General features: G+C 37.0%; 29 protein-coding genes and 3 long non-coding RNA genes across 65 annotated transcripts; 18 read left to right on the forward strand and 14 right to left on the reverse strand.

Annotated features, from left to right (window-relative positions):
* Positions 1-13,063: 13,063 nt before the first annotated feature.
* prim2 (DNA primase subunit 2) lies at positions 13,064-70,832 on the reverse strand. Of its 2 annotated transcripts, none has more exons than XM_039672957.2 (14): positions 70,716-70,832; positions 70,169-70,320; positions 69,975-70,087; positions 69,452-69,546; positions 68,683-68,803; positions 67,587-67,682; positions 67,142-67,279; positions 42,346-42,413; positions 40,456-40,528; positions 39,514-39,699; positions 23,478-23,604; positions 22,084-22,166; positions 16,702-16,770; positions 13,064-13,360 (listed from the first exon to the last, which is right to left on the reverse strand). In XM_039672957.2, exons 2-14 carry the CDS (start codon positions 70,311-70,313, stop codon positions 13,148-13,150), a joined length of 1,527 nt encoding a protein of 508 aa, XP_039528891.2. In that variant the 5' UTR covers positions 70,314-70,320; positions 70,716-70,832; the 3' UTR covers positions 13,064-13,147. The 2 variants fall into 2 exon arrangements, with proteins under 2 accessions (XP_039528891.2, XP_088973115.1); XM_089116989.1 differs by lacking the exon at positions 70,716-70,832 and adding an exon at positions 70,556-70,669.
* A 5,414-nt stretch (positions 70,833-76,246) lies between these two features.
* On the forward strand, positions 76,247-80,553 carry il22ra2 (interleukin 22 receptor, alpha 2). Its single transcript, XM_039672901.2, has 6 exons — positions 76,247-76,328; positions 76,505-76,637; positions 76,752-76,930; positions 77,115-77,281; positions 78,682-78,851; positions 79,243-80,553. The coding sequence occupies exons 1-5, from the start codon at positions 76,247-76,249 to the stop codon at positions 78,829-78,831; spliced, it is 711 nt and encodes a 236-aa protein (XP_039528835.1). The 3' UTR covers positions 78,832-78,851; positions 79,243-80,553.
* On the reverse strand, positions 80,254-100,623 carry map3k21 (mitogen-activated protein kinase kinase kinase 21). 2 transcript variants are annotated; one of them, XM_039672914.2, is made up of 11 exons: positions 98,953-100,623; positions 91,994-92,174; positions 89,822-89,970; positions 89,252-89,427; positions 87,766-88,006; positions 87,463-87,585; positions 87,025-87,129; positions 86,343-86,493; positions 86,090-86,184; positions 83,850-84,542; positions 80,254-82,860 (listed from the first exon to the last, which is right to left on the reverse strand). In XM_039672914.2, the coding sequence occupies exons 1-11, from the start codon at positions 99,713-99,715 to the stop codon at positions 82,487-82,489; spliced, it is 3,051 nt and encodes a 1,016-aa protein (XP_039528848.2). In that variant the 5' UTR covers positions 99,716-100,623; the 3' UTR covers positions 80,254-82,486. The 2 variants fall into 2 exon arrangements, with proteins under 2 accessions (XP_039528848.2, XP_039528849.2); XM_039672915.2 differs by lacking the exon at positions 87,025-87,129.
* Positions 100,624-102,479: 1,856 nt separating this feature from the next.
* Positions 102,480-121,479, forward strand: pcnx2 (pecanex 2). 2 transcript variants are annotated; one of them, XM_039672945.2, is made up of 34 exons: positions 102,480-102,924; positions 103,379-103,578; positions 103,757-103,871; positions 104,104-104,140; positions 104,722-105,789; positions 105,862-106,006; positions 107,309-107,451; positions 107,568-107,646; positions 107,735-107,870; positions 108,280-108,422; positions 108,502-108,655; positions 108,742-108,774; positions 108,876-109,047; positions 109,139-109,249; positions 109,362-109,453; positions 109,597-109,706; positions 109,809-109,911; positions 110,543-110,635; positions 110,727-110,877; positions 110,957-111,098; positions 113,099-113,276; positions 113,470-113,578; positions 114,034-114,163; positions 114,591-114,649; positions 114,822-115,037; positions 115,113-115,366; positions 116,412-116,645; positions 116,854-116,957; positions 117,500-117,644; positions 117,729-117,959; positions 118,800-119,074; positions 119,175-119,335; positions 119,554-119,975; positions 121,136-121,479. In XM_039672945.2, the coding sequence occupies exons 1-34, from the start codon at positions 102,772-102,774 to the stop codon at positions 121,268-121,270; spliced, it is 6,033 nt and encodes a 2,010-aa protein (XP_039528879.2). In that variant the 5' UTR covers positions 102,480-102,771; the 3' UTR covers positions 121,271-121,479. The 2 variants fall into 2 exon arrangements, with proteins under 2 accessions (XP_039528879.2, XP_039528878.2); XM_039672944.2 differs by having other exon boundaries at positions 102,481-102,924; positions 121,133-121,479.
* Positions 121,480-128,514: 7,035 nt separating this feature from the next.
* On the forward strand, positions 128,515-128,810 carry LOC148977150 (uncharacterized). The gene is made up of 2 exons (XR_016145520.1): positions 128,515-128,655; positions 128,692-128,810. It is a non-coding gene; the product is annotated as an uncharacterized LOC148977150 (long non-coding RNA).
* Positions 128,811-129,943: 1,133 nt separating this feature from the next.
* On the reverse strand, positions 129,944-151,237 carry rgs17 (regulator of G protein signaling 17). 2 transcript variants are annotated; one of them, XM_039672940.2, is made up of 6 exons: positions 150,964-151,237; positions 148,787-149,015; positions 136,050-136,180; positions 132,965-133,039; positions 132,431-132,662; positions 129,944-131,883 (listed from the first exon to the last, which is right to left on the reverse strand). In XM_039672940.2, the coding sequence occupies exons 2-6, from the start codon at positions 148,787-148,789 to the stop codon at positions 131,698-131,700; spliced, it is 627 nt and encodes a 208-aa protein (XP_039528874.1). In that variant the 5' UTR covers positions 148,790-149,015; positions 150,964-151,237; the 3' UTR covers positions 129,944-131,697. The 2 variants fall into 2 exon arrangements, with proteins under 2 accessions (XP_039528874.1, XP_039528873.1); XM_039672939.2 differs by lacking the exons at positions 148,787-149,015; positions 150,964-151,237 and adding an exon at positions 142,233-142,302.
* Positions 151,238-153,426: 2,189 nt separating this feature from the next.
* Positions 153,427-198,315, reverse strand: LOC120480044 (uncharacterized). Of its 4 annotated transcripts, XR_016145516.1 has the most exons (4): positions 198,225-198,315; positions 163,683-163,796; positions 162,244-162,304; positions 153,427-154,630 (listed from the first exon to the last, which is right to left on the reverse strand). It is a non-coding gene; the product is annotated as an uncharacterized LOC120480044 (long non-coding RNA). The 4 variants fall into 4 exon arrangements; XR_016145517.1 differs by lacking the exon at positions 153,427-154,630 and having other exon boundaries at positions 160,984-162,304; XR_016145519.1 differs by lacking the exons at positions 153,427-154,630; positions 162,244-162,304 and adding an exon at positions 162,419-162,460.
* oprm1 (opioid receptor, mu 1) lies at positions 174,035-194,078 on the forward strand. 3 transcript variants are annotated; one of them, XM_039672953.2, is made up of 3 exons: positions 174,035-174,649; positions 190,995-191,353; positions 192,579-194,078. In XM_039672953.2, the coding sequence occupies exons 1-3, from the start codon at positions 174,396-174,398 to the stop codon at positions 193,109-193,111; spliced, it is 1,146 nt and encodes a 381-aa protein (XP_039528887.2). In that variant the 5' UTR covers positions 174,035-174,395; the 3' UTR covers positions 193,112-194,078. The 3 variants fall into 3 exon arrangements, with proteins under 3 accessions (XP_039528887.2, XP_088973116.1, XP_088973117.1); XM_089116990.1 differs by having other exon boundaries at positions 174,041-174,649; positions 190,995-191,356; XM_089116991.1 differs by lacking the exon at positions 174,035-174,649 and adding an exon at positions 177,582-177,846 and having other exon boundaries at positions 190,995-191,356.
* A 939-nt stretch (positions 198,316-199,254) lies between the features above and the next one.
* Positions 199,255-200,358, forward strand: sf3b5 (splicing factor 3b, subunit 5). Of its 2 annotated transcripts, none has more exons than XM_039672898.2 (2): positions 199,255-199,412; positions 199,961-200,358. In XM_039672898.2, the coding sequence occupies exon 2, from the start codon at positions 199,983-199,985 to the stop codon at positions 200,241-200,243; it is 261 nt and encodes an 86-aa protein (XP_039528832.1). In that variant the 5' UTR covers positions 199,255-199,412; positions 199,961-199,982; the 3' UTR covers positions 200,244-200,358. The 2 variants fall into 2 exon arrangements, with proteins under 2 accessions (XP_039528832.1, XP_039528833.1); XM_039672899.2 differs by having other exon boundaries at positions 199,257-199,412; positions 199,967-200,358.
* A 2,855-nt stretch (positions 200,359-203,213) lies between these two features.
* Positions 203,214-239,868, reverse strand: phactr2 (phosphatase and actin regulator 2). 7 transcript variants are annotated; one of them, XM_039672903.2, is made up of 13 exons: positions 239,493-239,868; positions 219,251-219,418; positions 218,842-218,916; positions 216,582-216,719; positions 214,864-215,088; positions 213,475-213,946; positions 212,123-212,295; positions 210,750-210,906; positions 210,438-210,493; positions 209,421-209,482; positions 208,135-208,272; positions 206,681-206,757; positions 203,214-204,431 (listed from the first exon to the last, which is right to left on the reverse strand). In XM_039672903.2, exons 1-13 carry the CDS (start codon positions 239,623-239,625, stop codon positions 204,416-204,418), a joined length of 1,890 nt encoding a protein of 629 aa, XP_039528837.2. In that variant the 5' UTR covers positions 239,626-239,868; the 3' UTR covers positions 203,214-204,415. The 7 variants fall into 7 exon arrangements, with proteins under 7 accessions (XP_039528837.2, XP_088973118.1, XP_088973120.1 ...); XM_089116992.1 differs by having other exon boundaries at positions 214,864-215,091; XM_089116994.1 differs by lacking the exon at positions 239,493-239,868 and adding an exon at positions 231,928-232,038 and having other exon boundaries at positions 214,864-215,091.
* An 855-nt stretch (positions 239,869-240,723) lies between these two features.
* Positions 240,724-244,923, forward strand: agt (angiotensinogen). Its single transcript, XM_039672912.2, has 5 exons — positions 240,724-240,855; positions 241,934-242,719; positions 243,644-243,914; positions 244,159-244,309; positions 244,515-244,923. The coding sequence occupies exons 2-5, from the start codon at positions 241,960-241,962 to the stop codon at positions 244,689-244,691; spliced, it is 1,359 nt and encodes a 452-aa protein (XP_039528846.2). The 5' UTR covers positions 240,724-240,855; positions 241,934-241,959; the 3' UTR covers positions 244,692-244,923.
* A 420-nt stretch (positions 244,924-245,343) lies between these two features.
* Positions 245,344-253,091, reverse strand: cog2 (component of oligomeric golgi complex 2). Its single transcript, XM_039672902.2, has 18 exons — positions 252,896-253,091; positions 252,130-252,291; positions 251,902-251,967; positions 251,736-251,816; positions 251,557-251,657; positions 250,515-250,623; positions 250,170-250,349; positions 249,879-250,003; positions 249,653-249,779; positions 249,409-249,548; positions 248,207-248,268; positions 247,917-248,068; positions 247,659-247,841; positions 247,498-247,570; positions 247,252-247,394; positions 246,381-246,520; positions 246,085-246,265; positions 245,344-245,995 (listed from the first exon to the last, which is right to left on the reverse strand). Exons 1-18 carry the CDS (start codon positions 252,950-252,952, stop codon positions 245,888-245,890), a joined length of 2,190 nt encoding a protein of 729 aa, XP_039528836.2. The 5' UTR covers positions 252,953-253,091; the 3' UTR covers positions 245,344-245,887.
* A 644-nt stretch (positions 253,092-253,735) lies between these two features.
* On the forward strand, positions 253,736-272,488 carry pgbd5 (piggyBac transposable element derived 5). Its single transcript, XM_039672911.2, has 7 exons — positions 253,736-254,407; positions 260,279-260,709; positions 264,482-264,616; positions 266,448-266,628; positions 267,761-267,958; positions 269,515-269,620; positions 270,281-272,488. The coding sequence occupies exons 1-7, from the start codon at positions 254,098-254,100 to the stop codon at positions 270,474-270,476; spliced, it is 1,557 nt and encodes a 518-aa protein (XP_039528845.1). The 5' UTR covers positions 253,736-254,097; the 3' UTR covers positions 270,477-272,488.
* A 908-nt stretch (positions 272,489-273,396) lies between these two features.
* galnt2 (UDP-N-acetyl-alpha-D-galactosamine:polypeptide N-acetylgalactosaminyltransferase 2) lies at positions 273,397-337,344 on the reverse strand. 2 transcript variants are annotated; one of them, XM_089116996.1, is made up of 16 exons: positions 337,069-337,344; positions 301,785-301,872; positions 298,257-298,410; positions 288,905-289,003; positions 287,186-287,253; positions 286,506-286,571; positions 284,713-284,834; positions 282,023-282,110; positions 280,847-280,934; positions 279,437-279,540; positions 278,244-278,370; positions 277,601-277,693; positions 277,343-277,426; positions 276,738-276,864; positions 275,586-275,705; positions 273,397-275,498 (listed from the first exon to the last, which is right to left on the reverse strand). In XM_089116996.1, exons 1-16 carry the CDS (start codon positions 337,327-337,329, stop codon positions 275,343-275,345), a joined length of 1,845 nt encoding a protein of 614 aa, XP_088973122.1. In that variant the 5' UTR covers positions 337,330-337,344; the 3' UTR covers positions 273,397-275,342. The 2 variants fall into 2 exon arrangements, with proteins under 2 accessions (XP_088973122.1, XP_088973121.1); XM_089116995.1 differs by having other exon boundaries at positions 276,720-276,864.
* A 2,702-nt stretch (positions 337,345-340,046) lies between these two features.
* On the reverse strand, positions 340,047-357,379 carry urb2 (URB2 ribosome biogenesis homolog). Its single transcript, XM_039672927.2, has 10 exons — positions 357,181-357,379; positions 353,146-353,288; positions 352,784-352,960; positions 349,286-352,535; positions 349,020-349,180; positions 348,036-348,146; positions 345,858-346,100; positions 343,085-343,181; positions 341,160-341,299; positions 340,047-340,934 (listed from the first exon to the last, which is right to left on the reverse strand). The coding sequence occupies exons 2-10, from the start codon at positions 353,269-353,271 to the stop codon at positions 340,737-340,739; spliced, it is 4,503 nt and encodes a 1,500-aa protein (XP_039528861.2). The 5' UTR covers positions 353,272-353,288; positions 357,181-357,379; the 3' UTR covers positions 340,047-340,736.
* A 534-nt stretch (positions 357,380-357,913) lies between these two features.
* abcb10 (ATP binding cassette subfamily B member 10) lies at positions 357,914-365,174 on the forward strand. The gene is made up of 13 exons (XM_039672941.2): positions 357,914-358,801; positions 359,276-359,476; positions 360,149-360,351; positions 360,607-360,741; positions 360,870-361,016; positions 361,112-361,247; positions 362,074-362,169; positions 362,279-362,488; positions 362,594-362,673; positions 362,758-362,938; positions 363,046-363,089; positions 363,178-363,212; positions 363,826-365,174. Exons 1-13 carry the CDS (start codon positions 358,378-358,380, stop codon positions 364,079-364,081), a joined length of 2,148 nt encoding a protein of 715 aa, XP_039528875.2. The 5' UTR covers positions 357,914-358,377; the 3' UTR covers positions 364,082-365,174.
* A 1,257-nt stretch (positions 365,175-366,431) lies between these two features.
* acta1b (actin alpha 1, skeletal muscle b) lies at positions 366,432-369,936 on the forward strand. The gene is made up of 7 exons (XM_039672952.2): positions 366,432-366,689; positions 367,692-367,831; positions 367,922-368,246; positions 368,356-368,517; positions 368,961-369,152; positions 369,234-369,415; positions 369,518-369,936. Exons 2-7 carry the CDS (start codon positions 367,703-367,705, stop codon positions 369,659-369,661), a joined length of 1,134 nt encoding a protein of 377 aa, XP_039528886.1. The 5' UTR covers positions 366,432-366,689; positions 367,692-367,702; the 3' UTR covers positions 369,662-369,936.
* Positions 369,937-370,674: 738 nt separating this feature from the next.
* On the forward strand, positions 370,675-374,953 carry ccsapb (centriole, cilia and spindle associated protein b). 3 transcript variants are annotated; one of them, XM_089116997.1, is made up of 4 exons: positions 370,675-371,071; positions 371,714-372,037; positions 372,768-373,057; positions 373,499-373,657. In XM_089116997.1, the coding sequence occupies exons 2-4, from the start codon at positions 371,731-371,733 to the stop codon at positions 373,520-373,522; spliced, it is 621 nt and encodes a 206-aa protein (XP_088973123.1). In that variant the 5' UTR covers positions 370,675-371,071; positions 371,714-371,730; the 3' UTR covers positions 373,523-373,657. The 3 variants fall into 3 exon arrangements, with proteins under 3 accessions (XP_088973123.1, XP_039528852.2, XP_039528851.2); XM_039672918.2 differs by having other exon boundaries at positions 370,759-371,071; positions 371,725-372,037; positions 373,515-374,953; XM_039672917.2 differs by having other exon boundaries at positions 370,762-371,071; positions 373,515-374,953.
* rab4a (RAB4a, member RAS oncogene family) lies at positions 373,839-383,020 on the reverse strand. The gene is made up of 8 exons (XM_039672919.2): positions 382,872-383,020; positions 382,349-382,429; positions 382,132-382,246; positions 380,503-380,565; positions 380,210-380,364; positions 379,457-379,552; positions 379,224-379,367; positions 373,839-376,288 (listed from the first exon to the last, which is right to left on the reverse strand). Exons 1-7 carry the CDS (start codon positions 382,885-382,887, stop codon positions 379,252-379,254), a joined length of 642 nt encoding a protein of 213 aa, XP_039528853.1. The 5' UTR covers positions 382,888-383,020; the 3' UTR covers positions 373,839-376,288; positions 379,224-379,251.
* Positions 383,021-402,165: 19,145 nt separating this feature from the next.
* On the reverse strand, positions 402,166-405,683 carry rhoua (ras homolog family member Ua). Its single transcript, XM_039672922.2, has 3 exons — positions 405,158-405,683; positions 404,659-404,717; positions 402,166-402,765 (listed from the first exon to the last, which is right to left on the reverse strand). The coding sequence occupies exons 1-3, from the start codon at positions 405,405-405,407 to the stop codon at positions 402,313-402,315; spliced, it is 762 nt and encodes a 253-aa protein (XP_039528856.1). The 5' UTR covers positions 405,408-405,683; the 3' UTR covers positions 402,166-402,312.
* Positions 405,684-406,939: 1,256 nt separating this feature from the next.
* pdcd2 (programmed cell death 2) lies at positions 406,940-409,137 on the forward strand. The gene is made up of 6 exons (XM_039672921.2): positions 406,940-407,351; positions 407,549-407,788; positions 407,871-408,011; positions 408,100-408,200; positions 408,289-408,402; positions 408,885-409,137. Exons 1-6 carry the CDS (start codon positions 407,036-407,038, stop codon positions 409,047-409,049), a joined length of 1,077 nt encoding a protein of 358 aa, XP_039528855.2. The 5' UTR covers positions 406,940-407,035; the 3' UTR covers positions 409,050-409,137.
* A 1,161-nt stretch (positions 409,138-410,298) lies between these two features.
* On the reverse strand, positions 410,299-413,518 carry tbp (TATA box binding protein). 2 transcript variants are annotated; one of them, XM_039672954.2, is made up of 8 exons: positions 413,383-413,518; positions 412,742-412,882; positions 411,941-412,266; positions 411,669-411,756; positions 411,263-411,354; positions 410,995-411,162; positions 410,680-410,774; positions 410,299-410,576 (listed from the first exon to the last, which is right to left on the reverse strand). In XM_039672954.2, the coding sequence occupies exons 2-8, from the start codon at positions 412,793-412,795 to the stop codon at positions 410,497-410,499; spliced, it is 903 nt and encodes a 300-aa protein (XP_039528888.2). In that variant the 5' UTR covers positions 412,796-412,882; positions 413,383-413,518; the 3' UTR covers positions 410,299-410,496. The 2 variants fall into 2 exon arrangements, with proteins under 2 accessions (XP_039528888.2, XP_039528889.2); XM_039672955.2 differs by having other exon boundaries at positions 412,742-412,877; positions 413,383-413,479.
* Positions 413,519-414,289: 771 nt separating this feature from the next.
* LOC120480003 (uncharacterized) lies at positions 414,290-418,474 on the forward strand. Of its 3 annotated transcripts, none has more exons than XM_089116999.1 (10): positions 414,290-414,517; positions 414,922-415,060; positions 415,302-415,404; positions 415,504-415,552; positions 415,962-416,000; positions 416,205-416,293; positions 416,421-416,436; positions 417,673-417,740; positions 418,035-418,139; positions 418,228-418,474. In XM_089116999.1, the coding sequence occupies exons 1-10, from the start codon at positions 414,409-414,411 to the stop codon at positions 418,333-418,335; spliced, it is 825 nt and encodes a 274-aa protein (XP_088973125.1). In that variant the 5' UTR covers positions 414,290-414,408; the 3' UTR covers positions 418,336-418,474. The 3 variants fall into 3 exon arrangements, with proteins under 3 accessions (XP_088973125.1, XP_039528825.2, XP_039528824.2); XM_039672891.2 differs by having other exon boundaries at positions 414,291-414,517; positions 414,908-415,060; positions 415,248-415,404; XM_039672890.2 differs by having other exon boundaries at positions 414,293-414,517; positions 415,248-415,404.
* Positions 418,475-418,770: 296 nt separating this feature from the next.
* rab1ab (RAB1A, member RAS oncogene family b) lies at positions 418,771-427,052 on the forward strand. Its single transcript, XM_039672942.2, has 6 exons — positions 418,771-418,947; positions 421,592-421,664; positions 421,899-421,994; positions 423,190-423,285; positions 423,430-423,561; positions 425,786-427,052. Exons 1-6 carry the CDS (start codon positions 418,934-418,936, stop codon positions 425,981-425,983), a joined length of 609 nt encoding a protein of 202 aa, XP_039528876.1. The 5' UTR covers positions 418,771-418,933; the 3' UTR covers positions 425,984-427,052.
* Positions 427,053-427,724: 672 nt separating this feature from the next.
* Positions 427,725-438,197, reverse strand: cep68 (centrosomal protein 68). Of its 6 annotated transcripts, none has more exons than XM_039672931.2 (7): positions 437,753-438,197; positions 432,266-432,556; positions 430,253-431,677; positions 430,049-430,171; positions 429,535-429,631; positions 428,926-429,054; positions 427,725-428,615 (listed from the first exon to the last, which is right to left on the reverse strand). In XM_039672931.2, exons 2-7 carry the CDS (start codon positions 432,554-432,556, stop codon positions 428,602-428,604), a joined length of 2,079 nt encoding a protein of 692 aa, XP_039528865.1. In that variant the 5' UTR covers positions 437,753-438,197; the 3' UTR covers positions 427,725-428,601. The 6 variants fall into 6 exon arrangements, with proteins under 6 accessions (XP_039528865.1, XP_039528864.1, XP_039528862.1 ...); XM_039672930.2 differs by having other exon boundaries at positions 427,725-428,612; positions 432,266-432,648; XM_039672928.2 differs by having other exon boundaries at positions 432,266-432,648.
* LOC120478298 (uncharacterized) lies at positions 434,691-437,090 on the forward strand. The gene is made up of 2 exons (XR_005622691.2): positions 434,691-435,167; positions 435,298-437,090. It is a non-coding gene; the product is annotated as an uncharacterized LOC120478298 (long non-coding RNA).
* Positions 438,198-438,332: 135 nt separating the features above from the next.
* On the reverse strand, positions 438,333-449,064 carry slc1a4 (solute carrier family 1 member 4). The gene is made up of 8 exons (XM_039672933.2): positions 448,407-449,064; positions 446,601-446,643; positions 444,617-444,682; positions 442,450-442,616; positions 442,031-442,264; positions 441,152-441,346; positions 440,502-440,636; positions 438,333-439,537 (listed from the first exon to the last, which is right to left on the reverse strand). Exons 1-8 carry the CDS (start codon positions 448,919-448,921, stop codon positions 439,279-439,281), a joined length of 1,614 nt encoding a protein of 537 aa, XP_039528867.1. The 5' UTR covers positions 448,922-449,064; the 3' UTR covers positions 438,333-439,278.
* Positions 449,065-451,468: 2,404 nt separating this feature from the next.
* Positions 451,469-492,170, forward strand: sertad2b (SERTA domain containing 2b). 5 transcript variants are annotated; one of them, XM_039672936.2, is made up of 2 exons: positions 451,469-451,737; positions 487,974-492,170. In XM_039672936.2, exon 2 carries the CDS (start codon positions 487,978-487,980, stop codon positions 489,106-489,108), a length of 1,131 nt encoding a protein of 376 aa, XP_039528870.2. In that variant the 5' UTR covers positions 451,469-451,737; positions 487,974-487,977; the 3' UTR covers positions 489,109-492,170. The 5 variants fall into 5 exon arrangements, with proteins under 5 accessions (XP_039528870.2, XP_039528869.2, XP_039528868.2 ...); XM_039672935.2 differs by lacking the exon at positions 451,469-451,737 and adding an exon at positions 476,311-476,551 and having other exon boundaries at positions 487,971-492,170; XM_039672934.2 differs by lacking the exon at positions 451,469-451,737 and adding an exon at positions 476,311-476,551.
* Positions 492,171-498,555: 6,385 nt separating this feature from the next.
* lgalslb (lectin, galactoside-binding-like b) lies at positions 498,556-507,536 on the forward strand. Its single transcript, XM_039672938.2, has 5 exons — positions 498,556-498,873; positions 499,288-499,374; positions 499,461-499,549; positions 501,441-501,630; positions 503,062-507,536. The coding sequence occupies exons 1-5, from the start codon at positions 498,841-498,843 to the stop codon at positions 503,203-503,205; spliced, it is 543 nt and encodes a 180-aa protein (XP_039528872.1). The 5' UTR covers positions 498,556-498,840; the 3' UTR covers positions 503,206-507,536.
* A 750-nt stretch (positions 507,537-508,286) lies between these two features.
* Positions 508,287-512,208, forward strand: echs1 (enoyl-CoA hydratase, short chain 1). Its single transcript, XM_039672923.2, has 8 exons — positions 508,287-508,441; positions 508,756-508,953; positions 509,042-509,169; positions 509,254-509,353; positions 509,460-509,564; positions 509,644-509,763; positions 511,450-511,517; positions 511,612-512,208. The coding sequence occupies exons 1-8, from the start codon at positions 508,354-508,356 to the stop codon at positions 511,675-511,677; spliced, it is 873 nt and encodes a 290-aa protein (XP_039528857.2). The 5' UTR covers positions 508,287-508,353; the 3' UTR covers positions 511,678-512,208.
* On the forward strand, positions 512,125-516,836 carry fuom (fucose mutarotase). Of its 3 annotated transcripts, none has more exons than XM_089117003.1 (6): positions 512,125-512,218; positions 515,144-515,212; positions 515,497-515,564; positions 515,694-515,792; positions 516,002-516,075; positions 516,161-516,836. In XM_089117003.1, exons 1-6 carry the CDS (start codon positions 512,203-512,205, stop codon positions 516,225-516,227), a joined length of 393 nt encoding a protein of 130 aa, XP_088973129.1. In that variant the 5' UTR covers positions 512,125-512,202; the 3' UTR covers positions 516,228-516,836. The 3 variants fall into 3 exon arrangements, with proteins under 3 accessions (XP_088973129.1, XP_088973130.1, XP_039528860.1); XM_039672926.2 differs by lacking the exon at positions 512,125-512,218 and adding an exon at positions 512,581-514,606; XM_089117004.1 differs by lacking the exons at positions 512,125-512,218; positions 515,144-515,212 and adding an exon at positions 512,569-514,606.
* LOC120480024 (uncharacterized) lies at positions 516,263-518,326 on the reverse strand. The gene is made up of 4 exons (XM_039672924.2): positions 518,236-518,326; positions 518,051-518,117; positions 517,674-517,711; positions 516,263-517,560 (listed from the first exon to the last, which is right to left on the reverse strand). The coding sequence occupies exons 1-4, from the start codon at positions 518,241-518,243 to the stop codon at positions 517,026-517,028; spliced, it is 648 nt and encodes a 215-aa protein (XP_039528858.1). The 5' UTR covers positions 518,244-518,326; the 3' UTR covers positions 516,263-517,025.
* Between the last annotated feature and the right edge of the window lie 24,581 nt (positions 518,327-542,907).

A 542,907-nucleotide genomic window follows, 5' to 3' on the forward strand; every position in this document is an offset into this window, starting at 1 on the left:
GGGGATTCAGGCCCGTCGCAAAAACTTTGCGATGTACTCTCAACGTAACATAACAGTGATACTTGCCCACAACTTTTTAGAGGTATTTGAGGCATATGCGACTGGCATAATGATGCCAGTCTGCAATGAATCGCCAGTGTCTATCTCGGAGCCTGCAAGACACTTTTAGAAAGAAACAAGTGGGAGCTCGAGAGAGGAGACCACTGCTATACAGATGCATCATGGGTACCAGGGGGTATGGTGGATTTCTTTCCTAGGAACACACGCTGTGCCCTATTGACCTTTGCTCATGCCACTCTGCACAAAATGTGCAGAAAATAAAGGATTATGGATGAGGAAATGAATTCCATCCCTTGATTATTTTATTGCAGCAGTAATTTCAGACATAAATCTTATTGGAAAACTTTGAAATATACCTCCGAGGATGAAATGAGAGTCTTTTATGTTTCTGAAATCTGCAATATCATGAAGTAACAAACTACCGTCAGAATCCAAATCGTTCCGTTCAACTGGTCCAGTGAATTTACGACCTCCTCCCTGTCATTTTGGAAATAATTATTTCATCATTAGCATATCTGAGCCTATAATTGGGTGTAAGCTGCCTATTAAATGCTGCACAAGAACATTATCTGTGATGAAAAATAACTACTAAATATCTCTTGTCACTCATCACGCAAAATATAAAAGTTTTATGCTGTTTGCCACCATGAATGCCTGTTGTGAACAGCAGCAAATAAATTACAATGCTAATAAATACAATTATCAATTCTAAACACAAGCTATAGAAAGGAAATTTGTCACTGCAGATTTTTTCAGACCTAAATGCCATATTTTGAGTACATTTTTACTTAAGTATTTGTGACATGATCTAAAAGTAGTTCTAATTTATTCTGCCCAAAATTAAAGCAATATGACATACAGTAGCAAGATATTCTGTTTAGTAAGCTAATATAGGCTAGTGTATGCATGTAATGACACACTTAGAGAGTTTATTTAGATAAATACATTTTCATATTGACAGCAGAGGCTGCATGCAATAAAGGTAATTGCAAAGGTCTCCATAGTTAAAAATAAATTGAATCAGGGATAATGATAATGATAGACATACAGAAAAGACACTATGACACAGTCATGAAATTAGTCTAAAAATCACACAAGCCCAGAAGCCCATGACCTCAGCTGGACAATCACTTCCTGTCCAAAGGCACCTTTTCCTAAAGGTCTTAACAGGACAGGTAAGAAATTGCCTTCTCAAATTGGGTATTTTCTTGTCTGGAAATTGTTAAGCAGTGGTTCCTATTTCTTTTGAAACACAGTGAATCTTACTATTAGCATTCTTAGCACAAGTTAATACAAAAATAAATATTCAATCATACCCAAAAATGTTGACTTTTTTTCTTCAAACATTCTCTTCACAAAAGGTGAGAGTGCCAAAACCAGCCCGGTTATATTATATATTAATATACTAGGTAATATTGAGGAAATGTCCCATTTAAAACTGATGAACTCATCGTCCTGGATGTCATGAAAAATTGAGTGTGTTACTCGGAGGTGCCGGGAGGGAGTTGGAAGGAACGAGGCAGTAGCTCAGAGCTCTCCCATTAGACGTATAAGTGACTCATTTACAGCAGTACAGGTTACAGACACTACTCTTCTGTCTGGACCACTCATTTGTAACCTCCGAGACTTAAAGGGGGGGGGGGGGTGTTAATAATTTCCCAATGCCCCTGTCTCCCAAGTTCATTTGCATTTTTAGAACGAAAAAAAAAAAAAAAAACACAAAGAGGACTGAAGTATTACCAAGGCTTCAAACTCCCACTAGCTTTTTATTTCTTTTCAGGGAAAAAAGCTATCCACCATAATGGCCTACTTCCTACATGAGTGCATGCCGTTCATTCACTTCACTAAGTAGAAACAAGTGCAGCTGAGAGTCATGCTCAGGGTCACAATGATCAGAATGGCTGGTCTCTTGTAAAGTCATTTAGTTTTGTTTAGTACAATTCCTTAGTTAGAGTTTGGATGACCATACTGTAGCTGCGATTGTACATTTTTTTCTGAAAGTCTTTCTACAACATCTAAAATCAAGCACTGTGCTACATATTTGGAATAAAAATAGCAATTTCAAGAGGTTCCTTGCATCATCGGTGCTCGGGCCCCAATAAAAGGACAGACTTTTCTCTTGCTAAGACTACTTTCATACCCATTTTAAGTATCTGAATAATCTAATCTAATCTAATAGTCTGCATCTGGCTTTCTAGGGTAAAACAAAATCTATATACATAAAAGGTGGTAAACCTTCTATAAACATAATGGTATGGTAAAACATTTCTACGACAGATTTTATGTGATAACCCATAAAACAAAATAAATCTTTTTGCTTTAAAATAAAAATCAACTGATAAATAAAAGTGCACAAAGTTGAAAAACAGCCAAATATTCATGTAAAAAATGCACTTCAAATCACATGAGGAAAAGGAGATGCATCTAAGGATGGTTGTTTTTGTATAAAACCTTCAGTTGCGCTTCGTTTGATGGAGGTCAACCATCTTGAAGTCTGGCCTTGTGAAATCTACTCCTCCTTTATTCCATAATTCATTATAATTTCAGCAATATTTTTCAAAGACAAGGAGTGCCATGGGAGATGGTGAACTTTGCTATTGGCACGTATCTCCAACCTTCTAAACAAACACACTACCCCCTTTCTTGGCAGGCAGTGCAATAATCTATCAGTCCAGGCCTAGATTAAAAAAGAAACACATGACAAGGTCAAAAACTAATTTTCAGAAACAGTTGGGCTCCAAATAGAGACACATAATCTGTCCGTGCAGCGCTAAAGTTTTGCTGCCATTTGTCCATTGCGCTGAAGTGTGCTTTAAAAGGGAAAAGGTCATGACATTGTACAATTAATAAATTAGGGCGACTGTAAATTTGCACTTTTCTCCCTCATGAGAGTTTGAACTGCCCATCCGGTGGGATGGCGCCACATTAGCACGAGCTAGTGTGATTAATGAGTATGGATGGCCAATGTGATTTTGAGAGACATGGTTTTTGAGAGAAAAAAAAAAAAAAAGCTTTCACCAACATCTTGGAGCTCATTTTAAATGGAATGTTTAAATAGGGGGTTAACGCAATCCTGTATTTGTTGACATACTTGGACAGGGACTTGGACAATAATTGCAAAGCATGTTTGAGAGCTAGTTGCCATGCAAGAGAATCAAGTCCCAAAGCTCTAGCCTGACAAATTCAATTCATGAAGAGCATCTCAATGCACTATATTTAGTAAACCATTTCCCATGCGATATAGAGTTCTAATAAATGTCTTTGGGTTAGAGACGTCAAGAAAACTTCAGGGGCCATTCAATTGAAGACTAGTCAGTCAATGCAATTTCAAAACGACGCACAACAAAATGAAACCAATACACAGTCGAAAGTAGAAATTTTCAGAAGCCGCAGTAAAGCCTTGTCCATATTATAGACTTGATGAAAAATGACCCCCTCTGGGCTGCTATTCAGCATTAGAAATCCAAAGGAAATCACTAACTGCTTGTCTTCATGGAAGACTGAGAATGAGAAATGAATAAATGGGTTTTGATTCACCTTCTGCTTGGATTTTTGTTAAGCAGAACAATACCTTCTGAAATCCACATGCTCGTAAATAGAATGTCATCACTTCCCCAGTTTCCTAAAGGGAACCCATTAATCCCCATGGATTTTGCAATCTAAGTTTGTTTCTTTAGGACCGCCGATTGAATAAGCTGATATGATAGGTAGAGAACCATGTTGGATCCTCTTTTGACATTAATTTTACAATGTTTATTTAAATTAATTTGATTTACAATCTGCTTTATGTAGTAGGACAGAACTCAAGAATCACGAACAAATTAATAATAATGGAAAAGATCCTAAAATGACAGTTACCATGCTTGCATTTCATTCAGTTCTATTCAGTCTCTCAATGGGCATTCTTATTTCACACGTGAATGTGTACGTCACTTACACATTCTGTTTTCCAGCTCCTGTACATAGCTGCTTATTACAATACCCGCATCTCTTCCCAATAACTAAATACGTGTGCATCCATGGATAATCAAAACAAACAATAAATTTCATTATGCGCTTCATACAGTAGATCAAAGTAATTGATATTCTTTGGGCATGTATTTGTTTTGAGGCAGTGAGATGATGCTGCTGCTGCTATTGAAAGAATGAGGAGGCCATGGACTGATCACTCTTCGGGAGGAGACAGATTCGAGAGAAGTGTGTAATATGCAGCTTAGTATGAGCATGTCATTTAAACTGCTCCAGTCTGCTGGAAAGTTTGGATTCAGATTTTGAATGGATTCCTCTATTGCTTGATATCGCTTGTTTTTTTCACACAGCTCTCTACTGATTGAGCAAGTGTGACATTCACAGTCAGGTGCTGACACTCACGGCACTTCATAACTGACATTCTTTCTTAAAATCTTGTCTTCATACAAATCAAGTTGTACAAATTTATACAAAAGTGGCAACATTTAAAATAGCTCACGAGCTCAGATATGAATATAAATATGTAATATATGCCTTTGTCAATGGGGAATAATAACACTCTGCTAATGCGGGCAACAAACCGGCATACTATCATGTGTCTTGTATCATCATAGTCTCCCTCTCCCTTTTTGCATCTTGTGTCTCAGTTATCGCTATAGTGAAAATGACTGTTAATATTACTGTAATATTTTGTTGCAAAGCCAATGTGATTGGAAACTTTAAGATATCAAACAGGTCAAACAAAAAAACAAAACAATTACATTAATATTTAATGTCCCATTAATTCATTTCTTTGATAAGAAGTGAGATTCGCTTCAAAGTCTGCATTTCTTTTGTATTTCTCTATTTTAGGGTCTGTATTTCTTTTGCAATAATGACCTACTTACATTTCATTACAAATTTGGTCATACTCTAGTGATGGTAGGCTACTGTAAATAAGATGTTCTAAAGTAAGAAAATGTGAACAATTGGACTGTAATACAGTATTGTATTACTTGCAGTAGCTGTGACTTGCTCAATACCTCTATAGTGGTTCAGATGTAACCTTCAGAATTTTAAAGTCCCCCTGTGGTGAAAATCAAGCTTTTAAATGTTGATTAGATGTTTTTTTTTTTTTTTTTTTAAATATGCTTTAAGAAAAACTATGTGCAAATTCATAAGTCAGCATCATTGCTAAGTATTAATATTTTATTTTCATTTTGGTGATCAAAGATGAGTTTTAGGAGATACAATTGTTGACTACAGGGGACTTTAAATACCCTCTATGGATGGTTAGGACTAGGAAATGGGCTACAATACATTTAAGCTCGTTCCAAGGATTTAGACTCATCATCCATGAGCTGTGCAGATCAGAGCATCATGCCTAACCAGCCACCCCCAACTCCAGGAAACGACAACTGCTGGCAGAGGCTCTAGTCTATACCAGCAGTGCAGGCTGTCACTGTCACAGGCATTGTCAAAGACATGATCAAATACTCTTCCACTCTGCAGCCTGAAACGCACACACTTCTCTTCCCAGCACCCACATACATTGAGATGAACTGTCAAAGAACCAAAGATTAGTAGATGCAACTCACAGCACACTTATTGTTATGCATGGATTCTGAGCAGAGAAAAGGTGAATACATTTATGAGGAACCACAGGAAGAGAAAGAACGTCAGTGTGGTGCGTACAATTCATTCAAGACCGGAAAATGCACCAGAGGCCCGTGCTAATTAGTCAATTGTCCAGACAGATTAGGTAGAAGGTGGAGTGTAGAAGTGGCTGCAGGATATTTCACATCAGTTTAATAGAAACCCCTCCCACCCCTCTCACCCAATCCAACAAGGCGGGATTCGTCTATAAATTTCATGCACCAGTAAAAGCAATTTAGCTGTGAAAATACACCAATGTAATGAGGACAAAAAACGGGCCTGAATCTGTCATCTGAAAATTTCTTTGTTTGTTCAGGTTTTTTTTTTTTTTTCTTGTGCCTTCCATACCCAGAAACTGTAGATAAGAAAAACGGGGCCAAATACCTCCCAGCCCATTTTCATTTGAAAATGTTTACACACCCATATTTATTATTCATAGATAAGACGGTTTGTTTCGAAAGACAACAACACAAAAACCTACATGATAAACTGCTGTACCCTTTTACGAATATCCTATTGCTGAGCAAGGCTAAAGCACAGTGAATCAAAACACTTCTGTACAAATGCCGCTCTCTATACTTCATCGCTAACAGCAAGGTGGAATGCCTGAGAATACCAAATTATTCCCTCTGCCACAAACAACTTCCAAAAAGTGCTTATCTATGACATTGCAAGCTTACTTTCAGCAAGATTAGAGGTGGAGAAACTGCAATTCAAGTCGATAAAAGCTACCACAAAGGGTCCTACACATCAAGATAAGGGAGGTTGCTGCTGGCAGAGCACAGGAAACCATAGAGGGATTTTTCCATGAAAACAACAGAATGCGAAATAATATTTTAAATGATGGAGCCACGGTTAGAGGCTTTGTGGTCACGAGGTCAAAATAAATAGCAGCACAGACGAGTTTAATCATTGCAGTGTTACACCCCTTCTTAAACTGGAGAAAAGCAAAAAGTGAAAAAAAAAGAAAAAAGAAAAAGCCTTTTCAAATGATATAACACAACATGAGATTCCACTAAACTTAAATTAATATTTAAAGATTTCCAAACTTTACAAAACCCCTGGAGGCTTAAACAGTCACCTTTTTGCCTCATGTAACACCACATTCCTGTCATTATGGCTCAAGTACCCAGTCATCAACAGAAATGTCTCTTAACTGATATCATGCACAGGATTATAAAGCAAGCACAGCTGTGACTCACCAAGTACATTCCTTTCCTTTTAATAAGACACCGGAACTATTTTATCAAATCACAAGTTTTAAAGGTTTTGGATACAGAGATACTTTTTAAAGAAAGACCTAACAGTGAATTTTGAAACACAGACTCATTGGAAAAATGTTACTGCGATTTCTAAAAACAAATGAACACTAGAGGTGAACAGCAGTAAAACAGCAAGAACTCTTAATCGTTTTCACATAATTATGATTAGCCTTCAGGGGCAGATTTTAAATTTTCCACGCCGCTCCTTGCACAATTATGTTATGACCTCAAAACACTTTTTACCATATAGGCTAGTGCATGATTTGTAAACTAATATGTTTTGGAGTTTACATCACTTAACCAGATCCATATGTTCATTTGCACTTATCAAGCTTGCTCAGTAGCTCAGCTGGTACAGAAATGAAAATGTGATGCGGAAATCTCGGGTACAAACCCGTGAAAGACGAGTCACGATGTCACAAGCTCAAAAACAAGCTAAAATGCTATACTATTATGTTATGATGTGACATTTGCTTTTGTTAACACTTCCTGGTAGGTTTTAAAGCTACACTGTGTAAAGTTTATTCTTAGCTAAAAACACTTAGTTCTTTCAAAAATATATGTGCTCATTAATGTATATTTACTTCGTTCAAGTAATAAAGTATTCTCGTGAGTGTGTAATATGCCATTGAAAATGCATACGGGTAAGGGGTTCTAATGTCGGTCGCCATGTTGCCCCTCCATCTTGAAAGTACATTAGCCAAAGAGGGACATACCTGTTTATTCAAGCTTTGCCTTTCGCATTTACTCTCGAGTTAACACTCATGGACGTGGTCGAACTGAAAGCCATGTTAATCTTAGGCTACATTGGCCCCCGTAGGAGTTAAAACGAAATTGGAATTGAGAGGAACAGAAACTAATATACACTGGATGGTCATATACCTTTTCACCACTAGATGGGGGTAAAAATCACACAGTGTAGCTTGAAGTTATGACGGTGTAGCCAACGTTATTTTATATCTGGCGCAAAATGAACCTTTGGTCTAATAACACATTGGTACCTAGTCGACCGTTCTATGAGATTTGCTTTCATGATAATCGAATGTAAAGAGTTTTATCTCTAAAAACTGTTTGGGGTATAATGCTAATAATGGGCACATAATAAATAAGAAATCGCTAGTTTATACCACTACCAAGGCTCAAAATAGCCCCACACTAACACAGTAAGATAATGAGTGTACAGACCGTTTAATAAGAATATACTTTATAAAGACAGGAGCCATCTTTGGAAAACAGTCTCGACTAGTCAAACAAATTAGTAGCGCCAATCAAGGTACATTTCAATTCAGAAATGCAGAGATCAATAGTCTACAAATAGATGTAATGAAACGTTGTTATATTCACGTTAATCTCTTCCGGAAAAAAACAAACACGCTTTTAGCGCTGTCTTTGAAGCTGTCGCGAAACGTGCATGACGCAATGTATTTAGCATTTTGCAAAAATATTGCAACAAGAACTTTTTTCGGATGATGTTCAAAAAATACATACTACCACATACTTTTTGATGTTTAATGGGAAAGCTGCACCCAAAAATCTGTCAACATTTAGTTTCTGCTTTCTCCTGGAGAAATAGCCTATGAGTCAAACAGGTTTGGAATGACATGAGGGTGAGTAAATGATGACAGCATTTTATTTTGAGGTAAATTATCCCTTTAAAGTTATTGAGATTAAGGTTAAAGAAACATTTCGTGTTCCAAATGTGTAGCGCTAGAGTAAGTAGGCTACTTCTGTTACCTCATGTAGCCAACTGCATCTGTCCCAGTCTCATGCTGGCCATTCTCAGATATTAACCTCACGAAAGACTGACAAATGGAACTAATTACCATCCTGTGGCAGGAGACCATTTGGTGTCCACAGAGAAGGACTGCATGCTCTGCACCCTTCAACTCATCAAGGTCATGTTTTATATAAACCACTGGGCAGGGTTCATTACAGAAAGTTCCCAATCAAATGCAGCACGTCCGTCACTAATGCAACCAAATGAGTGACAACTGGCTCAAATAACAACAAAAAAAAAATGCAAAAGCATAGGAGAAAGAATGTGCTTCTTGAAAATTAGCATAAAAATTAGGACACATTTCACTGTATACACTGCATAGCAAATGTAAACCAGCGAAACCCATTTATCTCACTCTCCCAAGATAAATGGACAGAAATGATCCCTACACGCAGGCAGGTAAAAAGCATCACTGCTTATAAGCATGGACAGGCACGTCATTGAATACATTAGGCTTTCATTTCCTCCATCAAATGCACTATCCTCAACTTGCCTCAGTTCTACAAAGCAATTGAAGCATAGTATGTGCAGAATATATGTTTGATAATGCAGGGTTCAGGGTACACTCACCATTCAGAATTAAAATGGCTTTTATTATTTAAATTAAGTTGAAATGAGGTTGCAAACTGGAAATGTTCATATACACTGCTATAACTATTTTCTTTTTTTATAAGCAGCATATTCAAACATGTTATATTCAAAAGTTTGGGGTCAGTAAGATTTATTTTTTATTCAGCAAAATATGCATTAAAGTCCACTCATGAAAAATGTACTCACCCTCAAGTTGTACCAAACCTGTTTGAATTTCCTTCTTCTGCTGAACACAAATATTTTGAAGAATGCGAGTAACCAAACAGTTGATTGACTCATTGACTTTCATAGGGGGAAAAAATGCTATGCAAGTCAATGTGTGGCGACAACTGCTTGGTTTCTTGGATTTGATTTTTATTTAGAAAGGACCATGTGCAATTAATAAAATAAATGTAAACATTTGATGCATTACACCAGAGTTAGCCTTAGGCTAATTTACATCTGCAGTCCCCGAATACAAATAAATACAAATACATATAGACAGTTTTGTAGCAAAACGGAAATATTTTTTTTGTTTGAATGGATTGTTTGGTCAGTATTAATGCATCTAATAAATATATAGGCTTTTTTTCTTCTTAAAAAAAAAAAAAGTTTTAATTAGATTCTTCTGTTGTGTGACTGTTGAATTCAACATCCTGTGGCAAATTCCAGCACATCAATGAACAGGAAATACATTTTTAATTTAGGTCAAATTTGCTGTATTAATACAGCTAATGACCACATTCTCATAGATCGGCTAGTGAAAGCAGCATATATATATATATATATATATATATATATATATATATGAAGAGTTCAGATGCAAAAGCCTCTAAGTGCCATTTGAAATTTTCTTCTAAAATGATCATTTTTATCAAGCTTGTATATTTAAGCTCAGTAATTTCACTTAAATGGCAATGAAGATTACCTATTAATTGTCATTTAAGTGAAATTACTGAACTTAAATATACAAGCTTGATAAAAATGGTCATTTTAGAACAAAATTTCAAATGGCATTTAGAGGCTTTTGCATCTGAACTCTTCATATACACACACACTGTATATATATATATATATATATATATATATATAAGAGGGTATAGCTTTGTGCAGTCAAGCTCTACCAAATATAAAACATGAAGGTCTCTTGCTGTCAATACCCCAGCTGTGCACTGCTTATATCCAGATGCATATTATTTTGCACTAATCCCTTGTCTGTCAGGCTCCATTTTTAAACTCCAAAGCTAATTTAATTCCGCTAGTGTGCCGTGGTGAAGGATTGAAGCAAAGCCGGCAGCGCAGCTCCACTGTCACTACATGCTTCATAGCCCAACACTATATGGCCTGAGGTTGGATAGAATAAACATATCTAATCGGTCTGTCATAAAGCAAGGGAATTAAATTTATTTTGCTTTCTCCATTCAACATCATTATTGTTTAAGACTCTGAATGTATACAATGTCTTCAATGCTTGAGCTTTTGTATTGCCTGCAATTCAAAATAAAAGGGGTAAAGATGTTACACCATTAATCACTATGCTTCGACATGCATTGAACTAGAGGAGAGTTATTCTTTTAAAAGCGGATTGTTGGTCTCATCTAATAGACGACTGCGTCAAGAGAGACTACGGGACATTTAAGTGTTTCATACACACTCTAAAAAATATTGTTGCTTTAAGTAACCAGATTGCCTTAAAATTTGTAGTTCATTGAATTGGAAAAATTAATAGTTAATACAATGAAGGAGATTGATTTAATCATCAGAAACTCAAAATATTATGTTATCTGAACTACATACATTATCTACATAAAAATGTTGTGATTACAAATCATGAAAATATTTTTTTACAGTGATATATATATATATATATATATATATATATATATATATATATATATATAATTTTATTTTATTATTAACAACCCAGAATAACAAAGAAGTATACACACATTTGGGGAATAACAGTTGGGCTGAAACCATATGCACACTCAAAGGTAAGATCCTTCATTAAATTTGTCCCTTAATGGTACTATTACTTGTCTTTGCCCTACCAAGGGGACGCATTTGCATTCACAATGCAGGTCTAACTCTACGGTGCCACTAATTGCCTCTAAATTTAGCATGTTGGCTTGTCCATGGCACACATTAAGAAAGAAAAGGCAAGAACTAAACCATTACGGAGGGAGCGAGAAGTAAGGCAATATGAGGAGGAGGGATTCAATCATGTGAAGGACATATTTCAATGTTCAAGGACGTTTTCAGAAGAAAACAATGTGACACTGCATGGCACCGCCACTACAGACATTTAGAAACATCATTTGTGCCATGCAAAGAAATGATGCTTGACATTCAAAATAAATGTTCATTTCAAGTGCAATTATGTTTAAGAGTCAGAAGTTAGGAATGAAGGGTTTACAGATAGCTTTAATGTGAGTGCTGAATGGAAAGCACTCCTGTGAGGCCAAAATCAACATCCTTCATGTCCTTGAGGATTTGCTGTAATAGAATATAACTCTTCCTCCAGCATGAGCAAGGAAGAGGAATCAAGGTTTTTCATTTTGCATTCAGATTTGTCATTTAAATGAGAAAAGTGCAGTTGGCTCAGTCTGAAAAACCCAAAGTATTTGGCAACTAAATTTGCACCTCATCTCATCCGCCTACTGTATTGTTTTTTTTATTTTCTACACAGAAGATCAAATAAAGCAGTACCTTGTGGCCAAATGAGCAACTGCATACTTTTGACCCTGTAGATCAATTTCTGTCTCTGTAGTTTATCTGCAGAATAGCACTAAAAACACCAAGGTCATGGGTTTGATTCTCAGGGAATGCATCTGAGCAAAACATCTGCAAAATAAATTCTTAGATTCTCTTTTGGAGAGATACACTTCTCTTCAAAAGTTTGGAATCTCCAAATATTTATAAAAAAAAATAAATAAATACACTGTAAAAAAATATTGTTGGTTCAACTTAAAAAAAATGAAGTAACCTGGTTGCCTTAAAATTTTAAGTTCTTTGAAATGGAAAAATTGAGTTAATACAATGAAGGCGATTGATTTAATCATCAGAAACTCAAAATATTATGTTATCTGAACGACGTAAATTATTTAAGTTGATTTGACAAAAGAAAAAATGTTGTGATTACAAATCAAGAAAATATTTTTTACAGTGTAAGGCTGCATTTATTTGATCAAGAATGCAGTAGAAAAGCAATATTGTGAAATATTACAATTTAAAATAATCGTTATCTATTTTAATATGTTTAAAAAATAAATTAATAAACTCTTGTGATGGCAAAGCTGATTTTTTTTAGCATCATTACTCCAGTATTTAGTGTCACATCAATCTTTTAGATTTGCCGATTTGTTGCTGAAGAAACATTTCTTATCAATGATGAAAACAGTTGTGCTGCTGGATATTTACTTTTTACAGGATTTATTATAACAGCATTTATTATATATGTCTTTACAATCATTATTAATTAATATAATACTTTCTTGATAAATAAAAGTATTACTTTAAAACTAAACTTCTTAAACTGAGTCCCAAACTTTTGAAAGACAATGCATGTCAAGTCATTACTGACTGAGCAGATGATCATTACACTGATTACTAAATAGGTGGAGGCGAGTTATAAGTGTTGGTTATAATTCAAATAAAAATTAAAAACAGAATTTTTTTTTACATTTATTTTATTCATTTTTTTTTTTATAAAAACATGTAATTTGAGAAAGATCTTATCACCACAAAGATAAGGAAAATACAACCAGATAAAAGTTTTTGAACACTGGAAACAATTTATATCAAATATAGTGAATACTAGTAAGGGCTCTACTGTATATGGTGTATTCATCCCAGATTTTGAGGTTTTACAAAATCATTCATCCTGGAAGAAGGAATCTAAATCCCCCATCTCCTCATGGGCCTGTTTGGAGCTTTCCTGAGATGGACGGGACATGTTTGATGAATTTTCTTGGCTTCTTTGTGACGCGTCAACTTCTTTCTTGATGTCCCGGCCTCCACCCAGAAGCTTCTGACTCTCCGTGAAGTACTGGTTAGGGTGATTAAGAGAAAACCCAGCGTCCTCAACCTGTAACAAGCAACAGAGTTTAGTATGCAAATGACTATAGTTGCTTTTGTGTAATAATGTGTATTTATTTTGCAAGCCAAGTTTAAATAACTGCATTGAACCTGGAACATTAAAAGGGTACACAGGGAAATTTAGGCTGGTAGTTTTCATTTAATCTCTCCTTTCTTTCAGCCTTGTTTACGGCAAAGCCTCTCACTGATGGATCCCTGAAAGCGGCACTGCACTCAGAACGCTGCACAATCCATTTGTTTCTAAGTGCAGAGGATATGGCTGTTTAATTATGCCTCAATCACAGCACGCCCCTGATACTCCTCATGAATCAAAGTTTCAAACCCATCTCTGAATCGAGTGCACAGGGGTCTCTGCGGTAGTTAAGCTGTGGACAGAAAGATCTATTACACGGATCCATCTCAGAGTGAACGCAGTGGGCTACCCTTGCCCAGCGACTCTGCTGGGATTGTTTCATGTTTATGCATATTTCATTTGGCGCAGAGGCCTAGAGACGGATCAATTCGGCGGACGCGCAACAAGCTCTCCTTCCAAAGTCCACCTCTCTCGCCTCCCCTTCTCCTTTTCATTATTCTCACTATTGTTTGATTTATTGCGCTTGTGTAAATATTTCATCAGAGAAGTATTACATTTTGACCTTTAAATAAATGCTCCCAGTGAGAGAGGAATGCGAGCGTCTATTTGTTATGTGCCGTGGATGTGAAAGTGGAGAGCACATATGGCAGTGATTAAAGTCTCCTATGCTCGGGTTCAACAAGCGTGTTTTTGCAGCTACTGTAGGATGGTTGTGGCATCGCGTATCAGACTTAAGGAAGGCGAGATGGTGAGATGCCCCAACAAGAATGTTTTATTGTGCCTGTTAACGTCAGAGGTTTCATCATTCACCGACCCTAAAATATGAGTCATGAATTTCCGAGAGGTGATTTTCATTGGAGTTGGTGGGGGGGAGGGGGCAGTTTATCTTTCAAATCCTGTTATTGCAGGCTGTTCATCAAGGAAGCCATCTTATTCATTTTCCTGCATCATAAACCGTTCGCACTGTTTGGCTCAGGGCTATTAGTCATCAGCAATGACCCTAGTCCCGAGCGCCCCGGGGCCACGAGCTAAATGATGCCCTTGGACTGCAAAGGCGCTGCCGTTTCACCGGGAGCCATTAAAAGCCATTATATCCTATCAATGACACTTTGAGTGCATTACTGCATTAAAAGAGGGGTGGCGCAGACACAAACACTGTTATAAAGCTTTCTTATTGAGGGAATAAATCTAAACGTGCAAGAGATTAGAAATGTACACACACGCTCTTTGATTTACTCATCTCGACATTGCAACAACAGCAAGTGCTTACGGAGATGTGTGCGAGACTTTGTTATTAATGAAAACTGAGACAAAAACTAAAATAATGAAATGACTAAAATTAACTATAGTTTACTACAGTTCAAACTTTTTTTAAAATAAATCTATAATGCAGAAAGGATGCATTAAATTTATCAAAAGTATCAGTATAAAGAAATTTATATTACATTATTATTATTTACAATTTTACAAAGATTTCTCTTTGAGCTCTTAAAATATTTTAAAAAAATCATACCAAACACTAACTTTTGAATGGTAGTCTATATTTAATGTGGTCCCAAATTAATAAAAAAAAAAAAAAATGGCATAGATAACACAGGAGTGCGACGTGAAATGTAACAACATTAATTTTTTTTTTTTCAAATGATACCATCTAGCGCATTAACTTTGGCAGCCCTAAAATACTGATAGTAAAAACAAAATAAAACTTAAAACTAAAAAGATGATCAATTAAAAACTACTGAAAATGAAACTAAAGCGAAAACACAATAAATGAATGACATTAAACAACTAAATTATAGTGAGAAAGTATAAAAACCTCTAAAATCGCTTCTGGTAGATGGTGAGAAATGGCTTCGTCGTTCACGACTTTACCTGTTACTAAATCTTCCCCATTTAAAATCCATCTTGTTACACATTGCTGACAAACATCTGAAAGGTTTACCAAGCTCTCTCATACCCAAGACGGTCTCTTCCCCCTCTTCACATTAACCTGTCACCTAGCACATAGCGTCTGTTTGCGTGGCGTTGGTGTGTGTACATTTTCATTCTCAACCTGACAGCTGGGCTGCTTTTTTAGTCGAGGGACAGGGCATAGGTGTCACACAGGTAATCTTGACTGACATAGCCTGAAATATTTCTCTCTGCTTGGCAAAAAATAAATAAAACAAAATACAGAAAGGTTGCTGCCAGGGTCCTATCCACCACCTCCAATTTAATTTTTTTCCTCCTAGTAGAAGTTTAGAAGAAATCTATTAGATAACCATTTAAATAAAGCTGTAGTCATTTTCTTTCTCAACCTGCTCTGACACACAATTATAACCCTGTCAAAGAAAGCATATTGAAACTGAAAGCCCAAAGTCCAATGTGAAAGGGCAATCCACATAGAAAAAGCAAAGATTCAGGACATTTATCATATGATTTTAAAAATGAGTTTCTGCTCCCTTACCTTGAAAATATGACCATAATATAAGCCTTAAACATGCTGAGAAAATATTAATGATCCTGAATAGACAACGTGTATTTAGCCTTCACAAAAAAGCTTCCGATGATATAATTTGTATACGCATCTTCTAAATTCAACAAAAATATAAATTAATTCCCATTCCTTTTGTTTCTGAATAACACACAAACTTATACATATATATATATATATAAAAAATGTTGGAGAAAAAAACAGCTGGTTTTAATTTACGGCTGGTCTACCGCTACCATAAGAATTATTTGCACTTGCACATATGCTGCTAAATATATTTTGAGGTCGCATAGACTCAATTTCGAGAGCATATGCAAACAAAATGGTGGCAGTTTCGAGCCTTGTTGGTTCATTACCATTTCCATCAGCCATGCTGAATTGATATAATAAATAAAGGAACACTATGACAAAGGCCCTATCCCAAATGCCACCCTAAACCCTCAAATGTCAAATGGGACACCCTACGGACTGTGCACTTCACTGACACAAGCAGTGGTCACCACAAATTCATATCAAGTGCAGCATTTGGGACGGAGCCAAAAATGACATCATACAGATGTATGGCTAAGTATCAAATGTACTCATCCATGTTGCTCATAAATAGTTAAAAAAAAAAAAAAAAAAAAGATCTGTGCATTGCATTGGACACCACATATCAGATTAGAGGTCAGCTAAAGGCAGATGTGACTACAATGTTCAGGCTCTGTAAAGACTTCTCAGGGCTGTCCCTAAGCTGACAAAAGCAGGTCCAATTACAGCAGGCCAAAATGAAAAGCATCCTTACACTGTGCGTCAGCTCAAAGTACTTCTGGCAGGCCAGCTGATAGTGCATTCCCTTAACCAGCTCCAAAACCTGTGAAAAAACAGAGAGACAGAGAGAGAGAGATAGAGAGAGAGAGAGAGAGAGAGAGAGAGAGAGAGAGAGAGAGAGAGAGAGAGAGAGAGAGAGAGAGAGGGGGGGGTAAGCAGTTAGGGGCCCGAGAGCACAGTGATAATGAAAAAAAGAGTCTTAAATATTTATAATTCATTTACATGTATGCTCCAAAAAGGTATCTGCTTACATTATTGAAGACAAAATATTAAGAATGGAACAAAAACAGTGAATAGCATCAAATTTCAAAAGCACATTAAACATGTGCTATTAACATGCGTTTCATATCCCTGGATATTCTTTAGCAGAGATCTTCATTTACACCTTCATTCTAAATGTGTCTCTAGCATGATTAGATAGAGATAAGCACAAAATGGAAAAGGCCACTTGAATATTGCACTGCAGAGGACTCGAAATTAGTTTTACCATTCTCACAGATAAAAATGTATCTGGTCTAATGTGCTTCCATACTTTAGAAACAGCCATTAAGTAAACATGCTACATTTTATTTTTTTTAAAGATATCAATGGTATCTTATTAAGACTTAAAATAAGATACAAATTCAGCCTGACAGAAAATGTTTAACTAAGCCCATCAAAGTGAGGGATAATGATTATTTGTAGCACAAACAGTGTCTGTATTACATATTAGTTGTGAAGTTGGGTAACATTAGTGCTTGCGTTTTGCTGAACGTCAGAAACATTCCCTGACCACCTCTGAATCCGATCACGAGTCTGGAGGCGCATTCATATCAGGCTGTTAATGTGGTCATGTGTCATCCAACTGCGCGACAAAGGAGGCCAAAATGTCAAATCAATATCTAAGAAGTCTTTGATAAGCAATAAAAATGAATAACACCATTAACAATGCATTGTGCTATTTTTGCTGAGACAGCACACGTTTATGAGGTTTCAAGTGAGGAACAGGGGCAAAATGGCATCAGAGAGATGGAAAAGAGGTTACACTCTGCTTCTCTTTTCTTTTTGGCTCAGACCTCCTCTCAGGTGGTGCTTTTAACACCATGTATTCCCTGTAGTAAAGTATGGCATTCCACCTTAGCTAACATTGACAGGAGCAGAAATGCATAATACATGGATTTAGAGGTGAGAGACAACACCATCCAACACCCAACTCGACGCTCCGGAGACGATCGCTACAGGGAAGCAATGGTAACATATACAGCAAAACACCAGCTAGGGGTTCGACATATGCTGTGAAAAAAACAATATAAAATCACTGGTTTAAAAATTGCCTGTGAATAACAGTCAAGAGCAGCTAATAACATGCATTACACATTTAAAACTGCACTTTTTTAAGTTTGTCTTAAAATATTTTTGTTCAGACTTTCAAATCTAATTAAAACTATCAGAATAAACATTTAAAAACCAGAGCTTGTTGCCAATTAAATTTTAAAATGATTGACAAAAGAACTAAACTGAACTAAAGGTTTTCCACTATTATCAGGAACATTTATCAACATAACTACTATAATACAAGAAAAATGAATCATAGTCTTGAATAATTTCATTGAACTGATTCACATAAATGACTTGACCATAGCACCCTCTTTGAATCAGAAGTTTAAATCAGAAACAATATGGGAACATTTTAACGCTTTATATGTGTGGATCAAAAAATTGCAATATTTAGGATATTACTTCATTTATTATTGCCAGTAAAACCAGTTAATATAACATGAATATTCAATACATAGCCAAAACATCGTCCTACAACCTACGCAAGTAATCATCACACTTAAAATGCAATTCCTTAATGTAAACCTTGGAAGTCAAAGCTGCACCGTACACAGATTGACTATGTTCTGACTTTGTTTATCATACTAAGTAACTTGACATCAAAAAAATCAGACAGCCACAACATGACACCGTATACTAACTACACGCGACACCGCGATAAAAGCTATCTTGTCCTAACCAGACGCGACGGCAACACGCAAAGTTTCTAATTTAGAAACGGTTCCTATTTCTGCGACGTCGCAGCTGACAGATCCGCCCACACAGAGATCTCATTGGATGTCTTAAATTGCAATGTTCTGTGTGTCAACACAGTGTGTCAAAAACAAATTTAAGTTCTGTGTGTCATGAATATTTAATCATCAAACCTGGACGAGGAGGAACTGATTGTCGAAGTTCAAAGGCATTAGGTCACTGTGCCACAAGCGATAACGAATAATTTACCTCAGATTTTGAAAGCATATAATATAGCGTTCAAAATGAATTCTATGCAAACATACAACTGTACTTCATAACAAAATTAGTCAATGAGTATATTTTGTTAATGTTTTGATTTTTAATAATGTTATTTGTTGATTTGATTGTCCTTGCCCATTTCCAATGCGAGTGCGGGCCAGCAGTGCGCTTTCACAGAGAGACTCCGCCCACACGCTGTTCTGAATGGCTGTGATTTTTGATTGACGTGTGGCATCGCACAGTCGCGTCGCGTCTAGTGTGGACTAGGGGTGGCACGGTTCACAAAACCCACGGTTCGGTTTGTATCACGGTTTTAGGGTCACGGTTTTCGGTTTTGTACGTTCTTGTTATTTTTTCTTTTGATCTTTAACACTCCAGAAATGTACTTCAGCATGTGATATATAGCTTAATTATCCACACTTTAGGATACAGTATTAAAATATATATATATATATTATATTCATGCAATCATGCACAAACTGAATTTGACTCTTTGACTTTAAGCACATTTTGGGACTATCTCAGAGGAAAGCTAGGTGATATATAGATACAGCAAGAGAGAAGAAATTGACATGCTTTTTGTTTATTTGGCAAAAAAAATGAGAATGTGTATCACTATCACTATTTATCACATAAATCTTATTTACACAAAGAAATTAACTTTCATGTATCAACTGCTAACTTTTGTAGCTCTTACCAAAATTCTATCTTTTAAAAGAAAAAGAGAGGAACTCTTAAAACACTGTCTTTTAAATGTCAATATACACGAAACCTCATTGCCTATAGATAATTAAGCTATAGCAATAGCAAAGGCCATAAACATAAAGTGAAATTTAAGTTCAACCTCAACACAAAAACAGTATCAACAATGCTTCTATTCCCAAAATGTGAGGGTACTTTTTTCCACTTAAAATTAAAGTGCAGGGTTTGGAAACGTATGACTGAAGCTCTTATCTATACATAAAGTGCCACTGTAGTTAAATTAAAATATCATAACATGAAATCCAAAATGTTCCCACACACCGGACTTATACCATAGACTCATACGACGCTGGCGCATCCTCCAACTCCCTCATCTCTCCCACTTGCCATTTCTCCGCGTGCCGTGACCTGCAGCGCTCCATACTCCACTTTTACTGGCTTGTTTATTAACTTGAACCGGCGCTGCACAGAGCGATCGGTAATGACATCAAATACCGCGAAAGTGATGAATGCATGGAGCCGACTCGGGCTAGATTGATGTTATTCACCGATCGCTCTGTGCAGCGCCGGTCCAAGTCGAACAAGTTTATGTCGCGCGAAAAGAAAACACACGTCACATACGGGCACGAGGTTACATTGCGCATGCGTCGAACCGTGAGACGCACACACGCTCCGAACCGAGACAAGCGAACCGAACGGTTCGGGTGTTTTTTCATTCACCGTGCCACCCCTAGTGTGGACAGACACACTTGCTGTCACTGGAATTTTATCGCATCGCGTGTAGTTAGGACACGGTGTGAGGCTATAATTTCAGGGGATTTTTAAGTATTACGAAGTGGCATGAACAATGTTGGGATTAAATTCATAACATGCGTGCTACGCGTGTACTCTACATGTTCTCGCTACTTCTTGCACTGTTTGAACTGTGAACCAAACATGAGACCCTTTAATCAGCACTTCCTGAGGAAGGAGCCAAGCTGTGAAGGGCTCTAATTGTAAGTGAGAGAGGAGAGCTGAGTTTTCTACAGTAGCTCTCCTCCAGACTGGTGTCTGGCCCTTTTGACTGTAATGTCACTTTGTCAACAGACAGGTTGACTGAGAAGGTTGGCGTTCTGCATTTTAATCACCCTACTGCCCAGGCTTTTCACATTTTCTGAGGTTTTTAATTATCCAGCGCACTGGGCTGGCTCTGCAGCGAGAGGGCCACGTGCTGCTAGAGCTCCTGGGGTGAACATCAAGCTGTTGCTTCACACGCCCACAGGTCTAAGACTGAACACAGAGTGTATAAGGACACTGCTTGGGGTCTCCAATGAAATTATGAATTTAATTGGATTGGAAATGTGCTACCCTTGGGCTGGCATGTCGGACTGCATTAGGCAGCCATCAGCCATTTCCCTCAACCGCACGATGGGTGGTAGTGGATGAGCCATGTGAGAAAAACACCCCAGCACACCTTACAATGGAAACATGCAAACGATTCTCAAATAACGATTTTCACGCACTTCAAACTACATGATTTATATAACTGAAGTTCAAAATATATAACAACACATCAACACTGTTAAGTACCTATAGTATTTTAAATATAATTTTCCGTTCAAACGCACCCACCCCCCAAAATAACAATAATAAATAAATGTCATATAGAAATATATATGTATTTTTTATGACATATTGATATATTAATATAATAGCTGCCTTAAGTCATCCACAAGTAATCTTAAGAGCACAACCAGAGATAGTACGCAACATTTGACTTCATGAATATATTCTTTTTAAGAGCTTTTTAACATTGAACTTAATGGCCTTATTAAAACCAGCTCGTTAATTACATTAGCGTCAAAGGATTATGACTCCATGAGAACATTACAGCAAGGCTGGTCCATCTCATTTCACTCCCTAGCCCGTTGCAGCTGCTTTAATGTGTTAAAAAAAAAGTCAGCTGAAATTACTTTTAAGAGTACTTAAAAGAACGCATCAAATCACTGGATACAGCAAAGGTCAAAGTAATCAACACAGAGAGCTGAAGCTGTCTTTACACTGGAGAATCTTTCTTTTTGTCATTAATATTACAGAAGTACAGCAGATTCATTAATATTCCAAAAGTACTGCAGGATGGGGCTTTCAGGGATGCATTGTTAAAAATGAATTGCACCATTTTTCTGATTATTATACAATCGTATCATTTTAAATGTCAAGCCAATGTCCTTTCTACACAATATTTGGTAGATTTTGTTTGGTCTGTGGTTATGTCGAGGTGAATTTACACAAATAATTTTCAATGCCAAGTTGTTTTAAAAATCCCTTTACACTCTTAATGGCACCTCGCTTAAAACAGCCTTGCTGAGCCTGCTAAATATTGTGTTTTAGTTGTCAGACAAACCTGATTGATCCCACTAGGGGTGATTTTATAGGACTGCAACTTCTGTTTCAGTAGCTCAGGGTCGCTGTGGCGGAATGGACACCCTGTGAGGATGGAGAAAAGATGGAGAAAATGGGTTTACAAGCATCACAAACAGTCCAAACCAATATGTTTTACTGGAAAGCAGGAATATGACCCACACGTTTTTTGTGCCCTTGAAGGCCACTGCTAGATGGGGGTCGTACTTGTGGGGTTGGTTCTAAAAAAGGAGGCTAAATTATCCATACTGTATGATGGTTAAAATAAAAGTATTTTTGCAGTTATGATCATGTAATCCAAGGTGGAAATTCCAAGCAATTGATTTAGAAAATTGAGAAAATATAAGATCTTTCCAAGGATTTATAACCTCCAATTGAATCCATGCACCCAAAGACTACCAGCAGGCAGTGCGGTCGCAGGTGGGGTGCGAGGCCCTGTGCGAACTTGAAATGCTAGCCTTTAGCTCACCGTTTTTCGGTGAAATGCCATGTTTGTAGTCAAGCAGCGATATGTTGCTTGCAAACTTTCCATTCGACTTTTTTCCGTTATCTATTTTCGTAAAATTCTACCACACAGCTGATGTCTTTGACATGGTAAAGGAGGACTAACAGTAAATTAAATGCTCCCAATTAAACCAAGGCCTTCTAGTACTTTCTTCAATCGGTCATTTATTTTAAATGTTTTTTGTATTTCCTGTCATTTTTAAATCAAATGAATTTGTGTGTGTGTGTATAAATCAAATGAATGCATGCTTGCTGAATAAAAGTATATATATATACATTTATATGTATATAAGATGTTAATACTTTTATTCAGCAAGGATGCATTCATTTGATTTATACACACACAAATATACATTACATACACAAATATATACAGTTGATCAAATAATTGATTTTCATTTTTTAACATCATATGGAAGTACACAAGTAGAAAAAATCTATTTGATGTTAAAAAAGGTAGTCTAAACAGCTATGAAAATGTTATAAACTAAAATAAATTGATGCTATATTATCAATGGAATATTTCACTTTTAAACAAAGTGCCAGTGATGTATAGCTTTGTATTTTAGAACTGAATGCCCTTCACCATTTGGCATACTCAACATTAAGTTCTCCATCCTTCATAGTAAGCAGAACAGTGATGCTCAATTTTGAATCAATTTCACCAATTATGTGCATTGCCAAAAGCAGGTGTTATCAATTAGGCAGCGCGGACTTTATCGGTATTAAACGTAGACTGGTCTTTTTTTAATAACTAAATCAAGACCACCTGCGTACTAAACAGTCTTTTAATTATCTTCACTACAGAACTAAACATGGGCCTCGGGGGACCGATCGCATATAAAACCAACAGTCTGACTCAGTAGGACTCACCATGGTAGTCGCCTTGGCTGGGTGGGTTTGACAAAATCACCTTCATGCAACTGTAGGGGGTGTAGTCAGTGCGCTTGCCTTCCTTCCCAAACATGTGGCGGACGCTGTAGGCATATGCTTTATCAAACTGCAGAGCAAGACAAAGATGAGAGAGAAAAAGAGAGAGACTGAGTTTGAGGGAGAGGACAGTAAAGCATGCAAGAAGAGGGGTAGGAATGGTGGGGAGGTTGTGGGTGAAACTAAGACATTGTCGTACATCAAGTGGGTTGTGGCAGGGCGTTTTCCGCTATGAAATATAGAGCTATTAGCAGGGACCTGCTGTAGCAGTGTCGCCAAACCGCAGACAGCTGTGACTGGATTATGGATAATGTGGCTGCTCTCGCTATCTCTCCCATCCCCCGTCTCTATTTCACTCTCTTCACACAAATCTCATGTCTCTGAGGCATCGCCATCAAACCAAATTAAAAAAATTAATGCATGCAAAGGAAAGCCATTCTGTTGAAGAGCTACTACCTCAAGCAGAAATATAAAATAACTGTGTAAAAGGTTTAGAGAGCAAAGGAATTAACATTTATAATAACACTCTAATATGCAATTTTCAATATATACATTTATTACAAATAAACTACTGTTCAAATGTATGGGATCAGGAATAGGTTTTTGAAAGAAATCTCTTACAGTATGCTCACCCAGGCTGAATTTATACAGTAGTATCATGAAATATATATACTCAACTCTATTATTTATATAGCACCACTAAAAACAACAATTGTTGAACAATTGTCACTATATCAAATATCATCAACATTTAACAACATGTACGACATAAATTACAGAACAGACAAGATACAGCACAACTCAACTACAATTAAAAGTCAAAGAAAGAAAAGGTAGGTTTTAAGTTTTGATTTAAACTGATTTAATGAAGTGTTGAGGCAGTTCTCTCTTACTCTCTGTGGTCATTAAAAATCCAACCTAAAAAAAAAGGATGTCCTTCGAAAGAGTGGGGGTGCAACCCCAGCATCCTGGCCAAATTTGGGAACATGAAATCCACGGGGAGGAGTCGGATCCAGATCCAACTCCCCCCACCTTACATATTCCTAAACCTACCCAGCTCCACCCCCTGATCCCTAAACCAACTCCACCCCTCGGATCTGGATCCGACTCCGCCCCCTGGATCTTGTGTACTGCAATGAGGTGCTACTGAAATTTGGCCCCATTGGCCTCTGTCCATCATGGCTTCCTAATCATCCTCATAAATATATTTTCACTCAGTCTCCTCTCCACCAATAAGCTGGTGTGTGGAGGGCGTTCTGGCGCAATATGGCTGCCATCGCATCATCCAGGTGGATGCTGCACATTGGTGGTGGTTGAGGAGATTCCCCCTTCTATGCAAAGCGCTTTGAGAGCAGAGAATTATTCTGCACTATTACAAATTATTATTATTAGTTCTAATAAAAACAGTTAGGCTGTTCACAAACGACCAACGTTCGATCTTTCGGTCTAGCCCAAGGAACATTTAACAGTCTCTGGTTGGATGAGAGACATGGTTGCAAGATTGTGAACAGGTTGCAATCTCTGGTTGCAAGATTGTGAACAGATAATAAATCGCAAATATATATGGGAGCTAATCTATTCACAGATTTAAAAAACCAGCAACAAGACTTTAAAATCAAATCTGTAACAAATTGGTAACAAATGCAGAGATATCAAAACTGGAGTGATGTGCTCTCGTTTACGCACACCAGTAAGGAGCCTAACAGCTGCATTTTGTACCATTTGCTTGGTTAGGAGATGCTTGGTTAATACCCAAGGGAATTACAATAGTCAAGCCTTGTTGAAATAAAAGCCTGAAGCACCCTTTCAAAGTCCTTAAAAGAAAGAAATGATTTTACTTTAGCTGTGACTTTAGCTAAAAAACAAAAAAACAAAACTGGTTTTGACTACCGTACTAATCTGTTTGTCAATTTATCAAAAAAACCTGCCTAAATTCTTCACTAGGAGTTATACACATGGAGACAAACGGCCAAGATAGCAGCTTCTGAAGATTCTAACATTATAATCACAGTTTGCCTTCATTGAGGTGAAGTAAATTTAGGGGCATCCAGGCCTTTACATCCACCAGACAAGCATGGGAAATGAGATGCCGTGTTTCTTAAAAATCGACGCCAGGGGAAGTGTATACAAGGAGAATAAAATCAGAGCAAGAATAGAACCTTGAGGGACCCCACATATAAAAGAAGCTGCATCAAAAGTAAATTCACAAATAATAACAGATAACCTTCTACTATTAAAATAGGACTGAAACCATTTAAGAGCATTTCCCTGAATGCTCATCCAGTGCCCCAAACAAGAGATCAGAACAGAGTCAATCGTGTCAAATTCCACACTCAAATCTAGCAGCACTAATAACACAGAAGACTTGCCAGAGTCAAGAGTCATTTAAATATAGTTTAAAACTTTTACCAATGCTGTTTCTGTGGAATGTTATTTTCCTAAAAACTGATTGACAAATTTTAGGCAAAATAGTGTGTTCCAAATCCAGAGCTATCAGGTCTAAATTGGACTTTTTGAGAAGTGGAGAATCATGAGATGAAGAGGAGATATTTAGCCTAATATGCCTCATCATATCCACAAAAAATGTGTCACACATAGCAAGAGACTCGATGGGGAAAAGACCAACAGAGGGGTTTAACAGCACAATTTATAGTGGAAAAAAATTGCACTTGGATAGTGATAATTCTCCAACCTCTAGGTCATTAAGATCCTGTAACCAGCTCCTTTTCTCAGTCCCTCCTTCACATTGCAAATCCAAAGGTGACAGAGCTTTCACGGTTGCTGCACCTAAACTTTGGAACAGCTTACCTTTTAATATCAGTGCCTCTCCATCGCTCAATGTTTTAAATCTAGTTTAAATACTAAGTGTTATACTCTTGCATTTGAGTGATGCTGTCTATGTTACACCATGTATTTTTATGTGTATGTAGAAATGTTTTCTTAATAGTCTATTATTTTTATTTTTTCTCTATTAACATATTTGACCATCTGTAAAGCACTTTGGATCAAAAAATGTTGCGTTTATGTAGTGCTCTATAAATAAATTGACTTTGCTGCTTTACTACTTGACCTGAGCAGCTTGCAGTCAATGAGTCGACCACAAACTCCTCTGTACACCAAGGTTTTTAGAGTCAAATGTGAGGCCATCTGTCTGACATCCAAAGCTTGGCAGAAATTGGGTTCTGCCACAGGACAATGATCCCAAGAACACCAGCAAATCTATAACAGAATGCACTGTCTATACCTCAACCTGACTGAAAGGTTGCAGCGGGACCTTAAGAGAGCTGTGCATAAATGCCAGAGTAGGACAAGAAAACAACAACAACAACATATGAACATCTAATGTGGCTATTATCATACAAATTAAAAGTGACGTGAAACCTCCTTTGAGCATTACCAGGTCTTATTGGTGCTTTCCGCAGCTTTTTCGGTGTGAGAGCTGCTGTGTACATCACAGTCCACCTTGAGAAATATGCTGTATGCTTAGGAAACCATTACATTGTTTGCATTTGATGAGGGTCAGTGCATTCAATCTTTGCGCTGAACTCAATACACCAATCATGTACACTCTGGTAACTATCCAAAAGGGTAACCTAGTCCCCTGAGCTGGTTATGTCTCAGCTAAGAGAAGGAGAGAGAGACTAAAGACAGAAAAGACGGGAGACAAAAAAATAGCAAGTAATAACCATCCACAGCACTAAGATGCCATTACCATTGTAATAAAATCTGTGAACTTGACAAGGTGACTATCTACAAGGTTGCAATTAAACAGGCCATAAAATCAACTTACCCTATCACAAATTAATGACATGATGGGTCTATAGATTGAGGCAGCCCCTCCAGTTTTGATATCATACCCATAGCCCACAACTGTTCTTGTGATCTGTTTTGTCCAAATGAAATTCATTTTTAACCAGTAAATTTTGTCTTGGTTGACTGAGATTCCATCCAGGTGTACATTTCAATAACACTACAGTTTGAGCCAAGCTTGATCTGCTCTGAATGTGAACTCAAAATCTAATCGGCCAATACAGAGTAGAAATACTCCCCACTTGTACTTAGTCAAATAGGAAATGGTGTATTCATATATTTCTTAACTTAAGAAAAAAACAACAACATGAATTGCAGGGGGGGGGGTGGGGGGGGCGGGTAAAGCAGGGCTTGATTATAGTTACACTGTCAGCAATATATATTTTAAATTGTACCACTATGGGTACAATAGCCCATCACTGGGGCAGTACCCTTAAAGAGAAAACTTTGCACCTTATCTAGCCTTAGAATATGCATATTACTTGATTTTAAAATATTATTACCGGTATATAAATCATTCAATGGGTTAGGACCTCAATATATTGCAGATATGCTCACTGAATATAAACCCAACAGATCACTCAGATCTTCAAATCAGCTAGAAATACCAAGAGTTCACTCTAAGCATGACGAGTCCGTCTTTAGCTATTATGCCAGCCGCAGCTGGAACCAGCATCCGGAGGAGATCATATGTGCTCCTACAGTAGTCAAATTCAAATCCAGACTCAAAACACATCTGTTTAGCTACGCATTTACTGAATGAGCACTGTGCCACTGTTCGTCCAACTGTTACTGTACTTCATTTTAGTTTTTATTCTAAACTGTTTTAATTATTCTGATTTCTTTTGAGATTGAGAACCACTTGCCTAAGTGATGTGAGCAGAAAAGCTGTAATGAATGTGCATTAAGAAAGTAAATGGGGTCAGTTTTGATCTCACTGTGACTTTAAATGTTCACACACAGGAATCATCATAGGGTTCCCCCTCCTCACAGAACACTGGTGCTGATTCCCATGCTGTCAGGGAGTAACCTGCAGGATTCAGCTCATTAGAATGCAACTAATTACTGTATTATGGCAACTGCCTCTCCTTAATGTATGCAAATGCACATCTGAGCCATTTCATATCCGTTCCAAAGTAAACCTGGAGAAAAATCTGTACCAAAATAAACTGAGTTAATCAGTCATCATTTGCTGCAGATTATAAAACAGGCTCCTGGCGTGACCTGTTCCTCAATGGTTTCAGGCTTGTCTCATTCCAGATGTTTTCTGGAAATTGACTGCTACATTATAACACTTGAAAGCTCCATCACTTCATAATGCTGTTCACTGAATGCAACAGGGAGAGGGTTTTGAAATGTTTCGGTCCTGCATTTTTTTGCTAATTATCTGTTGATTTCTCTGTAAAATATGAATTAAATAAATTATAAATACAAAGGTTTCAGGTAAATGTTACATTGGATCTCTGACATTAAAACGCATTTAAATGAATTTATTTACCTCAATAATTATTATTTTGGTTGATCCCAATAGTTTAATTACAATTTACAAACTAGATTAACAATATATGTAAACATAATATATTTTGTTATGTTTACACACACATATATATATATATATATATATATATATATAAACAATAAAAATTTTAAGTATGCTTATGGTCTAACACTATTTTTCAGTTTTCTCACACATTCAAGAGTGAGAGATCCTAGATATGGTCATAAAGACACTGAGTTATTGCAGGCATTTTTCTACAGTCGATCAGCACCTAAAAACAAAAAAAAGGAAATTCAGCACTTTGTGACAAAAGGCTAGTAAAACTCGATTTAAGCTGCGACAATCTACTCACTGTATTGAAGGGCACAGGAGTAGTCGAGTAGGTGATTAATTTAAAAAAAGAAAGAAAAAGAGACTGCTAAAACACAGCTCACTGAATGTATTGTGTGTCCTGTGGGACCATCACAGGAAATCTCCCTCTTTTTGTCACAAGCACACGAATGTATGTAATGCAGTTTTTTTTTTTTTGTGACCGTAGTAAAAGTCCATATTAAATTGACGCCATTGATGCCAAAAAGTGTCAAGAATGATAAAAGATACTGACTTGCTACCATGACATAATCTCTGAAAATGTGAAGTGCATCACAGCAATGACAACAGTGAAAAATGTACATAAACCTATTGAAGTCCAAAATCACTGTTCAGGGTGATACAATCAGAATTTCATATCTCTGACAAAAGGCAATACTTTATATTCTTTGAGTGAAAACCACTACAATTTCTTAAGATTGCTCTGTAAAAGGAACAGGAAGACGAAATGTAAGTTCAAAAGATGGATGTCTCGGCAGAGGCATTAGGCACAAACCCAGATGAAAAGAGAGGTTGGGACTAGCTCTGAATCTCAATGACAACCATGACTAAAGTGCCATAGATCTACTGTTACTGAATTTAAACACTTGACAAATGTGAACAATTGCAATTGTTTGCTGTTCCATACAATTTTTGTGTGTCATATTGTATGATATTATATATACACAGTCACCTAAAGGATTATTAGGCCGTTTCTCAATATGCGTTCTTGTGGACTTGTGAAACGTCATCATTCACTGCACAAAGTACTGTTCCAATTCAAAATTCACATCTAGACAAAGTCCAGTTCGAATCACCAGATGTGTTCTTGATCGGTCCCGTTTACCGAGGATGCATCGAGTGACTTGTGCGAACTTGAGACAGCCAGGTATCCCAGAATGGATCTCGCACCAACCAACAAGCGTCAAAAGCAGAAGGGAAAACCCGCGTAATATCAAAATCTGTTATTGTGTCATGAAATGCAATTTTAAGAGGGTTTCAGATGAGAATGTGGTTGTTTAAAGCTCAAATCTGTGGTTTATTTATAAAGATAGCACCTATTTGAAAAATGTATCTGATGTTTGAGTTGAGTTGTGGATTTTGAACAAGAGTCATTGCTGGGCGCCGCGGACAGACGTCGAATGGCACCACTGGTGTGTGTACACTCGAAGAGAAAATGTGTTAGAATTTTAAAGACGTCATTGACATGTGCAACCCCCTTTAATACAGACCCCCTACAACCCCCTTTCATACAGACGAGCTTACTTTTTCGGGTGTGGAGAGAGTGTTTCACTCTCTCACTCAGACGACGTTCTTCTCAGAGTAGCTGCGTCCTCTTTGATAGGTGTCAGTCGCAGCAGGTGCACCTGAGAGGTTAACCTTGTACTCGCGCTGTAGTATTTACGTGTCATGTCATGTTATCATAACGAATTCTATTCATTTTAAACATTGTGGTTATCGCCAATACCGGTAATATAATATACTATTTTAATATTAATATTAAGTATAATATTGTGGCAATAATATACTGCCACAGTCTAAATTAACACAATGTCAATATTTCATGCTTTGGATTTCACAATTATCGTGAACACCGGTAAATTGCAACACTCCTAATATATATATATATATATATATATATATATATATATATACACACACATATATGTATAGTTTCATGATTCTCCAAATCCTTGATTTGATTACATTTTCGATTCTAAGGTCACGGTTTGATTCGATTCTCGATTTTTAGTCAATCGGTCTGTCTTACATGCGACTTCATGAGGCACACACACAAGGTCTCTCGCTCTCTCCCTCTCTGCCGTGCGCTCAATAAGGTTTGGAGCACAGTCTGGGCATGCACACTCGCTCTTGCTCGCTCACTCTAGATTCCGGGAGATTCCTAGAGCCGCTATCAATATGTGGGAGACTCCTGGAACTTCCGCGAGACTTGGGATATCTGCAAACTGTGGCTTTTTTGAAGCGTGAACGTTGTCAACAGCGACTTCAATGAAAGAGGAGGGGGTTCAAGTTCTGTCAATAGGTCTCCTGCATCTGCAGTTGCCATGCTATCTTTTTGAATGGCTGTAGCTAAGTTAGAGGAGGTTGACCATAGGCTTGCAGCACTTCAACACGAGTGTTTTTTTCCACTTGGCAAGACGAATGGACGCGACATGGGGGAATTGCAGCATCGACGATTCCATTTTTTAATTCGATAGTCAAGATTGTGAATTAATTTCGATCGATTTCGATTTAAAATCAAAATCCTGACACCCTTTTTTTAATAAGTGCTGTTGCTCACTTTCTGTATATAATTTATTCTCATTTTGAATAGCCATTTTGTTTTTCAAGCAACTGAAATGGGTGTCCAATCACGCTCCAGGAGGACCTACCAGGGAGAGGAGATCCACTGCATGATCTCCTACAAAACCACTCCCATATATTTTTCCCCCTGAGGGGGGCAGTAGGTTTGTTTGGTCTCGTTTATGGCCCCATTTACCCCAACTGTCCACTCGTATTAAACCCCCCAACAGTGTCCAGGACAGAGATATTTCGCAGGGAACGAACAGAGCATCATCCTAACCAAGAGTTGTTCTCTACTGTTTGAATGCATGCCTAATGATGTCTCTTCATAGTTCCTGTCCTGCGTGTTCCACTGTTACTCACTTGCTTTTTTCTGTGTCAATTAGCGCAGTTATGCTATTGTGGTGCATGTAGACTTGACTTAGTAATCAGCATGAACATTTAGGGGCCTGAGTGATTGAGAGGGCCTGGTTTTCTCCAGGCAGCGTGCAGGAGGAGTTGCGGGTCCCTTAGGGGACCAGCACTCTAATTAAATAGGCAGATGCTGTGGGGGGAGGAGTGGGGGATGTTTCAGACAGCCAGACCGGTAAACAACGCAGCCACTTTTGTCACCATCACAGTTCCTTGTAGAGCAGTTACCTTTTTGACACTATGAAGGGGAATCAAATTTTTCCCATAAATTATGCTCCTCCGTCTCCCTGGGGGAAACATTAAGAGACGGAGGTGAGGAAAAGAATGTGAGAACGTAAAGAGGCACTGAGACAGGTTTGAGAAAGATTCTCATTACTCCATGTCAAAACACCTCGATGCAAACCACAATCTGAGACTGAGACTAAATGATACTTCCGGCCACAGTATATCCTGTGTTTTACGATTACAATAAACCGGTTTGAATCAAAAAATCAAATCAAATGTTTGCAGGATAGAAATGACCCACAAGAGCCAGCCTGTGGGTTTGATATTGTTCCCAGTGTTAGACTTTCTGGTGCTGAGGCTACTGTCGGAGAATAATAATAAAAAGGCATCATGGTTCAATTAAATAGAAATAGGGAGGTGCGAGATGCCCTGCTCCCAGCATCTATCCTTTAAGCCCCCTCAGCATGGGTGAATAAGCCAAACAGTGATTCATGCGCATTAAAGGTTACTGGCAAAATGCTCAAACGTATTGTAATTACCTTTGTCTTTCCGTGGAATATTTTGCATGCTAATGCTCTTTTAAAGCAGATTATTCACCCCATGCGAATGTTAAATGATTCAGTGCTGTAGAAAGACTAAAAATGACTAGACGTACTTTAGAGAGAATCGAGATGACCCGCTATGTAATTATTTTAAATGTTACGCATCCTTGCTGGATTATTCAGAAAGCAAAAGCTTTTTGTTATTGATTAAAGTCTATAAATCTCCGGAGACAAACAAAAGCCAGTTTTAAATCTTAAGTTTCTCACTTTTGTCCTTCCTTTTTGAACTTTGTTGAATAAAATACAAACAAACTTACTTGAGACTAGCTAATTAGTAACTAGCTTAAATAAATAAATAAATATATAAATATAATGAGGGACAGTTCTTTAATCATACTTATAAAATGGTTAGTTCCAATCCTTGATTCTGATTGGTCAATAGCTGTGCTTTAATCATGATAAAACACAGCTTTGACCGCTTCACCCAACGGTTCTATCCATCACTGCAGTTTCTATGTTGTTTTATTTGAGCTTTCATGCATATTGCACATTGGAATGTTGTTGCTGTTCACAGTTAGGGACTATTTTTTTTTTCTAATGGAAGGAAGGCTTTGTGATTTTACTTCATGAAAGTTGCACTAATATATATATATATATATATTTTGTTTTACTTTAATATTTTTATTGGGTGTTAACCGTTGTAAAAATCTCGAGGCAAGTGCTGTATCATGAATAAGTAACGGCTGAAGGGGTTGCAGGGACTCTGCTTCGCGTTATGGCTAACAACGTCCTTCAGCCGTTACTTATTCACGATACAGCACAGCCTCTCATACCTTATTGCTTACTTAACAGGGGAGCATTAAAATAAAAACACCCTTATAATAACAAGTGTATCATAACCAGGTTCAATGCAGTAAAGCTACGAGATTAAAGATTTTTGCATGTAAATCTTTGTTTCTGTCCTAATCAGCCACGGCAGGACATTTGATCAAGTTTAGACTATTTCTGTGACATCACACAGGATAGCCCCACCCACTATGAAAATCACATTAACAACTGGACCCAAACATATCTAGAGATCAGAATAATCTCAGAAACTTGGGCCACTGAGCAACCACCTAGAAACCACCCAGAATACCTTATAAATCACGTAGACATACACCGAAAAAAACCCAGAATACCCCAGAAATCAGCCCTGGTAACCATTCACAAATATTTTCACACCAAGACAAATTTTCAGTGCGATAAATATTTTAATCAGAAAAAAAAACACTATTAATGCAACAAAACTGACCGTCAAAAACATCTGCATGTCAATGCAACAGCTTTTTTTTCTATCCACCTTATTTTTTGCATAAGAGTGGGCGCAGCCATTGGTCAAATTAATGTGGTTGGCTTCCAGTGTCATCGGCTTCCAGTTATTTTTAGCTGTACAAAAAAGCTTGTTATTCTGCAAGATATTGCGAACTGGTATATCTTACCCTATTATTTTAATTTGGTGGCTTAATTATATACACGCTGCTTTGTAGCGCAAACAGTTTTATCATTTACTGCACTTTGTTATTCTTCTCATTATTTCCCTATAGCGGCTAATGAATGGGAAGTCTCGCACAGAAAATAGAGGTGGATAGGGAGGAGTGTGTGACTATTATGACTATTTTTCAGCTGACAGTGAATAGCAGAGACAGAATCCAGAATCCAGCTTTCTTTTCTATGTACTCTTGAATTTGGTGTTGATTAATAAACACCACAGAAAATACGAAAAAATGTACAGCTGTTTGAAAACATGTAAATACGGTTTGACTTCCCTCCTCCATGACAAGTTGGCCTAGCAGTCAGAAACAAATTTGTGCAGCGCTTTGTGTATCAGGGTATTTCTGCTCTTCTAGAAGCGACGTCTACTGTTAGAGTAAATTGCATTCAGATTTTCAAACAAATTTTCATACTGAACATCTGTGTTGGTGAGAACAGACCTTAAATATGACAAATATGGTTTATATACACACACATTATAAGCCAGTAAAGCCACATGTGTGTGTCCAGACTCTTCCTTATGGCTTAACAGTAGAATATCTTGTGCTCAAGGTGTGTCCCTCCCTCAGCAGTAGAGAATTGATATGTGAGCAAGTCTAAGGAGCGTCACCCTGGTGCACCTCTCATTGTGCTCACTCAATCAAAATGAATGTTAACAGCAACCATTTAGCCAGAGAGGAGCATGGAAGGCCATATCTGTCTGGCCTTAGCTGGCCCTCTGCATGAATGAGACACCAAACAAAGTCCATGCCACTGATATGTAGCAGGTGCTATAAAGGTTCCTCGCTCCAAGCAGCAATCAGATAGATCAGCCACGGGGTAAACAGTAATTTATTCATCCAAAAATCAATGACTCGTGACAATATTTTGCGTGTAAACCATTTTGGTGCTGCATGCAGAATGCTGTCAGATGAATACGCAGTTGCTTGTACTCTAATTATAATCATAATTATTTATCATGATTACAATTTCTTTACTGTCAACTGAAGTTCAAAGCAACATACTGCACATTATTAACCCTGGACCGAAAGAGATAATCAAAAATAAATAACCAAAAAAAAAAAAAAAACAGGATTTTATCGAACCACGGAAGTTCGTTTTTACTCATCAGGGGGTGCATAAATGTTGAACTGGATATACAGCTACCGTTAAAAATAAGTGCATCTAAATGGCAGCATCTCTTCATGCATGCTAAAGCAGAAAGGACCAAAAAGCTGTGAAAGGCAAAACACTATTCTATGCGTTTCTTTATGAAGCAGTTGGTTCAGTCTATCTGTGAGCACCCACACCCACTACCAAAAATAAAAACAAGTGGTCCAGACTGAGATGTTGCCACGGTTGTTTGTTTGCTAGTGAAAGTGAAATGCTAATGGGAGCTTTGTGCAGTCTGATATCCTTGACACCTCGCATACATCACTATAGTGCTGCGACCTGCATCCCACAGACTCCGCCATCCGCTGGTTCGTAAGGAAGGCTGCATTCCTTGTGAGTGGGTGGACCGAGTTCCACCTGAGAGGGCAGACTGAGGGGGACGCAGCCACCCTGGAAATGGGGCACTTTTGCGAGTGGCGGTGCGTGACCACCAGAGAATGTGTTTGTCTGGATTTGTTCTTTTCTTATTTATTTATTTATTTCACCTCCTGACTTCTTTCAGCGGAATTGTTGGCGGCTAAGAGGAGGAATATTCGTAAAATGGACACCCTCTGACTGCTTTTGAGTCTGTGAAAGTGGCTTAGCAGTAGTTGAAGTAAAAGCACCTCTTTGAACTCAAGCATGTTTGGTGATGGGAGTTTAGCATGGCAAAATGTTTTGTGCTTCATCTTTAAGCAGAGGCAGCACACTGTAAAAAGGTTCTTTCTTACACAATGGCTGTTTCCAAAAAGATTTTAACAATTTGCACCATTACAGTAATAAAAATAAAAAAAATTTGTCTAAATAAAAAAAAAAGTAAAGCACTAAAAATCTATTTAAAATTATCAATTTATTCCTGTGATGGCAAAGCTGAACTTTCAGAATCATTACTCCTGTCTTCAGTATCACATGATCCTTCAGAAATCATTCTAATATGATGATTTGGTGCTCAAGATTTAATTTTGAAAGTGGTTGTGCTTCTTAAAATTTTAGTGGAAAATGTGCTTTTTCAGGATTTTTGGAAGGTTCAAACATTTATAACATTTATAGGTAACATTTAACAATTCATTCGAAAAGATAAAATGAAATGCATTTTTAATGCATCCTTACTGAAATAAAAGTTCTTTAAAAAATAAAACTGTAAAAATGTAAATATAATGTAATGTAAACGTTAAATAATGTGGATTTAAACTTGTTTCTATGTAGGGACACAGGGATTGCTGGATCCTATCACAGCAACTCGGGCCACAGGTAGGGAAACATCCTGGACGGATAGCCAGTCCGTCGCACGGTTAAACTACTTTGTCAATCCCATCCAAATGTACTCATATTTTTCTATGCTCACTATATCTGTACTTGAATTTAGCTTTAGGGAACATGTTAAGAGCAAGGACAAAAACAAAAGAACAAGGAACAGAGGATGAGAATATTAGATTTCCCCGCTTCACTGAGCACAGAAATTTCAGATGGTCTTGTGCCACAGCACTTTTAATACAAAAAAAATAAAATTCCCTGGATTTTGATTTTCTGAAGGCCAGCCATTGCTAACCATTCTTGTCCTGCGAGTCCTATTTTAAGCTACTGCTGTGGAGACAAGTATGGAAGCGAAGCAGCAAGAACTGGGATAGCGCTTGAATACACAGCTACAGGGCATTATATCAAAAGAAAATGTAATTGCTTTGGATAGGGGGCACTGGTCTTTACATGCAGGATGGCATGTGTCCACTAACTTCATCTACATACTGGAATGGGATAAAAAAAGGGTAAAGGTCAGTAAAAATTAATTTTTAAAAATCTAATGATTTTAGACAGTATGCAATACATTGGGTATATACAGCAGTAAGGTTCTGGAAGTAAAAATCCCATACATATACTCCACAGAGGAATTGATTTTTTTAACAATACCAAAGATAAACCTGCCATTTTCTCTGAGGTTGTTAATCAATATCATATGCTTTGGTAAAATAAATTTGGATAAATGTTTTTCAAAATAAAATATCTAGCTTTAAAAAAGAATTGCTTAAAATCTCTATGGCAAAATTATTTCCAGAACCAAGACTGCTAAAAAAATGACATTTTGCCAATGGAGTTAACATTTGAAGAAACTAATTTCAGTTATTTTCTTTAGTTTTCTTTTGGTGAAGGTATGAATACTTAAAAATATTTCAACATTTTCAATAAACGTCAAAATTCAACAAGACTAGTTGAAAAAAAATTACTATTTAAGAAGTCCAGCTATAAGTGGTTATATGTAGACTTTTCGTTGCAGGTGTTTGGCAATACATTTCCCATCTTGTCTGTCGCTCTTGATATTCTTTCATTGCTTTTCGAAGTAAACGTCAACATCTCTTATTTCATCCATTCTACCATTCTATTGAAAATTACCAACATTTTTCTCTTGTTTTCCTACACAATGATGTCACAGAATATTGCCCACCATTCATCTGTGACAAAGTGAATGCTGAATGCAGAAATGGACAGATCCATTGTGTGGCTTTATCGTTTTAGATTACTTTAGAAGCTGATATTCACCTCAAATGCAGATTAATCAAAAACTATCATGTTCTTCCAAGTACTATATTGTTCAACACACAAGCTGGGCTAAACTTCACCCACTACTGCATCTTACTATGAATAATGCATTTATCAGAACACAGCAAAAACTGTTTCAGGGTATTTGTTTGCACTCATTGTAGTGGCGATATTGAAGTCCAAACATTACTTTAATATTAGCAGTTAATGTTCAATAGATCATATATAGCATAAGCTGTAAAACTGAACTACATTCATAACAAAATGAACACTTTACATCCTTCCAAAGGATCCAATCCAAAATAGCTTGAATAGTTTCAGGAGATATCACTTGAAGGACTGGCAATGACACAAAAAAAAAAATGTCATTGCTTAGCAACACTCATTTTAAATTTCTCGGACAGTCATACACGTGCACAAAAGTAGATCAACTGCATATTTGACATCTGAGCTGCAGACACAAATACAGTCTAATAAATCATGTTATGCTTTGTGTGTGTGTGTGTGTGGGGGGGGGGGGGGTTAGGGGGCAAGCAGCCATTTTCGGGGCTAACTAAGCGCAAGAAGCGGCAGCAGATGCCATCATGGGTGGGAGTGGCAGATCAACTGCAGCAAGGAGCAATTAAAGACATTAAGAGAATTTTGGTAAAATGGCTGAACAATCATATACATTAACTAAAAGTATGATTTAATGGATCATCACTTTCAACCTGTAGCAGACACAGTTACTAAATTGATGTGATGTGGTCAAAGTGAAGTGACAATGACACATATAAAGTTTGGTGTCAATATGTTGAGGCATTACAGATATAAAGCCTGAATACTCCTATTGGCCACATGCCTCAAATAACCTGCTGCAGTATATGAGGATACTCACCAAGATAGGCATTTTGACAATTGTGCATGTATGTGTCTGTTCAAGCTCAATAGATGAAGCGAACCAAATTCGGTGTTCGCGTTTTGACTGCGCTGCTCTGATCACATGCTTTTCTGGTCTGTACGGATCAACTACGATCGCTATACTTGACTTTGCACATCCAGCGATGTGACTATTGCGGATACACACATCGCGATATCGATGCTAAAACGATATATTGTGCAGCCCTAGTAATAAGTGATACTGAGCTGGTACTGAGTGAGCTCTCATGAGACTGATGATTGCATCAAAAGCTTGCCCAAAAGGGCAGCCACTCTCAGGTAAGGACATGAAATTCATTTGTTTCTCCTTGATTGAGCATCAGTAGGGAATAAGCATTCATTTTCAGAGCACAGGGAGGAGGGAAACATCGGTTTAAGATTGGGAGTGTAATTTTCTTGTTTAATGTACCATGCGCAGAAAATACGATCTGGCATGTTCCTCTAGAATTGTAATTAAAGACACGACGGAAGGGTGGCAAATTATCTCCAGCATCAGAATAGGGGAGCTGAATAACTTGGCTTTCTAATGTCTTCACTCGTTCATTTAAGTGACCCTCTCAAGAGTTATTGGAGGGATGAAGAAGAGAATGACCTCAGCAGAATCAAAAGTCCTATGAATTGCTACAAAAAAAAAAAAAATATTCAACTAAAGTAACTATCAGGGGACAAAAGCCAGCAGAAAAACCAGGACAATGTGAAGTAGTACGAGCTGAAGTTGAAGAGTTACCTTGTCTGCATCGACTTTCCCTTTGACAAACTCTGACCTCCAGAACTGCAAGGCCTGTTCCAGAGTAAGACCAATGCCCTTGAGGAAGAGGCCGTACTGCATGCGCCCACCGTGCCGCAGGTGGTGGTTTTCCCTCAGTGCCTTGTGGAGATGCCTCATACACAGAGGAAAGGACTTGCCTGAGAGCTGGTGGAAGTGAAGAAAAGAAGAGTGGTTGAAGCAAATGGCTCAATTTATATATTAGGCAATTTTAATGTGCAGACAGCAATCAATCATCTAAAAAACAACAAACCCAGAGATCACAGGTTCAATGTGAACACGAAACGACCATGACACAATCAGTTAATAAAGAGAAATTCAAAATGTACAATTATGTGACACAAACTCACATTTATATGGAACAGCTTTATCGAACCTGGTTAGTATGTGGTAAAACACTGATATGAGGATTCAAAACAGAGGCACTGGTTAAAAACGCCTTTGTTTTAAATGGAAATGCTTTGATTACAAGAGATTTCAATTCATCCAATAATGTTCAAGTAAAGGCAAAAAATGAAGGTCAAAATTTGCATGTGCTGATGAGCCACTTAATTGGAACAGCAACTGGCCCTGAGATGACACCAACAATTCAGAAACAAACACACACACACACACACACACACAGAGAGAGAGCTCTCTTCCTTAGAAACATCACATCGCATGCACCATTAAAGTAGGATATGCTTAATGTCCTAGTAACTTGAGAATTCCGGAAAAGGAAAACTTTAACTTGAGCAAAAGTCTCAAGTGCCAAATATAAAGTAAACAGCGGTCCAGGCTACTGAGACCAAATTAAATTGACATGTATCACAAGTTTGCTCAATATTGCTTTGCATACATAAACGAGATAGATAAATACATTTAGAGAAATAATGTAACTTTGTCAACAACTTAAGTACTTACTGAATCAATCTGCTCCAGAGAAATTTTCCCAATGTTCTTCTGAATGCTATAGTCCTGACCCACATAGGCATGGCTACAACAAAGAATAAGGGAACAAATGATGAGAGCCAATCACAGTAGAAATTACAAGGTCAGAGTAGAAAACTGACTAATACGCCCATCATTATTCAAATGGATTCCGGTTTTCTGGTGAAGGAACGTAAAAAAAAAAGAAGACATATCCTTGAAACAAAACAGATTCTGCAAGATGCAGACATGACGCCGGCTTAATAATGATATAAAATTGACGAATCTAATGCCGGGGACACACTTAACGACTAGCTGAAACATTCTAAGACTGAACTGAACATACTTACAAGGCCTTATCTTGCAGCACACTTGACTTAGTACACCGACGCATGTATTATTCCTATTTTGCACCCAACGCACAGCGGGTTTTACCCTCCACGTCTGTAAATTAAGGAATGAACTTGCGCCCCTTGGGGCGGTTCAGCAAAAAGAGGCGGCGTGTTCCGGCGCAAACGTTCCCTGATGCTATTTTGCAGTTTCAGAAAACAATTCCACCACAGACCAGGAAAAACCTAGTCTAACGTCAGTGGCGTGTTATTCTGATGTTATTTTAAGGGCCCATGCTTGGCCATAATGTAGCGTGTGCACAACACAGTTTGCTTCTCTCATCTACACAGACATAGTCGTTCCCATTTTTGCAAACCATACATAATTATAAGGAAAAATATCAGCACACGAGGGAAATCATAGAGGTGTCCATGAAGATATGAAGATGTGAAAAAAATCGGCATAAATCTACCTGGGCATAAAAAGCACACACAGGAATGCAACTGATGCAAAGAAACAAATCCTTTAGGTCTGGTCAAGTCAAGTCACCTTTATTTATATAGCGCTTTTTACAAAGCAGTTTTACAGTGAGCAGATCTAAAAGAAAATAGCGTCATAGTCCAGCTTAAGTAAGTGATGGTTCATTGGAGAAAACAGTGATATCATCGTCTAGCTCAGTTCAGTTCTCATATAATGGTGTCAATGAAGGCAGATCAATAATATTGTTGAATATTAAGTGTCCCCAACTAAGCAAGCCAAAAGCGACAAAGGCGACTGTGGCAAGGACCCAAACTGGTCCTACCAAACACTGCCTCATCCACTGAGGCTGTGTGTGATGATATGAATAATTAAGCATTTCCAGGTCCTGCTCTTTGCACATTTCCTCACTGTTCAGCTCCACGCCGGCCCTTCACACCCTCTTATCTGGCCTGTCCAGTGCTGACAAAAAGCAAAAGAGTCTACTAGCCAATCCTCCGCAGTCACAACTGTTGCCTCTAAAGACACATCCAATTAAATGCTCTCATTCAGAGTCCATCAAAAAGCAAATGAATTGACTGCTGGGAATGCTGCCATTGTTTCCCTTCATGCAAGCAAATGGAAGGACACGGCTGTCCGCGAAGGCGACGTGGCCAATGACGGAGAGGCCCAGCTTTTATCTACATTGGTATCCCCGCTTGGCTGCAGTCAAAATGCAAGCCCAGGTTCACTCATGGAAAACACTTCCATGTGCATCATAATAGGTCTATACCAAGACCATTAATGAAATGGACTGAATAGAAATGAGCAAGAGATAAAGAAAAGCAGTTGGAATAACTTTGGGTGCCGGCTGGCCTTGAGTGGACCATTTGATCTTTCCTCAGTAGGCCAAGGAAATTGAAAAAAATTATTTTAATTGAAAACATTTACAAAGAAACAAAAAAGAAAAGCCCCATGTGGATGTGTGCATGTGCAAAGTTACTGCCTTGAATTGTAGCAGCTGTATTAATCAGAGTGCCATAAAGAATATAGTTTTATGTGAGAAGAGATGAACATTTTCTAAATTACGTCAATTACCTGAGGTGGCTCAAAAGAGGCTGGAGTCGTTCATCAGACTGTACCGCTGGCAAGGACCGTGCAGTCATCTGCAAGAAAAATAAATAAATAAATAAATAAATTAAGGGCAGAGTTTAAAGTAATTTTACAGCAGTGCAGTAAAGTAAATAGAGATTAATCGGGATTAATCGCATCCAAAATAAAAGTTTGTGTTTAGATAATATATGTGTGTGTGCTGTGTATAATTATTTTTGCATATAAAAATTCACACACATGCATGTAAATATTTAAGAAAAATGTGTTATTAATATATGAAATTTTAATATTTGTATTTAATATAAATTATGTATAAATAGTATATACATGCAAATATTTCTTAAAAATATACATGCGTGTGTGTATTTATATATATAATATAATTATACACACTACACCAGTGTTGTGCCTGAACACATTCAATGAACGATAGTTCATAAACTTGTTCATATTTTGGGCGAACGTGATGGGAAAAATCTTAAATTTCTGTGCCAACTTTGCCCATCGATAAAATAATTGCTGTCTGTGGTTGTGTATGGGCTGTGCTGTGGCACTAAAAAAATTTTTTAAAAAAAAGCTCACAGTAACATATGGAAAAAAAGACTATGAACTAGTTCATTTTTGAAGTATAAACTATAAATTTAACTAGTTCATGTAGAAAATGAACTTTCCCAACACTGCACTACACACACATATATTATGAAAACACAAACTTTTATTCTGGATACGACTAATCACGATTAATCGTTGCCCAGCCCTAAAAGTAAATAAAACCATGAACTATGAATTTATCCAAACAGCATAACACATAATATTCCTAGGGTAATAAAAAGTACCCAATGACCAGAAAAACTTTTAGAAAGACAAAAGATGCATAAAAAAATTACTTCCAAAGCGAATGAACAAAAGAAAAAAGTGAAAAAGTCTTTAGTAGTTGAAATTGTGTCAAAACTATTTCAATTATACTCATTTTTTTTCTCCAGTAAATAATGGTTTTTAAACATGTCTACCACAAGATCATAAATCATCTTTGCCACTAAAGTTGCAGAATATCGGTTAACTGAAACAAAACAGAGACAATGATGAAGAGACGTGGAGGTCTGAGGATGATCAAGCTATCGAGACTGCAGTGAAACTGCAGCGTAGGCAGCAACTGTTCCAGTCGAATGACCACAGCAACACAACCTTTAAAACTAAATCATCCACCAACCAAGTCCACAACACTGTTTCATTAAAACAAATGTATCAAATGATGACATTCATGGATTTAGAGGAATAAAAAGGATAAAAGCTCAGCAGCAGAAAAATATAAGCTGAAATAAAGAGTGCCAAGACTTGTGCCAGGGTTTTCAGAATCGTCATGTGGGTCATCCTTCTCAGTAGGCGAATTAAGGTAGCATGACCATTTTGAATAAACGTTTGTGTTTTTTTGTTGAGTGGTTACCTATATGTTCTGGTAATGCAAAATCACATTTTTTTCTTTTACTTGGTTTAACATGAATGAGGTGCCCTTGAGCAAGGCACCCAACTATCAATTGCTCTGAGTGTGTGTGTCAACGGTTTGCAGTGTGTGTGTGTGTGTGTGTGTGTGTGTGTGTGAGTGTGTTCACTACTTCATACTCCTTAATGTGCTCACCTACTTGGATGGGTTAAATGCACAGGACAAACTGCCATACTTGGCCTTCACGTCACATCACTTTTCACACTCTCTCAGTGTAATGCCTAATGAAATAGTGTTTATAAGCGATGCTTTGTTCGCAGAGGTTATCAGGGAAACAGCTCTATTTCTGCAGTTCCATAAGTGCCACCTACTGTCAGAGAGTGGATTTACATTTTTATTCAGCTTGTCTGCCATTTTTGATCAGACCAATGCAAAAATCAGACCAATTATTTGTAGTAAAGTAAAATTCTCAACATTTTAGATACAATGGTGGTCCGTGGACACCACCTTCACACTCGAGGAAGCAGACCCAACTGGAGTACCACTTGGAGGCCTCAAAGTCTTCCTAGCCCTCCTAGGAAAACGACAGCTGTGGCCAGACTTCCACCGAAACTTTTTCCTCGTTTTTCCTCTGTCCATCATGGCGTCCTAATCATCCCCATATGGGGATGTTTAGGACCCCATGATGGACAGAGGCCAAGGGGCAAATTTGGCCAGGATGCCGGGGTCTATATATTATCAAGTTAAATCTAAACCACATATCATCGGAGATAAAAGCTCAGTGCAAACTCTTTGTCAGATGGGAAGCAGCTTTCAATTTCATGCTCATTTAATGAGACACTCCCAGTAATGTCTAGTCTCTGTCCTCCATGGCCATGAGAAGCCATTACAGAAACACACATCGGCCACGACAGCTCACTAACGGCAGAGAGAACGAGGCACAGTCATTACGCCACAACAGCCATGTTGGTGATCCAGATAATTGGCAGGAAATAGAAGTCAGAAGCAGGAAAGTGGCGTAGAGGGCCGCTGTGCTGAGGGTCAGTGTACAGCGCTGCAGAGAGCCAATAGAGAGATGAGAAACATGGTGGTGGTGGCCCTGAGCCAGATCCCTTCTGTCCATTCCAGAGCATGACAATCACTTTCAGTTGAGCCTGTCAGGTATATAAGACGCTGATAGAATGCTAGATTGGAGCCTGATGTGATTTTCACAAGGTCATACCCATCACTTTACTACTGAAATGCAAAGCAATGCCATTTGCGAAGAAAGCCAACCATATTAAAACTTGTTAATATACATGCAGTGCAACCAATACTGTATCCTAAAGTTCACAAACTATACATCTTCTCTTCAAATCGCATTCCTGAACATATGGCATAGTAGAATACACTGCCACATGATAACTAACATAAGACTTTTCAGACCTTTCTCTATTAGCAACTGAATTAAACTTGAAGTAATTATTAAATGGATTTTATACTGTATATCCCATAAAATAATCTGCATCAGCAACAATGCCAGGATTGAACAAATACCTACCGTTTCGACAGTCACAAATTCAGTAGTCATTACTATCAAGATCGTGAAACAAAAATTGTACTACCACAGCAAAATCAAATATGGTACTGAACTCATTCCTGTATATAAAGTCAAATATTTATATAAATATTAACAAATCCAAGTAACACTGGCGTGTAGCCTTTAAATAGTTCCCTATTAAATTGCATTCATTTGTTGCAGTAATTAATCAGGTAAACAGTCAGCAATAAAGAACAAAAACATAAAATTAATTAACAGGTCTATTAGCAAGTCTTAAAAGCAGGCTGTTCAGTTGTATTCACAATATAAGGTTTGAACAAATATGATATTTTGATTGTTTTTGTCCAGCCAGTTTACATAAGACTGTTTACATTAAAGGGATACTCCACTTTTTTTTTGGGAAATAGGATCATTACAACTCAAGTTAAACAGTTGTGATTAACCGTTTTCAAATTCATTCAGCCGATTTTCTGATATTTAGAGGAATATCTGTAACCAGACAGTTTCTGGTCTCATTGACTTCCATAGTAGGAAAAAATATATACTATGGAAGTCAATGAGACCAGAAACTGTTTGGTCACTGAAATTCTTCTAAATATCAGAAAATCGGCTGAATGGATTTGAAAACGCAACTGTTTAACTCTGGGGGAGTTGTAAAATGAGCCTATTTCCAAAAAAAGTGGAGTATCCCTTTAAAATTTCACCAAGGGCACATTAGACTATGCACACACACAGCTGCATTAGAGAAAGACCACATACACATGAGTGTTTGGAAGATTAAAAGCCGCATGTTAGTCCATAATGTAGTATGACCAATAGTAGGGCTGCTTGATTAAGGCTTAGTATTTTGTGTTAAATAATCGTGATCTTGTACGATATAAATGTACATGTATCTTTCTATACAGGAGACTCACTTGGTTGTTGCGGCCAGTGATCTCCCGGCCTATTTCTATAAAGAGCAACTTGGAAGTCGTGTCAGGTATATGCTAATAGAAGTTGCCCTACTAAAGACTCTACACTCAAGAGACAACAGAACATCAATGTGTGATTGAGGTAGTAATAGAAGTACTAATGATTCTATGCTCAAAAGAAAACAATAAAGACAACTATGTGTGATTGAGGCAGTGATAGTAGCTTCTTGACAGGATGCCGCGGCGTCACCTTACTCTTATTGTATTGTAGTATTGTATGAAAGTATTGTATTGTATTGTATAAGTATTCAGGCAATTCAGGAAATCACTTTGAGATACTGTAGTAGTTTATTATTCATAGTCATAATATTAAGAATTTCCACAACAGAATATCCTTGGGGCTGAAAAGAAACAGATATGCTCCCATATACCATCTATCTGTCTGGATTAAACATGTAATTATTTATGGTGTTGATATACTGGATAAAGACATTATTCTATGACAAAAGAAAAAAAAAGTGCAGACATTCCTCCACAGAGAGATAATTGCAGCTTCTCCATCTGGAATGGAATTCTTAACTATTACAAGGGAATCAGGACATCATCTCAAAGAAAAAAATAAATAAATCAAGTCAGTCCCCTTAAAACGAGAACCTAAATTGTTAATTTTCTGTTACTTGACTCTAGCAAATCAGAAACACAAAATGTACAAATTAAACACTTTGTAGAGAGTATGGTGAGACTTCCTTTTTAACTGATTATCATGTTGGTTGCTTGAGACACATTACAAGGGAACAGATGTCGCAATAAAATATGCTTGCTGAGCCAAATAAGAGACAACTGGAAAGACAACTCCCCCATCAGGTCAAAGCAAGGAATGCAAGGACATCCTTACAACAAACTCCAACTGAGCAAATACAGTACAGTGTGCCCTTTCATACAAAAACAGCATATCTGTAACTTTACATTTATGTTTGGATACAACATCACCATCTGAGGCTGAAAAAAAACTTATCAAACATGCCAACTTGAAGCTTTAAGCTTAATATGCTAAATTAATTTACTTGAGCTGGTGTCACTTCAGTCCTTCGGATGAGACGTTAAACAGAGGTCCTGACACTCTGTGGTCGTTAAAAATCCCAAAAAGAGTAGGGTGTAATCCCGGCATCCTAGCCAAATTTGCCAATTGGCCTCTGTCCATCATGGCGTCCTAATCATCCCCATACATACAGACTGATTGGCTTCATCACTCAGTCTCCTCTCCACCAATAAGCTGGCGTGTGGTGGGCGGTCTGGCGCAATATGGCTGCCATCGCATCATCCAGGTGGATGCTGCACATTGGTGGTGGTTGAGGAGATTCCCCCCTTCTATGTCAAGCACTTTGAGTAACCAGAAAAGTGCTATATAAATGTAACAAATTATTATTATATTATTATTATAGTACGGAAGCTTGTTTCCAAGTTAGAATTGCATTATATAAAGTCACAATTGAGTGCTAAGTCACAATTGCAAATGTATAAATAACACGCAATTCTGACTTTTTATCCAGAATTGCACATTTAAATCTTGCAATTCTACACGATTGCAAAATATATTCAGAATATTGAGAAAAAACTTCTTAGAAAAGTACAGAAGCCCTAAGAGGCCATGGATTATGATTATTTTTCTTTATTGCTTTCTCATGATCTTGAGATAACAAAAGTGGTTGTCTTGTTATCACGACTTAAAAAAAAACAAAAAACTAACCGCAACACCAGTGTATAACTAGGTAATGAACATTAATATTAGTTTAACAATGAACTAGTATTATTATGAACTGATATGAATAAATATCAGTAAAAACTAATTTCGAAAATGGTAATGCATCTCAAGTAAGTATTGTTAAATCAAAATTGGTATCACAACCGCAAAACCAAAAGACTTTCAATAAAAAAAATTAAAAATAAAGGGTTACTTTAAATCCAAACAAGCCTTCCATTTGAACATGTCATACTGACGCATGAGCTGGCATAGGAAAATGTAAAATTGTCCAGACAGGAAAAGCTAATGAACTAACTGGTCCAGGTGGTGATTCAACGGTGATGAAAAAAGACATAATTGAGAGGCATGCTATGCAGGGACTTTATCTTTTGGGTCGCACTTGTGTACACTGCTAGAGGCTACACAAAATGGCGAGAAGACGATGCAGCTAATTTACATTGAGTTCCTACGGAGGCTTGTTTGGCTCTCCGAGGAGTGGAGTGGCTAGTCACTGGATTTTGCTTGTTAGCAAAAGTGCCAACAGCTGATGCATAAGGAGTCTGCAGATCTATAGTGGAGGGAAGGTACAGTCATCGCACAGCATCATGAGCGCAAGAGGCCAATTTAACAAGATTAGCAGCATGAACATTTGCATACTGATATACTGAGCAGGTTTTGACGATGTAAAGATTACTTATGAGATTGTCACAGGCTTAAACATACTAATGCAAATGTACAAATGAAAAAGGGGGGAAATGTGTATTGCAACAAAACCTACAGCAACAGGTTTTATTTTACTATGCAAAAAAAAATGCATAGAAAAAAAAGCTCAAGAAAATAAATGCATACAGAAATTGTTAACAAAACTGTCTACAAAATTGACAGCCTTGCCAAAAATTATGTCAGCTAAATTTTCATTGCATTATTAAAATAAATATATAATCATATGCTTAACAGTTGCAACGGCTCAACAACTTTTGTTATGTTGAGATCATGAGAAAAGGTTTTTATACATTTATAAGTAAATATAAATAGTATAAAATCTATACGGTGTAGGCAGCCGCTTGTCTCCTTCGCTTGACATGCTGATCGGTAACAAACTAACACTTGAGGAACTGTGATGTCAGCAACAAATTTACATATAATAGTTGATTGGACAGTAGTCTCACGTGAAATGCATGCGGAGCGTTACCCATCGACAGGAACATCCATTAGAGCAGTGGTTCTCAACCTGTGGCCAGTCAAGAATGCAAATGCAGCCCACAGTATGCCAAACTAATTTTTTTTAAAATCAATTCCATTTTTACTTTACTTTAATTTTTTTAATTGAGTTAAAATGGCTTAAACAAATAAAAGTTTGAACTATCTGGCTATCTAGCCCCCGTTTTGTTTGAATATACTTTAAATGTCAACAAGAAGTCACGTCACCCGACATCGCTTAGAGCACCTTTAAGCAACACAAACATTTTTAAACAAAAATCTATGTGGGTAGGCTTATCCTACCTACACTATATTAAGCCTACATATAATAATGTATCTGGTAAACTACTTGTACAAAAAGAAATTGAAACATTAGCAGCAGCACTTATAATATAGGCTGAGGGGGAAGTCAAATGTACAACTTGTAACGAGTGGAAATAAGGTGTGGCCCCTTTAAGAGCTGCGCGCTCCCTGTTGAACTATCGGCAGTATTGTATTGTATGTGCCGTGCGCCTCGAACCCCCCTTTTGCTGTCTATGTGAAGTGAACACACCATGTATGAAAGTATGACAGACAGTTAGACTAGTTTCCAGGGAAAAATAACAAACCGGGAGGGGTACTGGAGATAGGGCTAAAAAACGGGAGAAACCCGGGAAAACGGGAGTGTTGACAGATATGAGCCAAGTTATTGTTAGAACAGAGCTGGACTTTCGAGGTTAGCACGTTGTATAGCTGGTAGTCAATATTGATGCACTCCACTCCGTTTTGACCACCTCATGTTTGGTTTCTTTTTTTGCCGCCTCACGTTTGTGTCGGCTCTCTTGCATGAGAACATCGTGTCTTGTGTCATGTTCGCAATGTTCAATTAGCCGACAATTAATTTGAGTAAATTCCTGTCGACAATTAATCGATAAAACGTTTGCATCCCTACTTAAGAAGTAATATCAAAACCTGACAAGTGGATTGTAATGTGTGATTACAACCCCTTCACACACAGGCAATAAAGGATTCATTTTAGCAGAAAAGTTACATATAGCACCTTTAAATTTGATTGGTTCACATTGGTGACGTTATATGTAAATGATATATATATATATATATATATATATATACACACACACACGCACGCACACACACACACAACATGCTTTTACTTATGTCCTCATATTAAACTCTACTTTGGGTTTAAAGGGGAGAAATTGGACTACTGCCATTTCATACAATTTTATAAGCAGCTTACAAAAATACATTACTGAGAGTAGAAACTCAGAGCAAACCTTATGAAAGAATCACATGGTTCATCACATGAGAGAATGGCTTAATTTTCATGTCTTAAACGTCTTTATGTGGCACAGCTGAAAGAGTCAAAGACCTCGGAAAAGACAAACCTCTCAAAACCCATAAACCTGTAACAACAATAACATTTATGTGAACGGGCAGGCTACTCTGTGCAAGCTGCTTAAATCCTGAACAACCACGCTACGAGCTATAAATGTTTGGATTCGATGATAACGTATTGAGCAGACCTTTCTGCATGTTCCTGAAGATGGATCAGTGTAAAGCCATATATCAGAAACCCCACTGTTGCTTTCATAAATCCCCAGATAGGCCAAATTGAGTGTTGGATTAGCATAGTCTGCAGCGAGGCTGCAAAAGTCCTTTCCCCTTTGTTGGTGGAGACATCCACATCTTGATAAGCAATCAGCAATACCCAAACTGACAAGATTAACTGGAACCAATGAGGAGGAATCTGACCAGCAAAGATACAGAGATGAAAGATGCTCGTCTAAAACGAGGCAGTTTAAAAAAAAAAAAAAAATTAAGCATTTTTACTTAAATGTATACTTATCTTGAAATATAAGGCTGTAGCTGTCTAGTACTCTAAAATGCATTTGAGAAAATGCAGAATTTGTTTAGTCCCTTCACTCTTTAGGTAGGCTTCATTCTAATTTACCATTATCTAGCAAATCATCATGAATTAATACCAGTAATTTCAATAGGAATCTACTACAACCAACCAATCAGGAATTTTCACGTGAAGTTGAAAGATTTCTCAATGCAGATTATTCAATGGTATTATGGGTTCAATTTCTGCATGGATTGAAAGCGCTTTGTGTGTGAGCTGTGCTTCCAATATATTGACAACAGACAATTAACCTTCACTAGTGTGATCGCACCTTTATGCTGTGACTTTTCCCGCTTTAATTAAATGATGATGATGATGAATTTTACTTATAATGCACTTTACATTTGACATCAAATCTCAAAGTGCTTACAAAAATAAAACAAATAAATATGCAGACACTTACATAAAACAAAAATACGCAGAAATACTTAAAAATATGCAAATTAAGTCATAATGTTGATAAATAATAGTTGAATCTTTCCATCTTCCCATTCTCAAATTTTTGTAATAAAATATAATGCAACCAGTACAACAATACACAATGTAATATGATTTGTTTACCTAATAAATGTTAGACATTTTTGCTTTCTAACATTCAATCCCAAAACATTTGAGGTTGACCTCAAAACCTCATAACTACATTTGAGCTTGATTTTGGAATAATGTTAATTGTATACCAACAGACGCACCTGACCATATATTAAGCCACAATACCAACTTTGACAACAAGGTGTTTAATCTTTTTAATCCATTTTTTTCTTTATTTAATATATATTCCCAAATAGTAGCGGATCTACACTAACCTGCAATTTTTGCTGGTTTCAAAACAAGCTGCATAGGACCTGTCATTGAAATATATTTTCTGATAAACTCCTGTGATCCACAGCTACTGCAAACACATTGTCTTGCGACTAGCATTGCATGACTTGACAGCTGAACATGGACATTTCACTAATTTTGGATGCGTCAACGTCACATTTGCATAGGCCGTACAATCTAAATTCATGATTGGTTGACTGCCAAATTAAAATCTTAAACAGAACGATAAAATAACATTATTAACCTGTTAAGGGTAATTTTTTAATTACTGTTTCTGTTCAGATCGTTAAAACTTTATTTCGTTTTCATTTTTATGTTCCAGTTGAAAATTTCGTTCCTTACCAGTTTTTGTTTTTGTTCCTTGAACCGGTTCAGAGCCCTGATTGAAATACAGCTTAATGTGTGTTCTGGAGAGCTCACTCATACCTGTCGAGTTCGAACATCACTTGGATGAGAATTTTGCTTTAAGGACCGTCAGATGAGATGAGGATTTTGCCCTCTGCTTCCCCATTCTGTTAAAAAAGGCCTAAAAGAAATAAAACCACACGAACACTAGAAACCCACAATGCTTCCAAAGATCTTTTTTAAGAATTATACTTTACAATGAGTTCATTAAATGAGCTGGTTTAAATGAGCAAGGAAAGTTTTAACCCAAAAGGCAAGCTCCAAAATTACAATCTTAAGCTTCGCAGGGTCCTTGAGACAGACGCAGATATAATTCAGCGGTAACCTTGGTGACCAGATTCACAGTTGCTGTGTAAGCACAATGATCTCAGGCACTTTCAATAGAATACATGTGCTGACTTCAAGAGCCTTTCACAAGCTGATTGATTGAAAACACCGGCTTCTCTTGTTAGCGTTACAGAAAAATGTCATTCGATGCAAATTCACTGGAGCTCAGGGACAGTGGCAGAGTTGCAGAGTTGGCGTTAAAACTTGGCAGGCCGTTCAGCCGGCTCACTGCTGTGAATTGATGCATGGTGCTGGATCATTTACTTTCCTTTGGTCCGCATAGATCACTGACTGACTTTCCAAAAAGGATTCAGAGTATTTCAACACAAAAGATGCTTTGACGACACTTCAAGGTTTTTAAAACTTTCACATTTCGTGAGGAGACCAGCACTGCCATCTGAACACTCATTTCTCTTATATAAAAATCTGAACCGGCCCGACTGGTCCAGTAGAAAAAGACCTTAGCACTGAGCCCTGATATATTCAAAGTACAGCTAAATTTGACATTGCATGGTTTATTTGAAGATTGTTTCAATTAAATTAAAAGTTGTTATTGTTTAACACCTATTAAATTTTAAAAATGAAAGCATTCAATTACACTGTAATGTTGAAGGTCTATAATTAACGGATACAATTTAGAAAAGAAATCAATTTAATAGAGACATCACATCAGTATCAGTACAGTACTGATAACAGTGATCCTGGCCTTCAATCAATGCTTGGTAAAAGAAAGCATTTAAAATAAGTCTATGTTGTATCTACATTGTTTTGGGGATTGAATGTGAAAACATCGATCACAATTCTTATTAATTACAGAAAAATATACATTTTTTTAATCGACTGACCTGCATATACAGTGTAAAAAAATCATAAACAACAGTAATGCCGACAGTTAAATGGAGATTGATGACCTGCCTGAAATCTGAGGCAAAGCGGTGCAAAAGGAGGTGCGAAAAACTTCAATAAATCGAAAATCTGCTAGCGGCAGGTCCATAAAGGGAGCAAATGTCCCATGTCAAAATGTCCGTTTTCACAGCATAAATTCATGCTTTAACAGGTTGGTCCCATGGACTTTTATTGTATTTTTCCGATAGGTTACGAATGCCTGAAAACTGTGAGGGGGGTGAATTTTTCTAACTGGTTATTTTAGATCGTATTTAGATATAAAATATATGACAAATAAGGGCGTGGTTAACTTTGATTGACAGCTTGATTGACAGCTGATAACAGGCTGCTCGAGTGGAATTCCTGAAATTTGACGTCTCGGCCATGATCTGACAACACATCATGCCACCTTCTGTATCCTTTCTGAACATTGCTATTGAAATTTCGCACATAAAATGGGTTGCTCTACTATAAACTGCACTAACGGACACCGTAGGAGTACTTTGCTCCATTTTTTTCCCGGTAAGTGACATTTCACTACAATTTCACGTAGTTAGCACTATTTAGCATCAATGTTTTGTAACATAAGAATAGACTGATATGTCCCACATTGGAGTTTTCTTCAGCAGCTTTGCAGTGAATGTAGTAGCCATAGATTGTAAAAAGTAGCCTAGTCTACCAGTCGATCTTGCAACGGTACAGATAGCATTCATGTTGAACCCAGATGCTGTACTGAAGTGAGTTAGTGCATTTATCTAAAAATCATCATCATCATCATCATCATCATCATCTTCTGTCCTTAAGTATATTCAGTGTGATATGAAAAGCAAACAGTGATCCAATTCCAGCCGTGCAGTTCAGTGGCCTTGACTCAATGTGCAACCAGAGCCATGAGGTACTTGAGGAATGAACAGATTGAGCAAACTCAAAGGTTATGTCTCACTGGAGGTCTATTTTACATTTCCCATGATGCCATGACCTGACATGTTCACTTATGGAAAAACAGTCCGACTGAAGTGAAGGAAGTTAGAGCAGTGGTTTTTAATCTTTTTGACTCCAATAAAACAAAACTAAATAAGAACAAAAAAAAGCATTAAACCACACTAGATATAGCTGCAATCAAAATTATTCAACCCCCTTGACCTGAAAGACATTTTGCGGTCAAGAATAACATTTTATGAAAACAATTCAACAAAGGCATCAGTAAACTTCTTGCTATTATGGAAAGAATATTAATACACATTTTAATAATTCCGATAACATTAAGTTGACGAAAAATGAAAATAAATTTATTTTAAATTTTAAATTTTCAGGACAAGTCCATTGGTCACCCAGCGTCAGTTTCTACAAAGGCATCACCATTCTTTGCCAAAATGACTTGATACTTCAAATAATAAAAGCATTTTTCTATTGTATTTATCTATGCTTGTTGATTTATGCTTATGTATTGTCTCTTTGCTTGTATGCTTACAGTTTTTGGAAGTGAAAAAGAACAACTCATTGTATAATTTTCAGTGAAATAAACATAAATTGACATTCCTACAATTCCCTGTGTGACACTTCATATTCGATGCATTTTTGTTGAAATAACTATGCATCTTCATAGTTTTCTTAGTCTTTTTCTAATCAGTTATGTACATCAGGGCTTTATGTTACATGTAATGTTGTTAAATTAGTGTTTATTGCAGTTTTTAAATTTCGTGCATGTTACCATGATGATGTTTGTGTGAATTACACTGTGCACCTTCTATATAATATAAAAGCTACTTGTTATGAGCTTTGATTGATCATGTGTCTCATCACTGCTGTGTTTGATGGTTTTCAGTGTATTACAGAGGTACAAAACATATATTAATGCTTCAATATGTTGTTAAATTAACATTATATCAGATTATGAAATACGGTTTATTACTGTAAATTTTGAGTTAAGTCTGTAAAACCAATAACGTTGCTACCATATTTTTGACGGTAAAAATCTGGCAATCACTGCTGCCGGTATTTTACCGTAAAAATTATGTTTATTTTTTTACAGTGTACCCAACAAAATCACCCGATCAATAGTTCTTTACAAATAGAGCTATTTAAGTCATCTAGGGAAACCTAGATGACTTAAATAGGGGAATCTGTATGCCAGACCTATGCGTAGCATGCCAAGTTTATACTTGATCTTGCAGGCTGCTTTTCTCTCGTGCGTCACGTGACTAGTGTAATCGCAGCTTTTGCGGTAACAAAATCGCGTTTCACCATATCGCAAATGCAATTAATCGTTCAGCCCTAGTACATGGCGGCCATGAAGGGATGGACATGGTCAGAAACAATGCTCAGATAGGCCGTGGCATTTAAACAATGCCCAATTGGCACTAAGGGGCCTAAAGTGTGCCAAGAAAACATCCCGCACATCATTACACCACCACCACCAGCCTGCACGGTTTACGCCAAATTCTGACTCTACCATCTGAATGTCTCAATCGAGACTCATCAGACCAGGCACCATTTTTCAAGTCTTCAACTGTCCAATTTTGGTAACCTCTTGCAAATTGTAGCCTCTTTTTCCTATTTGTAGTGGAGATGAGAGGTAACCGGTGTCTAGTGATTCTATTAATGAGAAAGCCAAATTCAGAGTTCGTAAAAGTATACTGCAAATACCACAAAAGCAGCACTTTTGAGTAAACAGTAATTTCATCTATAATGAAATTCTTATGACTTATTCTGAAATGGAAGAAAAATAATACAAAAGATATATACAATTCTTAAAAGCAATCTTCTTGGCTGAATCCATCAATATGAGTGCAACAGAAAAAACCACATTACATTACTATCCTATCATCAACAAAAGGCAAACGGCAAAATCCTTCAATTGAAGTGTAAATAATGTCAAGCATGATTCAGCAAACCAGAAAAATAAAGATGCTAATAAAACGGCAAAAAATACAACCCATTCATACTTGAGCAATAATCGGATGCTGTAACAGACAGATAAGATCGTCTGAGAGCCCATCTAAATACTGTCACAGCATACTGAGAGATGAAGCCTTTAATATTTAAACATCAGTGCTTCCCCCTCAAATAATTACAACCCTAAAATATTTATATTCAAGTGCCTTTCAGAAGCCCTGGCTTTTTGTGAGAGGAAAATTGGAAAATTGAAGAGACAACCGCATTTCACAAGTGGGCGGTGTTGAGAGGCACACAGAGTGTGTGAGGCGTTCTTCTTGGAAACATTTCACCTCCACAAAAAGAGAAAGAGCTAACTCTGTACTTTTGCTGGCACTTCATCGTTCTTTAACCATCCATCATGCGTCACATTAACATCAAGTCAAGGATTAAATAGAAAAACTGTATGCAAAACGCATGCAATAAAAAACTTAAATGTTAGTCCAGTCCATAAAAAAAATGAATAATTGACACATTGACACCATTATAATCTAATGACGATCCCCTTTCATAACACAAGGCACATTATAGCCTACTGTATGATGGCACAAACATAAAATAGATGGATAATTTTGAAACATTCCCTCATTTCCAATGGAACATTAAATACATCACACAAATAAAATCCTGTCAATTGTCAACATGTGATTCTCATAAAATCTGTGATATGAGACTGACGCCTGTGCACCAGAGATATTTATAAAATAATTATTGCTAAATTGGCACTGTGGATCTGTTTGTACAACACATGCCCGAAGGCTCCATTCTTCCCTAAAGATGGGAAACTACTTCAAGTGCTCCCTGTTCTGCATTTAAGCGAGATGGGAGACACGGAAGACTACAAGTGGCGCTTTGATAAATGCATGGAGAGCTCACATCATTACATACAAGACAAGACTTGCCGACAAGAAACCCAAATCAATCTTGTTATCTGGATCCCACAAGGAGGTCATCTCTCTCCTCCAGCATTCATCAGGACATTTGGCACAGCACAGAGTAGGAGAGATCTCCAGCCTGGCATTACACAATCATAAATCAACAGCAGAGCCCCACTGGACTGCGAACTTGTGGGTAGAACGTGAAAGAATTAAAAATATAGTACTTGATGCGCTTTCAATTACATATTTCCTCCACAACTTTTTTGACTTTTTACCCACAAATTAAATTTTATAAAAATAATAATTACTTTTTGTTAGTAATATATTTGTTGTACGATCTACTGTTGAAAAAGGGAATATTTAAGTATACTTTTCATTAGACACTGCTTATTCTTAGCACCTCCTTTGAACAGTTAAAAATCACCACAGCTGAAAAATACAGTATACACAAATTAATAAGTAAAACTAAATTAATACCAGACATCAATATGGCTTAGACTTTGCTCATCTATAAAACGTCATGTTACACAGATGAATAACTACTTTGATATTGTCTTCTTGATGGCTTTTTTATTATTATTTGGGAGAGAGGATTGGTTGCCTCATAAAAAATGTATTTACTTATAAAAACAGATCATTCAAAAACTATTTTCGTTAAACAAAATAAGATGACAATATAAAACTAGCGCCTAAACTTTTATTTTAATGTATTAAGCCCTCACACGGCTTTGACCACTGTACTTAATGTTATAAGTAACATACAAAACATTATATCTGCACTCCATGCGTGCATAGATCCACAGATTTACACAATTGATGCTGATTTGCACTTAAGTTGGATCCTTTCAAAATCATTAAAATGCATTTATCCATCCATTAAATGTCTAGTTATAATTAACAGCTAAATGCACTAGCAGACAGCATTATCACATGGCTGCATATATAATTAAAGTTCATTTACAAGCCAACTGATTACTTTCCATGGGGGAATTATTTTATTGCATTTCATTTCAAATACTTGCCATAATCAAGATACAATGACATATTGGTCTATTCAGAGTGAAACTGATACTCACTGCTGGTGTGAACCGTATAAAAACAAAAAGAAATCAGAGAAAATCCCCAAAGCTTTGACTCAAGTTGTTATCAGAGTCTCTTCCGTATTGATCAGATAATGAAGCGAGGAATGCATCAGCCCTTCGTCTGGACACACAACAGCCATGCTTGCTCATTAATCACCCGAGAGGACAAGGAAAAACAAACCTTCAAACTGTTCGAGATGGCCTTTCTGTTACGGAAGCACTCAGCAGGATTGAAAGTTCGACATTGCCATGTTTTCAGCATGTGTCCATCCATCTATCAGCACCTCCACAGCCCTAGCCAGACAAGCCAGCTACCGCCAAATGGCTAAAATTAGCCTCTAGATTGACAGCTTCAATTGAATTGTTGGTTGGCAGAGTGAAAGTGCCTGTGTTTTTCTACTCTACCTTGGTGACACTCAATTAGGTCAAGCTTTGGTTTCTAAAAGTGTGTGATGCCTAGCGACAAGGTATTATATTACAACCTGATGATAAAAGAAACACTTCACAAACTTAAACAGAAGAACCTGGGGTCAGTCGGTGTGGGAAAACTGCTAAAAAGTTAGTATCTTTGGAGGCCATTTACAATCGTGTCACTTGTGTCACCGTTATTGTGTTACAGTAAATACAAATAATAATAGTAATACAATTAAATACAATAGTTGCACTGCATTTTTGACCAAGAAAAATTAACAATGACATTTTTGGTTGATAGTCGAAAGAGAAAAAAGGTTAATCCCATTCTGTCATCCCTAGATGACAGAATTTAATTTATCCAGTCGTCTTCGGTTTGTGTATAGTTTCTCTTTGTTTTATAAAGACAAAAAAAAATTATATTAAGGGGAAAAGATGTTTTAGAACTTATTTGATTCCTTTCCAAATTATTTAAACAGAGTTAATTAAAAATCCATTAACCGTGCCAAATTAATTAAAGTAATAACTCTCGGATGAACCCACAATATTAACTTTCAAATAATTAAAACACTTGTGTCAGTTTCCCTCTCACAAACACTTCTAAAGATGAAAGATATTTGCATGCCCTAAATAGCCAATAACTATTTTTAAAATGTGAAACTTCCCACTGTTTCAGTGAAAGAAAGTCTGTTGTTTCAGTCTAAAACTAATGAATTGTAAAAAGTTTAGTTTTAGAAATCAAAATCCTGCAAATCAAGGTAAACACGCAACATCAGACAGCAGAGGAAACTTGGAGCTAGTTTTAATTATGAATCTAAAAATATCATGTTTAATGAGAAAAGAAACACTGACATGTCCAAGTCAGCAAACTTGGCTAGTGATTAAATCTAGAAAACATCCAAAGAACATAACTAATTACCAAATATTTTAACATTTTCTGGAGTACAAGCACCAAATATTACACTTTTTAAAGAAGCAAAACTCAACAATATGTATGGCCAATGGCTATCGTAAGAGATCATCAGGCACGTTGATGGAACGGTTACTTGCCCGGGCTAGCGCTGCATTGTGACTACATTGTACATTTGTAGAGAATGTATGCGTGTTTTATGCCATTCAAGTTTAAACATTTGGATTCCTGTGATAAAGTAAGCATTGTTGTTGAAACAATGCCGATTTAAGATAATGTTAACTGGCTAACATAGGTGAGGTTTTGTTATTATTTGCCAGCAAAAGTGTTTCATTACTTTCATTAATTTACATTGTTTCATTGCACCCATTCACCAATTGTTGATAAGGCCATCCTTAAAAATATTTTGGTTTGCAGTAACAGCAAATTTTTTTTTTAAAAAGGGTCGGTAGGTAGGTCTATATTTTTTTTTTTCCAAGATTCAGTGTAAAAAAAAAGGTACAATTTTGGAGATGGTGATCGTGAATTTAAAAAAAAAATGCATATTGTGACGTCACTGACTGGGTCTTCAAACTGTGCATCCGCCGCTAGGTGTTAATGCAAAATACGACCAGTTACATTTTAGGCTAGTCACAAAATGTATAAAATATCTATTTGTTATGCATATATATACATGAGATAAGCAAAAACAAGTACAAACACATGGTCAAACAAAGAATACAATTAAACAAAGATACAAATTAGCCTATATACACAGTGCTTTAATTTCAGGAAGGTCTAAAATTAGTTAAGTCTGTCGCTCTCTCTGAAAAGAAATTTAATTTAGCTAGTAATCAAATGTAAAATGACACTGCATAGTTTATCATAGTTAGATTAATGCTTATTAAAGTTTAAGTTATTCATTCAAGAGATGTGAGTGATTTTTATCTGCCTTTTGTTGTTTGATTCGCATTGGCTCAATCGTCACGTTTATTAGACTACTGCGCCTTTAAGACCGAATGCAGAACTCTACTGTAATAGATGACTGATGCACCATCGTTTTCTCCCAACTATTTACGTCCAATTAAGACATAAACTGTGTTTATGTATATTTGATGGTTTAGATGCGCACATGAAGCCCAAAATGAGGCGATAGCCTACTTTTCTTGTCTCGTTTTAGTGCATTTCGGAGCGCGCGCCGCGCGTCGTGAACAACGTCTCTTGCGCAGACTTTTGTGCTTTTAATAGCTCTTTTAATGATTGCACGCGTCCGCAGTTTAGCAACAGTACAGACTGCATTTTACAACAATCACCGATCGTGCTGATTCTGACGGTACGTTTGGGTTTTAGGAAGAAATGACAGCGCAACGCTGTGAAGGGGAGGAAGTTGCGCTAGACAGAATGCGTCTGTAATGGTTTCATCTCAAATATCTTCTTTTTATAATCTTTGAAAGCGGAAATCTAAAATACAATTAGAATAATATCCCAGATCTAAAGTGTAACCACGTTTTGTCCTCATTGTCACTCATTTAAGCAGGGCTGTCGCGCTGTGGCTCCGGGTGAGAGATCGTTCTCTCTTCTGGACTGCGAATAGCAAAATTGCATCACAGACAAATTGTTTAATATTTTTATTATATATAGAAATGGTTGATATTCAGCACCGTTGCCCTTTTAATACCGGGTACCAAGCGGGAACACTGAAACGAGCGAACGTACAAGCCATATAGTGACACGCGTAACGTTAAACCAATGGTGTAAACATAATGATGAATATGACGCCACGGGTTTTTATTTAAGAAAGAACGTAGCCTACGTTTGTAGGCTATGTAGACACAAGCAACTTTCACAATACTAACTAAAATATAATTAATATTATTTTATTGAATTTGAATTAGTCGTTTGAAGAGTAAAAAAAAAATCGGTCGGTCTGAACGCAGGTTACAACCGGCAAGTCGGTCGGACAAAAAGGAAAAAAAAATAAATAAATTGGGTCGGCCCTAAATTGACAGGGTCGGTCGGGTTACGGCAAACAAGAATATTTTTAAGGGTGGCCTAAAATGCTGGTAAAAATCTGGCCTGACCATCATAGGAACAGCGAGAAAGTCAAAAAGCTTTAAACCAAACCTCATTACCAATATGACAGAAAAATAATTAGTGAGATGGGAAAGTCTTTAACATGCTTTATAAGGCTCAGGCTAATAATAATTTACATCAATGGAGAGTCTCATTATATTAGAGGTCTTATTTCCAAAGTGTTGAAAATTTGCCGAGCGAGCCGCTTCATCCATGATGACTTTTGAACAAAGAGAGGGAATTACATTGACTTTGATGGAAATAGCGCTTTAAATGTCGGGCCATAAGCCGCAGCTCAGCTTTGATTAAGAACGGATTCCCATGCCAGACGTTCTGTTTGTTCGTCATGGACACAATTAACTCTACATGACTACCTTTGTATTTCACCACGTTTTACTGGCTGGTGATCGCTTTTTTGAAAATCGAACATGACCCATGGCTTGGCTTTTAAATTGTAATTGGCCAGTTGCCGCTTACCTACCAGGGGAACCGTTGAAACTTTGTGACAAAACCAAGCTTCAGCAGTTTTTTTTGTTTAATAAGTCAATTAAACATGAGAAAAACACTAAAATTGCAATGTCTACCATCAAGACACAGATAATAAATAATTTACAGAGCTATTAGGCCTTTTAGATGTGCAAGAAAGGATAATAATCAGGAGAAAAATAAAAAACCTAAAAAAAAAAAATAAAAAAAAACCTACTACAGGGTGGACATTTAAGATAGAGGGTATGCATTGACGTCAATTTCCCACCGGAACGCACCTTCCGCCAGATTGAGTGGCAAAAGGGCCTGCTGCATGACTGGATTTAATAAGGGGAACTGCGAAAACACCAGTAAATACAAACGATTATCAGTTTAAACTAAAGGTTAGACTAAATATAGTGTTCCTTACAACTTACCAAAGATCCAGTGATCCATGGATATTGACATTTATAAGTGCCTGATTTCGACCCTAGGAAAATCCATAAAGCAAATTTGCCCATGACTGCTTTATATAAATACAATATAGGGCGGTATGTCTAAATCCAGGTGATTAGCCATTTCAATGTTATACTGTATATATCGTTGTATATTGTCCATCCCTAAAACTTATTTAGATTTGTCTCAGTGTTTATATAAAAACAACCAATTGTGCAGAATATAAGATGGTAAATATTGAATTGATGACTTGTTGTATGATTTACTTTTTTTTATGTTGATGATTAACTATTTATTTATTTTTTTTTTTATTCAGTTTTTGCTGTTGTCTTTTTTTAACATGTTCAATAAAGAGAGATTAATAATACAAAATTTAACCCCAAAATTCAACATTATTGACACAAAATGATAACTGCTGCCTGGAGTCCAGTTATAGACCATTTCACAAGATGTAAACAACACTGGTCCAGACGCACTTCCTGTTTCAGTTTTTTAACACTACATAAAAGCTGGGATAAAATACAACCAACAGAACATTTAAAACTGAATCAAAAAGTTAAACAAACATCTTTAATATGTTTTCTTTACATGTGAAATAAAGAAAACAGTTACAAACTGAAACAGGAAGTGTTTCTGGACCAGTCTTGTTTACATCTTGTGAAATGGTCTATTTCTGTGATTTGCAGTGATCCATTTGCTTATCTTTTTTGTAGCTTTCAGCAGTCTGTAATACTATACCTAGTCAAATCTGTTTGTATGGTAAATCGTGAAGCTCTTTCCCTTTTCAGATGTGTTTTGTTTTTTTCGCAGCTGAAATAATAAATATAAATAAATATCACAAAGAAAACGAATGCTGCCACTCAGTGGGCATAAACGCAGTCACTCCGGCCGATGGTGACCTCATGTGCATAGTACCCTCTAAAATGTACATACATTTATGACATTTAATAGTTTTCAACAATTTTACTGATGTTACCAAGATTATCATACGTTTTTTCTTTCTATTTTGATAGACAGAACCTCATCCACTGTATGCAAGACAGCTAAATAACATTATCTTGTCAATATGTGCAAAACAACATAAAACACACAGTAAATATAAGTACAGAAAAAATTACAAAAATGGTTTAAAGCCAAAGTTAGAAAAATCTGCCCATCGTTTTTAGCTCACATAAAAATGTGGGGGGAAAAAAAAAAAACGGAAAAGGAAATGAACGCATACCCTCACTTTTGGAAATATTCCCCACCTGTAACAATTGCTCTACAATGGCAGGTCTACTAAAATGGTCCTTCAGAGCTACACTAGGTGATGCCTGGTAAAGGACTTTCAACCAGGCAATAGATTTCAGAGTCTCTCTGGAAATGATTTCAAGTATCATAAAAGACTCTTTCCAGGCCTGATTTATGGAGTCAGCGAGAATATGAAGATTGACACATTTCATTTTCTTCCAGCGTGGCCATCCCGAACGCCATCAAAAAGAAAATGTGCAGGCAGCATATGTTTTCATTAGCCAGGATGAATTAATGTGCAAGCTTATAGAGCTTCAATGTACTGGCAGGAGAGAGATTGTTTACTAGCGGTGTCTGTTCACTGCTTCGGTCGGACAAGAGCTTACCGAATAATAATTCAAATGACTTTTCTCAGAGAACATTCTGCCGAAATAAAACCCCATCCCACCAGCTGTCCAAATGTCTAGCAGACTCACTCTGATGGCCATCCTTGATGAGATGGCATGTAGATGACAAAAAAATATCTGCCAAGCTGAACGCTAATTTACCATGCCGAGAAAATCCTCTTAATTTTGCATCATCCATCTATGACAATCATAATATCCAACATTCAGGTGTGCGACACAAAACTCAGAGAACTGTGTAAAAAAAAAAAAAAAAAAAAAAAAAAAAAGTATGGCACAGTTCCTAAAACATTTTCAACCAACACAGAGTGTTCAATTCCAGAAGTTCAGAACAATTTATGCAAACTACATGCCAGAACTAAATGCACAAAGCCTGTCTCTTCTCCACTTACCAGTGATCAACCGAACACAACTGCTCCCCGGTTTCAATTAAAATGCCCAATTAAACCCAAGCTGGGCAGACTAATGTTGTTAAGTAATTCAAGTTCACAAAGCTGCCTGATTTATTATTGCTCCCAATATCCTGCGCACATTTTAATTTCTCCAGTTATAGCAGCAATTAAACATGCTGCTGCATTGTTTACCATCACAGAGACTCTCATTCGAATCTCAGATATTAATGGAGTGAAGATGACAAACAGGCGGATATTACCTTAACAGCATCACACAGTTCTGCACAACGGATTGAATATTTAAACGCGCTTCATATTTAGAGCGTTATTTTATACATAACCTCAACGAGATAATGGGAGAACTCATGCTCATCAAAACCTTTATGGAAAAACAGAGCACTGTAGAGCTTTAAACGGCTTTACAACTAATTGAAATATTTTTCTCTCTCTTATTCTCAATAAGGCATACATTTATTTGATAAAAAAAAAATACAGTAAAGTAGCAATATTGTGAAATATTATCACAACCTAAAATAACTTTTTTCTATTTTAATATATTTTTCAAATCCTGTGACAGCAAAGCTGAATTTTCAGCAGCCATAACGCCAGACTTAAGTGTGACATTCCATGCGAAATCACTCAAATTCATAGTTTTCAGTCACGTGATTGGCGCAGAGACCTAGAGGGCAAAGCATACACAGAACTGCAGCACATCTCAAAAAAAAAACACAAATGTGTGTGAACGATATGCACATTTTTGAACTTGTGATCCATATACAGCACCTGCTGCAGAATCTGAATCACTCACATTGAATTTGGTCTTTTCATATCACTCACATTTGATTAATTTAATGCATTCTTGCTGAATAAAATATCTTAACTCCATACATACAAATGTAGCATATTCAGTGCAGTACCTAACAATTTTCTTATTCAAAAGATTAAGCCTGTACGATCCTGTGTATTTTTTTTATGTTTGTGCTTGTGCAGCTGAACAAAATACAATAAGCAAGCAGCAAAGCTCACGTTCCACGTCAAGCATGAAAAGACCTCAATGTGCTGTCAACTGGGAATCTCCTGACACACATTACATTTACATGTGTTATGATATGATGCAAGGGAAGAAACTCAATGGCAGGAATATAAACAAGCCTTTTTTTTTCAAAGGATAATAGCATATCGCAGGGAAGCACATTTCGCTGCCATTTGGCAGGGTTAAGGGAAAAAATAAAATCGAGTCGCCTCCACGGTGGGTGCACCAATCTTGGCAGGAGCTAACAGAAAAGCTGCTTTTGATTTCCTGACCAACAACCCTCCCCGTGACCTCCTCCGTCTCCTAGCTGCCTTTTAATCTCCGTCTGAGGGTGGAAATGACCCATGACTTCTCAGTGTGTGCCATCAAGCACTTTACGCTAAGCCTCTCCAAAATATCATCTCTGACGCCCACTCTTCCACACCTTAAAAAAAAAGCAATCTCATGACTGCTATAACCTCTCCATTGCGTTATCTTTCTAGTCATCTAAGACCACCTTAATGCAGCTCCCCCATCAACTCTAACTGTGAGCTACAAGCTTTATTTCTGTAGCTTACAATAACTCCCCACAAACCCTTTCAAAACATAGGAAACCTTTGAAATTTAGTAAAGGAACACTAAATGTGGGGTTGTATTTCATTGAATTCTGAGAGAACCTTAAACCATTCCCAATCTGGTATAAAGTAACATCCTCACGATAATGCCTTCCTTTGGGTCATTTTAAAAAAATCAGAGTGGTCCAAGACCCCAAGAATACAAAAAAAAAAATACTCAATTAAAACTAAAAATGCTAAAACTTTACCAAAACTGTACTGACTTTAAGACCCAGCGGAACAGCTCATTTGCTCTTCATAGACATATAAGGCCATTAGCGGCAAGAGTTATGAAATATATATTATTTTTTTCCACAAGAGGTCGGCAGAGACACAAATTGACCCAATGTGACATATTTTGAGTTGATTTGAGCTGGTTATTGCATGTATTGGAGAATGAGCTTCAATTATATTATTTATTGATAAATCTAAAAATGCAAGGGTACATAATAAAAATATTAGAAAAATGGAAGCTTTCTGGACCAAAAAAGAAAAGAAAGTATAATTTTAGGCCTTTTGACCCACTGGGGAAAGTTTTGTTACAGGATGCGTGGAGTGGATGAAGGGTTAAAGTAACAGCATAGACCATCTCGGTCAGCTTAGACAAACTGCCACATACAAATGATGAATCTCTATTGATCATTGATTGTCGTGGGAAAGGTCTAAATTTTGTGACAATATACATCACTTGTTAATTCCTCAGTGTGTCATTGCACCATTTAAGAAGCATTAATAATGTTGGACTCAAAACAACCAAGTTACTTACCGCAAGGGCTTTGGACAGTCTTGTACGGAAGTCATTCAGAACAATCGTGACAATTTCATTGTGGGGAATATAGGCATTTCCATCCAGCAAGTAGACTTTCCTTGTACGCACTAAATCCAGGGCATCCTGAAATGGGACCTTTGACACAAAAGAATAATAAGTTAAACATTTTGTTAATAACAGATCATTTTAAATCTGAAGCACATCCATAATATTAAAGTGTTACAGCTTATGCTAAATTCAAAAGATTCACAGGCAGGTCAGTGAATAATGTTAATACAATCTCATTTTAGTTTACTTCAGACAAATAAGACATATATACACTTTAATGATTTGAAGTGGGTCTTTCACATGTCGTCTTTTACAAAGTTTCAGAGACTCGGCATGAAATGGCTTTTCATAACTCTGTACCAGTTTTAGAATTAGAAAGTTATAATTATCTTACTTTGTAGAAATCATATTCTTCCACTGTGATTCCACTTAATCCATAACTCGAGTTGATGAGCTTGTCTTTTAAGCTTTTCTTTTCGTCTGCACTAACCTGTTAAGTGAAAGGGGAATAAAAATAGCACAGACGACATACATTTAGTTTCAAGAAACTAAAAGAGATAAAGCAAGGAGAACAATCAGCAGAGAAAAAGCATTTATCACCACAATTCAGAAAGCAACTTAAAAGAAAAATAAGATAATTGAATTATGTAAAAAGGTTATGACAAAACATATCATTTAGCATTTATTCAGTGACATATTGGCATAAGCATTTATTTACAGCTAGAAAACAAGCATTTAGGCACTGATCTGAAATCATATTGCAATGCTTTAAGTGTAGAACAACTGCCCCCTACTGGACTGTATGTGAAAACACATTTAACTTCCACTGGACCCTGTACACGTCTAAAACATCAATGATCATGATGGGATGTTTCAAATTAGAAAGTTAAATCAAGGGTTTAGCAGGGGCATATACTAAACAATTCCCATGTTTCAGTTACAAGGTGGAAGTGATCTGTCAGTAACATGTTGGGAAGCTGAATCTGAATCTGATTAGGACAGAAAACAACACCTACAGTACAGATGAGAGAAATAACTATATATTGTATCTGTAAAAATACACACTTCGAACAATGGTAAAATTTTTTGAAGAATAGATAAACTTCGTTATAGCAATTACTTTTCAGTTTTATAGTTTTGTAATCTAAATTAAAGGGTTAGTTCACACAAATACGAATCAATTAATCACGCTTTCCAAACCAATTAGACATTTGTTCATTTTCAAAACAAGATATTTTAATGAAACCTGAAAAATTTCTGTCCCTCCATTGACAGTCCACACAACCATCACTTTGTCATTTCGTAAGAGATCATAAAAGTAATCCATATGAATTGAGCGATTTAGTTCAAATTGTCTGAAGAGACACAATCACTTTATATGATGAACAGATTTAGGATTTTAATTGCAATTGATGTTTGATTTTGTTTTAAACATCCAAGTCAAGGAAAAGGCATTAGTTTCAACAGTGACATATGTAAAATAGCCTCACCGTCTCGTACTTCAAATTATTTTTATGCAAAAAGTCAGTCTTGTGCTTTGAAGAAAGGTCATTGAACCGGTAACGGAAAAGATCCATTTCCTGTTGGATAAACCATCGTCTGAGGTCCTCCCTAGAACGAGATAAAAGTCTAAGTCTAAATGTGTACCTTAATTTAAACTGACAATGTTCATTTCAAAATTTACCTATACATGATCTTCATATATGATTAATAAACATTTAAATGAGCAAATCCCAGCATAGTTGAAGCTATTGTTTCACTTCAGCTAAAGGCAAACACACACTACACAACTTTTGGACTGATTTTTCTAGCGACAAAACCCTTGGATCGCGCCTAATTGAGTGTGTGGTGGTCTCTACAGAACAAAATGATGCCCCTTACCTGACCCCATCCTTAAACAACGGTCACATGACATGAGGAAATCAGGTAACGAGGTTGAAAATGCCCCTCCGTTTTGGCAGAGACCTATACTTGGCTAAATTGGTGCCTCTTGTGGCCGGCTTTGCTCGTTAAAAATGAGATGCTATGACACGATGATGACGGATGACAAGAAACCTTGTTGTGTAGTGTGAGCACTACATCGTAGTCTTACAGCCCTGAAGTGTGAGCTTGCCTTAAGATTATTAATGTTTCATATACACATATTCATAGCATGAATTTTAGCACATTAACAAAGACAGATTAGAGTCACACAAAGATAATTGGCCATTTTAATTTTTGCTTGTCTGTATCAGTACCTCCTAAATTAAGAATACTTACGTCTGGCAATAAGCCAAGCGTAGAATGAAATGGGAGATATGGTCTTTTCTTCGTTTCTCATATTCAGATATTCCTCCTTGAATCTTTTGGTCACCCTGGGTTATTAGGACAGATTGTTGATATAAAATACATGGAGTACACTCATTTAAAAAACAGTATGCGATAAAAAAGAATTCAAAGACAAAGTAATCATAAAATTAATAATTTTTCTATGACTGACAACCAAAGCATCATAAAATAATTAATTTGAGGAGGTGTAACATTGTATTGGGTTTGGGATAGTTTCATTATAGACTCATTAAAGCTAACATCAATGACGTAATGCCCGTAAAGAAGAAAATATTTTTTTAACAAAACGTATTCGCTTGGCTGGCACACACAAGTGCTGAATGTCCGGTGTAGTGTTGCAAATTAAATGTATGCAATAAACATTAAACAAAGCAGCACAAAATTTCAGCATCACTGTATCCCCGTAGGTAAGTAAATGAATAAATACAAGTGTATATGAAGAATGTGTCCTCACCAATTCCGTCCTGAGTGGGAAGTTCAGATTTGAATATTCAGTTTCCAATTTCTTCAGGTATAGCTCTGAATTTTTCACATAGCTCACACCAAGATTTTCCACAGTCTTGAGCACTTAATTAATTACAAATATATATTAGTAGAATATTAAAAGAATTCTTATTTAAAAACACCTGTCCCATGCAAATGACTCACATTTCAACCTCTCCACTGCTAAGGTTTCAAACTCAGTGAGAGAGATGTTGTCCAGCGGAGGCTGTCCATAGAACTGAAGACAGTGATCATACAGATCATTCTGAGAGCTGCCGATCAGCTTCTTTCTTCTGCCGGAAAACAGCATTACAATCCTGGACACACAGTGTTTACAAAACTGGATAATTATACATCTTTTAAAAGCATTATGATCTGATCAATATGAAACTATGAATAGACCTATAGCAATTTAATGAGAAAACAGGTTGACGATCAATACACACACAGAAACAGACCACCAATACAGCTCGCATGACATACACTGCAACAATAATTTGCTTAAATAATGAATTATAACTTGATTTATGCTGAGTTAACCAGCTAACATACTAGTTCATAGTTTACACAGGCAATATTATTTGTTGTCTGTCAGCAGTCAATGTCCTCATCCGTATTTAACGTTAACATACGTGCATGCAAAAATGTCCATGTGTCTTTACGGAAAAACAGATATTTACTAAACGTAAATGACAAAGAATAACAAACTCACACTTTGAATCAATCGCTGCTTGTCTCTTCCTGAGCGTGAATCCCGCCAAAGCGCTGACGTCAAAAACAAAGCGCGCCTGTATGACGTCACTCTCCAATTTCACCAATCATGTTCTGCGTAGGGCTGTTTCCGGGGGCTGTTTTGTCACGTGCTTTCCTATGGCGCTTTGGTGATAAGTCTGAATCATTTCCTCGAGTCGGTTCTTTTGAACAGCTTGATTCAAAGAATCGACTAAAGCTAAAAAGAAATACTACTTGCCAGGCTACTACTAGATCCACTATACTAGATCAACCATCCTTTTAGTTGTTTTGTGAACCCGTTAAGTGAGAACTGCATGATTGAGATCTAGTCTAAATTCGTAATAGTTTATATGTGACTTTAATTTCACTGTTATCGTCTTGTTGTGAGCAATAACTATAGGGCACACTGCCTGCCCTGTTTTATCCACAAACTTATTTATCCTTTACTTAAAATGGTACGTTTTAAAATACTTTTTTTTCTTAGCTAGGCTATAATATCACTAAGGAATACCAGAGACTATTTGGGAATTGTCTGCTAGACTATATGAAAAGGGTTTATTTGAAATGCATTTATGTCTGTTTGTTTGTTTTTCTGAATAGAAAACAAACATTAACTTGAGTAAAGCTGCTTTCAAGAAAATTTGCCCCATATAATTTATGATTCCATTTTAATTATTTTTAAGAGTAATTATAAAGCACACAATTGGCCATTTAACATTTTCGTGTTTTTTCTCACTTATTTTTTTATTTTTTTATTTTTGTGGTCACAAAGTGCTTTCTCTTTTCATCTTCATGTCTCTCTAACATGCTTTGCTCTACTTTTTATGATGCATAGTGTATCTACTACTATCATTGTAATCAAATAAGAAAGTTTGAGCATATTCCATTAATATTCCACTCAATAATTGCACTGAACAAGAATATAGGCATATATACTGCTTGTTGCTTCACACAAAAAAATAGCCTAGTAAGATCATTCTGATCAAAGAGATACTGTACTTCCTTATCCGACCACACATGCCATTCTGTAAACATGTGACTTATGTGACCAAACCAGCTGACTGTATCATTCTTATCAATGGTTCTTGTGAGAGAACTCATTGTGCTTTCACCTCTCAGGCAGAACAGCTTAATGCTTTCTTCCAGCAGGCCCAGATCACATCATTTGATCCCTCAGCAGTTTTATGTCCAGAAATTATTTGTTTAGACATTCTTTTAATATCATCGAAGATTCAAAAACAACTGGATCTGTATATTCATAATTTGTAGCCTACTTAAAATATCAGCATCAGCCCAAGTTGCATGATAGCAAAAACACTTGCTCAGTGGGATGTTGCTTGTGGCTTAGACTGCCCTCCATTGGCTATAGACTAGTAATGTTTATTGTCTTTAAACACTCTCCTCGTGAAAAAATATTATTATTACAAAAGTAGCATTATGTTAATGCAGATATGAACTAAAAGAGAACACTGGCATTGTTGAAATATGTTATTGACAAAAATGATTACATGGATATTCAGCAGGCGGTTCAGGGCTTTCAGACCTGGTGAGAAATGTAAGTATTTGACACACACTAATGTTTCAAAGTTGTAAAATAAAAACAAAAAAACCCATGAAAGTCTGCTATCCTCACCAAGGCTGCATATATTTGATAAATACAATATAAACATAAATACTGTTAGATAGTATTACAATTTAAAATAATTGCTTTCTATTGAAACATTATAAAGTGTAATTTATTCCTGTGATGGCAAAGCTGAATTTTCACCATCATTACTCCTCAGTGTCACATGATCCTTAAAAAATCATTCTTATATGCTGATTTTCTCCTCAGTAAACATTTTTTATTATTATCAATGTTTAAAGGATTTACTTTCAGGAGTTTTTGATTTTTTGATTGAAAGTGTAAAACAACAGCATTTATTTTGATTATTATTATTATTTTATTATTGCTGAATAAAATTCTTAATTTCTTTTTTAAAAAATGTTTTAATGGTAGTGTAAGTTTAATGTAAAAGTAAAGCCGATTCAAATGAGACTAAACAGCAGAGGTGTAATTTTGAGTGATACTTCATTTTAAAGAATTAAGTAGGCTAATTTACTCAAGTTCTATTGACACCCGAAGACTGTACTATTACTCATTTACATTTACATTTCACAATGATTTTTTGAAAGTCATCGTGATTAAAATCTTTCCTCTTTCCTAACAATCTGATCAAATTACACTGAGCTGAACTTCTAAATCCAATGACATCTATTTAATTCTAAACTGCATCTAGACTCACCTGGTCACAATCGACTCAACTCAAATCTCAACTAAAACCATTTGCTCAAAACCATTTGTTTCAAATCTGGTGTGTCCTCGAAATCTAAAGTCATGCGGGATTCTTTGAGAGACACTTTTGATACTACATATTCATTCTTTAGATATACAATCTGTCAATATTTTTACACCTCTGTGTTTCATGCAGTCAGTGTAAAAGGGAACAAGGAAAAAAAATCTAAATGTCAAGCACATCGAAAGCCTTTCATTATCTGCACATTCATTATTCATGGGAAAAAAAACATAGACTGGAAAAAAAAACACGTGCATTTTATTAAAGAAGGGAAGATATGCAAAGATCCAAAGTATGTTAACGTAAATATAGCGCACTATTATAATAAATGAGATAAAAGTATTGGCACACATACATGGTTGATAAATGCATGCAGACAAAGATATGTGCTTGCCTTGTATATTCACTCTTTTGTTTGTTTATTTATGGTAAATGTAAATCATAAAATTAAAAGTGTGAATGAATAAAAGGGTAGTCAGATTTCTTCAATTTGATCCATGCATAATATTTCCATCAATCACATAATTATCTTTTGGCTCACTAAGCTCTATGAACTTGCATTTTTAGGAAAGTAACAGAACATGACACTTAAGTGAGACAGTACATTTATGCAGTAATTTGTACACAAGCAGTGTATAAATCCTCTTTTGCCAGATCTTTTGAAATTTCTTTAACTAAAAGAAAAGGAACCTTTGTTGTTCCTGGGAAATGATGTCTAGGGAAGCCTATATGTGCTCACCGTGAGTACACAGGGGTAAATGGAGGAAAATGGGGAGAACAACAGCGTGGGGCAGGGTCGTCGGAACAGCTGTAGGAATGATAATGAAACCATGGCAACTGGGTCAAAGGTAGTTTGATAGACCAACAAAAAGAGTCTTGACCCTTACCATCTGGAAGCCTTTAGATTCCCAGTGAATGAGCACATGGTGGGCATACAGACACCTGACATTTGAAGGCAAATGTTACTTCAGTCTTGATTGAAGTATAGCATCATAACGCAAGGTGCATGTTATATTAGCATATCATATTTGTGTTCTGATGGTCAGTTAGCGCTGTAATCTAAATTATATAAACTTTCAACATTTCTTCACTTTCTTGTAGTGCATTTTAAATCTTAATTATTTTTTTTTAAATCTGCACCTGCATATTAATTAAATGAAATACCACTTAAGTGTGATAAAAACTTTCATGACAATGTCCCCTTATACACTTCAATAATATTTTTTTAAAGGTATGCTTTGTTATCATGTTAACTGTCAGTTCCCAGTAGTGGGAAACTTAGCATGCTTTTCTAGCAATTTTTGGTTCAAAATTATTTTGTAAAATATATATTTTCTATAAAAAAAAAAATGTTTAGTTCAGTGCATTTGCTTTACAGCAAACTTAAACTTCTATTAACTTTCGACTTTTTTATTTTTTGAAGTGATTTCACTTCTGCAATATTCTACTAAGTGTCTTTGTTGAAAAGAGATCAACCTGAGGTTTAAGTTTAAGTTCAGATCTATATGTTTAAAAAGGGTGGTGACATGTAACAGTTTAAATCATTATGTTTTAATAATCTTTTTTGTGCCTGATTTGTGACTAACCAATTAAAGCTTAGGTACTTGTTTGTTTATATATATATATATATATATATATATATATAAACTTTTGGGATTTGTGAAGCCACAACATGCACAACCTTGAGGCGGATGGGCTAAAACAGCAGAAGACCCCACCGGGTACCACTCATCTCCATTACAAATAGGAAAAAGAGGCTCCAATTTGCAAGAGCTCATCAAAATTTGACAGTTGAAGACTGGAAAAAGAGTCAGAATTTGGCATGAACAGAATGAGAACATGGATCCATCATGCCTTGTTACCACTGTGCAGGCTGGTGGTGGTGGTGTAATGGTGTGAGGGATGTTTTCTTGGCACACTTTAGGCCCCATAGTGCCAATTGGGCATCATTTAAATGCCACGGATGCATACCTGAGTATGGGTTAGGGTTAGGGGTTAGGATCTCAACCCAATAGAGCATCTTTGGGATGTGGTGGAACGGGAACTTCAAGCCCTAGATGTGCATCCCAAAAATCTCCATCAACTGCAAGGTGCTATCCTATCAATATGGGCCAACATTTCTAAAGAATGCTTTCAGCACCTTGTTGAATCAATGCCACGTAGAGTTAAGGCAGTTCTGAAGGGGGTCAAACACAAGTATCACATTTAATAGTAAAAAAAAAATAGTATCACATTGTTCCTAATTTACATTTAAAGTTGATATTTTAAATGGACTATATTTCAACTTTATCTTAACAAATTCGCTTATAAGTATAAACTATAACATTTACATTTCATTGAAATCAACATACATGGAATTGCATACCAATTTATGTATAATTCTCCACTTCCAAACTGTCAGATGTCAGTGGAAATAGCCTACATAAATACCCTCCATTGCAAAATGGCAAAATGTCAAATGTGTCACTTAGCTGGAAATACGTGACACTGTTCGTCAAATCAGACATGCAAATGCCCTTTTAACAATAAAAGTGAAGTGAAAAAAACAAAGGCTGGGGAACAAAGTGAAAGGTCAGGGTCTTATAGTCTTACAAGCAGGTAGACACATTTCAAACCATACATGAAAGAGGAAATGTGGTTTCACTATTTCCAAAATTCGTGTAGGTATCAGCTGATCTTGCCTTGGTATCTGATCTTATTAAATTTATAGTACATGTATTTCCCTTCCTGTTAAGAGCGATACTGTGAGCAGGAGAGAAAGCAGCAGTGCTGTGATGAACAGATGAGCATCAACCAGTTAACTCATGCTTTCTGTATGACTTTAATACGACTTCAGCTTGATATCCACATCCTTACATAAGGAACTATTTAAAATGAAATGAAATTGTTATTATTTTTTTTCCAATACAATAGTTTTATGAGTGTATTGTTGTGGTTTTGGATCATCATAAAACAAATTTGATCAATGAACTACTCTCATCATGATATTTAACATCTAATATTGAATATAATTTACAAAAGGTATTCATTTATTTTACATATTGACGTATTTAGATATCATTAATGCAAGAAAATGATACACTGTACCGGGTGACCTTGTAAATGTCACGTGCTAAGAGGAAAAGAGAAAATAGGAAGTGGAGAGGTTTAAAGGTCTCAGAGATGAACAGCCAACATGCCTTTCATCATGTATGCCCTGACTGGACCTCAATGGCTGGACCTTGTTTTAGCGATGTCCCTTCTCTGTTGGGCAGACTGTAAGTTCAATAGCTTGTTTCTTGCACTGTAATTGAGCGTTTTTAATATTATCTGCAAACTTTTTATACAAACAATTCTTTGGCTTCAAATCAAGCTTGGTATAAAGTAAGTCTTTGACAGCTTGCATGAAAACAATGAACCATCCATGTGAAGTTTCACCTTTACTGTCTTTAAGGTAGCCCTTCTCAGCAGGATGATATGGCTCCCCTCGAAGTACAATTCCATTCTTTGGACTTCAGAAATGTCTTGCGCTGGAAACATCCAAACAAAGCTGCCAAAAACCTGAAATATTTTGTTCAGTATAAAATGTAAGTGCACAACTTTCTTGTCAAAAATCGTAGCTCATGTTTAAATGGTATGATGAATCCTCACATTTTTATTGCAATGGAACTTTTCAAATTGGTGACCTCTTTTGATTTTAGATACGGAGACAAGGAGTGGACTAATTCTGATCACTGTCAAGGAATCCACAAGCTGGAGTGTGACCTGAGCCAGGCGACATCAGATCCCAGAGAATGGTACTATGCCCGGGTCCGTTCCCTCTCCCCCGAGGGCAACTCATCATGGGTCCTTAGCCACAGGTTTTACCCTCAGTGGGAAAGTGAGTATGCTACATTGTTTTATACATTGTCTATATCTGAAATGAAATGATCTTCCATATACATGTGATATGGTTGATTTTGGTATAGAGGTGCCAAATGAAGATTACACTATTTGTGATGGCAATGGCCTAACATAATTTTTTCAGTGGAAGTCCTTACCTAATAACTTTCTCTAAATTACAGCCAGATTCAGCCCACCCCAGATAAAGACGACTGTGACAGGACAGACCATTACAGTTCAGATCCGACCTCCGAGGACACCACTGCGAGGACAGAAGGGCAGAATACGAGTGACAAAACTGCAGAAACTGATTTTCAGAATATATTTAATGCGCGATGGCATTGAAGAGGTAAGAAATTATAGATTTAAACACATAGTTGTTTGGGGGGTTGGGTGATGCCCTTCATAAGTCATTAGGGACCCTCCATAAGAATTTATTTTTGGATTTTGGGGTGTCCCCGACAAATATATTTTAACATTAAACTTATCTGAATAAATCAGCCGTTTGAATGAATCGTTTAAATGAATGACTCAATGACTCGCTCATTAAGACGGCCGCCTGCTGCCTCCTACTGGCAGTTTAGTTTCAAAGTATCATTCTTTTCAACGCTCCTTATTTGTAAAAATATTTTAAACAATCTCAAAATCTCATTTAATACAGTTATCATTTTTCAATGTAAATTATTTCATTTGATTGGTAAAAGCCGGCTAGGCCCTCTTATTATTTTAATTGAATGTAGCCTGTTAATAAAATGTAGGAATTTGAAATGAAATTTAGAGCATATATTAAATAAAATTAGGGGGAAAATGGCCTTTATAAAAGTTACAAAAATTATTCAGATAAGAGTGTTTTCAAAAATGAAACATTGACAATTTAAGTTTAAAGGGAGTAAAGCCTCTGTTTTATAAAGGAAATGTAATTTTGCCAAAAGAAGTCATGTAGTGTGAACTTTTAATTTTAATTAATTTTAATTTTAAATCGGCCTACTTCAGTGTGATCCGTTACTTAATATTATCATAATATTCATATTATCATGCTTAATTGAATAATTGTGTGATGTGATGATCAGATCCAGATATCTAAATCAAAGAATATGGTTGGTGGGTGGATTATTATTTATTTTTAACAGATTTGAGTGACTCAAAGTGCACCAGATTAATGAATTTATCTTTAAAATGTACAAAATATTGGTCTATATCATTTTGCTTACAGTAGGCTACATAGTGTAGCAAGGTAGTCTTCAGAATTTTTCATCATTTTATAATTGTATACTTTTTAGGGGGCCCCCAAGAGTCATAAGGCATTTTGAACCCTAGAGAGAACTATGAGATCAATGATCTAGTAGAGATCTATATGACCATGATGGTCATATAAAGTGAAGGAGCACTATAAAGTTTATAAACATATCACACAGTCTAGAGTGGTGTTGTTCAGATTATATACACAACTTAAGTTCAATAAAACAACAGAAACAACTATGTAATATTCTGAGAGAGCAAATGATATAGGAGTTAGCTGCTTTTTTTCTTTCTTTCTTTTTTTACAATTTGTAACATTGAAGCAACAAAATCTGCATAGGAAGATTAACATGTGCTGAGCAAATTGTGCTTCATTTTGCCCATTTCCAACCCGGAAATGTTCTTGCAGTCAGCTCGGTTATTATAATTTTGAATAATTATTTTGAATGACTTCAAAACTCCTCAAATGCAGCATGCTAAACATTCACAAAAATCATCTTTCCCAAACAGGAAGTTCATGAAACAGACAGTTGCTCCAAGGAGCTTGTGATTGAGTCGCTACGTCCGAAAACCACCTACTGTCTTCAGGCTCTGTCCGTTACTCCTCGCTCAGGCCGTAAAAGCTCCCGGAGTTCCAGCACCTGCGTCAACACTCATTGAGGGTTTAGTGTCTCCCACAGGTAAGCCTTACGTAACATGTGATATGGTTTCTTTATTAAGGGGAACACCTGAGATAAATGACGGTGTCCATGACAAGTTTCCGCCTTTGTACTTTCTCCAAGTTGCCTTTAGGGCATTGATGGTTGTTAGACAAAAAGACGACAAAGTGAGCACAGACACGCTATTTGTTATTTGAGACAGAGATTGCACCCTTGAGACCCTCAGATCAAGTTCCAACCACCTTAGGATAAATTAGAGTGATTGTCTGTCTACTTTCCTGAGAGTATCAATCTTGAGAATTTTGAGTGCTCTTCTGCCACTACAAGATGCACTATAGTATTTTTTGAAGCAATTTTTATTCATATTATTTCCAGTTTCGATTATTACATTTTTTGTTTTATCTGCCTGCAGGGTGAGGCTGCTTCTGGACCTTTTGTTCAACGTGAAAATTACACACATGCACACTACATAGTGGGATGTCTGCAAATGTTCACCAAGGTCATGTTTACTATAAGACAGACTTTAAGCCTGGCCTAGCCTTTTGGTATCATTAAAGCTGAAGTGTGTAATTTCTGTTCCACTAGCACAAAGGCAATGTCAAAAATAATGATTGTTTGCAAACGGGTTTTCTGAACACTCATCATTTATTGGCTGGACATACGGATAGTTCCACCCCCAAATCACACCATGGATTGAGCAACAGCAGTGTGGAAGGTGTGTCCCGTACACACTTCAGCTTTAAGGCTATGAATTAAAGGGATTCACATTTAAATTAAATTTTGGTATGTTTTAACTTACCTCAAAGGCATCCAAGATGTAGGTGTCTTTGCTTCCACAGTAGTTTCAACTCGTAAATGTAAGTACACATGGCCTAAGACACGAAACGAGTGGTTTGTGTGAGAAAACAAACAGTATTTATAAAATTTTTACCTCTTGTAACCACAGCCACAAAGCGCCCACACCCTCAGATCACTTAGACGTGGCTGTGGTTACAAGAGGTAAAAACGATATAAATACTGTTCGTTTTCTCACACAAACCGCTCGTTTCGTGCCTTAGGCGATCAATGTGTCTTTACATTTACGAGTCATTAAATCATGTTTAATTTGGACTTCTCTGTGCATGCTCTTTGAGGTGGTGACCATAGACCTGCATTATATGACTGACAGACAAGAACGCTTTGACCTAAAAATATCAAAATCAGACACCTACATCTTGGATGGCCTTGAGGTAGGCTAAAACATACCAAAAATTAATTTCAAAGTGAACTATCCCTTTAATAGTCATGTTTAGGGCTGAGCAACGAAACACCAGACAGAAGTAGTTGAACATGATACACAATGATGGAATACAACAAATAAATGTTTACAGCACATGACAGAAAATAAAATGTAAAGAAATGATGAAAGAGAAACAATGCCTAATGTTGTATAAAGGTTTTATTGGTCTCATGTGTAAAGTAAAATAGTAGAATTTGATATAAATGAGATGATTCTGGGCTCAGCCCTTTCATTGAGCCCTCCTGGAGCAAATAACCAGTCCGCATTTAGAACTGAACAGCTTTTAACATTAAATTGGTCACATGGGTAAAACATTAGATAAAAACAGAGCTCAGTACAACATAGACTGTGCAGACACTAAAAAGCAAACCCAGTAAAACTATTTGCAGTGCATGTGAACCATGTAACAATCTCTCAAAGTCATTTTACAATCCAAGACTTCAACTTTGGTGAAAAATGAATATTCTGTTGCTCCAAACTCTTTTACACATCTGTGTCCTTCATGATTGGGAATCAGTCCAAATGAAACTGCTTTAAAAGTTTGATCTCTGCAGTTCTCCGATAAGAGGAGAAACGATTGTGCTTAGACAATAACACCAAATGAATTCCTCAAAAACGGGCATCATATTATTGTTACTTCATCATAAAAGTAATGTTCATTGTAAGACATAAAAAAGAGGCACCACAATGTCTCTTGAGTCCTTTGTTCTTATAAATCTTAATGTGCAGTTGTATAAAGAAAGCAGAAAACAGTTGTATAATCTAAACTAGTAGTAATCATTACGTCTTTATATATAATAACAGCATAAATGATTGAAAAACAATCATCATCACATGACTCGAAACTTCCAGTGCTACACAACATATTTTGTTCTTCCACATAATGGAATATATTTTAAACTGGAATCATTGTGAAACCCTGTGATCATTTATGAACAAACAGCACATTTCATCTGAATATAATTACTGTAAATACAGTAAATAATTCTAGTTCACACTACAAGGAAAAGCTTTTCAATACTGTATGGAAGTTGTTTCTCAAACACATCTTTTCCAACAAACTAAGGATTTTAGTACTCTTTAATGTGACAGGCTATAACCACTAAATGTTTCAATTTGTTCAATAGTGCATGTTCCAAGTCACAGTCTCCACATCTTGAAGATACAAAACAGTATTTGTACATGTCACACAGAGAGATCAGAAAAGCAAGATACTGAACTACTTAAGTCCACAGTAGGCAATGAACAAGTTAATAATTCAGTCTTCTACACAGGGTGATTGAGCAAACGGTCTAGCAGCTAGAGCACTGGGGTTTTGCGGCAGAAGTTTAAATCACTAAGATACAGTATAATGCTGAATTATATTTTAATAATAACTCTAACCTTTCTGTAAACCTACTGCAGCTTAAACTCAAAATCAAGCAACTCAGATGTTAACAGGTTTAAGTAGCATGCTGGTGCTTCAATGAATTTATTAGTGGATTTAAAGTATAATGTAATATTTTTTGAAAGTTTTTTTAAGGAAAGGAATGATCTGTAAATAAAAAGCAATAACAATTGACACCATCAATATAGTTCATTCATCACTATTTGCCAGTATAATGCAATGTTTATATATATAAATATATTTTTGCTATTTTTGATCAACCATACTGCCATAATTAGTTCTAAAAGACATAATTAGTTCAAATAAATTTGAATTAAAGCTAAAAAAAGGGGAGAGTATCCAATATAGCTTTAAGGGGAGAAAACAAATAATAGATTAGCAGAAATAAATTGATTATTGCAATGCTGACCACAGCATGCTTCAGGAATCAATTTCAAAAGGTCATTAAAAAGAAAACCTTTTTTTTAAAATATCATGTATTAGTAAAGGAAAAATAATGAGCTATGTATGGGAATTCTAAGCTGCTCAATGACAGCACTGTTTGAGCTAGTCTGTTAGTTTGGTCAATCGCATCTGCGATGATCTGTACAACTATTAATAATTTTACTATAAAAACACTGTGGGCCCTGTTTATGCCTTTCATATGACATTACATGATACAGAATCAAATGACAAAAACGTCTGAACACTAAAAAAAACAAAACGAAACAAACAGTTTCTAACCGATTCTGAGATTTTGTTCATGTGACTGCAATTCTACTGGAAGTTCAATGGAATGTTGATCATTCACTTCATATACGTCACTTCATATTAAATTACATATCAAAGTAAACAGCATATAAATAAAGGTTCTACAGAATATCTCCAGCAGCAATGGCTCAAATATTGGTCAAAGGCCATGATGTTAATCTTGGGAAAAACAAAACGACTAAATGTCACGTGGAACAGATTCAAGACGAAAGTAAGATTGTGTTCCAGATGCAGCTTATTTCAGGATAAAAACTCTTTCTCCAGTTCGAAGACAGATGGCCGACCTGGTGTGCTCTGTATTCGACAGAGGGGAACCGTGCTGTCTCGTTTTTGACCCTCTGTGTCCATGTCCAGTAAAGAGCAGCCCATTTTGACCTCTGAGGGGAGGACCATGTCCAAGTTTTGGGCACTCTTCTCCCCAGAGTAGTGCCCGAGTGAATAGCTCTTGTTGCGATTCTTTAGAAGACCCCAGGAGTGAGATTTGCTTCTTAGAGAAAGCGGTCTGGGTCTAGATACTGCTTCCTTCTCTTGAGCAGGCTCTCTGTCAGCCTTCTTTTTTGCGGTAGTGGTAGCGGAATCAGTTGGACTGGCCTGGCAGTTACTGCTGCCGTTAACTAAAGGAAAGAGAGCAACATGGTGAATAATAAGCAAATCTGTATCAGCTGGTATTCGATTTAATTTTATATTCTAATTTTCATCTGTTTTTACATTCAGATAAAATACAACCGAACCGATACAAAACCATTTTAAATGGTACAAGTGAAATACCTCACAATTTTATAATGTACAGCATGGAAATTTTATTTTAGATAACAATGTTATTAAATTAGTAGGGTTTTTATTAGATGCCAGCAATGGTAAAAATAGACGCATGCCTTCTAATATTTGATATTTTAAATCAGTATTGTATCAGTATCTGCCAATATCCAGTCATTTTACACACTTGTTTCATTTTTAAATGTAGACAAAACACAAGTTCTCTTGAGCAAACAAATACTGAATTAATAATCTAAAATATCCATTTTACATTCTGTAAATAATGTTGTGTGCGGTCTAAATTAACTTATAGCATTTAAAACAATTCATTTTATATTGATAACAAATTTTATAAGTTTCATTTTTTAATTATTTAGACAAAATAGAAAAGATATTAAGGGTTAGTTCACCCAAAAATGAAAATTAATTCATTAATTACTCACCCCCATGCTGTACCAACCCCGTAAGACCTTAGTTCATCTTCGGAACACGAATGAAGATATTTTTGGTTTGACAAAAAGTATTCTCGTCACTTGACAAACTTATAGTTGAGCCAATGTAGTCACATGGAATATTTAAACATTTTCTTCATTGACTTTCTGGGCCGTCAAGTGTCATTCCCTTAGGAGCCTATGTGGTAGTGATACAGCTCTCAAATTTAATCAAAAATATCTTCATTTGTGTTCCGAAGATGAACGAAGCTCTTACGGGGTTGGTAAAGCATGGGGGTGAGTAATTAATGACTTAATTTTAATTTTTGGGTGAACTAACCCTTTAAAATTGTCCTTTTATTGGTTATCAGAAATAATTCTAATATCGTGATCAACCCGTAAGAAATCTCACTCACTGGTCTGACACACAGCAGGACTGGACTTCTTTCTCCGAAGCCGAGAGCTAGATCCAGAAGCGAGATCTTGCGCAGGGGTTGAGGGGAGAACTTCACTAATGCCTGTATTCTGATGTGTCCTAGAATTGCTAGTTGGAGTCTCGTTCATTAGGTTGTGTACAGACCCCCCACAATCAGACTGCAGGAGACACTTGGTGGAGTTGCACTCAGAAATCGATGACATGGCGAGCAGGTTTATTGGCCCAGCGGTAACCTCGTCCTTGCGTGAACGGCCACCAGGGGGGCTGGTGCTGCGGCGGAAGCGAGTAGCCCGCTGAAATAGCCCCTCTCGTTTCTTCTTCTCCTCACGTGGCTCCGGTTCTTCATTGGTAGCACCCTTACAGACCTCTCGCAGGTCAAAGCCCAATGCGACAGATGCCAGGATGGAGGCACAGCCATAGAGAACAGAGTCTGTGCGGCGGCATGTGGTGCTGCGCTTCAGGCTGTTGGTGGGTGTGTGCTGAGGTGTGGTGCTGGTGGAACTTGTGGATGTCGTTGGATCGTCCTGGCTCTCACCTCCACCAGCCGGCCCCTGGCTCTCCCCCTGTTCATCTTTCCACAGAGGTAGATCGATATACACCTGGTTGGGGAACTTGAGTTGCTTTGGTTTGTTGTCAGATCCATCAGCAGAGCATACTTCATCTTTACTGGTTCCTGGGGGGAGACAAGTATAAATACAGATGTTAGGTTAGAGACTAGTTATGTCGTTTCATGTAGCTTCAAATGTGACTTTGCCAAAGCACACTTTGCTCCCTTTCCTCACCCGAAAACTGTGATTTAAGATGAAATCATTAGCCATATAGACCTTCTGCACCAGAGAAACGAGCGTGGAGCCATCTTTAAAATTTTGTCTTATAACTTGTTTTTGCGGTAGCTCTGTATATTTCTATGGCATCACTGTCAAAGAGTAATTAGCTGGCGAAGTGGATTTCCTTATTGTAGAGGTGACGAAAGGTATCATGAGGATTGTAATGTTTGAAGTGGATGTCATAACAAATGTCAGTAGACCAGGCAGATTTTAAAATGAGTGATTCATTCATAAATCCGTAAGATCTTACCATCATGCTGTGGAAATATAAAGCAGAAGATGGAACACAACAAGCACAACGCTGAAGGGGGGCGGGACTACATAAGGTCTATAGCCTCAATGTATGATTAGTTATGCTCTTCCCAATTCCCCCCTCTTTCTGGTTTCAAGGAAACTTAGGAAAATCATCTCGGTCATACTCTTGCTAAAATAAATTCGATGCGTATCTGTGCTCCTTTCAATCTTGTCCAATTTAAAGCTGTTGACAGAATTCATTCCACCAAAACCAAATTTAAGAAACTTTCTTTAACAGAAGATGACAGTTGCTATACATTCTCACTATCCCCAGACGATCAGATTCATACATTTTTACACGTCCTAAATTGTATTCATTTTGGTCATATTTTTTTGATACACTGTCAAAGGCCCTTATATTTCTCTTTGCATTTATCTTATTATTGCTAGCCAGAAGCCAAATATTGCTACTTTGGATATTTTATGCCTAAAAATTGATATCTTTTAAATATATCATGGTTTCAACTTTCTACAAAGTAGCACGATTGTTTTCAACATTGATAATTATAAGAAATGTTTCTTGAGCGCCAATATGAGTTCTGAAGGATGGCTAGTAATGGCAGTAATGTATGCTGAAAATTCATGTCATTTATTCACAGGAATAAATTACATTTCAAAACACATAATACATAATGTATTTTTGATAACCTTGATAAAAGATGCTATAAGAATGCAGCAATTTGAACAAGCAATTTGATAACAAATAAAACTTTAGATTCTGAACTGTGCATTCAGTGATTAATGTCATGTCAAGAAGGTGGTTTCAGGGATATAAATGATACTCCACTTTTTTGGAAATAGGCTCATTTTACAACTCCCTCAGATTTACACAGTTAAGTTTTACAATTTTCGATCCCATTCAGCCGATTTTCTGATATTTAGAAGAATATCAGTAACCAGACAGTTTCTGGTCCCATTGACTTCCATATTATGAAGTCAATAGGGTAAACCAGTAAAACCCAATTGTTTAACTCTGGGGGAGTTGTAAAATGAGCCTATTTCCAAAAAAAAGTGGAGTATCCCTTTAAATATACAACAAAGAGCGATGAAAACCGAGTACATGGAAAAAGTAAATGGGAGATGAGCTTTCTTTACATACCCTGCTCTGCAAATAATGCAGCCAATGGAACAGATTTCTGGGATTTCATAAGACTAGTGGACCAGGGACTGCTTCCATCTGAGAGAGGTCGAACTCTGAAGACAAAATGACAGTGGCAACCACAATTAATAATTAAACTAAAGCAACTACATGTATTTTTTGAATAATTAAAATGTAACATATGGTGCTTAAAGATAATATTTTTGTCTAGGCTTTAAGAAAAGGAACACACAAAAATAAACACTGTTCCAACCTTTCAGCACAATTTCCCCTTTCCTTCGTCTGCACAGAGCTTGGCCCCCACGTGCGGCCCTTCTTCTTGAACCCTTTCTTAACATCTTCAAACTCCTCAGGTTTGAAATTGGTGCTTCGACCCCATGTTCTGTTGCTCTCGTCCAGGGTCACTAGAAATGAAGACACATAGAATTTGAAACAGAATTGCTAATACCAATGGAAATGTTCTTAAACTGACAGTCCCAATATCTACCACACCACATACTGAGATCCAATCTATTAGTCCTTCACAGCAGAACAGAAACAGCGTTTTTAGAAATTAAGGCAACCTTCACCCACCCAGCAAAACAAGTGTTAAATCATTGCAATCATTCTCAAAAACAGTTAATGGAGCTTCAGGAAGAACATTATGAGAACATTTGCTTTAAATCTTTTTGGATTTTATTCACTGAAAAGAGTTATTGATGCAATCATCAGATCAAGTTTGGCAGCACCAGCTCAAGGTCTACAATAATGTCCTTGATTCCCAAAGCAAATCATTATTACAGACAATTAAAACTTCATCAAGCAATGCGTTAAGACAACCTAAAGGCATCAAAACAAAAAGAGATGTTGTGAAGTAAGAGCCATAGTGATCAGCAATCACACCAACACACAGTTAGATGGGACGGCTTTGTCTCACAGGACCACAGTGTCCTTGCCTTTCTTCCTAAATCCGCTAGGAGGTTTACACTCGCTTGTGATATCCACATCCTGGTGATACACAAACATACTGCCCCTTCGGCTAGTCTCACCTGGGTGGCTCACTGATGGGAAAAAAATAAGTTTTAAGTGTGTGACAAACACAGGATTCAGCAACCACTGGCAATGACCTGGATGCCATTTTTTGTCACACTGAGCTACTCACAAATGGATTAACTAGTGTGACTGCCCTTGGTATGTTTTTACTGTATTGAAACTGGCAAAACATTTCAACAGGAATGCTATGGGCCAATCCTGATATTAGCTAATTACAATGGAATGGCAAGACAATGGGTCTGTTTGAATTTCATATCTTGTTTGAGTACTTTAAGATAATTTCTAATAATTGAAAGATAAATGTAATGTAAAATAACAATGTGGCAGATGCTGGCACTTACACTGAATGGCTCGGAGGCGAGGGATCAGTGTAGGGCTGCTGGGAGGGCTGGAGTTAGTGCTATTGAGGCTTCTCCTCTTGTCCATAGTTGGAGAGGCCTGAACTGTGATTTTATGCTGAAAATCTGATGAACAAATAAGGTTACCCACCAGTAAAATTTACTAAAACACTACTACATTTTACAATAACATTTTCAACATCAACCATCTTTAAAACTCTAATACTACAAGAAAAAAAATTATTGTGACATTATTAATGTGACAACAAATTAAAATGTAAACTAATAAGATAATGCGGCTCTAACCTGAGGGTAAGCTGATGCGGTTGCCATCTTTGAGCTTGAGGCGGCTACGTTTGAACTTGCCCTTCCGTTTCTTAACATTGGGCTTGTCCTTGTTTAGTTGGAATATGAGGATGTTGAGTTCACGCTCAAGCACGTTAATTTCCCGTTCGGCCAGCTGCTGTTCTCTCCTCTTCAACAGCTCTTCGTGAGACTTCTGTTGAAGGGCTGCTCGCGTCAGTTCCTCCTCACGAGAACGAAGCTCCTGTTGGCGTCAAGAACATTTGTGATCAAACACATTTTGCAAAGGAATCCATCATTGGAGTTTATCTGAAAACTACATTATGGTGAGTGAATGATGCCAGAATACCATTTTTGGATAAACTATTGCCAAACAATGACCAAATAAATATAAATATTTGTATATACTGAATTACTGCCTAAGGAAGCAAATTCGGATAGTTCTCATGCTTATGAAACAACTCTTTGTCTATGAGCAAAAAAGACATCATTGGTATGAATGGCACTTTCACTTCCTTTGGCCTTGGAGAACAGAGCTCAGATTCCTCTCTGCCTTGAACTGCTCATTTCAGATCAGCCTTTTGTTCTTGTTTTTTTCCCTTTGAGCACCATAAACGCAACAATAATACTAGACCTGTGAGTAAGTCATCCACAAAACAGCAGCACCATTTATAAGCTAGTAAATAAAAACTCAAATTTCTAATGTTCCCTTTCTCTAATTTTCACTTCTGCTCTGGCCTACAATTTAATCTTAATACTGTGAATATGGTGAAGGAAATCCTGCCTTTTGGTTAAAAGAATAAATTTTCTTTGTGATAGAGTTAGTTTACTCATTCTCTATATCTATTGAACAGAATAATCCTCATGTATAAAACTTGCAGAGAGAATTGTTAAGCATTAATCAAAACCGTTTTCCGCCCACATGGAGTAAAGCCGTTTGGCCTAATCTCTTATGAATAAGTTCTGTAAGAAGCTTTGGGGCACTCTGCCAAGAAACACACTTGGGCAGATGATGTAGACAATTAATTAATGAATTAACAATTTGTTTATTTACAATCGAGTAAAAGTTCACTTGGTGCATCACTTAACAAGGAAGATATTTATGTGACAGGACTGTTCCTAAATGAGTGGAAAAATCCACTGATCAAGAATGACTTGCACATGAAACACAATGTCAGGATTTCTACATGAAGTTTTAGCTGACTTGCAGGAAAAGGCAACCAATGGCAAACCCTTTCCAACATAACAAGCTGCTAGGATCGGAAGCAGCTTATCATATTAACTTCATTGAACACTTAAGGCCATTTCATTGCTAACGGCTAGCTTTGTTAAGAGGATCAGCAACACCAAATACAGCTAACCTAATAAAATCTGAACCATATTTGATAAGAAAACAATATAGGCCCACTGTCTCATAACAAATCATGTAAAAACTATATGTAAAACAAGCTCAGAAAGGAAAAAGAGTCAAAATCTTTTATCAACAGACCTTTTCTTTAGTGCGTAGCTCATCAAACATTTCCTGGATCTCCACTCGCCAGTCCTCCTGCATTGAATGGAAGGAGTCCTGTGGCATGGTGGCCATCACAGCTTCTTCTATGGCAGTCAGCTGCTCCAAAATGGAAGCAAAAGACGGACGGATATGGGGATCCTGCTCCCAGCATTCTATGAACAAAAAAATATGTTGGAACTCTTGCAGGTTATTACAATGACCACACGTTTTAATTAATTGCAGATTGCAGTGGGACTGGTTTATACTCACACCCCATTCATATACCATTCATTTCAATGAGTTTAAAGCATAAAGTTAACATAGTTTTATCATCAATACACATAATCTGTGATTGCCTTTTTGAAAGACATTTCCAGATGTGCAGTCTACCTAGTGACAGCACTAGGAATGCCCATGAGCAACTTGAGGTATGGAGACAAGCCACATGCAGCGACAAAGTGTGAATGGGGCATCAGTGCCTAAATGTCAAATATCTCATGGAATGTTGATAACATATAGTGATGGGATAAACAATGAGTAATATTAGTGAACCACTAGCAGACCTACCCTCCATGAGCTTGGCAAAAGGCTCGGGGCAGGTAGATGGAATGGGAAGGGTTAATTTGTTGACAGCAACTCCATAGGCAACTGCCAAGCCGTCAATGCCACGGTAAGGAACCTCTCCAGTCAGTAATTCCCAGAGGAGGACTCCATAACTGGACAGAAAACAGAACACAGGGAAGAGTCAGTGTGGAATGAGTTGGTAATAATCACACCAATTGGACCTAAAGTACTCATAATATTAACCAGCTAGGAAACTTTGGGGCCCTCTGTACTTTTTCCCAAATCAAGTTGTAAACTGATTGCACTTTTAAATTATTAAATTACATGTGTATACATAAAGCATCTCAGAGGCAAATTCTTAATGGAAACATTGTATGATCGCTAAATAACATTACTTCTCTTCTTAACCACAAAGAAAGGAAAAGACAATATTCTAGCAATGTTAGGAAATAAAGAAGGTAGAAGTGAAATCAATCAAAATGTGTCTGAGCAAGTGGCATGAGAAAAAAATAAAAAAGACGAGACATTTAGCTTTCACAAACAAGGTAAAAGGGCAATTGGAACACCACCAAATGCTGTACTGATCGAAACTGACCCAAAGATTCTGTGAACCTAAAACTAAATCAAACACTAGGCATTACATTTAAGCTTTGTTTTAAAACTTAGGCCCTGTTTGCACCTGGCATTATGATGCGTTTTGGTCAACCAGATCACAAACGGGATCTAAAACGTTTAGAGCTTTTCTACCTTTGACCACATCCAGAGATAGTCGAAAATGCACTTGTGTGTTTGAATGTGTTCTAACAGTCATAAAAGACCACCTACTCTCTGCCTACTAACTTAATGCGTAAATATTATGGGAAGAGCGCTAGCCAGAGTGGATTTAACTTTGCTGGCTAAAGATCCAAGTTTGGTTTGAAGACAAAATCATGTACCAAGCACATGTTCTCTCACCATTCCGGATTTCTAACACACATCCACAGCTTCCATTGTTGTGGCTAACAGAGCAGAATCGAAAGCTGATGCTCCTTGTATGTTTTTCTGTCTCCGTCTGTGTTCATATGTCAGATACATCATGTTTTTAAACCGGTGTGTCTCCCTCATCTAATTGTGATCCGATCGACCAAAATAAATCTTAATACCAGGTGTAAACAGGGCCCCAGTCAGCTACCTTGCAGTGCAGTTTATCGCCTACAAATACAGCAGCAACCAAACTGAAATTGATTCTCTTAAACAAGGACAATCAGGAGAATTAGGCCAATTTTAGCCCCGAATCTCCCCTTCCGACAATCTTAAGGATGCTCTAATTATCGTAAAATAATCTGATCAGACATTCCTGCTGTGTGTGGTGTGTTAAGACCGCTCTCGTCTGCTCGGAAGGACGTCGGGACTGCTCCGATCTCAAATTGGGGATATCCAACATGTTGTATTTTTTTGTCCCGATTTCTCCTCTCGTGTGGTGTACCCCGGGGACAAACGAGTACGCAGCCTGTGGACTGTGGCATGTAGCCAATCAGAAAGCGAGGTGACAATGCATTGGGGAAGCACCGGGAAACAAAATCAAAAGAGTCTCCACTTCTTTAAACATCACCTTTTCATTTGATAACGTTTTTTTTGGTTAAACACAAACTGCACTGATTGTTTACTCTTAAGTCATGTTTGATCTCGAGGGATTTTGCAAGATTTTCCGTCTGACCTGGGAATGCTTGGGAATCAAATCGGTTTGTGTGTGATGTATTGATTTTGAGACCAAAAACTGTTTTTGACTGTACGACCAAAACTGTTAGACCATGATTTTTTAATCACCGTGTGTAGGGTCTCTCAGGTTTGGAAAAATCGGCCAACAATTTTAAAATCGTCCCGTGTGAACCAGGCTTTAAATGACTGATTTGTAACACTTTGCAAGTTTTTAAGTTTGCAAGGTACAGTCACAACATACAGTACTAATGCATTACACATATCAGTCTGTAATTATATTGAACTATGTCGTATCCATGAACAATACGTTACACTAACTTAGAATTTGGCCAAAATGATGCGTTATACAAGTATAATTGTGCCTTTTGAAAAAGCTTAAAATGTTGCCCAAGCAATTGTGTCTAACCTCAAGAAACCAATTAACTTTAATAACAGGCTTTGATAAAACATTGTGATTAACTTAAAATAACAGCTTACCTCCAGACATCGCTCCCTTTAGAAAACAGAGAAGACTTGATGACCTCAGGAGCCATCCAGGAATAAGTGCCAGCAGCACTCATTTTGGTCGTTTTGTGCCACTCACGAGCAAGGCCAAAGTCAGTGATCTTCAGGATTTTTCGACCAATGTCATCATTCTCAATTTTTTCAAGTAATAAAACTAAAAAAAGAACAGAGACAGGAAAAATGTTTTAGATATTTGTACTAAATTACATATGAGTTAATAGTTGAATTAGACAAATTGAGCTATTTTAAAGTATGATGGGAATGTTTTCGAGTCTTTCGACACGTGAGCCTTAGCTTTTGAGCATTTATGTCAATGAATAACAATACAAGAATGCTAAGAGGGTAATCATATTTCCATGCTTTAATAATGAAGGGGAATCTTCAAGGACACAGGTCTACATTAAGAACTCAGAGAGTCATACAAGTCAGTCTAGTTTACAATACAGCCTCGTACCAAATGACAAATAACATGAGAATGTAGGCCAGCTGTCTTTGAAGTCCGGAACATCCCGAGGTCAGGAGTAGTATTTCTCACCGGTTCTGTCCTTGACAATATTCCAAATTGAGACCTTTATCAATATCAATATGTAATAAATAGGGAGGCCCTCAGTTGATAACTACATGACTGATTAATCTGACCATGACTCCTTTCCCATTATCATGACCTGAGGGGGTATAACTAAGTAGTGTTATTTGTGGACAAGTTTCATTAAATGCCTTAAACTTTCCCAGGCTTCTTCCAGCATACATTGGAGAGTACTGACCTTGACTACACTCCCAGTTTATGCAGTTGTTACAATTTAAGACATTAAGTATAACAGTAACATTTTCATTTGTTCAGTACAAGAGTAGTGCACTGAAAATCATCTTTATTTATTAAAGCAACAAGCCAGAGAAATCTAACTAGCAGTTCCAAAATGAGGATTTAGATCCTTTACAATTCAAAGGATTAGTTCACCCAAAAATGAAAATTACCCCATGATTTACTCCACCTCAAGGCATCCTCCTGGTGTACATGACATTCTTCTTTCAGACAAATACAATTGGGGGAGTTATATACTGGCTCTTCCAAGCTTTATAAATGGCAGGGAAAGGCTGTTTTTGTTTTGAAGTCCATCAAAGTGCATCCATCCATGATCAAAGTAATCCATGCGGCTCTTGTGGGTTAATAAAGGCCGTCTGAAGTGAAATGATGTGTTCGTGTAAAGAAAAAAAAAAGTCAATATTTAAAACTTTATCAACTAAAATAAATAACTTCTGGCAAATGGCCGTACGCACCAATTTAAGGCGGAAGAGAGACACTTGACCTTAACGCACATAATGACGAACACGGAAACACAGAGGACAGAGCAAATTAAAACACTAGTCACGAATTAGAAGTCTAAAACGACAATTTTAAAGAGGAATGTCCGAGGACCTTGAATGTGTTGCCCAGCCCTGTTTGTTTGAAATGCGAGAGGCGTCTTTAATTCCGCTACTCCTACATCCATTCCTAAGTCATACGTGCGTGACGGGTTACTCTTGTGGCAAAAGTTCATTTGAGTAGTATGGGTACAGTCGTCTGCCGAAGTTTTAAATATGGATATTTTTCTTACACTAACACATCGCTTCACTTCACTTCACTTCAGAAGGCCTGAGCCGTGTGAATTACTTTTATGATAGAAAGATGCACTTTGATGTACTTCAAAACAGAAAGAGACATTCACGACCATTATAAAGCTTGGAAGAGCCAGGAAATTGTTTACTAAAACTAATATTGTTAGTCTGAAAGAAGAATGTCATAGCTATACACCTAGGATAACTTGAGAATGAGTAAATAATGGGGTAATTTTCTATTTTGGGTGAATTTCCCTTTAATTTCTTTTCAACCCATAAACATGCTGGACACTGGGAATAAAAAGAACCACAATTTCACCTGTGAACTTTTACAAGTCTCTCTTTAAGATAAAAGGCTTGATTGTTAGCAAGGTCTCAGTTAAAATTGTGAACAAAACTTATAATTTTGGGACAAACATGAAGATTGGAATTCCATTTCGAACTGGTTTCACCTGTTTGATGCCTTCAGGTTAATCTCAGCTGTTGGGTTTCTAGCCCTTTAAGGTTTCCTTTCCATTAAGTAACAACACCAATCAACAGCTTAAATATAATGAAATAATAGACAATTCTACATACCCACAACCCATTATACAATCATTTTTAATATTGGACTCATCTTAGCAAACCAAAAAGCCAAGTTGGATATGAATGTGGTCTTATTACTAAAGAAAAATCCACTTTTCTGACAAAGATGTTCTGGTCAGATGTGAACCTGAAATATAAAATAAATGAACTTCTAAAGTAATAGTACTTTGCTACAGTCTAGCTCTCATTCATTCCCACTTTTGTAACATGTCTTTTCTTGGCTCAGATTTCTATGGTGTCCATTTTATGGAGCAGAAAATCACCTTTAGATCATGAGACAATAACCTGTTTGCCACGGTCCTCTGTCTCTCCAACAAGGCCATTGGGTCTCATTCACTGTTGAATTGTGCGTGGGCACATATCCACATACAAACGAGAAATCATGATTCACCAAAAACTTGTGTTCTAAAATGTATTCAACATTTACGAAGAAATACAGGAACTTAGACTGCGGGTCTGTATAAAAGTAGTTTGAACTGGTTTTGAGAATGACACACTTGGCATTGCTCGAGGATCTGGCGAGAGCGCTTCTGCAGAGAGTGGCATATGTTTGACGAGAGTGGCGAAAGGCTGTAAAGGAAAGGTTGCGCGGAAAGCCCTTATATGGAGATGGTTTGGACGCCGCCACTCGTTTATAATATTTCTAATTCCATAACATTAGAACGAGATTGAAAACAAATTTATGTGCAAATGAAGATGTTGTGAATTAGGTGGAGATTTGTCGTGAGAAATTCAGCTGTGCATGTACAAAATAATTTATGTAATTATTAGCGAGCAAGACCCATTATTCTCTACACTGTCAGTCAGAGTATGTGTGTGTGTGTATTTTGGAGAGCACACATGCTTGAGATTCCTTAACATTACACTTCATGTGCCTGAAATTGTGTGGCATAGTGCCGAGTTTCACAGGGATTCCTGGCAGCAGTTCTGCAATATTCTTTACCCCCAATCAGGGGAAGCTCCCCATCTTGGAGAGAAAACAGCAGCCATTGAGGAGATTAAAAATAATGAAAATAAGCCTTTCAGGCCCAGGAGTCGGGGCATTCTCGGGTAGGCAGTCACCTAGCAACCAGTGCTTGACCATTCCATTGTGCAAACTTATGTTAAGCTTTTGCCCCCTCGTTAGTGACATTCCTTTGAGTGAGGTATTAAAAGATTAGGGCACAAAAACATCATTTGACTCACTATTTGCTATATCTTAAAAGATAATCATTGATTAGATAAGCAAGACTGGGCACAACGCAAATCTTTTTTAATTTCTTATTTTTGAGGCCAAGAATTTGACTTTGCTATTTGTGCCTCCCTAAAAAGTACCCTCCACCTTTAACCCACTAAACAATGTACCGCCGCAACCTGAATGGGTAAGGAGTCCCCCTCAAAAAAACAGCCGAAAGGGTCTGGCTCATGATGGGTTGCTGTTCTGCACTGAGCAAACACGCGTTATTTTTTCAATTAAGGTCAGCAAGCTTCCAATGTTGTTTGTCACAATCCTGTGGAGAGATGAACAAACTGAGTTGCGTTAACAGTAGCACTGCCATGCTGAACGGGGGCAGGGTGCCACATTGCGTCTATTGTTGATAGTGGAATGCCGTCTATTTTATTGCTTTAGAAATACACTGTTAATTTAACAAATGGTGGAATGCTGATGAAAATGACAATAATGGCAATTTGTTTACAGAAAGAAATCATCTACACTAACGCTTAGAATGATTTTTTTTAGAAATAAATTTGTTCAGCATTAAATTGATCAAAAGGGACAGTAAAAACAACAATGCTGCAAAAAAATGTGAAATTTATATTTCAAATAAACGCTGTTCGCTTGAACTTTCCATTCATTAAAAAATACTGAAACAAAAAAAAAGAAACAGTTTTCAACATTTCAACATTGATTTCTGTCGGATCATGTGATGCTGAAAACTGGAGGAATGATGCTGAAAATACAGATTTGCCATCATAGGAATGAATTATATTTTAAAACATTACATTACAAATTAATAGTTATTTTATATGATATCTAACAATAATACTGTTTTAGTACTTCCTTAGTGAGCAAAAGAGACTTTTTAAAAAATTAATACTCCCAAACTTTTTAATGGTATAGATATGAAAAACAGCTTGCTAATAAATTAATGGAATGAAGAGAGCCGCTGAATGGATTTACATTATTATGGTACCCGCTGATCAAATCTCTGCAGCACAAAGACTGTATTTGAGTTACATATTTTTTTGTGAGGATTAATCAGAAAGATAAACTATTCTGTTTACAAGTTACTTAACTTCTGAAGGCAATATGAATTTGACAGACATGATCAGCTTTGGCAAAAGGCTGAAACAAATGCATAGTGATGTGTATCGTTTACCTTCTTAAATATTGTACTGTGATTTGTATATTGTACTGTGTTGTGTTTTGTGAAATGTGTAGCCTCCTATGGACAAGTGCTGTAAATTAGCTATAACACTAAAAAAAACAATGTTTTTGGTTTGTCCAATGCACTTGTTATGTCCATATCAAATAAATAAATAATAATAACTGAAATGTCTCTTTTAGGTATTTGCATACCTGAGGCAAGTGTAAGGGTCTTTCCCAACTTCATATATGACTGGGAAACATGATAGGACAATCACAGTGTGCCCTGCAGCTATGGTAATGTTTAGGGGGGGAAAAAAAAACACTTGCATGAAATAAACACTTGCCATAAACTTCTGTAACACGTGAAGCGCAAAAAACAACAACACTCCACCATTTCAAATGGTTTAATAATTGTCACTCCTCGGCAGTATTGAAACAATACAACAAAATAATACTCACCACCAGTGTATGTGACACATAGTTTATTATAACACCAATTATTTTATATCATCATCAAAAAAAAAAAACCAACAAAAAAAAAACATTTACATACAGACTTGGTGCCTCTTTGTGCAGACGTATTTTCAGACCAGAGTTTTCTGAACCTTGTTAGCAGATAGCCAGTTTCTCAATGACACCAGCTGTTCAAACTCTAACCTCTTAACTTCACAACCTGCCTGTGGTCACACATTCAGAAACCATCATTCCCACAGCTCCTTTGAAAGGTTTGGAGATAGCCAGTGTTTTTTTTACTTGTTGGCTGTGTAACTCAAGACTCTGCTGAAGCACATGACTTAAATCCACTGTTGAAATGCAGGTGCAGTTTTCAAACAGCCTGCTCTTCTTTAGTCGAGGACAATTGAGATGTGGAGAAAAAAATTGCAACCTTAAATACCTCTGGATGACTGTAGGGCTGCCAACATTTACAAATGTAATTTTATCTTAGTTTAGTATTTAAGAATTTTCACCCAGATGTACACATTGTGGTTTAACCACAGATTATTTAATGCTTGGTGCATTTTCGATTGAAGAAAGCAAAAAACAACATCTGCATTTATTCATTTGGTAGATGCTTTTATCCAGTAGGCTATTTCTTATAAATGAGAAATACAACAAAGGATTCACCTTAATGCCTACTATATTATATTTAATACACAAAGGCTTCTATTTTTGAATCATCAAATCTTAGCTGTTGTAAAAGGCTTCTGTCATCTGATTGATCCTTTATACATTTTTAGCAAGTAAAAGGCCTTTTAGTGTAGCCTAATTGTAAAATGTCCACCTTCAGGTGCCTTTTTGGGGTGAACTCTTTAATGATTTTTATAACATAAGAATAACTTTTATATTGTTAGTAATATATCAAGATGAACTGGACTGAACCAGCTTAGCTTTACTTGATTATCCATACATCATTGTTTTTTTTTATTTTATGTTAAAATGCAAGTATCAAATATAATACATAAGGATTTTAAGGAATGTTTATTAATACATATCTTACTCATTGTATTGTATTACATTATAGGTAATTATAAATACTGAGGTTCTTTGATCATAAAACATCATCTCACTAAGACATTTTATTGATATATTGACAACGGATATTTTAAATATTCTGTTACTGTTAGAATTATTTCATTGATTTACATTACAAACCATCATATTTCATATGGTTTGTTATTTCATCTATCCTTTTTTCAATGGTTCAACAACAACAACAACAAAAAAAATCACGTCAGGCTTTAAAGGATTAAGGATATGACAAATGCTGGCAATGTTTGAAACACTATCTAGAATAGTATAGGCAAGAACCGGAAGGAAAAGTATGCTTTCCATAAGAGTTTCGTTTTGTTTTTGTAAATTAAATATTGAAAGTTTTGCTGCCAATGTTGTACTCTGAGATAAACGAATGCTGAAGTTGCTATAAGGACTTGGAAGGACCCAGTGTCTTTAACATTAACTACAAAGGCTCAATTCAAATCTTAGGACATCCATCAATTTTATAGCTTTTCTTCTAGGGTTAGATTTCACTAGTTAGTGGCTTCCTTTGAGAAGCATATTGCTTTTAGCGAGAAGATACAGCACTTGTGGCTACATATATAGGAAACATTAAATACCTTTAGACTGGCAGGATATTCCATGATGACCTTTTAAAAGTTATTTCATGAGCACGTGGTGTTCTGTTCCCCTCCTTTCAGGTACAAACACAGGAATATATGGGAAAGGTTGAATGTGCTAATGATAAAGCTTTGTAAAGGAGGGTGGGGATTAATAATTAACGTGCTAATTGCGAAAGGAAATACCAATGTGACAACCAAGTGTGTGTTTCTACAGTAGAGCAAATACCAGTAATTCTTTGTCAAGACAAGGAGGAATTAATGAGTGTGTGTATCAATTATCTTACTGTTGCTGGACTTCAGGTCTCGATGAATAATGGGAACCACGGCCTCCTCGTGGAGATAATGCATGCCTCTGGCGATCTGGACGGCCCAGTTCACGAGGATATGAGGGGGGATCCTCCTGCTCGCCAAGGCGCGGTTCAGAGTGCCTCCTCGGGCATATTCCATGACAAGACACAGGTTGGGCTCGTCCAAACACACCCCCTCCAATTTGATAATGTTGGGATGTTGAAGCATCGAGAAAAGTTTGGCTTCTTGCTTAACACTGTCTGCAGTAGCTTTAATGTCCTCGTCGGGGTCCTGTCGAGCTGCCTTCACCGCGACCTCCTGGTCCTTCCAGGCCCCCCGGTAGACTTTGCCAAACCCTCCGACGCCGATGATTTCTTGTAGAACGAGTTCAGTAAAAGGTATCCGAACAGGGGCGGGCGGGTCATTCTCGCGAGCCCCGACCGCTCTGTAAATAGCTGGTTGGTAAGTAACATAATTAGATGGGAAGATGCCCACGCGACGCTTAATTTTTCCAGTCCACCAGCCTTCGTCTCCCGAGATGGCAGCGTCCTTCGACAGGACCTCCACCACGTCTCCTCGCCGCAGGCTGAGCTCGTCCTCCCCGCTGGCCTCGTAGTCAAACACCGCCGTCCAGAGCGAGCGGGGACACACGGGGGCAGAGTCAGCCCAAGCCCTCGAGTTGGAGGACTCCGTCCAGACATGGTCTTGGAGGCTCAGGCGCCCCTCACCGTTTGGGAAAACGGCCTGGGGAACATCCATGTCTCGGTGCCTGCAGGAGCACCATAGGGTGCCGTGATGTCAAATCAAAGTAAACTAGTCCAGTAACGTTAGTCGTATTCCCCAATGACACACACGCACACACCCACAAAAAGTTCCTAACAAACCCAGCCAGGTCACTTTATACCATTAACGGAGAGTGGGTCAGGTTAAGTCCGGCTTAATATAGTTTAAAAGACGCATTGCTTTGTTCCCACGTAAGCCAGCTAAACAATCTCGGAATGAGAAATGTCTCTGAAGCACGGACATCAGCTTTAGCCTAATTACTCGCTTCACAAACTTTTTTGTTTACATTATAGAGTAAAACTTACATTATCAGCCTGTCGATTCATGCGTCACCAAAAGCACAATACAAGTAAAACAACATACCTAACCATGAAAGTTGAAAGAGTGTTCAAGCCGTGAGGCTACAGGTGCAAAGTACCTGCTCATCCTAGACGAATGAATCGAGCTAAATATACACACGATTATTTCACTACCCAAGATAAGTTACTTATTAACTTGCGTGTCTACTTGTACAAAACCCCCTCGTAGCCATTCTCTGGCTGGTTAAAACACATTGGACGAGCAGGCTAAATAGCTGTGCTAACGAGTTAGCTTTATCTCTCCCTCTAACTCTCTCTCCGCAGTTCACGAACTAATAACCGCGGCTCCCAAAAATTCTTCCGTCGCCAAGTACAAGTCGCGAGCGCACCACAGTTTGTGTTTCCCGCAGCCAGGCTCCCGAGCACTTCAGTCGTCCGCCAGCTTTCCAAAAAGTTATAGCTTTTTCCCTCTCCTGTGGATCTAAAGACTTTTTCTGAGCTACGAAAACTTTGTTTAGTCAGTTTATGTGTGCATCGCCATCACTTCTCCGCTTCTCCAACTCGACTGACCCTAGAGGGAGGAGAGAAGCAAACGGTGGAAATCGATTGGTTACAGGAGGTCACGTGACACTATGCGTGAGCGAAGAACAAGTGGGAACTGCGAACCTTTCTCTTTTTTTCAATCTGCGATGTTATGTTACTTCTTCAAGGCACCTTCATGGTACTTAAAGATTTATAATGTACTAATTTATAATGTATAATGTAAACCAGTATGCTTTACCCTACAGTTTATAGGGCTACACCTGTAATGAGACACTTATCAGATAATTTAAATCGAGGAAATAAACAAACATGCATAAAATTCATATGAAATCCTTAAATACCATAGGCTATTGAGCTATAAAGATTAGGCTTATAACTAACTTTTATGTTATAATATTAATTCACTGACTATTAGAAAGGGAAAACGTACTATCTTGTGTCATAAACGCATCTGAGTCAATGAAGAAACTTCATTTCAGAATCCTGCGTGTGTGAGTAAAAATCCTGTGTGTGTGTGTGTGTGTGTGTGTGTATCTGTCTATCTGTCTATCTATCTATCTATCTATCTATCTATCTATCTATCTATCTATCTATCTATCTATCTATCTATCTATCTATCTATCTATCTATCTATCTATCTATCTATCTATCTATCTATCGTATATAAATATAATGATACACACACACACACACACACACACACACACACATGTTATAACAAATAAAGAGTTCCATTTGAAATTTTCTTATAATGAGAATTATCAAGCCTGTATATTAAAGTTCAGTAATTTCACTTAAATGGCAATAAAGGTTACCTATTAATTGCCATTTAAGTGAAATTACTTTACTTAAATATACAAGCTTGATAAAAATGATCATTCCAGCAGAAAACTTCAAACGGCACTAAGAGGCTTTTGCATCTGAACTCTTCAAATACTTTTATGTTAGATGTGATTAATCGGTTTGAAAGCATATATAGCTATATATATATATATATATATAGAGAGAGAGAGAGAGAGAGAGAGAGAGAGAGAGAGAGAGAGAGAGAGAGAGATACACACACACACACACACACACACACACACATATATATATATATATATATATATATATATATATATATATATACATATATACATATACATATACACACACACACAAAAAAGGATTATTAGGAGCACTGGTTCAATTTCTCAGTTGGTGCCAGACGGGCCGGTTTATTTCACAAAGAATCTTGCAATTTGCAAGAGCTCACCAAAATTGGACAATTGAAGACTGGAAAACTTTTGCCTGGTCTGATGAGTCTCGATTTCTGTTGAGACATTCAGATGGTGTCAGAATTAAACAGAATGAGAACATGGCTCCATCATGCCTTGTTACCACCGTGCAGGCTGGTGGAGGTGGTGTAATGGTGTGGGGGATGTTTTCTTGGGATACTTTGGATCCTTAGTGCCAATTGGGCATCGTTTAAATGCCACAGCATTGTTTCTGACGATGTCCATCCCATTATGGTCACCATGTACCCATCCTATGATGGCTATCATATACAGTATATATATATATATATATATATATATATATATATAGCTCCACATTCCTTTTTTGTATTTAAAAAAAAAAAAAAAAAAAACAATACTGCAGGCCCCGAAATGTGTACATTTAAGTCTGGTTCAAAAAGTCCTGTTGATGCTGCGGTGTTGTGTTAAAAAAAAACTTATTGAACATAATCTTTTAAACATTTTAGCTAGGCCTACTTAAAATGTTCTGCTGTTTATGTAAGTTCAAAATGCTCTCCCGCTTTCCTGGCTCCATCTCAGAACAGTTGATTTTCCACGGCTCTCGTCTTTTGACTGTATCCTCACACACACAGGGTGGGGGCGCATGACTCAGTGAGCAGAAGAGCATCGCTATGAATCAGTCCATGCCTCCCTCCTATCCGCTCATGTGAAGCAGGCGCAGAAGGATGCTGCTGCTGGGAGCCTTTCACCGCACAAAACCAATGCTTTTATGTTGGGAAATAGGGAGACAAGGCGTGGACGATGAAAAAGAAAAGTAAACGGTTTCAAGGAAGGATGTAGAGGCAGCTTCTGTAAATATGTAATCGCGCGTTGGGGCAGCGAGTCCAGGACGGCAGAGGTGTGAATTCGCAGCTTGCAGCATGATATATTTGTAGCGACCATTATTGAAAATATGGGCTCTCAAGTCGTGCAAACGCTACGCCAAGGAGTCTGGGCTTCACTGACCGGTGGATGGTATCATGATCCAGACCAGAATAAATTCAACAATTCATGTCACCTGTATTTATGGATGTTTTTGCTTATGCTTCCATTATCTCTTCATTTGGTGAGTGATACAATATCGCAGGCCGCCGATAATATTGTACAGCTGATATGAAGCTGATTGAATGCGTTAGCAGACGAAACATCACACGAAATATTGATCTAAATCAATGAAATGGATTTACGCGTTAAATGTTATTGACTATATGAATTTACGTGTTATGCTCCTCGTAGCTCCTTGCACTGTCGCATTTTTCTTCTGCATAGCTTCCTGTACAGGTTATTCACGAATGGCAGTCTGTGTTATAGCATTGTTGTGCATTTACAGTAGACAACAATATCAATAGGCCTATACAGGTTTTTTATTTCTAGTGGTCATGCAATTATTATTTATTCAGAAAAGACATCACAATGATGCAAATTTAATATTCTAAAAAGATATTTAACACTTGACTTATCTATCTGTCAATGTATCAATTGTTCCAGAGATGTCATGGCTCTAATGTATTTTCCCCCAGGCTCTTCCACCCACCACTACTACCCTCAGTATCTACTGCACCTCAGTGACAGTTTTCTTCATTGTCATTAAGATGGTAAATTATCGCCTCCATCTGATGTTCGATCAGGGCGACATTGTAGCCCAGAATAGTGTGCCCGACATAAGCAAAGGTGTAGACAAGAAAAGCAACGCGTCTGATTCCGGTCTTCCATCCCTAAGGTAAGATCCAAAATCAGTTGGATCAGTAGGCTATATTGATTTCAATATCATTTTACAATGTTATTTCCCCAAAGGTTTTGCCTACTCAAAGCTCATAAACTCTACTGCCAAAAGTTGTTGTTGTTTTTTTATATTTGTCATGTAACTAGGCTAAAGTCTGAATTGTTTTAATCCAAAGGAAGAGCAGCACAGTTCCTGACAGTGTTGCCACATCAGTATTGACCAAAAACAGACCAAGTCCAGTAATACAGGTCACAGTGAAACAGACTGAAACAGACCCTGGACTGATTGGAGTGAGTAATACTTTCAAGATTGGATCTATAATTAATTATACTTGGAAAAAATGTATTGTTGCAGAAAATGTTAAAGGTTATTAGTGTAACAGCAGCTTTTTGAATGCAGATCTTGCACAAATCTAGCTGTGAATATTGTTATGTATAATTTGTGTGTGTGTGTGTGTGTGTGTGTGTGTTTTAAATAACAATATCATTTTTGTTGGTTAACCTGCTATTCAAAACTGTGAAGGAGTGTCCAAAATCCGAGGAGCTGAAAAACATAGGGGGTATGTACCAGCTTTAATTATAGCACTGGCCTGGTTTCATTGCAGTGGAAGAGATCCTCACAAATGTTGGAACATGCTGTGCAGAAACACTACTGTAAGTTTCAGTCTCAGAGCCTAGCATATGAACTGAGGAATAACTTGACTACTCTCTATTGCCTCAGTCACACATCACACTGAGTGTGACATCAAGCCAGGACCTCTCAAAAAAAGCTATCAGACAGCTTTGGTTAAACACAGCTCATAGTGAGGGTCTCTGACTGCATCTAAAAACAGACATTTCAGAAGATTTTATTAAATGTAATTTTTTTACTTCATATAATTTTATAAAATAAAAAATAAAATAAGAAAAATTATGTAGCCTAATGTTGGTCAGCACTGGATTTTTTTTTTGTTGCGGGTTAAATAAGTATAATTACACCTTCTAATCAATTGTCAAGGAAGTAAAAAATGGTGTATCATGATTTTTGACATAAGCCAACAGGGTGCAGCATTTAATAGCTAATTCATTTAAAATATATCATAAGCCATTTGTCAATCTGACATTTTAAAGATGCTGTTTGCGTACTGACTGACATTTACAGGTCAGAGTGATGCTGTCTGTAATGAACGGTCTTGGCCAGATGTGGAGGAGAGACTCACCCCTGAGGATGTGTTCAGTCCCAACACTGACCAGTCTGCCCCACTCCTGCAGGGAGAGCAGATTCCTTCATCCCACAGAGACAAAGCTGACAATGATCTTCCTCCTTCCCCTGTGAATGAAGCGGACAATTTAGAGGAGAAAGACAAACCCCCCACTGACCCCAACAACAATAATACCTCTCTAGAAATCACACGAGATGCCGACGATGGAGAAAGACCTGAGGAGAACTATTGCTCGGATGAAATTGCTGTGGTGCTGGTTGATAACTCGAGTCCCTTGTCCCACCTGGACGAGAGTGATACAGTGAAGATCATTATCACAATGAGCTGTGACCCACAGACAGCTGCTGAGCTGGAAGAGTCTGTTAAACTGAGCATCTTAGAGTCAGCTCAGTCCCACCAGGGAGAATCCGACTGTCCTGTCAAAATTCCTGTCATCACCTTTGATTCGCCTCACGAACTGGAGGAACCCTCTGCCGATGATGAGAAAGAAGATACGCCGGTTTCAGAAGACAACTCGGTTCAGGAGAAGTCCGAGCATCAAGACAGTCTTCTTGCCAAAGAGACCATCAGTTCTGATTCTGCTCAGGAATGCAAAGAAATAGAGAGCAATGAGCACGAGATACCCAACCTGAGCCCCCAACTGACCAATAACAGCTCTTCAGGCATTGATGTCAACTCCCACCCTGATGAAAACGACCCTCCTGAGCTTAGACTGGATGCTGATGGATTCTTGCAAATTCCATCGGCATATTTGAGATGTACTCAGAGTGGAAGAACACACGCTAGGGGACTCAGTATCGACAGTGGACGAGATGCTGTCCTCATTAGCCATAGAGCTAAAGATAAACTCAGTACAATGACCTCCTCTAAATCTGACCTAGAAGCCAAGGAGGGACAGATACCCAATGAGTCCAACTTTGTTGAGTTTGTGTCTTTGCTGGAGTCTATCAACAACACCAGATTTGGGGGTGGAAATGAGGCTGAGGAGGAGAAGGAAGAGAGAAATGGTGAGTGTTGATTTATGCATGAGACTGCATTGAATATCTTTGCTTAAATTAATGGTCTAACTCTTTTTTTAGAGCAAAGCATGACAGCGGAGAATAACTCTGACGTGTCAGAATCCACAGGACAACAACAGGAGCGTCCAAATCCCCCAAACAGTCTGGCTACAGATACAATGAAAACTATTCCAGGGACTCTCATTCCTATCGTCTCTCCAGAAAGGTGGGTAAACTATAAATCTGAATATAAGCATGGTGTTTACATACACTATATAGACAACAGATTTAATCAAATAATTATAATGATTTTATATATATTTACACACACAAACACACAATACCATTCAAAAGTTTTGACCAATAATATTTTGTAGCCCTCAAACTGTATTCACTTTATAGCCCTTAATCCTGTAATTGTGGACAAATGTGGGCAGAAGACTCAGTTGTGATCCTAATTTTTATTTATTATAAATGTTATTTCACTGTCTTCGATAAAGTTTTGTTTATCCATTTATGGTGTTTTTTTTATTTTGGTGGTATTTTTGAATTTATTTACTTCAAAAAGTACCATATTTTCAATGTAAATTATGCTTATTTTTATGTTTTATTTTTAATTTTTTTTTAACTACTTTAAAATATCATTCCAATAAGTTTTTAGAGCTAAACCCTAAAGATGAAGTGACTTTGCTGTTACCTGGTGTGTTATTTGGCTTATTTTAGAATGCTCTAAATTACAGTTTTTCCCCATTCATTTCTATGGGTGCCCATTTTTGACACAGTTTTTTTTCACCCACTTAACATTGTAGAATTGAGTCAAAAAAAAATGTGTGTGTTCAGAAGGCAAACTTAGGAAAAGTAGCCAAGTCTTGTACTGCTCAGATCAAGGGAAGTATTTAAAAAAATAAAAAATAAATCAAAACTATTTTGCCCACATTTGTCCAGAATATGTTTTTTTTTTTTTTTTTAAGAAAATGTGTTTTATTTTGCAAGGATGCATTAAAGTATGGAGACCCTAAAGGAATATGGTGATGGGAAAAAAAAAAGTTTCTTGGGGAAACATAATTATTTTGCAGTTTTGCAGAGAATGCAAAAGCTTTTCAAGTGAATGCAAAAGCATTTACATATAATATAAAATATTAAAAGCAATAAAATATAACTAAAATATTTAGCAGTGCAACTGGTTTTAGCATTGATGATAATGAGAAATGAAATCTGAAGGGTCATGTGACACAGAAGAATGAAATAATGGCTAATGACAATTCAGCTTTGCTGAATAAATCACATAGGAATCATCATAGGAATAAATCACATTTTAAAATATACTGAAATCAATTATAAACTAAATGCAGCCTTGAAGAGCATAGGAGACTTCATTCAAAAACATAAAATCTTACAGACACCAAACATTTGAATGGCAGTTTGTGTGTACCCTCATGATAATCAAGAGTTATTAACACAGACTCATACTATACACATACCAAACTGAATTAACATTTTAGGGCACATTTTCTCCTTGTCTTCACAGTCCGCAGACAGACAAGGAGAGGGACCCTGATTATGATTCTCTCCCCTCACAAACGTCCCAGTCAGAGAGCTCTATGCTTCAGGTCATCTGCAGACCAGAGGCTACATGCAAAGAGGAGGCTTACACTTTTCACACTGTTCACAGTGAGTACAGTGGACAGACATAAATGATTGTTCTGCATTAAGTGCAATGTCATATATATGTAAGAGGACTAGTAGAGGAGCGTTTGTGATGCTTTTAACATGTTCAATATATACAGGAGAGAGACCTCGGAAACTGTACAATGAAAGAGCTCTAAACTTACCCCTTGGTGCCGAGCTCATCACCGGCAACATATGGTACTGCATCCTATTTCTCTTTTACAATCACAAAATGAAGTGAACACACAGTTGTTCTAGATTTATAATGTTACCATCTCTTCATTAGTGATCTCCTCTCCACGTCCTCTAACTCCGAGTGCCAGGACGGGTTGGTGGGAGGACCCTCTGAATGCCCATTCCAGCGACGCATCCTTCCAACTCGCCGACTCCGGCCCAGGAGAACCCATCCGGAAATCTTCCAGGTGTGGAATCCCTCTTTCCACACATTAAGCTTGCTCTCACAGAACAGATCAAACAAAACGCACACTGTAAAAAAATATTGTTGGTTTAACTTAAAAAATTAAATAACCTGGTTGCCTTAAAATTTTAAGCTCATTTAATAGAAAAATTGAGTTAATACAATGAAAGAGATTGATTTAATCACCAGAAACTCAAAATATTATGTTATCTGAACTACATAAATTATTTAAGTTGATTTGACAAAAGAAAAAATGTTGTGATTACAAATCATGAAAATATTTTTTTTACAATGCATAGAAAACATGATTGGTTTTAGTTAAAATATTGTATCTTGGAGGATAGTTGGCCCATAAATTAAATCCAGTCATCATTTACTCACCGTTTGAGGGCTTGGATATTTCTCATGCGCAGGAGGAGGACTCCTTAGATGAATCATCCGAGACATCAACCCAAGAGAAACCCTCAAGAAAGCTGTACTACAAATTAAAAGTTTTTCCTGGGAAATGGGTGAACATATTGTATGATCGGCTAACCTTGCTGGCATTATTTGACAGGTGAGTGTGACAATGAAGGTTGTAGACATTGCAGTGCTATTTAAAAACCATAAGCACAGAAAGATAATTGTTTTTGCAGGAACAAGGATATGGCTGAGAACATGGTGGCTGTATTCTTAGCTGTCTTGGTGGCTTTTCTGGGGTTTGTGCTCCTGAACGAGGGCTGCTTCAAAGACATCTGGGTCTTTCAGTTCTGCCTGGTGATTGCTAGCTGTCAGTATTCCTTACTGAAGGTACCACATTCCTCATTTAATAGCCCGTCTTTGCTGAAAATGAATCTACTGCTAGACCGCCTGCTAAAGCATCTTGTGTTTTATAGAGTGTTCAGCCAGATGCAGCTTCACCTACTCATGTGAGTTTTACTGGAGAAGCATTCAAGAAAATTTCTTGTCATGATTGTGTTTAACTACAGGATGAAAAAAACTTTTCTTAAAAAAAATATTTTTTTAACAGGGCCATAATCAAATTGTCATCTACAGTCGTGCTGCATATTTCTGTATGTTCTGTGGCCTTATTTGGATTTTGGAGATAGTGTTGAGAAGGCCAGACCTCCCTGTGTCCACCGTCTATGGCATCACAATAGTAACATCAGACACACTTCAGTACGTGCAGGACATTTTAGTCGGTAAGTTGAAAAGTATGCTTTAAACATTAGAAATGGAAATCGTTGCATTGTAATTTTAAATTTGATGGATGTGTTGATCTGATCTTTTCAGGGTTTACATACTGCTTTCCGGTAACGTTTCTTCTGGGCCTTTTTCCGCAAGTCAACACCTTTTTTATATACTTTTTAGAACAAATCGACATGCACTTTTTTGGAGGTACAGGTCAGTATTCATGATAAATTATAGTTTTTTTTCCCCTCCTCAAAATGCAGACAATTATAAATGACTAAAGGTCAGTTGGAGGAAACTAATGTTTCCCCTTTTTTCTGCTTAGCTGCAACTGGACTCCCATCTGCAGTGTACTGTATAGTACGGAGTCTGATAGCGCTGGCTTTACTCTACGGATTCTGTCTTGGCGCTTTGAAGGTATGATCTGCATTTAATCTACTGGAATAAAAGGGTGCAGTATACTCTAAAAAAATAGTAGATCATCAGTAAAAGATATACTTAATTTTTTGAATGCAATACGAGATTACAAGTTTGTGATGGCATTGGCATCTTCTGTGTAGGAGCCTTGGGATGAACAGCATATTCCAGCACTTTTCTCTGGTTTCTGTGCCCTGCTAGTGGTCCTGTCCTATCATCTTAGTCGACAAAGCAGTGATCCATCTGTGTTATTGTAAGAACACTGTGCACTTTCCACAGATCATTTGGTTAAGAACATTTTGAACTTCTGTCATAGTTTGGACTAAAAAACATGTTTGTTTGTCTTTGATATTAGCTCATTGATAAAGTCCAAGCTGATGCCATCACTTGGACATGGTGAAGAGGAGGAGGATGAGGAGAGCATAGACCCTCTTCCTGAGAAACTCAAAGGCTCAGTGGTGAGTGCCTTTGATTTATTTAGTGAATATTCAAAAACGCTTTCATTTCACTTGGGAATACACAATAATAATCAGATGTACTCTACCATATAGATTTTTAAATGCTTTTTAAAGAAGATCTTTATGTCTCTCATTTATCTAATTAAAAAAACAGTAAAATTTTGAAATATTATTACAATTTAAAATAACTTATTCTGTTTTATTATATTTAAAAATGTCATTTATTCCCGTGATGGCATTACTCCAATCTTCAGTGTCACATGATCCTTCAGAAATCCTTCTAAAATGCTGATTTGCTGCTCAAGAAATATTTTTTTATTATTATCCAGTATTATGTTATAAAAGAAACCGTGATAAAAAAAATGTTCAGGATTTTTTGATGAATAAAAAGTTCAAAAGAACAGAAGCATTTATTGTGAAATAGAAATCTTTTGAAACATTAAAAATGTACTTACTGTCATTTGTTATCAATTTAATGCATTCTTGATGAAAAGTATTAATTTCTTCAAAAAATTATAAAATCTTACTGACTGTCACAAACCTTTCAACAGTAGTGTAGTATTTGCATCTAAGGATCCATGTATCAATCTTAATTTATTACTTCAAATATATGCATAATTTTATGTTGCAGAAAGAGATTTTACTGTCAGATCTGGTTATCTGTATCCTCGCCTCAGTTTTGACCTTTGCTATTACTGCCAGCACGGTTTTCCTGTCTCTAAGGGTGAGTTTCTCTTGCTTTTAAACATCATAGAGAGACAAGAGTCAATGATTCAGCCTACATGTCAATTAACACTTGTTTTTGTCACATACAGCCATTTGTGTCCATAGTGCTGTATGCATTAGCAGCCACTGTGGGCTTTGTCACCCACTATCTCATCCCTCAGTTACGGAAACACCATCCCTGGCTGTGGATCTCTCATCCTGTGCTGAAGAGTAAGGAATACTCACAGTTCGAACCCAGAGGTAGGTTAACTGCACATCTGTCACGTCTACTGTCATTGGCGTTCATATGAATATTAATGTTAGTATACTATCTTTTTAGAGGATGCTCACTTGATGTGGTTCGAGCGCCTCTATGTGGGGCTGTTGACTTTTGAGAAGTATATTGTCTACCCAGCCATTGTCCTCAGTGCACTTACCAACGATGGCTTCGCCCTCAGCCATCGTAAGAAACTAGGAATACAGTAAGTATCCTTCCCCTAATTCTTATTGGCAATTCAATGCAGATATTAAAAAATATTGTAAATGTTTTACTCTTCAGTTAATCCCATAATTTTTATTTTAAAGGTCCCCTGACATGGGATTATTTTATTATTTTATAATGTTTCCTGGGTTGCCCTTATAATGTTTTTTAGATCAAAAATAGTCATAATTTAGAAATAAAAGGCATTTTTCCTAGCCTGATTTTAGCCTCTGATTTGAACGCTCTGTTTGAAGGGGCGTGTCTGCTGTGGGATTCAGTGGAACCGCCCACTGCTGTGATTGGCTGACATGCTTGCAAATGAAATAGCTACGTATTACATGCGAAACTCTCTCGAATACTTTTACTACAGCTATTATACGTTTTTACTATTACAGCTATTGAGATTAACGAATCGTGAGTTAACGGAAAGTAACGGAAAAATTAACGAAAGTTCTTAAAGTATTTAGATCTATTCCAAGTTCGTTTGCAAGCCATGATATCTCTCAAGGAAAAACTCAATCCGCGCTCGCATGTTCATAAATGGTAAAAAATGGACTGCATGTATCGTACTTCATAGCTCATTTTCTCATGGACAAGCTTTAAACTAAACATTATGCTTTTAAATGTAAGTCTCTTCTGGTCACCAAGACTATATTTACAATAAAAACAGTAAAATATTATTACAATTTAAACAAATCCTGTGATGGCCAAAGCTGAATTTTCAGCATCATTACTCCAGTCTTCAGTGTCACATGATCCTTCAGAAGTCATTCTTATATACTGTTTTGGTTCTCATGAAACATTCTTATTGTCAATGTTGAAAACAGTTGTGCTGCTAAAAGTGTAACTGTGGTGGTGGTGTCTGTAATGTAAACAAGCGGAGTGTAACTTATATTAAAGGGATAGTTCACTTTGAAATGAATTTTTGGTATGTTTTAGCTCACCTCAAGGGCATCCATGATGTAAGTGTCTTTGTTTCCACAGTAGTTTCAATGTTGATACCACCTTAAAGAGCATGCACAGAGAAGTCCAAATTAAACATGATTTAATGATTCGTAAATGTAAGTACACATTGATGGCCCGAGACACGAAACGAGCGGTTTGTGTGAGAAAATGAACAGTATTTATATAGTTTTCACCTCTTGTAACCACAGCCACGTCCAAGTGATCCAAGGGCGCGGGCATTGAAGGATAGTTCTTTGTTTCCGCAGTAGTTTCAATTTTGAATTTTGAATATGTCCGCGCTAATTTGGCGCGGTTTGACCTAAAAATATCAAAATTGAAACTACTGTGGAAACAAAGACACCTACATCTTGGATGCCCCTAAGATCAGCTAAAACATACAAAAAATTCATTTCAAAGTGAACTATCCCTTTAAAGCAAATTCGGGCAGTCCAGTAGATGCTGCGTTGCTAACATTGGCTATTACATTACTAGCCTAACATGATAATTCATACCACAGCAACACTGCAAAATTAAAGACAGACAAACAGATCCAACTAAAATCATGTATTATTGAGTCAGCACAGCAGTTATATACAAACAATAAGGAAAGCTTCAATACTTAAGGTTGTTGCAGTATACCAGCTCACCAATCTGGCTTTCTTCCTCTGGTATGTGCACGCACCCTGTAATGTTTGTAAACAGGACACCTGTATATCACTTGATCCTTCAGAAATTCTGAAGGATCAAGTGACACTGAAGACTGGAGTACTGGCTGCTGAAAATTCATATACTGGTAAATAAATTCACTTTAAAATATAGTTCAATAAAAAAGTAGTAATAGTATAGTTTGATTGTTTAATTGTGTATGAAACACTATAATTGTGTTCTGTATATATACACACACATAGAAGCAGTATTGGTAGAGTACTTACAACACATTTTTCTGCTCATTGTGGTGGTTTTAGCAGAAGTTATGTCAGAGCCTCCTGATTTCTGTTTTCTGTGCTTGGCTGTGTGCTGCCTCTGCACCTGAGTGGTGTCTGTGTCTCGCTCCAGCTGTGATGTCTTGTTGATGACAGTTGCTGGGATGAAGCTTCTTCGTGCCTCCTTCTGCAATCCCAGCTACCAGTTCCTCACACTCATCTTCACCATCATCTTCTTTGAGTTTGACTGCAGCCGTGCCTCTGAAACATTCCTGCTCAACTTCTTCCTCATGTCCATCATCTTCAACAAGGTCAGTCCTATATCAGTTGAAACACTCATCATTCCCTGCTCTTTGTTTCATTTTTCAACTTAGATAAAAATGACATGTCAATATCGTGCCGAGCTATCGTCTGAAATAGCTCTGACAGTATTTGGTAACTAGTCCAAAAATAACTGCCTTTGTTGTCTTGCTGTCTTACAACAGCTCTTTGTTTTGTCCACAGCTTTGGGATCTTCTCCACAAGCTGCACTTCATTCTGGTGTATATCGCCCCCTGGCAGATAGCATGGGGTAGTGCATTTCATGCATTTGCACAACCTTTTGCTGTACCTCATATCCTTACAATCTGTCCATCTTGAGTGTGTATATTGGTAGTACAGACCTTGTACTATGTTTACTCCCAATTTTAATCTGATCAAGTAAACGTAAAACATGCCCTCAAAATATAACAATCCCCTTGCGAGGGTATTTTTAAAGATACTAAAAAAAGCGAGACACTTTTTTAAAAAATACTATAGGGCTTATATTTTTATATATTAGTATATATTATTTCTATTACGTTTACAACTTTTTTTTGGTCAACAGAATAGTTTATGAGTAATCTCAGGATTTTGAGCCAGCTCTTAATGTCAAATTCGGTTAAATGTAATTTCTTTACTTTTTCTTAGGACACTCGCATGAAAAGAAATGGCTTATAGCACCTTTAAAGAACTATTGCAATACGATTAAGCATCATATCGTCAAATGCAGTGCAAATATTTCGTTTTTTCCTTGACGGAGCTGCTCAGACTCTGCCATGCTCCTGCTGCAGACGTTAATCACGACGCTCTTCTACACACCACTCAGCCCTTTCCTCGGGAGCGCTATTTTTATCACCTCTTATCCACGGCCTGTGAAGTTCTGGGAAAGGAACTACAAGTGAGTTGTCTGTTTTTTCCACAAGTACATGAAACATGCATGTAGCTTTAGAGTGGCGTAATGCATTGTCAGCCAACTACATACTTGACTGCAGGTCTTGAAAGAACAAATGCATATTTATTAATCGGAAAACGGCTGTTGATGTAAGACGTGTTTGACATTGTTTCCATTGGTACTTGTCTTGTTTCCATTGGGACAAAGTTCCTTTATGGTTGAAGTCCAACAGCCTGTAGTAGCAGAGAGAAAGCCACACAATGCTGAATTATTGATGTAGATTCCAACCACAAATGTGATGACACAGAATGTTTCTGTTGTTGATATTAAACATGAAGGGTGGCACAGGCATCGGATTAAATGGTTTTTTTTTTTTTTTTACATGACTGTGAATTTCACTTCATGCGCATTTGATTTGATTTGACATTTTCAGCACCAAACGAATTGACAATTCCAACAGCCGACTGGTGTCTCAGGTTGACAAAGAGACTGGTAAATACTGTCTTTATCTATTCATAACCTTACACTTAATAAAAAATGTTTCAAAAATGCATGAAGCTTCAGTTTGACTGTTTTAAAGAGTATAAAACTTATTTTTAAGTATGTCAGACATTGTCTACCTCTTACATTTTTAAATAAAAGAGATTATATGCTCACCATGTAGGCTGCGATGACAACAACCTCAACTCAATTTTCTATGAGTACCTGACGCGCTCCTTGCAGCATTCTTTATGTGGAGACCTGATGTTGGGCCGCTGGGGGAATTATTGCGCAGGAGATTGCTTCATCCTGGCTTCTGACTACCTGAATGCACTCGTTCACCTCATTGAGGTCGGCAACGGTCTGGTCACCTTTCAGCTACGAGGCCTGGAGTTCAGGGGTAAGTGGTTTTAATATTATATTGTCATGTTGTTGTAAATGTTCCCTCTCCTCACTGGCCGCCTAATTTCCTCAGGTACTTACTGTCAGCAGCGGGAGGTGGAGGCCATCACAGAAGGTGTAGAGGAGGATGATTCTTGCTGCTGCTGTGAGCCGGGTCATTTGCCACATGTGCTGTCCTGCAATGCTGCTTTCAATCTACGTTGGCTGGCCTGGGAGGTGACCACTACCAAGTATCTGTTGGAGGGCTACAGCATTAGCGAAAACAACGCTGCCACCATGCTGCAAGTTTATGACTTGCGCAAGCTGCTCATCACTTACTACCTTAAGGTACCAGCAACACTATTATGTGACCTTTGAAAGAAAAAGTTGTAATAGTTCTATACAGTTCTAGTTCACATTTCTCTTAACTCTGTTTAACTAATGGTTTAACTAATAGTTCTTTTTGTACAATTTGAAAAAAATATATATTTGAAAGAAAAGAAAAAAGTCATTTTTTAAACCAATTCTTGCATAAGGAGTTACTTTTTAAATAAGTTTTAGAGCTATGAATACCATGTAATAACTTGTTGACATAAACAAAAAGTTCATTAAGAGTTGGTAAAACTATCCATTTGAATTGAGCGGTTTAGTCCAAAGTTTCTGAAGAGACGCCGGATTTATATTTCGAACGGATTGAATTTAGGCTTTTTTATTCACATATAATTTAAACATTCATTTACTCTCACATCAGCTGTCGTAAACCAACGTGTGAGAACCAATGAGGTTGATTCTCGTGTCACGTAACACATTTGAGCTTCCACAAGAACCATTGAAATTTTGTTCGCTGATCAATGTTTTTGTGATTATTATACAGCTCTGTGGAATATACTTGATTCTGATTGGTCAATCGCGCCATGCAGCGGCATGTTACTCCACTATAACAACCGCTGAAGACAGATAACAAAGGCTCATCCGGGTTACTTAAGTCAGCAGCGTTATACGCTTGCTAGAAACGTTTTTTCTTTATGGAAGTTTTGCAATTTTGCAAACGGGCAAAAAAGTATTCGAGAGAGTTTCACATGTAATACATGTCAGCCAATCACAGCAGTGGGTGGTTCCACTGAATCCCACAGCAGACACGTTCAAATCAGAGGCTAAAATCAGGCTACAAAAAAATGCCTTTTATTTCTAAATTATGACTATTTTTGATCTAAAACACAGACTAACATTATAAAGGCAACCCAGGAAACATTATAAAATAATAAAATATCCCCATGTCATGGACCTTTAAATTTCATATGCTACATTTCCTCAAAGAAGAAATAGGTTTATTTTTTGATAGTGACATTGACGACACTCACATCTCTGTATTTTCAATTACTTCTATTTTTAGAGTATCATCTACTACCTGGTGATCAACCCCAAGCTGCAGATATGGATAAAAGACCAGTCCACGCAGGAAGTCCTTCAGTCTTACACGAAATGGCATCACATTGAGAAGGATCCGGCTGTGTTCAGCATGAAGATTGATGAAGACTATGTCCACTGTCTGCAGGGGGTCACCAGAGCCAGCTACTGTAACGTCTACCTGGAGTGGATTCAATACTGTGCCAACAAGCTGGAGGAGGTGAGGGGACACAAATGGCATTCATTAGAGTGAATGAAAGCTGATACACTAAAGGACGTAAAAAACAGTGTCTGGCTGATTTTAAAATGGTGCATAAACTTGCGACGTACCTTTGGTAGGACGGTTGAATTCTTCTTTGCATTTCCACAATGTTAAGGTGATCTAAACTTGCACCTTATAGCTAAAGTTTAGTTTTTTTTGTTCTCAGCCAGTGGACAGCGATGAAGATTCCCCCTTGGTTACTCTGTGTTTTGCTCTGTCTGTGGTTGGACGGAGATCCCTCAGCACAGCAGCACATAACAGATCCAACAGGTACACTTCCAACATTAGCGATGTGCACTTATATACTCGAAGGTTAAATACTTGATAAAAGATAATAGTTTGTTTGATGGATGCCAATCAGAATCAATAATACCAAATAAAATGTGTACTGCCATAATAAGGGCTGGTTCACACAGAATGCTGTTTTGCTTTGAAAAACGCAAGACTTTTATTTTTATTTTAACTTGAGTGCCACGTTTATGTCGGTCTAGCACGATTATTTAGGAAAACAATGCAGTGCAGTGGAATGGAATGGAAAAACACGATCTCTGTGAGCGATTTTACGTTTTAAAGTCGGCATAAAATGGAAGTTGCGAACGTCTTTTTTTCCCCATTGTGATGTACAGTATATCCGACTGAAACGTTTTTTCAAACAACAAAAAAAAGTAGGACGGGCATTATTTTCTGTCCGGGAATTGGGAGAATTGTTATAGTTTGTGAGTGACAGGTTGTCCCCGCCCTCACGCCAGTAAACGTGGGAAAAAACGAATCGTTAATTGATTTCATGGCAACTTTAATGGTTTCCTCCACAGTCTGGAGTCATTCCTCTATGGCTTCAACACGCTGTTCAAAGGTGACTTCCGCATTGCTGCTAAGGATGAATGGGTCTTTGCTGACATGGACCTGCTGCAGACGGTTGTGGCCCCAGCCGTGAGAATGAGTCTGAAGCTCCACCAGGTGAAATCATTGGACAATGTTTGCACAACATGATGGACTATTCACAGCCTTTTGGTATAATTTCAATAATGTCATGTTTTACAGGACCACTTCACGAGTTTGGAGGAGACTGAGGAGCCTGCCGTGCTTTACGAGGCCATAACCAACTACATAACCAGTCTAGTGATCTGTCATGAGAGCGACCCCGCCTGGCGAAAAGCAGTACTGTCCAGCCAAGACACACTTCTCACGCTTCGTCATATGGTGGATGAAGGCGCAGATGAGTATAAGATCATCATGCTCTACAAACGACATCTCAGCTTCAAAGTTATAAAGGCAAGAGAGCAAAAACTAAATAGCTAAGTTTTATTTTCTACACTTTTTTTTGTTTGTAGTGTAGTTTTAGTTTGTATGTTTATAATGTTTTAAAGGAGTAGTTCACATTTTTTTCAAAAAAAAACTTTTGCTGATAATTTACTCACCCCCATGTCATCCAAAATATCCATGTCATTCTTTCTTCAGTCGAAAAGAAATTAAGGTTTTTGATGAAAACATTCCAGGATTTTTCTCCATATAATGGACTTCAATGGGAACCAAAAGGTTCAAGGTCCAAAAGACAGTTTCAGTGCAAACTGCAAACTGTTCAAAGGGTGACTCTCCTGTTCGAACTCATTCATCAAAATGAACAAATATTTTCCCGAGTCAACTCGTTCATTTCGTTCGTTGAGTGAACCAAATGACACGAGAAAAGATTCGTTCATTTTGATAAACGAGTTCGAACAGGAGAGTCACGAACGTGCATCACAGAACAGAGCAAGGCGATCATTTGAGCTTATAAAACTTAAACTTTATTTTTTTTAAATGAGCGATCGTTTCACTTGATAAGACTCTTATTCATCGTCTGAAATTGTTTAAAGCCCTTTGAACAGTTTGCAGTTTGCACTGAAACTGTCTTTTGGACCTTGAACCGTTTGGTTCCCATTGAAGTCCATTATATGGAGAAAAATCCTGGAATGTTTTCATCAAAAACCTTAATTTCTTTTCAACTGAAGAAAGAATGACATGGATATCTTGGATGACATGGGGGTGAGTAAATGATCAGCAAACGTTTTTTAAAAGTGAACTACTCCTTTAAGACTGATTGTTATTCATTTATCTCATCACCTTTCCATTCAGATGAATAAAGAATGTGTGCGAGGGCTGTGGGCAGGTCAGCAGCAAGAGCTCGTCTTCCTCCGGAACCGCAATCCTGAACGCGGAAGCATCCAGAACTCAAAGCAGGCTCTGCGAAACATGATCAACTCCTCCTGTGACCAGCCCCTGGGTTACCCCATGTTTGTGTCTCCACTCACCACCTCCTATATGGGAACTCACAAGCAGATCAGGAACATATGGGGCGGCCCTCTCAGTTTGGACAGCATTCGCACCTGGCTGCTCTCCAGGTTGTTTCGGTATGTATAAGGCATTAACAGGCTCTTTTTCTGTTTCTATTCTATAATTGTATTATTATAAAAAAAAAATTAAAAAAAAAACATTTCTTGCATTTTCTAGGGTGAGGAAAGATAACCTTACCAGCTGTAACAGTGGCATGAACATGGAGGATGTGGATTGTGCAGGTTCCTCCTTAAGTCAAAATCATAACTCCGCCACATCCCAGAGCCTAAGCCTATATCATGGCCGTCCTCGCAGCTCCCATTCTAGAAACCACGGAGGTCAGAACAAACCACGGACACTATACATTTCTGTACAATTTGTTGTCCTAAAGCCTAGAAAAAAAAGACATAAAAACTTAAATAAAAAAACAATTTGGTTTACTTTCACCTAAATTAAAAAATTACTTTCAAGTTCAGCATTTTATCATCTTGAAATGAATGTTTCCCAAAAACGTACATTCTTCTGTCTGTGCTGACAGTCTCCTTTTTCCCTGCAGCTCACCGGGAGTATCGCAGTCGCTCAGTGCAACCTCATGCCCAGCGCCCCCCCGTCACCAGCCGATCGGGCCCCATCCTAGACAGCCAGCACGGCTCGGGATCTGGAGGCCCAGGACTTGTGCAGTGCCTGTCCAACAGCCAGCTGTCTTTCAACACTTCCTCCATTGCCTCCGTCTTTTCCCAGGTGCCTCGTTTGTCCACAACAGGGCCTCTGGCTTCAGCTGCGGGTCCCCATCGCTCCAGTCAAGTGTCTTCCTCCAGCTCCACGCTGAGCCTGCTCTTCGGCAAGCGCAGCTTCTCCAGCGGCTTGGTCATCTCAGGCCTCTCTGCAGCTGAGGGGGGAAACACCAGCGATACGCAGTCCTCAAGCTCTGTCAACATCGCCCTGGGACCGTCCTGTCGCTCCAGTCGCGCAACACAGGTGAGGGGACGTCTTTTCAGATTTTTTTAAAAGCATTTTCAAGAAAAGAAAAAAAAAAAGCTTGCCAGATTTTTATCATCAGAATTGCCTTCTGATGATAAAAAGCAGATCTTGTCCATTTTCACCACATGCTAATTCCCTATTTTTGTCATTAATCTACACTTACAAAGCAGAGGCTTATAACCTTTAAAGTTTAAACATCTCACATTTATTTGACTTAAATAGAATATTTAGAATATTAGAATAATATTCTATATTATTATTTATATATCTTAAAATATTTAAATAATGCTTCACACTATTATATTTAAACTTCAGAAAATAATTTATTCTATGTTCTGTTTGATTATATTCATTTGCTGTGTTGTTGTTTAATTTCTTTGCCTTATTTAACTATGAAAATGTATTTAACCTTAATATGCGTTTATATATAAATTAATTCATTTTGGTGCCTTAATTTGTTATTATACGCCACCATTCAAAAGTTTGGGGTCAATAAGAATTTAAAAAAAAAAAGAAGAAATTAATACCTGTATTCAGCAAGGAAGCATTAAATTGTTAAAAGTGACAGTACAGACATTTCTAATATTACAAAAGATTATAATTTCAAAATGCTGCTCTTTTGAACTTTCCATTCAAAGAATCCTGAAAAATAATACTAATAATAACTATTAATAATTCTAATAATAAGAAATTATTCTTGAGCACCAAATCAGCATATTAAAATTATTTTTGAAGGAAAGTGACACTGAAGACTGGATTAATGATGAAGTTTTAGCTTTGTCTTCACATAAACTATAAAATGTCCTCCATTTAAACTATCGGTATAATAAAATTGAAATTTAAACCAACTTACCAACTTTTAAACGGTAGTGTATAACTTCACAAGTTCTGGAGAAAATTCTAGTTTCCACACTGGTAAAGGTTAGACGTGCTGTTGAGAAAAAAGTGTTTTCTTTAGTAGGTTTTCAAATCTTTTATTTAATCAATGCATTGTATGTGTTAATTCTGGACCCAGAATGCACCTAATCATCCTAAAATCCTGTATCTTTGTATTATAAATAAGCTTCCCAATGATTTTGAGTCTTACAGATTTGAATCTAGCCTCAAGTTATTGCAGAAAACATGCATTTTTTTAGCTCGTCCTTTCTTTTCAGCAGTGGACATCGGAGGCGTACGAGAGCATAGATGCCACCTCCACCATTGCCACAGAACCCAAGATCCACAGCACAGACAAGAGCCAAGACGACTCGACTTCAGCCTTCCATGACGCTCCGGAGCAGAAGACCATATGAGACCACAATCACCTAATGCCTCAGCCCAGCATGATCTCCTGAGCTCAAGTAATGTACATTACAGTAAAACAAAACATCTGCCATGTGTAGAAAATCTAAGTATCCTATTTAAGGGAAAAGAACCGCTCTTCCAAAAAAAAAAAAAAGATATAATAATAATAAAGAAAAAAAGTGTTAATGAGAGTGAACAGAAGCTTGTTACTCTCTATCTATGAGATTAAACAATGAATGGAATTTGGTGACTATAAGAATTTATGTTTGGGCCTTGAGTGCACGCACTTCATGAACACCATCAGTCACAGCGGTGATTATTTTTATAGACTTGCAAAATAAGAACTCTTCAAGATCACATGACTAAAGAAGGTGTCAGGAATGATTGCATATAGATTTCTTGCACACTGCTGTTTTGAAATGTGTTGTGATCCAGATGTGTCATTGTTTTATATTAACATTAAAGCACTATTAACAAGGTGCTGGTTACTGGTGCATTATAAAAGCAGTGACAAGAAAATGTAATTTCTGTAAATCTACTATAAACGATTAAAAGTTGCCATATTCACTCTTTGGCACATATTGTGTATACACCTTTTTGCTCTAATATTTTACCATTAGTAAGATGATTAATTGTCCCTTGGAAAATGGTTGTAAACCAACCTTTACATCTCTGAGTATGGCAAGCACAATCTAAGAGATAAAGAGTGTGTACTTTATAAAGAAATTCCTCCAAGAACTAAAACGAGTTTCATGGATCTGGAACTATACAGTAGTTGCCAAAAACAGAATGTTGTGCGTTTCTTTTTTTTACTACGGGATATGTGGGGCTTTCAGTTAATTTATTATGTGATATGGGGGTCTGTATGATGTGTTGTAATATCAAATATTTCATGGTACAGTAAGTCTAGACCTATATTTGCATATTATAATGCTCACAGAAATAGGGAGACATCAAAAATCTAAAAAACCACTCCATTACACAACTTGAATAATTAAAACAAGTTAAAAAAAGATTCTGAATTTTTGTCCTTATTCATTTTTATATCTGTGTACAGTACCAGTCAAAAGTTGCAGCATTACATCTGACAAATGTTTCTCATCCTTTTTGATAAAAAATCTTAGGCACAATTTATATTCATTTACAAAATCACTTTCTCTCATTTAAGCATATGTATGAATTTCACAAATGTGTTTGTTATAAAACAAAATATGTATTCCTAAATGATTGTAAATTATTTTGTAAAGAAATATAAATAGTTTCTACTGTACAATATGTATGAATTCCTTTACAAAAGTACAATTTTGTTTGAATTGATGAGGATTAATTATCAATCTTCCATTTGTGTTATTTCATAGTTTTGATGACTTTACAATTATTCAGAATGTGGAAAATAATAACCGAGTAGGCGTCTCCAAACAACTTTTGGCTAATTAATTGACTAATTTAGCAAAACCTAAAGGGATAGTTCACTTTGAAATTAATTTTTGATATGTTTTAGCTTACCTCAAGGGCATCCATGATGTAGGTGTCTTTGTTTCCACAGTATTTCCAATTTTGATATTTTTAGGTCAAACCGTTCTTGTCTGTCAGTCATATAATGGAGGTATATGGGGTCCACCTCAAAGAGCATGCACAGAGAAGTCCAAATTAAACATGATTTACTGACTCGTAAATTTAAGTACACATTGATGGCCTAAGACACGAAACGATTGGTTTGTGTGAGAAACCAAACAGTATTTATATCGTGTTTACCTCTTGTAACCACAGCCACGTCCAAGTACTCTGAGGGCGAGGGCGCTTCGGTCTGAGCAAGCGTGCCGGTGAGCTCCGTAAAACCCCGGAAGTCATCTCTCGTGCCTCTCACTCATTGTTTACACGAAGATTTCAGAAGTGTTATCCTTCTCTGTGAAGATCTAAACATATTAAACATATTTAGATATACAGAAAATTGCAAAGGAAGACGATTTCGATATATTAACAGACAACGTTGATTTTTTTTTCACAACCACACAAGTGATCACTTCCGGCGCACTTGCGCAGACCGAAGCGCCCGTGCCTTCAGATCACTTGAACGTGGCTGTGGTTACAAGAGGTAAACACGATATAAATACTGTTTGGTTTCTCACACAAACCGCTCATTTCGTGTCTTAGGCCATCAATGTGTACTTACATTTACGAGTCATTAAATCATGTTTAATTTGGACTTCTCTGTGCATGCTCTTTGAGGTGGACCCCATATACCGCCATTATATGACAGACAAACACGGTTTGACCTAAAAATATCAAAATCCAAGCAACATTACTGGAAACAGACCTGCTGGAGTGCAGTTAGAGGGATGTGCACTTTTGAAACAACCATTCAATGTCACTTTGTGTTCAAAATGCTAACTATAAAATATACTGTGTAGAATATAGTTAACATTTTGAGCATCTATTTATGAGACAACATGCGTTCCTTTGAACTCTTCATTGAGTATATCAAAAACCACTTAATTTGTGCCAGGCTGCTGTTACTTTATATGGAACATGCTATTATAAAATGGAGTTCACAGAAAAAGATATGATACCCATGACTTTTGAGGAATTTGTGTCTGGACAGTTTGTATTCACAAATCTAAGTATTTTTTAATAATTTTGGCACGTTAAGCAATCATTACAGAAAACACGAGAATGCCAGTACTTTCATTGACTCCAGAGCTTATGATATTGTTGTCTAGGGAGTAAAGACAGAAATAGTTAAACATAGCACACATTGCAACCAGAAAAAAAAAATTAGATGAAAATGTAATGTAAAAATGACAATACAGAAAAACTGCTAAGCGAATATAAAATCACTTTTTCTTGTTAGCGTCAAATTACACTGTTTTTTGCTCTTGAGCTAATTGGTACAGTGTGTTATTATGTGTTAAACAGACAGTAGAAGCACCATATTGTAAGTCACTTTATTTGATGTCTACAAATACATTTGTTCTCTCTTTTAATAGTGTTCATGCAGGAGTACATGTGATCTGAAAGATGCCCATCCGCTTGGGCTCACTTCTTAATAAACCAGTACTGCTGTTCTTGAACTGAACTGCATCACTTAACAATAAACTAATTTCATTACTAGAAGTCAAATTTTAGTAATTCCACCAAGTTTTGAGAGCTCAGCACAGAATACTATATTTAAATACAATTATAAAGAAACTGCTAGTATTTCCAATATATGTCCATCTCCAAAACTCTTCCAGGAGATTCAGTGTCACTGTCAGCAAATTGCAGTACTTCTATATATACTTGTACAGCATTGTGTTAACTAAACTATTTTGAATAGCAAAAGCATGCCAAATATAAAACATTCTTTTTTTTTTTTTTTTACTTCTATCAGTTAAAATTTACAAAGGCATTATAGTTGTCCTCTGGCATTAAAAACAACAGAATTATAATTAAATATTAGATCATTTTAAAACAGTTTATATTAAATAGGTGATAGTATTTAAGAGGTCTCATATCAGGGCACAGCTCTAAAGAAAGCCTTCAGTGAAGGTCTGACCTGTGTCTGATCTGAGAAGAAAAAACAGGGCAAGCCTATATTCTGTAAGGAAAAAAAATATTTTGTCAATGGGACGAGAGGTGTGGGATTTCATTATGTGACATATAATAAGCACCAAACACTTGATGGTGGTGGTAAAATAAAAAATAGTTTTTGTTTGTTCATTTTTTTGTGTGTGCAGACAATGACAGAAGCTGAAAGGCTCAAATTTCTCAAATACTATCATGTCTTTTCTTATAGCGTGCATCATGCATTCGATCATAGAGAAGAGCACAAGATTTAAAAGACAAACATCTTCCCTTGGTATATTAACTAAATCATAGATCATGGCCTAAATATTCAAGGCACTTCAGGGTGACTGTGATAAACTGTGATACAGGAGTCAGCTTGCCTCCAAAGCCTGGGAAAGATGCCTTAAAATGATCAGTTAATAATTCTTTATTTTCTTCATAGCATTAATGCACAGAGGGCTTCTCTACAATTCTACCGATTTTCAAATAGTTTGGAATCTTTACATTTAAATATCTGACGACTCTAACTGGCAGGTTGTTTGTGATATTGGAGCAATAAAACATAAAACGACGTTTTGTTGAAAATATGAGGTATAAAATCCCATATGAAGTAATTCAGTATAGCGCTGTGCAGAGTCAATTGTAGTCAGGCTGTATTATCATGAAAGCGGTTGGAATGTAATTGTGAACTAATCGTGAAGACAAAACAAGTGAGCATGACGAGGTTATAGAAACACAAATTGTTGAACTATGAATTATGATTTTAAAGTCAGGCATCAAATGTTTAATAAAAATGTTACCTGACCTCTTTCCAATTCCATGTGATGTCAAAAAAAAGTATTTAGTGAAAGAAAAAAAAGCTGATGAAGCCTTCCACCTTGCTGCAATATTCATACAGTATATTGAGGGTCACCGCAAGGTCATTTAAATTCACATTACCCTGCATGACCCTTCAAATCAATGGCATTAATGTTATTAATTATGAATGTAAAGATCATATTCCATGTAATCACAATGAAGAATTGTGACTTTTTTTTTCTATAATTACAGCAATCTGTTATACGTTATGTTATTTAGATCACATAATGCAAGCACATGCAGGTAACAGACACTAGAATAAATGAGTATTATTTTTTAAACAGAAAATATATCTTTGCTTGGGCACAAACTGTCAATCTTTTGTTTAAACAAAGAAAACCAACAGAACTAAAGGATGAGAAGTGTAATCGATGGGGTTGAGCTAAAAATTCTATCCTTAAAAAGCGCCGCCAGTTCCCTGTGGCTCCAATCAGAATCAAAACGAGCAAAATGTGTGCAAGCTACATTGTTTTTCAAGGCTCGATCTTCTATCAAGCATATGGAGAGAACAGAACCAAGAGGTAGATATTCTTGTTCTTGAAAAGCTTGTTTAAAGTGCCCAAAGTAGCCCTTCAACCTTTGCAAAAAAGACTGAAGCACCCTTAAAAAAAACAAGAATAGACACTTGCTTTATCTACAAATAATTCAATTACTTCCCTCCTGCCCTGTGTGGCTCCAGTTTGCCATCACTTAACCAAATAAACTTTAGCATGCACAGTATCTTACATTCAGTGTGCAGTTTACGTCAAGTAAACTGTCAACCCCCAGTAGACACAACACAGATTTATTTCAATCTTAAAATGAGTAGCTTTTGGGCAAATGTAAACCACCTGATTTCAGGAAAACATTCCTCAGTCACTAATTATTCCATTATGACAATTAAGATATTTGCATAGGCAATATGGGATTAGCCCTTTAATAGTATGTCTCCTGAATTCTTTATGAGTGTATATCATAATTATGTTGAACAAGCAAACAAACAAAAAAATGCTACTCTTCTTCATAAACCCTCAGTATACCAGCATACATCTCAGTTACAGTATTAGGCTTCAAGTAGATCAAAATAAACATTTAACATTAACAAATAGATGAGAAAAACTAAGCATAACGAGAGAGGTAGTGGAAAACCAATGAAAACGAGAGACAGTTCGTGCGGATGGCGCTCCTACAATAACATAGCACAGGCTCCACTTCATTTGCTTAGAAAAGGAGCCTTTTGGCAAGAAAGATTATTATTTTTACAAGTCATACCATGCTGATAAAATCATTATCAACAGCTGTTGGCCATCACTGTGACAGCCGTCAAGTGAAAAACTCCTAAACTCTCGAAATCTGATAAAACATTAGCAGCAAAAATAAAGTTGAGACAGAGATAACTACTCTCAAAAATGATGGTTAATTCTAAATGTGACAAATGGGACGTGGCATGTTGTTGAAATGATCTAATAAATCAGTGAAAATGTCACATTTATTCAGATTAATAGGATGATACTTTGAATAATACATTTATCTGGGAAACTTTCTGCTGATCAATAGTTCAATAGATGTTGATAAAAGTTATTTTATTTGACCTTATTTAATGATTCCACCTGCAGAAAAAATATAGTACACAATACTTTACTACGGTAATTTCCTTGCATTTGTCAATATTGAGGACTTTTTACCTTTGAGTGATGCACTTCAAAGGTATGATTAAAATTTAAATCATGATGATGTTCTATTGTGAAAAGATAAAAAATATCCATACATATTCACTCTGTTCCCTGTCCAGTAGTTTCAGTGACCTCTATGGTGTTGGACTTCCCAGATTACTGGCTTGTACGGGTTGAAATAATCATACAGATGCATTACTTTTCATTGACACTTCAGTGCGACTTATTGTCATATCTGATTTCTCCCCTCTCAAAGATAGTAAATGTCCATGTATCATGCAGGGTCTTTTTTATTTATTTATTTATTTATTTTAGAGCAAGACCATTTTGATTTATTGCTCATTTTTTTTAAATGACATGATTTTTCTTGTAAAACAAACAAAAAATTTCAATAGTTTTGTTTTATAAATGTGGGAAATTGTACTCGGTTACCTAACGTAACCTTGGTTCTCTCTAGAAGAGGGAACGAGTATTGCGTAAGCTAGCTTACGCTACAGGTAAAGTCATCTTTTCTCGAGATATGAGGCCAAAAAAATGATCCTTAATTTTGTATTTATCGTCAATGCACTGCAGCAGCTAGCAGACCTAGAGCAGGCTGTCTAGCGTGCTCATTGGCTGCTCCGTGGCAACTGCAGCAGCCTACCACTGAACCTGGCATGACGTCGCAACCTTTACGCGTCACAGCCCACCAGAATGGGTGTGGCTTAGCATATAAAAGCACGGCTCGGAGGCTGCTTCACTGGTTTTCATCAACTGGGAGTCCCGGGGAACAACAGGGGTAAACAGGCACATGTATATAAGCACCCTATGGAAATGCAGAGCAGCGTTATTAGTGCAGCTCAACCAGGAGAGCTTAGTCACGTGATATTAGCCTGCGCGCTGCAGACGTGGGCATAACATACACATTATTGGACTGACAAAAGTTTAACCCGCAAGGCAGGAACTTCTAGGTTATAAAACCTTACAAATGTAGACGAAGAGGCCCAGCCTGCCGCCATACAGATGTCATGAATAGAAATTCCACTGGACCACGCCCACGATGAGGCCATGCCTCTAGTGGAATGTGCCCTGATGCCTAGAGGGCATTGCATGCTTTTTGACGCGTAAGCAGTTGCAATAGCGTCCACTATCCATCTGCACAGGCTCTGTTTCGAGGCGGCGAGACCATTGGTGCACCCACCAAACGAAAGGAGGTGGAGCGCGCAATATAAACCCTCAATGCACCGACGGGGCAGAGGAGGTTAATATTGCTTTCGCTATCGGATTCAGAGTCGATAGAGAAATGACCTGCGCTCTGAAGGGAGTGCCAATCACCTTCGGGACATAGCCATGCCTTGGTTTGAGGATGACTCATGAGTCATCCTCAAACCAAGACACGCAGTTTGACCCAAACTCGAGACAGAATTTATATTGAATTTTATACTCCATGGTTATAGTAAAGAAACGTTAGTCATAAAAACAGATAAAACAGACACCCCTCGTTGTGTTTATGCTTCTTTTTAAAATTATATTAAATAAAGATAACTATATAAAAAATTGCATCTAAACGTATGAAAGTTTCGTCGGGAGGACAGTAAATTTTGAAGACTCTGACATAATCCCGATTTCCTCGGTTTTCCACCGCTTTAATCTCCCCAACCGGAAACTGACGAGCATCCTTGCGTCAAATGCGGAACTTATGCGCGCATATAGCCCATTCCCAGAAAAGAAATTGACTGAATGGGCGTTAATGAGCTCTTGGTACAGTTGACCGTGAGACCCAAACTTTCCAGGTGACTGAGGAGCACAGTTCTGTGAGATAAGAGTTCCATCTCTGATTGTGCTAGAATCAGCCAATCATCCAAATAGTTAATAATTCGCATGCCCTGATTTCTCAAAGGCTTTGTGAATGTACGTATGAGATGGCAAGGACAGGGCGAAAGGGAGGACGGTGTGTTGATATACCGGACCATCGAAGGCGAATCCTTCAGGGTATAATCTGCCCTGTGACGAGGTATAAGCTGGATATGAAAGATGATAATCTACGCATCTTGCAGATCGAGAGAGATAAACCAGTCCGTCGGGCAAATTTGTGAAAGGATTTGTCTGGTCGTGAGCATTTTGAATGGTCTCCTCATGAGAGCTTAGTTCAAGTGTCTAAGGTCTTGGAGCTCCATCCTTCTTAGGTACGCAAAAAATAACGGCTGAAAGAAGCCTGACTCACTCAGAGGAGGTACTGTTTCTATGGCCCGTCTGCACAGCAGTTTGGCTAAGCCACACCCATTCTGGCGGGCGCGATGCGGCCTCATAGAGCGTGACGTCACACCAGGCTCAGTGGTAGGCTGCTGCAGAGACAGTCTGCTAGGCACTGCGTTGACAATAAATACAAAATGAAGGATAATTTTTTGGCTTCATACCTCGAGAAAAAAAAATGTACGGGACTGTACCCGTAGCATAAGCTAGCTTCCGCAATACGAGAGAACCTCTCGTAAGAGAACCAAGCTTCCCATGATGGTTCGCTGCTTCAGTAAGTAAACTACTAGGTAACACCTATTTGGTTCGTAAAACAACATAAATGAAGGACCTACTCACATTGGCTGATGCTCAAACACACAAATACTTGAAGAAGGATATCTATGCACTCAGTAAAGTGACAAAGGTCTTCATTTTAATGTGGTAAACCTGCAGAGTGAATGGCACTTAACTCTCAGAGCACCAATAAGAAAACCCAACAACAACACACTTGATCATGATTTACTTGACAAACGTTCGTTCATTCATTGGCACAAGAGTTCAGGGTAAGTGACACTATGAGGTTGGGTATGGTGACCAAAAAAAATGTCGGTTTAAATGCAATTCACTCTTGAATTACTCTGCTAAAAAGTGAGAGAGTGGTTTAACACACCGGCATTTTAAATATGGTGTTCACATGCACTGGCTGCTGCGATTGCAACAGCACATAAATGTCTAGAAAATTGAACAGCAACATTCAAGTTTGAATCCAACAACACAGAGCTGAAAAGCTGTCGTTCTTGAGGGACACGCGTCTAAACCTCTAAAGAAAAGAAAAACATCTTTATAGTATCGTCTTCGACATGATGCTTCCCGCAGAGGTTCACATCATATCTGGGTTGAGTATTGCAATGTGTACATGACACAACAGAAGAAACGCATGCTGGAAAAAAGTATTATAAAAAAGACTGACTTGTTTTCGTTTCCGATAACCTGCAGTTTTCCGAGCTGTGAAAATGACCGAGACCGCTCCAAGTTTTAAGTCGCAAAACAAACATTTGGACTCGGAGGCAGAGAACAATTTCCCTGATCGATCCGACTCCGTCGCACCACCTCATCGAGCGGGTCTCGGCGAGCACAGTTATTTTAAATAGACCTAGTGTAATTCTCAAAAACAAGGCATAGTGTTCACTACACTTTTGTTTAATAAAATACATTTCTTTAATGTGTAAGACAATTCGAAGCTCTTTTAAGAACGTCCAGAACGTTGGTGTGTGATTTTCAAGCAATTCTCAGTCAATCCAGCGAAGTTTACAGCCCATGATATACAGTACCTGTGCTTCTCTCTGTTAGTAATGGACTGGGAGGGGCTAGGAGGACTCGCACAAAAAAAACGGTGTCATCACCAGCATCAGCAGCTTTTGTGCCCTTACTCAGTGTCGAGGCATTGTGATTTTTGCAGAGAGAAAGAAATCTTCATGATTAATTTAGCTGCCCAATCACAACACTAGCTAGCCCTTATATTTCCCAGTTAAAGAACTGTCGACACGCAAAGAAAGATTTTGGACGGCAAGATGGCGATTACGCTTCCCAGCTTCTCTTTTACAAAACAATTGGCACAGCTAATTTTCCCTTCGCTTACGAGAATGTTCTCTCCCCGCGACAGCATAAACAACTTTTTTTTTTTTTTTTTTCAAAAAGACCGGGGCTTGAATGTCAAACTGGAGTAAATTCCATAACCTTGTATCATGCAAAGGTTTTCTAGCTCAACATCTACCGCTTATCCGTTTGTTTTTTGATTTTCTTAAAAAAAATAGCATTATTCAGCTGTCCTCAGACATGTGAGGCGTAAAAGATGGAAAGGATTAAGTAGAAAGAACATGAGAGAAAGAGAGAGAACAGGTGAGGTAAACAGGAAAATAGGTGAATGAAAAAGACAAGTAAGTTGAGAGTAGGAAGTGTGGGTCTGTCGGTTTTCCTACATGTTTTTTTTTTTTTGTGTGTGTCACAGTTGCCTGAGCAGCTCATATTGGCACTTAAACAGAACTCAACTTCAGGGTCACTAGTGGATGCTCAGAATTGCTTAACTACTCACTCTTGAAATAAACATCACACCTTTTGAAAGTGGCACCTTGGGGCTTTTTTGTCTCAAATGTTCTTGCTGAAACCTAGGTGTCTAAGCAAGCCCTCTTGCTGTTAAGGAGATCCCTGTAAACAGATGAGTTGAGAAATCGGGGGAAGGAGTCTCTGTGCATGAGGGTGTAGATCTGTAGCTGGGCCTCCTCATACATCGAATTGCTGGGTTCTGCCAGGCTTTGGTTGATGCCTTCCCTCACCCGTGAATCCAAGCTGACCTGCCGACCGAGGGAAAAAAAAAAAAAAAAAAAAAAAACTTAGCACAATGCACCCAAGAAAAACATATATGTGAACAGATGATGTGCTCTTCTTCTGACTCAAGTTGTACTGTACATAGAAAAAAATATACCCTTATATACTCATGAATACTATTTTTTAATTGACAGATGACAAAGAAAAAAATATTAGAATAGAATTTATATGCAATTTTTATATGAATGAAAAATCATTATTTTTAAGCTTTGTGTGACATATTGTACTGCAAAAATATTATACATTCAGATTCCAGATTTTTTTAAATGTAGGAGAGAAAATAAATTGGTAAAAAACACATGTAATGAGCTCAGCAAACAGATGTGATGTTGTCGAGCTACATGCTCTTCATTAGACTCAGGTTGAACATAGAACAAACACCCATAACAAAATTAGCTGCCTGGAGGCGTTGCAAATATGGCCACTGAGTGAACAGACTTTCCTTGAAAGGAATTTTGATGCATTGCAGCCACAGACAGCATTGTTTATTTTTGATGCACCCCATAATCTAACCTCTTTTGGTGAAAGAATGGAGACGTAGTCTTCATAAATGATCCTGGCCTTTTCATCGATAACAGATGGGTTGGTTTCTTTCTTCAGCTCCTCACAGGAGATCCAGAACATCAGGTTTTCTTCGCTGTACTCAGACCGTAAAAAATTCCGGAAAACATCCCTCCCCTCTGGAGAGCGCATCATCATCTCAAAGCTCCGTGACCAGGCAATCACCTCATCCAGTGTGGGACACCTTAAAATTTGAAACAATGAAAAAAAGCAGGAACTACCCATAGAAAATAAACTATTTCAGGTGTCAGTAAATAAAATCCATGTAAATGGTATTGAAGGATTGGTTAGAAATTCAATTGCCCCAAAAAGTACTTGCTTTGTGAGATTTTTAGATGATTTCCCAAATTTTTCTATTCCGTTAACAAGGTTCCATTTTAATGTAGCTTAATTTAACAGGATGTTGAAGAGGTTTCAACAAAAGCACTATAAAAAAGAACCAAACATCGTGTCCTTAAACAATAATAAAGGTTTCTAACAACTCACTGTTCCTCTGTTGCTTCTATGCTATCCATCTTTGTACATGTTTGCCTCTCTGAACGTTCCCTTCTGTCTTCATTCCTAGGGTGAGGAGAGAAGTGTTAGACAGGGCAAAGTCTCTGTGGCATTTGAAACATTTGTTGATCGTCAATGCAAGGTTATAAAGTTATGGTACAACTAGATTTTGGAGCCATTCAGGTGTTTAAAGGGTCATATACACTGTGTAAAACAAATATAATAATAATAATAATAATAATAATAATAAAATCCGGTCATTTTTAACAGAAAAAAACTGGCAGCTGAGGATGCCTGAATAATTCTATAAAATTTGAGCAACCTGTAAATTTCAACAATTTAAAACTGTAATTTACACAAAAACAAACAGGTCAACCTTTTTCTGCTGATTTATCAAGGCCATGCTGCTACTAAAACCTGTTTGTACTTTTAACATACTGACATCAATGATAATTATACAGGTGGTAATGACAAAACCATGTAAAATATTATAAAATATAAAATATTAATAAATAGAAATACACTTAGTCATGCACACAAATACAAAACACCATCATGGTAACACACATGACATTAAAATAATGCAATGAACATTAAAGCTGCAGTTCGAAACTTTTGGCGCTCTAGCGGTTAATAAACAGAACTGCACTAATCTTGTGGAAGAACATTGTAGCCGGAGTTACTTCTCTCTGTTTATGTCTATTACAAGTCACACAAGTACTTGGCTACTCCGCAGTGGTTTGACCTGAATCAGTCAAAAATAGTCATAATATAAACAATTATTTTAGGTGTGATTTAAGATAAGACAAAAACACGGTTTGAAAAAATGGATTCATGATGTACTCGATTATTATTTACATTTTGAACACAAAAAAAGTTATGAACTGCAGCTTTAAGAGTCAAATCCATCAAAACAATGTTAAAGTCTAGAGCCATTTATATGTAGAACAATAATTATGATATTATAAAGACAATACACTAAAATATAATGAGAAGGAAATTTAGAAATTAATAATATATATATTAAAGAAATAAATAACTATAATTTAAAATTAAATAATAATAATAATAAACTGTTGATTTTTTTACTGTTCATTTATTTTATTTTTATATTTTTAGAGGACCCCAAAGCACCCCCTTCTGGCACACAATTTGAGATGAACAGTACAAATCTAAGCATATTCTGAGTAATAACATCTCCTCTAGTCCAATAACAGCATTTACTAAAACTAAGCTACAAATTACAGGTGAACATTCTCTGCGTTTCTCAATCCAAGTCTCTGTAGAGCAAGTATAATTGGGTTTGTTAGCCATGGGGTTCGACAAGCTGACAAGACGCTAAATATATAACATACTACACAGCTGTTTTGCATGTGATGTGGGACAGAAATAGCCGTTTACTGAGCAGATAATAAGAGTGTGTGTGGGGGGGTGGATGTGGAAACCCGAGGTTACAGAGTAGGGTGCCTCTTCAATGTTTGCTTTATTTCATGCAATATTTGTATTCATTCATGTTATTTTTAGTCCCCCTGCAAGCTGTGCTATGGCCTTTTCAATCTTTCTTTGTTTTTTCACAAGCTTATTTAACTCTTTAAGGAAGACTGACTTGATATTATGTGTTTCTAAATATATGAGCATGCTTAAAAGTGCCCTCAGTAATTATCAAAAAAATGCACCATGTAAATTTGCAAACTGAGACAAAGCTTCTTCCTCATAGGCTATGCTAACCATCAACAATGCCAACACAAAACAAATAAATTAATTTTTAAACTTTCCTTTTATGCAGTACCTTTTGCAATCAGTAATGTTAGAAATGTAATGTTAGCTTCCTGTGTGCATGAGTTCTTTGCTTATTGCTCCTAATAACATTAAGCATGTCACACATATAAGTCATGTGTCCAGTCTATTCTCTGTTGTCCGCAACGACCTAAAACTTGGACTTTTTGTAATCTTTTGTAATCTTAAAATCATGCAGTTATTGCGAGCCATTGCAATATGCATATCGCAGTACATTTGCAATATTCCGATATATCATGCAGCCCTAATGATAATAATAAATACAAAAATTCTTGAGCAACAAATCAGGATATTAGAATGATTTCTGAAGGATCATGTGACACTGAAGACTGGAATAATAACTGCTGAAAATTCAGCTTTGTCATTAAAGGAATTAATTACATTTTAAAATATATTAAAATAGAAAACAGCAATTTCAATTTGTAATAATATTTCACAATATTACTGTTTTTAATGTATTTTTGAACAAATAAATGCAGAATTGATGATGAGCATAACAGACTTTTCAAAAACCTTATTGGCCCCAAACTTCTAAACCTTTGTACCTGAGGCAGGTGATGGTGATGAAATACGATTTTGGACAAATTAAAAATAAAAAAAAATTGTTTAAAATAGAGATCATGATTCTCCTGCGATTCTGTACAAAAAAAATAAAAAATCCATGAATGAATGATTTAATGACACTCATAAAGACTTCACTTATTTCATTACTGGATGAATCAGCATTTTTGAACGGATCTATTTAATTAATGATTCAATGACAAATACATTTTTTTTAACAGTCACTTGTCGCCACCTACAGGTACAATGACGTAATTGAAACAATCTTTATTCGAAGCTTCAAGACTCAAGTTCCTTTCAAAAGGTGATTTACTCTATTTTGATTGGATAAAAGTTTATAATTTGGTTATAAAAACTGTCTACAGTACCAAGTACTTGCGTGATAATCTTAATTATTATAACAGAGATATAATGAAAAGATTGTTTGTATGAAACCGTTTCATATCTGTACATTACAACAGCTCTCTCCGGCTCAGTGGCAGCGCCAACGCAGATTTGACTGTTCCACTGTGATCGTACTTGTCAAAGGTTTAATAGACTTAGCCCGAATCATTGTCATTTAGGAATAAAAAAGCATGGGTGTTTGAATTGAGATTACGATCTTTTAGCAATTAATTGCGCAGCTCTATATAAAACTAATTTCTAAGCAAATATCTACATACAGTACAATTACAATCTTTTTACTGACAGAAAAACATAACGAAAAGATGTGGCATACCAGAGGCATTTGCAGCATCCACACCAGCAAAGACAGCAGGTGTTGGGCCTCGGGTGACCAGGCGCCTGTGGGGGTCCTTCAATACGTCCCTGCTGCCTTTTCCTCATTTCAACTCCACTCACACTCTGAGGCTGTGGACAGACACATCTGATTAGAAACAAAGCACTGGAAGCTTGGGAACTGTGTTAGCTGAAGTATCTTGTTAACTACAGATGCTTCTAAATCTAAAGTAACCTTGAAAGGCATGATTAATTGTTTGGAGTTTCTAGGAGAGAGATTTATGGTAGGGTTATGGTAGCTTTTCCGATGCAAGCGATCATAAAGATGCTCAGAATCTGGGCATTTTGGACTATATCCTACTCTACTGTCGGAGGCTTATTCAATTCAAATCCATGTGAGAGTGTCTGTAAAGATTGAACAAAAGAGAGGCAGACAAAGTAAAGAAATACCCTCTTAAGAATACACATTCATTCCTCTGGCAAGATGCTAAATTAGTTTGAGCTGTGAGAGAGAGAGAGAGAGATGCAGTCACTCCCCCACCCCTGAACACAAACAGGCTGTAGTAGTGTGGGATCTCACATGTTCAACTTCTGACACAAGTGTAAATGCAACGGATTTCCTTTTAGGAAGTAAACGGTTATAAAAATGCAATGGCTGTCACTTCCTGTTTCTTAAATACACTAAATAAAAGCATATTCCCTCCCTGCTTTAGCTCCATTGCGCTTAAAGAAGTGTAAAGAAAATAGTCCAACGCCGTGGTACAATGAGCACAGTTGGGGCCCTTAAGAGACCAGCAAGAAAAATGTAGCGTAGCTGGAAGAAAACAAAATTCGAATTTTGTGGAGAAAGAGCACGATTGCGTACAGAAAAACCACAAGATCTGCTTATTATGCAACACTCTTTGAAGAAAAACAAACACAAACCTAGGCATTTATTCGAAACAGTAGCTAAATTAACGAAAAATAAAACAAACACTGGATGAACAGCACAGCAGTAATGACTTTATGAACTTCTTTACTTACAAGATTGTTAAGAGAAAAAAATTATGACTATGCTACAGTATCGCATCAGACAGTGCGTTGTAGTCTCCCTGAGGAAAAATTCCATTCATTCATTCCTATAGGGGAGGAAGAATTGTCTAAACCCGTTAAATCGTCTAAAACTGTATGTTATACCCTATACCGACTAACGTTTCAAAGAGCTGCTTCCAGAGGTCATAGATCCTCTTATTGCTATCATTAATTCATTTTTGTCACTGATATATACCAAAAACCTCTTTAAAAAAAAACAACACAATTTTATCCAAAAGAATTAGTGAATTACAGGCCGATCTCGAATCTACCTTTTCTATCAAAATTACTAGGAAAGGCAGTATCCTTACAACTGTGTTCCTTTTTAGAAAGAAATGGTCTCTGCAAAGATTTCCAGTAAGGATTTAGACAGTACCATAGTACTGAGACTGCTCTCGTTAGAGTTACAAATGATTTGCCCTTGTCATCCGATCGTGGTTGTATCTCTCTATAAGTGTTCCTCGATCTTAGTGCTGCATTTGATACCATCGGCCACAATATTCTTCTAAATAGACTTAAAAAATATGTTGGCATTAGTGGAATTACTTTAGCATGGTTCAAATAATACTTATCTGACTGTTATCATTATCAGTTTGTAGTAAATGAAGAGATGTCCTATTTGATCACAAGTTCAGTATGGCGTACCACAAGGCTCAGTACTAGCACCATTGCAGTTTACTCTGTACATGCTACTCTTGGGAGTTGGGAGATATCATTACAAAGCATGGCATTAGTTTTCACTGTTATGCTGATGATACTCAGCTCTATATTTCTTTGCACCCTGATGAAATGCACCAATTCACAAAATTAACTGAATGCATAGCTGATACAAAAAATTAGGATGACTACTAATTTCCTTCTAATTAACTCTGAAAAAGCAGATATTCTAATTATTGGCCAAAAAACTTCTTCACTTACTAACCTAGAATACTGTCTAACAATTGATGGCTGCTCTGTCAAGTCTTCGTCGTCAGTTAGAAACCTGGGTGTGCTTCTTGATACCAATCTTTCATTTGAAAGTCCCGTTTCTAACATCTGTAAAACCGCATACTTCCATCTTAAAAATATGTCTAAATTACAACATATGCTTTCAATGAAAAATTCAGAACAGTTAGTTAATGCATTCATGACCGCAAGGCTAGATTATTGTAATGCTCTACTGGGTGGTTGCCCTGCACACTTAATAAACAAACTATAGCTGGCTCAAAACACAGCAGCTTGAGTTCTTACCAGAACCAGGAAGCATGACCATATTAGCCCGTTTCTGTCAACACTGCATTGGCTCCCTCTTAAACATTGTATACATTTTAAAATATTGCTTACTACATACAAAGCACTAAATGGTTTAGCTCCCCTGTATACTTGAACGAGCTCTCAACGCATTATAGTCTGTCATGTCTATTGCGATCTCAAAATTCTGTCCAATTGAAAATACCTAGAATATCAAAAATCAACTGCTGGCAGTAGATCACTTTCCCATTTAGCACCTAAACTTTGGAACAGTCTCCCTAACATTGTCCGGGAAGCAGACACACTCTTGTTAGTTTAAATCTAGACTAAAAACCTGTCATTCACATAGAACATTATAGATTTCCATTATTCAAATCAGTTAAATGATTCCTAGGCTGTATAGATTAGGTCAGCCGGAACTGGGGACACTTTCTACAACACCCGATGTACTCGTTACATCATAAGAAGAATGGCATCTAAGCTAATGTTAGTCTTTCCATTTATTCCGAGGTTTACTGAAGTCAGCCGGATCTGGGCCATTTCCAGATCAGATGGTCAACCTGCGTCTGGATACGACCACAATGCATCTCTCATCAGCCCTGTGAAGGCCTCATGGACTAGCCTGGCTCCGCCCTCCTATGTACTTCCGCTCAATTTTAATTTTCCTTCTGGGATTGTAGTGTATTAGTTTGTTTTCTCCAGTCAATTTTTTACCAGTCCAATCAGCGAATAGAGGGAGTGGCTGAGAACGATGACGTTGGTGTCGTGTGCTAGTTTGAGTGGTTTGAGTCGTCATACGTCTCGACCAAACGTCAGCGATTGGTTATGGCAGATCCAGAGTGACTCTGGGCAGATCCAATAGCTTTAAACTTCAACAGAGTACCCGCCTACAAGGAAGTTAACGCTTGTCAAAGGAGTGAGGCCAGACTCTTTGTACAAATGAAATGTACAAGAGCCTGGTGGGACCAGGCTACTCATGGATACCCTTAATAAACTCATATCCATGACCTCCAACCAGATGGAACTGGATAAATGTTGTGAATGTTCTGATCCAATCTGACTTATGACCTGTAATGTTGCCTGAATCATAATCATATACCGTTCGTTCGTTGGCCAGAGAGGAGAACTGAGCCTGGTTTCTCCCAAGATTTTTTCTCCATTCTGTTACCTGATGGGAGTTTTGGTTCCTTGCCACTGTTGCCTTGGCTTTTTGCTTGCTTGATTGGGGACTTTAAATATTCAACATTTTTGCTGCATTTGCATTACTTCAGGTAGACAATGACCCAATTTCCCAACTTCTAGAAACAAACTTGTATTATTTTCATGTTATCACGGTGAAGCTGCTTTGATACAATATTTACAATACAGTATTGTAAAAAGCTCTATATAAATGAAGGTGACTTGACTTGGCCTAAAAGATGTATTCTACCAAGTAAAACTAAGTAAATAGATAAGATACATTGTCAAGGAAAAATGTAACTAAACACGTATTTGGTCTGTATTCCTGGAAAAAAGAAAACTATACATTTTAAACGTGTGATTATTGTCAACATTAGGAGCTCACTATTACATGTCATGTACCTTTGATTTTAAAATTCTCATTTTGATTTTATAATGTCTTTAATTCACTTGGCTCCATATAAAAATATATGCAATCTGTGCTAATCACAATTTTTACCAGTAAATAGACAATAAGGGAGTAGACGTGAAATAAAATGGTTTTCAATAAATTCTTCCATGGTGGGTTCCCAATATCACTGGCTTGTTAAAAACAACATCAGAGCACAGATCGTGTCCACAAACATTTTAACGGCATGGGTTTCCAAGAAGCCCTCTATCAGGAGAGGAAATAAGCAAGTGTTTTTCTCAGAGCTCTGCTCTATTCTAACTGTGATCCATCAATGTACCATTAACATGTCATTGAAACACATGGCTGACTATTCTGTTTGACAGGTAGATAGAAGCACCTTACCTGCATAAAAATGAACAATGTGAATCAAAAGATATATTTTGTCATATGTGATTCTGATCACTGATAAATAAACAAAAAAAAATTGTTACTATAATTTTACTACCATCGTGTTGCCTTGGCAACTAACTGAAATACTAAACTGAAGTACTAAAATGACTAAAACTGAAATAAAACTAAACTAAAGCTATTCATCTAAACTGAACAGAAGAAGCGCCAACATGGATCTGGGAATCTGAAGGATCTGGAGAGATTGTGTATGGAGGAATGGTTTCTGATCTCTTGTCAGTTGTTTTCCAAACTCATCAGGCATTATAGGAGAAGACTTAGAGCTGTTATCTTGGAAAAAATAAGTATTTAATAAAAGGGGGCAAATAATTGTTCCCAAGTTAACGCGTTTTGGAGTAAAACATCTATTTCATAATGTGATTTCCCCCCACTTTTTAATTTTTAATTATTTTATTTATTCATAATTTGTTATCACTAATTTTTAAAACAAAATATCAAAAGGATTAATAATGCAGATTTACTTTTTTACAGACATCATTGATCATATTTACCAAGGGGGCAAATAATTCTGACCAGCACTGTATCAATTTGCTTTCTCATGTCACATGCTTTAAATATGCAACTTTGTTTGAAATCTAATGCATAAAAATGACCAGCTGGATATAAACTAATGCAAACGGATGGTAACAATTGTGACATTAAACATTTAGGTCAGACTCAGACATGTACTTTTGTCACACTGTTTAAACTACTTGAGGTACTACTAATGCTAGCATTAATGCACTCCTAAATTTTCAGGCTTAAGAGCACATGGGCTCCATTACAAAGTAATCGTTAAGCCTGGTATACTCCTTGGGTGTAGAAAGAAAGCCGTGTTCAGTCCATCTAAAGCAGGTGTACACGCAATAAACTTTGGGCTTCAGGTTTGAAGATCAGAAAGAGTTAAGTCAAAACGGTTTCAAAAGCCATAAGGCTGAATACATGATGGCAGACATTTCATTTTAGGCTGAACTCTCCCTTTTACCCCAGCACTGTACTTCAGTTGTTTTTTGGCCTGTATGGAAAAATAGTAAATGGACTGCATTTATATAGCGTTTTCACAGACCCATTGGCCACCAAAGCACTTTACATATTGCCTCACATTCGGACTTGCTTCATTACTCTATTCAATGAATCACTTTATGCTCTACAAGTTGTTTGCGTGCATCACAACAAATGTAAAAAACTTGAGAATACACTTACTGGAATCCCTGGTAAACATGATGACCCACACTATGACCTCATCAAATTTGTTGATTTTAGCACAAACCTTATTAGAAAGGGATCTTTTGCCAGGAACAAACACCATATCACATCACCTAGATATCTGATCCAAATATTTAGGAACAGTCTGGCCACTGCACAAGCTGGAGGTCTGGGATGATATATATATATATATATATATATATATATATATATATTTCCCTGTATGGTATTGGTAAATATCCTATAACCACAGGGCATTTGGTTGGCTAACTTTCTGTTGCAAAGATTGAAAAGCATTGCTGTGTGAAAAAGGACAAAAAACACATAACAACCTGTTTTGATGGACAAAAACAGCTATATTACATATAATTTGCTCTCTCAAATAAACACAAAAAGCACACTGCATCTGAAAGTAAACATTTTGTTCCAATCTGCAATTAGTATTAGTAGTACATTTATTTAGGTTAATAGTACTGTACTGTCTTACATAGCAGAAACATTAACTCAACATACATATTGTAGATTTTGTTTGTGAATCTCTAAATCCACTTTAATATCATTATAAGTTAATATTTTACAATTTTAGAATTTCTAAAACATTTCTAAGAAATGTTTTAGGTAAATTATAGTTAAACAGATCACTTGAAACAGAAACCTTACCTCTAAATTCATCCTTTCACTTAAACCGTGTTGTGATAAACAGCCCTTCTACATGGTGATGAAAACTCAGTGTGTCAGGGATATAATGTGAACAGTGAACACCCTTTGAGAGTTTACCATAAAGGAGCCATATAAACCAAATATGCAAAACATAACTATCGGTTATTCAGTGACAGGCAATGGAAAACATGCACCCTGATGCAAAACACACTGAGGAGTCCCTTTGTTCACATCTAGATCACTAACAAACAATTCTGCTCAATATGTAAAAGAGTAAGTTGCGTATTGAGGAAAAAGCTATTATACAACCAGACTCTAAATACAACCAGACTCAGTTTGATTTCATAGGAAATCATATATTCAATTTATTACATGGCAAGCTAAAATAAACTAACTAAAAACTAATATCAGTGTATCAGCTTATATTTCGCTATTTTTAGATTATTGGCTAATAAATCTGCCAATAACTGTCTTGACTGTTTAGCAGGTGCTTTAGCTCTACCTTGTGATTTTTTTGGTGAATTTTGATATTCTGTCAAGATTGTTTATTTAATACAAGTTTATGTGTGAGCATCTCCATGGCTTTAAAAGGATAGGCTTTACATATTTAAAAGACAAACAAACAAAAAAAAACTTTACACTTTTTAAACAAGATATGGCTACAACTGAAACAAAACAACAACATTAATCTGACTGGGATATACAGTGGGACCAAAACCTATTTAGTCAGCCAATGATTGTGCAAGTTCTCCTACTTAGAATAATGAAAGAGGTCTGTAATTTTCATCATAGGTACACTTCAACTATGAGAGACAAAATGAGAAAAAAAAGAAAAAAAAATCCAGGAAATCACATTGTAGGAATTTTAAAGAATTTATTTGTAAATGATGGTGGAAAATAAGTATTTGGTCACCCACAAACCAGCAAGATTTCTGGCTCTCACAGACCTGTAACTTCTTCTTTAAGAAGCTCTTCTGTCCTCCACTCATTACCTGTATTATTGGCACTTGTTTGAACCCCTTATCTGTATAAAAGGCACCTGTCCAGAGCCTCAAACAGTCACACTCCAAACTCAACCATGGCCAAGACCAAAGAGCTGTCGAAGGACACCAGGAAGAAAATTGTAGACCTGTAGCACCAGGCTGGGAAGAGTAAATCTACAATAGGCAAGCAGGCTGGTGTGAAGAAAAAAAAAACTGTGGGAGCAACTGTAAATGGAAGACATACAAGACCATTGATAATCTCCCTTGATCTGGGGCTCCACGCAAGGTCTCATCCCATAGAGTCAAAATGATCAAGAGAACGGTGAGCAAAAATCCCAGAACTACACGGAGGGACCTGCAGGCTACTATCAGTAACACACTACGCCGAGAGGGACTCAAATCCTGCAGTGCCAGACACGTCCCCCTGCTTAAGCCAGTACATGTCCAGGCCTGTCTTAAGTTTGCCAGAGAGCATATGGATGATCCAGAAGAGGATTGGGAGAATATCATGTGGTCAGATGAAACCAAAATAGAACTTTTTGGTAAAAACTCAACTCGTCGTGTTTGGAAGAAGAAGAATGCAGAGTTGCATCCCAAGAACACCATACCTACTGTGAATCATGGGGGAGGAAACATCATGCTTTGGGGCTGTTTTTTTTTGCAAAGGGGAAAGGAAAACCGGTCCGTGTGTAGGGAAGAATGAACGGGGCCATGTATCATGACATTTTAAGCCAAAACCTCCTTCCATCAGTGAGAGCCTTGAAGATGGCTGGATATTCCAGAATGACAATGAACCCAAACACTCCACCCGGGCAACAAAGGAGTGGCTCCGTAAAAAGCATTTTTTTAAGGTCCTGGAGTGGCCTAGCCAGTCTCCAGACCTCAACCCCATAGAAAATTTGTGGAGTTCATGTTGTCCAGCGACAGCACCGAAACATCACTGCTCTAGAGGAGATCTGCATGGAGGAATGGGCCAAAATACCAGCTACACTGTGTGCAAACCTGGTGAAGACTTACAGGAAACGTTTGACCTCTGTCATTGCCAAGTATTGAGTTGAACTTTTGTTATTGACCAAATACTTATTTTTCCACCATAATTTACAAATAAATTCTTTAAAAATCCTACAATGTGATTTCCTGGATTTTTTTTTAGTTGTCTCTCATAGTTAAAGTGTACCTACGATGAAAATTACAGACCTCTCTCATTATTCCAAGTAGGAGAACTTGCACAATCAGTGGCTGACTAAATACTTTTTGGCCCCACTATAATTCATCTTCAGATATTTAACTAAAAGAATAAGTAACTATATCGGCCAATATGGTAAATTTTTTACACATCGGTATCGTTCCGATGTCAGAATAGGGCCGATGTGAACAGGCCGATAATCATTCCTGTGTATGTAGAATGTTTGTTTTTGCACGAACACATACAAGCGCAAGTCCTGTCAGTTTAAATATCAACCGCAAGAAGACTGGAATTTGCGCACTGTTTTCGGTCAGCCTTACTAATGCGTATTTTTTGTCCCGCCAAAGCCTTATTTGACCGGTGAGTGATGTAGATGACTGACTGCTGTGCTTGTTAATGAGAGAACAAGCAGAGAGAGTGAATGCCCCGGTCACCGCTTGCCACACATTCAGATGAAAACTTTAACATATATTGTAAGCTTTTTGTGTATATTGCCTACTTGTAAGCTTGTTCAGAAATGGTGACAAAAATGTAACAAAAATTAAACTTAAAAAATAACTTCTTTTTCATTAAACATCATTTAAAAAACAATTATTTGATTTTTATGAGATGCAATATTTTTTAAAAATGCCCATCCCTAATTACGGCAAGAGACACTGCTTGATGGCATCCAAAGCAGGACCAATGTTAAGGCAGACTTAAAGTCCCCGTGAACCGGAAGTTGCAAACGATTTTTCTCCAGTGCTGTGACGTATTTCCAAGTGAAACGGAATATTGAACAGAGGGCAGGGTTTTACTCTAGCGCTCCTCCTCTCCATCTCTCGCTCATAGCAAACTAACGGTTTGAGGGGAGTGCTTAAGTGTTTCCCCACCCAAGTTGTGAAACCTACGTCATCAGAAAAAGAAACCGTTCCAGACCGGAAGTTACTTTTCAGATTTTGATTAAAGATTACTAAAGGTAAAACATTTTTTAAATATATTTTTACTTGCACGGATTAATTGTTCACCACAAGACTAGTAATATGCGCTAACAAAGTAAATAGGTTCAATTTTGATTTCACTGGGACTTTAACTCTTCTAGCACATGTTTTAAAGGAGCTGTATGCAAGACATTTATTTCAATTAAAGGGATAGTTCACCCAAAAATGAAAATCAAGTCATTACTCACCCCCATGCTGTACCAACCCCGTAAGACATTCGTTCATCTTCGAAACACAAATGAAGATATTTTTGATTAAATTTGAGAGCTTTATCACTACCACATAGGCACCCTAAGGGATTGAAACTTGACGGCCCAGAAAGTCATTGAAGAAAATGTTTAAATATTCCATGTGACTACAGTGGCTCAACTTTAAGTTTATCAAGTGACGAGAACACTTTTTGTGCGAAAAAACAACAAAAATAACGACTTTATTTGACTATTCCTTTACTTCCTTCTGGGCCTGAGACGAGAGTTCGAGATTTCCACGACGCATGCGCGAGAACTGAACAAGAAGTAGTAGAAAAATAACGTAGTTCTCGCGCATGCATCATGTGGATTTGGGATTTGTACAGCCCCAGCACACGAAACAAGCATTTTTCTCAATTCCTGGTAAGAGAGGTATGGGAAAGTTGCCCTCGGCATTGTGGCGGCACCTTTGACGTACCCTCCACCGGCCAATAGGGCAATCTGTGCACGAAAGCACCAAAGTGACTGAAGGACTGCCGTAAAGCATACGATGTGTATGATGTCATTGACATTTTAAAAGACTTTTTTTCACCCAGTATTGTGTAATTTCTTTGCATCTCCTTTCGAATACAACATTCAAATTACTAGACAAAAATTATATCCTAAAAAAATGTATTTTGAGGGGTTTAGCTCCATAGACCTCCATTCATTCTGCACTCGTCCTATGAGCGCCCTCATATGGACCCAGATTGAAACAGCAACTAGGGATGCACCGATCCACATTTTTTCACTTCCGATCCGATCCCGATACCTGACTTTGGATATCGGCCGATACCGATACTTTTCCGATACCAGACCTGTGTTTGCTTTAACATTATTTATCATTATTGTTGATTTTATATGATGCTGAAATAAACACCTCTCTACAAGCAAGGATGATACGTACGTATGTAGCCTATGTCATTATATATATATATATATATATATATATATATAATAGATATATTAAACAATAGATAGACAATTAAACAAAGATATACGCATTATACAGGCCTACACAGTGCTTTAATTTCAGGAAGGTCTACTAACATTATTCAGGTATATCGTCTAAAAAGAATTATAATAAAGTAATCAAAAGTAAAATAGCACTGCAAAGTTTATCATAGATAGATTTATGCTTATTAAAGCTGAAGTTATTCATTCAAGAGCTGTGAGTTATTTTCTCTTTGCCTTTTGTTGTTTGATTCGCAGTAATGTCGCAATCGTCACATTTATACTGCTGCCCCTTTAAGAACTAGTGCGGATTTCATAGTCTACTGATGCACCATATTTTCTCCCAACTATTTCCATAAACCGTTTATGTCTAAAATGAACGTAGTTAAGTGATAATCTCCAAGCCGGTCGTTTTGACATTTTTGTGCAGGCTACATTTGATCGTTTAGACGCGCATATGAAGCCCAAAGTATAATTTGCTTGTCTGTTTCGGAGCGCGCGCCGCCCTCTTGCGCAACTTTTGTGCTTTTAATAGCTCTTTTTATTATTAAAAGCGTCCCGCAATTTAGCAACAGCAGAGACGGCATTTTACAACAATTACCGATCGTGCTGATTCTGTCTTAAAGTTTGAGTTTTACGGAGAAATGACGATGGGAAGGAAGTTGGCTACACAGAATGCGGCTATTGTTTAATGTTTTTTTTTTTTACCTCAATATATTCTTTAATCTTTGGAAATCAGACTAATATCACAGATCTAAAGTGTAACCAGGCTATGTTTTCTCTGTCGTCACTCATTAAGCAGGGCTGTCGTGTTGTGCGTGCTGTGGCACCGCGTGAGAGATCTCTCTCTCTTTCTCTTCTGGACTGCGAATTGCAAACATGCATCACAGACAAATAGTTTAATTTATACGGCTTTGCAAACATTGCATTTTGCTGTCTTGCTCTGCTGCGGTGTTTCCAGTGTGAAGTATTTCCACCATAGGATTTCCACACAGCAAACATATTGGTAGCTCAATGCTATCCTGCTAGCTGGCTGCAAACTGCGGAATGGATTTCTTGAGCGGGCGTCTGTGTGTCTCATTGAGCCCTATTTTTTACAGTCTATGATTGAGCTGCACCTCCGTTCAGGATATCCATTCCTCAGTTTGCAGCCAGCTAGGCTAGCAGACTAGCAGCCCCGGGGAATCCCTTTTGGAGTCATTTCAGCAGCCAACGTTAAAGCGCATACATGGATCATAAATATCGGATTTCTCCGCAGGTTGGATCGGAAAAATCCGATACGTGAATTACGCTGGTATCGGTCCCGATACCGATACTGGATCGGATCGGCCCCATCCCTAACAGCAACCAATTCAGAACCCGGAAGTTTAAAGAGACAAGAGAGTGGGAGTTATCCCCATATTAGACATTGTCTGGTAGAATATAGAAACAAGTGGCAAGTGGCTAATATCAATGCAATGTAATATGTAATATTGAGAGAGAAAAACTCAACTGCAAATAACAAAATCCAATCACTGTGTGCACCAATGGAGTTTTGCTGGCACCCAATGGGGAAAATCTGTAAATGCACCCAAACAAACTCTTAGCGAAAGCTCATATCAACTTCAACTTTGGAACACAACTTATTTAGATTTATGGCCTTGATTTTCTTGTCGTTTTATAGTTCGACTTGTTTTATAAAATATATATTTTAAATAAAATAATTTTCATAAACTTATACCTATATAACTTTTTGGGGGGATTTACATGTGTACATTTTTAGCAATAATCTGCCAAGGGTCTTCTTTAAAATTATACCAAACTTAAGTCTGAGCTTTTGTCCTCTATGTACATATCTTTTTTTAATCGATGCACAACGGTTAAAATACATCGGTGTGCACTCAGGAATTACATTCCAATGTGCGAATATGCCTCTGCGTGTGAGCATGTTCGGATGCCGCAGTCGTCCCGCCTCTAACCCCGTTCTCCCATTGGAAGTCTTGTGTGCCCTTGTGCACTTCCCCATACACATTCCAGGGCAGCAAGTGATGCATAGCACATGCCATGGCTGGCTGCACAACAGAAGCCTCCTAGAGCCATTACCCACAAAGCCTAGCTCGAGAAACATGTCACACCACACTTCCGATACATGTGATATTCACACCGGGACAAAATTCGCCCACATTTCTCACCACATCATCAATGCATTTGCAATCAATCTAGGAGAGAACCACCTCTAACTTACCATGCAAATTAGCAGCAATCCATCCAAAGATCAGGTAAGAAAATCATGACGGTAATGTCAAACGTTGAGACGGGCAGAGTGCTGGAAAACAAATTGTGGCCTCTTGTATCTTCTCTTATCATGCCTGATGAAGAACGCAGGAGGTGGGTGGAGGTAGGTTTCAAACACCTGGTATTTGCAGGCACACCCTTTCCTTGAGTCAGGGGCTAAATGATCCAGGATAAGACATCTGAGAAAAAGATCAAAACACAAAGAAAGCATCAGAACTGCTTTAAACTTGGCCTATAAAATAAACTATAAATGGGAATAAATTATCACAAACTGATAACAAATGATATTATTCAAATTTGTAAATCTTTTAGATTACACTCAAAGAAAGATTTTTCTTAATATCTAATTCTCCTTTAATTAGTATTTGATGTGAAATATTACTGCTAGTACTAATAAATAAATAATGAAAAGAACCTTAAAGTCTACTTTTTAAATGGATGTTACACATCTTATCGTAATTCATATGCGTTTCATTTATTTAATCGACCCTTGACCCTAGCTTAATCATGCTGGACCTTCTGATGAAAATGACAGAGGTGTGCAGGTAACGCCTCCCCTTAAATGTCGCTTCGTTCATCCACCTCCACTTCCACCCTCCAAATCCAACCTTTTTTTATTGTCGATAATCTGTTTCACTCCGACGTATGTCACAATATGAAAAAAAAAGATCTCTCACTATTCTATTTCATTGCAACTTTACATGAATTACTGCATGTGTTGATAAATCAAATCAGTAATTTAAATGTTTTAAAGTACTAAGTAACCTTCCTTTCATTAAACTAGATAAGTTAACTGGTTATTGAGTAAATTCGTCTTTAGTGGGGAATATAATATATGACATTGCATTGTGGAAAGCAAAGACTGCTTTATTCAGTGAAATTGTTCCCATAAAATCCATAAGTTAACTATGCATTTCAAGATGTACTGTATAGTCTCCCATTACTATTTGACACAATAACCATCAAACCTTCAAACTACTAAGATACATTTACAATTTAGGTCATGTTTTTTAACCAGACATTGTGGAAAAATAAAAACAAGTAAATACTTCTGCAAGGAAATAAACTGCAGTACCCAATGAATCTTAAATTAGCCTATCAATTACAGCAAATTGAAATGCAATGAACCTGACTATATCAGTAATAGAAGAAAATAATCACAAGAATAATAAAGTATAGGCTCATTTACCGACTCATTTTCTGTACATTTTAACTGTCCAAAACAAGTAAAACAATGTTGCAGTTACAATATGTACATTTCATTGCATACATCTTTTTTGACACCCAAAATGTTCCCCATATTAGACAGCATGTTTCATACAACCAACTGCATATTAAAACCAGAAGCGCAATTGAATGGGAGGAACTTCAGAACATGTATGATGATGAATGGTCGAGCAATCAGCCCTCCTCCGGAAGGAAACTCTTAATATCACGTAGGCTGTCATCAATAACTGAACGCAAACAAAATAATTACTTGCAAGACCCATAAATAAAAACAAGCTCAGAACTTCCATCTTATTTTACTTACGGTCAACCGTGAGGAAATTGTCGGCTACCATAATCGTACGAAAAGTCACAGTTTAACGTCTGATATATAACAAAATAATACAAGCCTCCGACCGTGATAATAGACGACTGTCATCCCGCAATTCGCCTTCATTCCCCGTTGCAGTGGAATCAAAAAACGGATCTGTGGCAAAACCTAGAGCCTAAAGGATCCTACCTTCCAGCATTTTTAGGTATCGTTGAAACACCAACGATCGTTTGAACGCCCATATAAAGCCCCCAAACGCTTTCGAGCGTTACAAATGCTGCTGGAACGTTCCAACCTCTCGAATAATGTCCAAAAATGCTGTCTGGGTAGGCATCACGCTAGGTTTTGCGACACAGCCAGCATCTTTACTAAAGTCATCGCAGGTAAAAAAGCCCAAACTATTTCTATTATAAAACAGCGCAGTGCAATTGAAAGTAACCGCTGTTTTAGACAAATGAAGTGTAGCTTCCACTTTATTACATTTTCGCAGTGGCTCTTTGATTTTCTAAGCGCAAGGAGGCAACGGCTAGCGCGTTAGCTGGCGAGCTAGCGGTACCACCGAGACCGTTAAAGAGCATATGTCGCCTTACCCCTTTTGTTCTAGATGTCAGTCTTCTAAAAGGGTGTCGTTACACGTGTTTATGCGGATATCGGGGGTATCGCGCGTTGAGGTTGCATGCTGCCGTTTTATCTCCATCAGCGGTGTTTTCCGTCCATCCGCCCAACTTCAGCACCGAGCGAGCCAGTGGAGACGCCCTGCGCATGCGCGACGGAGCTGTCAGCTCACGGAGCGCGAGCTGCGGACAGGGTGCAGAAGCAGAGGTGCAATGAAAGGCTGAGATTCTGCTCACAATAACTGACTGGTTGCACTATAAATAAATATACATGCACGCACAACACAGTAGTATACGTAAACAAGCTCTATGACTTACTATAAAACATTGTCAAAAACAAAGTCTTAGTTGTAAAAAGAGAAATTCTCCAATTGCGACGGCGACTATGCATTTGGTTTGCTAATGGTTTCCTTGAAAATAATATTACAACTTTAATGTTGAATAGAAGATATACAACATTAATAAAATACAACTAAAGAGATGTGTGTGTGTGTGTGTGTGTGTGTGTGTGTGTGTGTGTGTGTATATATATATATATATATATATATATACTGTTATATATACTGTTATATACAGTATATACTGTTACCATCATCAACTTTTAAATATAAATGTTCTTCTGTCTGTATAATAAAGTACATAACAAAAAAAAGCTTGTAGGGTAATTAAGACTGTAACATTGACTTACCTGTCGAGGAGAAAGCAGGACTTCAGCGTCTCTTTTGAACTCTTTCTCCTCTATCCACCTGAAAAAAGCTATCCCTTATTGGACTTTTCTGGCAACGAGGATTTGCAATGCAGCCTTTTAAACTTTCTGGTCGTGAAGAGCCTCTCACTGTCACGTCACGCTGGCTCTGAGCGAAAATGCGTTGTGGAAACGCGTTGGCCTAGTATGTCCCTCTCTGCTATTATAGTTTTTCAAGATGGCGGAACTACATGGAAGCCTCCGTGGACTTACCCATCCATGTATATAAAAATAAATTCTTCCTTTACGAGGATGAGCCATATAATTGGCAGAGATATTTGTACACCATTGAGGACATATTTATGAATAAAAATATTTATTTTAAATATTAAATTACACAAAAAGTTACACATAGTCCCACTATGCTCATGTTGAGGTTGATGTACGTTTTTCCTAAGAAAATTCCCACTCCTCCATGAGAGATATGAGACCAGTGCGTCTCACAGGTGTCGCTCATCGGTAATCCCGCCACCGGCCTCACGCTGTTCTCCCTCAGCCTCATAATGCTCGCCACAGTAAACACAATGAATGGCGACTGTAGAACGCAAAAGCCGAATCCCGGACATTTTGGGCGATCTCGAAACACATTTTCGGGCAGACTCATCACGGAGACTCACTAGTAGCCTAGACTTGTTTAACTACTGCACTCTGTTACTGATAGGCGTGGCCTCCTTGGGCAGTGAAGGAAGTGCATTCTGGGAGTTGTTGTCTTTCATCCACATAAGCCAATACATTTTCTGGCTTTTCTCAGTCTAGAAATCTCCAAATTCATAAACAATTTCACATTTCTTTTACATAAATGACCCATTTTAAATACACATTCATCTTTCCAGAGGTGAAGTATCCCTTTATATCCTTTACAGGAGTATTACAGTTTTGGAGGCACCGCTGGTATTGATGTTCGGTGGAGTGACTCCCTGACCGATAGAGCCCTCTTAGCAACATTGTCCCCTTCTTAGTGACCCAGATGAGCAGCAGGCATTCTGGATGAGTGGTGAAAAAGACTGATTGAGAAGTGGGAGTTGTCACCAGTAGTCACAAGGTAAACACCACCCTCAACAGCCTGTCTACATGGCAGCCAAAAATGGATGAGCTTGAGTGAAAAGCTGGCAAAACTCAGTGTCTCTCCTCACCTAACATGAGAGGATGAGACAAATGTGACTCGTTGAGCTTATTGAGTGTCCCTGCTGAGCTGCCTTAGTAATATCTTCTGAGAACTGAGCTAGATGAGTTAAAAGATGGCGGCATGGCTGAACTTTTGAGAGTTAATGACAGTTAGAGTTAGTTAGTTAGTTCCTGTGCTTGGAATTACAGTAAATGCTTATGAACCAGGGGCACAGAGAGAGGAAAATAAACCTGGAGATGTTAAAACAGCACAGAGAGAAATACAAGAAAGTTGAAAAAGTACAACTGAATTGTATTCTGCCATCCTTCAAACCTTATGCTGAGAGTTGGCCAGTTTATCATTTTAAAAAAGGTGAAAAGCATAAATGGCAAATAAATTAAAAGGTGTAAACTGATGCCAAAAAATGTTTTCTAAACTGCAACTGGTTACAACCAACTGGGAGTATAGCAGGGTATTGTTCGTTTTCCTGACCAACACTCTCGTTTGTTAAGTCAGATATCATTGTCCATCTCAGAGGTAGTCTACAGGATCGGTGTGTCAGTTTGCCCATGTTCTACCATTGACCAATTCCATTAGGTCTTTTATAGCATCTCAGAACATTTTAGATGTTTTTCAAATTGTGGCTTCTGTTTGTTCATTTATAAAGTTGTTGTTTTGGTGTTAACTGTAAACGGAAAAAAATAAGATGTCCAGTGAAGCATTAGTCCAAAAGTCTAGGCATCAACTTGCCGTCTTTTTCCCCATTACACCTTCATTCTTCCTTAAACATCCAATAACTGTTTAGTCCTCATCTATTTCCTTTCTCTTGTGTGAAGGAAGTGTCTTGATGAATTCCAATTGCATAATTTGCACTAGCATGTGCCTGGTTCTTGTCTGGGCGGGTACACATGGCCTGCACTAGCTGGTCCACGTGTTGGTTGTATTCCAGAGCGTTCCTCAGGGCATCTTCTGTGCTCAGCAGCCTTTAACATAGACGGGCCACCTCTGTGTCTGGAGCAGATGGATCCATCATAGAGTATTGGCGGTGGTATGGAGACAAACTTTTCCGACTCAGGAGCAAGTGTTTCTCTCAGGGTTTTAATGTCATCCTGCAGTTTCTGTTCCTTCATCCTCCACTCCGCTCATGCAGAGTGGCGTGGAGATTCCAGCAATAAAACATAAAGCTCACTTAGGCTCCTCTCTTTCTTCAGAAACTCTTGGCTAATAATCACCAGCTGGCCTGATGCATCATTGGATTTCTTCTCCTCAACATGTCTTCTCCCTTAAGAATCCTTCTGCCGCATTCTCTCTCAAACAAACCTTTTCCTCCAAGGCAATTATTTGGGTCTTTAGGGTGTCTACTTGGGTTGTTAAAGTGGAGACTTATTTTTCCCTTTTTGTGAGTTTTTTCCATATTCTTTTTTAGTTTAATCTTCTCTTCAGAGTTATTTTTGATTTTATTAACATCCTGGGTGTTGTGATCTGCCTCCACAGTTTGCAGTCAGTTCTCACTGACCCTCAGCTTCTCTCTTATGCAGGGCTTCATAATCGCCCATCATCTTCTCAGCCAGCTCCAACTCTTTAACAAGTAGGGTGGCTTTTTTTTTTTTTTTTTTTTGCTCTTCATGGGACTTATCCATTTCGCTGATCCTAAACTCAGCCTTTTGTAACTTCTCTAAAACCTCTTTGAGCTCCAGAGTATGCTGGTTGCTCTTGGTTTCTACCTGGATCTTCCAGTTCTGCTTGCTCTTCTCTAGCTGGTCCCGCAGATCCTATATACCAACAAACACCTGCTAACAAAAAAAAAAAAAACACCTATCCAATACTGAAATTAAATTTACAGATTGCTTCTGCCTAGTGAGATGTCTTTATAAATTCCACAAGGTTTAATAAAATAAAGCAACAAATAAAAATAAACACATGTTTATGCATTTGTATCGTACTATGTTTTTTTCCTGACAATCTCTCAGCCTATTCAAATTAAGTTCTAGAGATGAGTTTCCTAGATACATTTAAATCAGAAAATTATACAAGACAGCATAACTCTTCACTCTAAATTATGCGCAGACACACACACATACACACACACACGCCAAGTACAAAGAATAAACATGAATTTTTACGATGACTGTTTTAATGCATTTCTCAAAGAACAGATTGAGTGAACAGACAAACCACCATTGCAGCATTATGATATCCACTAGGAGGCACTGAGACCACAGCACTCCGGTCATAGTAGGATAAGCCTTAAGTGACCACTTCTATCGAGCTTTATCATGCCTGTGAGATGCAGATACTACAACTCTTTATAGTGGTTATGTTGGACTGCCAGGAATTGTTGTTAATAACAGATAATCCTTAGTGCTGTTTTCACAATATTATTTTTGTAATCTTATCAAAGCTGACATTTACTCCGCATTTTCCTTTTCAGGTTTTTTTTTGTAGTAGTAAATATTTTGTAGTGCCTTTTCTGAGACTTTTAAAAAGCATAATTTCAGGTCTGGTTTTGTCATTGTTTTTTCTATTAAATATGCTGTGTTTTACAACAATATACAGCATCAATTTATATATTTATATATATATATATATATATTGCTCACCTAAAGGATTATTAGGAACACCACCATACTAATACTGTGTTTGAACCCCTTTTGCCTTCAGAACTGCCTTAATTCTATGTGGCATTGGTTTCACAAGGTGTTGAAAGCATTCTTTAGAAATGTTGGCCCATATTGATTGGATAGCATCTTGCAATTAATGTAGATTTGTGGGATGCACATCAAGGGCACAAAGCTCCTGTTCCACTACATCCCAAAGATGCTCTATTGGGTTGAGCTCTGGTGACTGTGGGGGCCATTTTACTGTAGTACAGTGACCTCTTTGTCATGTTCAAGAAACCAATTTGAAATAATTTGAGCTTTTTGACATGGTATATTATCCTGCTGGAAGTAGCCATTAGAGAATGGGTACATGGTGGCCTTACAGGGGATGGACATGGTCAGAAAAAATGCTGAGGTAGGCCATGGTGTCTTGGCCATTGTGTCAACCAGATTTACTTCCCCAGGTCTTTCACAGAATTTCAAACCAAATATATAAAAGTCGAAATTCCGCGTTAACACAAGATTCCGCGTTAATTTGCCAATTACACAATTCATAGGGCCCTACATGTTTATGTTGGGAGATCCTACCAGGGGCATATAGCCTCGGACAACAACAAGCTCCTTGGATCATTCGAGTACTCAAACCCCTCCACCACGATAAGGTGGCAGTTCCAGCCAAACTCAAAAGTGTTCATTATGCCTGGGGTAGCTCAGACACGTTCTTTAATTAGATCAGCAGTTTAAAGCAAAAATGGCACAATACAGAGAACATCTGAAAGGCAATTCCATGCAGGCAAACCTGTGTGAACTTTTTTTGCCATCAGGTACTGCTTAGTCACATCTAAATAAAATGCATGAGACACATCTTCAAACTGCCATGACATTAACACGGCCATTTCTTTTTCAGAATTTGGCAGATAACCTTTTCCTCTTCGCCCGAAATGTTTCATCCCATATGATTCATTGTCTGTTGGACACACCTCACGGCAGTGATGCCTCCATGAGCTTTCATTGAATCTTAACAATACAGATGTTTTTCAATTAATGTTGTTTTTGACAACCAACTTGAGTGACAGAGACTGATGGCGTTAGTTCCCAGCTGAAGCATTTTGAGTCAAATACCAACTATGGATTTTGTGCCCCATGTCTCGCTGTGTCTGAAGTATCATCAGCTGTGATTTATATGTCCCTGTGGGAGGATCATTCTTAATCACGGTCTCCACATCTCTTTGATTGCTGGTGGCACAACAGTCTTTTCTGGCTCATTATGTCTTTCCCTTCAGCTGTTCGAGGCCACTTTCTAATCCGGACTGAGGTTCACTTAAAATGATAAAATAATTATAATGTTTTTAAATAAGTATGTTAAGGTCACCAAGGCTGCATTTATTTGAAAGAAAAAAGTAAAATTGTGTATTTTAAAATTACAGTTTAAGTAATTTATAACTTGATAACAAGGTTCCAATTGTTAACATGAGCAAACATTGAATTATACTTCTAAAACATTTCTTAATTAGTTTAATTTCAACATTTAATAACAATTTGTCATGTTAATATGTAATGAGCCTGAATCAACATGTGATGATTAGATAACTAAAAATTAGTTGCATTTTTATTATTACCTAACATTAACAACCATTAATAAATAATGTAACAAATGCATTGCTCGTTTTAAATTCAAGTTAGTTAATGCATTTAACGAATAGGACCTAATTGTAAAGTGTTACCTTTATTGATGTAAGAATTACAAAATAGAGGAAATCATTCCTCAAGCCTTCAGTGTCACATGATCCTTCAGAAATCATTCTAAAGCTGATTTGGTGCTCAAGAAAAAAAATAAACAGTTTTTGTAAAAACAGTGATACATTTTTTCAGGATTTGAGAAATATAGAGTTCAAAAGAACAGCATGAATTGACATGGGGTGACGTGTTACATAGTATACAATAGTACATTGTGTTTAATTTGTCAATTAATGAGATCTAATATATGTTAGTGGTGAGAATTTTCACGTGATTAAATACATAGATCCGACAATTATCCCCATGAACTTTAATGGTCCAGTGGCAGAACTTTTGCCAAGCGTGTCAGAGGTTCTGGGTTATAATCCGTACCCCATCAAAACCGATTGTTTATTAGTGGTTGTATATCAAGCAGGGACACGTTTCTTGCGCATTAGGTTTTGTGATTTCACCGTAACAAATATAGAGTCTCTCAGTCCCGGCAACGGATTGAAGCGTGCGTCCGTGTGAAGACTGTGCATCACAACAGAACACTGTATCCGTTGTTCAGTTCAGCTAAAAAAACTGCATAGAATCCCTTTAACGACACATTGACAAGATTTCAAGATGCTACTAAAGAAAAAAAAAACCTGTTCGACAAACTTCCCCCCACAATATATTTATTACGGAAACTTCCATCTCAATTTTTTGCTTAAGATTTGAAATTGTTCAATTTCCTAAGCGAAATCACCATTGATAGGATAGGATTCCAAGTAATGATGTTGCCCTGCTTCTTCAAAATACCAGTAATACCAACTATCCTTTTACTTTTAAATGTTTATTTATTCCGAAAGTATGTTTACATATAATACATCAAACTCTTATGTGAGAATTATGTGAGATTTTTCATGATATATGCTCCCTTCAATCATATGTCTTCTTAATTCATCAGAAATAGATGCATGGGGTATTTCATGTGAAAGTGCTCCGACAAAAAAGTCCTTATGCTTGCTTGCTGCAAACAAACAGAACACTTATTCCACATGTACCTGAAATTAATGTGAAAATCACTGATGTACATCCCTTTTAGTGGTCACAAAAACTCCCAAGTAGACACTCACGAGCAGACACACACCCACATGTGCACACAAAAATCTCAGATGACTCACTTTTCCATCAGTTGCCATGACACCCAGCTTTCCCCCAGCTTGAGAGCACAATACAATTACTAGGCTCTAATTATCTGCCATACAACCTTCCCCTCACCACTAAAGAAAAAATTGAATCTTAAATTCCCTCTCTTACTACAATTGCACATATTATATCTCTACTGTATCTCAGCTGTATCCCAATGTGAAGGCTGCATCCTTCGAAGGCCACGGACCATGTAGGTTTTGTGGGATTTCCTAGTTGTGCAACCAGGTGTTCCCTATTACTGCTCCTGGCGCCAAGCAAAAACGGTGCGAGAGTACAGCCTTCCTGATCATTCATTTGATATAACTGGGTAAACAGCTATTGAGACAGACATAATTGGTTATTGCCATTTTTTTGTTTTATATTTTACTGGAAGACTTGGGAGGATGTTTCAGCCCTGGCACCGCCGATGATTTAAAAAAAAAAAAACCTCTGGTTTCTCTATTTGAGTAATTGAAAACATAATACTTCACTTGCATTTAAATGTGAATTTGCCATCCACCACCGAACTTTCGGCTGTCCTTTTTTTTTAATTAATAAAAATGCTGTCGTCACCAGCGCAATGACTTAAGGGGTATGATAGGCCACTTAGGATCCATTTATGTTTCCTCTCTTTCACGGGGAAACGCAGGGTGCATTTGTGAAATACTGAGACCGGCCCGTCTGGCAACAACCATACTACGCTCAAAATTGCTTAAATCACTGCTCAATTCAGTTTGGAGTTCAAGAGTTTGTCTTGACCAGGACCACACCCATAAATGCATTGAAGCAACTGCCATGTGATTGGTTGATTAGTTGCATTAATGAGAAATTGAACTGGTGTTCCTAATAATCCTTTAGGTGAGTGTATTTCATAAACCATCATGGCCGTTTTCCTCTGGGCAACAGAAAGTTGCTTTGATTTGCCTGATTCACCAATAACCTATTCCCATTGAGTGACATTCCACGAAAAAAAAGTAATTAATTAGACAATATCTAATTAAAACACAAGCCTGTCCACAGGGGTTAAGTTATATCTGTGGACAAAACACACAGATGGATGAGCAGTCAAGGAAAACAACTGGAGAATAGGGAATCATCAAAGCACTGACAGCAGACATTCACTAGAGAGCAGATATCTCTCTGCTGATTCTAGTGCTAATTAGTTGATAAAATGGTGTTGAAGAGTTCTGTGAATTGTGAAGTTTTGTTACACTAATAATGAAACCAAAATTACACAACATCAGGGTCAGTGTTTTTCATATTGGATTAATTAGCTTTTTTAAATCTAGTTCCCTACAGATGAAAGATAGAATCTTGGAGAGTTAATTAGACAGATACAAAAGCAACAGGTCAAAGTTAAAGGGTCATGAAACCCTAAACCAAATTTTCTGACATTTTAACAGAGGTGTGTGTGTGTTGAACACCATTGAAGACGATGTTAGCATCTGTTAGATTTTATAGTAGAGTTAAAATGGTTAAGTTTGAGGTTTTTTTTTTGTTGCTTTTTTCGTCTTCCGGGTTTAAAATCTTCATCGTGTCCACGTGTGAGTGTGACTCATAATTATTAATGAGACTGAGTTTTCATATGAGAAGACACTGTCTCTTAATTATTCATGACACCACGTGGATCTTTTCAGTGACAGACATGTCAAACTGTGATATCGCGTAGTAGATATAAGAGGCAATCATGAGACGCAAGTGTTTGTTTTCATGGTGCAAAGTCCAAGTGGATTGAATATGTTTCCCTGCGATGCTGCCAGGGCTAGACTCTGGCTCTGGACGGTTGGTTTGCCATCAACCACGGACGCATCTAAACAGTCTATGATCTAAACTATAGACCATTTCAAAAGATGTAAACAACACTGGCCCAGAAGCACTTCCTGTTTCAGTTTGTAACCGTTTTCTTTATTTCACATGTAAAGAAAACATCTTAAAGATGTTTGTTTAAATTTTTGATTCAGTTTTAAATGTTCTGTTGGTTCTATTTTATCCCAGCTTTTATGTAGTGTTAAAAACTGAAACAGGAAGTGCTTCTGGACCAGTGTTGTTTACATCTTGTGAAATGGTCTATAGTGTGTGCCGCAAACATTTTCTCGAGAGAGAGCTGCGAGAAGTGGAGAATGGTGAACTTCGCCTTGTTGACAACCAATCCAAGTTGCGTCTAGCGAAGTGATGTGGTACCAAGTCCTGAGGACTTTTCTATCCCTTCAGAGGTATGTGTCTAAAATGAGAAGTCATCCACCTCCGCAGAGCCATCTTTATATGGGTGTTCAGGGGGCGCATAGATCTAGGCTGTGCACGTAACGATTTTTTTAAGCCGTAAAATTAATAATTTTCAAATGCATTTATAGTGTATATATAAACCCCTATATATTTTATAATGACATTATATTTATACATGTAGCCTACATTAATATGTTTTAAATAATTAAAGAATTAATTATATTTATTTTATATATTTATAATATTATATATTATATTTATATTAATATTATATTTATAATATTAATTATATATTTAATAATTATAAAGAATTACGATTACTGTATATGTAGCAGGGCATTCAGTTACTTTTGAAAGGACAATAATAAAGTGTCAGTGTATTTCATAAGACTTTAACTTTGCCACTGCTAGTTACAGTCAATATGCATGGGACATTGGCGATGAGGGTGATGGCTATACCAAACTCACTCCCATCCCATTTAAGTTGCATTTTTTACTCAAAAGATTGTGAGCTAGACTTGAGCTGAACGAGGGGGGTTTTATGACCCTTTAAGATCACATTTTGTTCTTAGAAGTCTTACTGTAAAGCAGCGTCAGTCAATTGAAGCCTGCCTTGATGACTTAAATGAAATGATGTACCAGATTAATATATCAGGAAATGTATTATTTGGTGATAAGTTAATGTATCGTAATGTAATTTGTTTTTGTCATGACCTTAAACTCACCATTCAACATTCTCACATCTAATAACATTAATAAAACAGATAAAAACACTTTTTTATATTTTTGTTTTTAGCCTCCATCATATGGTGCTTCAGAGTTTACAGCGCTTCACTTTCCAGGAAATGACTTTTATCTCCTAGAAATTTAAACCAATCGGAGAGCATTCATTATCCAACATTATCAAAAAAAAAAATCTAATTTAGGAGTAAAACATTTCTGGAAATATTTGAAAAGATTTCCGATGGGCAGAGATTTTTCAGAAAATTGCCAATGTCATTACCTCACCTTCATCGGACAATAAAAAATAGCCTTACTCTTATTACGCATGAAGAAAACAAGCAATCTCAGTATTGCACACGGGTGAACTTGTAACAAATGTGCTAAATCCTTTCTAGGTGGTAAGATAAGCCTGATCATTATCAGGGTTCCAGTGGTTGGACAGTAGACCCCGAGGGAGCTTCTGTCTGTCTGCATGGAGCCGGCGACATGATTCATCTCACACCTCTGTGCCCCTGAGAGTCAACCCATTAATTAACCTGCAATCAAACCCCTGGCAATCTTAAATAATTGAAGAGCTGAGGAAAGACTAATTAAACACATGGTTAACTGTGTGTGCTGAAGCTAGGTCACACAAAGTGTTTGATATGAAACTCTTTTTTTCTTTGATGGTTATTAATCATTCGGGTTGCCTGAATACTGAATGTTTTCAGCTAGACATTGCGAGACGGTGCAAAAAAACTTTAGCACAGTAAAAGGTAACATAGTAATTGACTTTTGGTGGGCACTAATTTTTCTCTGTACCCTACTTTTAAACATTTATGCATTTAGCTGATACTTTTATCAAAAGTGACTTACAAAAGAACAGAGCTTTGATCAAAGAGCCAATCATTGTAGTACACAATGCCAGGTTTATTAGACTACTAGATTAGGAAACTGGCAAGAGAAGAGAAGAAATGCCGAATACTTACACAAGCAAGGGTCACTCTAGATTACAGGATCTCATGCTCATGGGATCTCACTTGGCAGATCCTAAAGAAATTGGAACAGAAAACACCATTTATTTAATATACATTACATTTGTATTTATGTACTTGTTTGTACTTAATGTATGTTTGAATACATCTTCAACATAACAATTACCGGCGTATATCAACACATAGCAAATTACTTCCAGAAGCTTGTGTTCTGCAAATAAACATAAAGAGGCACAAAATCATTTTCACTGACCTTTACCTTGACTGTTGCCTGCTGGTGGACTGCCTTGTCTAACTTAACCCAAGCTGCTGATTCTAGCCATTTTCAAGAATCTTATTTTGGCAACATGTTGTTGCCTTATTGTTGGTTTGATCGTTTCTCTTCCCCTAATTTTTATGTCACTTTGGACATAAGCGTCTGCTAACTGATTAAATGTAAATATATTTCCAAACTCCAAATGCGTTTCTGATTTTCTCCCCCAGCATGCATTCTGATGACTAGCACCTGTTATGACAATTTAGACTGTCTCCCCCTTGTGGGAGAGTTGGAGTGCTGTCCACTGAAACGTGATGTCTACAATGCCATTGGAGAAAAACAAACTTCTTATTTTTATTCTAAATTTGTATCTTATTTACCATATCAGGAACATATCTGAATTCACATGAACTATATACAAACAGATGCCATGAAAACTGTGGACACATATAAAGAAACCAAAAAAAAAAACATTAAAAGGATTTGTAGAATATGGAGGGTGAAGGAAAAGGGGAGAGAGGGCAATGTCGTATGTCAAAATCTCAGCTTATCTAACAAATTATCCGCAATTTTTGCCTAGATCTGAATAGTCTTGTCCTTTGAGCTGTTGACCTTGGCAGTGGTACCTTCCAGCAATACAATGTCTCTAAAACAAGATGAAAGTACAAGCTAATGAAAGTTGTAGGTATGGATGGTTCTATCCATAGCTTTAAAATAGTCTTTTTGGCAGCAGTTCTTCCTGCCAATAAGGTCCTTTTTTGTTGAGAATTCAACTGGAGTGAGGAGTCATCTAAAAGAAGAAATAGCAAAGGGTCTTGCGGTATATCCAAATATCCGAAAGAACATTACTTACAAAAGTCCAAAAAGGAACCACTGTTGGGCATTCGCAAAACATGTCCAAATAAGAACCTACTGTAGATGTGTTGCATAGATCAAGTCAAGTCAAGTCACATTTATTTATATAGCGCTTTTCACAATACAGATTGTATCAAAGCAGCTTCACACTGATAACATGAAAGTAGCACAACACAGATCAACAACATTGCTAAACACTAAATAACCCAAATAGATGACAGTATCAGATCTAATACAATACATTAGGAGTAATAGAAGCCCTATTAATACATTTAAATGGATAGTTCACTTTGAAATTAATTTTTGATATGTTTTAGCTTACCTCAAGGGCATCCAAGATCTAGGTGTCTTTGTTTCCACAGTTTTTCCATTTTGATATTTTTCGGTCAAACCGTTGTTGTCTATCAGTCATATAATGCACGTATAGGGGGTCCACCTCAAAGAGCATGCACAGAGAAGTCCAAATTAAACATGATTTAATGACTCGTAAATGTAAGTACACATTGATGGCCTAAGACATCGGTTTGTGTGAGAAAACGAACAGTATTTATATAGTTTTTACCTTGTGTAACCACAGCCATGTCCAAGGGATCTCATTCAATTACAAAAGAAAAATAGTTGCAAGGTCTTTTTATACGTTGGCTGAAGTGACAGTACAGTAAATCTGTCTTATTTCTCTCTTTGACCGTTGTATTTCTTTCCACTTTTGGAAATATAATGGAAAAGCCTATCATAGATTTTTTTTTTCATTTATTTAATTTTTTGTTTTATGTTTGTTACTGGAGAAAATGAGAACACAAACGTCATATTTCCCCTATTGTCCTGCTCACCACTAAACAAGTTTACCCTACTATGACAACTTTTACTTCGAAGAATATATGGGTATATTTAAGTGAAAATTTGAATAACCATGAATTTGTTTAGAATGGCTCTTTTTGCTTCATATCTTAAAACATTATTTCTAGGGTAATTTCTATTTGATTCTGAATCTTAGATTTTAAATGTGGTCTCACACAACTTAAAGACCGCATGAAATTGAACAGCCCCAGCTGGGAACGTCACAACCATAAACTGAATTCATGCTTGACCACTGAACATAGTATATCATCCGATTCCTCTCCGCCGAGGCACTAACAAACGCAGCTGTCTGAAATGCGTGTGATTGGTGTACTGCAGAGCACAACTTTTGCTGCAACAAATCACTGGCTCTCCATTCTCCAACACAGCGCTCGCTCACATTATTTGAAAGAAGGGTGAGGAAAAGCAGTGAAGTTTCAGTCCAGACCAATCCATCTGGGATTAAGCCAATGGAAAATGAAGGAGCATTTATGCTGTAAGAAATCAGGAAGCCATGGACTCCACTCCAAACAGCTGTCATCACCACCCCTCCCAAACATTTTCATCCTTTCCGGGCCTCTTGACATCTCCCTAAGAGCAACAATTTCAATAAAATTTGTGGTTGTACTAATGTGTCGAACAAGCAGCGCTGGATGCACTTTGCAGACTTGCATAACAATAAACTCAATATTGCATAGCATAATTGCATGCTTGGAAAAAAAAATATTGGTACTCATCTGCATTGAACTTGTTTGGTTTCATTGTTTTGCTATATCAATACATAATCTCAGACAGGTAAAATGGACAACAAAACTGTTTGATCAGCAAACCCAAAAAATATTTTGTTTTCGACAGATAGATACTCTAATATCACTTTATCAATAAATCAATTTATATGCCATTATCATCAACAAAACAGGCCTGCAATCACAGCTAAAGTATTTATCCAAACAGGATAAAGCTTTGGCATTGGCTTAACAATATACTATATCCACAATATCATGATGACTTTCGGAGCTCTGCCAGCCACAGCTGAATAGATCAGATGTATACAGTAGTCACATTAAAATCAATCTCAAAACACATCTGTTTAGCTGTGCATTTACTGAAAGAGTACACTGTGCGTCCGACTGATTACACTACTGTATATTTTATTTCTGCATTCTCTGATTCGAAACTACTGTATTCTTCCTTTTGATTCTAAACTGAACTCAAATGGAACTGATTGATACGATGAACCGGTGTTTTGCACTAAATCCTGTGGAGGGATTGACTCATGACGGTCAAGGGAACACTTTGGTGACTAGTACAGATTACTAGTCTGGTACGGATCCTCAAGAGAACACTGTGGTGACTAGTACAGATTACTAGTCTGGTACGGATCCTCAAGAGAACACTGGGGTGACTAGTTCAGATTACTAGTCTGGTACAGATTATCAAGAGAACACTGTGGTGACTAGTACAGAATATTACTAGTCTGGTACGGATTATCAAGAGAAGACTGTGGTGACTAGTACAGATTACTAGTCTGGTCCTCAAGAGAACACTGTGGTGACTAGTACAGATTACTAGTCTGGTACAGATCCTCAAGAGAACACTGTGGCGACTAGTACAGATTACTAGTCTGGTACGGATTATCAAGAGAACACTGTGGTGACTAGTACAGATTACTAGTCTGGTACAGATCCTCAAGAGAACACTGTGGTGACTAGTACAGATTACTAGTCTGGTACAGATCCTCAAGAGAACACTGTGGCGACTAGTACAGATTACTAGTCTGGTACAGATTATAAAGAGAACACTGTGGTGACTACAGAATATTACTAGTCTGGTACAGATCCTCAAGAGAACACTGTGGTGACTAGTACAGATTACTAGTCTGGTACAGATTATAAAGGGAACACTGTGGTGACTACAGAATATTACTAGTCTGGTACGGATTATCAAAAGAACACTGTGGTAACTAGTACAGATTACTAGTCTGGTACAGATTATCCAACCCGATCTCACGTCCAAATCATACAAATTCGACAAATGATTAAAATGTGGCTAATTCGTAACAATTCATACAACCTCACTCGTACGAATTAGGAACGAATTTGGCCAATTCGTATGAATTAGTATGAGTGACCTACCCCTTACCCCGCCCCTAAACCTACCCATCATGTGGGTTCAGACAAATCGTACGAATTCGAACGAATGAGGTCGTACGAATTAGACACTTTTTAATCATTCGTCGAATTCATACGAATTGGTCGTGAGATAGCGTAGGATTATCAAGAGAACAATGTGGTAACTACAGATTACTAGTCTGGTACGGATTATCAAGAGAACACTGTGGTGACTTGTACAGATTACTGGTCTGGATTGGTATAGATTTCTAATCTGGTGCTCAGATAATCCACGGTTCTACTAAAAATCCACAGAAGAATACTGAATAAATCTCATAGTCAAAATAAAATACTGTACACCGGTGTTTTGGCAGATGAGAAGTTTATTCTGTGTATCATCTTTTTACTATTTTAATTAATTGTTCTCTAATTAAATTGTATAACTGTATCTATTATCTCTTTGAATTCCTTTATAACTGCTTTAATTCCACCTGCTTTCATTTTGTATCTATTTTCTATGCAAAGCTCTATGAATTGCTATAGTGTGATTATTATGATTCCTTTCTACGAACGTAAAGCTTTTGATTAACTGTTTGAATTTTCCTCGCTTTTATTTTGTGATTGTTTTCTCTCTATGTAAAGTACTTTGAATTGCCAGTGTATGAAATGTTCTATATGAATAAACTTGCCTTCCCTTGCCTTTGTGTTGCTCACATTCTTAGGTTCATACAGTAGATAGAATCTGAGGAATGCACACATTAAATAATCAGCTACAAACAATCAGTTCAAGATAACAATACCGAGAACATTGATTTATATCACACGCGCAAGACTGCTAGCTGTTGTTCCAAATATAGCAGTCATTCTTGTATCCTGACCAACAGCACGATTGAACAATACGATAGTTCATGTATCCTGACCAACAGCACGATTGAACAATACGATAGTTCAGTAAACAAGACGTTGATATAAAGTGATTTACATTTTAGAGACATTGCCAGTTTCTTTATCTATTTTCACTGCAACAACAAAAATATTCCCAAACCAAAAACAGAAGCAGATGTTATGCGTCTCGGAGCAACGCCCATTCATACTAGAACAAACTTTTTAGCGCTCGCAATGTAAGTACTTTGCTTTGAACAAAACGGTTTAGTGAATGATTCAATGACTCATTTATTTCATTTCTTGAATCAATCAGTATTTTCTGCAAATGGGTTGAGTGAATGATACAATGACATATTAGTTTTGATCCTGAATTAATTGGTTGAGTGAATGATTCAATGACTCAGTCGTAAAGATAGAACACTTGTTTCGTTCCTGGATAGATCAATGTTATTAAGCAAATCGGTTCAAATGAGTCACTCATAAACATTGTATCAAACCACAGTACCATCCAATGCAGAGATTAGTTTATGTAATTGTCATAGAAACATTTGAATCAAACCTATTTTGCACAAAAAGATGTTACTTGTTACAAGATGTTATCTTGTAATTAGTTGTCCTCAGGATGCTGAGCAATACTTAGCCATGGGAATCAATGTCTCTGGCAACAATTAAATCCTGACACGGACCAGCTTGTGAATATGAAATAGAATCAGCAGCAGACAGTATCCTGCAGTTTAAATAAAACTTCTGACTTCCTACTTTTCCTTGACATTCAATACAAACTCAACTATAATGTCAGCCTATCTCAGGAGATCTAATATTGGCTGTGTCGATGACAAAGTGGTGGCTCTTCACAGACTTTGATAAGTACAGGAGTGAAAGCCTGTTAGCCTCTTGTTTATGTGAATCTTGATGGTATTCTTGAGTCTCCACGGGGGTCTCAAAGTTGTGATAGAAATATCTAGACGATTGTTTTTACATTTCACTGACCTGCCTTTACAAGCATAGTCGCTGTTGCATAACCTCTTCTCTGAGGATATATTCTCTGAGGGCACAAAAACTGCCTTGATCGCGGTTCTCTGTTCCTCTTTTAAAATGAATGCGCTGTCGATATCTTGATGGATATCATCAGCAATGGTGGAATCTACACATCTACATTCTCCAGCGGCAGCCACCTTTGTTGTAAACGAATTCAACCCAAGCACTCTTTGGAGACATCAATAATTACGTTACTGTTAACCATTTGTCCATCATTGAATGAAGCCTGCACTGACAATTTGATTGGTCCGAACAGCTCTGGTTCACGCATAGTTGCTCCACAATGGATCAAGCCCAGACCAAACTTCCCGACCTCAAATGTTGTGGGCGGGGCTAAGTTCGGCTGGCATCCAGGCTAAAGAATAAATTGAACTACCTGTGAAATGATCCAGTATTTTTAAAAAATAGAAATTAACAAGAAAGAACAAAAATTACATTTAGGTTTCCATCAGTAGCCTATAAAAATGTGGGTAACAATTTATTTTAAGGTGACATAGTTACATGTTACTATACATGTACTTACTATAGTAATAACAGTAAATAATGGATTAGTACAAGTAACTAATCCTAACTCTATACTAAGCAGGCTATAAGTAGTTAAATACATGTACTCAGTACTTATTTGAGTAAATACAATCACCTTCAAATAAAGTGTGACCAAAATGTGATTATTAGACTAGCTCGTCTTGTCACAGTTGTAATTGTTAGTGATTGTGTTATTTGTGGATTTCTAACTAAACTAATGCATCATGGCACATGCTGCATATTATTATTAATTCTTACTTTCTAATTACTAATTTGAATTATTAATTAAAAGTTTACACCTGCACTTTAGTAATAAAAAATATTAATATTCCATGCATGTGTGCTTTCATAACATTTATTTTGGACAATTTGTTTGTGTAGAAAAATCTCAAAAAGACGAGCATGAGCAGTGACTCACATGTACACGCAACTCAGGCATGCAAGTCTGTCTTTTCTCAAACAGACTGTAATGAGAAGGTGAAAAAGTCAGATGGATGCATCCAAAATGAATGTTTAGAGTCAGGGGAAAAAACATGTACTGTAACATGTACAATTATTCAGGAGGTGCAGACCTACAAATGCAATACCCTTGCCCTCTAATTTCCTAGCAACCATTTGGAGGTATTAAATCGTTATAGAGGAGATGAGCATTAAAAAAAAAGGTTGCAGGGTATGATTAAGTTTTCCATCACAAGCTAAATTCACGCTATATGATCTTTGCGAGGCTTAAAGTAGACCTAAGTGTAAATGCTTCGAGGCTTATTCAAATTGGCCAAGTAGAAAATTCTGTGGTCTATTAAACATGTCTATTTGACAAGTGTTCTCTCTCATACATTTCACATATAATGGATCAGAAGATTGCAAAGTCGTTTAAAAGGGGAAGATGCCCCCAATGTGCATTTACTTGGAAACACATTTAGATACTAGTTTAGCGTGCAGGATAATGCGTCATGTTTTATTAAAAAGAAATAGAAATATTTCTAAATTTAGTTGTCCTGGCACATAATGTAAAAATATTTCAAATGATATTCACACAAAAAATCTTTTATATTCAACATATTTTCCCTCAGTCAAAGATCATTATTTTCCAGACACAATTAGATTAATTAACATCAAAACGGTTTCGACTGACTAAATCTTGCATGTTTTGAGATGAGATTTTCTCTGGTCTTGCCCCAGGGGGCATCTAAGTTGTATATTTAACCATTGGTGTTTTGATTTATCAGACTTCAGTCTTCCTGTTCAAGCTTGTTTGCTGGAAGAGTTGATAAGACAGAACCCTCCACAATCCAAGGAATAATGACTAAATCAGTGCTGCTTTTAAGAGTCATTCAAGTTGTCTCACTGCTGAAATATGAGGTAAATATTTTTTTCTCATCAAAAACAGCCATTCCATTAATATTGAATGTATTCCCAAATGTCTAATAACATAGAATTCAAATAAACTCCCGGCAAGTGCTATACTGTAAATTGTCCTCCAGGCCAGAGACACTACAAGCCATAGGGACGATGTCATTTTTAAATAATAAATGTTTTTAAAGCGACGAGCATTACGTTAATTTGCAGGTTTACACAGTTTGCCTGTGTTTTAATCAGGAGATTCTGTACTCCTTCAGAAGATGTGTAATAGGGGGTAATTCATCAGCCGGAAACTGAAGCTTCGCTCGGGAGCCGCCATTGTAGAAGACCATCACCTGCTATAGCATTCCATTGACTCCCATTCATTTTTTGCGTCAATTTGACAGCGAATACCTTTACATCTGAGGCGTTTAAAGACTCCATTTGTCCATTATTTATAGGAAGGCCAAGTTTAGTAAGAGTTTGTTTCCTGTATCTATACGAGCTCTAAATACAGGAATCGGCCTTTGATACGTCAAGTATGCTCTCTTGTTGTTTTGTAGATGTTTATATGTTTATGTTCTTAATATGTTATGCATGTGTGTTTGTATTATGTATGCATCTATGGTGGAAACAAATGTCCTCTCTTAGACAAATAAATCATCATCATCAATTTCTAAAGAAACACGACAATGCATAACAGGCTCATACTTTGTATCTTACGTAATGGCCCAGCGGTTTTTGTAAAAATAGGCTAAAGATTGCGTCCTAACCCCTCAACTCTCTGTCGCACAGTAAAGAAATTACCGTATAGACGGATGGAGAAGCTTGCGGACAATTGGGTGGAAGTGGAGGCATAAAGTCAAGAGAGAAGCCCATAGAGAGTTGTAAAGTTGCTCCTGCTGCTAGCTCATGCACAGCTTTACTCACGCTGTCAATCTCTGCAAGATTCGGAAGGGAATGATTCAGATTTCTTTTGGCACATCTAGAAGACTTACAAGTGTCAGACAGGTTGCTCACGTCACATCTACGTCGTCAAGCTCAGTTTCAATCAGTAGCTCAGTAGACTTCAACAGAGAAAAGTGAAGTCAATTAGAAGCACTCACTTCCTGATCGCCAAGTGCACTGCGCAGGCTCAAACTGAGCTTGATGACCTAGATGTGACGTGAGCAACCTGACAGACAGTTGTATGTCTGCTAGTAGCTGTGCCAAAAGAAATCTGAATCATTCCCTTCCAAATCTTGCAGAGACGGAGAGCGTGAGTAGAGCTGTCCATGAGCTAGCAGCAGCATTATTATAATAATAAAGATTATTATAATACACAACAATAATTATATAATAATTATAATAATCATTATTATAATACACAACAATCATTATTATAATTTCACTCTGTAACAATCTAAAGCTTCTAAGTCAGTTTTAAATAGGTTAGAATCGATAAAACTGGAAGCATGCCTTGCAGATCCAACATGAAAGATCTTAAATGAGATGAGATGTCAGTTGAGCATATTTATAATTTAGTGCACCACTTTATTGGCGAAAAAAAGACCAGGAATCATTGAGTTCAATATCTTATTTAAGGGGCATAAAAGACAGCCCAGCTGTGAGAAATGGGCATTAGAGCAAAAAATTGGAGATCAGGGTCAGCTCCATAAACTAGCTACTTTAAGGAGACAGTGTTGTTCAACTCTAATTACAGACATAGGACCATTCATTGTGGTCTTGGATCACAGACAATAGATCTACAAACTGAAAAAGCAATTTCTAAGAACACGGTGACCTTTATAATCTTCTTAGACTTAGCAATATGCAAAAATCTGCTAAATCTTGTATGCATCTTGTATGCAATCTTGTGCAAGGAAAAGTATTTTTGAAATCTTATAGGGACGAGATGACTCAAAAGATGCATTGTAAAACCAAATCACGCCGACACACCTCAAAGGCATGAAAAAGTTATTTTATGTGAACAGTGTGTACTTTTGTTAAACATCAATTGTGCAAATGCTGTTTCAGCAACCCAGGTGCCAGAATATAATTGGATTAAACTAAATGATCTCTTTTGCACCTTTATGCATACTAATTTCTGCATGATGGATCATACTTGAAATTACGTTAAAGTAATACTTGGTAATGCTCACCCAACATGTCCCCAGAACATAATTTCTTGCTTAAAACTCTCAAAGGAAAGTGATGTCACAGACATTTACATTAGGATAATTAAAATCAATTACTATTAGATTGTTTTGGACTTTGCAACACCTGACATCTGATACTAACAGAATTACATGATAACATAAAACATTCAAATGAAAGAGTACTCTGAGTTCTTCTTGTCTTTGATGGAGGGAAACTAATTTGTATTAGTCATTTGTATACCTTTCATTGGATTCAAAAGATTCAGTGGCTTGAGACTATCATTACAATCATTAGAGACCAGTGGCGTAGGTTTTCTTTTGAAATTGGTGGGGACGGGGACATCAATATATAAAAATATAAAACGTTCTGATTGAAATTATTGCTAGGGATATATCAGTGTCACTGGATATTGGTAGGGACACGTCCCTAGCGTCCCTATAAATTCTACGCCGATGTTAAGAGACCATTAGTAAAATTTGTATGTCTCTCAGCCTCAATATATCAATAAGCTATATTGTTAAGTTCAAAGTTAAGAGTTACGTGGCAGTTAAATTATTTGAAAACACTATTGTTTTATATTGAAAATCAAAGGGCCCTGCATTATTATTTTGGTAAGTGGGTAGATTGACCTTAAAATACAATTACGTTCTTTTATGTCTTAAAATATTGTTCCTTTTAAATTACTTTTAATATTGATTATTATTCATTATTCAACAGAGCCCTAAAAATAAAAATAAAAAATGAACTGTGTTAGTTGTGTAGGAAAGGAACCGTTTTTCCTTACGCTCATCTGAACATGAGAAGAAATTATGAAAGACACAAGCAATCACAGACAGCGCTCACTGACAGCACTCATTACGTTCAGACATACAGAGACAGAAACACATCAGACAACTTATTTCACACCAATGGAGGCACCGCTAAATGTGACATTTATATCAATGTTTAAAATGTTTCTGTTTCTGTAATTGTTAAGCAATTGTAAATGATAAGCAAAATCAAAGCAGATTATTTACATGCTGAATCTCAATGAAATATTACATGACTATAATCTTATATCATATAATATAATATCAAATTGTGTCAATTACTCATTTTATCCTGAAAAAAAAAACATTTAATACATGTTGGTATACAATATTTGATTTACAGTAAATTAATATTGTAAATCAAATAATATCATGGTCAGTTTACTTGTGAAAGTAAATATGCCACAAGCCTTAAAGCCATCAAAAAAGCAAATAAACATTTCCCTAAATTTTGCCTTGGAAAATAAACAAAAGCCAAATCAGTAGCTATTAATTCATATTTATTGTAAAATGTGCAACATGTATGTGAGGAGACTAAGTGTTGTTATAATGACATTTAAATGACAATAATGATAATAATAATAATGACAATACAGGTATTGTATTGCAACAGTTTAGTCAGTTTTCCATGCTAAAGATAACAAATATTATTCTCAAGCTTCAACTGTTGCCGTGGTTACCACAGATTTTCTGTTTATCACCAGATGAAAATATGAGCTTTGTTTAACTTTTACTTTATACTTTTGAGGCTATTAAAATGAAACCCCCGTTAAACTGAATAGCCTAACCTCATAAAAAGATGTATTTTTACGACCTCAACCATTTGTTTTCATTTCCTTTTTTATAGTTCCTATAAAAGATAGAATAGAATAGAAGCCTGTTCACAACCTGTAGCCTAAATATGGCATTAAGCCGTATACACCCAGCTAGAGATGCAGATGCACAAGAGCGATTTTAAATTCAAACAGCTTCACTGATGAGAAAGTCACTGGAATCACTGCAAAAGCCATCAGCGACTGCTAAAAGCCTCTAGTCATGTGCATATATATGTGACGTCATTTTGTTGAATAAAATGCGAATACGCGCTACGAGCGACGCTCGATACATTTTCACGAGGGTAATGTAAGAACAGCGGTGATAGATTTTAACATAGAGTCATAAACAAAGGGGATTGTTAGGTACACTTACAGCAGCAGCAGCAACAGCAGCATCAGACTGCTTCAGTAAACGGTTGAGAGTTGAGAGTCCGAGCATTTTGAAGTCGGACAGGTAGGAAATTGATATAAAAAACGTGACTGATAAACCGCGCGCGCGTAAATAACTTGGGCGAATCTCACCCATACAACATTTGCCATGGAAACTACTGGCAACATTTCAGACCTTCTCTATGCGCTTTCTAACCCTGCGGTGTCGAATGGCAGTGGATTCTGCCGAAACTTCAGCAGCTCCGGTCTCGTGAACATGAACAGCTCCAGATGTGACAGGACGGCAGAGCTGGACAAAGGCGCAACTCCTGTTGTAGTGGCGATCATCATCACTACGTTATATTCTATAGTGTGTGTGCTGGGACTAGTGGGCAACGTCCTCGTCATGTATGTTATTATAAGGTAAGAGATGACATGTAAATTGCTTTATCTGTTGCCGATGCACAAAAACACCTGGCTTCACCTGAATAGCATAGGCTATTTATACATAGTTGCTTTAAAAACTAGACTTCTTATTAATTTGAAAGATAACCTGTTGAAAGAGGTGGTGATTTCCGGCCATTAGAGTCGTAAACGGCACGTTCATTGCATTACATTACAGAAACATAACCTGTTATGTTGATATCAGTCATTCAGTCACAAAAAAGACCTGTCAATAAAACAAATAAATATTTTTTTGCCGTAGGCTACTTCATGTTTTAAATAAAATATGCGTGGTTCTCATTTTTAAAATATAAATGCTTTTCAGCTCTGCACTAGCATAGCCTATTTCATATCCACTAATGTAACAGAGTGCGTACACGAGTACGAGTCTCAGCGTATACGAGAGGACAACACATTACGTGCCATTCACATTGAGTTGGCACTTAATATTGTCAAGTACTCTATTAGGACTTTTCTATCACGTGTTTTTATGTATAAGGGCAAGCAAATGGAACAAAACTGGGCGGATGCTTCACATGAATAATCCATTAAAATGCAGCAGAAAGTGAATGGCTTTGATAGATAGACAGACAGACACATGCCCATGCTGTTTCCCGATACATGCACCTACAATTCACAGCTGCAAGCTGCTAAGATGATTCAGAACCGGTTTTTGTGACTTGCCTCATCTAACCAGAAACATGGCAAACACATCTGACCTGATCCTAGGAACACAGTATTGCCGGGCGGGCATAAGGAAAAGAGGCAATCAATAGAGTTATTAAACAGACAGTGAATGAATTTCAATGATAAGGGTGAGGACTTGTTTGTCTTAGAGAATTGTGATTAAATAGGTGGCACTGTATTTCAGATCATGCATACATTAACTACTTAATTCAGAGATGCTGTGTCTGACATTGAATACAACTTTTATATCCTTTAACAGAATAATATTTGGTCAACAGACATATGAGGCATATGGAGCGTAAAGATACAGGAATCATTCAATTTGTTTTTAATTGCTAAAACATTGACCCCTGTGTAAGGTCACCTGATTTTCTTTGCTTTGTGGAGCCTTAGTGCTTTCCAAGAGTTTATGAGCAACCAGTCAGAGTTTTAGAGGCAGCTGCCTACAGTGAGAAGCAAAAAAAAGATATAGCTCAGTGGGTGCAATCTACTTCTGTGAGTAATGAGCCGATTACAGTCAGGGATTGGTTTATTGACCCTATCATGTGGTAATAAAATCAGCCTTGGGAGACATAAAAAATATTGAGCAATGACATTGTACAGTAAGTCGATTTAAAGGTGCGGTGCAGGTTTCCTCTCATGCAGTTATCTAAAAACCTTAGGAACGGATCTAGCGATTCACTTTTCTTTAATAGGATAATTCACCCAAAAATGAAGAAATGTACTAATTCTCATGTTGTCATAAAACATTAATTTCATTTCATTCATTGAAAGTCAGTTGAGTCCAAAACAACACTGGATCCAACTAAGTTCCCTTTCGTTGTCACTCCGAGTTACGTGGGATGACGACGAATGGTCCACTTAGAAGCCTCTCATCTTCGAAAGAAATAAAACGAGCCAATGGCAAGAAAATGCCATTTGTCTGCATGGCGTAATTTACATGGCGTAACTCCGCATGACCCACTGCATGGGTATAAAAGGTAATATGCAGATATGTTTTTGCCTCAGAGCCAAGAAGTTCTCTTCACTCCTGCAGCCTATTCTCTGACTATCTTCAAAAATCTTCTAGATGACCAGCTTCCAGTCGGTGTTGGTGTGATGGCGATTTCCAGCAAGTTTCACATTCCTCTCTGAACTGAACAGCGTCTGTGTTTCTCCCTGGGGGCTTCAGTACTGCTGCAAGCTTTTCTCTCACAAAAAGAGCATGCACATGCTACATCTTTCTAAAGACGATCTGCCCGTGTATTTATGAGTGGGGTATTCTGATAGATTCAGCTGATTGACACGAGCGCTGTTTTGACGTGTTTGAGCTTTGATCACGTTCAGACAGCGCTCGTGGATGTGTCACATTCTCCCAGCGGGAACAAGACCATCGCAATGTAACGGTCGAGACTCAATGAGCTTAACAGAGCGAGAGTCCCCTCATCCACACCCTGATCTATTTTCTCCACGTGAGATAATAATTTGGCTGGTGGCCAGGGTGACCTAAGACGGCATGTTTGGAACTAAACCGACGAAATATCCTCGGTCCACACCTTTCACATTGCAACCCGTGGGGTTTCGAATGAGTTCGCCGACCCGAGCCAGCCCGCCGGCTGGCCTGCGATCTCATTCTCACACGATTCTGATGAAATCATGTATATCGCCGTATCACAAGGTGAGCTAGAGTCCTCTAGAGATGGTTCGTCTGTGCTGCCATCCTTGGGTGTGCTAGCATAACGAGTCTGATCCGTTGTCGCTATTGCCGGACATCACAATGCGGTTGAGGGTAAGTCTGTGGGAAAGCACAATCTGATCATCAGGTTCCTGAGAGGAGCGAGGAGACTGAATCCTCCTCGCCCTCATCTCATTCCTTCTTGGGACCTCTCAGTGGTTCTAACTGCCCTGCAGAGTGCTCCCTTTGAGCCTCTGCAATCAGTTGAGATTAAGTTCCTGTCGATGAAGACAGCGCTCCTGGTTGCACTGGCCTCCATCAAGAGGGTAGGGGACCTGCACGTATTCTCCGTTGACGAAGCATGACTGGAATTTGGGCCGGCTTACTCTCAAGTGATCCTGAGACCCAGGCCTGGATATGTGTCCACTCCCTTCCTGGATCAGGTGGTGAACCTGCAAGCACTGCCCCTGGAGGAGGCAGACCCAGCCTTGGCACTGCTCTGTCTATTACGCACCCTCCACGTATTTGTACATAGTACGCAGTGTTTCAGAACATCAGACCAGCTCTTTGTCTGTTATAGTGGGAAGCTAAAGGGAAAGGTTTCTCCTGGCAAAGGCTGTCTCACTGGATAGTGGACGCCATTGCTTTGGCATACCAGCAGCAAGGTTGAACATGCCCCTTTGGTGTGACTGCCCAGTCCACACAGAGTGTGGCGTCCTCTTGGGCTCTAGTGCATGGCGCCTTGCTAACAGATGTCTGCAGAGCTGCGGGCTTGGCTACACCCAACACATTCGCCAGATTCTACAATCTCTGAGTGGAGCCTGTGTCCACATGAGTAAGAACCTCTTTTATACCACAAGTATTAGAACACGATTAGATAGATGAGAAGGTAATAAGTGACGTAACAGTTGGAAGTGAGAATGTATTGATATCCGGGACTTGATTTTTTCCATCAAGAATTGATTGGATCATTGTATGGTTGTTGTTTACTATTGCTGTGATCTCATGTGAGTTACAGGTTGTCCGGCCTTCACACCTGTAAACACATCAGAGAAGAGAAGAGATGTTGCTGCAAGAGGAAAGGGAAGTAATTTAGATAACAGATTACAAGGGCATAGGAATAAAAAAAGATTAATATGCACGGATAAATCATTTGTAATAAATACAACAATATTCTAAAAAAACAACAATCAATAATTGTCAATTTTGATTTCATGGTGACTTTAAAGTCGGCATGAAACCGAAGTTATGATAGTCTTTTCTTCCCTTTTGTGACATCTGAGTGAGAAAACTAGGGCATGATTTTGTCCATTGTGAATTTGATGGTTGTGGTTTGCTATTGCTGTGATCTCATGTGAGTGATAGGTTGTCCCACCCCATGCCGAAAAGCATGTCAAGCATGTCCATGTCAAAGAATTTTGATTTCATGGTGAAATTAAGGTTCCAAACTGAGGTTTTGTCAATGGAATGAAAAATGGTGCTTACAATGTGGAAATTGAACCTTAGAAGTAAATGGCCAGAAGTCTTTTTTAAAGCATCATTGCATTTTGTTTTATCCTGTTGCATCTAGAGTTCAGGAATTCTTGCAAGTGATAAAAAGTAACAGCTGTGCGGAAAATTTGTTTCAAGTGCTGAGGGTAAATGCTGCGAGTTCAAATAACATAAGCTTCTTGTTGTGATGGAGAAGCTTCTGCGATTGTTTACAACATTTCGGCTCTGACAATAACCGCATCCTTTACATGTGTCCTGCAGCTAGAAACAAATGAGAAATAAATGGAAAACATTCATCAATTATATTTCTGTAGGCAGAAAGATACTTGAATTAGAGTAAACATTTGTACATATCAATTAATTTTGGATTAGTTTCTCATACACATCTTGAAGAAAGGTTAAAAGCTGTTCTTGTTTTACTACTGTTCCACAGGAAAGTACACAAAAGATGAGGCAAAAAAAATCAATACTGGGCACAGTTTCTCTCATTTGTTTTATTTATCAAAAGCTTTGCTGATATCCCTTCCTTATCTCTGCATATGTTCCCCTTGATTTGTGCCAAATGAACCTCAAACATTCAATTATTATGATAAAAGCAAAAATCATATTGGATTCCGCATTACAGAGACAATCAAAAAAGGGTTTATTTCGTTTATACTGAGCTCTAACTTGACTGATTAATGTCTTCAAGTTTCAGACAGCTTTACTCAATCTAGCCCTGGCTTTTTGCACCCATTTCACTTTGTAGCATTTTGAACCTGGCTTCAGAATGTTCAGGTAAATATACCCATGATGTATACTGAGCTAACAAAAGGTATAGTAGCCACAAATGTTTATTGATCCTTGTGCAATCCTAATGGTTCTTATGATCCATTATTTAATTAGTGTAAAAAGAGCTCCTGTCTGGAAGGCAATTGTTTCGAGAGGTTGTATCCAACCCAACCCCAGTAGTGTTTTTGCCAAAAAAAGAAGAAGAGAAAAACAATACAAAACCAAAAAATGTGTCTTTTATTTCTCCCCTCTGGTCTTGATTGTATCTTAGATAGAATAAATAGGTGCTTGCTTCTAAGGCCTACACCTGGTCGATTAAATCACAAGTGGACGACGCTAAATGCAGGTGGGTGTAAAATGGGGTCTAAAACGTTTTGAGCTTGTCCACCTTTGACCACATCCAGAGTGTCACAGGGGCTGTTTACACCTGACCACTTCATGCATTTTCTCAGATCGGATAGCTATCTGATTTATCAAAACGATTCCATTTACACCTGGTCACATAAATGTGTTTTTGCAAAACGGATATAAATCCGATCTTCAATTCCCACGCTATATACAGATTTAATGAAGTGCACGTCACCGAAAGCAACAGATACAGTATGAGCTGCATTTTATTGATCATCGGCTAATTTCAAAATCAGCAAAGACAGCAATAAGAAAGAGCTGCAACAGCCCTGGTCAGATCATTTTGTTTCTTTACTTTTAATGAATATTGTAGTGTCAAGCGTCTGCGACTTACTTTCACTTTGATTTGCGATAGATTGCAGCGTTGGCTTGATTAGGCGCTCAGCTGCTCATCTGAGGTGATCATGATATCCGATCTTTTCGCGATCGGATAGCTATCTGATCACAGAAAACGCATGAAGTGGCCAGGTGTAAACGGCCCCACAGTCACCCTCAGCATTTCCCATGATCTTCCCTGGCTCACACCTGATCACACTCCTCTATCACCCACACCTGAAAACCATCACCCTCATTATCACACCCCATATATTCAGTCACTTTCTTCTCCATCGGGGTCTGGTCTCATCTATGCTCAACGACATGCAGACTCCTTGCCTGAATACTCGTCTACACAGAAACTCTACATCAATCTACAGCTAGCTAAGTCAGCATCTATCTTCAGCCACCATCCACTCACCAACGCCTGGTTCCTGTTCAGGAGAAGGAAGCAGTGCCCTACCAACGCTGTTTACAGTGTACAGTGTTGAACTCAACTGGGGATGTCGTCGGACGGTGGAAAGAATACTTTGAGGATCTCCTCAATCCCACCGTCACATCTTCCATTGAGGAAGCAGACGCTGAGGGCTCAGAGGTGGACTCGTCCATCACCCTAGCTGAAGTCACAGAGTTAGTCAAGAAACTCCTCGGTGGCAAGGCACCGGGGGTAGATGAGATTCGCCCTGAGTACCTCAAGTCTCTGGATGTTGTGGGGCTGTCTTGGCTGACAGACCTCTGGAGTATATACGTACACACCACTCTCGATTTACTGGTCAATCAACGTTCCTACTCTCACTTATGGTCATGACCGAAAGGACAAGATCCCAGATACAGGTGCCCGAAATGAGCTTCCTCCGCCGGGTGGCTGGGCGATCCCATAGAGATAGGGTAGGAAGCTTGGTCACTCGGGAGGAGCTAAGTGTAAATCTGCTGCTCCTCCACATCGAGAGGGGTCAGCTGAGGTGGCTCTGGCATCTGCTCCGGATGCCTCCTGGACGCCTTCCCAGGAAGGTGTTCCCAGGTTTGTCCCACTGGGAGGAGACCTCGGGGAAGACCTAGGACCCTGGCTGGCATGGGAACTCCTCGGTCTCCCCCTGGAAGACCTGGAGGAATTGTCTAGGGAGAGGGAAGTCTGGGCATCTCTGCTTAGACTGCTGCCCCCTTTACCCTGCCCAGATAAGTGGAAGAAGATGGATGGATGGCATTTTCAGAAGTGCTGGGTACAAACTTTTCAAACTGAGCCGCCAATGTTGTTTGAGTTCTTAAATGGTTTAGTGGTAGATCTTTTGTCAAGCGTGTCAAAGGTTACGGGTTCTAATCCATGCTAGTATACTTTTTTTTCTCTCATCAAAACTGAATATGTTCATCGGTGATTGCAGTCTATATCAAGCAGTGAAACGCTTGTGTGCATTTTATTTTGTGATTTCACCGGAATGAATAGAGTCTCCACAATGGCTACAGATTGAAGAGCGCGTCCGAGTGAAGACTGCGCGCGCCACAAGAGAATAACTGTATGTGCAACTGATAGCAGGTCATGAACGCATGAACTAATTGTTCCGCATTTGTTAATATATGGCGTATACAAACATATGGCGTAATTTAGATATATTTCTAAGATGGAAAATGCGGTTTTACAGATACTATATTTTCAAATGAAAGATTGGTATCAAAGAGACACCCAGGTTCCTAACTGACGACGAAGACTTAACAGAGCAGCCATCAAGTGTTAGACAGTATTCTAGGTTATTATGTAAGGAAGTTTTTTTTTTTGTCCAGAAAATAGAATCTATGTTTTTTCAGAATTTAGTAGTAGGAAATTACTAGTAATCCAATTTTTTATATCAGCTATGCATTTCGTTAATTTTGCGAATTGGTAAGTTTTGTTAAGAAATATACTGTACAGCTGAGTATCATCTGCATTACAGTGAAAGCTAATTCCATGTTTCCTAATGATATCTCCTAATGGTAGCACATACAGAGTGAACAGCAATGGTCCTAGTACTGAGCCTTGTGGTACGCCATACTGAACTTGTGATCAATAAGACATCTTCATTTACTGCTACAAACTGATAATGGTCAGATAAGTATGATTTAAACCTAGTGCTATTCCACTAATGCCGAAATAGTTTTCTAGTCTATTTAAAAGAATGTTGTGGTCAATGGCATCAAATACAGCACTAAGATCAAGTAACAGTAATAGAGAAAACCACAATCGGATGATAAGAGCAAATCATTTGTGAAACGACAAATCAGATCAGAAACAACTGATACAGAACATTTAACAATGGTTATTCTGCAACCATAAAATAACTTGCTGGGTGGTTATTTTTACCCATATAATCTTTAAGCTAGGTGAAAGAACAGATGGGTTCACTCCTTCTGAAATTGAGTATCGTTTTACTACCTTACTTATTTTCGTTTGTCAATCTCTTTATTAAATCCATACGTATGATATATTAATCGAGAATTTTTTTGTTTATGGACCAAAATAAGCATAAACTCCACAATAAGAGAAATGCTATAATAATGTTAGAGCAAAGTTAGGAAAGTAATGTTAAAATAACTGTATACAAACCAAAAACTAACATTCTATTTCCATAAAAAAAAGACATTCCCGGCTTACCAAACCCAAACCTTTAAAAAGACCGTTCTGGGAACCAAAAATTATTAGCTGCTAAACTTGTGTCTCCCTCATCTACTTCTGATCCAGACGACCAAACCATTTTAATATAAGTATACAGGGTATATAAGTAGCCTATATTCTACGTATATAGCATATGTAAACGGCCTAAAAGTGGCAGAAGATATTGATGAAATTCCTTCAGTAAAGTCAGCCGCAAAAATAACTGTCCACGTCCTTTTTGCAGATTTTAAAATTGCAGATTTTTACCTGCGTCTCATAAAGTCCCCATGAATTCAAAATTGACCATACTTTGCTCAAATTGATCGTTTTGTAACGAACAATTCATTCATGCAGTTTGGCTTCGTAATCTTTAATCAAAATCAGAAAATTTTTCTCCCCTCTGCATTGGAGGACCTTCCCTGATGACGTAGGTTTAACAGTTTGGGTGTCTGCTTAACATCCGTAACCACGCCCCTCCAACTGACAGTAGACAGGCTGTCTGTGTGTGAAAGGAGAGATGGCGAGGAGGTGCATTTTTGGTTGTGGCACTCATAAGTTAGTGAGTTACATGCAGGTTACTATCATAACGGTTAAGGTTGCAGCAGTAATAGCAAATAAAAATAGTTTTATAATTCCAACTAGTGTTACACCTACTTTTCTAGATCCAATCAGGTGCTAGTTGGAAAAAAAAATCCACGCCCACTATTTTGCCTCATTTAGTATTCCGTTTCTCTTGGAAATACGTCACAACACTGGAGAAAATTAGTTTACAACTTCTGGTTCTCGGGGACTTTAAGTAAATTCTGACAATAGTTTATAATGCTAAAAAAAATTATTTGTGCTATATGGTAAATGCAAACTGTTAGTCAGTCAGTCAGTGTGCTCAAAACACAGAGACTCAATGTGGAATGGATGTTCTCAGGAGGATATAGAGCTCTGTTGACCAATCATGCATGACATTGAAATGGAACTGTTGTGCTGCTGTGTGAATGGACTAAATGAGAATATTTGTTGGGATGCAAGAGACAGACAAAACTGCTCTGCACTGCAGAATCTTTGAAAGGATGATTCAGTGCCAGATAAAAACCGCAGTGCTTGCCTTGGCTGATATGGTGAAATAAATAAATGGCGTGGTTCGAAAAATATTATTTTATTATTATGACTTCTAATTTGATGTATTTGGCATTGTCATATTTTATCAGGGTTATTTTTTCTCTTTAAATACTCATGTCACTGCTTTTTCCACCCAAAAGAGCAAGTAGCAACAGAGAATATAGTAAATGGAAATTGTTGTTCTAAGCCTAAACAGATTCCTGGAAACATTTCAGCATCTCAGAGCCATAGATTGACTTGAAAAGTGCTATTTGTCAATGCCCTTATTCTTTTTAATGAACCTGACAGATAAAAAGACTGCACTTGACATCCACCTAATTGGCATAGAAACATAAAGACAAGCTGAGTGGTTGTTGATGGGACTCCAGCTTCTGGACTGGACGGCAGCCTTGCAACCGTGTCTTAGGTAGACCGTGTCTGACATTGTAAATGTAAACGTCACTTTTGATTAGTTTTAAATCAGCATAGGCAATTCATGCATGACTCACTCAGATTAGTTTGGTTACATTATCATATTTTCCTCAGCCATTCTGGAGGCTTTGAAATCAGAAGCGCATCACGAAAAAAGAGAAAATAAGCTTTTGAGTGATTCATCTGTTTCTATCCCATTTTCTTCTTTTCTTGCTTTTAAAGATGAAAAAGTTTGCTGGGGCTCATTTTAAAAGCTTGTCATTTGGATTGATAGCTGTGTATTGGGTATTTAAATTATGCATTTTTTCATACATTCTATCAAATCAAATAACCAGTGATAACCAACACAAAATTTCAAAGCTTCGAATATTTTGAGTCATCATCCTTTTTTATTTTTATTTTTGTTGACGTTATGGCAATTATACGTTAATTATTTTGATGTAGCATCTAATTCACAACGATAGACCATAAAGTTCATTTGTTCCAAGTAATTTAACATAGCATTGTGTCCATATCTATGAGCAGATTGCACATAGGTAGATGGTATAAGAAATCTGCACATGTTCTGGTGTTCCCTAGCAACAAGCAAGTCCTTGGTTTTTTCACAACAAATTCTGATTTGCCTGGTTACTACACTCTTCCTTCAAGTTACTTGTCTTCAACCAAAGTCATTTACAATGCATTGTCTTTGAAATGGTGGTTAATGTTAATTTATGGATTGTCATCATACAAATTTAACAGTATTGTTTATTTAAAGACATGTTCATGTTCACATGTTCAAAAATTAAGCTTTTCATTTATAATTTATGAAAATAATAATAATACTCATATTTTACACTTAAAATATAAGAGATGCAAAAAAAAATTATCTTAACAAATAAATTTTAAATAAATAAACTTCTCTTGGCAAGATTTAATGTTTTTTAAATAAGTCTCTTGCTCATCAAGGCTGCATTTATTTGATAAATACAGTAAAAACAGTAATATTGTGAAACATTATTACAATTTAAACTACATAATTTTGATTTTAATATATTTCTAAATGTAAATTATCCCTGTAACTGAGCTGAATTTTCAGCATCATTACTCCAGTCTTTACAAGCATTTCAGTCAACACCCCAGACCACTTGGTGAATTTCATGTCTTTGTAAACTAAAGTTTAATGCATTTTATGAAGGATTGTTCAGTGCACCTATGCAACAATTGTGGAGGTGGGGGAAACCGAACCACAGAAAGCGAAAATTGTCGGGCCGGCAGTATGCGTCCAAATTTCTTAACCGTTCTATTTCATCGGAAACGACCTAAAAACAGGTCTTTTTGAGATAGAGGAAAAACAATTTGTCCTTTGAAAGTAATTTTTGCAAATAACATTGAGAATACAACCGTAACAAAAGAAAATGGATTGTCTTGTCACAAATATTATTACCATCAATGCCTTGAAGGTGCCAAGCAGGGTATTTAAAAGCTGTTTTTCCTTTTTTCACCTGTCACGTTTCAGCATTGAGCACTGTGGGTTTTTTTTTTATCATGCCAGAGGAAGAGAAAAAAGAATTACCGGTATACCCAGAAATTTTAAATCAGTTTGGCTTCACTCAAGCAAACTGACATGAATAAAGACCACCTTCTACATGACAGACAATAAATTCTAGCTTTAACTTTTGAATTTTTGCTACTTTTGACAGCTCTCTGTAGAAAACATGTTAACTAGAAGACATGTGTCTGTCTTCATCTCGGAGTTAGCAAGTCGATGTCCTTTCTGAACTTATGGACTCTGCACTGAGCTGTTGGTTGACAGTCCTAATTCTTTCCATAAGCAATACTGCACACCTTCCTATAGGTTAACCAGAGGTCTTGGTTGCCAGGCATGATGTCCGAAATACGTTTATTCTCTTGGTAAACTTCCCTTGGTTGATTTACAAAGCTTCAGGGAGGAAATAGATGTACTGTAATCTTGCTGTAAAAAACTGCTCACCAGCACCAAAAACACAACATATACTGTATGCTGCTAACCATCAGTGTTGATTCAGCAAGGAAGATAAATACATTTTTAATGGGCTTGCCTTCCAGTAAGTGATGTTCTCAACACCAAAGAGCAGCTTCTCCACTCAGTGAGAAGACTCAAGGGTCTGGCATTTCACCTCTGAAGTCTTTAATGTGGAGTACAGAGGATCAGTGCTTCCCTGAGATGCCTTCATAATTAGTCAGCACCTTGTGGGAAAAATAAACGGTGTGACCATTTGTCTGGTGCAAAGAGCCCTTGGATGACAAACAAATCATTAGAAATGGCTGCTGGCCTAGACCCTTACATGAGACTTCTAGTTAGTGATGAATGAATTTGTTCACCGCACTGTGGGGAAGGGTGTTATGTCTAGGCATTTTTACAAATGCTTTACAGCTGTCGAAACATTTTGAAAACAGAATTATTTTCAATGCTTTTAAAAATTTCATTGTCATTTTATCTGTTACAGAGAATGTCATGGTCAGTGTTTGGTGAAATGCATTAGAAAGCACTTAATTCTGTAATTAAAAAAAAATCCCTTGAAAAATAATACTCTTAATTTTTCAGTAATTTAATTACAGTTATAATTGCATTACTGAACACTTTAAAATGCTGGGTTGTTTCAACACATGTTTGGGCCAAATATGAACAAACCCAAATGTTGATTTAATTTTTTTAATTTATTTTTTTGGTCACACTTTAGATTAGGGTCCAGTTCTCACTGTTAACTATAACTTTTGCCTCAATAAACTCCTTATTGCTGATTATTAAAAGATAAGGTAGTTGTTAGGTTTAGGTATTGGGTAGGATTAAGGGTTGTAGAATTATGTTCAAGTAGAATAAGACATTATTATGTGAATTATAAGTACTGATAAACAGACAATATCCGCATGCTAATAAGAAATAGTTAACAGTAAGAATGGACCCCAAACTAAAGTGTTACCAAATGGTTGGGTTAGTCTGTTTGACCCAAACATGGTTTGAAACAACCCACAGCATTTTTTAGAGTGTTCAGACTATAAAACAATTCTATATAAAACAATATTTAAAATCAAAATGTCTACAGGTAAAAAATGTAATGTTTATAATCCAACCTTCAGCCTTTAAATAATGGGCTGCTATGCCACCGATGTCTGGGCTGGTCATTCCGCCTCGCTGCACCACCAAGGGGACGCATGACCCCACTGGTACGGTCCTTGGCTAGAGCTTCCTAATCTGTCTCGCTGGGTCTCCCGAACCATCAGGCTCGGCTATGCAATTCAGTTCGTACGGTCTCCTCCCCGCTTCAGGGGAGTCCGCTTCACTATGGTCCGTGGCAATGCCGTGTCATTAGAGCGGAGGTCGCCACCCTACTGGCGAAGGGTGCGATCGAGACTGTCCCTCCAGCCAAAATGAGGTCCGGCTTCTACAGCCCCTACTTCATTGTCCCGAAGAAATCCGGTGGGTTACGGCCAATCCTGGACCTGCGGGACCTTAACCACTCCCTTCACAGGCTACCATTCAAGATGCTCACAGCCAAATGCATTTTCGAATTTGTGCAGCCCCAGTATTGGTTTGCAGCGATCGACCTAAAGGACGCCAACTTCCATCTCTCCAGACCGTTCCTACGGTTTTCTTTCGAGGGGCAGGCATCTCAGTACGCGGTTCTCCCGTTCAGGCTCGCATCTTCACAAAGGTCGCCGAGGCAGCCCTTGTACCGCTTTTGCAAAAGAGGCGTACTGGACGACTGGCTGATCCTAGATCACTCTCGAGACCAGGTTTGCGAACACAGGGACCTAGAGCTCCAGCACCTAGCTCGTCTGGGTCTTCGGGTCAACTGGGGAAAGAGCAAACTTTGCCCCACGTGCAGAGGATCTCTTTTCGAGCGAACACACGCAGTCACTGCTGTCTTGCCTGAGACAGTACGAGGCCACGGTTCATGGATCCGCAGCTGCGGCAACACTGCTTGGTTTGCTTCATATGAGGCCGCTTCAGCTCTGGCTTCCCAATCGAGTCCCAAGGTGGGCATGGCAACAAAGCACGCTCCAAATACCAGTTTCCGACCTGCCCCCAGACCTTCACCCTGTGGACAAACCTCAGCTTTCTACAGGCAGGAGTGCCCTTAGACCGAGTTTCCAGGCATGTTCCAAGCATGTCTCAACAGATGTCCCCACCACAGGCTGGGGTGCCCTGTGCAATGGACATGCTGCCGCAGGTTTCAGGACAGGACCCTCCCATAAGCAGTCCCGACATTAATTAGTTCTTGCGGCAGCTCTTCAAACCCCTTGCCATTTACGATATTAAAAAGCCTAATGTCTTTACAGCAAAAGCTGACACACTTCTCCGTCACCGTTTGTTTCACCTTTGCAGGAATGGGTTTTGATGCTGTAACAAACAATGTGATTGTAGTTTGATCCTGGGCACTGGCAGGTGTTGAACAGCTTTGATCAACATGCCTTTTCAGTGACGAATTCCTTCTCGTTTTGCTGTTGTACTTTAACAGAATGTCGCATCTTTTGCATTTCACACATCCCACTGTCTCATTATGCACAAAGTCCAAATTTTTCCACACCTCAGACTGATTTTCTTTGTCTGTGCAACCAAAACATAATCGGCAGAGGCCAACCTCTGTTTCACCTCCTCAGCATCCATTTTCGCGCTAATCGAAACGCATCACCTGACCACTCATTTACCGCGCAATCCAGAGTGCAAGCCCGGCCTGCGCAAGCCCGAGCCCGCGTAAAATGAACTAAATTCAGGCCGAGCCCGACCGAACCCATCATTTGGGCAGAGATCTTCAGCTCTAACGCAGGGCACTGGAAGACTGCTGAGAGGGTGGCATGATTAGACTGGTAACCCCATTCGTCGTCATCTGACGCAAGTCAGAGTGACAATGAAAGGGAATGTCTCCGTTCCCTTCTCAGGGAACGAGGGTTACATTCGTAACCGAGATGTTCCCTTTCGTTGTCACTACAAGTTACTTTTCCCTACCATTTCCGCTGTACTGAGTTCAGTCTTGGCTCCTCAGCAAAGAAACATATCTGCCTATTGTCGGCGTTCTCCTTTTCATACCCACGAGGTGGGGCGGAGTTACGCCATGAAAATTCCGCAGACCCATGGCATTTCCTTGCCATTGGCTTGTTTTATTTCTTTCGAAGATGAGAGGCTTCTAAGCGAACCCCATTGGTCGTCATCCAGCGTAACATCTCCGTTCCCTACTCAGGGAACGAGGATTACATTCGTAACCGAGACGTTGCTGTTTTTTTTTTTTTTGCAGATGTCATTTTGTCCACACACTGGCTATTTTTCTGTAGCTGACTGTATTTGGATGGACTAGACTGTGTCCTGACTTGTATATTTCTGTGAAAGTCAAACATTGGATCTGTGACAAACCATAATCGTTTTTGCAGTGATGATAGTTTACATAGTGTAAATGCGCTTAATTTATCATCTCTGCTGCTATTGCAATACATCAGAAATTGTGTATCTTCATAGTCCAGATTGCCGCATGACTCATCATGTTTATTATCTTGCCCAGAAGAACGGTAAGGAACATAGAGTCTTTAAAGTATGTTTTTCTTTCATCTGGATGTAGAGTGTACTACAAAAGAATACCAGCTGTATAAGTGTCTCTAAATAAACGTCCCCAGCATTCCCAGGAAATTATGGATAAATGCAGTTTTCAAAGTTAAAGGAATGAACCAGATAGATCTGCAATTTGATAAAGTAAAGATGTGATTTGACATACAGTCTCAGAACGCCCCGTTACAGAAGGGACAGAGACCTAAAGACAGAAAAGAAGTGCTAAATATCGATATATTTCATGGAAATTAGCCAAGTATCCATTAATTATGCATTATTCACAAAAAGCTTATGTATTTAGATTGAAGCAGGCAACCACATTGCACTCAGTTTTTGTAATTCTAGACTAAATTATTGTTTAAATCAATATCTAATTTTTCAGCATTGAAAGATCCCCCTATTGATATCATTCTTGGGGTTTTCTATCAGTCAATAGCATGAAAATGACATTTCATTTTCCAGATCAAAGGTATCTTTCCAATTCATCACAAAATGAGCAAATCAGTTAAGGCACAAATGACTTGTGTAACTAGCTTTCTGTGATACTGATGTGTGCAAACCATTCTTTCATGCTACACCAACATTGGTATAATGAAAGTCAAGCTCGGGGTTAAATCTATGATCAGTAGGGTTTAACATTTCTTTTTGCGATAAAATCGAAATCAGAGTAGACAGAGACAGAACAAAATATCCATCCATCCATCCATCCATCTCTTTTGAAATGACAGTATTCTGAAGTTCCTAAACTTCTAATGTTCCTTAAAAAAATATTTGAAAGCTTCTAAACTATGTTTAAATCATCCCTTTTTGTTATTCTACTTTTAAATTTGTCTGCCTGCGTATATGTTTTACAAGAGGACTTTGGATTACTTATGTTAAAATTTAACCTGTGTATTTCTGAATAGACATGATGTAATACATAAAACAGCATTGTCTTAAATCTGTACACTTCAGCACATATTCGTATTTTTAAATTGGATTAAAAAAGCGCTGAAAAGCTGGTAAAATATGTCTGAAACATTACTGCAGTGGTATTGTGGAAAGTGCATTTGTATAATGGTGTAGATAATGGTGGTTATCTGGGCTCTTAAATTAACATTTCAATGAAGTTCATAGTTGCGTTACACTTAATGGCTTGAAGCACACTGTGTATTGTTACTGAAATCATAACATATATATAATATAATATGGGGAAGGGGATGCTTTTTCAAGTCCGTTTCTGTAGTACCTTCACATACCCATTACTCGCCCTGTTCAAATTGTTTTTCCGATCTATTTTTATCTATTGCAGATACACCAAAATGAAAACTGCGACCAACATCTACATCTTCAATCTTGCTTTAGCAGATGCCTTGGCAACAAGCACTCTGCCCTTCCAGAGTGTGAACTACCTGATGGGTACATGGCCTTTTGGAGACGTTCTGTGCAAGATTGTGATGTCCATTGATTACTACAACATGTTCACCAGTATCTTTACCCTTACCACTATGAGTGTCGACCGCTACATCGCTGTTTGCCACCCGGTTAAAGCCCTGGACTTCCGAACCCCCAGAAATGCCAAGATTGTCAATGTGTGTAACTGGATCCTTTCATCTGCCATCGGTCTCCCTGTCATGGTCATGGCCTCCACCACTACTGAGTACCAAGGCAGTTGTATGTTTACCACCACATTCTCCTATGTACAGTCAATGTAAAATAAGAAGAAATATCTTATTTTGTTTTCCACAGAAGCAAGAAAGTCACATATGTTTAGTGTGAGACATATGGATGAATTGATAATAGAATTCTGGAATTTTGTTCCTTTTTTTTATTAAAATTCCTCTTCAAGGCCAATTACAATGAAAAACATGTAATAATTTTCATGTTTTGAAATGAACTATTGCCTTTTGACTAGCTTCCTCAAAGCAACAAATGATGTTGTGCCAAAATACAAAATTCTAATAGTCTGATCAGATGCACTGACTTTCCTATGACAAAAACCTATGACAATAATTTAAATCTAGTCAATACTCAGACTGATCTCATGAAGTAGCGTGTGTATGACACGCCAATTCGTATTTCCATTTTTGGCGTGCTATCAACACACATAATCGCTTTTCAGCGTGTTTATGAACGCCGTTGAATTAACGTTATTACTGTATATATAAATATATGACTTACCCCAACCCCGTCCCTAAACCTACCTGTCACTGGGGTTAATGACATTTATGACTGTTCCCTAACCATCCTAGGAAAGAAAAAGATAGGTCCCCAGATGTAGATGTACATTTTGCTTTGTTTCGCTCTGACATTTGACGGCGTGTACAGACACGCGGAATCACGCGGACGTTAATGGCGTAGACATACACACGGATACATGCGGATAGCTCAAAATGCGTAGAGATAACACGCCACTTGAGTCGAAAGTGTATGTTTACGCAAAAGTCATGATGTCATGTTGCAGAACTGGTGGCAGTTGGGTAAATGTTTGGTTATGAACATTTCTAAATCAACAAATAACTATTACCGATTGGTCATGAAAATGTCATTTGACAGTTTAGTTTTGTTGTATAAATTAGTAATAGAATTCTATAAAACAATAAAATAATCATATTTCAAAAAAAGAAAAAAACATTAAGATAGTTTTCTCAATACTGGAAATGTTCAGGTTTTTACTGTGTTGACACAAATTTTGCAGAAAATTTTAGATTAATGTCACTTCTAGACATTTGGGGAGAAAAATAATAAAATGGTTTAATAGCCCATGTCTCTGAGGCTCCCTAAACAATGCCTTGAGGAAATAATGACTAGTGGTTTAACTGTCTTCTTTGTAAATTAATTGATTTTCACACGTCTCAATGTGTTATTGTACTGAGGTATATTCTTATTTTCACAGCGTTTGCAGTCACTGACTGCACTTTGCTCTTTCCCCACCCCACCTGGTACTGGGAGAACCTCCTGAAGATCTGTGTCTTCATCTTTGCCTTCATCATGCCCGTTCTCATCATCACCGTCTGTTATGGCTTGATGATCCTTCGCCTGAAAAGTGTGCGCATGTTGTCTGGTTCTAAGGAGAAGGACCGCAACCTACGGCGCATCACCCGTATGGTCCTGGTGGTGGTGGCAGTTTTCATCGTCTGCTGGACGCCGATCCACATCTTTGTGATCATCAAGGCCCTGGTGACCATTCCCAGCTCACTCCTGCAGACCGTCAGCTGGCATTTCTGCATCGCTCTCGGCTACACCAACAGCTGCCTCAATCCGGTGCTCTACGCCTTCCTGGATGAGAATTTCAAGCGTTGTTTCAGGGAGTTCTGTATTCCCAGTCCCTCCGTGCTGGACCTGCAGAACTCCACACGCACTAGGAACCCCCAGCGTGAGGGCCAGTCCAGTGGCAACACGGTTGACAGGACAAATCAGCAGGTATGACTAGTCCTGGAGATGTCATCACTGGAGTCCCACTGCCAACCCAGTGTTGACATGAGCTCGGAGGTCACGCAGGTCACCACAGGTGTCTAACACCCTCATCTATAGGACTTGCCGTAGGTTGAACCTCTTTATGCATCTTGCTAGGCCTCCCTTAAAGAGCTGTTTTACAATTTTGGTATGGAGAAAGACTGTTAAAGTAGATATCAGAGTGAAATATGATATAAATACTATATTATTTACCCCAAATTACCCCGATAAGCAGAGCTTATTTCACTATCTGTGATGTTCACAGTCGTGCATCTGATGTAACTGTTAGATTAGTCCAGTATTGAAGAAGTATATATATATATATATTCTCTAATAGTTGCCTCTTAAGTCCCCTTTAATATTTAAATGTTAATAATTATTTTAAAAGTGATCACATTGCTTTATTTGTTGAAAGAAGAAAATAGTATGTACAGTATTCACTTATGCTCACAGAAAATGTAAATTAGGTAAGATAAAATTATGTTTTTTTGAAAATGTACAGCATTCAGTGTCTTTCCCTTGAAACATATTGCCATTTTAACCTGCTTTCATGGACAACAATGCAATTTGGTTAAGCTGTCTTATTCAATTATATTCCTTTGGAGTGATTGAAATTAATCATCAAATGACTGCTTGAAGTGACGTGCGCACAGTTTCTCTGATTTACCATGGACTTCATAGAAAAGCCGAACACAATAAGAAATGCCTCTCGCAACAACGCATAATTTTCATGCTTTGGTGGTGACAAATGTATTGTGCTTGTAAGCTGATGCAAATCTCTTGTACTAATGTAAATGTCCAATGTAATTGTCTGATTGTCACTCACATTAAGACCTTCTGTCTGAAAATGTTTGATGCTGTAAAATAGAAGATCTGTATGCTGGTGTTTCTGTATGGTTTTTATATATGCAGCATTATAAATAAATCATTCACAACAGAATATGTGTTTTTAGTGAGATGGCACTGAATATTTAGATTTGATTTGAAAGTTATGTGAATGCTTTGTCATACTATATGCTTTGTGTCAGTCACTATTTGCTGTGGCTCTGAAAAAATTAATCAGCATTAGATAATGGATTAGTTTAATGCCTTAAAGGGTTAGTACACACAAAAATAAAAATTATGTCATTAATGACCACCCTCATGTCGTTCCAAGGCTGTTCATCTTCGGAACGCAGTTTAAGATGTTTTAGATTTAGTCCGAGAGCTTTCTGTCCCTCCATTGAAAACGTTTGTACGATATACTGTCTTTGTCCAGAAAGGAAATAAAGACATCATCAAAGTAGTCCATGTGACATCAGTGGGTTAGTTAGAATGTTTTGAAGCATTGAAAATATATTTTTTGTCCAAAAATAACAAAAACTCCCGACTTTATTGAGCATTGTATTCTTTTCCGGTTCTGTTGTCAATCCGCGTTCAGTGATGCTCATGACGTAAGACGCTGCTGACGTGTTATCTGTGCGCCCGAGCTTCATTTACAGTCAGAGGGAGATGCACGCTGTAAACAAAACAACCTTCGCGAACATGTCTAAGGATTTCGACACAGAGGAATACTTGCTTTTTTTCGCCAGCCATATTTATTTGAACCCGAATACATGGACGCACCAGATACACGTCAGCAGCGTCTTACGTCATCAGTGCCACTAAACGCAGATTGACAACAGAACCGGAAGATAATACAATGCTGAATAAAGTCATAGTTTTTGTTATTTTTGACCTGCTCCTCATCCTCCCTGATCTTGCAGGGTCTGATCCCAAACTGATCCCAACTTTTGGGCAAAGTCCTCAACCTCTCCGCCGAAGAAGCCGGCCAGGGATAAGGGGGTGTCGAGGAGCCGGGTCCGCTCCGTGTCCCACATATCGGCCAAGTTCAGTCAGAGGTGTCGCTCCTGGACCACATTAGTGGATGTCACCAGACCCAGGAAGCGAGTGGTCACTTTCGATGCCCAGAGAGCAAGGTCAGTGGTGGCACGCAGCTCATCAAAGAGCCCTGGGTCAGTCCTGCCCTCGTGCATGTCCTTGAGAATCTGGGTCTGGTAGACCTGCAGAATTGCCATTGCATGCAGTGAGGCGGGGCTACCTGTCCTGCGGCTCTATAGGATTTCGCCACGAGTGTAGACGAAAACCTACAGGCTTTGGACGGATGCTAAGGATAGCCCCTTTCTCGGGGCGACCCTAACCAATGGACCAAAAAAAACAAAACAAAAACAACGGTCCAACCGCGGCAGCCCGGGAAAGTATGGCCGTCATCTCAGGATCAGACTTGGGCAATGCTGAAACACCCGACGGTGGCAGCACAGCCGAATCCTTACTTCCCGAGAACTCGTACCCACCTTGCCGAAAGACACACGCCAGGCATCCAATGAGGGGCACACGGGCGTCATCAGCAAACTCACGGGTTGCAACATCGGAGAGGGCTGTGTGAGCCAAGGATGCATTAGAACACACCGTCACCCTCTGGTCACCCTGGCCACCAGTCGAAGTACAACCTCTTGCGGAGACGGTGGATCGGGGTGTGGATGAGGGTAATGTAATGTTGCGATTGTCATGTTCCCGTAGTGAGAACATTAGTCATCCACAAGACCCCAACCAGAAGTACCGACTCCAACCAGAATTACCTGGGCGAGTCATCTTTAAAAAGCTCTTTTAGAGAGGAATAAACTGATGTTGATGCTGTAGCGACCGGGGAGAACACACACACACACACACACTGGCAGAGCACTGCACAGATCAGCAGGCAATGTGAACTCGCTGGAGATCGCCGTCACACCAACACCGGACAGTTGCTCGACTCATAGAGTGAAGAAAACTCAGAGTTGGCTTGTGGAGTTAAGAGATCCTCTTGGCTCCGAAGTGAAAACATATCTGCATGTTGCCAGCATTCTTCGTTTTATACCCACGAGGTGGGGCGGAGTTACGTATTTCTTTGGCTCATTTTGTAATACTCAAAGTTGAAAGGCTTTCTAAGCGAAGCCTCATTTTGTTGTTGTTCGACGTAACTCGAAGTGACTACGAAAGTGAACTCTTTTTGGTACAAGAAAGAGAGAACCCTTTAAGAACACAAAATATAAGACTGCTGCAGCTGTTTTCAGTTATTACCAGAATCTCTTATCTTATCAAATTTGAGACTAATGCCAGCTGTAAGGGGCCAATAATTTGGTTCTGTAATACTGTGAAATCAAATAATCATGGTCTTTGAGCTGCCATTTCAGTCATTTTGTAGCAGAGTTTCCCCCCACGTGCACTCTTGTTGCAACACTCCGGGGAAATTAAGTAACAGAGAGCTAATATGTTCAGGACATCTCGGCATATGACCTAAGGCAAGAGAAACAGTAGAGTGGCAGTCATTCAGGACATCATTGTAGTTCACATTTAACTGTGACCTTAGGGTGCAGAATTTTTACAGCAATGGAAGCTTGTTTCTTTTCCTCTGCAAATATGATCATGTATGAAACCTAATTAAAAAGATGAAGTCCGTAACATGAAACCATGGATGAACATTTGGGTTGATTGCTCTATTTATAGAGTTTTAGTTTTCACATCTGCCTCTTTTCATTCCTTCCGCTGGTTGTCATTAATATAACATAATTAGAGGTGGACAAAGTACACAACTTCCTCACTTGAGTAAAAGTACGGATACTACTGGTCAAATATTACTCTGTTACAAGTAAAAGTTGTAAAGACAGATTTTTACTTAAGTAGAAGTACAGGGCTTGTATTTATAAAGAATCTTAATGCAAAGAGTAGCTCCTAGAGACAAATTTCTAAGAACATTCTTAGAAATGTGGGTGTTTACTCCTCCTAGTAAAAATCCTAGTAAAGAAAAAAGTAATTAAGAAAGTATCTTAACCCTTAAAAGAGGTCTTGAGGTCAAAATTGTTAGGGACAAGGACTTTTAAGGGGCTTAAGAGTTTCTTTAGCAGAAGAGAAACATTTCAGAAAGACGAAGCGGGAGAATTAATGTGTTGCAGACAATGTATGACAGTGAGTTAATAAGACGCTAAATGGCTGAGAAATCTACAGTTATTGTTCGGCTCGCCTGTGCTTTTTTCACTCCTCCCCTCACTGCAGCTGCACTCTCGACCACATTTCAGGCGAGCCGCGAGACAAGGCGCATCTCAAACAAACCTTTTCATTTCCAGCCAAAATCGAATGTATATGACGATGGATGCTGACGTCAACCTGACATCGGGTTCTGACATCAATCCGACTTTCATTTCCAACCAAAATACAACCCCTGCAAGGCTGGAACCAAAATCATCCCCAGACTTACGTTACTATTTTCAACTGAAGAACGATATTTGTAAAAAAAAAAAAAAAAAAAAAAAAAACTACGATATTTGTCTTTCAAATGAAGTTAAAGTAAAAAGTAAAGTGTATACACCGGTATGTTCAAAAAGTGTACTAGTTCACTTTTAAAAAAACTTTTGCTGATAATTTACTCATCCCCATGTCATCCAAGATGTCCATGTCTTTCTTTCTTCAGTCGAAAAAAAATTAAGGTTTTTGATGAAAACATTACAGGATTTTTCTCCATATAATGGACTTCAATGGACAGTTTCCAAGATGCAAATGACACTTTCAGTGCAGCTTAAAAGGGCTTTAAATGCTACCAGACGATGAATCTAGCGAAACGATCGGTCATTTCAAAAATAAATAAAAAGTTTAAGTTTTATAAGCACAAATGCTCACCTTGCTCTGTTCTGTGATGCGCGTTCATGACTCCTGTTTGAAATCATTCATCAAAATGAATGAATCTTTGGATGACATGGGGGTGAGTAAATTATCAGTTTCAAGACGTCAGATTCATTAGCCGCTAGTAAATAACTAAAAGGATAACAAAGTGCAGTAAATGGAAAAACTATTTGCTCTACAAACCAGTGTGATCATGATTTTGATTTTGATAATTAATTGAAATAATATTATAACAAAAAGGCATACAGTTTAAAATATAAAACAGCATAATAGACAGGTAAAATATATGGAATTGAACATTGAAAGCCTTCAGCATTCAAGTCACAAATGGCCGTGTCTGCTCTTAGGGATAGTTCACTTTGAAATGAATTTTTGATATGTTTTAGCTTACCTCAAGGTCATCCAAGATGTAGGTGTCTTTGTTTCCACATATTTTCAATTTTGACATGTTTTGGTCAAACCGTTGTTGTCTGTCAGTCATAATGCAGGTCTATGGAGCCCACCTCAAAGAGCATGCACAGAGAAGTCAAAATTAAACTTGATTTAATGACTTGTGAATGTAAGTACACACTGATGGCACGAAACGAGGGGTTTGTCTGTTTGTGTGAGAAAACGAACAGTATTTATATGTTTTTTACCTCTTGTTAACAGCCGTCGAACTGCATGTCCAACTGAACCGAACTGAAGAACTGAACCGTCTCCAACGTGACGCCGGAAGTGATCGTGTGCGTATGTATGTCACGCATTGTTTACACGGAGATTTCGGAAGTTTTACCTTTCAATAAACATATTTAGATATAAGGGAAATCGCAATCTCGATATATCTAAATATGTTTAGTGAAAGGTAAAACTTCCGACATCTCCGTGTAAACAATGCGTGACGACCCTTTAAAAATTGTCTCACTCTGAGGTTTTTCATATCAAAATAAGTTAGTACATCTTTCTTGACTCAAACTACTGATTGTAATAAAACTTGCCAGGGAGGGCAGTAGGCTAATAATTTTAATATAGGGTGAGCATGAAGTCAAGATAAAGCAAGAAAACGCAAACTAGATGGAAAAAATAGACGATTTGTTACCTAGAAACCTAATTATGCTAGATAATTAATAAACAGGAAAACTGATTTGAAATAAATTATAGGCCTAACGTGTATTTTTTATTACCGTTGAAATGTTCACCCTGTTGCTAGGCTGACTGTTTTTTTCCCACCCAGTGATTTTTCCTAGTGTAATCTTTACGATACTCCAGTAAGATAATAATATAATATAAAACTTCAATCAATATTTCATGTCCATGTAGCCGTGAAATCAATATTTAATGTCCATGTAGCCGTGTAATAAGGGGGATAATCAGCCACTCCTTATCACAATAATAAACCCTTCAGAATGATCAGGATGTCCAACGCTTGCGGTTCATCAGAGCGGAACTCTGTGTACGGTAGTATTTTCCACACCGACACATATCTGAGTAACTCCTTCCGCTCCTGTTAGCCTGTTTCTAGCACAGCAACTGAACGATTACTGTTAAAGGATCCGTTCCTTTACTTTACTCACATCTTTCTCCGTTTTTTGTACCACAGGTAAGTACAATAATAGTGTTTGTTAATAATAACAAACTACAGTATTGTGGTTTAATAAGAAATTTGATTTCAAAAGGGTGTGATCCGTTTAATGTTAGCTAAATTAGCATAACAAGCTAACGTTACTCAATGTCCACAACGTAGGACTTTTGTTTTTCTTTTTTGATTTACGGTAAGACTGAATAACTTTTGCATTCCGACTTTCCGAGCAACTCTTCATGATCTGAAGCTTAGATATAGCTATTTCTTAACGTTACTGTGTTAACTAACGTTACTTCTGGTCCCCGAAACTCTATCTGGAGTTGTTATTAACGTTAGTCCCCACCACCACACTTGTTTTATATAGGAACAAAAAGTGAAAATATTACGAATATATATATATATATATATATATATATATATATATATCAACTCGCATCTTTTGATGAAAACAAATCTGTATTTTGAAGAGAACCATAACTTGTATTATTTGAGTTCTAAATAATACCAATACATTATTTTGTATATCTGAAGATTTTTAGGTTAATCATTTTCTTTGTTTGTGTCAGAAACAGATTTTTCTAATCAAAGATGACAGACCGTTACAACATTCACAGTCAGCTGGAGCATCTGCAGTCAAAGTACATCGGCACGGGCCACGCAGACACTAGCAAATGGGAATGGCTAGTTAACCAGCACAGAGACTCGTACTGCTCCTACATGGGCCATTTTGACCTTCTCAATTACTTTGCCGTCGCTGAGAACGAGAGCAAGGCTCGGGTCCGCTTTAACCTGATGGAGAAGATGCTGCAGCCATGTGGTCCACCAGCCGACAAACCTGAAGATGCTTAGGGCCATTGTGACTGAATCCCTGCACATTGGGGGACTCTTTAAATCATCTTGTTTGAGAACCCGTCAATGTTTTCTCGCTTTTTTTATATTTTGTATAGGTTGTTGAACTCCAAGAGTGTTTTAAGAAAATAAATGTGATGCCCTCAGAAAAATGCATTGATTGTATTGTTTTAATATTATAACATTTATTTAAATAACAAAAATTTAAGAAATTAATACTTTTATTCAGAAAGGATGCATTAAACTGATAAAAAGGGTGTAAACACAATTATAATTTTACAAAAGATTTCTGTTTTTCTATTTCCTCAAGAAATCCTTAAAAGATTGTTTAAAGTTTTCACAATATCAAGCAGCACAACTGTTTTCAACATTAATAAGAAATGTTTCCTGAGCAGAGTCATCATAGTGATTTCTGAAGGATCATGTGACACTGAAGACTTGAATAAAGATGCTAAAAATTCAGCTTTGCCAGCACAGGAATAAATTACATTTTGAAATAGAAACTCTGTATTAAATTGTAATAATATTTCACAATATTAGTTTTTACTATATCTTTGTCAAATAAATGCAGCCTGGGTTTTTATTAAAAAATATAGTGATGCTAATGTTCTTAATGGATATTAGTTGTATAACCAAGAGGGTTAGGGTCGCTGAGTTGGTCTGGGAAACTGAGTGGGGGTAAACGATGGCAAGTACATTATAAGGTTGGTCTAATAAGTTCATTTACTCTCAATAGGAAATCAGATCTATTTACAGTCCAATGGAAAGTTGCTTCGATCCACTTTGGTATATTGCTCGTTTACAAATGAATCGAGCGAAAGCATAAAAAAGGTGTGGATTTTTCCAATGTTTGTCCGACGAATCAGCACAGAGGAAATTTGGCATCAACATGAGTTCACTGATAAGATATTTGCAGTCTTTGAGCGTGACAGTCAGTGGTTGCCACAATCATAGCAGGGCAAATCCTCGCCAGCTGGCCCCACAGTTTGAGTTATTCTTACAACAGGGTCATTTCTGCAGTGTCAGGATCAGGAACAACATACTGGCACAGCAGATCACCGGTGGTGTTCATGCTGAAGAAGACCAGCTATTTTTAATTTATAACGAGGAATAATGCTGAATTAAACTGTCCAGAAGGAATTATGTATAAAAATTCTTCGCTTCAGCAAATCGTCATTTCTGTAGTAACAAACAACCCTTTTAGTCAGTCATTTCCCTAGCTCTTCTTTCAAACATAATCCTTGCTCCGAGAAAAGAGCACCTGGGCTGCCCACACAAAAAGACCACTAAGCAAACATTTAATGTCCTTCAGTGGTCGGCGCTAACCTTGACAGCATGTGTTTAAGGACGTGGCTATTGCTACATTTAGTCAACCATAAAGCCATCATCTACATCCCTAATGGTAAAATCTCAAATAGCCATAACTTCCAGCGGAAAGCCATTCAATATGAGCAGAGGAAGAACTGTCACATGCTAGATGAGTCTTAAGTCAGCTTGTTATGTGCGCTAGAGCCTAAATGTGCTTCTAGATTAAAGGTCATTGTGCTCCAGCAAATCAGTAATGCCCAATTAATCTGAAAATCTGTCTGTCATGCTGCAATTCAATATAAGATCATAAAGGTTTACGCTTAAAAACATTTTTCTGAGTACATAAGCATATCTATGATTAAATATGTGATAACAGATGCCAGCACCATCTGATTAGAGGCACAAGCAACTGGAGAGGAAAAACAAGTTAAAACAAGCATGAAATCAAATGGAGTGCATTTGGCGCCAATGACGACAGCGCAGGTCATGTCTAAAAGGGCTTGATGGGAAATGTGTGACCAGCCGACATATATATACAATATTTGCTATGTATGCTCCCCAAGAATAAGACTATTGGATCTCATTTACTGTAGGCTGCTTTTACTTTTACAGTAAACGAGGAAACACATGCACAATACTCAATGCATGACTGTAATGCGTCACTGGGAAAACAGTTCAAGAGCACAGCTGACTCCTGAAGTCCTCTTACGCACAACGATTTCCTGGACAAAAGACAGTATTTACAATAGCAAGCGTCTGATTTATCACTTACAATAATGACGTAATACAATCATTTTGACTTAATAGACAATCTATAGCCACTGCAGGGTAATGTCTCCTGCTGTAGGAATCTAACTAGTATAGATGCATTAAAATGGCTTTATTTATTTATATATCCTGTTGCATTTACAATAAAGTAGATTATTTTAAAATGCATCTTCACATAAAAAGTTCACATATAGTAGTTAGCATTTCATCTTGTCGAAGTATATAGATGTATGCTCAGAATAATTTAGGATGTACAGCGTTAAATATGCTTCTAAATTATATGAATTACAAAATCTTAAAAAAAGCATTACAAATGGCATTTATGATCGCTACACTTAATCAAAGATTATAATGAAAGGTGCTTATTTAGCAATGAATCCTCTAGTTTTGTTTGACTAAAATGCTAATGGGTTTTACAGTTGACTGCACCATGAAAAAAAACAGCCAGATGTCCTGGTTTCCTTTCATTCCTTGCACAAATAATTTGTAAAAAAAATGCACTCATAATGTTTGGTTTCTCAGCTCGTATCTTCATTAAGCACAAAATAAAGCAATAATCGATCTGAGATTAATTATGTGTGTATCTATATATATATATATATATATATATATATAAACATGTATAAAAAAAATTAAATATGAACATATCTCTCACTACAATGTGAGAATTTAAAATGTGTAAACTACACCAATTCATACTCCAATAATCCATCCATCTTAAATGGTTCATGATTAAATATTGATGAAATCTAGAGAAATGTGATCTAAAATGGTGATTTGTAAATGGGAGAGCTGTTCAACCAAGATCTAACTAAATATAAACATTTAGAATGACAAGTTAATGTGCTTTCTTACCCCTTTAAATGCTTCTCTGTGAAATAAATCAAGCCAATATACTGCAATATACTGTATTCACATATATGATACACAGACTGTACAATTGATTTGAAATAACTTAAAAGTTTCCCCAATTTCTAACATGAACAAAAAAAAAAAAAGCTAAAAGATTCTGTATTTGACATACAATCAGATATTATATAAAGCACCAAAATGTGCAATAAAGCAATACTGACATTCAAAAATGGACTAAAATAGTGGACTAGAAGCCCTTTCCAATTTTGAGTTAAAACTATTGTTTTACTACATTTTATTGCGTGCAACATCTTGTTCGGCACCACTGTACTTAAAACTCACCACATTATGAACAACCTAAAAGCCAAATCAATGACACTACGTGGATTTTTTTTTTTTTTTGGAAAACTGTCATAATTTTTAGGGGAAAGTATAATGCAAGTTGGATTCTGTCATAAACATATGATGATAGTCTATTCCTGAACAGCAATTATATAAGATATGTTACAACATGACCACATGTATATCAAGTAATCAGACTTTTTTTTTTTTTTAAAGAAAAACAACACTGTAAAGGCACAACATAAATCTGATTACATTCTTTTATACTGAGGATGGTATTAATCTGGATACAGAGGACTAATGGCAGTAATAAACCTGGACATCACAATGGACCTCAATATCCATGTAATGGACACAGAACCAGATACATGAGTCTTATAAAACCTTTTTTTTTTTCACATGCATGGATATTCATAGATATTACTGGACTCTGCACGAATACAGCAAGAAATATGTAATATATACACAACACACAAAAAAAAAACAATCCTCAGAGCTGCACGCATCAACAACGTAAGCCAATGTTGAGTCACTGCACGCGCTCATTTTTACACTGATGTGCTCAAGTGAACCTTTCGAAAATACCAAGGACACTTTAAATTAAAAGAGTGTAAGTCTTATCCTTAGTGTGTGAAAAAAAATTCCTGATATGAAAAAAAACAATTGCATTGCTTTATCTCGTTTGAAGGCCCCTCTCTCTCTCTCTTCATTTCAGTTCATAATTGCATTCCAGGCCCATCTTTAGCTACGCTGTAGCCCCCTAGTGGCTGAAAGCACTAACCAAAGTGCATCCGGTGCCAGAGAAGAGCCGGCTGCCGCAGGGAGCCAGTCTGTTAGTCTCTCGAAGGGAAACATGGTGAAGAGACAGGAAGAGAGATCCACCCCCTCCACCAGGCACCGCCTCAAGGCCGATGAAACCTGCCAAAAAACAGAGACAGCAGACGCTAGTTTAGCAGACAGGACACAGAACAGATTTGAGATATATTTTGAGGAAAAGAGGCATCTAGTGGAAAAAATTGCTGCTATTATAAAGACCCTATCAGCTGCTCTATTAACACTACACTTGCTGAATAAAGAGTCCTGCCAGATATATACTGGTAGATGTCCAACACATCAGATAATGAAATTATTTTTGGTTTATACATTTCCTGAACCCGTTCAGGGTGATTTGCAAAAACGACTGTGATGATAGACATCATGTGACTTTTGCTGTACTTCACATTTACCCCATCATGCTCACACCACATTTTAGGGCCTTAAGATAAACTCTGTCAGCATTTCCTCACACTAATATTGTTTTAAAGGGAATATTTTTTGAAGAATGTTGATAGTCAAACCGTTTCAGTTCCCATTGACTTCCATTGTATTTTTTGCCCATACAATGCAAGTCAAAGGCAAGTGAAATGGTTCGACTATCAACATTCTTCAAAATATCTTCTTTTGTATTCAACAGGAGAAAAAAAAACATACAGGAAGTTTGGAACATCATCAGAGTGAGTAAATGCCATTTTAATTAATTGGATAAAATATCCCTTTAAAGGCACAGTATGTCATTTTTTTCCACTAAAAGTCGCTTATTCAGAACAATAACAAAGGGTTAGCTTGACGATGCCGTGAACGAGCGTGGAATCATGGGAGTTGTCTTCACTGACGGGACTCAAGCAGAAATCATGTTTATGGGTGAGCTAATGTATTAAAGTTTTACTAACTCAGTGGTACGAAGTCGGGCGGGTCAGAGAGACTGCGACATTTTACGTTGCTGTTTTTATTATGCCGCAGTAGCTCCTTTCGCTTTATGCATATTTTATGATTAAAGGTAAGATTTTATGATTTGAACACTGATGGTTACGTTTCATCACTTACTGTATATTCACATGATTTTATTTCATTCTAATGAAATAACCACAAATACTGAATTACTACACATACAGGTCTATTTTATTTGATGAATTAAAATTGTGGGGTAACGCAGAGCTGTTTTACTTGGTCAAAACCATCATACTAATATACATTTGAATGTGTTTAAAGTTACGTTGTTACATTACTACGGTGGCTGGTAAGAGACCACATTGCAGTAGGCTAGATTAATATAAGAATATTAATAAAAGCTGGATGACTTGTTGCTAAATGCTATGCAGAACATTTTTAAATATATTCTATGGTGAAGAAAATCCTGTATTACTGTTACTACAAATAAAGCTCATTTGAGGCCATTTGACAAAATAGTGTTGTCTCTGAGGCATGGTAACTCACAGTAAATCAAGAAAACAATAGATTCAAACAATAAGACTAACAGTGTTGGACTATATAACAATTAGTTTTGCTTTTTCGATAAAGGTATCCAAACAGTTGCTCATCCGTCTAATAAAATACATAATATATTAAAGTAAAACCGGAAATCGAAGGGAACACAGACATGACATTGACAGGTGACGCAATGACACGGGCCGCTACACTGGTTAAAATAGCCGATTTCTCTGAATTCAAACAATGTGGGAAACATATGGGATAATGTAAGTACACAAGTCAGAGTATATATAACATTGTTCTAGTGGTTTCTAGATATTTTAATCCAAAAATGTGCGTTTAAGAGGATCCTTTTGCTGTGGGAACAGCCACACTATCTCAGACAGATTGACAAACTCTGAGCGGTGGACTGAAGGTCAGTGAAAGGCTGATGTACAATCATTTTACACCGGGAGAATCTGTTGTCACTGGTGATTGTCGTTTAAACCTTTCTGGATCCGCGATCAGATTGATTAGTTTAAATGTTTCAAGTGCTGTGAGAAAAGGCTATAAATCTCCACCTCCAACATCCTCACACACAATATAGCCTACTAGCCGAGACTCCTTTATGTGTACAGATGTGACGTAATGATGCAAAGACGTGCTCGAATCTCCAGCGGAAATACACCAGTACCACTGGAATTAAAAACATTATTACAAGTTTACCGCTTTGAATCGAGCTCAGGCAAGCAGGTATTTTTGAACACTGGCTGGTTATGCACTTGCTCAAATTTATTTTGGATAATTTTTAATCCAAAAAAGTTACTGACTGCAGCTTTAATGTCAATTATATAATTTAATTTAAGACAGTATCAGTGACATTTGACTTACTGGACAATAGCCATCGTCCTGACCAGGCTGCTAGTAGTATACACACATACCTGGTAAACTGTTTGCTTTCTTCGTGGACTTCCATTTCTTTGCTTTTAAATTCATTAAGTTCTTTACGTATAGCAGCCTGTGACAAAAAAAAAAAAGCCATTAGTGAAGATGTGATCAAAATTGAAAACAGATGTGCTCCTCCATATTTTTGTCATACATTTTTTTTAAGGATTCTATTGATGAATAGAAACTTATTTAAAATAGACATCTTTTGAAACATTATAAATGCTTTTATTATGATTTCTGATCAATTTAATGTGTCCTTACTAAATAAAACACACAAAAAAAATCATTATAATTCTACAATATGTTAATGTACTGTTTTATGTTTACTGAAAAAAACAGCACTCTTCATTATAATGAACTATTGACCAAAAGTATTTGTGAATCACCATATTTTAAAGCACCAGTCACATGCCCAGTAGGTGGCATCAGTGACCATACAAAAGGCAAGAGATTTTCTGATATTTATATACATGAGAGGACATTACTTATCTTTAGGAACATCGACTATGTAATATAAACTATGCATTTAACAATATAGACAGGTAAATGCATTAATGAAAGTTTATCATTCATAAATTGTAATTAGTTATATACAGTAGAACGAAAATTTGTGTCATTATTAACTTTGGAACACAACATATTTTTCAAGTTTTCATGTAGATTTTGTCCATAAACTGACAGTTAATAGAGACCAGGGGTCTATAAATCCATAAAACTTTGTGTTCGACAACAAATACAGCAGATAACGGGTTTAGGATGGCATGACGGGTAAATATTTTAATACTTTAATTTCCATTTTGGGAGAACTATTAAAGCATTTAGGCTTTAAAATGTGTAAAAATCGTCAACAAGATCTGCAACACTTTACAATAAGGTTTTTTTAAATTAACATAAGTTAAAACATTAGTTAACATGAGCTAAAAATGAACTATTTCTACAGCATTTATTAATTTGTTTTACTAATAAATGATTGAATCAAAAGTTGTATTTTGTTAACATAGAGCACTATGAACTAACATTAACAAACAATGAATGTCATCAACAAAGATTTATAAATATTGTAACAAATGTATTGCTCAATGTTAGATCATGTTAATTAATACATTAACTAATGCTAACAAATGAGACTATTTTAAAGTGTCACCAAAAGATCTTTAAATCTACATAAATGAAAAATAAGCAAGAATGTATTAGCTTAAGATTCCCATTGTCCCAAATATTATAAATTAAAATATTTATTCAGAATAATAATATTAAATAACATTTTTAATTTAAGTAGATTTTTTTATCACCACCAAATATATATATATATATATATTTGTCTCTGGACAATTCTGTTATTTACAATGGGAAAATATTGCTCCAACATTTGCCATGGTGTCTTTACAATTCTCCGCAGCACAGCATGCACCATTTAAAGCAACAGTAAGAGAAAGGAATGGCTTACTTTGTCTGCAGGGGTCAACCTGGTCCAGGGCTTGTCAGCACGCCGATCATAGTCTTTTGCTTCCGTGACCTCCACGTATTCATTGAACCGCAAAATTCTACGTGCCACCAGTTCTGCGACTGTGGGCCGGACGCTGAGCTACAGACACAGACCAATTCCTTTAGTCACCTTTTAATGTGTGTGCGGTCTCCTTCAATGGGAGTTAAACATGTTCCTTCTAGCCTACTGCAAATAATACCTTATGCGAGTGAAAGAATGAATGGCAAACAAAATGCATCCTTGATAATGAAGCTTGTGATGCTGGATGTGACTGACTTTACAAGTGAAAATGTTTAAAAGTGGTTTCTATAAATGCAGTCATTTGTCTACAAAGTACTGTCTATTATTGTACTTTCGGCTAGAACAGGTCAACTTTGAGAAAAATCTCTGTAAATGACTATTGATCTAATTTATAGATCAGTCCATTTAAATTCTCTGCCCAATAACACAGGGCATTAGAAGCATACTAAATTAGAAGGGCCAAATTAAAATGGCCAGACTTCCAGACACTTCTGGCCACTTCTACAACACGTCAGGAATATAAATCTGTTTCTCACTCCCCACATCTCACAAATTACAATTAAGAGTTAGCTAGTGGGTGAATAACATTATTAATTCGGCTCTTTAATCTATTTTCATAACATCTTAACTTATTAAATAATGAATTCAAGTACAAGCCATTTATTTAAGTTGATTAGTTCAAGCCCTGTTCTTAAAAGTGATGTATTATTGATCTTTGATTGATTATTAACTTCCTTGTAAGGCCAGCAGGTGGTGCAATATCCCACAATGATGTCACATTGATGATTTTGATTGACAATTCATAACTTCATGGAGCGTTATGCTAAAGGAACAGGTTGTGTGTTATTTGAAATTAAAGCAAAACATTACATTTATACCTGTAATCTTTCAATATCTGACATCTAATTTCTATGGAGGCTCATTTCTGCCACATAAAAAAAAAAAAAATCATACATTTATTTAAAATAAATTGAAATGATGACAAACCAATTCATAATTATACGATTTTAAAAACTAATTTAAATAAAATGTAAATTATAAAAAAGAAAAACATTGTCAATTATAACCTAATCTCATAATTTAAGAACTTGTGTCATAATCATTATTTACCAAAGCATGATTTTATTTCTTATGTAGCAGAAATCCATACATTCCTGATAGATTGAACAAATTATGAGAATTTAACTCAAAGAAAACAGTCGATGGTCGAATACAGAAGGTTGTACCTTTCGGGACAGTCTTCTTTTAATCTCCTGCTTGGCCTCTTGTTCTTCTTCCTCATTTTTCTCTGAGAAAAGAAAAATTCAAGAAAAATTATTTTGTTAGTTATCATCTTATCCAATGACCAATATTTGCTCTGAAGTTTACATATTAAATATTTGCATATTATATTTGCATAATATTTCCATTTTAGCACAACCAAGGCCATTGAAGACTAAACAGCATGTATCCGACATATTGATTTTTAGTCCTCGTTGTCAGTAAGTGATCAGAGTACAGTGAGAACCAGCTTAGCTTAACAGTAAATAATGGTCTAGAATGAAAGCATGCTCACTGATGAGTCCAAAATATGTTTGTGTAACACTGGCTAAAAATACTGAATATGCCATGGGACCATGAGCATTTCTTAAGGATTCTTTATCTACCCTATGCTGACTGATTGCTTTCAATGGTCCGTAAACCTGTTGTTGCAGTTGTTGATGATGTCATTTGATTTCCAAAACAATTAAATACCTTTTTCCATTTTTTTAAGTTAACCTAACAATTCAAAGTGTCAGTTTACTCATATGATAGCTTCAGTTATTAAGATATTTTTTAAATATTGTAGCTTTTACTTTAGGAAACAATATTAATGACTGCTTTAAACAACTCTAGAATTGGGACATTCTCTTAAGAGGATATTTGTAGCCAAGATGAATTATAATCTCAGGTAAGCAGTGAGCTTAAGGGAACTCTTTGATTAAATGTTTTCTTTTCACCTCCCTGTTTGTCGGCATAGAGATTACAGCTTGTTTGAGCTTCATCACATTCCTAGTCTTATTCAATTACATCACACAAAACAAAGGCAACAGCAATGGCTAAATGACACAGAGACTGAGACACACAGAGATGCCCTTGACTCAATGAACATGTCTCTAACATCAGAGGCAGTAATAAGCAAAAACAAACATTGGAGCCCAGGGCATCTCAAACAAAGCAACTGTCTACAAACTATGTAAATGAGACAGTGACAGGAGACATACGCTTCAGAATATTTCGCTGCTCGAGCTCTTCTGTGGTGGGCCTTTGACTCAGCCGTCTATGGGTGGAAGAAAAAAAGAGTCCGTTTGTAAGAAACCACAGAGACTATTGATGAACCTTTAGCTAGTGTTTTCTAAAAAAAAATAAAAAATGCATAGGTGCCCAATTTATACTCATCTACTAAACAAGTTTATGATAAACAAAAATTCAGTAGGGTGAATCCAAACTTTTGAATTATAGTACAATGATTAAAATAAATTGGCCACATTAGTATTCAATATATTAGCAGTCCAGATCAGGATGGTTTAATGTACCTCACTAGTTTACAGCCGATCTGCTGCCACAGCTCCTGTCGCTGCATCTCTGAGGTCCGTGGGAGAATGTTCTTCTCTTCTAGTTCCTTCTTGCTGGGCCTGTTACCAAGTTTGATAGCAAGTGTGTCCCTGCGTCGAATTTTCATGGCAAGGGAGCCTATTAAAAAGAAAAACAGAGATGCATGATAATATATTGGTAGCATATTTGTTATTGATTGAGTTGTTGTTTTTAAATGCATCATTATAGGTTGATTGGATATATATTGTACATAACGATTCGGATATTTATTTGTGACTTGGATTGTAATTCCATTTTTTACAATTAGATTGCCTTAGTTTGCTGTCACTTGGTTCAATTGCCTGGTCTGAATCGGAGTTCGATTGCTTGCGTTCACATTTAATTATTTGGGTCTGAACCACATAGCGTTTGCATCATCAAAGCATCAGTTGTTTACAACAGAACAGATGCTTGATAACATTGACGCAAGAGAAGACAAAAGCAGCAAACCTCACTTTTATATTTCAGTTTTTGAAACTTTGGTTTTGTTTTCAAAGCGCCACCAACTACAACCGTACCCTTTTTATGCAGACTAGAGTTTGGAAATTCGAACTAACCGAACTCTGACATTGATTGAACCCAAGTCGCACTAAAAGTGCTAGTGTGAAAGCACCTTTCCATGAAATCAAAATTGACCATTCTTATTTTATTTATTTATTTTTTCCAGAAAAATGCAGTATTTATTACAAATGATCTTGTCGGAAAACACAAAAGGAAAGAAAATCATGCCGCCTTTAAAAGTTTATCTTTAAAAACACTGAACTTAGTAAGGATGTAAAATGTCATCTTTAGCAAATCACAAAATCACAAGTTCTCATATCTTAATTCACTTGTAGAATTAAACACATTTAAAACGGTAAAGAATTTCAATGGGGTCCATTTATCAGTTGATCGGCATTGCACATAAACACACATTAGAATAAACTTATATTTGCATTCTGACACCAGTGAAACATCTTCAGACTGCAGTGTGGAAAGAACAGAAAATGAGAAACAGGCGTCAGTCTTTGCAGGAATGTGCTCTGCATTGTGCACTGGCAGGAAAGTCTGCAGAGTAATCAGCATGTCAGAAAGTAACGCTGCATGTTTTTCCAGTTTGACAAACTAAAGGCTTGGACATCCGCTTTGCCAAAATTCTTTGAAGTTACAAGTGAAACTTCTAAAATGAAGATGCCTCTAAGAAATATATCACCTTTACTTGTGCTACGGGCTGTTTTGATTATGCATAAACATCAGGCTGATGACACATACGTTTACTAGAATAATCGACATGCAAAGTAGAAAAAGTAGAGAAACAAGGGGGTTGAACACGTACTAGAGGTATACTCATCATCGTCCTCCTCTTCTTCGTCCTTGTAGAGTATAGGTCCATCTGAATCATCCGAGTCGTTGGCCTGGTTTTCTCGAATCGAGTCAGGAATGACGGTCACCTCTGGGCTTTCCACATTGACGGTTTGTTGTCTCTCTCCCCCATCAGTCCCAACAATCCTACAAAAGGCCAAGCCAAACACTCATTTAGTTTACCTAACATATTCATGAGCCGATGAGCCGTTATCATAATCAGGGAAAAAGGGAACAACATATTCAAGACTTTAAAGAGGTCATAACATAATTTTTAAAATTATAAATGGACCTCAGGAAAAATGTTAATGTTAGTAAGGCTTTTTTAGCTTAGAGTCAGAAAATAGTATTTCATGGCCATTTTCTCTCCTCTCTCTGACCGTTTGAACTAAATGGTTTGTTTTTGGCTGCTGTGCCTTAAAGAAACGGCCACTTCACATGTGAGATGACTGCTACGCTTCAGTGATCACACTTTTTTTTACTCAACATTTTAAGTAGCACATGCTTGACAATCTGTCCTGTTGACTCATTTTGATATAACACATTCAGTGCAGTTGTAATGCTTTGGCTACAAAAGTTGAGATCCAAAAACTAAATCAGAAAGGGCTCCATATATAATTATGCGATAATATTCCAAACAAGACAAATAACAATATTACTAAAAATGTATCACTAACCACATTTCCTATCACACAAGTTACAAGATCAAAGTCTATTTGATGTCTCATGAAATACTGATTACAAAACCATTTTGGCAAGCTATTAAAAAATACCTGACGTTACATTGCTGAAATAGTTGCAATACCAGTCAAAAGTTTGGAGTCAGTAAGTTTTGTTTTGATTTTTCTGAAAGAAATGAATAATGTTATTTAGCAAGGGCCCCTTAATTTGGTCAAAAGAAACTACTTAAAGTTAAAAATAAAATAAATACTGTTCTTTTTAACTTTCTATTCTTCCAAAAAAAAAAAAAAATCATGCTTTCCACAAAAATATTAAGCAGCACAACTGTTTTCAATATTGATAACACAATTAAACGATTACATTTTGAGCCCAAAATAAGCACATTATAGTCATTTTTAAAGGATCATGTTTCCAACCACCTCTTTTTATGAGTATTTTGGAATATTGCATTAAAAATGCAGGTTGGAAATGGAAAGATGTGCAATTAAATTGACCCCAATCTCATTAAACGTCTGATTGGAGGATGACACACAGCATGACTTGCCATTAGGGGAACATACTGACATGCACATGTGCTAATCAATATTAAAAGCACAACATTGGAGGAATACAGATATTACAACAAATAATAACTAGTAAACCGACCTTTGTATCTGGTCTGCCGCTGCCCTTTCTTTCTCTTCTTCGCTCTCTGTGTTCACAGGTTCACATAAAGTGTCTAAGGAGAGTTCATTTGAGGATCCAATGAAGGATGTTTCCTCTGTGGCTTGGTTAACATGAGGCTGTCTTTTGTCCATCTCAGCAGAAGACTCGGAGAGTTGATCGACACCCTTCCCATCCTGCGATTTCTCCTCTGCTTTCTCATTACAATTTGAGGTTAATTCTTTTTTCCTTTGGTCCTTTTTAGAGGAGCTTTCCACAGTCTCGGACGGGGTTTTGGAAGGGGGCCGCGGTGACCTGGAGGGTGCGGGTTTTTTGGCCGACTTGGCTTGTGCAGCTGTTAGTTCCGAGTTGTTGTTCTTAGGGGTTTTCGAGCAGGTCGATGAAGATGATTGAGCCGAGGCCTGAGTGGAACTCTTGGATGTGCCTGCGGTTTTCTTAGAATTCAATGTTTTTGCTGTGAAGAAATTCAGAGAAATAGAGATCTTAAAACGATTTAAACGAAGTTAATGGCTACACCAACAACAATGGCAGTGTTTTAAAAGCTTTCCTAAGAATAGAAACGGATTACTTGTTCTAAGATATAATGACAGAACTAAAAGATAGTGTATTTTCACATGTAGGTTCACCACTAAAAAAAAATAAACTTCCTTTACGAAGAACACTGCTGACCAAAGATATGAGTTTAGTTTCAGATTCACATGAGCCAACACTGTAAAAACCCCAGATTATTTGTTTTATAGAGTTATGTATTCATTTGTTGAAATTAAGAATATTAAAATATTGCGCATGAATAAATAAATAAATAAAAAAGTGCTTCAGTTAAATGAGGAAGCCGTCAAGCTACCAATGATGGGACACAATGGACAGGTAAAAGGATAAAGGAACAGCAGTGTGGAACAATCAGCCCCTGTTTATACACAATTACATGAGTGTGGTGTACATGCACAAAGTCCTGGTTACATGCAAAATGCAGCACAACTATTATACCATTCAGACACAAAGGCAAACATCAATACAAGATTATAATAGGTTTAACAATGAGACATGTAATGCAAGCAGATTAACAATACAAGAAAGCCATACTGGGTCACAAATGAGTCAGGATACAACTTTGCACAGTAATGGATAACATAAACCCAAACTAGTTAAAGCATGAATCCAGAAAACTGCACATTTGCCCATTCTCAAACAAATGTAGATCGATTTTGCTGACATTTCTGACAGCTTTTTGTGTTCTCAGAAAGTCCAAGTTGGTTCCCAGATTGACTGGTCAGGGGGAAAGAGATGCAAGCAGGAACCCCTCCATGCAGAGCTTGTTCCCCACACATGCAATCACAATGCTCCATTCTCAATATGGACACGTGTACTCACCATTGCCACGAGTGGCAGTTCGGGTGATTTGTTTGGGTGGAGGAGCGGAGACCTGCTTATTGATGGTCTTGGTTACCTTTTTACCCCCTGCTTGGCCACCTTTCTTCACACCCGAGTTTGTGGCCTCACCAGAGAGTTTTGGGGGTGTGGTCTGGTTTTTTTTAGTAGGGGTTTTTGGAGTGGTTGACTCACTGGCCTTTGGGCTGGGCTTGCTGTCATTCCTCTCTACTGAGCACAGAGGAGCAGAGCACCCTAAACTGTCAGGTCAGCACATTGTCAAATAGTATAAACAGAGAATTTAGCTCAACATTCTAATTGGATAAGCAATGTTTTAAGCCATTTTTTAATACACAAATATGACCAGACATACATTACATGAAGTAGCAACTGTGACCTATATTAATTGGCTGACAAAAAAAATGTACATTGTCATATATAATGGCATTCCAAGATTCGCAATTTATTCAGCAAAGAAGCGATAAAATGATCAAGTGACAGAACTTCAGTAACAATTTAAAAGTCTTCACTATTTTAAATAAATGCTGTGCTTTTGAACTTTGCCATCGCAGGAATAAAATTACATTTTAAAATACATTAAAATAAAAAATAAATGCAGCCTTGGTGAGCATAAGAAAAATACATCAAAAACATATTGATGACTATGTGTAATGTAATTTATATTCATTTAAATTATTTATTCAAGTATTTATTAATTAAACCTTGGTCTTATGCTCTTGGTGGCATTTTATAAAAGCGTTTTATAATGGGTTTTCTTCCACACAGCGCAAACACCAAGTGCCTTTAATGCTTTAGTGCATCTATTCCCTCAGCCACTTCAAAATTAACCCCATGAAAAATTAATTATTTTCATTGTTTGGAGGAAATGTGGTGGAAACTATTCCAGAATTGTTGTAGAACATTAAAGAGGAAGCACTGATAAGAAATAAAGAAAAAATTCCAAAATGGTGTCAGCCTAAATAGCACACTACCCATAAAAAGATTGTCTCAATACAAAGCATAACATCCATCATGTTATTATTCAAAAAGGTTTTATTCTAGCTTCAAAGCCAAATATACTTAACTATACGGCACATTAGACACTAGTGGGCACCGCACCTCCTAAGCAGGTCAGACAATCAAGAGATGTTTATTAATGACATATTCATGAACAATGACACGAACAAACTTCAAAAGGAACAAATATAACCTTGTCAGGAAATGCTCTTGTTCCACAAATACGTCATTTTTATAGTTAATTCAGAACTTGACAACGTTTACCACATTTCACTGAGCAAGATAAAACTGTTGCTCCAAAGCTGCTCACACTTCCTCTAAATAACCAGCTCATTTCTAATGTATGACTGACAGTCTTTATGAACCCATTTTGATACATTGTTCTTTGCACACACGTTGATTTCACTAATGTTGTTCAATCACAATGATATATAAAATGATATGGATGGTGTGATATGCAAAAATTAAATTACAAAAAAAAAAACACGGTGAATAATTTTACTAAACCTAGAACATAATCATGCTGCAAAACCTATGAAAGGACCTTCCAGTTAGACTAAATAATTTTACTCATTAGTGGATTGAGCTTAAAACATTAACAAAAAACAAAAAACAAAAAAAACATTATCGGTACAGTTGGACAAGCTATGGACTCAACCATCTTTATTTTGCACAGTTTTACCGGATTAAACAGAAAACTGTACCTTCTGGGTCCTCTGCCACTGCCGCCAAGTCTTTCACTTCAGGGACCAGTTCTGGTGTTTCAATGTCCACTTTGACATTTTCAGTAACTCCACTGGGCAATGCATGACCATTCAAGGTCTCTGTGTTCAAAGGATCATCTAAAGATAGACAAAAATGGCTTAGTTATCATGGAACCAATACGACATGCCTGCTATTCAGTGAAAACACAATTTTGCTACATCAAGTCATCCTGCAGACGTTTAAAGACTGTAAGCTCAATAGATTGGCCGGTGATTTTCTGACATGCACATTTTTTTATGTGTGTGAACATGAAGTCCAGAAAGTCGAATAAATGAACAATCTTTCATTTATTTTTAATTCCCTTTGCTTTTCATTTGTTTATGGTTACTGACATTTTTCTTCAACAGTAGGTGATGGTGTCATAGTCGTTAAAGACTAAAGATCGCATCCGATAACCCACTAGCACCACTTCACACATGAGGAACAGAGATGCTTATTTCACCCTTTAACCTCATTTAAACATGGGTTACTGCAGGAAACTGCCTTCAAGGGCGCCGCAAAGGGGTGGAAGGTTAGGACGAGGCTGATTTAGGGCCCTGAAGAGCAGAACCCCTTTTTCTTTTCTTATTTCTTTTCTCTTTTTTATATATAAATTAAATGTGCTGGGGCCCCTCATGCACTAAATGTGTATTTTGTCCGTTTTGACCATTTAATATTTAAAAAAACAAATAATGTATTTACGGTTTCAGTCACACCCCTCCCCCTCACAATGGTTCATTCCACCTGCGCTGTCCGAGCTACGATCGCTAGTAGCGTCTCTTGCTTATTGCACTTCATGTGATGCTGTGCAGACAGTGACACACGCAAGCATGTCACATCAAAAGTCAGGGGATCAAAAATGGAAAGAAAAGAAGGAAAGAGAAGACAGAAAACGGCAAAGTCGACAGTATGTCACGCAGTTTTTCAAAAATAAAGGTAGCCTGCCGTATTCCTGTATTCCAAAACTTTCAGAGTTACTTATTTTTGTTTAGGGTGACCAGAAGTCCCGGAAAAATTCAGGACAGTCCCGAAATCTAAACGGTTGTCCCAATTCCGAAACCGGCCATAATTGTCCCGAAAATTATACTAAAGCAAACTCTTGATATAAAACATTAAAAACTATCCGTGGAAGTTGAGTCGTCCAGCAGCCAGCCCCCTCAAGTTGTAGCAGCCGCAGCTGTGAGGACAGTGAATGTGCAAACTTTTGTTTTGTTGACGCACGAATGGATTCAAAGTGTTCACGTGTATATCTAGACGTGAATTTAACGCGCTATTCGCGTCTGGTGTGAACGCAGCATTAAAGGAGTGATAGTGACTGTGTGCAAAAAAGAACTGATGTCTGATGTCGGGTTACACTTGAAGCAAATCATCTACACAATTATTTAGTTTTCCTATTTAATGACTGACAATTTAGTTGTAATAATAATTTTGGCATAAGGCTTATTAGCATTAGGCTATACCCTGAAAGATCTGTTTTAGCCTGTGCACGTTACAACAGTAACACATTATTTTTTCACATTTGAGCTCTCGATAAAAATGACGAAATCAGTTTGGCCGTTGTGTGTCGTGTGTTCTGTGAAGTGAAGTGACAGTGCTGCTGGTACAATCGATGCTGTCAAACTTGACGTTCTTAATGTGAATAAAATGCCACAGAAAAAAAAGAATATAAAATGTGTTTGTACTAAACATTGGGTACACAGAGTTTCCTAAATAGATATTTTAATATTTTATATTAAGAAAACTAAACAGGCCAATAAAAATAAGCTGATGTTTCTTGATTGAGTAGTTTGACCCATTTGAGATTATAAGAGATATGCTTACATTATGTTCTGTTGTGCTTGCAATTGAGATAATAAGTTTTAAAAACATTTATTATCTCAAAGCCTAAACCTTTTATGTAGGCTATAGTACATATTTCTATTCTCTTGTTTTTGTAGGCTTTGTACTCATCTTTAGACATTTAACTATGCAATGTGCTAGTATCTTTTTAAAAGTATACTGGGGATGTGTAATGGGTTAAATTTTATCTGTATAAAATGTAGGGGGCCAAGAAATTTTGGTTTCCAAAAGGCCCAGAATTTCTGGCGGCACTCCTAACTGCCTTTACATTGTATTATAAATCAATTTAGACAAACAAACTAATAATTCTAATGAATCATTCATTTAATTTGACAGAAAACAGCTCAGCATCACATTCACTTGCTTTATTTAAAATCTCACCTTGCTCTGGAATAAGGACACCTTTCCTTATGAGCTCTTCTCGAGTTTGCCTGGTGGATATTTTCCTCTCCAGAACTATAAAGACGTAGGACATATCAAGACATCATTATATCAAAAACACTATATGGTTACTATGGCTCACAGAGTTCAGTAAAAGTGCAGGCTGCTGCCAGCTGTAATATGTTGAGTGCAATAAATGTTATGATCCCTGGTGTGTCTACCGTATCCATCCAACATAATCACCACTTGAATATCATGCTGAATGAAGTAACGTTCATGAAGTTTTAGGAAGCATCAAAGAAAAGCCAAGAGGGTTATCTCTCATTGAGATAACTACATTCTGAATATACATAGATGGATATATTGTCCCAAGCATAAACATTAAAGCAAAATGCTATTAGGGACATACCCTTGGAGAGGTCCTGAAACTTATCACTGGTCCTCTTCTTTCTCCATTTCCAAGGTTTAAAGATCTTGCCCAGAGAAGAGAGCTTTCCTCCCTTTCCTTTCAGCTGAGGAGACTGCGAGCTTCCCACGACATCACAGTTGGCCAGAGAAGATTTTTCCAGACCGTCCACTAAAAGCGAATAAACGAAAGGAAAAATGAGAACATTAAATGAAATGAAGAATAAAAAAATGCAGCTGAAACCATCTTTTGGACCTTGGTTACCATTGAAGTCAATTATATGGAGAAAAAAATCCAGGAATGTTTTCATAAAAAAACCTTAATTTCTTTTCGATATCTTGGATGACATGGGGGTGAGTAAATTATCAGCAAAAGTTTTTTTAAAAGTGAACTACTCCTTTAATCACTGAACAGATCGATTATTTTAGGTTAGGTGCTGCTCTCTTGAAGTGCAAGGTTTGCAATTGTGATTCAGCCAAGAATTGAACTCTCTTCCACCCCACCCTGACTACTACATTTCTTTTTAAAGAAGACATATTTCCACATGGCCCACGCAAAGAGATATTAAACCCGTTCATCAAACATAATCCAACAGAACAGCAGACCTATAGTCACAGACACACCTCGCCAGATGAAGTGTAAAATGATCACAAGAGCATTTCCACACAGCTAAATGAGATCAAAAAACTCAGAACAATAAACAAAGAGTCAGACTCCGAAGCAGTGGCACCATTTATCATTTTAAGAAATGCATACACACTTACATTGTTCTCAGCTGAATCACAGCAGAGACCCCCGGTCAGTGTGTGCATGTGTCATTGTTATTTTTGCCAGATTTTTCATACAATGAAAGTCAGTGGTGCCCAATGTTGTTTGGACTTCCAATATTCCCTTAAAATCATTTCTTTTTGTATTTTCCACAGAAGAAAGTCAAAAAGAAAGCACTGTAAAAAAATTAAAAAAGACGACGTTTCGTAGTTTCATTTCCAAGAAAACACGATTCCAGAATTTATTACCAAATTTCATGTTTATTTGTTCCTTGACATTTCTTCATAATTATTTGTTTTAACATCATTTTTTTCCAGTGATGTCTAAGAGGACATGAATGTGAGTAAATTATGAAAGAATAGGAGAGGAGAAAGTAATTTCCTGGCTCTTTGGAACTATGATTCAGATGGAATCATAAATATGATTCAAACTGTCCATTACTAAAATCCTCACACACCCAAATGTAGCTTAACATTGACATTTACCACTCATTTCCTATGTGTCACTATAATTTCATTAGATCCTAGATGCATAGATTTGCTGTCACAGTGCAGAAAACAGTGTATTCTCAGCTCAGCATGTCGACAACACAAACCAAACTCTTCCAGAATTAAACTACAACTAGTGTTTGAGAGTGGGTCAAAGTAGACATTGTTCTCAGGCAGCCAATAAAAACCATAGACTGATATTATGCTAATCTGTTATAAACCTATTTAGCTTGGTGCAGGAAGTAAGACTGGAATTACTGAGAACTTTTTTCAGGCAGTTTAGAATCAGTTCTTTCAATTTATCATGCACTTGAAGGAATTTTCATTATTATTCAAATTTCATTATTTCATTATTACTGATAACACTGGTATTTTGCAGGCATCAGGGAGCCACTATCAGTATGCAGTGCACTGACACTTTGTAGGGAGCGGTGGTACCGATCACACAATTTACAAAATAAGAGAAGATGTCTGCCAATGATGATTGCCAACACAAAAGAAGATATTTTGGCAGTAACCAAACAGTTTATGGGGCCTGGACACAGAATGGGAAAGAAATACTATGGAAATCAATGGGGTCCATCAACAGTTTGGTCACCCATATTCTTCAAAATATACTCTTTTGTGTTCAGCAGAAGAAAGAAATTAAATACGGTTATGGAACAACTTGAGGGTAAATAAATGACAGAATTTTTGGGTGAACTATCTCTTTAAGCTCCAAAACTACACTTCAGCTACACATCAATACACCACTTAACTGGGCAATCACGTGAATGCTATAATCTGTTAATATGGCCGCCCAACACGCACATCTTCCACAAAATCCAATCCTAAATTCCTAAATCTGATATTTTTCACACAGAAATGTGTGAGACCCAAACATGAAGCCTGTTTTTCACACTGCACGGAGGGATTTCATTAGCAGACACATGTAACAGGAATGTGCTAGGTAGCATGTCTGTGATCTTTTCACCACCATCATGAGAATGCCAAAGCGCCTCTTCACTAATCAATTATCGCTAAGGAGCCACTGACGCTAAACTTCATTGGCCTGTCAACAGCCAGTTGGCCACTGATTGGATTATTAATAGAATGTGTTACTCCCAGAACTCCTAGGGTTGAGAGCAGTCTCTGAGATCAAACCTCAGAGGATCAAGCACAATAAAAACAAAGAGAACACCGGTTCACAACCGAGCAAGCAGAATTCATCTGAAGGGCACAGATGAACAAATGTGGATGCTGCAGAACAAAAATAGAGCCACCTGTACATTGTTGAAAAAAATGACATAATGCCAGTTTGATACTGACAGTGACACCAAAAAGGTCATAGTTGCATGGAATGTTTTTAAACCAATAAAAAAAAAATTGGATAGCCTTAAAGGGTTAGCAGTACACCAAAACCTGTTGTTCCAAACCCGTAAGAGTTTCGTTCATCTTTGAAACACAAATGAAGATATTTTTTATGAAATCTGGGAAATTTCTGTCCCTCCATTGCACACAACTACCGATTTGCCGCTTCAAAAAGTTCATAAAGAGATCTTAATTGAGCGGTTTAGTCCAAATTGTCTGAAGAGACACAATCGCTTTATAATGATCAGCATATTGAATTTAGGCTTTTATTCACATAAACATTCATCTAATCAAACATCAGTGGTAGTAAACGGAAGGTCAAGGTCAAGGTTGCTTGACGTGCGAGAACCAATGAGGTTCATTACACAGCACGTTTGAGCTTCTGCAAGAACATATAAGGTTTGTTCTCGCACATCAAACAAGTACGGTTGAGCTTTTTATGTTCTCTGACCAATGTATATATGAATAAAAACTTAAAAAAATACTAAAATACTAAAATACAAATACTAAAAATTAAAAATAAAAGTCATATTAATCATATAAAGCAATCGTCTCTTCAGAAAATTTGTACTAAAATGCTCAAATCATTTGGATTAGTTTTACAATATATTTATGAACTTTTTGAAGTGACAAAGTAGTTGTGTGGACTGTCAATGGAGGGAAAGAAAGCTCTCAGATTTCATTAAATATCTTCATTTGGGTTCCGAAGATGAATTTGGGGGTTGGAACGACATGAGGGTGAGTAAATGGTGAGAGATCTTTGATGTTTAGGTGAACTATCCCTTTAAGAATTCAGTACCAAAAAAAGAAAACTCAAACTCCAATTCAATTTGAATATATAATATTTTAGCAAAAATATATCTGTACATTAATTTGTAGTTTTATAATCGAGCATAAAATCTGAAAATGACTAAATATTCTTCATTTATTGAAAAAAAAAAAAGGGTGAAAACAGGAAACACCTTAATTGGGGTTTTGGTGTAATTAGGAGTTTAAAATGAAACAATGGTAGCAGAGCAACTACATTATATAAAATAAAGCCTATTGAATATCACCAAAATGCTGAAAAATATGGAGAATTCTTTTAGCCATACCATTCAGATCTGTATTGTGGCAAAAATGCTGCAAATATTATGTTTTCTATTATCACATTTGAATTTGTACAGCTGTCTAAATTCCTCACTTCCTCTTTTATATAGGGAGGCCACTGAAAATGCATCAAACACGACAAATAATCATGAGGACCTGAAAACAAAAGACATCAGTAATTAAAACCTCTAAGGCTTCCAAAAGGCATGTGAGACTTAATGATTAAAGTTCATGGGAGTCATATTTTAGTGCAGCTCATATCAATATCCCAGACAGCATATTTCTAACAAAACAATCACACATTTGACTTGCCTTATGCTTCTAAAAATAAATACAAAGCAGCTGTAAAGAGCAATATGGGGGTGAAATATTCCCCTCTGCCTGAAAATGAGTTCATTGTCTCAATGCTTTTTTTAAGTCTTGCTAGTCAACAAATGAGCAGAGGACGTTTATAAAAGTGTAAAAGTTGCAGTCTATTTTTGACGTGCATAAAAGGCAACAACGAATGCTAAATCTAGCTAAATTGCTAGCAGCCTTTGAATACCACATCCCCAGTTCCTCATGACACAAGGAAAAAACAAAGCCAATTTCAGTCAACATTTTGTTCCCCTATTGACAGAGAGGAAATGCCTATGTTTTTAATAGGTTTTCCTACACAATTATTTAAAATAAAAAACAGAACTTAGCGATTTCTGGATCTAATTAATAGAGAAGCAGTCAGTGCCATTCAACCAAATCTTTGCCAAAATTATATCCAGTTTTCAAATTCAGTACAGAGGCTATATATTTCAGACCCAGTCAAAACCATTAAAATCATGATTTGGTGTCATTTAAAGCACCATATGCATGCTGTTCATGAAAACACAATAGGCTACATCTGATCAACCTTCTTTTGAGAGCTGGTAAACTGATCAATAGAAGCTTTTAGCACTGGAAATTATGGGGAAATGAAGTTAGTGGCAAATCTCGTGATTCAACACTTGGTTCAGAAAGAAGCTTATGATTACAATCACAGTGCATTGTGGAGTACTTGCTTGAATTGTAACTTGATTGCAGTGCATACTAAAACACTACTGAATGCTTATTTTTTCAAATTAACACTAACAGTCTCCAGACTCAGAGAAACTGAACATGTCACACCTTTATTAAATGCAACCAAAACCAGTAAACCTGCAATTTAGACATGGGTTTTGATAATGAATAAACTATTTACATTGTTCAATTTACTGTAAAAATAGAAATGGCAACTGGCAGGAAATTATCATAAAAATACAGTGATGTTACAAGCAGAATGTTTTGCCTCTTCTAACATAAATAAATTATAATATAATAATTCATAACATGAATTAGGAAGTACGTTTATAACAGCACATCACTTTGACAGCACATATTACGAGAACGAGAGCAAAAGCACAAAGTGAAACAATGATTTCCTGAATGCACGAGCCAGTAGCCAACATTTTTTTGTTTTTTCGTCCTCTTCAAGGGACGCAAACACCTCAATTCGCCGAAAGATGCGCGTGACAAAGTCCCACTCACTTGTTGATCGTTCGCACTACACGCGCCATGCGACAAACCAAAATCCACGCGCTTGTTTATAATGGGAGCGTTTTGGTTCGTCTCGTCGCGTACAGATCAGATTATGTCAAAGCCAATGTGCAAACACCAGACTTGAAAATGAACTTGGTTTCCCCGCGGACTCGGACTTAACTAGCTTTAAAAAGTAAAAAGTCTTCCCTCCCAGGCCGTTTTGATATAGCGGTATGGGTGAGTAAACAACGAGTCACTGAACAAGCCCTTCAGTTCATACACTTACCGCTCGTTCTCTGAGACAAGCTGGAGACAGATGTCTGGCCCATGCCGATCTTCAATGGGCCGCTAAACAATAATCATACGACGCCCCAAGAACTTGTACAACAAAGCCCACTCGATCGACATAACAGGAGACTCATTTCCCTCCTCCAACTCTGAGATCTGCTTCTTAAAAGAGCTTTTCCATAATGTGAATTCGCAAGAAACGTAATCGAGCTCCGAGTCTTCGGATTTAAATGCCTGTCATTCCTTATTTGCAGACTGTAGTTTTAGCAGTCAGAGGTCATAAGGAGGAAGTTTCAAGCCCCTCCTCGCTTCAGCCCTGCTTAAAGCATGGAAATGTATGTTGGTAAAACATGTGTGTTGACCAAAAGTGACATCATTAGAAATGACTAGTGCTTGTGTTATTTTCGACTACACTGCTTTACTGTAGGCTATAACAACATGGTTTAACTGTCAAATTACTTTTTATCGGTCTTTGAAATGATAAAGAAACAACAGATCTAAAACTAAGGGAAACTTTTACACAAACTAAAGAGAGAGTAACAATAAAGCTGTATAAAATGTGTACTAAAGATAATTCATTATTGAGGATTTCAAGCCCTGATTGTTTGAATAAAAAGTTTTATATAAAAAAGGACAAGTTTGCCTTATTGTTGAAAGTCAGTTTCTGAATTGACCTTCAGTAGCGGGGCATGTTGTCACAGTGGAACTGGCCATTAAACAGGCTGTCAAATTCTTTCAGCAAAATGTGAACAATATAAAAATATGAAAGATTGAACATTTTATGAAACAGCAAAAAAATAAATAGAGTAACATACAACAATAACACTGGCAATTGTGTTTCAAATAACAACTTATCTAAATGAAAACCACTGACAACCTGCCCCGGCTTGACTTGAATGAAAATAATAATATTAATAATATGAATGAATCATTATACAGCTGACTCTGAATGAATGTCATTGTGGTTTTATTGTTCACAATAAACCATATTTAAAGGTGTCATATAATGCCATTTTCATACAAGTTAATTTGATTCTTTAGGGTCTAAATGAAAAGTTTGTAATATCCTTTAATTAAAAAAAATTCTCATTAGTATTAGTATAAAACGTCTCCGGTTACTTTCGTAACCTCGGTTCCCTGAGAGGCAGGAAACGAGATTTTATTTTGTGTAACGTATTTGGGAACTCCTCCCTCCTCCACTTCTGCTGAAATCTTATGGGCTAATGCCAGCTGAGACAGCTGGCCAATTGCCTTTATGCACAGCTGCACTACTTCCTAAACTTAAGCCAGCTCCTTGTTTTCTGTCTGCCATTATTGGACAAATTGATTAATTCAGGTGTGCCTGACCTCAGTAGTCACGGCAACAATAATCAGACACACCTGAATTAATCAAGTTTGCCCAATAATGGCAGACAGGAAACAAGGAGCTTAAGTTCAGGAAGTAGTGCAGCTGTGCATAAAGCCCATTGACGCCAAGTATGCAAATACTGTCAAGCCCTCTGGCAGTATAAAATGCATGCGTGCAGCAATTGCATCAGAATAACGACTGAATGCTAGAAAGTTGATTGTACTGAAACTGTTGATTGAACTGTTGATGCATCTAAGCGATTGTGGTGTTCTGTTCTTGGGTGTAATAACGAACACAGCAGTCATTTTCAAGCTGTCCATCCCCGCTGGTGCAAGGGCCCACCAGCGGCTCGCTGGCGGTAGTGGGCCCAATTCCCACTGAAAACAATATTCCCTTCGAAAACAAAACTCAGCCACTGCTTCTCGGTTCAGATTTAGGAACATCAAAATGACTGCTGTGTTCGTTATTACACACCCAAGAACAGAACACCACAATCGCTTAGATGCATCAACAGTTCGCTCAGGGCGAGGATGTGTTGAAACACTGCTGTCAATCAACAATAGTGGGAGGGGCATGCGATTTAGTGACGTCACAAAAACAAACGGCTCAATTTGAGGCAGGGGAAAACCTATTAAAACAAAAACACTGGATAGATTTTTATCATTATATGATAGTTGTGTACAGGCACTGCCAACACACATTTCAGTATAATTAACTTGAAAAAGTATATGTACCATTATATGACCCCTTTAAGGTTTGAATATTTTAGTTCATCTAAACCGAGCATTAGAGAAAACACTCAAAACCAAATAGTTACTACTATACAGTCCTTTTGACAACTTCCATTTCTCCTTTACATCCCTTGAGAATAAATATGCATTTTTTTCATAATATTACAAAAGGTTTTATAGTGGCAAATGCTAACGCTGCTATAATATTTCGGTTTGCTTGTGCCCATTGCTTTGTTGCCTGCACTCCCTCCCACAATCCCCTCTTCCAAAGCAGAAATTGTGGGAGGGATTCAGAGCAGGAAGTCTTATGGAAGCAAGCCAACTCTAGAGATGTGAGCTATTGTTTTGCGCACAGCTAAGTTGAACATTCTCATCAAGTATGAGCTCCCCACCCCTTCCCCTCCTTCCTGAAGGTCCTTCTCACCACCATAACACCATGACCCCGAGTACAACAAGCTGCAAATAGTGTGATTTGTTGATGTAATCTTTGCATCACATGATTTAAATTTTGTTATTCATTTTATTTAAGAGATGAAATAGTAGGATAGAGGTTTAGCATAAAGGTCACAAATAGGGGAAACCGATAACTGCAGAGCTACTGCGTGAGTAATCCTGTCACCACTGCACAGCTAGACATAAAGCTAGTTAATCTAAAGCAGTGGTTGTCAACCAGGGAGCAGGGCCCAACTAAATTAATTGTGGTAAATGAATTTTATACATTAAACTAACCAACACCCAATGTGTTAATTCAATTAAAAAAAGGTTTGAAACAAGTAGCTTTGTCATAATCAAAGCAGAAGTATTGTGCAGAAATATCTAAGCGAATATGGAGGGGGCCTTTGAATATTCTGTTGGTCAACTCTGTGAGCCAAAAAGGTCGAGAACCTTGAGATATAAATGGGCTTTCCCTGCATAAACGTTGTTTGGTCAATAATAAGAAAGACTTTTAGCATAAATGCATACATATGTATATACACACACACTGTAGAAAATGAAAAGTACAAATCAACTTTGATTTTTAAGTCATTTCAACTTAAATTACATTAAACTGACTTAAAAAGAAATTTTGGATTTTGTATAACTTATAAAAAAGATGAAAATTGTTTAACTTATTTTGATGAGTTACTGCAATGTAAAAATATAAATGTTGTCATAACAGTGTGCCGATGCTTTGGCGATTTGACCAAATGGAGGGCCTTTGCTGGGGTTAGCAGAAGCCCTGAATGGCTGGTAAGTGGTCAGGGTGGCATGCCATTCTGATATCATGGTCTGTCTGCATCTGTTCAGTTAACACTGACAGGGAACCATCTGTACTATGATAACCGCTTTCACGCGCATCACATATTAAACACATAAGACAGAGACACACATAGACTCCAAAGAATCCACTTAAACCAAACTACTGCCAAAACAATGCAGTAATAAGGCCACAATTCATTTTAAAGTCACCATTGATTTCTCCATTGTGTTCTGCAGATGGTCATGCCACACAAACGGTTTATTTTTAGCCATAGAAGAATAACAGAAGAAAGAATATCTCAATGCTAAAGAACATCTCTGGGAAACTATTATAGAAAGCTACTGTACATTAATATGCAAAAAAAAAAAAAAAAAAAAACATAATCACCATATTCTCTAATGGATTCCTGAAATGCATCGATTATGGCCATGGCCCAGGTTTAAAAATAGAAGGACCGTATTGAGTCACCAAATCACAACACACTTCCCGGACAGTATCTCGGAGAATGCTGCCATCTATTGACCAAATGTGTGTACTCGGCACATTTGATTGAAAACTATACATCTCTGTAAACTTCTATATGAATATGTTTTCATGTATTTTGTTGCTATTTGAGATATCTCAGATTGTCAGAAATGTTTGTCACAAATTTTAATAATTAAATCTGTTAAATTAAACAAAGTGAATTCACTTACTGGCACGATTGTTAGTACACATGCACGCCATACAGATGCTCTACCAGGTCTCTTTTGAGAACACCTTAATCTGATTTCCAATGTAGTCAGATATCCCTAGAGACACAAGTCTGGACAAAAATCTGTCCATTTGCTCTAGAGTGCAGCCTGAGTAAATATGGGAAGACATTAATGGCATACAGCTACTAAGTATAAAGCGGATATGTTTGCATCCTATCAAAAAAAAAAAAAAAACATCTATGCATTAGTCTTTAATACACTACTCATTAGCTCATGGTCTACCACAAGCTTTGCCCCCTTATATTGTGAAATGTCGGCATTAGTACGATGTAATGCATGCAGAGATTTGTGACAATGCCAATAGAAATGATCACTTCATGCCTTTAGAGTTCACCCACAATCCCCTAAATGGGTGCAAGGACCGTCCGAAACTTAATTGCAGCATCACTGGAAAAGATGTAGGAAAAGCTGATCAATTATTAACAGCCAATCTCAGCACAAAATAGCAGCTAATTATTGTTTAAGTGATGCCATTTAGTTCTTTCCTTTGCTCTGATGATTTATTTATTAACTCTAAACCCAGAGAAAAGTTGTAGTGTGTTAGAAAACAAGATTATTGCACCTCATCATGGTATGCAAATACAGTATATAATAAAACCATAGAATTTAAGCTTTAAGTTGCTGAGATTTAAAGATAATTATCTCATGCATGTTTCTATATCTACAGTAAGTGCATGACACATAAGCCGTTTTATTAACCAAACATCACCTAAAAACATAAAACATTTTAGACCAAACAGATGATGTATTGCTGTAAATGTTTCTGTAGACTTCTGGCTCCTGTTGGGAGAACAACGAGGTATGGCAAACCTTGTCGATCAATACTTGACATCCTGCCTGTAAGTGTTTTTCCCCAGCACGGATGGCTTATTTGAAAATCCGGGACATTTAATAATAGTACATCCGAGGGCCAGTGGAGAGCATTAAGTTTCACTAATCAGAGAAACAAATGCGGATGATGCTCCCAAAATTAGACGAGCCAACACTGCCCATCAACATTGATAAGAGACACTAAACATAAACCCTCATTGTGTTTAATGAAGGGGGTGTAATACCTTATCGTTGTACTTTTTAAAAAAAGTAAATTACTCACATATGCGACTAAATTTTCATGCTAGGTGACTAAATAATGTGTATAAGCCATTGGCTAATACATTGTTAGAGTCACCGGTGTTTGAGTTAGAGGCAAAGTATAAGTTTTACACAGGTATTTTATTTACTCGCCTTTACTTGTCTTTAACACTGACTGAGAACTTGAGAGTTTTGAATAGAAAGAGAGGTTATTTTCTAAGCTACTAGCTACTGCATCACAATGTAGAGTTTTGCTGACCAATCTTAACAACTAGCAACAAGAATGTAGCATCTTGCTAATGTTTTTAGCTATGTCATGGAGGGGCTCTCTGCAGTCAGACATGATTCATTTATGAATTTATGTGAGTAAAAGTCTCAAATAACAGGCATTACTGAGGGAATGGGAGTAGTATTTATGTGATCTCAATATGGCTGCCCCCATGAGGAGACCCATTCATGTAAAATAAAACACCTTTTTTCTACTTAATATATACTGTTAGAGTACATCATTTTAAATATATTTTTCAAAAATACTCTTTCATTTTTCTTTATTGTATTTTATACTTCTATTGGTCTATAGTATGATATTGGAGAATGCGGAGCTCATACTCAAGGAGTAAAAAAACACCTTATTTAGTAGCCCAAACTGAGCAAAACTATTTTATACAATTGGCAGCTGCTGATATTTATATGGCCAAAAAGTAAAATAAAAATCTGATAGCTTGTAATGTAAAATCAATGAGATCTTTATGACATTATAGGAGGCTACTTACATAAAATGCATATCAGTTATAACTCAATAGTCTATATCGCCCAAAATTGTGTCTTAGTAATAAGATTGAAATGCTTATCAAAGCTCTGTAGGTGAGAGACTAACATTCTTCTTTAAAAGCCTAATGTATCATATTTGATAAACAATACACCCATATTAATATTATTTTTTTTAAAGAAATAAACAACTTTTCTGTTGATAATTTTCAAAATGATACAGTCACAGTAGGCTTTATAGAGTTAAAAATGCTTCCACATATAATGGATTTCGTAAACAGTAAGTCACATGCCTCTTTCATTTTAACAACAGGTTAAACCACATTTCCTGTCCATTTCCACTGATGCAGCAGATCCATTCAGTAACACCGTGACTAACTTTTTCAAAGCACGAATGACCTCATGTCAATTCCTGCCATCAAATAATACCCCAGCTTGTATGTAAATATGTTAAGTGACCAAGCAAAACCCCAAACCTGAAAGCTTATGCAAACCATTCCAAAACAAATATGAATTTCCTTTGCAAAATATCCAGAGGCATCGCCTCTGTAGTTTCTGTCAAAGGCATTATCACAGCGAGCCACAAACACACACACATGCACATAAGACTTTGAAATGTATTTTAGGTAGAAAAACAGAATATCAATGTCGTTACAAAAACTTCTGCTCTATTTTGATTTACATGACACCTGTGAGTAGTAATACCACAGTTCCTGTACGATTTACATAGATTCACAGGCAAGTTATTTCTGTCAGATTTCCTCTTTGCTGTCAAAAATAAATGACAGAATGAGAGACAAAACCAACTAGCAGCATTTCCATGCTACTGTATGACACACAAATACGCATTGCAAATCCAATGGAACATCATATGACACTGACCAAAAATAGGGCAGTAATACACAGCACCAGAGCTTAGCCTCTATGTGTTCATTCAATGATTAAACATCACACTAACTGGATTCCCAGAATGTGAGCCGATAATGAAAACATCAATACAATGTGAGGGATGTTAAAGAGCGTAGATTTCAACAGATCATCAATTTCACACAAGACTTCCTAACAACATGACTGCAATCTTACACTCTTCTGCAGACCAAAATATCTAGAGTAAGGAATTTTAACCTAATAAGAATGAAGCCTAATAAAAATGTTAGAAACATTATGATCTCATTTAAGCAGAGTATTGTATGTATCGACATGCACACACTGACATACACATGCTGTACAAGTGTCAAAAAGTTGAGGACTTACAGGCATGTTCCATGACTGGAAGGTTATTAAAAAAAATCGACTGCTCCAGTGAGATGGTCTTCAGTTTCCTTTCTCACTCTCTCTCTCTCTCTCTCTCTGACTCCCCCCCTCTCTCTCTCTCTCTCTCTCCTCACTTCCTGTGGTGCTCTCGCAGCCTTCTCTGCAGTGGTGCACGGCTGGAGTATGACAAACAGCCATTACCTCCATTAAAGTAAGCTGACTGAGCCAGTCTGAGCCCATCAAGTGGAACCTCCCAGTCCACTGGGGCTTTCAGCTATCGCCGTTGGCTACAGGGAATGGGGAGGAGGGGTGAGTTGATGTATCGTGAGACAGCTCTGTAGCCTTCCTTAAAATACTTGCGTCCAGCTGAAACAGACGACAGTATTATCGGCGGCGTTAAGTTGTTTTACATGTTATACATGGTGAAGCACATAAGTGAAGCGCTTGCCGGTGCATGTGATGTGCTACATTCCAAAGGAAAGTGCACCATGTCAGGGTCAGAGCAGGCCATGGCCTCGCATATGTGGGCTTGATGAACGTCAATCGTGAGTGAGAATCTGTACGAATTTCTTCCCAATCTATTTTCGTGTTGCATCCTGACATCAAGAATTGGCTGAAATTCAGAGAGGATGAATCACCGCATGAGATGTTCCTCAGTGGCTGTACGGGAAACGAGTAGGTTTTCAAAGCTCATCCTTGAAGGCTAAAGGCTCTCACATGAACCTAAACATTTTCTTGGCATTGGTCAAAGCAGCACTGCTCACGGGTTACATGACTGCACTAGTTGATATTTTATAAGTGAACAGTGAGATGTTGCCATATTTATACTGCAGAGGTGCTTCTTTAAGTGGCATTTTGGTGTCTTTGCATGATTAATGATGTTCAAAGGTGGCATATATGCATCTACGCAGCAGTACAATTGTGTACTTTGAAACTAAAGACTTGGGTGTATCAGAGCAGCATTGTTCAGTATGCATTATGTCTTTGCAAAGAATTTAGAGCAAGCATAGAGCAGCCTTAAAGGGTTAGTTCACCTAAAAATTTAAATTATGTCATTAATGACTCACCCTCATGTCGTTTCCAAGCCTGTAAGACCTCATAAATAATCATAGTTTTTGCTATTTTTGGACCAAAATCTATTTTTGATGCTTCAAAACATTCTAAATAACCCACTGATGTCACATGGACTACTTTGATGATATCTGTATTTCTTTTCTGGACAAGGACAGTATATCCTACACACAATTTCAATGGGGTGTAGAAATCTCTCGGACTAAATCTAAAGTATCTTAAATTGTGTTCTAAGATTAACGGAGGTCTTACGGGCTTGGAACGACATGAGGATGAGTCATAAATTACATAATTTTCATTTTTGGGTGAACTAACACTTTACTGTTAAAACACCTTTTCGTTTTTTTTTTTTTTTTTTTTTGCGATTAAAAACCTACTAAGTATTCCATGGATTAATGCTTTGTTTAATAGAGCGTATTTGAATTTAAGATGAATAATGTTATTGCTTAACAGAGATGGAAACTCGAGTCTGCGACTTGACTTGGACTCGTGAACAACTGACTCTACTTGACTTGGAGACAGACTTTTTTTGGTATCACATTCTTTCTTTATTACCCTACATGACACTATGAAACAACAACACTTTCCTATTCATTATTAATTCATTCATTCTTTATCAAAATATGCTGCAGCAAACACACCAAGCCAGCGTTACTTTATACACACGTGATGCATCGCAACGCACGCATATTTATCACCCATTGGGAAAGTGGTTATATAAATGAACAACAAACAGTAAAAATATAGCCACATTTTTCCTATTTTGATAATCTTAATCCAAAGGTGAGCAGTGGTGTTCCACACAATCAAAGACTTGCTTGCTGTCCATTTTTTAAAGTACACATTTCCATGACCTTTCCCCTGACCCAAAGTATTTGCTACCATGTGAATATATTCAAATTTACCAATTATTCAAAATTAATCTGTTCGACTCATTTCCACAGATTGGTTTATTGAGTCAGGATGTGTTTTTATATCGGCTAATCCCACAGACAGAAATATTGTTCTTTATGTTTGTTTACTGTAACGCTTATTTATGCATGGGTTTTTTTACTGCCGGCACTTACTGAAAGACCACATTACCCATCATGCAACAGACAACTGCAACAGACTACATTCAGTTTTTTTTCCTCTCATGGCGACAGTCTCTTTGTTCCAAAACGGTATAAAGTTACGTAGTTTGAAAGAAATAGTTTTTGATTGTGAATAAAAATGTTAAAAAATTGATTAATAAAAATGAATGATTGAAGTAATACTTTGTGTGCTTCATTAGACTTCTTTAAAGTAGAAATCAGATTTGATATTTAAAAACACTGTTAATTACAATATCTAGCTGAAAGCACTAAATAAAACAAAGACTTGAAACTTGACTTGGACTTGGCCTTTTGGGACACAGTGAACAAAGTTTTAATCTTAAAATATTTTCTATTATAACATGCAAAAACAACTATGCAAGACATCTGTAGCCCTGAGCTGTTGAAACATTGTCCTGACTAGTTTATAATGTGAACTTTTTTTATAAATCCATTTGCTGACCGTAATTGTGAAGAAATTACACACTTCACCATTCAGATCTATTCGACAGCAACTGTGACATGCTTTCATATCAGTCATAGCAGTGGATTGTGGAGGGGCAGTCTTTAAGCAGACTAAATGAATGGAGATGCACGGCATACATGCACGGGTTTTTTCTAAAAAAACAAAAATAAAAAAGTAGTGGTTGTCCTTTCTCTCTTACATTTACCGGTACCGGTCCATTGTTAAGTGGTCTGGTAGCAGTTAATGCTAGTAATCTAAACTAAGCATAAAACACATCAATCAGGGGATATATATATATACATATATATATATATATATATATATATATATATATATATATATATATGAAGAGTTCAGATGCAAAAGCCTCTAAATGCCATTTGAAATTTTCTTCTTGAATGATGATTTTTATCAAACTTGTATATTTAAGTTCAGTAATTTCACTCAAATAACAATTTATAGGTAATCATCATTGCCATTTAAGTGAAATCACTGAACTTAAATATACAAGCTTGATAAAAATGATCATTCTAGAAGAAAATTTCAAATGGCACTTAGAGGCTTTTGCATCTGAACTCTTCATATATTAGTAGTCAAAGTCCAGTGAGCAATTAATTAGTGTTCCCTGTGTTGTTGAAACAGCACTATTGCAAGCAACACACTGAGATATTCCTGTGTGCTTTTTTGCTATTGTGAAACTAGACTGTGACATTTTAACCAAGTGAAGTTACCTTTTGCTTTTTAAGTTAACCAGTGCTGAGAGAAAAGCACATAGTGTGATGGAAATATTTGAGTCTTTTAAGTAATAGTGCCGTCACTGATTTACACGCTACAAAAGCAGGTTATGTTATGACCCAAGCCATACCCAGCACAATTACTTTTTTTAACTGTAACCAAAACCATACCAAGACTGACAATACTAAGTAACATTGCCCTGCTGGGTTGACTCATGAAAAAACTATAATCGTGTCTAAAAAAATGTTTTAAAAAATTGTTAAAATAAAAGAGAGAATATTTCATATTTTTCTGTGGGTGCTCAATTAGCACATATGATGTGTGTCTTAGCTCAAAATGCACAAAAAAAATCAGTAAATAGACATCCTTTAGTTAAAATGTTGCATAACTGCAGATGCCATCCCCATCCACTCAGCTCTAAAAGTACAACGGAGCATAGCAATTACAGATGAAAGGCATGATGGCCCATCTTCACATGTGCCCTTTGTGTGTCTGCCGAGAACACCCACACTGTCTGACGCATAGAGCTGCTTTACGCTCCTACCAAAGATGAAGCTGAACATGAAGAAGGAGAAAAGGTGGATGGGAGAGTGAGAGAATGAGACAGAAAGGCTGGTGGACATTAAGGAATATACCTGTCAGGAACCACAGGTACCACCGTTTCTACTCTACAAAGTCAACATCAATGACAACCTTTACATGCACATCTAAATTCTGGTTAAGCCTTTATTTAGAGAAAATTAAAAAGATGTTTATTCTACCATTCTAACGTGAAAAATGCTGGCTTTGGAAATTTATTATGCAGTGAGATGGTCTTCAGTGTCCGTTCTCACTCTTTCTCTCTGATTCCCTCTGACTTATTATGCCGCCATTGGCATCTTATACTTGTACCATTGACAAGTTACAGCCTTGTCAGCAATATGTTAAACTGACATATGTTAGCTTTTACTAATTCTTTATTTCTATACATGAAAAAAGTGGTGCGTAAAAGCGGCTTGCTTCAATAAAAGCAACTATCATAAAACTTAGTTCATGAATTCTATATCGTCTGTATCACAAAGAATGAATTCAAATAACAAGTCGGTGTTGACACTCGGTATCTACCATGAAACTCTTATTCAAAGACTGTTAAAAATCCATCCAGAGGTGAGAAAAACAAGCTTTTAAGAGGGTAAAGAAACGAGAAGGGTGTTTAACGAGTTCTGTCTCCAGCGCATCATTAGTAAAGGGCAGCCACTCTCGGCAGCCCGGCTCCGCTGGCCTCCATCTCTGTCATTACATGACTAATTGTGTGCAGAAAAGGACGGCACACATGCTCACACCAGCATCAAAGGAAGCAAAACCTACAATTTCATCCAAACAAACAGAGTGTGTGGAGGCTTTCTCTCAGTGCCTTTTCACCATGTCGCACAGTGTGAAAGACAAAGTGCCGGTTGCGTCGAAAGCAAACCACTGATGGATGTATATTTAAACGTGTCCCCTTCTCGAAACGCATTGACGGGATCTTTGTAAAGACTGTATATAGATTGTGAAGTGATAGCAGGCAGAGGATGTACACTAAGTTGCATTAAGTGGTTGCAGGAACACAAGCAAGACATTATGAAATATTAATGTGAGGCTTTGTGAAAAACAGTCATGGGGTTAGACTTCAAACATTTCAGCACAGAGTGATTCTTGGACATTAGACACAAGGGTTCAGAGCCATACTGACAAGGAGAGAAGCTAACGTCCAAGGAAATCTGAAGGAACACACACCCTGGTGGACACGAGGTGAAACTACAAGAAAGATTCTAGCCCAGGTGTCAACAACAAAGCACAAAAATCAGTTCAACTGTGCTGTTGCATATTTAAAAGAATTTTCAAGTTTTATCAACAGGAATAATGTTGATTATTAGTTTCTTTTTTCCATTATGTATGTAATTATTTGTTAAACTATACAGAGTGAAAGTGACATGTGAAGGCCAAGTATGGTATCCCACTCGGAATTTGACTTCTGCATTTAACCCATCCAGTTAGTGCACACACATTAGGAGAAGTGAATAGTGAACACACATATTGCAAACCATGACATCCGGAGCATTGGGATGCCATATGCTGTGGCACCGGGGGAGCGATTAGGGGTTAGGCTAGGCACCTAACTAGATTTGAACAAGCAACTTTTGGGTTACTAGTCAGACTTGCTAACTATTAGTCCACGACTGCCCAGTGTTTTAAAATGGAACTTATTCAGGCAAAGCTAATGTGTTCAATACTGTAACAATGTTACAGTATTGCAGAAATGACACAGTCATTTACAGTATTGTAAATGGAGGGTTTAAAAGGAAAAGTATTTTTCATAAAGCACTTACATTAATTATTAAGTCCTCTTTATAATTTGAGTTTAATCAATATGTTTTCGAAATTGCCCATTACCGTTGGGACTACTTCTCAAGGTGGATGAACCTCTGGTTATATGTTACTGAAGTGGATGGAGTTTGCTGATGTAAACAGTGATTTAAAGTAAAATCTATTTATCATTGTGTATTTTTTGATAAAGTTACTTACTGGGGCTACATTAGCATTAGTCTTATAGCACTCATTTTAAAAGAATTATTTTTTTTTTTTTAACACAATAACCAAAATATACTTGTTTTGTCAAAATAATTTTCTGTACTTGAAATGCCACTGTCAATTGAGTTTAAACTGTACTGAACAGTTAGACTTTAAGGCCAATGTCTAAAACAAAACACTGAAATCTTTAACTGTTCACAGACACGTGAGGCACTTTAACTGAATTCATTTTACATATAAACAGACCTCTGAAGAACATTTTTTAATTCTTAACTGTTTATCTGTGAATATGTGACCCACATACAGAGTTCATAATAATAAACGACTCAATTTATATCTAGAACCTTGATAGAACAAAAACAAAATAAGAATAAAAAGCTTGAGCATGGTTAACTGAAAGGTGAGCTGTCAGGAAGTGGTTTTAAACTGTCATTTCTATAGATATCTCACTCAGCTCAAAATTACCAAAGATGTGTCTCAAGTCATACAAAGGAATGATTTTTTATATGGCTATCCAGTAACAGCATCAATAACGAGGCAATTAGCCGGAAAGTGCACAGAGGCCATTTGAAAAAAAAAAAAATTCTATTTGCCTTGGACATCTGAACTATGAATAGTTTGTATATAAAACAGAACACTGAGTTTAACAATATAAGCTTTTGAACTGTTAGTACTTCTGACAAATTTCCATATGAGACAACCTTTCATCAGAGATTGTGCTTGAAAAATGTGTCAGACAACTGGGCTGCTGCTCAAGTTTAACTTAAAGGTTACAGGACAATGTGGGTGATAACCTTTCAACCAGACTCGTGTTTACTAAATACAGTTGGTTTAGAAATGATATCTGTCCTGTGTGGTAGGACGAGAAACAGACAACAAAACATTTAACACAGGCCTACACAAAACTTTACAAGAATTACACTTTAGGACTTTTCGTGATTCATGTCATGATTAAGCAAAACAAAAAAAACATAAATGGTAGCTTATTAAGATTGCAATTCATGCTGTATATTGGTTTATTTAAGCCCTTGTTATTTGACTGAATCATTATGAATTCAAAAGACATCATTCTTAAAGATATTTAAGATATTATCACTGCTGAACTTAGGTTTTTTTTAATTATTATTATTATTCCAGATATAGCCTCAAATGGCAGCATGTGTTTAGGAACCGAAGATATATTGTGTTTTGTCATTTTATCTTTTGCAAGAGCATGCATGGTCATTTATCAGCTCGCATGCATGATTTGTCAATATCCTGTTTGCAAGCGGTCTTGAATTGAAACCAGTGCTCGGACAAGGCTACTGCATAAAGGCCCACCAGATGTAATCTTCCGTGCAGTCTTAAATTACACAACAACATATCAACATATTCTCATTAGATTCAGACAATGGAACGCCTAATACACATAATAAACGTTTGGACATTTTGAAAAATAAAGAGACACAAAAAAAAATCAATATAACAAAGTAAATAACATATATAACAATAATAACAATATTCCTTCAGAAAACAGGTCAATCAATTAGGTCAAACATCACTGAAAAGGGCATTACTGCTCCTGCACATATGATTGTTGGCACAATCAGACATTGATTAAAATAATCAATTAAATATAATAATAATAATAATAATAATAATAATAATAATGTTAATAAAGATCATCCTACCTGAGCATGCTGAGCGGAGCCTGGTGAATATTCTGGATCTAAAAGCAGAAGTGTCACTTAAAGAACGAACTCGAAATACAGGAAACACCTGAGGAAATGTCTTTAGGTATGAAAAACTGTCTTCCTCCGCCATTATACAGTTTTGTTTGTATTATTATTTCTATAAAAGTTAAATTCGTTTCAGTATCCTGTAATCTCGTTGTCAAGGTAACACTTCTAAATCTGATGCTGAATTCTGTTTGAAGAGTTACCCGTCTGTCAGTCGGTTGTAATGGGGAACCCTGTTCACCTGTTTTAAGGGAACTTTTTTAAAACACGAAGTCGACAAGGCTACTTCTCTTTGAGTCTCATGAAATGTTCCTCTGCAAATAATCCTCTGCGTTACATCAGAAAATGAGACAGAAACGGAAACACCTCCATCAAATAGATAATCATCTACACAGACTTTTATCCGGAGGAAGACTGAGGTCACGCAGCGCCTTACAGCTGCAGTTACGAATCATTCCTGTGAGAGGCGTTATGGAATGGATTTAATGCGGATATACATGTATTCAAATACAAAAACATGTAGCCTATAAGGTGTTAAAAAGGATAGTTCAACCAAAAGTGAAAATCGTTCTGTCATCATTTACTCACCCATATGTCGTTCCAAACCTAAATGAGCTTCTTTCTTCTGTTGAACACAAACAAATACTGGGATCCATCAACTGTGTGCTTTTTTGGTTACCAACAATCTTTAAAATATCTTCTTTTGTGTTCAACAGAAGAAACCCATAGGCTACAGTGTTGGGACAACATGTGGGTGAGAAAATTATGACAAAATTTACATTTTTGGGTGAACTAACTCTTTAAATATAGGCAAACACATAAGGGCATCACCTTCAAATTAGACATTAAGATAAAATGGTATAATAAGAGCTATTTTTATTGCACATATGTTTTAAACATTTGTAAAACACAAGTATTAATCTTAATTTATGTATATGGGCCAAAATTATACTATTAAAAAATGACCTTTTCTCCTGTTGTGACATAGGTCTTTAGGCAATTGCACATAAGGGGTTCAAAGAATATGACTCACCCCGTTTCCTGTTTTTCATCTTATGAACATCACCTCCATGTCATAGTGTTCACTCCACCGACCATTCTGACATCACGTTTTAGGTAAATATGGCAGTGTGTGGTCGTATCTGACTGAGCTGTTTATCAACACACAGAAGCCGGTTTGAAGCTGCTGAACATTGGGGAAATCTGAGTGTCCCAATACTGTGTTAATATGTAACTAGGGGACTGGTCATCATGCAATATGTTTTTAAATAAGACCCTCAGTCCACCAGCTCTAGAATCAGCAAAGCATCTGAAGGTAAACAGGAGATGTCTTTTATCCCTTTCACACTTTATAACTGATTATCTTTGAGTTGACATTAAATGATCCTGATAAGACTTTTTGTTTAGCTGAATTATGCTTGAAAATGATTACTAATCCAAACTATACTGCATCTAATTTGTGCACTGGGATTTTGGACTGTAAAATTAAGCATTTTCATGCTTAATTTAAAAATATTTAATTTTGATAAAATTAATACATATAAGTACAATGTAAAAGTAAATTGTAACTGTTTTATAGTTGACTAATTTAAAATACTTTCATCCTGTCACGGCGAAGGTGAATTTTCAACATTATTAATCCATTCTTCAGAGTCACGATCCTTCAGAAATCATTCTAATATGCTGATTTGCTGCCCAAGAAATATTCCATATTATTGCTAATGTTGAAAATACTTGTGCTGCTTAATTTTTTTATGTAAACCATAATACATTTTATTTTTTTCAGGATTCTTTGATGAATAGAAAGTTCAAAATAACAGCATTTTTAAAATGGAAACCCTGTGTGTTGGCTATTATATTATTTTTATATTTTGAGTCACCTGATCAATTTAATCAATCCTTGCTGAATAAAAGTTTTATTTTCTTAAAAAAAAATATTTGAATAATCTTAAAAATCTTATATAAAATCGAATATATTCATATACTTGTACATTTTATCTGAATGCTGCATTTTATTAAAAAAAAATTGTCCTGAGAAGAAGCTACTGGAATGTACTAATTTCATGCGTTGCTCCTTTAGGTCAAGTGTGAGTCATGTGTTTTCTGCTCTCTGGTTCAGTAGGGTTATTGGCCTCAAATGCAGCTCAGTACGGCTGCTGTAAGACAGAAACTAGTCAATTAATTCTGTGAAAATGGGGGTGGAAGAGCAAAGATCGATCAGCCACAGCAGAAAGCCCACTGTTGGTTCTGAAATACAAAAAAAAAAAAAGAAAAAAAGCAAAACCTGTTGATATGTCTACTGTAATTTAATGTAATGTGCAGTATGTTTTGTTAGTATTCTAACGCAATACCAAGTCCATTTCATAATCAAATCAGTTTTTTTAATCCCGTAGGTCCACATAGAGAATTTCCCAGCAAGATGTTCCTCACTATTTTAATAGTCTCCTGCTTTGCAATGGGAACGGCCAATCGAGTGTATGTCCACCCCTTCAATCTCTTTAGCTCTGAAAACATCAGCTGTGAGGTTATCCAGAATGAGCAACACAAGCCCTTGGAGACCGTCCATCCACTGACTCCTCTTCAAGACAGCACTGAGCCAGACCCACGACCTGGCAGCACCACAGAAAACCTGAAAAACCTCACTCAACGAACGGCTGTGTTAGCAGAGTTGCAGAATTATCTCGGGTTACGCATGTACCAGGCACTTAGTCGTACACAGAAGCATGCAAACACACTGCTTTCACCCCTGAACGCCTTTGGCGCTTTGGTGACCCTCTACTTGGGAGCATCCAAAAAGACTGCCATTTCTTACCAACAGCTGTTAGGACTCAACCTGGAGTCAGAAAAGGAAGACTGTGCGTACTTCATTGATGGACACACAGTGTTGCGGACACTCCAGGCCATCAGCGCTCATGTAGACGAATCCCGGAATGAGCTCAGGACCCTCGTGTGGACTTTCATTACCAGCGATGCTGATCTTTCCAAAGACTTTTTACGCGGAACACAAGACTTCTCAGACGACTCTTTCGTCCGAGCAGTGGACTTCTCACAGTCCAAGGATGCCGAGGAGCAAGTGAACAACTTCATTCAGAAAACATCAGACAGCAAGGTTAAGAACCTGTTTAAGGGTGTTAGTGCAAAAACTCACTTGCTGTTTGCTAGTTCGGTGCATTTTAAAGGTGAGTGGCTGTGATGTTATTCATTCAGAAATAGCCAGTCAACCAGACCTAATATATACAATCAGCCTCATTCAATTACATCTCATGTACATTTCTAAATATATAAACTTCATTAAGAATCTTGAAAGACTTTTAGAGAATTTGGATCTTTGGTCCTGAAGCCCGAAAGGGCGAGGTAGATTTTGAGTCACATCTTTCTCGCGTTATTTATTTTTTTCTTGGCTGTGTAACAACAAAACTGTTGGGCAAAAAAAGTCTCAATAATTTTTATAATTTTCCTTCATTTTTGCCCATATTTTCTAAGGTGAAAACAGTTCTGAAATGCCCCAAATTGCAAAAATTTACATTGCATGTTTTTTTTCTAAAGTTGTTTTTTTGAATACTTCCTTCATCTCGAGTATGTGGGGGAAAATGCACACACATATATATACACTCTAAAAAAATGCTGGGTTGTTTTAAACCAATTTTGGCTCAAATATGGACAAACTCAAACATTGGGTTAAAAAATGTTATTTAAAAATGTAACCCAATGGCTGGGTTTGTCCTTTGACCCAAATTTGGGTTAAAACAACCCAGCAATTTTTTTTGTGTGTATATATACATATTACACATTATATTCTTCTGTTGAACGCAACAGAAAGAAATAAAGTAGGAAACGCAATATAAATTAAATAAAATACAATTAACAAATTATATAGGTAACAGAAAAAAAATGTAGAACAAAATAAAACAATTGGCCTTTTTGTTGTTACATGCAACAACAACAACTACAACACCAATAAAGTATGCAAGAAATAGACTAATTGAAGCATTTATATATATATATATATATATATATATATATATATAATGAAATAAATTAATAAAAATCTCCTGCTGTAGGTTGGGTTTTCACAGGTAGTGTTTTTTCTTTTTTTTTTCCAGGTAACTGGAAAACTGCATTCCAACCTGAAGCAACCACTGATCAGGAATTCTGGACTCATGAGAATTCCAGTGTCAAAGTGCCCTTTATGATGCATACTGGAGACTACATGTTCCTCAATGATTCTCTCAGGAAGTGTTCAGTAGTCAAACTTGGTCTGAGTAAGAGAACCTATATGCTGCTAGCGTTGCCTCATGATGGAGCGAGCCTACAGCACATCGAGAAGCAGCTCTTAACAGTCATACCTAAATGGCATCGACATCTAAAAGAAAAGTGAGTGAATGTCATGGTTCTGTCACTTCGGTCAGTTATATTCTTAGCGTCCCTGTGTTTGTAATCTAGAGCTGGTTCTTTGTCTATATTCCCTATTTCTCTGCAATTGTATCCACGTCTCATGTTCTACCATTCCGTGACAGTATTTGTTTGCTCTGAGAAAATGCACACTGATGAATGTAAATAAAATGACTTTAAAGACAAAGATAGATTTACCAATTTGTGCTATCATATCTCTTGGCAGATATCTGGAACTAACTTTGCCCAAATTCTCCTTGACTGCTGTGACTGACCTGAGATCAGTACTATCTGAAATGGCAGTGGAGAAATACCTCATGGGCTCTGATGCCAATTTCAGAAGACTGAGCAGCAAGGAGAACTTCACTGTTGACAAGGTAAAGTTGTGTTTAGGGCAAGAGTCTGCACCAGCTGAAATCAAATAGAACCAATAGGATGTGACTTTAACAAGATTTGACCAGCTGTTACACTTACAAATAACTTCTGCCTTTTTAACCAACATTGTCAGCATGTTTCCTTTCATTACTGAAAACCAAATTCCAACAGGAAACTGTAAGCTATGTGCCTCTTTCCATCTCACAGGTTCTCAACAAAGTTGTGTTTGAGATGGCAGAGGGAGGATCGGAGGTTCAGAACAGAACTGAAGATAGAAGGGATCCCCACAAAGTCATGGTCAACCAGCCTTTCTTCTTTGCTATTGTAGAGGGAAACTCTAACGCCATACTCATGCTCGGCAAAATTATCAATCCAACAACTTAAAAACAATTTCAGTTTTGGTGACTTTATGTGATAATGTAAAGTGTTTTAATGCTTCCACTCAACTAGTAACTATATTTTAAAATAATAGATAGCATCAAGTCAAGGTCAACCAGGAATATTTTTTCTTAGAAAATCTGAATTAAATCTTTTTAGGGATGCTCAAGACGTTTTATATTTTAGTGTCTGCTAATTAAAAATGTTTAATAAAGAGGTGTTTGCTATGCATAACATATTTACTTGAAGTTGTTTTAATGATGTATTGATAATGAAATATGAACAAACTACATGTGTGCGATGTTAAAACAAAGTCTTTTTAGGAAAAAAAAAACATTTGGAGAAATTAATTATCCAAAAATGCAAAATGATTCAAGAATCCTGTCAATAAAAGCAATTGAACATTATGAAATATGTAATATCAATGACCCACATCTACTGTACTTCAGCCAGTAAATAGTGGATCAGTTAAGCACATGAGCAATAAACAAATGCTATTTAAAAAAAAAGTAAAAATTAGTTACTGTATCTAAAACACACACTACATATAGAGCGTCAACACACACTTCTAGTCTCTGACCTTTCGTAAATGTTTAACAAGGTCATTTGAGTAACAAATTAACTCTGGACACACACAAGCACACATATGTAGCTCATACCATCTTCATTTTTCTTTTATTGTTAATTTCTTAGTAAAGACCATTCTTACCCAGTGAAACAAACTCCAACACCCACTTGATATTTTATTTAAATAAGGAAAACGGTATTAAACCTCTTTAGCGTTTGCACTGTTGATGCTATTTGGCAGGGTTCACCAGAGCTAAAATCTGAGGAGTACAATTTCTGACAGATACAACTCAAGCCAAACACCTGCGTCGTGAGCAATTCTTTGTTGTAACCACATATGACAAGACACAAGAGCTTATAGCACATTATGAGTGCTGATTGGTTCATAAAACAAGCTCTATTCATTTTGAACCATAAATGACATTACTTTCCTGACCATTTAGTTCAACAATAAATAACTTATCGGAGAGTGAAACATCTTTTAGTGTGCTCCTTCTCCTGACAGTTGAGGGATTGCAGGACTCCATAAAACCATTCCTGGAGCAGATACTGAGCCATGTTGTTCTGAAGGCATTTGTATTAGTAACCATTTTAGACCCTACTTTTGATCTGGGCCCCTCCAGAGCCATTGTGGTTTAGGCCCCCGTCTGTTCCGTTGAGGCGAGATCTCTTGCCTCCTGTACCAGTTCCAGCAGAGACGAGAACATGGTGATGTCACTTGGCTGAAGACCCATCTTTTGAATCTTGGGGGAGAAGTACAAGTATAAGTACAAACCTTTTATATCAACCTCTTGATATAAAAGGAAAGCTAATCACTCATCAAGAACTATACCTGTTCTCCGAGATACTCCACATCCAGTGCCAGCTGCAGGCGGATCTTACTGTCATCTGACGGTCCTGCATTGATGCCTACGGTGCTGGTGGTGGCTGTTTTCCGAGCCTGTTTCAACCTCTTTAGACTTTCCTCCATCTTCCTCACTGAACTCAGCACATCCGATATAGTTTCGAAATATCTATTAAATACAGAGGTCCTTTTAAGTAAAAATATCTTCCGTATAGATTTTGCCAAAACTAATAAACTTGTTAACCTAGACATTCATGATTAATAAAAGTATGGCTCTGCTGTACCTATGAGTGCAGTCTGAGAGTGTGACCCGGAGCCACTCCTGGATGATGGAGTCTTTCACCACATTTTTGGAGTCGGTGACCAGCTGATGGAGTGGCCGAAGTGCGTTGTCCATATAGGCTGAGGCTCTGGTGGGAACTTCCTATTAATGAGAGAGAAACAAAAGTTTAGGCCAGAGCACTGAACACATTCCTGTTTGTGTGTAGAGGAAAATGTAAAATGGCAAAGCTTGCATTTTTTGAAAGAGTCACCCAAAAATGAAAATTCTGTCATCATTATGTTGCTCCAAACCTGTATGAGTTTCTTTCTTCTGTTGAACACAAAAGAAGATATTTTGAAGAATGTTGGTAACCAGGTAGTTGATGGTAGTGGTTGTCAATGGTTACCATCATTTGTCAAAATATCTTTTCATTTTTGGGCGAACTGTCCCTTTAAAATATGTAACCGAAGTAGCTACAGACTTTTTCTTCTGTATTGTAATGTACATTCAAGTGAAAAAATATTAAAAGAAAAAGATGTAGGGTAGGACTTCTATCTATCTGTTGTTGATTGATAGAGGCAGATCTAAAAGGGTGGGTTGAAGTCTGGCATTCATCAACAGGATGCATTTAGAAAATAAAAAGTGTGAATTTCCATTTCGTGTTGATGTACACAGCTTATTAGGGTGATGGCTAAAAAAAATTCTGTTTATAATAGAGTCAGAAAATAGAGAAATATATTATTTAAGTAAATATTTGATGGGAAAGAGTCAACCAAATCATTTATAAACATACTAAATCAATCCAAATGTGCTTTTTTTCTTTCAAGCCTGTCTCAGATCTTGACTCATAGATTCATTCTACATGACATTTAAATATTATATGAGCACTCAACCTTGTTGGTCCTTCGATAAAGTCTCGGTACTTCTGAAGCGCTTTTCAGGAAACGAACGCTCCTTTCTGTTAGATGCTGAGTCATTCTGCTGTTCAGTGTGGGGACGCAGCTGTTCAGGGACACCCTGGAATCCTGCAAGGCTTCTAAACCCCCAAGGAGAAAAAAAAAACTCATTACATAAGAAGATTAGAAATGGCATTAGTCTCAAAAAAAATCAGAAATGGCTTTAAACTCCACATAACAAACCTGAAACTAAGGTAAAGTTTTTGAATCCAATACCATCCAATTTTGTCCTGATCATCTCAGAGATATCTGGAATCTGGGAACAGAGTGAAAACCTTCCTCACTCGAAGCAAATAAGATCAAAATAGGACTTTAGCTCTGTGTGAAATGAAAATATGAATTACCTGCCCTTGTAACTTATCAACATCAGCTGCGATGAAGACAAGCTGCTTGGTAGACAAAACTGTGGGGCCACTGGTATCGCTGTCTGCGTCCTGTGATGTGCGGCTGGATGTGGAGGAGGCGGAGCTTGGGAGCGGCCTTACCAAATCTTTGCTAGTCTCTGGAGGTGACGTTTTTGTTAGAACCTGCGAGGTAAAAAAGAAATGATGTGAATAATAACCCTACTATGATTCATATTCCTTCGGCCTGGAATGCTTTACCTCTGTAATAAAGGTGCCGTATCTGGAGATCAGTTGCAACGTTAGCTTCCAAAACCGATGAGCAAGCGGTGGCAGATACACCTGGTCAGCCCAGCACCTGCACACACAGCTCCACAACACCTCGGTAACCTGAAGGTGGTAGCTGCCGCCCGCTGATGTTCACAAACACAAAGAGCAGACTGAGCAGCTTTATTCATCATAAAAAGCAGGTTAACAGATGTACAGAATTACCACATATACCTGTCAACATGGTCATTCTTACATATATTAACCCAAACACACTGACTGACCTGGAGATGCCTCTAGTCCATCGGCAATGGCATTTTCTAGACTTCCTGCAATCTCCTTGAACCTAAAAAAAATAGAATATATAATTATTTCAAAGTAACCTCAGCCTACATACTGTAGCAGTTATACATTTTCCCCTAATTTTTATGAGTCAAAAGCAATGACTGCATACAGGATATACAAGGATTTTGGACCTTTGACAAATACTAATTCTGTATTAAGCAGGACATTAAAGAACTGATTTGTAATCTAAAAGGTCAGGCTGGTAATGAAGAATCCATGACGCAGGTCCATATTTGGCTGAGTGTGACGTCCATGTGGGCTGACGCACAGGAAGCACGGGGGAATGAAACAGAGCAACAAACGACAAATGCGTTTTACTTATCAGACTTTTACCAATATTTATGGCCATTAAAGTCAGAAAACATTTACACTTGGACTGTCAGTTGTAACAAATAACTAAATGATTAATATAATATAATTAATCACTTAAAAATGTAAATAAACAAGTTAAAATAAAGATAAAAAAATATTAAATACCTCAACACCACTTACAAAGAAGAGCTTTTATCGTAAATATATTAGTGTAGTTTTCAGTATTTGTCTTAAAGTGTTCGATAACAACCGTAAATAGTAAACATTGCTTCAAATCCAAAATGTTAAACCATGAAACAAACAGCTCAAGAGCTTCTGAAGTTCACTACAAGACCTTAATTCCAAGAAAAGCAAACAATATACAGGCTTAACCAGCTTAAACAAACTAAGATATCAGTGGACTTTAAAATCAGTGAATGGTGCTGCTCAAACATCACAGAGCAAAGACTGTCCAGCCTAAAACACAGATCGATTCATATCCAGGGTGATTATCTCTCTTTAAATATATTGCACAAAGAACACAATCCAAGTAGCATATGAGATTCCAAAAAAACATGAGCATGAGTGACTCATAACTTTTTCTACAAACAAACAAAAAAATTGTACCTCTTCAAACAGACACAAAGTTTACAGAAAGCAGGTTACCAACAGAACACACATTTCAAGGAATCTCCTTCTCTGCACTTTTTGGAGTGTTGACTATTTATTCTCAGTAAATTATATCACACTGCAGGAAACAACCGGGTCAGAGAATATCCAGGCTGCATTGACCCAAAACACCAGCTCATGAACAGATAAAGCAGTGAAATGGCACAGTCGTCATTCTCACCGTAGCTGGAAGTACACTGGCAGGTTCCATTTGTTGTGAAAGCTCTGGTAGCTCGGATGTGCTCGCAGCCTCTTCACGCTCGCCTGGGAACCACACTGCCTCTCAAACTTGCGCACAAAATCCATGCTGACAGTGTATTTCTGCACAAGGAGAGCCACTCAATGAGATGTATGCCATTTTAATAATTTATTTCAATCTAAATAAAACAAACAACAATTCTGATGCAAGTTTATTCTTTGTTTACCTCATAAAATGCATCTGGGTTTCCTGGATTGAAAAGGGAAGGGATTCTTTCCTCAACACCTCTAATAATCTCAGGCCAAACAGAGTTCACCAGGAAGTCGTATCCTGGAACAATGTCGGCTTTATCACTGGGCATACAAAAGGGTAAACGCATTAAAATACTGTATGCTGTGAATATAATATGACAACAATGGCTCAATGCAGTTCACAGTGAATGTCAGTCATACCTAGAGATTGCCCCACCAGTCACCTCTCTCAGAAGTCTACAATGATGAGGCACAAACTCCAACAGCTTTGTGTACATCAACTTTAGGCCATTAGGGTTGGACTTGACAAACTGTTCAACTATTACCTGACAAAGAAATAACAGATATATATACAGATGGAGAAGCCATTGAGATAAATAACATATCCATTTACTTTGTGCTTGCAAAGCTCATAAAATTGGGATCTTAACAATGACAGTTATGCAAATTAGAATTGACTATTGCAGTATCCGAGTAATATGCAAAATGTACCTCTTCCATGTATGGTTTGACTAAGACCTGTCCGACCAGTGCCTCCGCATCCCTGGTCTTATCGATGGTGGCATATGTCCTGAGGCAATGGCGTACGATATCTACATTTAACGTCTGCAGGCCTTGGATCAATAAGCCTTCCAGGGACTGTTGAAGCATAGCTGTGATACCTGCTATTCTCTGGAACACAGAAAAAAACCCACAAAAAATAAGCAAGTAGACATCTCACATAAGTCTAAGAAGCATAATTACAGACTTTATTTAACCTGATTTATATTTTATAGTTATATTAGGCTATAAAGTGTCTAATAAACACAAGGGGTTATTTTAAGACTGGAAGCTCACCAGGCGGACTTTATCAAGCAATGGCATTCCTTTGCTTTGGACCGCATGAAACTGTAACTGGTTGAACTCGGTGGCAATCCGCTCTAGGATCTGACCTGCCAGAAGAGGACTTAAAAGAGCATAAAAAAGTGCTGTTCATATACAATGCTAAGTGTAATATTGAATGCAAAATTATAACAAAATCCTTTCCTTTAAGGGTTAGTTCACCCAAAAATGAAAATCATCCTATAATTTACTCAAGCCCAAAAGAGCGCATCCATCTATCTATCATTAAAAAAGGAATCCACACAGTTCCAGGGTGTTAATAAAAGCCTTTTATAAAGTGTTTTTGAAAAAAAACATCCACATTTATAACTTTATAGATTAAAATCATACACCTACATCACATGCCAGAACTTGACTCTCTCGTGAGCAGGCAGACAGTTACCGGGTTAAGTCTATAAAGTTATAAATATGGATATTTTTCTACAAAAAAGCATTGCTTCACTTCAGAAGTCCTTTATGGACACCCTGGATCTGTATGGATTACTTTTATGATGGATGGATGGACTTCAAAAAAATGGCACCATTCACTCCCATTGTAAAGCTTGGAAGAGCCTGGATATTTTTTTTAATATAACTCTTGATTTTGTTTGGCTGAAAGAAGAAAGTCATTTACATCTAGGATGGCTTGAGGCTGAGTAAAAGTTAAATTTGGGTGAACTATTCCTTTAAGCAATGAGTCATTTATCAATCGAAGTTGTTTAGGAAATCTACTGTATAGCTTGAGGTCAGTATGATTTTTTTTTTAAATAATGAATACTTTTATTCAGCAAAAACAACACATTAAATTAAAATTGTATCATGGTTTCAAAAAATATTAAGCTAAGCTATTTACAAGACTGGAGTAATTCCTGAAAATTTAGCTTTGCCATCACAGGAATAAATCAAATTATAAAATATATTAAAATTGGTCAATTGTAATAACATTTCAGAGTATTACTCTTTCTTTTTACTTTAGCCTTGATGAGTCTCGTTGTGTTCTTCTAAATGCTTAACATACCTGCTGGTCTCGAGTGACGTTGTATCTTTGGTGTTTTGATGAAGAATTTTCTCAATCTTCTCCACTGATCTCACAACTTGGATGAGTCTTAACACACAGAGCTACAGAAGACACAATGTTGGACAATGCGTGTAAAGTGGTGACAGGGTACTTTACAATAAAATGTACAAGTGTCTTACCTTCTTTTTTTGAATGTCATCTTGCTTGGATAACTGGTTGTCTATAGCTTCAATAACTTCATTCACAGAGGATCTCAAACTCTGCACATGAGAGGAAGATACTTAGATGATGACCTAATGGAATCTGATAAATTTAAAGGTTTTCACTGAAGTGTTCAGCACTTACCAGCACCTCCTCACGTAACTGCCCAAGAGGGACAGAGAGTTGATTGAGGGCTTTATCCATTCCAACCTAAAACATAGATACATACTTTTCTGTCACTCAGGGAAACAATAAGCCAATAAAGTATGTGGCAAAAAACAAGAGGTACTAATATTAGAATAAGAAAAAGTACACAATCTTTGGTAGCACATAATTTCTGCTGAAAATATTGTATAGCATTCAAAGACTCACAAGATTGGTGGACAGATTAACAAAATCTGCATAGTCTTTATTGATAAGCTCGACCATGGCTGTTTTGAGGAGTCTGTAATATTGCTCCAGATCTTCACGCATCTCCTCCAGCTGGACACGCTTTCTGCAATCAGCCACAAATATGTCCACGTCGAAATCATCCTGCATGGAAATATTTGACATCAAAATGCCATCAAAAATGGTTTCAAATGATTAGACAAACACATTAAGAAACTGAAGAACAGTTAGGAAATCAATATAGAGAACATCACAATTGTTATAGTATCGAGTTGATATTTCATAATCATATTAGGACTGATTATAAACATACATTTTAAATTGATAACATGCATCACCTGTCCTTTATGTAAAATATTATATTACATATGTTTGAGGGTCTTAAAGTGGCCAGAAGCTAAGGTTTTCTAAATGGTGCACTGTGACGCACTGTAAAAGTTCACTAACTTTATAAAGTCAGTGACATTTCTGAAAAGAGCACCCATGATTTGTGAGGGTTAAAAGTTTAATAATTCATGTCCAATGTGTTAAGTAAAATTAACATCATAAAAGCGACAAAAGAGGTGAAAAAGAAAGACATTTCTAAATGTTTCTTATCGTCTCCCCAAAAAATAACGTCAGTAAAGTCTGAACAGCGTTAAGTTGATCGAGCAGTACTTCAAAATATACAACACACACACTAAACAAGAAATTAAGTTAGTTACTGTACAGCTAAATGCAGGCTCTATAGTTGATACAGCAAACCCACCTTCATAAACTCGTCTTTGTCGAAACACAAAGAATCGGGCCCCTTTGGTAAAGTCATCGTTGTTTTAAGCCGGGGCACAAAACAAAATAATCTGCAAATGTATTACCGATTTTAACTGTGAAGCCTATTTGCTACATTTCATTTCAAATGATATAGTAAACGATTCAACTTCCGCAAACATGGCACACGCTAACGATTAGGTGGAAAATACAAAACCCTACAATCTCTGAAAGCAAGATTGTCTGTGAATAGCGCCCCAATTGACTTTCAGCGGTACTGCAGCATATCTATAATACGCATCCCCTTGAATATTACTTTATTCCTGTTATATAACCGGTGTTATAATAAAAAATAAAAACCAGTGAGAAACTGCAGGGTGAAAACTTACTTGCTCAATAAGACTAGAATGCTGCAAGCACTAATGTAACAATTTCATATTTTTTTACTAGGCTATCAATATTTTAAATTCATGGCCCAGTTTTAAAGACTGGATTATGGCATTTAAATGGGTTTCTATAAAAGTGCCTTAGAAAAATAAAATTAGGCTGCTGGTGTACATCTTGAGACAAAACATTTTTAAGATATATCAGATAAGTATTTAGTATATTTCCTACACTTTGTTTCAGCTATATAAACAATAATTTTAAATCTAAAAGTGTGTAATGTTTTAAACGTGTCTTACTGGAACTCGTTTGATGCTCTTGCATATTCACACAGAAAAAAAATTATTTGCCAACAAGGTATTTAACACTGCTCTCTAGCCTGTATCTGTGGCAGAGCAAAATATAATTCTTGTCTCTATCATCCACGATTTATTCAGAGGTTAATCCCATTGGACAGTGCAAGGAGAGACCGAGTCAGGTGATTTCTAAGGAAGCTGGAGATTCACTAAATGACACAAGAGAGGGGAGCCCGCCCAACCCGGATGCAGAGATCGTTTGTGGAGCGGTCAGTTGTGGGGGTTCAGCTCGCATGATAGGGGGTATTTCAGCACCACTCAGGACGGACAGCTCCCGCGGCGTTCACCTTTATTTCCTCGCCGCTACTGAGACCTGCTACACCCGCTGAGGACCGCGACACGCACGCACGAACCAGAGGGGTTTGGTGCAACAGACTGTATGCCGGATTTGACGCTGTTAAGGAGGTCATTTGCATGCCGAATCTCGCCGGGTGTAGCAGCTCTACGTCGGTACTGACAAACGATGGCGGAGTGTGGAAGGAGGGGACTGTCGCTCCTCGAGGAAGCGCGTTCTCGCTACGAGAGCCTGCAGATTTCCGATGATGTATTTGGGGAGTCGGGAGACGACAGCAGCGAAAACCCCTTTTACAGTACAACGGGAGACTCCAATTCGGATAACTACACGGAGACGAATACGGTCGATGCCAGAGCCGGTGAAACTAGGAGTCAGAGCTGCGGTCCTCCCGGGTCTGTTTCCAACGGCCAGGCGCAGGAGGAGGGATGGAGCGACACGCTACTGGACTTCAGCGTGCCCCACTATCAGGACACGCATGGTAAGTTCAGCTCTTATTAACTGGTCCTCATGTTAATGCAATGCAGCTTTCTCATCCTTGAGAGGCCTGCATGCTCGATGAGTATTAAGCTCACAGATGGGACTCTTTGATGACTACACCGGTTTACTTTGATCTCTCTCATCAGATGGCTCCAACAGATGACACAGTTCCATCAAATGTGGATCATGGGTGATTATTAGCTGGCTCTTTGAAATCATGCAGAGAAAATATAGGAATTGAGATATCAGGCCAAATTTGGAGTTTTCAGACCATCTGACCATGCTTTCCAGTGTAATCACTGCCAGACTGCGAGCAGCTCTGATTATGATTATGATTAACTCTGTATTAGGGATGAAGGGTCATTTGCATGGGTGGATGAGAGGAGGCTCTTATTTCTATGAAATGCACACTTTAAAATGGTTAGGTGGCTTTTAGAGAGGATTAACACCGAGTGTGAATGATTTCCTATCAACTGATGTACTGTGAACATATCCAACAAGTGGCAATTACGACCGTAGAGGGGACAAATAAGAACTGCAGGACAAAAATCAGGACCAAAAAAAAAACAAAAAAAAAAAACAGTAGTAAACTAAAACCACACACACACACACACACACATCTGGTTTACTATCTTTGTGGGGACTCTCCACAGACGTATTGTTTTTTATACTGAATAAACTGTATATTCTACCACCTTATAATAAACCTACCCATCACAGAAAACTTCCTGCTTTATTACATTTTCAAAAAAATTCATTCTGTATGATTTATAAGCTTGTTTCTTCATTGGGACCTCAATTTAGATCCCCGCAGTGATACGAGTCCCCATGAGTTGCTGTGCATTCAGGTTGAAATCCACACCAGAATAGAAACAGGCACACGCACATTATTGACAGTCAGAACGTTTTATCTAAAAATCCTTAACATTCAAGTCATTCAGTCAGCAGTTGTTTAAAACTTAATAGACTGTCATTTTAGGTGGATTCATATAATTCTAAGAGATTTTATTAATGCCTGTCATTTAAAGTGTCACCACATTTAATAAAAGCTCACGACTGACTGACTGACTGACTGACTGTCTAGCCTTTTGTGTGACACTGAATGCCTATAGAGAAAAGATTAAGGACAAACACTAATTTAGAAATAAAATATTAAGTTGATATTTCATGACATAATCATATGAGAACTGATTATAAACATTAACTTCAACTGTTCTTTGGAGAATATTTGTATTATTACGCACATTTGAGGGTCTCATAGGTTTTCTGGTTGGTGTACAGTACACCCTAAAAGTTCTCTTGTTTTATCAATTGTGTTTTTGGGTTTGTTTTAATTTTTTTTTTCCACAGTATGTTTTGGTGGGGTCAAAAAACTACATTAAAGTCAGTCACATTTTGAAAAAAGAGCATGTAGGATTTAATTCATGTCCATTATGTGAACTTGAATCAACATATTAAAAGTGCCTGAAGATAATTTAGTTATGCTTTTATGAACTGAATTTACAGATTTGCATGACTTATCATTATAAAGATGCTTGCCAGTAAACTGACTGTGGTCCAGAAAGGCAAATCATCATCTAAAGAGAGAGTATTAATAGTTTATTACATTTTGTTGTGCATGCACCAAATTACTATGTTATAGTTATGACACAGCAATATGATTAAACCTGCTAAATGTAAAATATATGTGATGCCATTGCCAGTGATTAGTTTCAGTATTAAGGGAACAGATTTACTAGATTACTCACTAGGTAGCTTCTATGAGAATAGTCCAGTTAGCACAATGTCAAAGAAATACCTGTAATGAATGAAATGGCGAGAGAAAGAGAAGGGCTCTTTTTTATTCCAGCCATAATATTGAAGGTCTACGTATATACTTCTCCATTAATCATAGGCAGAGATAATCATGTGCTAATGCCAGACAAACTTTCAAATGCTGTGGTTTGCATAATGTGCAGGGGAACATTCTTGCATCAATAACAAAACATGTTGTTTTTACTAGCAAGGATATTCAAGAGTTTATCAGTTATTCTATAATATGTTCTGATCTCATTGATGATGCATTTAATGGCAGTCTAAAAATATTGTCATAAACAGAAGTGTATAGAGCCTACAACCCTAACCGCTTGACATATGGATCGATAGACTGATACTAATTTCATGCTTCATTTCACTCAAGTCAAAGTGACCCAAGTGCATGTTTAAATGATACGTGGTATGTGATTAAATGTCATGGAAAGATCATTGCACAAACATGGAAAATTGAAAGAATGATGGAATCAGCAGATATGTACAGTATAACCAAAATACACTGAGAAACACGATTACGATGATGTTTTAGTAGAAAGTATTATAATCCTTGTGTAATATTTTCTTGTATTGTTTTGGTTTGGGCATTTTCCAAATTGCCGTGCTGCTGATATAAATGACACATCTATCCATCGTGGTTGCTCAGAAAGTTCTGTCTGTCACCATAGAGGGAAAATGAGCCATCTGGTGACTGCCTTTGCTTTGGCACACGCTGTAAAATCAGTAAGGAAAGCTAGTACACAAAGAGCACCGACATTTTGCATTTTATGTCATGGCTCATTTAAGAAGATGCGACACTTGTGGATGCTGAAAGACGGAACGATGTGTCAGTGTTATTTGTGAAAGGTAATTGAATTGTCCTTGTCTGGCACAAGACTGTAGCCTGAATGTGAAACTTATATAAGGTCGATATTATTCAGGTCGGGTCAGATTTTGTGCTTTCGCTTTCAACCTTTGGAGATCGTGTTAAAGCATATCATCTAACAATTTCTTGAACAAGTCATTTGAAAATGATTGAATTATAATAAACCAAGTGTTTAAGCTGTAAACAGATCTTTGTCATCCCCAACAGTTTTTTGACACATTTTTTTTTAAATGAGACACTGCTTGGACTGTTTAAGGGCCATATAATATAATTGAGCACCTGCTGTAAGATCTAAAAAGATAAGATCGATTTATACTAGCTTGCTTATTTGTATAGTGGAGAGGAGAAGGTGCAGAGGCTGCTGCTTTTTCTTCTCAATAATTCATCTAGGAAACACTGTACTGTAGCACACCTGCAATGGTTCTCCAGAAAGACTGAATGTAAAGACTCAGAGAAAAAAAATACATTTTGGTGTTATATAGGCTATAGACCCTCTGGGTGTGAACAGAAAAGCCATTGAACACAGTTATTAAAGTCATATGAAATATCACTGCAGCACTACAAGATATTAAGATTACAATTGGACAAGCAATATTTTTACCCAGTTTTTCTGCTAATATAAAGTACTGTATACATTTTAGAAGTGGTATGGCCATTATCTCGTTAAGCATATTACATAACACTTTGATTTAGTACCATAACTCATTTTGAGCTAGATAAAAACAAACCTAGAAACCTAGTTTTCTCTGCCATGTTAATTTTATACTTGTTTATTCAAATTTAAATTCTGGCCAGCATAAAAATATTAAATTAAATTATTATATTTTGTATAGACGGTACTTCTGGGAAATTGACATGTCCTTCTATACTTCATGTAAAACTATTATGAACAGCAATTCCTCTAATTATTTTGCATGTGGCTTTAAAGACCCTGAAAATTTCTACCAAATTATTTTGGTTCACCACAAGATCATTTACAGTGAATGCAACAAGGCAACATACTGTATAATTAAAAATAGTGACCAGTGACAGTAAGAAGACATTTTAATGTTTTTTTTAGATTTTGGTACTAACTATTTTTAGCAAACTGGGTTAAGTGGTTTTAAGCATTTTTCCTGAGATGTTCCCCCTAAAAAGATGTTTTATACCAAAAAGGCACAGATGAATGAACATAATAAACTGCGCTATGGACTTTATCCTGGGAAAGATTGTGTTTGCTTTACAAGATCCTTCAGGTCCGTAATGGGAGATGAGCTACTGGTTGAATAGCAGCTGTTGTTGTTTGGTCAAGATGTGCGTCATAAATGACTGAATCATGACAGATGTTGTGTCCGAAATCACCCACTACTCACTATATAGTGGATATAGTGAGCTCGCCATTTTGTAGTGCTGTCCGAATGTATAGTGATGATTATTATACCCTATATAGTCCACTCAGTGTATCCCAGAATGAATTTTGAAAAGTAGTGTACAACCGATGGTCACTAACCCAAGCCCTCCATACCATCATGCATTGCGCTGATGGTAAAAATAAGTTATAATCATGTGTGGATTAGCACATTATAACAGAAACGCCCAGGAAAGACTTTTATTTTTTTTAAATTTTGGAGAAATAAGGTCAATATAATGTAATGTATTTATTTAAAAAAAAATCTATTTAGCCCAGAGCCGGCTCGGCACCAGCTGACAGATGATGTAATCAACGGCGCCAAGAGACGATCGAGTAATGTCCGAAAGTGGTGTTTCTCTTATGCTGGTGAGCTAACTATATAGTGCTCTACTCCCTACCCCCTACATAGGAGTAGTGGTTTGAGTGAAAATTTTGGACACAGCGAGAGTCTTGGGAAAGCATGACTGAAACATTTGTTCATAAAAATAACTTTTTTTTTTGTTTATATAGTTTCGATTTTTATGTTTTACATTTTGTAATATATTGCTATGTTTACATTTTTTTTTAATATTTTATGATTTCTTTTTCTGTTTTATGTCTCCCTACTTGATTTTCTGTGTAGATCAGATTCCTGGACATTTTTTTTACTAGCTTTTTAATTACTTTTTAATTATACACTTGCTTTGGGGTCATTAGGTCTCTGTAACTCTCAGTAAATGTGTTGTAAAGTTGTAAATGTAGTTGCTGGCCTCTGTTGTGCTTTGGAGTTTCCATCACTACAATAATAACATAAGGGGAGGATATTTCTTTTGTCTGTTGTTTGTGGGTGTTAAAACCAATATTCACACTAAGCAACACTGTAAATGATACTTATTTCCACAGTATAAGTTAATGTATGATAACACATCTCCAATAAAGACACTTCAATTTTCCTCCTGTTTGCTCCATTTCTGTGTGAGCTGCATTATGCCTTTTAAGAGACAAAACGGACATTAGACGAAGTGGAGTAAAAGATAACATCGGAACAAATTATGCTTTTTATGAGCCGCTTTCTACAACTTTTTGTCATTAGCTGGTAAGTAGTGTTTCTCATTAGTTCACCATTAGATAGATGGTGATGAGGGTCCTGATAAACGTCATTAGAGGTTCAACTGAGCATCCAATGCCCAGTAAAAGGAACGGATCACCTAAAAATGAACATTCTGTCATCATTTACTCACTTTCATCTCGTTCCAAACCTGTATTTTTTTCTTTTGAACACAAAAGAAGCCATTTTGAAAAAGTAAGCTTTCTAAAAATAAAGAAATAAATATTTGTGTGTTCCATGGAAGACAAAAATTAGAATGTATTTTGGACAACATGAGGTGGAGTATTGACAGAATTTAAATTTTTGAGGCAACTATCCCTTTAGGAAATCATATCTAAATACCATCTAAATATATTACATAACCATAAAATCACCCAAAAAAACCCACTTCTAACAACATAATCATTTTTTAATTTTCTTCCAGTTTTTTGGTTTTGTTTTAGTTTCATATGAATATTGAAATGAATGTAGTATCATTATTTAGAAGAAATACGGAGAATTAATATAATGCTGTTTTTATTGAAGTCTTATGTAAATCAGCTGCTTAATAGTTTACAGAATTAAACATGTATAATCAAAATCGCATTATGTATTTCCAGTGCTAAACAGTAATTTAATTTTTTTTATTTATATACATTAAAATCATCCTTGGCTTAAAAAAATGAAAGAATTCTGAAGAAAATATGTATCAGTCTGTTAAAACGTAACTTTTACTTTGCAGGTCCGACGCAGAAAATGCCAGCCAATGCAACGGCCATGGACTTCTTCCAGCTGTTTGTCCCTGACAACATCATTCAGAACATGGTGACCCAGACCAACATGTATGCCAAAAAGTACCAGGAGCGCTTTGGAAGTGATGAAGGATGGACGAATGTGACGCTGGCTGAAATGAAGGCTTTTCTGGGTTATGTCACTTCTACTGGCGTGAACCGTTGTGAATCAGTGCTCAGCATCTGGAGCAGCGGATTCTTCAGTAATCGCAGCATCGCGCTCAAGATGAGCCAGGCACGCTTCGAGAAGATCCTCAAGTACTTCCATGTCGTAGCCTTCCGCTCCAGCCACGGTGGCAGTCAGGGCCTCTATAAGATCCAACCCTTCCTGGACTCTCTTCAGCAGAGCTTCAGCTCTACCTTCAGGCCATCACAGACGCAGGTAATGAATACAAGCAACGACATGACACTTCAGATCAATGCAGTACAAACATCAACATGTTGACAGTACGAAGAAAAACTGCATGAAACAAATCTTCACAGTATTCACTTTTTGGAAACTAGGTCTAGCAGACATATTCAATTTCTGTGCCAGTGGAAAGTGTGTTTGGGACTGAAATCAGAACACGTTCTGCTGTAATTGGGATAGCCTGGAGTCCGGTCACATGTCTTATGGCTAGGAGCTTTATGGTGCCATTTTGAGGCCTGGGGGGTCTTTTATATCTGCTACTAGTCAGTGTTGCTCAATGCTCAGTACTCGAGGTCTGTTAAATCTTAGTTTGTTTTCAATCTATGTATGCTACAAATTATTTATCTTTTCTGAAAGATTACAGTTAAATGCATGAATGCCTCAGGCTCATCTTAAGTTATTCATAAGCTCAGGAGTCTTTTGACCTTGTGTACCTGGAAGATTGAAGGCCTGGTGTTTGCAGTTTGGCCTCCTACTACCACGGGTGTTGTGCCCCCTTACGATTTATAAAGTTCCAATCTCAACAGTGGAGAAACTGGAAAGAGGAATCACAGATAACTTCCAGAAATGGATCAGGGTTCCACGGTGTCTTACAAACATAGGCCAGCAAGTGCAGTGGAGGAGGAGAAAGCAGCAATCAAACATGCGGACACCGTGGGCCGTGTTCAGTAAGAGAGAGTGGAGGCCTTGGATTAACAATGAGACGTCCAGAGTGGAACAAAGCCAATGGACCAGAGCGGAAGAAGATTGTATTAGACGAAACGCTTAGAACGGCACATTCATCTTTTAAACGGCCATCAGGGATTTCTTTTAGAAATTGGTCTTTTGTTTTCCCCCTTTGTTTGATAGTGGCCAGCATGACTAGAGGCTAGATTGTGAGAATATATTGATCGACAAATTAAAAATTAATTTGAAATTTCCTCAGAGAAACATTCTAATTCTCCATTTGTGCTGACGATTTGGTGCTAATTAAGGTCCTGTGAACTCCTGACCTTTAAAACCCCATTAATTACTGTTCCAACTGATGTGCACTTTTGAGACATTTTTAGGTTCTTTGTGTACTCCAATTAAAATATCCATCGTGCTGAAAATTGTAGGTTGCCAACCTCTACAGTTACAACGTATTCATATTACAAGGATAGTTCACCCAAAAAATAAATTCAATCATTTATTCACCCTCATGTCCTTCCAAACCTGTATGACCAGAGGTGAACTTCCTTATTTGAGTGAAAGTACAGATACTTTTGGTCAAATATTACTTCGTTACAAGTAAAAGTTGTAAAGACTGAAATAAATTATATTTACTGAAGTAACAGTACCGATGTTTATGTTAATCTGACAAACTAATTTTAATTTTCAACCAAAATGGTGAGGATCTTGTGTTCTGGAGAAGGAAGTCATACAAATTTAAAACATCACAAAGGTTAATTAAATATGACAGAATTGTTTTTTGTAAACTATTTATTTAAGGTTGTCATTAACCTAAATTTTAGCTTGATATTTCAACGCATTCTCATCCTTTAACATCATATAGAACGCTATATGCAAAAACGGCGCTATACTACGCACATGGCACCCATTATCGTTAATATAACACGCGCTGTGAGGGCTAAGTTTAGGTATGGGGTAGGGTCTGCGTGTTATATTCACGCTAAAGGATTTATGACGTCTTGGGTTCGCGTGTTATATTAACGATAAAGGGTGCCATGTGCGTAGTATAGCGCCGTTTTTGCATATAGCGTTCTATATGACGTTAAAGGATGAGAACAGGCTGGATATTTCAACGTATGGATTTAAATGAATCAGCTTCTGCTACTAAATCAGAGATTTGCATTTCATGAGGCCTTGTGTGACCCATCTCAGAGACACCCCTCAATTACTCACCTACCATGAGTAAACTAAACACCATCTGCGTCTCTCAGCTTTCCCAGTGCCATGGAGATATCACCTTGACAATGTGTGCCAGCCAGCCCACTTTGACTGCCACAGTGTGGGTTTGTTTCTTAGCCCCTACTGGCAAACAATCAGGCATTCATTACAGACACTCAGAGCCACACATGCCCTGTTTAACTGCTTCAGCTTGATGAGAGGTTTTACGGAGTCAAACAAATAAAAATTCTAACCAGAAAAGAGAACTATCATACCTGACTTGACTTTTTAGGCATAGAAATGTTGCGTATTAAGGCCAAATCGCCACAACAACGTTTACCGATAAGCGGATGGAGGATTACTGCACATTCGGCCGTTTCAGTGTGTCAAAGTAGTTTCATTCCAATGTACTTTGATCGGACTCCATTTTATCTCAACCTTGAATTTAGGTTAAAATGCCAATTGATTATTGACCATTTGTATAGCTACGCATTTGATTATTCTATGGAACTCTTTATTGAAATTACACTCGTTCATCCATATTTCTAACACTTCGAGTCTCGCACCGGCTTGGTATACAATCTAATACGCCTTATTCACGGCAGCGCCATCTTTGATTTTTAATGAGAATGAAAGCGAGGCTGTGAGGGATAGACATGCATCTCTTTAATGGGCTGTACTGTTATTTAATGTGTTTTCATTTTGTTCTGCTCATGTAACACTGGAAAAATATCTTTCCAAGAAATTTTAATTCACAAAAAACTCATGACAATGTGAGCTGTGGAAAATTGTAAGTAATCTAGGAGCTTTATTCAGCTTTTTACAGCGGATGCCATTGGAAACACTGCAAGTCTATCCCTCACAGCCTCACTTTCATACCTGTCATGGCGCTGCTCTGAATAAGGTCTATAATCACAAGCTAGTCAGTCTTGGTCATTAGACAGAGGTGATTGACTAATATTCTAGACAGCCGTCAACTACTTGCTTATTCTAGAATATATGGTTTAGTCCCCATAGATCTGAACACACTTAATTAAGGTAAGACTATATCTAACTAGAGGTCATGACCTTTTACTTTCCAACTTAGCCAACTTAACTTTCTCTAATGGTAACTTTATATAATCATGCCATGGTTTCCCTTCTGTGGGACCTTTGTACCAGTCGCGCAGAGACATTTCAAATGATACCAAACATGTATAGTGTTGTATGCTAATTGTTCACATTAAACCATCTAGATTTTTGGTTGAATTTCAGCATGTGGAGAGAAGAGATGGGGGAAGAGGGTGTAAAGGGAAATAAATGTAAATTAAGACAATACTGATGTTATTGACTTGGGTGGGGATGCTAATTTTCCAAGACACAGTTCAAATTTTAATTTCCTTTGTTCTCTCAGAGAGTAGTCCTCTCTTGGTCCAGACAGTCTGGCACCAGTCTTACACGTACATTTGCTGATAGTTTCACAGAAAACATGTGTACACATCTCTTCCAGATGTGAAATTTATAAATCACAAATGACCTTGAAATTGTGCACAGCTGAATGGTTTCAGATCTCCGCCGTGTAATTTAATTTTAAAAGAGGGGTAAGAATTGCTTAGATTTCCAAATACCTGGCTTCAAAAGACTGCCACAAGGACTGTTTTTATATGAAAGTTAGCATGGATTTTAGTCTACGCATATTTGAACTTCGCCAACAGTAATATTTATGAAAACGGTCCTTAAGTTTAAATCTATGCGTGCCCACACTTTATAAATGAGGCACCTTTTCAGGATTCCAGCATGCATCTTGTGTGGGAAACATGTGTTATCAATGCAAAAAAGCTAATTTTGCTTGTGTTATCAATGGAATTTTCAATTCAGACATGCCGTTTTTCCCCAGGTCCTCCATGAGCCTTTGATTGATGAGGATCCTGTGTTCATTACTACATGTACAGAGAGAGAGCTGCGCAAGAGGAAGAAGAGGAAGTTCAGCCTGTGGGTGCGTCAGTGCAGCGCCACCGGTTTCATCGGTCAGGTGAATACACACACACACGCTCCCACAGGGCAAGGATATACCACAAAGAAATTCATCAACTGCCACATTGTTTCTAGTGAGAAAAAGAAAAAAATGTTCACTTGTTTAAAATATTTTGCTTCTCGGTTGACTGAAAACTGGAGTACAGAGAGGCGCATTCCTTGATGGGATCAATGAAATATAATTTTATTGAGCCCAGACCACTTAAAGCTGCAGTAGGGAGTTTTGCTGAAAATTTGAACAAGCACTACTTACAGGTCCCACCCCCTTGCTCTCTGCTGCGCTACAGCCCTACCCCACAGCTCCAGGGACACCAATGACGGCAGATAATATGTTATATGGCACATTCATTAGTAGGGACGAAACATTAACAATATGCTTTACATTGACAGGCCTGCCCATACTTTGATTACAAACTTGGTCCTCAAATCATTACTTATTTGCAATACATGTAATGGAAGTTTATAACGTTGCACCTTTCTATAAGTTATAAATAGCTAGTAAGATAATATAACGATAACGTAACTTATGTAATATAATTCAAGTAATTATTCTAGTGATATGTACGCCTAATGCTAGATAAGGTTTGCTAGTAGGCCTGTATTTGTGACGAGTTCAGTAGTTTTGGGAAAAAGGAGCCGGGAACAGGTGTTCTGCCGATTTTTGCTGCCTTGTCGAAAAATGCTACCGTAAAATGCCGATTAAAGTCGTATGAAAAACAATTATAATACAATTCTAAGTTATGAGTAGCTACTGTATACTGTAGACTACTGTTTTTATTTTTAAAACGGTGTGAAAAGTAAAAATTATCACAAAATATTCATCTTTGACTTGTCAAAGTACACCTTTCCTCATAGTAACTGAAACTTTCAGTTATTCTTTTTCAGCTGGCTGACCGTACAAGGGAAAATATACATTATAACAGGAAAATGTACCTTTTGTAAAAAAATAAATAAATAAATAAAAACTGTGAGTCTGCACATGCGCATAACCGGTAAGTAGGAAATCTCGATGGGTAGCGAACACCGGCGAACGTTCAACAAGTTTAATAAACAAATACAAAATTGAAGTATAAGCCAGCAGCCCCTCACGGACAACACACAAAAAAGAACATAAAAATCACAACATAAAATCAGACCTGTTCCTCTCTCCACTGTCGTCGCTATCCTCCTTTATGATCCGCTCCTCCTTTATGATCCGCTCCTCCGTGAGAGAGGCGAGACAGACCGGTGTGGCCGGTGTGGCCTCGCGCCACTCTTATGTCCTTGTCCCTCGGCCTCAATATTATATCGCCACGATAATATTTCAGCAACATGACGAGCCAGTGAATCAACAGGTTTCAATTGTTGCTTTGCAGAGTGCGTGACATTTTATCTACATGTTGCGGCTAAAGTCAATGGGCTCCGTCTAATTCTTTCTTTTTCGCTTGTTTATCGTCTTCCTTTTACCCTTTTTTGTTTTATGAGCAGGTTCCACTCGAGAAATTGGCAGTTTAGGTTGTTTCTTCGCCATTAGCACAGCTGCAGCACACCGCAATCTTGAGTTTGGTTTGAATGACGGCGCGCTGTGTAATAGCGCTCTCTTGTGATCAGCGCGCAATGGCAATAGGACCACTGGGAGGAGCCAGAGGAGCTTGATTTATTTCACAGATCATCTATCTCATAATCTACTGTCAGGACATAATGACAGTTTTAACTTTCGGAGTAAAACAGGATATTTAATAATAATAAAAAATATATAGGAATTTATTAGATTAACGAATGATTCACAATAATATCCAGAATGTGCATTTATAAAGTGAATAGTTTCAATTTTCATGCTTCCCTCTCAGATCTATGTCCATCTAAAGGAGGGTCCAGGTCCAGATGGTTTGGACACACTGAAGAATAAACCACAGCTTCACAGTCTGGTGGCCAAGCAGCTCTGTCAGAATCTGGCTGGCCGTAATGCTATCATCTTCACTGGTCCAAGCATCACAAGTCTAAACTTGTTTCAGGAATTTGAGAAGCAGGGTAGGTGCTGCAATGTGTGTGCAACAGTGCTGCATCTGTCAATCCCTTGCATCTTTATCTGCTCTACTTCTCTCAGTGAATTCTGCCTTGGCTCTGCTTCTTCTTTTTTCCCCATCACTTTAATCTTCTCTCCATCTGATGTTCCACATCCCCTGCAGTTTTTAATTACACGATGACAGCATCCTAGGCAAGGAATAAATGGAGAGAGTAAGAGGAAGTTGACCTTGAGTTCTCACAGCAAACGTGTTTCATACTCTAAGATTATTTGAATGCCTCCAGCTGGGAGTAAATGTTAACACAGCTAGAGTGGATTAGGCTAGTGGCCAGCTTCTCTCTTTCTACATATTTTTTTATTTACATTATTTGAGATCTAGGTCATAATTGAATGTCTTTTCGAATGTACCAGCTTCATTCAACACGCAGGCTGAAAATTACACGCTCAAGTTAAAATGCAAAAAAGCATGACGAATTGCTGACAAAATGGTCTATTGATATAAAGAGCGAACGGGATATCAGTTGGCTAAACAATAGTGTACAGTTCAGTGAATCGGTTCTTTCATAGAGTTTATGTAAATCAATGACAGCATGCCGACTTCAGAGTAGTTTCCTCAACATTTTTAGCCCAGCTTTTTTCACACAACATCAGGTAAGTGATCTCCAAAGATTTGAAAGATGTGATATTTTGTCATGAGTTTAACTGCTGGCAAATGTCCAAAAATTCGTTCCTTCGGAGTGATGAAACCTCTCAGCAATAAATGTCAAAGTAGTCCAAATTTTCTTGAGTGAATCCTCCAGGACATTTGACTTCATTGCATATATAAAATGGAGATGCATATGAGAATGGAAATCTTCAAGGAAAGAACGGTCACGCAGTTGCCACCTTCCCTTTCAGGGAGGATGAATACGAGTAATTATCATCATATCTCAATCAGACTAGGCCGCATTCAGGCTGCAGCATCTGGCAGTGCTGAGGAAAAGACATCTGCTCACAGCTTCATAGATATGACCTCTATTCATCCAATCAGCTTTCAGATGTGACTTTGAATGCTCATTGCTCAGGCTGAATATGAATTATCAACCTTCTCCAGAAATGGATTATTTACTTTTCTTTTCTACATTCTATCTCCTGCAGGCATCTACGGCTGTGGGTTGCTGAGCACCAGGAAGAGTGATTGTACAGGTCTTCCTCAGTCTATGCTGATCAATACTGAGGCTCCACAGCAACGTGGCCAGTCTCACGTTATGATGAGAGGCAATACGTCCATAATCAACTGGTACAACAAAGGCAACTTTAGGTTCCTCACTAACGCCTACTCTCCCACCAAAGAAGGTACGAAAAACACACACAGGACAGCCATATAGTATGTTTCTTCTTGTTTAAATGATACAGTTTCAACAGTTTATAATGAAAGGAAACATGCAAAGTACGATTGACACTCACAAGCTGCAGCAACAAGCCTCCTGGAAAGTGTTTTCACTATAGTAGTGTGAGCTTACATTGCTTTTACGCTGATGTACAGGGATTAAGTGGATATCGTCCATATCAGGGATTATAAAAGCCAAAGCTTCATTGTATTGTGCTGGTTTTCACATTTATTGGATAAGCCTTGATCTGTTCTGACATCAGCTTCACATGAGGTTCGAGTTTGTATTTATTTATATTGTACATTTAAAAACAGCAAACAGGGCTGACCAAAGTGCTGAACAATAGACATGATGAAGAACAAGAACAAACCACACGTTCATGACAAAATATTTGATATAAACCTGAAGGCTGTTCCACAGCCTATAGGGCCCTGTCCCCGCTATTCTTTAACCATGATCTGGGGACCTCAGGTTTCGTGTGGGATTGTGTGGACAGAGTAGCCCAGACAAATAGCTTGATGTCAGATTATTTACATATTTAAAAACAAAGAGAAGAATTTTAAACTCAATTCTAAAATGCACAGGTAGACAATTCAGTGATTTTAAGAAATGTGAAACATCATGAGAGAGGATCAGAAAGAGAGGATTTGATCTTAGAGAGAAGATGTAGCTGGAAAAAAACAAGAACTAATCACCGCATTTATTTGTTTTTCAAATTTGAGGATGAGAAATGTCAGAGATGATATAATGATGCTATGGCATTTTTATTAAAGTGTGTGTGTGTTAAATAAATAACATTGCTCCTGTTTTTTTAGGTCAGGCAAAAATGGAGATTAAAATACGACTTATATTTCATTCTCTGGAATCTGAAATAATCTGTTGATATATAAAAAGCTTTTTCTGCATGCTGTTTCCTCTTTGAGAGCAGGTGATTAATGGGGCTATACAATTTCAATGAAAACTCTTTGCTAAATCTCTGCCAAATGTTCTATAAATTACCTGAACTAAAACTGCTATCCTACCGCTATTCAGCCGCAACTTTTAGGTACTTTGTGAATCCAGTCTATAATTAATTTCAATGCTTTTCCTCATTGTCTTCAAAATAATCTTTTTAACATTTAATAAATGATCTTTTCTGGACCAGGGTGGAAGAAATGATTTCCCAGAATGCATTACCTGTGTTGATTTTCAACTTCCTGTGGTTTGTGGCCAATTCAATTTAGAGATTGAAATCAAGTGGAAATACAATTTCTTAAAGCAGAAGTGATGCTTTTACGTAGTCTGGTGGTAATTGTGTCTAGATTGTATTGCTTTAAAACTACATTTACATTGTGATTAGTAAAGACACGATCTATGTTACTAAGATCAGTATTTCTTCCATCTTGTCTTTGCTAAAATACCTACATCAGTGAACCTATACAGCAGATAACTGAACAATCCGTCCTTATTGAATATTTGATGTTACATCCTATTGCACAGTATGGGGACTGTGATTGACATTTCTGCCCTGGACTATCCTAGGGGTGATCATTAAGAGGAAGAGTGGAGAAATCCCATGTCCCCTTGCTGTGGAGGCCTTTGCTGCACACCTGAGTTACATTTGCAAATATGATGACAAGTACAGCAAGTGAGTTTGACTAATTAAAGGGTTAGTTCACCCGAAAAATCTAAATTCCGTAATCAATTTCTCACCCTCATGTCGTTCCAAACCCACAAGACTTTCATTCATCCCCGGATCTACCACTTTCAAGCCCCAGAAAGATTGTAAATACGTCATTAAAATAATCCATTATTTTAATCCACTCCAGTAGTTCCTAAATTTGTGTGCGAGTGCTTTGTGCAAAAAAACATAATTTACTACTTTATTTACAAAATATTAATCCCCAACGCGCATTCAACACAACATACATCGTGCTCACATGAATGCTCATTGGAGATTAATATTGTTAATAAAGTGGTAGATTTTTTTTTTCGCAAACAAAGCGGTTGTATTGTTTGATAAAATTGAGGTTAAACCACTTGACTCACATGGATTATTTTAGCGATGTCTTTAATACGTTTCTGGGGCTTGAACGTGGTAGTTGCGTAGTAGGCTGTCAATGTAGGGACAGAAAGCTCTCAGATTTCAATAAAAAGATCTTCATTTGTGTGCCGAAGATGAACGAAAGTCTTACGGGTTTGGATTAGAATGAGACAAGGGGGGTAATTAATGACAGATTTTTTCTGTGAATTTTTCAAATGATAGTTAACAATTTGATAATTCACTAAACTCATGATTTCCAATTAGGTATTTCATTTTCCACAAGCCCAACAAGACCTGGCAGCAGGTGTTTTGGCTGACCATCAGCATCGCCATCAACAACGCCTATATTCTTTACAAGATGTCAGATGCCTACCACGTGAAACGCTACAGCCGGGCACAGTTCGGCGAGAGGCTGGTCAAGGAGCTTCTGGATATGGACGACTGCTCACCCACTCAGTGAAAGGATTTGCATGCGGTCTCAAACCCACCCATGACAACGCATTCATACTAACATGCTCAAATACAATCGCATTCTGCACTTCAGGGTCAGTTCGAATGAACAAACCCTATACATATAGCAAAATGTGCCAAGTCTGGTTGAAAAAGGGATGTTTCCCATCTAAACTCACATTTGTAACCCCATTTGGCCATTTGACAAGTCTGTTTGGATACTACAGGAGAATTGTACATATGTCACAGTAACACTTGCTGCATGAGAAACACAATAACGTGCCCTTTGTAGATGTTCATTGATTTTTATCAATAGAGTTCCAGTAATAATGTTAACGTAGTTTTGAACCCTAAGGTGTTTTGTGACTTCTCTCTGTTTGTGAGCAGCATATCCAACATTCAGTACTGATAAATATACTGTATATACTTGGTGATTAAGGTGTTTTATCAGCAAAATGAGAATGTAATGCAATTCACATGTTAGATCACAGAACACAGTAGATGTTCTTCTAAATATCTGGGATTTTTTCTATTTTATATCACTTAATATCTTATCTTTATAACTCTTTTTTTTAAAGGCAACAACATTAGTGATGTATAATGCCACACGGATAACCATAAACGTGGCACTACTATGCTTTCCCAGTCTTTTTTGCACTTGGAAGTAGCCGCCAGGATTCGCAAAAGTCACTTGATTTTCAATAATATTGATCCCAAATCATATTTCCCATCAAATCTGATTCCAACATAACATATAAAATCATTTGTCTGCCTTTCATTAATATACATATAATTTTGTCATTGAAATTATATATAAATCTAGTAAAAGGGCCCCATATACAGTAATAGTAGTATACCAAAAATAATGTAAATATGGTTTCTATTAATTAATTGATATATTTTTATTGTGTCATTTTAGGGCATTGATGCGAATGAATACAAGGGAAATGAATGTAATTATAAAAGACTTTTAACTAGAATGTTCCTCTACCTGTAACTGGGTGGATTTATGTGGCTTTGTTGTTCCAGAATCTTTAATAATATCAATTCTCCATGCCGCTATATTGTAACTGTATGACAGATACATTCGCAGTGCATGGCGTAATTTATCCCTTCGAAGAACTGAAGCAGATTCATTTTAGAAGATTTCCCTCAGGTAATATATTTCAAACATCTCCCACCGCATCACTGTTTTATTCATACTGGATAAGGACCACTGTAAGTGACAGATTTAGCCTAATATTGGGAGCAAATTTGTCTTTTCAACGTCCCAGACTTGCTTACTATTTCCTTGGCTTTTCTTTTATTTACCGAGTGAAACGCTGCAGACTAACAAACCAATTTGGATGTAAACTACCGAACGTCACTTAAAAATATTCCTGGTTTCAGTCAATAGAAATCTGTACAAAACGTCTACCTTGTAATTTACCACAACGAATACGCCATATTTTATACATATTTTATCTTTTGTTTTAAAACAAATGCAATGTTGTATCACTTATGCTGCAGCTGTGCTCATATGTTTTGTTTTGTCATGAATGTTGCAAACATTTTATTCACATTTTAATATTTTTCTACAACTAATCTAATCAACAAATACATAGTCAATATACTAACAAATTCAATCCAGGCGCCAACTGCCATCTGTGCTTATAATATAAACTGCAACAGATGATTTTGAGATTGCATTTCCGTGTTTTTCAGAGCATCTTTTGGGGTGTTTGTACCGCAGTGGGAATTATTTTCAGGCAAACAGAGAACCCTAATGGCATGAGAGAGATGTTTGACCTTATCTTGGGTGACCTCAGGGTTTTGTAACTATAACATCTACTGTGCAATATATAGTAGGAGATCGGTTCGGGTGCTATGGACATCTCTGCCAAGAATATACTCTGTAAGCCAGAAAATATTAAAGCTCTTGCTGGTGCAGTGCATTATGAAAAAAACTTCCAATTAGCAAAATTCCTGATTTTACACTGGCCTGCTAACATTGTATGATATACCTTTAGGGCCAGCTTCATGTGGCATGATAGCAGGTTGAAAAAAAAAAGTCGTCATTTTAATAATAGAACAGCTATGTCAACTATCTAATCTGCAAATACGTATTTACAGGACCAAATTCCTCAATATCTGATCAGTTTAACTAGAACCCAGTGTTGGACACGTATCTATTTTCATGTATGAATGTTGTGAATGTGCCGTGTCTTGCTGTAAAATGCTTGGTGTAGCTTCACTTGTCTTCTCACTGTGAATGTTGAAATGATTAAGCTGTATGTGAGAGTATCTGTGTTGTAATGTTCACCCTCACTGTGTACATGCTTCACCTCCCTGCCTCTATGTGAGTTTACACCAATTTGCACACTATTAAATGTCGTTTATAAAAAAAAAAATGTTTTCGGAGTAGAACATGACTCTGATTTTTATGCAGTTATTTATTTTCCTTTTAGCTTTGTTAATATGCGACAACACTAAATGACACTGGATATGTATATAATTTTTTTTTTTATTTAAGTTAATTATTTCCCGTCATTCAAACTTTTGCAATATCTATAAAACAATGAACAAACACAAGCGCTGTACAGTTGACCAAATCACTATAACTGCAACTGAATGTGTAAATGTACATGCATGGACATACATACTGTATATACACACATATACACCACAACTGTTGACCCCATGCTGTTTCCTTTGCCGTTTAATGCGACATCAAGATTTTCCTAAAATTGGCTTTCGAGGAAACTAAAGAGACAAAAAAAAGGTGGGGTCACGTCCTTCATTTACTAAAAATGAAACAGTCCTAGTCTGGAGAAAAAGTGTTTCCATATTCAATCAAACAGCAACTGACTTTGGCACACTGTGCTATGTAAACATTTCATCCAATTCATAGATTAGCCATCATATATTGCTCCAAATTTGGCTGTGTTCTTAAAAAAAAAAAAAAAAAAAAAGAATTGTTCAAAGCCCAAACTTTAAACCATTTCATAGGCCTCTCCTTTTAATGGAGAAAGGTGGTGTGATTCGCTATGGAAAAAGTGCAGTCCACATCTACACCTGCTTTCCCGTCCAGCAGACTCATCTGTCTACAGGAAACCTGATGACGCCACAGAACACGGGCAATAAAATAGTGATTTTCTTCCTCGTGTTTCTGTTGCAGTCTTCATCCTCTCTAATGGAGAACTGGGATTCTGGGACAGCACAGGGTGGTGCAGACAATTCGAACATATACAAGTCTAAGATTAACATAACACTTACTGCTGATACATGAGGAGAGCTGACCGAAAGGCAGTCAGGGACTCATTTAGTCTGGATTTCCTAGCCTACAATAAGTTAGTCGGAATGCTACGGCGTTATACATGAAAGGTAGGTGGGTTAACTGATTGGGTTTCACATATCACAGGCTTCTTTGTCTGTTGGATTTACAGTAATAAGTTCTGTTAAGATCAACTCAAGTACCACAATAATTTACAAGGTTTGGATGTGATAAAAGTATTTCGGGTGATGAATTAATTGGTAATTAAAAGGACACACACAAACAAACCGTGTTGCGTTTCTCCATTGTGAGTCCATATGCTTCTCAAATGCGCATTTTGAAAGCTGCTTAGAAACACACTCGCACAAAAAAAAACCCTCACATTTTCTTTACAGTATCATGGATAACAAAGGCAGTAACTAAAGAAGGAGGATGCTCAAGTAATGACGTAATGTGCCAGGTTTGGCCAAAGCTGCTGAGGATCATGACTGATCTTGAGAATAAAACATCCAGGACTTTAAGGAGGCAGGAAAGGGGACTTTCCAATGCCCATGTTATGATCCAGAACACATACTGCACAAAGTCAAAAGAAATCATGGAAGATGAGGAGTAACACACACATCCACCTTTGCTCAAAACCTAAAGACATGAGCAAAGCTTCAGATCAGCCTCTGCTGGGAATTACCATGATTATTTTACATAATACACTTGTCGACGTAAATAAAGGCTACATAGAATTAAGGAATAAATGATTACTGAGAAAAATGTGGCTGAGAAACGTTTGTTTCGTTTTTGAAGACGTTTTAGATTTGTTAGCAGCCAGTGCTACAGTATGTGAATCCAGCAGTCACGTTCTGTACAATGCCTCGGTTCTCCTTCAGAACACACCAGGGGCCCTTACGGAAAAAGTGGGATGAATCTTTACACATTGCACCTTTAAACAGAAAAAAGACAGATTGACGATTTAATTAAAACAAGAAAACAACAAAAAAGGTCTCGATTTTTTTTTCTGCTTCCTGTGCGCGCCGTGAGCGGTCCTCCACAGTCAAAGTGTGTCCGTGTCGGTGCGCGCAATAAATGAGTCCTCCCTTCAATCCCATGAGCCCTCAAATGGAACCAAACCCAAACTACAACCGTCTTGAAATCCAGTCCAATCACAGCGCAGGAAGGGAGCCTCCATAAAACGTCATTTACATTCAACAATATTGGTAACATGACTACAAAAATAAAAGAAAAATGGATGTCTATTGTAAAAAAGAAAATGTGCTGGAATATGAAAATGAGACGTGAAAAGGCAAAAAATAAGAAAAGACCAAACCAAAAAAAAAAAATGGATCCTTTGCATCGGAAACGGGGAAGAAAAACTCCAAAAATAGATCCGATAAAGTTTAGACACTTAAGATTCACTTTCCAAGAGCTGGACAACAGATGAAACAGTGAGGTATATAGTTAGATGGAAATAGTCATCATCATCTTGTTTGTGTTTTCGTTGCCCCGTGGCCCTTGAGGACCACCAGACCGCACCGTGGCGGCCCCGAGTCTGTATCTGGGCAGCGATTATCTCTGAGGGGCGAGTGCGTGCCCGAGGGCGAGAAGGGGAGGGTTGGGATGGGCGGTGTCGATCTACGGCTGCAGGTTGAGAGTGAACTTCCACTGCTGGGTGAGCGACGGGCTGCACACCTCCACCGTCAGACCGCCGTTCCGCGCATTCCGGCTGTCCAGGCACAGGTTGCTGCCGACGTGCCGTAGTTTGGAGTTGTTGTCGATCTGCTCCCATTTCTGCGACAGAAAAATAATGAGGATGATGTTGAAAATCTGAGAAGCAGCACTTCCTCCAAACCCCTGCTTTGAGCACAGCATGCTCACCTGTCTGCTGTCGTTCTCCCTGCAGCCCTGCAGCTTGATCTGTGAGCCAGCGGTGCGATCCACCACCGTCAGGCAAAGGTCCATGTGTTTGACGGATTTGTCTTTAGTCAGGGCCCATTCCTGTTTCACAGAAACATAAGCAGGGAGCATGTGCAGTAAATACACTTATTCCACACAAATACATAGACATTTGAACAAAAACAGCTTGGTGAAATGCTGCTACTTTCTGAAATGCACATGCGTAACACTTTTGAGAAGTTCTGAGCGATGTTGTACAGTATGCCGTTTTCTATTTTCATATAAATAAAAAGATATATAGGTAAACAAATAGATCTATACTATATTATACATTGTTTTTTATGTTTTAATTTTTCACTGTAGTCCCCATTAGGGAAGATAAAAAGGTTTTATATTATAATATATTTTTCATAAATATAAAAGTATGTATATGGATGCGGTTGGTTCGATTGCTCAGTCCGAACCAGAGATCGATTGCTCCCCCCTTCCCTTTCCTCCGCTGATCTCTGTTCACATTATATTATTTGGGTCCAAATCGAGGTACGCTTAGATCAACAAAGTGCAGATGCGTATCCATGTTGCTAGTTAAATTAACCTTTTTACCTTTGCTAGGAAGTAAATAAATTTACAGCAACAATTCTAAAGAATGCAGGGGTTAATTTGTGCTGAATTATACATTAATTCTGCTTGCCGTGCATCAATCACGCTTGTCAGGAAAGTGAGTGAGAACGAACAGTTTTATAAAGTAATAAACTGGGTAATTTCTGAGATTTAGTATGAATGATTGCATTCATATCAGCAGAAAACCATACCGGAGCTCACATGGCTCACACAGGCAGGCTCGAGTTAGGAAAACAGAGTTCACATCATCCAAACAATCCGAACTCTCACATCAATCGAACCCAGGTGCAAATGTGAAAGTTTTAAATCCCTCAGACCTGCACACTGAGAGAAGATAAAAGCAAGTAAAGTGATCCAGAATCTACCATGTGGCCCCCATCTATAAGTCACTCACCCTCCACAAGTGCATCGTTCCTTTAAAACTAACCCAAACTCACTGGCAAGTCCATCACCCAGTGCTCTGCTGCCACACCTGACATAAGACTGTTCCTGTACCTGAGATCGGACTGGTACCTGATTTCCTCCTGCATTGTGGCACTCGTACACCCCCACCACCCCATCAGCAAAGTGCCCCAGTGTGTCCAGACAGTTTTGGCCCTGCTGTAGTGCTCCAAAGGCTATGTCCTGATGATCCGGGACCCTGAACAAGACAGAAACATCAGCTTAGGTACGATTAAGAAACCTTTTGAACGGCAGACTGAAAGGGTTATCACGAATGACGTTTCATTACTTTAAAGTCACAAGTCTAGGTAGACTAGACTCATGTCTAGGTTTAAGTTAACTAAAGGCTTGTTTACACTTGGAAGTCACATAAAAATGTTTTGTGATCCAGTCACTCAATCCGCATTTGGAAGTAATCAGAAACATCTCGCCACACTACATTTGTAGTGTTAACACAAAAAGAAACACCTACTCGCCTTTTAATCAATCATTGTGCCAATAAAAGGGGTTAAAAGGCTGGTTATGTACAGTAAATCTGAATCATGAGCATCTGAAGCTCATACACATTTATGCACAAAACTTCATAGACCACTTTAAGATTATAATACTGTAGCACATGTAAACAAGGCCAAATTGATCCAAAAGCTTTTTTTATTATTCCCCTGTCATACACTCACCGTAACTCAGGATAGACGTTGTCCAGGTACCACTTAAATGGTTTGCAGCCTAACCTCTTCTTCATTTCCAGCCTGCTTTGAATGCTGCAAATAATGAGGAAAGTTAGTCATGAGGAGTGCTTTTCAAGGGTCTAAATGTTTGACGACTGATGTTTTATATTATTCTTCAGTGGCTGTTATTATGTTAAAGATAGCTACTCTGTTTCAAGCTTTTCTCTTATGAATAATATTTGTTAATTAAGACAGATACACACTTACTTGCCATAGGGCACATTACGGGCTGAGGGCACAGCAGCGTAGTAGAAATTCTTATAATCGTCCATCCAAACTTCTGCCGCTCGCCTCGTGTTCCTGTAAAGACAAACAAGCAGATGAGAGTAAATTACACATTTTATATAGCAGTACTGAGGCTCTGCTAATGACCATAACATGTCCACTACATTACTCCTAAATCTAACTTCAACACTAATGGACCTTCTGGAGCCCATAACAGGGAGCTTTATAATTATGACAGAATGTCACTTTAATTTTCAACTGCACTGCCTCACAACAGCCCACTTATCACTGGCTGCAGTGCTGGATTCACCCACTGGATGGAGCAAGTGAACCACCCTACTAAAGGGTCTATTTGGCCTCAACAATCACAAAACATAAGATAAATAAAAGATTGTGTTCTTTAGCTATACAGCACTGTACCACTGTATGTCATGGAATAAAATGCAAATTAATTACTTAAAAATCATACAATGCGATTTTCTGAATTTTTGTTTTAGATTCCGTCACTCACAGTTGAAGAGTACCTATGATGAAGAAATTACAGACTTCTACATGCTTTGTAAGTGGGAAAATAAAAACTTTTATGTAAACAAAAAGTTAAAATATATTATAATTTGGTGGATACCTAGCAAACACAGTGCCGCTGCCCCCTGGGAAAGTGTATGGATGCTGTTTCCTGAAGACATGACCCACTCGACTGCAGGGAATGATCTCCAGGCTGCCTCCGCACTGCCAGACACGAAATGAGATCTCTGAGAAGCACAACAGCAGTCAGAGATGAATAAGACTTAACATACAACACACAAACAATCAGTTCATACTGTAAATGCAGATCATAGTGTCAAAATTCCATGCGTGACATAAAAAACAACATCAAAAACGCACTACTCTGTGAAACTTCTTGGTCTTTGCAAACTTCTCAGACACATGCAAAATACAACATTTTTCCAGGCTGAATGATAATTTCAAGAGTTCTTGTCAACTTTTCCACAAGCAGCACAGCTGAGAAAAGTGCTGTGTTCGTGGAATGAGTCGGAATTTCTTTCAGAATCCATCATGCCACAGACATTATGTCAAAACCTGAAAAACTCCACCTCATTGAGTCTTACACTGCAGTTTCTATTCAAGTCTCATTGCTAATATGAAAAAAAAACAATAGTTCTTCTGTGGTGACCTGAATTGCCCCTTAGATGGGCACATTACATTTTGGCTGAGTAAGGCATGATCTCATACAATCTAATGATAGAATTACCATGATCTCATTTTCAGCATTCATATACGGTGTTGCCACAAATGATATGAAGTGAACACTTAAGTCACACTCAAGTGACACAAATTCATGAATTACATTATATTACTTTAAATTAAACCATGTGGCCTTTAAGACCTATTATCAAACTTGAGCAATTTTTGCATGTGACCATACATCCACTAAAATTATTTTAGGACCAGTTAAACCCTCATAAATAGATCTTCCTTAAAAGTTCATAAGTAGCAACTACAACGTAATATGCATTCAACTGACTTTGGTAAGAACAAAAAATGAATGCATTAAACAATTTACTATTTCTTTCTCTCTTTTTGATATGCCTTGCTTTATAGTAAAATTAAGCACATGATGCTTTTACTTTTAAATACTTTTAAATCTTTACCTATACATACACAAAATTTAAATAGGCAAATCTTTACATATACATACACGCACACCTTAAATAGGCAAATCTTTCACTTAATCAATAAAGGACACACTGGAACACTGAGAAGATGCATGGTCCCAGAACAACAGATGAAATACAGGGCATTTAAGCCTCCACTCACCGAGATTCTCTCCACCCCACACGTCCATCATCATATCGTACTTCCCCAGCTCTTCAAAGTAGTTCTTATCCATTACAAAGAGGCCACCAGCAATCATAGGAGTCCTGGACAACAATGCAAAATATGAAAAATTAGATACATAAGATCAAACCAAATCTTAAACTTAGAAAATGCATTTTTTATAAAATATATAGTAAGCAATTATCTCACATCCTGGCGATGCGGTTTGTTTCAGTGTGTAATGCACACCAAACTCACTCGTTACAATTGGCCAGTTGCGCCTTTATAAAACTCTGTGCTCATTTCACTCTCTGGTGCAATCTGATCAGAGCCCCATAAACAAAGTCATTAAACAACACTGGAATCATTAAACAAGAATGAAGAGTGCTGTGTCATGAAGACTTTTACACAACACATCCCATAAAAGCACTGTCAAGAGAAACCACACTGTTTATTATCCTAATGTACTTTTAATGTACTCGCTGCACGGTGATTGAGATTTCACATCACATCACAGCAACGCACCGTCCATACAATCTCCCATTTCGGTCGCTTTACACCTTACTTTCTCACTCCCACTCGCTTTTAGCTGTTAATGATTCTAGTCACTCCCTGGAGGATGGACCTTTTACAAACAAGCAAGCACATGGGCTTCTTGGACAAACTTGTTTTGTTATTACAAGAACTTTATAGGATACTTTCATCAAGTTGACAGCATAATCTTAAACTCGTTCACTGAGCAATATTTAAGAGTATAGAAGTTAGACAAGGAAATCACTTCAGCAATCAGTATTGTTATTGTTGCCTAAAACAATGTAAAGAAAACTGAAACAAATTCATAAATATTAGCTAAAAAACTTTTAACTTAAATTAAAATGACAAATATTGACTTGGCACTGAAGTAAACTGAAGTAAAACTGATATAAATAGAATTATTATTTTTTTTTTTTTAAATGACAAAAGCAAATAACTAAATTACTTAGAAAATAATAAACCTACGAAAAATATTAAAATAAAAGCTAATATTCATAAATATTATAATAATAACACTAAAATAACACTGCCAGTAATTCAAACAGCCGATAAAACTATATGCACATCCTTAAGGAAACACCAGCGCTCATAAATCATATAATCCTGGATATACAACCCTTGATGTTTGAAAACCAATCACACTTCAGTAAGCAAATATAACAATGACACCCTTCTCAGTACTCTATCATCACTGGTCAGTGGGAGATAGATTGCACATAGTGTAGTTCTATGCATCAAGAGAGTCTGTACATTAAGCAATTGACAATTAATTAACTAGAGAAAGATAAAAAAAAAAACAGGTGACAGTCATACATCACCAGGTTATTAATCCAAAAAATTTCAAAGCAGATATTTAAAGCAAAGAAGAATTCTTACTTGATAGGAGCAGTGGGGTTTCCTTGCCGCGCCCGTCTTTGTTCCAGGGTCATGTAGTCCCATTTAAAAACTAGATTCCAATCAAAACCTGGATAAAGATTAGACATTACATTAGGGATGAAGTCTGATTTTACATGTAGGTTCAATGCCCTACTCAGCCATGAGTCAGGTAAGGGAATAAGGGGGCATATTAATGATACCGATTTCACTGACTAAAAGACTGAGGGCTTTGTTCAAAATAATGCATACTACCATACAATTTTAACAGTATGCAGCATATACCATGTACAGTGTACATTTCTTTTTATGAAAATACATTTTACACAAAACGTAGAAAAGTTTAACCAGATTATGTGTTTTGAGTGTTAAGTGTTCAAAAGCAGAAATATGTAGAGAAGATAAAAAGTAGCAAGTAACTATAAATAATTTTGATTTCAAAAATCGAAATATTGCGTATTAAAGTGACAAAACGGTTTTTTTGTACGGTTTTAAATAGCATACAGTAAACAAATATTTGATTATTTTATGTGCGCAGTATGCAGCACTGTGCTAGTATTCCAGTCGGAACATATTCTAAAAGAAGGGATAAAAATGTCAGATGCACTATGATTCATACATTTGGGGAGAAAGTCTGAATGCCAGTTAACCAGCACATACCGGTAAACTTCTCATTTAACCAGAATGTTCTGAGGAAAAAAAAGCCTACATAAATAAAATGATATTTATAACACATGCTGCTTTGCTTTTAAAAACAGTGAAACCAACATGGATAGATCCATTTCCATATTTCCTACTGCATCCAGAAGCCTCGGAGCTTAGAGGAAAAGCTATTCCATGCAGAGAGTCATTATGCTTAAAACCCCCAGACAAAAATCAATCAAATGGTTTCCATCCCAAAAGGACATTTCCTCTTGTTGAGATTCATCATGCTCTCTCACTCTTTTACACATTGTGCTTCCTTCACAAATTCTCTCTATTGCTTTTACTACAAACATGTATTTAAACATAGCACACACATTATAGCCCTGTCCATAAAATCTAGCAAGTGACATCTGCTGTATGTGCATACTGTATATACATGCATGAATGGATGCAATCATATCACACACACACAAACAGCTCCTGACAGTGATTTCACTGTTGTGTTAAAATAAGAAAATAAAATAAAAGATTTACCTCCTTTAAGATCTGCAGATGCCCCCACATACTGGAAATTGTCCATGTTAATGACATCTATGATGGGTGACACAACCCGAGTCTTATCCTGCCAAGAAGAATAAATGATGTGAAGCTGTTCTGACACTACAATGACAGGTTAGAGTACAAGCATATGAAAACATTTCTTCTCACGTCTCTGATACAATGCATTCTTTGCTGATAAGCAACTGATGGCTGAAAAGTCCTGACATATGCTAATATGCTGGAATTAAGAAATGTGCACTGCACTGCCGTTACGAATCAAGGTAAATCCATCAGAAATACCTAGGAAAATCCCATTAATCTCATGAGCTTCGCTGATACATTACTGGAGTATTTAAAGTCAAGTACCATGAGTTAACACTCCAGAAAAGACAGGCAATCAACAGTACGTGACAGGCATGGAGATTTAACACTACATATAAATGTATTGCTCCTTCCAATATTCATCATGACAATTCTGGGACACCCTGACGAATCAAATCATCCCAACGGTGGCTTCACCTCTGAATTGACAAATTCATTTGTCACAGTGCTGTAATGTTTCCACACAGGAATTTTTAAATCATTTTCTTATACCAATGCAATACTAATGCAATGAATTAATAAATTGGGAAATTAATACATAGATTAAATATATATTTACTAGGGCTGTGAAACGATTAATCGCGATTAATTGCATCCAAAATAAAAGTTTGTTTACATAATATATGTGTGTGTAGTGTGTATTATTATTTTGTATATATAAATACACACATAATGTATATATTTAAGAAAAAAATTGTTATTAATATATAAAATACTTATATTTATGTATAAAATTAATTTTATATATATATATATATAAAGTATCTATATACAAATATTTCTTAAATGTATACATGCATGTGTGTGTATTTATATTTATATATATATATATATATATATATATATATATATATATACACAAGATAATTATACACACTACACACACACACATTTTATGTAACACAAACTTTTATTTTGGATGCGATTAATCACGATTAATCATTTCACAGCCCTAATATTTACATGTCATTATCTTTAGTTAATTGTGAAAGACGAACTGTTTTGCTGAATGAAAACATGCTTCAATTATTTTTAACTTGGTTGTTACTGTACTTTACTCTCTTTACAACAAATCACTGGTTAAAATGATTATTCATGTGATTAAAAATTAAAACATTTGAACAATTACATAATACAAAATTTAAGCAATTAAAGAATGCCAAAATTTCATATGGGTAAAAGCTATGCATAACAGTACTGATACACATCTTCTATATGTATAGTGATGGGAAATGACTTTCATGCCCCGAAATTCTGAACGTAAAACAAAGGGTTTGTTCTCAAACAAAGGAGCCTATTCAATGAATGGCACCAAATGTTTTTTTCAAAATTATACATTAATGCAAATTTTGCCTATAAAAAAATGGTTTTCATAACTAATGTCTTCATAAAAAATGTATAAATAAAAATGTATATAAATAAAACAAACATCTTTTTTGCCTAGATCGCTGAGCTACGTACATTACCTGGAAATTCACTGTATTGACTGCATAAGGTTTGTATTAGGGCAAGTACTGTTATAAAACTGGAAGAACTCAACCTAATGAGGACCAATGATGAGTGGACGCAACGAGTGAAAAGTCAATGTCAAAAACCATTAAAAACAGATTCAGGAGGAGTTCCGCTCTTGACCAGATCTGTTCTGAAATTAAGGCAGTATATTTCTGCTTAACGCAGAGAAATATCTGCTTTCTGCTTAGAATCCATTTTCAATTATAATAATTATTTCGCTTCAAAATAAATTCTATGTAAAGGTCCAGAAGCAGGATGTTTAATTCACGCTTGGTATAATCATCATGATGAAGCGCTTCTGGGGTCACTAACTCTAACTCCACGATTTGATTACGTGCTTATCTGGGTCATGCAACTGAAAATGAAGACACCTAACAACATAAATGAGGTGAAACTCCTTAAAACTTATTTCATTTATGCCTGTAATTTCTACTCTTAGTGTCTTGTTCTTCTACTTACTGTCATTACTTTTGTGAGACAAAAGCCTTGAGGCAATATGAGAGTAATTATGTGTGCCTAAGGACGGAACCGCAGCAAATATTTCTTTAAGGTCAGTCTGATCCTTAACCAGCCCGGACCTGCACATCCGCCATTGGGGCGTGTTTACTTGCATTCAACAACCCTTTGCGCACACACACACACACTGAGGTCTTATCCACACTCTCAACATGCTGTACTAACTCAGTGTTGAATGGCACTAGTTTCCATCCATACTGTACTTTTAATTATGGCTTGTTTGAAAATTGTTGGCCAACAGCAGGATTGGACTCAAACAGATATAATGATATGGCACTGCAAGCAAAGTTTGTGCGTCAAGACAGCCAGCCAAAGAAAACACAATAACTTCTCATCCACTCTTCTCTTTTATCATCTTGGCCTTGACATTTGCAACTGCAGTGAGCTGCAAAATTTACGCTGCTGTAATGAGCATGTTTGATTATAGCCTCCAAAAACAAGGGTTAATTTGTCAAATCTTATTGAGAATTTGAGAATTGTAAGACCCATCATTTCTATGCTTGTTTGTGTGTAAGAAGAAGAAATAAAAAGACAGAAAGAAAAACATGGCTGACCTCAGCAACCCTTTCTAGAAGGGGCTCCAACCAGTGTTCATTACACTCGCAATGGCTGTCAAGGAAGGTCAATACATTGGCCGTGGCTGCATCCGCTCCTCTGACTCGGGATCGCATCAAGCCTGAGAACACACAACAGGATTGAGAATCAAAGGACTGATGCAATCTGAACTATGCAGAAGTTTGTTATCCCTATATCCTAACCTAATTGATCTTCAACAAGTGTGCAGGGCACCAAAATTATAGTCAAAAGCACCTGTACTTTGGTAACAAGTTTGGTAAATAATATAATTGAAATAGAATAAAATAAAATAGAATAAAAAATAGAATAAAAATAATAGTAATTTTGAAAAAGGATATGATGCCCATCTTGGTGAGGAATTATGTTTATTATTGGTGAGGTATTAGGTCAGTTATGTCTGAAGGGATTGTTTACAGGTAGACAAAAATCACCTGTTGAAAATGAATGCAAATTTAAGAGAGAAAACCAAAAACAAAAGAATCAGCTCCCTAGTTCTCTTTGTCACTCTGTCCTTCTCTCTGTGCTTTTTTTGGTGTGTCTTGTGTTTTTTAAAAGTTTTTTTTTTTTTTTTTTTGGCAATAGTTTTTTAGCAGTGGATCTACCAACCCAGAAAACGTGAAAATTGACAACCCAGTAACTGTTTTGGTAAGCCTTTCTCTGGAAGCATGTAAAAAAATAGCCGATCAGATTTCGCTCCCGTTCTGAAGCAGGAAGGGGAAATTCTGGGGAAATCATAGATGTATATTACAACTCGTGAAAAGGGGCTTAATATGTCACCTTTAAACTCCCTTAGTTCCTGTGTTTTTTGTTGTTGGTTTTTTTTTTTTTTTTGCACCAGCACTTTGATCACGTCTACCAGGGTTAAAAGATCGGGTAATTTATTTATTTCTTTTACGTTGTGTTCCCTCATGACCTTAACCACTTTAATAGGGATGTAATACTTGATTGTGATTGTTTCATTCATTTCTTACCTACTGTAATTACTTAATTAAAACAAAAGCCAAACCACAAAATTAAACGAAACAAAAACCTAACCAAACTTGTCATCATGTCAAAGCATTTGCAACTTCTTTAGTGTATGGCCACATAGCATGAAGTAAATAAAACACCATCTATACAGAAATGTATAGGATTATAAGTGAAAGCTCATCTAGTGTCTTATGCGGACAACTAAGAATCCACTGAAACATTCAATACTAATTAACCAATTTGCTTCTTTATAACCTCCCAATACAGTCTATGTTATCTGTATGAGTACATTTGTACATGCAATGTAACCTTATTTCACTGTGAGCTTCACCAGGGACTGAAACTTTAGTTCTTTGTTTTCTTACCATAAAGTAATTTGTGTATCAAAGAACGTTTGAAAGCAAATACAGAGAGCTTGCTGAGTCGGACTGGAATTGGATTTGAACAAAAGGTTTTGGAAGCAAATAAACAAAGAGGAGTTTTGGCTACAGAGCAGCAGTTTTCTTGACAGATATATAAAACACCTTCCAAAAATACACTCCAGCTCAAAACAGATCTTTGCTTTTCTCTACTTTTATTTTCTCCATATTTGCACCTATGAAGTATGCAGTGCTTTTAATGACTTCATGCTGAGGCTGGTCACAATTAGTCGCAATAGTAAAACTTTAACTTGTTTTAATAGATGCCTAGATTTGAATGACTAAGAGCTGAAAGTAAAAGACCCACTCGCTCTTACATATTAACTTGGGTATAGTTTTGATTAACAGTGTTACTGTGATTCAGAGGGTAATAAATCACTCACCCTCTCGACGATCGTTGCGTAGGACTCTGATTTTCTCGATTTTCCCAAGTAAGGCACCATCTTCAGCTGAAAGTCCAGAGAAAACTGTGTCAGCTCATGTGATTAGGGCAATGCATCTCTTTTATTTTATATCCTGCTAGGAGAAATGTGGCATGATGTCCCACCACCTTCAACCAGAAAAGGTCTGCAAAATTTTGTAAAAGTCAATATGCAAAAGCAGGATCACAATCCACAGATGTAAAAACACAGAAGAAATGTGAGTACTAATGAGACCAGTGTCTGTCAGGCTCCCTGTAGCAGAACGCTATAAAGCAGGGCAGCATTGCCTTCAGGAGATGGTTCATACAGAGTTCAGACATTTGAAGAGGTCAAAAACAAAAAGTGTGATGGAATGGGGGCTCGCTCGGGAACGCGGCTGGTACCTTGATCACACACTTTATACAATCATACAAATCTCAGCTCCACGTACTGTACAGTGTTCTGTTCTGCAATACAAATCTATGATTTATGGTAACAAAGAAACAAGAATGTGCTATGATAACCTAAAATAACCTGTATGTGATGAAAGCTCAACAAAAATCCTGATGAGCAGTAAAAAGATTCTATATGATTATGAAGATATCATCTACATAGTTCTGTACCATTAAGTTTGATTGATGGCTAAAGATGAGAACACTTACGGTTGTCACTGTAGTCATCCACTAAGATGATCTCTTTGACCAGATGAAGAGGACTCTTCTTTAGCACACTGAAGACAGAGAAAGAGTTGTTCAGATGTGTGCACACAACCATTCTAAATTTTAGAGTTAGCAAGAGATCTAATACTCTAAGGCCCTGTTTACACCTGGTATTATAAGATCTGTTTTGGTCGATTGGATCACAATTAGACGAGGGAGACACATACCCCTTTACACCTGTTTTTTTAATCAATCACTTCTGTCCTGATTTCCTCGAGGGGAAGGGTGGGTAAATGCATGGTTTTTTTTTCTATTGGCCAAAATAATGGCAATTTCTAATGGCAATTTATACATGAACGCGCACAGACACAATGGAAAAACACACAGAGGGCCCCATCTTGCACCCGACGCAATTGACTTTGTCCACTGACGCATGTATCATTTGTATTTTGCATGTTTAACCGAAGCTAATTTGGGTGGGTTTGTCCCATCCCCAATGTCACTTCTCTTTCTTTTACAGCCCTGACATCGATCTTCTCGGCTGTGAACCGATTGTGAAGCGCCCCTGGTAAATTATAATAGATTTTTAATAGTGCCGGTTATAATAGAATTGCGCCATCGAACAAGCACACCTCGTTCATCATGCTCTTAAAGAGAATGCTATATGATGCTCTTATTGGTTTGTTACTCGTTACACCCAAATTATAAATAATAAGGCTACTTCAGACCAACCCCTTTTAAACTTGTGTTGGGCGCAAGAGCAATTTATCCCGCCGGAAAAGTAGCGACAGCGCCCAAGACCCGCCCACAAAGTTACTTGCGCTTCACACTTGATACTTGCGTTTCCTGAAATAGGGCCCAGAGAGCTTTCGTTTCTGCTCTGATAGCCGCAAGAAAACTCTGAAAGCTGTGAGTGTATTTGAAATCAGGAATGGTGAGAGAACATTGTGCTTGGTACATTTTTCATCTTCAAAACAAACTTGGGTCTTTAGCAACAATGTTTATAGCCTGTCTGGCTAGCGCTCTTCCCATAATGTTTATGTATTAAGTCAGTAGGCGGAAAGTAGGTGGTCTTTTGTGGCTCTTTGATTGCTTTCGCCCACATGAGCATTTACACTAGGAAAGCAATCCGGTCAAATGCATTTTGGAAGTGGTAGAAAGTGGACAAGCTAAAAACTTTTTAGACTCTGTTTTTACACCTGTCATTAGTGTTGTCCACTTGTGATCAGATTAACTAAAACACATCTTAAGTTAATACCAGGTGTAAACAGGGGCTTATTCAGCAAGGACGCTGTAAAATTTATCAAAAGTTACAGTAAAAAAAAAATGTACATTATGAAAAATTGTATATTTAAAAAAAAATTCTAATCAACGAATCCTGGAAAAAAAAATGTATTACAGTTTCTACAAAAATAAAAAATGTATTACAGTTTCTACAAAAATATTAAACGGTTTAATTTTCTATAAAAAAAAAATGCAGTGTTGAGCATAGACTTCTTTCAAAACCTGACAATATCTTACTGAACCTTATTTCAGGCGATTTAGCAAAAACCCATTCAAAAAACCCATAGATTTTGGGGCGAGGGAACCGGAAGTGCTAAAATGCTAACTCACTTCCGCATTTGGCCTACAAAGTGACGTCATAACTTCGGCAGTCTATTACACTGGTTTTGGTATGGTGAAAAACCTACATCATAGTGCATTAAACATTGATTATCCCACCTGACAACAGTGCGCAGCAGAGCTGAACGGGCCTCGTTGTGGAAAGTGATAACCACACTGGACGCAGGAAGATCTGTCCTCCACTGTTTGTGACGACAGCTGAGAGGGAAGAAAAGAACATATTAAGATAAAGTTAGAAATTAAACTCTTCTTCCATTTCCTTTCAGTGCAAGGAATTTTATTCAATGCAAAAGTCACATTGAGTCAAGTTTAAGGGAAACACTACACAGCGAAACCCCATTGTCACACTGCTACACCTGAATGAAGTCTTACACCCTCAGAGGATCTCAAAGCCCACATTAATTTAATGCTTCTCTGAGACTGAGATGGACAGGAGGTCATGCATGCTTAAACTCTCAGGACTTGCATCACCAAACATGCGCACACAGACACCGTTTATATCCCAGAGGTTTTAATTCGACAGCCGCAGGGCTAATCCTCAGGTTTTCTAGCACCTCTCATCGGGGATAAGAGCGCACAAAGCTTCTTCTGCACTGATGCCATCGATTTAGTGGCCACAGGATTCCTGGCAGGAGAATCAGGGTCAATTCCTCCTACACTTCTGTTAAATAACAGGTCAGGGTTGAGAGCCCATCATCAGAGACTCAAAATTGACTTCAGCAAACGGATGAGATTATTGTCAGCCCCGACAGTAATACTACACATCATCTCTAATTCCAAGACAACCAGAGAAAGAACATTTCATTAAGGTATAAAGAGGCACAGCGGCCACATCCATATTATTTCCCAACATTATCAATCTTTGCAATTTGCATTGAAAAAGTATTGGCGCTTCTACCATTTTAGACTTTTGGACTTCTCAGTAATATATTAAGGGGCCAGCACACATTTCAAGCACTGTTTGCTGGAGGTCTCGAGAGGAATAACTGTGCAGTAGGCCATTCATAGAATGGAGGCTTTGACTAAAAGACAAGCACTTTTTAGAGCATATCCCATTGGCTCACTTCCCTCCACTGGCCTCCAACCACCCAGCATGGCACCAAATAAACTCTCAAAAACTCCCGGTGTTACAGTTCAAGTCAATAGCTAATAGAATAAACGTTCTCGTTTCAGTGTGCTGAATGCCTGCTACTGTGTTTTAAGATTTTAAAGGGGTCCCGTTATGATTTTTCACCTTTTTTAACTTTAGTTAGTCTGTAATGTTTCTGTTTGAACAAAAGATCTGCAAGGTTACAAAGCTCAAAGTCCACTCCAAAGGGAGATACTTTATTTAACAACACCAAAAATGAGTTGATTACTGTTTGAATGGCCAAAGGTTTACAGACAAATATAAAACAAAACATTCCCCTCTGAAACCTCCTGTGAAGGCCGTGCCATTTATTTAAAAAAATGATTTTTTTTTTCTTGGTAACATTTATAACGGTCTTCTCTTTACTGTTATTTTGATCAAATAACTCCATTAAAAGTTAGTGTGTGATGGTATACATACATGTTATTGGTATTGATATTAAAAAACAATGATCTTGAGCAATAAATCAGCATATTAGAATGATTTGTGGAGGATCATGTGACACTATAAAATTTAGCTTTAGAATTTACAGGAATAAATTACATTTTAAAATATATTCATAATATAATCACATTACCATTTTTACTGTATCTTTTGGTCAAATAAATGCAGCCGTGGTAAGTATAAGAGACTTTTTTCAAAGACATTGTAATAAAGTTTTTTTTAAGTGTTTTATCCCTAAATGTATATAAAATGAATGTCCAATGCTGCACATTTTTTGACCAGTGTCAATTTTATTTATTTACAATATTTATTTATTCATGCAAGGAAGATACTCTGTATTATTAAAAAATGGACTGAATGATAAACAAAGATACAGGCATGAGCAGAAAGGCATCATTAATTGATTGGCAAGCAGGTCTATTTTTTTTCAATTAGAGCAGTGGTGCGGTCTGAACACCGGCCACGGGACATGGCCTCAGCGAGACAACTATCCCGCCAAAAACATTTCCAATAAGACACATGGGCCTGCTGCCATCAGAGGTAACAAAACAGAAGCAAAGTCTCTTAGGAGTAAACAAAAACCATGTGTTTGTTCCTCATTAACAGCTTAGGTAAGTTTTTAACAGAGGGATTTAAGACTAGTGTTCTTCATTCCTTCAGTTCTGGGTAAATTTACTAGAAGTTAAATGGTGAAAAAATATTTAGGGGAAAATCTGTAACTCCATTTTTGTGAGAAAATACAAAAGGTTGGCATTCCAGCAAGCAAACTATAACACTCTGACCTTTGAAAATGTCTCGTGCCCATTTTAAACCCAAGGTTAGTGTCTTCTGTTGAACGTGACTACTGCATTGGGAATGCAGCTCACATTCTGCAGGGATGGTGAAAGGGCAGCGATAAGAAGACTTCGAACAAGCAAAATAATGTCATCTGCAGCATCAGAAGCTCTCCATGAGGAAAACTGAATGACCTATAGTGACAAGACGTTTACATGAAACTGCACAGAGGACAAACAGATTTACAACATCAAACCTAGACACATCTTCCACTGCTTATCAGAATAAGAGGACCCATGCGCTTTAAAAGCAGACACCGCAGCACAAACAGTCATCAAATCCAAAGGTATTCCCAGGTATTAAAGCATTCCTTTCTAAATATGTATTGTGTTTAACACACTCCCACACATCCAGTTTGGTATGCAATTCCTGTAAGACTGCAGAAACCATTAAATGATCTAATATGACAGAAAGCTTAAATATATGCGGTTTTTTTTGTTTGTTTGTTTCCTTCTGGGCATTTTGATCAATTCATCTTCGTGGTCCACCCAATCCTCACTGTCTGAAACAAGGATAGAGCAGCTGGCCTCCTCTACAGATGTAGCCATCTCGTCGTCATTAATGGCGGAAGCGGCGACCGTTGTCCGTCGGTGAGCGCCTCAAGTGAAGCTGGCGGGTGAACTGGCGAGCTTTCGTGGGCTGGAGAAGACTTTGGGACTTGCGGAGTACGGTGCTTTTTACAGCGTGGTACTATAGTGGGCGGAAGTGCAGACTCGGAGAAAAATGCCAGACGAGTCCTCCGAGTCACCATGGGCAATAGCTCGCAATAATGGCAGCTGCCATCAGCGAGTGCAAGAGCTGCATGATCCTTATCCAGGCAGGAAATGCAGATGAAAATGGCGGTCCCCATCGCTGAGTGTGGCTCGGCACGAGACACAGGAACGAGGCATCTTTAAAAGATGCTGCTCTTTTAGTTATAGAGAGAGGGGCTCTCTCGATAGGCAGTTGCCGCAGGACAGCCAATAGACACGCGAGCCAACTTGCCTATACCTTGGCTTCAATATCTCATGGAAAAGAGGTTTTCCACGAGCGTAAGATATAACACAGTACAAGAGAACCTCTCGTAAGAGAAATCTGTTTAACATGGAAAAGATACCTTTTTATAACGTGTCGTGTCGTAGACCCGGTTTAATAGACATTAAAAAAAAAAAAAACATACCAACCCAAATGTTTTAACGGCAGTGTATGTCAATCAAAGACTTGAGCTCTTGAGCTTCTGTCTTAAAGGAATTGCTCCTGCAGCTTATGTTTATTTCATTACCCACCTCTCAGGAAGAGATGAGAAGTGTCTGGGAAATCATACCAGAATATGATCTGAACATCTTGATCTTGCTCAGTCCAGATCACACGTTACTGTATGTTTTCAAACACACATCCATTCACAATGCAATTTGAACTCTGTCCAACCTAACTACAGTCAACAACATTTGAGAGCCGTGCCAGTTCCATCCCTTGCCAAATGACTAAAACAAACATCCAGCTAACGTGAGATTACAATGCCCAAGAATAAACCCGTCAACCATTACGTACTCAACACCATTTCCTCTCCTCACATTTGGAGGCCAAATATTTGAGACCACTTTGAAAAGGTTGGGATTTAAAATCAATTTCAATCTGAAAAATTTAAAATAGAAACATTGTGAAGTAAATGGAGTAGGAAATATTTCAGATCCTGCACTATTTGTTGCTCACTGATCAAGTAATCAAATTTGTGCTCTTGATAATGTGACTTTGTAAAGATGGTCAGATGTTATTCGAAAAACAAATGCTCTTTAGATCGTGGAGAGCATGTTCCATCAGGTTTTATACAACTTGTAATGAACAACAAAATGTGTAAAACACAATGCACCTTTAGCCATTATTTCTGTAATTGCACAAATGTGACAATTCAAACTTTGGACCTAGAGGGATCAGATCGATATGGAATACTGACACAAGTAGAGGAAATGGGACTGGGCAGTGTGAGCGAGAAACGCATCTTAATTACACAGTCTGAGTGGCAGTCATACAACTGTGGGTCAATGTTTGCTTATGTGGCTCATGGAGACTTTAATCGATGACTTCATGAGTGCTCTGCCAGTTGCAGCGGTTGGAAGCACTGTGAGATATTCCCAAAAGCCAGGCACTGGCCAAAGCACACAGTAGTTTTTCTACAAGAAAAGGCCAGAACTTCAGAGTTCAGATAGATTTTGAAAATCAAGCCAGCTTAAAAAGGTCATGCTCAAGAGAGTGAAGAAAGAAAAGATGAGCAGATGTCCTTGCTGCATCCCCAAAACACTTGCATGTACTCATCATTCAGAGATCTGTTACTGGCTTACTGATGCAAATGTCGGCTGCTGGGTTAAGTGAAGCACTATAAATAAGGTTTTGTTCCCAGAATATTCAATTCCATCCAAAATCATTCATGTGAATTAAAACAGCTAGACGGCACGACGAGTGTCTCGAAACACATTGTTTAGGGATGCACAATATATCTGTGGCAGATTTTTCTAAGTAGCGGTATTGTACAATATTGGATATTTTACACGCTCCTTTATTTCCTTTATTTTTACATTCATATAACATTCAGATTAGATAAATGTAAAAACAAAATGTAATCTTTTACAAAATCTTTTACGTAAAAATATAGTATTATAAATGTACATTATAATGTTGTGATGCCTAAATTTATTTGTAGAATTTAAAATGATTGATTTTAGTTAGGTCTACATAGTTTAGACCTTTAATAATCAGCAATTTATTGCACCATAATTCTTAAAATGTATGTGTAATGTATGATACAGGATAGTATGCAACCACATTCTGTTTTTATAGACAACAATAATAATATACATTCTTATTTCCCGTTATAATACTTATTGTGTAAATGCAAATGCAAATGCATGTAAATGCAACTAATAGTAGTTGCATGTAATTAAGCATAATTTATAGTTATTACTATAGTAGCTACATGTAATGTGTAACAAGGACACTGTAAAACTGCTTTTATTCCAATTTCACCCGTCTAAAAGCTCTTATATGACAATAGCAGATTTTCATAGCAATTAACATGATAGAAATATGGTTTATGTCGCGGTGTATAATTAACACTTATAAAATATCAAAATGAATATCCATTTATCATATCATGCATTGTATTGTTGTGATGCCTAAATCATCTTGTGGTTTTCAAATTCTTATTTTTAGTGTTTTATTTTTAATTTAATTAGACAAAACCGTACAGAATTTTGATAAATCATACATTTATTAGTTATCAGCCATGCATGGTTCTGCATTTTATCCGTGTTTGACATTGAGGAAAAAAAAAAACAACAAAAAACAAAAACAAAAAAAACAACGGTGAGATGTGCCGCAGCTGTCAAAGATGTTTTTCTAGCACATGTTCATTAAAAAACAACAATCTAAAAACAGCAAAGGTGGAGGCCCTATGTGAAGGGTGAAAAGTTGCCGCATTTCCTCAAATAATAATCCGGTGGTAAAAGGGCACTTGAATTCCTGGAATAATAGGACGGATTTTTAAATAGAAACAAACAACCAATTTTTAAACTGTACGTTCACATCGCCAGTTGGGCCTTGAGGACAGGAAATTGAAGTGTCCGAGCGACTTGCCGCAGTACCAGTAAACAACACAGTCACACCAACAAGGACCATTCCTTCCTGTAGCCACAAATCCCAAGTGTCTAACTATCTAAAAAGTTAGTGATGGTTCATTTATTAGTCAAAATGTAGCAGAAGACTATTTTTTTTTTATCGAGGGCCAAGCTCATCCCTGTGTGATGGGAGGGCAAGCAACTCTCAAGCAGCCTGTTTATGTTGAGCGGGGAACCGACAAGAGGGCTGCCCTCCTCTTGACAAGTCTTCCTGCATGTCAGCATTAAATCAGCGAGTCCTGGGAGCCCTGCACTGCACGCTTTCAGTGGAAACAATGGTCTGCACCTCCACCCTTCACACAGGGCTTTTTTAAACACCGGTGTCAGTCCACATGACAGGACCACAGACAGTGGCGATGGCACGGAATGTTTGAGGAGTGTGCTCTTGCCCACTTCGCTTTCAGTGTTTCTCCATAAACCCTTTAATAGACCAATGAATGCCACGTCCACATCTGTTATATAACCAAAACACCTCATTAAACCAAACCAAAGTATGAAAAAACGAAAAACAACAAACTGCAGCAAACAAAATAAATTAATAATTCAGATTTTTGTCTTTGCTATATTGGCAAACACAGGGCATCTGCAGAGTTTTTTTTTTTTTTAATCAATCTCTAAGACCGACACAAATAAAAATGAATACCTTAAGTACACCTATAACAAACCTTTATTAATCTCAAAATAAGTTATATGTATCTGATTATTTTACTTAATTTAAGCAGTTGTGGCATTCAACTGCAAAACAGGTTATCTGTACGTAAATTTTTTCATATAATTAAATTATTTAAATAAGTTTGCGGTTAAAATAATCAGTTTTTATAAAGACAATTAAAAGACAAGTGCCGACACTTGCAAAATCTATATACATTGTGTGAAATAACACTCTTAGTGACTGAAAGACAAGACAAGTTTCATTTATTTAAATGCCAGATAGTGTTTATTTTTTCACTAAAATCCCAATAATCCTGATTTTTCAATAATCTTTGATGATTTTTAGAAGGCAGACTGAGAAAATTGTGTAACATTAGCAATACATTATTATACGGTAGCCTTTTGTTTCACTATGTTATCAAACAGTTAATCATTAAATTACCGTTATTTGTCCAACATTGTAAAAAGCGATACCATTGTGCGCAGCGTTTACTACAATAACTTAAAGAACTACAAACTACAATAACAACAAGTAAAGTTGAGCGAGTGGATCTCTGAGCTGGTGTGAGTGAGTGGCAATTTGCATATAAATCCACGTATACTAAAAGCAAGGGTGTAGAGTTACATTCAAGCTATTTTAAGACATCTTTTTTTGTCATTTTGGTTATCAAAATCAGCTTTAAGTGATAAAATGATTTACTACAGGGGGACTTTAAGAAATGACAGTTAAGACTTTTGTTATACCATTTGTGATTTTTATGACCTTGAATTGGATTAAACTGAATTTAAAATAAGACTTAAGAACCAGCTTGGATCCAGCAAACATCATTCTTGAAATATCCAGAGCAATGTGTTTCTGCCTAACATCACCTAGTTAAAAAAAGAGCACTAATTCATCATACCGTTCACAAAAGCTAATTCACAGTCAACAGTTGGCAGTGGGACCAATTTATATTCATTTAAGCACAACCAACCCCCAAAAGTGTTTACATCAGCCCTCAGAGATAAAGGAAGCACGTTTCCTCTGAAGATGCTCAAAGTAGAAGTGATTGTGTGAAGAAATCTAGGCTCTCTGAATCACAACAAAAGGCAGTTACATCTGGTCATTAAAACACAGCAGTAACATGAGTGTTTGATGGAAACCTCATTTTCCTCATGCAATCGATTCAGTCTCAGCTAAGTGCAGCCCTAATACTGTTACGCCCGGGTTCCCAGATAACATTTATGAGGCTCGTGAAGCTTTTAGAAACTCGCCAGCAAAACAGTATAAAATGTTTCAAAAGATGATGGAAAACTAAAATGAATCCAAAAATGCAAAGAAAAAACTAAACCTATCCAAACCATAATGTATAGTTTTGCTCAACATTTGCATTCTGCAACACATTATTTGATACAAAGAAGGGTGAAAGGCAAATTTATCCCCAAAAAAGTGCTCAGATATTCCTTGAGCTTAAACAAAGGTGTGATCGTTACAGCTGATGAGTTGCATAACACCAAAGATCTCAATCTCAATCTTCATTTAAACTATTCATTTACTTTGCACTTATATATATATTCACCGCTGTACACACCCTGATGATTCAGTATAGTCAATCCTGCCATGACATCTCTGACAGCCATTTAAGCCCTGAAGGCAATTTGGACCTCAAGGACACTATGACCAACAGACAGATGAAGACGAAGTTTTGAAAGACTCACTGATTTGCTAGAGAATTGCTTTTCTTGCATTTCTCTATCATTGCGCTGTGTAAGCATCTCTCCATCAAATGACAGACCTCTCTTTATGAGAATCAGAAATTAATTTAGCACAATAATTTTGAATGACTATCTCAAAAAAAATCACTGTTCTCTACATTCACTGAGTAAAAAACAGACATATTGGGCAATGGAGAAACCATACACATAGGGCAAATATTCTGTATGAAGTTCATTATTAGTGGAAAGGGTGTTTTAATGCTCTAAAGAACCAAATGATTAACAAGGAAATGGTTTTAATTTGATTTTAATCAATGTTCAGAAATGATAGTTACTTCACTTTAAATGATGCCTTTGCTGAACTTAATTCAACTGTGAAAAGTATCACATTGGAAATGGGCTAACATAAACCAAAATAAACTCTACTCAAAACTGTTGTGAGGAGGAAATATAACATAACCAAGTAAATGTTAGACATTATAAGGTTATTCAACAGAATCTCTTGCAGTCAACTACTAGATTTACCTAAAGAAAAAGCCATGATGCTAAAAGTTTCATTTTATTTGGAATACTATTAAAATGTTGGGTCAATGAGATTATTTTAAAAGAAATTAATACTTTTATTAAGCAAGGATGCATAAAATTGATCAAAAGTGACTGTTAAGACAATGCATAATGTTACAAATGATTTCAAATAAATGCTGTTCAATCAAGGAATCCTGAAATTGCATCGGTTTCCACAAAATAAATAAAAAAATAAACTTAAGTATATACTTTATTTTTATTATTTACATTCTACATTAACATTAATAATAAAATGTTTCTTGAGCAGCAAATCAGCATATTAGATATAGCATATTAAAACACTGTTGTCATGTAAATGAACACACAAAAGGTTTTCCATTTTTAGTTGAAACGGTGTAGAGTAAACGGCTCCAAAGGCAATTATCAATGTTTGCTAAAATTGAATTTTACAATAAAAAAAGATGCATTTTAGCAGATTTTGACTAATTTCTTGAGTTGAGCTAAAGCGTTGACTGGGACTTACTGGTCATGTCTGGTGTCAGGGACACTGCGGTCCATTCTGAGTTTGTCACTCTCAACCTGGTTGAACTTGTTGCGGGCGTATGGATCCTGCCCTGGCCTCACAGCAGTTGCTCCCACGTACAGGTCCTGGTCAAAGTCCTGCCACCTAACCTTCCCTGAAAAATGTGGCAAACAGATGATTAAACGATGGATGTCAGAGGATCTTTGTAACAAAAGAAAAAATAGCTTATATTTACCCAGTGCGCACATAAATCAGACACTGTGGATTGATTACTTTAATGTACGGACAGGCTACTTTCCACCTGAACAACTCTGGAACTATCAATTTGTCAGTAAAGTAGAAGGCACCAATATCACTCAAGACATCATGCTTGTCATTTACCAAGGACATAATCAAGAACAAAAGTATACTTTGCGGTTTTGAATAAAATACTCATGCTTCTCAGAATCGTCTCTTTTAGCCAAGACAAAAAAAAAAAAAACCAATGCACTGCTGACCATTATTACATTATAAATCACAGTTGCCCAAAAGAACGTGAAAGGGGGTGGCTAGACATCTTTACTTGATTACAACCCAGGTGAATCTGTCAAAGAAGACATTTGCCAAATGATAATATATGAGGATATTTGCCAAATGGAGCAATTCCATAACGGTCTGCTTTAAAATTATTTCCCAACCACAACCTCAGCTTTTCCTCTTGAACACACACACACACACACACACACACAAAAAAAAGTGTTATTTTTCCATTTTGATGTCAGTCAAATCCCACAATAACATGGCAGCAGTGGTAGCTAACAGAGAGTGTTGACATTGAGTTTAAACGGTAGAGATGGCTGAGATGATACTTGGACCACCGAAACATGTGGCAGAATTCGATTATGTTATCTATCATTACAAAAGACTATAAGCAATTAATTTAGCGGGGCTCTGGCAGACATCTTCTGCATTATAATTAGGCCAACCTGCTTGAGAAATACATGCCACCAATGCCAGCTAACCAGCAGAGCGCTAACATTGATTCAGAGGCCAAGAAGACCACTGCCACGGGAATTGTTAATGAACAAAGCAAAACGCTTTCAAATTAGGAGCAGGACCAAAAGGAAAAGATAATGGTCTATAAGTATTTGCCACTACATTATACAATTCTACACCATAAACCACGTTTCTATCATGTTAATTTCTATGAACATCTAGTAGTTTCATTTATGATTTTATAAAGCTGAAACAAGAAATGGAAGAGATCAATTAAAAAACAACAACAGCCTAATATTGTAATTTAAAAATATATAAATGATCAACAACATAATAATAATTAAAAAGCCTGTTTTTATAACATTTTAATCAAGGAATATGTATAAAACAACAATGATCACTTTTAAACGAAAAGCACAAAAAAGTGGACTAACATAAATCGAAGAATACAGCTTAATTCTTCCTGTAAAAATTCTTCAAACACCAAGTAAGGGTACATTATGCAAACTTTAGAAATCCAGAAAGGTCCACACAGTTTGAAATAAACGATGCATCTTTTTAACTAGTCAACACATCACATTGATCCGAACCAGAAAGATGCCCATGGAAAGCTAAGGTATCAACGTCTGGCATCTCCAAAACAATGCATAACACCGCTGTAAGCTCAACGAGAACACCTAGAAAAACACAAACTCTCCTCGTGCGAGGTCGCTAGAACTGTAGAGGCTGTCATCAGACTAATTAGATGCTCAAAGTAGAACAGAGCGCCTCAGCTGCGACCTACACACTTCACTTGACACTGCAAGATTCGAGACAAAGTGCTCTCCGACACACACAGCATGCACTCCTAGATGGTGTAAGAGGGAGGATGTGAACATCACCACTTTCTAGACTGAAATACTATACAGCATCATACTATACATCTATACCTCAGTCCTATCCAGAGTAAGCACATACTCCATGCATGACTGCAAAATATTATACATTTAATATTACTAAAAATGATACAGGACCTTCTTAGACCTCCATGACGCAATTAGTGCACCAAACAAGCAGACTAAGCTAGTCCAAAAGACCTCTGCATAAAATAGATCTTATTTTAGCCGTGATTTTAAATCACCTTATCACTTACCTTAATTTAGGCAAGACATATTTTTTCATATCTATATACGTTTTTTTGTCTATAAAGGAATTAAGGGCTTGTATAGCAGGATGGCCAAGCTTCTTTTCCACACCAACAAATAAGACTAGCAACCCCAAATGTCGATTTTAGAATATGCCTAAAGTATTATTAAAAGCAACTTATGTGGTTCATAATAGGTCTTCTAAAGTCAAAATGGCTTTGTGTGTTGAACACACTGAAATTTAAGACACTATTCATAAAAACCTTGCCTTCTATATACAGTAGTCAGAAGGCAAATGTATAGGGCCCGCAATCGCTGCTTGCAGCTATATTTCAATTTGAATTTGTTTGTTCACTAAATGCCTCATTAAGCAAATAATTTATGTTTGGGGGAAAAATATATACAGTACAGTTGGGACAACATTTGGGGGAATTATTTTGGTAATTCACATTTCTTACTATTTGTGACTCAGAGGCCACATAAAATGGAAAATATGTATTACCATTTTTTCTTTTACAATGCTTTTGAATAATGGATAGAATTAATCATACAATTCTTAGCAAACCAGTTGAGATGACTCTCTGAGCTACAGGTTATTATTGCAGAGAAAAAATGCAAAATCTAAAAATGTATTGTTCATTGTTTAGCAAGTGTTATATCCATGTTCTAAAAAAGGATGAAAAATCAAATGGGAACAACATAAGTAAGGGTGAGCAGATGGCAATTTTTAAACTTTAAATCTGTTTTCTTAATTATTACAAATTAAATCAGGTACTCCTTGTGTCAATGTTCAGCTCTGTGGAAATCTTTTGGGTGACCTAAATTACAGGAGTAACACAGGGAGACAAGAAACTATGCTGACGATTCCCTGAAACAGTGCCTGGAAGAACAACAATAGACAGGAAACATGTTGTATGGCATGCAATGACACATGAATGTAATCTGACGTTTATGACAAATTTAATAGAACAGCTCTCTGTGGACCTCAGTTCCAGAGCGATCGCATGCCACAGAAACTAACAAACTAATTAAAAAATGCACTCACAACCCTACCACAATACTGCTTTTAAATACAGGAAGTCTATAAAAAACATACAATATCTTAATGTATTAGGCAGGCTAGTTCAGTTGGATCACAATAAAGTACATTTCCAAAAGGGAATAAAGAGTGAAGACACCAAATTCTTGTCTTCGGGCAAGTAATACAGCCACACTCATGCATTTTTAAGTGCCTTGAAGTGAGATTGTCTAACCTACATCCACAAATAACCTCAGGTTAAGTCCTGTTTATGGGAGAAGAAAAACCTAATGCCCTGTTTTGTGCAAGCTGTTCATTAAAGTCCATCTTTGAGCGTAACCCTAAGAAAAAAGAAAACTTTAATCCTGACATGAGCTGATTATGCATATGGGTTGTCAGGTTAGCTCTTACCTGGAGGAAGAGTCTCTAGGCTGTGGGCTTTGTCATCTGCATTGCTGTGTGATTGAACTCTGTTTGAATTAATGCCACTCCAGTCATCCTGCCAAAGAGAAGAGCAGATCATGAGCATAAAGTCATATTGTGCAGGTTAAAATGGTAATTGAACCAAACAAAAGAAATGTATGCAAGTGGTGCTGCAGAATACTGCTATTGGTACTATAGAAAAAACATTCATAAAACAGTAATAGTACATTGGCTCTGACATTTTTCTTCAAGCAGATTACAAGGAGCGAAAAATAACTTTTTGCCAAACCTAAAAACTCAAGACAAATTTTTCTCCATTGTATTAAGTCCAGTTTTAATAATTAATTAATTTTTTTGTTGCTGTAGTAACCACAGATTCCATGACAAGGAGCCTGTGTTGTTCTGCATATCTCTCTCCTCCTGTTGAGTTTGATCAGATCAAATCATTTTCAAGGGAAGCAGCAGATTGTCCAACAAGATGTTGGAAAAAATCTCTCTCAATCATTTTAAAAACTGTTGACAGCTAGAATTCAAAAAGACCTAACTGGTAGTTAGATGATATCCAAACAGATAACAATGATGGACACAATAAATGTGTTTTATGAGACCACATTCAACTTAAGTAATTATTATTCATTATAAAATAGGGAAGTCAATACAAAAAATAAATAAATAAAACTATACCAAGTCTTTTCACAGCATCAGTATACCAAACACAAACTAAAACATTTTGACCTCAAATTAAAATAATATTTCCATTATTATATTGCTATGGCTTCTAAATTGGCATCCTTAAACTAGAATTGGTACCCACTACTGAAAGTATTGGTATTGTGATGAGCAAATAGACCATGAACGCAAGAAAGTGAGCAGACATCGTCATTTCCACAAAACCAGGACAAAACCAGGCCCAGAGCAAAAAGAAAGCTGGTGAAGAAGATTACCCAATCTACGGGAGGCTTGGCATCAACAAAGCAGTCAGCTTAATAACCACCTCACTTAATAACAAATGTCGGAAAATATGGGTATTCTGTCAATTGTGTCAAGGCCAAGCCCTTAAGTAACAAACAACCATGCAACAAAACACAGAGCTAGTAATAATTCACACCCAAGCCTCTGCCAAGGTTAGCAGTAAATAAATGTGCAGTCTGGACAGGCAGGGCCGATCCAGCTAACGGAGTCACTTCCAAAGCTTATTTGGACGAGCGTCTGGTCGTCAAGCCCAGGAAAACAAGACTGAGGATCAAAACCACAAATGTTCCAATGTAAAAAAAAATAAACAAAAATCACTTATTACCATTTTATACACTGTTAGAACTTCAATATTTGTTGTAACTTCCTTTAGATTGTAAGTGCCTCAATTGAACATGTCAGAAACGTGTAATAGATAACAAATCCTCATAAAAACAGAAAGATATCAACTATCCAATGTCAAAATGGTTAGAACCATTGACATGGATCAATGATTTTAATATAAACCAAATAATGTTAGTATTTTAACTGGATTCCCAGTGCTACAGTAACTCAAATCATCACAACAACTTTGTTGACTATTCAAGCAAAGCCAGAGTTTTCACCTGACACAGATTGTGATTCATGTTAGGAAATTCTGGCTCTTGGGTCAACAGGGTGAGGGAGCAGGTGTGAGAGAACGCTGAGCACAGAGGAACGTCCAGCCAAGCTTCACGAAGCTTCTCCTCAAGCAGCTGGTCTTCTACAGCCCACGACCTATTACGAGCTATTGGCAGCGACCTTCCAGATAAGCAAGCTTAGTGTTCAGAGCACATTCAATTTGCAATCTAATGTCCATTCATTATTTCATATTGTAAGGAGTTCAGTCTTTACATGTCGGTGTCCCAATACCAAATGATATATTTCCGGTTAAATATTCATTGCACAGATCCTTTGATTTCTGAAGCAACAACTAGAAAAACTATTTTAAAATGTTCCACTTCCTTCTCATCTGTATCCAAGCATTAAAATCACATTTTAATCACAATTTTAATCAACATCACAATTTTATGCTGATATTGAGTTCATTGGGGTGCTGGACAACTTCTGGAAACCGTTGCAAAACCTCAAACTAAATAGTAAAAGAGCTCTAGATATTTTCTTTGACCTATAAAGTAGGTGTGCCCAATTCCTGCTCCTGCCAATCGACTGTTCTGCACAGTTTATCTCCAACCCTAATCCAACACACCTAAAGCAGCCAATAAAAGTCTTCGGGATCACTTGAAAATTAAAGGCAGGTGTGTTTGATTAGGGTTGGAGATGATCTGTGCAGGACAGTTGATAGGCAGCCAGCTATAAAGTAAATTCAAGAAAAGGTAGCATCATCAATCATTAAAACATTATAAAAAGCCTTTCGGCAAAATTATGGAGAAGATGCCGTCTCGGTGAGGAACATTTATTGCGAAAGCGACCGCTGTCATCGTCAGCTGCCGGGAAGGCGTAAAAGATACAATTCACCTCAGCACAAAATAAAAGGACTATTTTATCCCTTCATTACTGTGTGCTACAGGGTGGAACAAATGAATTTGCACAGTGCTGTGTTACAACAGGAGCAGGCCACACACTCACCAATCCATGGTTGGGTGTCAAAACAAATCATAAACATTTATCATCACAGCTCAATGCACAACGTCATGCATTTGGACAAACCCATATGTGTGGGCTAAATATTGCGATAAAAAACTGTTTGTGACAAATATCGCTTGACACTTCTTTAAATAATCTAATTAAGTCTACTTTGTGATGCCGAGATAGGAATAGAGAAGCAGACATCTTTCATTCACATCAAAATGTAATATATTTAGCGAGGAAATCAGTTAATTGCTTCAACCACTGACTATCGGGTGGGAAGCTGATTGACGGCACATGCACGCTACATTCTAGCATACGCTCCAAACTGATCTTAGTGTCTCTGTATTTCACTGCATGTTTGTACAGAGCCAGTCAACATCATGCAACCACATTATTCATCCAAAAATAATTTTCAGTCATCATTAACTCACCATCATGCTGTTCCAAACTTACTTCTGTGGAACACAAAAAGAACGTTTTTGTATAACGTGGCGCCTGCTTTCAATTTAATTTAATGAATGAAGACTGGGGATGTCAAGCTTCAAAATGACCAAAAAAAGCACTGTAAAAGAATTATGAAATGCTGCTTAACATCTGCTGTACAGTTAGCTCTGCGTGGCGTGTTCATAAGAGAAGCAGTGATGTGAAAGAATCCGACATGTTCAATTAATCATTCAGTTCAGCTGGAATTAAATGTACATGTACACTACAACAACATTTTCAGTGATTTCTTATGCAGTCACTGTTGCATGGCTTCAAAACACAAAATAAATTCTGTGGTGCTTTTTTGTCATTCTAGAGCTTGACATGAGGTTGAGTAAATCTTAATAAAGGAATTTTCATTTTTGGGTAAACTAAAGGCGGGCATACACTGTGCGATTTTCTTCCGATTTTGAGCCGAATTCGGACTCGTGCGACTCATTTTCGTGTCGGACCGATTTTCAGCTTTGTCGTGCGTCGTTTGTCGTGCAGTGTTCGTGCAGTGTACAGGGAGAAACGAGAGGCGATTAACCTCTCACGATCGACAATCGGATGGTCGGATGAATTTCTGGCATGTCAGAGATTTTGGTCGCTCCTCGTGACTGTGTCGCACAGTTGAAGCAAAGCTACGAACCGATTGCCCTAAACTCAGTGTTTTTTCCCTCACTGCACCTGCGCGAAAACAGAAGTTTAACCATTTCATCTGCAGCAAAAATAAAACGAAAATAAAAAAGAACTACAAATTACTGTTGCTTACCTCCAGTTCGTGTTGCAAAATGGATAATATTACCCACCGTCTTCAAGCCACCTGATATGCAACACCTCTTTTATTATTTTGTCAAACAATATTTTTGAAATAAACCTGTTTTTAATTTTCATTGATGATTAATAATGGCAATGTTCGGATATATTATAGACTGTTAATAGTTATTTTATATGCATATAATTCATTGTAATCGACCTAAATGTTTTAGATAATTTTTAATGAGGAGTAAGATTATGTAATATTTTATTATCCTCACAGCACGTTGGTTATGTGCTGTGAAAATATTGCGTGGCAAATTAATTATAATAGCGGATCAATTTAACAGTAAAATTAGCCTATAGGCCTCCCCTAATAATGAGAATATAATAAGAATAATAATTAAATGCATAAATTGAAAATACTAAATCATCTTGATAATGATAGCAGATGCTTGTTTTGACAATATCTCTGGATACATACACGTAAATAGGCGCAATCCAGGGGGTTATCGCAGATATTACACGTATAGTGTGAGCAGTGAAGTCGCAGCCCGACGATCGGACCGTACAGTGTGAGCACATAAATCCTGAACTTTGGCTTTGCATCGGATGCGATTTACTCGTTCAGTGTGAGTAGGTACCTTGCTGAAATCGCACAGACATCGCACAGTGTATGCCCGCCTTAATCCTTTAAATTAGTTAATACTGGTGTATTAAAAAAATAACAGAGAATAAAAAACAAAGAGCTTTCGCATTATAGGCCTAAAGCAGACTCTTTAATGCACAAATAGCTGTAAATACTTGTAATGGTAATCCTGAAAAGTCAAAACACATTTGACTGCTTGAGCCATCCAACAGCTCCAGACCTAAACTGTTGTTTTTGTGGCAAAGGAGTTTGCTCTGTTTTTTTTTTTTTGCTTTTTTTCTGTCCAGCTGTGCCATTCCATCAAATGTCTAGCGTGTGCCTTGCATTCAGACTACCAGTTACCACCTGACACGGCAACTCGCAGATGGAAAAACTCAAGGCGAGTTCAGCCTCACCTGCTGTCTAAGGAGAGCATTATTCAACCCGATCACACCCAGAAATCAGCAGTCATGCTGTGAACTGGGGAATGAAATGGCCTCTGACTCCAAGCAGGTGACACACAGCTTAATTAAAAATGCAGTTTGATCAGTGATGGGAAACGTTCAGGAAAGAGTTGACAGCTGAATCTAATTTAGTTTGTCTTTTTTATATTCACACAATCTCCAAGATCTAAAGGTGGAATCTGGTAAAGGTGCTTTTTCTTTTTATAAATGGAATGAATTGCAAAATATACTTAAGCACTTCAACAACACTTTTAAACGTCTCTTGCACAACGTTTTAAATGACACTTGAAATTGTTTTTCCTGATTCGCTTCCATCTATTTTGTTCTTAAATGTGTAAAATGTGGTATTGTTATTTTGTGATTCTAGTGTGTGAAACTTTGTGCTGCCGCCTTGACCAGGTCTCTCTGGAAGAAGAGATAGTAATAACTCAATGTCATTCTCCTGGTTAAAATAAAGGAAATAAAGGCTAACTGTAAAATTGATTAAAGAAACAAAAAAATGAGGAAGTGAAATGAGGAAATGTTTTGTAATGCATCCACCATTTTAGAACGTTTTAATAAAGAGAGAGGTATTTTAAAATGACCAGTCTGCAAAATAAACCAAAACGAAAGCGGATGTAATTAGCTATTTTATTTCCAAGAAACGAAAGGATTATTTTATTAAATCTGTATTAAAGTCAATTAAATAACTTTGTAAAGGAAAATAAATGAATGAACAAATCAGAGTTTGTTAAATCAGAAAATTGGACCCGTTTCAATTATTGAGTTTAATCTACAGTACTCAACATTTAAACCTTTCATTAAATACATGAATTTTGAACAATACCCGTAATTCAAATCATACCAAATTGAATCTGGCACATGTTTTCCAAATCCACTTAATCTCTTTCATGGTATAAATCTGCGGCATTACAACTTCATTTTTTAAAAATTGGTCCAAAACACTTCCGACAATCTTGGACATTGAGACACAAACTGCAGCATCCGATGCAGAGCACTCTACAAGGATTTTCTAAATGTATTGTCTCTAAAGGTAGTCATATGTCATACAAAAAAGTGGGGAAAAAGTCCAGCACTGACTGCATAATGCCTTTTATTCGGGAAAGATCTACTTGTTGCATAAAGCACCCAAATAATGTTATTTGTGTATTTATTTAAGAATCCTATAGTGCGCGAAATACTCACTCATTAAATCAGCAGGACACCAACCCCATGTTTCTTTGATTAAAAGAAAGTTCAAAAGAACAGCATTTTAAAATAGAAATCTTTAGTAAAGTTTTTACTGTTCAATCGATCAATTAAGTGCGTCCTTGCTGAATAAAAAAATAATGGTCTTCCTGATCCCCAAACTATTGAATGATATTATATGATAACAGTCAGGCCCCCAGAGACCAGACCACACAGGTACTCTGACTCCAACCAAGGTGTGTCCCTAAGGTGTGTTGCCTTTGAATTACAAACAGAAACTACATCAATGACTCTTTAATGACTCAGAGAATTAAACTATTTATAAAGCACACATGGCTCATAATTTCTAGACAAAATAATGTTTATTTTATCATTAAATGGAGCTTCAAAGGTAACCAGAAGCTGTCCTGGGATTCAACATGACTTACTCTTCACTCAACAAAACTTTTAAAGCTTTTTTTATTGTACTTACAAGATTTTTCCATTTCGCTTATGTTGTACGATTATAAATGCATTAAGCTTAAAGGGTTCATTCACCAAAAAATGAAAATTCTATCAGTATGTAATGATGTGTGATGCTGGCCAATAGTGAGCCTATACATTCTGACAGACCCTTGAACCCTCGATTTTGAAAGAGGGACCACGTCTACTCAATGTGTACACTCCAGGCACATCCATAGACCACAATGCACCATGATTGTGATATCACAGGCATGTAGCACTTAATTTACCTCCACCCAACCCAACAATGATATTGGAGTTTTGACATTTATCCGCATTGTACTCGTAGCTACTACATTTGTCCATTATAGTTTATTGTATATTTAGCATTTTCGTTAGTTTTTTTTTTAATTTGTAATTTTTATATTTTCTCCAACATATACAGTATACAGGCCTATAGAATGGTGCGTTAAAAAAGTAAATAATAAATCAGCTCCATTGTGTATTCAAGTGATCAAGGACTTAATGTCTTTCATTTAAACACATTGCAAGAGTTCCGCCAGTAATGCAACTAATGATGTACAACCGAGTGAACGAGACAGAAGAAGTTAGCGAGTGAAAGGCATAAAAGAATAGACTAAAATGCAGCCAGCTATCGCTGTAGCAGAATAAAACGCAGATAGAGACATTTTGACTGAATAAACATGGAGAATTAACACAGTATATAGTTTGTTTGTGTTCTATAATCCATCTCAAGTACTTCCATGAGGATAATATATATATATATATATAAAATGCAATGCAAATCAATGAAAGAGTTTTGAATCATGCCAAGACAGACACTGTTGAAAAGCAGCAGTGATGGGCCGTATGAAGTAGCAACAGACTCTTTTTCAGGGAATAAGGCTTGGGTTGCTTCATCAGAGTAAACTAACATTTTTACCATCTGTATGCTAAATCTTTGGATCTGAATTTGAAACTCTATCTTCCAAAATTTGCATCTTTGGAATGAGTCATGCTATCTTGTTTGCTGAAGCCAACCTCACTTTTTGCATGCAGGCTGAAAAATTGGCAGTGGGGTCCAATGATTACATTGTGCGGGATTTACAACATTAGACTAGGTGTGGTAAAACTAAGGACAATAAAACAAAGAGTCCCAGACAGCAGTTCACCTCTTCCCGGTTAGAACCAGAAATATGCACATTATGGTTGAGATATAGCTGGAGCAAAGGCAACTTAAACAGTCAAGTAGAGGTATGTGCTAAAAGCTTATAAGCCAACAATTGCTCTCTGCTAGAGAAGACACAAAAACAAGTTATTAACAGTTACAGAGATGTGCAACACCACACATTTTCATGTTTAAGTCGTACCAAAAAAACACTTTAAAAGTGCAATTTATACATGCAATAACTTTTTACACCTGTTCATTATTGAATATGTTATTAATTTAAATTGATGTTCATTGTGATGAACATCAACATTGTTGGATAAAGTATTATATCAGGACAGCTGTATCATGCTGCTATTTTTTTAAAGAAAAAAACCTTATTAAATGACTGAGATGTGTGTCGAGTTTGTCAATCTTTTATTTACAGACCTGCAAACTCACAAGAGGTGAAAAGGTGATGTGTTTATGAATTAAAGTGTTGTAGCATTCTGGTGCACTCTGATAATAAAATTAAGGGAAAAGACAACATTTGCATCAAGTAAAAAGAAAAAAAAAATATTTACAAGCTTGAGATTCAATTACCTTAGATTCAAAATTGATTAATTGGGGATTCATTTAATCAGGTGCAGTACATGGCAAATTTCCTCAAAGAAAAAAAAAATATTTTAACTAATGCTGTAAACCATAACAGGAGCCACAGTTACAGTTAATACATCATTATAGAATTAAACGTTAAAATTAATTGATGGCTACTTGCATTTAAATTACATAAGAAAGTTGTTATAATAACATTGTAATTTTTTTAATTACATAATTATGTTTTTATTCTTTTTTATATTAACATTTGCATGGTGGCTGACATAAAATGGATTAATTCAAACATGCATTCAAATTGAAAAAAAGGTGAAGTAAAAATACAATGAATATGCAATATAGCGAATGTATTTAGCAAAATGCTCCTTCTCCAAGTACAATTTTCTAGCCGATTAACAAGTTTTTGGACAATGGATAGCTTTTCTGAGGTAACGGTAAATATGAGATTGTTTACAAGCAGTTTTATTGACGCCTTTACTTGGTTGAAACCATGATTGAGCGATTACATGCGAGGATACGGATTTCCGTATTTTGAGCTGCATTTTTCAACATACCTTCTGATGTTCACTTGTGTTTATTTTGTGTTGTGTATAGTGGATGAGATGATCGGTTCACATGTGCTCCGCTTGAACTGAGGTGCTACAGCTGTCAAGCCACACAGCCACGGCAGCTAGCAAAAAGTACATTTAAGAACTAGGTCACGCGTTTTAAATTAGATATTTCTTTATCGAGTTTAATCCTTGTCTAGTAAACTTTGGTCTTCAGCAAGACCTGAATAATATTGGGGGTGGGGGAAGGGGGTTCACTTCACCATTTTCTGGGGAGTGAGAAAAATAATATATATATATATATATATATATATATATATATACACAGTACAAACCATGCATACTCACAATCTACTAGTTGTTGAATTGAAAAGTCATGTTGGATGTCATCCAATGAATGTTGGATGAATAGTCAACCATCGTGACTCCATCTCTAATTACAAGAATCAGTAAGATACAGCTCACATTAAATTGCGGTAAATGCGTGCGTTCTCACTGCTTAGTACACTGATGGAATGAGGAAAAACCATTAGCATGCTGCCCAGGGCTGGTATTACTAATGAAGAGCACCTGGTCTGAGCACAGAGGCTTTGAAGAGCCAAAACCTCTGTTCTCCCACCCACAGACAGCTCGCTAATCAAGCTCAGCATCACAGAATTACCTGCCAAGAGATCAACCACGGCACCCTCCGTGTGCTGACAGCCCATGGCCACGGCCTCATTCCCTTCATCCCTCTGCAGGAGAGCCGCTCAGAACCTGTGAGTCGATTTGACCAAGACCTGTCAGGCTAGTGTGGCTGAATGAACGTTCATTTCTGCAACACACAGAGCCTCCAAGAACACAAGACCCCAATTATGTAGCTAAAATGCCAGTGCTGATGAAGATTTGCACGAGCAATCCAGACAATTTTGTTTGATTTAGATTCAGAGCCACTGCTTGCAGACTGATAAGTGAAATGGAAGTGCTGAACTCGGAGAGTTTCAAAAACATACCGAAAGAGAAAATCGTCTTCATGGTGGAAAAATTAAGTGTCCTTAACAAATTGAGCCAGAATTTGACAAGACTCCCAGCATTGAATTATTCAAAGTGACATACAGTACATGCTGATGCAAGAAGATGAATAAAGACATGGCCGCTAACACAACCTTACTGGCTCAACAATAAGGACGATGAAGTGGTCAGTTGGGCCAAGAGTTACTTTTATAATTGTATAATTTCATAACAATAACAGGATCAATAACCACAAATTAATAAATTCATACATAACACATTTAAGTTACAGTTCTGTCGACTAGACCCTTATTTCTAATCACAGTTGAATATTTGAGCAAAGCTGTTAAGTTCAGGTTCCTGAGGGGTTGGGTCTCAGCAAGCGGTCTACTGTAAATTGCTTCGGATGAAAAGAATCTGCTAAATGCCAACATCCTGCTCGTTTATAGTGTTGGTTTAAGTTATCTAAAGGGCATCTCTGCAATCCAAGCAAACATGCAGCTAAAAATTAAAAAAAATAAAATAAAGTTGTTGCATTAACTATTATGAATGCCAAAAAGGTACTATTTATTTGTCATTAGAGGAACGATCACTTCTGCTACACTTAAATTACAGAAAAATGTTAAATCCTGACAGTCAGCCTGAAACTGTTTCTGAGCAGTTCCTATCTATTAAAAATAGGGATGCTCAGATCAGGATTTCTTGCAGCCAATACTGATTACAGATTATTCAAGCTTTATATAAGCGATATGCAAGCTCTCTGTTGACGGTCACTGTTAAACCTCATTTTCAAATATTTCATGTCTAACCAATGGCTTATAAGAACAAAAACAATGGTTTAATTAAGTACATGGTCTTATTTGATAGAAAACATTCCAATTTTTTGACATTTTCATAATTTGATTATGTTTGGACTTTGGAGGTTCTTATGTTACTGAGAACACTACTGAGACCAAATTTAGTGACAACCGATCAGTCATAGAATGTGATTATTAGCTGATCAATCAGAACATCCCTAATTATAAGGCTGTAAAATGGCAATGCGTTAAAATACAATCCTTTCATAAATTTAGCCAACACAAAACATACATGCAAAGGCATTTTCTGAACTAGCATTTTTACATAAAACAAAAACCAGAAATCCATCTCTTAAGGAAAATGTAAAGCTTCAGATAACAAAATAAGAGCCACAATTCTCTACAAGATTGTTTTAGGGACAAAATAACCACGTGGATCAAGCACATAAAAGGAAAGTGCGATGATACTGATAGATAGATATTTTTTAGACACAATTTTATGACACGTTGAAAACGATACACAAGAGAGGCCATTCCTTTAGCAGATTGTAGGTGAATGTGACGCACTAATGGAGTTATGGCCAAAATTGTATTGTAGTCACTATACTGAAGAAGTTCAGAATCATTAAAAAGTAATTGCTTGCTATATCCTCCATAAAACCCTGCAGTCAGACAGTCACATGTTGCCATAATGGACTGCGACCAATAACTGAACTATTGCTGCCAGCAAACACTGATAATAACAAAACAAAAAGATCAAGATTTATGAAGAAAAGCAACTCCGAACAAAAACTACCACAGGCTGTTGGAAATAATATTTTTGCGAACAGCAATGATAAAACAGTCTTCCTTTAGCAAAAACACAAAAACAAAAAAATAATTTAGCTCATATTTTTTACAATACAAAAATTAAAGATGCTAATTTACATAGAATCACTTGCACTTCTAATATCAAATCCAATTAAGCCAATTTACAGAGATCTTTATTATTTCACCAAACACTTTTCTCCTTAGCAGAAAATCTCTTCCAGCCAAATAATAGTACTGAATCAGTACTACTGATAAGCTTTTTGTGTTTCTTTTTAATTTTATGTAGCCTATATGACAGACTTGGCTTGCCTTGCACATTTTGCACTTAACTGAAAACAATTATGAAGATGATCTGAAGTGTCTCAGCTGAAGGAAATAATCCATTATTTATCCGCTTGAACAGAATGGACAAATTTTCTCATTGGCTGGAACTCACGATTATTCTTCCAACCGATTAAACTATTGATTAATCAATTTATTTGACAGCAACGGCCAAACATATTTGGTAATAAGTGAATATTAAAAGCAACTGCCACCTGAGCATCCTACAAGTGTTCATATTCTAATAAATAACTTCCTAGAATGTCAATTTGTGATTTTCTGATATTCCTCTCTCTAAATATACCAAACTGAGAAAAACCTTAGAGATTATAGAAAGCCGCATCCAGTGTCTGCAAATCTAATGAAATCCAACCAGATCTTTATTACAGCATTTATGTTTCAGGTGGTTCTTCTCAGGGCAAAACAAACAGCCATGACTCCTCGTGGTCTTCTGTAAGCAGAGAAGCCTGTAGTCATGGTTACCAAGGTCTGGACTAAAGACATGCCCCACGAAAGCATCTACACATCGTTATTCCATCAGACTACCCACTGTTTCTAATTTTCCAATAAAAAGTCTAAGCCGGCTGAATGTGGCAGGAGCATTAACAGCCAACCTCACTGTCACTCAAGCCTGCCCAGTGCCCACTCATCTTTAACTGCCCATTGAGGAAATACGAGACCAGGAGAGAAAAGGACATTTAGAGAGGACACTAGACTGCATACTGCATGCCTACTGGATCATTTAGAATAATATAAATGCGTAAAATCTAAATTATTAAATCAGATAGTTCTGGTCCTGGATGCTGATTTAAAAGTCAATTTAAAAGTGCTCCATTTATAGTAAAATACAGTAACTTGTGAATGCCCTTGGCACCGACCCTGGAGAGAAGTGTTACTAAGTGCTACTGTAATGTGGATTTCTGTCTAGATATGTAAAACATTTAGCAAAGAAAATCTCAAAGATGTTTATTATAGATAAAGACAGAAACGTTTTCCTCAGACTATAGCACTAAATTAATCCCCTATTTTATATATATTATATTAGTGCTATAAACCATTTTAGAAGAGGGAGTTACACATCTGCATTTGTGAGAAAATCTGTCTGGACACATTTGTGATAAAATCTGCCTAGACACATTTGTGAGAAAATCAAGCAGAGATCTCAATCATAACAGACAGATATGCATTTGTATGCACTAGACTTGGTATTTGTTCAAAGGTTTCATGCAGTTTGTAGGATGGTTTGTATTTATTTGTGAAATATTATCAGTGTTGTGAATGTTATTTTAAATAAAGTAGTTAGTTATAGTATACTAGTTACTTCTCACAAAAAGTAACTGAGTTAGTAACTGAGTTACATTTGTACATAAGTAACTAATTACCTGGAAAAGTAACTATTGCATTCCTTAAAAAAAAGTAAAAAAAAAAAAAAAAAAAAAACTTTAAAAAGGTGAAATAACTTGGATACCCCCAATATAGGCTGAAGTTCTGACATAATGAATGCAATTGCTATATGATTGAAATCATTAAATTAATGAATAATATCATGAATGAAATTACAACCACTCACTAACTACCTAAGTAAATGTACATTTGAGACTCTAACCTGGTTATGGTTAGAGCACAAGGAAACAGGCTAGTATTGCTTAATCATAAATTAAAGATGACGATATAAACAATGACACAATGTTGTCATAAGACCCAGGTACTTGTAATGTATGTACTGTAACAATTTTTTATGTGCAATAGTTTTATTTAATGGCTTCAGTGGAACATGGACAGATTTTTAATGAGAAAAAGGGCCTTAAAATAAAGCCCTCAGGATCAGACTCAATTTTATTTCAACACTTATCCTTGCAGTTCAGAGAAAGGTGGTGCGTTTTAACCAACATAACTCTATATTGTGAGTAAAATAGCAGGCCATGTCATACCACAACAATGATAAATCCCTTAATAGCATGTTTTTTTTTATTGTGCCAGTAAAATGGAATGTGCTTTGTCCACAAAAAGACCTTCGGCAGTGAGCCGTTGTTCATCTGCAGCTGTGGCTGTATGATGCCACTGTAGTGTTGACAAGAACCAAAACTGCACAATCTCAGAATACAAATGTTCTGGAGTCTATTTTCTTATCCTCTCACGTTCTGCTCTGAAATGTGGGGAAGGAAGCGGGAGAAATAAGCCAGGTTCTTTTTCCCCTGTCCTTTATGTTTGTTCCCTGCCAGATCGTATGATATGACCCCAGTGCGATCTCGGGTAAACTTAAAGCAAACTGCCCAATATCAACAGTATTAAATCAGACTGTATCATATATCAGACATTGGTCACAACTGACACTGTTGCCCTTTTTCCCCCAATCATGTCACATTCTGACATCCTCTTTGATTTATGAAATTGAAATGGAAGTATGAACCCAAGCAAGCTCTTGAAATAAAATTTATAGTGAAAGAGGAACTTCATTCAACTTTTTTCTTATAAGGCAAAAAAAAAAAAAAAACCACACCAACTACTTATCGTACTCGGTTACTAACGTAACCTTGGTTCATCTCTAAAAGAGGGAATGAGTACTGCGTAATATCTTACGCTCGGGGAAAGACTCTTTTCCACGAGATATTGAAGCCAAAAATTATCCTTAATTTTGAATTAATGTAAAACGCGTTGTGGCAGCATGCAGACATAGGCAAGACCGCTTGCGTGCCTATTGGCTGTCCTGCGGCAACAGTAGCAGCCTATCGAGAGAGGATCCAATGGGGGCGCTTTGCGCCCACTACGTCACATCCCGCTGACAAGGACGTGGCATGGGCCTATAAATACAGCTCGATGGGGTGATATAATCTGGTTTTTCATCGCCGAAGCGGAGCAGAGCGTGTTGCAGGCACGGAAAAGAAATGCAGTATTCGTTCCCTCTTCTAGAGAGAACATTTGTCGTTCAAAACACTGAGCATCCGTTTTCCCTGATTCGATCCAATACCTAAGGCAGGAGCAAGACGGGGGAAAGCCATAGAGTGGGCAGCGGGGCCAGAGCATCCCTGCTCTTAAAGAAAAAAAAGTTGCAGCGGCAGAGTAAAAGGATATTAACGCCGGAAAGCGAAGCAGGTACAGCGACTGAAGGCGGCGAGGTGAAGGGCAGCGGCTTCAGAAGAAGGCCCGCAAAAGGCTTTTTCTCAAACGGCGCGGCTTCTTCCCTCCGGATCCAACGATGCTTGAGCTTCGCTGAAGATATGAAAAAATCAGATTACATCAGCCCATCGAGCTGTATTTATAGGCCCAAGCAGGGCCCGTCTCATGTTGCCTATAGGCCTGAAATGTTTTTTAAATATGCAAATCATGCATTATTTAATTAAATATGCAGTAATAAGCATACATTTCCAGAACAGAAATCTGAACATTGGATTAAGCTAGGATCAAAAATCCTTTCATTTTGTTGACATATTAGAGTCAAAGGTTTTTACAGTGAGGATTTGAATGATCCCTCTAAACCTTCAGAATATGGATAACACCGTGTCTACACCAGAAGCATCCATTGACACGTCATGACGCAACAGCTAGAAATGGTCTACACCGGATGCGACAAAGTAGTGTCTTTCTTTAATAAGTTATTTTGATTATGTATCACACTAATCGTTCAAAGACTGTCGATTTTGCCCTACCATGAAAGAAACCTAATTTCAGCAAAAATGATGTGGTGAGCACCCAGCCTGCTGACGGTTCGAGGGCAAAACCTGTGCAGAACAAACTGTGAGAAGTCACGCTCGAGTGCAAGCAGAGATAAGGACATTCAATGAGACAATTGTGTAGCCTTAAGTCCTCCACTGTGTTTGTCCACTGTTCAGGTCTCTGAGGTGTGAGAGGAACTTGAGGTCTGACATGCACTGCCCCCAAACTGGCACAATCAGGTCACCGGCAGAGAAAAATAAACAAAACAAACACACAACACCCAGGTCTGAAAAATACTGGGACATTGGATTTAAGTAAAACTGTATTTCGTTGATTTATTGCAACATCAGTGTTCCTTATCTTTTAACGAAAACTTTTTTTTTGCAGGTCATATCTCACTGAATTAATTTTTTCATGAGTTTTTCCACCAGTAAAAAATATTGAATGTGTTTGTATTTTATTCACAAACAATCAATGCATAAAAAATGTATTGTACATGAGTGTCCATTTGCACAGTGAAGCAAACCACCTGTTGATTAACCTACAGCCCTGTACCCAAAACTGCTCATTTTAAAACTACTAAAACTGATTTCTCTCATCCCTGTGCCAGAGTAGTCGATGTTGGAGGCACACACACAACATTACATGTAGCTCACTCCCATCCCAGGAAGAATTCACAGAAACTGAGGGACTGGGTACAAAAGCACTCATGAAACCTGTTTGCAACTCAAGCTGACGGCTGACGGAAAGCTCAGAGGCCAGCTGATCAGAATTACAGTTCTTGAGAGGAAACCCAAGGACGTGTAATGACAGACGGGCCAGGCCACAAATTGTTCAATCCAAAGTTCCCACAGTGCTGCTGAATCTGCAGTGGTAATGTTAGAACAAGGACCTTAAAGCGTTTAAGTTTGCACATTTGTGTAGTATCTTTCTTTTTATATAAATTAAAAAAGTAAAACATAACTTGGAGAAATGCCAATCACACAAATGCACATATACATTTATTTGATCAAAAAAAGAAAAACAATATTTATTTTTGCAACTTTTTAAAAATTTTAATACATTATAAAAATGTAATTATTCCTGTGATGCCAAATCAGAATTACTTCAGTCTTTAGGGTCAAATGATCCTTCATAAATCCTTCTGATATACTGCTCAAGAAACATTACATTGCCTATAATCATCGACATTAAAACAAATTGTGCAGCTTAATATTTTTGTGGAAACTGATAAATTGTTTCACGATTCTTTAATAAATAGAAATTTGAAACAGAAATTTCATAACATCATAAATTTCTTTTTTAATGGTCAGTAACTTGATTAATTTAATGCATCCTTTCTGAATAAAATAATTATTTCTTTCCCCACAAAAACTTGACAAAACTTGATTAATTTAATGCATCCTTTCTGAATAAAATAATTATTTCTTTTCCCTCCATGCAAAATGAAGCATTGAGAACTGTTTAAGTGTACAGACCATTTAAAAAGAAGATATTTTATAAAGACAGTCCACTTCATGTATACAGGCAGGAGCCATCTTTGAAAAAAACAGTCGACAAGTCACACCACGAACCCATAACCAGAGCTGTCATCCACCTGAAGGCTCTGGGTATCGCCAAAGAGCTGAAATTACCCAGCAATGCCCATCATTTCATATTTCAGTTATACTGACATACTAGCCTGTAAATATCCTTGAAGTGGCCGCTTTTATGCACTGTATTAGATTAGCCCTCCGACTTCAGGGAGATACTGCTGTCTTTTCAGAGCTATGTGATCGGCCTAAGGAAAAAACATCTCATACATTAGATCAGATAGGCAATGAGGAACAAAAACCTTTTTTTTTATTTGCGAGCATCTGTCACTGTACAAAATAAAGATGAGGATGCCCACTTCCCACCCTCCAGAACCAGTACACAAAAGTTATTCATGTCTTGGGTATAGAAACACAGACTACAAATAAACAAACATCTTCATTCACATAGTCTTTCTGTAAATGTTGTTGTGAGTCGCTCTCTCGCTGATGTACCTGAAAATTGAATTTCTTTGGGTTTTTTTTTTTGTTAATTACTTCATGTCGTCACACAAAATACAGTAGAACTGCATGTGCATTACGGATGTGCGGTCCAACAATTAGAGAGGTTCCTGAATTTCAATAGATCAAGAATATCTCACATTTTTCCGTGGGTGCTCAAGTCCCAGAACACCCAGCGCCTGTGCACATGGCAATCTACGTTAGTAAATAGTTTAGTTTTTTTTTTTAATTGAAAAACTATGTTAAAGCCTGACAACCCTAACAATGCCAAACCCAGTGAGGGAGGGCAGACAGGCTAAACATCCAGACTTGCGCTGTCATGCTGTGGGCAAGGGCATGACCCAGACTGACAAAAACGCTGTGTTTTGGCATAATGGCTTTGAGATCAAGACCATGTTCCATTAACAAATCTCCCATTTCCAGCTCCAGATATACTGTAATTTCTACAATAATTCGTTCCGGTTCTCTATTATAATTGGCCAAGCTTTGTTCAAAGACTGATAATATTTAGTAAAAGCACTGGGAAATTTCTTTCAACCTTTAGATCATTCAACTTGCTGTTCACTTTCAACACTGTCTGTTTCAGAACAGAAAACGGTGTGGAATGAAATTCCAATCTAGCCAACTGATCATATATAATTTTGCTTTAAGCTTCACAGATCTCACCAATACAGTTTTAGATGTCTGAAAGCACTGCCTTTAGGGCAGAAAGAGTTCAAATACTTTGCTTGCTTTTGTTTTATTCCTGTTAACTTTACTGTTAGATTAAAGGATGATTACCTCATTCACCAGGAGAGGGGCACCCATTCTCCAAGACTTCGGGATGGAGAAAACTGTAGGCTAAAAATACATTCTTCCCATACATGGAAAAACCTTAGAGTGGTTCTGAGCAGAGTTTCTCAGTTTTCTGCACAAAAAACCTTCAAATGAAAAACATTTCCTATGGTTTCCTATTGCAAACGACAACTGGTTCTTATTGTGATAATGCAATAAAAAATAAATCTCAGGCTCAACCTCCAAGCCATGCTCGCATCTCATGCAAAGCCCAAAAATAACCACAACCCTCCCTCTATCTGTGTTAAAAGCCTCCATCTAACTTCAACATTTACCATTTCTGGAGAGACATTTAAAATCTATGACTTAAGGGAGGAAAATTGTACAACAAGTTGAAACCCGAGGAAGAATGTGGCGAGTTTTGCGCATGGCCACAGGTGGTGCTGCGTGTCAATGTTGGCAGAGAACAAATGGCTTAATATACAACGGAAGTTTAATGTTAGAAAACTGAATACAAAGTGCAGTTCTGCACAACAGATGCTGAATGATGAGCTCAATCCATTTTATGTCTGATATGGGAATGGTTTGGTAAGGAATATCCTATGCACATGATCATTTTATAGTACTATAATCATAAAAATGTTTAAGGGAGAAACAAACTTGTCATTAAAAGCACCACAGCAGCAGTGTGGTGTGGTATTTCAATAATTCAAAACTCTAAACAAATAGAATGGAAGCTAATCTTCTCACCATTCTGCCTAAATATCAAATTTCACTTAATCAGATTGAGTCAAAGCCCAGTTTCCAAGACCAAGATGGAGAACACTGTGAGGATGTTTGAACACCACCCTTCAAATGGATGTCAAGGAAGTGTTCAATGAACTGTACAACTTCCTTACTTGAGTGAAAGTACAGATACTACTGGTCAAATATTACTCTGTAACAAGTAAAAGGTGTAAAGACTGATTTAAGTAGAAGTGCAGAAGTACAACGTAAATGTCATTGTTATATTATTGTGGCATTATTACAGGACCTTATGCCTCTAAAGCAACCTGGTCAATACAGTGTACTTGAGTAAATGTTACTGTCCACCTGAAAATAGCTTGGTGTTTTAATTATGACATAATTTAGCCTAAAGACAGTGTTTATGACTACTCAGGTTTGAGAAAAATATTAGTTCCATTATTGTTGCTTTGGTAGATGTTTTCTTTATTAGTCAAGGGAGTGAAATGCTTTACACAGAAATAGTCACTCAATGGCTTATGGTTTCATTCTTTTGTCAGTAGATAATGTTTATTACAAGTAATGTTTACAAGAAATCTGGTTATCTTTAGTGATTACTTTAGTATATTAAGCCACATTCTTTAAAGTGTTTTTTCACCATTTAGAAATGTCCCTCAAGGGGAGATATTGGGAAATCAAATAAAATTTCATTGGCATTATCAAGGAAAGTCTATTATGGATCCCTGAGGCAGTACAGAAATTGGTTTTCAGTGATCGATGCATGATGACACCTCATAGGGGCCAATATGAAACAACATGTATATAGATAATTAATATACAAATACAGTTTAGATATTAAACAAATTAGTGACAGTACATAAATATCAACCTGCTAATCATACGGGACAAATATGAGCTGATTTATGTGCTTGGTCGCCTCTGAAACAATAAGTAGTCAACTACGATGATTACTGCCCCCAATGGTGTCAAAAGAACACCCATAAGAGATTCTGTAAAACTCCAAAAGTCCCTTTACAAAATTGGTAGGCTACATAGGAAACGCCTAAAAGGAAGCAGTAAAACACTAGTTAGATCATATGTTCAGTGAATCTGTTGTCAATTATTGGCTTATCCGTCAGACTGAAATGAAACTCAGTTCCTCACTACAAAGTAATTCTTCTTCAAATAACAAACGATGTACAAATTATAAATCAGTGTGTGGAGAAAATAACAGCCTCCAACTGACATGAGCTATTCGTCCATTCCTAAACAATTATTTGCATGTCAAATCTGGGAAACTAATTATTCAGCAGATGTGAACATTTTTCAAAAGTGAATAATCAAATTTGGTTATAATGGAAAAACTCATGACTTGAAGGAAAAGCATGAAAATATGCTGGGGGGGAAAGGGGGTTTCTTCCTTTTATAAATTTGTGACAACAACAATTTGAACTGAAAGGTTTCATGTTTTCATTGGCCCGATGGTGTTTTAGCACAATCAAATTTGCGAGGCTGTTAGCGCTCTCTCATCGAGGTTATGTTACGCATTTCACCCAAGAGGATTCATTTCAGCAGAGAAGTGAGTCTGACATGACAAATTTTTACTGGTAGTTTTAGCCATTCAAGGAAAAGATCACTAAAGATGGATTGCATGCAAATAGTATAAATTCTGAATAAACCACAAAAAGTAGAGTGGACTTACAGTATAAGCTAGGAAATCAATTTTTTGTCTGAACTGTCACTTGTCACCTATATTTTTACTCTATGGACACCGTCAATAAAAGAGGTGTGTTGACCTCTCCGTCATAATAGCAATGACATTCAGAAGCTGTGCCCCAATGTGAAGGCTGCATACTTCAAAGGCCGCGGACTGCAAACGATGCAGCCTACTCGTCCTTCGAAGGACGCACCATGTAGCCTTTGTGGGATTTCTTAATTGCGCAACCAGGTGTTGCCTATTACCGCTCCTGTCGGCAAGCAACGGTGCGAGACTAGCCTACAGCTGCCTTCCTGATCATTCATTTGATAAAATTGAGTAAATGGCTCCATAGCTGAAATAAAATTTAAAAAAAAGAATGAATATTATATGTAGCCTATATGTGTGTGGAGACTGAGAGCCTATCCTTCTTCATGCGGTGGAGAGTATTACTTTGGTTTGCGCAGCGTAATTCAGATAAACACTAAAAATTATTTTGCCTCCTAAAGTTTTTTTTTTCCCCCCGTCAAGCAATCAGAAATCTGAGGGGGCCGGACATGTAAATGGCTACCATAGGTGTTTACACCCCTGCATGGGAGGATGTTTCAGCCCTGGTGCTGCAGAGTCATGTATAGGCTAAGCATAAAAGCGTTATGAAATGTAATGTAATTAAATGTAATGAAATATGAAAAGAAAAAAAACATTCATAGGCACATACATATATATATATATTTATATAATTTTTTATATATATATGTTAAATAAGTAAAATTACTCTACTTTTCTGATACTGGTGTTCCCATCATGCACTGGGCCTTGAATAATTAATTAGGTTTTCCAGCTTTATTTACACTGTTTTATAATTGCTTTTGTTGTTAGGATTAGTAACTTGCCATTTTGTGACATTTGGAGTTCATTTTCTAATTGACACATACAAAAACGATCCAACAAATCAACCTTTTTACTAGCCAAGTAAAAATTACTTATTTTCTTTGTTAATTTCACTTAACTTAGTTTAATGGATAGTTCACTTCAAAATGAAACTTCTGAATATTTAGAACAATGTCAGTAGCCAAACTGTTATTCTAACTGGACCCATTGACTTCCACAGAATTTTGTTTTATTCATACATAAGTAAATGTGTGTCAACTGGCATTCTTCAAAATATATTCCTTTGTGTTTAGCAGAAGAAAGAAATTCATACAGGTTTGAAACAACTTGAGGGAGAGCATGATGACAGAATATCATTTTGAAGTAAACTATCCATTTAATGGAGTTTACTTAATTCCATATGTGAGAGTTACTTTAAAAATATGCGTGCAAACTTGCCAAAGAAAAATTAAGGAAAATTTACTTCTTTTTTTTTTTGCATTGCAGGTTTAGAACGACACAAGTTACAGTTAATAATGAAAATGAAATAATTTTAATTTTTGTCTGACCTCTCCTTTTAAGATGCTTGTGATAATGAAGGAGACGGAGAAGTTCTTGCCAATATCTCCGTCAGTGTAGTGGCAGTGTGGCACCAGAACTATTTTTCAGCAGTGTACTCTCAATCGAGATGAAATGAAACCTGTTATGCAGAGAGTAAATTTATGCCAAACAAAATCAGGCATCCTGTCAGAGATTTAGACTACCTCTTACTGACATGCCAGCTAACTGCTACGGCAAAAGGTGAGAAGCTGTCAACTGCGAATATGCACTGGGCGTCCACAGGCCATCACTTTGTTTTGGAGACAAGTGCAAATTGTCTGCCCTGCCCTGGGCATATCAATCTAGAGGCTGCGGAGATCAGTTCACACAGCCCTGGCGTCCTTCAGCAATCTGTCTGAGCCCGATGCTTAGGCTTCATTACCAAACCTGGGAAATTCTCAAAAACAGGAATTACAACACTAACAAAAGGAGTATTTCACTAGTTATACAATGAAGTTTTATTTCCTTGCATTTCTTACTGCAAGAAATATACAGCAAAACCATAAAAGTACCACTATGATACATCAACATGCAAAGCATCCATTTGCTGATAATCATTTAAATTAATGTTCCGGGTTCAGTACAAGTTCAGCTCAACCAGCATCGTTTATGTCGTAATATGGATCATAACAAATTCATTGACATTGACATATCGCTTAGGCCTAGTTTTTTTTTGTTTGTTTTTTTTGACAAAAGCAAAAACTGGGGTTACAGACTAAAAGCTAGTCAATAAAAGTGAAAAGAACTGTTTATTAGCCACTACAAAAAGTACAGCATAATCATTAAAGTTAATTGATTGAACTTAGGGGTTATGAAAACACGATTGAATAGTTTCCATAACCGTTTCTGGTTTAAAATGACTTGAAATGTCATTGTCACAATGACTGGTAAAGCCTGTAAACCCAGTAATGGCACAGCATCTGCACAAGGTTACAAAAAAGGGAGGTGAAGCAACAGCATGAATAAGTGGTTTGCCTTTAGTAAAACAAACACAAATCCTTTGTTATCTTGATACATTCACAACTGACAATGAAAACCCATCCAGTAACAAATTTAAACTAAAAAGGCCTACTCCACCTTCACCTAACACCAAGTGTATGACAACTTACCTTTGTTTACAGATATGAGAAAAGTAAAAGATATTATACGATGCCCAAACCTTTAGACCGATGGATTTTCATTATTTTTCCAGCCAAGTTATACAGTTTATAAAAAATAAATAAAAAGAAAGATAGAATTATTATTATTTAATATCATATAATGATATTACAAAGGTCCGTAAGGTATCACATACACGCAAGCACACACTCACTTTTGTATATTCTTTACAATTTAGCCTAAAACTCTGGATACTGCCACCATTTACTAGGTACCTTGGGGGGCTTGATTGTCATTGAACAAGCATGATCACAACATTGGTCTGGTTTCACACTCAACTTGATTCCAAACCCTTTTGCATTTGTGTTCATATATTTCATCACAAACATGCACGGCGCATGACAGAAAACAGGACGCATGTTTTTTTATTAATTTAGTGCTAATGAGACACTCAGGTTTTCTGTGCGTCACATGAAGTTGATTTCTGCTGCTTGCAAACTGACTTTGAGGAGACAGCAGATTGCAAGCCATTCATTTGCCACTTACTATGTGTAATTACACTTCACACTTATCACTCTCACTTGTATCCAAGGTAAATAATCCCCAACTGTCATTCCTTATGTGAGTTTTGTTGAAGAAATTGGCTTTACTTCCTGAACAAGTGCACACCCTAGTTACTTTCACATTCCAGAATTTCCAGTGCAACCAAGCTCAAACCTCCTCCTACAGGGGTGCTTTCACTCTGGCAGTTTAGTTCGGGACGGGGCATGGTTCGCATGAAAAATCGCTAATGTGAACGTTGTCATGGGACCCAGGTGCACACTGGGGTACAGAACCTGAGACTACCTGGAGGAGGTGGTCTGATTTTGGTTGCACTTGAACCGTGCCACGGTTCGCGTGAATGTGAAAGCAAAACGGACTCGGGTGCGCACTTGTTCAGGAAGAAAAGTAACCAGAGCATGCGTTTCAGCTCATTATGATGCATTTAGTTAAATAAAACATATGTAAGGGATTATAGCATTGATCAATGATTTACCTTGGATAAGAAGTGAGCCTGCAGTGTATTCGCACATAGTGGAATGAGGGCAACAAATTTGGAAATCCACTATCTCCTCAAAAGAGTCCGTTTGCAAGTAGAAGGCCACCTTATGTGAAAACGCACAAGGGTTCGTTAGAATCAAGGTGAGAATAAAACCAGACCAACGCTGCGGGGGTGCTGGGAACAATTCGCGCTCAGGCTCGGATTACAGCAAACGAGCCCAGTGTGAAAGCACCCCAGGGCTTGGTAGTGCGGTGCGTTCCAGAGTACGAATGACAGCTTTCACATTTCATGCGAGAAAGCACTGAAAGTCTAATCGCGATTTTGACTTTTTTTAAATAAGAGAATCAATGAATTTTTTTTTTTTATGTTTAGTAAATTGACTTTATATGTCAAATGCTGTTGATTGGCCTTACCTTGACGAACATTTTGAACCCAGAAAACAAACCTCCATCACACATAAAGGACGTTAAATTCAAAAGCGATAAAGAACTCATTTTCTTTGACTCAGCCTGTGTCCTTCACTGATTTGGACCAGGTGGGATGACTCGCAGCACAGATGTTCACCTTTCATTAAAAAGGTATGTAAATTAACTAAACAGGACAGGTATGAGGGACAGTCAGAGCCCTGAGGCAGAGTTAGGGTAAAAAAAATATATATAGACAGACCAGCAAGACCAAGCCAAATGGTTTATTGTTTGGTCTAATGATAATGAAGATGCATGCAGAGCACTAATGGCAACGGCTCAGGGTGTGCGTGCAAATAACTCGATAAGCAGTGAACCTCTGCCGACTGTCACACCTCCCTAAAAGCAAAGCTGGCGTTGCCTCCAACAAGATATCCAAATGAGAGCCTGCTCATTTAAATGAAACAGAACTAACTAAGCTTGCCTAATTAACAAACATTCAGCTCACGGTCAAAACATGCAAGAAGATTTATTAAAGACTAATTATAATAAACATACATTCTTAAAAGGTGCGCTATGCAGGATTTTCAGTTGTTTGCAAACGCAACATTCAAACTTGTTCCCTCTTTGCGGACAGGCTCAACACCACTCCCCTGATACAAGTTGCACACCACATGAAGCCCAACCAAGCTACTTGCAGAAAGATAATGCATTCTTAAACATAACAAAATGTGACAGACTTCTACAATAATCTTGTCCTCATAAACTTAAAGGGATAGTTCACTTTGAAATTCATTTTTGATATGTTTTAGCCTACCTCAAGGCCATCCAAGATGTAGGTGTCTTTGTTTCCACAGTATTTTCAATTTTGACATTTTTCAGTCAAACCGTTGTTGTCTATCAGTCATACACTGGAGGCTAAGGGGGTCCACCAAAAAGCATGCACAGAGAAGTCAAAATTAAACATGATTTAATGACTCGTAAATGTAAGTACACATTGATGGCCTAAGACACGAAACGAGCGGTTTGTGTGAGAAAACGAACAGTATTTATATCGTTTTTACCTCTTGTAATCATAGCCATGACAAAATGATCTGACCGCACGGGCGCTTCGGTCTTCGCATGCACCAGAAGTGATCGCTTGCGCGATACGTCACTCTTTGTTTATACAGAGATTTCGGAAGTTTTACCTTTCACTAAACATATTTAGATATACGGGAAACCGCGATGTTAGATGATTTCGGTATATCTAAATATGTTTAGTAAAAGGTGAAAATTCCGAAATCTCCGTGTAAATATTGAGTGACGTCACACGCAAGCGATCACTTCCGGCGTAACATTGAACTGATTCAGTTCGGTTCAGTTGGACATTGCACAACTGATTCAGTTCACTTGGACGTCACTGTGATTACACAAGGTAAAAACGATATAAATACTGTTCGTTTTCTCACAAAAACCACTCGTTTCGTGACATCAATGTGTACTTACATTTACGAATCATTAAATCATGTTTAATTTTGACTTCTCTGTGCATGCTTTTTGGTGGACCCCCTTAGCCTCCATTATATGACTGACAGACAACAATGGTTTGACTGAAAAATGTCAAAATTGAAAATACTGTGGAAACAAAGACACCATCTTGGATGCCCTTGAGGTAAGCTAAACATATCAAAGATTAATTTCAAAGTGAACTATCCCTTTTGTCACAAATATGGAAGAAGAGATCCGTCAATACTTTAGTTTTAAGGGATAGTTTGCCCAGAAATGAAAATTGTGTCATCATTTGCTCACCCTTTCGTCATTCCTAAACTCATTCCTGAACTGATTGACTTTCTTGGAAGACAAAAGACACTGAGAAAATTTGGGGTTTAAAACAACCCTGGACTTGACTTACTACCTTCAGACACAAAAGAAACAACAAAGTGTTCACAACACAAAATGTTTTTAAGGCTGGAACAGACTACACAAACAGATTTTGCACCAATTTAGTCTGAAGGAGTTTACGTTAACTGCTGAATTTCAGAGCCAGTCTTCTAATTTAAAGCAGTCATTTTTGACTGATTTCACCTGTACTGTATAATGGGCACAGACTCTGATTCCATCAAGTCAGAAGATATCAAATGTCTGCTATTTTAAACGGATTTAAGAACACAGTCTCCTAGCAACAAGTTACATGTTTCTGTGAGAGTTTGTTGGGTTCGAAACGACCCAAGTCTGTGTGTGACCCTTAGTTGTTTATATACGATGCCTAGATTTCTCAGTAACCATCAACAAGGTTGGCATGTATATGATCCCCATTGGTCAGATATTGTACGTTAATGCACTTACAGGCCTTTCATGCTTAAAAGGAGCTCGTCACTACAATTAACACAATTACCCTAGTTGAGAGTCTAGAGAATATGTCAGAAAAAAACCTCAAGTTTATCATCTTCGTCTTTGAAATGACAGGGCTAAAATTCTCTGCGGAGTCTTTGGTTGCATATGCATGAAAGGTAACATCAGGCTGAAAGACAAGGGACCGCAGTCAGCAGTTCCTGAGCACCGTCTGCCCTCCACTGCATGTTAATTAGTACGGAATTGATGCTTTGAGCTTCACAAAACCACGGGAATGATTACACTGTTGCATTCTCGATTTAGTTTGAAATCTGGTGCAGAAGAATTTCAGACTAAATTGTATGGGTTAAATTATACATTGTGGCATCAGTGAAGGCAATTTAGTTCAAACATCACATCAGTTATACAATGCATTTGTGCACGCACGTAGTTGCTCTCCATCTCGCACTGAACAAGCTGAGGGATTGCTCTGAAAAATGGAAAGCCATTCTCGATAAATGCTTTCTATCAGGCTACAAGAGGCACGTACAAACTGACAAAACTAGCTGGGCAGTGTGGATGGTGACTTCCCGTGGCTCAATCTCGTTGGTGACTTGCTCTTTTACCACATGCCCCTTGGGCCGAAATGAAGTTGTGAAGCAAATAAAGTGAACAACGTCTGGCAGTTAAGCTGTTAAACAGACCAAACATCTGTTGAGAATAACTACCAGCTCAGCAGTCACATAGTTGGCGTCGCTCTGATGTAGTTTTTCCACTGGCTAAGTATTTTAAAAGAAATACATGATGCTTTTCTGAAATTGTGCATCATTTGTTACTGGATCAGAAAACCCTAAATGACACTCATTACTTTTTTGTGAGGAGAAATACAGAGGTTTTTACTTTAGGGTTGTGTATTTTTAGTGCATTTTTAGTGCAAGGTGTGTACGTAGCTTTCCAAGGTACAAAAATAGCTTTTAATCAGCAGCTTTGTAAATCTTTCACTGAGAAGATGATACATCACTGGAGGCTATTCAAAAACCCAAGATCATTAAAATGATATGGATGTAATTTCATTGGTGTGTTGGTCTCTCCGAGATGGCAAACAGTCTGGAAGCACTTGGCTAGGAAAGCCTCGTCTTCAACACGTTCATGGCCTCTGGCAATATTCTCAGTGTTTTCCCATTAGTGTATACGTCTCGATACATGAAGAACCGGGCCCTTCCATATCGTCTAAACAACTCTGACTGTTCGGTGCTCATAGACTATCTTTGTTTAATCTATGTGGGAAACATGCAATGATATTTCAAACAAGCTGACAGAGCATGTGTGTGTCTTCCGTAGACACAAAGCGGATGTTCAAGCTTAGGATGTGTTACTGGCTTCAATGAACAGTGACTGTGGGGGGAAAACTCAATTTTAAGGATTGCCATTCAAAACGATTACAAATATACAACACAATAAATCTATCATTTTTTTTTTTAAGAGAACATGAAAACACTAAAAACTACAATAAATGGTTAGCATGCTACAAGTATATTTAAAAAAACACTAAATATTTAGGCATCTCAACTTAATAAATATTTATTGTATTTCTAAATGTACAAGAAGTCCTGATAATAATATAGTTTATATATATTTAACATATAATTTAATAATTAGTTTGGTATTATAGAGTGTGATATAGCATTTACACATTTCAAAGTAACAATTAAAGTTTATTGGCGTTGCACTACAATAAATTAATTATTGCAAACACATCATTACCGATCTATTGTTATTATCCCTTTAATTAAATGGAAGACGACGGCAAAAGTCATTTAAATATTAAAATAGGCCGAACAAAATGAATATCCAAAATTTACCCAATAAATATCCAATAAGATATCAACCAATACTGAAATAAATAAATACAAATATTTCAGGGAAATTAATAACCGATAAGGTGCAGCTATTTTTGACTCCCTATACAACAATGAATAACGCTTCTCTAAATCACATCGTCATTACAAGCATCGTCACAGCACCACTAAGAACATAGCCAATGAAATCGGGAATATTTTACATGATTTAACTGCATTTTAGGGGGGGGGGGGGTTCATTTCAAGGGTCTTTTGAAGTCCTCACATCCTAGCTGTGAGAGAGCTGCCTTTAGGCTTTAACACTGGGAACAATAAGACTCACTTTACTACATTTGATATTCATCTCTATTTCAAAGGACAGAGGGGGATTGTGTTGCTCTTGTGGCGATATCTAAATAACCATAGTCAATTATATCCTGATTCCTGATCTTAAAATGTATCTTTAAGTTACTGTACTGTTTAATGCTACACCTGCTCCATCAGAAAGATCATTTGAAGATGTGCACACTGCACAGCGTATATACAGTCCACCTGGCACCATTGGACAAATATCCTCAGAAAAAAAAAAATTACCCAAGGCTAAACTATCTGTGGTGTATTAGTTTCTAACAGAAGAAAATCATGAGTTACATCTGCCTTCAGAGAATACAGATATTGCCTTCATGAGCTCCATTCCCTCTACTTTCCATATTAAGATTGCCTGGTGGAATAGGCTAAAAAAAAAACATGTCTAAACAATTTTCACCACAGATATCTTGAAAAGCTTGAGCCAGTAAGTGCTTATCAAGTACAAGCACTCGGTTTTTGTTATGTCTTGGATATGATGGAGCAGAAGAGTGATAAAACTGAAGCTGATACAAAGAGATGTTTATCACGACACAAGAATGTTAAATTTGACAACAGTACTAAAAAAAGTAAAACAATAAAAGGCAATCATTCATCTAAACTGTAGTTGACGGATAATGTGTCCACTCGTTTTTTTAATCATCAAATATTAGGTTAAAAATACACATGTATCTTTGTTTCTTTTACCTATTCTCCATTACTAAGTAACATTTCGCCTTCAATTCATTATAACCAACTATAAACGAACCAACTTTTTTTAAAAGATAAACATCTCATGCAAGTCTCTCAATTGATATAAGATTATAAAAGCTGCATTCATACTAATTTTAATAGAAATATAATTACCTAAAATGTTTATAGCTGGCATATGACAATTGAGGGGTCTAAAGGTGTGTTTTTATTTTTTTATTGAACTTGTCACCTTAAGTGCTGCATTTTTAGAACACGATGTTGTGCAAGATGCTTTAACAGATGCAAACACAATGTCCATCTAACCACAAGAACTGTGTTCAAGGGCACCTTACACTTCAATTACTTAGTTTGTAAAATAAAAAAGGTAAATTATTGTTTAGTCTCTTTACTACAAACATCCCTACTAAATGTGAAAAGAACTGTTATCTAGGTCTCGATGGACCAATAAAGCGGCTGGTGGTGTTAATCATAAAAGATAATATCAGAGAATGATGTCACGGAGTTGCCACTGGGGGAATATCCAGTAACTAAACCCTGTTGAAGAATGAATGAACCTTAACATCAAAAGCTCATTTCTTCTCATTTGCATTGCACTCATATACATATCGCAGTTGCTAATACATATTTCACAGAGACATGCAAAGACTGATGACTGAACTAAATGTGAAAAACACAGAAAGATGATTACCCAGCAGAGGATAATCGATGTTCTCTAATCACATATTCAGCTGGAGATACATTGACATTGTCCCTCCCTTTGGGTAAACAGGCTTGCCGTTTTCCACCTTCACATGTCATATTTGCAGACCCTTTGGACGTTAAGGTGTCCACAGATGTTACATCTTGCAAAATTACTTGCAAAATTCTCTTTTAGCATATTTCATTCTATTTTCTTATGGATTTTGCAATTCACACATCACTTCCTCTTGGCTCACGGCCAGTGTGCCGACAAGCCTTTGGGTGAGACTGAACTGAAACCCAAAATTTCCTTCCTCTTCACTCAATTATCATCTAACAACCAGGAAAGAGCTGCTTAATGAAAAAAAGAACCAAGCCTTTAGTTTATAAGCCTAAAATCAAGCATGGATGCATAAAGAATGATTCGAAGAACAGAGATTATAGGAGAAATTGTCTGACAATGTGAAGTGGTAAGCAGGGATGTATTCATTATTTCATATCTCACTCCCTAACAGAATAGGCAGTTGTGAGAGAATTGAAAAGGCTTTCTGCAAATCCCCACAGAGACCTTTATCTAACCAAATATTACAGAAAATCCATCTCCGATGCCAAAGACCTCAATAAAAATGTTGAATCTTTAGACAAGACAATACTTCAAAAGTATTCACTGCACTTCATGGCTTCTAATGGATTATTTAAAGTACTGTATTTTATTTTTAAAAAGGAATGACTTTAATATCTTGGAGTTGGTATTTAAAAAGTATTCTAAATAAAACAAAAAAGATTTTAATGTACAGTATGAAAATGGACATTCATTTTCGTATTTAAATATATATATATATATATATATATATATATATATATATATATATATATATATATATATATATATATATATATATATAATTTATTACAATAATTTATTGCTGCCTTAAGGATCATTTTTATTTGATAACTTATTTGATGTATATATATATATATATATATCATTCAAATTAAAATGATCTTTAAGGCAGCAATAAATTATTGTAAAAATAGAACAATATTGTGGAAATGAGCAGCTCAAAATATAATGAAATAAAATTTGGCACCAAGAGTCTCTTGACAAAAACAGGATTTTCCATTGGCTTTTGGATTATTGCAGACATAAGTTCTGTAAACCAACAAAAATGTATGCACGTTTTGTTCATCAAAATAATCCTCACAAATGTATGAATTTTGAAGCCTAAAAGACAAAACGCTATAAGTAAAAAAACAACAACAAAACAAACAAACCAAAAAGTTAGGCTATAAATGAACTACACCAGTCACATTACTTTAACATCACCACCACTAAGATTCTGACAAATGGGGTATTACATGTCATGGAATAAAACATGAAAATATCTTGAGCTTCTATTATCCACACAGACCTCATTTCAGACATTTATCCAAAAAAAAAAAAAAAAACCCTTGCCTATTCACTCTCACTATTTCAGCTAAAGCCAATGCCTCCATCTGGTAGAAACAGAGTGGACGGAGACAGAGGAATTCCATGGTCATAAACTCTGCAACTCCAAGACCTTTGACCACTGGAGGTCACTTAGTTATCAATTATGTCCAAAGTTACAGAAGAGTCTCTTTTCAGTGTCTTTAAATCCTTCATGGAGGATACATATACAACCCTGTCCCTGTCAAAGGTCAGGTCATAAAAAGCAATGTGTCTCATATGATCGTCTGCTCATATCAAAGGTGAAAACATTAGGAGGAACACTTACACAGTTTAGCCTGTAACTAGCTCGTGGCTTGGTTTAAAACAGAAGCCACTGATTTATTCTCTGGAATTCTGCTGATTCAACAAGCTGACAAAACAATCTCATGAAATCCGGTTGCCAACAAAAAAGTAAAATATTGAGGTCTTTTGAAGCTCAGTTGGTAGATAAGAGGTATAGAAAAACATCCCATGGCAAAGAACTACAAAAGCATCATCATACTTTTAAAGCTGCAGAGTTTTTACAGTACACAGACATATCTCATGGAAGAGATAAAGCCTAAGAAGCTTTCAGATATTGCCCATCAATATTTAAACCCAAATCACCCTCTGGTGAGTAAAACGTAATCTCATATATCAACATTCAGGACTTCATTTCGGACATCAAGGAGCTCTCGCAAGTATTTAACATCGGCCGTCCCCAAAATTCACATCACTGTGCCTTTAGCCGAGCATCTACACGATAACGGGCATTCTCTCTAGCCACATAAAAGGAGGGCCACTGCTTTGCTTTCATTCCTCACATTCAAGTTCATCTGAATGACAGTCATCAGACCCAAATTACATATTTTCCTCTGGTATCAAAGGGAGAAAAAAAAAAAAAAGGAAGGCACACAGCTTTGTGAGAGTTGACCGAATCTGTCATGCACTTTTGGTTCATCCTGATGTTAACAAGCTTTGATTTGAACAAGTGAGTGAAAGCAGTACGGCCCCATCCCAGCACCGCCACTGTAATCCTGCCAACAAGGGCAGAACAATCAGCATGTCGATAATTGTGCTGTGGAGCACATATCAGATCAAACGCATTTCTCGGTGGAGATAAAAGCCCCGTTTCCCTATCCCGCCCGCATCCTAGAGCAGACCCGGCTCCAAAAACCAAGCCGAAAGAGAAAACATTCAGAATCCGACCTTTGCATAACCGAGGTACTAGAATCCGTGATGAGCATCCGTACAAACCCCACCGCCATCCCGAGGCTGTTGTCCACTCGCTGGTTGCAGGAACTCATTTCCTCGCTGAGACACGATCTTTGACATCTGTTTATAATCTATTGCGTAACTAGAACAGTTCTCACAGAATTAAATGCAAAAAGGACAGGGCAAATGTCATGTCAATCTAAACTCTTCAATAAAATTTATTCATTTTGTAAGGATATGAATGAACACAAGCTGCGCACAACAACAGCATCGATGTCCTGTTCAACAAAGAGAGGGATTGAATGTGAAGTGCCCTGAACCAGATGAAGGATCTACCAGCTGCTCATCCACTTCCTTATAATGCTTTAAAAAACATATGCACAAGCAGCCATCTTCATACATTACGATGTTATTGATAAAACTGTAATAAACCAGTAGAGAAAGTGGTAGTTAAGCAGCAAAGTCGTTGAAGTCCAGTATATTGCCATTTCAGCAATGCATACAAAACACAATGTTTCAATTACGACTTGTGAACAACAAACTGTGATCGATACACTACAAGCAATAGCATTACATTCAGTAACATCCTAAAAGGGAGCAATTCACAAATGTGCTTTCAGTATATCAAATGTACTCATACTATAAAATAAGTTGGCTTAGTACGGCTGATAGACGATTATGGAAACAAAAACACGAAACAACAAAACCTTAAGACAGTGTGGGTCAAATATAAAGCACACAAGCTGATTATTTGCCTGAGTGAAGGAATTTGAGCAAACATCCTTTGAGACCAGATGGTATGTTACTAAAAATTATGGCTTCATGGTGTACCACCCTCACTCAAAAGTGCAACATCCACACACTGTCAAGTGATGATTAATAGAATCCAGACATGCAGCTTTTAGGGATCAAAACTTAATGTAAAATGCAAAAAATTGGAAATCTGAAAGATTCCACAGTGTGACAGTGCTGATTCGTATATCCACCTTATTTATCAATGCAGAAGCAGGTTGTTTCCTGTTAATGTGATCATTCTGATTTAGAAGCCACGATAGAAAATTGCGGTTAATGATACAATTATTAGCTTAAAAAAGAAATCACAATTTAATCGCAAATTAAGTAGGCCTGTTTTAGTACAGCTAAAAGAACAGCTGCCTTGCATTAAAAATAAGATTGACACAGGACAAATATTTGTTAGTAGGAAAATGTCCAAAAACAAATATCACAATAGCGCCAACAGCTGCTGTTGTACTGAATATCACTCCACTCCACTTCAGAGTTTCTTATTTTGATAGCAAAAGATTCAACGACTTACAACACACAAAACATATACTCCATTGTGACGCCACCTACTGGAGTAACCAGCAGAAAACGTCACTGAACGAATCTTTCACTGAACGTACTCGAATCACTTAGAAGAATAATCGCCATGCCCAGTAATAATAATACAAAAAAAAGTTCCAGACTAAATATTAGCTCTCAAATGTGATAACCGGAACTAACTCGTGTATTCATTGTAGCTTGGCTTTAACACTAACTTACCTTGAAACATTACAAATACTATACAAACAGCTAGCTTATAGCATACCGTAGGCTATATCATCAGCAGTTTGTGTAGTAACATTTTGTAAAGCAACATTTATATCATTTATGTTACATACAAGTTAACGTTTTACTCATATTTGTATAACGTTAGCCAATCAACGTCCCTCTCGCCCCTAAAGAAAATCGGCGTAACAAAGCATTTAAATCTAACGTTACTCCGGACAAAATACGCCTTTAAAAAGAAGCATAACATAAGCTTTTAACTCAGTTTAACCAAAGGGGTTATTTGATAGTCTCGCAGTTAAATCACAGCACGTATAGCGATAACACTATCTTTGTGAGTCCCCTCAATAGACTTGGGTATTTAAACGTGTCGGCTTCTCTCGTCTTCTCTATCGCCGTAGTGAATGTTTTTTTCCTCTTTCATCCGCAAACGAAATATTTACAAACAATCACCCCAAACAACTTATATTTGCGCCGATCTAGCAGCATGAAACACGAAGAAAGCAGCCAAAGGAAAAACCTACCTTTCGACTCAGCGTTGTCCCCGAATAGAAATAATATGCTATGCCAAGAACCCAAAGCACAGCAAAACATAATAATATCCTAGATTTCCTGCGCATTGCTGTGATTTTGGATGGGATAATACAGTGGCTGACTCGGGGTTTGTGCCGTGAAAAGCCACTGACGTCCACGTTCTGCGTCTCGCTGTGGCTACAGCGCTCAACTAACACGAATTCACCAGCAGCGGCGGTTGGACAGAAGAAGAAGCAGGAAACAGCCAGCATCACCGGGTTAGAGGGGAAAGGGTAACCGACTTTAATCCAATCACGCTCCACAGAGACGCGGACGGAGAGGGCTGGGGGTGGGGACATCCATCGTTAGCCTGTACCTCAAGATGCACCCCGTAATTATTGTTTGGTTCATCCTGCAGGTCTGACAAAAACAAATTATTGTAGTGTTACGTTCTTTTTTACTGAAGTCATTGATAAATAATGCACACATATGTAACCTAATTGTGTACTGGCTTATATTGTGCACACTGGCTAGGCTATATCTATCGGCCAGCTTACTTATTACTATTTTATTAATTTGAGCAAATGTTCTTGGATTTTTAACTTTGTAAGTAGGCTAATTAATTACCAAAAACACATCCAATTAAAATGTGAATAGTTTCATGTGTGGAAAGAATAAGGGAACAGGGCTGTAACCAAGAATTCCAGGTCCAGGCATTTACTGTACATACAAAATGTAAAGAAGGACTGATAAAAAACAACAACAAAAAACACGTATCGCTATACTTTACCCTTCCATTAAATAAGAAAAATGTAAATGACATTACCAAACACTGTAAATTTGAGATCTTTCTCTCTTCTTTGACTGTTATTTAAGTTCACCAAAAAAAATGTTTACAGAAATAAAAATAAAACAACATAAAATACTAAAATAACTAAAGCTTAAATTAATAAAAAAATACCAAAAATTGCCTTTAATTAAAATTAAACTCAAAATTAAAAAAAAAAATCAAAATGAATTAAAAATATTAAAAAACCAAAAACAAAAACAAAAAAAACAATAGGATAATAAAATAACATTGTTTCTGACTGCCATAATCTGTCTCTATATGTTTCCATTTTGGAGTCATGGGAAAGCAATAGCTTATATTGCATATATATCATGCATATATATCTTGGCATTTGAAACCTCACAGAGGGAACATTTGTCATGTTGCCTACATTGGAGAATGCGTCATTTCCTATGTTATCCATATATTGTAATTGGTTTATAATGCTTTACTGCTCCCCCAGCCTGCCACCTCTTTTCAGTCACTCCAAATCAGTTGTAAGAACTTCCTAGAAGAATGAAAGGTGACACTGTGCTTAAATTGGGGTATTTACGGAGGAACTTGTAATTCTGGCCTTTATTGATGGCTACAAAAATGTATTTTATTCTCTCATGTCACATGAAAATTCTTGAGTGTAAAAACCCAGTGCACTAGGCCATTCAGGAAGAAAGTTTGGTGACAGGTTTTTAGTCAACAACTGTCAGGATGATGAGATCAAAAACCTACAATAAGATATTTTCTGTTCTGAGATATAGCCTGGAGTGAATTGTAAAAACTTCCAGGGTGTTCATAGAAAACACGTCTCCTAGTGGCCATAATAGGTCAACATGTTTCTTATGAAATAACACCACATTCACAAAACTGGCAGCTGTACTTTTTAAATGACCACTTTTAATCTCAGATTTAAAAAAAAAATACATTTGGAAATGATTTTGAATCCAAAAGACAACTTGTCATATTTAAATCGGTGCACATTTTTAAACCTGCCAACACTGAGCACCTCTCCCTGAGCGATTCAGACTCGAACATGAAGCCAGCTGACTATTATGACAATAAACGCAGTCATGCATGAAATATGGTAGAAATAACATTCAAGCTCTATATTAAACACACACTGACATGTTGGTATAACGTTTGATAAATGTGCCTTTCTAATTGCCATCCAAAAAAATTCAGACGGAACTCCACATGAGTGTGAACAGGACCGTTTCCATCTTATATCAGTAATTATAATGTGGGCAAATATCTTTTCCCTACATTCTGTGGTGTGTTGTATCTAAGCCCCTACATTTGAGCATTCACTGGGGCTAATGAGCCAAATCTGTTTTGCAACAGTCTTGGCTCTCGGCCATCTTGTCTGATCATCCTTGGCAGCTCCTGGGTGCCGTCTATGATGGTTTCTGCCCCGTTCTAGCTCTCCGCTTTCCTGCAAGACCCCCTACAGACACCAATTCTAGGGTACCTGCTATTTCCTGACTCTGCTGATAAAGGGAGATTAAAGCTTGGGAAGTTTAATTAATACAGGAATGCCTCTGGAGGGTGGTACAACACTTGAAGACTTTTTTTTTTATCAAACACAAACCTGAAGTACTACTACTGATCAATTGGGAAAGGGTTCCACCATCAGTTTGCCCACTAGACACACACCTACATGTTGCACAGGACCAAATGCCATTTGGAAAGCCAGACATAGTCAAGAACTTATTCTTGGACCCTTTACTTCATGCAGGATAGTGTGACTGACATGGCTGTGAGCAACATTGAAGCACAAACCTGCAGGATTTCCTTTAAGAACCTCAAGTTTCTTATGTGTAACAACCGTTTATGTCTTGAAAATACCTTTAGCCACCAAGTAATTTCATCATGATGCTCTAAAACGAACTCTTGAGAATCTTACTTGCTGCCATTGTAAAGTACACAACTTTCTAGTTGCAATTGTACAGTCCATGTTGAACATTTTGTTGTATTGTAATGGCATTATGTTTGTATAGCTGTATGTTTATTCAGTCTGCATCTGAGGTATCTCCTGTATTGCATCTAGATTCTCTTTGTAGGGAACATCAGCAAAACATTGTTGTACATTGGAGAACGGCTAAGTTAAGGCACACCAGAGCAGTTAGTGTGACTGCTCTAATGTTAAACATCATTTAACAGCATATGTCTAATGGGTTACATTTTTAATTGGTTATTTGTCATCCAGGACACTTTTACATTACACTAATTTCATAGAGTCCATCTGCAGCAACCTCAGGTTAATTGGTTTGTTCAGAAGAACAACCTTGAGAGAGAATTTCACCAAATCTGGCTGATGAGTCAGACATTTGTTTCAGGACTTCAGGTTGTCAATTCAGATAAGCGCAAAACATCTTCACACTTTTAGGTCTTTAACTTCAAGCATATAACAGGGTTTGCTGAGAACACCAGTACAACACAGAAAAAAAGTACTGTTCTCGTTAAAAAAAAAGGTCATTTGTCATGTACAAAAACTGAGGAAGTATTAAAATACAAAGTGTTAACAATTATTTCAGACCGTTTTCCCTCATTTAAAGGGATAGTTCATCCAAAAATTACAATTCTGTCATAATTTATTAACCTTCATGTCGTTTTAAACCTGTATGACTGACTGACTTCTGCAGAACACACACAAGAAAAAGGTATTTTGAAGAATGTGGGAGTGAACTGACTTATAAATCAAGATATCTTTTGTGTTTCACAGAAGTCATACAGGTTTGGAACAACATGAGGGTAAATAAATAATGAAAATGTAAAACATTTCTAGAGATATACTCATCTATAACAATTATATGTAAAAAATATAGATTTATTCACTCAAGGCAGAGGATGCAATTGTCAGACGGTGTACTTTTCTTCCCCTTGCCTTTGAGTTTTGTGATAGAGTGTATAACTATTGTACAGTTCATTGAACACTTCCTTGACACCCATTTGAAGGGTGGTGTTCAAAAACTTGATGTCTTGTTCAACACAATGGTCCAGGATACAGTATACTCCCTCTGTTAGATGTGACTTGATTTCTGGCTGAAGCGTCACCTAGGAAATAAGACCGAAACTTAGTGAGGGTTTACAAAGACACCAATTATCTGCAATGTGCGCTAATGCGATTGTTCAGTGCAGCAACATGAGTCTAGGGCAGTTGGAAGGTCAAACGCATGTGATTTATAACACTGAGAAGATTCTTCTCAAACATTCTAGCAAATTTTTACTTCAGGCAAGCGGTTCATGAGAGCAGAAACAAGATCAAGACTAGTGTCTCACCCTCTGCAGTTGACTGACGTATTGTGCGACCATGAATGAGGACAGGACTGTGAAATTTTCAGCAGCATTGGCAATATGAGTGTACATCCTCTCCACCAGCCTAGCACACTTCAGAAGATTTTCTCTGTCTTTCTCGGAGGCTGAAAGAGAGCGTTTTAATTAGAACTGTCCAAACAAAATGTTAAAACATGATTAATTATGCTTAATGCCGTTGGTGCATTAAGATAACTCTGATTCTAACTTAAACCATTCACCCTCTCTCCATCATGCCCTGCAATAAAACAGTAATATTGTGAAATATTATTACAATTTAAAATAATTTAACTAATTTAATATATTTTAAAGTGTAATTTATTCCTGTGATGGCAAAGATGAATTTTCAGCATCATTACTCTAGTCTTCAGTGTCACATGATCCTTCAGTACACAAATCAATCTGATTTGCTGCTCAAGAAGCATTTCTTATTATCTTAACTTCTCATTATCAATGTTGAATACAGTTGATATTTTTGTGGAAATCATGATACATTTTGTCTCAAGATTCACTGATTAAGTAAAAAAAAAACAACAGCATTTTTTGACATGGTTACAAATGTATTTTTGTATAAATGTATTTTTGTATACACTGTCTTTTTTTGACATAAAGACAATGTATTTCAAAGTCTTTACTGTCACTTTGTCAATTTTATTAATCTTTGCTAAATAAATGTATTAAATCTAAAGTGATACCAAACATTAAAATGGTAGTGTACCTTTGTCCAGTGTCTTTAAACATATGCAAATATATTCCAAATCTATTAATTACGCATTCCGTTCTCCTTTAAAAGCGAACAGAATGCATTAACCACCAACCATGACAATATTATAATAATGAATCCTGGTTAAATCTTTTCAAAGCCACGTTATCTGAGGAGCCGGGCAAATCAGAGTGAGTGATCATGGCATCACATTCATCTTTTAAGAAAGTTACCACAAGATGATCAATAGGATTGAAATTGCCTCACATCTGAATACATCTTAGTTCTGACTGAGCTTTGATGTCATTTATGAATATCTAAGAAATGAAGAAAGACTAAATGTACTGATGCAACTGCCAAAAAAACTTTAAATCTTAACTCATAAAAAGAGTTCTCAATTCAAAGAGAGAGATGCCTTCAGTGCTTAAATGCGTTGAACCTCGAGCTTAGGGATCAAATTCAACCTTCTTTCTACGTGTAATTTTTTTTCTCTTTCACTTCATTTTGAAATTCAATCCATAGAGCCACAGTCTGCAAGCGTCGGTCTCTGAACACAGCTCAACGAAGTGCTTGTGTCTCATTAGATGAATCATACCTCAAAAAACATCTTTTTCTTCCTGTGCAGTTAATGTATTCAGGGCAACTTGTAGATGGGAAAGTTTCAGCAGACATATGGAGGGATATATATTTTTGAGCAGTTTCTCAAAAAGAAATTGAGCAGTTTCAAATGTAATGGCTTGCCAGCATCAGGAGATTTCCACTTTTTTTGTCCATCAACTACAGTCAACAATAAATGTATATATGTGTACACAATAAATACACACAGACACAAATAAATATATGATTTCTGAAGGATCATGTGACACTGAAGACTGGAGGAATAATGCTGAAAATGCAGCTTTGCCATCACAGGAAGAAATTACACATTAAATCAGCTCTATGCAGTTTTTTACCTTAAATGAATAGCTTCGGAGTTATTGCAATGGTTACATGACTATTATTATTTTATTGTATGTTGTGCTGCTTTAAAATATATTTTAAAAAAGTTATTATAATTAAAATATATTCAAAATGTATTATTTACTTACTTACTAACCCCAAACCTTTGAATGGTGTATTATGCTTAAATTGAAGCATCTGACGTGGCTTTTAGAACACTTCTGAATGTGGGTATAATAAGTATGCTTACCTCTGTCAGAGTCGCTCCGCTGTCTGCCTTCATGCATGACTGATGAAACCAGGCGATAAAAGCAATTCAGGAAGGCGGGAGAAGCCTTCAGCATCACCTGCAAACATTTAAAGCTCTCAAAATTAATGCACAGCTGGGCTTGGTATAAAACCCGTTGGCCTTTATGTTTATCCCATGAATACTAGCCTTGTCTAGATTTAAGTCGAACACAAAAAAAAAACAATAATCTTCTGTGGCACAAACACATCAAGCTAAACATTTCTTTGATGCCTCCATAGGTGGTTGGCAAAAGAACACTATGGAATGATTCAAAAAGCCTGAATTCATCTTTTTTTATTAAAAGTCACATTTTTAGTTGAGTCCTAGCAACAATGTAAGCAACATATTTACAATGACTGGCAGGATAATGTGTGTGCGTATATACACTGATGAGCCAAAACATTATGACCAGTCACAGGTGAAGCAAATATCATTGATCATCTCCTAACAAGGCCACATATCAAGGACTATGTCCAAATTGCCCCCTATATGTTTAAATAGGCACTATTTAAGGGGAACAGCCATTTGTAGTGGTGTCCGAAACCATAGTGAATGTTATCAGGTACACTCATTCAATCCCATAATGCACAGCAATTAGGAAGTACAACAACTGAAGTACACTCAACCGCTAGAGAATACCCACTTTGAGGGCCGTGCCGAATGAATTCCCTTGTCTCGCCAGAAGATGGCGCCCACAGCTTAATCATCCATCCATTTTCCAAACCGCTGGTCCAATGTGGCTACAGCGTAATATTTTTAATTGATTTTTAAATTGTTTAAGGTTTATACATGCTAATTTCCATTCCATGAGTTCAAGTTGCTCCCGGTCAGCAGTGGTGAGAATTTACAAAGGTCTGAGGAGGAACGAACCACAAACCACAAGCCGGTGGAGGGAGTGTGGCCACTCATTCACGTGACTTTGTGTCACTTATTAAAACATTGTTGTAGACCAGCTACACCCTTTCAGGACAATGGTCTTCCCTGGTGGAAATAGCCTCTTTCAGCAGGATCATGCACCCTGCCACACTGCACTCATTGTTAAGGAATTTTTAGAGGAACATGATGAAGTTCCCCAGTTTTCAGTTTTCCCCAGATCTCAATCTGATTGAGCATCTGTTGGATGGCTGGACCAACAAGTTTGATCCATGGAGGCATCACTTCACAACCTAACTACAGGACTTGAAGGGTCTGTTGCTAATGTCTTGTGGCGCTTTTCCACTACACAGTACCAGCTCGACTCGACTCGACTTTGTTTGGTTTTCCACAATGTAAAAGTTGTACCTGTACCTGCTTTCGGGGAACTTTTTTGTATCACCTTCGGTGAGGTTCTGAGCGAGCTGAAGCGATACTAAAATGTGACGTGAAAACAATGCCGACTGCTGATTGGTCAGAGAGAATCTGACCGCACGCGCCAGATGAAGTATCCAGAATAACCCCGCCATTTTTAAATAGTTTGGCCAGAGATAGTTACTAAACAACTTAACTTACTACTATTATTATGGCAACTCAGAAGAATACGCCTTGGTCAAACGAGAAGGTGCAGACTTTCCTTTGTTTGGTTGCCGAAAAGAGGATCCAGTGAGAGCTTGATGGGGCAACGAGGAACGAAAGATTTCGCTATGACGCCCGGGTACTATTTGTGGTGGTACTCTCTGCAATGGAAAATGGAGCGAAAAAAAAACGAAGAGCCGAGCCGAGGTGAGTCGAGTTGGTTTTGGTAATGGAAAAGCGCCATAGGTGTTAGCGCCATAGGCACTGTTTTGGCAGCATGTGGAGGACTAACAGAATATTATGCTTTGGTTCATCTGTATATGTATAATCTGTATATTCAAATACAGTTAAATGGCTGAAATAGGTTATATTTTATAGTTATTAGGTCTATTGCCCTAGTGGATACAGAAAGTGTGAGTGATCAATTACATATAGTGTAAGTGCACCTGTAGTTGTTCAGTCATCATTATGGCTAATTCATGGTCATGGACCACTCCATTCTGCTAACCCTAATTTGTGCTCTCATTTTACTTTATAAAACCTATCAAACACAAGGTCATGTTGAGATTGTACCAAGTTTCCCACTTTCACTGGGAAAGAAACCTGTGCACCTTGAAGTTTTGCACAATCTCAGCATTCCTCATGTCCCAGACTAACCGTGGGCGCTTTCCCCCTCAGGAACTGTGGCAACTTTCCAAACTATATTCTAATTTTCACTCATATTCAGTGCAAATTAAACACCTCTCCAGGGTACTGTAATGGTCGCTCCAAACATCAAGCAGCATTAGTCTGTAACACACCTATTTGCATAAACCTATGAGCCTTATCAAACTAATTTACAAATTCATCTGAATGTTACCTATTTACCATGACATCCACCATTTTTACAGTACATAAGAGCAAATTACAAATTTATTTTACTTATTTTTAAATTTTTGCAGAGTAATATGGTTTTCATCTTAAGAAAATACATGTAATTTTATGTTTACTGGCAGACGTATTAAATTCTTGATCCATACAATGAATACTTTTTTTTGTCCCAAAGCAAGTGCATATAAACAGATACCAGCCTTTAAAAAGCATGTGGCACAGTTTCTTCCTCCACATCCTCAAGGTGATTTTAAGTAAATTGGGAAATGTATAAGGATATAATTCAACTTTAAAAAGTGCAACAATAAAATGTCTATGTATTATCAGGTTTAAGCTCTTATCTCTTTCTTTCCTTCAGTCGAAGGATACTCACCTGAGGGTAGCAGTGGATAATTGCAAACAGGGCTTCATGGATAGCCTCAAAAGCAGCATGGTAGTCCTCCATGGAATGACTGTCAAGAGGCACAAACTGCAGTGCCCCCAAAACCACAATCACATGGTGTGGATTGGAGATCTGTGTTTTACCCTGCCAGAGAAGGGAAGTCAAAGCCTCGAGAGTTGGCAACGTCAGCGCACGGGTCAGAGATGGGAGCTTGCTGGACTCCTTTATTACAAACTGAAAACAAGGGAGGAAATCTGTAAGGAAATCTGTGAAAATCAAGAGCCTCTCAAATGGTTACTGCTAACTTCTTCCTTGTTTTAAGTCATGAGATGTTTGTCTACAATAACCTTTCAACAATTTCTGGATAACAAAATCAGCAGGACGAAATTTCATATTATGTAACATTTATGCATTTAGTTTTCCTTGGGAGTCAAATCCACGACCTTGGTGTTACAAGTGCCATGATCTACCAGTAGAGGTAAATGGTCAAAATAAATAAAAAAACATGAAATAATGAATTAGATTGCTCTTAAATTCAACAAGGCTACATTTATTTGGTCAAAAATAAAGCAAAACCGTAATATTGTGAAATATTATTACAAATTAGAATACCTGTTCTGTATTTTAAGATATTTTCAAAGTTCTTTCTGTGATGGCAAAGCTGAATTTCCAGTACCAATAATCTATAATTTACTGTCATATGATCCTTTAGAATGTTTATCAATGTTGAGAACAGTAGAGCTGCTTAATATTATTGTGGAAACCATGAAACATTTTTTTAGGATGCTCTGATGTATAGAAATTTCAAAGAACAGCATGGAATTTTGTGTGACTACAACTCACTTTATCAATTTAATTAATCCTATTTCCATATTTTTGATGTAGAGGTTATTTCAAATGGGGGAAAAAATAGGTGCACCTATTAAAGATTACTTTAAGTTTTATGAAACAATATTTGGACTGCAAAGCTGAAACAAACCAGGCTTACATTTACCAGAAATCCTCCAGACATCTTCAAATGTAGCAGAATATAAATTCACACAGAATAGTTTTCAACTGCTCAGCAAACGATCAGTGCTTTAAAATATTAATGACAAAAGTAAAGTTTACAGAGCTTGTTCTTATTTTTGAGTATAAAACACAGTGGAGATGTGAGTAGAGCAAGGTTAACAAAGCTTCAGGTCGCTGTGCTGAACTCAGCTAGCGGCAGCTCTAGTATGTCAAGTTCTGACACGGAGAAGAAAGGTGCAGTGATAAAAGTAACCTGACAGGCACACACAGTCCTTCTCTGAGTGAACTCAGTGACATAAAGAAGACTTTGAAAGCTGACTTTTCCAGGCAGATGAATTTTAATGCTAAATCAAGACAAGAGAGTCAGGACGGTTTTACAAATCTGGCTGCATGGTGTTTTTCACTGCCAGCCAACTCTCTAGACACCCTAAAGGAAGGAACGTTTCAGGCTCAATAGAAGTAAAGCATTATCACATCTACTGTATTATGCCCCTCTGATTATATTTAAGCAAGATTATATTTCAGGAAATCACATATAAAGAAAGTAAACAGGGCCAAGCACTTCAAGGGTTTAAAAGTTGAAAGGTGATTCTCATATTTTTTGTTAAAGCACTTCCTTATAACAATTGTAGGGGTTTAGTTACCCTTTAAATAGCCCCCATGTTTCCATTGTATCTTGTCTAGTTTTGTTTGTGTAAACAACTCACCAACAGCGGTTAGACAAATGGACATGGACACAGGTACCGGCAAAACCATGAATTTTACTTGGTTACATGAGACTCACCAACAGCAGTTAACTAGACAAGATGCATGATGGAAACATGAAGCATGGACACCGGCACTGACACGTAGGCGTATTTAACAGAAGCATTAAAGAAATACATTTAATGAGAAAATATAAATGTAAAACAGTACATAGACTTCACTGTATAAATTATACACTGACACTTGTTAAAGCTACTATTAAAGTTCTCACACACCGGCACGAACACGACACAAAATGTGAATTTGACTTGGTTACATGAGACTCGCCGCCAGGCACTGACACAGAGAGTAGGTATATTTAACAGAACCATTAAAGAAGAAACCGGCACGTAACGACTAAAAATAAACACCGTGAACAATCCAGACGATCAACCAATAAGAAGAAATACTCACAATGAGAGTGGATATGATTTGTGGGGTGATAAGCCAAAAAGCCTTTGAGCAATGCTCTGGAAACAGACAACAGGAGAGCAGCTTTATAAAAGTCACCGCAGAGAGAACTTCCTGCGAAAGGGAAAAATATATACATCATCAGTGCGTACCACAAGCATGCTTAAAAAATCTAGTGCTTTGAGAAAGAAACAGGAATGCATTTTATCTTAACGTTTTCATGTCAACATCAATCATCCATTTCCATTTCATCCATTTCTTTGAAGAATAAAGACACAAACAAAGAATCTATCCAAAACGAGTGGCAGACTTTTAAATATTAGAACTAAGGCTGTCATTCACTAAATGATAATGTTAATAATCATATAAATTAAAAAAAAAAAGATATTCAGTTAATTAAAAAAAAAAATTAAAACTAAACAGACCTTTATGTGATTATTAGGTTCAGTCATTTGTGTGAATGACATTCATAGGGAAACATTCTAGACTTCTATTTCTAAAATTGCATCAAACCCAGTGGAAAAACAAAACTGAAAATATTTTATCTGCAATAATTCAATAATGAAACTTCCCCAAATCATTACGGATGTAATATGACATTCCTTAAGATGTGTTTGCCCTCTGACCTGAAGTCCTCCACTGGTGTTCATATTTTTATGAAAGAGAGTGTCACTCAAGGGTGATATTTCACTTCAGCTCAAATTCAATTATACTTTTCACCATTTGAAGCATTTATTTGTCCAGTCTGTGTTTTATCCTCAAATAAATTACATTTAAAGAGTGTCTTTTTCAACTATTCACTGATGTTGTCTGCTAAAGGCTATAGTTTTCTAGGTTTTTGGAAATTACACAGAACACAATGAAACTGAATAAATTTGCTAACCTTGTGAATATATTAATTATATTAGGCGATACATTTATTGCATTAACTATTACAGCAATCATAAGAACCCAAGAATAGACACTCAGACACTAGGAGAATCTTACAGTTGAGTGGCCTCCTTCAATCTTTGCTGGCACAAGCCCCTCTCTGAGCATCAGCAGTAATAGATGGAACTGCTCTTGAGAACAGTTGGACACCAGCTGATTAAGAAGCTCCTTTACTGGCCCTTCCAGCTCCTTCACGTCTGACAACGACATCCAAGTTCCTGATGAAATGATTGAGAGACTGTTTTCAGAACAGATAAGTGTGTTCACAAACACAATTTTACTCTAGTCAAGTAAAGGTTTTAAAAAGTTTTAGGACATTGTACCTGACAGCAGCGCGTAAATACTCTGCAAAATCCCAATATGGACTTCTTCAAGATCTGCTGCTTTTGTCTTGTCCACAGCCGTGTAAAAAGCAGATAGATAGTTAACTGATGAAATGAGGAAGTCCATAGGACGAGGTGACGGGAACAGTTCCTTTAAGATCTGCTGGTAAAAGCTCCGGTAGAAAGCCATTCGGGATATTTTCTCCAGCCCGTCGTCCTCGGAGCAGGAGGCTCTAGCTAGTTCACTCCTGATCATGACCGTTACCACTTCAACAGAGAAGGACTGCCTGAGGAGACTACTTCCCTTGCCCATCAGCACAGCCAGAATGGCTGGCTCCATGACAGAAGTGGCCTTCTCTAACAAATGAGTCAGAGTCTGATCCAGCTGTTTGTTCTTGCCGAGGGTTGGGATCATTTCTTTGCAAAGTATGCTTAAAGTTGCCAGATGGAGTTGTAGCAAACAGATATCCCCTGTGTCTACAGCCAGAACTCCTGCGGCGATGTTACTTTCAACCATGAAGGAGGTAAACTTCTCCAGATTGAGGCTCATGCTGCTCTTCCTGTCGATTAAGAGCTGAATTAGGGACTGAATGAAGTCTTGAACTGACTGAAGGAAAGACAACCATGTCGGGCCATCCACATCTTTAAAGAGCCCCTTGCTGCTCTGAGAGAATAGGGATGTCATTGTTGCCTCTAAGAGATTACTTCCATGAACAACTTTCAGGAGTGTTTGAGAGTTTTTAACCAGCAGAAGTGAAGCCATGACACTGAAAAGCTCTTTGAGCAATGCAACAGATGCAGAGACATTGACGCTTTCATCACACTGAACACAAGACGCCAGTGTGAACAAGCACAGAAAAAGTTCTGAATAGTCTTCAGGGGACATTGCGTATCCATTCAGGACACTTGTGATTTTGAGTAGCTGCAGTAATTGATCAACCTGTGTTTTAGATAGAGGTATGGAAGATCTCATTTTGACAGAGTCGAACATCTCCTGTCCAATGGCTTTCAGTCTATTCAGAGGTGGTGTCATGCCTGTTTCTCCATCTTCTACACCAACCATTTCCCCACAAGGCGTTTCCAACAAAAACGAAGGACTGATTAACTGCATGTGCAAGTCGAGTGGTCCAAAAAATGCCTTGATGATGCACTTCATCACTGCTGAAAAAATCTCAGGGAGCTCACAAAGAACAGGACTCTCGAGTAATTGTCTGGATATTAAGGAGACCGAGATCCCAGTGTTGTCCAAATTGCTTCCAGAGGCATCCAAGCTCTTAAGCAAAGACTGCAACATGCATTCTGCAAAATCAGACGTGTCTTTTGGTTCGAGATAAGGGGCAATTAATGGAAGGTTGGAGGTAACAAGAAACCAGTTAGCTGCCTTATAAGTGTTAGTGTTAACACTGCAAAACTGAAAGTCCCAGATCTGGTCGCCATCGAGCGTTATTGAAAGTTCTTGCCTGTTTAGAATAAACTGAGCCAACTCCTTCATTGCTGATGCATCTGATGTTACAGTGGATGATTTGAGCAAGCGTATCTTCAGCTTGTGGAGTACAAGTAGTTTCTGTAATAATTTACCAAGTGGACTGTCCATGTCCCTTAGCGTCAGGGCTTTGTCCACTAAAGCGCCACTCTGTGAGGCAGCTGGTGATGTGTACTTGTTAGGACAGTGTATCTGAAAGAGAGTATCCACCTCAACCCAAGTATGAGTAAGCAGAAGGGTTACATCTTGGAGCTTTTCCCTCCAAACACCTTTGGTGACAAGGTTCTGCTTCAACAGGTCTTCAACGACCTTCAGTATCTCGGTCATCAGATTCTGAGTTTGCTTCACGATTGGCACCGGGGTGCTGTTGTCCAGGGTCTTAAAACTGAAGAGTACAGCATAGAGGAGCAAACTCACAGAAAACAATTTCAGCGCCAAATCCGATGTTTCATCTTGGATGTGGGGGAGCAGATAGCACTGCATCTGATTTAAAATGAGCCAACAGATCTCAAGATTTTGGCTCGGAGGATTGTCTAGCAAACACTGACTCAGTGTCTTTTGTATTGTTTCATTCAACAATGCTGGTCTCAATTCATCCGCCGCAGGCCGACACACTACATCAAGCAGCTCTTCGATAAGTTTAGGCAGCTGTCGAAGTTTGCCATAAGTTTGCAAGACGGCAGACACAAGTGCTTCTCTGGCTTTCCTAACACGCAGTTCCATATTGTCAGCATCAACCCACACACCCGAAAGGAGCTCGTCTAAATCTGGCTCCAGGATATGGTGATTCAGTGCGAGCAGAGTTCTGAGGCAGCGGTACCAAGCTGGGATGCCCATTTGGGTATTGTTAAATAATAGGCGAGCCAGTTTCCTGTAGAAATTAAATTGCACCTCTCCGTGTTTTATTCTGTCTGCAGCCACATTATAGATATCACCAGCCAAACCTGTGTTTATGAGGTTCTCAAGAGCGAGTAAAGCAATACCCCAGTTTGATGCACTAAATTTCTCATCACTATCCAGTTCATCTGTGAACCCCAAAGCAACAATGAGCTTAGTCATGAGATGGAAGATCACTTGCTTGTTCTCTCCCCCTTTGCAAAATGAATCTAGGGCGAATTTAAATAGCAGGGCTAGAGAGTTTGACTTAACGGCATAAAATAATGCCTCTTCCTCTTCGTTAGCTCCTTGGACGCAAAGTTTCGAAAGGATAATACTGACTGGGCCTTGCAAGCCCTTTCCAGTCTGGCTCTTTTTGGTCCGAGATTCAACCTCTGATGGTAAAACTTCATCCTTGAAGGACTGTAAATGATCAGGGATGAAGAGCGCTGACTGAAGGACAGCGTCCACCTTGTTCCGGATTTCCTTGCTCAGATTCTGTCGAATCTTGATGTCATCCTTCTCAGTCCATACTCTAGTGTTCAGTAAGTGTCTGAGCAGAATAAGCGGATGAAGAAGGTGTGCCGTTACCTGGGAAAACACTCGGTTGGAGTTCGCTTGTTGTTTCTGCACTGTAAGGTAGGTGCTGAGAACAACTAGCAGAACCTCAAAGACTTTGAGCGAGAGAGGCTCCTCATATTTTTGCTGCCTGAGCTGCATACTGGACAAGCCACAGAGTCGAGTCAAGAGCTCCACTAATAACTCGTACTTCGCAGTGTAGGCCACAGAGAGCACTGGGGAGGTCAAAATGCCATGACAACAGCTCAGAACAGTGTGGAAACTGACTGATGTGGGTCCTGTAGAATATTCCAGAATCCTGTCATTGATCATCTAAGGTAAAATAAAACAAATGAGGAATGCAATGGTGCTAATGTTTTTACATCTTTTGTTGTTGTTGTTGTTTTTTTTACAAAATTAACATAATAGAAAAAAAAACATTAAAGAGACTTAAGAAAATGCACTTAGAAATGATTTATTATTAAAACCAATATTAATGCAACTATACCTACTATTAACTAAGTGATCAAATACTACAACACTAAAGAAGTGAAATTCATGTGATATTGAATTACTGGTACCTGTGCTACTGTAAGACGAAGGCTAATGGTTTTTCCCTGACTCAGCACATTATGAAGCTTCCTGCTGTGAAGAATATCATCTAGGTATGTCCATAAACCCTCCACCACCTCTGGGGGCACCTCTATTTTCTTATTGTAAAAACCAGTGAGGACATGACTTGTCCAGTCAAACAGAACCTATGACAGAGAATACGAGATACATAAATGCAACATACACTTAGTTACAAACACTTCAAACAATTTGCCTAGATATATCCAGATAAAAGGAAAATTGTTTGAGAAATTTTAAGTCATGGTTTACTGTTACACTCTCAAAAATATGCAGACTGAGAACAAGTCTGCATTTCAATAAGATAAATTACCTGCTCTTTGTTAGGAAGAAGGCACTGTGTTGATATCCAAGCAAATCGAGCAAGTTTCAGTTTGTCTGACCAGGGTGTGCGAGGGTTTTTTAGTTTCAGATGAATGCCAGAGTAAATGGCCGCCATGTCAAATACCTTTGTATCTAAAAGAACAAAAACAGATTAAAGCTGCAAGCAGCATTTAGCGGGGTTCAAGCAGTTTAGGCCGTTAAGGCCTATAAGCACAAAAGCATCAAAAGACATTAAGTTTTAAGTTTCAATAATGGCAATTTACCATAGGGAATACATTGTTTTTAACATCTTTAACAGTTATAGCGCCACCTATAGTCCGATCTCCATGAAACTTTGCATGCTTGTTGAATAAGTTATGACACATGTGCTCATCAATTTTTGTGAAGTTCTGACTTTTCCTTTAGGATTTATAGGCTTTTGGGTGCATTTTGTCATGCCCCCTTTTATAAATGACCCTGTTATAGCAAAAAAAATGACAAAGTTCAACTTTTTTTGATAATTATTGATTTAGAGAGTCCAAAGAATTATCCTAGACTGGTCTGGTTCCGATCGGGCAAAAAACCAGGGACTAGTTTGCAAAAGTACGTTTTTAACATATTCGTGAATATTTAACGAACGATTTGATTGACAGCAATGGTTCTTGAGGCAAAGTTGTTCAGCATGAGGAGATCTATCAATTGATATACATATTGTGGGGGTGTGTGCAATACCACGTGATAACAGAGCCATAAAACTCGTTAGCGCCAACTAGTTGCCGATTTCTTTCAAAATTCTTACAGACCTCTAGGGCCATGAGTCAAACATGCCCAATGAGTTTCGTTCCGATCGGCCTTCGTTAACCTTGTTTCATAGATGCTCAAACTTCATTGGCCGATGGCGGCCATGTTTTTTTAGATACGCCAATGTCCTCATAGATATACATGGGGCCTTGGTCCAAGACACTACATACCAATTTTCAAGTCAATCGGACTAACGGTCATGTGGTCATAGCCCTTTTTATGTTTTTTTCATGTTATAGCGCCACCTAGTGTTCAATCGTCGCTATTTTTTTACTGTGACCTCAAATTGAACTCTTACAGATGTGTACTGAGTTTGGTGAAGATATCTCATTTACTTCTCGAGTTATAGCCATTTTAGTAAAATAGGCTCCTCCCACAACGTTTATTTTGCTTCCCCTAGCGACCGGAACGAGAAATTTCAACATTTTTTTGATAATTATTGATCTTCAGACTCCAGAGAACATTTCTGCACTGGTTTGGTTCCAATCGGGTAAAAAACCAGGGACTAGTTTGCAAAAGTAGTTTTTCGACAAAATTCAAAATGACGGAAAATCTATCATGACGGAAATGAAATCGGAGATATACATTTTTTTCATCAGGTGACCAGCTTTCCAATGATATAAGACACTTGAGTGTACGACTTGCGGTCTAGGAGTTATGAGCAGTTTCGCGCAATTGGTCGCTATAGCGCCACCTATGGGCCAATCGGGGTCATAATTTGATAACCTCTCCTCGATTTTTGTACTACCATCTGACAAAGTTTCAGAGCTCCAGCACTTACGGTTTGGGCTGCACGATGCGTTTTAGGGGAGAATAATAATAATAATAATAATAATAATTAAAGCTGCAAGCAGCATTTAGCGGGGTTCAAGCAGTTTAGGCCTTTAAGGCCTTTAAGCACAAAAGCATCAAAAGACATTAAGGTTTAAGTTTCAATAATGGCAATTTACCATAGGGAATACATTGTTTTTAACATTTTTAACAGTTATAGCGCCACCTATAGTCCGATCTCCATGAAACTTTGCATGCTTGTTGAATAAGTTATGACACATGTGCTCATCAATTTTTGTGAAGTTCTGACTTTTCTTTTAGGATTTATAGGCTTTTGGGTGCATTTTGTCATGCCCCCTTTTATTAATGACCCTGTTATAGCAAAACAAATGACACAGTTCAACTTTTTTTGATAATTATTGATCTAGAGTGTCCAAAGAATTGTCCTAGACTGGTCTGGTTCCGATCGGGCAAAAAACCAGGGACTAGTTCGCAAAAGTACGTTTTTAACATATTCGTGAATATTTAACGAACGATTTGATTGACAGCAATGGTTCTTGAGGCAAAGTTGTTCAGCGTGAGGAGATCTATCAATTGATATACATATTGTGGGGGTGTGTGCAACACCACGTGATAACAGAGCCATAAAACTCGTTAGCGCCAACTAGTGGCCGATTTCTTTCAAAATTCTTACAGACCTCTAGGGCCATGAGTCAAACATGCCCAACGAGTTTCGTTCCGATCGGGCTTCGTTAACCTTGTTTCATAGATGCACAAACTTCATTGGCTGATGGCGGCCATGTTTTTTTGGATACGCCAATGTCCTCATAGATATACATGGGGCCTTGGTCCAAGACACTGCATACCAATTTTCAAGTCAATCGGACTAACGGTCATGTGGTCATAGCCCTTTTTATGTTTTTTTCATATTATAGCGCCACCTAGTGTTCAATCGTCGCTGTTTTTTTACTGTGACCTCAAATTGAACTCGTACACATGTGTACCGAGTTTGGTGAAGATATCTCATTTACTTCTCGAGTTATAGCCAATTTAGTAAAATAGGCTCCTCCCACAACGTTTATTTTGCTTCCCCTAGCGACCGGAAATAGAAATTTCAACATTTTTTTGATAATTATTGATCTTCAGACTCCAGAGAACATTTCTGCACTGGTTTGGTTCCGATCGGGCAAAAAACCAGGGACTAGTTCGCAAAAGTAGTTTTTCGACAAAATTCAAAATGGCGGAAAAATTTCCATACCCGAAATGAAATCGGAGATATACGTTTTTTTCGTCAGGTGACCAGCTTTCCAATGATATAAGACACTTGAGTGTACGACTTACGGTCTAGGAGTTATGAGCCGTTTCGCGCAATTGGTCGCTATAGCGCCACCTATGGGCCAATCGGGCTCATAATTTGATAACCTCTCCTCGATTTTTGTACTACCATCTGACAAAGTTTCAGAGCTCTAGCCCTTACGGTTTGGGCTGCACGATGCGTTTTAGGGGAGAATAATAATAATAATAATAATAAAAATCAATACAATTACAATAGGGTTTCAGCACTTCGTGCTTGAACCCCTAATAATAAAAATCAGTACAAAAACAATAGGGTTTCAGCACTTCGTGCTTGAACCCCTAATTATCAGGCTATGTTTAAGTTTACACCAATTAAAACACGCACAGATCTCTCCCAGCTAATTAGGTGCTGAGACTTAGGCTATATATCATTACAAACATGCAAAATAATTCTGCATTCTAAATGTGTTCTTTCTGCATTCTTTGTCAGTGACAATGTAAATAATTTGTTTACACCAATTAAATGTTGCTAGAGTGTTGATATTTGATAAACCGATAATCAATTTGACCAATGCTTTTTTTTATTTACCAATATATTTATAATTTACAACTCAATCAGTTCACCAATAAATGGCACCATTTGGTGGCCTGTGAAGAATACCCAACGGTATATTAACTAATTTCATTAATAGTTTGGATACATTACTAAAGTTTTGAAATAACAGCCATCATTTAGGTGAAGAATCTGTAGTTTGATAAATAAAAAATATATTTTTGTCTATCTCGATCACAAAACTAATTTGCATTATTATGCTGTAAACAACAGCAGCTTAATAATAATAATAGTAATAATAATAAGAATTATAATACTGAAAACTACTTGTATTATTAGTATTATTATTACATGGCCAAATGGTATGAATACGAATCTGAATAGAGAGAAATTGAATACTAGTATTCCATAAACATGAAATCTACTTTTTCATATTTTCCATGGAAAATCTCATACAAAAGTAAAAGATTTTTTTCTATTTTCTATGTTAACCAGCATAGCAGATATCGGACCACCTAGCGAATCACATCGCAAAACAGTCTCAGAAAGCGTTCAAGATTTTATGGAATAAACCTTAACGTAATACACATACAATGCAATGCAATTAACTTTCAAAATACTTACAATCTCATCACACACGTGCTAGCGTTGTGGAGCCGTTCAGACCTCTAACCTCTTAACTTTAACACCAGACAGTAGTAATCGAGAACGAGATTCAACACTTGAAACTGGTTCATTGCTAGACATGATAGTTATATTGTTTTAGCACTGGTGAATTCACGGAGGAATGTCAGAAACCCACAACGATGGCTAAATAATAATTAGATATAATTTAAACAGATGCAACACGTCTGATGCTCTACGGTTAAATAAACTTTTTGATTAATCATGTCTGAGAGTGGTTTCGTCAGAGACCATAGAATGGATATAGAAACCGTATTAGCTGCCGCATATATCTATGGTGTATCTACAGGTCCGCCATATTGGAGAGGGCAAGGGAGCATATCGGCACCCTTCCAACCGATTTTCACAAGATTGGGGTTATCATAAACGTCGACCAATATTGTGCATGTTGTAGACAGAGTGTTAGTAAATAATAATAATAATAATAATAATAATAATAATACTGATCATAATAATACAGCTGACCACGGAGTGAGATTATCATAAATTAATATAACTATCCAAAAACACTCATAATATATTTATTCATTCATTCATTAGTAAACCATAGTAAATAGCAGCATACATTAACATGGTAATCTCTCTTTCCCTGAAGTTCTCCTTGTTGACCTTTCCAACATGGCGGTGCAATTGATCAGACCAACGCGACTTCTCCGTGTTAAATCTATGATGAGGATCGTTTAATGACGTAATAGCTCTTCGCTTCCTTGAAAGTCAAGGAAATCACCGGGGTCACCTTTTTATTCTTATTTTATTTAAATACACTCCAAATGGCACTTTTCTGTTACTGGAACAGTCATTGGCGTTGTGTTGAGGAAAGACCGACAGATGTCGTGCAGCAGGTTTTTGTGACAGGGCGCTTCCAGTGAATGTGCTGGGCGTGTGTTAAGATAACGCAAACAAGGGTTGGATGTGAAAACTGTCAGGAACAGATAAACCTCAGTAACCGTCGACCCCTGGCCAACAATAATTCAGTCTTTCTACTGACAAAAGTGTCATGCAGCCAAAAGTGAGTCCAGACACTCCACATTTACAGCACTCCTCGATGATTTGTCCGTCTGACTTTATACAGTAAGTTTCGACAGATAATGATTAGTCGAGAATCATAAACTTAATTTTGTTCGTCTTTTTCTCCAAATGTATGAGACAATGTTGCGAATGACAAGATTTACAATCGGTAAACTGAAACAGTGTAACATTACCTGCTCTCGGTCAGATACATTATATAATTTGCCTAATCGGACATCAAGAACACCGTGGAGAAATCAAGTGTGCAAGAATGGATCATTTGATGTCCTTGTGTTGCCTGTGTATACGGGAAGAAACATGTCCAGGCTGTTTTGTCTCAAAACTGGAGGGTTATTTTTACCCAAGAGTATGTGGACACACTCCAGACACACGGTTGCTCTCTATAGCACATCTGCAGACTCCAAACAAACCTCAAAGACTGTGGTAAATCAGGTGGGTAAGGTTAAAACCTCAGAAAGCACGTTGCCTGTACCCTCAGAAGATGTCAATAAGTTGCTACAGCTGGCGTATCCTCAGCGATGGAGACTGACAGGCAAGTCAAATGCTTATGTTCTGTGTTTAGCTACATCCGAAGGCTCTTGATTGGTTTTAATAGTTTTCTGAGATTAATCCATATGTAAAGTTTTACATCCTTTACAAAAATTGACCATGATAAATATACCAGATTGTGGCACGTTTCATTTTCTAATAAGAGATACATAAATGTTTGAAGAACATACATTACAACGAATTTGTTATATATATCCAGATAAAAAGGACAATTTTGTAAATAAAATAGACCAGTAATCAATTTGTATACTGTGTAAATTTTGTAAATATCTTAATTTTTTGAAAATATAAAAAGAACAGAATGTATATGACTGTCAAACAAAGGAAATCATCAACATCAACAAATTCCACTTGTGCTAATATAACTTCTGCTAAATGTACCTGATTAATAAATGGATATTTTGTTTGTGCCTTATAATAATTTACTAAGTGAATGACTTCCTGACTCTCCTCATAGCTGCCGTGAGCTTTCTGGTGATCGCAAGCTCTGTCACCATGTCTGCACCATTTTTTCTGGGACAAGTGATAGACACCATCTACTCTAGCCCCACAGAGGACTTCAACGCCTCCCTTACCTCCCTGTGTTTAATGCTAACGGGTGTCTTCCTCTGTGGAGGCGCTGCAAATGCTGCTCGTGTCTACCTGATGCAAATCTCAGGTGAAGTCTCCATGCGCATCCACGTGAAATTACAAAGATGCTTTATAGAGAATTTTGTGTATTACGCGCTACCATTCAAAAGTTTAGGGTCAATACTATTTTTTATTATTTTGAAAGAAATTTTAAATTTTAATTAGCAAAGAAATTAAAAAAAAAATCTATTTCAAATAAATGTGGTTCTTTTGAACTTTCTATTCACCAAAGAGTCCTGAAAATACGGTTGTACAATGGTTTGTACAAAACTATTTAGCATCAGAATTGTTTTCAACATTGATAATAATAATTGATAATTTTCTTAAACAGCAAAGCGGCATATTAGATTTCTTAAGGATCATGTGACACTGAAGACTGGAGAAATTATGCTGAAAAATCAGCTTTGCTGTCACATTAAAAAAGAAAACAGTTATTTTAATTTGTAATAATACTTCATAATATTATGTTTTGCTGTATTTTTGATCAAATAAATATAGCCTTGGTGAGCATAAGATGCTCTTTCCAAAAAAAAAAAACATCTAATCGACCCTAATCTTTTAAAAGGTAGTCTACATCTTTATTGATTGAATGTATTTGTTTTGATTCTTTACTCCATTAAATAGAATCATTCCATGTGATTCACTTTGAGTTGACCATTACTGTCCTTGCGCTTTAATAAGGCTTTCTCTGCTTTCACAGGGCAACAGATTGTACGAAACTTGCGCGAAATCCTTTTCTCCTCGATTTTGAAGCAGGAGGTGGGATTCTTTGATAAGACCCGAACGGGTGAGCTCATTAACAGGCTTTCGGCAGACACGGCCATCGTTGGACGCTGCCTCACTGACAACCTGTCTGATGGGCTGCGATCCCTCGCCCAGGCGGGGGCCGGGGTTGGCATGATGGTGAGACGCTTGTGATAGTTTGACATTTTACCAGTTACTTCTCTTTACGAATATCATATTTTAACTGCACTGATGTGAAACTAGCTGCCATGATTCCGCTTTATATGAAAAATGCATCACTTCCTCATCCCTTTCCAAAACAGAAGACAGAGAAATGCAGCAAATCTGGTTCAGTACTGTTTGTACTCATAAATGCATCTATTTTTATCATCACTGACTAATTCAACTCTTGAACTTTCTCTTTCTCTTTCTCAGTTGTATGTGTCACCTAGTCTGGCAGCATTTGTGCTGATGGTTGTTCCTCCTATTGCCTGCCTGGCGGTAATTTTCGGTAGATTCCTACGATCCATATCAAGACGCACACAGGATGCATTGGCAGAGGCCACACAGGTAAGAGGTCATGTTTCCTTTTAATGGGGCTTTATTGCATATTTGAAACTAAGCCTTTAGACTGTAATCATAATGACAGCAAGTGGGAAAGGGATCCATTTACTCTGTAGCTGCTCTGCATCTCCTAGTTGGCAGAAGAGCGGATCAGCAACATACGGACGGTCCGAGCTTTTGGAAAAGAGCTGACGGAGGTGCAGAAGTACTCGGAAAAGGTTGACCATATTTTTGAACTAGCTAAGAAAGAGGCTGTGCTTTCCGCTGGATTCTATGGAGTGGTGAGATTCTTCTTACTTAAAAGTAGTATTTAATCAGTAAGGCAGTTTAAGATCACTTGTCCAGTCCTGCTCTGATGTTTTCATTTCTGTTGCAGACGGGACTGAGTGGAAATGTCATCATCCTAAGTGTGTTGTATAAGGGAGGTCTGCTGATGGCCACTGAGGCCATGACCGTTGGGCAGCTCTCTTCTTTCCTAATGTATGCCTTCTGGGTGGGCATCAGCATCGCAGGTTAGGATGTTAGCTCAGAGCAACACTGATTTTTTTTTAATTTATTATAAAACTTTTATTCATCAAGGATAGATTAATCAAAAGTGACAGTAAAGACATTTATAAGATTTTTTTACGCAAGATTTAAAAATTTTTTGTAAAAAATGCTGTTCTTTTGACCTTACTTTTTGTAAAAGAAACTTATTTGTCAAAGTATCACGGTTTCCACTGAAAACTTCAGCAATGATATTAAGAATAAATGTTTGTTGAGCAGCAGAATGATTTTAGAAGGATCACGTGACCCCGAAGATTGGACACCGCTGCTGAAAATTCAGCTTTGCCATCACAGGAATAAATATAATTTTTAAATATATGGGGGGGGAAAAAATCACAATATTTACTGTATTTTTGGTAAAAAAATAATGCAACGTTTTTTAGCTTGAGAAACTTCTTTCAAAAATGTTTAAAAAAAATCATTTCGACCCAAATTTTTGGAAAGGTAGTTATGTCTGTCAACATATATTAATTTTCTGATAAACTTTTCAGTTCAGGTCAGCCATATCCTGGACTTAATTTTCAAATTCCTCATGGTCTGGTTTACATAGAATTCACTTTATACATGTCATTGGGTCCCAAGGTAAGCGTTATAATGTTTGTGGCCAGTGTGCAACGTGTAGAAAAGAATAGGTTTCTTTCAACACAGTTCTGTTGGGATTTCCCAACAAAACCGCTCTTGTGGCGGTGGAACACTGGGCCTTATTCATAGGTAGAAACCTGTTTAGCTGTAATTTTTGTTCTGTGTAGAAGTTTTTAAAGCACTCTACAACTTTTTCTGCATTAATTTAAGGTTTCAGCTCTTTCTATTCTGAGTTGATGAAGGGACTTGGTGCTGGGACTCGTCTATGGGAACTCATGGACCGAAAGCCAGAATTTCCCCTCAATGGTAAACAGAATCTCCTTTCTAAATAAAGCCTAAAATGCACAATACTTTTATCTTTTCATATGTGAATGGAAGTAGAATGAATGATTTTGTCGATTTTCTTCTTCTTTAGAGGGGCTTGTGTTGAAACCAGAGCAGTTTAAAGGAGAATTGGAGTTTCGTAATGTGTGTTTTGCTTACCCAACGAGAAAGGATTCGCCCATCTTCCAGGATCTAAGCTTGTCTGTGCCAGCGGGGTCAGTAATGGCAGTAGTGGGATCCAGTGGCTCTGGCAAATCCACACTGGTGTCTTTGTTACTCCGGCTGTATGATCCTGATTCAGGTGAGAACTGAAAGTAAAAACATAGTGGAATAATAAGGTAATAATAACAAGATATGACAACAGGAAAAATGCAGAGATACATGTGTAGTTTTTATTTAAATGCAGGTGTGGTCACTGTTGATGGCCGTGATGTACGAGACTTGAATCCTTACTGGCTGAGGAATCACATTGGTACTGTAAGCCAGGTAAGAAAAGCCACCAGAAGAAAGAATTAGACCATATGCTACCACCATTTTACAAATTTCTGCATGTGAATATGCTTTTTGTAGGAGCCGGTTCTTTTTTCCTGTTCCATTGCTGAGAACATCGCTTATGGGGCGACAGACCCAAGTCAGGTCACAGTAGAGGACATCTACAGGGCAGCGCAAATAGCCAATGCTCATGACTTCATCCAGGAATTCCCTAAGGGATATGATACAGTAGTAGGAGAGAAGGGGGTACTGCTGTCAGGTAGGAAAAACCTCCAGTGAAACTCATGTTTGTGATGGGACAAATCTGCCTGTGTGTAATTCACTTGACAATTAATGCATAACTACACTGATTTGTTGAATGAACAGGAGGACAAAAGCAGAGAGTCGCCATAGCACGTGCCCTGCTGAAGGTAATCTGTCCTCTTTAGTATTAGACTGAATTTTAAATCTTTTTTTTTTTTTTACCTTGATCTGATGCTTATTTGTTGCTTTTCACAGAATCCCAAAATACTTTTATTGGATGAAGCCACGAGGTGAGATGCTGTTTGATTACTTCAACTTATAATTAACATGTACAGTACTTAAAAATAAATTGATGGATAAATGAGAAGTTTAATAACAATTAAAAATTGTAATAAAAAAAAATATAATATTTTTAACATCTGGAGATTTTTTATGATCTTCTAAATTCCTAAATGAGTCATAATCTCTTTTTGGCTTGTCCCCGCCAAGATAGGTCTTTATGCTTTGTCTATATATATATATATATAGTTAAAATAAATATAGTTATATTTTAGTTAACAAGGTATTATTTTAAAAGATGTATCCTCAAGTTATGTGTCAATCCTTTTACAATCATATCTTTCCATTTTTAAAATAAAATAATAGAACTTCTTAAAAAAATAATAACGAACAAACAAAAAAAACATCATCCTTTCAGGACCATTGAAGGACAAGTCAAAGTCTTGACTTAATCATCACTTTAACTTGTTAAATTATGTTTGCCAATACTGTAATGTACAATCTTTAAATATTGATCTTGTTGCCATGATTTTGTAGAACCTTAAGCATTGATGGCTTGTGTCATGATGAGAATATACTGTATCTCTTCTATATAAATAAGACTTGCCCTGTTCTCTGTTTCAGTGCTCTGGATGCAGAGAATGAGTTTCTGGTACAGGAAGCATTAGAGAGGCTGCTGGACGGTCGCACAGTGTTGATCATTGCTCACCGCCTCTCCACCATCCAGAGCGCAGATGCCGTGGCTGTGCTGGACCAGCACCGCGTGATGGAGATCGGCAGCCATGCCCAACTCCTTGCCAATGACCAGGGCCTCTTCCACAAACTGATGGAGAAACAGGCCTTCCTGCAGTCCGAGCAAAAAAATGCTCTCTACAAATAAGAGGAACAGTAATTTAAAGACAACAAAAAGAGGGCACACATTCAAACATCTTTAAATGCTCTTTATAAGTTCTATTGTGTTTTTGAGCACTCTGAAATGACTAAGACTGAAATGTAGCTATTTAGCTTTTGCAGTGTCATAGACTGCCAAGTAACTGGAAACCAGTTGTATACTGATCATTGTTAATTACAATGGCAGACAGTCACAGCGAACATGCTGTGGATATGATTTAATACTCGTCAGAGTTGCAAAATACAATGCTTTTAAAATTGTTTTATGCTTTCATCGCCCAAGAAAAACAATAATACATTTGAATGGAAAAGCTTGAAAGTTATATGAGGTAGATTTGAAATATGAGACCAAGTTACTTGATGCAACTATTACTTGTAATAAATCATGTCAGTCATTTATTAAGAATCAGGGGATAATCAGCTTATTGATGTGTACATAGGCCTTATTCATGATACATGAGCAGAACTCATTTCTGTGTAAAGGATATATAAAACCATAAAAAAAAACATAAAAAGTGAATTCTTACATTTGATTCAATGGGAAAATTTACACAAGAATGATTTATGAACAATTTACACTAATTAATTCTGCTTATGTTTTACATGTAATAGATTATGAAGGGTTTTTTTTTTTTTCGGGGTAAGGGAATTACAGAAACAATGGTGCTTCTGTCTATTCTTATCGCCTTTGTTAATGACACAGATGTCAATGTATCGTGCCTAAATCAAAAACCTCAAAGCTTTTACTGGGATGAAATCCAACTTTAAATTTTTGTAAGTAATGAAGATACTGTTTTAGAAGGAGCACCTGTTAAAACCATTGTAAAAGAAAAAAGGATATATATTATTGTCTCGGTTGTACTTGAAAACAGACACTATATGAGAGAGATTTTTACTTACAGACAATATATTTATATATGTATCATTAGGACGTGATTATTCAGAATTTTAAAAGACTTTAATATTTTGTGTGGTAACTTATTAGGTTTCAGTCAGTGAAATGTGTATGTTCGACTGTTTTTTCTATTTTGTTTTTTATTGTTTTATCTGCACTCTTAATAAATTACATTGAAACAGTGAAACATTATTTGCAACACTGCTCTGTCCACATGCCATGTCATGGAGAACATTTAAACAACTTGAGTTGCCATAAGAGGGTGCTGTTGAGCCTTGAAAATAAATAACAAGCTATTCTTGAAATCAAGAGTGTCAGCAAAAGTGGGTTAAGTAAAGGGAGGGGGGGGGGGGGTCAACTCTAGAAAATGATTGATGATGCAAGAGACTGTTCAGTGTCCAAAATGGTTATGGTCACTCCCTTACGATAAAGTGGTTTCATTAATTCCCCTCATTGTGCCCCTCTCTTATCCTCAGAAACTAAACCACAAAGTCTGATTAAGTTCAAGCAGGGAGGTTGTAGCTCAGACTGTGTTGTAAGCTACTTACCCTCAGTGACTGTGGCTGCTCTCTTCATTGACTCGCTTAACATAAGCTCTAAAGGCCAACTATGGCAGGGTATCTGCTTGCAGAGACGGGCCTCTTGAGTAGTAAAGCATGCAGAGCAGCCACACACCTCCCTGCACTGGAAAAAGAAATCACCAGGAATCATGATTTTTCTTTATTGTTTTGTCTTGTTTTCCACCAAATATATATATATATGAAGAGTTCAGATGCAAAAGCCTCTAAATGCCATTTGAAATGTTCATTTATCAAGCTTGTATATTTAAGTTCAGTAATTTCACTTAAATGACAATTAATAGGTAATGTTCATTGCCATTTAAGTGAAATTACTGAACCTAAATATACAAGCTTGATAAAAATGATAATTTTAGAAGAAAATTTCAAATGGCACTTAGAGGCTTTTGCATCTGAACTCTTCATATATATTTCTTATAACAAGGTTTACATAAAAAGCAAAATAGCACATTAAAGGCTATAAGCAGATTAAATGTGCTAAAAATAAATAAAACCCTACATTTGTTTATCACTTACCCTCAAGTTGTTCCAAACCTGTATAAGTTTCTGTCTTGCGTTGAACACAAAAGACGATATTTTAAAGAATGTTGGTGATTAAACTGTTGACAGTTGTCACTGACGTCCATTTAGGAAAAAAACATAATAACATGGAAGTCAATGACTACTGTCAACTGTTTAGTTACAAATATTCACGTCAGCAAAGTATATGAGAATAATGAGATCAAATATTGGCGGTGCACAAATCTCTAAACGTATCTTACGATTGACAGAAATATAAGAAGCATGTGGGAAATGGTAGCAACATCAACACCGCCCCCCACACCATATACAGCTCATGCTGTCGTCTGGAAGGATGACTATCAAACCATAGAAGGACAGTCATGCTCACTACGGACTTAGGGATAGCCGGAGACACGCCGCTTCACTAGGAAGTCACCCCTCGCTTGCCCTGCAAAAGCCTAATATGGTTGAAGGATGGGGGAAAACTCCAACTGAACATACACACATCCTCAATAGTGCGCATGGGGACAAACACCTAGAGTATAAAAGGTTTTCATGGGTGAGTCAGTCCGTGACTGGATCCATCAGCGGTTGTGTTCTGCACTGAGCCTCATCAGAGAAAGGTAAGAGAGAAGGTTTAAACCCATGTGCTACTTACTATATTGTCACGCGGACTAACAGGAAAACTTTTGAGGCAAGTCTACGAGATATAGCTAAAGGGTTTGCAATAAGTTATAAACTGATCGAGGATAAAGAAAATTGCATAATTACGTTTTCATAAATGAATAATTGAATGTATTTATAATGAATTGTATATTTTGATTTGTCATTCATATAGCCTACATTTGTATACTTGACCAGACAGTATTTAAGAATCATATAGTAGATAATGAATATGTATTTAAAGAAAATTAAAAAATTAAGAGTTATATTTATGACAAAATGTCTTAACTAATAATATTACTTTATTGTTAGTTGATTTATTCATTGTTTCCATTTCTACAGCACATGTTGTACCACAAAAAAGTCAAATAAACTTAATTTCATTTTAATTGCTGCCTTAAATTTGAAGTAAAATCAAAGGTAAAACCTGCAGTCATAATTGAAGTCATTACTGGATCATCACTTTTTAACCACTTGGAAATTCATTACTGATTAATAAAATTAAGTTTAAAACAAAGACTTATAAGATGAGTCATGAAACTGACTATATTCATGAAATGAGTCATGAAACTAAAATATTATGCCAAAAAATGGATGGAAACAAAGTGTTCTAATATAATGACAAAAACATTTTTCTATGTGTATATAACTTATGCATGCATTTCTGTAGAATCACTTAATAATTCGATTGAACTTTTTGCACAAGGCTGCACCCAATCCAATATTTCTTAATGTTCAATCTGAGATCACGCAAATATTTTACAAGGTGGTTTCGTATTTAAAAATTATTTTTTTTTTTGGAAAAGAGTAAGCATGAACGTCTATGCCTAAATTTAACCATCAGCGGGGGGTAAGCAGAGCATACAAAAACGTACAAATCAGAATTCATAGGAATTATTCACCACAACATATACCGGTAGTTACAATTTGCCATTTGAGTGTGTTGTTATGTCCCTCATTAGAATCCATCAAGATGTGTGACGACGAAGAGACCACCGCCCTGGTGTGCGACAACGGTTCAGGCCTGGTCAAGGCTGGATTTGCTGGTGATGACGCCCCCAGAGCTGTCTTCCCCTCCATTGTTGGGCGCCCCCGTCACCAGGTATGTTGCATTTCGCCATTTTAAAATAATTAACAAGCTTTAGCTATAATAACATTTGCGACATTAAAAATTTCCTTTTTCTTCTTCCAGGGTGTCATGGTGGGTATGGGTCAGAAGGACTCATACGTAGGAGATGAAGCTCAGAGCAAGAGGGGTATCCTCACTTTGAAATACCCCATTGAGCACGGTATCATTACCAACTGGGATGATATGGAGAAGATCTGGCACCATACCTTCTACAACGAGCTCCGCGTGGCCCCTGAGGAGCACCCAACTCTTCTGACTGAAGCTCCTCTTAACCCCAAGGCTAACCGTGAGAAGATGACCCAGATCATGTTCGAGACCTTCAACGTCCCAGCCATGTATGTGGCCATTCAGGCTGTGCTGTCCCTGTACGCTTCTGGCCGTACCACTGGTGAGGCGATTATGTTAACACCTAACACTCCCACTAATCATATATTTTGAGGGATCTAACATGCAGTGTTACATACAAGTCTTTTCTGACCTGTTTTTCTATATTTAAGGTATTGTGCTGGACTCTGGTGATGGTGTGTCCCACAATGTCCCCGTCTATGAGGGTTATGCTCTGCCCCACGCCATCATGCGTCTGGATTTGGCTGGTCGCGATCTGACCGACTACCTCATGAAGATCCTGACCGAGCGTGGATATTCTTTCGTCACAACTGGTAGGAAAATGCAATTTTTCAATTTCACAATAATTTCTGTGTTGTTTACATAAGATTTGTCGCAACAACTCCTCAAATTTCTTTTCAAATTTGTCTTTCAACTCATATTTGTTGAAGGATGCACAATATTTTAGTACCATAATGGTTATTGGCCAAAGATTTGTTTTTAATTGATCATATTACTCATTGTTGGATATACAGTAACGTTTTTTTTTTTTTTTTTAAAGAAATTAATACTTTTATTAAGCAAGAACGCATTAAATTAATCAAAAATTACAGTAAATTTCTATTTGAAATAAATGGTTTTCTTTCTAATTTTAAATTTCCAAAGGAACCTGAAAAAAAGTATCAGTTTTCACAAAAACGCCTGTACAATTTTTGGTTTGTTTTGTTATATTATGTTGGAAAAAAACAACTGACTTACTTGTACACTCTGTTTACAGCTGAGCGTGAGATTGTCCGTGACATCAAGGAGAAGCTGTGCTATGTGGCTCTGGACTTTGAGAATGAGATGGCCACTGCTGCCTCTTCCTCTTCCCTGGAGAAAAGCTATGAGTTGCCCGACGGCCAGGTCATCACCATTGGTAATGAGCGTTTCCGTTGCCCAGAGACCCTCTTCCAGCCTTCTTTCATTGGTGCGTAAAAACAAACACTGTAAAAAATGTTGCATTTTTCCATACAACTTTTAGTTTGATTAATAAGGTGTTTCTGGACAGGTATGGAGTCTGCTGGAATCCATGAGACCGCCTACAACAGCATCATGAAGTGCGACATTGACATCAGGAAGGACCTGTATGCCAACAATGTCTTGTCAGGTGGTACTACCATGTACCCAGGTATTGCTGACCGTATGCAGAAGGAGATCACCGCACTGGCCCCCAGCACAATGAAGATCAAGGTACTGTAATGCATCTGTGGTTATCTTTTAACATGCTCCTGTTCCCTATCGATTGAGCAATATGCATCACTGACATGCCCATGTGTCTCCTCAATCTTACAGATCATTGCCCCACCTGAGCGTAAATACTCCGTATGGATCGGTGGCTCCATCCTGGCTTCCCTGTCCACCTTCCAGCAGATGTGGATCACCAAGCAGGAATACGATGAGGCAGGCCCCAGCATTGTCCACCGCAAGTGCTTCTAAATCCATCATCTGCATCTGTTTGCTGTGGATCAAGCAATAATAGAGAATACTGGACATTCATTATTATGGGACAGCTTTGGTACAGATATATTTTGTACCCATGTGTTACATACCCTGGATTACCAAGCAGGAACACGATGAGGCAGGTCCCGGCATTGTCCAAAGAGACACAATCAAGATCCAGAAAACTGTTATACCGTGTTGTCTATCACAAGACTGTAATCTGTACATAAATAGTCATTAATTTATTAAAGTCCATTATTTGGTTTATGTGACATGTCTGTGTTAATGAATTGTTTGACTTGAAACTGGTAATTTAAGCCCGGTTTTACAGACAGGGCTTAGATTAAGCAAGGATTAGGCTTTTGGTTAAATTAGGTAACTTTTATAAACGTACCTTTAAAAAAACATTACTGGTGTGCATCTTGAGAACAAAAACAATGACACTGACATATTGTAAGATATGTCGGTTGAAACAGCTCAAACATACATCTCAGTCTGGGAAAACTGGGGGTTAGTGATCTAGAGTGTTGCTGAAAAGCAAAAAAGTTTGATCTAATTATTTTCAGGAAGCATAGCTGATGAAGTAAGATTCATAGTGCAGTTTTCTTTGTGTACAAAGTATTTAAGTTTACAAAAATAGAAAAAGTCATCATATGGTCACACAAAAGTAAATTGAACCCTTCAAACATTCCTGAAAATAGAGAAAGTTGACCTCCTTCTGACCTGAATGCAATGAGCTACATTTCCCTCCTGAAGAACCAGGGTGAGATCCTCACCACGTTTTCAATCACATTTCAGATTTCAATTTGCCATGAATGAGTCACAAATCCTAAAACTAAAATGTGCCTGATTCAAAATCCTTGAGGTCAAAAGGTGATTCTTTTTATTGGAGGTTTTTGAGGTCTGGTCTGGTTATTGGTTATTCCAGACAGGCACCATCGTCCATGTTGTGTGTGAATGGGCTATATGCACGCATAAGTTCCGCATTTGACGTAAGGATGCTCGTCCATTTCCGGTTGTGTAGATTAAAGCGGAGGAAAACCGGAGAAAACAGGATTATGGCAGAGTCTTCAATATTTGATAAATAATGACAGTATGTGGCACAAATGTTCACGTCAGTATACTTATCGCAGTGTAACGTGTTTTGTTGTCGTTTAAAATGCTGTTCAAAGGTTATAAACAACAACACGTATACAAATCAATACTTTTAAGACCACACACACCTTCTCTGGGACGTCAAGTTTTAACCGTAGAGAACAACACCTGTTGGTCCCTTCGAGTGATTTCCAGCGCCTTCACCACAAGGCGGAGCTATAACCGTGTTTTTACCTTTTACAAAGCAAGGTTGACGTCTGCAGACTACAAGCGCCATCTGTTTAGCTTCTCGATCCTGTCCTAATCAAAACGGTAAGTAAATATAATATCAAAACACGGCTTGTTACTGTTGACAGGCTTTTATGACACAAATCTTCATTCAACTTGCTTCCGCTCATTGCGGTCACATGACACTCGCTTAAAAATTAGTCGACGTTCTAATGCAGCTTTAACCTCTATTTTAATACAATACCACACAACGTTTGATTGCATTTAGATATGCATTGTGCCAAACGCTGATATTTAACGTTAACTACTTACAGTATTTAAAGAAAGTGTTTCGTTTCTCTGTACAGTCGCACTGTCGATGGCAGCACATTATATATGCTACGTATAAAATGTACTAATGTCTACCCTTTTATTCGAGTGTTTTAGTTTACCGAACTGTATTACTGAAGTCAGCATTCATGTTTATCGTCACCTTATGAACCCTTTATGCAAATGCGTAAAGAGGTTCAGAGAGCTCCGAGATGACGCCATAGTTTAAGTAGGTGTGTATACGAAGGGGGCGTGTCAAAGAGAGAAACTCAGCGATTGGCTTTCGCTTGCGTATTACAACTCTGTTGCCATAGTAATTTGGTTTAAAAGTCTGGCGCGAGGAGAGGGCTGATTTGGAATAGAATGACTGCCTTTCAACAGACTGCGCTGTAATGTCACCTTTATGTTTCTCTCTAGTCGAACGATAGTGAAATATGGTGACGAAGAGAATTAGGTCTGAATACATGAAGAAATTTAAAGATCCGAGATGGGACACCTACGCGAAATGTTATGAGGATTTGCTGAACTACAGACTGTCAAGGCGTCTGTTGGAGCAAGCGCACAACCCTTGGTTTTGGGGAGAATGGGGAAGCGAGACAGGCTCCAGTGGCTCTACTCCTAAATCTACTCCTCTAAGTCGGAATAAAGTCGAACCTCTGAGGATCCATGATGAGAAACCAGAAAGATCTGCATGTGTGACACCAGAACCACACGCAGAAGCTCAGAACACTGCAGACACCAGTAAGTCCTCCTGATCGAGCTAACGTTACAGGTTGTCATCTCATCTTATGTTGTTTTTCTTTATATAATATTTACTAAAATATTTTGTGTGTTCGAGTGTTGTTGTTGTGATCTAAAACTAAATATACTTATAATATACTTATACATATATAAATATATCTTCGTTAATTAAAACAAAATCTAAATATTAGATTCAAACTTAAACTTGAATGAAAATCACCTATTTAATAAATAAAAATATTAAAACAAAACAAAAAAGTGACAAAAGCAAAATTACTCAAATTTAAAATATATATATATATATATATATAAAGATTTTTCCTTAATATTTATAGACACTGACTGTGAATAAAAAAAATAGGTTTTCTATTTTTCATTAAACATCCATATTTATAGTAGTAATAAATTATATGATTATTATCAATGTTTTTATTGATCTACAGCTATAATACAGCTACATATGTGTCTTAAATTCTTTGTAAATTATGACATACAGAGATAAACTTTACTGACTTGTTTATAATGTTAATATTAATACATTCTAAAGATGCTGATGCTAAAACCTTATTTACAGTAAATAACTTTACCGTAGTGAAATATTTACAGAAGCACAATCATCATTTCATTTTCAAAGTAACGTTTAAACCATGAAAACCTTAATGCCAAAGACACACTAATATGTGTTACTTGATTAAAATGACTCCAAACACTTTTTCTGTTTTCTCATCAGAGCTAGTTACCATAGTTGGTGATCAGCATCATCAAGAAGGGGAGGAAGAGAATGCCAGAGAACACGTTCCTGCTCTCAACCCAGAAACTGACACGAATATCCTGAATACACCAAAGAGCAAACGCCGCTCTTCACACAAGCATACAAGATCAAAGGTCAAGCCTCATGTCACCAAAGACCCTGACAAAGAGAACCGTCACCCTTTTGCCCTGTATGGCTCAGGAGAGAGGCGGACAGATATGGCTTCTAAGAAAACCCATAATGTTGGACCTGCAACATCAACCGCAGAGGTGAGTATCCTTTCATATCATAAGAGGCTCTTGACCAGTTAGCAAACTTCTGAAAAAAATACTAGGATAAAACAAATATTCCTTATAAATTGAAGTCCTCTCTTGGATTGTTGCAACTTTAAGGTCACCACCATCAATCAATTTCACGATGCACAAAATCAAAATACTTTTTTTCTTGTTTGAGAAGCAGCTTCACTCAGATATACATCACAATAGAAAAGAAAAGACTCAACCTCCATTTCATGCCAAATTTAAAGGGATGAAAATTCTGTCATTATATTACTACTACTTTAAATGTTTCAAATGACCTTTGTCCATCAAAGTCAATGTGGTCTAATGTTGTTTTGTGAGTAAATGATAGAATTTTCATGGTGAAACTAACCCTTCAATCTGTTTATCGTACTCATCTGTTTATCGTTTTTTCATGCCTACTTCATGCAGCCTTTCTTCTGTCTAGATCCATGAGTCAGCGTTGCGAGCAAAAACCAGACGGGAGGTGGAAAAACAGATGAAGAAATCTGACCAACAAAGAGCCAGATCTGCTGACTTAGAAAAGAACGCAAAAAAGATTGTCCCTGATTTCAACCCCTGGATTACAGAGTACATGCGCTGCTTTTCTGCTCGGTCTCGGTAGTATTGCTTTCAGAGATCCTTTAAAAATGTCTGTGACTGTATAAACCTCTCAGGCGAAACAACCCAAAACACTCCACGTAATAATGACTGGAGCATCTGTCCAGTTCACTTGCCTTCTTCCAGATGGGTTACAATAAATTAAACTCAAGGTTTTTTAGGGGTTTATTTACACCATGGATATGTTGCATTTACTGGTACATATGTATCAAATATGAAAACACAATCCATTGATGCTGCAGGGCAAACTGTCAAACAATCACATGCCTTGTTGATTTTGTAGGTTGCGTAGATTTACAGGCCATGACATTTACCAGTGTCTCTTTACACTCTCAGCAAAACAATTACTTAAAAGTGTTCAGTAATTGTCAGACAGTTAAGAGACATAAAATGTGATGTGTTGTAATGTTGTGTATTTTCTCCATTGTTTATATTAATTAACATTTAGGGTTAATGTAATGTAAAGAAATCTGTTTTGTATTTTTCAGAAATCACTTATTTAAATAGTCGTTCCATTATATTAATATTCGTTTTCTTTGATATGAGCCAAATTAGATTTTACTTGTACATTCACTCGGTGCGTTCCATATGTATTATGTTGTAAATAAAGTGTAAAAAGTCACTGGTATCTCAAGCATGAAACACAGCAAAATGACAAATCATTTTTGAATGAGATTAAAGCCATTCCAGCTGTTCTTCATCAAGAATAACTTTCATTCAGTGTGATGTTATTTGGTTTTTAGTAGCACTCAGGTATTTCATGTTGTATTTATTTTTTGAGGAATAATGAGAGTGGGATATTTGTACACTTTATATAAGGATAACTTAACTGATTCTAAATTCAGTGGTTATAATATTTAGTTCATCATCTTTAATGGAAGAATGCATGTATTGTATGAACAAATGTACAGGTATTCCCCCCATATCATGTTTTATAGTCAATTCTAGCATGTATTATGTGAATAGTGTTGTTTTAGTGGAAAAGTATTGAAGCCATAAAGTTAATGAAGTACATTATGATGATGAATATGCATTCCACTGTCTGATTGGACGGCATTAGGTTTATGTGTTTAGATTTCAGCTTGTAAAACTGAGATGTGTTTAAATGTGTAACATTTACAGTGCTATTTCACCACATGAATAGGTCACTAATAGTGATGAGATTTTTTTGTTTTCAGTCTTAATTTTGAACAGGTTGCTGTTTAGAGAGAGTTATTGGTATGTAAAAGTACAAAATAAAGTATAAAACTTTACATAAGCATATAATGGATGTGAAAGCATTTATGTTTGTAGTTTAGGATACTTTGTACACAGGCCTGCCATTAATATACGAAACTGTTCTCACTACTATGCACAAATTTATGATATCACCAACTCATTGGAGCATGCTGTTCCTGGACCTTATCCATGTGTCAGAGCCAAGGAGCAATGACAATATCTGGCATTATCTTCCTTATTCACTTTAATTAAACCCTTTAATTATTATTTATTTATTTATTTTAAGAAAACTTGACTGTTAAGCAAAATAGGATTGGAAACTACATTAATTTTACAAACAGATTTTACATTCAGCACCTAAATCAGACTTTTGATCAGTACTACAGAATTTCCTGACACGTTTGAGGTTCATGTGAAGCAGAATTTATGAAAAAACGAGGAACTACCAATGAATGCATTGATAAACATGACTTGGCAATCTGCCTCATTTTAACAAATTGCCATTTTTACAAACATAAAATGATTGATATAAAGACAATGACAAGCAAAGTGAAGTGCTTTCACATTTCAGCATTCATTTTCGATGCAAGCTTATTTAAGATATGTCCATTTAAAATGTAGATTTAGAAAGTAAAATAATAAAAAAAAGAAATTCTCGAAAAAAAGAATCACTTTAAATACGACAGTATCATTTCAACAAACACCTAAAAATGGGAATGCAGCATGGGGACGCTTTATAAATATAGAGGCTGTAACACTGATATTGAAGCTGTCCATACTGACAATTAATTACAGTGTGATATAAAGGCAAGTGGGCGCTGGCTGACATTTTAAATGTAAATTACAATACAAGAACAAAACTTTTTGACAAATGTCAACCACTTTCTGGTATACTATCCTAAACCATCCTAACAATAATGGAAAAAAATAACGCTAATTAAAAGCGAGAATGCACATCGTTGATAATAATTACAGGTGCGTGCCATAGAGCAGTGATGCAGCTATATATATATATATGCTGTATATATTCATTTATGAATATGTAGTAGTACTGCAACCATGAAACATGCTCCACGGTGATAATATAAACTCTTCTCTACACAACATCTACATACGGAAAAGGAAAAGACGGGGCTCAGTGCAGTATTCTCTGGGGCAAGAGCCAGATCTTTTAACTACCCTCAGGGTTTTGGGTACCACAGATGTCTTTGCCTGCGGGCCCGAGGGGGAAAGTAAACATTTTCCGGATCCTTCAGGAGTTTAAGGGGGTCCTCGGCATGTCAGAACAGAAGTAAAAGTAAGGTGAGGGAAACAGACGCTCCACCACGATGAGCCGTACATCACACGCCCCGACTACCGTCGTCCTCCTCGTGTTCACACAACCTTGGCCAAAGGACAGAAAAAGTGCAAAAAATCATATAGATGGTCTTTTCTGCTTTCTTCATGTCTACAAATTGAAGGTGTAGCTTCATAATCAGCCTTGATCTTCTTCAGATCTCTATATGAATCTCCTTGAAGATTCCATGAATCTCTATTTCTAGCTCGCATTCCAAATAAGGCACCTCGGAAACCTTGGAAAGTGCTTGAGAGGGCCGTGTATCTGGAGTTAAATATATCCATTCCTCTGACACTGTTTCTCGCTTAGCATTTGACCAAGTGGGAGAAGGAGGTCTGCTCTTAAGAGGCGGTGGAAGAAGGTAAAACATTTGACCGTGTGTGTGTGTAGGCTGGCGCTGAGGAATTATTACTTGTACGCAAGGCATGCAGAAGCAAACTCGAGCGGCATTTGGTTGGTGTCACTGACAAAAATAGCACCTCCTCTTGAAGAGAGCTCCTCCTGCGTCACGAAGTATACTGAAATCACTTTAAAATACAATTCAGTTCATTAGTATTAGTTCACGCATTAGGAATCATAAAGTTACAAATAATTCAGGTTAATGTTCATTTATAAATATATGATTTTTTCTTTGGTGACATTGTTTATAATACATTAATTTTGCTTTATACAAACTGAAGTATAAAAATTAAATTGATATACACCATGTTAAAATGTTTAGGGTTGGTAAGTTTATTTTATTTTTTAAGGGGTACATTTAATTAATCAAAAATACAGTAAAAACATGAAATTCTGCAATTGTATTTAATTTGAAAACATATGTTAGTGTCCAGAAATCATTCCAATATGCTAATTTGCAGCTCAAGAAATATTTCTTATTATTATCGGTGTTGAAAACCATTTTTGAATGAAGTAGAAATATTAATAAATGCTGTAAAAGTACTGGTCATTGTAAGTTCATGTTAGCATTTACTAATGTTAACATCCAGAACCTTACTGTAAAGTGTTCCCAGGATTTTATACCATTAAAAGGAAAACAAAAACACCCTTTTCAGGCGAAAAGGGTAATGAGACAATATAAACGCTAGCAGTGAACAAAAATAGATGAAAAATAATTTTCCTAATGGAAATATTAGGCCTCATTAAAGAAACCCAACCAGTAAATTTGTGTAAATTAATTTGTGTAATGTCAGATTCAATTCAATGCAACAATTTATACAAAAATGGTTTTAAAAACAATTTATACAATGTTATATGTTTGTATTTTCAGACCTATTGTTTTTATTCTTTATTTTATCTTAGTTTCTTACACGGTTAACACTAAATTTCAAACTTAAGACTTTAAAAAACGTTTAAAATATGATTCAGTTATAGAAGGAAACTGAACAGAAAAGAACCCTTAGCAGACTGAGCAAGACATAAATCTAATATGCAGGAAATGATGTTGTGAGCACAGTGAACAACTGTATCTGATTAAATCTGAATGCAGTGCTGCTATTTTTAGAAGATGATGCCATCATGAGCGGTACGGGAGCCAGTAAAGAAGAAGAAAAGCACCACCTTCTTTTGACCAAGATTTTGATATTGCAACATGAAGAAAATTAGTAATAATAAGTATTAGGAGTGTGCGATATTGACAAAAAATGATTTTTGTGGGATTTTATCGATAGCGATAATTAGACAATATATTGCTGTGTTGTTTTTTTGTGTGCGTGTTGGTACGTTGTCAGGTTTCGGACTGCCGTGGACAGCTGACTCCAAAAGTGATTTTTATTTTTTTTTTATCTTAGAAATTATCTTTTATTTTAAAATTGATTTGTACCTTTTATGGGCATTTTTACCATTAAATAGGTTAAAATAAATTTAATCAAACATTTACATTTAATCAAATTCAATTAGAAGATGGAATCAGCATCAATAAAATTGATCTTTGCAATGCAGAGGAAACAGAAGTTGCATCTGAAGTGACATTAAAGGTATAGTTCACCCAAAATGAAAATTAGCCCATGAATAAGTCATCCCGAAGCCACCCTTGGTGTTTATGACTTTATTCGTTCAGACAAATACATTAGGAGTTATATGTCCTGGCTCTTCCAAGCTTAAAAATGGGAGTGAATGGCTGTATGTCTTATGAAGTCCATCAAAGCACATCCATTCATGGGTGAACTATCCCTTTAAGATGCATTTACACAGACTGCTGCAGCTCAGAGGGGACATTAATGCATTTAACCTGCAGTTACAAATGCATAAATAAGGTTTTGAAGTTTTCAACTTAAAACGCTGAATACTGATATTTGAAACTATTAAACAAAAATTAAAAGATACTGTGAAATTAAAACCACCTGTAGGTGGCAGCAGGTCACTTAATGAGTGAGTCATTAGCTGCATCCAAAATCACACACTTCTTTACTATACAATTAATATAGGGCAAGATTCTGAAGTGTGCATACTGGACACTTTACTATCCCATGAGGTCATGGGAGAGAATTTGTGAATGGCAGTGAAGTGACGCAACTGATGCTGGAAGGTCACAATGCATCCGGATTGCATTCATACTACACACATTCATACTATATAGTACATATTTTTTTAGCGGTCGTGAAGTGATGACAGCCCTCTCATTACATACAATACGGAGGTATTTTGCCTCCTTATCTTGAAGACTTAATCACACAGTGAAATTGTGGACTTTAAATGCACAAACGCATTACACTAACTCTCTAGACTACATCACATAGTGTATGAGTGCACTCTCTATATGCGTATTTGTAAAGTGAGGGACATACTCTATGTCAGATCACACATCGTTAAAACAAAAATCAAGATATTCTCGTAGACAATATCACACCCCTAATGAGTATTGCACATGAAAATGCTAAGGAACTGCTGAAACCCCTCAGGACAGAGCTTAGACAACCTTCTAATATTAAATCCTCAAAAATGAAAAGCAAGCAGAGATAAGTCAAGCCTCTAGACCTTCACCTGGTTGGTCAGTTGTCTGGGATCTTTGTTAACATCCACACTCCTGCACGCTCTCCGCCTGAGCCCGCCTGGGAGAACGCAGCTGCCGCAACGCTGCATCTCCGTACTGGATCCCGGAACCCATCCGCTCCGGGTCCAGCTCTCCTACACAAACAAATGACAAGCTCAGCAGCTTGATTCACATGTCTTTATATGCTTATAAGTAAGAGCACAAGGCACTGGTCTTTTTGTACCTGACTCTATTTTGTTAAGGATTTTTCGAGCACACTGCACAAAAGCTTCCTCCACATTCTCTCCTGTTAGTGCACTGGTCTCCAAAAACATGAGCTCTGAAAGTAAACATGAAAAAAAAAATTACATCTGTTTTTTAAAATAAATAATTTGCAGAAATGAATGCATTCACAAAAAGATTTTGATATTGTGAATATTTTGCTATGCTTATTTTTATTCAATAACTGTTTATTTAGTATTTATATGCTATTAAAGTATTTAAAAATATTTAGAATTAGCTTGAAATTTTATATTTTCAGTTGTCGTTTTGTTATGTGCTTTTGCCATTTTTATTGGTTTTTGTTTTATTTAAATATTTGTATTTCGATTCAGTTTTATCTTCTAGTAATTCTACTTGAACATTTTATTTCAGTTAGTTGCCAAAGAAACATTACCACATTTTGTTCGGTTTTGAAGTTTTTAATCTAATATTGATTTTTACCCCCAGCTTTATTTCAGTTAATGCAAACCATTTTAATTAGTTAGTTTTTTTAGTTAACAATTACACAGATCCATAAACACTGGCAATGCACCAATAACCAATCAGGGTTGCCCTTGTAATCTCGATGCAGCCAGTTGTGAGTCCACACGTTCACTAATGGGCTCATGTTTGTTAGTAATCCTATACTGTAGTGGGGTGACCTCTATTGGCACAGTCACAATATGCAAGCCGATCAATAGTAACCAGCAGGTATCTGCTAGTCTGGCATACACACCATTCTCTTGAGCGAAACGCGAGGCCTCCAGGAAGGTGACTTCACGGTCAGCATCCAGATCCTTCTTATTTCCACACAGTATAATCACTATGTTCTGGCTGGCCAACATCCGAGCATCTGTCAGCCAGTTAGTCAGAGCGTTGTATGTTTCTCGACTAATATCCAGAGACAGAAAGTGTGAGAGATCAATACACTAGTCTAGGCAAACATCCAGAAATATATGAAAATCTGAGACAATAGTCACACACCCATAATATAATGCAGAGGAACTGGATATACAAGTGTGACTTTACCTAGTGATATCATATACAAGAAGAGCCCCTGCTGCCCCTCTGTAGTAGCTGCGTGTTACAGACCTGAGGAGAACAAACATTTGCACAAACAATTAAACCTCTGTAAGGTCTGCAAGAGTTTGGCATAACAGCTGGTTAAATCTAGTGGTAAACCAATATATCAACCAACCAATTAAATGGCTGATATTTGGTCATTTTAGAGCTACCCGCAACTGGCAATTAATCAACAGATAATGGTAATAAATACTTTTATTCAGCAAAGATGCATTAATTTGATCGAAAGTGACAGTAAAGATATTTACATAGTTGTCGAAATATTTCCATTTCAAATAAATATGCTGTTTTTTTTTTTAATTTTATGGAACATTGATAATAAGACATATTTCTTGAGCAGCAAATCAGCATATTTGAATGATTTCTGAAGGATCATGTGACACTGAAGACTGGAGTAATAATGCTGAAGATTCAGCTTTGCCATCATAGGAATAAATTACATTTTAAAATATATTCAAAGAGAAAATATTTTCATTTTTAATCGCAATAACATTACACAATATTACTGTTTTACTGTGGTTTTGATCAAATAAAAGCAGCCTTGGTGAGCATAAGAGACTTCTTTAAAGAACATTACAAAAAAAAATCTAACCAACCCCAACATTTATTATTCAAATTATACAACAGTAGCGTATATTTGATTTAATTTTGAGCAAAATTATTATTATTGATACTAATACAATTAAAATAATTACTTGCTTAAAGGCCGAGTTGTCATTCGCAAACACATTTAACGTAAAACAGAACAATCAATAAAGATTTAAATTTGTATTTATTTATCTAGAATTGATTGGATTGTGAACCACAGGCATGAACTCAAAGACATTAATGTCCAAATGATGTAACTGACATTAAATGGTACTCTGGTTTGTATATTGGTATTATATTAGCACTCCTTCAACATCTGTTCAACCAATAGCATTTGTTTCCCGAATAACTACAACATATTATCTTACGTGGGATATATAATTTGGAAATGAACATGTAGGACAACATTTTACTGCACCGGACAGGCTACATATATTTGATCAACAAATCAAAGGGCTCTTTATGAGCTGCAGCTTGAATGAGCTCAATGCTGTTTGAGGAAGAGACAAATTGCATAATTTTTTGCTTCAAGTTATCTTGTGATTTTTTTTAAATGATGTAACTGCAATGAAAAATAAATCTGAAATAAAATATAAATATTAGATGAGAAACTACATTTAGATATGAAGCATTGGAAACTTAACGCAACACTAAAACTGAATTAAAAATCTCTTTAAGAAGCTTTAAATCAATGTGTAAATAATTTGAGTCACATTAGTATATTTTCATTGTAAATGTATTTTGGCTCTAGGAAGAAGCTGCTGGCAAAAGTTCAGTGCAAATTAAGCATTTTGTTTACAGCACTGACAAATTAATCTGTGTGAGGTACTATAAACTACATGCAATCTGGAGTCCAATCACTCCCTTGCGAAATGCTGCACCATCTGACTGCCTGAGAACAACATTTTCATCATGAGTCATATCTCACAGTGGTCACAACAAACACAGCCAATATAAGAAGGAAAAAGATTTAGAAAAATAACACACCTGAAACGTTCCTGTCCTGCTGTATCCCAGATCTGGAGCTTGACAAACTTATTGACCACACTGATTATCTTTGAACCAAATTCAACCCCAATAGTGTGATTCGAGTCATCTTTGACTAGAGGAAAAGAGGGAAGACATTAGAAACAGAACATTGGCGGGTGTAAAATTTCATTTTTTTAAAAAATATTTATTGGTAAGATAACAGAAAATTGCATACATCTTTTTTCTATAAACTGGTGAAGCAGACAAGATTTCCCAGTTCCTGCATTTCCTATCACAAGAAACTTAAACAGGAAATCTAGAGGGGAGAAAAACAAAAACACAGATTTTGTTTTGTTATAAAAATGCAAATAACATAACTAATACATAACATTTAAATAGCCAAATATCTGCATATATGTTAGTAAATCATAACATTAACCAGACTATATAGGCTATCAATACTCATTATCTAATATAGAGACTAAAGAGGGTATCATAACAATCAAGTAACATCCCAAAAGATAACGTAATACAATAATTATTGCTGTCAGTGCCTTATTAATTGACGAATCAAAAATAAAACACTTAAGACTAGCGTCGATGAAACATATGGCAGACAGAAAGCTGCTGCCTAGCTGGCACTAAACACAGCTTGTAAGCAAATACTGTGATGAATGAGGTCGGGATACCTGCTAAAAAATCATGCTATGCTGTCGATAACTAGTGTGACAAGACAAAGGTAAAATAAATCACCCTACCGTATGTCTCTGACATGACTGGCGCCGTGCTTCTAGCCTTTTAATACTGCGTTTTTTCAATTTCACATCAATCAACAAGACTATCAAATAAAGGGAAATCCCTAACAGGGTTTCGGACAACCTTCTCGGAAGTTTGTGCAGCAACTACTTCCTGTTAAGATTTTCAAAATAAAAGTCAAGGGTTCTTTAAAAAAAAATGCATGACAAAATGCAAATCAATCAGAATCGAACATTTAACTGCCCCCTAGTATATTAGTATTGAATGTAAATATAAATATTAAAGAAGCATTTTGTGTATTTTTTAAAAACTCTTTCATATACATCTTGAACGTTTAGATATTGCTGACTGATGTGCTTTCAAGTAACCACTTGGGGGTGGTAGTTAGTTGTCTGTCTGTGCGTCTGTTTTAGAAAAAATGTTTAAAAAATAAAATCTCACTTAACTTATGATTATTTGTGCCAGATTTTATAGGGCTGATCTTTGTAACTTATACAAGTCAACTAATAGATTGTATTTTGCTTTTATATCCACATTTTATAATTGTGAGTATGTTACACTTACATTAACCCCAGAATTCCATAAAGCTCAAAACGGACTACACAGGATTGATCAGGAAAAAATTGAAGGGTGAGTCAGAACTTTCTTAATTAAGTCAAGATTCAGTACTTGAAAGGATATCATGGATGGCAACAGTTAAGACTGATGTAAATTGCCCTAGCTATAAATTGTAGACTATGTCATTCAGTAATGACTTATGGGTGTTATTACACACAAACTTAATTTGGAGCATGTGAAACAAAGGGTAGGCCTATATTACACAAATTAATTCTGTTACAACTTTCTGTGGTGGTAAAATTAGTCCCTTCTTTTCTTTAATTTATCATTTGAAATAAACAGGCAAAAGGTCGAAGAGTTCTTATTGGAAAGCCAACAGTCAATGTCATCGTCATCAAGGCATTCCAGCGGAGACACTTGAAGCTCTTCTAGAAAATCTAAAATCATGTCAACACCCAAAAACAAGGCTGCTTCAGAATAAGTGCCACATATCTTCTCCAGATGGCTGTGCATTGGTCCTGGGTTATTGCACAATGCCTCAGGATGTATAGACTGCAGATTGTTCTGTTCACATGTCCTGTTTGTTTTAGATCTTTCCTGTCTCTCTCTATATGTCAAAGATACATGACTAAACAATGGGATCTGAGCTTAAAGGGCTAGGCTAATGTCCACATTGAAATAAATCCACTCAGTTAACATGCTTTTATACACAGAGGTGGACAGTAACAAAGTAGCCTACATTTACTTGAGCACTGTACATAAGTACATATTTTGAGTATCTGCACTTTTCTTGAGTATTATTTTTTCTGGAAACTTTTTACTTTAAATGAAGACAAAAAGACAAATATCGTAATTTTTACTCCATTATTTCTGTCAAGGTCCTTGAAGAGAAAGTAGTCATCAGGTTGACGTCAGAACCCGTTATCAGATTGATGTCAACATCCAACGTCGGACTCGGAGAGACGTTGGATTTTGGTTGGAAATTAAATTTGGGTTGATATCAGAAACCAATATCAGTCGGGTTCTGATGTCAATACGATTTTCATTTTCAACCACATACGTCTGTCCAACGTTGATTGACATCAATCTGACGGTGGATTATTCTGACATCAACCTGACTTTTATTTTCAACGATGGGTTTAGTCTTCTAAATATGAATTATCATTCTTTTGGAGCACACTAGCTTATAGATAACAGTAAAGCTTACATAAATATACTAAAAGTCAAAAAACGGGAACGGCCATTTGGGTGTCCAAAACCATTGTGGACGTTATTGAGTGCACTTATTCAATTTCACATTCAATCCCACTACTGGAACTGTGTTATAGAAATAAATTTGATATTGATATGAGGCGATTTCGGACAAAACCAATCTCTGATTAACATGAATATTATTACGAGCCTCTCTATTAAATGTCATCCTTTTTTTACCTCGTAGGATGTTTTTTTTTTTTACCTCGACCAGCCTGTTTGTCTGAACCCCAAGAGGTGTTGAACCTTACGCTACTCCTACATCCTAGAACCTACGACATACATCGTCAAAAATGTTACCCTTTTGGCGTAAATTGACTTGCATACGGCCGTCTGCCGGAAGCTAGTTATTTCAGTCGATAAAGTTTCAAATACCTATTGATATTTCTCTCACACGAAAACATTGCTTCACTTCAGAAAGCCTTTATTAGTACCCCCTAGAGACATGTGAAGCACTTTAATCATGGATGGATGAGCTTTGATGGACTTCCAAAGACATACACCCATTTACTCCCATTATAAAGCTTGGAAGAGCCAGGACATTTATTTAATATAGCGATTGTATTTGTCTGAAATAAGAATGTCATAAACACCTAGGATGGTTAATCATGGGCTAATTTTCATTTTTGGGAGAACTATCTCTCAAAGGGCATTATCAAGAAATCCCATCAGAGACTATTTTTCAAGACAGCCTAAACAGTTTGGAGTATTTAAAGTGTTAAAGACATAGCTATATGTGTTTATATTATATATATATATATATATATATATATATATATATATATATATATATATATATATATATATATATATATATATATATGCTGAAATGCATTCAAGCAATTGTTTGATGTAATTTTTCAATGTTTGCGTGTTTAATGCGGCATTAGAATTACAGTGTCACCGTAATCTGTGTGTCATGCATGTTAAAGTTCTTCCTAAGCCATATTGTGAGTTTATGGTATAGAAAGGGGGTGGGGGGGGGGGGGGTACATTCATCCCTGAGGAGCTCTGCTATCACAAGAGTACAATGGAAACCAGGAAGAAGGGAAGTTAACTGTCCTTGGAATCTAAAATTGTCATCACACTGTCTTCACCAGGATGTTATTTTGAAATGTGGGAGGTTTTTTCAGTTCAAACCAATGATTAGAAAGGCTTGCATCTGTGCCAGGTTAAACCTCAGGGCAGAGAATGTGAGATAGCACAAAAACAGTATAATACTGCTGTCACGTCAGGACTTGAAATGCTATTGTTAAGTTTATTTCACCCGATTTTCTGTCGGAATGTTTAAATGGAGGCTTGCTGACACATTTCAATAAAGGAATGAAATATTAAGTAGTAAATGTGCATGCAATTATTTCTTTGCAGGTGTTGAAGAGTTTGTATGCTATGTAGATGCAGCATTGCTTTGCAGGTTGTTTGAATCTGAGCCATTATACAGTGTATGGAATCAGTTTGTCCTTTATGACCCTAATAGCATAAACAGCACAGAGACAACCAAATTCCTGAATTTTTTCCTATGCCTTGCAGAACAACATATGGCTTGTTATAGCTTAAGGTGACTGGGAAAGCACACCCGAGAGTCATGCATTGAGTTAACAGCGAGGGTTTTGACTGGGTGTCTTCATCTGCAGATCAGTACGTTCTGTCTTTCTGTCTTTCAAATGCAGCTTGCTTCGTGGCTGTTCATCCTCTAGCACAGTATCCTCTATACAGACAAATGCTAAAGATTTAACTCAGGGACCAAGTAAAGTAGCACGCTCTAAATCACAACCACTGAATACTGATGTTCCCAGCACATCACTATTGGAGACAGACAGCCTGGGAGGCAGTGGACAGACGAACAAGAAAGAGAGAGAGAGAATGAGAGGGGCTGAAAAGAGAGGGATGGAGGAGGCAGTACTTGGCCTTGTTTTGATCACTCCAGCTTTCATTAACCTGGCACAAAGCTGGGATGGGATCATTTGGCATCTCTGTCGGGTTACTGTGATTCTATGATCGCTGCACTGCTTCATCACTGAGCACTGGTCAGAAGAGGTTAAACATTCACCTTGCACACAGGACTCGTCCGTTCTTTATGACGTAACTTAAAGGGTTAGTTTCCCCAAAAATGAAAAAAGTGTCAATTACTCACTTTCATGTTCTTAAGACTTTCGTTCATCTTCGAAACACAAATGAAGATTTTTATAATGAAATCTGAAAGATTTATGTCCCTCCATTGACAGTCCACGCAACTACCACTTTGTCACTTCAAAAAGTCCATGAATGAATGAACAGTTTAGTCCAAATTTTCTTTATAGACTGGACCGTTTTATATGATGAACAGACCAAATCACCACAAATCTCCAAGAGTCGGATTTGACTGAAATCTGTGACATCAACTGTTTGAACTGTTGCTGATAAAGCAAAAAAGGTGGACATAACAAATACTAATAAATGTTTAAAATACTGTATATAAACTCCAATTGCAATGCAGATAATAGGCCTATAATTTGTTGTGATAAAAAAAGAAAAATCAAATTAGAAAAATACAAAAAACTAAATTTTCACTAGTATTCTCAGACTCAAAACAACTTTATCATCTTTATCTCTCATTCTCACAATATTTGAACACAGCCTTTGAACCAGACTGGTAAATGTTTGATGGTCTATAGGGATGGTCAGGACCAAGGACACCTATAGATAGATGGACTTGATGACAACATGCTTAAGTTGAATGCGTGTCTCTCTAGGAAAGTGGTTGTATTGACCAGGCCTTGAATTGAATACTAATGGGGTTAGCCCAGCTGTCATGATGCAGATGCACTAGTCAATTGTTCCATTGCATGACCCTTTCGAGTCATGTGGTTCATGTGCACTCAAAAACACAGAAGAGGCTATAGGACAATCTCTCTCAAGGTACCAGGATATGAAGTCATAAATACACACCAAAAAGAATGAAGGCAGATAAATTCCAGGAGAAAGCAATAAACGTTAATGTGACTCTAACTGTTTCTCCCCCCAACAATTTAGCCCAGCTGTTGTATCTATTACAGCTGCAGCCCTTACGATGTCCTCACTCCTCAGAAGAAGACATCTGTAGGAATTTCAACAGTTGAAAATTTCAACAGTTCAACGGAATTTCAACAGTTTTTTTTTTTATTGTATGCTCAAAATTAAAAAAATAACAAACTACCATAAACTTGAACTGTACAAATCCTACAAATGAAAGAGAAGGAGAGATCACATTTTCTCAGAATTAGTATCAGATATTCACACATGGCCACATTCACACTTGAATTAAACTGTACTCCAATGTCACCTAATCTTCCAACTCCAATGATGTGGACCTTGGAAAAATAGTGATCTTTTATTTATTGTGTCTTTCATGCCGAAGGGGCGAAACACAATTGCTGATAATTAGAATATAACGAGTTGAGCTCTGGGGAGACTAGCCGAGTGTGGATGAGAGGAGATGGAAATGTTGCCTTTGAGACAACAGGGATTATAGAGGATTAGATTGTCTACCACACTACCAACTTATTCACTGCAAACAATCCAACTCACGCTGTTAATAAATACTGGCCATTTGGTCATGTGCGAGTGATAGTGAATAATTTGGATAAAATATCAAATATCATTTACATCCTTTCCCCACGCAACTTATACATTTTATAGAGTATTGTGCAGACATTTCCACACTTAAAAGCTTGGCTATATAGGCAATATTCTACATAACCACTTTTTTATAGTCTTATTCTTAGATTTATTAATAAGTGTTTGATAAAGGTTCCTCTACGGTCCCTGATGTCCTTCCTGCTTGTCAACGTATGTATTTGCATACCTCACAGTCACAGAGTGCTGCAAACAAACAGCTTAATTCCTCCTTCACTAAAACAATGAGCTTATGCTGCATCCACGACATGTTGTCGTAATTTACGTCCTCAGACTCAGATTTATGCAACATATATAAATGCCAAAATTAATCAACAGCAGTCAGGTGGTACAAGTTTGAGCTCTCTATGTTGTTTGTTGTTATTTTTTGTGCTTTGAGACATGATAGGAGGAAATGTGACACCGTCTCTTGTGACGCTTTGCACTCATGTGTTTTGGAGGAAGCGTGGCTTTGGAGAGCACTTTGAAGCCAGGGTGGGATCTTATGCTTTCAAAGCTAGTTTGCGATTGCTAGCCTCTCCAAAATTGCTTTAAATTAAAACATAAACACATTGGAATCCATGATCACTTATCACACATATGCATGCAAATTAGTGTGCTTAAATTATCAGCAAACTTATTAGACGTAAACACATTTATATTATTACAAATAATTATTTCTATTTCTAATAATTATGTCTATTTCAAATAAATTATGTTCTTTTGAACTTTATTTTCATCAATGAACCCTGGGGATTGAATGATATATATATATATATATATATATATATATATATATATATATATATATGAGTAAAATAGCAATATATTTATAACATACAATAATTCATATTAACTTATATAGACCCTGAAAAACAGAAAATCTTGCTAATGGCTAAATTATACACCAGAAAACTGTGGTTGGACTGGTGGTTTAGGAGATGATGATGTAAAATGCAGTATCCCAATGAATCACCCATTTAAAAGAGCTGAAATTGTGCAGTGTTTTTACACAGAAATGGGTGAAGAAGGTAGGGACGGCTCCATGAGATAAGGCAGATAAGTGGAATATGCAATTGCAGATTTATCTCACTGAGAACGTGCTTGGATCCTTAAGCTATTGCACAGGCCTCCCACATTCACATGAGACGCAAAAAAGGGGAGGCAGTTCATGCGTGACAGACAATCATTACACGCCAGTGAGTTTCCTGCACATTTTGGATGTGAATCAGGACTGAAAGATTGTCTAAAACAACAGTGCTATGTCTTTATCATTTCCTTGTCAATGTGCATGTCTGTGACCCCTCAAAATGTTTTTGAAGACAGAGACACAGTTTGATACCATGCTGTATTTATTGGAAAATATCATACTGATCAAACTGAATAGTGGGTAAAATCAAAGCCATGCATAGATTAATATATTTCATGCCATGAAATTGATAGACCATGCAGGGAATGGGCTACAGTATTTGAGGTTTTCATATGCTGATGTAATTTTCTTGGCTGTTCCCAGCAATTACATAACTTATTCCATATAGCATAGAAAATCTTATTGGCAAAAACAGTTGACTGCTGGTCATTTTCTAAGTTGTACTACTGATTGAGTATTCTGCCGAGCCAAAAAGCTGTAGGCTACCTACCTCAAGAGGAACTGGGGAAGATGGCTGCAAATTGTTTGAATTAAATTTTTAATCGATTTTATATCAATTTACAAATGTTTTATATAAATCTGAGTTGATCCAAACCCGTCTGTCATGGAACAGATCGTCTAATGTCATGTTACCCTGTAAAGTTTAAAGGCATTTGCGTGTGAAGTGCATTTGTCGGTTTTCGTCATGTGACTTTTTTTCCTCATCAAATGGCAAAGTAATGGCAGTGAATACAAAAATATTTGAAATACCAAGTAAACACATTGATTATTAAATGTGATTCATACCATTTGTTTGGTAAAGGCACAATTGCAGAAATATTGTTATGAAATTGTAAAAAAATAAAAATTTATAAATATATAAATCAAAATGAAATTCTAACATAAATAAAAAATTAAAATATGAATGTATCTGCCAACACAGATGTGTTTGTGTACACTGCAATCTTTAAGTTATGTAAATCTATGCATAAATATCTCTGCATTAAATTAGCATCTAAAGCATGTTAGCATAATGTTGTGAGTGTATGTGTGTGTAGCATAAGTGAAATAAACATATAATGCTTTCCTTGTCACTCTCTGAGCACTCATATGCAACGCATTCTCACCCCAAGGCGTCACCTTTGACCATGCTTCAATATTTGACGTTTTAGGCGCCCTTTAGCGTCACTTACATGACGCGATCCTACGGCGTCATCTAACTGACGCTAAAGGAAAGCGTCAGTTAGAGGACGCGGTTAGGTTTAGGTGTGGGGTGGGGGTAGGGTACACGCGATCCTAGGGCGTCATCTAACTGACGCTAAAGGGCGCCTAAAGCGTCAGATATTGAAGCATGTCCAAATTCTTCCCAAGGCGTCAGTTAAGTGACGCCTTGGGGGTGAGAATGGGCTGTCATATGACAACAAATCTGGTCACAGCCGGTTCTGCACTGCTTTTCCATGTTGTTAACTCTGATCTGTTCTTTTTCCTCTCTGCCTTCTTTTCTCCAAAGCACGACATGGGCCCACACCAACGGATCCTCTTGTGTCACTGTGCTATTATCACTGGAGATAACGGCTGCTGTTCCTCTCCCGCACAGACATGTTTAAATAAATACCGGATCTGGGCAAGGCAACACCAATGAATACAATTACAGAAGTGGCAAATATTTTAAAAAGCATTTGGAGAATTGTGAGAGGCTTAGGCTAGGATTTAGAGTTTAAAAAAGCTCAAATTTAAGGCCATGTTAAAAAAGAAGTAAAACAAAGTCAAATGCCAATTGAGGTTGTAAGCTTTAAGCAATATGACAAATTGTGATTATAAACTCTTCCATTTCCAGTTCTTTTGTATACAGCCCCTCGCTGCTAATGACTATGCTCAAATCAGGGCGTCCTATTTAAGCAGATTCAGTTCACTCCTACTGCTTGCTGCTCGCTTTCTGCAACCCACCACCTCCCCAGTTCCTCCTTGTCGTGTATAACGTGGCATTTTCTTTTCTGTCATGGTGCTCATGAAAGGTCAGAGGACTCCCTGAGCCATACCGCCAAATTCATTCAATAAAATTTCCGAAATCATTTTATTGTCATGTGTGTTCTTGACTTAATGGACCTGACAGAAACACATTTAAAAGTTGTGTTGATCAGGGTGTTTTGTGACTGAACTGGGTCCGTTTTGCTCTGGATGTGTGTTAATGATTAATGCTGAGAGGGTGGAGAGGTCAGAGAGAGAAGTGAGTGGGAGAGAAACCGTTGTGCTTCAGCTCAAATGTCCTATCTGATCTCTCCATCCCATCTCTCCTTTGAGATTTCAGCTGTGAAATCATCTCATCAAATGGTTTACTTGGGAAAGGGGAAGTTTGGAGGACAGCTTTCTGGTTACAGTTAGACACATTCAGTGATGCAACTCACATGTTAACTCTGTGTAATGTCTTGTAATTGACATTACACAGTAAAAGTAGGCTATATTTGATCCATGCTTCCGCTGTCCTCCTCTCGTTGCTCATCAGCCTCTCTGCGCAGCAATGACTCCTGTCTGAACTCTGTGATTATGATAAAAGGAAGGTATTGTCAGCTGATCTGCAGTCAGGGGAGGATTTCTGAGGAAGCCTGCGTTAATGGACTGTATATTTGTTCTCTGGGTGTGACCTGGTTGAATCCACAATGACCAGTGCATATAATCGTTTTAGACAAGTCTCCCTAAATTGAGATGTTGTGTATTTTGATATATTTTAATGTTACTTTTCCAGTACCCCTGAATATAATATAATATAATATAATATAATATTTGTTCTTTTTACAATATTTTGTACACTTAACAGTTCAAGTTCCTTTTATTTTAGTGCCATTTTTTATTTTAGTGTCCAAAAACAGAACAAAACGATGTAATTTATCTGATAATAAAAGTAGCCAAATTAAAAATAAAAAATAAAAAATAAAAAAAAAATTATGGTCCTTTCTCTTCAGACATTGCAGCATGATTTGCATTCAAGTGATTTTGGAAATCTAGATGTGTTGGGCAATTCGTATTCTTGATCTGTTTTTTAAATTTCCAAAAAATAATTTAAGCCTTAAATAAAGAGCAAAAGAAGTGACTAAAGTCTAACTACTAATAAACTAAACTGTAACAAATTATTTGGAAACCTCCAAATCAGAAAATCTGTTTCTAAAGAGTTTCCCTACTTGTAATTATAACTTTACTGTATGTTGGCTACACTTATAGACGATCATTCTGACAGGACTTGAACGCAGCTTTGGAGTAAAACACAAATGTGCTTTAGCATGCATGCAGCAAATTTGAAGAGAGTCAATAAACAAATGCTGTATTTGTAAGCGAAAAGAAAGAAGTTCTTGTTCCCGAGAATTATAGCACTGCTCTTTTTGCTGATCGTGAGATCGTGTTTTATTCTCCACAGCACATCTTAAGGGTCATACACAAACTCATGCTCATCAGGCTTCGTGCCTATTTTAATTGGAAAAATTATTTACTGTTCCATTAAAACAATTACTTTTTTTTACCGTGTCAGCAGAGAAAATCCAAAGACAAAGCACTTTGGATTTATGCCATTCATAGCAGTGGAGCGGAAAGAGTGGAAACTCCTAAGATAACACATTCTACACTCCAGTCAATTTTATTGGCATATGTTGTGAATGTCATTGCTAAAACAGCAGCTAATGTTCAATCCAGTTGGTTTTCACATTTTGTGGGTGAAACGTATATTTGTGGCACAAAAAACACCACAAGACCCCCCACAGACCAGATTTAGGGGCCAGCAGGGATCAACGGACTTAACAAAGAGCTTTCATTGCTCTATACCACAACGTGAAGGTGTATTTGCAAACAGCTGTGTGCAATCATTTGTGGCTTTGGAGGCGTGGCTAATGCTTTCTCTGAGCCTGTGCTTTGACTCATTGGCAGTGAGTGCAGATAGTCAAAGCTTAGCTCTTGTTTGGAAGACCAAGAACACCAGCAAGTCTTAGAATACACACACACTCATATTCACCCTATTCTGTGTAGCGCTCTCTCAGCATGCCACCATTTTCACTTTTTAGTATTCACACACCGACCATCAATCACATCCACTCTCAATGAGCCCCAAAGCAGATTTATAGAGCTTCAGCTAAGTAAAAGTAACTTTGGCTCTACTCACAGTAACCTAAATCAAGGCAGATGACGTCATTGGTGTCTCATTAAATAGATACTAGGTAAGTGGAAATAAAATAAAATAAAATCCTGAAAGGTATAGCCTAAATATTGACTGGTTTTCACGGTGCAATTCAAACTCATTGACATATTGTCTAATTTGAATTGGATTTAAATGTCATATGACCACCTTCCCATTTTAGGTTACATAACTAAGCTTTACCTGCTGCGGAAGAGATTATCAATCAAAGTAGCGAAAGTGTGATACACGAGACATGAAAGTAGTGCCATTTCATCTAGATGGCATGAGCAGACTGGTATGACCAGTTTAGACAAAAAGACAAAAATACAAGACTGTGTATTTATAAGTTTCCTTATAGAGAAGGTTTTGCATCTGGACCCCAATTGTTGCACTCTAAGGTGCGTTCACATGATGTTGGAGTTACTGATTACAACTTGTAAACTCTGAATTTTTGAAGAAACTCTGAAACGGCTCAGAGTAAAACGCAACAGGTTGTCATTTACAACATGGGGTGAACACTAATGAATTGATGTAAAGTGTTTCCCAGAATGTTTAACTTTTCTTTTAAAAATTATATTTTATTTTTTCTTTTATTATTTTAAATGTTATATTAATTTTATTTGTGCGACGAAATGCGGAATCACATCATACTCTTCACCTTTTGCTTTCATGATTGCCAGCAGCTCCAGACTTTACAACTGAAAGGCCTGGACCCAATTATTGTCTACATGTGGTGTTTGAAAGAGCTGGTCTGTAGCCAGAACTGTTACACATGATGCTGGTCTCTCCCGACCCCTCCTTACAAGTATTCAAACACACACAAACACAAGTGCCCCCTGGTTAACAGCCCTGACAAAAGAGCGCTTACATAAGACATGGGATCAGGGTGTATTTCACCTCTTTACAGTGACATGACTGGTTTGCAGCTGTCCTCTATACTGTAATCACACTGTTTAGAAAAAATGCTCCATAGTAACACATGAGTTTTCACTCTCACAGCACATGTTCTCATTAAGAGGTTCTCTTTTTCTTCCTTTCTCTCAGCTCTTTTTCCAGTAACTAAGCACCTTGACTAATTTCTGCGAAATTTTTTTTGGGGACAGTATGTGGTTATGCAACTTAATAAGTGTAAGGAGGTTGTAAATCTACCATGAGCCATTTTGTTCTGTAGTGCTCTCCCTTCTCCTCTGACTCCAGCATGTGAAACTGTTGGAGTCAGGGGGAAAAAGTGTAGGAGAAACCAAAGCTGCCTCTAAAATCGAATACTTCCTTATAGTATGCGAAGTCCGAATAGATATTCAAAAAGCAGTAGGCAAAAAGACCTACTTCAGCTGAAAATCTGAAGTGTGCATACGATGGACACGTTACTATCCGAGGCCACGGGAGGGGAGTTATGAATGCAAGTGAAGTAAGGCATCTGAAACTGGTGGTCATGTGACAGTAACAACATGGCAGATGACGTACATCAAAATTGAATTAACATTCATATACAAAGCATACTTAATACCGATCGCAAAGTAAATTCAAATTCAAATGTACAACTTACTCAGACAGTACGCGATTTTGGATAGTTGTCAAATAGGGGAAATGTCAAGTAACTATTTGAGTCAAAAGTCCAATTGCTTAAAATATTGTTTTATTTTGGATGGTTTCAAATCTTGATTAAAACTCTTGGAATAAATATTGTTAATTATAAATTCGTATGAATTCTTGTGAACTAACTTTGGAATACATCTATTTACTTTTAATAATATATACTTTTCTATAATATAATAATACTTTTATTATTGCAAATTATAGAAAAATAAAACTTTTATTATTTTAATTGATTAAAACGTATAATTTCTGCTGTTTTAAGCGTGAGCAAACAAACTCCGTAAATGATTACAGTTCACTCATTGTGCTTTTCACACTCAAGCATGTCTAGAAACAATAGACTTGGTTTTATATATCATGGATTGACCAAAATTGCAATTATGTCCCATCAATTTTCCAAACTTCAGCTGATGTGATAGAATCCAGCTCTTTCTATTGTCTTGTTTCATTGTTGTTTCATCCACAAACAGAACGACTTGCATCCTGCTGTCATTAAATTATGCTTTGCTCACTGCGCCCAGTAGCCTACGATAACCTTCATGTGATGAACCCTCATTTAGTTTCATTCTTTTTATATTGCTCTGAATTGCTGAGGCAAATCCAGTAACCTTCCATTATCCATGGAAGCAAAAGCTATGCGTAGGAGTTAAAAATGACCCGGCAAAGAGCTTTTTCTGTTGTTTTTCTTCTTTTAAAGAGGTTGCAAGTGAAAATAGTTTATCTTGGCTACACGGGACGTGGCAATGTCTTTCTCAGACACTGTGGTACTCTGGAATTCCTCAGCCTGTCAGCAGCCGTCAAAAGCCTTGCTTCCACAGTGCGTTTAGTGCTTTGTGTGGACCCAGATCCTTCACCCTGACCCTTAATCACACAAGGCATCAGGCCGAGTGGAATGGCCACCAGACTTTGAGATTTTGGGTAGCTGGTCAAATTAACCCTCACCTGCATTGTCTGCAATCACAACACAATATAGGCCGGCCAGCGCAGATTTCATTTCATTGTGTTTGGAATGAATGCGTGCACGGACCCTGATAACTAAACAGAGCTACTTTGTGAGGTGATGATGTCACTGAGGGAAGTAACACTGGAATTTTCCCAAGGTCTTGAGCACAAAAAGCACAGAAGATTGATTTACTTCACGGAAACTCCATAGTTCAGTTGTTGTCCGTGCTACTTCTGTCCCTATTGATAACGTCCTTATATAAAAGATGTGGAGAGGTTATAACTGGATGACATGCACTTGTAAAGGTCTAATTATAACCATCCGACAGCAATAAATACCCAAGCAGCACAGTGATCGTCTGATAAAGATATCTGTGATCACCAGATCAGCTCTCTTCCTGTCTGTCCTCTTCGGCACTGAAGAATATGACTGAACCTTCATTTCCTGCATGATCGAGAGTCTCCGGGAGGCAAATCCAATGCTCCTGTGTCATAATATTCCTTGCATATATATACACACAAACATAGGCAGAGGCTTTTTTGACTTGCATGCAGAAATATAGAGGTTTTAGCCTTAGAGTGAAACTAAAATAAAATAATTAAAAAAAGATACAAATAACACGTTAAAATAAGTTAATGTTACATAATGGATTAACTAACAATGAGCAATACATTTGTTACAGTATTTATTAATCATTGTAAATGTTAGTTAATACAAATTGTTCATTGTTAGTTCATGTCCATTAAATAATATTAACAGATACATCTGATAAATCTCAAAAGATAAAATATGAATAAATGCTTTATGCTTAGCTACTGTCAATAAATGGATCCTTTTTGTAAAGTGTTACCAAAAGTTATAACATTATGCAGTAACCGTTTGAGATATAGTCACTTTGCGAGACATATTCACAACTGTGATATATTAAAACATGTTGAAGGATGTAAAGTCATATTTCGAGATATGATAAGTCAATTGCGAGAGAAAGTCACAAGACTCTTTTATTAAAATGAGTTTTTTTATTCTGAGGCAGAAACAGGTTTCCCCATGTTTAGACCAGCTTGAATTTCCCAGTCCATTTTTTGATGGTCAAAAAAACTGCTGATTAAGAGATGACTAATTTAGTTAAGAACTAGTTACTGGGAAAAGGTTATCATCCAAAACAGAACATGTATGCCGGTGACCAACAGTATAAACATCTCACTTCATATCAAGAGCTTCATGACGAATATCATGATGAATATGTAGCTTTTCTTTCTACAATTTTTATCAGTTCACTTATGTCTCCACAGCTGTGATGAAGTCAAATGTTCCATCAGAGTGTTGTCAGAATTCTGAATAGCGTCCATCAACAGACACTGCGTTCCAGATCCCTGTGTATGAAACTCCTTCTCTGGAGCTCCAGAGGAAACTATCAAAATGAATCAGCATCGCTGTCATGTATGATTCATTCTGGCCCAAATGTTAAAAGCTATTTGTAGCATGAGATCTTTTGGTCGAGAGGGCTGTAAATTGACATTTTTCTTTGTTCATCTGCCAGTCGATGAAAGTGGCCCAAATATCACATTGTTAGCAGCTAAGGCGTCAGAGAGAGCATGTCAGCTGTTTTAGAGAGCAGCTCAATGGAGTTAATGAACCCAGACGCCACTTTAATTGTTTTGGGTACTTGTGGAAATGTAATTAAAAGACAGATAAAACAAACCCTTGGCAATAAAGCAACCAAACTGACAAAGGCATCACAGAGCAACTACCATAGCTTTCCTGTTTTTATTAGTCATTCAACGCCTGCAGCTAAAGTCTAGTCTGTTTACATGAAGTACAATAGGACCTCCATGATTTCCTTTTATCCTTAAGTGACTATAGTCTAAGCATTTAAATCTAAAATGACATTTTGAGATAAAATTTACAATGAACGATATAAGTAGGGCTGTGAAATGATTATAAAAGTTTGTGCTTACATAATATATGTGTGTAGTGTGTATAATTATTTTGTATATATAAATACACACATATGCATGTATATATTTAAGAAAAATGTGTTATTAATATATCAAATATTTATATTTATGAATAAAGTATAAATATATAAAGTATATACATGCAAATATTTCTTAAATATATACATGCATGTGTGTGTATTTATAGGCTATATATAAAATAATCATACATAATCATACACAGTGCACCCACATATATGTAAGCATAAACTTTTATTTTGGATGCGATTAATCACAATTAATCGTTTCACAGCCCTAAAGTCAGTGGTTCAAGAAACAAAGTTGCCAATGCAATAAAATATCACATTTTGAAATTAAATTCACAGTTATGAGAAAGAAAGCTGCCATTGTAAGATACGCACGGTCACAATTGTGAGATATAAAGTCACATTTTTAGATACAAGGTCACATTGCAAGATATAGTCAGCTATGAGAAACAAAGCTGCAATTGTGAGATATATAGTCATATTTGGATAGTCACAATTGTGAGATATAGTCATATTTTGAGATATAAAGTCACATTGCAAGATATAGTCAGCTACATGTAAAACAATGTCAAAATAAAAGTTGAAATTGTGAGATATATTTTGATGCATTGCCACAATTCTAAGATTTTGATTGTGAAATATAGTAATTTTTTGAGTCACATTATGGAGATTTTGGGAGAAATATTAAGATTTTGATAAATAAAGTCACATTCGAGATTTAAAGTCACACTGCGAGATAAAAAGTTGAGATATAAAGACATATTGTGAGATATAGTCCAAATAATATATAAGAGACATATTTTGCCATTAAGTCACATTGTGAGATACAAAGTCATAATTTGAGATATACTCACTCACATTATAGGATAAGTCACACTGCAAAATGTAACTTTTAAGCTATAACCATACAATAGTATAATTTAAGCATTTATGAAAAGAAAATATTGGAAAATAGCTGAATTTTCTCACTTGCAATAAGATAACATAGAACCCCAGACAGTGAACTGTACTCAACCTGCAATGAACAGACACCATTAAGCCCCATTATTCCTGCAGGCAAGACGGTGTTTACCCATATTATTAATTATAAAAAGCAAAGAGATGATGAAATTATCCCCTTCACTGATAGCTTTTCATAACATATCCCAAGAAAATGAAAGAAGATGCTCACAGACAATAAGTAGACAAAAAAGTATATTTATTCTGAGAAAGATAACAATCTACAGGGAGGTCTCTGTTATTGCATGTCGGCTTCGTCTGAACGACCACCAGATCTTGAACAGTTCCGTCTGGTGGGACGCTGCAGCTATTAGCTCACTCGCACAGTAAATATACAACACTGCACTGCAACTCGCGTGCAAATCAAAGCAGTGAACAAACACACTGCGTGTCTGAAGTGATAGTTTGGCAACTTGTCAAAAACCTCTCAGTAATTGATCCTGCCCTGTGAAAGCACTGTAGCACTCTATGCTTTGGTCAGTCTGAACTTAAGGCCTGTTGTTTGAAACACGTGCAATTCTAAGATTCACAATATAAGGAATGCCACCAAAATACTTCTTGATATATGATTAGGATTACAATATCTTTTAAATCTCTCGTTTTTAAGTGACGTCTCTCACCATCTCCTCACCCTGATGTCATGTGTATGACTTTTTTCAATCTGTGCAACACAAAAATATATTTTATATAACTGTTTAACTGTTTTTGATCACGGAACGAAAGTCATTAGAGTGTAAAACAACACGGGACCCCATGACTTTGACTGTATGAAAAAAAAAAAAACAGAAGAACATCATGCAGGTTTGAACACAACATGAGGGCGAGTAAATGTAATGATGGCAGAACTTTCATTTTTGTGCAACTATCCCTTTAAAATCAATATGATCGTTTGGTTTGGGGTTCATCTCTCATATGTCACCTTTAACACTTGCGTTATACAGCACTTCAATCACTTGCTGAGAGCCATTCACTTATTTTTCAACTCCTCATCACATTCTGGCACAAACTATAAGTGGCATTAAACTCATCTTGATTTCATTCTGGGCTCATGAAAGAAAACTATTTGCCACTAATGACATTAGTGATTCTTCTTCTCCTAACCCAGCTTATGCGGTGAAACATTAACTTTTCCTTACTGTGTCATTTAGCTTAACACTCATTCATGTCGCATAGCAGCAGGCAACTTTTCCAGTTCTTTCGACGTGGAGGCCTGATAAAAAGTGCAGTTTGACCTGGAACAACATTCCACGTATTTTATATAGAATTATAAGACTGCAATGCTTATCAAAGCATGAAGAGTCGGACATCATGGTTTAGGGGCGACAAATACACAGCAAGTAGCTTAAACCTTAAAGGCATTGTAAGTTGCTTTGGATAAAAGTGCCTGCCAAATGCATTCTTTTGTTTTTTAATGAAAAGATTTTATGTGAAAATGTTTAAGCGTGTCATGTCTGCGCCACTAATGAATGTCCCCAATTTGTGAAATAATTTAAATCAAACTGAATTAATAATTACATAATTTTGAAATAATTTTTTTGAAAGAACAGAATTAAAAACATATTCCCAATTTTCTATTAGTTGTGAATACAGATAGTCCAGCCCTCAAACTTACACCATTGTTTGTGCTGTTTTGATGTCCAACTTAAACTAAAAGACTGCAAGGGGGTAGAAATGACACATTTCACCTTTAAAAAGTGCCATAAATTGCAAAGGCATGAAAAACCTAATTAGGAATTTCAGGCACAAATATTTTACTGGCTTAAACAGAAACTTCAATATCTGGTTAAAAACTTTGGCCCCACTAATGTAAGTTTTTTCTTCATCCAAATGACCATACACCACCATTCAAAAGTTTGGTTAGTAAGACCTTTTTTTAAATGAATATAATTATTCAGCAAAGATGCATACAACTGATCAAAAGTGACAGTAAAGACATTTATAATGTTACAAAGGAATTTTGATTTTTGACAAAGGGAAAAAATAATAATTTTCACAGTTTCCATATTAAGCAGCAAAACTGTTTTCAATTTTGATAATAATAATAAATGTTTCATGAGCACAAAATTAGCATGTTAAAATGACTTCTGACGTTTTAGCTTTGCCATCACAAGAATAAATTATGTTTTAAAATATATTAAAATAGAAAACAGTTATTTCAATTGTTATAATATTTCACAATATTATTTTTTACTGTGCTTTTGATCAAATAATTGCAGCCTCTGAGTATAAGAAAATTCCTTCACAAAAAAAGAAAGAAATTGTACCGAACCCAAACTTTTGAATGTCAGTGTATATTCTAATAAATCCTCAAGAATGTCCGAGGCACTCAAATTCCTCCTGACAGCACTGAAAAACTTCACTCAAAACACTGTTTTTAATGAGGCTCCAGGTTCATTGACCAGATATATAATCCAACAGGCCAACAAAGTCTACTTACTTACACTCAAAGACCCTGACCTCACAGTGTGTTTGAGTCAGGACTTAACTCCAAATGTAAACAAGACAGCCTGGAGAGATGTGCCAGGGTCCTGCTGTCTCTGAAATGGACAATCATTCACCCTCACAGGACAACAAGGTAAATGTCAGTGATGTCAAGTTGATAGTGTGTCCAAACATCTGCTTGTACTCAACATCACACTCAATGCTTTGACAGGTACACGACGAAGCACTTGAGCATCTCAGATTGAACCCGCTCTGGATCCCGGCTAACAAAGGCAAGCAATTCTGTTCGTGTAAGTAGAAGAAGTGTTAAAACAACAATAAAACGCTGGGTTTTTGTTGAGACCGACCAATAGGCTGCTTTTCACAGTGCCTGAATGAAAAGGGAAAATCTGATCTGAATCTGTAAAAAAGCCCTTAAGTCCACTTGAAACCTCTTCAAACAAGTGATAAGGTAAAGAAAGACAGATGACTCGTGTCCTGAACTGTTCACATGGGAATTTGAGGTTAACCTGGGACTTTCCAAATGGAGAGCAGAACCTAAAATTTAGCTGACAACTACTAGTCTCTAGAATCTTTCCATTTTATGATAAAAGCTTGGCGATCTTTTCTAAACGGTCCCATTCATTTCAAGTCCACCTGCGCTCCAGTTAACCCACTAACACAGTCTCATGAAGCAGATGAAACTGTGGCCATTTCATCCATAAAATTCTAAGCGAATCAATATCGACAGTACCATCATATTTTCGTGTCTACGCCAAACAGCAGTATTTCTTCCACCATGACTCGGAGAGCATCCTCATTTTATCAGGCGTCCGCTTCTTCAGCCTTTTCTGCTGCTGGCTGTCAGAGTACTGGATGCTAGCCACTATAGCCATGTCAAACACCTCCTTTAGGTTCTTCTGGGTGAGCGCCGAACACTCCATGTACGAGACGGCTTGCACTTCCTCAGCACACTCACAGGCCTCCTGTGGGTCGACCGGCTTCTCCTTGTACTGGGCCAGCTGGATGAGTACTTTGACGTCTTGCCGGAGGTCAGCCTGAGTGCCGACCAACAGTATCGGTGCCCTCGGGCAGTGCCGGCGGATCTCAGGCACCCACTTCTCCCTCACATTCTGGAAAGAGGAGGGACTTACCACACTGAAGCAGAGCAGGAAGACGTCAGCATTGGTGTAGCACAGCGGCCGGAGCTTGTCAAACTCATCCTGCCCAGAGCAAAGGAACATTCAGTTGTGATAAACGTCCAAGACAAACTAACACTTGTTATTGTTTTGGATTATTAAAAGTAGTTAAATGTGAAATGTGATTGGCCCCAAGGTTTTTGTTCTGCTCGCTTTGTTGTACATCAAATATTTTCTTACATAAAGGACTTACATTTGTTTTTTGAAACAGTTTATGTGCTGGATTCCCTTAAAAATGTACATCAGCATTTAGAACTTCATACTGTTAATTGTTAGATTGCTTTAGTAATAATGTTATGATTTACTATTAAACGTATTGTCAGTAGTAAGTTGTTGTATATGTATTATTTTCTTTTCATTTTTTTCTTTATTTTTTCTTTCTGTATGTTTATTGAAAAGAAACATTTGAAATATCATGCACTACTGTTCAAACGTTTAGTGATGGAAAGATTTTGAAAAAGTTTTATGCTTATGCTTTCCATTTATTTGGACAAAAATACAGTAAAACAGTAATATAATATTGTGAAATATTATTACAATTTAAAATAACTGTTAACTGAATTGTCTTCAGTGTCACATAATCCTTCAGATATCATTTTAATATGTTTATTTGGTGCTCAAGATATTTGTCTTATTATCAATTTTGAAAGCAGAAATCGTTGTTATCAATGTTGAAATCATGCTACTTAATATTTATATATTAATACTTAATGTTACTTTTTGCAGAATTCTTTAGTCTTTATCTTATAGTAATGTTACTTTAAATCTTTTAAACTGGGAACATCCAGGTCATGCTTATGATTCCATATCTCTGAAATATCAGAACCCGCTGTGAGGTCAGCGGCATGAAAGATATAATCTAGAACACAAATGTGAGATCTGTTGTTTATTACAGCTGCATTGCATTCCATCTCTTTTACTCTTCCTTTTGAGTCTCCAGCTTGGTTTCTGTTGATACACACCAAGCCAGCTTTCTTCTTATATTAGTCAACTGGACACATTCTAACATATGAGAAACAATCCCATCCTATCCTATATTTTATATAATTTAAATACAAATATGTTTGTATCTGGTTAATGAAATTTAAAATTCTGCCTGATAGTTATTTCCATGTTATGATCGATACCAAATAAATGGCTGATATAAAAGTTCTATATATACTATTTTTATAAATAAAGTAAAAATTAAAAAACAACTATTTTATATATTACAAATTAATTTATGCAGAACAAATATTCCATTTGAAATGTACCCGTGTTTTAGCATACTATAAATAATACTCTCAAGTCTTTCCGTGTCTCTCTCCTTCTCTTTCTTCCTCCATTTCCACTGGCCTAAACAGGACTGATCCAAATCTCTCTTGGCTTGCCTCCCTTCACTGTCTCCCCTTAGCTTGCTAAACTCATTGAAAACACACTGATCTCACATTTCCAGTGACTAGCCCCAGCTGTACCCCGGCTGAAAGTAGGTCTCCCTTTCCCTTGGATCAAGCCCAATTCATCACAATTAGACTGCTTCCCATTTGTGATCCTAGAGCTGGTTTCCCCCTCCCATAAAGGGAGAAACACTGACTGACCTATAATAGTGTGTTTCCATAGGATGAAGCATATACTTGCTTATGATGCCTGGACTGCAAACTTCAGTTGAACTTTACCAGAAAATCTTATCATGAATAAGCAAAACAACACTGAATCACTTTCTTTCTTATCTAGCAGATAGGCAACCATATGACTAATTAGGACATGACTCACAAGTCTGTTTACAGTTAAGAGAGCAGGGCTTCGACCAGCATGTGTTTGTGCAAACAATATGTCATCCTCCTTATGCAGGGACATGATGAAGTTGCACTGCCTTGAATGTGTTTGTGAGGTGGTTTGTTTGGGTCTGATGGTGCTGAGTGGGCTCAATGGACTGACCTGACCGGCTGTGTCACAAAGCTGAAGTTTCACAGGCTTGCCGTCCACAGCTACAACCGCTGCAGAAGAGAACAGTTTCGATTTGACATTTTAACCCTCTTTAGTCAGAGCACATTAAGACACATGGACTGTGATGATAAATGAGATTGAAATGGGTTGGTGAACTAGCTGGCCTTACAAAAACTCATATATAGTCATTGGCTAGTTCAAGCTGGTTATTAGTTGGTTGGCTAGACATCATGTTCCAAAAACCAGTTTGAACTTGTTATGTTGGAAAAACAGATGGTAGCTGAAGATGGTCTATCAAGCAAATGACCAGAAGTTTGGACAAGTAAAGTAATGGCCATCTTAGACCAACTAAAAAACAGCTACCCAAGGCAGCACTAGCTTAAACTGGATTTTCTAGCAGGTGGTTAGTTCAAGTTTTTAATTTATTACATTTATTTAATTTTTACATTTAGTTTTACGGTTTGATTTTGAATGCTGGCTCGATATTTACCTGCAAAGTTGTCAAACGCTGTTGGAACATACTCGGTGGGATATCCATTGGTGGTATAGCTCACAATGAGACTAGTTTTACCCACTGCACCATCACCAACCAACACGCACTTCACCCTGCGCTCCGCTGCAGACCCGAAGCGGCTCTTCACCGCGGATGATAAATCTTTGCCCCTGAATCTCCTCGGGGGTACCGGCGGCACAACCGTACCTGGGACAGGCTTATACTCTCCACCTCCTTGCGGAGGCATCGCTGAAAACACTGACCGTCCAAAAGTATCAACGCCAGTTTCAGCGATTCATCTCGCTAACGTTAGTGAATGAGAGACCGGAGCGCCAGTCTCCGATTTCATCGCGGTGTCTATTTATTTTAGAGGAGGAAAACGTCCGCTGAAAGCTGCATTTCAAATCAAGAAGTGTTTGCTTTATCTGGACGTAAAACAAAGAAACTCTGAAGCAAAAATAAATACGAAGCCCACACATGCACTGACCAGCACTGACGTTATGCGCCCATGAGGCGAGCCATCCTCCACCCTCTCTAAAACTGATCTGAGCACTTTACTCCTTTACACCCAAATACTGTGGCTGTGTCTCAATGCCTAGTCAGCCGCCTTACTAGACAGTGTTTTGAGGCGCGCGCAGCAATTTCGGTCCTACCCAAGGTAGGAAGATTAGTAGGATTTGGGACAGAGCCCATGACATCATCAACTAAAGTTCTGCAGACCTGCTGTTGTCATTTCTGATAAACTCAACTGAACAGGCGCGAATACACGCACAATATATAATACATATTCTATCTTTACATGGATATGTTTTTATTACTAAAAATCAACACTGAGCTCATCATTAGCAAGTATGTGATATATAGAAAAAAAGATTATGTGGCTATGACATGACTTCCAGTGTGTGGCACTGGCACATCATTAACAACCTTACAGTGACCCATGATTGTAAGTAAAATGACATAGCATTAATGTTAAGGTTATAAAATGAAAAAAAAAAAAACAACAACTCATGAATCATTTGTAATTGTTATATATTTTGTTATAGGATGTAATGGAGAATCAGATTTTTTTAAAATTACATTCATATTAATCTTCTTGGGGTTTTTTTTGATGCGATTTTGACACTGTCTCAGTTTGCTAACAGCATATTGAGGAATTGAGTTCCCTTTTTATAGGCTATGTCCCTCATAAATTTAGTTAGTTAGCTAGATATTTCAACAAAGACTGGCTTAAACTACTTATGAGCTTCCTTGCGATGCTAATGCAGGCACAGTCCAGACTGCCCAAGCTGGATTCAGGGGGACTGGGATGTACCCAGTAAATCCCATAAATCCCATCCCAGTAAGTGTTCTGCTATTGCAGCCCATCTGCCTCAAGATTGTGGCTTCACAAATGCTTTGCTGCACCTCGGTTGTAAGTGGTTATTTCAGTCAAAGTTGCTCTTCCATCAGCTTGAATCAGTCGGCCCATTGACCTCTAGCATCGACAATATATGGCTTTTATACATTTTTTTTTTTTTAAATAACGGTGACGCCATCTATTGGACACATTCTAAAATAACGGTGACGCCATCTATTGGACACATTCTAAAACGGTTTAAATTCACCCAAGAACAAGATAACGACGTTTATCTCTAGATAATAGAGACTATTCGTTCAGGATATTAATTATTTATAATACTAACTGATATATAAGTCATATATGATAGGTTCCAACTTCCATCCACATTATTTGCGCATTGCTCAGGCTGCTTATTTGTGTGTGGAACGTTAGTCACAGATCTTGTTTGACCCGAGCCCCGGTCTCAGATGAACAGACGCCCGCACATGACTCTGAAACCTTTTGCTTTATATGCGACTTTGAGAGTTTGACAGATGGCTGCAAAATCAGCAAAAGAGTCTAAAACAACCCGTGAGGTCGTGTTGGGCTTCCTAGAGGAGGCAGAATCATGGCAACTTCTTAGCGACCAGTTTCCAAGTAAAGTTGGAGGGAGACCTGCGTGGTTACGTCAGGTTGATTTGCCAACTGTGTCTGAATTACAGTGCGAGAAGTGCAATCTCCCAACAGTGTTTCTTCTGCAGGTGTATGCGCCTATTATGGAATATGATCGATGCTTTCACCGAACACTATTTGTGTTCTGCTGTAAGACACCAGCCTGCTATACAAGAAATGACAACAAGTGTTTAAAAGGTAAATTATGAGCTATCGAAATATGTTGAGTAGAACTTTCTTATGTATTACTCTTTGTGTTTGTGTTATTTTAATTGAAGATGTATTCATTTGGGATTCATCCCTCATTATCTAAAAGTGGTTTAGTTTAAACGTGCAAGCCTGTGTATAATACTAACATTAGAGTATAAATAATTCTGCTTTATCCCCATTTCTAGTGTTCAGATGTCAACTGCCAAGGAAAAATGACTTTTACCCTTATGACCCACCCTCTGATGAGAAGCCAGACCACGCAGTGGATGAACATCAGGTTCTGAAATCTGGGCTCAAATTGTGCAGACTGTGTGGCTGTCTGGGACAGAAAGCCTGCTCTCGATGTCACTCTGTCACATACTGCAGTAAAGAGCATCAGACCATAGATTGGAAACACCGGCACAAGAAAGAATGTTCAAATGAGGGTGAGTAAATGCTTTAATTATACATTATTTCTAATGAGTGCCGTATATATATGTTGTGTTGTCTTCATATTTGGATCTACAGCTTCTCATACTTCAGAGGAGCTTAATCCATTTCTCTTTCCTGAATGGGAGCTGGTTACCGAACCGGAAGAGCTTCCAGCAACAGATGAGGAACACCATGAATCCCACAGTTTGGATCAGAACATGGCGTGCTTAAATAATGGTATGCCTTTCAGCAGAATAGATTCAGCAGCTTGATATTTCTGTGTCTTGTCTAGGATTTGTCATTCCATTTTTATTTACTCTCTCAGATTTGGAGGACAGTGAGCTAGAGAGTATGGCGTTTCATGAAACACAAGACGCTAAAGTGTTTCAGAAGTTCAAGAAGCGAATTGCTAATGACCCACAACAGGTCGGTGATAAGAAGAGCAAATGCTACCCATGGCTGATGTCTGTTATATGGTTCAATGGCTATGTGATTGTATACGTATTTTTTTAAGGTTTTGCGGTATTGTAAAGAAGGATCTCCTCTGTGGGTGTCAGCTGAACACGTGCCACGTGATGACGAAGTTCCAGAATGTCCATGTGGTGCTAAACGTCTCTTTGAATTTCAGGTAAAATACATGTTAAATAAAAAGCACATTGTCATTTATACACTGCTGTTTGAAAGTTTAGGGTCAGTGAGATTTTATTCAGCAAGGGTCTATTAAATTGAACAAAAATTCTGGTAAAGTTGTTAATAATGTTACCAAAGATTTGCTTTTCAAAATTTCTATTCGTCAAAGAATCCTGAAAAATATTAAGCATTAAAATGGTTTTGAACATTGATAATAATAAATATTTCTTAAGCACCATAATCAGCATATTGAAATTATTTCTGAAGGATGTGAAAATAGAGTTATGGCTACCGAAAATCTTAAAATAAATGATGAAATAAATCCATTCATGGTGAGCATAGGAAACTTCTTGAAATATTATTGAACCCAAACTTTTGTTTTAAAATACACATCTATGCTTTGGTGTATCTCTTACATGTCATACCATACCATTAGATTAATGCATTTCATGGTTTAAATTGTCACTGTGTTTATTTCAGATCATGCCTCAGTTACTTAATCACCTCAAAGTGGATAGGACAGATGCCAGCATAGACTGGGGGACAGTGGCCATCTACACATGTGCCGACAGCTGTGACCAAGGCTCCAAATATTCTGCAGAGTTCATCTGGAAACAAGACTTTTCAGGAGATCAAACTGTGTAGAATTAGTCAATGCATATGAACTATTATTTAGACTTATATAATAAAGAAATGTGAACAATAAAGGATTGGTTCTTTCGAGGCACCCTCATACAGTGCAACATTTCTGCCCCTCATACTTCTGTTCTATTCATCAAGGATGCATTAAATTGATTTAAAGTTATAGTAAAGATGTTCGCATTAAGACATTTCTATTTCAAATAAATTTTACTCTTTTCAACTTTCAATTAATTAAAGAATAATGCCTTACCGTTTATACATAAATATTAAGCAGCTCAACTATTTTCAAGATTGATAAGAAATGTGTTAATAAAATTAATTATTTTATAAATCTGTTAACAAAATTCATTTTTATGCATAATGCATAAAATCAGCATATAAGAATGATTTCTGAAGGATTGCGTTTCACTGACTCTTAAAGATTCAGCTTTACAATCACAGGAAGTTATATTTTAAAATATGAATTTATAATATTTCACAACATTGTTTTTACTGTATTTATGAGTTAGGTATTCTTACTTAAATGTCTTCTTGAAGTTCTTGCATTTGAAAAAAAGCCCTACAATTTGTAAAGCAACGTCTTAACACAATTTTCCTGCCTTGTTATTCATAATAAAATTGTAATTTATTATTTGTGAAGGCCTGGAATGAAATCCAAAATTAATCTCACTAATTTTTCAGATTGTAAAAACTCATAACACAACAAAAATGAGAGGTCTTATTGCCATTCTAGAGTAGATACTGTAGCGATAAGCTGAAGTTGGCAAACATTTATTTCGATTCAATGTAGCAAAGTTAGTTACATAGACAAACAAATTAAATTAAAATGATGTCAGTGCTTTACATGGGGTTACTGGGAGACCTACAGCACATTATACAATGACATGTGAATTCGATTGTTAGATTTGCCAACTGTAACATCTTATTTAAAACTGTAACTTAAAACATCAAATCCACATGATTTCAACAACTGAAGGATTCGCAAACTTGTTTGCAAAGCTTTGTTAAAAAAAAAAAGCGCTCCTTCAAAAAAAATATTCTCGGACTGGTCAACATAGGCATAACTTCCCAGCCTTATTCCTTTCACTGATGGGCAGTCAACACAGACATCAGTAATGCAAAACACATAAAACCTGCTAATAAAGGGAATGTGTAAAAGCATCTATTAAATGATGAACATACATAATAAAACCATAAAAGAATTCTTTAAAATTATCATACATGGATAAAACAGTATTTTGAAAACCGAATAGCAAGTGAGAAACATTTTAAAAAGGTCAAATAAAAACAAGTTATCCTCAAAACAGTTCACTTTCTGAGTGAAGAAAAAGGTGTCCTTCATATTTACAAGCTTACAAAAGTAAATGAAACACTGTAGGTCACCCCAGAAATACCGGTGGGCTCAGCCAGTAATTCACCAGCGATAACAGAATGGTGCTCTGCCCAGAGATTATGTAGTCTTCCTGAATCCTTTTAAGATTGGGTATATATTCTCAAACGCTTCATAGATTTCTCCTCTAACTTTTGCACCTAGAAAAAAAAAAAAAAAAAAAAGACAGGAATTTCACTCAGAATCTCATACTAGCATTGAAAGTTACTGTTTGTGCCATTTTAAATACAACAATAACCTCACCTGTGAGTACAACTTTGCCTGAAACGAATATTAAAAGGACAATTCTTGGTTTGATCATTCTGTAGATTAATCCTGGAAATAACTCTGGTTCATAGCTGGGGGAAAGTATCAGCAGGATATTAGGTTTCATATCAAATGGTGTTAGTTTTTCCATCTCAAGACAGAATGATTCTGAATTCAAAAGCTCAGTGGATTAAATATTAAAATAAACCTATAAGCATAACTCAAGTGGTACAAACAGTAATAGTGTAGAAAATTTGAATTAACTTATGAGTTAGTTTGAGATAAAACTAATTAACAAATAAATAGACAAACCTGCTAAACTGCTGATGTGTAAGCACCAGGCCCTCTAATCGAATGGGAAACTTGACGTCACAGCTGCCCACCATGTTCTGAATTTTGAAGTCTAAGAATTTGGCAGGAAAACCCAACTTCTGCACCACTCTGGCATATTTCCTGGCTGCCAATCGGGACTGTTCCTCACTGCAGAAGCGATTGCACACAAAAAAGGCAAACACACACACTGCTGTTTGTTCTACACGTGTGTGATAGGAAGAAAAACACAGCAAGTTGGGACTCGTACCTTTTGGCTCCTGTGCACACCATCTTCCCCGAGCTGAAGATGAGGGCTGTTGTTCTGGGTTCTCGTATTCTCATGATGACGGCAGCAAAACGCTGAAATAGTTAATGAATATATGAGTTCAACTAAAGTGGATGTTTTTAATATTTTGCTTATTGTTTAGAAAATATCATACACTTGCAAGTAATTTAGATTTTTGTAACAAGAGGCAAAGCCCCTTTTAAGGAAAGTCAGTACACTTTGTGGTCATATTTGCAACAAATCCAGGCAGCTATTTCAGGCATGCGAGGCCAACTCTAGTCTACTTGAAACATACTTCAAATCAGAAAAATCCAAATCTGACATAACCAGTTTTATCATTTTTTAATGGTCAAATGGTATTAAAAAGGTTGTACAAAAACAATCTCACCTTTGGATTATATTCAGCATTTCTGGCTCGAAGTGCTATCGTCTTTAAGTCAAGTTTGCACCCCAAGTTTACAGTGGACACAATGTTCCTTAAAAATAAATTTATATAATATAACTTTAACATAACAGGAAATTGTAAACAGTTCTAATGAATTTAAAATGACAATCATGATCTTCTAGATCACAGATATATTCAATAACTTTGTTTTTTCTGAAAGGCAATCAACAATGTTTCGAACAGAATTGTGCAGTGATGACAGCTAAAGAACTCACTGTAACTGGGGAACAATGCCAGAGCTCTCTGAGGCCGGTGTGGCAGGAGTGACGGGGGTCATAGGGGTGAGAGGTGTGTTATAAAGTGGAGTGTTGCCTGGCAGTGCTGTGGTCGTGGAGACCTGTGAGTGGTACAGCTGGGGTGTCTGGCCTGAACCCGCCACCATCCCACCCTGCTGTTGCGAGGCCGCCTGTTGCTGCTGCTGCTGTCGCTGCTGCTCCTCCAGGAGGGACAAGCTGTTGGTGTTCTGCACTGGCTGTGGTGTAAGACCCGTGCCGTACGGCATCATAGGACTGAAAATGGGCAAGCCAGGTGTCATGGCTCCCTTTGAATAGAGACGAGGTGAATTAACTTCATGCATTGAATACGTTTTGTTTAAAATACCTGTGTTTTGTAAGGCCTGGAATACACCACACAGTCTGGAGGAGTCAACACTAGTTGCCGAAAGTCAGAGCCAGTCTCCAGATTTGAGTTGACAATCACAACAAAATAATAATAATAACAATAGTTTATAAAGGGCACAGAATCAGATTTTTTTTGTTTAGCCTCAGACTATGACTCCATCCAGTCAACAAATATTGAACATGTTTGATTTTATAACACATTTTCAATTGTCGTGCCGCGTCTGAGGTTGTGTTTGGAACGAATATAGTCTGGTATTGTGTGATCCTCAGTTGTTTGCCCAGCTTTCCTCTATAACCATTTCTAAAGTTGTAAAGATGCCTATATTTTAAAATCGGTTGTGATTTCTAAAGCTGTGTATTAACTATGTTTACTCAACACAACACTACATTACTCACCTGTGGAGAAGCCAGCCCTTGAGGAAAAGGTGGTATACTGTTGTTCTGCTCCATATTGACAGGTTATGAAGCAAAACAACCTAGCAGTGATTTCAAGACTAAATTAGGTCTTCAAGTCTCAATGACTTCAGAAGACCTGTGCTGAAAACAAGAACAAACAAAAACACTTAGCACACAACAGCACAATACTTCCGAGACACTTGCGTGTATTGTGGACAGATAAATAAATGCAACATAATTGCATGGTTTGGTTGTAGAATAAACACTACGGGGTGTCATTACTTCAACTTAAGCAGGAATTTAAATTTGAAAGTAAACTACAAAACATATCTAACGTGTCAATTCTGTAAACAAGTGTAGGGTTCTTGTGTGTATGTTTGTTTGTTTTTGTAGTGTGGCTCAATGTTATACATCACATTTGAAAGACCTCTTAACATAACACAATTCACATGCAATGGAAAGCGACAAATGAGTTGACAGTAGTGATCAAAACGAATGTCTACGGAGCAGACTGAAGCCCAACGTGGCTAGCTTTTGTGGCGCTAATCTGTTCGTTACGAACTGAAACAGTTCATGCTATATAACAAACATGTTTTCCGAAATAGTGTAATAGATTGTGCATTAAAAAGGTACAAACAAACCGATATTTCGCAGAATCCACCAGGCTGGCTTGGAGTTTGAGTGGAACAGTTCCAGAAACACAGGGAGCGCACACAAGTTACACGCACAACAACTTCCGCCGAGTTTATGTTATTATCTTCCGGTGCATTATGGGGTTTTTAAATATTCACACAATCATTTGCCAAAATAATATTTTTTTTACACGTTATAAAATATAATGTAAAATGAAGCTCTTATGCAAAACTAAAATAACTATATGTAAAAATAGTGTAGTTAAAGGTGTCATCTATGAATAATGTTTTGGAATTATATTATTATTATTATTATTATTAATAATAATAATAATAATAATAGACGTTTTGCTAATACATTTAATCAAAACACTGGTTTAATCATGTATGAATTTAAACTTAAGACGCGTTTTTTTCTCTGAGTAAAGAAAAAAAAAGTCCCGAAGAATACCAGGGGAAAGTTTCGAAAAAGACACAAATATTCATACGCCTTTTCATTCTTTTTCTTTCGTGAAAATTTGAACCTTTAGAACCTTTAAGTTGAAAAAAGTAGTTTTTTTAATTGTTTACATTAGCAAACGGTGCATAATCTAATTACCCAATTTACCAAATTTTACCTATTCACGTGACATGTTCACGTGAGATAAAGAACGAGTATTAGGATATGTGGGTCTTTTTCGAAACTTTCCCCTTATTGGATTCTTCGGGGCTTTTTCCCCTTTACTCATGACACATTGAGGATACAAAATCAATTAAGTTTGCTTTTGTTGCAATTTGTTCTAGGTTGACCCCATATTTTGCCTTAAAATTACAGGACTAATGCTTCTATAATACGTGTTTATTTTTCTATTTCTCTCATGACCATTAAAACAACTGTAACTTTCAATTATTAACGCCCTGACTTTTATTTTGAAACGGTGTTTTAACAACGCTTGGGTTTATATTTTTACTTTCACTCTGCTTTCACTAAAGAGGGAAATGAATGTTTACCGTAGATAAATACATATACATATATTAAAGTACATTTTAAGTCAAATGGCAGCTGTGGGGACATGGTCTTTTTCTCGTCCTGCAGTGGAGAGAATGAGTTGTATGCTGCTAGCTGGACAAAATGCAACAGATGTTGTAGAAACAGCTATGGCAGGTAATAGACAGCTGTTGTACTCTTCTTCATCAATCAAATACTTTAACGTTTATTATTTAAAGGGGATAAATACATACAGGTAGGCTGTGAATAATGTGGGATCTGATTGGACCTTCTTTTTGTAACTATGTTTACTTGAGATTTAGTAATTATCATTAGAGAATTCATTCCCATTTTTCATATTAATCCCAAGCATTTGTTGTACTGTAAATGTTAGCAGACTTTGTTTATTAGGATATGTGGGAATGTATTGGAACTGTTTAAGAGGAATTTATTTACTATATATGGCATAAATATATTTCAATATTATGTAAAATAGTTTTCTATTTTATGGTATCTTTCTTTTATAAATAATAACCAGACATAGGCCTATATGCTTTTCTGATAAAGGTTTGTTCTCTCAGAGGTTGAAGATGATGCAGACACGGGACGGCACATTGTTGGCAGAGGAGGATATCCAAATTGCAAGGGAGTGGTTGAATGTGATGCTGCAATTATGGAAGGTGTGCCAGGGAGATTTGGGGCAGTGGCTGCACTGCGAGGGTAAAATAAAAGTCTGTTGAGTATTTTCTCCTTTAGAATCTCTTACATGTAACAAAATTGCCCTTTGGTACAATGCTTTCAATTGCAATGCACTGCTTAAAGAGAAAAAACAAACAAATAGGAAATCAGTTTTTTTCCATAACGCCTGGCCCAGAACCATTTTGTATACTTTTGTTTTCATTGCTAGTATTGCACAGCCATGTCGTGTAGCTCGCAAAGTAATGGAGAAGAGTCCTCACAGCTTGCTTGTTGGAGATGGAGCAGAAGCATTTGCTCAGGATCTAGGTTTTACATCTGAGGCCAATGACAATATGCTCTCTCACCATACAGCTACCGCTTACCGGGTATTCACACGCACGGAAATTTATTATTTTAATTCCTAGAGAGAATACATATGTTTTATGACATTTTTCTGTTTTCTTTTTACACATGTACTTCAAAAGGAATTCCTTGAAAAAAATAAACCTGTTAGTGGTGGGCATGATACAATAGGTAAGAGATTAATATAACCTGAAATCGTTCTCGATGAGTAAATCATATATGGGGCTAACCCGTTTTTTTAAGTCTGATGACTCAACCAGGTTGTGGTGGGGGTTGGTTAACTCACTTGGCAGGGAGACATCTACTATGACTCTTAATTATTTCTGAACTGGGTATGGCCTAATGTAATAAAATGATACTGACATTTAGTATATAATCAATGTTGTTTCAATTTTATGATTATGAATATACATTTAAAAATATATAATCACGCATATTACAGTACATCTAATTGCAATAGTATAATTGAGAATATTAATCTCACTGGTTGGGTTTATAATTAACTTTTGTTACAGCTTTATGGTAATCAAGTAGTGTATGTTGCACAGATTCCAGCTTAAATTGGTTTACTTTCTCATAGGTCTTATTGCTCTCGATCTAAGCGGAAACATAACAGTAGGTAAGGTTTACACTTACATTTCCTATTATATTCATTTCTTTAAAAATATTATTTTGATGTATAGTTACATTTGGTTTCATATTTCATAATTATGCTTGAGACAGTATCGATATGATTCTAATTATACAAATGTGATATTTTGTACAAATTCTGTTATTTGACAATTATCATTTGTATGTTCCTAAATTTACAAATATTGTGCAGGAGTTTCTACATCAGGAGCTCCCTTCAAATCACCAGGGAGGGTGGGGGATTCTCCGCTTCCAGGCTGTGGTCTATATGCTGATAATACAGTAAGACCTGCAGGTTTTTTTTATCATTAAACTCATAGCCTGTTTCTTTACTATCAAATTATATTAATTTTTAAAAGTATGACAAGTTATTCTACTTTAGCATGACAGCTGTTCTCTGTATTTTCAGGTGGGGGCTGCAGCAGGTAAGGTTTTATGTATTTATTTTTTTGCTGCTTTTGACTTTTTAATTGCAGCCTGAGCTTGTATTAAAAACTTTTCCTCAAATGTATTGTTTATTCTTTAGACTGGATTAGATTTAACATTTTATTAGATCAAATTAGATTGTAATATTGACCATACAGTATAGATGTTTTGGGGACTTTACATCTGAAATACATATGGACAATAGAATTTGTCTTAATTATTGCATTCAATCAGACCAATTACCACAGATGCATAGAATCAAGCATCTAGTCATGAAGTCTGCATTTACAATCATTTGTGGAAAAAGTGGGTCGTTCTGACAAGCTCAGTGAATTCAAGCGTGTTACTGTGATAGGAGGCCACCTCTCCAATTAGTCAGTATGTGAAATTTTTTCCCTGCTAGATATTCCACAGTCAACTGTAAGTGGTATTATTGGAAAGTAGAAGTGTTTAGGAACAGCAGCAACTCAGTGACAAAGAGGAGGACCATGTAAAATCACATAGCTCTCTGCTGATTCCATACCTGGCATTAATATCAGCACAAAAACTATGCGACGGGAGCTTCATGGAATGGGTTTCCATGCCCGAGCAGCTGCATGCAAGCCTTACATCACCAAGTAGAATGCCAAGTGTCGGATGGAGGACACTGCCCCTGGACTCTGAAGCAGTGGAGACGTGTTTTCTGGAGAGACAAATCACGCTTCTCTGGGCGAGTCTGGGTTTGGTGGATGCCAGGAGAACGTTACCTGCCTGACTGCGTTGTGGCAAGTTTAGTGGAGGATGGATAATGGTATGGGGCTGTTTTTCAGGAGTTGGGCTAGGCTCCTTACTTCCAGTGAACTGAAATCTTAATGCTTCAGCATTTTGGACAATGCTAAGATTCCAACTTTTTGTATGAACAGTTTTGGGAAGGCTCTTTTCTATTACAGCATGAATGTTTCCCAGTACACAAGATCCATAAAGACATGACCTCAACCCCATCGGACACCTTTGGGATCAAATGGAACGGAGATAGGGAGCTAGGCCTTTGTATTCGATAGCAGTGCCTGCCTGACCTCTGACAAAAGAGTGGAATCTGATAAAGATGCAATGGGGGGACCAACTCCATATTAATGTCATGTATTTAGAATGTAATGTCATTACAGTCCCCGTTGATGTTATAGTCAGGTGTCCAAGTACATTTGTCCTCATGGTGTATGTACTTTCAAAATTCTCAATATTCTCTCTGTCTACAGCTACAGGAGATGGAGACAAAATCATGTGCTACTGCCCAAGCTTTCATGTTGTGCAGCTGATGAAACAAGTATGGAATTCTGTTTTGGTATAAATTAAATTATCACCTTGGACGAACATTCAGTCGTGTATTTATTTAGGTAATTATACATAGGATTATGTGAATGTATCCAAAGGCTGAGGTGTAATTTGTCTTCAGTAGTACATTTCATGTTGAATACTAGGAGCATCTGGGTATCCTGATGGTTGTCGTTGACTATAGTAGTGGTGTAAAGTGAAAACGGTCAATGAAAATCTCATTAGCAAACGGTTTGCACTTCAGCAAATTAGATCTGGCTTACATTTTTCTCATCTGTTATCCAAGGGCTCGTCTCCAAGTGAAGCCTGTCATGCTGTTCTTGCCGACATGCAGAGGAGAATAGGTGACGATAAATGCTTTGATATTGGGCTTATTTCTTTGAATATGAAGGTAAACACATTATTAAATATTGTATGTATGCTGTTTCTATATTTTAATCATGCACAAGGTGATTCCTGTACTTATGGCCTTCTCACAGGGAGAGGTCGGAGCTGCATCTTCAGTGGAATTTCCATACACATTCTGGAACCAAGGGATGGATTCAGTGGAGGAGCTTATTAACCAACCAAAATCCTTAAACGTTTAATTTCTTCTCATTAAGCGTGGGTGATCATAAAACCTCATTGCTTTTACCATCTGTTCAAGTTTTATAAGCGTTCTATGAAAAAAACACTTTGTTCATTATTCTTCATAATCAATAAAGAGTAGTGGTTTGGTTCACTGTCTTTTTGACGTGTATTGATCAGTGACTCACACTCACGTTAGCCAATGCCACGTTTCACAAATGACATAATTTTCTACCCCTCATGATAGGGGGCAGGATTTCGCCAGTCCTGCATGAACGATTCAAGTTTATGAACGATGAGGGAAGGTTTAATAAATAGATGTGGGTATTGTAGTCCTTTATATAGACATCTTTCTTTAGCACGGGCCAGGTGTTATCTGAATTGAACTACAACTTCCGCACAACTTCTGATGACGACTTGGCCTACGCAATCTCTTTAAGGAGTTCCTATTTCCTGGTTGAAGAGTCAGCCATTTTGGGTTTGAACAGACTAGACTTTGCGGCAGCAGCTAGCCAGCTAGTTACTTTTTAATCGGGAGAAAGGTTATTGTTTCTAGTCTCTTCTCGCCGCGGAGTTGTTTTGTTAGAAGACAACCATTTTCACAGTGTCCAGTCCACGATGAATCCTGAATAGTAAGTGAATGAGTTTTTACACGGCTTGTTTGTCGTTACTGTGTTCATAATTTACCTGTAGCTACTTTTGACAGGCAGCAGCATTGGTGACTGGCTCTCTGTGTGATCAATCTTACCAGTAAAGAATATCACGGTATTTGATATACTTCACCGGTTAAAACCGGAAAGCTTCGTGATTTTAAAGACGAGCATTTTTAACACATCGCTTTCTCTAAAGAAGTAAAAACTTTTGTAATTAAACGGCTGTTGTATAGCGGAGCGCAGCCAAGTTAAATATCCATCCGCGTTACATTTATGACAAGTAGAGCTCATTACTTCGTCATACCGCACCTTTAACACTTCTTATATTGTGATATTTTAATTTCCATGTAATAGCTGTCAGGCATGAGGCATTAGTAAAAATAAATATGAAGGCTTACTTAGCTGATGTAAGCTAACGTGGTGGCGTTTCATTAAACTTACTTTTAAACATCACGGCCGGTAAAGTGGATAACGTTATGGCTATATCGTTAACATTTTTTTAGTAACCTGTTGCTGATCTCCAATTTGATCAGATTGAGGGTTTTAAGTAGCAATTTTTTGTCAATGTCATTTCTTATAAGTTATCAGAATCTGTCGAGTTTATAAAAAATTAATAGCTTTTAATTTAAAGTATATGTAACTTGTCTTTTTTATTCATGCGTTTTTATCACCTGGAGTTCCTACACAGAAATGGAATCACGTGCCTTATTGTTCAACCCATAAAACATATGATTAACTTACTGTACACTTTGACACTGAAGTAAAAACATTAAAGTCAGGGTTTCTATACCTGGTTTTTTTTTCGAAATTAATGATTGTTTAGTAAGATTTAATAGACAAATTTCCACAACAAAAGTCTGATTTGTTCGATCTTTATTTTTATCCTTATCAGTACTTGCTTTATCCCAAGTATAAAGGATCTTTATCCCATCCTTATTGGTACTAGTTTACATACTCTTAAAAGGTGTTTTTTTTTGTCATTGATTCCATGTTTCCTGTGTTCGTTGGCACTGAATTGTGAAGTTTCTATACTCTTGTCCAAATGTCTGAATGTGCAGATGTGAAGTATGTCTCAAGGAACTGAAGTGCCCAGCCCTTCCTTTTGCAAGGTAGTCATGTGTAGGTCACATGCCAAATGACAAGCTACACGGTCTATTACAACTATCACTAATGTGAGTGTTAAGCAACTCAGTTGCTTAACATACTTCATATCAGCTGTTGCATCAATTTTAAATGGGCAGAATAAGGGTGAAATATGTTCTTTCATAGTTAGCAGGCTAGCTATTACAATGATGCTTGTTTAGTGGGTAACACTCATTAATAGTTTCTCTTTCGGTTCTTTACGAACCATATCGAAGTACGAACCAATACTAAAGTGCTTACAGACTTTATTGTGGTTCCTAAGATTACATGAATTGTTGTGATTTATTTAAATAAATATGGTTACCAAGTAGTACTTCATGCATGTCTTTTCAGACAACAGTTTTTAACAGTTCAGCTCAATTGTAGGACTTGATGCAGAATTTCAGATCTGCATGATGCACTTTTAAAACGTATCTTTCCTAATACTCTCTCTTTGTTGGTGAAAAAATGTATTGTAGTCTTAAATATTAAAAAAAGTTTAAATATTAAAAATAGTGAGTCCATAATTAACTGTATAGGAACTTTTACTTCACCTACTTATTCTGTTTGATAGCAATCATAAAGTATTGCAAACAGGATCTTTACTTGCAGTTTTTTTGTGTAGTAGCTCCCTACACTGGATTGTTTGTTGCAGTAACAAGGAGAGCATGACTTGAATTCAGTGGCAGGATAGAGAGGAAAACATCAGAATGTTCTGCTGAGTCGTCGATGAGCTGATCTTTACATGGCCGATCCGCTGAATTTCCTTCCTATGGACATTTCTTACTAGGCCATGTTGAATAGGGCCAGAGGATTTAGCACAAATGGCAAAAATCCCTCTCTGTGGAATGCTTAATCAGCTTACTCAAGTTTCCAGACCTCTGAGGTCCTCAAGCACATTGTCTCTGTTAAACAAACATTTTCTTTTTTGCATGCAAAAGTGGTCCAGTGACTGACTGATGTATTGCATTTTCAGCTGAGGTCCATCAGTTGTCAACAATAATCAAAGGTCTGACCTATTTCACATGTTGCAGGGGGATTTTAATGAGCTCATTGCTTATGTATGCCTAGAAAACAAACAATGAGAAATGTACAGTGAAAGAAAGCAACAGATGGTTTCATGCATGTCTTTTGAGATGTACGCCATACTTTTTGCATCAGTATAAAGGTTACTCAACCATTTAAATGTTTTGGGGTCAGTGAGATATTTTTTTTATTTTTTTTTATTTATTTTTTTTATATGTTAGGGTAATACATTTATTCAAGGATACAAAGTGCTCAAATGTGAATTTTACCAAAGATTCCTATTTCAAATAAATGCCGTTATTTTAAACTTTATATTAATGAATTCAGCGTTACTGTCACCAGAATAAATGATATTTTAAAATATATTATTGACATAGCAAACAAAGTGTATATTTAGGACAAATGCACTGTCAAATATTGATAGTTTAAAGTTTTGTTTTTTTAGTCTAAAGTTTTGTTGCTATTTCTCTTGCAGTGACTATTTATTCAAGCTGCTCTTGATTGGTGATTCTGGTGTTGGAAAGTCTTGCCTTCTTCTCCGATTTGCAGTAAGTAGACTAACTTAGTTTTAACTTAATTTTTGCTTGAATCTACATTAGTATTTCTGCTCAGAAGTGGCAGAGGGTTAATAATTCAAATGATTTAGTTTATGAAATTAATTTATATAATAGTGATAATAAGAGAAAGTTATATTGCATTTATAGTGAATTAAATTGACCTGAATAAAAGAGATTTGACTACTCAAACATCTAATTCCCCTGTTATTTGACTTTTTTTTTCAGGATGACACGTACACAGAAAGCTACATTAGCACTATTGGTGTGGACTTTAAAATAAGAACTATAGAATTAGACGGAAAGACCATCAAACTTCAAATCGTAAGTTCATTTGTTTCCTGTAATGAAATGATTGGTTGTTAATAAGATGACGGGAGCTGAATATTTAAGCATGTGATTGAAGAAAAGTGAACTGAACACTTGGTGTTTAGATGGTATAATTACAATTTTTAATCAACATCAGAGAGAGAAGGGTTATGCCATGTTTAAAGTGGTCACATAATCTCAGAATCTCATTTCCCTTGATCTTGTGATGTAAATTATACCAGAAGGGCTTTTCTCTGCTAACTATGAATAAGGCTAGGTTAACAATATTGATTACTCAATTTTAGCCCATCTTATTTTGATGAACCAATATCAAGTATTAAATCGCAAGAATTTATCTTTTATTCTATTCTCTTATGTTAGTGCATGAAGAAAACTTCACTACACAACATATAATAGCAATAACTTTGTGCTTTGTTACTATTGAAAAGAAACAAAGTCTCAGCTATGAATTTCTGGCACTTTTATCATGAAATTCCTAAATAAATGTAACTTTTGAACGCTTTAATATGATGACTGTAGCACCTTATTTCAAGCAGCAGAGTGAGTGCACACAAACTGATCATGTCTTCCTCTTTACTACTAGTTATAGCACAAAATATGAACAAATAAGCATGAAAGAAAAATTACAACCTACTGAAATGATTCGACGTCCCCCCATGTAACCGGTCGTTTTAACTGCACAAAGTAAAATTGCTTGTAACAGCAACATAACACAAGCTATAGAAAAATAGCTATAGCTCTAGAAAATGTTGTTAAATGTATGTACTCGATTACATATCCATTATATTTGTACTTAGCCTGTTCATTTTATGTATGTTTGAATGAGTCAGGAAAACAAGCTTAAGTTTTTAAATTTTATAAATTCTAATAGAAAACATTGTATCATTAAGAAGTTTAAATTTAAAATTGTTTTATGTGCAATTCAAATATTTGTATACAACTTCACATTTTTGTTAGTCTTTATGATTTTATCTAAAAAAAAGTGAATTTTTGTTCATTTTAACCATTAAAATTATAGTAATGAACCAACTGGGTTCTCTTTATAGGTCTATATAGTTTACAGCATTAGTTCAGAGAATCAAATCAATTTGTAAAACCTGTCAATGCTCCTTTAACTAAAATAATATTTGGAGAGCCTATTTTTGTGTTTGATTCTGGTGTCCTCATTCATATTCCTTCTCCCTTACAGTGGGATACAGCAGGCCAGGAAAGGTTTCGCACAATCACATCCAGCTACTACAGAGGAGCACATGGCATTATTGTAGTCTATGATGTTACAGATCAGGTGAGCTTTTTCAAACCTTATTAAGCAAGTGTCCTAATTTTACTTAAAACACATTTGTAAATGCCTTTTAAACTAAACAGTTTTTAATTCTGCTCCACTGTATTTGTTTTAATGTTGTTTTTTTTTTTTTTCCATTGCTCTCAGGAGTCCTTCAATAATGTTAAGCAGTGGCTACAGGAGATTGACCGCTATGCCAGTGAAAATGTTAACAAGTTATTGGTTGGCAACAAGTGTGACTTAACAACAAAAAAAGTGGTAGACTACACAACGGCAAAGGTAATATTGTTTATCTCCATATTACTCCATTTATTCCAATATTATTATGTCTCTGTTCCAATCCTAGTGAGCTACCTGGCTGTCTACCCCCTACATAGCTGCCTTCTAACTGAAACGAGAACTCATAACTGACTAATTTGGAATGGTATGGAAACTGAAGCTTCGCTTGGGAGCCGCCATTGTGGCTGACTATCACCTGCTGTTAGCATTCCATTGACTCCCATTCATTTTGGCGTCACTTTGACAGTGAATAACTTTACATCTGAGGTGTCCAAAGACTCCATTTTTTCCACTTTTTGACTCTTGTCGGACAGTTGAGAAATTACCGTATAGACAGGAGGAGAAGCTCGTAGGCAATCTTTTAGTGTCTATGAGGCAATCAGGTGGACTTGGAGGCATAAAGTCAAGGGAGAAGCCTATGGATAGAGAGTTAATGAACGGGACAAAATAGTTCAACAACAGATTTGTTTTTAAGATTTCAATTCAGATTTGTCTCGGTACAGCTGCTAGACGGTCAGAACGGTTGCTAGTGTCACATCTACGTCATCAAGCTCAGTTTGAGCTTGTGCAGTGTGCTTGGCTATCAGGAAGTGAGTGCTTCTAATGGGCTTCAACTTTCTCCTTTGAAATCTATGGGGTCACTGTGTCCATTTCTTTTACTGTCTATGGTCTATACCTGGGCAACAACACAGTGCATGGGAGACTCCCGATTTCAATACACTTAAGTCTTATTGTCTTGCTACGCTAACAACGTGATATTGTAATACATAAGAATACATGGGGAATACATTTATTACTATTCTCCTTATTCCCTCTATAGATTTTAAATAATACAAATGATTTTTTTTTTTTCATTCATTTTTTTTTTTAATTTACTTCTCTATACGCATATGCTGTACTTTGTAGTAGCTTTTACTTATTTACAGCAAAATTCCTCAACTACAACACGAACTGCATATGAAATATTAAATTTTTATGGAGAAAAAACAAAAAACAAACTAGCAATTAGGGGTTTTTTTTCAACTGCTTAGACACATTTTTCAAAACTATGCCTCCTTTTTTTCAGAACTTCACACACAAATCCAAGAATTGCTCATAGAAAAAATGTGAAATGCCTTGCATCTCTTGCAAAATCAAACACATCTGAAAACAAAAGAAAACATTTGTCTTAAGTTGCAAACACCTTTGCCACAATTTTATATTTTTTGGATCATATACAGTTATTCAAAACTTAAAGCTCTCCTTTCATGAGCTTCTATATACATTTCTGTACAAGATTTAAAGTAATTGGTGGAGAGATGTTGAAAAATTCATGGTAAACACAAAAGCAAGATTGAAACCATTTTTAATTATTTTTTTTTTACTGTAAGCATTTGTGGTTGTGAATACAGTATTACACAGTCCGAAAAACCTATAACTTGACCTTTAGTCTATTTATAGGCCAGTTCTAAAACCACGATTGGTTGGTGTTAAGTAAAGCAATGAGTGTTTGCACATGTGAAGAGTTAGTGTGAGGCACTGATGAATTAGTGTGGTTGTGTTTGAAAAAGGAAATCAAGATACTTCCTGTTAGATTTGTGTGTGTTGCATAGAAGATTGTGTTGTGGTTTGCAAAAAGTGTATTATGAAATTGAAAACTGAGCCCAAGGCCATGAATTGGTGTATGATTTTGCAGATTTGGTGTGTGGTTCTGGTGTTTTAGTGTCAGGTTTCATAAATAGTGGGACAAGTAAGGATTTTGTGTGTAAGCAGTTAAAAAAAACAACTGTAAATAGGACTTGTTTCTGGATATTGATCTAAAGTGTTAGGTGTAGAATTCTGCCATCTGCTGGTTAGAGAAAAGATCTGTAGGAATTACAGCTTTAGAAAAAAAATAATTATCATATGCAACCCGAATTTTGAGGTTTTCGCTAATATTATTTCATTAAGCCTCGTCTAGGAATCCCAAAGCTCAAATAGTAATAATTAAACATCTCTTATTTTTATTTGTACATGGAATACCTTCCTAAATCATGACAAAATGCAGTTTTTCTTTGCTTGCTTCTCGACAGTGCTTCCCCTCAGTACAAGTACCATAGTAGGCTAATGATGCTTTACAATGATGGTCGGGAGTGTGCCTTAAATGTCTACCTACATGGGCAGCTCACTAGTTTTGGAAGAGAAGACTTACAGTTGTTAATTTTTTCAATGTTCTAACAGAAATAATTGCTTGGTTTATCTCTAGGAATTTGCTGATTCCCTTAGCATTCCTTTCTTGGAAACTAGCGCTAAGAATGCTACCAATGTGGAGCAGGCCTTCATGACCATGGCTGCTGAGATCAAGAAGAGAATGGGCCCCGGAGCCACAGCTGGAGGTTCTGAGAAGTCGAACGTGAAGATCCAGAGCACTCCGGTGAAGCCTGCATCTGGAGGCTGCTGCTGAGATCCCCTCAACCTCGACCACCTCCCTTCCCTCACCTCGGCCCATGGATCTTGGAGCAAGAGCCCCCACAATTGGAGAAAGAAAGGGGACTAGATCATTTGTTATGGAGCAAAGAGTGAATATAGAAAGAATAAAAGAGAGTGTGAAACAGGCAACAATTAAAGTTCCCCAAGTTGCACTGTATGTAGCCGCACTACCAAAACCATTCAAAAATCTGCTGCCCCCTCCCCTCCCTGGCTTTTCACAAACTATAACTGATGAGATTTGGTAACGGTCAGTCCCATTCACCCCTGCCATCTCACAGGGGCTGCTTTTAACAAACCCTACATCACAAAAAGGATGGATTTCATTTTCACTCAATGATTTTTAAATCCTCTGTGTTGCAGGTTTCTAAGAATAATGTGTGTATTTATCTCACTGCATTCCTACTGCAGGGCTGGTCTGTGGTCAAAATTCAATGACGTTTTGTTTTTCTGTCCTTTTCTTACTTTATTATTACTTGTTGATTATTTTACTGTCGATATTTGCATGTGTAGGTTTCTGTCCCCACAGATTGTTTTGTCAGTCTGTTGTTGCGATCAACTGGACAGCGGTGGTTCCCAGCCCAACATCTGTTTAGTCAATTATATGTACATATACATTATGTGTATGTATGTATATTTCTAAATATATATATATATATATATATATATAAAATCTGAGTTGACAACTCTGTAGAGTTAAATACATTATTCGTGTAGTTTTATCTTTTTCATTAAGTTGTGGCTGCAGACTTGTAGTTTTGTTGCGCAATGTGTAACAGTTATCAAAAATATAAATAAATATTGTACGACCACACTGTACAATATCAATATGTCTGCAATTCTTGGTGGGACATGTAGAAACCCTTTGTGTTTTATTTATTCAACATTTATATGCAAATATATTGTTCCAATAATCTACAATCTCTAAATATTGGCCATTTACCTGCGGAATACATTGAAAGCATCAAATTCACATTTTGCATATGTGACAAACACTATGTTCTCTTTTTCATAATAAAGACAAATTAATTCATTTTTTGAATGAACTTGGAAACTGTTTGTCTAGTTTATATTTTTGTTGTTGTTTTGGATGTATATTTTACATCCCCATATATGAATTTAAAGCTTGTTGTGGTACACAGACCTTACAACACACAAAAGGAATTAATTCATATTTTAGTATTTATATACCATCATGGTATTTATTAATAATTAGATTTTTTTTTTCTTCATATTTTCAGTTTTCATTGCATTTTTTGTCAATGTTTTAATTCCATTTTACAGAGTTTTTCAGCGGTATATATGTATATATATATGTATATATATATATATATATTAATTAGTTGAGGACTCCTTTTAATATAGTATCCTTTCGCAGACTAAAATGCATGTTTGAGCTGTTTTAAAGCAACTTGCACTGACATACTGCATCTTAAAATATGTCAGTGCGATTATTTTTTCTCAAGATTTCACACTAGTAATGGTATTTTTCTAATGCATGTTTATAAAAGCTACTTGGATGTCCTAATTGAACTGAGGGCTAATCATGGTTTAATTTAAGCCCTGTCTGCGAAACCAGTCCTATAAGAATCTGTATGCCTGAATGGGAACACTTCAGTACATTACTTGTAAGTAATTGAGTATTTTTGCATTTAATCAAGTATCCTCATCGAAACCCACAGAAACATGTATATTTAAATGTACAAAATCAAGAAAACTATGAAAAAGGAAATTAGTTTATTGTTAAATAGTTTTTATACATAAAGGCAAAACAGTTACACATCAGTCTGTGATCTCTACAGTAGAAGTTCTCCAAAACTTTCTGCCTCAAGGTTTTGTTGTTTGCCGTCACATTCTTTCAGCTGAGTCCATTCCACGTGCATTATGCACCATCATTTGTTTATTGAATTTTGTTCCTTTGCCATCTCCAAATGTGAACACAAAAAAAGATATTTGTACAATTTTGGTAACAACACAACATTGAACCCCCTTGACTTATATTGTGTAGACAAAATCAACAAAAACACTGAGACGCATTTACATTCAACAAAAGAAAGTAATACAGTTTTAGAAAGACACAATTTTCATTTTTGGGGGAACAGTCAAGTATGAATGCTCATCCAACAGATTATTCATATATTCATCATTATACCATTACTGACACTAATAGTCAGTCAAAAAATACAATAAATTTTCGAGGCACAGGTTACTCAGAAGGGAAACTAAAGCTGCAGAGATGTAAATGAAGGCTGGGCTGTCCTCCATTAAAACTTAAGGTAATAATAATCTGAGATCACAATCATGATTGGCACATATGTGCACCTCTTCTGCGGAGTTGTGTTACTTTAACAATATTACTAAATTAGGCCATCTAAGGACATTTTCTGACATACATGTTAAATTGCAGTAGTCAACATTTGAAGTGGATCAAAAAGTATGTCAAGCGAGACAGCACATAACACCAGTTCTGGATACAGTAAACTTGTAAAACAAAGATAATGGCGACATGAGTCAAGTTGAAAACACTCAAAAAAGACGTCTCAGTGAAGACAGTGTGCGGACCAGATATTTGCCTTCCCAGATTCCTAATAATTCTCAGGCAATTGCTTCTAGGGAGAAAGACAGAGAAAAGTGATGCTGCACTTTTAATAAAAGTAATTTCTAAACATTCATTTCTAAACATTTTGATGATAGTTAATTATCAATTATTTTAAAAAGATTACCATGATGAATAAAACAGAATCACAAAGCTCATTTTCTGCAATAATCCAAAATCTAGGAATCCAGTACAGAAATACTATTCAACTTTTATGTCGGCCAACAAAAAAAAAAAAAATGTCATCGCTGCAGATCATCCAGTCACCCATTTAGAATAATTTAACCATGTGATGACACTAGAGGGCACTAGTAGATCATTACCTGGTGCTTCCTCAGATCTGGGGTCAGTAAGGCTGTCCATGGCTGACAGAATAGAGGAGAAAAGATACTCTGAATGAGTTTCCAGTGTGTGAGACTGCCTCTCTATTAGCACCAGTGTGTCTTTCAGAACTGTAGGATCAGAAAAATATATATATGAGCAGCAGTATGAGAACATCTGAATACTAGTGACGTGTTGACGAAAGTAATGGTGTTAGTTCTTGATGTGAACGCAGAAATGGAGAATGCTAGGTAACAGCACGGCTCTCTAATTCATGCATGCATGGCTGCATTCTCCAAGCAGAGCGTTTCCTGTTTCTGTCCGATGTGACTGAGTATTGGGTTACACTGCACAACATGTCCAAAACTGAGAAGCTGTACACAATTGTGGAAAGAAACAAAGATAAAAAGCTCTAATGCTTCTTCTAATTTAAAATATAATTTCAACACAACTGAGTAGCCACAACAGAGGGTTCAGTTCCAAAATGCAGCTTGTGCTAATTCGGTATTCACTACAGCAGCTGAATTGTAGAGAGATGTTTTTGCTGTTCTTTAAAAAAACAATTGTATTATCTTATTGTATTACAATTTGATAGAGCTAATAAGACTCACACGGAGAGGCTGAATTCATGCAATGCAAAAGCATCTCTCCAGTCTGAAGAACATCTGCCGTGAGGGGCTTATGAGCCTGAACTTCTTCCTGAAAACTCTGAAAAATATCATGTGATGCAGTTATGTACTTTTTGAATGAACTTCTTTTGGAATTTCTTATTGCTATATAAGATGCATATACACTCCCGTTCAAAAGTTTGAGGTCAGTAAGCCTTTTCTGCTTACCGACAGAAAAAGCTAGTCCCTTTACTAGTCTTAACTGAAAGCAACTTGCACTGACATATCTTCAAATGTGTTAGTGCCATTGTTTTGTCTCAAGATGCACACCAGTAATGTTTTTTCTTCTTGCGTACGTTTATAAAAGCTACTTAAACGCCCTAATATTGAACTAAGACCTAATCCTGACTTAATCTAAACCCTGTCTGCGAAACCAGGCCATTATGTATTTTAAATAAGTTTTTTTTTTTAACCTATCCCAAACTTTTGAATGGTAGTGTAAGTGTAGTTTACAAACCTTGTAGTCGGCCAAGGAGGCTTTGACGCTCTCCAATTCAACCATGGGAGGAGATAGAAAATCTACTTTCTCTACCACCTTGTGTAGCCACTGAATTAGCTTTTCTAGGTTTGAGCAAAATACCTGTTGAGAAAGGATGTAACAGTTCTCATAAATTCTCAGCCATCTCAGAACTTTGCTATTAGAAGAGAAAAGTCAACTCGCCTGTATGTGCTGCATTAGTGACTCCTGGGTCTCATATTCATCCTGGTCTGTTTGTATTGTCCTCTGAAGCTCTGACATTGACAATCCACTCAGCTGATCCATAATAGCTTCCACCTCCCTCAGGTTCCTTCTATTCACGTCTCGACTTATCATCTGGATTCTGGCAGCAGGATCCTTTGCTTTCTCTAAATGAACCTCAGGTGTAAGAGGAACTTCAGAACCAGATCCCCTTCTCGCTTCAATGTCTTCATCGCCGCTTTCTTCCATCAACGGTTCATGCTTTCCCACTTGGACCTTTGGTGATCTCTCTGAGGTAATGTCGCTCTCCAGGGATTCCCAGCTGGTGATGACCGGTTGGCTTATCTGGTCACTAATGTCCCTCAGTTGCTGTGAAAGCACCTGAAGTTCCTGTAGATGTTCTGGTAGGCGAAGGAACTCTTCGTCTAACTCGTCTTGCGAATTAGGACGAGTAAGGACGTGTGTTGAACTAATGAAAGTGGGGGCAGATCTGAAGGTTGAGAAGATGCCAAATTTACGGTAATGACCCTCTGGCTTCCCGTCGCAGTCAAGACTCTCAATTGACAAGCCAGTTTGGTCTAGTGAGGAGTACAGGCTACTGGACATAATACCATCTGAGGACTTTGAGTGTGATTTGTTTAGAGCAGGAAACTCAGTTGACTTTCGACCTGTTCCTGGACTAAAGCATCTCTGCCGAGTCCCTGTATGGGATAGGTCCAAACAGGACAGGGTGGAAGAGCTGCACAAGCGGTCCAACTCAATGCCTGAGTCTTGCAACAACGGATAATTTTGTGAGAGGAGATCTCCATCTGGTGAACCCCATGTGCCTTTGATGTTGGGTCTCAGAGGGTATGTGTAGTCCAGGAGTGCCTGGTATTCCTTTTCAGGATCCCAGCTGGGGGAATTGCGGTTTGGGGAGGGTGGCATGGAGTTGGGGATGGCACAGGCCCAATAGTTGGCCTGATGAGGAGACATGTGTTCGAACCCACGTTGATGGTTCTTACTATAAAACTCAGAAGATCCTGTGTTGAGAAGAGAATCTCTTCCTGTATCCGTCATCTCACTTGTGTTTTTTACCTTTCTCGTGAAACAAGACATATGATTGGACAAGTGAGAGGTGCTTCTAGGAGTGGACATCCACTTAGGCACTGGGGGTTCTGTAAGGCTCAAAGAAGCTGAAAGGGGACTGGACAGACTGCGTTTGGTAGCTGAAGAGGTAAAAATAGGATCCTCGTCACATGACCCTAGTCTAAGGTCCGATAGATTCATGGAAGTATCCAGGTCTTCTCTGGATAATGCGGGGGAGGATTTATAATATGGAGAAGGAGAAGCTTGTGTGATCCTTTTGAATGACTCTTTGGCCAGACTTTTGTCCTTTTCTTTAGAGGAATCTGCTTTGTAATTGATCTGAGGAGGGGAAAAAAGGAAATAATAGGAAATCCATAGATGCAGACTAAAACATAACCAGAAAGTTATTGGCTCCTTTAGTTAAACAAACAATACCATTCAAACGTTTGGGGGTGGTAAGATTTTTTCATGTTTTTGAAAGAACTCTCTTGTGCTCACCGAGGCTACGTTTATTTTATTTAAAAAAATACAGTAAACAGTAATACTGTGAAATAGTATTGCAATTTAAAATAACTTTCTATGTATTATTAATATATTTACATAGCAGAATTTTCAGCATCATTACTCCAGTCTTCAGCATCACATAATCTTCAGAAATAATTCTAATATGATGATTTGCTGCTAATTAAACATTTCTTATTATCACACTCTTAACATTTGGACTCACACAAAGCTTTCCAAACTAATTTGAAAAATATTGTCGTTTCATTTCCAAAAATTTTAGTTGCAGTTTGGAGCCCTATATAAGACAAGCATTTCAAAGTTCAGAAAAATAAAGCAATATAATCCTCTTTTATTGTTTCAGTAAGTAAATAGTGGTAGCAAATAGTTCCTGGTTCAACATGAACTGTGTCATTAGATTCTTACCATCTCTGAGTCTTCATATGTGGATGAGTTCTTCAGGATGGGAATCTGGCATTGTGCGGAGGTCAGTGGTTTTCTCATGGTATAGAGGCTTCTGTCTGTCATATACCTGGAAACAGGTGCCATTGTGACTGTCTTTTTGCAGCCACTCCTCTCTGTGTCTGAGTCTTTGGTCCCCAGGACATTTGCAGGCCTTGTCCTCTCAATTACCCTTTGACTGAGGGGTTTAGAGTGACCTCTGCGAAAGAACTCTGGGGTCCTAGTCTTCCAACACCCATAGCTCTTGCTCTCCATCTGTGAAGAGGTGTCTGATAAAGCCTTGTCAACTCCGAGAGCCATTACACCACTTCTAGATTTTGTAGTTCCTCATTTGTCGAGAGCGACAGCTAAAAGGTCATAACCACACTGTGTTTTAAACACTGCAAAACAAAGGCTTGAATGATCACAGAAGGAGGCTCTGTAATGTGTGTAGTCTAACATGATGCATGATGCTCATTTACTGTACTGTAATAGGTCATTATACATGTTCAGGCTTGCCTTAAATTCAAGAATGCTCGGCCATGATGAATGCTCAATTTTGTTGTTAAAGTGCCCCTATTATGCTATTTTAAAGTTTCCTAATGTTGTTTTGGAGTCTCATACAACAGAAAACTATTTAATTTTCTCACAATATTTATTTGCACATCACCACATTTACTGAGGCTTCCTTCCTACACTGTAAACTAAACACAGTAACGTACAATAACGTTGATTTTATCATATCAATCCAAGTACGAGTCTGAATATAAAATACTGGAAGAACAATTCATTCAACCCTAACCTCCATCACACGGACAACTCGAGAAGGAAGTTTCTCAGTGATACACTACTCAGTTTGAGGTACATTATGAGATGTTGCAACTGTAATTCCTAACCATCAGCATTAACAAGTGCATGTTCATTAATAAACTGAGTATTTTACTTGTAGGTCTACTAATTTATTTACAGAGTATTTTTCTAATTTATTGTAGTGAACATGTGGAAACTGTATCAATAACAGTGCATATATTAGTCGAGCTCTAATATGAAAGACTGATGTAACACAAACGTTGGTAAAACAAATCTTGATCCATGCTTAATCTTTCCTTTAAGTAGTGAGAACGACATTAATAGACAGTTTTAGGTAATAGTGGCCCACAACTGATTAGCAGAAGTATTTCGGTAAGACAGTAATAATGTGAGTTAACTAGTTAGCAGAAGACCAACACAATATAAAACTCAAGCATTTTGAACTCCATCTTTCAAGAGCAAGTGATTTGCGAATCTGCTGCATTGAACTCCGAGATATGAGAAGAAGTCAGTAAAATAAAGGGAATACAGCAAAAGTTTAGGACTATACTCCTGGTCTCGGTAGAGATTCATTTGAACCACTGATTCTTCACATGCTCATTGGGCAGTGTAAAAAAAACTGCCTTTAGCTTCACATTGTAGAGCACAGCATCTTCTCGACATGATGCTATCCAGTGTCCAAAGGAATCAGCTGCCGGTTTGAGGGGGTTCAAGTTTTCCCTGCTGTCTGTGCACGCAATAAGTGGGTGGGCAATATGCTAACGTGCAGAGACAACAACCTGTTGCTGAATATCAGCAAGACCAAAGAATTTGTTGTCGATTTACGGAGACGCCACACTCAGCACCTACCACTGACCATCAATCAACGGGGCTGTTCTAGAGAGAGTGAGTACCAAATTTTTGTAGCCAAATAAAGTTGACCTTGGGACCTTATGTTTCGTCTTGACGTCACAACGAAACGTTTGAAAAACTATTAATTTCGTTGACCAAGAGTCGACTCTTACTTTCGAAAGCCAATAACTTTATATGTAGTGCACTTTCAGATTTAAAACTTCGCAGGATGTTTTCATTCACTTTAGAGCTGTTACACACTACATGAAAGCCAGGTCATTTTCAAAAATCCATAAAAGGGGCACTTTAAAAGAAAAAAAAACCCCAAATGATTAGCTAATCAAATAATACTCTACACTGACAAAAATATAGTTGTATGAATATGTGTCAGATGAACTCTGGTAAACGAAACTGTGCAGACAAAGCAGTTTCTTGTATTTCTCTGTGGAATAATAGGCAGGCATTGTTTTTTGATTGGCTGATGCTTCTGGTTTCCATGGCGACCATCAGAAAACGGCATGTCATGAGAGGTGATCACGTGAGTACATTTAAATCGTAGCCTGCTTGCAATGCAAACAAAGACAATCATGTGTCTTCACCACAGAACCCTCATGGACATTTACTTTTAATATAATACTTGTTGGTATTATAATACGCGGCTAGTCGGTTCGCATAATTACTGACATCAATATGTTTTTGTGGACATAAAAAGCCAGCAAGATCCTGTGAGCTACAATGATACTATTTCAAATAAAGCAGTTTGGAATCCTATAGACAAGTTTCCTGAGTGAAATAGGCGGGCCGCCATTAGCCCCTCACTCTGCCAACGACTTCCGGTTGTATCTGCCAAGCACTTCCGCTTAGCGAGTTAGCGTCTTGTTTTTTTTGGTTAGCGTGCAGAAAAAGTAAACTATGGATGGTGTTACACGTCGACACGGCTTTGGGACATATTGTGCTGTTCGTGGTTGTAACAACTCGTGGCGATTGCTGAATGTTTGGTCGGAAGGAGAATGAATCAACCATACAAGACGCCAATGTGGATGTGCTCCCCCGTATACGTTGTATGAGAAACCAAAAACAAATGTTTAATCATTATCTCGGAAGTGGCTAGCGGCTTTGAAGGTGAAGAATCCGCTCAAAAGACTGTTTGTTTGTTCTTATCACTTCATTGGTTCTTTAGTTGGGATATACGAGCAAACCTCCCCAGCAAAACAGAACAGAAACACAAGTGACACGCAATCGGATGGTAAGTGTATCTTGATATTTTATGGTTAGCAAAAGTTTGCAGCATAAGTTCGACTGTTGATATGTGTCTCTGTCCTGTGTCAGTGGGGGTATATACGTGACATTTATAGTTTATGCTGTTTGTCTTTTAGAAGTGTGCATCGAGCCGAAGTTTAAAGATGCTGCAACACAATGGGAGGACCTAACAAAAACTGACCACAGCTATGCGGCAAAGTTGGACCATATGAACAAATCGACGCAGGCTCTGGGTCAGACTGTGGCTGATATGCTCCTGGATGATGATGCCTCACGGCTGTACACAGGACTGCGTCTATAATATTTTTTTACTTTAGTGAAAACGATGTTGCCATTCGTTTTCGCAACAAGTATTCCTGTTCCCATAGTGAAACTGAACCTTGTAGGGGATGTGGCAAAGCACTTTAAAGTGTCTAAAGGTGTAGCAAGTAAGGTGATTGCTCACTTTAAATGTATTGTTATTGTACCCTTTCTGGTGTTATGATTATTGATAAGCCAAAACAGAGTTTTAACTAAGAAAAACGTGTGTGAGTGCTATTCTTTTTCTTGCATTGTAAATATTGACACATGACAATAAACAATTTGTTTTTTGAGAAGAAATAAATTAATTTTTATTAATCCTTTTCCATAACAAATGGACAATTTGAGTAGATTATTTCTGCTGTGTCTTCGGATAGACACATCTCTGATTTTTTTGCTGCCCAGTATTGCTTTTTGTCCCGGCATTCAGCAATTCTGCACATCAGTCTTCCCTTGACAGCATTTTCTACCTGCAGACAGATAAAATAAAATGGTTTTCAAATAATGGTTAATGGTTTTTAAAATAATGGGTTGAGCATCACAGCACAATTGACTTCTTTTAGAAACAACATTTTGTAAATCAAAATAACAAGGGTATGATGAAGGTAGAGCGTTTTTGTTACTTTTCAAATCAATTAATGATCTGGGCCTGCAGCCATCAACATCAATGTTTTACAAATGTTTAACATCAATTGTATGTTTAATACAATTAAATATTAAATAAATAGATAACATTTAATAAAGTGATAAGTGAGTAATATAAAAATGAGTAAAAGCAAATAATATAGATAATAAAATAAATCAGTTTGATAAAAATAAATAAAATAAACAAAAGCCAGAAAGGGTTTGTTGCAAATTTGCCCATTTCATAGGCGGATTACACAGTTTTCTTTTTTTTTTTTTTGTTGGTCTGTTTAAAAGAATCGTTCCTAGTGTTTGTTTTATTTTGGTTTGTGATTGGTTCACACACCAACCGCATTATATATCATTACATAGGCTGAAGTAACATTTCTCTGTTTTGCGGTAAAATGCTATAAATTTGCAATCAAATATCATTCGCGGAAGTCAACACAGTCTACTCATTATTACGCATATGAATGTCAGCTTTTTCATAAAAAAAAAGTAAGTTAATACCTTTATGCATTCTGAAGCTATTAATAGATATGTAAGGGGTGCGCGATCTAGAGCGTCAGTCGACTTAAGGGTTAAAGCATGCTTTTCGTGCAGGCAGGCTAGAGGATAACTTTTTACTCTTCGTGTTCTGTTATAGATAAACACACTGATACATACAAACATCTTAATACAAGCATATAATGGGCTAACGTACCTTCCAAAGCACAACGGCTGCATGGGTACAGGAACGTCCAGATCCGGCGAATCGGCGATACAGGTACACATCTCCCGTCTTGGTAACCAAAACCCAGGCGTTAGGCGCTGAATTGTTAACGGACTGGCTTGATTGAACATCGGCCTTTAGGTAAATTAAACTGTCCAAGTGTAAAAGTACACAGCCCACTTTGACGGAATGGAGGTACTGAAACGCCTCTGAGCCGTTCAGGTTATTAAATGCATTCCCGTCCACCGCCATGGAATCAATAAAATAAGAAAAGATCTTAGATGTTGTGATGCTGGGCCATATCGACATGTTGTCCGCCCATAATGTTACCTTACTCGGATTCGGAATGGTCAAAACACCATTTTTAAACAAGATTTTCGGTCGAATGTTGCCATTCCAAAGCCGTGTTTACACCACTACTCAGCCTGCGCCGGATGTTCTTGGCAGAAACAGGAAGTAAACCGGAAGTGCCCGGGAAACTTGTCTATAAAGTCATAAGAGACTTGATTGGCAGTTACCATAGCAACCTAGTCATCAAACAAATGCCTACTATATATATATATATATATAATTAGATATATAGTATTATACTATAAGAACCCGAAGAAAAAAGCTTTTAAATCGATTCAAATATATAACACACAATTTATCTACTTGTTTTGTAAGCCACAATCTTCAACCAGTAACGTTACCTATTTGAATAGAATAAAGTAACGTTACACATCGATAACTGAATGATCAAATGTATTTGGGTATCAGTCACAAACAAACAGCAGCAAGAAACAAAGTGACCTATGTTATGCCATTATGTATCAGCCACAAATATTTATCTATCATACAGCGGTTTCACAGCTAACGTTACGTCGACATCGCTTTCACTTGGCTTTCATGGCTAAAACACCCAGCGTAATTGATCTTAAACTGTGATTACGTACCGTTTTAGGCTATGGAAAGTCCATCGACAGCTCGATAAACTACGTGCATGTGGCTAGCGCTATATTACGGTAAATAAAACGCCGCTGTACAGGAATCCAAGCAGTTAAAGGAAACGGTTCATAACACAGAGGCGGGTCAACTGTTTCCTCTCAAAACGAGGGAGATCTGCACGAGACAAAATTCAAGTTACTTATTAATGCGCATGTGCATGTGCATGACAATGTGGCGTAAAATACTAGTCATTGTGGAGAGACCACTGTCTGAGACAATATGATGTTTATTAAAGTGTTTTTGTTGTTGTTGTCATTATTCTGGTATGAATGTTGTCAAGCCCACTGCTGAAATAAATAACGCCTTGTCACGCCATACATGTTACTTTTCTTGGCGCTGGTCAGAACCAACCAATCACAGTAGTTTGTGATTATTTAATTATACGATTTAAAAAATATTTTATAGTCGTTGTGTTTGGATTCGGTTTGATTATTAGGTACAAGTCCTTGCAATTAAATGTTAATTACAGTTACATTATTACTATCGACAAATAATTATCCGTCACACGCAGGAAAATGTGCATGTAAATCAGAGACACATACTTTGGATTTAATTGTAAGCAGACACACCGGTAACAAGATAACTAAGAGTTAAAATACAGTGGAAAAACGTACATGTAGGTAATGCATATAAAACACACTAATACAGTAAATGGATTTTAGAGTTCGTCAAACATCTGTAACAGATTACGAAAAAAAGTCACAAGTTCTTTGTTTATAATCCCACTTACCACTAGATGTCACTAGATACCATGGGTGATGTTCTTGGGTAAAAAAAAATTTATGTAGAGAACGAAGGTCTATCTGGAAATGTTTGATCATACAGTGTTTCATCATCAGGCTGAATATCACATGTGACCCAGGGTTTTGTCTCTATCTCTGAGCTTGGCGTTAAATCACTTAAATCAGATTTGAATGTACTGAAACCAACCATAACCTACAAGCTCTAAAATCAGCTAGAAATCACAGGAGTAAGCTACTTCACAATCACACATGCAGTTTTGATATAGGCTACCGGTAGTCCCCAATAAATCACCAGACTATACCAGGATTTGCCAGTAGGGACACAAATATTTACAGAAAATACTTTCCGGTGAATCTTTGAAATAGTTAATATTTTAACACACAGTCAGTCAAAATATAGAAAACAAACAGAGCCAGAGGTCTGTGAATGATTTCCATTACTACCCATCTCTGCTTACAGAATGGAAATATTCCCTTTTTGATTTAGCATATAATCTGGGACACACAATCTTCTCAAACACAATCTTATTATAAAAAATAATTTTGGCACAGTTGGATAAGATTATCATAACAAAAACCAGTCCAAACTATATGTAAAACAGCAAACTGACCATTAGTGTTCCTTTCACAGGAATGAGCTTGACGTTTGACGTAAACTTCACACTCATCATGTAGTGGTTTTTAAAGAGAGAAAAGTGTGAAGAAAGAGATGGGAGATCACAGTCAACACATTACAGTACAGACTCCAGACCGTCCTTTTCATTTAGTGTTTCATGTGAGGAGCTTTCTCCTTGGTTCTGGTGTGTGACGAGAGGGGAGGTTTCTTCTTCTGCCTTGACATTAGGCACTACTTCCACCTTCACCTCTTGCAGTTCCTGCTCCTCTTGAGGCTGCTGCTGTTGTTTCTTCATCTCCCGCTCATTGATATGGTGAAGTATTCCAGCACCGAGGGCATCCCCCTCCACGTTCACAACTGTGGTGGTCCGGTCGCTGATCACACATCAGACACAGAGTTTGTTAACTCAAGGGCTAGAAAATCCTAATTCTGTTCTTTTCTAATTCCTAATTCTATATGCCTTCATCTAGCTCAAGTAGAGCATGGTGCTATAGCGATGCTAAGGTCAAATTGCATCAAATTGCATTGGATAAAAGAAATGTTTTGCATTTTCATTGAAATTTTTACATTGTGTCCTTATGTTTGAAACTGTATGTATTTATTGTATGCATATACAGAATATTAGTTTCTTATTATAGAAGTATAACTTTTCTAATTCTCATAAGAAGTCTTAAAAGACCCGTAAGAACAAAAAATGTAAAGCTATCAGGTTTCATGATGTGTGTATATTAAGACCTGGCTTTATATATATATATATATATATATATATATATATATATATATATATATTGTAAATAGATACACTCTTATAGCTTAAGGCTGCATTTATTAGATAAAAAATAGAAATAATGTGAAATATTATAATTTAGAATAACTGTTTTGTATTTAAATCATTTTAAAATGTAAAATGAATATATATCTGCTCAAGAAACATTTCTTATCATGATTCATGTTGAAAAAGGTTGCTTTGCTTAATATTTTTGTGGAAACCATTTTGGAAAGCATTTATTTGAAATATAAATTATTTACTGTCACTTTTATCAATGTAATGCTTCTTTTATTTAAAAAAATCTTACTGAAGCATTATTAATAAGAAAAATACATTTAAATAGTATAAAAAAAGTAAAAACATTCAATGCAATTGATTATATTCCCTTTCCGAATGTGCACTTGTCACTGATATGGCATCTCAAAATTACAACACTCAGCAAATACATGATATATGAGTTTAATTGTAACTAATCAGTGTATTAAGTACAATATTGATATCATGTATTAATTTCATGGTTGAGACCAATGTTTTTGAATGAGTAAAATGGGAATAGTTGTCTGACTTACACAATCCAGTCCACAGCCAGCATGAGTGACAGGTCATGGGTGGGCAGACCAATGGCCTCCAAAATGATAGCGATGGTGATGATCCCACCCGCTGGAATACCTGCTGCTCCCACGCTGGAAGCGGTGGCTGTCACCCTGCACACGTGAAAAAGCAAAAGTGCATTCATTTATCAGACAGTGACCAATGGTACACTTACTACAGGGACAAATTCTAACTAACCCACTGATGTCACATGGACTACTTTTATGATGTCTTTATTTCCTTTCTGGACAATGACAGTATACTGTACACATTTTCAATGGAGGGACAGAAAACTCTCGGACTAAATCTAAAATATCTTATACTGTGTTCTGAAGATGTCTTACGGGCTTGGAACGACATGAGGGTGAGTCATTATAAGACTAAAAGTTCATTAAAAGTTATCAACATTCATCCTTCCATCAGAGCTTCAGTTCTGTATCACCCATTACTGCATAACCCGTCACACTGGGACAGGCTGCAGAAAGTGGGTGTGCGTTGCTTTTAAATTTAGATATATTAAATTTAGAAGCTTAGCATCTCTGCCTTATACAGTAGATATAGGAATGTTCACAGTATCTATGAATACTCCTGCTGATTGAAGAAAGACCTCATAGGGATGTACTCTCACAGGATTGTGAAGATCTGGCCGGCGTTGAGTTCAACGTTGTTGAGCTGGGCAATAAACACAGCAGCAACGCACTGGAAAATGGCTGCTCCGTCCATGTTGACAGTGGCTCCAATCGGTAAAATAAACCGACTGATTCGTTTGTCAACACCGTTGTTCTCCTCTACACATTTCATCATGGTGGGTAGGGTTGCTGAGCTGCACAGGCACAGAAAATAGTCAAGGTTTGAGTATCTAATGGCAAAATAGATGTAATAATGGTCATAGCCATTCTATTGCTGGGAAAAAGGGTATATAACCAACTTTTACTAACATCAGGACCATTACATAATGACTTTGAATCAGTGTTATTTTAGTAGTACTTATGTACTATTATAGTATTTATTGCTCTGAATTAGCTTTATTTTATTTTAGTTTTTAGTCATTTTGATATAGGCTTTTGATTTATTACTTCAACGTATTTATTTCAAGTAGTTGCAAACATTTCTACATTTTTTAAAGTTTACGTTTTTCATGTAATATTTACATTTAACTTTATTTCAACTTTATTTCAGTTAACATAATCATTTTGCATTAGTTTTAGTTAACAATAACAACCCTGCTTTGGATTGGTCTGAGGACTGAGACTGCAAATGAACCATCAAATTATGGAAAAGAACATTCCAGAATTTATTCCTTTGCCAACATATCAAGGTTTTTGTATTTCCACTAAAAGAAAACAAAGCTTTTTAGTCACATTCTGGGAAACGAATTAACCCAAACATTAAAACTGCATTATTGGCTGTATTAAACTTTTTTTTTTTTTTTGCTTATAGAAAAAAGAATGTAGGTTAGCTCAACTAAATCTGTTTTTAGGACTACAAATGAAATAGAACAAATTACCTGGAGCAGGTAGCAAAGGCTGTGGTGAAAGGTGTGATAAGGCCTGACAGGAAACTGAAGGGGTTTTCACGAGTGAACCCAAAGTAGATAAGAGGTAAGACAATGCCACCATGGATGACATGCCCCAGGATAGAAGCAAAAATGTACTTCCCCAAACTAGTGACCAACAGAACCACATCTTCCATTTCCACAATCTTACTGCCAACCAAGAACATGATGCCAAATGGCACATACCTGAAGGATAAAAAAAAACAAAATGTATCAGACATCATGTGCATAATGCAACTTATATAAAAAGTTTCGCATTAGAATATAAGTATATTTTTTTCCTCATGTCCCTATTATATATCATGGGGACAAAATATGTAATACATTATATTGTATTACATTAAGGCATTTGATCAAAGACATTTACTTACCACATGATCCATGACACCAATACCATAGTGGCTTCATTAAAGGCATTGAAAAAGCGAATGAGCTCTTCTCCCTCTGTACCAAGCTTTCTCAAAGCAACTCCAAAAACCATAGCAAAGAGAACAAGGCCCAGAATATTCATTCCATCTGCATCTGTTCCATAGGGAACCTGAAACCCACCAAAACATGTTTGTCATTGTTATAAAGTGGCTTACATAAGTACACATTTAACTATTAGGATATTGCCGCTCAGCCTTTTCAATGTTTTCTTGGCAGCATACAGTTGACAGAATTGGTTAAAGGTGAAAAAATGCAACAGCAAAACAAATCTGATTCTAACATTATTTTAAGCAATAAAATGTGACGTATTAATGTGCTTTGATAAATGCTGAATTTAAGTTACCTATTTGAACTTATTGCTCACTCACTGATGCAATGTCACTGAACTTGATATGACTGTTGTTCATGGACAAGTGACTTTCAAAAGCCAAAAACGTCATGAAGCTTGGCTGTCAGACAGACTTTTCCTCAGCGTTTATGGCTGTGGGGTCACAGGTGATGAAGATCTGACGGGACTGAGCTACTGTTCAACAGAATCCCTCTCTTGTTCTGGGATTTATCACACATTCAGGCATGGCTCATCACTTGGCACACAGCACTGGTTGTTCTGTAAGCCCTACTTAAGCAATTATGGACCTCAAGCGTTCTGAGGGATTGCCCACAAATTTACCCATGCACCAACAGATACGAGACATTTTAGCTGAGCCAGGATGTAATGAAGACCCAAAGATTTATACAAAGGCTAATCACATATGGCACTAAATAGAGTAGTTCATTTCCATCTGTGAATTTTTATTTGCCTTTTGCTCTGAATTTGAAGATAATACTGATGGAATAGATTTAAACATTAAAGTGTCTTAAATCAATCAAATTAGGTAAAATTCACAGTGAACAAATATACAACCCAGCCAGCAATAGTTGTCAATTCACCGTCTAGGTTAACTATAGACCCAATATAGTCTGACTATAAGTACCCCACTTCTAGTAAAAATAACCTTGAATTTGAATCAAAATTTTACCGGTCCAATCAGTGAACAGAGGGAGTGGCTGAGAACGATGATGTTGAGGTGCGCTAGTTTGAGTTGTGACGTATGTCCAAACGTTAGCGACTGGTTATGGTAGATCCAGAGTGACTCTGGGCAGATCTAATAGTTTTAAACTACAACAGAGCTTTTCCCTTTCTTTCCCAAAGAGTTGTGACCCTTACACGTTTTGTCTATCATGATAATCTTTACAAGTTAATCCAAAATGTATACATTTTGAAGCCTATATAAACATTTAAAAAAACACAAGCAGACACAATAAAGTTTAAAAAACCACAAGCAGGTTAATAACTGGTGTGTTTTATGTCATTGATCAAAATGTGAAAATATTTAGAGGCTTTGTTAACCACAGGCCTTATTTCATGCGATTTAGCAAAAACCCATTCAAAAAACCATAGACTTTAGCGCCTACAAAGTGACATCGTAACTTCGGCACTCTATTAGACGTCTTTTAAAAGCACAATTGCTTAAAAAATAGGGCTATACTGTATGTCTTGGGCTAGACATATAAACTTTGTGAATGAAGGTCATTTATTTGAGGCTGACTGTACTACTATAAGGACAAATATTCATTAGATAATTATTTGAAATGTGAATATCATCCTGAGTCCTTCTACAAGCACATTGCTGCGATTAGAATGCAGACGCATGGGAGGCCCTCTGGGAAAGGCTAGCCATCTCCAGCTGCTCGAGTGCTCAGTAGGACAGGGGCAGCAAAACCGGCTGCGTCCACCATGGCCCTGTGCAAACAGCAAGCTAATTCAAGGCTGCCAAAGACCCATACACTAGTGGTCTGAGACAAACCAGCAAAGAAGCCCTAACTGGACTTGAGTTTTTGTTTTTAAATGCAAAATTACAGGGTTAAATTGACATGTCAGCAAGTGAAATGTGTTGATGTTATGCTTAATAAAGGAAAAGGAAGGACCTAATGCTATTAATAATTACATTATATTAAAGAACATTAATGTTAATAATGTTATAATTATTAAATGGATCATTATCGTAACATAAAAATGTATCATTTTTAAATAAAATTATTATTAGAAAATATAAAGAGATCACGTACCTTCTGGTAAATGAGGGTTCCATTTGTTCCATTTCCAACAAGAACCATTTTGTAATCAGTGATATACTGTGACAAAAGTAAAAGACAACACAAGAAAACATTATGAGCTACATGCAGTGCTTATCAAAGAGCTATTCTGGCCGATTTCAACCCGTTCCGTGTGCGGCTTCATGAACTGGGATGCATTGGATTATTTCACTGCACTGAGTGTGTTTCTGTGCATGTCTAGTGCCAAAATACTCACAAAAGCAGCATTTAAAGTTTAGCTGAAGAGGACTTTGAGACTTGTACAAACAGAGACAATGAAAGTGATCCCCCCACAGTTCTCCTATTCAGAACCCCTGTCTCTCAAAAAATCCAATTCTATGAGCTAAGCCACTCAGTTTAGTTTCCGTCTACTTCCTACCTCAACAGTACGAAGGGAGTAGGTTAAAAAACGTGAGGTGGCAGTGGCACTGAACTATTGAATTAATGCAACTTCTTTTCAGCAATGTAAAAATGCAGTAAAATCTTAGGGGAGTGGTGTTAAAGTCACAATGACATTTTTTTTTAATGGAATGTTGCAGTATTTATTATAAATTATTTATCAGTGCACATTATTATTATTTTTTATTAATGTGCCTTCGTAATCTTTAATCAAAATAACTTCCCCTTCCTCTTGCAACAATATTTCTTGTTTACCAGTGTGCACTCTAATGAGATCCAATCCAATCATTTCCCCATTAACAAAATCAAGTCTCGCCCTAAATTTTTTCTCATTCGAGAAGGCTTTTTACCCGGATATATGCACAATAGGGAAGAAAAAAAACAATCACTACTTCCATTTCATGCCTTTTTGAAAAGTTTAGAATAGCATGGTGCTTTTCTCACAGATTGCATTTTTGCCTTTAAAAAAAATGTGAGACATTTTACTACTAAGGAATAGAAAAGAACACGGGATCTTAAAAGTTGAACTTAGTTTAAGTTAAGTTCAACTTCATCGTAAAAAAGCTAGATATTAGCGCAGTGTTGATAGATGTCCCAGATGCCATTACCCAGCCACACCCAGGTTGAGTCATCGTCGGTACGCCATGCGGGATGTGGGCCACAACTGGGCCAGATGTCATTTGCTATCTGGGTAGCTTATGTTTAAATAGACCAAAATATGTTTACATATAAAAATCAGTGTATAGTGGAAAGCAGAAACTCGCCTGTTAAAGGTTCACATATCCATAATGAGATGAATTTACACTGTGATTCTGATGTTGACTTACATTTGATGGCAAAATTTTTTCTATAAACATATTTCAGTTAAAGATAATTAAGGCAATCTGGAATAGATCTTCAAAAAATAGTTTGGACAAGTTCATATGTAACTAGCCATTCAAATAATTCCCAGGCATTTCTGTATAATCCTACTAATCCCTGTCTCATCTTCTTTAAAGCCTACATCTGGACTCCATCCAGGTAAGTGTTGATGGAAATCCCACTGGATAAAGAAACATTCTCCAAAAGAAACATCCCATTATTTTCACCTAATGACCCTGTTTCTCTTTCTAAAGCTACTCTGGCCTTTAGAAAAAACTTTTTTTTTTTTTTGCAAATGGATAACTGGGTACCCTGTTCAGTTTGTGTCAGTGAGGTCATGCACATGCTCCAGTCTGGGGACAGAGATGTTATCTCCCACCCAGTCCACAGAACCCCATGACCTTCCTTTGAGCAGAGTGTGCTCACTGTTAAGCAGCTGATGTGTGGTATAACTCAGTGAACTAAGCCAGGTTGCCAGGCACCAAGGATTGGAATCAGCCTTCTATGGTAACTGCCTGGTTGCTTAGTGGTGAGAAAGGATGGGAGCTATTTATTGAGAAGGGACAAAATGGTCACTCCATTTTGTGACTCTCTCAATTAGAGATGAAGGAGCTGTTAACAAGTGATCTACAAATATTCATTCAGGACATAACCGCGTGTGTGCGTGCGTGTGTGTGTATATAAAAAAGTAACTCACTGAGCGGAAAGCTGCAGCCACCAGGTTGGATGGAAACAGGTTTCTGAAAAGGAAAAACAAGCAAGAAAGATAAACCAGTGATGCAGACACGTGAAATGGGCTCTTATCATCACAGATGGACACCACTGGTGTTCCATTGCTAAATTCCCACCCGTTTGGATCGTGATGGACCTGTAAAGGAAGTTTTGCATTGATCTATGCAGATCAATTTCTTTATCTAAACAGATATTCAGTCACTCAGGCTACAGAATGGATTAGTTTTTAGTTCTTTTTCATCATATGACCTGAGTTAAAAGAGGATTAATCTAGTAACCCTGTGAACATTGAGGCAAAATGGAGTGTGTTTTCTCCAGGTTCATGCAAGCCTATTATACAGTCATTCTTCAAGTTCTGATTACATAATTGCATAGAAGATTTATACTTCAACAAGAGAAACTTTAAAGACTTTTTACTAAAAGATTTCAGGTTTCAAGATATGTGCACATTTGGTCCAAATAGGATGAAAAATAATGTTTGTGTATGTTCATTTAATAATGTATTTTTGTGATTAAATTTGATGTAATTTATTGTAAATTACTGATTAGTGGAAAAAGCATGACTATTATGTTAAGGTAATAGCAAACATGTTAGCTGGAATTTAGAAAAATGTAAATGTAATGTAAAATAAAAATTTCCTTTTATGAAAAATAAAATCGTCACACAATTATGTTCCTGCTGGAAAAACAAAATATTTGTTTGCCATTTTGTAGCTGATTTGATTTGTTACTGATCCATGGTGATCTCTCAACCCTACAGATCTACCAGGTCGATTGCGACCCCAGCTGGTAGTCCATCCATTTTGTCCATCAACTAGATCAACTTGGATGAATGAAGACCATATCCTGCAAAAAAAAAATCATGTAAAACCAGCATCAGAATGGTAACTCTTAGGCAGCCATAGCCTAATTTTGGTCTTATAGCACAGCAACAATTGGGCTAGCCAGGTTTATAGTATGACACATAATGGTCAAAATCAATCAGAAAAGTTTCAGAAAGTGTCACACATTGAGATATAAGAAATATGCCACTTAAAACAATTAAATCCATTAAGTTTAGAGTCAATGATTTGTCATTTTTAGAGGATCAGTTCAATTTGTTGATGGATTTACATATTGAAACGTGATGATGTCCATTATGAGTCAAATTACATTTTCAGAATGACAATGATCCTTATTTGTGACAGTTATTTATTGATTAGTAACATTTAATTATTTAATTTGTATAGGTTATAAACATTTAAACATTATAAACATTTTATATAACATTTTCTCATACTTTACTTGATGTCCCAATTGTGCTGAACTCCCTAAATGCTTTATGTCTAAAACATTCTCTTTTTGCCAGAAATGTGAGAATTTTTCCAGGTGTTTTTCCACCTCTTCTTTCCATGCCAGGAGCAATAATTAAATGCACAACAGTTGGTGACTTAAATAGCTTAAAAGAAAGAAAGAAAGAAAGAAAGAAAGAAAGAAAGAAAGAAAGAAAGAAAGAAAGAAAGAAAGAAAGAAAGAAAGAAAGAAAGAAAGAAAGAAAGAAAGAAAGAAAGAAAGAATTAGATTATTGTCACATGATCTACACGCATTCGAGTGTGTGTGTGTGTGAGTGGGACATACAGTATAGGCTACAGTACATCGTTAAACACCCTGCAGAAGCGGATTAGTTGCTGTCATAGGTCTGCTTTCTTTCACACGTTGAATTATATTTTTATCACCAATTTTTACTAAATGATAGGCTATCAGTAATTTTCATAACCAAAATGATAGCTACCTTGCCAGGTCTAAAAACGAATCCGCTGTCTCTTTGTTGGAGCTCAAGCCTTCCAGCCCCAAGTTGTTGCTGTTCAGCGCTCCGGCTCCCACGCCGGGTTTGATGATGAAGGCGAGCGCGACCCCGATGGATGAGGCGATCAGAGTGGTCACCAGAAAGTAAGACACGGCGATCCCGCCGAGCTTTCCCAGCGAGCGCGTGTCCAGACTCGCAGCACCAGAGATCAAACTGCAAACCACTAAAGGAAGGATGATCATCTTGAGCATCCTCAGCAGCATCTCCCCGGGGAAGGCGAAATAAGTCATCTGCGCGCGGGTGAGATTCATGTTCCGGACCATCATCCCGAGTCCTACGCCCACCAGAACCCCGGACACCGTCAGGATCACTAAGAGATTTCTTTTGAGGAAGCCTATTAACCTGTCTTTAAAGCTTTTATTTTCTGATTTAATTGAGACTGCTGGCAACAGGCTTTTGTGCCCGGCGTGCCCATTGCTTTCGCTCTTCTTCTCCTCCATGATTTTCTCTTCACGCTCAGTATTTCCGAGGTACCAACCAGGCTCTTTTCATCAGCGGCGTGCGCGCGAACGGAGCGGAGCGGAGTGGAGAGCGCTTGTAAAAACCGGCCGGCACTTATAGACATGTGCTAATCCACCAATGGCGAGGGTCCTTTCAAAGATAAAAGACTCAGGGCATGCGCACTTCTGGACCACGATGAAATGATGCAACAAGGCAAAGGGTTGCTGATATCTAAAACCAATCAATGAAATATTATCATTATTATTAGCATATTTTTTATTATTGGGTGATATGAGTGCTTTTTCCATTTTTTGTGCTAATAAATTGCAATAAGGCAAAGAGTTTCAGAATCAGTGTATTCATTTTATTGTTGTTGGTATTATTATTATTGTTGGGTTATTTCATATGCTGAAATATCTATCTATCTATCTATCTATCTATCTATCTATCTATCTATCTATCTATCTATCTATCTATCTATCTATCTATCTATCTATCTATCTATCTATCTATCTATCTATCTATCTATCTATCTATTGTGTAAAGATTTTGCATTGATAATTTTCCCCAAATGAAAGAGCCTAAGATGTAAATTCGGTTTAGCTGTCTGCAATTCCTTTCCCCTGAACCTCAACTATTTTGTTCCAAAAATAACATTTCACAGCTGCCAAACCAGGAGCACAGGAAGCTGAGTTTGCTCTCCAGTCTTTGCTATAATATACTGAACCCCACTGTGAGGAGGCTTGGACAGAACAAGACTGTGAAGGTTTTACAGTAAGGTCCACTATGTCTTGTACACTGAAAATAATCTTCAAAAGTCGCTTGCATTAAAGGTATACTATTGTTAAAAGTATTGCGTGCAATACAACAAGAAAGAGGGTAAATAAACATCTGATTTGATGTAAAATCAGACCACATCTGTAGAACAATTGGATTAAAATTGACTTCCATCCCAAAATAACGCATATGTAATTTAGCAATGTTAAAAATAAACATACTTGGTAGCACTTTACAGTAAGGTTTCATCATTAGCATGCTTAACATGTATGTCTACAACATGTATTAATCTTGGTTATAATGTTAATTTCAACATTAACTAAAATATTATGAAAAATGTTTGTGTGAACATTAATGCACAGGGAACTAACATGAAGAAACAATGAACAGCTGGATTTTATTAGCTAACATTAACAAAGATTAATAAAAATAGTAACACATTTAATTCTCATTGTTAGTTTAACAAATGAGACCTTATTGTAAAGTGTTCCCTGTACTTATACAGGTATATTTTATGTTCACAGTAATCTGTAGGCTACATTATAAGCAAGATTAGTTGAGTGGTTCAAAGCTGTATTTTGATTGTTAAAAAAAAACTAGACACATGTGAATAGACAGGCAACATAATATGCCATTATGTTTACGTAAGAGTGACGTTACTCCTCACGAGTGTAATAATATTCTCAAACCACCAGATGGCATTCTTTTGTTTAGCAAAGTTCTTTCTCTGTTTGAGTGATTGTTAACCATCAGGCACAACTGATCATTGCTGCTTATTATTATATATGCAAAGAATATTGTATGATACACAGAAAAAAAAGTTCTTCTTCACTTTTTTTATTCTAATAAAAGTAATTTTCATACCTGCATGGTGATTTATGAAGTGACTTAACTCAATGAGATTTATAACAGTACGTACCTATAGGCTACTATACTTATCATTAATAATCATCAGATAATGAGCATGTCATAATCATCAGATAATGGGCATGTCAGGGCAGCAAGCTTTACCCCGAAAACCTGAAATCAAATGTCCGACTCCCAAGATTAATGACTGTTTGCACTTATTCCATCAGACACGCTCCATCAACTGTGGCACACACACGTAGGTAGAATTTCTTGGCTCTTTGTCCCATTTAGTCAAACATTAGAAGTTAACACTCCATATTTTCCTTTACCGGTGAATTCACTGAAGATCAAGCATGTGAAAGAAAACACATCTTTCACCACTTTCCCTGCTTTTTTTATCCTTCATATTTTCCGCAGTGGCAGGCTTTTTTTGAACACTCCATTTCCTGTTATGCAGCAGAGATTGAACTTGTAACAAGAAAGATTGAGCCAAGCTGTTGGTGGGCATCTTGCCAGAGCATGCTGTCGCCTTTTCTTAGTCTCTGGGCCTTGAAGAACTCAACTCTGGCCATCTAAAGTCCGCTAGAAATGACCATTGACGCTTCAAGTAGCCGTATTGGAGCGACGCATATTATATATTTTAAATATACATTTAAAAGTCCAGATATTTTCCACATGCATAATTTGTCAGTATGACACGACTTTTAGACTGATTTATGAGCTCAGATTTTGCTCCGTCACTTTTTCATCGTGCTGTAAATACCACATTACTACTAGGCTCTGTAAATAACATGTCGAACAGCAGCCTCGTTCTGCGTTTTGATTGGTTGATTCTACCAGAGGGGGCGGGACATACAAACTGGGATTCCGCCTCGACTCACAGAACAACCTATCAATCAAATCCTGTCTCGCAACTGCGGCGTGCGGCCACGCGCAGAGTCACCGAAGGCAACCTGCCTACCACTACTTTTAGGAGCACTGTGAAGTCTGACTCTCGTATGTGCAACTGTTTACTTCTTTTTCTCAGGCTGATGAGGCACGGGACGCTTAAAAAGTGCCATGTGAATTCATGTCGACTAGCGATGCATGCAGAAAGCACTGAAATAATGTCAACGCGTTCGAGAATAAATCCGCTGAGCACCCACTAATTTACACTCATTTAACCGGAGAGTACAAGTCCTTCAGAAGGGTGAGTTGACGTTTCTATTGAATTATCAACATAAAGTCGTGTTTTGACTGGTCATTTTTTGTTTTGGTGTGGGTCGTTCCTGCAAGCGTGTATGACTTGCATCTACTGATCTAAGCAGCAGTAACGTTAACCTGTTTGTTTTGCACAGTGTAGGCTATCCTAAGTCTACAAACTTGGCATGGCATATATGTAAACACAACCTGCCACCTGTAGAAGCCCGTTCTCTGGATGCAAAATATTTAATGTTTTAAACAAGCGTGTTGATAGTTTTCTGTAATCGCCCCGTGTAAACTATGCATTTTTGTTTTGGTGTTGACTGTTTTCTAAAACCTTTGAGACATGCTGCTGCGTTGTTCGGTTATATAAGGTACAGTATCCTAATTACTTGGTGTTTTGTACAGTACTACAGCTAGATTTGTATTAACTAAAGATTAAATAGTTATCTATTTTTTATTTGGTTACCTGTGGCTCTGGCTTTCAGAGGGGGTTTTCTCTAGTAAATAAAGGGCTAAAAATAGAAATGTATAGTGCAAGCTGATGCAGTCTGTTGCATCTGCCAAAGCTAAAATATTTTTTTATGGAATGATTGTTGCGATAATAATCAACAGTTAATTGTGACCCATTAAGAAAGGCTTAAACACACAAAGAAGGTCAAAGGAAAGGGGGTTAGTATCTTTACAAGTATATCTGCAATTCAACAGTGTTTTCAAACAACTTTTCAGTTACTTCAAAAATGCACAACTTAAAGTGCAGGCACATTAGTGGGAAAAATAATGTCCATTGCCAGTATTGAAACAATTCATGAAGCACAATTCACACTAAGGTCACTTTTAAACCAAGCATTTTTCTGTTGGTCAATGTGGCAAATTCAAGGGATCAGCTTTTTCATCCTTATGTGAAACACATGATCGCATGAATTCAAAGGAAAATTTGGCTTGGTCAAAACACACCTGTATCATTTGCGGCTATACAATTACTGAATTAATGTTTTTGTTTTGTTTAAGTTGTGTTGAAACAAAAGTACAGATCATTTCTAATGACGGGACATCATTTCACTCATTGTTGGTTGTACTTTGAGATGTGAGCGGGGTTTAAACTGACTAAATCAGTGATTTCCAACACTGGTTCTGGAGTACCTCAATAAGTTCACATTTTAGATGTCTCTCTAATCTGACACAACCATTTGGGTTGTTTCTCAATTTGAATGCTGCATCCTAGTAATGCTTTATAATATCTATTCATCAAACAAAGTCCACTCTCACTAGGATGCAGACTTCTAATTGAAAAGTACTCTTCAGATTTTGAAGTAGCTCATCTACTTATGAGCTGATGAGTTAAATCAGGTTTGTTTGATTAGGGAGACATACAAAATGTGCAGAGTTTCGGGTACTCCAGAACCAGGGATGGGAACCACCGGACTAAATAGGCTTGTTTGAGATGACCTCGCCTGGAATTCAGATGTCACACTCTAAAAAATGCTGGGTTGTTTTAACCCAATTTTGGGTAAAATATGGACAAACCCAGCCATTGGGTTACATTTTTAAATTACATTTTTAACCCAATGGCTGGGTTTGTCCATATTTTACCCAAAATTGGGTTAAAACAACCCAGCATTTTTTAGAGTGCAGTAGGTGGGTGTATTGAGGGGAGGAGTAAAATAAGTGCAGACAAGTCTGACACTTCACTCTGTGTTGTGCATCAGACACCTTCGAGAGCAAGGCGGATATCTCATGATTCATGCTCATTCGCTGGGTTGCTAATAAATTTGATGTCATTTAAGTTTGACACTTGTGAAAATAAATGATGAACAAGACACCCATACTTGCGGTTACACTTTATCTGAAGCTGTCAGTGTTACTGTGTAATTATACATATTAAGTATTGAAAATAATAATTAATTATGTACTTATAGGATTAATTTTAAGATTAGGGTTTGGTTTAGTGGTAATTGCATATAATTATGTTATATTTTTTACTACAGTAACTATGTAATGTGTAACAAATAAAATAAAGTTTTAATAAAAAAATAAATAAATCTAAAATACATGTCTGTGTTGAATTTTTATTTTATTTAACACAGACATGTATTTTAGATTTATTTATTTTTTTATTAAAACTTTATTTTATTTTAGAAATATGACAACAATACATATCCCATAGACTTGAAAGTTTGGGAATATTCACACATTTTTTAAAATCAAACATTTTAGAAAAGGGACAATACACCATGGTTGTGTTTAAACCAATGAGCATAAAGCTGTGTCGTTAGAAAGTCATTTCCCATCAAGCTTTTGGACCACCTATATAACCAGCATTCATCTCGCGGTGATCACCGTTGAGTGGTTCTGCGCAGATTTTGCTTATCTCAATTCTCAAACAAGCTCTGTGATTGGAGAAGTCCTGCGTCATCAGAGAGAAGTCTGTCGTTTCACCAGAAGGTTATGATATTTTAATTAAAGATTACAAGGTCAACAATAAAATAAAACATATACTTTAATGATTCTTTCACAATATGATCAGTAGTTATTATGGAAGACGTACTGGTTTGTGTGTCCTGCCGGTCTGGAATCAAGTGTTTAAGCAAGAGTTTGGCAATTGCGGATTAGAGACACATCTAATTTAGTTGATAATCCAGATTAGGTTGTGTGCTTTTACAGTGCTTTGTTGGATCAGAGAGCTGAGAGTTCATACTCATCACCTCATTAGAGGTCATTTTTGACAAATTGATATGCTTTCCAGCACCTGTTATGGTTTAAAAACATTTATGTTTTCAAACCTTTAGTTTTTACGCAATATTTGATTTTAATGAGCGAGTTCACCGAAAATGACTATTATGTAATTATTTACTCGGCCTCATGCCGTTACAAACGCACATGACTTTTTCTGTAGAACATAAAAAAGACATTTTGACATTTTCCTATACAATAACAGTGGATAATGAATTGTTTTTAAAATGTAAAACGGACGAAAAAGCATCTTTCTCCGTTTAGTGCCACTCAGAAGTTAATTTGTTTGTAAAATACTATCAGTCACACTCATAATTAACCAAGCGCTGTTTTCAGAGCAGGATTAAGCAAGCCGAAGAGAGGTTACAACTGTATTTAGCTGCAGTGTGTAGTTTGGATAAAGGCAGTGTCCTGTGTAACCGAGCCTTATGGAGATAACTTTCACCAGTTAGGAGCAAGTGTAGCTTATACTTTCATTAAGCACTCTTCTTGACTGTAATCCCACTGTCTGTTTTGTATTCCTTTAACATGTGCTTAATCTAAGCTCCCCATGGAAGATTTAAAGGAGTAGTTAACTTTTAAAAAAAAAACTTTTGCTGATAATTTACTTACGCCCATGTCATCCAAGATGTCCAGCTCTTTCTTTCTTCAGTCGAAAAGAAATTAAGGTTTTTGATAAAAACATTCCAGGATTTTTCTCCAAATAATGGACTTCAATGGACTCCAACAGTTTCAAGGTCTTCAGTGCAGCTTCAAAGGGCTTTAACGACACCAGACGATGAATAAGGGTCTTATCTTGTAATGAGCATTCGTGACTCTCTTGTTCAACCATCAAAATGAACAAATCTTTTTTTGAGTCATGACTCGAAGGGTCCTATATAAGACCCTTATTCATCGTCTGGTGTCGTTAAAGCCTTTTGAAGCTGCACTGAAGCTCTCATTTGGACCTTGAACCGTTTGGTACCCAATGAAGTCCATTATATGGAGAAAATCCTGGAATGTTTTAATCAAAAACCTGAAGAAAGAAAGACGTGAACATCTTGGATGACATGGGGTTGAGTAAATTATCAGCAAAAGTTTTTTTTAAAAGTGAACTACTCCTTTAAATCCATAACATTGTCAAAAAACATTTTCTGCCAGTCTTCAATGTTTTAATGTGCTATAAATTATGAGTCCAGTGTTACTGAATTGCTCAAATGCATTTGCATTGAATTCTGTGTAAATGAACTGCCAGTGCCTGGGGCAGTGACCTGCTTTTCATTATAATGTGCAGGAAGCACATTCACTGTATTGAACTCTGAAGCGTCAGGCACACTGATGACCTGAGGATTTTGAATGCTAAACCTCTAGAGAGATGTCAGAATTCCCCTTAAGAGCTTTATAACATGTGGCCTGCATCTTGTTGTATTGCTGTATTGTATTGCTCTGTTATATATGTTTTCAACATAGTTTGAGCAGCACCAGATTTCTTTGTTATCCTGCAGTTCCCTTTGACAATAGTAAAGTTTAGTCCAGGTGTTTTGTGTATTTTGTGTTAATTTTCAAGAACAGTGTTTTGGATTGGCTATAAAAACATTAGAAGTAGACATTTTATGATACTTTAAAAACACCATTTATTGCACAAGTTATTTTCTAACTTCACTAGTTCTTTTGTGAAGAAATTTGTAACTACTTTTGAAATTTGCATTTTTGCTTTTCTGATTCAGTAAACTTGCTCGGTAGCTCACCTGACACAATTTCCAACCCAATCTCACGGCAATTTGTATATACAGTAGGCTACTTTACAAGGTGGCAAAATTCGTATGAATTCATACGATTTTTCAAAAAGTGTCAGCAGGAATGACCACCCCTAATCCTAAACCCTAAACCACACTGTAAAAAAATATTTTCATAATTTGTAATCACAACATTTTTTCTTTTGTCAAATCAACTTAGATAATTTATGTAGTTCTGATAACATAATAGTTTGAGTTTCTGATTATTAAATCAATCTCCTTCATTGTATTAACTCAATTTTTCCATTTTAATGAACTTAAAATTTTAAGGCAACCAGGTTACTTATTTTTTTAGGTTAAACCAACAATATTTTTTATACATTGCATGGGGTCTAGACAAATTGGACGAAGGAGGTCATACAAATTGCTTTTGTTAACATTATCGGTAGGTTTAGTATATATGATATCCAGCATCCAATATTAGACATGCACAAATTCACGTTAATCTGTTTCAGATAAATCTGAACACTCATTTAGCAGTAGCATCACTTATTGGACATTTCATTTTGACACTTTTGCAAAACATGCAAAAAAGCAATGTAATAACATTTTAATGAAACATTGACACAGGCATGGTTTCCCCCCCAATGTTCATGGTTTGAGAAATTTGGTAGATTCTCTTATCTTCAAAGTTAGACTGCTGATACAAGTTGCTTTAATACAATTAAAGCAACTTATTTCATTCATACGATACCATTAAAGCAACCATCGTTCATTCATAAGCATATTTCAGTAATTATCTTTGATGAAGTCAAGAAAGATCCAGTCATTTACACTTTTAGACATTTGAAAGAAAATGCATATCCTGACTCATAAGTAGCACTTGAGACATGTGTATACTTTGTGATGATCAGTTATCTAAATACCATTATAATAAAGTGCTGATATTGAGTCTGTGTTCTCGAGTGTTTACTCTCAAATGATCAGCAGTAGCAGCAGTAGCAGCGAAGGCCCCAGCCGGTTGGGTTTGTAGAGATCGGGTGTCTCTAGAACAGCAGCAATGCCAGAGTTAGCCGGCTGTCTCTCTAACACACACGCACACACATTAAGAGAGAGGCCGCTCTCCTACAGCCAGTTGTACTGCAGCATTAATATTTCATACACCCACCTTTAAAGAAGGAGGAGGGCTGAGAGAACGAGAGAACGAGCCGGAGAGGGGCCTTGGAAAAGCATAGCTCAGAGGGCATTCTCCATGGCTCAATAAGGCATTCGAAGCGTCTGCACACACCATGACAGTGCATTAAAGCTTCACATGCTTTCCAATGCTAAGTTCATTGCCCTTTTTATATATGCTCTATATATGCATTTGAGGATATAATGTTGAACACAGCTGTATGTCCATCCAGTCTGACATGGAAATATTGAATGTTTCTGTGAATTTTGTGTCAGAATGGTTTATGTACTGGGTTGTTAGTTAGGTAGTTGTTAGACTGTTAATAATTAATAATTATTATTTAATATGTATTTAGATACGGTTACCATAGATGCTACTGTAGTAATTGGCATATTTCTTACTATTTCGTCATTGTGGTTCAGAATGTTCAGTTAAATTGTTTGATTTCTTCCATAGTGTTTTAAATTATAAAATTATCGGCATTCAAATGGGTCACTCAGTCAGGTCTGTACATTGTACAGCAGTTCCCACAAGTATGCAAAGTAAGCTTTGAAATATCCAGTCATACACACTGTGGTTGAGTTAGGAAATACATTTAGTGATTCCCACACAAAAACACAGATTATTTCATAAATTATTCCAAAAAATGCAGGAAACCCCCTGATAAAGAATCGCAGTCTCTCTTGCTCTCCGTGTCTGTCTATCTGGCATATTTTCAATCTCGACTTTCTTCCTCCCTCTAGCATGAGAAACATTTGTTCAGCATGCATAAGTTGTGCATTAGACAAAAAATGTCTTCTGCTCTTGTGTAAAATATTATGGGTTTTTTTTATAAGATGTTTGAATGTTAGGTGTGGAAAAATCGCATATCCATGATCAATTCTGATTGTCTGTAAACACCTTTTTAATTTGGATAGGGGGGAGTTAGTGTGTGAATGGTTTCATATGTTTTTGCATTTGTCAGTGGTTTAAAAAATAAATGATTGGAATTAACATTTTAGGCCAGCAGCCATATATATCACCAAGACTGGTTTCAAGTTTCACGTTTGTATTTATTTATATTGCACATTTAAAAACAGCAAGCAGGGCTGACCAAAGTGCTGAACAATACATAAGATGAAGAACAAGGACAAACCACACATTCATGACAAAATATCACAATGAATTAAAAGCTGAAGGGAAAAAAGGGGTATTAAGAGAGGATTTAAAACAGTTAGAGATTGATCCACTCTGATATAAACCGGAAGGCTGTTCTACAACCTAGGGCCAGAAATCGCAAATGCTCTTTAACCGTGAAGTCTCTGATCACCAGACCTCAGGTTTGGTTGCCCACTGAAGCCAAGCAGGGTTGAGCCTGGTTAGCACCCATGGATGGAAAACCTCCTGGGAGAACTCGTAGCTGCTGGAAGTGGTAATAGTGAGGCCAGCAGGGGGCACTCACCTTGTGGTCTTGTGTGGGTTATAACGCCCAACCCCATATAGTGATGGAGACACTATACTGTCCAATAGCACCTTCCTTTGGATGAGATGTTACAGGTCCTGACTCTCTGTGGTCATTAATAAAATCCCAGGATGTCCTTCGAAAAAAGAATAGGGGTGTAACACCGGCATCCTGGCCAAATTTGCTCATTGGCCTCTGTCCATCATCATGGCCCCCTAATCATCCATATGAACTGATTGGCTTCATTACTCTTGTCTCCTCTCCGCCAATAAGCTGGTGTGTGGTGGGCGTTCTGGAGCAATATAGCTGCTGTCTCATCATCCAGGTGGATGCTGCACATTGGATGTGGTTAAAGAGATCCCCCTTTAAAGCAGCATTTTTTTCTTTTAAATATAGCTGTAATCAGTAATATTTGATAATTGAATAATATTGTGGTGTGGTACGTTTTCAGGCATGTTTTTTTTTCTCCCTGAGGTTTGCTTTGATGCACTCCTGTGTGTGTGTGTGTGTGTGTGTGTGTGTTGCGTATTGCAGAAGGCAGGGGAATTCTGATGACTAAGCACTGAAGCACACATCTTCTGCTGGACATTCAGGATCTCTGACCTGCAGTGAACATGTCTTAAAGGGACAGTTCACCCTGAAATGAACATTCTGTCATCATTTACGCACCCTCATGTCATTCTTTATATTTCCTTTGAACACAAAAATAAGAAATTAGCTGGTTGTAAGGTTAAGGTATCCTTAAAATGGTCTTTGTGTGCCATATCTTCAAAGCAACAGTAGCATTGGCTGAGAAAAACGTAATTTTAAGAGACAAATTATTGCGATTTGTGAACAAATTCGCATACATTCATACTTTGTAATTCTTTTCTTTTTTTGATTAATAGAATCATTGAAAAAAAAAAGCTTTTTTTTTTTCCTGATGAATGCACCGAGAGTTAGATTTTTAATGAATAATGATATCAAATTGCAATAAGTATAATAAAAAATATAGTTTTTAAATTGTAGTATTTGACAATATTTTGTTTTGTATTTTTGCTATATTTTTCAAATAATAAATGCGGTCTTGGTGAGCAAAAATAATTCTTTAAAAACATTTTTAAAAACCTTACAGACCCCAAAGTTGCACTGCAGTCTATATAAAAGACTATATAGAATATATACTTTTTTTTCACCTTTTTATGCTTAAAAAAGTCAGTAATTGCAATCAAAATAACAGGCAATAAATTTTTTGTATATGTGAATGATGACAGAATTTTCTTTTAAATACATATACAGTATTACATTGTCTTGCCAAAGATTACCACTTTTCAAACCATTCTTACTGTAGCTAATGCGTTTATTGATCTATGAGCATTTGTTCATTTCCTTATGCAGAGAAACAATAGCCTACATAGGCATTAAACTCCTGCATGCTGCCTGATCTCTTTGTATGTCAGAGGCATAGCGTTGTTGTAGCTTTTCAAATGGTCTCTTCCCTATAGTCTCATTGTGCTGTGAATTGTTGATATTATTGAATAATAGATGAGGAGAATCCGGGGGTGTGTCTGTCTCGGGATCTTATCAGACAGGCAGAAGGACGCTGAGTACAGTAAGAGAGATCAAAACCATATACCTCAACAACTAGATACAAAGCACAGCTCATTATTTTATACCACCAACACCAGAGATGTCTTGATGTGCAGGTTTAGTTACGATTTACACCATGTTTACATAAGGGGCCATTACTTTACACGCTTGGTATCAGAATACTTCTTGTCATTCCACAGTCACTCTGGTGCCTGTGGTCGTGATTGTGTTTACACCAACGGGATAATTATCAGCTGATTAACTGCTGTGGGCTCATTGCACTGTATGCACCATGAGGTAACATCTGAGCCCCATGTTGTAGTCAAAGACGCAGAACCGGCGCTGGTTTGGTGCCCTGTGTCATAAATGTATGCCAGGCCCGCACAACAGACGCTTCAGTGAGGCTCTGAGCTGCTGGAATAAAGGGCGCTTTCTCACATGCCTGGCCCTCTCGTCCAACCTCCTCATTATGTCTGTGGAGTGGAGCAAAGTCGACTCTTATTATAAAACTGTATATTATCACACCGCATTGAGCCAACTTCTCTTCTCCCACCGGCAAATGCTGTAAAATTATAACTATCTTGTGCAAAAAGGCCTCTCAGTGCAGTAAGTTAACACAGAAACAATGTAAATGATGCGCTGAAGCAAATTCACTCTTGTAAGCGGTGGTCTTTCAAAACTTCTTGATGGCATGATGGCCTGTTTTCTTAATTTGATTTTTTTAAAGCACTGATACTGCAACTCTATGATTAAGAAAAGAGTCAGTTTATAGATGACCTGTCTTCAACAGGTAGACATTCAAGTATTTGATCTCCAATTTCTTTTCAATGTAAGACACTTCCCCCCTCATTTTTTTTACTGTAAAAAGAACATTATTTATTGTAAAATATTAATTTCCATGATGTTAATTTAAAATAAAATAGTAATTAAAAAGTAAATGTAATTCAAACTTAAATATAAATTAAATTCATCAAAATGTAATATGCAATGCCTTTGCTATGTAAGCATCATGTAAATTGCATTTTTCATATATTATAGATCAGGCTTAACATGCAGCATGTTTTATACAGTGGTGCCTGATCCAGCAGGAGTCCCTTGGGCTGAAAAGGTTGAAGACTACTGATATAGATGAAGGTTATGGAGGGAAACCTTAGAGAAACTTTGTTTTGTTATCATGTTTTCAGTGTTGAAGTGTGAACCATCAGAACAACTAGCTCTAATAGCACAGCAGCTGTTTCCGAGAGAGAGGCAGGCCAGGCAGACGCCTTCACCGCTTCATTAAACAGATGCTCGATATCTAATCCGACTCGTTTGTAGTGTGTCAGGGTCAAAATCATGGCTGAGTGTGAGAAAAGGCTGTGGGCACTGTGTGCCATATGAGATCCCCGCCCTTCTGATTGGGTGGGTTGCTAGCATTGTGACCTGGTGTTTGACGGGTAGAAGGAAACTGAGTACTTTAAAGCTCTGATAGGAGACACATATTTTCTGTTTAATCTTCATCATAGTAGCCAACATAAATAAAGTTTGGAAGTAAGAGATTTTTTTTTGGGTTTAAAAGTTTAAAAGTCAAAGGTCATGTTCTGGTCGTTCAAATCTGGGATTCAAAGTCTAAGTTAAACTGAAACACATTATTAATGGTTAATGGTTACAAAAACGGTGTCTCTGAGCAATACAGCAGAGTTTCTTTATTAAATAAATTCACGTTTTTGAACAGATTGGATAAGTCAATGATTCAATGACTCATTTTCAAAAATAGCCTATTGCGTTGTTCCTGAATGAATCTGTGAACTGGTGGTTTTAAGATTTAAAGTATCATTTCCTTTTCTTTTTTAAAATAATCATTTAATATTTCAATATCGAGATATATGTTTTTGTCAATATCACTCACCCCTACTATGGATGCACAAATTAGTGTCTTATTAGTTATCAGGCATTTATTAAACTAATATTGGCCGATTTTGAACCACTTTTTTGTCGCTCGGCGTTCCTGTGTGACTAGCAATATATCTGCCTTAGGGAGGGCAAGAAACCTTTAACATGCCTTCAATGTTTCATGCCAATGTTAAATTTACCATGTCAGTTAAAGTAATGCTCTCCGTGTTTACATTTAGACGGCCTACACTTTTGCTGAATATATGGGATTTTTGCAGCCATTGTCGAGAGACATAGTCCATATAAAATTACACATTTTCTTTTAGCCTCATATATTCAGTCTGTCTTTTCTAAACTAATGTTGACAGATTAGACCTGTGACAATGTTTACCTTATTAAGTTATTCAGCAAGTGAAACAGTACAGCGACAAAAAAAGTTTGAATGGAGATTCAGTTTGATTTGTTTTGTTAATGGTTTGCTTCAGCAGAACACGAGTTGTCTGCTGTTCCTACTACTGTTCTGGCTAGACTACTAATCACTGTTAGTGCAGAATATATATGTATATTGCCAAGTGAATGTGGACAAAGGACTTGGTGTTTGTGTGTGAGGATGGTGGGAGGGGTGAGGGTATGAGGACAGAAGGTGTGTGTGTGTGTGTGAGAGAGAGAGCAGGGGCAGAGTGAACGGTTTGCAATGTGGCAGTGGTGCTGGAGAGGATGGGAGGAGATGGAAAGGGTTGGAGGGGAGGGATGTGCTTTTGTTTTGTTCTCTGTTGCTGAGCAATGGGGACTAAAGCATTGGGAACAGCTGTGATGGCCAAAGCTTTTCTCTTTCACTCTGCCTGAGAAGCCCTGAGGCACATACTTAGATACAGCAGCCTAATGTGTGTGTGTGTGTGTGTGTGTTTGTGCCCGCATGCATGTGTGTGCGTGTCAGAGAGGAAATAAGAGAGGGAAAAGGAGGCTGATAATAACCGGAGGAGGCATTAGTGCTCTTATGAAGGTCAGGTAATCACTGTTTAAGTGAGTGCAATTAGTACAAAGATAAAGTGAATGCTGAAGCAAATTAGTTCAGATGGCTTTTGTTGAAGAGGATGCTGGGAAATGTAGTCACAGAAATGGCACGTATATAAGAAATCTTTCTTGAGCACCATATCATAAGAATCATGAAGAATCATTGAAGACTGGATTAATGGCTGTTGAAACTCATCATTTAAATCACTGGAATAATGCAGTTATACAGACTAATAATGGTTGTAAGGTCGTTTCACTCCATTTTTGAGCTGCACATTTCATTACTGATTGTTAAAGTGAACCTCTCATATCATCAGGCTTTGCAAAGAGGCTGTTATTTGAAGGATTTAATAATCTAAACTTTACACTTGTGTGTTTACTTTGAGTTTTTGTGCAGTGGTTAATATGCTGTCAGACCTGATTCACAGAATTTTTTTATAGTCACGTGACTACTTGAACTTACTGATCTTTTTTATACACCTCTTGTCAGATGCGTGTGACGCTTAATGCATTTGAGACCTGTTTTTCTCTGCGCATAACCTACAGTATGTCTTATGGTTATATAATTCTCTGTAAATGTTAGAAAGTCCAGTATTTACATTTTGCATGAAGGCTAATGAACAGCAAGCAAGTCTCCTACCCTATTTACAACAGCAAAATAAACTGCAGTACAAAGAATATGTTGCAACTAGTTGCAGTGGTGTTGACAGATTTATTTATTGTATGGTTTTTTTTTTTTTTTTTAGTAAATCACTGTTTAATAAAAAAAAGAAAAGAAATTAAAGGTTTTCCCTCTGCTGTAGAGAAAGCATACCGAATTGAATATACCCTTAAAGGAGTAGTTCACTTTTAAAAAAAACTTTTTCTGATAATTTACTCACCCCCATGTCATCCAAGATGTCCATGTCTTTCTTTCTTCTGAGAATTTTCTGTGCACCAACACAAAAGTTACAAATAAAGCACAATCTTCAGCACAATGTTCTTAGTGAGCTTATTGTTCTTCCTCCGTCCATTGTAAACAGCCTTCTCACCGCAAAAATCACACATTGTGCTCCTCAAACAGCCGCATTTGACCAGGCTAAACAATGTACCCTTAATGGCCTGACTCAGGGGAGTCTGGACTACAAATATGGAATTATTGTGTCATTTTTCTCTTTTACAAGACATAAATTGGGTCATGAAACTCTGAATTTGGCTAATATTAATATGAAAACACCAATATTGGTTTAGCTCTCATCCCAAGTGACATATATCAGCCGTGGCTTTGGTCCAGCCTGGGTCATCCAATCATTTCATTACCCACAATCCTAAGCACTCTGGTGCCTTTCATTTCTCTGTGTTTGATGTTCTTAGTGACATCTGTGGCTTCATTCTCTTCAACAGGCCATTTCAGGGAGAGCAGACATGGCAACAAATGCTGTAGTGTTTTCAGCAAGTAAACAGAAACTAAAATAACTAAAGCAGTCAACCACAAAATACCAAAATTAAATGGGGGGGAAAAAAGAAGAACATGGAAATGGGGATTTGAGACATTCTTTAGGAGCCCACAATTTTAAAAACACTAGAGACATGTTGAATACGGAGGTGCTGGCATGCAGAAGCCCTAAATACCAAAATGATTGCTTTTTGCTAGGAGTTGTTTTTCATCAAGACATTTGATCTTTTTCATTCGAAACCTGCTGTTTTTATCCTCATTCTAGTTTGAAACTATTGGCATGTTGGCGAAAACAATGTTCTTTTATGACTCAGGCCATCTTCAGCTATGACTAATATTAATAGATTCATGCTTTTTTTAATCAGTGGTGCTGTTTGTTGTCAACTGTACCCCATCAAACAACTGCTTGATGTGAGGAAGATAGATATGAGATGGAAGACTGTTTCACTTTTTGTTGACGGTGCAATGTCCAGCACTGTAATGTTTATTGAATTAGTCAGCTTGAGAAAAAAAAAAAAAGGCTAATCATGATTGGGGAATGTTTGCCATCAAGTGTACAAACTTACCTGTTTTCTGCAATTACTGTCTCTCCCAACATGGGTTTGGTACTGTTACTTTAGTCGCGAGTCTATGAATAGCACACTAGGAATGTAATAATTCATTGGGCATTAAGTGCACAGACACACACCAGAAAGACTTGCTCAGTTTTTCGTGCTCGCCCATGTAATTATGCTTTTATTTAAACGGTACTTGCAGACATGATTGCAGATTACTCACATGCACACGTGATAAACGTTTTGATGGCGCCAGTGGACATACAAATGCTGTGACAGTGATAAATAAGAGTGTCCACAACAACGACACATTGAAAAAATGTGTTTAAAACGTTTATTTTGGACCAAGAAATGTATAAATGTAAGCTATTATATGGTGCAGCCATGTCAACCTTGAATACATGTGAATGTACACATCTTAATTATTATTTCAATAAAGTTTTAAAATATATTTTTTCAAAGGAAAACATTTATCAAATATCATGAATTATATTTCATGGGGGGGTATTTGGACTTGTCCCTTTTTTTCACTTCATATTCCTGTTGAATTATTATCTTTTTATCCTCCCATAGAGAATTTCCTTTTAGTCGTGGCACCAGCTTTTAATGAAATATCTTCCTTTTCCTGCAGGATTTTATTGAGGATACTCTGTGCCAAAACTTTATGCCTAAGACCTTTCCGCTCGTTCTGGGTCTTTGTGTCCACTCAAAAATCTGGCTCCCAATAAACACATCTTGAGCGTTTTTGAAGTTCTCCAGCGCCAGCCAGGAGAGTCACAGAATGAAAAAGAAAAACAGCATGATGTATGATGTCCTGTCATATATGGAGTCCACTTCCAAAACCACAACCATCACTGCATTGGTTTTGCTCCAGCCGGGGTGTGTAAGTGTATTTATGTGAGCGTATGTTAATATGAGACGTGCAAACCTACTAATGTCTGGAGGAGGATAGGAAAACCCTGTGTTACATCAATATTGTTCTACATAATCACCATGGAAATGGGATAAAACACAAGCATGTGTATACAAAGTTCAGCATTTGTTCAATTATTATTATTATTTTTTTCGTAAAGCACAGCATGCCTCTTAGCGCAGCCTGTTTTTCTTTGCCTTAATACACAGCACCTTAGGGAGAGCCGTGATGGATGACTCAAAATAACCCTTTTTCATTTATCTTCTGTTCCCTTTCTATTGAGATGATGATTGTTATCAAGCTATCACATTTTCTGCTTATTTCAAAATAACTGTTATCAGCAAATTGCTAGTAGGCCTTCTTGTAAATTCCATCTCTTACTCGTGTTAAGATGATCCCTATAATTAAAAATCTGTTTTCTTTGTGCTTCCGCTCTTTATCTTGTCTTTTTTTCTTCACCTGCCCACTTTGCTAGGCAAGAGTGTTACACATACATATACTCTCATATCTCCCAGTATTCTCTCCTGATTTCTCTTTCTGAAATGTTGCATGACTCAAGATTTGCAGCATTGCTTCGCACATGTATGCAGTGGAAGAGGCCAGTCGTGAGGGTGTGAGTGAGTCTGATGTGGAGGCGGCACTGTTGGGAAATGTTATAATGTAGCCAATAGGGAAAGTGGGCAGCTGGATTCGTATATGAGAGAATCATGTCATGCTCGTCTGACAGCCTGGCACGCGGTGCATCTCAAACATAGGCAGAGCACGGCAAATAATAAATAAATGAGGAACAAAAAGGAATCAGATTTCAGACTGGCTTTAACTTCTCAACTTTCTTGGTTGGGCAATGCAGTCAAGAAAATCTCCAAGAAAAGTTTTTTTTTTTTTCCTTTTTGCATTCAGAGAATACCTAATTTCATCCAAACAGCCATTGGTATAAAAAAGTAATCTTTTATATAAGTAAAACAATAATATCTAAATGAAACAAGGTTTTAAAATGTTTTTGATTGTTTTAATTTGTTAGACATCTTCATTATACCAATGTGGCAATATTCTGTTATATGTACTTGCTAAGAAATTTATATTTTAATATATGAGCAGTCAAAGAAAATTGAGTGCTGATGAATCATTGAATTTTATTTATTTTTATTTTAAGATGGACAATGCAATGCATTAATTTACATGATCACTTAAGTCGATCATAAATGTGCCAGATTTAGTCTTACGGGCTAATTTTCATCTGTAGTCCCTGGCAGGTTGATGGGGGGAAAATTAATTCGTTTTAAATTGATTCATTGATCAATTGGAACTGACTATTCAATAGCTGACTATTGGAACAGATTTTGTCTTCTTCTATTTTAAATAGAGAAATTAATAGTGCTTTTTTTTTTCTATCCAACAACTTTTCAACATGCTCATACTCCTGAATAGTTTTTAGTATTTTTTAGGGTCGTATTTTTTTTTTCTTTAAAGAAATTGATAGTTTTATTAATCAAGGATGCATTGATCAAAAGTGATGTTTCACGCTGTATGTATTTCTGTTTGGTTCCTAGTGTCCTTATTGTTGCGGATAATCAAGTCGAGGCAGTGTGTGACGAAACCGTTTCAATAATAATAAGAAATGTCTTGAGTACCAAATCAGCATTTTAAAGGAATGATGAACTGAGAAATCAATCTAAGAGGTCATCATATTATAAGAATATCCTGTAAGTTTCAGAACTGAAAACGTCCTTGTAAGTCCAATAAAAGCTTTTATTGACACCAGCCTCAGCAAACGACTCGTTTTTAAAAGTGGGGAACTATGACGACAAAGAGGATAAAACACCACCCCCGCCGAAGATCAACGCCTACTTCAACATGACCAGTAAAATAAAATTATAATAATACTGTGCAATATTTATGTTTTGATCAAATAAATGCTACATTGGTGAGCATAAGAGGATGAGGATTTTTGTAAAAAATCCAAAAAGTGACTCCAAACTTTTCAATGGTGATGTTTATCGCCCATTCTTCCATGCAGGCCACTGGTATAAGCAGCTATTTATTGATGGCGACAATCAGTTTTGGCGTTAAAATGAGGGCGCACCCCCTGCTGAAGTGTGTCTGCATAATAATGAGCCAAATTAGATAATGAGGTAGACAGACGTGCCAAGGTACTTGATGGAGTGTAGAGGAGGAGTGGAGTGGACTGTGGGGTGGAGGGTTTAGCAGGAGTGTAGTCAGGGCTGTTTCTGCTGGCACCAGAGCTCGGATCCTAAAGAGCCCTGTAATTAACAACACTGCAATCAAGCGGCTCTTTTGTTTGCATTAATGTGCATAATAGAGCCGAATGATTTCACACCTCTTTTGGTGATATCAACACCAAACATCATATCATATCAGAAGCCTTCACATTAACGTCAGTCAGGCATGACCTGTTGATCTGCTGCTTAAAGAGACAGTTCACGCATAAATTCACATTTCAGCATTATTGACTCACCCTCATGTCGTTCCAAACCTGTGTCTTTAGGTGCTTTTGACTGGGTAGTTCTAAGAATTCAATTATATGAACTAGCCACAAGAGCGGTCCCTCGAGATCAATATTTTCCCCTACGGTCATTTCCGCATTCGCACTGCCAGTAGAAACTCTGAAGTGACGTAAGCCGGCCGACGGCATGGCATTCAACAACTTGAACAAGGATGAAGGATGCCATGGTCTGATGTGTTTTTGCTGTGTCGTGGGTTTTGTGATAACATAGATGTGTAATCTAGATGTACAAATTTTGCAATTGAAAGAGCAAAAAGGAAGGCTAAGAGACGAAATCTCCAACGACAACTCCACAAACATGGAAAACAGTGATGGATAGCATTTACACTTACATTAACAACGCCTTTATCTTTTCTCAGCCTCAATGATATGTAGCACTTAAGTGTTTACCGTTCGGCCAAACATCACTGGTAGTGATGCTTTGAGCTTGGTTAGACCCTACTGAAGTAGATCTTTTAGGCCATTTCTCAATATGTGTTCATAAGCGATTTTGCATCCTTGTGTTCTCGACTTCTCGTTCTACGTCATCATGAAAAGTTTAATTCCAATATAGTACACAAGTACATCAGACTGATCTCATGAAATGGCGTATGTATGATACGCCAATTCGTATTTCCATTTTTGGCGTGCTATCAACACGCATAATCGCTTTTCAGCTTGTTTAAGAACGCCGTTGACTCGACGTTACGCTACTGTATATATAAATATATGACCTACTCCAACCCCGTCCCTAAACCTACCCGTCACTGGGGTTAATAGCATTTATGAGTCTTCCCCTACCGGAAACCATCCTAGGAAAAAATATCGCTCCCCAGATGTAGATCTACATTTTGATTCGTTTCGCTCGGACATTTAACGGTGTGTACATACATGCGAAATCACTCGGACATTTAACGGCATAGACGTATACGCATACACGCGGATAGCTCAAAATGCGTGTAGCTAACACGCCACATGACTTGAAAGTGGCATCTATGTTTACGCAAAAGTCATGATGTCATCATGTTGCATGGTGTGTACAGAGGACTCATGAAAGTATCCGTGTTCTCGATATCGAGGATGCATTGAGTGCAGAAATCTGCAACCATTAGAAAGAAGCCCGTTCTCCCTTAAGGCGAGACACAATTCTTTTCAACACCCTGTAAAAAAAACTGTGAAATTTACAGTAAAAACCTGGCAGCTGTAGTTGGCAACTTTATTAATAAAAAATATACGGTAACAACATTTTAGGTTTTACAGATTGAATATAAATTTTCATTAAAAAACAAATTTTCATTAACTGATTTAATGTTATAATACTTCAGTACTAATTCTGTTTTATACATTTCCTATATAGGCTACACACAAAAACCATAAAATACAGGTTGCGAGAAAGCCAAATGTTGAATCAAAGCTCATCACATGCTTTTCCACATGCTGAGGTAAAGTGTCATACACACAAATAGCCTACAAAACACCATCATGGTAACAGTAACCCACAGATCTAAAATAATGTAATAACAATTTATTCAACAACATAAGGTTTAACATAAAAGAAAAAACTAAGAAGAAATAGTTATTTCAAAGAAAAAACATGAAATGTGAAGTGTCACAGGGTACAGTAACATTATTTTAATGTAAATTATAAACCTGTTTTTTTTCACTTTCAAAAATTGGTATTAAATGTAACAATATTCTACTGTAATATTCATTTTTTTATGATTTAATTTACAGTGTTCTTGTGTATGTAAAACAAAATGTCTTAAAAACGAAAGACTTGCACATCATAGAAGGGTTAGTCCAGGAAATAAAGCAGTTGCTCATTATCTGGTAGTGACTCATATGGTTTTTTGAATGGATGCCCACACTGTTCGTGCCATGTTCAGTGCTCCTGCTGAAGGGGCAGTTGTTGGGAGGTTCCCACAAAAAAGGATCATACACTATCAAAATGTATAAGACAGGCTTCGTAAAGGAAGGCAGGAGAGTTTCGGATGGATAAAGAGAGCGAGGGAGAGAAAGGGAGGGCAGAAAGAGAGAGACAGGGAGACAGAGAAACCGAGGGGGAGAGAGAGAGAGAGATAGAAATGGGACGGGCTGCGTTTCCTTGCTTGTAGTGTGGGGGAACAAAGGGGATGTTGTAGATGCCGCCCAGCGGCCAGCGCTTCTCCGTCCACCTCGACTGCTCACTGAGCCATTTCCTGTTTTTGACCTGAAATCTTTATTTAGAACCACCCTTCTGCTCAGCTCTCCTCCTCATTTATAACAACTCAGAGATAGGCACAGGAACATGGATTCACACCACTGCTTTTTTTTTGTCTCACGTCTACTCCAGTGATGTTTTTTTGGGGGGATATTTGAGGGCAGTATATTCACATTATATACATGACTTTCACAAATTGGAAATTTCACATTATGAAATAAATGTTTTTCTACAAAAAAAACAAAAAAAACATTGGCACCCCTAGAATTTTTTACGTGTCAAATTTCTTTAGTATAGTCCCATTAATATTTACCTTTTTTTAGCACACCAAGGTGACAAGGAACATGAAGTTGTCTAGCTATGACTTCTTGTTTCAATATGAGGAAACACAAAGGCCACATTCTTTTAATCATCCAACACAATAAGTAAAACCAAAGTTCAGATGTGCAGCAAAAGATTGTTGAGCATTACAAAATAGAAACTGGCTGTAAGAAAATAGCGAAAGCATTGAAATGTCCCATTTTGACCATCAGGGCAATAATTAAGAAGTTTCCATCAATCTGCCAGGAAGAGGACGTGTGTCTATATTGTCGTAATGCACGGCGAAGAAGAAAGTTTGAGTGGCTCTCCAAGGATCACAGATGGAAAATTGCTGAGATTACTTGAGTCTTGGGGGTCAGAAAGCCTAAAAAAAAATATCAACGGCAACCCCTACATCACCACATGTTGTTTGGGAGGTTTAAAAAAATACTTCTTGGTCCTCCAAAAATAAACTCCAGTATATTCAGGTGTCAGACATGACTGGATCTTCGAAAGGGAGATGACGAAAGGGATTCTAACGTCAGATGAAACAACAAAAAATGGCTTTTTGGCAGCAAACCCACCAGATGTTTTTGGTGCAAACAGGGATAAAAAAGTACCCCATGCCCACAGTTAAATATACTGCTGGATCTTAAATGTTGTGGGTCTATTTTTTTGCTGGAGGTCTTGCACATCTTGTTCAAATACATGGTATTATAGTTTCTAGCAAATACCAACAGATAAACAATAAAAACCTGACTGCCTCTGCTTGAAATCTGCCGTGGTTTGATCTTCCATCAGGACAACGGTCCAAACCAAACATCAAAATCAACAGAAAAATGGGTAACTGAGCACAAAATTAAGCTTCTGTCATGACCGTCCCAGTCCCTTAAACTGAACCCTATAGAAAATGAGTGGGGTGAACCGAGAAACAACATGAACTTGTGAATCTGAAGATCTGGAGAGATTCTGTATGGAGGAATGCTCTCTGATCACATGTCAGTTGTTCTCCAAACTCATTATAGAAGAAAACTCGGAACTGTTATCTTGGCAAAAGCAAGTTGCAAAAATTATTTAATAACAGGGAAACAAAAATTATGGCCAGCGTGTTTTGGAGAAAAACATTTATTTCATAATGTGATTTACCCCCCGCTTTTAATTCTTTTACTTTAATGAAAGTTTTTTTAAATTAAATTAATTATTTTTTTTAATTAAAGATCAAAAATATATGATAAACAATGCAGATTTATGTTTTTACAGCCATTTTTGATTATATTTACCTGGGGTGCCATTAATTGTGACCACAACTGTTGTGAACTTTTCAGTGTGTAATATTGCTGTTTGAGCATGAAAAATGTCTGCAAACATACAATGCAAGAACACTTATACAAAAAGATGTATTCACTATATCAGTAAGCCCAGTTTCTGAAATGCCTCATTTGTAGGACATCATTATATTCCTCATTTAAATAATTCAAGGCATACGCAAAAAAGGGATGAGGCCTGAGTTGCATTATTCATAGATGCCACCTATGTCACTCCAAATAGAACGCCGCCATATTTACGACAATCGGTATGGCCGCCCAAACTGACCATTTGAATGAGAGAGAGACAGAGATACCTGGAGAAAATTTCAATTTTAGTGTGTTGAAATATATATATATATATATATATATATATACATTGTGCATAACCTCTCCACATATAGTCTACAGTGGGGATCGCTTGAAGGCTTTCAAGAGTACGGATGCATATCAATATGCTGTGGCTGGATGGGTAAAAGACGTAAAAGTGTGGCACCTGGCTACCAAGGATTTATATTTAATGATGGGAAATGTAATAAGTATTATTAAAAAAAATCAAATGTATGATTTTGGTGGTTGTTTGCGCTATGGCTCTGACTAGGTAGCGTTGTTAGCTTAAGTAGCTAATAACTGGTAGCTTGCCAGCTATTAGTCATGGCTCACGCCTAATAAATCATTTAATCGAAGGGTAAAAAAAAATTAGCTTGATAATTTTTTTTATTTGCATGCTTGTTTGTTTTCCTCGTCTCTTTCTACCAAAGAGACTGGATGACAACTCTGTTAAAGCCAAACCAATGCATTTTACGTGAATACTTTCCAAAATGGACATAAAGTTGTGTGTATTTGTCCATTCAGACACAAAACAGACCTCAATTTATTACTCGCGCGCTGTATGGCTGGCTGCACACTCCAGGTGAGTGTGTGCTCACAGAAAGATGAGACATACAATATAAGACATGCAGCTCTTCTCTTCGAATGACAGCTAACCACTTCTTTCTTTTATCATTTTCTTTTGGTATATAATAAAATACTAGTTCAGGTTCCTCTTTCGGCTGTTTGTGCAGAGCCAACTGTTCAACATATTGCACTCATTTCTGAGACCGTCGGTCGTAAAGATGGCAGTGCAAATCTACAGTGACGTCATGTGACCCGAACAAATAGTGTGTTGAAATATAGCGATTATGGTAATGGCTGTGACCGAAACATGCTCGAAACGATTGACAATCACAACACACTGTACAGCCGACCAATCAGAGCACAATGCATGTTTGGAAGGAGTGGCTTCTTAGAGGCAGGAACTTAACAGAGCAGACTGGAAGAGAGGTCCTGCAAGAATATAAAATATGTGAAATATAATGTGTTTTTTGTGTATAATGTGTTGAACATTGAAGCATGACAATGTCCACATGCTGAGAAAATGACAAAAACAATGTTAAGTCTGTGTAAAAGGGCAATAGCTCCTCTTTAATAAAGTTATTATCTTTTGTGCAATTCACTGTTTTTTTTGTGCACAATATGCAAGGCTTTCTTTGACATTCGAACTGGCAACATCCTAAACTGGCTGAGACTTAAAATAGGTGAGTGGTGTGCCCATCATAATGCCTCATTGCCAACTGCATTGGCAATGGTACATGAACGGTTTACACCGTATGGATACGTGCCCTGTGTTATTGCAGTGGTGGCAATAAATCACACTGCATTATGTGCAAACAATGTTGGTTCCCTCAGAGAATTTATTTATGTATTTTGGATTGCGTATTTATTTTGGAAATAATACTTAATTGCCACATAAATATAGTGGGTCACATCTAAAAATAAGAGCAGACAGTGCAGCGTTTTATTCTTGGATGATGCATTACTTAAAACAAGTGTGCCACTTTTATGATCTCACATGTCATCTTATGTCCAGTTTAAAATTATGTGTATTTATATCTGGCAAAGCAATCATTTAGGCAGTTTTCAACATTTACAGAATGTATGACCGATATTATACTCTCTTTGATGTTGTAACTCTCCATTAAGAACTGACATTGAGCTTATTGCGAATAAGGCATGATTGGAACAAATTCGTGAAAATGCTTTCTGCATTTGAGCTGTTTATTATAAATTTAATTTAACTGTCTGTGTTTTAACTGTTAATATACTGCTGGAGTTCTAGTGGACAGGAATGCAGTATAAATGAACCATGCAGTGCTTGTCCTTGCCATGTGGTGGCAGTTTGATAGCTTGAGGCCCTGTAAGAGCATCATCAGTAAGGTCTTATACAGCTGTTGTCAACTGGAGTCAAGCATGCATGCTCTCTTCACAAAGAAACCATTTTTCATTAGCCTACATGAAATCTACTGAAGAACATTTTGTTTTATCAGCCTTAAGCATTTGCATGACAGTAGGCTATACTTTGGAATCTCATGACTTAAAAGTGACTATTAAATTTATATTAGGGCTGTGCAAAAGTTAATTGCGATTAATCGCATCCAAAATAAAAGTCTGTGTTTACATAATATATTTGTGTGTGTTGTATGTAATTATTTTGTATATATAAATACCTATGCATGCATGTATATATTTAAGAATTATTTGCGCTTAAATTCTGCATATATTTATAAATAATACATAATCTATATTATATAAATATAAATATTTTATATATTAATAACATATTTTCTATTTCATATTATAACAATATATACACATGCATGTGTGTGTATTTATATATACAAAATAATTATATACAGCACACACAAATATATTATGTAAACACAGACTTTTATTTTGGATGCGATTAATTGCAATTAACTTTTGCACAGCCCTAATTTATATCGATAATTTCTTGTGAAAAAGCACAATTTGAACTTTAAAGCATGGTGCAGACAAGTAAATAGGCTAATCTAATTTCACGTTCTCTATTTTAATACAAACTGTCGTGTTGACTGCTTTCCTCATGCTCAACCTTCAACCCTCTTATCAAAGTAAAAATGATCAAACAAATCATTTCCTTTTCAGCTTGTGATGATATGCTATAGCTTTAAGGGATACTTCGCACAAAAATGATAATTCTGTCATCATTTAGTCACCCTCAAGTTGTTCCAAACCTGTATGAATTTCTTACACAAAAGAATATATTTTGAAGAATAAGGGTACCAGTTGATGGCACCCCGTTGACTTCCAGTGGGGTTGGGGTTCACCAACTTCACCACGTTCTTCAAAATCTCTTCTTTTGTGTTCAGCAGAAGAAAGAAGTTGATACAGGATTGTAACAACTTGAGGGTGAATAAATTATGTCAGAATTTGATTTTTTTGGGGTAAACTATCACTTTAAATTAAGCTAAAATTGCCACCCTATTAACCATTCCCTCTATATGCATCTTTTATTTATTACATATTTATTTAAAGAACATTTCTACAAATTTGAGCAAAACATTTTTGTTTGAGTAAAAAACAAAACAAATCGCAAAACACTAGGCTATTCAAATATGAATGTGAAATGCACTTTGACCTCCTGAAGTTTTTTCTGCAGAGCACCGTTCACTAACCAAAACACATTTATTTTTTGAAGAGCTTCAGGCCCTTAGGCTCAGAAGAAAAAGCACATGTAAACTTAAGAACTTGTCGTATTTATGCTGCCTATGTGGAATGTGCTATGAGAGACACAGGCTGTGTCTCGAAACCTACTGAGCTGCCTGCCTCATCTAACGGATTCGGCTTCAGTTCAACTCACGGAAGCTCTCTCAATGCGTCCGCGACGCTATCTAGGCAGGCAGCACGCAAAGGGTTTGAGACACAGACCGAGAGTTAGTGGGTGGACGTGTGGAGGGAGTGCTTGCGTGTGTAGGGGTTGGACTTTTCGGAGGCCAGGCAGGCTCTGTGTAGTCGAGCACAAGTCTCACTCGACGTCATTCGCTTTCGGAGGCGATTGTCGGTCATAGTAACTGACTCGGGGCTCGCTTAACGGGTCTCCCGTTCTTTTCTATCTCCACAAACTCACTACCGACCTTCCCCATCAGCTGCGAGAGTTTTATTGGTACCGACTGTCAACATTAAAACAAAGATCCATCCCGATGCTTCAGTTTATTCCTCCACTTGAAGTAGACGAGGTAAGCGTGCGGCTTATTCATAAATAACTGAGATCATGTAAGTGGCGTGGAAACGCTGCGGCGTCACTGATGTTGCTCATAGCAGAGGCAACAGTCATACATGTATTCCTGCATTGTTGTCTGGCGGTCGGTGCGATCTTCGGAAAGTTCAGAGGCATGTCGCAACCCAAGGCAGAACCGCTCTGTAGTCGAACCGAGTCGCCAGTTAAATCCCAATGAACATGTTGATGTTTCTAAATGTTTATGCTCGCGCTCTGTTTTACTGAAATTAAAGATACAGATCCAATTGGCTGAACAGGTCATCTCTGGGACAGAGAACCAGACAGAGACAAATCGTTTGAATATTATTTATTTTTTACATAAAACATAATGTTGGACCGTCACTTTACTAACTGTAACTGGAAACTAAAGTTTTATTTTTTTTATATTTCTAAGTAAAAATTCAAGTGGCAGCCTGTTTCATTACACTTTTCAACCACTTTGAATTTAACTGCTGATGAAGTTGTAGGCTAACTGATATTATTGTGACAGGTTAAATAAATGAAAACAAAGATATTAATATGATGATTGGCAGTCTCATGTGTGTATAAAGATGCATGTTCATTTCACTGTTGAATTAGACATGGCTTGTAAATGGGCTCTTTGTTTTAGATTAGATGGCAAATTGGGATTGAATAGCTTTGACACAGTAGATGATTTTATTTGGCATCTGATTAAGGTAAATTATTTGGTCGTCATGGAACAAATTCATGCTGGAAAATGGCAGTGGGGGGATTGAGGGACATGTCTTCTAGTCTCAGTGTGTTAGCACAGTTGTTTGTCTTTGTTTTTGAAAAATTGCTTTAAACCACACTAAAAAAACTGCAGGGTTTAATTTATAAAGTAAAACCTTAAGTCTCAACCTGCAGTGATAAGTTCATCACAATAGTAAAATACTGCATTGTTTTCACAAGTTAATCTGATTATTCTTTATCTTTATTTTAAAGACCTCTTTGAAACTGTGGCTACTCAGAGAATCAGTTATTTTGCAGTTTCTATCCTTGTCAGACACACTGGCATTCAAAGTCCGAATAACTCGCATGCAAGCACACACACACACACACTCAGTAAATTCAGAGGATCAAGGTCCAGTTGGATTTTCTACCTATGCATGATGGTTCACATTAAGCAGAGTAGATTACAACCCCTGCTTTCGTCAGTCTGCTCATCATATTGCTGTCTTATTTCCTTGAAACAAAAAAACCTGACTCTGTGACATTTACATGTTGTACTCTCCGTGTCATCTTTAAAAGTGCACTTCCTTCCTGCAACACAGTCACAGAAGTAAAAAGAGGTTTTGTCCCTCAATTAATTGTAAATGTCACATTCAGGTTCCAGAGAATTCACCTTTTTTACCTTTTTTGTTCGAGTGGACAAAGTTATTCTGTCCCATTATATATTTGCAACTCATGTTTTCCTACAAGGTCTAAGCTGCAAAGATGTCAACCTTTCAGTTACCCTATATTGCTATTTCAGTTGCAAATAAAATAGCTTGTCATACAATCTAGTCGCTTAAAATGAGATATAACTCTACCTGCTTGGTCAAAAGAGAAGGACTAGTAATGAAAAGAAAAAATACTAATAATTACTGTTTATTAGTTTCATTTCACGTCACCTGCTGCGTGAGTTTTATTTTCCTTTAAATGGTGTGTGCACCTATCTTACACCTTCACATAGTGCTCTAAGACTACTGCCTCTCTGGTCAAACCGGTTTGAATGGCGTTCCTCTCTATGCTACTGTTTAGCTGTTTTTTTTTTAACAGGAGTCTGACATTTAGGAGAAGTTTAAGGGAAACTTGTATCTTTCCTCATGTTTATTGCACACATTTTGTTGTTGTTTATGTTTAGTATATATCACAGCACAGGTTAGGTGGGTTACTCCAAAAACTGTGGTATTTTTTTAGGGAGTAAATGTTAGTGCCAAACTACTGAGTATTTTCTGTTTAAATAAGTGCAAAGCTTTCATAAATCCTTCCTTAATGTATCTCCAATTTAATGTTAAAAGTATGAGTGCATGATACAGTGCAACAGTCAGTGCCTGTGGAAATCTGTAATGTGGGTTGTCGTGTTACTCGTCTAGATGACGTAAAGAGGCTTGTCTGAGTGTGTGCCGCCTCTTTGCTGCTCGCTAGGACTGAGACCCACAGTTCTGCCTGCTCTGAAGTGTGTCACCCACTCCATACTTCATTTATGAAGTACTTGATTAAAGTTGCTCCTTTATGCTGATTGATAGATCAATATACTCCTAGTCGGGTGGTAGTTGGCCATTATGAGATCATTTGCATTGGCCAGTGACTAACTGTTCATTTAAAGGGATACTCCACTTTTGGAAATAGGCTCATTTTACAACTCCCCCAGAGTTAAACAGTTGGGTTTTACCGTTTTCGAATCCATTCAGCCGATTTTCTGATATTTAGAAGAATATCAGTATCCAGACAGTTTCTGGTCTCATTGACTTCCATAGTAGGAAAAAAATATACTATGGAATTCAATGAGACCAGAAACTGTCTTGTTACTGATATTCTTCTAAATATCAGAAAATCACCTGAATCCCCTTTAAATTCAGCCTTTTTCCTTGTTTATGATTTATATACACAATGAAGACTGCAGCAAATTGATCAAAAGTGACAGCAAGGACATTTATAATGTTACGAAAGATTTCTATTTCTAGTAAATATTTCTAGTATATACTATTTCTAGTTCTTTTGAACTTTCTATTCATTAAATAATCCTGAAAAAAATGCATCACGGTTTCCACAAAAACATTGAACTTTGAAACTTTGAACATTGATAATATTAAGAAATGTTTCTTGTGCAGCAAATCAGCATAAGAATGATTTCTGAAGTGATGTGACACTAAAGACTGGAGTAATGGCTGCTAAAAAAATATATGCTTTGCCATCACAGGTATAAAGTATATTTTAAAATTTAGATAATATTTTAACACTGTAGCCTACAATATTTTTACTTTTGATACTGTATTCAAATTATTTTTGATCAGTTCTTTCAAAAATGACCAATATATGTTTGTGTGTGTATATAATGTATCAGTAGTATTATATCAGTCATTAATAACTCTCTTTCCATAGCATTACTAGTTATGACTCACATCTTACAGACATCTTATCTGCTAAGTTGAAGAGCATCAGTTGCAGAATGAGTTTTCATCTGCTCTCTTGAAACTGAAAAGTGAAGACAGGCAGCTCTAAAGTTTTATATGCCCCCAAAGTTTATTTGTCTGTTTTTTTATGTTTGCTTGTATTACTTCTCAATTTTGGGCATTACAAGTGAGATCACATTGTACACAGTACAGCAGCAGATACATATCTGTCCACTTGTTTGACTGTCTTTAGTATCGTAAGACTTTGCTGTTCAGTAAAGATCGTAAAGCAGACACGAGTGTGGTACAGTTACATTACAGATCCAGCATGCAACAGGTTTACAGACATGTTATTTGTTCGTTTTTAAGATGTCAGACGGTTGTCTGACCCCTGCAGCTTTCGCTCTGTGCTGTGTGAGAATGTGGCGTCTGGGCCTTCTCCATCTGTCTGTCTTAATCGCTCTATGTTTACTGTCTCACACATCCCTCTCTCCTTTCTCTCACTGCCTTCTCTGTCTATCTCCCCTTCCCCCCATTTTCTTAGTGTTTCTCACTTATTTGCTTGTTTGTTCAATGTCGTTGGATCTTCTTTAGGAGTTCCAGTTTAAATTACCCTCCATCTTTGCAGTGAAACAAATTACACTAAGTACAGATCCCAAGTGGAGAGGATGGTGAAATGTGTACCTGAAATCTTTTTGTAGAACATAGTGTTTCTCTCTCTCTCCCCTCTCTTATCTCTGTCTTTAAAGCAAAATTAGTTTTGTGCCTGTTAGTTAATATGTTAACTTTGAGCCTCATCTGTATTTTAACTCCTAATTGTGAACAAAAATCACTTTTATTAAAATTTACAGTCTTTCTATTCTAGGAAAATTGCCTTAAAGTATTGATGAGTCATCCTGAACACATTTTTTTTTTAATCTAATGAGATCTCTTGAATTTGAATGCCCCTCCCATTAATTAAGTGGAACTGACCAACAATTGCATATGATAGTTTACAGCTGTGCATTATTTCAAATAATTTTTAAATAATTGTTCAACTGAGGAATTCTTGTTGAAAACGACAATATCCATGAGTCTGCAAAAAAGAGGATGGAAACAAGTAAATCATGCCAAAACAACTTTTTAGTGCCCGCCCACTCCCATGATGCACTGCGATTGACATAATCGATTCAAGTCAGTGTCTCTAAACTTTCAAATAGGGATTTTTTTGCAATAAATATAATATATATCGTTTGATTCTACATTTAGAATCAACATATTTAAATCGGTTCGCTTTTGAAATAATTTTTCATTCTGTTGTCATTCATTATTATAGTCTAATCTTGTTCTTTTTTCTTTTTAACAAATTTTCAAATACTTTTTTTTGCTTCTACGGTATCAAAGTTTGTAATGTTGTGTTCCGCCTCGTAGTTGGTTGGATTGATTCATACCTTTTGACTCTTGAACGAAGACTGTTAAATTCCTGTGGGAAAAAATATCATCATCCGCATCATCCAGATCACTCTTTCACACTTCACGACTGGTGTTGTCCTTTGTGTGTGTACAAATGATTAATGTCTGTATTTGTTCTTTTCATCTGATGCACTCATTATTGAATCTCAGTATTTCTCAGCATGCGTTCGACTTTGTCTATGTTTGTGCATTTATATCTGCAGGTGTTTGAGAGCTATAGACAGCGTGAGTGTGTGTTTGTGGGAATCAGTACCCTCCAGATCTGAAATAGCACTGTGTGGAGGTGAAGGGGGAGGGGAGCTCTGAAGCACAGGCATGGAAACGTGCAGATCCTGTTACAGGATCATAATATCACTGAAAACTCGGCGCTCTGTGCTCCATCCTTTCCGCTGCACTTGTTTGCCTGCTCACACCATCCTTTCTGCCGCATTCTCTCACTCTGTCTCAAACCAGTACACCCAGTGCCGAAGCTCCGGCGTCACACCCGGTCCCTCATGTGCCGTATGTGCTATGTGTAGGACTGGAACAGAACGTACAGCCTGCCTAGCAGCCCTGACATATTTCCAAGCTCTGCTCTGACAGCTCAGTCAGAGCTCTCCTCCGGAAAGGCCTATGACTTAATTTTTACGCTAATTTCACCGTTTTCTGGTGCTGTGTTTCAGAAACGCACTTACTGGCTGGAGCCGTAACCAAGAACTAAGTTGCGCTTTTGCAAGTGTCCTTTAAAGGTGGGCTTCTGCCAGCCATTTCGTAAAAACTCTATAAAGCCTGTCTTGCACTAGACATTTTCTGCCGGTGTGTCTCTTCCTCTCCTTGGAGAGTTTTCACTCAGGATCATTGCTCAGCGCTGGTGCATTAGGGAGCAAAGGGACAGGTTGTCTGTTTACGAATGTCTCTTTGCGTAAGGGAACACGGTGTGCTTCTTACTGGGGATAACTCAATATTCTCCTTTTTCCTCATTCTTTCTGGCTCCCCCAGTTGTTTTCCTGTGGTTAGTACATCCAGGTCAGGAGCCAAAGTATAGGTTGCCCAAAAGGCCACAGACCATCATAAAGTAAAAGAACCAAGAGAACCGAGAAGAAACAGTGGTGAATCTCTTCGGTTGTGTCTCATTATACTTCTTAGTTTCCTACAATGTGAATCACTAATATTCAACACAAAAAGCCTCTAAACATGTGCATCTTGTAGCTATAAGACACTGTAAAAAATATTGTTGGTTTAACTTAAATTAAGTAACCTGGTTGCCTTAAATTTTTGAGTTGAATGAACTGGAAAAAGTGAGTTAATAAAATGAAGGAGATTGATTTAATTATCAGGAAACTCAAAATAATAAGTTTTCTGAACTAAATAAATTATTTAATTTAATTTGACAAAAGAAAAAATGTTGTGATAACAAATCTTGAAAATATTTTTTTTACAGTGTGCTTGTCTGACTGACATTTTATGTAAAAAAAAAAAGATGTACATACTTAATGACATATGTGTGTGTGTGTGTGTGTGTGTGTGTGTGTGTGTGTATATATATATATATATATATATATATGATTGTTTATAATAAATGATAGTACCTCAGTTTTTTCCATGCACATTAGGGATAAAACATTTTTTTATAAATTACAAAGCAACTCTCTTTTAAAGACAGAAAATAAGCCTTTGTCTTTGTCTATTGGTACTTGTGCTGCTTTGATGACATTTCCAGTAAGTGAATATAGTGAACTGGCTTTTACAACAAATTCTGGAAATTTCTAGGGAGGGAAAGCGAATGTTTCAGTGCACTGAAGTGATTTTGACAATGGAACAGAACAGGGCTAAACTCCCTGGCCAGTGTACTTCTGAACTATAGAGACCAGAATGCTACACACTTTGACTTTTCACACTGAAGATGAAAGTAAAAGGATGGAGGAAACAGAAGCAGACCGAGGCAAAATCAGAAGGAATGCGTAGGGTGGGGCAGCAGTGGCATTTGAGTGTTGCAGACAGTCGTATCCACTCCTCAGCGTGAGTCACAAGGACGCGTTCAGCTGCCGTGGCATTCCTCTGTGTGGATTACTGTGGGAAACTTTATTTGCTTGAGACTTTCTTGAAAGCTTCAGACAATGGCATACAGTTCTAGGGCCACTCTGGGTAAGTTTATATCCAAAGTGAATGACTAAATACTTCTGCGGTACTGATTTTTGACTGTCATGTTTGTGTCTGCCTCTCCGAATCACTCCTAGATCTGAACACAAATTTGTAGTGACTTTTTAGCTGCATAGTGTGAGATGCTATTTTTATCACTTGAGTCATTCTTATACCCTTTATCTTTTACTCATCCACCAAAAAACCTCTCAAAAATAGCCTAAAATTGTTTTTCCTACTGCAACATCATTATGGACGTCACGTTACAATTTTATTTTTAATAGCAGATCCTTTACTGTAGCAGAGGAGGTGTTTTGAAGTTTAGCTAAATTACTAATTTCTGTTTGTATCTATGTCACTTTTTTTTTAGGAGGAGGAGGGGGGATTCTTCCCATTTTAGACTTATTTTATCAAATGGCTTACTGTTTTAAGTATCTCTCTAAATATCTTTTAAATTGAAAAAATCACCCTAAATGTTACTGAACCAAATTGGATATGACTGTACATCTTGGTTACTTGTTCATAAACCCTGCATCTCATGAATTATTTGTCTGCTCTGCATGTAAACTGCATGCTTTGGAATGTACATCCATCAGACCAGATGAAACTTGTTTTTCTCTCCAGCTAGTCATATAGTGTTTTAGATTCATCTCCTCAGAAGCAGCACAGTCAAGGAAGAGAAACATTTCTTTCTTTAACTTTCCTCAGATCCTCTTCTTTCCCAAACTCTCTCTCTCTCTTTTTCTCTCACTCTCTTTGTCAAGTTTTTGGGTGGATTCCCAGCTGACTGTGTTTGTCATGGTAACAGGCAGCAAGGCAACAGGCCCAGCCACTTGCACTTCCTGAGTGAGTGGAGCTGCCTGACAGATCTGCGCCTGCTCAGTGTGTGTGTGTGTGTGTGTGTGTGAAGGCAGGGCTAGGATGCGTGAGGCTGTCAGCCTGTATTAGGTTCAAGCCCACTGCAATGCTGCCTACTGCTACCGGGCTTCACTTTATGCTAATGAGGGGAGGCCTCAGGAACGGGCTTCCTTCTTTTTATGTCTCTCTCTCTCACTCACTCACTCACTCACTCCTTGCTGCCATCTCTGAGCTTTCCTTGTGGGCTAGAGAGAAGACTGATCTATTGTTTTAAATGCCTCATGTTTTACTCGATATATAACCCTCATTCTGACCTTAAAAGTCGATTTGAAACCAAAATGGACTCTTTTTATTACATGTTCACAGTCCTTTTATGAGTGATTCATTAGCATGTTGTACTCCAAAGGGAAAAAGTATTGGCCTTAATAATCATTAATACACATTTTAGAACTTGCTTTGCATCTGAAACTACTTTCTTTTTTGCTTATATGGCCCACAGACCATATTTAGTGGTTACACTGTCTTTAGGTACAGTCAAAATGTATTCCATGCTTAAAAGGATTTTACACACAATAAATTGTAGTTTTAAGCAAATATTTAAAATATTGTTCACACATTAGGTGAAGACTTTAATCATATCATTAGCTTTTTTTTTATTTTAGATGGATGTGTATTTAATTTTTCAAACTTGATAAATTCTGTTCTTTTGAACTTATTTTATTCAAAGCACCAAATTAGTATATCATATTATTATATTATATTAGAATGATTTCTGAAAGATCATGCTACACTGTAGTAACTGCTGCTGAAAATCCTGCTATTCCATTACAGGAATAATTTTAAAATATATTAAAATACAAATCTTTTAAATTGCAATAATATTACTGTTTTTACTATATTTTTGACAAAATAAAAGCCTGGTGAGCATAGGAGTCTTCTTTCAAAGGTGAAGTAAGTAAAGGATAGTGTACATCCAGCTGGTGGTTCTCTCAAAATAACCCCCGACAGGATGAGGAGGACTGGTTGTTATATGGGATTAACATACCGCTGGATGGCACTATTGACCAATCAGAATCAAGTATTCCACAGAGGCGTGTAATAATTAAAAATCTTGCTGACCCCAAACTTTATGGTAGTGTATGTTGCAAATAAAGAATTAAATGGGGTGGCAAATGCAATTTTAAACATAGTAGAGTTTCAAGGAATGAAATGTATGAAAGGTGCAGTATGTAATATTGACAGCTAGTGGTTGAAATGGGTACTGCAGTCTAAATTCCAAATATTTGAGAGGGTTATTTTGCACACTTTTGCCGAGCCCCCACTGATAGGTGCTCCGTAGCCGACTTCTTCACGACAGTCAAAGTGCTGGTACGTCACGACAGACCAAGGGGTGCCATTTGGGATAGGGCCTTAATTTATCCGCCTTTTTTTATCTATTGGACACATAGAGCTGTTTAGATGGATACCAAGGCTTTTTAGGTTGGCTAAAATGTACAATCTATGACCTAGTTTGTTTACTAGCTTCCATGGCTACAATACGCTGTGTTTTCTGCCAAATGCCTACCCAGTGTGTCGAAATACTATTGGAAAAATGAAAAGTGGGCGGGATCACACAGAGACCAAAGCAAAAACAGACATTCCTACATGAAATGCACTTTTAAAAGTTGAATCTGGCTTTAGCATTGTTTTTCGGAGAAACAAGGATGTGGACTTAGCATGTTTTCTAAATCTCTTTGGTATTTTGGTGTTTTATACAGTCAAAAGTAATAATAACATGCAGCACAATTAATGTAACTCAACTTGAAGAGCATGGTGCTCCAAATGTCAAGGTCATGGGTTCAGTTCCCAGGAAACACACATACTGATCAAATGTAATGAAAATCGCTTTGGATCACAACGGTTACCAAATTTGTAAATTAAGTTTTAAATGACTTATTCAACACATGACAAAAACCTTTCATTAATGTGTGTTTTTCTAAAATCGCTCACACATAGGCTACATGTGAGTCACGTCAAGTTGTAAGCATGGTGAAACGTTCCAGTGTACAACGTTAGGTTGTTTGGACCATCTGTGTTCCAACACCCCCAACCCCAAGACCCTTTTTTCCTAGTCTCTCCTTAAGCATATATAGCAATGGTGAATCAATGCACTGTAATATTACGGTGGCCCATGCAATCTGATTTAAATCTCTTGTATCATGAACCTAGAGCTACAGAATCTGAGAACACTTCTGCCTACATTCAAAGCTCAGCGTTAGTCACACACTCGCTCCTTCTCTCCGTCCCCCTTTTCCACCAAACACTCAGCTGGATCTTGTCTTCCTGCAGCCAGCATGTATTTAAGCAGGGAGTGATCAGGGCTTTGCACTCGTCTGACACATTCTTACCGTGAGTACTTACTGAAAGTCTGACACACATTTGCAGCACGGCTCAGGAAGGAGTAGTCAGAATTGTATTCCTGTAAACGCTCCTGTGGTAGCAGCTCATGGCTTACATTTATTTCCATCTTTACTCTGCAACTCAAAAGTTTGAATTCTTCTGTTTAGATATTGTTGTTGCTAATGTCCTGGAGATGCATATCTCTTTGGCACAGTTGTAAACGTGAGGCACAGTTGTAAACGTGAGGCATTATGGACTCTCTGCGATGGCTGCACAGAGAGACTGTACTGACTCTCAACTCTCTGCAACATCACCGAATGCTATATGACAACAGCTTGCAAGCCAATGTCATAGCAACCAAGCTTCAAGCCACTGTTAATCGAAACAGTTTCTTGTATTTTTTGACCATGTCTGTTGGATCAAACCAACTGTTATAGCCTGCTCTGTTTGTATTTGTTATTTATCTGTTGGCTATATTGTTAAAAAAAATGGTGTGTTTTTTTCCATCTTACTCTGTTTGTACTTTCCTTTGCCTTTCCTCACTATGTTTTCAAAAGAAGAAAGATAAGCAACAAAAAAATGTACATTAAAAAATAGTTTTTATGTTATTCTGGACAGTTATTATTTTAAAGTGCAGTTTATGTGAACTAGCAGCACTTGAACAAACAGGTTTCCCAAACACTTCTTGCCATTGGTCAGACAAAAAGACAGCCTCACCCCCGAACTCACACCATTGGTTGAGCCAGTGTTTCTATGTTAAACTGGTTGGAATTCTCAAACAAACACCAATCTTTTGATAGTGTCGCAGTGTTTATACTTTTATAGTATACCCTTCAAGTGCACCTGGTAAACTCATACCTCAATATCTAGAGTTTGTTTTTACACCATGTTACATGTTCATCTAGGAAACATAACAGGGAAGTAGACTGAACAAAACAAAATAATTATATTGTGAAAAGTAAACCCAAATATCTACATTTGAATTCACTATGAGGATTTTTTGTCTCTTATTTATAAATGGTATCAATGTGTTTGTTACTTGAAGCAAATGGTGAAAGTTTTTGATTTGACTTACTTTCCACTCACTGATCTCTTGTCTGTATAACATATTGTAGTAGATCAGTGTTTGATCACTTCTTGGAAACTAGTATCATCTAGAATATGGAGTTTCCCACTTGTAAATATGACAGCACAGCACCCTCAGCAGCCCTACTTCCAGCACCTCTAAATTCAACTAGAATGGACAAAGTATTTTAACACAGAATTATACACTTTCACCTTTAACATCTCAGTTTCTTGAAATGTTTGTTTGACATTTTTGCCATTAGATATTTTTCTGTAGATCAAGAGGTTTATATGGAACCAGTGTCGAGTCGTAACTTAAGAGAGGTAAACAGCAATGAGTCATGAACGTAATGGCTATGTGGCTAACACTCTCTCTCTCCCTCCTTCTCTCTCTCTCTTTACTCTAAGCAGATATATGTTGGGTAAAGGGGCAAAACGGAAACTAGATGAGGATGAAGAGGGGCTGGAAGGCAAAGCGTTGGCGGCAGGGCCTGGAACGATGGCCGACGGGCTCTCAAAGGTCTCCTACACACTGCAGAGGCAGACCATCTTCAACATGTCTCTGATGAAGCTGTACAACCACCGGGCGCTCACCGAGCCCAGCTTGGAAAAGCGCGTGCTCATCAACAACATGCTGAGGCGCATCCAAGATGAGCTGAAACAGGAGGGCAACCTGCGGCCACTCTTCTTTCCTCCTTCCCCTCCACCCGACGACCCTGTGGACGAGGGTTTCCGCGAGGCACAGCCTGCCTTCAGCGTGTTGTCCATGGTGGCACCGCCACTGTCCCAGTCCCCAGCACTTTCCGCTCCGGTCCTTACGTCGCCTTCGTCAGGGCTGTCAAACCCAGCACCTCTGGAGGCCTGTCTTACCCCAGCTTCGCTTTTAGAGGAGGACAGTGTCACGCTTTGCACGTCGCCCTCATCTCCCTCTCCGCTCGTTCCTCCTCCACCACCACCACCAACTCTACCCAGACTCCCTTCACCTGTGACCAGAGACAGTTTTTCTTCTGCCCTGGATGAGATTGAGGAGCTCTGTCCTTCGTCCTTACCTACAGCTACATCTGTGCCCGGTGCTACCTCCCTCTCGTCCCTTACAGTAACCCTCCAAATGCCGTTGTGTCCCCCCAGCTTAAACTCAGGGGCCTTGGACTCCAAAGACTGCAGTAAGCCTTGCAGCCCAAAGCTTGGAGGGCTGGTCCCGCTGCCCGAGGAAAGCTCAGCGGCCCCCAACGCACCAGAGACTGTTCCACCCAACAGCCTGGACATGAGCACCTCACCTTCTGCCTTGTCCTCAGGCTTTCTGACAGACCTTGCCCTGGACGACATTCTCTTTGCTGACATTGACACCTCCATGTACGACTTTGACCCCTGCACTTCATCCTCAGGTGCGGCTCCATCGAAACTGGCGCCCATGGTGACGGCGGACGAGCTCCTCAAGACTCTTTCGCCCTACAGCGGTTCTGCTCCTGCCGTCAGCTCAAACCAACCTTTCAAAATGGACCTCACTGAACTGGACCATATTATGGAGGTGCTTGTAGGATCATGACCGGGTTTGGAAGGGAACTGGGGAAGAAAATGCAAAACCAATCAAAGAGTTTTTAAATGGAAACTGAGAAAGAAACTAAAGAATCACTTTGTGAGTTTTTGGAGTACAATTTCTTTTGTACAGTTTTGTGTTCGTTTTGTTTTTAAAGACAAAGGAAATTGTCCATTTTAACTACTTCTCAACACTGTGCATGCACTGTGCTTGCCTGTCCCAAAAATGAACATGAAGAAATTTTATGGAACACACTTTGGCCTCTGGCAGATCCGAGTGCCTTCATTTATGACCACTTGGTAAATTAATGTTTGTTTGTCTTGTCTCGTTTTTTTCTCATAATGTCTAATCGAACAAGATGAATTATCCGAGAAGTAGCATCTTTCTTTCCCCTTCTCAGCATACAGGTGCAAGAATGTGCAACGGCAGCCCTATTTTCATATTTTTCTTTCATTTTCACAAAGCACAAAGATTTTAAAAGAGGAACTTGGTTATTTTGTTTGTATGTGTTTCTATCCAGAGCTGTTTTATTGATTTTTAGTAATATTCAAAATAGTCTGTTAATATGTGGTCATTTTTTCATTTTTTTTATTCATTAAGGGATAGTTCACCATGTACTCACCCTCATGTCCTTTCAAACCTGTATGAGTTTCTTTCTTCTGTGGAACATAAAAGAACATATGTGGGGGGAAAAAATGTGTCCATATAATGAACGTCAATGGAATCCAATGTTGATTTGCACCCCACTAATTTTTCTTTAAAATGCCTTTTTTTGTTTCACAGAATAAAGTAAGTAGTGCAAGTTTGGAGTGACGTGAAGTTGAGTAAATGATGATAAGATTTTCATTTTAAGTGAACTACCCCTTTAAACCTCCTTCAGTGAAACATATGAAATGTACTCATTTATGGAACATGCTTTACCAGGTATTATTTATTCATAGATGTGTGTAGTGGTAAGATATTTACAGTCAACCAACCAAATTTCTTGTGATCTGCCATAACGGCTCAGATTCCATGTGTTTACGTCTCAGCTGGCAATGTATTGTTTTACAGATACATTTATTTGATTAGCCAACGCTAAAAGCCCTTTATGCTACAAATAACTGATGCAATCAATGCCTTCTGATCAGTAATAAGCAAACTGTCAACTTCTCTCAGGCATTTCCTTTTTATCTGAGTCAAGGCATTGCCGTAACTTCCCTATTTTGGCCTTTGGTTTGGCTTTATATCATCACTCAGACTCAGTGGCTGGTTCAGTTTTAATGCTACACTAATGCACAGAAAGAGGGTCAATGCATGTCTCTATGTGCAAAAAGGAAAAGACTGTACCACACATGTAAGTTTATGGTTGCTATTCTGTTCATTTTCAACTATTTCCATCTTCATAATCTTTTTGCCAAACATTTCCTTCGTATACATCTCTCACCAGTACAACGGTACATTTCTGTTAACATAATAATGCATGCAGGATTATAGCTCATAATTGTACAGATGTCAGATGATTTGTGTATGGTTTGGTCTTATTTTATCTTATTTATACCATTGTTTGTTTGAGTTTTATTAATGGTATCTGTTCATGTTCCAGTCAGACTCTCTCTCTCTCTCTCTCTGTTGCCTTGCTGGGTTTCAGAGTCGTTTGGCCAGTAGGAATGGTCTCATTACGTTTAAGGGGAGTTTATTGGGGGAGTTTAAGTATGCACAAGTTTGGTGGGAGAGTATTATGCATGTGTGTGCAATAGACAGCACAGTATATTTGCTAAAAACACTTGCTATAAGTCGATCAGATTGGTTGGAAGGATTATTTTACGTGCAGCTGACAGAAAAGGAAAGGGACCATTTATCATATCGCCTGTGTAAGTTTCACAAAGCTGTTTGTCGCACTAAACAAGCTATCGTTAATAATGATAGATTTACATACCGACAAAAACTGTGCATTTTATGCCTTCCTGGAAAGTGCAATGTCAGTGAGGGAAGAAAACTTGTGAAATGTGTATTTTTAATAAGTATATTATTCAACAAATAAGTGTGACCATTATTAATCTGAGATTTGAACTTCCCGTCACAGAGACCTAAGCTAGAGGTTCAAGAGAGAGATTGTCTGAGAATTAAAAAGCATGAGTGAATGAGAGCAGAGCGGACAAAACTATGGAATCAAAACTGATTACAATTTCTTATAAGATTTCTAGATTTGGAGTGTTTGTTTTAAGTTATTTATTTTTTTGTTTCCTGTGTAAATATATTTATTTTTTATTTTATGCTAACATCCAGATTGTAATTTGTACAGAATATGAGATAGGAATGTATTATGCTTACGGGAATGTATCACTGCTTATTAATTGGGGTGGAAGCCATTTTTTTTTCATCTTGTTTTAATAATGCATTATTTTTTGTTTAGTTTCTTGTATTATTATTTGGTGTGTGGTGTTTGTGCTAGTCATCTAGTCAAACACTCCCTGTCGCTATTTAATTATAAGTATTTCTATTTAATGTTTTGTGTATTTCAGATTGTGTGCGAGGGAAAGGTTTGTGAAGCAATACTTTATTCTCTGCAAACTTCAGAATTTCAATCTTCCAAAGCCTATATCTGGGAAAATCTTTTTGATAACCCTCAATGCCAAATGTAAAGAAGAAAGGCAGCATGATTTCTGATGGTATTGGTTGTTGTTTTTTAATGGTATCTCGCTGTCCCATGGTTCAGGCCATACATTCGGGGAAGTTTAAAGTGGTTTCAGGATAGTCACCACTGGGATTATTCGTGTGTGTGTGTGTGTTTGTTTGTTTGTGTGTGTGTGTGTGAGAGAGAAATAGAAAGACAAAATCTGGTGGAGGGTCTAAACCCTTTTTCTGCTCATTAAGAAAGGCCGTATCTTCAGGCCTTTGAGCTGTGCCTTTTTCTATGCAATATTACAGACACATTCATTTTGAGGAAAAATAACCCATCAACTGATGATCACTGTATTTGCATCAATGTGTGGACTGTAAAATATATATTAAATATGGACATGTGTCTATGAATTTGAAACAGTCTTACTTTTCTAGTTTTATATCATACAATAAACGGATAAAAATGACATTCTGTGTTTGTTTTCTCTGTTGGTTTGTTTTGTTAGACAACTGGACATTTTAAAGGGTTAGTTCACCCAAAAATGAAAATTGTCATTATTGACTCACCCTCATGTTGTCCTCATGTTGACTCACCCTCAAGACCTCCGTTCATCTTCAGAACAAAGTTTAAGATATTTTACATTTAGTCTGAGAGTTTTCTGTCTCTCCATTGAAAATGTATGTACGGTATACTGTCCTTGTCCAGAAAAGAAATAAAGACATCATCAAAGTAGTCCATGTGACATCAGTGGGTTAGTTAGAATGTTTTGAAGCATTGCAAATACATTTTGGTCCAAAAATAACAAAAACTACGACTTTATTCAGAATTCTATTTTCTTCCGGTTCTGTTGTCAATCCGCGTTCAGTGACGCTGATGACGTAAGACGCTGCTGATGTGTTATCTGTGCGCCCGAGCTACGTTTACTGTCTGAGGGAGACAAAACTATGGAATAGTTTGTCTACGCTGTAAACAAAACAATCTTCGCAAACATGTCTAAAGATTTCGACACAGAGGAAGACTTAAATTTTTTTGCTCAGCCATATTTATTTGAACCCGAAATACACGGACGCACCAGCTACACGTCAAATTAACGCGGATTGACAACAGAACCGAAAGACAACAGAATGCGGAATTAAGTCATAGTTTTTGTTATTTTTGGACAAAAATATATTTTCGATATCTTCATAACATTCTAACTAACCCACTGATGTCACATGGACTACTTTGATGATGTCTTTATTTCCTTTCTGGACAAGGACAGTATACTGAAGATGAACAGAGGTCTTACGGGCTTGGGATGATGCACTGTTCATTGGGGTTCTATATATGAATCATAGGGTTCTTTACTCAACTCCAAAGAACCTTTTATGCTTAAAAAGGTTCTATAATGACAAGAAAGAACCCTTTTGGTTCCATATAGAACATTTTTCCTGGTTACAAAGAACCAGGAAAGGGTTCAATAATAAAGGGTTCTTATTATTGAACCCTTAAAAGGGTTCTGTAGAGAACCTTTTAGGGGTTCCAAATACAGCACTGATGGAACCTTTTAAGGTTCAATATAGAACCTTTTCTTCTGAGGGTGGTCATTAATGACATAATTTCCATTTTTAGGTGAACTAACCCTTTAAGGTATATAATTTCTGAGTCACTCTGCTGCTTTGGATGAAACGGCAGACATTTCTCTGCATCAACAGTTGCCTCCATTTTGCACCTATGACTCATGGCCTGGTAGCAGGAATCTATTTCCAGTATTGGGGCCACACAGCTGTGTAGCAAGGACAGTTTTAGCACGTGGCAGTGTGTGTGTGTGAACTGTAGGGGGATGGCCAGCTCAAAACAGCTGAACTGATCTCAGGTCAGCAAAGATGTTTTCTTCCTATGGATCATGTGGCTTTTTATGAGAGGGGTGAGTCAGTGTGTCATCTGTATCACTCACGCTGACCATCTCTCCTTTACTATTTGTTTTTCTTTATCTAAAACAAGTCAGTAGGCCCTGGAAATGATCTTAATCCTGCGCTGTCAGTCAGGGCTTGTTTTCACTTTACATCCCTCTATAGTCAAGCTTCTAACAAGTTTCATGTTTCACATGCAGATAGCGGGTGAAATATTTGCCTTCTCATACTGTATTGTTTCCAGTAAGCGTTATGGGGCCTGTTTCATAAAGCTGACTAATTTGCTGTGGTTGGTATGCGTCCTTCCCTACAATGTTCTTTGTTGGCCCACTTTCATCCATGTGAAGGAATGGGTCAAACCAAAGAAGAAAAAAAGAATGAATCAGAAAGGTCCTGCAGTTTTTGCAGTTTCATTAACTTCTGTCATTTAAAGATATATATGAATATACACATTAGGCACTCAAAATGACTGACAGATAGTGCCTTAATGTTTTTTAATGCTTGAAACCGTTTAGTTGAATTTAAATTAACATTCAATTTTAGAAGACTTTCTAAACAAACAATACGGTAGCTTGCCGCACTCTGAATTCAGTACAGACTACAGAAGTCTATCAAAATTGTATTTTTTTTTTTCTGGATTATATATAGTGCAAGAAGTGACAAGTGAATTAAAAACAAATGAACAGGAGCAAACGTTTCAACACATGGCTATCTTCAGAGTTCACGATGAATCGTTACACAATGCATTGTTGTTGTTTTTTGCTCGAATATTTTGACATCCATGTCAATCAGACTCTCTTTCTTGGAGCTCACCCTGTGATTGAGTAGCCTGGCTTCTGGTTGAACCAGGCGATAGAGTTGGACTTGTGAGAATTAATTTCAGGTGATAATGTTGTGCTGATTTTTAACTCTTTTTTGTGACAGTTGAGTTGACACCTGTCCGAAAGGCCATCAGGGTCGAAATAATCCAAATTATTTTACTGTGAGCTTTAATTAACCTTAGCTGTCCCTAGTCTTCATCCACTTTCACCGTTTGGAAAAAGAGTAGCTTTGACAATATCCTAAATTCACTTGGAACCACATGAAGTAAATGATAAGTGAATATTTATTTGTGTTCGAACTATCCCTTTAAACCAAATGAGCAATAGAAATATTTCCCATGCAGCTGCAGTTCTAATTTGATTCTGCTCAGTTCACAGGGCATAAAGTAGACAGTCTTCCTTGTTTCTGTAGAGGTAGAGAGAGAGAGAGAGGGGGAGAGAAGAACGAGAGAGACTGCAGAAGCCTTGCGCGCTTTCTCTCTCTCTCACTCTCTCACTCTTTCTCTCTCTCCTCCCCCTTCTCCCTGTCAGGTTGGCTTTGTGCAAATATCTGAATGATCTTGTTCTGCTGTGACCACGGAGGAAAATAAGCCACACCTACTCTCCGCCAACCACAAGCCCAGCTCAGCAGGCACACAAGCAGTTGCACGTTTATGTAACACACACACACACATACACACACACACACCAGCCCATAACTGCCCCCGCTGGCTGGAATTTGAATTGTGTGCACTACAGCAGCATCTTCACCCCTCCTCTGAAGAATATATGGTAACACTTACTTACAGTGTCCCTGTTACAGATATTACAAATTGATTACAGCTACAAACAGTCCATCATTCAGCCCTTCTGTAAATACACACATCTATCTGTCTGCAGAAAGTAACGTTAGGCCTAATACTAATACTAACTAATACTAATACTAATACTACGTAATATAAATACATAGGTTAAACTGTCACATTATAAGGATGGATTTAAAGTTGATTAGGCTTCTGTGACTTGGAGTTATCCAGTAGCCTAAACCAATTGTATTCTCCCAATTTGCCTTGTTGCCTCATTTGCCTTGACTTAATGGTAACACTTTAGTTTCGGTTCCAATTCTCATTAACTAGTTGTTGATTAGCATGCTATAGCACAATGGCTGTTTATAAAGCACATATAAATGCCTTATTCTGCATGACCACATTCTATACCTAAACTTAACAACTACATTACTACTAATTAATAAGCAGTAATTAGGAGTTTATTGAGGAAAATATATTAGTTAATAGTGAAAATTTGACCTAAAGTGTGACCAATTTAATATCAACATCTACATTTATTCATTTAGCTGATGCTTTTATCCAATGCAACGTACAATTGCTATATATGTCAGAGGTCGCACGGCTCTGGAGCAACTAGGGCTTAAGTGTCTTGCTCAGGGAAACATTGGTGTCTCACAGTGGATTCAAACCCAGGTCTCTCAAACCAAAGGCATGTGTCTTATCCACTGCGCCATCACCACCACCTAATTCTAGTATTGTATCATGCAGATACAGTACTAGAATTGTCCCATTATGGGATTTTACAAAGCAAGGATCATCCATCATCAAACAACCAGGGTATTTTTGATTATTTTGTTTCACAAAGTAAGTGTTACAATAATGCATTGATTTCCCTGTAAAATATTTATTATAATTGTATTATATAATGCAATATCAAAAAAAAAAAAATAAGCTTGCAGTTGTTTCTGTGTAAAATTCAGTACATTTAATAAAATTATTTAATATGATTCAGCTGCATTAAATAATATACTTGACTTGAATAAATGTATATTTTAATATATTTAAATAGTAAGAAATGTTTTTAAAACAAACAAGGACTGTGAATTAAAATAAGGATGGATAAAGACCGGAGCTAAGAAGTTTCACTAGAATCAAAGTTTGCACTGTATAACAGTGAGCTTATGCCAGGTTACATCTGTATCAAAGGTCAGTGAGAGTTAATTATTATGAAGGACGCTGAGCCCTAAAGGATGGAGCCAAGATTCTCAGATTTGCTGGATCTTTTAAACCTATTGCATAACACAGGGAATTCACTGTCAGACACCGTATTCAGATCAATATGGTCGACAGCTTTTTACAGTAGTGCGTTGCTGTGAATGTGTTTGTGATGTAGTGGGCATTCATGTGACTATAAGTTCATGTGATCTTGTATATGTGTGTGTGTGTGTGTGTGTGTTAAGGGGAAAGGCCCTGAGTGAAGAGCCAGAACAGGAAGTAAGACACAGACCACACACAGCTGCTGCATGGAGGGAGTGGGTGTGAGGAAGTGTGTGGGAGCTTGACATTCACAAAAAACACACAATAAGCCATATTGAGTGAGGGAGAGAGACAGTGAAAAAGAGACAGATTGCAATATATTGATTCTACATTTATTAGAAATGTCTGTAACTTTAATGCCCCAAACTCTTTCAGATATCCAACAGCTGCAGTTATTAGCAGGTGACGGTTGGTGTCAGTTAGACGTTTGGACATTGGCATCATGTGAGGCAGGTGGGCGAGGTGTCCAGCAGGCCCGAGGGCTGATCGGAGCATGGCGGGCAGTGCCAGGTCCGTCTGTGGTGCTTTCCGCCTGAGCAGTTGAGGAGAATGGAGCTGTGGAAGAGCAGTGCAGAGCGACTGCAGCATTAACCTAATTACAGCCTGGCCTTGCTAAATAAACACTTATTAAATTTGCATGCTCAAATACACTTCTGGACAGAGCGGGCCACAGTGCATGAAGCCTTTTGCTGTCACCCAGAGGTCCACACTTTGTTATTGAAGAATATTCATTAAGGCACATGATGCATGCTGCTCAAAAAAAATAAAAATAAAATACATATATATATATATATATGAAGAGTTCAGATGCAAAAGCCTCTAAGTGCCATTTGAAATTTTCTTCTAGAATGATCATTTTTATCAAGCTTGTATATTTACGTTCAGTAATTTCACTTAAATGGCAATGATAATTACCTATTAATTGTTATTTAAGTGAAATTACTGAACTTAAATATACAAGTTTGATAAAAATCATCATTAAAGAAGAAAATTTCAAATGGCATTTAGAGGCTTTTGCATCTGAACTCTTCATATATATATATATATATATATATATAAACATAACATTAAATTCAAATTTAAATAAAGTAATATATATATATGTATATATATATATATATATATATATATATATATATGATAAAACAACATTAAATTCAATTAAATAAAAAATAAAATAAAGTAAAAAATAATAATCCTAAGAAAGAAAAAAGAAAAGAAAGAAAGAAAAAAAGGAAGAAAGAAAGAAGGATTCTTTCAACCAAGTTAGCAGATTCCTGTTTGCCTCTGCTGGTAGTCACTGAAACTGCAGCAACTGCTACTGAAAAGCATCTTTATTCATTGACGGCCATTTAAAATTAGCCATGTGTTCTGACTTTAGGCACTATAGCCATTGAGCTGTAAAGGAAAGTATGTTTTTATGATCATGGTGCTTGATTCATATTAATTCAGACACTTGAGCTATATACCCATCTTGACAAGACTAACTGTGTAATAACCAGTAAATGCAAACATCATTATTATTATTATTATGATTATTACATAGGATTCGGAGCACAACAAGGAACATTCACATTGTACTTAAATCACAAAAACTGTCAGTCGCTGTATACATAAATGGTCATTTTACTTATTGATGTATATTATCTCCATATTAATTTCCATTAAACCTATTTTATAGATTTTACAGATTTACATAAACGTAAGAGTTTCCAAAAACAAACACTACTGCCACTAGGTGCCATTAGTCACTCGTGCCACTAGGGGTCTCCCTCTGCTCGCTCAATGAGGGAGCACACATTTCAAAGATCAGAAACACACTGGAAAGAGTCTACGACTGGAACAATGTCAATTCTTTCTCTCAAAATTAACCAACAAAACGCCATAACCAACAAAAAATGCAATACACAGATTGTGTTTAACTACCGAGAATTATTAAATCCATATTTAAACAATTCTGAGTTAGCTACAAACAATTGTACAAATATAGTCAGAACGTTTACACAAGCAAACTGCCATGTTTAAAAATACAAAAGTAGTAAAATGTGGCCTCTAATTATTTTGTTGGTATGCTCAGATGATCCAATGAGATCTGGGCAGATTAGGTTCATATGGAGGCTGGATTAATCTCCACCCGTATGATAATCCGCGTCAGCATATTTCTTTCTCAAGTGTAGACAATAGAGTTGCTTCTTAAATCGTTAAGAGAATTTGTCTTTGTTTTATAATTTTCTTCTTGAATTTAGACACCTTGCAGCTCCCTGCCCAGTCTGCCACGACACTGACAGATTCCTAAACTGGACCGCCTTTGATAAGCATCCTATGGTATTTTGTTCAAGATGGCGGTGGCGAGCATGGAAAAGGACGCGATAGTAAGTCACAAATACCTCTAAGATCTTACACTGCTTCAGTTTCTTATAACGTAGCCATTGTAGTTAATAAGTGTATATTTAATACGAAGCGCAGTGGAAATCTGTGTGCATCATGAGAGATGACCGTCCTCTCTCATACCCAGTTGAACAAAATCATAGTGAGTTTGTGTAAATTGCAGTGCATACGTGGTAGATCGCAATTGACAAATAATCTTTCGAGCATTATTTTAGCTTTGGTGCATTTGGTGCTCATGTTGTGTTAAAAAAAGATGAAGTATGCTACAGATGCAGTGAAGGCGTGTCGTTTTATTGTTAAAACCTGCATGTGAATGGGCATTGCGCGCTAACGTTGTATTTCATTCTGCATCTTTAAGTGCCTTTTAAACTTGTAAATCATCTCTTTCTGATTTGAAGAACACCGAAGATGATCTTCACCTTAATAATTCATTCGGAGATGCAGGTCTTATCTCCCCTGATAAAGAAGACATCTCTCGTATTCTGGTAAAGTAATGTTTAAAAGCAGTTGTGGTTATGCTGTAACTTAGTTTATGTGACATTGATGTTTTTCCCTATTTCTGATATACCAGACAGTTCCTTTCAGTGGACGGATCAGAGGTGGGATGAGGCCTGGGAAGAAGATCATTATAATGGGCATCATTGATCCAGAGCCAGACAGGTATGTTTCCTTTTAAATTTATTTGTATTGTGCTTTTTAACATAGATTTTGTTTCAAAACAGTTTTAAGATAATGTATAATTAAGACTTTATATTCTAGAATTAGTAAATAGTTACATCAGACACAAGCTCTGTCTCAAAACCTTGTAAGCTATTTTTTGTTAACCTAATTAGCATTTTATTTTTTTGGGCGTCATGGGCCCATATGTACATAAAGATCATTGGGGGTGTACAGTAGCCTAGTATATGAAAGCGCTATATAAATGCCTCATTCATTCGTTCGTTCATTCATTCATTCATTCTTGCTGTCCAGATTGGCAGCACTATGTTTTGAGTACAGCTTTGGGTTGTAGATCTGCTCAAGAAATGCAATGCATGGGTGTGTGCACTGTTTAGGGTTGATGGGTGTTTAATATTAGCTGTTAAGGAAACAAATGTCAAAACTGTGAGAGCATTGGGTGTGTCTTGGAAACGTTTTAGTATGCTGATGCAAATAATCAGAGGTAAATCACAAGGGTGTTATTCAGCCAAATGTTCAGTTTGTATGACTATATATTACACACACACACACACACACACACACACACACACACACACATGCATGTATATATATTTTAATTAAATTAAGCATGCAGGTATAATAAGGAAGGAATCTTTACAGTAAATGCACTAACGGGCATATACAATATTAAAACCTCTAATTATGGGCAAGGCTGGAATTATACATTTGTGATATACTATTTATAAATGTACACTATTTTGTGTTATAACAGACTAGTACTGTTTAAAAGTGTGGGATAGATGAGATTTTTTTTAGATTTTAATGTAATTGAAAGAAAGTCTTTTACTCTTACCAAGGCTGCATTTATTTGATAAAAAAATACAGTAAAACCGAAATATTGTAAAATATTATTATATTATAATTTAAAATATCTGATGTCTAATTTAATTAATTTTAAAATGTGATTTATTCCTTTGATGCCAAAGCTGGATTTTTAGAATCATTGCTATGTCTTATTACAGTCTTCAGTGTCACACAATCCTTCAGAAATCATTCTAATATGCTGATTTGCTGCTCAAGAAACGTTTCTTATTATTATCCATGTTTTAAACAGTTGTATTATGGTTTCCACAAAACATAAATGTCTTTACTGACACTTTTGATTAATTTACTGCACCCTTGCTGAATAAACCTATTCATTTATTATTTTTTAATCTTACTGACTGAACTTTTAAATGATAGTTTATTTGTTTAATATTTGTTAAATAATAGTATCAAAGGCTTTTTGTAGCACTTTACATTTATTCATTTGGCTGACACTTTAATCCGAAGTAATTTGCATTGTGTCCAGGGTCTATTTCCCTCTACCAGTTTAGCTGTAGTAGTTGAATGCGCAGGTCATTTTTTTTTAAGAGTATAGTTCCTGGCATGAGGGTTTCTGGATTGAGTGGTTTATCTTGATGCTGTAGTCTTTATATTGTAATTATGTAGCTTTTTAACTAAATTGCACATTATGGTTCTGATATATAAATGGTTAAGTGATACTAATGTGTAATTTCAGCTCAGGAATTTAGCCTTTGTAAACAGCCTGTTGATCCATTAGGAATGCTCTGTAAGGCTCAGTCAGTGTGATAATGGCTGCCAACGCAGGCCTGAATCACTGTGAATTCATGTAAAATGGATTCATAAAATTTTTCTGTAATATTTGGCACATTAGCACACAGTTGCTTCATCATGCAACACTTGTCATATTTTTATTAACACTAACGGCAAGTCATATGGTTATGCTGACATAGTAAGGATGAATACATATTGAAAACAGAAGATAGATAACTTTAGATGTAGAAGTGACAAACAGCTGTTTACATGCCTAATGTTTTGTTTTTCACAGCTTTGACATCAGTTTGAACTGTGACCACAGTGAGAAGAAAGATGATGAAGAGCTCACTGATGTGGCCCTTAAACTCAGCGCGCGATTCACTGAAAGGCAGTTCCTGAGGAACGCCAGAGTCTGTGGGAAATGGAGTGATGAGGAGGCACCCATATCTTACTTTCCCTTCATCCCGGACCAGCCTTTCAGGGTAATGATCTGAAACACTGACATGTACATGTTCTCTAATCTGAGATCTCTAATCTACACAAAGCATGAGTTCAGGTCTATGTCCAAAACCGTGGGCAGCTTCCTCCTTGCCCAGTCTGTCAGACTTAACAGATATAGATGTTGTATGTATGCTGTACCTCCTTCAGACACTGTAATGTGATGTCTAAAGCAGTAGCTCACTATAATGTGATGTCTAAAGCAGTGGCATGTAGTAGACTTCTGAAAAGAAGAGGCAAAACCTACTTTCCCCTCCTTTTTCTCCTTGTGTTTGAGATTATATATTATTAATTCAAAGCAAGCTACATCAAAGGATTTTAAAATTATTTTCCTTTAAAAACAATACTTACAAGAGTAGAATTAAATGCATATATGCACAATATTTTGGGTAGCTTTTGTTTTTGTGTGTGTATACAGTACACACACACACACACACACACACACACACATTACTGTTCAAAAGTCTAGGTTTATTAGGTTTTTTAGAATGCATTCAATTGATCAAACGTGTCAGGAAACTAGTTTTATTTCAAATATATGCTGTTATTTTAAACTTTATATTCATCAAAATATCGTTAAAACGTATCATGGCTTCCAAAATATACTAAGCAGCGCAACTGCTTTCAACATTAATAATAAGAAATGTTTCTTGAGCTTCAAATCAGGATATCAGAATGATTTCTGAAGGATAATGTGACACTGAAGACTGGAGCAATGACTGATGAAAATTCAGCTTTGCCATCCAAGAATAAACAACATTTTAAAATATATAGAATTAGAAATCATAGAAATAAGTTATTTTTATTTATAATAATATTTCACAAATAAACACAGCTTTATAATAATAATGTTGATATTTTAATCTGTGTTGTATGTATCTGTATTTATTTGTGCCGGGGGACTGCAGATGTAAATTAGCCTAAGGCTAACTCTGGTGTAATGCATCAAATGTTTACATTTATGTTATTAAATGCACATGGTCCCTTTTAAATAAAAATCAATCAATCCAATCCAATCAATTTGACAAGCATAACAGAGTTCATTCAAAAACATTAAAAAAATCTTACAGACTACAATATTGTTTTTTTTTTCCCTGAAAGAATGCCTACTTTTTCATGTGGGTTTATTCCTTTATAATAGGCAATTACAGAATTATTCTTATGGCAGAGAGTTGTACGACCAAAGTGAGTAAAGATACTGGAAGATAATGAGCGCTTATTGTTTGTATTTGGGACTGAAGGCGAACCAAAAAAATGGGTCACTGTTTCCAAATGTTGAGCTGAGATAAGCAGTCATGCAGACAAGCATTTCCTTTCAACACACTGTCCACAATGCGTCTCAGTAACTGACAAAGGATTCTTTTGATTTGATCTTATTTCACTCTTTCTCCCCTCTCCTTTCCCCAATTGTACAGATTGAGATCCATTGTGAGCACCAGCGTTTTAGGATCTTTGTGGATGGACACCAGCTGTTTGACTTTTATCACAAAGTAAAGTCTTTGCTGGCCATTAACGTGATCCGGATAGTTGGGAGTCTTCAGATCACCAAGCTTGGCTAAGCAAGCACGCCTGAACACGCTCCAGAAAGGACTTCTCACAGGTGAACTCGCGCACCTGTGCATTTGCCACAGGCCTCTGGGCCGCAGCTCACACAAAGACATCAACAACATCTGCATTTTCACTACTTTTGCCCTCTAACCTCTCATTGGAGTGATTTCTGAGTATTGTATCATAACAGGTTGGTGAATGGTTGCATTGTCAAATGTGTGTTTTCCAGTGTCCTTGCTTCACATTGTAGTTTATTTGTTTAGCTTTGGTCATTTTTCAGGGATTGCACACTTTGATATTGACTCTGTGGCAATACCATACTCCACTAGGATTTAGCTGCTCTCAATAGACACTGCCAATGTAGTCTAGCAGTGTAGTTTCAAAATGATCCAAAACTCAGGAAATCAGATAAAGTTGATTTACTTTACATTTTATTCTGATGACAAAAATGCTCTATTATTATTAGATGGGCTGTCTTGACAAACTTTGGCTGCTAAAATACAAGAGCTCAGATTCAGCATTTGCCATTCCATCTGGGTTAATTAAACTCAGTCATTTTTATTGTTTTGTAAGGAAGATGTTATTTGATCTCCAAATTGTGTAGCCGGGTGTATGGCAGACATATTTAAATAGCATACATTTCCCCTCCTGTATCTATTCATTGCAACTATTCATTTTTGGGAAATATAATACGTCGCATTGAAATTTTGTAGAATGTCACTTTTTTTTTTTTTTTACTTGAGGTTAAGAGGAAGTTTTTATTTTGGGGAATGAAGGACTGAAATTTGATCATCCAGTCATTCTCTTCCAAGCCAGCACAGTATTTAAGAACGACTGTATAATGTAAAACCTGACAAATTACCGCTTTTGGACACAGATGTGTAGATTGTTTTTTTAGAGTAATGACTTCAGTGCAGTGATTTTTGCTCAGAAAAAAAAGAAAGAAAAAAGGCCACTTGTCTGTTTACGCTTTATTGTAAAGCACATCTTAAAAGTTGAGGGAGCAGAAATAACAGGGCTTAATTGTGTCTTGAATGTACTGTCATCCACTCATAGGCTTCATTTGCTTAGCTGTGGATGTAAAGTGAGTGTCCTCACAGAAAAAAACCCCATATATTCCCCCCTCCTCCTCATTCCTACTCCTTGTGTCACTATAAATATAAACACAGAAAAGAGTCAGCATTTTTCCTGTGTTCAGCAATGCTTTTTGCCCCTCTACCCTACACACCTACAATGCTATTCTCTTCTGCTCCACCTCCACATGTAGGACTGAATTAGTGTGATATCAGTTATTATTATTGCTACTAATTACATTACATTACAATACCTGCGAAACGATTCTTGATTTGCATTCATTTGCATGACATGCATAAACTACCATTCAAAAGGCTGTTTATGTGATCATACATATATGTAATGTCTTCCTGTAATTGTAACGATGAATTTTCAGCAAACATTACTCCAGTCTTCAGTGTCACATGATCCTTCAGAAATCATTTTAATATAATGATTTGGTGCTCAAAAAACATTTCTTATTATAATCAATGTAGAAAACAATTGTGCTACTTCATATTTTTTTTATTTGAAATATACATCTTTGGTAACACTTTACTTGAAGGGGTGTGCATAAGACTAACATGACACCTTCATAATCATGACATATGTTATGAATATGAAGACAACTGTCATTAAGTGTCGTTCGCTCAGTTATGACATTTTTAATGCAAATATGACATAGTTTGAGATGTCTTTGTTATGACACCTTGACATAAACCAATACATCATAACCTGTCAGTGTCTTTGTCATGACAGCTTGACATTACTAAGACAACACAACCTGTCATAAACATGACATAGCAGATTAATTATCAAACTTAAGAAACCAACCTAGCTTTATTGGTTAACATTACATTAAACTGTGTAATCTGTGTAGTTGGTTTTGACATTGGCTGTCATGAAGCCATTATAACTTTTTAATGACAAATTCAATTAGTAGGTCACAAAAAATATTCATGACAAAGTTATAACGGCCTCATGACAGCCAATGTCAAAGCCAACCACATGACAGTTTAACTTAATTTTATGTCAAGTTGTCACGACAAAGACACTGACAGGTTATGATGCTATGTCAACATGTCATTACAAAGACATCTTAAACAATGTCATATTTGCATACAAATGTCATTATTAAGCAAAAGACACTTAATGACAGTTGTCACAAACATGCATAAACCCTACTTTAAATTCAAGACATATGTCATGGTTATGAGGGTGTCATGTCAGTCTTATGCACACAAGTAAAGTGTTATCACATCTGTCTTAACTGTCATTTTTGATCAATTTAATGCATCATTGCGAAATTAAAGAATTCATTTCTTAAAAACAAAACCGTAATGAATTTTTGAATGGTAGTGTGTGTAGGACTACGGTCATGTCAACTGTTGTGTTGATAAATGTGCCCTGTTCTACATTTGAAGAAGCTGGCTATGCTTCTCACCACTCAGCATCTATTCAGTATTGTAATATTTCATAATATTATACTTACTCTTTGTGTCCTGGAACACATGGAAACCGAGGCAGTGATGAATGAAGTTGAAGGGCTGCTTTTTTTGTTGAATTTACTGGCTGATCTACTTGACTGAATTTCATGTGATGGAATAATGCTATTATTTGCCAGAGAGTACTTAAGACCAGCCAGAAACAGAATCTGCTCACATCAGTGTTTGGGTTCGAATATTTATCGACTGCGATAGGGAACTGTTCAATTAAAGATTCTTAATGTGTTGAGTAGGTACTCCTGATAGAAAACTCCAGCTTAATAACTTATTGAACATTTTATGTGAAGTAGGCCGTTTTTACACTCTGAAAATCTTGGCCGATTTTCTCTGCAACCATTCATGTGTTTATTTAATGAGAATCGGTCAAACACACTTTAATATGACACATCTAGCAACCTGGTCATCAGGACCAAGACGATACACCTAACAGTATTGCTATTTAACTGCTGCAAGTTGCTTCATTTTGTCTGGTGCTGTTTTAATGTTGACCATTTTGAGCATTGTTTGGTCTCTGAACAGTGAGTGTGTGAAATTACAAATGGGGAGGGAGAATTTGTATTTACAAAAATAACAGGTGACTAAGGGCATATAAGGAGAGTGGAAAGTGTTGACTGTGCTGTGAGAAACCTTAGTATAGTATAGATTTTGTTAATGTATTTGGCAGACACTGTTATCCAAAGTGATCAGACTCCCTATGATCCTTCTAATATTTCCTATTACAGATGCAAGTTCTAATGCTTCCATTTCCATTGATGTTTCTTGTCTTGTATCTCAAAATAAATGAACAATCTTTCAAACTGGTTCACATTTATGAGAGTTCAAAATGAATGTCTTTGTTGTAAACTATTCTAATGAAGCCTTCGAATTTTGGATGTTCATATACTTAACAGGGCCTCTATATGCTTCATTTTTTATGTTTTTTTGCTACTGCAATAATGTCTAGACACTAAAGAGAGTGTTTGATTGTGTATGTGTTATTTAGTTGGAGTGTTCACTGGTTACCTATTCTTGGTAGCATGGTATGTGTTTTTTTTGTGTGTTTTTTTGTTTGTTTTTTAACCTCTTTGGGATATTCAGAGCTTTGCTTTTAGACCCTAATACACCAGTTCTTTTATTTATTGATTGTATGATTGTTTCTAATGTGGCCCATTATTTAGAGCTAGTTTGTGATGTTGGATGTAGTCGTACAGTCATTTTCATGAGTTAAAATCAATACCTGAAGAGTTAGTTTAGTGTGCTTTCAAAACTTGGTATTTATCAGAAATGTGCCTATTGAAATACACTGTTGGTGTTTGGAATCTAAAATGTAATTCTTACTAATGACTTGCACCAACAGACTTAAATTTTGAGTTGCACTTTTCAAGGTAAATGTTTTTTCTTTTCTTTTTTTGTAATATAATGCACTTTTTGTGTGTGATTAAAGAAAGTGTTGTAATTGAAATAAATCAAATAAAACAAACAATGAAACTTATAATTTGCCAAGTTACTACATATTTGCCCTCTAGAATACCCTGTAAATATGCTGATATATATGTATCAGAGTTAATACTAAAGAGTTAACTATTGAGTATTGACTGAAAAAAAATGTGCATTACAAATACCTAAAAATATACCAAAATGATTAATACCATTTTGACATTGCTATCTGGATAAACTGTTGATACTTGATTGCATCATTGTGCATTGTGTGTGCAAGATTTCGTTATTTCATGACTTTTGTAACCTCCATGAGTTTCACTGCTTTTCTAACTGATTCACAGAACAATAAATCAACCCTTACAGACTTTGAAGTAATTTAATGTGTTAAGCACTTAACATAAAGGTTCTTTAAAACTGCTTGGAAGTTTGCCCATTCAAACAAAACTGAAGATCATACACAGACAGCATCAAACTGTGTAAATGCTGTATATTGAAAGAATAAAGCATCCTCTGAAGCCTGGTTTCATCTAAAAATATATCAAGAATTGATATAATTAATACAAATTCTTGACTACAATTTAGTATAACGTTTTCTGAGACCATAATTAGCATGACCCTCAGAATCAGATCATTCATTGTGACAAGATATCTCGTAATCGGGCAATACAAACGACAGTAGCCTACTTTTTGCTCAATGTGGAGTTCATTCACAAAAGTGACCAATAGATGGAGATATAGTCCCAAAAACGTGCCATACGTTGTTGCCATTATTTTCCATCTAATCCTTGTTATACTAACTGATCAAAGTTTTAAACAGGGAGTAAACGGAAAACATAACACTAGTTTGTACACAGATATTTGTTTGGAATACGTTTTGTTTTAACACTAAGGAAATATGATAAATTCCTTTTTGAAGTGGTTTCTATAAAATCCAAAACAAAATGGATTTTTGTCTGTGACTATTCTTTGTCTAAATGGATTTCTGTCAAATTCTATAAAATCCAATCAAATAAAAGACGTAAAAAAATCACTCTGTAATCAGTGGGAAAACGACAACGGAAGAGGGATTTCATAACACAATATCTGGCAACTTGATTACGACGTGACATCACACTTGAAAGCCAATCAACGTGCCGCGGCTTCAGCGACGTCGTACCGTTACCATTCATTGACCTCGCAGACATGGCGCTCTGCAGATGCACAGGGTTACTTCTCAAAAACAGTAAACTGCTTCCCTCTGCTTTAGCAGCAACCAGGCAATGTAGTTCAGGTAACAGGAACCATGTCTACTTAAAAGTTATGCCTTCCTTTTCAGTGTCAGCGTCGAGTTTTGCTTTGTTTGGAAACTTGCGTCATTTGACTGCTCCTGACTGTTTTTGTACCTGCAACTGTATAATGGAAACACCGACCTTTATGGAAGCTGCTGCTGCCCTTCTGTGTGCTTGTTTACCATTGAAACATTTTAAAATAAGAATAGGAGTGTAAATATAATAAAGAGGTGATGTATTTGACAAATCAATTCTGTTTTAATCATTCAAAAAATGCGTTGAGCTAATTTGACCCCTGCCCTCATCTCTTTTGCAGGTGGCCAGTATCAGTACATACTGGTTGACAAAAAGGGTGAAAAGAAGAATGTGGGTTTCATCCAACTCAATAGACCAAAGGCCTTGAATGCTCTTTGTGATGGGCTTATGATGGAGGTGGGCAAAGCCCTTGATGCCTTCGAGGGTGACCGTGAAGTGGGAGCAATTGTTGTCACAGGGAGTGAAAAAGCCTTTGCAGGTGTGAAACTGTAAATAAAGTTAGTTGTGTGTTATGTTGAATTCCTTTAGACTCATTGCATGTTGTATTGACACCTTTACTTTGATAGCTGGAGCAGATATTAAAGAAATGCAGAATCGAACCTTTCAAGAATGCTATGGTGGAAACTTCTTGGCACATTGGAACAGGATATCAACAGTCAAAAAGCCTGTTATTGCTGCTGTCAATGGGTTTGCGGTAGGTAAATGAATTAATCACTAAAAAAGCCTGTTTGAATCTGAATTCCCAATCAAGCATAAACAAAGTTCTTGTCCTTTCCAGCTTGGTGGAGGATGTGAGTTTGCCATGATGTGTGACATAATCTATGCTGGGGAGAAGGCACAGTTTGGACAGCCAGAAATCCTGCTCGGGACCATTCCTGGTACAATAACACATCCCACTTTTTGATTATGTTGATGGATTGATTGTTCCAGAATAATTGTGAATGGCAACGAGCTAGCTGTGATCACTGATTTCTTTGGCTCCAGGTGCTGGTGGCACTCAGAGGCTTACAAGAGCAGTGGGAAAATCCCTTGCGATGGAGATGGTTCTCACAGGAGACCGAATATCAGCTCAGGAAGCAAAACTCTCTGGTTTGTCTTTCAACCTGTTGCTCTACAGATTCTTTCTTCTCTCTATTCAATATGTCGACTAATGTATTTGTCTCTGTAGGTCTGGTAAGTAAAGTATTTCCTGTGGATCAGCTGGTTTCAGAAGCAATCAAATGTGGAGAGAAAATAGCTGGCAATTCCAAACTTGTCTCTGCTATGGCAAAGGAAGCTGTTAATGCAGGTGAGGGTTTCATTAATTGGATAGAAGCTTTTTTTTGTTGTTGAAATTTATTCTGCGCTCGTTTCATAATTCGAGGTTCACTTATTTTCAATAATAGGTTCATGCATCCAAATTGGGTTTTAAAAAAATGCATATTTATGGTTTTCAGTCACATGCCTGTCGTGTAGCCCTGCTGGGTTACAACTACTGCACAAGCCTGTCCATTTTTCATCTCAAAAACAAAAATATGTGATCAAGATGCAAGTTTTGGGCACTTGTGATCCATATACAGAAACTGCTGCAGTACTTCAATCACTAGAATTAAAGGGCTGATCAAGCAGCAATGGCTGAGCACTAACTGACACCAGGCTAAGGAGATGCTTAAGCCTTATTGGTACAACCCACCTTAAAGTGCATTAATGTACTACAAAAGTGGTAAAATATTAAATTCAGTTTACACCTTTTTGATGATGCATACTATATGCAGATGAGCTCAGACAGCGCATTTTCTTTTCTAATGGTTTTTGATTGGGAAAAACCAGTAAAAAGTGCCAGTAAAAGCAATACAGGCTATGGCAGACCTGTCATTCAACCTACTGTAAGTCAATGTACCATCTCAAGGGTTTTGGAAAAATATTATAAAGGTTGAAAAAAACGACATAGTGCTGCTTTAAAGGAGAACTCCGGCGAACAATGAACCTTTGGTCTAATAAAACATCGGTACCTAGTCAACCGTTCTCTGAGATTTGTTTTAATGATAATCGAATGTAAAGAGTTTTATCTCTAAAAACTGTTTAGCGTATAATGCTAGTAATGGGGGCATTGAGTAAGTAAAAAGAAATCGCTAGTTTATACCACTAACACGGCTCAAAATAGCCCCACACTCACACAGTAACATAATGAGGCTCCATACATACAAAACGAAGCATTGAGAACTTTGTAAGTGTACAGACCGTTTAATAAGAAGATACTTTATGAAGACAGTTCACTTCGCGTATACAGACAGGAGCCATCTTAAAAAAAATAGTCTCGATAAGTCAAACCACGAACGTCGTGCTGAGTGATCTGAACTCTATGAAGTTCAACAAACTTCTGAACTGTATGAACGGCGTTCGGGGATCGACTTATCGAGACTATTTTTTAAGATGGCTCCTGTCTGTATACGCGAAGTGAACTGTCTTCATAAAGTATCTTCTTATTAAACGGTCTGTACACTTACAAAGTTCTCAATGCTTCGTTTTGTATGTATGGAGCCTCATTATGTTACTGTGTGAGTGTGGGGCTATTTTGAGCCGTGTTAGTGGTATAAACTAGCGATTTCTTTTTACTTACTCAATGCCCCCATTACTAGCATTACACGCTAAACAGTTTTTAGAGATAAAACTCTTTACATTCGATTATCATGAAAACAAAACTCAGAGAACGATTGACTAGGTACCGATGTTTTATTAGACCGAAGGTTCATTGTTCGCCGGAGTTCTCCTTTAATGAGAAACTGTGTGATGCATTTATATTCTGTGTTCAGCCTGTGCAAATTATGCATCATCAATAAGGTGTATATTGAAGTTGGTCTTTTAATATCACAGTGTCTTACTACATGAGTACTTACTACAAACCTGGTAAAAATGACTGGCGGTGACATCACATGAAAACTGAATAGTCCTGTGCAGCCATTTAGAAACTGATCGTTTCTAACTTTTCTTACAGCGTTTGAACTGACTTTAGCTGAGGGCAATCGACTTGAGAAAAGATTGTTCCATGCAACCTTTGCTACGGTGCGTCACTTTTCTTCCATTAATTTGCTTTTCTTTTTTTTTTTAGCGAAAAAATTTCTTCTGTCTTGAACTTGCAATAATTTCTCATTTTCAGGAGGACAGAAAAGAGGGCATGACTGCCTTTGTTGAGAAGAGAAAGGCTGATTTCCAGGACAATTAAAATTCCAGTGGAGAAATATGGTGATATTTAGATTGTGATAAAATTTGCCTTAATTTTCCTATCAAGTGTTTATGAAAAAGCATCAAGATTTATAATTGGGCTGTCAGACGAGCATACGTGTAGTTCACTGAGTTTAGACTCATTACATTTACATTTTCTGTTACATCAATATATGGGTATCAATCATGGTCTGGTATTATCACTTTTAAATCTTTGCTTCTACACCATAAATGAAGGGATCCAGTACATTAACATGTATGTAATGAAACACTAAATAATGCATTGTAGTTTACATTTGAGCAGTTTTGAAAGGGGAAATGTCATTGCCTTCTTAAACTGTTTGTGATCGAGATTTTGCAAAAATCCTCTGATTTGTCACTGAATGCTGATCTGGCCTTGCTTTGGCTCATTCACTGGGAAATGAGGTGAGATCGTTCAATTACACTTTGTGCACTCTAGGTGGTGCTGTGGCTGTATTTTCAGTCACTCTTGCAGCGTAACCAGTGGGATAATAAAGTCGATCTAATGGAATTTTGTGGCGGTAGGCTATTCTTTAAATGATATATTTGCTATAAATTCAAAATTATTTTATAACAATGTTATATTAATAATGTCTCTAATGGAGTGCAAAATAATGTTTTGTGGGACGCGAATTATAGTTTTATAAATAGCTTGGTTTCCTGCGGCATTAAGTTTGTTCATTGACTAACAACAGGAATTACCGTAGGTATCTTAGCAAAAACTATTTTTTTCCTAAACTTTCTGTCCGTAATCAGGTCGTCCTAAATATAGGCCTATCTATCACTATGTCCAGTGTGTTGAAATTAAATTTTAGGACGATGATTTGTATTTGTATTTTTCAAATGCTCCCCCCCCCCCCCCCTGTTTATGAAGATTATCTTAATACTTTGCTTTTTGTTTTCGTTTCACTTAAACCTATTTATTCGTTTTACGTAAACCTATTTATAAACCTATAAGGCAATTTATAAAATGTCATTACTCTAAACCAAACTCAAACTTATTAATTATTTATGAATAACTAAAGTTTCTAATGTCGCTTCATAATCCCTTGTCAGGTTAAAAAGCACTAGAGAATTTACAAACCGTTTTACGCATTAAAGACTGACCATTTTATGTGAAATACAGCGTCCAGAAGGACCACAGCAAATGTAATTATAGGACGAGTCCATTCATCTCAATTGCACATCAACTCATCAACTGCATTTTCTCACTTAAAAATCTTTTTTTTCTTCGCACGGCGTCGTTCCAAGCACTCTCAAAAGTCCATAGCCTAATTGATTTTAATTTTCATTCAATATTCCCTTGGAGTCCAGCTTTCTTCTCAGCCCCTGGAACAAAACTTTTAAAAGAGGAGAAAAAAAACTTTCTCTCCACATACCGCAACAGCACAAAGGTCTCCTTAAAGACAGCAAAAGAGAGGTTCCACTTTGAAGTCTATCCCCTGCTAACGAAAGGTCAAAATAATAAATGTAGACCGAATTGAGGCGCTCAGCGCAGACAAAAGAGGCAAAACGTTACATTTTGGCAAAGGCAGCTCCTCATAGCGTGATAAACTCATTTAAAAAAGCAGAACCAAAGAGGGAGCAGCATGGTTCCTCGGTAAAAGAAAGAAGCTTTGAACTGATCAGACAGTCTTGGCTCCTCCGAATGTCTTTTCTTCCATCTTTCCACACTCTACATTTCGCAGCTGCAAAGCCTCCACACAGCTCTTTTGGAGAAAATTTCCCTGAATTACAACCACATCACCGGCAGCTCCTCTCCATCAGTAGCAGCTGCACGTCTAGGTGTCGTTCTTCATTTAAACGGCGAGTTTAAGCTCAATTAGCTTGCTAATGTTTTTTTCTTCTTCTTCTCACAAATAAATGTACAAAAGAATTATCTCCAGCCTTGTGTATAATCAAATTTAAATTTACCGACAATAAAATGTGATTACATAGGGCCTATAGCCTACTTAATATTTAGCATGGTATTGTGTAAGAATTCAATTTAACATTGAATATAACATTTAAATAGGCCTATAGAAACGAGATCATTGAAAATCATCGAGAAAAATGCTGTTCAGTCACTGCAGATGATGATATGGACATGGATTTTTTCTTCAACAGTTCACTCTAACTAAAGTTTCACATCAAGCTTCTTTACAATAAGGTTTTGTCGTCAGAGACATAGGCTAAAATAATGAATTCGGAATCACCTGTTGCTATAAGCGGTTATTATGCCTATATGGGCTACTACAAGATTTATAGAGAGATTAGCCTAAATATTAATGAGCGCTTATGCCATTGATGTTATTTGTTAATTTTAGCAGTGTGTTAATTATTCATTGACGATTTAATATATTTGTTAAATGTAAATTAATAAAAAAGAAAAAAACTTTATAGACCGACCGATAGAGTGCATTACCTCCTCGCACAAGGGAGATTTTGATCCCCAGTTAAATTTAACGCTCTGAGTATGACAACTTAATGCAATTTTTATTTTTATATAGGCTATGCATCCAGTCTGAAAATATAAAGAGGCACGACTCTAACATTTGTTTGAGTATTCACGAACGAACAAATTTATGCAAAACAATGGTGAAAATAAAGAGTCTTATTCTGTTTCAGAATGAGAAAGCAAATGAATAACCAGTTTTACTTGAGCAGATGAAATAAAATAAAAGGACTGTCTACAAAGGTATGCAAAGAAACGCAAATTGCGTATTCGAAACGCAGGTTGCGTTAGAAGAAACGTCGCTCTTCGTGCAACCAATTGAAATACTTCAAAGGGTCACATGACTGCCCACAAACTTGCTCGTGGTTTTGGTTCTGTCACTGTTTTGAAATGGTTATACTAAAAGGAATCCCATCAATACTTACGCCTGAATTATTGTATGTTTTGGCGCAAATGGGTCATGGAGATGAACTAGGTAAGTCGTTAATGAGATCGGCTCGCATGCAGATGCAGCGTCCCTTTTATGAACGTCAGACCCAAGTTCTTGCAGCGCACTTGTTGTAGGCTAATTTCTGGGTGAATGTTTGACGATATAGCTGTTTGTATCACCATAATGACATGTCATTGGTTTATTTGAAGTTAAATGTGATTTAAAAACGCCACGGATATATCGGAGTTCGAGCATTGAAACGGGAAGTGTTATTGCTTTGGCTGCGCTCCTTAACACGCAACATGCGCTTTCATTTCCATCATCAAAATGTCACTCAAAAACTTTGTAGGCTGTCTCTCATAAAAATGTCACATTTTTATTATCTCTAAGCCAAAGCACATAGCGTTACTCTTTCGACTCCCGCTGATGTTGTAAAGCGACGATTTTCTGTCCGTCTACAAATTTGAGTGGATCTGGTTTGTCTTATGAGCGCAGACGAGACGTCATCATTGCTATAATTCTGTAGCTAATAAGAAATGAACGACATGTATGAATTGTCATTTAGCCTTTTTTTCTTTTTAGTTCTTGCAGACGCAAATTTTCCAGCCACATCTATTTGTAAATGTGGTCCAGTAGAGATAAGAGCGGATGGTATGTCTAAACATTTATGTATTGGTATTTCCTATACAACTTTCATGAAAAAAAACATCTTTTTACTGTTTGAAAGAGATCTCATGTTAATTTGATTATGGTTTTACAGAACCAATAATAGGCCTACTTATTTTGTAAATGATAACCATTGTATTTTTCGATATCTGTTGGTCTCAGAATTTTGTAATATGCATTATTTGTACAGCCAAAAATGTCAAATGTTTGTAACTTACACTTCTGTGCAAGGTGATCAAGTCAGTGTATGATCTGTTTTATTCTTTAAGGTGTAGGTATACCAGAACTTCTGAAGGCTATACTGAAGCTTTTTCCTCTTGATACCTATGATGATTCGGTGGGTGATAACATTCTTTGGCATCTTTTATGTTTTTTAAATGGCTAAACCACAAGGTTAAACTCAGTTATTCATGTATGTAACTTTTCATATTCAGTGTCTGTAACTGAATATGGTTTGATTTATTAGGCAGCTGTCATGGACCTTGTGGACAGTGACAAATTAAAGGGACTGAAAGTGCCGGTATGGGACCAGTACTCTGACCTCCTGAAACAAGCAGGATCAGATGTAAGCTATTACATACATAAAAGATCATAACTAATATGATGAGGACACATTCATCACTATTGAAATTATATTTGACAAAGCTAGGTTTACAAAGGGAATACGACGCTTTTGTCCAGGATATCAAATGTGTGTGTGTGTGTGTGTGTGTGTGTGTATATATATATAAATATACAAAATTATTACCTTAAAAAATGAACTTTTTTTTTTAGGGTAACTTCAAGTTTGTTGAGCGGTTTGCATTCTATGAGCGTGCTAAAAAGGCATTTGCTGTAGTGGCAACTGGGTGAGCATTTTTATTTATGATCTGTGATGATCTGGGTTTTTTTTTTTAAGAAAAATAATCGAGGATTCTTAAATCTCTCTAACAGGGAGACAGCACTGTATGGAAATCTTATTATCAAGAAAGGTGTCATTCCACCTGATGAACAATGCTGAAAGAGGAGTCGTTTGGTAGTTTTTCACCAAAGTGATTAGACCAAAAATCCTATAGATAATGCACAAATACAATGTTTTTATATCAATTATATGAAGATAATATCTATGTTATTACTTATTATATAAAAATGTATGTTATTCATTTAGTGCCTTTAGATTTTGACATTTTCACTGTAATGTGATAATTTAAAAAATAGAGAAAAAGCATACAATTCATATTGTAAAACCATGTGAAAATACTGAACTGTACCCACCTTTTATTAAAAAAATTCAAGTTAAGTTTTGTGAACTGTGAGCTTTGTTCAGCCTTTAAATATTCAATGTTTTATTTATTTCTTTTCTATTTGACTTCTTCTGTGCGACAGGTGTAGCTCAATCCCCACCAGTATTTCACTTGCCCGTTGTTCTGTGTATTAAATCGAGGTCTGTGAATGTCCTCTATGGAAATGTAATACTTTTGCTTTTCTTATAATGATTTCCCTCAATAGATACTTTCTTTTTGAAATATATATATATTTTTTCAATTATTTTGTTATGATTGTATAAAAATGTATTCCATTTTCTCATTTAATTAAAAACAATTAATTAAAAAAACAGTAAGTGCGTAAATATGGCTTATGGTCACAGTCTTCCTGATATTGCTGAGTGTGAAATTCTTTTTCTGTATAGTACTATATTTAAAGAACAAACAACCATTTTTTTTATGATTTTAAAAAATATAGATCATTTAATTAAAACCACACATAATGAATTAATATCCAGTACTGCAGTCCTATAGGTACGACATGACGTATTGTATCAGTGCCTATGATAAATCTCATCCAGGTCTACCTCTGGCTCTGTGTGCACTCTTATGGGGCGATTGGCGAATATATTCATCGCTACAGGATGCTGGTCAGCCTGATGTCCTTTGAGATCTGCGTGGTACATGTCATCTTTGTCCTCTTCAGGGCTTGAGTAGATGGGCCTGCCATTACCTCCAATTACATCCTTCTCTCTTTTCATTGGCTCGACAGCTGCTGCTGCATCAAACATTCCATGGTATAGATCGTCCCTATCTTCTTCTGGTTTGTCATACATCTGTACCTGATCGTGTCCCGGTGGCTGAAAATAGTTTTCATACTGTTTTGGGTCAGCTGGATGTTTTATGTCAAAGGAGTGGTAGAGAGCATCTTTATCCTCTTCAGGTCTGTTGTATTTCGGCTGAATTTCTTCTTTTACTGCTTTCCAAATCAACATGTTAGGATCGATGTCAGAATTTGTTATATCCATGTCCTGTGGTGGCTCCACCTCCTCCATTCCCTGGATCATCTTCTCATTGCGTTGATCAAAACTACCATGAAAAAGATATTTTAATCATTTGAATATTTGGTTAAAGTAAATATAAATATACCTTATACCTAGACCTCCTTCACAGTGTGTGCAAAAGGCAAGACAAGTACTTACACTATAGTGTCCTGAACTGCTTTGCCAAGCACTTTTTCCTGTAAAAGCAACAAGCCAAATATTCGCAAATGGGTTGTTTAAAATATTAAATATATTTAAAATATCCCAATAAAATTAGATTACTGCTTTTAGCAATGTCAGTAATATAGCAATGTCAGTAATCACAGTTTGTTATACAAGAAAAGTTCATGTTAAATTCTTTACATCCTTTTCTTCTTCTTCAAAATGGCAAGAAGGGTCAGGGCAGACCTTGTAAAAACAGTTGTAATTAAAAGCAACTATAGCCCTTTTTTATTTTTTATTTTTATTTTGTAACATTAGACAGTCAAAATATTTTGCTGTAAATTAAGAGTGTCCATATTAGAGGTTAAACATACCCTGGGCCTGTATGGTTTGGCTGAAGTGCTGAACAGCAGCACTGACAGGCAGATTAGAACAGAAAACCTTTAATGTGGGAAACAAAACATGAATGTTCAAGCGACACTCAAAAATAATAAAAAAAGATAGAAACCAACAGCAAAAATGTCTATATTATTTAAAACTGAAGCTCATCAAAACTCACCTCATCATAGTGGCTCTTATGTAGTGACTATCACAAAGAAATCTGAAAGCTGTTTTACATGAAGTTGTGAAGACCAAACAATCTTTACCTGCTATAAAAAAATGATCAAAGTTCAGCAACAAACTGACTTTGGACTTGAACGCTATGCGAGGAATTCTGCTGTAATTTGTTTATTAACTAGTCTAATATTCGCTGCACACACACACACGCATGTGCATCGTTTATGATTATAATTAGGCCTACCGTTGTTGTTGTTGTTGTTAATATTCCTTCACAATGGTAATTATTTTTTTATTGAAGCAAACACTATAGGCTACAACTGCGCCAAATCTGCGTTTAAAGATCGCCTGATTAAAATTATTTGCCATTTAAAATCTGTCATTTATGACGAACACTGATGTTATACATAGCCTAATCTTTAATATGATAATGGAAGCTAAACACACCTTTCAACATATAAGTCGAAAGTTCAGCACAATTGAAAACAGATAATCATTCGTACTTATCTGACCTATGTTATCGAAGATTTATATAATAAATGTAATGATGCTTGTGTAGCCTTAAGGCAGAAGATAATCGGAGACTTCGAAGCGACCTTTGTTCACAATTTTTCAGCGACATGCTGCGGATTACCTGTTTCATGTAGGCTAAAACGCATTAAAAATAGCCTATGCATTTTATATTAAGTATCAAATATGTATTAATGTAAATGTGATTTAGTGACACGACTAATCAGTAATAAAATAACGTAAAATCTATTCCTTTTTTATACTCAAAAATCCTATGTTTTGGTTTAAAGGTTTTGGAGACAGACGTCCGACAACTAGACGCGAGTAAGGGTCAGGTTTGGGTTGAGGATTAAGGATTAAAGGTTACTTAGACTTTGGGATTCTGCCAGGGCTCCAACCACCCAAGTGGTGCTCTTTTCCCAAGCATCAAATAAAAACACAAGTCTGTCACGGGGTACACAACGCACATCCACATGCAGGAGAAACTCTTGAAACTATAACTGTAAAAAAAATATATATATATATATAGCCTATATATACACACACGGAGATTTCGGAAGTTTTACCTTTCACTTATTTAGATAAGTTATACGGTAAATCTAAATATGTTCAGTGAGAGGTAAAACTTCCAAAATCTCCGTGTAAACAATGCGTGACGTAGCTACGATAAATCGCAATGGAAGACTTCGATATATCCCAATAATATGTTTAGTGAGAGGTAATACTTCCGAAATCTCCGTGTAAACAATGCGTGACGTAGACGCCCGAGAGATCACTTCCGGCGTATGTTGGACATGGTTCAGTCCGTTAGAAGGGCTCTGGTTCGGTTCAGATGGATTCAGAACATTTCGACAGGGCTGTTAACAAGAGGTAAACACTATATAAATACCGTTCGTTTACTCACACAAACCGCTCGTTTTGTGTCTTAGGCCATCACTGTGTACTTACATTCACGAGTCATTAAATCAAGTTTAATTTTGACTTCTCTGTGCATGCTCTTTGAGGTGGACCCGCTAAACCTGCTTACAACGGTTTGACCGAAAAATGTCAAAATTGAAAATACTGTGGAAACAAAGACACTACATCTTGGATGCCCTTGAGGTAAGCTAAAACATAACAAAAATTAATTTCAAAGTGAATCCCTTAATACCTAAACTGAACAACTATCCAAAAAGCAGTAATTAGGAGTTTATTGAGGGAAAAGTCATAGTTAATTGTATGAATTGGACCCTAATCTAAAGTGTGACCATTATTTATAATTTTTGCATATTTTTAATGTTTTGGTGGCAGGGTAAACAACAGCAACTAATAAATTGCAACTAGTGCAACAAAGGTCTCTGAGACATTGCATTGAGTTGATTCATGTGTAAAAAGCTGCTGTGTGATAGGCCGCACAGCATAATGTTTGTTAAAAAAACCCTTTTGTAAATGCGATTGCTATCCCATGCTTGGTGACTAATGGCACCCGTGTAGACGCTCTCATCTCCCACGGAACTGAGTCAAAAATTAGTGCAGCAGCAAACAGCATCTGACTGTGCGGCGTGAGACCGAGGGCAGACGAGCGCTCTGTGATCTTAATGCCAAGTGCTTGGCCTCATTACTGGGCTTATTGCGGGATCAAGTGCGAGATGATGTTTACTCACGGCTCGAGTGGAGACAACTTGAGTCACAGTCTCACTCTCACCTGGAAGGCTGTTTCTAAAGGCTCTCGGTACAGGAAATGTGTGGCACCTGAGTTCCTTGCGTGAGGAATTTATTCCAGTCAGTGTATTAACAAAGCCTTCAAGGCATCTCTGTAGAAAACATTCTCCTTTTCTCACCACTCTGACTGTGCATACCTGTAATTAGACAGATTGTGATTTTAATACAGCCGAAACCTGTGGGGCCCCATACAGCGCTTTGATGCTTGTTTCACAGTCGTAATTCTCAAGTGCTTAAAAAGGGGAAGGGGAACGATCAAACCCGCTTGGTTAATGAATACGAATTATGACATTATCCCTGGAGTTACATGGTGATGACTTGTGGACTATGTTTGTTCTTCTATTTGTTGTTCTACATGAATGTGTTTTGTGACAGTATGCTCTCCTCACAAACCATGACTAGGCGTAAAAAAAAAATTTGTTTGTTTCCGGTTTCCGACCGACCCTGTCAATTTATGTGCGACCCAAAATTATTTTATGAGCTTGGGGAAGAAATAATAAAAAATAAATAAATACACAAATAAAACTCTGAGGCGAACTATTAATTTACGTTTTTGTACAGCTCCGTCTTTTTATAGCACGCGATGTAAGATGCATCTTGTCCTCCAGCAACAAACGAGGCAGATATCGTTCGTCAAACTGAACTATAATACATATTATACAAGTCTTTTTTTTGTAATTTAGGATATTTTTATTCATATTCGCACACATACAAATACATGCATTCATAGGCATGCACACACCACATACTAATACCTCCATCCGCCTAGTTTTATTAAAAAATCATCCTATCATGATCCAATCATGATCCCAATCCCATCTTCTGCTGTCTAGCACTTCTTTCGCCATGTATTTGTTAGTTTATTTCATTATTTTATGCAACCCAAAACACTCTAACCTGCCGCGGTTCGTATCTCTAGAGCCCGTCTAACTTGTCCGCTTTTCCGGGACAAATGGATTTTTGAAGGACAAGTAAAAGAGAATTTTACTCGCCCTAACGGACAAGTAGCCTGATTAGAACATCAATAACAAACAAAAAAAATAACTAGGGAATCACTAAACCGAGAGAATGATTCTGATTTTATTACATTTATTGCAAGTTGCGATCGATTGTGGATAATAAATGTAGCAGGCCTACTGTCTACTGATTGTAAGGTTGCGCTGTTGACGCTCGGAGAAATCTACACACATGAGCGGAGCACACACACACAGTTAACAACATACTCTGCCTATAAAAAATCTAAGTTTTTATATTTTAACACATGTTAAGCACTAAGCAGCCTCAATTATTTTTCCTCAATACCATCACGATTGAAAAAGTGACATTGATTTCCTACAGTTCAATAAACAGTTAAGATTAAGTCACTTACTGTTTATAAGCAATATTGGGTGTTTTTGTTCCATTTCAGCAGCGAAAATAGTTCCAAAGAAAAGTCACAGCAGAACCACGACGCATCTCACAGGAACTCATCCTGTTTTCATTACTGAATGATTCAGCATTTTGAACGAATCGGTTGAGTCAAGGATTCAATGACCCATTCATAAACGTCAACATCAGTCTCATTTTTGAATGAATCAACCGTTTGAACGAATCGTTTGAATTAATGAATCAATAACTCACTCATTTATACGGCCGCCTGCCGCCACCTATTGGCAGTTTAGTGTTATGTTTATAAGTAGCCTAGTATAATTCTTTCCAATATTTCTTATTTGCACATTTAAATCAATTTCATAACATTATTTTATGAAATTGTAATTTTTCAGTGTAAATGATTTAATTTCATCAGCCCTACCTAGGGTAACAGTATGCTTCATCTTTCATTTTAAATTCCTAAATTTGATCAATAAATTCAATTATTTAGAATAATAAGACACTATAGGGCATTTAATTATATTGGTGGAAGGGATGCCCTTAAAGGTACAGATATTACAATTTGCCTTTTTTAAATATCAAAGCTGATTGAACACTGATGAGAATATTGCTTCAGAATAATAAATAAATAAATTTTAAAAATCCGGACAAGCAACTTTTTTACTCGGACAAATTTAAAAAAAAAAAAAAAAAAAAAAAAAATCCCTACCGACCCATGACCTCAACTGACAACCAACCGGAACCAAACTTTTTTTTTTTTAGGCCCTAACAGGTTTGCTTATTTGGTAACTTCATAACCATATGTTGTACAAACCACAGGAAATAGCAAGCTAGTGTAACTTAGAGGAACCTTAGGACAATATTCATGTGTAAATCAGCTGAATGTCTGTCATGCCTTTTAATTTTTATTTTAAACAATAGATTATTTACTGGAGAATATTTCCATCCAAAATATTCAGTGCACAAAGAAACGCTGCAAAAACCAAATTGACTTAGACTAGTATTGACTTAGACTATATAATACTTATTATACTGTTTTATGTTCTCTAAAATCTTCTATGATTTTATAAAACTTTGAATTTGAAATATGTTATTCAAATGCTGTAATAATACATAATGTCAAGTATTTAGCTTTAATTTGTGGTATTTTCATGCAGAATGTTTTTAAATGCAGTTGTTGCAGAAGTTTTTTTAAGGTTATGAGGGTTATTATCTTAAGGTTATGAGGGTTATCAGATATCTTAATAATAACTTAAAATAAAACAACATATAGAGTAATTACTCTAAAACTGTTTATAAGAAAAATATTGCTTTTAGTGTAATCAATCTGAAGTGAGTTACTAATAAATCTGAGAAAAGAAATTTGTTGTTTTTGGTAAAAGAAAAAAATGTTTTATTAAATGTTGTTGCAACTTTCCTTTACTCAGAAGTCAAATACAACACTGTAAAAGAAATAATTGTATTATTTGTAATCACAAATTTTTTTCTTTTGTCAAATCAACTTAAATCATTTATGTAGTTCAGATAACATAATATTTTTAGTTTCTGATGATTAAATCAATCTCCTCCATCGTATCAACTCAATCTTTCCGTTTTAATTAACTTGTAAGGCAACCAGGTTACTTATTTTTTTTAAGTTAAACCAACAATATTTTTTTACAGTGAATGTGATGTTCTAATTAATATTGGAGGTCATTATATCATACAAATTCTGCTAATTATGACAACGATCATTTCTTTTATAAAACGTTTGATTTTAAAAAGAATGAGTGAAGCACAGCATTTCTTAATATTGTGGCCCTCAAAAGGCCCATGTTGTAGTTAATGATTTTAATTTATCTTGCATTGTTCTTCAAAATATTTGAATATATATAAATAAATACATAATAATAAATGAGTGACTATTTATACTTTTATTTAATACTATAGGGTTCCCAGATTTGCCTTCCGTTCTTGCACATCGGCAGTCCACTTATCATCTTTTAATAGAATAAACTCTGGAACTTAAGAAAAACAACATTGAGGGCATCAATATTAATTTCTGGTCCGGTCAGAAATGTGCTACCCGCAGCTGATGACCAGCCACACCCAGCCAAGCTGGATTTAATTAAATTGACACTGCTGTGCCTTTTCTCTCTATCAGCCGCACAGTTGCTGAGAGATAGACTGCAGGAGCTAATGGCCCTCGGCATGGAACTAAATTAAGTGCTGCAAAGTATTTATTGGGGCCAGTTATGTGGACCTTGTGCTTGATCAAGCACCTTCTCCTGTTGCCAAGGTAATCGGAGTTTGTATATAGAAACATTTCAGAAGAGAAGCTCTAGAGTAGTTGTGAGAAGAGCAAGCAATAATCTGCAGCGTATTATGATCAATAAAACATGAATGTGCCTCATGACTACAGCTCATCTTGCCCACTGAAATTTCATTTTTAGATAGCCTTTCTCTTATAAAGGTCAACATGAGAGGCACATTGCAGACCATGCATATGCATACTTGGCTTACTGTAAATCCAAGTTTCAGAAATGTGTATATACTCAGTCTTGCTCAGTTAACAGTTGTCACAGCTATTGGGTTTCCAACCACAAAATCAATGCAAATTTTTCTTGAGCCCTCAGTCATAAATGAGCATTGACACGCCAAATGCAAAAACAAACAAACCTTTAACATCTTCTCAAAGCCAAATATCATAGGACTCAAACAAGTTTTCTTAAATGTTACTTGTTTCCGAATGTTCAGTGACAGAGATATTCAAAAGTAATGTTGTTTGCAAAATGATACAAATGGAAAGTTTCCTTAACGGTAGCATAACCAAGAAAAAAATACTGTTTTGAATGTTTCAATGTTTTTACGTATAGCTGGGTTGATGATCTGGTACATTATTCACAAAATGCAAAACAAATCTTGCTTTGTGTGTGTATACACAATTCTCTTCAGAAGTTCCAATAATGCAACAAATTAGTAGCTTACTAAGAGCTATATAGCTGATTTATTAATCAACATGACTGCGCACAACCCGTAACCACAAATGTCAGCAACATCATCACTGCCATATTTATACAGCCCAAACACCCACACAAACCATATGCCTTGTGTAGACATGATGAGTTATCAAATCTAAATGAAATATCTTGATCTAACAGCAGCACAGACATGCGTTTTTGTCCCCTAGCTTTCAAGGGCCGACTAGATATGATCTCATTTACTCATAAAATGTAAACCTGGATTTATTTTTCTTGGGCTGGGTCCAAACTCCCACTGTGTATGTTCTTCTTTGAGTCTCTCCAGGAATGTTCCAGAACTCCGCGCTGCTCAGTCACTGCGGCTAACAGCGAAACACGAGTTCTGTGTGAAACACTGCCCGTGGTCACTGCTGCCAATATAGCACATGCCCAAACTATACATTTCATATGGCATACAGCACTGTGATTGCTTTTACCATCATTGCGGAAGTTCAACTAAAGCGGAATTAACGGCAATATTGGAAAAAATACCCATTTTGTTGCTGTAGGTGTCAAAGAAATGTAGACATATTCAAATTACGGCGAGCTAAACATACTCAGTGCGTTTACAATTACGGTATTCCTTTTCATATTCTGTAAAGCCCAATTTCAAGCTTGGCTGGCACCAGTCAATTTTTAATTTTCACTAAATCTGTGGACTAAGCACAGTGAAAACAAGCTAATTTATTTATTTGTTCTGGCTCCACGCTAGCAGTTGAACACTATTTGTTTTAGTTGGTCAAAGAGTAGTCTGTGGCATTGAACTGATACAAGTACATTACCTACATTCCTTCATGGATGTAACCCTAGCAAAATTGCCCGCCTCACTTTAGGAGTCAATGTGTCACCCAAATTACTCTTTCTGCCTCTGGTCAGCATCTAGCCAATCAATTTAGATGACTATTTTGACATGTCACTGTAAATCTGTGAAACCACAGGTTGTATTGAATTGTCAAAGCCAAATATACGTTGGGTACATTAAGGGCTAAGTGGCTGAAAATGATATTTACTGGTTCATGCTCTCTAGATCTAAAAGACATAGTTCAAGCCAGATTTGATCGTGTTTGATTACTCAGCATTTGTCTTAGAACCGCTTCATTTTCAGTCCAGCAGATCATCTTTTAGCAACTGACAAAAAAAAAAAAATATTTTCTGCTTATTCTTTTCTGACATCTTCATTAGTAACATTTTATTTTACCTATAAAAAGTATTGGTAAAGTCTGATTTTAGATCATTTGGTGACGCTTTGTTCATCATGGAAGGTATTCATCATGTAGGCCTAAATTATAATGCATTATATATTTTCATGAATATGTAACCAAAGTTAAAATGCATTAGGATATTTGCAGATTCCTTGTTCTATCTGAACTTGGTTGTTTGTCATGTTTTAATGCATAAAACTTTCTAAAGGTGTAACAATGAAGTATAATACCCCCGGTTTCACAGACAAGTCTTAAGCTAGTCCCATACTAAAATTAATTTTTGAGCTGTTTTTTCTGAAAGCACCAGTAACATTTTTTTTTCTTGGGTATGTTAATAAAAGCTACTTATGCCCTAATTAAACTGAAGGCCTAATCCTGGCTTAATTTAAGCCCTTTCTGTGAAACCAGTCCATACTGTATTATAACTGTGTTACATTTATTCATGAGACCATACAATGTATTATAAAACATTGTATGATCAATGTTTTATAAACAAAAAAGGCTTAATAAAAAAAGAGTCATTGTGAATACTTTTCATACTTTTATAATACATTAAATATAAAGGCTTTAAGTGTTATGATTAATTTTTCAATGGGAATCAAGCCTCCACAATCAAGATATTAATGTTATATAATATTGAAAATGAACACGATAGATATAATTTCCAGATTCAAAAAAGTATTTGTTGTAAATGTTTCTTGTTCAAGAATATATTAAATGAAAACATATTATTTCTAAATTTTTGTAGTGGGGACAGTGAAAATGTTTTTAGGTAAAAATCTGAACTACCGGCCCAAACATATTCAATTATACTCAAGGAAGGAAGATTTATACAAACGAATATTGTCTCAGATTCTGAAAACTAAAATGAAAGAGTAATAGCTTTGAATAATCAGACATCGGTTACTATCTGAAAATCTTTACAAATCACACTGGCTGGAGGTACACCTTTGTGAAAGTGGTTCAAAAGTTTTGTGACTGCAAATGAAAACCAGTAGCAGACATGAACACCACTAACTTCCTCCCTCTGAACGAAGGATGGCTCCATGTCGTCTACTTCTACAGTATGAAGGTTTGCCTATATTGGATCCATGTGTGTCAGCTTTCCCTTGCATTTAAAGCTTTGCTTTTGAAACATGCTGCCACCCAGAGGACATGCACATCTACTTGTACTGCAGAAACGGTTCGGGTGCTTCAAAAATTGAAGCACCCTAACCGATGATGAGATAAACCTGAAAATAAAAAAATAAAAATACGAATTACAAAAACTAAACATTCCTATAATAAACAGATGTTGATCAAAGCATTGACTGAGAGGCACATCGTGAAGTTGTTAAAAAGAAAAACTGTATCCAGAAATAATTTCCATAAAAAGTTAGGAACCAAATATGCAACATATTTCTACATGTTTTATTTGTATACAATTCATATATATATATATATATATACACATATTAACACACATATACTGTATATATAACATTATATAGGCTATATAACAGTATATACACTGTATATATATATATATATATATATATATATATACACACATATTATATATGTATATGTATATATATATATATATATATATATATATTCTATATGTTTATATATATGAAGAGTTCAGATGCAAAAGCCTCTAAATGCCATTTGAAATTTTCTTTTTTAATGATAATTTTTAATCAAACTTGTAAAGTTCAGTAATTTTACTTAAATGGCAATGATAATTACCTATTAATTGTTATTTAAATGAAATTACTGAACTTAAATATAGAAGTTTGATAAAAATCATCATTAAAGAAGAAAATTTCAAATGGCATTTAGAGGTTTATCTGAACTCTTCATATACACATACACTGTAAAAAATGATTTTTTGGTTAAGTTAATACTACTGAAAAAAACCCAATGTAATTTACTTGAAAAAGTTAGTTCAGGCAAGAATTTAAAAAACTAAGTAAATTCCATATCAGTACTTATTTCAAGCGAGTATAAATGAAAGTGTAATATCAACTCAATAAAATTAAGTAAAAATTACTCAACTTTTCTGATACTGGGGTTCCCATCATGCACTGGACCTTGAATAATTAATGAGGTTCATTTTTCACTGGTTTCCAGCTGTATTTACACTGTTTTATCATTGATTTTTGTTTTCAGTTTTAGTAAATTGCTATTTTGTGACATTTCGAGTAAATTTTTTGCTTAAAACGACACATTCAAACACAAAAACGATCCATCAAATGTTACCACCATTGTGTATTGTCTACCAAGTATTGAGGTGTTTGCGTTCACATAAGGCTTAAAGTCTGACATGATGTATATATAAATTACTTAGATGATCTAAGTAAAGCACATACTATAAATGACTAATAAAATTCAAGATAATTGTTTTAGTGAAGTGTAATACAAAGGCAAAGGAAATCGGTATTAATCAACCTTTTACAAGCCGAGTTAAAATTACTTATTTTTTGTAAAGTTTACTTAATTCCACGTTCCAAGTAAATTTAACTTAAAGATTTCTAATTAAAGCTACTGATAAATATGTTTAGGTTTTTACTTGGCAAATCTTTGTAAATTTACTAGCATTTTCTGAGTGAGATCGTTTAGCAAGGTTTTTTCAAGTAAATCCTACTCCAAATTTTTTACAGTGTATTATATATGTTTATATATATATATATGAAGAGTTCAGATGCAAAAGCCTCTAAATGCCATTTGAAATTTTCTTCTTTAATGATGATTTTTGTCAAACTTGTATATTTAAGTTCAGTAATTTCACTTAAATAACAATTAATAGGTAATTATCATTGCCATTTAAGTGAAATCACTGAACTTAAATATACAAGCTTGAAAATTTCAAGAAAATTTCAAATGGCATTTAGAGGCTTTTGCATCTGAACTCTTCATATATATATATATATATATATATATATATAGTTAAACACTATATATATATATATATATATATATATATATATATATATATATATATATATATATATATATATATAACATTCTTGTGAATACATTGACAAAATTAAAGGCATGTTTTCTTCTAAGGTGGAAAGATTGAGTTATGTACCTTTTCATAATCACAATATCATCATTAAAAGACTATAACAACATTACCACAGACATAAAATAAGCTAAATCAGTTTGGAATGGGACTCAAAAAACCCTTACATTTATTAGTAAACAATATATCCAAAACTAGGCATGGCTAATCTCTAGCTTTCGTCATCGTAATGGGAAGAACAGTAATTGGCTACTTTGTTTGACCTACTTCAGAACACAAATATTGTCATTAGTCATAGACCAAATCCTTTAATGACATCCTGTCATTATGCTGAAGCTAATATGCTAATGGTACAAATGAATTATAAAAGAGCAGAGTTGGTTTTCATTAGCTTCAGCTCTTAGCGAATAGCTGGGAAACAATGCTTTAATCTAAACCATCCGTGCTTTCATTTAAACCGTGGAGAAAATGAGTGCCAGCTCAGTTTTGGATAAGGCCATTCCCCGTGAATCGCAGGCAGAGGAGCGCAGTGGGTTTTTGATTTCTGTTATGTTAAGAGTAATTATCAGAATACTCAGAGCCAGCCTGATCATTGCATAAATCACACGGGGGGAAATTTACACAAATAGCCACAACTGTTTTGTCACAGTCAAGCTGTTGAGATGAATTAGGTGTAGCGTGTTTACTTACTAAAAAGGACCTAAATGAAGTTGAGCTGCTGATCAGAAAGGAGCTGTTTGATTGGACTGTGTCCTGCGTCTTGTCTGGCAAACGATCCTAGCCCTGTGGAAACACGACGGTTGGTGTTAAAGAAAACGCTAGTGGTTCACAGCCAGAGTCCTCTTTTTCAACCACCTTTAACCGTATATCTTCACCTGCCGTGTTTGCCTGAGAATAATCGCTGTGCCGTGAGACTGGTGTAAAACTAGTGTTTTAAAATCATGAAAAGGAACAATAAAGAGTAAAGTGACTCGTGAACTGTCAGCAAATAATGACTGCTGGCAACTAAGCGTGACACACTCACACTCATACTGGCATACGTATGGAGTCCAGTGAGTGCCAAGAATAAATTATCTGTCTGTAACTATTTAAAGGCAGTATTATGGTGTGATTTATGCGCAGAAAACTGCATTGTGGGTTCGAACATTTTCCAAGAGCTGCAGCTTGCAGCAATTTAAATTATATGGGGGGAAAACCACCAAAACGACTATTTGACTGTGGTCCCATATTGAAATTGATATATTTATATGGATTAATTTGGCTCAAAGTAGTAGTCATACATTTTTGAATCTATTTAGGGACTTTGAATCTTTTCACAGTAAACATTTCACAAATTCTAGGCATGTGGAGTTCATGGTCCATGGATAGCATAACTGAAACTGAAAAAAAAAATAGCTTTGATTTGTTTTAACAGCATTATTAAGATTATGCTTCTTTAATTAACACTGCAAATGGTTGAATGTTGCATGAAATACAGCATGTGTGCACAGACATCCTAAGGGCCAGATTGTACAAAACATACCATGTGATGTGTGAAGCCTGTGGACTAAATCACATGGCCTATACATAAAGGCCACATTTTCATTAACCGATTATTCACACATTTAACGGTAATGAAGTTTGATATGCTGCATATGATGACTGATAAACTGTCAACAAAGTAAATGGGCTCTCAGTAGATGATGAGTAGCCTTTGTGTTTTACATTTATTTTTCTTAAAGCTAAAAGAAGATTTAAAAATGTGTGACACGTAAAATAGAAAGGCTGTTATTTCTGTTTAACACAGACCCTTTATTGGGTCCATAAAGTGATCTTGACATTCACACTGACCCTGGCCTTGGAAGTGAACTAACTGAAAGTGAATTTTGATCAACTGCATTCCATTGAATATTACTGTAATGTAATATTGATGATGATGAAATTGTATTTTTGGGTACAGTTAGGGGAGTCAAGGTTAACACATTAACACATTGGGATTAATGAGATTAATTAAACATGTTTCGTTATTAATGCCCTTGATCAAAATAAATGGTCTCAGTTCAGCTCGTTTTAAAAGTGCCTGTTTCACGTTTTTTTTCTACATGTTTGTCAAAATCCATGTGAACAGCTCCCAGACCCCTAAAATGAATCATGTGTGAAAACGCTCTCAGCTATCCATTCTCTCATGGATGAGGCCAAAATGTTGGATGAGTTGTTTAGCATCTGCGGTCTCCAGCAGGTTTATATACCAAATGTGATTTCAGTCATTTATTTATTTGTTTGTTTGATCACTTGATCACATGTGGATCACTGTGAATAAGTTTCATCAATAGCATAACAGATCCTGTAGTTATCCAGTGATCTGGTTAAGTAAATGATTGTTGGGGTCTTTTGTTTGGAAAATATTTTTCATTGGGTCATAAGTAGGTTATTATAGAGGATTACATGCAACCCCCCATAAAGTCATTATTCCCAGCCTTGAGCTGGTTGCAGATGTAGCATTTGTGCTTATGAATATACTTCATAGAGAAATGCTGGGAGGTTACAGTTATGGTCATCCACATACTATAATGAGGGTGTCATATTTTCTTTACAACCAAGTTAAAGAACGCAATGGAAATATGCAAGCTTTGTTCTGTGGTAAATTGATAAGTACTGTCTTCAGTGTCAGCCAAGGCCGCAGTAGATTTCCACATTTGCTAGGCATATGTGAGTAATTAGAAATAACTCATTTGGCAGACTGTCTGGTAATAGTGAGGAAATCGGTGTAATGTTTGGCTCACGGACCTCGGGGCCATACAATTACCATTTACAATGTGTTTGTTTTTTATACACAACTGCCATTTGCTGGATATGCCTCATGTGATGGAGGGCTATCTCAATTCATTAGAACAACACCTTTAAATCTCTTTATGCTATGAGGCGATGTGGAAAAATTAGTTGTACAATGATTTAGTTTCAACATGCACTCAATATAATACAGATTTTTTTTCCTCAATTTTTTTTTTATGAATAGAAAATAAAAGAAAGCAGACTAATTTATAGAAGGTTCTCGGATATTAACATTATATCTCATATAATATAATAATAATAATAATATAAAATATATCCTAACAGAAGTAGGCCTAATCTACTGTAAAAAATAATCCTGTAAAATAACGGTAAACTACTGGCAGCTGTGGTTGCCAGCATCATACTCAAAAAATACGGTCTGTTACTGTTTTTATAAAATTAACAGCTACATACCATATTTTCAGCTACAGTATAAAACTTTAATTTAACAGCTATATGCTCTAACACAAAAACAGTAACACACCGTAGTTAGGTATGATGCTGGCAACCACAGCTGCCAGTAGTTTACCGTTTTTTTACAGGATTATTTTTTACAGTGTAGCAAAAGACATTTAGAATTTTTTGCTTGTGAAATTGCCAACTGGTAAACATACTGTATAAGAACAAAAGATGAAATCTTAGTTTTAATTGATTCTAAATTATGTCTGATAGTTGCTTGTTATCTTGAATTGTTAGTTAACGTTTAATTGAAACTTCTAGTTTCATTCACTTTAATTCTCTAATTTAACTTCCACATCCAAAAAAATATAAGGTGGAGAAAAAGACCGGCTTAATTAAGTTGATGAGCAGTAATTAGCATAATTTGAAACCTTTACGGGTATATAATAAATACATGAGTTTAAACTGTATCTTAAAGCAGGAATTACAAGCCATTCACGCAGACCTCCATGACAGACTGACAACAATATAAAACGCTATGATGATGAATGGGTCGTGGTGTCTCTGCAATAAAGTCACATTTGATTTTCATTCCAAAACATGCAGAGGGTGAACTCAGAAAAAAAGACAGCCCCTCATACAGCTAGGAAGATGAGTGTCTGTTAACTGATAACACGACACAGACCAAAACCAAGCAGCGGAATAAAATTAATGAATAACATCTGCCCATGAAAATGACACTCATGTCATGAATAAAGCGTTTGCAAATAAAGCTCATGCCAATGTCCATGGTTGTGGCGGATGAATTCAACTGGTCTTTCACAGACATTCCATTGCAAAACATAATAGCTGTCCAGTTGTGATTAGACTGAACAGATATTGGTTCAAGAGAGACAACAGGCTCACATATTATTTTGGATCTAATTTGCTTTGAGCTCCGCAGGGGCAGTGGGAAAAAAGCGAAAGTGGAGGAGATATATTATCAGAGGCCCTAACTCATCTTAAGGGGAGCTCGAATCTGCCCATTGTCTGAGGAGAGGAGCGAGCCCCACACTGTGGCGCCGTGCATTTGAATTGCTGACATAACAGAAAACTGTCTGGGTCACAGAGTCACCTGGCACCAGTGGTAATGGCCGGCGAGGCAGGGCGATGGGGGGGCGGGCGGTGTTGTATTTGAGGGTGTGCTTCGTACAGCCACTGCCGGGCATCGGGGCCATTATGGCGATGCTGAAATGCTCCCCTTCTCCGTGATGACAGGCCAATCTTCCCCCAACAATACGGTGTAATTTGTGAGGGGACCTCGCTGTGAGAGTGAGGATGGGTAATTAAGGGAATAGAGGACAGTCGGGGACACACACAAGCCAACAGTGATGACAGCCATCAGCTGACTGCTGTATGGAGCCTTGTTATACGCTCCATCATCATGGAACTAAACGCTCCCTTGACCCGGCGATGAGCTCGGAGCGAAGCTCAGTGGCAGTGGAGAGGGGCGGGTGGCTGTGGGGGGGCGTTCGGAGCCGGTTCTTCTCAGGGGAGGGAGAGGAACCAGGGAGAACAGTGCAGGGAGCATTGTACCCCCGCTTTCTCATACGTGGGAAAAGCCTTCGAGTTGAACGACGGGAAGTTATTATGAGGCCTCGTTCAGACCCCCCTCCATTACTGTTACTGCCCAACAAAGCCAGTTCAGTCCCAGAGCCCAGCACTGACATGTTAAGGCTGAGCTCTTGCCACAGTCCTAACTGCTGAATTAGGAACTTTCATTTGGCTATTAAGTCATGAATGGGATCGTCCCTCTGCTGGCTCTTTAAATGTGAGGGCCTTTATGCTTTTAAGGGGAGTTTAGGCTCTTTACTTAGGGGAAAATGATTGGCTCTATTGTGGACAGAGATAATCCCTCTTGTCACTTAACAGCTTAGACTGCAGTCAAAGAAACAGCACAAAAGTCCTATTTAGTGAAAAGGCCACTAATACACAGCTAGCTATCCATTTGTGTACTAAATGGACATTAAGCTGCTTAAGAACAGAATATGATATGACTTTAAGCAGTGAGGGAAGTTATTGAGACTGGTCATGCTGTCAATGTGTCAGTGGTTGTTGCAGTAAATCTAATGTATATTTAAATTGATTAATTTAGCAGATGCTTTCGAGAAGCTAGAGCAGTAGTGAAATACAGAAACCAAAATCAGGTACAATAAAATAAATAGATAACAATTCCTCTGAAATAGCTGTTAATAGTCACAATTCCCTAATAAACTCTTACAAAAAAGATTATTATAATGCAGCCTATCGTGAAATCAGGTTTCTCTCACGTAGCCAACGTCACCTGTCAGCTTCACAGTAGTGAATCCTTCAATCACTCTTGTCAACTTAGTCCATAACAACAACAAAAACGTATCTGGACTTTATCTATTGGTTATTTTGTTGGAAACAGAACACTTTCCCCCATATAATAATAGCTACATTCATTTAGCTACATATACCATAAAAGTTAAAAAGTTTTGAGTAAGAATTTTTTAAATAAATGTTTACTTTTATGCAGCAAGAGTGGATTCAATTGATCAAAAGTGACAGTAACGGCATTTATAATGTTACAAAATATTCCACCAATTAGGGATAAGATATGAGTCATGTGATCACTTCAGTATTTTCCTACTTCCTCCATGGTGATTGTCAAGGCTGGAAACAGGCACATGCAGAATATATAAAGAAAAAAAATTATTTTCACTGTAAAAAATATTTTCAAGATTTGTTATCACAACATATTTTCTTTTGTCAAATCAACTTTTTGATAATTTATTTAGTTGAGATAACTTATTATTTTGAGTTTCTGATGGTTAAATTAATCTACTTCATTGTATTAACTCAATTTTTCCAGTTCAATCAACTTAAAATTTTAAGGCAACCCAGGTTACTTACTTTTTAAAGTTAAACCAACAATATTTTTTTACAGTGTTGAAGTCAAAAAGTAAAAACTTTGACCAATACTATATTTTGTTTAGTGTCTGTTGTATTGCAAATACAATTGTATGACATATTAGATTAAATAGTGGTTTCCAGGGAGTATGTGATACATTTTCCCTCCTGCTAATTTTAAACAACTATGCTAATACAGCTAGCTAAACATTGGCTGACAGAGGAGGGATGAGGTGTAACACTTATTTAAAAAGTGTAAGAATTTTCTTGATTTTAATGTTTTTAAAGAATAACTAGGGCATGGAAAAGAAAGACTGACAGAGGTGTCTCTGCCATGTTTTAAATAAAGTGGTAAGTGTGGAGCAGTTTAACAACTCAAAGTCAAAGAAGTCAAGTTTTTGGGTGAAATGTTCCCAGTTTCTGGGCCCATCAAGCCAGGGTTACCAGCATTATTCATCTGTCAGAACTGTGACTCTGATTAAGAACATAGACACACACTCACACACACATCAACATGTTTTTTTTTGTTAGACTTAAATATGTCCAAAGAAGTTCTTTAATCTAGTATCGCCTAGTAGTAGCCTAGTAATATTAGTATTAAGTTTACTGTTAAGTGAGTTTGTTGAGCCCGATCTCATGAAAGCTCGTATCTATAGCACGAATGTCATTTCTCGTGGCATTTATACGCCAAAAACAGTTTTTGCGTGTATATGGTACATGTTTTTCGCGTGCATATGATACGCACATTTTGGCGTAAAATACGCACGAACTCCCCACCCCCCTCCCCCCTAAACCTACCCCAGGGTCTTTTAGTGCGTAGCATAAGCACGCAAAAACCATTTTTGGCGTATAGATGCCACGAGAAATGACATTCGTGGTATAGATACGCATCTTCATGAGACCGTGTTGGTTTGTTCTAGCAGACAAATTTAAACACACACACACACACACACACACGCTAGTCAAACAGGCATATTCTGTTATTGAGAGAGAGACATTGTTCTTTTATTTCAATACATCTGTTTTTTAACAATATCATATGGCATGGCATCCATTTTTTTACTTTTTTGTCTATTGTTACAACTTATCCCAGCATGTGTTACAACCTACCCCAGTAGTGCGGTAAGTTGTAACAAAGGAACACCATGTATTTAAAATCAACTCACAAGGTCTGTGATATTCTTGTAGAAGGTGCAATTGGATCCATTTAACAAATGTGGCTTTGTATAAAAGCTAAAAAATTCAGTGAGTTACAGGTGCTGAAGCAAAAAGTTTTACAACCATCGCTGATCTCCCTTTTTATTATCGTCTAAGTTATAAATGACAAGGGATGTTACATTCTTTAACTCATTTTGGGCCTTTCATATTCCTTTAATGAGCATGGAGTCTGTTGTGGACCGAGTTCCTCACACTTCAGGTTTAACATCATTTCATTGCTCCCACTGTTACAGAGGCTTCTATCTTTCTCCAGTGCTTCACACCAGAGCAGATACAGTACAAGCCATATGAGTGTGTGTGTCTGAAGCTGCTTGGCACAGTCATGGGTAGACTGTGGCTTCCCCCTCACAGACAGCACACTTTCAACCACACTTCAACCCTCATATTCACCATGAGACCGCTGATCTGCTGACAGATACTTGATTTACAATTTCTTTGCAGATTTTTATTGCAAATGTTAACGTGACACAAACCACTCATGGAAGTCGATTTTGGCATCGGTGGTGATGGCTGTATTAAAGTACTTTAGTTTTTCAAAAGCTTTGGCTTAATGATATGCTTTCCCCAACATTCATTTCTGGATTTTTGGTCCTGTTCTGTAAAAGATGACTTTGCATCAGTCATCAAATCCAGTAGACCTGTGTCTCTTAAAGGGATAGTTCACCCAAAAATAAAACTTCAGTAATCATTTACAAAATTACTTATGCGCTCTTTTTGGGAGAACTCTCTTTTTAACATATAGCTGATAGCATTGCTGAAAAGCTCAAATGCACATTTTGAAAATAAGGACAAACTGGCAAAATAAAGGCAATAATGTAGCTTGTTGTGTGAAGCTGGACAGTAACCGGTGAAAACTCTCTACAATAAAATACAGCCGTGCCTACGGGCTGCCCTGCATTTTAACGTACCCTTAATTAGGCTCTTTTAAAATGCCTAATTATACATTTATTGTACTTCGCAAACACACAGACGCACTCACACACACAAACACACCTTCCCAGCCACAAACACATGCATAAACATATGGTAACGCTTAAATCCATTTAATAGCTATTTACTGTGATCTGTACTTTTTATTTAAACACATTTTCCACTCTGCAAATGCATTTTTTTTTTTCATAAAACCACTTTTTTTTCTTGCTTTGAATTACATTATTATTATGCCAGCACTTAGAACATTAGCTGTTACATCTGCGTGTGAAGTGATGCACTTGTGTATTGGAAAAAGTCAAACAACAATTACCTCCGTAAGGCTGGAAGAAGCTGATGTCAGGCTATCAGCCCCTGCTCTCCTTAGCAACACTGGGCCGCCCTGATAATAATAAACGAGACTCTCGCAACAAAGAAAAAAAACAGGCTCTTTGGCAGAGCGTGAATCATGCAGTTTTAATAAACAGTCATGAGAGCTGGCCAGGCTAAACCTTTGAGGTCAGCGGTAGTTCTGCCATCTACAGAGAGTCTCAATCGCTGCGTACTGAAGGCCTTCAAAAATGAAACCCGACTCCACGGCAGCACAACGGGACATGTGTTCACTCTTACTCTAATGTGAAAATGGACACTCATACATTCAGCTGTGACCTGTTTTATGGTTTTACACAGTCATAGAGCCCTATAACCTCTAATGGGACACAAACCTGTGCCACAGAGCCATAACACTCCACCAGCTGTTTCACAGGGAGAGTAATGGCGCGAATCTTTAAAAACTTTAAAATAATATTACACTGCGCATGAGGAAGAAGAAACAACGATGACCCAAAACAGACACTTTACACGCACTCCAACCATTAAAATTGTGATTTTTTTATAGCCATCTGACATAATAAATAACTACAAATTTAGCATATTGCATCACATTTTATTAAATAATGCGTGTAATGTTTTCTTATCATAAGGGAAAAAAAAGATGTATAAACAAGCACACTACAAATCACTTTAAAATGAGCTCATAAAGACCCAGTAAATAATGTTTTGTTTAAAAGTATGACAGATACAACTTCAGGAGGCCTAAAATGGCCCATTAAGCATTTGGTGCTTTGTACTTTGGCAGGAGAATAACAGCTGGCAGGCTGGGCACTCCTCATTTGGCAGTTAAAGAGGGAAGAATTTGTTTTTTTTTTAAGGTAATTACTCAATTCAGAACTGACATATACCTAATTGATATGGAATATGAACCTGCTTGTTAAATATACTTTGGTATTGCAATCAATCTAATGAAAGCAGATAATAAAAATAAGCTTCATACTAGATTTACATGTGAAGGAACTGAAATATTTTCATTATACTTTGCCCCACGGTATATTAAAATATAAGTAAGTTAGGGTGTTCCATCATTCATTTGAATTAATATTGCAGTAATATATGGCAAAAAAAATGAGTGATTGTGTCCTACTTTTCTCAACAGCACCTTAAAAAAATGACACAGCTCCTGCATGACATATACTCCACCCATTATTCCCAGATGCTGTTGAAGAAGTGATCCGTGAGTACAATTATCACACATCTTGTCCTTGAAATGGAGGAATGTGAATTGTGCGGCTCTAATCTCTTACTGATACATTCAAACTATGTCTTTCTGGCTAAAAGAAATGCGCAAGGTTTGAGAGCACCATTTTTCATCTTTTTCCCGATTAACTGGAGTTTTCCAGGAATCGAATGACAGACATTAGCACGTTTTATATTTATGCTTTTTGTCCTTTGGCTGCTCCTTTGCTTACATGTAAACTCCTGATCTTGTCAAGTGAACTAGGAAATCTGTGGGAAGTTTGTTAAAAAAAAAAATGGAAGTGTTACACAGGTGATTTGTTTTTCAGTAGGCTATGTTGTCAGGAATTAATGTACTATTAATGATGTCTAATTAATTGCTAAATTTAATTAAAATCGCATTATCTAAAATAGATGGGGATTGAGGACTAGAAATCCAAGTTTACATACATTTCATTAATGCAACGCTGTTTACTTGAAAGGCCAAGAAAGGAGCTCAAAGTATCCATTGCGAATAAATAGAACAATTCTATATTTTTAAAAATGTGTTGTTGTTGTTTTTAACTTTGTAACATCTAAAGTTACCGGGTTAATTCATAAATTCAGAATTATTTCATTTGGGTTACAATAGTGGAAGTCATTTCTATGGGTCAGATTAGGTAGAAATAGCTTCTAAAGTTTTTCACTTTTACAGTGAACAACAGCAATAGTTCAGAAAAAATGGCCACTCCGTGCATCTCAGTTCTTTTCACAGAACACAACTATGGGGAGGTGGTGCATGAAGCCAGCGTGGTGGAACACATGGCCAGCGCTCAGTCAGGTGAAAGTGTCTCCCCCATGCTGGCGTCTGAAATACCCGTCTCCAGGTCCCACTGTGGCCCCTGCCTGCCAGCTGGAGCCCCCTGACCTCTCTAATGCAGCCAGGCCCCGAGTGCCGTCACTGAGCAGGACACAGAAATGAATGAACGGGTTAACCAGGACCCCCTGAAGCCTGCTGGTGTTAGTTCACAATGTAAACACTAATCTAATATTAGATGGAATTGGAATCTAATATGATCTGACAAGGAAAAGAGTATTATCTGATAAAAATCATACTTGAGCGCTATTGCACAAATATTGTAGATACAAATCATTAAAACGCACATTTTCTGATCTTGGACCATTTTCTCAATTAAAGGGTCTATCAATAATATATTTTTCAATATCAAAGAAGTGGTACACTCTAAAAAATGCTGGGTTGTTTCAACCCAAATTTGGGTCAAATATGGACAAACCCAAATGTTGGGTTAAAAATCCAATTTAAAGTTTTAACCCAACCTCAACTTTCACTTTCAACTGTAAATTTTTTAATTACATTTTTAACCCAACATTTGAGTTTGCCCATATTTGACACAAATTTGCGTTGAAACAACCCAGCATTTTTTAGAGTGTAACCTGCGAGTCATTTCTACATGATCTAACTCTTAAAATTCCACTTTGTTGGTGTAACTTAATGTAAAGATGATTCAGTGAATAAATATTAAAATTAAATTAGTCAAGGTAAAATGGTAATTTATAATTAGGTACTATAAGTTTATAATTAGTAATAATAATTTAGATGTTGACATGAAGCACATTTTTAAGGTTAACACAGTGGAAGACAAAAGTAATTTTTTTCAATCTAAAATCAGCAAAAGCATCTGAATAGTTTCTGAATCCTTTGATATATTTCTCCTAAAGAGCAAACAACTAATAAATAGTTTTCTCAAGTTATAGAAACATAACGGTAATGTCTATGACCTGTCGCTGACAAAATTATGGCGCTATTTTAAATCAATTCAGGTTATTCAAAGGAGCCAGAATGGATTGTGCATTGCTGACCCAAAAGCTCAGTGGAGAACGTAAGTCTGAAAAAGCAAGCCTGTAGGCAGACAGTCGTAAATTCCCCCTACATGAAAACCTTTCTTTCCTGTACTGATATCTCTTAGGCACTAAATCTTCACTGCTAACTCGAGGCCATTAGAACCAAACACAGGGATTGCTGACTAATTGATAACGTTACGATTTGAAACATTCTCAGAGGCCCTAATTGAAAACATTAGGGAGGAGGCCTGGAGATGTCTGGGGAACGAGCGGAGGGAATCGAAGGGGGTCTTTGATCTTGGAGCTTGTCTGTCATCCTGTTTTCCTTCAAGGTTTCCTGGTTTGTTTCAGTAGACTGAGGCAGACTCTTGGGGACAGGACGTTAATGGATCACTTAAAAGAGACCTATTCTTTACGAGGAGGCTAAAGCGTTATCAGCTGGGTTAAAGACAGTCATGCCGCAGAGCTGCATTTATGGGGAGAGAGGGGGGCTGGCTGACAGATAACCCTTCTGAGTATTACAGTAGCTTTTTGTTGCAGGGGAGGAACTGCACTTTTCAGGGAGGAAAAATGGGAGAAAATCATTGCAGAGTTCAGGACATTGTTCGAATCAATTTGTCACATTGATGCAAAACTAAGTTTGCAAGTTTCCAGAACGCAAGAGCAGAACGTACTTGTGTGTTAGTCCATCCAAACATTTTACAGAAAAAAATGCCTCAGAAAAAAACTTTTCAAAATAGATGCTAAACATCAGATAAAAGGTTTGCTTAATACAGCTGACAGAATGTTCCAAGAATATTTAATGTGGATTCATTTATATACTGTAGTTTTTTTTTCCCTAAATGACTGCTACAAAGCACTTGATTGATATAACAAATATGTGAACAAAACATTCGTCAATTCTTTCAAAATTGCACCAATTGATAGGAAATGCTCTCAGAACTGTTAACGTTCTGTATAACTATGAGCAGTAACATTAAAAGAACTTTCAACGTTATCAGGATTGACAAACAACCTCAAAACACTGGCATGAATCCATTATTCATAAATTGCTTCTATGGAGAATTATGAGTTAATGAATTAACACCAAATAAAAATTGCCTCAAAGTCATAAGACACAAATCATAATTCTGATATTTCATCACTGTCATTTTCAAAAACATGAAATCTCTGGGTAGGCTTATCATTGAGACATTAACTAATAGAGCACAATTATGAAAGTAAACTGCACCATAGTCAAGAACGTTTGGATTTGATCTTGGACAGTCTAGCCATCTTTACACTTGATCCAAAGCACCAGCAGAAAATAGCTTTTTGTCCCCTTGCAACCGTGCATTTGGATTACAAATGAGGCCTGAATGAGGTGGAATAAATCATTGTCCACTGTTTTTTTGCACTGTGAATTAGCAGCAGTCGTCTCAGTTGAGTAAAGACTGTGCAGAGGAGGACTCCTCTGAGTACATAACACAACATGATTCTCCAAGCTGTCCAGGCTCCGGAGCACAGTTGGCTTTGATAATGGGATTTCAAATCACAGTTGGCTTTGAGCAGAAACATTTACTTTAGAGAGATTTTTTGTTTGCGTGTCAAAGCCCCATCCATTCCAATGGCTCTGAATTATAGTGGAGATCATGCTGTTCCAGCATGAAATGGTGCCTGCAACAGAAAGATCAGATTTCATGAATTTTGGTCTTTCATCCTTATGAAAGAAATGTGTGCACCGTCCCAAAATGTTATGAGCGGCCGTTTAAAGGGTAGTGTAGCACATTGAACTCGGCAAAATTTGAGAAAATGACATCACAAATTTCACTGAGACAGTTTGCTGAATAATGAGGAATCACTAAATGAACACAACATCGCCATTTTAAATGACCTGAATCTCCCTTGACATCTGACACACAGAAACCACTGAAATGCAAACAGAACTTTAAGCTATACCTCTTATTTATCATTTAAAACTGATGGCACTCATGTTGCCTCAGGCCTTCACACTTTAATTGGACTGGTGCCACGGCTGCAGAGGGGCTGGAGATCAATGGATTGCATGGCCAGTGGAGTGTTCGTGACCCATACAGTCAGACTCTCAGTGAGCGTCTGCCTCTTGCTGCCTGTCTCACTCTCTTGCCCCCGGCTACATAGGCTCTGTGTATACAGGCACGCCAATCAAACAAGCCTGATCACAGTCTGAGTCAGTGTGGGTCCTCACTTAAACGGTC

Source organism: Pimephales promelas, chromosome 11, assembly GCF_988280905.1.
Source record: "Pimephales promelas chromosome 11, fPimPro1.hap1.1, whole genome shotgun sequence".
In the NCBI taxonomy this organism is placed as follows: Eukaryota; Metazoa; Chordata; class Actinopteri; order Cypriniformes; family Leuciscidae; genus Pimephales; species Pimephales promelas.

What these genes read in the sequence shown, in the direction of transcription:
- prim2 (XM_039672957.2), bottom strand. Translation starts at nt 70,313, where the DNA reads ATGCTGTTTTCCGGCAGAAGAAAGAAGCTGATCGGCAGCTCTCAGAAT. An exon ending in CCTCTTTTGAGCCACCTCAG is followed by an intron (nt 40,529 to 42,345) that starts GTAATTGACGTA and finishes TCTTTGTTGTAG; the next exon opens with CCATGCCTATGTGGGTCAGG. An exon ending in CTCTGGAGCAGATTGATTCA is followed by an intron (nt 39,700 to 40,455) that starts GTAAGTACTTAA and finishes CACTTCCACCAG; the next exon opens with CTCTCAGGCAAGTCCTTTCC.
- il22ra2 (XM_039672901.2), top strand. Translation starts at nt 76,247, where the DNA reads ATGCCTTTCATCATGTATGCCCTGACTGGACCTCAATGGCTGGACCTT. An exon ending in CCTTCTCTGTTGGGCAGACT is followed by an intron (nt 76,329 to 76,504) that starts GTAAGTTCAATA and finishes ACTGTCTTTAAG; the next exon opens with GTAGCCCTTCTCAGCAGGAT. An exon ending in TATTTTGTTCAGTATAAAAT is followed by an intron (nt 76,638 to 76,751) that starts GTAAGTGCACAA and finishes TTTTGATTTTAG; the next exon opens with ATACGGAGACAAGGAGTGGA.
- map3k21 (XM_039672914.2), bottom strand. Translation starts at nt 99,715, where the DNA reads ATGGATGTTCCCCAGGCCGTTTTCCCAAACGGTGAGGGGCGCCTGAGC. An exon ending in TCGCCTCCGAGCCATTCAGT is followed by an intron (nt 87,130 to 87,462) that starts GTAAGTGCCAGC and finishes TTTTCCCATCAG; the next exon opens with TGAGCCACCCAGGTGAGACT. An exon ending in AGGGGAAATTGTGCTGAAAG is followed by an intron (nt 86,185 to 86,342) that starts GTTGGAACAGTG and finishes TTTTGTCTTCAG; the next exon opens with AGTTCGACCTCTCTCAGATG.
- pcnx2 (XM_039672944.2), top strand. Translation starts at nt 102,772, where the DNA reads ATGGGCTCTCAAGTCGTGCAAACGCTACGCCAAGGAGTCTGGGCTTCA. An exon ending in CAGACCCTGGACTGATTGGA is followed by an intron (nt 103,872 to 104,103) that starts GTGAGTAATACT and finishes AAAACTGTGAAG; the next exon opens with GAGTGTCCAAAATCCGAGGA. An exon ending in CCATTCTAGAAACCACGGAG is followed by an intron (nt 119,336 to 119,553) that starts GTCAGAACAAAC and finishes TTTTCCCTGCAG; the next exon opens with CTCACCGGGAGTATCGCAGT.
- rgs17 (XM_039672939.2), bottom strand. An exon ending in GGATGCTGCAAATGCCTCTG is followed by an intron (nt 133,040 to 136,049) that starts GTATGCCACATC and finishes TCCTCACCCTAG; the next exon opens with GAATGAAGACAGAAGGGAAC. An exon ending in CCATTCTTTCACCAAAAGAG is followed by an intron (nt 131,884 to 132,430) that starts GTTAGATTATGG and finishes CTCGGTCGGCAG; the next exon opens with GTCAGCTTGGATTCACGGGT.
- oprm1 (XM_089116990.1), top strand. Translation starts at nt 174,396, where the DNA reads ATGGAAACTACTGGCAACATTTCAGACCTTCTCTATGCGCTTTCTAAC. An exon ending in GTCATGTATGTTATTATAAG is followed by an intron (nt 174,650 to 190,994) that starts GTAAGAGATGAC and finishes TATCTATTGCAG; the next exon opens with ATACACCAAAATGAAAACTG. An exon ending in TACTGAGTACCAAGGCAGTT is followed by an intron (nt 191,357 to 192,578) that starts GTATGTTTACCA and finishes TTATTTTCACAG; the next exon opens with CGTTTGCAGTCACTGACTGC.
- sf3b5 (XM_039672898.2), top strand. Translation starts at nt 199,983, where the DNA reads ATGACAGACCGTTACAACATTCACAGTCAGCTGGAGCATCTGCAGTCA.
- phactr2 (XM_089116992.1), bottom strand. Translation starts at nt 239,625, where the DNA reads ATGGCGGAGGAAGACAGTTTTTCATACCTAAAGACATTTCCTCAGGTG. An exon ending in AACTGCCACTCGTGGCAATG is followed by an intron (nt 213,947 to 214,863) that starts GTGAGTACACGT and finishes ATTTCTTCACAG; the next exon opens with CAAAAACATTGAATTCTAAG. An exon ending in GCGGCAGACCAGATACAAAG is followed by an intron (nt 212,296 to 213,474) that starts GTCGGTTTACTA and finishes GGCCTTTTGTAG; the next exon opens with GATTGTTGGGACTGATGGGG.
- agt (XM_039672912.2), top strand. Translation starts at nt 241,960, where the DNA reads ATGTTCCTCACTATTTTAATAGTCTCCTGCTTTGCAATGGGAACGGCC. An exon ending in TAGTTCGGTGCATTTTAAAG is followed by an intron (nt 242,720 to 243,643) that starts GTGAGTGGCTGT and finishes TTTTTTTTCCAG; the next exon opens with GTAACTGGAAAACTGCATTC. An exon ending in AGAACTTCACTGTTGACAAG is followed by an intron (nt 244,310 to 244,514) that starts GTAAAGTTGTGT and finishes TCCATCTCACAG; the next exon opens with GTTCTCAACAAAGTTGTGTT.
- cog2 (XM_039672902.2), bottom strand. Translation starts at nt 252,952, where the DNA reads ATGACTTTACCAAAGGGGCCCGATTCTTTGTGTTTCGACAAAGACGAG. An exon ending in ACGGCACCTTTATTACAGAG is followed by an intron (nt 247,842 to 247,916) that starts GTAAAGCATTCC and finishes TTTACCTCGCAG; the next exon opens with GTTCTAACAAAAACGTCACC. An exon ending in AAACTTTACCTTAGTTTCAG is followed by an intron (nt 247,395 to 247,497) that starts GTTTGTTATGTG and finishes TTGGGGGTTTAG; the next exon opens with AAGCCTTGCAGGATTCCAGG.
- pgbd5 (XM_039672911.2), top strand. Translation starts at nt 254,098, where the DNA reads ATGGCGGAGTGTGGAAGGAGGGGACTGTCGCTCCTCGAGGAAGCGCGT. An exon ending in TCAGGCCATCACAGACGCAG is followed by an intron (nt 260,710 to 264,481) that starts GTAATGAATACA and finishes GTTTTTCCCCAG; the next exon opens with GTCCTCCATGAGCCTTTGAT. An exon ending in TATGATGACAAGTACAGCAA is followed by an intron (nt 269,621 to 270,280) that starts GTGAGTTTGACT and finishes ATTTCCAATTAG; the next exon opens with GTATTTCATTTTCCACAAGC.
- galnt2 (XM_089116995.1), bottom strand. Translation starts at nt 337,329, where the DNA reads ATGCTGGCTGTTTCCTGCTTCTTCTTCTGTCCAACCGCCGCTGCTGGT. An exon ending in CCTGACACCAGACATGACCA is followed by an intron (nt 289,004 to 298,256) that starts GTAAGTCCCAGT and finishes CTTCCCTCTCAG; the next exon opens with CTGTCGTCACAAACAGTGGA. An exon ending in ACGCAACGATCGTCGAGAGG is followed by an intron (nt 284,835 to 286,505) that starts GTGAGTGATTTA and finishes GTGTGTTCTCAG; the next exon opens with GCTTGATGCGATCCCGAGTC.
- urb2 (XM_039672927.2), bottom strand. Translation starts at nt 353,271, where the DNA reads ATGGCGGCCATTTACTCTGGCATTCATCTGAAACTAAAAAACCCTCGC. An exon ending in TTCTTCCTAACAAAGAGCAG is followed by an intron (nt 352,961 to 353,145) that starts GTAATTTATCTT and finishes TCTCTGTCATAG; the next exon opens with GTTCTGTTTGACTGGACAAG. An exon ending in TTCGTCTTACAGTAGCACAG is followed by an intron (nt 352,536 to 352,783) that starts GTACCAGTAATT and finishes ATTTTACCTTAG; the next exon opens with ATGATCAATGACAGGATTCT.
- abcb10 (XM_039672941.2), top strand. Translation starts at nt 358,378, where the DNA reads ATGTATGAGACAATGTTGCGAATGACAAGATTTACAATCGGTAAACTG. An exon ending in CCGCTGGATTCTATGGAGTG is followed by an intron (nt 361,017 to 361,111) that starts GTGAGATTCTTC and finishes TTTCTGTTGCAG; the next exon opens with ACGGGACTGAGTGGAAATGT. An exon ending in GAAGGGGGTACTGCTGTCAG is followed by an intron (nt 362,939 to 363,045) that starts GTAGGAAAAACC and finishes TTGAATGAACAG; the next exon opens with GAGGACAAAAGCAGAGAGTC.
- acta1b (XM_039672952.2), top strand. Translation starts at nt 367,703, where the DNA reads ATGTGTGACGACGAAGAGACCACCGCCCTGGTGTGCGACAACGGTTCA. An exon ending in CGCTTCTGGCCGTACCACTG is followed by an intron (nt 368,247 to 368,355) that starts GTGAGGCGATTA and finishes TCTATATTTAAG; the next exon opens with GTATTGTGCTGGACTCTGGT. An exon ending in CTTCCAGCCTTCTTTCATTG is followed by an intron (nt 369,153 to 369,233) that starts GTGCGTAAAAAC and finishes GTTTCTGGACAG; the next exon opens with GTATGGAGTCTGCTGGAATC.
- ccsapb (XM_039672918.2), top strand. Translation starts at nt 371,731, where the DNA reads ATGGTGACGAAGAGAATTAGGTCTGAATACATGAAGAAATTTAAAGAT. An exon ending in TCAGAACACTGCAGACACCA is followed by an intron (nt 372,038 to 372,767) that starts GTAAGTCCTCCT and finishes TTTTCTCATCAG; the next exon opens with AGCTAGTTACCATAGTTGGT. An exon ending in CTGCAACATCAACCGCAGAG is followed by an intron (nt 373,058 to 373,514) that starts GTGAGTATCCTT and finishes TCTTCTGTCTAG; the next exon opens with ATCCATGAGTCAGCGTTGCG.
- rab4a (XM_039672919.2), bottom strand. An exon ending in CTTGTATATGATATCACTAG is followed by an intron (nt 380,365 to 380,502) that starts GTAAAGTCACAC and finishes TCTGGATATTAG; the next exon opens with TCGAGAAACATACAACGCTC. An exon ending in CCTTAACAAAATAGAGTCAG is followed by an intron (nt 379,368 to 379,456) that starts GTACAAAAAGAC and finishes TTGTTTGTGTAG; the next exon opens with GAGAGCTGGACCCGGAGCGG.
- rhoua (XM_039672922.2), bottom strand. Translation starts at nt 405,407, where the DNA reads ATGCCTCCGCAAGGAGGTGGAGAGTATAAGCCTGTCCCAGGTACGGTT. An exon ending in AGCGTTTGACAACTTTGCAG is followed by an intron (nt 404,718 to 405,157) that starts GTAAATATCGAG and finishes TCTCTTCTGCAG; the next exon opens with CGGTTGTAGCTGTGGACGGC. An exon ending in TTTGTGACACAGCCGGTCAG is followed by an intron (nt 402,766 to 404,658) that starts GTCAGTCCATTG and finishes TGCTCTGGGCAG; the next exon opens with GATGAGTTTGACAAGCTCCG.
- pdcd2 (XM_039672921.2), top strand. Translation starts at nt 407,036, where the DNA reads ATGGCTGCAAAATCAGCAAAAGAGTCTAAAACAACCCGTGAGGTCGTG. An exon ending in GAAAGAATGTTCAAATGAGG is followed by an intron (nt 407,789 to 407,870) that starts GTGAGTAAATGC and finishes TTGGATCTACAG; the next exon opens with CTTCTCATACTTCAGAGGAG. An exon ending in CATGGCGTGCTTAAATAATG is followed by an intron (nt 408,012 to 408,099) that starts GTATGCCTTTCA and finishes TTACTCTCTCAG; the next exon opens with ATTTGGAGGACAGTGAGCTA.
- tbp (XM_039672954.2), bottom strand. Translation starts at nt 412,795, where the DNA reads ATGGAGCAGAACAACAGTATACCACCTTTTCCTCAAGGGCTGGCTTCT. An exon ending in GGCATTGTTCCCCAGTTACA is followed by an intron (nt 411,757 to 411,940) that starts GTGAGTTCTTTA and finishes TTTATTTTTAAG; the next exon opens with GAACATTGTGTCCACTGTAA. An exon ending in GTGTGCACAGGAGCCAAAAG is followed by an intron (nt 411,163 to 411,262) that starts GTACGAGTCCCA and finishes TCGCTTCTGCAG; the next exon opens with TGAGGAACAGTCCCGATTGG.
- LOC120480003 (XM_039672890.2), top strand. Translation starts at nt 414,409, where the DNA reads ATGGCAGCTGTGGGGACATGGTCTTTTTCTCGTCCTGCAGTGGAGAGA. An exon ending in GCAGTGGCTGCACTGCGAGG is followed by an intron (nt 415,061 to 415,247) that starts GTAAAATAAAAG and finishes TTTCATTGCTAG; the next exon opens with TATTGCACAGCCATGTCGTG. An exon ending in ATACAGCTACCGCTTACCGG is followed by an intron (nt 415,405 to 415,503) that starts GTATTCACACGC and finishes GTACTTCAAAAG; the next exon opens with GAATTCCTTGAAAAAAATAA.
- rab1ab (XM_039672942.2), top strand. An exon ending in GCCTTCTTCTCCGATTTGCA is followed by an intron (nt 421,665 to 421,898) that starts GTAAGTAGACTA and finishes TTTTTTTTTCAG; the next exon opens with GATGACACGTACACAGAAAG. An exon ending in TAGACTACACAACGGCAAAG is followed by an intron (nt 423,562 to 425,785) that starts GTAATATTGTTT and finishes GTTTATCTCTAG; the next exon opens with GAATTTGCTGATTCCCTTAG.
- cep68 (XM_039672928.2), bottom strand. Translation starts at nt 432,601, where the DNA reads ATGGCTCTCGGAGTTGACAAGGCTTTATCAGACACCTCTTCACAGATG. An exon ending in CATATGAAGACTCAGAGATG is followed by an intron (nt 431,678 to 432,265) that starts GTAAGAATCTAA and finishes TCCCCTCCTCAG; the next exon opens with ATCAATTACAAAGCAGATTC. An exon ending in CCTCCTTGGCCGACTACAAG is followed by an intron (nt 429,632 to 430,048) that starts GTTTGTAAACTA and finishes GATATTTTTCAG; the next exon opens with AGTTTTCAGGAAGAAGTTCA.
- slc1a4 (XM_039672933.2), bottom strand. Translation starts at nt 448,921, where the DNA reads ATGGAGGAGAAGAAGAGCGAAAGCAATGGGCACGCCGGGCACAAAAGC. An exon ending in TCGTTTTTAGACCTGGCAAG is followed by an intron (nt 446,644 to 448,406) that starts GTAGCTATCATT and finishes TTTCCTTTTCAG; the next exon opens with AAACCTGTTTCCATCCAACC. An exon ending in CTGGCTGTGGACTGGATTGT is followed by an intron (nt 439,538 to 440,501) that starts GTAAGTCAGACA and finishes ATGTGTGATCAG; the next exon opens with CGACCGGACCACCACAGTTG.
- sertad2b (XM_039672936.2), top strand. Translation starts at nt 487,978, where the DNA reads ATGTTGGGTAAAGGGGCAAAACGGAAACTAGATGAGGATGAAGAGGGG.
- lgalslb (XM_039672938.2), top strand. Translation starts at nt 498,841, where the DNA reads ATGGCGGTGGCGAGCATGGAAAAGGACGCGATA. An exon ending in GCATGGAAAAGGACGCGATA is followed by an intron (nt 498,874 to 499,287) that starts GTAAGTCACAAA and finishes TCTGATTTGAAG; the next exon opens with AACACCGAAGATGATCTTCA. An exon ending in ATTGATCCAGAGCCAGACAG is followed by an intron (nt 499,550 to 501,440) that starts GTATGTTTCCTT and finishes TGTTTTTCACAG; the next exon opens with CTTTGACATCAGTTTGAACT.
- echs1 (XM_039672923.2), top strand. Translation starts at nt 508,354, where the DNA reads ATGGCGCTCTGCAGATGCACAGGGTTACTTCTCAAAAACAGTAAACTG. An exon ending in CTGCTGTCAATGGGTTTGCG is followed by an intron (nt 509,170 to 509,253) that starts GTAGGTAAATGA and finishes TGTCCTTTCCAG; the next exon opens with CTTGGTGGAGGATGTGAGTT. An exon ending in TCAGGAAGCAAAACTCTCTG is followed by an intron (nt 509,565 to 509,643) that starts GTTTGTCTTTCA and finishes TTGTCTCTGTAG; the next exon opens with GTCTGGTAAGTAAAGTATTT.
- fuom (XM_039672926.2), top strand. Translation starts at nt 514,522, where the DNA reads ATGGTTATACTAAAAGGAATCCCATCAATACTTACGCCTGAATTATTG. An exon ending in AGTAGAGATAAGAGCGGATG is followed by an intron (nt 515,213 to 515,496) that starts GTATGTCTAAAC and finishes TTATTCTTTAAG; the next exon opens with GTGTAGGTATACCAGAACTT. An exon ending in TTGATACCTATGATGATTCG is followed by an intron (nt 515,565 to 515,693) that starts GTGGGTGATAAC and finishes TTGATTTATTAG; the next exon opens with GCAGCTGTCATGGACCTTGT.
- LOC120480024 (XM_039672924.2), bottom strand. An exon ending in CCAAACCATACAGGCCCAGG is followed by an intron (nt 517,712 to 518,050) that starts GTATGTTTAACC and finishes TTGCTTTTACAG; the next exon opens with GAAAAAGTGCTTGGCAAAGC. An exon ending in GCAGTTCAGGACACTATAGT is followed by an intron (nt 517,561 to 517,673) that starts GTAAGTACTTGT and finishes TTTTCATGGTAG; the next exon opens with TTTTGATCAACGCAATGAGA.